The sequence below is a fragment of the Homo sapiens genome, chromosome 2 (genome assembly GCF_000001405.40).
Source record: "Homo sapiens chromosome 2, GRCh38.p14 Primary Assembly".
In the NCBI taxonomy this organism is placed as follows: Eukaryota; Metazoa; Chordata; class Mammalia; order Primates; family Hominidae; genus Homo; species Homo sapiens.
This window is the reverse complement of record NC_000002.12, coordinates 884,123-1,370,877: the sequence shown is the minus strand read 5'-3', so window position 1 is coordinate 1,370,877 and position 486,755 is coordinate 884,123. Positions and strand designations below refer to the sequence as shown.

At 43.3% G+C, this 486,755-nt stretch overlaps 1 protein-coding gene and 4 long non-coding RNA genes across 23 annotated transcripts, besides 19 other annotated features; 4 read left to right on the top strand and 1 right to left on the bottom strand.

The window, feature by feature from the left end:
• Positions 3,265 to 420,029, bottom strand: SNTG2 (syntrophin gamma 2). 16 transcript variants are annotated; one of them, NM_018968.4, is made up of 17 exons: positions 419,810 to 420,029; positions 287,223 to 287,360; positions 272,626 to 272,682; positions 272,468 to 272,525; positions 233,213 to 233,256; positions 233,069 to 233,110; positions 205,243 to 205,330; positions 197,695 to 197,786; positions 161,648 to 161,775; positions 132,861 to 132,990; positions 131,102 to 131,140; positions 123,435 to 123,551; positions 111,437 to 111,508; positions 103,307 to 103,513; positions 62,292 to 62,384; positions 54,503 to 54,613; positions 3,265 to 3,535 (listed from the first exon to the last, which is right to left on the bottom strand). In NM_018968.4, the coding sequence occupies exons 1-17, from the start codon at positions 419,879 to 419,881 to the stop codon at positions 3,404 to 3,406; spliced, it is 1,620 nt and encodes a 539-aa protein (NP_061841.2). In that variant the 5' UTR covers positions 419,882 to 420,029; the 3' UTR covers positions 3,265 to 3,403. The 16 variants fall into 16 exon arrangements, with proteins under 16 accessions (NP_061841.2, XP_016859850.1, XP_016859852.1 ...); XM_017004361.2 differs by lacking the exon at positions 419,810 to 420,029 and adding an exon at positions 351,810 to 351,972; XM_017004362.1 differs by lacking the exons at positions 3,265 to 3,535; positions 419,810 to 420,029 and adding exons at positions 57,028 to 57,260; positions 351,810 to 351,978 and having other exon boundaries at positions 54,545 to 54,613.
• Positions 3,578 to 4,131: an enhancer, noted in NCBI's record as "H3K4me1 hESC enhancer chr2:1370519-1371072 (GRCh37/hg19 assembly coordinates)". NCBI's record gives its function as "activates a minimal SCP1, AML or CMV promoter by ChIP-STARR-seq in primed H9 embryonic stem cells {active_cell/tissue: H9 hESC(primed)}" and the evidence as "EXISTENCE:reporter gene assay evidence [ECO:0000049][PMID:30033119]".
• On the top strand, positions 56,418 to 60,844 carry LOC105373359 (uncharacterized). 4 transcript variants are annotated; one of them, XR_922714.3, is made up of 4 exons: positions 56,418 to 56,511; positions 57,035 to 57,107; positions 60,425 to 60,516; positions 60,753 to 60,844. It is a non-coding gene; the product is annotated as an uncharacterized LOC105373359 (long non-coding RNA). The 4 variants fall into 4 exon arrangements; XR_922713.3 differs by lacking the exon at positions 57,035 to 57,107; XR_922716.3 differs by lacking the exon at positions 57,035 to 57,107 and having other exon boundaries at positions 60,425 to 60,543; positions 60,753 to 60,840.
• Positions 61,352 to 61,971: an enhancer, noted in NCBI's record as "H3K27ac-H3K4me1 hESC enhancer chr2:1312679-1313298 (GRCh37/hg19 assembly coordinates)". NCBI's record gives its function as "activates a minimal SCP1, AML or CMV promoter by ChIP-STARR-seq in primed H9 embryonic stem cells {active_cell/tissue: H9 hESC(primed)}" and the evidence as "EXISTENCE:reporter gene assay evidence [ECO:0000049][PMID:30033119]".
• Positions 61,972 to 62,592: an enhancer, noted in NCBI's record as "H3K27ac hESC enhancer chr2:1312058-1312678 (GRCh37/hg19 assembly coordinates)". NCBI's record gives its function as "activates a minimal SCP1, AML or CMV promoter by ChIP-STARR-seq in primed H9 embryonic stem cells {active_cell/tissue: H9 hESC(primed)}" and the evidence as "EXISTENCE:reporter gene assay evidence [ECO:0000049][PMID:30033119]".
• Positions 63,541 to 64,263: an enhancer, noted in NCBI's record as "H3K27ac-H3K4me1 hESC enhancer chr2:1310387-1311109 (GRCh37/hg19 assembly coordinates)". NCBI's record gives its function as "activates a minimal SCP1, AML or CMV promoter by ChIP-STARR-seq in primed H9 embryonic stem cells {active_cell/tissue: H9 hESC(primed)}" and the evidence as "EXISTENCE:reporter gene assay evidence [ECO:0000049][PMID:30033119]".
• Positions 64,264 to 64,987: an enhancer, noted in NCBI's record as "H3K27ac-H3K4me1 hESC enhancer chr2:1309663-1310386 (GRCh37/hg19 assembly coordinates)". NCBI's record gives its function as "activates a minimal SCP1, AML or CMV promoter by ChIP-STARR-seq in primed H9 embryonic stem cells {active_cell/tissue: H9 hESC(primed)}" and the evidence as "EXISTENCE:reporter gene assay evidence [ECO:0000049][PMID:30033119]".
• Positions 87,447 to 87,741: a silencer, noted in NCBI's record as "tiled region #1386; HepG2 Repressive non-DNase unmatched - State 10:DNaseD, and K562 Repressive non-DNase unmatched - State 20:ReprD". NCBI's record gives its function as "represses a minimal TATA promoter and a strong SV40 promoter by Sharpr-MPRA in HepG2 and K562 cells {active_cell/tissue: HepG2 | K562}" and the evidence as "EXISTENCE:reporter gene assay evidence [ECO:0000049][PMID:27701403]".
• Positions 108,282 to 109,481: an enhancer, noted in NCBI's record as "BRD4-independent group 4 enhancer chr2:1265169-1266368 (GRCh37/hg19 assembly coordinates)". NCBI's record gives its function as "activates an origin of replication core promoter dependent on BRD2, P300/CBP, MED14 and CDK7 cofactors, and independent of BRD4, by STARR-seq in HCT116 cells {active_cell/tissue: HCT116}" and the evidence as "EXISTENCE:reporter gene assay evidence [ECO:0000049][PMID:35650434]".
• LOC124905965 (uncharacterized) lies at positions 108,460 to 118,627 on the top strand. The gene is made up of 3 exons (XR_007086184.1): positions 108,460 to 108,542; positions 108,857 to 108,983; positions 118,501 to 118,627. It is a non-coding gene; the product is annotated as an uncharacterized LOC124905965 (long non-coding RNA).
• Positions 113,651 to 113,806: a silencer, noted in NCBI's record as "fragment chr2:1260844-1260999 (GRCh37/hg19 assembly coordinates)". NCBI's record gives its function as "represses an EF-1alpha promoter that drives an FKBP-Casp9 reporter gene in an ReSE screen in HepG2 liver carcinoma cells {active_cell/tissue: HepG2}" and the evidence as "EXISTENCE:reporter gene assay evidence [ECO:0000049][PMID:32094911]".
• Positions 261,260 to 262,459: an enhancer, noted in NCBI's record as "CDK7 strongly-dependent group 2 enhancer chr2:1104105-1105304 (GRCh37/hg19 assembly coordinates)". NCBI's record gives its function as "activates an origin of replication core promoter dependent on BRD2, BRD4, P300/CBP, MED14 and CDK7 cofactors, with strong dependence on CDK7, by STARR-seq in HCT116 cells {active_cell/tissue: HCT116}" and the evidence as "EXISTENCE:reporter gene assay evidence [ECO:0000049][PMID:35650434]".
• Positions 279,502 to 280,003: an enhancer, noted in NCBI's record as "H3K4me1 hESC enhancer chr2:1086561-1087062 (GRCh37/hg19 assembly coordinates)". NCBI's record gives its function as "activates a minimal SCP1, AML or CMV promoter by ChIP-STARR-seq in naive H9 embryonic stem cells {active_cell/tissue: H9 hESC(naive)}" and the evidence as "EXISTENCE:reporter gene assay evidence [ECO:0000049][PMID:30033119]".
• Positions 292,375 to 292,891: an enhancer, noted in NCBI's record as "H3K4me1 hESC enhancer chr2:1073673-1074189 (GRCh37/hg19 assembly coordinates)". NCBI's record gives its function as "activates a minimal SCP1, AML or CMV promoter by ChIP-STARR-seq in primed H9 embryonic stem cells {active_cell/tissue: H9 hESC(primed)}" and the evidence as "EXISTENCE:reporter gene assay evidence [ECO:0000049][PMID:30033119]".
• Positions 410,742 to 411,259: an enhancer, noted in NCBI's record as "H3K27ac-H3K4me1 hESC enhancer chr2:955305-955822 (GRCh37/hg19 assembly coordinates)". NCBI's record gives its function as "activates a minimal SCP1, AML or CMV promoter by ChIP-STARR-seq in primed H9 embryonic stem cells {active_cell/tissue: H9 hESC(primed)}" and the evidence as "EXISTENCE:reporter gene assay evidence [ECO:0000049][PMID:30033119]".
• Positions 411,260 to 411,779: an enhancer, noted in NCBI's record as "H3K4me1 hESC enhancer chr2:954785-955304 (GRCh37/hg19 assembly coordinates)". NCBI's record gives its function as "activates a minimal SCP1, AML or CMV promoter by ChIP-STARR-seq in primed H9 embryonic stem cells {active_cell/tissue: H9 hESC(primed)}" and the evidence as "EXISTENCE:reporter gene assay evidence [ECO:0000049][PMID:30033119]".
• Positions 419,486 to 421,244, top strand: SNTG2-AS1 (SNTG2 antisense RNA 1). The gene is made up of 3 exons (NR_136151.1): positions 419,486 to 419,593; positions 420,492 to 420,967; positions 421,077 to 421,244. It is a non-coding gene; the product is annotated as an SNTG2 antisense RNA 1 (long non-coding RNA).
• Positions 419,991 to 420,120: a silencer, noted in NCBI's record as "silent region_11102". NCBI's record gives its function as "represses an Ori minimal core promoter by ATAC-STARR-seq in GM12878 lymphoblastoid cells {active_cell/tissue: GM12878}" and the evidence as "EXISTENCE:reporter gene assay evidence [ECO:0000049][PMID:35858748]".
• Positions 432,858 to 433,738: an enhancer, noted in NCBI's record as "H3K4me1 hESC enhancer chr2:932826-933706 (GRCh37/hg19 assembly coordinates)". NCBI's record gives its function as "activates a minimal SCP1, AML or CMV promoter by ChIP-STARR-seq in primed H9 embryonic stem cells {active_cell/tissue: H9 hESC(primed)}" and the evidence as "EXISTENCE:reporter gene assay evidence [ECO:0000049][PMID:30033119]".
• Positions 459,786 to 460,286: an enhancer, noted in NCBI's record as "H3K4me1 hESC enhancer chr2:906278-906778 (GRCh37/hg19 assembly coordinates)". NCBI's record gives its function as "activates a minimal SCP1, AML or CMV promoter by ChIP-STARR-seq in naive H9 embryonic stem cells {active_cell/tissue: H9 hESC(naive)}" and the evidence as "EXISTENCE:reporter gene assay evidence [ECO:0000049][PMID:30033119]".
• Positions 460,832 to 461,333: an enhancer, noted in NCBI's record as "H3K27ac-H3K4me1 hESC enhancer chr2:905231-905732 (GRCh37/hg19 assembly coordinates)". NCBI's record gives its function as "activates a minimal SCP1, AML or CMV promoter by ChIP-STARR-seq in naive H9 embryonic stem cells {active_cell/tissue: H9 hESC(naive)}" and the evidence as "EXISTENCE:reporter gene assay evidence [ECO:0000049][PMID:30033119]".
• On the top strand, positions 465,427 to 470,662 carry LINC01939 (long intergenic non-protein coding RNA 1939). Its single transcript, NR_110179.1, has 4 exons — positions 465,427 to 465,658; positions 468,919 to 468,986; positions 469,160 to 469,316; positions 470,426 to 470,662. It is a non-coding gene; the product is annotated as a long intergenic non-protein coding RNA 1939 (long non-coding RNA).
• Positions 479,682 to 480,181: an enhancer, noted in NCBI's record as "H3K4me1 hESC enhancer chr2:886383-886882 (GRCh37/hg19 assembly coordinates)". NCBI's record gives its function as "activates a minimal SCP1, AML or CMV promoter by ChIP-STARR-seq in primed H9 embryonic stem cells {active_cell/tissue: H9 hESC(primed)}" and the evidence as "EXISTENCE:reporter gene assay evidence [ECO:0000049][PMID:30033119]".
• Positions 486,055 to 486,104: an enhancer, noted in NCBI's record as "active region_15219". NCBI's record gives its function as "activates an Ori minimal core promoter by ATAC-STARR-seq in GM12878 lymphoblastoid cells {active_cell/tissue: GM12878}" and the evidence as "EXISTENCE:reporter gene assay evidence [ECO:0000049][PMID:35858748]".

Below are 486,755 nucleotides of genomic sequence, written 5' to 3'. Positions count from 1 at the left end.
GTGTAAACTGTCTTCTGTCACAAACCACTGCTAGGTTAATTTCTATCTCTTTTCCACAGAGGCTATCCTTCTGCAGAATAATCTCTGGGCTTTGCAAATCCAGTTCTGCTCTTGAAAGATCTGTTTGTACCCTGTGGCTGGAGACTCTAACTTTGAGCTGCAATTGTGTCTCCCCTGATCTTCTCTAGAGGTTTCGTTGCTTTTCCTCCTGCCAGAGTTTAGTCATTTTTCCTGGCTCAGCGTTGTGAAAACCCCACATGCTTTGTATGAGCAGAGCCTGTATTCAAGACACACACCCGAGTTAAAGACATACTTGGTGCGTGGTTCTCCATTGAGAAAAAAAGACCTGATGTTTGTAATTTCATTTCCTTGCCTTTTGGGATTCTGAGCATTTTCCAGTCCTCCTTCTAAAAGATGTAAAGAAAACTTCTGGATGAATATTCATACAGCAACATCACTAATGAGAATTATCTATTCAGAATACTATCCTGTCAAATGCCCACATATTGGAAATCAAATCAGTTTCAACAATGTTTTCTGTTTTTAGTGTTCAAATGGGATATGGAATGCACAGACATGGAGCAGAAGGAAAATGGATCCATGCTTGTAAGATAATGGCTACTGTTTTCTAAGGAGGGGCAAAGACATAAATCCGCCCCCCCAGGAAGACTCCCCAGGTCGGCGTGGCTGCTGTGGGTTCTGAGGGTCCCCTGCTTAGTGAGGGAGTCGGGCCCTGTGTGTGAGGACTCCTGGTGTGAGGAGGCCCAGGTGTGAGGACTCCCGGGCGGGCGGCAGAAGGCCTGGGCTCCTGGCCAGCTCCAGGGCTGTAGACACCTTGTTGGGCCCCTTGACCCTCTGCTTCTGTACCTGGAAATGGGAGCCGAAGGGCCGGAGCCTGCACCCCAGGAGAGGTGGTGAGCTGGTGACTTCATAGATGTTAGCGATGGAGATCTGCAGGTGACCCCATTACCTTTTGATTAAAACCCAAAGCTAAGGAGATCTTAGAATCAACTGCGTGTCTCAAATAAAAATAAAACAATTTCTGACCTGGGCCCCCCTAGCAAGGGCCTGGTCAAAGGAGATACTGAGGCCACTTGAGGAGTCTCGGTTTTAAAGGGGTGCAATCAGGAAGGGCTGCCTCCCCCATGGGCTGGGTGTAATCAATCATGAAGGACTGTCTCCCCGATGGGCCAGGTGCCATCAGTCATGAAGGACTGTCTCCCCCATGGGCCAGGTGCCATCATGACGGGCCATCTCCCTGATGCACTGCCAGGAACAGGGAGGCTGGTGCCCAGCTTGTGGCCTCACTGCCCAGCCTGGGCTTCTTTACAGCCTTGTACGTGGCCACCCACAGGGATCCAGCTGATGTGAAGGGGAAGGCCTGTGGGAATGGGGTCATTTGTCTCATTTTTACAAAAAAATAATTTTACTGTTTTTAAATTTTAAAAAATAGTGCATTTTTTGGAAAGAATTGTATATCCATACAAATATAAAAATAAACTTTAGTATCAAATCTTCCTGGGAAAATCTTATTTTTTTCATTATTATATAGTAAAGGTTTATTTTCTAAAATTATTTTTTTACAAAAACAAAAATCTTCCCAGTTTCTTCCCTCCTTGGTGCAGAAGAACACGTTCTATTTTTGGGCGGGTTTAGGCTTTTTGGCAAAAGGGAAGAAAATGAGCGTCTGTTCATTTTGCAGATCAAAATATCCACACTGGAAGGCGAACTGGTGAAAGGAAAATTTCTACCTTTACCTTTTTTGGGTTTTATATATTTTGTACAATTCTAACTCCTATTGCTATTAGTATTAATAGGAAGTTTGAATTAAAGCCAGAGAATGAACACCGAGACAGAAAAATACTGTCTGACGCCCCAAGAACAACATTCATGGGGCAGAATATTATTTTAAATTCACTTGAAATACTCTGCTCCCTACTGGAGTCTTCCACAGAAGCCATCAAAACGTCATAGCACATGCAATATTTATTATATAGAGATGTACCTCTTCTAAAAAGGATATACTTTCAAACACATAAAACTATTGGTTGTAAATATTTGGTATATTAAAATATTTCCCTCCTCCTAATGTCAGATAGACAAGGGGCGGGTGCAATGTGGGGAGCTATGGATTTTTGCTGAGATCTTCATCACCTCATGAAATGGAACATGGAACCTTTAGCATCTGCACTTTTTTTTTTTTTTTTTTTTTTTTGAGACAGAGTCTTGCTCTGTTGCCCAGGCTGGAGTACAGTGGTGCAATCTCGGCTCAGTGCAATCTCCACCCTCCAGGTACAAGCAATTCTTCTGCTTCAGCCTCCTGAGTAGCTGGGATTACAGGTGTCCACCACCATGCCCAGTTAATTTTTGTATTCTTAGTACAGACAGGGTTTTGCCATGTTGGCCAGGCTGCTCTTGAACCCCTAACCTCAAGTGATCCACCCGCTTCAACTTCCCAAAGTGCTAGGATTACATGCATGAGCCACCAGGCCTGGCCCACATTTTCTTTTCAATAGAACTGCAGGAGAAGGCATCTGTTTCTTACTTTCCTATACTTATAGATTGATGGTTTTATGTTCATCCTTTATTTGAAGGTTTGTCAAGAAAGTGCCTAATCCTTATTTTTCTACCTAGAGTCTGTATCTCTAAAAAAAAAATTCAAGCAACTCCAGTCAATTGCCATTAATAACAAAAATGTAAAGTATCCCTACTCAGAAGTCATAAACAATATGAGAAACAAGGAAACTAAACTGCATGCTAATATTTGATGAATTAGGAAAATAATTAAAATTCATATTTATATATGTTATTCAAAGTATGATAAATTTATAAGCATGAAGATTGATATGTAATAAGATTATAATATTAAGTAAAGTTGATTTCCTTGCCCTACATATTTTGACCAATCCCTGTTTCTCAAATACTCCTGTCACTCTGATCCCCACTGGAGGAAAAAGGAAATGACAGCCCACTGCAAAGGAGACCCTTTCCTTCCTGAGGAGAAACGTGGCACTCGCTCAGAATTTTCGATGACATATTTTATGAAAATAAATCTGGGTTTTGCCAACGTGGGAAGTGGCATGTGCAATGCCCACATGGTTCTCATGCTGCTGGGATGCGGGCTGGGGCGTGAACTGCATCAGGTGGACTGGAGTCTGAGCCACAGACTTGTGTGGGGGACGCTGGGGCTCCTCGTTGGGGGGAGACTCATGGGAAGAGGGGACCAGGCATCCCCCATGTCAGATTTAACAAGGAGGACCCGTCTTTGGAAACTAGTGACATGTTTTATTGGTATCACAACTATAGGCTCATCATAAAACAACACAAAGTTGCAATATTCTGCAGGAAAGAATCATTTCTTACGAAAATAATTTAATTTTTCAGCACTCAACAGAAACAACCTTTAGCTGCTGTACATGTATTTTCTGGCAAGACTCTGACTGTCCATGAAGCCGGGGTCCACGGAGGCCACCTTGGCTGCTATGAAGGAGTGGATGCAGTGCAGGACAGCCCTCAGGTCCTGGAACTCGAGTTCCTGGAGGAGAAAATCAGATCAAGTGTTTATTATAATTGTTGGAAGAACACGTTACAAAAATATTTAACAAAGTTTGGACCTTGTGAACTCCAAGAAAGTCCCTCCAAAAAAATAATAATAGACAGGAAATATGTATGGTTTAAAGTAAAAGGCAGAGTAACATGATCCAAATCATGATCCAAATTGGTTATAAACATGAATATACTGGGTATTTTTTATTACAACGCTGAGAATGTAACTTACTTGTTTTCTTGCACCTAACGGGGGCTAATGCTCACTTCCTTTATTTTGCATCTTCAGTGATGGGTCTTGATTAAGTCAGACCCCGTAATCTGGGCCAGGACTCAGTCTTCCCCACCTGCCCAGCACCTGTGGTGATTTTGTGATGTGGATCCCGTCGCAGCAGACCCCTGTGCTGTGTGAGTTGGCAGAACTAGCCATTGTGTCTCAGGCCGCCGTGCCTTTTGTATGGGTGCGTGTGGGCTTCATGCCAAGGCCGCCCTTGGGAGGAACAGTGCCTGCTGTGTGGGTGCATGTGGGCTTCATGCCAAGGCCACGCTTGGGAGGAACAGCGCCTGCTGTGTGGGTGCGTGTGGGCTTCATGCCAAGGCCACGCTTGGGAGGAACAGCGCCTGCTGTGTGGCGCAGAATAGGCAGTGTGCACAGCACGGCGGGAAGCGAGGAGGGGCCTTGTTCACCCACCCTGTCCCCATGGCTACGGGAGAGCAGGAAAGGGTGCCCCAGGGAGAGTTTCCTAGAGAGACGGTTATACCCCTACCCCCTCCCAATAAAAAAACTGAAACAAACTCCTGGATCCTTACCTCCGCATGTTACAGACACTAAATGTCCTGTAAAAGCAAAAATGACCCACAAAAGGTTCATCTTCTCTCCACAAACTGCCCCACATAAAGTCCCTGTGTCAAATCAACAGAAAAGTCCACAGTGAACCCCAAAGCTGACACAGAAGTTAAAGAAACTGTTTTTAGAAGTTATTCAGTTACTGGGGAAAAATCATCTTCCTGTTTTTGATGGTAAAATACGAATCTTGCCGTCCTGCCACCCCCATTCTATTGGTAGAAAAGAAGGTCTAAGTGCATTCTTCTAATGTTGTCTTTCTTCTTTGTTTGCATAACAAAATTCAATAAAATGAAGAAAATAAAATTTATTTTGAGGTGACTGCTAATTGATTGACATCCTATTTTCTAAATCTCACCAAAATTCTAGCATATTCTAAACTGCTGAGATGACACCAGAAAGAAAGATAAATCATTTTCAAGAAGAAGAGCAACGCTAAGGCCTGTCAGTTCCACAGACATGCTCCTTTAAGCTCTCGAAAGGCAGGATCTTGGTCATTTTCATTCCATGGCAGAATGAGGGGGTGGAGAATGGGGCCCCAGGCAGGATTGGAGGTCACACATCACCGGGTAAAGCCCTCCCTCCCCAATAACATCCATCTCAGCTTTTCGGAGCTGCTTTTCTTTATAACTCAAAGACGTGACATCTCAAAAATGACTTCAAACTTCCCTGACAGCATGAAGTCCCCTCGGCCTCTCCCTGGTCCTCTCTGCATGCCTTTCTTTTAGAAACTGCTTCTCTCTTGCAATAGGTACAGGACCCAGCTGGACCAGCCAGAGCCCAGTGGCAGCTTGGTACAGATGACAGGGAGAGGGAGGCCAAGATGCCTACATTGGTGTGACCAGCTGTGAGAAGTGAATACCTGAAGCTTGTTCTAATACCACTAATGCCAAGTGGAGAGCCAGCGAGCCAGCCTGCCGGAAGAGGACTTCAACACAGAGGAACACCCCATGCAGGGATACACAAAGAACACTGGGGGACATTGGGTACCAACATGCTGGGAGCTGCCCCCAACCTCCTAGTGACTGCAACCAAAGGCTTCATCTTTCCTTTATTCCAATTTGAATTAAGTTCCTTCCTATGCATGTGAATGACTCTTAACATTGACAGCTACAACACTAATTATTTTGATCATTTCAAATTGTGATGAGCAAAATGTTCAAGATGTTGAGGTGTATTCTCCTGCCAAAGCTTCATAGTCTTTAGGTAGTTTCATAAAGCGTCATTACACTTGGTAACCAGCATCCCTCACTCTGGTCATGAGTGGAACCCAGGGCCTGCCCAGCCCTTGTGTTAAACTTTAATTCAAGCTGGATTCGCCAATCATACCCAAAGCGTGAGACTGTACTCAAAATCTTTTATTCATTTTGACTTATCCCTGTTAGAGGAAAAAAAAAAAACCAAGTAGCTTTCTAGAAGAAACACAAGGTTCTTGCAAACTTAGCACATATTGTAATTCAATGTATGTATGTGTTTCCAAATAGCAATTACTGAGCTTTAAAGGGACTTTTGGAGAAAAAGAGCCATAATGACCATATCATTCATGCTTCAGGGTTTTGGGTTAATTTTATTTTTTTTGAGACGGAATCTCACTCTGTCGCCCAGGCTGGAGTGCAGTGGCACAACCTCCACTCACTGCAAGCTCCGCCTCCTGGGTTCACGCCATTCTCCTGCCTCAGCCTCCTGAGTAGCTGGGACTATAGGTGCCTGTGACCACACCCAGCTAATTTTTTTTTTTTTTTTTTTTTTTGGTATTTTTAGTAGAGATGGTGTTTCACCATGTTAGCCAGGATGGTCTCAACCTCCTGACCTCGTGATCCGCCCATCTCGGCCTCCCAAGTAGCTGGGACTACAGGCGCCCACCACCATGCCTGGCTAATTTTTTTTTGTATTTTTAGTGGAGACAGGGTTTCATGTGTTAGCCAGGATGGTCTCGATTTCCTGACCTCGTGATCTGCCAGCACCGGCCTCCCAAAGTGCTGGGATTACAGGCGTGAGCCACCGCGCCCGGCCAGGGTTTTGGTTTTATACATAGAAACTGAAAATTGCTTTACAAGTTCCCAAGATGTATCCAATAATAGCACAATGCACAGAAATAAGAAGCCAAACAGCTACCAGTAATAATGCACATATTCAAAACAACATCAATAGTTTTTGGTACCATAAGTTGAAGTTACACTGCATAATCTTTGAAAGTACTAGCAATGGCTGGGTATGGTGGATCACGCCTGTAATCCCAGCACTTTGGGAGGCCGAGGTAGATGGATCACCTGAAGTTAGGAGTTTGACACCAGCCTGGCCAACATGGTGAAATGCTGTCCCTACCAAAAAAAAAAAAAAATACTAAAAATTAACTGGGCATGGTGGCAGGTGCCTGTAATCACAGCTACTTGGGAGGCTGAGGCACAAGAATCACTTGAACCCGGGAGGCGGAAGTTGCAGTGAGCCGAGATTGTGCCATTGCACTCCAGCCTGGGCAACAAGAGTGAAACTCTGTCTCAAAAAAAAAGAAAATAAAAGAAATTACTAGCTAGCAGTGAAATCGGTCACACCACTAAATTCCACACTAAAACTCAATGAGTAGTACTGAAAGCCAGGAATGAAATTAAAGCTTATGAAACAATACTCAATCCATTATGTCATGATCCAGATACTGAATAAACAAGCATCCTGTGGGCATTTCACTGAACATCTTCAATTCAGCCAAAAGCTGAGTCATGATATCTCTGGTCTGGTTAATTTTCTAACCAAGTATTACCAGCAAGGCTATCTTGAATTATGAATTTTTAACTAGAGCTGATTGAAATCACATTTTGACATTTTGTTTGAACAAAATACTTGTGTTGAGTTCTAAGCTGGGGACACCCTGTATGGATCCCTCGCTGCACTCCTCACCTGTGTTCACATGTCGGTCATGGGCTGATGTGTTTCCACCTGCAGAGGAAAGGGCACCTGCTGGCTCTCTGTGCAGGAAACAGTGTGGAATGAACAGTCCAATATGTTGGGTTAGGGAGTGTCAGCCTAATACAATGACAGAGAGAGGCTCTCCCAAAGTTTATTTGGGACTATGTAGGCAATTGCAAGCTGGGACATATGTGCTATAAGAGATTATAGGGATATCCAAAGAGGCTGGGATTCAGGAAAGCTTAAAGGCAAAGTGAGGAGGTTACAGAAGTTGTTTTGAAACCGTTATCCTTGGCTACAAGGATCAATAGCAAGGGGAGCTTGTGTCCTCATAGAAGACTTGTCTTTGCACAAGGTTGCAGTGGTCTTTGTGCAGCTTGTGGTGTTGCCAGGGTCTTTTGTGGTACTTCTTGTTATCAGGTAAATATTCATGGTTCCTCTTTCATGGGGGGGGTCCATTTTGTGAGGGTTTCACAGGAGTCATTCCATCTCAGCGCCGGTCACTTTCATGGAAGTTCTATGGAAATGCTCAGCATCGGTGACTTTCATGGAAGTTCTACTGAAATGCTCAGCGTTGGTGACTTCCATGGAAATTCTACTGAAATGCTCAGTGTCAGTCATTTTCGTGGAAGTTCTACTGAAATGCTCAGCATCGGTGACCTTCGTGGAAGTTCTACTGAAATGCTCAGCGTTGGTGACTTTCATGGAAGTTCTACTGAAATGCTCAGCATTGGTAACTTCCATGGAAGTTCTACTGAAATGCTCAGCATCGGTGACTTTCACGGAAGTTCTATTGAAATGCTCAGCGTCGGTGACCTTCGTGGAAGTTCTATTGAAATGCTCAGCGTCGGTGACTTTCACGGAAGTTCTACTGAAATGCTCAGCGTCGGTGACCTTCACGGAAGTTCTACTGAAATGCTCAGCGTTGGTGACTTTCATGGAAGTTCTACTGAAATGCTCAGTGTCGGTGACCTTCATGGAAGCTCTACTGAAATGCTCAGTGTCGGTGACCTTCATGGAAGTTCTATTGAAATGCTCAGCATTGGTGACTTTCACGGAAGTTCTACTGAAATGCTCAGCGTCGGTGACCTTCGTGGAAGTTCTACTGAAATGCTCAGCATCGGTGACCTTCATGGAAGTTCTACTGAAATGCTCAGCGTTAGTGACCTTTGTGGAAGTTCTACTGAAATGCTCAGCGTTGGTGACCTTCACAGAAGTTCTATTGAAATGCTCAGCGTCGGTGACTTTCACGGAAGTTCTACTGAAATGCTCAGTGTCGGTGACCTTCATGGAAGTTCTATTGAAATGCTTAGCGTCGGTGACTTTCACGGAAGTTCTACTGAAACACTCAGTGTTGGTGACCTTCGTGGAAGTTCTACTGAAATGCTCAGCATCGGTGTATCTCATGGAAGTTCTACTGAAATGCTCAGGGTCGGTGACCTTCGTGGAAGTTCTACTGAAATGCTCAGCATCAGTGACTTTCATGGAAGTTCTACTGAAATGCTCAGCCTCAGTGACTCTCATGGAAGTTCTACTGAAATGCTCAGCATCAATGACTTTCATGGAAGTTCTACTGAAATGCTCAGCATCAGTGACTTTCATGGAAGTTCTACTGAAATGCTCAGCGTTGGTGACCTTCATGGAAGTTCTACTGAAATGCTCAGCGTTGGTGACCTTCATGGAAGTTCTACTGAAATGCTCAGCGTTGGTGACTTTCATGGAAGTTCTACTGAAATGCTCAGCATCCGTGACTTTCATGGAAGTTCTACTGAAATGCTCAGCATCGGTGACCTTCATGGAAGTTCTACTGAAATGCTCAGCATCGGTGACCTTCATGGAAGTTCTACTGAAATGCTCAGCATCGGTGACCTTCACAGAAGTTCTACTGAAATGCTCAGCGTCGGTGACTTTCATGGAAGTTCTACTGAAATGCTCAGCATCGGTGACCTTCGTGGAAGTTCTACTGAAATGCTCAGCGTCGGTGACTTTCATGGAAGTTTTACTGAAATGTGATGGTATCAACACAGCAGCATTTCCCAAAATGTGTTTGATATTAAAAAGTTATATTTTTTAAACACTCTTTGTTTGCATAGATTTGGAGAAAAGTAGATTGAAGAAGGCGGGATACTTTTGCTATTGTGGAACTTCTCAGCCACCTCACTGTGTTAATTGCACTGTCTGTCTCCAATAATGATTTGCCATGCTGTGGTTTTCAAAATTCTGTGAGTTTTTTTTTTTAAATGGGTCAACTTGATGACCATTTATTAAATTCCATGAGAATTTCGTGCTACACACTCAATGGGACAAATCATTGTAATGTAAATTTTCTTATTGTTGGTGGAGAATGATGTAATCATAATGTCACAGGCTGTAACAAATAAAAGATGTTTACATGTTTATTTAAAGCTTCACGTTGGCCCCCACAGATGGGACAATGGAATCTGAATCCAGTGGCTGAAGCACAGAAGGCAAAGCTAGAAAAAGCACTGAGGCTTGGACCAAAGGCCCCAAGGACGCAGTTTACTGCTCAGGGCTGTGTCTGAGCTGACTGAGTTGATGGATGCTAGTGGAATGGAAGAGACAGCGCTGGGGACTGCATCAGCTTTGAATATTCCATAAGGTCAGAGCCTGTGGGTGGGATCTCCAAAAGAACTCTCTTAAGTAAGACAAAAAACCACTGGGACACGCAGGTGACTGGAATCGTTATGCAGAATCAGGCTCCAATGGTAGGCCAAGCAGACACTGCTCTCTTATTTAGAGACTCCATCTCTACAAATATTGAAAGAAAAATCACTCATCCCCTTCCTGAGTGAAGGGTTTGCTCATCTGTGTATGATGCTGGATGTAGGGGGGTGAAATCAGACACCGTATGTTTGCTGCTTCTGTCTGAGTGAGAAGGAAAGAAAATCCCCTAGGGACAGACTTTTTTTTTGTTTGTTTGTGTTTTTAAGAAAAGGAAATTAAAAACACTAGAGTAGCCTCTTTTAGTCACACAAATATAAGGGAAATAGAAAAGGCAAGGAGCTTCCCCTCACTTGTTGTGGCAGGTGCCAGTGCACAAAGAGTCCAATAACCTTCTGGAAATAAAAATATCTTGATCCTTTTGAACTTCCACCCTATACCTTCCTTCTAAGCTGTGCTGCTGGAAGGAACACACCCCAGAGAGAGCTCTCCTGAACAGGCTGGGCTGGTGATCCAGGCTTCATACAAGATCCTCCACTCTGAGGGCAGAGAGGGAGGCATGCTTCCAAAGCTGCGGTGGCTGGAGCTTTCTGGCACAGGTGAGCTCAGAGCACAAGGGCAAAGCCTCCAGATGCTGGGAAAGCCAAGAAAACAGACTGTCCCCCAGAGGCTGCAGGAGAAAGCAGCCAACACCTTGATTTTAGCCCTAAGAGACAAGTTCTTAGAGAACTGTAAGAGGATAAATGTGTGTCTCTAATCTACTATATTTGTGTTAATTTGTTAAGCATCGATAGAAAATGAATACAGATAACTTCTTTCAATCATTTAATGTACTTTTTTTTTTCCTATGGGAAAAATGGGATAGAATTTGTTCAGTGCCCTTAAATGTAAAGAAATGAAGATAAATAACCATTTTTGGTTGAATAAATTGAGCTTTAGTTTCTTTGTTTGCTTGTTTTTGGTAATATTGTTAAATGGAAAGAAGATATGGACAAAGTAAAATGTTTCTCAATATTACTACAGAAAGGCAGCATTCTAATGAAAGAGAAAAAACATGCAAAGAAATAAAATAAAGATTAGTTTATGGAAGCACATAACCAAAAATGGCAGTGGGTTTATTGGTGGACTAGAACCTAAATAGAAATTCGCAATTTAAGGATATTGATGTTGTGTAAAAGCAGTCATCTTTCCCAGCATGTAAAAAGCCATCATATGTGCTGATAAATAATATTATTTTTGAGTCTCAGCTTCTCTATCCACAGAAATTAGAGTGGTGAAATAGACAACAACAAAAACATTGAGACCTAACTATATGTTGTGTACAAGAGACTCACTTTAGATTTCAAGACACACATAGGCCAAAAGTGAAGAGATGGAATAAAATATCTCATGCAAACAAAAGGGCAGGGTGGCTGTACTTAGACAAAATAGAAATTGTTACAAGAGACAAAGAAAAATATTTTATAATGAAAACAGAATCAATCCACCAGGAAGATAGAACAACTGTAAATAAATATGCACCCAACATCAGAACACCTAAATAAAGGTTGAGCATCCCTAATCAAAAAATCTGAAATCTTGAAATGATTCAAGATCTAAATCTTTTTGAGCACTGATATGACACCTCAAGTAGAAAACTCACACCTGACACCTTTGATTTCTGATAGTTCGGTGAACACAAACTATGTTTCATATACAAAATTTTAAAAATACTATATATAATTATCTTCAGGCAATGTGTATTTGGTATATATGAAACAAATATATTTTTTGTTTAGATTTGGGTCCCATCTCCAAGATATGTCATTATGGATATACAAATATTCAAAAATCCAAAAAAAAGTCTGAAAATGAAATACTTCTGTTCCAAAGCATTTGGGATAAGGCATATTCAACCTGTGTATGAAACAAACATTGACAAAACTGAAGGTAGAAGTAGACAACAACACAACAATAGGAGCAGAGTTCAGTATCACCCTTTTAATAAGTCTTAGATCAACCAGATAGAAGAACAATAAGAAAACAAGTTTGAACAACACTATAGACTGAACAGGTATACAGAACATTCCATCTAACAGCAGTAGAAAACACAAGCTTCTCAAATGTGTACAGGAGCATTCTCCAGGACAGGCCATAGACTTCAAGCCACATATTAACAAATATAAGAAGACTGACATCATACCTAGTATCTTCTTCAACTACAAAAGCATGAAGCTAGAAATCAATAGCAGAAGGAAAATTGGAAAAAGCACAAAAATGTGGAAATTAAACAACACACTCTTGGGGAACGAATGGATCAAAGAAGAAATCAAGAGGGATACTAGAAAATATCTTGAGACAAACCAAAACAAAAACATAGCATAAATAAATTTGTGGGATGCAGCAAAAACAGTGCCAAGAGGGAAGTTTATGGTGGTAAACACCTATGTTAAAAAAGATTTCAAATAAACCAAATAACTTTATGCCTTAAGAAACTAGATAAGAAAATCAAACTAAGGTCAAAGTTAGTACAAAAAAAAAATAAAGATTGGAGCAGAACTAAATGAAAGAGAGAACATAAAAACAATAGCAAAACTCAATAAAACTAAGAGTTGGTTTTTGAAAAGATCAGCAATATTTAACTAGACTAATGTTACGGACTGAATGTTTTGTTCACCCAAAGTTCATATGCTGATGTCCTAAACTACAATAAAATCATACTTGGAGTAAGACCTTTGGGAGATAATTAGACTTAGATGAGGGCATGAGGATTGGTTCCGCTATTGGAATTAGAGTCTTTGTAAGTAGAGGAAAGGAGACCTGAGTGCTCACTGTCTCTGCATGTGAGGGCACAGAAAAAAAGTGAACATCTGCAATAGAGAAAGAAATCCATCCTCAGGAACTGAATCTACCAGCACCTTGATCTTTGATTTCACAGAGTCCAAAAGTATAAGAAATAAATGTCTGTTGTTTACACCATGGTATTTTATTTAAAATAGAAATTCAAGCTCACTAATATAACTAAGAAAAAAATAGAGAAAACTCAAAGTCAGAAATGAGAGAAGACATAAATGATGCCACAGAAGAAAAAAACAATTATGAGACTACTGTGAACAATTATATACCAACAAATTAGACCACCTAGAAAAAAATTGGATAAATTCCTAGAAACATACAACCTACCAGTCAATCATGAAGAAACCGACAATCTAAGCATACCACTAACTAGGAAGGAGAGTGAATCAGTAATCAAAAACATTCCAACAAAAGAAAAATGAGGAAGAGATGGCTCCACTGGGGAATTCTACCAAACATTAAAGAAAAATTAACATCAATCTTTGTCAAATTCTTTCAAAAACTGAAGAGGACAGAACACTTCCAAACTCATTATGTAAGGCCACAGTTGCCCTTATAATAAAGCAATCAAAGGCACTACTAGTCAACTGAATTCAATAGCACATGAAAAGGATCATATTCTACAAATATGTGGAATTTATCCCTGGGACATAGGGGTACAAATCACATGATTTTAAGACTCATGAAAAGCATTCAACAAAACTCAGCAGTCTTTCATTATAAAAGTAATAAAAAGTAGGAATAGAAGAAAATTACCCGAACGTAACAAAGGCACTATGTCAAAAGTCCATGACTAACATCATACTCTATGGTGAGAGGCTGAAATCTTTTTCTCTAAGATTATGCCCACTTTTGCCCCTTCTGTTCAACACAGCGCTAGACATCCTAGCCAGAGGAATTGGTCAAGAAAAGAAATAAAGGACATTCAAATTGGAAAATGAAGACATAAAACTATCTCTGTAGAAACATAATCTTATATGTAGATAACCCTAAAGATTCCACTAAAAAATTAGAACTAATAAACAAAAATTCAGCAAAATTTCAGAAGACAAAATTGATACACACAATAAAGTTGCATTTCTACGCACTAACAACAGACGATCCAAAATAGACATTAAGAAAAAAAAAAACCCACTTACAATAGCATCAAAACAAGTAAAATACTTAAGAATAAACTTAACCAAGGAGGCAAAAAGACTTGTACACTGAAAACTATAATGCACTATTGCAAGAAATTAAAGACACAAGTAAATAAAAAAAACCACGTTAATGAATTGTAAGTCTTAATATTGTTAAAATGTGTATACTACCCAAAGTGATCTATAGATTCAATGCAACATCCATCAAAATCTCAATGGCATTTTTACAGACATAGAAAAAATCCTAAAATTTATATGAAACCACAAAAAATCCTGAATAGCTAGGGCAATGTTGAGAAAGAACAAAGTTGGAGGCATCTCACTTCCTTACTCTAAAACATATTACAAAGCCACAGTAATCAATGGTATGGTACTAAAGACACATATAAACCAATGGAACAGAATAGAGAGCCCAGAAATATACTTATACCTACATTGTCAGGTGATCTTCCACAAAGGGCTAACGCTATACAGTGGGGAAAGGTCAGTCTCTCAATAAATAGTGCTGTGAAAACTGGATATTCAGAAGCAAATGAATAAAATTGGACCTTTATCTTACACCATACAGAAAAATCAACTCAAAATAGATTAACGACTTAAACATAAGACCTGAAACTATAAAATTTCTAGAAGAAAACAGTGGAAAAGATTCATCACATTGATCTTGGCACTGATTTTCACAGATATGACACCATAACCACAGGCAACAAAAGCAAAAGTAGACATTTGGGTCCACGTCAACTGAAAAGCTTCTGCACAACAGAAGAAACAATCAGAAGAGTGTAAATGCAACCTATGGTACAGGAGAAAATACCTACAAACCATATCTAATCAGGGGTTAATGTCCAAAATGTATAAATAACTCCTACAACTCAATAGTAAAAAACAAAAAACCTGATTTTCAAAATACGCAAGGGACTTGAATAGACATTTCTCTAAAGATGACATTCAAGTGGCCAGCAAACATGAAAAGGCATTCACATCACCAAGCATTAGGGAAATGCAAATCAAAACCACACTGAGACACTACCTCACATCCATCAGGATAACTGCTGTAAAAACACACATCCACATAGAAAATACCGTGTTGACAACGGTGTGGAGAAGCTGCAACCCTTGCACATTGTGGGTGGAAAGGTAAATTGGTGCAGCTACTATGAATAGTATGGGGGTTTCTCAAAAAAATTAAAAGACAACCACGAGATGACTTAGCAATCCCTTCTCTAGGAATGCATCCGAGGAAAATGGAATCAGTATCTCCAAGAGAGACCTGCACTCCCCTGTTCATTACAGCACTACTCACAATAGCCAGGATAGGGAAACAGCCTAAACATCAGTCAACAGCAAGAATGGATAAAGAAGTATGGTGTATGCAGGTACGTTATTCAGCCTTAAAAAAGGATACACTGTTATTGTTGACAGCAACATGGATGAAGCTGGAAGACACGGTGATAAGTGACATAAGCCAGTCACAGCAGAACAAACACTGCATTATCTCACTTATATATGGAATCTAACAGGGTCAATCTCTCAGAAGGGGGAGTAGCATGGGGCTGCCAGGGGCAGGAGCTGGGGACACGGGAGTTGCCGTTCCACGGGTGCAGTTTCGGTCATGTGAGATAAAGGGGCGCAGGGATCAGCTGCACAGCAACGTGGATGTCGTTAACACGGCTGAACTCTTCACCTAAATACTTAAGAGAGTAAATCTCATGTCATGTGCTTGTTACCACACATAAACAAATACGAAAACCAGAAAGATTACGTGATTTCCCAGGTCACACAGTGGAAGGTATAAATGGCACTAACGTTGAGAGATGAATAAGAACCACGGTGTGAAATGTGTTGTAGGGCTTGGCCAGGGCCCTGCTCATGTTATTTTACTTAGTCTTGTAACAACACTTCAAGCTGACGATACATTCCCTGTTTCACACATGAAGAAATCGAGGCCACAGAAGCCTGAAGTCAAACCGACCTTGTGTGACACAGGGAGAACTTCCGCCCGGCTCTTAGACCCCGTTGCCTGTGAAACGTCTACCCAGAGGTATTTACCAACCCTGAAAAAATAAGATTTTAACCTGCTGTAAAGTCCCAAAGTATTCTCTTCTCACACGTCACTCCAGCCGATCGCATTCGCAATGTGCGACACCCTTCAGGTGGAAACGTACCCACTTTACAGATGAGAACGCGGAGGCTCAGGGAACTCAGTCAGCCGCTCTGCCTCGGAACAGCCAGTCCCTGAGCTCCAGCGCGGGGTCTTCCACTTCCCCCATGGAAACGTACCCACTTTACAGATGAGAAAGCGGAGGCTCAGGGAACTCAGGCAGCCGCTCTGCCTCGGAACAGCCAGTCCCTGAGCTCCAGCGCGGGGTCTTCCACTTCCCCCATGGAAACGTACCCACTTTACAGATGAGAAAGCGGAGGCTCAGGGAACTCAGGCAGCCGCTCTGCCACGGAACACCCAGTCCCTGAGCTCCAGCCCGGCGTTCTTCCACTTCCCCCATGGAAACGTATCCACTTTACAGATGAGGCTCAGGGAACTCAGGCAGCCGCTCTGCCACGGAACACCCAGTCCCTGAGCTCCAGCCCGGGGTCTTCCACTTCCCCCATGGAAACGTATCCACTTTACAGATGAGGCTCAGGGAACTCAGGCAGCCGCTCTGCCACGGAACACCCAGTCCCTGAGCTCCAGCCCGGCGTTCTTCCACTTCCCCCACACCTAACTCCTACAGCCCTGTCATTTTCCTCTGCAATATATCTGTCCTAATGCCTTAGATTTTTATAAAGTTTTTTAATATTTAACGGTGGCTGAAACAATGATTTTAAATATGACCCACATCTTGGCACAGTTTTCAACAGCTGAGTGCTTTAACACCCTGAATTTTTCCCTAATTAGGTAAAACTTTTAGGACGCCATGAGGCTCTATCCTGTGCTTGTCAAAATGTGAACGGTGAGGTCACCCATCACCGGAGAAAACGTTTTTTCTTTCCCACTCTTTACGCGCAGGCATGCCCCATCTATCACCAGAGTGACACTTTCAATCAACACATAAATGCTAATATTACCAAATGTCCTCAATCAATCTCCTCCAGTGGAAATCACACCTCCTTACGGCACGGTCCATTTTTCCGTCTCAGTGCACAAACTGCTGGACATTTGTCACAAAGTGTCTGTGAGATGACTGGCCCCTCCGATGAGCAGCCATCCTGGGTTCTTAGTTTTCCCAATCATTACCTAATGGCCCTATGGGAAAGGGGGCAAAGGTGAAGTCAATCAGCATTGAAGAGAACCGTTTCCACTGGGCCACAGCAATCTGAACTCAGGCTGCCTTTCACCGCAGGCCACTCCTCTGTCACTGACGGCCCCGTGAATTCAAGGAGGTGGCTGTGGGGACTTGGCCCTCAAAGCAAGACTTGAAAGAGATGGTTGTTCAATGCATGAATGAATACCTGGAATAAGCGAGGATGCTTTGTAGTTTGTCTTAGAATAAGCCCAAGAAGTATAGGATGAAATGCAACAATCACGAGGAACAGCCACACCCCGGAACTCAATTCCACACTTGCGGTGCTGCAGAGAGTCCAAGCCAGGGCCCCAGGCACTTCCTTATGTTTATACGATGAGGCTGTAGCCCTCACATATGAACACACCCTGGAGCTCAGGTCGTGCTCCTTCCGCCCACTGTTTCTGTGGGCGGGAGGTGGTGTACAGGTGACCTGGCTGTCCTGGGGATGGAGGGGGCCTGATGTGCAGCCTTTGCTCACTGCTGAGGTATATGTGCTCCCGCCACAGCCAGTTTCAAGCTCCCAGTGGTTTTGCATAATGGCTGGAAAGTTTTCCGAAAATGCACCATGTGGATTTCTGGGTGGGGGTGAGCCAGACACAGCACAGGAACACGCTGGGCAACTGTGCAGCCGGGAGGTGATGTCTTTGTGAGGCAGGACCCCACTGAGCCCCCTGAACTGCTGTGGTGACTGAATGAGGTGGCTGATGAGAATGGTAAGGTTTCCGGTACAACATCAATACCCAGCAGACATTGCTATTTTCACCAAACCATCTTTGTCAAATTAATAAGGCATCCTTAGCCTCAAAGCTAAGGTAAAATAAAATAAAATGTAGGTGATACAGTCCTCATTTTTCAAATGAGAAAACAGAGATTTAAATAACCTGTGCAAGGTGACAAGGCCAATGTGTTGCAAGACTGGCACTTGAAGTAGAATCTGATCCTTAGCCCAGTGGGACCAGCTGTTTCACTCACTGAAGATTTCAGAACCTTGAAACTATGAGGTCGCCATATTACAAAATGCCCAAGAATAAACTCATAAGCTTTATGGGGAGTGGTCCTGCAGAGACAGCATTTCCTGGGAGGCTGTTGGACAGGCAGAATCTCAGGCTCCACCCTGACCTACTGAGTTTACACTCGCAGGGTTGCTGAACTGTGTGCTCAAACCTGACACGGGGCCCAGCTGCTAGGAGGAGGCCTGCACAGGCCCAGCCTCACTGTGCCCAGGAGCTCAATGGGCAGAGGGGCCTGCATCCCAGTCCAAAGGAGCTCAGGGGGCAGAGGGGCCTGCATCCTAGTCCAAAGGAGCTCAGGAGGCAGAGGGGCTGGCATCCCATTTGAAAGGAGCAGAGGGGAGGAGAGGAGAGGCCGGTACCCCAAACACAGTCAGGAAGCTAAAGGTGCCAGGAGGATTGAGCAGAAGATGGCTTTGGTTGCAACTCGTCATTTTCATTGCACCTTGGAGGAGTAAATGATTTTTACAGTTGGGCATGGTGTGGGTGGAAGAGGTTCCAGAAAAAGGCAGGAACCAAGGCACGAGTGTAGTGAGTTAGAAAGCGATGGTCACCCTGTGGGGCTGTGCAGGGACTGTCAGAGAGGGGACTCTGCTGGTACCACTCTGCAGGGCCAGGGACCTCCAGGTCGGCTGGAAGACACCGAACCATGTCCATGGGGTGAGGACAGCTGTCCATCATGAGACATGAGGGAAAGACTGAGTACAGGACTTTCCCTCAGGAGGGGCTGCAAGAGTCCAGGGAGGGTGAGGGCATGCCAGAGGGCAGGTCAATGAGGAGGAAAGCGCCTCGTGGGCTGGCAGAGAGGGTGGGGTGAGCATTCTCCACCATGGGGGTTGGCGTTCCTGGAACAACCAGGTCAGAGACACTTCAGAGCAGTGGGATGAAGGCTTCAATGGTAAACAGTGTAAATGAGCAGGTGCTTTTCCCCCAGAATGGCAGAAACAACTGGTGACAGAGAAACAAACCCAGGCTGTTGAGCCCGGCTGGATGCGGCCGAGTGGGTAGATGACAACAGAGGACTCCGTTCACATCCCGTGTGCCTCCAATCTTATTTGGAAGTTGTTGGGTCAAGTGCCCTCTTTCTTCTACCTGTTCAGATTCGTCGGGTTAGATTCAAAGATCTACCTTCCTTGGCAGTGTTCTCTGTAATCGTGAACAGGTTACTCCGTGATTTACCTCCTGGGATACTTTCCTTGGTGTTCCTTTGACTCAGGTTTTTAAACCACCGTTTCCCCTTCAGCAAATAATGGAATTATATCTTCATAAATGTTATTTATACCCTCAGCATTATTATCTTGCCAGAAGGTTAAAAAACATCTGACTTGTGCAAACAACTCTGAATCTATCAGTCTTGCCTCTTCCTGTGCCTCCAGAGACATATTTTAAAGATGAATCCCTGCTCTTTGGAAAGCTGCTTTCACAAAGCACAGTGCTTGCACTTTACCGTAGCTCCAGAGTCAGGTAGACATACACTAAGAGAGGGAAAACAAGGAAATTAAGAGAACTGTGGGCCTGCTTTCTTCTGCTTGTATAAATATTTTATTTGGAAATTTCCAAGTTCTGACAAAGATAAATAACTCCTACACTTATCGGCCGAACAAGGTCAATTTCGTGGGGAGATGGTGTAGAATTTTACCCATTCCAAACTTGATATTGAGAGTAAAAGTAGGAATAAACATATTAAGGAATTGGGAAGACATTTTCTGATAATTTTGTCTTACAAATAATTAACAAAAACATGAAAATCAGGCATCAATTCAAGTCAATCATGTCCCTATTCACTCAAAATATCATTTGCTTTCGTAAGGCTAGTCATTATAGCCTGTTGGGCTTTTCTTTCTTTTCTTTTTCTTTTCCAATAATGACAGCTGAAAAAACTTCATATATCTTTTTTTGGAAGCATGTTGGCATTTACACTTCTATTTTCTCATTTAATAAAATAGACTTCTTACAATCACTGTTCCCTTTCCATCGTCAACATTCATCATGTTTCTCTGAGCCAAAACCTCAGCCTTCACTCAAGTCATCAATGCCAGCAAATGACAGTGTGCTTATATTTCAAAGCACATGTGCAGAAACAGCATCCGGCTGTCCTTGCTGGAAAAATCTGTGATTTATAAATTGCCAAACTCCTGCAAGAAGCACCATACAGATTAGTACAATGGATAATCATAAATAAATGGGCAATCTGGTAGCTTTTCTAAGAGGCAGAGAACACATTTGCACGTGTATCGGGGCAAGCTGTGTTGCAGGGCAACCTCCTTCCAGACCTCCATTCACACAGTGACACTTTCCCTCCTCTTTCAAAGGCTTGAAATTAATTCGACCAAAGCCCAGCAGGAACTAATGTGGTTACATCCAAGTTCCGCTTTCCAGGAAGAACCACCTTCTCCCTCTGCAGAGTCAGTTCCCCTGACCATTTTCTGAGGAATCACCACACATTAAAAAACCATAATTATCCTAATAGGCATCGCAGGGAGGGGGATGCAATGTCTGAAATGTAGAAGGCACTGGGGGGGTGATAGCAAGGCCAGGAGACTGAGGCCATCCGATTTCCTAAATGGGCATACTTCTTTTGTTGTTGTTTATAAAATTTTAATTTAAAAACATTAAAATTTTAAACAGACATTATAAGTTGTTATCCCCTCCAAAAAGCTTATAATTCATTATTTTAGAAATAATCATTTCCAAATGTTGACAAGACCTGAGCCTGGGCGGGCTGTGAGTCTTAGATGACTTAAGCTTAACTTTGATTCTATGTTTAATAATTCTTTTACCCTAAGCAAGATACTTACACTCATCCCCAGGTTCACGATGAACAAACTGAAGGTAATTACACTGTTTGTGTCCTGGGGCTTGGTGGTGATTAATGCAATCATGCATAAACAGTACCCAGCACAGTCCCTGGCATCTGGATGGCACTTAACATACAAGAGAGACTGAAACTGCCTTTGTGAAACTTATGAAGGTGAGAAAAGTAGCATAAGTGACCCCACCTTGCTTCTAACCTCACAAGCTGATGGCCTTGTTCATGCCTGGGCACAGGCCCAGCTCAGAACACAGGAATTTAGCTTCTAGTTTAACCTTAAAGCAAGGATGATAACAGCCCCTTCCCAAAGCTACCCCTGTTCTTGTTCAAGGACCAAAACTGCCTTTGTATAATTAATGAAGGGCCACAAGGTTAGCATTGTGGTAGGAACCTGAATTCTGCTAAGAGCTCTGCATAGGTAAATCATAACTAGTCATTGTTTCTTAACTTGCTTACTGCTCAGGAGTCATGTAGCTGGTGCTCATAAGACTTGTAACTTCCCTAATTGCCTCCATAGATAACATCACTATTGTAAAGACTAAGACTGGTGTTTGAGATAGTTTTTCAGACCTTATATTTTAGTAGAACAACTGATGCCACTTGGACCAGTGACCCCCCCAACCAGGAAACGATTCAGAGCACAAAGACAGTTTGGACATCCCTATCACCCCTGTGGTTTCATCCCCAACCCAGCCAATCAGCAGTTCCCATTGTCTAACCCCTTGCCGGAAGACTATCCTTTAAAATCCTAGCCTCTGAATTCTTCATAAGGAAGATTTGAAAAGTACCTCCTGTCTCCTCCTGCTCAGTTGCCTTGCAATAATTAAACTCTTTCTCTGCTGTAACACATGCTGTCTCATTGTATTGGCTGTTTTGTGCATCAGTCAAGAATAACCCACTGGGCTATAACAAGATTATTTTTAAAGAAAATAATTCATTAGAAATACACCAGGTAAGAAAGCTAGAAGCACAAGTATTAGTTTAAGCTGATTTCTGTTCAACTGTACAACAATTTGTTAATGAAAAGAGTCAAACTCTGTAAAATATTTGAAGAAATTTATTCTCAGTCAAATATGAATGGCCATGGCCTGTGACACCGCCCTCGGGAGGTCCTAGAAACATGTTCCCAAGGTGGTTAGGGCACAGCTTGATTTTATACACTTTAGGAAGACAGCAGACTTCAATCAAATACATTTAAGAAATACATTGGTTTGGTTCAGAAAGGTGGGACAACTACAAGCAAGGACTTCCAGATTAGAAGTAGACTGAAAAATTTTCTTGTTGACAATTGGTTGAGTGTATATAAAGACCTGGGATCAATAGAAAGGAATGTCTGGGTTAAGATAAAGGATTGTGGAGACCACAGTTCTTATTTGCAGAGGAAGCCTTAAGGTAGTAGGCTTTAGAGAATAGGTTGTAAAATGTTTGTTTTCAGACTTAAAGAATATGTTGATGTTAATGCCAGAGAGGCATCATGAGGCACACCCAACACTTATTTCCTATCATGGCCTGAACCAGTCTTTCAGGTTAAATTTTAAGAAATCCCTGGCTGAGGAGGAAGTCCATTCAGATGGCTGGGGGGCTTTAGAATTTTATTTTTGGTTTACAAATTATCCGTGCACACTTGCATTTAGAATAAAACATATAAAGGGCATGCTGTGCTCCAGGCAGGGTCCAGTGGCTGTTGCCATAGGAATGTCAACCTAAAGGAAGAATCTGAGGCTAAATTAATACATGTGGAGACTTTGTTTGAGCCAAGCTTGAGAGTTGCAACCCGGGGATACAGATTTAAATTGCCCTGAATATACACTCCAAAAAGCTGCAGTTACAAAAGGACCTTAAAAAAAAAAAAGAGGCAGTTTCTGAGTTGTTTACCCAAAATCTAAATTAAATACCATAAGCTACTGATTGATTGGCTATGCTTTGTTCTTTGTATCACAAATTCCAGGAACATGAAGATGATGGGTGAGGCAGCAGGGCAGGGGCACAATGCCTTTAAACAGCTGCCCCAGGCAAGGGTGCATGTGTGGGAGTGCAGGACTGCAGCCCCAAATTCATGTCTCCCTGGGACTGATAAATTCTTCAAACCTCACACAGCTGACTCCTCTGAGCTAGTTTTCTCTTCCCAGGGTTGGGCGAGATGCAGCCATTCAGACCCCTTAATGCTGAACTCACATGGCCTTGGCCAAGGAGAGAAAGGAGTGAAATACGGGTTCACACATACAGTGATGGGAGCCAGACAGGGGCCTGACAGGACATGGAGAGAGACAGGGACTTCAGAGTGACAGAGAGGAACAGGGAGTGAGAGATGATGTTGTGGTCTTTAAGAAGAACCAGTGGTTGTAAACTAGTGCTTTCAAAACCAATTTTGCCCTGGTTTGATGATGGTCCTAGTCTCTGGGCAGGGCTGGTGAGGGTCAGCTGGGGTCTGACTTGCCTGAGGGCTCCTTGGTTTTCATGGGCTGAGCCTTAACACCAGGAAGACCCACAGGCTGGTCAGGAGGCTACTGGACCCTGCCCTGCAGGATCCCTGGCTGGAGCTCTAACCCCTCTCAAGTTTTGATCTTCTTACTCAAGGACCCAAAGCCCCCTACCTGTTATGGTGATGCCTGGGTAGGGTTAGTGCTGGGACCAGAGCCCCTGCCTGTTATGGTGCTACCTGGGTAGGGTTAGCACTGGGACTAGAAGGGCTTCACCTTCCTGTTCCGAGTACTGAGCTCTCACCTTTTTTTTTCCTCTTTCCCAAATTCCTTTCTAAAGGGCCTGGGGAGTTGTGCCCTACAAACCATTAAATCCCCTTGAACAGATTTTTTTTTTAATTAATCTGTATGATGTGGTTGACTTTCCACCCTGACTCTGGTACAGCATGACGTGGTGGATGCAGATGACTTCATCTTAACTTCAGTGTTCCTTCCCACTGACCTCAAGTCTTTAGACAAAGCTTAGCTCTTTCAACCAACTGCCAGCTAAAGAATCCCCAAAACCCACCTATGACTTGTAAGCCCCCGCTTGGAGATACCCACTTTTCCAGGCTGAAGCAGTGCACACCCTCCATGCACTGACTTACGGTTCACATGAGATTCTGTCAGCCTGAAATGTATGAAACCAAACTGCAACCCGACTGCCTCAGGTGCACCTTCTTGGGACCTCAGGAGACTGTGTGTCCCCAGGTCGCAGTCACTCTGTTGGCTCAGAATAAACCTGTAAGTATTTGGCAGCATTCGATTTCCTGTTGCCATCCTCTTCGTCTTCCTCTAGTTGTGAATGCTGAAGCCCGCGTTGGAGGGAGCTTGCCCCTCCAGTTCATGTCCTGGCTGCCCCTGGAATTCGGCACTGGAGAGGTTGGGTGGGATGTGCAGAACAAACAGGACTTCCTGCTTGAGCAAGTCCGGACATCAGAGCTGGAGATGGGGACTGAGACCACAATCAGCTGTGCACCCTGTGGTCAGGGTGAGCCTGCCCTCTACCCTCCCTAGGACTGGGGCTTCCTGCCTCCAGAGACATCCTTGGATGCGGGGGGCTCTCAGGAGTTCCAGCGCCAGGCAGGGTGGAGGGTGGCCCTATCGGCAGGGCTGCTGGGCCAGGCGTGCCCAGAACAGGGGGAAAAGTGCCAGTCCACTCTTCCTATGCATGTCCTGCTTCCCAAATTAAAAGTCCCAGTGAGAGGAAGCTGCCGCTGTCCTACAGAGCTGGGCCAGGCGTGCCCAGAACAGGGGGAAAAGTGCCAGTCCACTCTTCCTATGCATGTCCTGCTTCCCAAATTAAAAGTCCCAGTGAGAGGAAGCTGCCGCTGTCCTACAGAGCTGGGCCAGGCGTGCCCAGAACAGGGGGAAAAGTGCCAGTCCACTCTTCCTATGCATGTCCTGCTTCCCAAATTAAAAGTCCCAGTGAGAGGAAGCTGCTGCTGTCCTACAGAGCTGGGCCAGGCGTGCCCAGAACAGGGGGAAAGTGCCAGTCCACTCTTCCTATGCATGTCCTGCTTCCCAAATTAAAAGTCCCAGTGAGAGGAAGCTGCTGCTGTCCTACAGAGCTGGGCCAGGCGTGCCCAGAACAGGGGGAAAGTGCCAGTCCACTCTTCCTATGCATGTCCTGCTTCCCAAATTAAAAGTCCCAGTGAGAGGAAGCTGCCGCTGTCCTACAGAGCTGGGCCAGGCGTGCCCAGAACAGGGGAAAAGTGCCAGTCCACTCTTCCTATGCATGTCCTGCTTCCCAAATTAAAAGTCCCAGTGAGAGGAAGCTGCCGCTGTCCTACAGAGCTGGGCCAGGCGTGCCCACAACAGGGGGAAAAGTGCCAGTCCACTCTTCCTATGCATGTCCTGCTTCCCAAATTAAAAGTCCCAGTGAGAGGAAGCTGCCGCTGTCCTACAGAGCTGGGCCAGGCGTGCCCAGAACAGGGGGAAAAGTGCGAGTCCACTCTTCCTATGCATGTCCTGCTTCCCAAATTAAAAGTCCCAGTGAGAGGAAGCTGCTGCTGTCCTACAGAGCTGGGCCAGGCGTGCCCAGAACAGGGGGAAAGTGCCAGTCCACTCTTCCTATGCATGTCCTGCTTCCCAAATTAAAAGTCCCAGTGAGAGGAAGCTGCTGCTGTCCTACAGAGCTGGGCCAGGCGTGCCCAGAACAGGGGGAAAAGTGCGAGTCCACTCTTCCTATGCATGTCCTGCTTCCCAAATTAAAAGTCCCAGTGAGAGGAAGCTGCCGCTGTCCTACAGAGCTGGGCCAGGCGTGCCCAGAACAGGGGAAAAGTGCGAGTCCACTCTTCCTATGCATGTCCTGCTTCCCAAATTAAAAGTCCCAGTGAGAGGAAGCTGCTGCTGTCCTACAGAGCTGGGCCAGGCGTGCCCAGAACAGGGGGAAAAGTGCGAGTCCACTCTTCCTATGCATGTCCTGCTTCCCAAATTAAAAGTCCCAGTGAGAGGAAGCTGCCGCTGTCCTACAGAGCTGGGCCAGGCGTGCCCAGAACAGGGGAAAAGTGCGAGTCCACTCTTCCTATGCATGTCCTGCTTCCCAAATTAAAAGTCCCAGTGAGAGGAAGCTGCCGCTGTCCTACAGAGCTGGGCCAGGCGTGCCCAGAACAGGGGGAAAAGTGCCAGTCCACTCTTCCTATGCATGTCCTGCTTCCCAAATTAAAAGTCCCAGTGAGAGGAAGCTGCTGCTGTCCTACAGAGCTGGGCCAGGCGTGCCCAGAACAGGGGAAAAGTGCCAGTCCACTCTTCCTATGCATGTCCTGCTTCCCAAATTAAAAGTCCCAGTGAGAGGAAGCTGCTGCTGTCCTACAGAGCTGGGCCAGGCGTGCCCAGAACAGGGGAAAAGTGCGAGTCCACTCTTCCTATGCATGTCCTGCTTCCCAAATTAAAAGTCCCAGTGAGAGGAAGCTGCTGCTGTCCTACAGAGCTGGGCCAGGCGTGCCCAGAACAGGGGAAAAGTGCGAGTCCACTCTTCCTATGCATGTCCTGCTTCCCAAATTAAAAGTCCCAGTGAGAGGAAGCTGCCACTGTCCTACAGAGCTGGGCCAGGCGTGCCCAGAACAGGGGAAAAGTGCCAGTCCACTCTTCCTATGCATGTCCTGCTTCCCAAATTAAAAGTCCCAGTGAGAGGAAGCTGCTGCTGTCCTACAGAGCTGGGCCAGGCGTGCCCAGAACAGGGGAAAAGTGCGAGTCCACTCTTCCTATGCATGTCCTGCTTCCCAAATTAAAAGTCCCAGTGAGAGGAAGCTGCCGCTGTCCTACAGAGCTGGGCCAGGCGTGCCCAGAACAGGGGGAAAAGTGCCAGTCCACTCTTCCTATGCATGTCCTGCTTCCCAAATTAAAAGTCCCAGTGAGAGGAAGCTGCTGCTGTCCTACAGAGCTGGGCCAGGCGTGCCCAGAACAGGGGAAAAGTGCCAGTCCACTCTTCCTATGCATGTCCTGCTTCCCAAATTAAAAGTCCCAGTGAGAGGAAGCTGCTGCTGTCCTACAGAGCTGGGCCAGGCGTGCCCAGAACAGGGGAAAAGTGCGAGTCCACTCTTCCTATGCATGTCCTGCTTCCCAAATTAAAAGTCCCAGTGAGAGGAAGCTGCTGCTGTCCTACAGAGCTGGGCCAGGCGTGCCCAGAACAGGGGAAAAGTGCCAGTCCACTCTTCCTATGCATGTCCTGCTTCCCAAATTAAAAGTCCCAGTGAGAGGAAGCTGCTGCTGTCCTACAGAGCTGGGCCAGGCGTGCCCAGAACAGGGGAAAAGTGCGAGTCCACTCTTCCTATGCATGTCCTGCTTCCCAAATTAAAAGTCCCAGTGAGAGGAAGCTGCCGCTGTCCTACAGAGCTGGGCCAGGCGTGCCCAGAACAGGGGGAAAAGTGCCAGTCCACTCTTCCTATGCATGTCCTGCTTCCCAAATTAAAAGTCCCAGTGAGAGGAAGCTGCTGCTGTCCTACAGAGCTGGGCCAGGCGTGCCCAGAACAGGGGGAAAAGTGCCAGTCCACTCTTCCTATGCATGTCCTGCTTCCCAAATTAAAAGTCCCAGTGAGAGGAAGCTGCCGCTGTCCTACAGAGCTGGGCCAGGCGTGCCCAGAACAGGGGAAAAGTGCGAGTCCACTCTTCCTATGCATGTCCTGCTTCCCAAATTAAAAGTCCCAGTGAGAGGAAGCTGCCGCTGTCCTACAGAGCTGGGCCAGGCGTGCCCAGAACAGGGGGAAAAGTGCGAGTCCACTCTTCCTATGCATGTCCTGCTTCCCAAATTAAAAGTCCCAGTGAGAGGAAGCTGCCGCTGTCCTACAGAGCTGGGCCAGGCGTGCCCAGAACAGGGGGAAAAGTGCCAGTCCACTCTTCCTATGCATGTCCTGCTTCCCAAATTAAAAGTCCCAGTGAGAGGAAGCTGCTGCTGTCCTACAGAGCTGGGCCAGGCGTGCCCAGAACAGGGGGAAAAGTGCGAGTCCACTCTTCCTATGCATGTCCTGCTTCCCAAATTAAAAGTCCCAGTGAGAGGAAGCTGCCGCTGTCCTACAGAGCTGGGCCAGGCGTGCCCAGAACAGGGGGAAAAGTGCGAGTCCACTCTTCCTATGCATGTCCTGCTTCCCAAATTAAAAGTCCCAGTGAGAGGAAGCTGCTGCTGTCCTACAGAGCTGGGCCAGGCGTGCCCAGAACAGGGGGAAAAGTGCGAGTCCACTCTTCCTATGCATGTCCTGCTTCCCAAATTAAAAGTCCCAGTGAGAGGAAGCTGCCGCTGTCCTACAGAGCTGGGCCAGGCGTGCCCAGAACAGGGGGAAAAGTGCCAGTCCACTCTTCCTATGCATGTCCTGCTTCCCAAATTAAAAGTCCCAGTGAGAGGAAGCTGCCGCTGTCCTACAGAGCTGGGCCAGGCGTGCCCAGAACAGGGGAAAAGTGCGAGTCCACTCTTCCTATGCATGTCCTGCTTCCCAAATTAAAAGTCCCAGTGAGAGGAAGCTGCCGCTGTCCTACAGAGCTGGGCCAGGCGTGCCCAGAACAGGGGGAAAAGTGCCAGTCCACTCTTCCTATGCATGTCCTGCTTCCCAAATTAAAAGTCCCAGTGAGAGGAAGCTGCTGCTGTCCTACAGAGCAGGAGCTATTTGAAATGTAGGACCCTCAAGAGACAAATGTAATCATAACATAATTCATAACAAGCCAGAAGCAAGAAACCGGCCTTGTCTAAGGAGTGAGATCCCTGCCCTGAGGTCTTCACAGAGGACTTGCTACGAAGGCTCTGATTTGCATTAATTAGGTCCTCAAGAAGGTTTTAAATATTAAAGGAAAATATCTTTTCCAGAGTCTGAATTACCTAAGTCCCAGGCTACAGCATGTTGTTCATTAAAAGAAAATAAAACAGGCTGGGTGAGGTGGTGCACAGCTGTAATCCCAGTGCTTTGGGAGGCTGAGGTAGGAGGATGGCTTGAGCCCAGGAGTCTGAGCCTGCAGTGAGCTATGACTGTGCCACTGCACTCTAGCCTGGGCAACAGAGTAAGACCCTATCTCAAAAAAAAAAAAAAAAAGCGATAAAAATTAGGAAACAAAAAGAGCATTGTTGGGTCTCAGCAGGTGGCTCCCTGAAGCCTGGCACATGGATGTGCTGAGGGCCCCAGAAGCTGCCTCGGAATCAAGGTCCCTCCAGCCTTGTCTTGTTTCTCTCCCAAGTGCAGGAAGAAACTCACTGGAGTCTCATTTGACTGAGAAAGCTTCTTTCAAAGGAAATGCAACTGTCTTAAGACTGCCTCCCCAGGGATCTCATTAAACAGCTGGGAAAGATCAACCTCCAGAGAAGAGAAGAGACTGGAGGCAGCCACCAAGCCCAGACTTTCCCCCTGTTCTTCTGAGGGCAGCTCCCGGAGGTTACCTGGGAGACTTCGTCTGCAGCCAAGACAACCTTCACTCCCACATACCCTCCCTGGAGCATGGGACTGAGCAACCCCACTCCTCCTTTCTGTGAGGAGGGCATTCGGGCCTCAGCCATCTGGACCCTCTGAGTTCACATTTCCCAAGACCTCCATGAACACATGTGAGTGTAATAAATGTTCTCTGCTTCTCTCTTGTTAACATGTGTTTCTGCTGTAGGGGTGTCAGCTGTGGCCCTTTTTCATGGGGAACAAAGGGATCATCCTGAGCTTCCTGATGTGTACAGAAAGCACAGAGTTCAAGGGGGAAGATTCAGAGGATCACAGGTGAATCCGGTCATCTGGAAACTCCTGTGAGCATCTCCAACAGCAGAGACACACGTAGACTCCTGCAAACCCAGCTCAGCTGCCATCCTCCCTTGGCAGCCAAAGGTCTCAGAAAGGCACGTTTCCAAAACTTGGTTTTCTCACCTATAAATTGGGGCAAACCCCAGTCTGTGTCTATTGGGAGAATTAAGTGAGATACTGCACGTAAACTCTGGCACAATTTAAACATCAAAAATGGCAGCTATAATTTAGGCTAATAATTTAATTTCTTTCTTTGAGCCAGGTGTCTTGCCTGTAAAATGGGGATATTTTGTTATAAAAAAATTAGGAAGAAAATAAACTGTAATTGCCCTGTGCAAAACATCCCACATTAATTCAATGAATTATTAATAACAAAAAGATGGAAAAATTATTTTCCCATTTAGGAAAAAATGTGAAATAATAGCAAACCTAGGATGCTTTTATAATTAATGCAAATAATAATAAAATGTCACTATTCTACCATTCAATTTTAGAAAGACAAATCACATTTATGTCAAACATTTTATTTTTGTACTGGCTCACTTTTGTGAACATATGCACTTACATTAGAGATATTTCACATTAGAATCTTTTTCAATTGAAAGAATAGAGGTGATCATATCTTTTTGGAGAGACGCCATTTTCAACAACATTTTGTTATTTGGTATTTATTAATTCCTAGCATGAACCAGCTCTACAGAACCTGGAAAAGAAAAATGACCCACTTTGCAAAAGAATCTCTCCTTCGATTAGTATGAAATGTTTGCCCTTTCTATCCTGGAAAGGATAAAGAATGGCGTTTTGTAATCGGGCTGTTGGGTGATGATCTCATTTATTCAAATGCCAAGTCCACCCTCTGTCTGCATAGACTCCTCTTCCCACCCCTTCTTCCAGGGTAATAACAACCGGCATCTCGGTTCTTTAAGTCACTTCTCCAAATTCACAGTCTCTGAGGTCTGCAAGTTTTGTTACCTAAATCAGTAAATTTAGACAGATGTGAGGATTTGCTTTAATTGTTAGCTCCAGTTTTTTGTGGGGAGGAGAGAGAAGACCTTGGGAACATACAGAAAATTGTCAGAGGCCATGGAGAGGGAGGCGAGTGCCTCGGTGCCTCTTCTGTGCCTCCACAGAGCTTCCACCCCTCTGGGAGCACCCGGAAGCAGCCTGTGCTGCATCCCAGCTTGATTTCAGTTCGATGCGGCCAGTGAGCGGACGGTGCGAGGCCTTAAGCAGTTTCTAGTCTGCAGATCCGGGAGTGCTGCAGCAGCCAATACTCTCATTTGGTCGTTAGCATAGGGACAGGGGGTGCTGCCCTTTCCCCCACCTGACCATCTTGTCTCCAGCCTGTATGCAGATGCCAGTGCACAGCTCTTGGGCTGCAGTGGAATGTATTTGTTTCTGTGGGTTAGGCAGTTATGGCTTCCTCTACTGTGGTGTGGCAGAAGGGTTTACATTTTCCTCTTGATATTCATCAGCTTAAGATTCACACATCAGAGAAATAATCAGCCCTCACAATGAGCAAGTCTTTTTACTGATGAGATGTGACAAGGCTTCCACTCAATTTGAGGGAAAACTGGCAGGAAGCCCTCCTCCTGGAGTCTGGAAAAATATAAAAACAGCTACAAACCATTCCTTCTATCAATGTGAGAACTGAAGTGAGAATTCAAGGTGGCTCCAGCCCCAACTAGCACATGTTAGATAACTCTGGTAAGTGATTGTTTTGTATCATGCATTAGGGAGTTTAAAACACTGCTGTCAAACAACAAAAGAAAAAGATAAAGTGGACTTGATCAAAATAAAAAACTTTCGTGCATCGAAGGACATTTTCAAGAGAGTGAGAAAAGACAAACTACAGAATGGAAGAAAATATTTACACATCATATATCTTAGAAGGATTTAATGTCCAGAATTTATCAAGAACTCCTACACATCAACATCAAAAAAACAAAAAATCCACTTTAAAAATGGGCAGAGGACTTAAGTTTCTCCAAAGAAGACACACGGATGTCCCCTTAACACATGGTAAGATGTGTCACATCATCAATCATTGGGGAAATGCAAACAAACAAAACCCTCAAAATGAGATACCACTTCACACCTACTACAATGGCTATAATATTTTAAAAAGGAGAAAAGAAAAACATTGATGAGGATGCGGAGAAATTGGAACCTTCATTGCCAGTTGGAATGTAAACAAGTATAGGCGCTGTGGAGAACAGATGAGCAGTTCCATAAGAAAGTTAAATAGAGTTATGATATGACCTAGGAAATTCACTCCCATGGGTATTCCAAAAAATAAAAAAGGGACTCGAACAGATACTTGCATGTAAATGTGCATTGCACCATTATTCACAATAGCCAAAAGGTGAAATAACCCAGAGTGCTCATCAACAAATATTGAATAAAATATGATGTATCCATGAAATGCAATATAATTCAGCTCTAAAAAAGAATGTTCTGGTACATATTCCAACATGGATGGACCTTGAAGACATTAAGCTCTAAGCAAAAGAAGCCAGATAGAAAAGGTAATCTATTCTACTATTGCACTTCTATGAGGCACCTAGAAAAAGCAAATTCATAGAGACAGACAATAGAATAGAGGTTACCCGGAGCTGGGGATTGGGAGAAGGGGAAAATAAATTTTGTTTCTATCTGCTTATAATGAATAATCTGAAAAAGAAATTAAGAAAACAATCCCATTTACAATAGGATGAAAAAGTAAAATGCTAAGGAATGAACTTAACCATGGATGCAAAGGTCTTGTAGAATGAAAACTAAAAAAAATTGTTAAAAGAAAGTAATGAAGACACCAACAAATGGAAAGGCATCCCATATTTATGGGTTGGAAGGCATAATGTTATTAAGGTGTTAATATTGCCAAAAGTGAACCTCAGATTCAATACATTCTCCATTCAAATCCCAAAGACATTTTTTTAAATAGAAAAATGCCTCTGTAATCTTAAAGGATCCTGACTAGCCAAAACAATCTTGAAAACAAATAAACAAAGTCTGAAGTCTCATGGTTCCTGATTTTAAAGCTGATGGCAAAGCCACAGTTATCAAAACACTGTACTGGTATAAAGAGAGACATACAGATGAATGGAATACACCAGAGAGCACAGAAGTAAAACCTGGCCTATGTGGTGCCATGTAAGTCTGTGATTCAATCAGAAATGTCCGTGCAATGGGGAATGAGCAGTTTTTTAATCAACTGGTGCTGGGAAAATTAGATATCCGGTTGCAAAACAATGAATTTAGGCTCTTACCTTATACCATATATAAAAATTAACCCCAAATGAATCAAGGACCTAAACATAAGAATTAAAACTTTAAAAAGTTTAGAAGAAAACATAGGGAAACACTTATGACATTGGGTTTGGCAACAATTTCTTGGATATGACACAAACAGCAAAGGCAATCAAAGAAAGCATAGATAAATTAAAAGAGATAATTAGATTGCACCAACATTAATAACTTTTGTGCATCAAAGGACACTGTAAACAAAGAATAAAGAGAAAACTCCCAGAATGAGAGAAGACATCCGCAAATCACACATTTGATAAGGAGCTAATATCTAGAATATTTAAGAACTCTTATAAATCAGCAACAACAACAACAAAAGACAACTTGATAAGAAAATGGGCAAAAAATCTGAATATTTATTTAGGGAAGATATAGAAGTGTCCAATAAGCACATGAAAAGATGTTCAACATCAATAATCATTAGAAGATACAAATAAAACTCCAGTGAGATAACATTTACCATCCATTAGGATGGCCAGTACTCTCCTAGGAAGTGTTGTTGAGGATGTGGAGAAACTGGAACCCTTGTGCATTCCAATTTCCTTTGTTGGTGGAAATAAAATAGTGCAGCTGCTACAGCAAAGAGTATGGGAGTTCCTCAAAAAATTAAAAATAGAATTACCACATGATCCAGCAATTCTACTCTTGTTCAATACCCGAATAATTTAAAGCAGGGACTCAAGCAGATATTTGAGCACCTGTGTTCACAGTAGCATTATTCACAAGAGCCAAAGAATGGAAGCAGCCTAAGTGTTGGGTATATGCATATAATGGAATATTATTCAACCTAAAAAAGAAAAGAAACTATGGCCAAAGCAATTTATAGATTCAATGCAATCCCTATCAAAATTCCAATGACATGTTTGACTGAAACAGAAAAAAAATTCTAAAATTCATATTGAACTGCAAAAGACCTTGACTAGCAAAAGCATTATTGGGTAAATAGAACAAAGCTAGGGGCACTGCACTACCCAACTTCAAAATATACTACAAAGCTGTAACAACCAAAACAGCATGGTACTAGTGCTAAAACAGAAATATAGACAAAAACAGAATTGAGACCCCAAAGATAAATCCACGCTTTTACCATCAGTTGCTCCTTTACAAGGGTGGCAAGAACACACAACGGGGAAAAGATAGTCTCTTCAATAAATGATGTGGGGAAAACTGGATATTCACATTCAGAAGAATGAAATCAGATATTTATTTCACACCATATAAAAAATCAACTCAAAATGGATTAAAGATTTAAATGTAAGACCAAAAACTATAAAACCACTAGGATAAAACATAGGACAAAATATTTTTGGCATTGGTCTGGGCAATGATGTTTTGGATATGATTCCAAAGGCATAAGCGATGAAAGCAAACAGACAAATTAAAGTCCATTGAACTAAACAGTGTCCGCACAGCAATAAAAATAATAAACAAAATGAAGTGACTACCTAAAGAATGGAGGAAATATTTACAAGCCATGCATTTGATAAGGGGTTAATATCCAAAATATATAAGGAAGTCAAAGCACTCAAAAGCAAGAAAACAACCTGATTTTAAAATGGGCGGAAAACTTGGACAGGCATTTCCCAAAAGAAGACAGACAGATGGCCAGCAAGTCTATGAAACAAATGTTCAGTGTCACTAAGCACAGAGAGAGTGGGGAGAATTGGAAATTGACACCTCCAAACTGGTAGGTATTATTGTGTCTGGTACTTTTCTCTTTGAAAATCTGTATCAAAAGAGGCATATTTTGGATTTATCTCTTTACCAATGCCTTTGAGTTGAAATATTATAGTATTTTAATTTCAAGACTAATATTATTTTGACTTCCAAAATATAGACCATAATGGGGACGGTCCCTTCCAAATAAAAAAGATAGGAAAACAAAGCAATGAGAATATGATTTGTTTGATCTGGTGACGTAAACCATGACTGTGATGTACCTAAAAGAAATGTAAAACACACCAACCTCTCTCTAAGGACACCCAGAAGACGGGTTTGAAGGCTGCATTTCTATCTTAGAAGCTGGAGTGTTTACCAGGGACAGTTCTCCCAGTGTGAACATCCATCTCATATTTTGCCAAATCCAATCACAAGCAAGTTATTTAAGCTCATTGGACAGAACCTGAGTGTGCCTCACGTGGTTTCTCGGTGTTCAATCCAGACCCACACAGGCTGAAGTACATGTCTAGATTTAGTGCAATGATACTTGGAAAACGGAATTCACTCGTAGGACTCCAGTCTAATTTTTAATTTATCTTAGAAGCTCTGATGGTCGAAAATAAAGTAATTAGAAATTTTCTTGGTTTTCCCTGGGCCCAGACTGGCTTTACTTACCTACATGGCTATTGTTTTAATGCTCTAACTTCCTCACCTGCCTGTGAATCCCCAAAGCCAGGGTCAGAGAGGAGCATGAGTCCTTCCTTCTCACACAGAAGCTATAGCCCTGGTTCACCTTTCCTGGACAGCAGGCAGCGTGGTTGGCTGCTGACGGCTCAGGCCACTGCTGGGCTTCTCTCAACACTGAGAGAGCCAGGAAGTATGTCAGGACCCATTCTGTCATGTCTCCTAAAAATTAGCTTATATGTTGATAAAGTTTCTCAAAGCATGGTTAATTGCAGGAAACATTTACGGAGCATCTGTCACATGGAAAGCCAGCAGCTGATGCAGAGGAACGCACGGGGGTATGTTCAAGGTCCTCTACGCAAGGAGCACAGGCTCAGTGCGCTTTAGGGTCACAGTGGCTGGGCCCCAAGTTGAGAGACAAAAACACATGAATCTCTTTATGAAAAGGGCAATTAGTGGGATAAGATTATAATCAAGAAGAAACAACATAACCATTTAAGAAACAATTCACTTTTCTGTAGTCTTTTGAGTACTTTGTCCATGCACGTTTTGAACATTCATTTTTATTTTTATTTCAATAGTTTTTGGGGAATGGGGGTTTTTGGTTACATGGTTAAGTTGTTTAGCAGTGATTTCTGAGATTTTGGTGCACCTGTCACCCATGCAGTGTACACTATACCCAATGTGTAGTCTTTTATTCCTCAGTCCCCTCCCATCCTTCCCCCCAATTCCCCAAAGCCCATTGTATCATTTGTATGCCTTTGCGTCCTCATCACTTAGCTCCCATTTATGAATGAGAACGTGATATTTGGTTTTCCATTCCTGAGTTACTTCACTTAGAATAATGGCTTCCAGCTCCATCCAAGTTGCTGCAAAAGACATTATTTTGTTCCTTTGTATGGTTGAGTAATATTCCATGGAGTATATGTACCATACTTTCTTTATCTACTCATTGGTGGATGGGCACTTAGGTTGGTTCCATGTCTTTGAAATTGCTAATTGTGCTGCTATAAACATTTGTGTGCATGTGTCTTTTTCATATGACTTTTTTTTCCTTTGGGTAGATACCCAATAGTGGGGTTGCTGGATCAAATGGCAGTCCTACTTTTAGTTCTTCAAGGAATCTCCACACTGTTTTCCACAGTGGTTGTGCTAGTTTACATTCCCACCAGCAGGTAAAAGTGTTCCCTTTTTATCACATTCACACCGACATCTATTGTTTTTTAACTTTTTGATTATGGCCATTCTTGCAGGAGTAAGGTAGCTTATATGTTGTGGTTTTAATTTGCATTTCCCTGCAAATTACTGATGTTGAGCATTTTTTCATATGTTTGTTGGCCATTTGTATATTTTCTTTTGAGAATTGCCTATTCATGTCCTTTGCCCACTTTTTGATGAGATTATTTGTTTTCTTCTTTCTGGTTTGTTTGAGTTCCTTGCAGAGTCTGGATATTAGTCCTTTATCGAATATATAGATTGCGAAGATTTTATCCCTTTCCGTGGGTTGTCTGTTCACTCTGCTGATCATTTCTTTTGCTGTGCAGGAGCTTTTTAGTTTAATTAGGTCTCATCTATTTGTTTTTGCTTTTTGTTGCATTTGCTTTGGGGTTCTTGGTCATGAACTCTCATTGGCCTAAGCCAATGTCTAGAAGAGTTTTTCTGATGTTACCTTCCAGAATTTTTATAGTTTCAGGTCTTAGATTTAAGTCTTTGATCCATCCTCAGTTGATTTTTGTATAAGGTGAGAGATGAGGATCCACTTTCATTTTTCTGCATGTGGCTTGCCAATTATCCCAGACCCATATATTGAATAGAGTTCTCTTTCCCCAATTTATGTTTTTGTATGCTTTGTCAAGATCAGTTGGCTGTAAGTATTTGGCTTTGTTTCTGGGTTCTCTATTCTGTTCCATTGGTCTATGTCTGTTTTTGTACTAGTACCATGCTGTTTTGGTGACTATAGCCTTCTATTATGGTTTGAAGTTGGGTAATGTGATACCTCCAAATTTGTTTTTTTCTTAGTTTTGCTTTGGCTATGTAGGCTCCTTTTTGGTTCCACATAAATTTTAGGTTTGCTTTTTCTAGTTCTGTGAAGAATTATGATATTTTGATGGGGACTGAATTTGTAGATTACTTTCAGCAGTATAGTCATTTTCACAGTATTGATCCTACCCATTCATAACCATGAGATGTGTTTCCATTTGTCTGTGTCAGCTATGATTTCTTTCAGCAGTGTTTTGTAGTTTCCCTTGTAGGGATTTTTCACCTCCTTGGTTAGGTATATTCCTAAATATTTTACTTTTTGCAGCTGTTGTAAAAGCGATTGAGTTCTTGATTTAATTCTAAGCTTGGTCATTATTGGTGTATAGCAGTGCTACTCATTTGTGTACATTGCTTTTGTATTCTGAGACTTTACATGATTCATTTATCAGATCTAGGAGCTTTCTGAATGAGTCCTTACAGTTTCTAAGTACAATCATATCATCAGCAAACAGCGATAGTTTGACCTCCTCTTCAAAATTTTAGATGTCATTGATTTGTTTTTCTTGTCTGATTGCTCTGGCTAGGACTTCAGTACTATGGTGAATAGAAGTGGTGAGAGTAGGCGTCCCTGTCTTCTTCCAATTCTCAGGAGAAATGCTTTCAACTTTTCCCCATTCAGTATGATGTTGGCTGTGGGTTTGTCATAGATAGCTTTTATTACCTAAAGTCATGTCCTTTCTATGCTGATTTTACTGAGGGTTTTAATCATAAAGAGATGCTGGATTTTGTCAAATTCTTTACCTGCATCTATTGAGATGATAATATGGTTTTTGTTTTTAATTTTATGTGATGTACCATATTTATTGACTTACGTATGTTAAACCATCCCTGCATCCTCAGTATGAAACCCATTTGATTATGGTGTATTATCTATTTGATATGCTGTTGGATTTAATTGGCATATTATGTTGAATTTAATTAGCAAATTATTAGCATAATTTTCTTGAAGATTTTTACACATATGTTAATCAGATATATTGTCTGTAGTTTTCTTTTTTTGTTCTGTCTTTTCCTGGTTTTGGCATTAGGGTGATACTGGCTTCACATAATGGTTTAGGGAGGATTCCGTCTTTCTCTATCTTTTGGAATAGTTTCAGTAAAATTGATACCCATTCTTCTTTGAATGTCTGATAGAATTAAGGTGTGAATCCACCTCGTCCTTGTCCTTGCACTTTTACAACACACATCAGGTAACATTATAGTAAGTTCTGTTTGTATTTCTATTTTCCCCTAATTTCTGAATGGCCAATTCATCTTAATGTCTCAAAATTAACAGGGATAACTTTTCACTCACTAGCAGAGAGACCTTTGGACATAGTAAATTTTTGACATATGTTTACCAAATGAATGTAGAAAGGAAGGACACAACTTCACAGGAAGACAAGCTGAGAACTGGAACCCAACAAAGGCCTGGAGATGAGACGTTGCAGCGCATGTCCTTGGAACAGCTGGAGGGAAGAGGCAGCCGAGCAGGCACCAGGCTGGGTTGTGTCGTGAAGAACAGCTGGAGGGAAGAGGCAGCCAAGCAGGCACCAGGCTGGGTTATGTCGTGAAGCTGGAAACCGCGCCAGGGCATGAACTTCAGGCCTTCCTGGTACCCTGCCCAGGAGTGTGCATTTTTCTGAACATGCAATGAGAGATCTTAAAGCTCTTGAGCACCATTGAGACATCTGATTATCTGGCAGGCTTATCATACCTTTACTCCTTAAAATAAGAAAACGATGACTTCACAGCCAGAGAGATGCCAGGCTGAGGTAGAGGCCACACACTATCAAGTGAGCTACTGACAGCCTGCAAGTGCAATGCTGAGAGCATTCAAGGCCACACAAGGATCCCCCAAAGTGTGCCTCAGACAAGGTCAAGAACTGGGATTCCATTGGGTGGGACTCTCAGACCCACAAACTTCATAAGGCTTGTCTCACTCAAGTTACCAGTCAAGATTACCAGGCAAGGAAAGAATAAAGTCAAGGGATCCTGGTTCCAAGTCATTCCCAGAAGTTATTTCCTACATTCCCCACCCCCGGATAGTTGTAAAGTTATTAAGACAAAGTCAGTTGGACTTAGCTCGCAGCAGAAGGTCTGCTTCACAGTATTCCAGTCTAGCACCAGTGGTTTCACTTCTTTAGGCCCAAATTTACACAGCATGCTTTTAAAATTGCAGCTGCTTTCTAGTGTTTGTAATTAGGACCTGTCATTTCATTTGGGACCAATTTCCATTAGCTCCAAACTAAAAGGTGAATGACAGTGAGTTCTTTTGCCCTGAAGAGAAGAGTCCATTGCAGCTCTGACCCTCATGGGTGCTCTAGGGGATTAGAGAGGTTTCAGCAATGTTGTCCAGGACACGACGTGGCCTCACAGAGCATCCCTCACTGGAAGAACATTTTAGGGACTCTTGCTTTTGGAAAGGTAAAGAAAGAAATGGTCAATCTGCTGCCCCAAGGTGATGGGAGCTTCTGAAACACACAGGAGCAAGTCACAACTCACTGCTAACACCCAGAGGACAAGTCACAACTCACTGGTGACAACCTGAGGAGTGACACTCATCAACCGGCACACATCGACCTGATAGACTATGCCAGCCTTGGTCACTTTTGAAAAGGAATTGCTAAAATTATGGGACACTGCTTACCAAAACTGAGCTCTCCTTTAAGGGGCACCCCGTTGGCAACACCCGCTGGATTTATGGAGCTCTGTCTTGCAAATACCTATGTAAATGGACCCATGTGACTCAAGGTGACCCTAAAAAACAATGGTCACAATGCAAGTCTTTTGAAATTCTTAAATTAATATGTTTGCATGCACAATTTTAAAAAGCAGGTTGTGGAACCCGACTAATTGAATGGGAAACATACTTTCTGTCTGTCCCACCTGAAATCTGATAATAAGAGATTTAAATTTTTTGGTTTTTTGAGAGTTTTCCTTTAACTTCTCAAGACATCCTTGTGAACGGTCAAACTGCCTGCTCCACCTTGCTGCACAGATTACAAAAGGAACACCAGGCTTTCCCAGGCCTTTCCCAGTCCCTGGGAAATGTAAGTATTATCATGTCTTTGCCATAGTCTCATCTAGGGAATTAGCTAGGCAGTATTCCAGGTGAGATCAGATTTGAAACAGCATGGAAATTCTTTAGACCACCACAGAATCCCTCTCCTCAGAGGATGCACTTAGCTTAGGAGAGAAATATGTATAAGAATTAATTTGAATTATTTGTTTAAATTATTTATATTGCTTTTGACCTTTTAGGGGACCCATGTATAATCCTTTCTACTGAAGAAAACCAAAATATTCCTCTCAAAAACACTGAGAATTGTTGAGCTGAAGAAGGTGAAAATGCCAGGGACCTTGTCCCATCTTCCACTAGCCTGATGGCGGAACAGCAGTGTACAAAGATAGAGCTTCCTGGCCTCCTCTCCTCCTTTCCCACCTCAAAAGGCCCCTCACAACACTTGTTTATCTGCTCAGAGGCAGTGGCACCAGAGGCTCTAGGAACAGATTTTACTCTTCCCATAAATTCACCTCCCACATTTTCCCACCTCTTGGAAGCCTGGAAATGCTCTTTTCTTTGTTTAGTCACTATATAGGATTTGTGGTTCTTTGCAAAAATACTATGTGAGCACAGTCCCCAAGCAACTGTCTTGACAGAGAAAAACTTCCGAGGCCTCCCCCACACGATGGGTACAACACTCGTCAATAAGCGTCAAAGGCCTCCCCCACACGATGCGTACAGCACTCATTAATAAACTTCTGCTGGTTTCTTCTTGTCAATCGGACTTTTGTTTTCAGGAAAGTGTCAAAACTAAGAACACATGAAGGAAAGAAAAGCAATTATATTTTCTTCCCTGCACTACCCCCATGGACACTTTTGTTTTCCTGTTTTCCTGGCTGTTCCTTTTAACCTGGCCATTGTGCGTAGACAGGCAGCTGAGAAGTGAGACCCTGGAAGATTTTACCTGACAGATACAGCTGCACCCCATCTGATGCTACCAGAACTTTCTTTCTCAAGCTGACCCTGGAGGTGTCTGGATCTTGAAAAGGCGGAGAGTTTTGCTTCATCTTTGGAGACCTTGGTTAATGCCAGGGAGAACTTCTTAAGTTGGGCTCATGCATATTTATTTGTGTTCATTTTGAGTCATCTGTGCACATACACCTTTGGTTTAAAATTTTGGTTTATATTTAGAATGCGATAGACATTTTTTGTTGTTGTTGTTGTTTTTTAGCCTTTTCTCTTAAGCTAAATAAAACCATTTACTCAGAGAAAAAGGAAACATTTTATTAAGCCAAAGACAAACAGCTTTAAATAATGATTACCCTAGATCTCTAATAAACAAATATGTCCCACTTCTAAAACTCTTTCTGTAAATTCCAAAAAGAAAAAAGAAAAAAAAACCAGGAATGTTTGCTAATTGCCCAGCTAATACCTTATAAAAGGATTTTTTAAGAGTCTGTAGTCAAAAGTAACCTTAATTAAAGCTAGTATTAAGTGTGTGGGTGTGTAAATGTGTCTGTGTATGTGCGTATGTGTATATGTGCATGTGTGAATCTGTGCGTGTGTATGTGTGCATGTGTGTGTGCATGCATGTGTGTATGCGTGTGCATGTGTATGTGTGTGTATGCATCTGTGTGTGTATGTGTATGTGTGTATATGTGCGTGCATGTGTGTGTATGTGTGTGTGTGGATACACACGTTTTGAGGCTTCTGTTCTTTCTATGAAAGCATCTTGGTGACAGAGTCCCTCTTTTCTTAAACCCCTGCTAACCAATGCACTCATTTTGTGTGTTTCTCCACTAGTTGATAGAATTTTTGCCAAGGATAATGTGAAACTTTATTAGCTTTTTGGAAAACAAGAGCTCCTCCATCTGTCTCCTCTAAGATCTGTCCTTCATTTACTTCTTTCTGTTCCTTCTTTCTCCTGTCCCGTTCAATACCACAAGAGAGGACCTAAAAAAATCTTCTAACAGCCCTAAGACCTCTTGAGGAAACCAGAATTGGTGCCACAAAACTCTTTTTTGGAGAGGAACTCTTTTTCCTCACGGAGCCCCAGAGTTGTGGGTGGACAGCTTCTTCTCAGGTGTAAAGCTCTATTCTTTTTTATTAAATTCCTTAATTTTTAAACATTTAGATACATACACAGGTACACGTATGTCATATGTTGTATCTGCATGCATGTACGTGTCTATCCACATGTTTGTATATTACCTACATGGTACCTGACATGGTTTGGATCTGTGTCCCCACCCAAATCTCACATGGAATTGTCATTCCCAGTGCTGGAGGTGGGGCCTGGTGGGAGGTGCCTGGATCATGGGGTGGGTTCTCGTGGTTCAGCACCATCCCCCTAGTGCTGTTCTCATGATAGAGTTCTCACGAGATGGGGTTGTTTAAAGGTGGATGGCATCCCTCGCCCCCCTTGCTCTGGCTGTGTGACGTGCTGGCTCCCCCTTCACCTTCCACCATGAGTAAAAGTTTCCTGAGGCCTCCCCAGAAGCGACTAGATGCCAGTATCATCCTTCCTGTACAGCATGCAGAAGCATAAACTAAGTATATCTCTTTTCTTTATAAATTACTCAGCCTCAGGTATTTCTTTAGAGCAATACAAGAACAGACTAATACAGTACTAAACTAACTTAAAGATAAGTGAGTGTTCATAAATAAGTAAACCCAAATATTTTCCAAGTTCAGGTAATTTGAGTAAGAATTTTGGTAAATAAAACTAGCTTAATATTGTTTGTTTAATAAAAACAACTGTTTTTGGAGTTATCAGTAAATTATGCTTGCATTTAACTTTAAGGTTCTTGCTTTTACGATACCTGCATAACATACAGTAATATAAAAATGGTTAACAGAAAATTTAACTTGACACAATGGCTGGATTTGTCTAATGTCCCATGAAATTTTCCAAAAAATTAGAATGAATAGATAAATTAAACAGCTGTAAATGGGATAAAGTTTATAAATGAACTTTTAGTAATAATTGTTTTATAATATGTTTACTTAAAAAGGCTTCTCAAAGTTTTTGGTAACTGTACCCTTAAAGCTTTGCTAAGCTAAATTAAATGATGATGATATTCATCGAACATATCAGTCATTTCCAAATAGATATAATACTAAGACAGCAATTATTAAATATGAGTTTAAGCTTATATATTTTGCCTTATTTCAGAGAAACAAATGATATTGAAATCTGTTAGTAAAAATGTCCTGTTCCAAATTGAAACATTGTTCCATTAGAAAGCCTATGTTTCTAAGATTATAAAATGTGTATTCATAAATTGTTGGTACCTGAGTGACAGTTAAAAAAAAATCCCTTACTTCTTAGGTTTACACTATACATTAAGGCTACTAAGAGTTAAAATTCTAACTAATTTCCAGCAACAAAAACTGGAGATAAGAGGAGAAACAATTCTATATACAGAGAGTATAAGAAAATATACTTATTCTTATATAAAAAATATAAGAAGATATATTTTTTGTAAGGAAGATTTCAAGAAAGACTTGGGGGTGTGATTTTATTACAGGAAAGTGGCTTTGCCTAATGTAAAGGTTATTCTAAGGTTGCATTTAATGGAAAGAATAAAAGAAGAAAGAAAAAGATAAACTGAAGGATATACAAAGTTGAGAAAAGAAAGAGAATGGAAAAATGTGTAAGAGGTTATAAAATATTTATGAAAATTTTATCTTGTGTGTCAAAGCTGATTGAGATTAAATGGATTCGTTTATAAGATTTTATTAAAATTTGCTTCAGCATTAATAATATGCCAATGCAAAGGTGATTTTTTTTGTTTTGAGCAAGATTTTCATGTAATATTAATAGGAGATAGTAAAAGATTTTTCATTTACATTCAGAGTAGATTGCAAAAAGGGTGGGGGGGAGAGTGACAGATTCTGTTGGCCTCATGCTTCCTTTACGAAGTCTGTTAATTGTTTCGAAAACTGCATATCCTCTCTATCAAAGAGTAATGGTTTTTGCTGTTGAAATCTTTTGATTATCACTTTGTTTAAATGAATCACTGTTATTTCTCAGTGACTTGTGTTGCTGTTTTGTTCAAGTGTGTTAAACCTTTGAGATATTTGATATAGGCTTTCCAAAATAAAATTTCAAAATCTAAAATTGCCTTTTTGACCTTAAAATAATTTTTGAACATTAAGACCTCTGGAAGTCCAAATAGGGCTCCTGCAAGTCCAAGAAAGGCATATTACGTTTCCTTGGTATGTAAAAATCATAAGAGAAACAATATCACATAAAAAGTCGTTTTAACTTATTTGTTATATTTGTTTGGATATATTATAAATATATGTACCAAAATTGTATAAGATGTCTTTAAAAAATCTGATATGCCGGCTGGGTGCAGCGGCTCATGCCTGTAATCCCAGCACTTTGGGAGGCTGAGGCAGGTGGATCACTGGAGGTCAGGAGATCGAGACCATCCTTGCCAACATGGTGAAACCCCATCTCTACTAAAAATATAAAATTAGCTGGGCGTGGTCACAGGTGCCTGTAATCCCAGTTACTCAGGAGGCTGAGGCAAGAGAATCACTTGAAACCGGGAGGCAGAGGTGGCGGTGAGCTGAGATCACACCACTGCATTCCAGCCTGGGTGACAGAGTGAGACTCCATCTCAAAAAAAAAAAATCTGATATGCCTAGGTATATATTATCAGTGATAATCCTGACTACGTTTAATTGCTGTATGTCACAGAAATAACCAAATTTCTTTGCCAATTGAGTCTTTAACCATGGCTATTCTGTCTTTTGTCACCCACAGGCAATTATTGTTTCACTGTAACTTTTCTAAAAAAGCATAATCAACTACAGTAAAAGCTTTGAATCTTATTAACAAAATGAACGAAGGATCACAAGTACACTTAAATGAGGGTTTCTGATAACTTTGGAGATCATCCTATTAGACTACTTAAAAACTTCCAGAACTTTAAAACAAAACCAGAACCAAAACTGATGTGTTCATGAGGATTGCTAACACAACATTAAACAGAGTGAGAACTAAATACATGAACTGATACTGGACTGAAATAACTTGTATAACTTTTTGTTTGAAACATTGCTGATCACATTTTGTTTACAGAGTAAAAAAGTCTTTCTTTTTTTCTTTTAAACTATTTACAGCTTACAGCAATTGGGTAAACTATACTTTTGTGAGCAAAACTTAAACATTTACCTTTCCCTTTACCTTATTTCTCCAGAATTCAGAAACCATTCATGAGTATTCTTATTTTATGGTGACAGAGTTATTTGCATAAGTTCAATAAAAGTCTATTTTCTTTTGTAATAGGACTTGACTGGAGGCACTGGTCATTTTATCAAGGCTTTGATAATGAAATGGCATATTTTTAGATATAACCAGACTGCCTTGAGGAACTGACGTTGACTTTATAGGGCCAGTAAATAGTACCTTGGAAAGACTGGCATGGTCACTTGCTTACAAGGTTCCCTTACAAGATTCCTGACCTTGCGGCAAGCACAGAACATCACTTTCAGACAGGCCTAGGAACCTAAAGATATTTTGGGAACTTGAAAAGGAAGGAATTCACCCAATTCATACAGATACTACCAGCACAGTCTGATGGTCAATACTTGGCTTGGCTTCCCAGCCTCAAGAGTCTTTAAAGAGTCTAATCTGAAATTCCCTAAGAAAATATTCTGGCAAAACCAACGTAGAAGGAACCCATGTGGCCAGTCATTATTATTGCTGCACTTTATGCAAATAACCAGGCCTAACATAATAAAACTAAAACTTATTTTAAAAATAAATTGGGCCTACTATGATTTATCTTTGGTAAAACTGGGGGACTGGAGAGAGAAAATTTATGTTCCAACTGCACACCTGTTATTAGATTCTAGCGCTGACCATTGTTTTTGAATTTTTATTATTTGCTTACAACTTAGGCTGAATTCTGAATTATTTCCTGGCTCCAAGAAGTCTCTAAAGAAGAACCTAAATTTAATTTTATTCATGAAGTTTTTAGTTGACTTCCTAATAGAATAGGTTCTCTTTTTTTCATTCTGGCTTGAAAATTTTCTTCTTTATTAAAATCCTTATATGCACTATATTTCTACTCTTCAAATTATCAATGTTATGCATGTCTTATTGTTTTACTTCTGAGAAAACTTAAACTGTGGCATTCCAAAGACTAGAGATGATTCAATAAGCAACAGCAGCTATGAAAATCAGAGACTTGACTGAAGGCTCATTTCTGCCACTCTGCAACACTGTCCCAACTCAGCTACTGGGCGCTAACACCATCCCAACTCAGCCATACTGGGGAGTCTCCGCCATGTGACTGTTAGCCAACTCTCAGCCTACTGGGACCCTCAGCCATGTGACTGTTAGCCATGTCCCAGACTACTGGGGGGTCTCAGGCATGTGACTGTTACCCATGTCCCAGCCTACTAGGGGGTGTCAGCCATGTGACATTACCCATGTACCAGCCTATGGGGGAGTCTCAGCTATGTGACTGTTACCTATGTACCAGCCTACTGGGGGGTCTTAGCCATGTGACTGTCAGCCATGTCCCTGACTAACCTGGGTTGGGGAGGTCTCAGCAATGTGACTGTTACCCATGTCCCACATTACTGGGTGGCGGGAGGTCTCAGCAATATGACTGTTAGCCATGTCCCAGACTACTGGGGGGCATCTCAGCCATGTGACTGTTAGCCATGTCCCAGCCTACTAGGGGGTCTCAGCCATGTGACTGTTAGCCATGTCCCACACTACTGGGTGGGGGGAGGTCTCAGCCATGTGACTGTTAGCCATGTTCCAGCCTACTAGGGGGTCTCAGCCATGTGACTGTTAGTCTTGTCCCAGTCTACTGGGGGGTCTTAGCCATGTGACTGTTACCCATGTCCCAGCCTACAGGGGGTCTCAGCCATGTGACTGTTAGTCTTGTCCCAGTCTACCGGGGGGTCTTAGCCATGTGACTGTTACCCATGTCCCAGCCTACAGGGGGTCTCAGCCATGTGACTGTTAGTCTTGTCCTAGTCTACTGGGGGGTCTCAGGCATGTGACTGTGAGCCATGTCCCAGCCTATGGGGGGTCTCAACCATGTGACTGTTAGCCATGTCCCAGCCTACTGGGGGTCTCAGCCATGTGTCCTTCAGAGTTTTATTGGTGTTTCCACCCACTTTCATGATGAAACAGCTGTGGTCAGGGCTTCACTTCTGCTACTTCTTGTTGCAATAAAAGCCACTGAGCTCCAAGCTGACCAGAAGCTGTCCTTGGAAATCCAAGTGTTTTCCTCTATGAAAAAGATTCTGATCAGAGAGACAGACCCTACCCACCTCCTTTCCACTTCCTACCTCTCCTTAGGTCAACTCTTAAGAAAGGAGGCAGATGCCTGGAGCTAAGTAGGCTCTGCCTCTGACTCACAGCACAATGTTTCTTTTGGTCAAAATTTTCTGAATCTGTTAAAATGTGTGGACCTGGGGTAGATCATGTCTAATTTACAGGGTTATTGAGAAAAGTAAGGGGTTGGCTCATGAGTTTTACAAAGTGAATGTGCCCTATGAATGAAATGGCCTTGAGCGGCGGCACTTCCTGCTTGGATCTGGGCCTTCCTCTGAGCCCTCTTTCAAAAGGTGGAGGGTGGGATATTCATGAAAGCAATCCCTGCTCAGTGACGTTCAGTGGCAGGGGCCCTTCCCAGGTTCCCACGTGCAAAGTGCCCCCAAATCATTGGGCAGCGATAGGTTCCCTTGTATCAACCCCAAGCAGTAGAGGGGAGCCTCCAAGACCACAGATTACTCAGGTACCCCAGTAGGAAAGGAGCCTCTGAGGACTCTGCACCAGAAGGGTAGAAGGAGGGGGAGAGAGAGAGAGACAGAGTGAGAGAGATAGAGACAGAGACAAAGAGAGAGGTGGTCAGAGACTCAGGGAGTTGAATCTGGTACCAGATGTCTTCAAAACCATCTAAGGAGGCCATATTAATTTTTATTATTTCTCCTGGGGCCAACTCAGGTTTAAACAGTTAAAGTGTTATGGGGTCTGCATTGGAACTCCAGCTCCATTCCCTTTCAACCTCAGTTCCTCTCTAGGAAATGAAGTCCCAGGACGCACCTGACCTGGTTTCTGGGGATGTGGATTTTCCCTCCTAGGGCCCTAAATATTCCCGTGTCTCTGGCTTTGGGGGAGTTAGCTGCTGACACTCCAGGGTTGCCTCTGGAGAGCAGTCTTCATTCTGACTTGCCCCTGCTGCAAGTGAAGTTTTGTGACTGAATGCTTTAACTTCAATTTACCATTTTGAAAACTTTAGTTACTGAATGATAATACACTTGCTTGTTGCCACTGCTTAGAAAAAAGATTTGATTCAACTATATTTTTTTGTTAGTTTGAATATTGTGTTTCTGGATGCAGCTATTGAGAGACTTAAAACCAAAACAAAGATGTTGTGTTCAAACATCCTAAAAGTAGTCAACTCATTTTTCTGGAATGAATCGACTATCCAGCCTTCTATCAAAGGTTATTAATTTTAAAAATGGAAAGAGAAGAGAAGGAAGGGAAGGAAAGAAGAAAGGAAGGAAGGAAGGAGAGAAGGAAGGAAGGAAGGAGGGAAGGAAGAAAGAAGGAAAGGAAGGAAGGAAGGAGGGAGGAAGAAAGAAGGCTTTGCTTTTGTTTTCATTTTCTTGAGATGAGAATTTTAAAAATAATTTCAGATCTGTATTAGGGAAGGGGGCGTTGTGCTTCACATGTATCATATTAATTGTTTATGCTCTTCCTTTTGATATCCGTCTGCATGAGAACATTTAGGAGCCCCTGGTTCATGCACAGGGAGATGGGAAATTCTCTGTTGGATGACATTTTGCTGGGACTGGCCCTCCCTCCTGGCACCATCTGGCTTCCTGAAATAGTTTTCTCAGCACCCTCGATTCAGTCTTTTCAGTGATAAATGCTGTGGGCATCGATCGGTGCTCCTGCCAAGAAAACTCAGCAGCCAGGTCTCAGTATCAGAAACACCCCAATTTCCTTCTGGTCTGCCACCCCCTCCGTGGTCCTAAACACTCAGGTGCCCACGCCCAATCTTCCTCCATCTGCGGCTGGCACACTCGGCTGACTCATTGATGGCAGAGGCGTAATTTTCAGTGGGGTTTACTCTCACAGATCATTATAGAGTGAAAAATACACGGTAGTGTTTCTCCCAGAGACATGATTCTTCAGTAAAATGTGCCCTGCTTTCAAGGCACAACCTCTGCTTCATGGATATATATGTGGGAATATCAGAAACTTCTGTATGCATCTGCATGGAGTCATTAAGGTATCTCATTTTAATGATAGTAGGAACAATTTTCTCTTTAGAACTGATGAAACTCCAGTGAGCATTAAGGTATCCCATTTTCCTGACAATAGGAACAATTTTCTCCTTAGAACTGATGAAACTCCTGTGAGTATATTTGGCAGTTTCTTTAACAATAATTTGCTCCTTCTTCATTAATTTATTCATTTAAAACATTTAAGTGTACATATGTGCTGACCCTCATGCTGAATATAAAAAAGCTAAACTAAAGTTTCCCTTTGGAGGCTCAGCCTAGAGGCAAAAATGGAATTATAAAGAAATATGCAAAATATAAGCAATATACACAGAAACATGGGGGGGCCTCCCTGGGTATCTTTCGTGGGAATTGGGGAAGGGCAGCTTCCCCTGTGCAGTGAGCGCCAAGCTATGTCTCTATAATCTGACATAATTTGCATGAATAACAAACAGCACAGGATGGAAGTAAATTCTTCATTCAATAACATTTGCTTCCTCTCCACTCTTTTTTTTTAAAGGAAAAAACAGTCAAAGAGGAAGAAAAATATTTTATTTAAAAACTACTGCAACCTAAAATTTCCAGCCATTGGAATCTGTGTGAAATCATCCTACAGTCTTGAATTCTACGTGATTTTTTTCTTTCTTTTCTTTTTTTCTTTCTTTTTTTTTTTTTTTTTTGAGAAGGAGTCTCGCTCTGTCACTCAGGCTGGAGTACAGTGGCGCGATGATCTCGGCTCACTGTAAGCTCTGCCTCCCGGGTTCACACCATTCTCCTGCCTCAGCCTCCTGAGTAGCTGGGACTACAGGTGCCCGCAACCAGGCCCGGCTAATTTTTTGTATTTTTAGTAAAGATGGTTTCACTGTGTCAGCCAGGATGGTCTCGATCTCATGACCTCATGATTCACCCGCCTCAGCCTCCCAAAGTGCTGAGATTACAGGCATGAGCCACCATGCCCGGCCAATTCTACGTGATTTTTGCAAATAATGGATGGTAGGAATATTTCACTCTGCTCCCCAAGCCCCAGAACTCCTCCCTAGATTTCAGGAGAAACTCAAGTGTTCCCATCATGCACTAATTACTAAGGTAGCGTCCTGGTAGAATATTCCAGAAATATTTTCAACAACTACTAAAAGGAAACTTGTTTCATGGTTACCACTCATTTCACTAGAAAATCAACTTACTAGGAATATTGTTTTCTCTGGCACTCCTGGTTAATTGATGTATTGAGATAATAAAATGTTCCTATTTCTTAAGACAACATATTGCTAACATCCAAGATTTGCAATAGCTATGAGTTTCAACTCAGAATTCATTCCCGTGGACTCCTTAAGTCTTGCATTAGCTTCTAGAGTTTTCATTTCCCAGCTGCCATGTTCTAACTTTCTGTATATCTCATACGTTGATAAATGCACAACCTCAGTGTGTGAAGGTGACTTCTGAAAATGCCCACGGTCACCCATCACCCATGCACTAAGTGTTTGCAGTTATCCACATATGTGTTTCCTACTCTGTGGGATAAGGTGGGAAATGCTGTCATCCTCATCTGTGTCCCCTCTTCTTCCTGTGTAAGCTGTGAGGCCCTTGCCTGCACAGAGCCCAGGGAGCTGAGGGGCCCAAGCGACGTGCCCAGGGCCCTCGGGTCACTGCTCTTGTGAGGTCCCTACCTCTGTCTACCCAAGTTCCTCCCTCTCATCCCAGGGGTGCCACGGAGGGGCCTTGGGCGGCTCTGAGATCCAGCACGGGAAATGGAGGTGGAGGTTTTTTTAGTTTGGGTTTGTTGGGACATATTTATGTGCCCTACACTCATTTCTAAGTGTAGCTAGGTTGCTGTATTTGCAGTTTTACATTTTTTTTTCATAAAAAATTTCCACAAATTGTTTAAACTACAAGTCCTACGAATCTGGTATCCATCCCTGTGGCCTCTGTAACTCCCTGGGGCGTTCTCTTTTCCACCAACCCACGATGGAAATAGATGCAATCCAAACAAAGCATCACAAGGCAGCGATGCCGGTCTCAAAGCCTGTGTCCCACCTGAATCTAACATATTTCAAGCCTCTCTGTCTTAGGTGACCTGATACTGGTCTCAAAGCCTGTGTCCCACGTGAATCTAACATATTTCAGGCCTTTCTGTCTTAGGTGACCTGATACTGATGCTCCTTTCATTAACAGATAATCAAGAGCTGACTGATCATTAACAAATAAAACACAAATACATTTAACCTCAACAGACACTGTCAAAAGGGTGTTTCAGATGCCATGGGAGCTGCTGGAGGTCCTGAAGCCTGAGCCCCGGGGATGACAGAGGCTCAGAAAGCCACGGGGACACCGCAGGCGTGAAACCCTCATGGCCACCGTAGACCTCCGGCACCCTCACAGTATGAGACTCAGAGCTCCACAAGATTAAGGCAGCAAAAGGTTACGGTGCTCCTCCCCGGTGATGGCGCCCAAGGCAAACAGCTGCATAAATAAACAAACCAGAGGAAGAACATTCTATTTTCATCCCTGATCCATTCACATCCAAGCCAGTGAAATACCAGATGGAAACTGATGTCAAGCCTCTCTCTCCGCGTTCCCACCTTGCTGGTGGCTGACGACCCCAGGATGCGGCTCAGGGCAGCCTGCTGAGAGGTCAGCGCCTTGCCTGCTCAGGCACTGCGGTCAGCACGAGTGCCGCTGCCTCATCGCTCTCCCCCAGCCCAGGAGCCACAGTGTCTGTACCATCTGCATTCAGGTTTTGCTTTTGTCAATTTCCAAAACATAAAAATGTCAAACAATCCCATACAATTTCCGTTGTACTTAAAAGCAACTATAAAGTGTCATTTCATTGAGATCAATGAAGAGAGGATCAAAGTTGACCTAAACTTTCACGTATAAAAATGCCATGTGTGACATGTTGCTCAGATTAATTCCATCAGAGAAAAAAATGTGTGCAAAGTATTGACAATCTGTTTCCACACCGTATGTGTTCATGAGTCTATTTTTTAAAATTTATTTTTCAGTTTAGTAAATTTAATCTTTAGTCTTATTAAGTTTATATTAAACTGGCTTGTGGGCAACACATTTATACATAAAATATGGTAAAAGTCAACACCTGTCAATAGTACAATGTCACCTCCAGGCAATGAATTTAAAAGGTCTAAGGTCTTTAATTAACAAAGAAGTTTGTTCTCCATATTATAGTCAATTTATCACATACAGTGTGCAAACAAAATACAGTTTGTAAAACCCTTCCTTTAAATTTTGACTTCTGGTATATTTTAAAATAATGATTTCCTGCTAATATTTACTAAGAAGCTTGTACATTTTAGTAAAATCAAATACTTTGTTTCAATGGTCACCATTTTAGGATATAAACGTCTCTCTAACAGGAAACATCCTATACAGATTGAGCATCCCAAAAATGAAAATCCAAACCCTGAAATGCTCCAGAATCCCAACCTTCTCCAATGCTGGCCTGATGCTCAATGCTCCAGAATCCCAACCTTCTCCAATGCTGGCCTGATACTAAATGTTCCAGAATCCCAACCTTCTCCAATGCTGACCTGATGCTAAATGCTCCAGAATCCCAACCTTCTCCAATGCTGACCTGATGCTAAATGCTCCAGAATCCCAACCTTCTCCAATGCTGGCCTCATGCTACATGCTCCAGAATCCCAACCTTCTCCAATGCTGGCCTGATGCTAAATGCTCCAGAATCCCAACCTTCTCCAATGCTGACCTGATGCTAAATGCTCCAGAATCCCAACCTTCTCCAATGCTGGCCTCATGCTACATGCTCCAGAATCCCAACCTTCTCCAATGCTGGCCTCATGCTACATGCTCCAGAATCCCAACCTTCTCCAATGCTGGCCTCATGCTAAATGTTCCAGAATCCCAACCTTCTCCAATGCTGGCCTGATGCTAAATGCTCCAGAATCCCAACCTTCTCCAATGCTGCCCTGATGCTAAATGCTCCAGAATCCCAACCTTCTCCAATGCTGGCCGGACGCTAAATGTTCCAGAATCCCAACCTTCTCCAATGCTGGCCTCATGCTAAATGTTCCAGAATCCCAGCCTTCTCCAATGCTGGCCTGATGCTCAATGCTCCAGAATCCCAACCTTCTCCAATGCTGGCCTGATGCTAAATGCTCCAGAATCCCAACCTTCTCCAATGCTGCCCTGATGCTAAATGCTCCAGAATCCCAACCTTCTCCAATGCTGGCCATATGCTACATGCTCCAGAATCCCAACCTTCTCCAATGCTGGCCTGATGCTCAATGCTCCAGAATCCCAACCTTCTCCAATGCTGGCCTGATGCTCAATGCTCCAGAATCCCAACCTTCTCCAATGCTGGCCTCATGCTAAACGCTCCAGAATCCCAGCCTTCTCCAATGCTGGCCTCATGCTAAATGCTCCAGAATCCCAACCTTCTCCAATGCTGACCTGATGCTAAATGTTCCAGAATCCCAACCTTCTCCAATGCTGCCCTGATGCTAAGTGCTCCAGAATCCCAACCTTCTCGAATGCTGGCCTGATGCTCAAAGGAAATGTTCATTGGAACATTTTGCTTTTTGGATTTTCGGATTTCAGATGCTTAATCAGTACCTAATCCACAAATATTCCAAAATCTGAAATCCCAAACACTTCTGGTCTCAAGCATTTCAGATAAGGGATATTTGACCTCGACAGGCTCTTTCGGCGTATTTATTGCCTAATTTTCAGGAAGGACTCGTGCTTCAGGACCTATTGGTTTATTTTTGTGTGCATGGGAGGGGTGGAGATTTTTACCAGCGGACCCTCTGAGCTGTACTTTATGTGTGGGTGGTGGCAGAATAACCCATGCCCCATGCCGCATACCTTCGTCTCAATCTGTTTGGTGTCCAGATTCTGAAACAGCAGCTTTACTCGAGTTTTCCCATCATCTGAAGATCCCTTAAGCTGGGAAAATTTAAATCTCCAGAGCACATTCTGTAAAGGAATAAAATTAATTAGCGATTTCTAAACAAGAGCTCATTTATTTAATTAGCATCTGTTACTACATTAAACAGCCTCGTTAAATCAACAGACATTCACTTAATGTTTAAATCGACGTTTAGCATGTGATGATTTGTCTGTCTCTACTTTCTCATTCTTCAATCTTTGCAAACTGACCTCCTCCAGCCCACTCAACTCTCCCGCCCCACAGTCCAGCCTCCAGTAGCTGCCCCACATGTCTTGGGGATGCATCAGCATCCACGGTCCTCAGTCCCACGTCACCTGCAGTCGACCCCTCTGGTCTTCCCTTGTGTTTTCCTGTACACAGCCTTAAAACATCCTATGAGCATTGTTCCTTTTTCTGCTTGGAGAACTTCAGAAAAAATCACTAAAAGTTCCAGTTCTTCCTATATTATATAAGACATAGTCAAAAGTGCAGATAAAATGAAAAACTTTAATCCTGACTGACACCACCCCATCTATGGCTATATGTGAAACACTAAACCTTAGTTTTTCATGAACCAATTTGAAAAATGTAAAATTAAAAATTAAAAATATCGCCTTTTAATACTACTGCAAAAATCACTTAATGTTTGCTATGGTACGTTAAAGATGAAATGTACTCTACAAACTCTTACTCCCATAAATAAAAAAGGCTGCAGCAAAGAAAGACGTAATGGATGTCTTCTATAAAAGATAGTCTTTAATTATAGATACTTCATTATAATAAATATTTATCTTCCCAGGAAAATTCCACCAGGGAACAGTAATTTTTTTTTTGGCAAGCCATACGTCAAATTTCCATTAAAAGCTTTTATTTTTAAACAATGAACATATTTTTCTCTAAGTGTCAGGAGAGACAAAGGGGCTGCAGAAAACAGGGAAGAAGTTTCAAGAACATTTCTATCCCATCTGACCATTGACGGGTTTATTTCCCGCCCACACGCTAGCCTCAAGATTCTTGGCCACATCTTTTTCTTTATATTAAATCCAGGAGCTAAATAGAATCTCCGCATTTTACGCCAAAGTGTCAAAGCACATGTTTCCTCTAGGTTTTGGGAAATTTAGAACTTCATAGGATCTTAGGGAATAGTTTCTCTGTCTCTTCCACGTTCACAGTGAGGAAACTGAGCCCACACCCACCTGGACAGACTTTGGGCATCAGGATCCTTTTAGCATTAGAATTGCCAGACACTATCTAGAAAGAGAATATTCCAAAATCATGCTTCAGTCACTGCTTCCCATGTGATATGGTTTAGCTGTGTCCCCACCCAAATCTCATCTTGAATTGTTATGGGAGGGACCTGGTGGGAGGTAACTGAATCATGAGGGCAGGTCTTTCCCATGCTGTTCTCGTGACAGTGACTAAGTCTCACATGATCTGATGGTTTTATAAGGGGCAGTTCCCCTGCACACTCTCTCTTGCCTGCCACCACGTAAGACATGCCTTTGCTCTTCCTTTGCCTTCTGCCATGATTGTGAGGCCTCCCCAGCCATGTGGAACTGAGTCCATTCAACCTCTTTTTCTTTATAAATTACCCAGCCTTGGGTATTTCTTCATAGCAGTATGAGAATGGACTAATATCCCGTGGTTGTCAATTCCAGAAGTGAAGCATGTGTATCCATTCTTGTCGCGAGCAGAAGAGAGCGTGATGTGAGTACTGGGGCACTGAGGCAAGCCCCAGAAGCAGATGGCAGCCACAGCTGGCCTGGAGGGCCTGTCCCAGTGAGGGAGCTGCCCGAGCCACTCCTGCCCTGCTCCACCCACTGCACCTGCCTCCGGAGAGCCTCTTCCCACACTCCACACCAATTCCACCTTGCCTAGGCAGCGCCAAAGCACCTTCTCTGAAAGCTGTTAAGTGAAGGCTGTGACTTCAGCCCCTTAGATTCAGGTAAGTCTCATCTGCCTTTAAAAGGACCTATTATCCATCATTTGTAGGAGGGACCTGTGATCATAGGTATGTGCTCATCCATCAGGAGAAGCCAGGCAGTCTTGGCTATTGAGGTTTTGCCTAATTTCTCACAAAATAAGCAACAAACGACTCTGTGAGCAGCAGTAAGAGTCTTTGGTTCAAATTTGATTTTGAAGAAAGAGCGCAGTAGTGGTCTACCCCTATTAGGATAGGGTCCTGGGAATAACCTAAATTAATATTTTGCATGGTATTGTAAACTGCTATTAAAACATTATATACAAAAAGTGCAAAAATATCTATGTAAAAGTCCTGTTTATTGTTTAAAGAATTCAAAATGGTCCTCACAGTGAAGTGATTTAGGTATATGATTATTGTCTTTATGGTCCATTGATATTGCACTGCAACTGTACTCAATATTTGCAGATTTGAGAATAACCCTTCCTCATGAGGCATACATATCCAGTATATATGCTTAAAATTATGTCCTAATTTTACCATCTAGCTCTTGTCTGGGTGATGGAGGACAAGGATCTCGTCAGCTTCTCTGGGTTGGGACAGGCTGCAGCGTGGTCCAGGTACAAGTTGGGGCTCCATGGGCGCAGGCGTGACTCTCTTTCTGCCCTTCTCAGAGCTGTGTGGCCGGACGTGGTGGCTCCTCTCATAATCGTCCCTTCCAAATCGCCTGTGGTGGCCTCTTTTAACTGTTTCACAGATTTTCTCTTCTGCACCTGAAAACAGCAATGTTTCTGTAGAAAAGGAACTTGTTTTTCCATTATGGATGGCATTTCTGCACACTTTATGTAAAAGTGGACTGGGTAACAGTTTAATTTCACAATTCTGAGCCCTTCTCCAAAGCGCAATTGGACATTCTAGGTCGGAATGTGGCATGTGCTCCACTCACAGCTCCAGAGACGCTGTTGGGCAGTCAGTCACATCAGAGCCATTTTTTTTGCTCCACATCCTGGGGGATAAACTTGGGTGGACCCATCCTCCCGTGGCACAGATAAAAGCTGAAGGGAAGCCGGATTTTTAGTTCTCCCTCTTGGAAGACAGAAAACATTTTTCCATAGTTTTAGTAATTAAAGAGCAGCTTTGCAGTTCAGTGCATGTTACATGAAACATGCTAATGTTTACCTATTACTGTGATGGTTTCAGGTTGTTAAAGATGATAATCACATCTCACTTCCTTTGGAACACATTCTGATTATTAATATACTGACAATGGAAGGTAATACTTCCTCTGCAACACAGTCTGATTGTTAACACACCGATCATGGAAGATAATCCTTGAATCCTTCACGGTGGAGATGCCACAGGCAGTACCAGGCAACTCCATGACAAGGACTTGGAGGTGCTCTCAGTTCAAACCTAATTCGTTTCTTGATGTTTTCCTGGGAGCTGTGGAGACATTTGCTTCTCTTCCTCATCAGGCCAAAGGCAAGTCTGCACTTCGTCTTCCACAACAAACAATTCCTTTTCAGCTTTTAAAAACTGATCTTTTTGTTCCTCTCCATCAACCTTAACTCAGCCCCACAGGAATCCTGTTCCTAGCTAAGGAGCAGGTCCCATGGGGGCCAGGACAGCACCAGGACACTCTTGTGAGAGTCTGCACCAATCGCTCTAAATACAGAATCATAATTTGCTGCGGTGTGGGAAGTGGCCTGGTGGTAGATTTAGAATAGAAGTTACCATTTAGAGACAAGGCTAGCTTTTCAACGTGTCCCCAAGAACGAGTGAATCCTGCGGTGGTTCTGCCTCTCCAGCAGCTCTTGGTCCTACACGTATGGCCAGGCTCCATCCTGGGATCCGTGGAGGCTGAGGACTCAGGCGGCACCCCTCCTGGACCCAGGCTGCCTGGTGCCCACCCAGGGTCAGCCTCCCCTTCTCCCTCACCATTGTGGGTTCTATTCTTGTCGATGTCCTCTCCCACTTCTGATTAATTACATGGAACAGGAGGGAAGTCAGTGCTAATCCAGAGAGTGAGAAGAGGATGTGGACATCGTCCAGAGGCCCCGCCGGCCTGGACTGCGCTTGGACGGGGCAGGAGACCCGCCTGCGTGGGGCAGGGACGCCCTCCATCTCTAGCAGCTAGGGGGTGTTCTAGTTTATCCTCTTTAATTAAAAAAAAAACTTTGCATCGAGAGATTTAGGCCATATAGATTAGATAATGGTCTTCTCATTTATTTTGTAAGTGCAGAAAATATTTTCATGGTCAAACACATTTTTTTTCCTGCTTACCTCCTTTCTCAACATTGAAAATAGATAGTTGATGGTGAATGGATTCAGCCTGGGAAATAATTGCTTGTCTTTATCTGGCAAGCAGAAGTGGGCAATCAAGAAATCTGACCACACACAGGCTTCGAAGGAGGATGTCCCTGCAAATGAGTTGGGTTGGCCTCCCAAGTCCAGAACCTCTTTCCTTGCAAGAGTTTGGTGAATAGGCATTGTTGCCATGTCATGGTCTAGTTTTGACCCAGAAATAATACACAAATGTCCTCAGTTAACAGGATAGTGTGGTGTAAAAGTGCTAATTATCTTGTGAATATAAGCATGGTAACTCCCAATCTAAGTATTTGTAGGCACAGAATCTATTTGATTTTTTTATAATGACTAATAAGAGGGCATGTGGGTACCGGAGAAAGTAACATTTTAAATAATTATTTAGAAGCATTTCATATTCAATAATATTTATCTTCATAATTCTTTCATCATATCATTCATCATATTGATGTTCCTATCAATATACAAATAATCGAAAGCCTACTGACGCCAAACTCACAAATGTCATCCTACATTGACATGAGTGACAAGATGCCAAATAAAGGAAAATTATAAACATTTTATGAATTTACAACCCATTGGTTTATCCTTCACAGTTAAGGTGGGAAAGCTTTTCTTCAAAAAAATTAATTCAAATATTGCAAATTCTAAAATAAACTACAAGGAACAATTGTTTATGTTGTCATGTGCTATTTTCAGGTTCAGTTGTTGTCTGAATGGACTCAACAAGGAGTTAGGCCAGAACTCCTTGAAATAAAGAAATAATCACGAGAAAAATGTGAGGTCAAGTGCTCTCCTTCAAAGGAAAATAGGTCAGCAGGTCAGGGCCTCTGAGCCTCAGGTTCAGACCAGCAAAAAGACGTCTTCATTGAATCTTTACACAAAGTTGACCTAGAGTGGAGAGGACAGCGAGCAGAGAAGAACCTCAGCTGAGGAGGTGAAAAGTTCCTCCCTGGAAGCAGAGAGAGCGGGTAGAGGGCTGGAGCTGGCCCAGATGCCCCCGGACCGCCGGCATGCTTACTCTAGCACTGCCCAGGTCATTTTGGGTGAGGGATACGCACGCTGTCAAGCAAAAGGAGGCACTCCAGGCTGTAGACAAATGCGCTTTAATTATAGGAGCTCAGCTGAGTTGGACGGTCTGGTTACCAAGGATTTAAAACACTGCTGCTTTACCCTAAGGGCTCACAACCCCATCTTGCACAGCATTAAGAAACAAATTATAGCTATTTTAAAAGTTGACTGGATTGATTTTAGGGCTGACTCTGGAGACAGTTCTGTCTGAAATGATAGGAAGTGCCCCATGAGGCCCCAAGCCCGGCTCTGCCTGACTGTGCCTGGCATTGACCACGCCAGGGAAATGGGAAAAGGCTCCGGAGAAGGATGGTGATGCCCTTGAGGAGGAAAGGCACAGGGCAGCCCAGGAAGAAAGGAAACTCACCGGGGAAATGAAGGTAGGAAATGTGTCTTCATGTTGAGCAATGGCCTGGAAACTCACAAACATCACTCCCACCCAAGGAACCCCATGGCCACTCCAGGTGAAAATCAGCCCCTGCAGGTACGGGGCTCAGGGCTTGGCTGAATGTGGTGATGGATGTTCTTTTCATTTTTGCAGACTCAGTTGATCTTCCTGTGCTGAGACCCTCTAGCAGAATCACAACAGAGAGACACGTGACCTCTGGACACTATGCTGAGCCCCGAGCATGGGTGAGAGGCGCTGGCTGGGAAGGGCCTGTGAGTACATTACCCACAGCAACACAGGTACAGATAAATGCCCCTGGTGAGTGCTGGCCCAGGCAATGGGGCCGGTGGGCCAGCGTTTCGCTCCTGGAAAGGAGGAGCTCACAGGCTCCTTCCAGTGGAGGGACACACAGGACCCCAGGGGCTGCAGTGAGGGGGCTACGCAAACCTGCTCTAAAGCAGAATTTGGATTCTCCTTTCAGATTGCCTGGAACACTTCATTACTTGAAACACAGAGCAAGAAGCAGAAGTTACAAATCAGGTGTTCTCTTTAAGAAGCTGTATGGAGAGTTTGTCCTTACACTTGAATAGTTGCTTCATTACCTCCCTTATCTCAGAAGGACATGCACAGTAAGGTTATGAAGAACTGGCTTCCAAATAATATTAAGAGCAAGTCACCTAGACTGGAACCAGCAGGTCCATATGGCAGACCAGGGACAGCGGGAAGAACACCTAAGTGGAACCCTGAAGCTACTTCCCACTCTGTGACTTTAGGGTCCATAGAATTATGGACCTGGATACTGGATGGCAGATGTGAAATCCCTTCTTCTTATTCAATGCTTATGCAAATATGTGCTATTGTCATTGCAAACATGGTATGTGCCCTGGAGGGGAACAATGACTCCATTAAATTTTCTGGCCCTGGAATTCCGTAAAGGAAGTAGTCCATGGCCCTAGCCCAGGTTTTTCAGCCTCCACACTATTGCCCAGTAGGCCCTGGAGATGCCCTGTGTGGGGCCCTGTGCCCAGAGCGGCATCCCTGGGCTCCACCCTGCAGGTGCCCTGGATATCAGCAGAAACTCCCACCAAGTCCTGACAATAGAAAGTGTCTCCAGACATGCCCAAGTGTCCCTCGGGGGCAAAACCACCAGTTTGGGAGACCCTGCCTAGGAAAGGTTTTTGTCTTGCTTTTTGTAGAGAGGCCACACAGTGAGAGGCTTCTCAGAAAGAAGGCGCAGTTCCCAGTGCTCATTAACCTACAGATTCAATGACCAATTCACTGCAGAGGGCATCCAAAGGTTCTCGAACACAGAAGTTAGGAAATGACCATGAGATAACAAACGGGGCTCTATTTTGTAAAGGGGGTGCAGCCCGATTTGGGATTGCTAATAAAAGACAAGTAAGTCTTTCAACTCGATTTGTTGAAATTTTTTTTAACAACCGTATTTATCTTACCAACACTTTCCATTTCACTCATTCTTAATTAACACAGAGAGTAGGTTTTAAAAAATATTATGACAAAACAGTGGATTGTCCTCACAAAGCATTTCCTTAACACTTACGTAGTTAGGAGAATACTCAGATGGGGTGGAAATGGGTCTCACTCCCTTCCTAATGGCAGCTGTACATTCCTGGCATCCGCCCTCCACAAATTCCCCCAGGCACAGGCACTGTTCACCGCTACCACGAATGTTCAGATGGAAGGCAGGCAACGATGAGTGTTTTTTTTCAAAGCGTTTACTCAAGTGTTGTGGGTCCCTCCTTAGCAGCAGCATCTTCAACTTCCCTATCCACCCACCTGACCCTGCTGTGAATCCTATTGGCCAGACACCCTCAGGGCTTGTGGCGATCCTGGGGCCCTGAGCTATCAGAAAAAAAAGTCTATGAAAGCAAGGCCTCTGCACGATACACAATCCAGCAAGGTTGGTGGCTTCTACCAGACATGCGTGAGTGTTAACGCCCATGGAATGTAACCAAGCACATGGCAATGGGGCGGCATGGATGCCTGCTTGGCCTCTTACCTTGGTCTTACTCTCAAAACAGGTAAATCCCAACGCGAAATCCACCGTGAAACACAGCATCTCTCCTTGCCAGCTGCACATGTATGTTCTGGACTAGAAAAAAGTATCAATTTTGAGAAAACATTCTTTAATAATGCTGTTTAACTTTAATTAGGTAGTCTCCATATTAACCCCCCTTTGGTCAAAAATTATAAAATGCTCTCATATGCAAGTTACGGGGAACAAAACAGGAGGATGCAGGGTCCCGGGAGACCCACAGGAACAACTGCATACAGGTTCTTTCTTGCTTTTTGTCAAGAGGCAAATATTTCCAGCTCGGTGAGGTGGGGAGTGTTTACAGGCATTGCTCTAACTCAGAACAAATGCACAGAGCCCAGCCAATCTCTATTCTCCTACGCGTGTTTGAAAACACAGTAAACCACTGAATTTTCTTTCTGCTAGCTCATTGTACCTATTGGGGAATATGTTCACTTTTCTTTGCATGAGGCCCACAAGCATGTTCCGGCAGAAGCTGGAAGCGGCACTTTCCTGAGAAAATTCTGAAGAGCAGTACAATTTACACCGCCACCAAGCAGCAGCGCAGTACTGCAGGGATACCACCAAAAACAAACAAAAACTACATCGGTCACACGGTGCGAGAAGGTCTGCAGTCTGAAGCGCATCCCACCCGCGGCCGGTGGTTTGTGCGGAGGGCGGCCCGGACCAGCACGTGCCGCTTCTGAGGGGAAGCCCGGGTTGGGTTCTCTGCTCCTGGGCTCTGCCCGGAAGGTCTCTGGGCTTCAGGCTGCGGAGCCCGTGAACACCTGCCAATGCACTCGCAGCCATGTTGGTTGAAAGCGAGATTTGTGCTTTAAATGTTTTCATGCGACTCCAGACGAAAGAAGCAGGGACCCTAATAACTTGGTAAAAGTTATTTTTAACAATCTCTGTAATAAATCTGCGGGTAAAATGTTCCCATTTAGAAGAGAAGCGGAGCCATTGCTTTGAGCTGGAGAAATACAGCTGTGGGTTCTGGGCCTGTCTCTGAGCCACCCTGTGACATCCAAACACGTTACTCTTGTGGGAAATGGGTGCTTGATGCCTACACTCTCTCTCTTTCCCTCCTTCTCTCTCTTCTCTCTCTCGCATACACACACACACACACACACACAGTACACGGCTCACACACACCACACACACTCACACACAGACACAGTGCACCGCTAACACCATATATACACACACACATACAGAGTGCATGGCTCATACACCACACACACACACACACACACACAATGCAGGGCTGGCACACACACACAGTGCACGGTTCACATACCACACACACACTTATACACAATGCACGGCTCACCCACCACAGACACAGACATACAGACACAGACATACAGACACACAATGCATGGCTCACACACCACACACACACACACACACACAGCACATGGCTCCCACCACACACACAGAGCACATGGCTCACACACCACACACACACAGTGCATGGTTCACACACTCACACATTCCCCCACACACACAGTCCATGGCTCACACACCACACACACACAGCACATGACACACACCAGACACACACAGTGCATGACTCTCACTCCACACACACCCACAATGCCCGGCTCACACCCACACAGCCTACAGCTCTCACACAGCATGCGGCTTACACACGCACACACACAGTGCGGGGCACACAGCGCACAGCTCTCTGACACACACAGTGCATGGCATACACACGTGCACGCACACAGCGCGGCTCACAGCGCACTGCTCTGACACAGCATGTGGCTCACACACACAGAGTACACAGGTGACACACAGCACATGGCTGACACACACAGTGTGGCTCACACAGCGCACGGCTGACAGTGCATGGCACACACACACACACACACACACACTCACACCCTGGCCGAGGGAGGCTGGAGCCAGTCAGGTCTCAAGTCTCAGGTCTCAGTCCCCAGTCCTCAGTCCTCAGTCCTGCCACGGCTCCGCTCCATGGGCTGCCCACACTGCCTGACAAGACCTCCACTGTCCCCCCGCTCCTGCTGTGCTCGGCCCTGTGGCTGCATAGCTCGGGAGGCTCTTCCTCACTTGTCTCTCATTCTGCTATTGTCCTTTTCCTGGATAGCTGAATGCGTGCCTTCAACATCTTCATGCCTGTCAACCTTTCCTTAGAGATTGTCACAAACACAGTAGCTCAAGTCCCTGCCTCTCCCCTCTTAGAGGAGAGCAGATGGTGGGGGGCCCAAAAGGCTGGAAGGACCCATCTGCCTTGGGCTTCACACAGCTCCTGACCCTTCCAGGATAAACGGGGATCCAGCCAACGCCACACACACAGCCGGCGGTCACAAATACTCTACACACTGTTGGCATTGGCGATGAGAGTCCGAGAGCAGATCACAATGAGTGGTGGCTGAAAAGCACAGTACCAGCCAGCTCCCCTTGCCCACCTTCCATAAACCTGACCCAGAGTGTGATAAGGACTGAGGTTCTATGTGAAAGGCCACAGGAGGTGACATTCTCACAGCTCAGGTTTGAAAGCTACTCAATCTCTAGAATTTAAATCTAGTGATTATAAAATAGGAAATGAAAGTATTCCAAGGGAAATTGCTACATTTTATGTAGACTAAGTAGCTAGCATCATAGGATCTGTAGAAATTGTAAACATCAGTGGCTACTGCTGAATGGCAATGCACACACATGCAGTAATTATAGCCCATCTTTACGGCACAGGACAAAGTTACTCCAGATGGCCACATAAGCACACAACGCATTTGCATAATCTCCAAAGGGGCTTAGGATGAAGGAAAAAGAGAAAGCTTTCATCTAAGGAACCTCTGGCTACACAAAATCTCATTTTCAGAATTAATCAATCAGTATCCTCCCAGACACATAGAGTGTCTCATCATTTGCATTTTTAGAACTTGAGGGAATTTTTTAAAAAAATCTGTTTCCTCATTACTGCTGTACATACAACTCCCACAAAACAGTCTTATCATAGAACTTTCCAAACACAATTCTTTCAACCTAGTGAATGAATGACATGTGGGATTATTTCCAGGCTTCCTCTATGTTTACAAATTTTCCCTTGATGCCTTGGAAGAAACTCTAATTGGCACACACACCCCAAATCCTGAAGGAAGGGTTGCCTCACGGCCCACTTCCCACATCGGAGGGAGTCTGGGAATGTTTATTTTTGTGTACTGGTTTCTTGAAAGACATCCTCATAGACTGCCCAGCAAATTTTGATAAAATTAGTAATTTAAATATTTTCCTGTAACTCAGGGAGAGAATGTCCATGTAACTCATTTGGTGTAGTCATTTGGAATTCTCTAAGATGTTGAGGCTGCAGGAACAACTTACTAGAATAACATTTGATCTACTGATGAAATTATGGAGAAAAGGTATATGCAGAACACTTCATGGTTTGTCTGAAGACAGAGGACAGTCTTTTCATACTGAACTTTATCTCCAGCACATTATATGGTGACCCATAGAAAAATGACCAACTGTAGACCACAGCTCTGGGCTTACAGCAAAGCTTCTGAATCAATTAATGAGTTCAAGAAAAAAAAAAAAGTTCTAAGTACCTCCTTCCACAAGTGACCGAAACATAAAATAGTTTTAGAACTCTTTATATGAAAATATCAAAAATGGTCTTATTAATGAAAGCTTAAAGTAAATGGCTTTGAAGTTCAGCTTTTGGAATAAAATAAACCAAGAGCAATAGCACAGAGCAATCAATATTTACAGAAACCATCAAAAATATAAAGCACAGAATTACCTGAAGAGTTAAAAAAAGAAAGAAAAAAACCTAAGAATACCAGAAATAAAACCATCTTTTTTTTTTTTTTTGAGAGAGAGAGTTTCGCTCTTATTGCCCAGGCTGGAGTGCAGTGGGGTGATCTCGGCTCACTGCAACCTCCACCTCCTGGGTTCAAGCGATTCTCCTGCCTCAGACTCCCAAGTAGCTGGGATTACAGGCGTCCCCCACCATGCCCGCCTATTTTTTGTATTTTTAGTAGACATGGGGTTTCACCATGTTGACCAGGCTGGTCTCAAACTTCTGAACGCAGTGATCCACCCGCCTTGGCCTCCCAAAGTGCTGAGATTACAGGCATGAGCCACCGCACCGGCCAAGACAAGATTTCTTTTCTGTGTTCTGAACACCAAGAACAGGATGCCACAGCCGTGCTACTCAGGTGAGATGCTGTAACTTCAGGAGATGACAGGCAAGTCGCCCCCTTTGATTTGCTCATTTCCAGTAAGGAAAATGCTCTCCCAATAGTGGGCAGTAAAGCAAGCAGCCTGGAAAAGGAACTGGAGTCGGATATAAGAGAAATAACAGCAGGCGTGCATCTGCCACGCGTAGGTCACCTAGTGCTTTCTTGAAGATTGAGTGTCTGTATTAATGGAGAATATTGGTCTGTAGTTTATTTTCTGGAGTGTTTTTGACTGCTTTTGGTATAAGGGTAATTAATGCTTGCTTCAAAAACTTGTGTTTCTCTTCCTTTTTTCTTCTAGAAGATATTATAGAGAAGATATTGGTGTTCTCTTTGACATTTGATAAAATTCTCCAGTGAAATCATCTGAACTAAACATTTCATTTTGAAAGTTTTTAAGCTACAAATAAGTTTTCTTAGTAATGGTAAGGCTACCCAAAGACTCTACAGTGATGGAGTTGTGGCAGTTCGTGGTTTACGAGGAAACAGTCTCTTCAGTTTAAGTTGCGAGATTTATATGTGTAGAGTTATTCATTGTATTTTCATTATCCTGTCGAAGTTTACACAGTCTGTAGTGATATCCCATTTCATTTATTACATTCTCAATTTTTGTCTTCTCTTTTTCTCCTCTTTTTTTTGTGAGTCTTTCTTCTAAACATTTGCCAAATTTAATGATATCTTCAAAGAAACAGCTCTTTGTTTTACTGGTTTCCTCTTCTGTTTTTCTGTTTTTGATTTTACTGATATCTGCTCTTCCTTGGGGTTTATAGTTTATTGTTTCTAGTTTATTGAGGCAAAAGCCTACAGTTTTTAGACCTTTCCTCTTCTCTAATGAATGCATGCTGTTAATGCCGTAAATTTCCTGCGCAGCCCTGATTCAGCTGTGCCTCACAAACTTTGATATATTACAGGGTTCTCATTTTCATATCCTCATTATTTTTTATTTGCCTTGAAACTGCATGTTTGACACATTGCTTATTTATAAGTGTGCAGTATCTAAGTGTTTGGAGAATTTCCTATTATCTTTCTGTTGTTGATTTCAAATTTGTTTCCATTTTAATTAACATTCTTTGTATATTTTCAGTTCTTACAAATTTGTTGATGCTTGTTTATGCCCCCAGATATGGCTGATCCTGCTAAAAGTTGCATGGACACTTGAAGATAATGTTTATTATCCCGTAGTATGTGGTGGGGGGATTCCATAAATGTTTACTGGATTCTTTTAGTTGATGGTACTGTTGAAGTCTTCTATATATTTGCTGATATTTTACCTAGTTGTCTTTCAATTGTTGAGAAGGAGTGTTGAGGCCTTCCACTGTAATTGTAGATTTTTCTGTTTTTTGTTTTTGTTTCAGTTCTCAGTTTTTGCTTCCCATATTTTGCAGCCCCGTTGTTTTGTGAATACTCACTTAGGATGGCTGGGTCTTCCCGGTGGACTGAGCCTCTCATCATCCTATAACGCCACTCTCTCTGCACCTAGTAATTTTATTTTCTCTGAAGTCTCCTTTATCTGATAATAGGGCTACTCTTGCTTTCCTTTGATCAAGGTTACATGAGTTATCTCTTTTTACTCATTTACTTTCAAACCATCTACATGGTTACCTTTGAAGTAAGTTTCTTGACTAGAGCTTGGTCATCTTGTTAATCTCCTCTGCCAATCTCTGTTTCTTACTTGGTGCATTTACACCACTTTCACTTCATGTAATTTATTGATATCTTAGGGCTGAAGACTGATATTTTATTTTTTGTTTCCTGTCTTTGATTTCTCTTTTTTTTCCTGCCTAACTGTAAGTTACTTAAACTTTTTTTTTTTTTTTTTTAGCATTCCAATTTATCTGTATTTTTTTGAGTGTCTCTTTGGATGGCCTTTTTAGAAATTGCTCTGGTTCTCTATACGCAGTTGTATACACATTCTATATACACAGTGGTCCTTCCTCCATGAGTTTAGTTGAAGTATAGAAACCTCACTCCCCTTCACCTTCCTTTTCCCTCCCCCATTTATAGTATATATATTTCAAATAGTTTCTTCATATACATTTAGAATCACATCAGACAGTGTTATTATTTTTTCTTCGACCATAAAACATAATTTAGTAAACACAGGCCGGGCGCGGTGGCTCACACCTGTAATCCCAGCACCTTGGGAGGCTGAGGTGGGAGGATCACGAGCTCAGGAGATCGAGACCAGCCTGGCTAACATGATGAAACCCTGTCTCTACTAAATACAAAAAATTAGCCAGGTGTGGTGGCACATGCCTGCAGTCTCAGCTACTTGGGAGGATGAGGCAGGAGAATCTCTTCAACCTGGGAGGCGGAGGTTGCAGTGAGCCGAGATCACACCACTGCACTCCAGCCTGGGTGACAGAGCGAGACTCTGTCTTAAAAAAAAAAAAAAAGTAAGAAAACTCAGTAGGACAAGAAATGTCTGTGGTGTCACCTGCACTCTCGCTCACCATGGCCCTTCTTCCCTCCTGATGTTCCCAGGTTCCTTCTTTCATCATTTGATTTCTGTTTAGAGAACTTCCTTTATTCTTTCTGGATAGATCTGCTGATACTAAACTCTCTTAATTTTTTTTATCAGAAAATGTTTCAATTTTTTTAATTACTAAAATATATTTTCAAGTGGATAAAGTCTTCTGTGTGCCAATTCTTTTCTTTCAGCACTTAAAACAATATTGGGACACTCCCTTCTGGCCTCTGTAGTGTCTGATGAGAACGCCACTATAATTTGAATCGTTTTTCCTCCCTAAGGGCTGTATTATTTTTCTCAGGCTGCTTTCAAGATTTGTTTTCTTTTTCTTTAGTTTTCATGAGCTTAATTGTAAGGATCTGGGTATGGAATTCTTTGGGCTTATTCTGTTTAGAGTTTGTTCAGTTTCTGGAATATGTAGGTTTACGTCTCTAGCCAATGTGGGGAAGTTTGAGGCCATAATATTTTTTGAGTACTTCTCAGTACTTCTTTTCTCCTGGACTCCAGTGATACAGGTGTTATGCCTTGGTTACATCCTGCAGGTCCCCCTGGAGGACAGCATGGCATGGGTGCAGACGGCAGCTGAGCCTCAGCAGGGCGCGGGGTAAGCAGTGACAACCACAGTGAGTATGTGGACTCTGTGACTCTCCCTCAAACTAAGTAAGGTGCCCAATCCCATGACCCTTCCCCACCATCCACTGAGAGCTCCATGCATGTCACCTTGACCCTTCCCCGCCATCCACTGAGAACTCCATGCATGTCACCTCTGGGGGATGCTGAGGCTTGAGCTGAGTGCTGTGAGAGCTCGGCAGGTCTAAAGCCATCCCATTTTACACAGCTTCAGGCTGTCGGTGGAGAATTTCCTCTCGCACACAGTCAGCCTAATGACTCATCAAATTTTCTAGGGCTCTTGAGAAGCACAATCAATTAGAGTTCCCTTAAATACCTTTTACTTAATTTTTGGACATCACTGCAGAAAATGACACATGCTGCAGTGGCGAAAAATCCAGATAATAAAGATTAAAATAGCTTTTTATAGGACAATAGCTAGTAAACGTAATTAGGATGTGATAAAACAAAATGTGGTATTAAATAGCACACTCAAGTTCATTTTCAAATATATTAAAAATTCACGCTCTAAACAAAAGCATTAAGATTAGCCTTTTAAGTATCATAGACAACATACACAAATGAAGAGCTGGAATTAATGAAGTTAAAGAAGCGATTCTGTTCATTAACAAAACAGGATGCATGGAGCTGTCGGAAGCAACATCAGGATGGGGTATGGGAAGGGAGAGAAATCACATGGGCACAGGTAGCTCTTCTGGGATAGACTGAGAGCCACCTTACAAGCAGGGGCCGGCACGGCCCAGGTGAGGTTCTGATCAATGTGCACCCTGGGGCCGCAGCTTGTGTCCAGGGGGAAATGCTGACCCACCCTGGGGTGTTGAGGGATCTTCCTGTTTTTATCCTGGGGTCAGTGAGCCCCGGGAGGCCAATGCTTTCTTCGGCCTAAAGCAGACTGGATTGTGGAAGGAGACCTGCAGAAAACGCTTTAGCTAACGAAGACCATCAGCCAAGAGTGAGTGGACTTTGAAAGGATTTTCGACAGCACTTCAGAGCGGTGATGGTAACAGTGCCGTCATTTAAAGCACCCTTCTTGCACACCCTTCAGAGCGGTGATGGTAACAGTGCCCTCATTTAAGGCACCTGTCTTGCATGCCCTTCAGAGCGGCGATGGTAACAGTGCCCTCATTTGAGGCACACTTCTTGCATGCCCTTCAGAGTGGTGATGGTAATAGTGCCCTCATTTAAGGCACCCTTCTTGCACGCCCTTCAGAGCGGTGATGGTAACAGTGCCCTCGTTTGAGGCACCTGTCTTGCACGCCCTTCAGAGCAGTGATGGTAAGTGCCCTCATTTAAGGCACCCTTCTTGCATGCCTTCAGAGTGGTGATGGTCACAGTGCCGTCATTTAAGGCACCCTTCTTGCATGCCTGGAACTAGGCTAAGTGCCTTACGTTGAATTCTCATGGTAAACTCACGAGATGGTGCTTTCATCCTCATTTTACAGATGACAGGTGGGGTTTGGGCAGGCACACAGCTTGCCAAAGGCACAGAGGACGGGCTGGTCTCTCTGTCCCTGTGTCCTGACTCCTCATTTATTGCTTCCGGCACCACAGCTCAGCATTGCAGTTGTGCTCCACGTTTCTTGTGGGTTGCTTCACAGGGATGACTTGTGTCCCTCCGAAAGTCATGCTGGAGTCTTAGCCCCCAGTATCTTATTTGGAAGTAGGCTCTTTGCAGAAGAGACCAAGGTGAGGCTGTGCTGGAGCACATGGGGCTCGAATCCTGTGACCAGTGATCTTCTGAGAAAAGGAGACAGAGACCCAGGGAGGAGAGCCAGGTGTGGAGACAGGGATGGAAGCTGGGGTGAGGAGCTGCAGATTGAGGAATGCCAGGGACTGCAGGAGCCACCCAAAGCAGGAAGAGGCAGGAAGGATCCACCTTCTGAACCTGAGGGAGTTCAGCCCTGCCAACCCTTTGATCTCAGACTTGCAGCCTCCAGAAATGAGAGGATAAATTTCTGTTGTTTTAAGCCACTTGGTTTGCGGACATTCCTTAGGGCAGCCCTGGGAAATGTGCGCAGGGCTAGACCAGCAGGGTCAGGACTAGTGACAGATGTGTTTCCACGGCCCGGAAAGCAGCAGTGCAGGGCATGTTCCTGCCTCTGACTGTTGGCTCCCGATGTTGCGCCTTATGGGATAAAAGTATCTTGTATTAGTCAGGGTTCTCTAGACAGACAGAACTAATGGGATAGATATATATCAAGGGGAGTTTATTAAATATTAACTTACACAATCACAGGGTCCCACAATAGGCCATCTGCAAGCTTGAGGAGCAAGGAGAGCCAGTCCAAACCTCAAAACTGAAGAACTTGGAGTCTGATGTTCAAGGGCAGGAAGCACCCAGCATGGGAGAAAGATGTAGGCTGGGAGCTAGGCCCATCTCTCCTTTTCACATTTTTCTGCCTGCTTCATGTTCACTGGCAGCTGCTTGGATGGTGCCTACCCAATTAAGGGTGGGTTTGCCTACCCCAGCCCACTGACTCAAAAGTGAATCTCCTTTGGCAACACCTTCACAGACACACCCAGGATCAATACTTTGTGTCCTTCAAGCCAATCAAGTTGACACTCAGTATCAACCATCACATTTCTGGAGTGGCGCAGGATGGTAAAAAGGCATTTGGAGAGGTGGAGGAGGCAGAGGAAGAAGGGACCCAGGGAAGGCGGGTGTGGAAAGCAGACCTGGTGTTCACCCAGGGGCACCATCCAGGACCGGGGGAGGACAGGGTCTCTACCAATGCTTACTGGTTTAATTCTGCTTCACTGTTTTAGAATGTCTGTGACTTTGGCCTGTCTTCTGTTTACATATTAATTATTTTAAATTAAATGTATAGGCCGGGTGTGGTGGCTCTCACCTGTAATCCCAGCACTTTGGGAGGCCAAGGTGGGTGGATCGCTTGAGCCCAGGAGTTTGAGACCAGTCTGGGCAACATGGAAAATCCCCATCTCTACCAAAAATACAAAAAATTATCTGGGTGTGGTGGTGGGCATCTGTAATTCCAGCTACTCAGGAGGTTGAGACACGAGACTCTCTTGAGCCTGGGAGGCAGAGGTTGCAGTGAGCCGAGATCATGCCACTGCACTCCAGCCTAGGTGACAGAGGTAGACTCTGTCTCAAAAAAATAAAACTAAAAATAAATAAATGAATGAAATGTATATAAAATACACTGTGCTGACATGCTGATAGATTGAAATCCCACCTGCCCCTACTCTGGAAGAAGCACCAGCCCAGTCTTCTGTCCGTCACCCCTTGCAGCTCTCTGCTCTTTGTAACACATAGAGCCCTGGGCAATGGGCCTCAGCTCCACACATTTCTAGATTCATACAGACCAACACGCGCCCTGCTCAAGCCCTGGTTGGGAGTTCTCACTACTCCGTTCCTTGCTGATACTCGGTATTTTCAAACTTGTTAACTTCTGCCTGTCTAGTGTGAGATGGAGTCTCCTAGGAGACTAAATCACATGGTCCTAACGTGGAACGAGGACAAGATCCCTGCCTTCTGGACCTTCTTTTCCATTCTTTCCTTCTCTGCTCTTATCCTGAGAGCTCCTGGGCCACTTTCCTGTCACTTGATGCTTCCAGGGAAAGGCTGGAAAACGACCTACAAGAGCCAGGAAGGAACTGCGGATGCGCCAGGCTGGGCCACTGGGAAGGAGCTGCAGAGGCGACGGGCTGGGCCGCTGGGAAGGAGCTGTAGAGGCGCCGGGCTGGGCTGCTGGGAAGGAGCTGCAGAGGTGCAGGGCTGGGCTGATGGGAAGGAGCTGCAGAGGCGCCGGGCTGGGCAGCCCCTGTGTTGTGCAACTCCAAGATGTTATTAGTGACAGGTGGACAATGTCTCAAGTATAGCTCATGCAATAGACACAAGGCAGCAGCACACATTTAATGGAGATGTGCAAAGTACCAAATATCAGATGGCAAAGTAACGGGTTTACATTCTCCATTGAAAATAAATATTTACATGAATGTGTACTGCATGCACTGAAGTTCAGCCTGGATCCTCCACCTTCAGGTGATGAGTATGGATTCTGCATGAAGACAGAAAAGCTTATTCCCCTCACTTGCAGATACACAAGGTGGGAGGGAACCTGAGGCTGGCAGTGGGGGCATTAGCTCAGGGATCCTTCAGTGGGTGGAATGCAGGTTTCCAGTAGAACGGGGCAATTCGAAACTTCTGCTACTTCCTTCAGGGAAGTATGGAGGAAAATAAAGGACATGCCCCTGAAACATCCCCAGCACATAGAGCTGGTGCCCTGGACAGTGAAGTTAGGCACCCGGAATCTCTGTGAGGCTGGATGTTCTGTTCTGCTTTCTTGAGAAAGTGTCAAATAATTTTCTGTGTCCTGTATCTGGAATTGAAGCAAAAAGGGCAAAAAATGGGCATTGCTACCTGTGCTCTACAAATACAATTTATTGTCAGCCCAGCAACTTCTTCTAAAGCAAGACTGTCGTTAATATCAGAACTCTTCAAAGATGGTGATTTTCTCAGCAAAGGTGGTCTGTTCCTAAAGAGCGTGCTGGGGAGTCTGCCCTGTGCTGACCCGGAAGCAGGTTCCTACACAAAGGCAGAGCTGCTCAGGGACTGTCATTCCAGGGAGGAAAGCAGGAAAATGCAAACAGTGACTGATTCATGAACACGGAGATGCCTTGAGGTCCCTGAGTGACCAGGAAAGGCCCGGCCAGTGTGGGCCAGGAGCCTAGGTCAACCTCTATCTCTGTGGGGGACTGATAAGACCCTGTATTTTTCAGTTTTACTAATACACGGGTAGAAGAGGCTTCTCTAATTGTGAAATGTATGCCTAAGGGGCAGGTAGCGGCGTGCTCACCAGCACAGAGGCTGCTGCTGGGGCAGGGGCACCTTGGGAACATTCTGCAACCCTCTGCCCCTCACTCTGTCATCTGAAAAATGGGAATAACAGTCAAAATATGTATAAGTTTTATAAAAATCAAATGATTAATAAATATACCGTTATTTAACAGTGCCTAGTAGGCAATAAGCACCCAGTTGGTCAGCAGCTGTGCTTGCTGTCATTATTCTAACCAATTCCAGGATGAGTAGATCAGCATTAGCACAGAAGTGGCCATGGTGCGAGGCAGAGGCTTACCAAGTGGAAGCAACTGATAGTGACGTCTGCCTGACCCTCCCACCCCAACACAGGAGACTCAGCCTTCTACAGTGGAAGGCATCGATGGAGACACCTGCCTGACCCTCCCACCCCAACACGGGAGACTCAGCCTTCTACAGTGAAAGCCATCGATGGTGACGTCTGCCTGGCCCTCCCACCCCAACATGGGAGACTCAGCCTTCTACAGTGAAAGCCATCGATGGTGACGTCTGCCTCACCCTCCCACCCCAACATGGAAGACTCAGCCTTCTACAGTGAAAGCCATTGATGGTGACGTCTGCCTGCTCCTCCTACCCCAACATAGGAGACTCGGCCTTCTACAGTGGAAGACATTGATGGTGACATCTGCCTGACCCTCCCACCCCAATACAGGAGACTCAGCCTTCTACAGTGGAAGCCATCGATGGTGACGTCTGCCTGCTCCTCCCTCCCCAATACGGGAGACTCAGCCTTCTACAGTGGAAATCATCGATGGAGACACCTGCCTGACCCTCGTACCCCAACATGGGAGACTCAGCCTTCTACAGTGGAAGCCATTGATGGTGACACCTGCCTGCCCCTCCCACCCAAACATTGGAGACTCAGTCCTCTACGGCTGTCATTCCTATGTCACTCGAAATTTCCTCAATCATTACATTTCTGGGCTACACTTTCTCTGTATTATTATAATAGATGCCTCTGGGAATAGGGTTAAAACTAAGAAACACTGAAGTTACTAAAATGGGTAACTTACTGAAGCGGATACTTTGTATTAAAAAAGGTACTCTCCCTATACAAGTTTCAGCACCTGTTGGAAAAAATTATTCTGGGAAGAGAGTTCCCTCAGAGTGAACGGGGAGAAGACAGGAGGCGGATCCTCAAGCCTGTCTCCATGCAGGCTCCTCACACTGAGGCATGAGACACTACATCCGCCCAGCATGTGGCCGCTTCAGTCTCTGCATCTGAGAGTTCAAAACACTGAAACTCAGAGTTGCCACAGAGCTCATGGCCACACGAGAGTCCCTGCGGCACCACCCTAGCATGAGAGAGAGACTCTGACACTGCCCACTCAGTCATTCCCCAGCATCATCATCTCCCCAGCACTCCATGCGCACAGGGCAGAGCTGGATCCTTCACACTCAGCGCAGCGGGAGTGAACGAGACAGCCTGCGTCAAACGCCTCATCCCAGAGGGAGCCAGGTCAGAAGACGAGCCACACTGTCTACTTCCTCGCCTCTGGGTGCCTGGGCTGTAAACTGTAGAGTGTTATGTTAGCGAGTGGTTTTATGATTCTGCAGGCTTGATTTCTTCCTCCAGACACTGTGTTATTTATAAAGCAAACGATGACACTCACTTCCCTCATATACCTGAGGACTTAGGTTTGTGTTTCTTAAGATGCTAAGATATTTTGTTCAATAATTTCTCATCATATGTTAATATCTGATTCCTGAAATGACCGTTTACCATTGACAGAAAGTGCTTGTGTCCATGTGGTTTGGGAGACCAATGTCCTGCTTACAAGATGGATGATGAACCCCTTTACATGAAGAAGTAGCAGAGAGTGAGTTCCTTTCTGCATTTCTGATTGGAGATTTCTTTAATCTTAACCAGTTTCTACTTTTTAAATATAAATTGGATCATCTGTCCCTCTAAGGTAATCATTCTAGAAACTCATCTACTTTCTCCTAAGAAAGCTAAATCTCTGTTTTTCAGATAAAGAATCTAAGTTTCTCTTATAAATTCATTCATTTCTCAAACATTTGAGCACATAAAATGTACCATGTTTAGAGAGATTAGATGAAATTCTCAAAGCTGCATTCCTTGGGCATGGGAGGGGCATGGCCAGGACCTGAGGGTTGGGGTCTGTCCCTAATGGGACCTGAGGGTTGGGGTCTGTCCCTAATGGGATCTGAGGGTTGGGGTCTGTCCCCAATGGGACCTGAAGGATGGGGTCTGTCCCCAGTGTCCCCATGCGTGGGAGTTGTTCAGCATACCATTCCATCTCCTCCAAAAAATAGGAGCCACTGAGGACTTCAGGGACAGACGATCTGGAGAGGGTGAGATTGCAGGGGTATGCAGAGTGGTGGAGACAAAAGAGAGTTGGGGAAGAGAGTGGTCAGCTAAGAGGCTATGGTGGTGACCAGCCTGAACACATGTGGCACCGTCTGACTTGGACCCCAGCGTTGGGCTGTTCAGGAACATCTTGAATGTTCTTAGTCCACAGGCTTAGAGGACTGTTCTGGGTTCCAGTTTCGGATCAACCAAATGGCACTATTACAGCATCAAAGCAGTCTTCCAAGCTGGTCCTTTTAACTCCTAGTAAGTGCACAAAAGGAAGCCTGCCAGAGGGTCACTTCTCCCATGTAGATATCATACTTTACAAGGTTCGCTCCACATGCTCGGCCGCAAAACAAGCCTTAAAAAATGTTAAAAGATTAAAATTCTATCAATTATCTTTTTTTTTTGAACTTATTGGAATGTAACTAGAAATCAACAGCAGAAGGAAAATGAAAATCAGCAAATATGTGCAACTTAAACAACCCATTCTTACACAACCAATGGGTCAAGGAAGAAATCACAAGGGAAGCTAGAAAATAACCTAAATAAAAAACACAACACACCAGAATTCACACAACACAGTAAAACTAGGGCCAAAAGGGAAACTTATAGCTAAAAATGCTTATATTAAAAAAAGAAAGATCTCAAATTGGCATCTTAACTTTTAACCTTAAGAAACTAGAAAAAAGAAAAACACGCTAAACGCAAATCTAGAAGAAGGAAGGAAATAATAAAGATTAAAGAAGAAATTTTTAAAAAGACAAAATAGAAAAACAATATAGAAAATCAATGGATGCAAAACTTGATTCTTCAAAAATATTTTTTAAAATGGCAATGCTTTATCTGTATTGACCAAATAAAACATAGAGAAGATTCAAATAGCTAAAATCAGAAATCAGAGAGGGGACATTTCTACTGACTTAACAAAAGTAAAAAAAAAAAAAAAAAAGTAACAGAGTACTACAAACAATTTTACACTAACAAATTGAATAACTTGGATTCAATGAAAAAATTCGTGTGACACACACAATTTATCAAAACTAAATCAAGAAGAAATAGAAAATGTGAACAAACTGTAGCTTGCAATGGGACTGAACCTATAATCAAAAACCTTAAAGCAAAGAAAAGCCAAGGGCCAGATAGTTTCGCTGGTGAATTCTACCAAACATTTAAAGAAGAATTAACACCAATCCTTCTCAAACACTTCTAAAAACCTGAAGAGAAGGATATACTTTCCCAGTCATTCTATGAGGTCAGTGTTACCTTGATACCAAACCCAGACAAGGATTCTACAGGAAAAGAAAACTGCAGACCAATATCCCCTATGAAGATTGATGCAAAAATCTCAACAAAATACTAGTAAACAAAATTCAACAGCACATTAAAAGCATTGTACAATGTAACAAAGTAAGATTTATCCCTGGAATGAAAGGATGGTTTGACATAGAAAAATCTATCAATGCAACATGCCATGTGAACAAAAGGAAGGAAAAAGAAAAATCTGTATCATCTTAATAGATGCAAAAAAGTAACTGGCAAAATTCAACACCCTTTTATGATATAAAACACCCAACAAACTAGAAATTGGGTGAAATATCTCAACATCATAAAGGCCTTATATAAAAGCCCACATTAACATCATACTCAATAGTGAAAGACTGAAAGCTTTTTCTTTAAGATCAGGAACAAGGCAAGGATGCCTACTGCTGCCAATTATATTCCACACAATACTAGACATCCGAGCTACAGCAACTGTGAAGAAAAACAAACAAGTCAACCAAATAGGAAAGAAAAAACAAAATTATCATTGTTCACAAGCAACACTTTCTTACATATAGAAAACCCTAAAGACAGAACAAAAAAAAATCTGTTAGAATGAATACACGAATTAAGCAAATCCTGCACAAAAAAGTTGCAGGATTCAAAATTAACACTCAAAAATCAGTTTTATTTCTATATGCTAACAACGAACAACCTGAAAAGGATATTGAGAAAACAATCTCATTTACAATAGCATCAAAAAGAATAAAATATATGGAATTAACTAAGCCAAGGAAGCAAAAAGACTTGTACATTGAAAACTACAAAACATTGATGACAAAAATTAAAGAACACACCATTGAAGAAAAGACATCTTGTGCTCATGGATTGTTAGACTTAATGATGTTCGGATGTCCATACCACTCAAAGCTATCTGCAAATTCAATGCAGTCATTATCAAAATCCCAAAGACCTTTTTCCAGAAATAGAAAAATCCATCTTAAAATTCCTATGGAATGTCAAGGACCTTGAATAGCCAAAACAATCTTAAAAACAAGTTGGAGATTTCACAATCCCTGATTTCAAAACTTACTGCAAAGCTACATTAATCAAAACAATGTTGCACTGGCATAAAGAAAGACATAGATCAATGGAACAGAACAGAGAGCGATGAAAGAAACCCTCACATAGGTGCTCAGATAATTCCTAACAAAGTTGTCAAGACCATTCAATGGAGAAAGGCCAGTCTTTTCAATAAATGGTGCTGGGAAAACTGGATATCCATTTGCAAAAATGAAGTGGAACCCTTATCTTACATCATATCCCAAAATTAAATCAAAACAGACCAAAACTCTAAATGTCACAGCTAAAATTGTAAAATTCTTGTGATTAAAAATAGGGGGAATACTGCATGACACTGGACTTGGCAATGATTTCTTGGATATGACACCAAAAACACAGGCAACCAAAAAAATAGACAAACAGAATAATACCAAAATTAAAACTTTTGTGTATCAGAGGACACCACCAAAGAGTGGAAATCCAACCCAGAGAATGTGAAAGTTTGTAAATCATATATCTATTAAGGGGTTGATGTCTAGAATACATAAGAACTCCTACAACTGAACCAGAAGAAAACAAGCAAACAACCCAATTAAAAGACGGGCAAAAGACCTGAATAGACATTACTCCAAGAAGATATATCAATGACCCATCAGCACGTGGAAAGATGCCAACATCACCAGTGATTAGAGAAACAAAAATCAAACCTCAGTGAGATGCCACCTCACACCTGCTAGGATGGCTACTATAAAATACAAACAAGCAAATACAACAGAAAATAACAAGTGATGATGAGGCTATGAAGAAATTAGAACCCTTGTGTACTATTGCTAGGAATGTAAAATTTTGTAATGTTATGGAAAACAGTACAGTAACTCCTTATAATTTAAAAATTGAACTGCCACATGATCCAACAATCCCACTTTTGTGTATACACCCAGAATAACTGAAAGCAGAGACATTACAAGATGATTTGTACACCCATTGATATGGTTTGGCTCTGTGTCCACACCAGAATCTGATGTATTGCATTTCCCACTGTTGGAGTTAAGGCCTGGTGGGTGACTGGATCATGGGGGTGGTTTCTAATGATTTAGCACCATCCTCCTAGTGCTGTCTTGTGATAGAGTTCTCATGAGATCTGGTTGTTTAAAGGTGTGCAGTACTTCTCAGCTGGGTGCAGTGGCTCACACCTGTAATCCCAGCACTTTGGGAGGCCAAGGTGGGTGGATTGCTTGGGTCAGGAGCTCAAGACCAGTCTGGACAACATGGCAAAACCCCGTCTCTACTAAAAATACATAAATTAGCTGGGTGTGGTGGTGCATGTCTATAATCCCAGCTACTCAGGAGGCTGAGGTAGAAGAATTGCTGGAACCTGGGAGCCGGAGGTTGCAGTAAGCCAAGATCATGCCACTTCACTCCAGATTGGGTGAGAGAGTGAAAGTTCATCTCAAAAAAAAAAAAAAAGGATGTAGAACTTCCCCTTCATGCTCCCTCTCTGTCCCTCTCCACCATGTGAAGACAGCTTTCTTCCCTTTTGCCTTCTGCCATGATTGTAAGTTTCCTGAGGTCTCCCCAACCATGCCTCCTGTACAGCCTGTGGAACTGTGAGTCAATTAAACCACTTTTCTTCATAAATAACCTAACCTCAGGTAGTTCTTTATAGCAATGTGAGAATGGACTAATACACCATTTTTATAGCAACATTATTCCCAGCAGCCCAAAGGTAGAAACAACTCAAGTGTCCATCAAAGGATGAACGGATAAACAAAATGTTATATCCATACAATGGAATATTACTCGCCTTTAGAAAGGAAGGAAATTCTGACATGCTACAACAGGGATGACCTTGAAAACATTATGCTAAGTTAAATAAGTCAGGCACAAACAGACGGACACTGCACGAGTCTGCTCATACGAAATATCTGCAGTCCTCAGATTCATAGAGACGGGGAGTGGAATAGTGGCTACCATGGGCTGGGGTTGGAGCACGGGGAGCTGGTGTTTAGTGGCAATGGAGCTTCGGCTTTGCAAGATGACAGGGTTCTGGTGATGGTGGTGACAGCTGAACACCACTGTGAATGTCCTCAATGACTGTGCACTGTATACTTTAAAGTGTTACGTTTTATGTGATGTATATTTCACCACATTTTTAAAATAAGGGTCCTACTCCAAACATGGCTACAGGTTTGAGTATGGCCCGTGACTATTTTCTGTGCAAATAGGCACGAGTTCACGCAAAGCAAACACGGATGTCAGTGTTTGCTAAGTGCTGCCTACAGTGCACAAAGTGTGCCATGGGCTTCCAGGGTACGATCTGCCAAGTGATAGACACAGAGCAGGTGGCAGGAGTGAGACGGAGGAAGGGGCAGTCAGAGAAATTGTGGAGAGACACATGCGGGCAGTGAGTAGACTGAGCAGGCTCCTGCTGAGTGCACGCAGCACCCAGTGCCCCAGGAAAGATGAGGGAAGGGCGGCGGCAGAAGGAGACATTTTGAAGGTGAGAACAGGACCCCAGTCACCTGGGGATGTGGGTCTGAGGTTCCAGAATGAGCTGCAGACAAGTAAAGATTGGCATCATTGCTAATTTGGAATATCTAAGGGTGTGATATTGATTAGGATCTCTGAAGATAATGCTAGTGGCAGGAAGTAAAGATGCTAGAGGTGATGCCAACACTTGAGTTTCAAGCCAAGCAGAGATGATGGCAGAGAGCAGAGGACAGCCGTGAGAAAATCAGAAAATGATCAAGATGATCGTGGAATAGAGGCTAATTAAGGAGCAGTAATCAACAATCTCAAAGGCCAAGGCTGAAAGGAATCAGGCGTAAGAGTAGACCAGAAATCTGAAGTCAGATTTGTGTGGCTGGGGATGACCTGCAAATGCAGGGGCTGGGGGAGATGGAAGAGTAGGCAGGGGAAAGGCTGCATGTGTGTGCATAGGTGTAAGTGTGTACACAAAAGTGGGTGTGGCATGAGCATGTGTGAATACATGCCTGCATGAATGTGCATGAGTGTGCATGTGTACATGTGTGTGAGGTGTGTCATGTTTACACACATTTTCCTTGGTCTGCATGTGTGTGGGCATACATATAAGTGCATATGCATAACTGTGAGGGTGCACAAAAATGTATGTATGTATCTTCATGTGTGTGCTGTGCCCATGTGTATGTATGCTTATGTATGTGTGTTCATGTATATGTGCATACCTGCATGCATGGGCCTGTGTGCACGTGAATGCATGTGTGTGTCATGTGTGCACATGTCCATGTATATGCCTCTGTGTGTGAATGCGTGGGTGTGGTGTGTTTGTAGCTTGTCGGTGAGCTTGGGAAGTGGACCATCTTGGAGGATAGCTGAGCACCATTAACTTAGTTAAATTTATGTTTTTGGCGATACAAATTTCTTCTTCAGACCTTCAGAGATTTACATGGTGTTTGCTGGATCTCAGACCTTGTGCCTGATGAAAAGTAGCAGAAATGAGACAACCAGAAACACATTGCTCTGAGTGGTCTAGATATGATGTCAGATCTGTGCACAGAGAATTGTCTGTTTTGTTCACTGTAGGTTCTCCAAGGCCTAGAACATAAGTGCCGCCCAAAAAACACTTGCTGAGTAAAAATAGCCAAGTTGGATGGCATTTACCATGTGCCAGGCACCATCTTAAGCTGTATAAATACCAATCACTCATAAATATCAAAACAACTCTAGGGGATTAATTCTATTATCCTATTTTCTAGAGAAGAAAACTGAGGCAAAGGACTTCTTAAAAACTTGTCCGAGGTTCCAGGTGGTCAGGATGGAAGCTGGGCTCGCCCCAGGTGCTCCACCCCGGGTCCAGGCTGTCCATCACGATGCTGTGTGGAATGCGTGAGTGAGGTGGTCATTCTCGGGTCTTAAAGTCAACAGCTGGGAAGGCTTCTCCTTCCATTAATGCAACCACAAAACCATGGATGGAAAAGGACGCATCTTATTTTCAAGTGGAAATGCTGCTTGGGCCCTTTTCATGACGGCAGACTCTTCAGCGGTGGCCAGAGGGTGAAAACAACAGGTCACGCTGTCAGCGCGTGAAGTTGTTCCTGTGGCCCCGGCCCTCCAATGAGAATGACGAGTGCTCGCTGTCTGGCGCATGCTATTCAGGGTTTCCTCGTTCAGCGTCACCATCAGGAGCACGTTCCGCCGTCACTCTGCCACCTGCACGGAGCACTCCGGGCCCCCTGCTGCTATTCTCCACCCCTGCTCAACCAGATGCAGCACCAAGCAATGTGTGGGCTGGGGCTCATTTCTCGAATAAAGGGGCATGTTCACAGTTCAGCTTCCCCATGAACAAGACACGTGGTGAACACGTTTAGAAACCAGTCAGAGCAGCACAGAGGTGAGGTGAGAAGGAAAGGCTGCCGGACTCACCCAGCCTCCAACTTCACTCGAGGTTGGCTCAGACAAAGGAGCACCCGCTGCATCCACAGAGGCCCTGGTGCCTCCTGTTGGACTATTTCTATTTCCAATTATCAGCTTTTCTCTAAAGAAATTAAATTGTTCAAAAGTTTTCACAATTTTTAAGTCTTTCCAACATTCCTTAAATGTGGATAACAATCACTCATTGTTTAGACAGAAGGAAGGAATGAAGAATGAGGGGCAGGTGACTCAGCTGTGACTCCTCGGCGGGAAAAGCACAGAGTGAGCAAAGATATTCTCCTCCCCAACCCAGAGTTCCTTCCAAACACGCCTGCCCTTCTGCAAGCTTTGTCTCTGAGCTGTGTGTCCACCTGGAGAACACACCTGGTCTCACCAGCCCCCTCATTCTGAAAGAGTGAAGAGCCTGCCGAGGAAGTGCACAGGAGCATGTCTGCCTCCTTCAGTGAGCAAGTCATGACAGCCACAGTGACACTCAGGTAACCTGTTGACGAATGTTCTTCAGAGCAAGTGTGATGGTTAATATTGAGTGTCAATTCGATTGGATTGAAGGATGCAAAGTGTTGATCCTGGGTGTGTCTGTGCAATCTGCTCACAGCAGAGACCAACACTGAGCCCTCAATATGGCACCATTCCTCGGGGTGATCTGCCAGCTCCCTGGTGGCAGGTTGATTATATTGGACCTCTTCCATCATGGAAAGGGCAGAGGTTTGTCCTCACTGGAATGGACACTTACTCTAAATATGGGTTTGCCTATCCTGCATGCAATGCTTCTGCCAAGACTACCATCCGTGGACTCACAGAATACCTTATCCACTGTCATGGTGTTCCACACAGCATTGCCTCTGACCAAGGCACTCACTTTATGGCTGAAAAAGTGTGGCAGTAGGCTCATGCTCATGGAATTCACTGGTCTTACCATGTTCCCCATCAGCTGGAAACAGCTGGATTGACAGAATGGTGGAATGGCCTTTTGAAGTCACAATGCCAACTAGGTGACAATACTTTGCAGGGAAGGGGCAAAGTTCTCCAGAAGACCATGTATGCTCTGAATCAGCATTTGATATATGGTACTGTTTTTCTCATAGCCAGGATTCACGGGTCCAAGAATCAAGGGGTGGAAGAGGAAGTGGCACCACTCACTATCACCCCTAGTGATCCCCTAGCAAAATTTCTGTTTCCAGTTCCCTCGACATTATGTTCTGCTGTCCTAGAGGTCTTAGTTCCAGAAGGAGGAACCCTGCCACCAGGAAACACAAGGACAATTCCATTAAACTGGAAGTTAAGATTGCCACCTGGACACTTTGGGCTTCTCCTAACTTTAAGTCAAGAGGCTAAGAGAGGAGTTACAGTGTTGGCTGGGGCGATTGACCTGGAGTATCAAGATGAAATCAGTCTACTACTCCACAACAGAGGTAAGGAAGAGTACGCAAGGAATGCAGGAGCTCCATTCAGGCATTTCTTGGTATTACCATGCCCTATGATTAAGGTCAATGGGAAACCACAACAGCCCAATCCAGGCAGGACTACAAATGGTCCAGACCCTTCAGGAATGAAGGTTTGGGTCTTTCCATCAGGAAAAAAAAACACGACCTGCTGAGGTGCTTGCTGAAGGCAAAAGGAGTACAGAATGGGTATTAGAAGAAGGAAGTCATTAATACCAGCTATGACCATGTGACCAGATGCAGAAATGGGGATTGTAATTGTCATGAGCATTTCCTCCTTCTTTTGTTAAAAACATACTTGTGCATGTATACACTTGTACTAAGAAAATATCTTCATTTTATTTCTTTTTCCTTTATCATGTGACATTAGATTTATTGCCTTCATGTCAGCATTTAAGTATTGTTAACTTTGTGTGATAGTATTTGGGTTGGGGATTGGTGCGTTTCCAGTCCTACCAAGGAAAGTTGTATTATGTTAGGTGTAATTATGACATGATTGTCTTTATTTGAAGATTATGTATAATCTCAGGAGATGTATATGGGTTCAAGTTGACAAGGGGTGGACTTATGGTGGTTAATACTGAGTGTCAACTTGATTGGATTGAAGGATGCAAAATATTGATCCTGAATGTTTCTATGAGGGTGTTGGCAAAGGAGATTAACATTTGAGTCAGTGGGCTGGGAAAGGCAGACCCACCCTTAATCTGGGTGGGCACCATCTAATCAGCTGCCAGCAAATATAAACCAGGCAGAAAAACATGAAAAGTCTAGATTGGCCTAGCCTCCCAGCCTACATCTTTCTCCTGTGCTGGATGCTTCCTGCCCTTGAACATGGGACTTCATGCTCTTCAGCTTTGGGACTCGGACTGGCTTCCTTGCTCCTCAGCTTGGGGATGGCCTACTGTGGGGTCTTGTGATCGTGTGAGTTAATAAACTCCCATATATACATATATATATTTATATAGTTATATTTATATTTATATAGAGTTGTAAAACTAATATGAGATAGATAGATAGATCTCCTATTGTGTCCCTGTAGAGAACCCTGACTAATACAGTAAGTATATGGTTTCCTACAACCTGACACACAGCCTATGTGCAATAAATGTTTGTCATTAATAAACAAAACTGAATATTTTAATTACAAACACAAATGTCTATTTTAGAAATATAATATGGTTCCAGTATTTAGAATTGGTGATTTAGTTGACGTCAGCTTTAACTTTCTACTTGTTTTGTATAAACATATGTTTAAGTGAAATTTTAAAAGATAAGGCCAATTTAATCTTGCCTTACTCAGAGAAAACATGACATCCTTTAGGGCCCCATATGCAAACTAAAAAAACAATTGGTTTGGCGTCTCCATCAAAGGAAAGTAGATGGTGAGAAATATATTCTCTTTTTGGGTGGTTTTGTAAGTTTTTCGAGGGGTGCTTGACTGTGATACGTTGGAGACTCTGGGGTTCCAAAGAAAAACAAGACAGAATCTCCCTGCCATCACCGAGCTCGCATCCCAGAAAAATGCTGGACTTGTGGTTCTCACACATTTCCAGGTTCAACTGGCTGCCGCCTTCCTATCAGCACCCGCCAGAATCTGAACAGCTAAAAGTTGGAGAGAGAGGGAACGTTACAATGTAAACAATTAATAAAAGCTAATTTGGCCATGCTCTTCCCAGGATGGAGGTGTTAACTGAAGGATTAGATTAGCCCTGAAATGAATGACGGAGCAGAAATAGAAACATTACCACCAGCGCTCTTAGTTCCAATCGAATTAAATTAAGCCATAATGGCTTTTGGAGAAATAAATTGCCAGCTGCAGCCCGCTCCCTACTCCAGCATCTTTCCGGGGGAGATTCACAGGAGCTCACAGGCACCAAGAGCAATACTCAGGATCATTCTTCACAACGGCAGGTCGGCGGCTCACTGCGGGGACTTTCAAATATCTACCGTGAGGTACTCAGTTTAAAGCTGTCAAACATAATTCCCAGCCACAGTGCAGCACCAATGTTCTAGCCCTGTTTCTCTCAGCAGCTCTATTTTATATTTGGATAGGTAAAGAAGACAGCGGGCTCTTTAACTGTTTATTCCCCAGGTAGTTATCCATGCCCAAGACTCGCTTTAATTCAGGAAAAGCCGCCTCCACAGTTGCTGAGCTTCTGCAGGAGCAGGATACGAATGACCGGGCATACCTACTGTGTGATGGTCCCGAGGACGTCCCATGCGAGAGGGAGGTCCACAGAGAACTGTGGAAGACACAGAGAAGCCAGGGCCACACACAGGCTGTGGTGAGGAGAGGGCATCCAGGCTGGGATGCAGGGTGTGGGACAGAAAGCCCCAGGGGCAGACAGGGTGAACGGTGTCCTGGACACAGTCGGTCCTCAGACAAGCCTGGCAGGTCTGGGAAGGAGGGGACTGTGGGCCCTGTCCAGGCAGCTCTGGATGCCCTGCAGGTGCACAGCAGCTCCGTTGACTAATTTGTAACTGGGCAGTGGACAAGAGACACCTTACAGCCAAGGGACTGTCAGTGCTGATGAGCACAAGGGCCACGGGGCTGAGAAGCCTCCATGTTGGCCAAAGGGAGGCAAAGGGGTGGGCACCCCGGTCCCAAGCAGCCGGATTGGCAGGGGTCTGGGTGTGCACGGGCCCAGCAGGGGTCAGGCCAAGAAGATTGGTGAGAGGTGACTTCGGAGGGTGACCACCAGCCTGGTGCAGGGATGCGGCTGAGGAGTTAGGGCGTGGGCGGCAGCAGTAGCAGGAGGCCACAGTTCACCTGCCTTTCCCGGAAGGAGCAGGCCACGGCGGCTTTGTCCATGGCTGCAGCCAGGCTCTGCAAACCCTGGAGAAGGAATTTTCCTTCTAGGTGTGGGCGGTGCATGGAAGACTGAAAATCCAGAGGCTGGGATCCTCTGAGCTTAGCTACTCACCTTCCGTGGCCACTTCTGTCTTGATATCTGTATTTTGTGCCTTTTGGCTATTTTTGATCTTAATTTAGAAAATAGATGTGCAGGTTCTCTGTAGCAAACGGCATCTGTGTGAGCAAAGGGAGCTCATCTGGCTTTCGTAGGCCGACGTGTTGGGACCATCAGGAAATGCCAGCGCTCTACTTATCGTATCAGTCAAAGCCACGAGACAGGGACTGAAGCAGGACTTGGAGAGCGCCCAGCTCACTGACGTGGGGGCGGGGGTGGGCGGGGGTGATCCTGGAGGGATGCACAGTGCGGGGGAGGCAGCCCTTGGAGAGCGCCCAGCTCACTGACGTGGGGGCGGGGGGAGTTCCCGGAGGGACGCGCTGTGCGGGGGAGGCGGCGTTATTGTGAGTGATGCTTGGCGGGACCTTGCAGATACTGCCTCTGGATTCCCCTGTTTGGTAGAATTTTGGGGATTATAATTAAAAAGCATCCAGCACAGATGCCACTCAGCCCAGCCTGAAGCTGGGCCTTCTGAATGTGTTGGGTGCATTTCTGACTTCCAAAGCATGCAGTAGCGTTTCTTTGATCAACGATGTTTTCAGCTGAAAGAATTTAGGTAAGTTTATGAATAATAAATGCAAAATAAATTCCAAAAGGAAGAAATTAACTTCATCTAAGGGCTCACAAGACAATGGTGGATATAGTATTTATATTGTGCTAGTAGTATGGAATGAAAATGGGCTTTTATATTTGGAGAAACTCGGCGGTGCACGTAAACTACTCCCCTACAAGTGCAATTCACTTCGCTGCGGAAGAGAATCCCACACTCACTCCAGGTGTCTGGAAAAAGAGCCACGGGAAGGACATTACTGTAGTCATACCAAAGCCAATAAGTAAGGTGGGCACACGTTTAAAACACATCCATATGATCTTAATATTTATTACGGTTTTGATAATGCAAAACTGACAGCTCCAGGCAGGCTATAAGGCTGGATGTTTATATGCAAGCCAGATTTTCAGAGTCAGGAGATTTTCCTATAGAAACAATGCCAGAAGTGGTAGCAAGGTCACAAGGCTCGGCCGTGAGCCCATCCACCTCCTCCCGGGCTTGAGGAGACACGGACGGGGGTGCAGTGGCTGATGCTGCCCGCCTCCCTCCACAGATGTGTGGGGTGCTTGTGCTGGGTGGGGCCAGTGTCCGCTTCCACAAATGTTCAGGCAGGGCAAGGGTCCCCTGTCTGTGAACTAAATCACCATTTCCAGTGCTGTCTCCTGAGGTGCAATTTGCTTTTTACTAAATGCAGAGGCTTGAGTGACAGGGAACATACCTTCACCTTCATCACAGCCATGGCTGGCAGCAAAGCAAGTGCCAGGTTAACAGGTACTCTGGGGACGTGTTCTGCTGTCCGGGACACGTGTCCTGCAATGTACACTGTGATAATGGATGCACACTTGTGCACACACACACCACATACACACACACCACACCAAACACACACACCACACAACACACCACATAAACACACACCACACACCATATACACCATAAACACCAAATACACAAGCACACACATACCACCACACACACACCACACCACACACACACACACAACACACCACATAAACACACACCACACACCACATACACCATAAACACCAAATACACAAGCACACACATACCACCACACACACACACCACACAAACACACACACCACACACCATATACACCATAAACACCAAATACACAAGCACACACATACCACCACACACACACCACACACCACACCACATAAACACAAACACACACACACCACACACCACATACACACACCACCACAGACCACAGAACACACACAGTTACCCAGCCTCCAAGACGGGAGAGTGAGTGTTGGTTTTATCCACTCATGAATTCCCAGTTTCAAGACCCTTCAGCATTTATCACACTCACCCCTAAGACACTTGACCCCGCGACAAGCACAACTGAATAAAAAACTACTTGGAGTAAAGTGGGCACCGATGTTAGATAAGGGCCAGTAGGCCTTTCCCATGAGCCTGAATAGCTAGCTACGTGTCCACGTGCACAGCAGCAGCATATAACTTCATTTGTGAATATCTGAGTTTGAATATGCAAACTAGTAATTATCGGATTTGACAAACTTTATATAAAGTTTCTATAATTACACAATACACTTATTAAAAGCAAAGCACTAGCAGTAGAATAATAGGCATCAGTTAGATACTTTCAGAAAGTTTGTAAATGAATGCATTCAATAACTTTAATATGAGGTCACTTGTGAATTTATTGTAATTCGTAATTTGCTTCAGTGGCTGAGAATACACTACAGAGAGGATTTAAGCGAATGAATAACAATTTTAAGGAAAAGCTGAATTTTAACATAAATTTGGATGAGGCTCCAAAATGGTGAGGAGTCCCAGGAGCCTCTGACCTTGGTGCTTCTCCTGAGAGGAGCTGGAGAAGCTCAAAAGGAATCAAGTGGGTCCCCCCAAGGCCAGTCCCTTCCCAGGCCATTTGTGCAACTGTTGTGTATTTAAGGAAAACGAAACATTTAAGAGTCATCAACAGAAGCCACACAATTATCTTGGTGGTTTTAACTTAAAATAAAGCTGGCTGCTGAACCAGCTCTGAAAGAGATGAGGTAAATTAGAATTGTGATAAGGTTCATGTACATAATGAAGACAATCTAAAACTTAATTGTGTAATTAAACTGGAGGTTCTGGTAACAAATAATTGTCTTTTAATGACCCCATAAATCTACTCTAATCTAATGTTATTCAATATTTCACCTGACTTTCTCTTAGGTTCTCTTGATTTTTTTCAGGAGAAACAAAAATACATTTGTAGTATTATTCTATATCATATTTCAAACTCATTAACAATAGTGGTTTTTTAAATAATTCAAAAAAGATTTTTTTGAAAATTTATCTAGAAAATTAATTTAAGCTTGTAAGAAAATTATGTTTTGCATATTTCCATGTGAAGTGCTTTATAAACATCAATTAATTAAGTTTTATAATATCACGCAAAGATACAGTAATCATGTTAGAAATAAGTACACCAATTCTTAGGAAGGTTCAGTGACTTATTCAAAACGATCTTCCCAGCCACTTATGAATTTTAAAAAGGCAGCATGTGCATCAGTCTCTCTCATATACAATGTATCTAGCTATGGTGCTCAGAAAAGACTTTGCTTCGCAGCTGGATGTTAACTGCAATGCCCAGAAATAGCGGTCCTGGAATCCTGAGAGGGTCACCCTGGGTTAGGTGGATGCCTGACTGACCGCTGGAGAAAAGCACCTACTCCAGCCAACTTCCCATCTGAAAACATCGCAAAAAGCACGCAGCACATCAGAGATGCGGTACAGATATAGCAAATGAAAGAAAACTTTTCTGGTTACAAAAAAACAGCACAAACCACATGAAAAATGATATAAGCAATAGCCTTCAGAAAGACCAAAACAGCCCCCACACAAAACCTTAATTCCTGTACGGGAGCCCCCGCTCCTCCAAGGAGGTTACATTCCGAGACCCTTAGGGAATGGCTGAAAGCATGGAGGTAAGGAACCCTATCTGTGCTCTATACGATGTTTCTTCCTACATACATGCATACCTGCAATAAAGTTTAACTTGTGAATTAGGTGCAGTAAGAGATTAGTAATAGAAATGAATAATAAAACAATTATTACTGTATACCAGCATCACTGCTCTTGCACTTCAGTAGCCCTTATGTGACATGACTACATCCGATAAGAGTGACTTGAATACAAGCACTGCAACGCTGTAAGAGTCAATCTGATCAAAGAGACCGTTGCTAAGTGACTACTGGGTGGTGTGCAGCCTGGATGCACTGACAGAGGGGTGATTCGCGCACTGACGGGTGATTCGCGCGCTGACAGGGGTGATTCGCGCACTGACAGAGGGGTCATTCGCGCACTGACAGAGGGGTGAATCGCGCACTGACAGGGGGTGATTCACGCACAGACAGCGGTTATTCACGCACTGACAGAGGGGTGATTCGCGCGCTGACAGGGTGTTATGCACTGACAGGGGTGATTCGCGCACTGACAGGGGTGATTCGCGTCCCGGGGGGATGCAGCAGGGTGGCACGAGATTCATCACAGTACTCAGAATGATGTGCAATTTAAAACTTAGGAATTATTCATTTATGGAATTTTTCACTTAATATCTTTGGACCACGTTTGACCACGGGTAACTGAAACCTCAGAAAGCAAAACAGAATTGAAAGGAGACTACTGTATGTCACACTTACATAAACAGGCTTTACATCTTCACTTGGGTTTTCTTTGCTCTTCGTTCTGACAAAAGAGAAAGAAGCATTGGTATTTCTTTTCTTGACTACCACTGCACTAGAAATGGCCATGAAGTCTGCAGGGAGGCCTACTACAGGAAGCAGCAAGAAAAACAGAATTGAGGCTTGTAAGATGCGTAAGGAATCTAAAATTTTTTTAAATAAAAGAACTTAGCAGATGGTCAGGTAACAACATACCTCACTAGCACCTCCTGTCCTCCATAAACAATAGCATGGTGCAGTAACTGACATGGTCAGGTAACAGCAGACCTCACTAGCACCTGGTGCCCTCCATAAACAGCAACCTGGTGCAGTAACTGATATGGTCAGATAACAACATACGTCATTAGCACCTCGTACCCTCCATAAACAGCAACCTGGTGCGGTAACTGACATGGTCAGGTAACAACACACCTCACTAACACCTTCTGCCCTCCATAAACAATATGTTGCATTAACTGACATGGCCAGTTACTTGATTGAGTTGTCCCAAAATGAGGTTACTTGTGTACTGTGATTAAGCAGGTGAAGTGCATGTTATACCGTGAAACTTATTCACCAAAAAGTAGTTCCAGATTTGCTTGGAACCGAAAGAGATGTCCCAGTTATAAGAAAATTTTACCGATTAACTGATGACATTTGATAAATGAAATAATCACCATTTTAGTAATGTGGTGAAGTTAATACTTGCCACGAAGTGTCAGAGAGAATGCTACTCATTGGAAAACCAGAAAAGCGTTATCTTCCCCGCCTTTCCAGAGAGGATGGAAACCCCACTGACATGGAGACCCTGGAGTGGGGCCGGACACTTCCGGTGGGATCTCCATGGAGCTTGTCTATGAGGCTGTGCCCCTGCTGCCCTCTGAGGAGCCACTGGGCTGTCTTCCCTCCTCCCCTGCATAGCCCTGCACAAAAACCTCCTGCAGGTGCCCAGCTTGCATGTCACCAGCTGCCTCTTCCCTGGCATCACGTGGAAAAGCCTGACTCCCTGCTATGGTTTGGATGTGGTTTATCCCAACCAAAACTCATGTTGAAATTCACAGGCTGACTTTGGAGATAGCATAGGTTTGGTTCTAGACCACTGCAATAAAGCAAATGTCACAATAAAGCAAAAAGTCTTACTAATTTTTTGGTTTCTGGGTGCATATAAAAATTGGGCTTACACTATACTGTAATCTATGAAGTATGCAAAGCATTATGTCTAAGAAGTAATATACACACCTTAATTTAAACATACTTTATTGTTAAAATAACCTAGTGGTCATCTGAGCCTTCAGTGAGTCTTCCTCTTTTAGCAGAGGGAGGACCTTGCCTGGATGTTGATGGCTGCTGACTGATGCGGATGGTGGCTGCTGAAGGTTGGAGCGGCTGTGGTAGTTTCTTAAGATAAGACAACAATGAAGTCTGCCTCATCGATTTACTCTTCTTTTCATGAAAACTTTCTCTGTAGCATGTGATGCTGTTTGATAGAATTTTATCCATGGTAGAACTTCTTTCAAAATTGAAGCTAATTCTCTCAAACCCTGCTGCTACTTTATCAGCTAACTTTATGGAATATTCTAAATGTTTTTTATCATTTCAGCAATATTAATACAATCTTTACCAGGAGTAGATTCCATCTCAAGAAACCACTTTCTTTGCTTATCCATAAGAGTAACTCCTCATCTGTTCTAAGTTTATCCTGAGATTGCAGCAATTCAATCATCTTCAGCCTTCACTTTTATTTTTGTCCTCTTGCTATTTCTATCAATTTGCAGTGACTTCCTCCACTGAAGTCTTGAATCCCTCAAAGTCATTCATGAGGTTTGGAATCAGCTTCTTCCAAACTCCTGCTAATGTTGATACTCTGATGTCCTCCCATGAGTCACAAATGTTTCTAATGAAATCTAGGGTGGTGAATCCTTTCCAGGTTTTCAGTTTACTTGCTCATCAGAGGGTTCACTATCTATGGCAGCTATAACCTTATGAGATGTATTTCTTAAATAATAAAACTCGACAGTCAAAATTAGTCCTTGACTTGTGACCTGTAGAGTGGATGTTGTATTATCAGGCATGAAAACAACATTAATCTTGGACATCTCCACAAGAGCTCCTGAGTGACCAATTGCATTGTCAATGAGTTGTAATATTTTGAAAGGAATCTTTTTTTCTGAGCAGTAGGTCTCAACAGTGGGCTTAAAATATTTACTAAACCATGCTGTCAACAGATGTGCTGTCATCCAGGCTTTGTGGTTTTATTTATAGAGCACAGGCAGAGTAGATTTAGCATCATTCTTTAGGGCCCTAGTCTTTTCAGAATGGTAAATGAAGCTTCACTTCAACTTAAAGTCTCCATATACATTGGACCCTAATAAGAGAGTCAGCCTGTCCTTTGGTGCTTTGAAGTCAGGCAATGACGTTTGTCCAGCTCAGAAATTCCTAGATGGCATCTTCTTCCAATAGAATGCTGTTTCGTCTACATGGAAAATCTATTGTTTAGTGTAGCCTCCTTTATCAGTGTTGTTAGCTGGATCTTCTGGAGAACTTGCTGCAGCTTCTTGATCAGCACTTGCTGCTTCACTTTGCACTTCAGTGTTTTGGAGACAGATTCTTTCCTTAAACTTCATGAACCCACCTCTGCTAGCTTCCAGTTTTTCTTCTGCAGCTTCCTCCCTTCTCTAAGCCTTCATAGAATTGAAGAGAGCTAGGGCCTTGTTCTGGATTAGGCTTTGGCTTAAAGGAGTATTGTGGCTGGTTTGTTCTTATTCAGCACGTTGATCTTGTTCAGAACTTTCTTCGTAGCAGCAGTATGGCTGTTTTGCTTTCTTATTATTCATGAGTTCACTGGAGTAGCACTTTTAATTTCCTTCAAGAGCTTTTCCTTTACATTCACAATTTGGCTATTTGGCACAAGAAGGTTTTGACCTGTCCTGGCTTTTGACATGTGTTCCTCACAAAGCTTAATCATTTCTAGCTTTTGATTTAAAGTGAGAGACATGTGACTCTTCCTTTCATTTGAACACTTCAAGGCCATTCCAGGGTTGTTAACTGGCCTAATATCAATACTGTTATGTCTCGTGGAATGAGGAGGCCCAGGGAGAGGAAGAGAGATGAGAAAACGACTGGTCAGTGGAGCAATCAGAACACACATAGCAGTGACTGATTAAGTTTGTCATGTTATATGAGCAACACTGGTGGTGCCTGAAACCAATTACAACAGTAACAACAAAAACTGAACACATATCACGGTGACAGATATAGTGATAATGAAAACATTGGAAATACTGCAAGAATTCCCACAATGTGACAGAGACATGGAGACATGACAGAGCACAGACTGCTGGAAAAATGGCAGTGATAGATTTGCTTACTGCAGGGTTTCCTTAAATCTTCAATTAAAAATAAATAATAAAAAGAGTATCTTCAGAGCTTAACAAAGCAAAGCACAATAAAACAAGCTGAGTCTGTAGTTGCCGAGGTAAGGATGTTGGGAGGTGGAGCCTTTAAGAGGTGGGGACTAATGCAGGGCATTTGGGTCATGATGGCTCCGCCCTGGTGGGTGGCTTGCTGCCATTCTCTAGGTAGTGAGAGAGTTCTCCCTCTCTGGAGACTGGATGAGATTTTTCAGGAATGAATTAGTTTTTACAAGGATAGGCTGTCGTAAAGCCAGGACACACTTCATATTTGGCCCCTTTGCACATGTCGGCTTCCTCTTTGATCTACTGCATGTTAGGACTCAGCAGGAAAGCTCTGGTCAGAAGCCAGTGCCATGCACTTGAACTTCCCAGCCTGCAGAACTATGAGCTAAATAAGCCCTTTTTCCTTTATAAATTACCTAGCCTCAGCTATTCTGTTACAGCAACACTAAATAAACTAAGACTCTCCCACTGAGCCTTTGTGCAGGGGCCCAGCAGCCAGGCCGATTCCCCTTCCATCTACCTTGGCACACATTACCACACCAGTGACAAATGTGAATGTGCAATGGTCATGCTCCTACAACAAAATCCAGGCAGAAACGTCCTGATCGAGGGCAGAATGGTGAGTTCTTAGAACAAAATCCAGGGCAGAATCATCCTGATCGAGGGCAGAATGGTGAGTTCTTAGAACAAAATCCAGGGCAGAATCATCCTGATCGAGGGTGGAAGGGTAAGTTCTTAGGTGTGACACCAAAAACACAATCCGTGAAAGAAAAACTCAATGAAGTGGACCTCATTAAAATTAAACTATTGCTCTGGAAATTAGACAGAATGTACTCTTGTTGCTTGGAGAGTGTTCCACATCATTGCATATGCCAATAATTCATTCTTTCTGTTGATGAATTCCACTCCTTTATATAGATACACACACATTTTTGATAGATTCCTACATCAGTGACCATTTGGGCTGTTTTTAGTTATTGTTGTTTACAAATGAAGCTGTTATGAGCATTTTTGCATACACCAGGGTAACGAGAAAGTTTCTGGATCTTGTGGCGAATTTGTCTTTACATTTAAGACACTGTCAAGCTGGGTGTGCCATTTTCCACAGCCACCAACAGTGAATGAGAGTTCCAGTTCCTTCACCAACACTTGGCATCATCAGTCTTTTAAAATTTACTCATTCTAATATGTGTGCTGTGAGATTTCACTGTTTTAATTTGCACTTCCCTACATGCTAATGATTTGGAGCATATTTCAACCTACCTATTTCCCATCTAGAAATCTTTTTTGAAGTGTTTATTCAAGCCTTTTCCCAAATTTCTTATTGTTTTTCTAATCATTGAGCTTTGAGATCTTTTTATGCATTACATATAGAAGTCCTTTGCCAGTTATATGCCTTGCAAATATTTTCTCCCAGTTTTCATATCTTCTCTTCATTATATTAGCAGTGTTTTTCAAATAATAGTTGCTTTTAATTGCAAGTCTAAATTATCAATTTTTTTTCATGGTTTGTGCTTCTGGTTTTGTATCTGAGAAATATTTGCATAACCAGAGGTCACAAAGACTTTATGCTGTTTATTCTTCTAAAAGTTTTATAGTTTTGTACTTATATTTCATTCTATATTCATTTTGAGTTTATACTTATATATATATATATAATATTTATGTATATAATGAGTCAAAGTTCTTTTTTTCGTATATAGGCATCCAATTATCCCAGCATAATTTGTCCAGAAGGCTTTCCTTTCTCCACTGAATTGCCTTTGCACATCTGCCATACACAGAATCTCTTTTTGGCTGTGCTTGTCTTGATAGTACGGTAGGAGTGGTAAAGGCATTAATGAATCACAGAGCCACCTTGATTTGCTTAAAATTCTGTTGCACCTGATATCAAGCAACTACTAATACCAGAATATTAACCTGTGTGTGAACAAGAATAGTCTTTGGGGAGTCTTTATAAACAAAAAGGAGAAATTATCAGAAAAATTTCTGAAACTTGGAAACAGGCAGAAGAGATTGGTGTTCTGTGAGAGCAGCTCAGACCAGAGAGCAAACCTAAGTCCAGAAATGGAGCAGGAGGGAAAGACGGGCCCATTAGGGAGAATGCTCCTACCAAGGGAGCTGTGTGGAAGGATGACAGCTTGGTTTGCCTCAGTGAGGTCCCGTTCCCCGAGGCGGGCAGGCAGGGGCGTGCTCGTCAGGACTTGGCAGTGGAAAATCCACGGAGCACCGTGCGTGACCGGCTCCTCTAACAGGAGACCCACTGCGCGGTGATGGTGATGGTGCGCATCCGTATAGCACACACAGACCTAGGAAAATTTCATAAACGTGATCTCGTGAAACTGTCTTGCAAAGGAGAAAGCTGAATTTGATGAGAATGCTTTTTGTTCAGGCACCGCAGGAGACACTGTTGTCCTCCAGTTCTGCACCTTCTCCGTGGGATGTCCTTTCTACACCTCTTCCCTGGGATGCCCTTTCTGCACCCGCTCCCTGGGGTGTCCTTTCTGCACCCGCTCCCTGGGGTGTCCTTTCTGCACCCGCTCCCTGGGGTGTCCTTTCTGCACCCGCTCCCTGGGGTGTCCTTTCTGCACCCGCTCCCTGGGGTGTCCTTTCTACACCCGCTCCCTGGGATGTCCTTTCTACACTTTTTCCCTGGGGTGTCCTTTCTACACCTGTTCCCTGGGGTGTCCTTTCTACACCTGCTCCCTGGGATATCCTTTCTACACCTGTTCCCTGGGGTGTCCTTTCTGTACCTGTTTCCTGGGATGTCCTTTCTACACCTGCTCCTGGGATGTCCTAACAGAATCCTTTTTTTTTTTTTTTTTTTTTTACCAGTACCAGTCTGTGGCCTGTTAGGAACTGGGCCTCACAGCAGGAGCTGGGTTAGTGAGCATTACCACCTGACCTCTGCCTCCTGTCAGATGAGCAGAAGTATTAGATTCTCACAGGAGCGGGAACCCTATTGTGAACTGCACCTGTGAGGGATCTCGGTGGCACACTCCTTATGAGAACCTAATGCCTGAGGATCTTTCACTGTCTCCCATCCCCCCAGATGGGACCGTCTAGTTGCAGGAACACAAACTCAGGGACCTCACTGATTCTGCATTATGGCGGGTTGTATAATTATTTCATTACAGATTGCAATGTAATAATAATAGAAATAAAGTGCACAATAAATGTAATGTGCTTGAATCATCCCCAAACCATCCCCCTGGCCCTGTCCGTGGAAAAACTGTCATTCACAAAACCGGTCCCTGGCACCATAAAGGTTGGGACCGTTGCTGACTTCATTTCCAGTCCCCAGGGTGGATGTTGGTTCACAGAAGCCAATCATCCAATAGCGTTCCCTTGACGAGAAGCCAATCAGCCAATGGTGTTTCCTTGACGAGAAGCCAATCAGCCAATGGCATTCCCTTGATGAGAAGCCAATTAGCCAATGGTGTTCCCTTGATGAGAAGCCAATCAGCCAATGGCATTCCCTAGACGAGTACTTTGGTCTGATGGGCTCATGACCTAGGCTGGCACAGCTAGGCTGAAGGGGACATCCTCAATGGGTTATGGAGGCCATTTTCTGCCTCCCCTGAACACCGACATGAATGCTTGTTGCTTCCACAAGCATCTTATGACTGGGAGGGGAGCCACACCGAGGCACAATCTAGACCTCAAAACTCAGCAAGGTGGAGTATGGAAACCTTGTTATGGAAAATAATAGCAACAATAGGTATTGTTTATTGTTGGGTGAGTCAAGAACTTTCTCTTACTTGTAGCCAAAGGCATCCTATCTGATAGATATTTTATACTTTGTGTTTTTGTGTTGCTATTAGGAAAGATATACATTTTTAATTTTAAATTCTAACAGGACATTGCAATGTCCTGTTAGAATTTAAATAAATTGACATACAAATTTAGATAAATTGACATGAAAATGTACAAAAGTCTTGTAAATTGCAGAACAACATGCATATGTGATGACTTTTCAATAAAAAGGAAAAAATATACTTGAGTATGTGTAAAAACAGTTTGAAGATTATATAACATAATATTGGCATTTGTACCTCAGCTTGGGAGGCAGGGATGGAGAGGCTGGAACATGGAAGGTCTGTTATTCTCTTATGCATGTGTGTGACACTGAATTCTGGATAACTTGGAACGATATTTGTAATGTAGATATTATTTAAGAGAGTAATAATGTTGATAAGGCAGTCAAGGACTTGCATGAAGCTACTATCCTGATGATGGAGAACTTTTCTGTAAAATGTACTGACCTCACATAGGTGCATTCAGAAACGACTGTGAAGGAATGTCATCAGTTTAGATCCAGAGCCTGTGAAGGATGCAGGGCTTTCCTTTCAGAAATCCTTTTAGAGAAGGAATGAACACGCTAATCACTGCTGGAAAAGTGTTACAATTAGTAAAGAAAAATCAGTGCTATCAACACTATACACATGTAATTATTCTGGAGATTTAAAATTGCAAGTCGGGTTGGAATACGATCAAAGTCAGGAAATAGTAGAAAAAACTAGCAAAACAAGCAAAACAGAGACAGAAGGTGGAGAAAAGAAATCCAGCAGTGCTACTGAATCAAGAAGAACACATTTACGGAGAGTTTGAAGTATGCCGGGGACTGTTCTAGGCACCTTCTCACTATTTTGTTTCTGTCACATGTGAGGCTGAATGTTTCAGCAGAAAGAACGTGACTCTCAAGACAGCAATTCTTGAAATCTTGCGTAGATCCTGCCATTGTGGTTTAGTCTCTAGGTGACTGTGGAGAAGTAACATAGCCCTTCTGAACTTTCATTTACCATTTGTAAAATAAAAGGGAAAAGAAAAGAACAACTGCATCTTAGATGTATTAAAAAAGTTAAATGATGTACGTGCAATGCATCCAGCCTAGTATAGAGTATTAGGCGTTTGACTTAATTCATTTACAGATATTACTAAATGTAATATAATTTTATAAGTACTCCATGATGAGTTATAATAATTTACAGTTTATGTAATGGAGTTTTGGAGAAGTATTTTCTCTAATTCATGAAGAGGGAGTGAGTCCATCTAATTTTGAAATGCTTTGTCCCTCCCAGGACACCATGGGCAGATCTGATAGGAGTCAGGTCACTACCTGGGGTGGAGCTCAGGAAATGCCTGCAGGGTGGGTTCCTGAAACACAGGTCCTGAGTGAGGCGTAAATTGGGAATTCAATGCCCTGAGAGGTCTTGCATGACCTTGCCACCCTGCACAAGGAAGCATCCACCCGGGGCTTCTTTGAGGGCATCCACTTTGCTGAGTTGTGAAGATCCGGCAAGTCAGTCATGGGCAGCATGGCACGGCCCCAGAAGTTCTTCCCAACAGTGGTCATCACGGCCCCCACAGCCCCACTCTACCCAGTCCTGCAGAAACGTGGATGGATGCCCACACCCACTTACAGTCTCTGCAGGTGTGCCGGCTTGTTAACACCCTCATTGCCTCCATTCCCCACGAAAGGTCTTCATTATCTCAATCCTGGATTATTGAAAATGTTTCCTCTAAAATTCACCTGGGCACATTGCTGCCTGCTGAGTCCTAGCCTGAATCTTAGATCTTTCATTCTGCCAAATGGAGCATTAGCCTAATTTTTCAATGCTTCCCACTGGGAATGCCTTCTCTTCTCCACCTGTGCAAGACACCAACGATTTTTAAAAGAGACTAACCACTTCCTCTAGGAAAGATGTCCTGACCATTAAAGTCCAACCCCAGCTCTGACCCCACTCCCACCCTACCCTATACCTTTTTTTTTGAGACAGGGTCTCACTCTGTGGCCCAGGCTGGAGTGCAGTGGTGCCATCATAGCTCACTGCAGCCTCAAACTCTTGGACCTAAGAGATCCTCCCCACTCAGCCTTCTGAGTAGCTGGAACTACAGGCATCAGCTACCATGCCTGGCTAATATTTTATTATTATTTTTTGCAGAGATGGGGCTTCTAGGTTTCTTGGGCTTGGTTGCCTGGGCTGGTCTCTAATTCTGAGGCTCAAGGGATCCTCTTTTCTTAGCCTCCAGAAGGGCTAGGATTACAGGCATGAACCACCGTGCGCAGACTTCACCCCCTTTAGTGGAATAAGGACAGTACGAAACATAAGGAAGGACTATTCATAAAGAAATTCTATTTTTTAGGAATCCTAAATAAACTTTCACCCTCTAGAATGCTTCAGACATTCATTTCACTACATCTGGGTACTAGATGAAATTACTAACCTTTCACCCTCCCTCCAACACTGTAATTCTATGATTGCTCTTATTCAGGATATCTTCTCCTGTAACCTGTCACCTTCCCATAGATGAGTCTGAATGGCCACCGGGACTCTGCTCAGCCAGGCATGGGCCCTGGGGCACTAGAGGGTGTGGGGCAGCCCTGCACACACACGCGAATGGAGAATTCTCTCTACTTCTCCGGTATTTATGTTGAAAGCAAAATGATTACTGCTATCATCTAAAGAAAACAAGCAGAAAGGTCACCTTGTCCCAGAAACGCTCTTTCACTTTGCCTTTTAACGACTTGAACCTTTAGTGCTGATGGTTTCTAAGTGGCTAAATGCCACTATACATTTGAGTAAGTCCCTGAGATGAAGGATCCTATGTTTAGTAATTTTCTTTCCAGCATGTAATGTTCTATAATGGTTAATGAATTGGATGCTTCAAATATAAAGGTTACTTTAAGCATCAGGAATCAACCATAATTCCAATTTAGGGTGCCCAATTTGAGGGGAAAATCACAGCAGCCTGGGATAAATGAGAATAAACATTGGCATCAGTTTCTATGAAGATCTGGGTGTGACTTCATTCTGTGGACTAAGAGATCTCAGTGTGCATTAGTTACAGGGAAGCTTCGTGCTCTGTGATGGCATGCCAAGGAGCCTGGATACATTTTGACAACGTGAATGAAAGATAAATAACACAGAATAGTTTCACATTCAAGGTATATATGTATATTTAAATGAAGTAGCCATCTTTAGTTACTAAGTTCACACTCAGCATTCTCCGCGCTCAGCCAGGCGGGAGCCCTGGACTTTGGTGTGAAGTCAGAGCTCCTCTGGGATGCGCTGCCTCATTTATCTCCTGTCACTCTTCATTCCTGCAGCACACATCCTCCCTGAAGGATCATCCCGCTATTTAGGATAAGGAGGATTATAATGCATTCTTCCTCATCCCTTCACATGGTATACATTCAAATTTGTGAGTGATGTATTTGCTGTTGTCAGGAAGAGAAAAGCAATTCAGACACACAAGCTGTTTTATATTCTCCTTCGGACCATCAAGTTTGAGAGGAAGAACCATTAAAGTGCCTTAAAATATTACAAACATCCAAGTAACTGCACGACACATTATACTCATTTGTAAGCTAGGTGTTCTGTCTCCCGGAGCACAGGCTAGAAGTGTCATCACTTCTCAGGAACTTGAGCGCCACATCGGTGGAGTCCCTTCCTGGAAAGCGATGCAGCCCGTTCCTCACATTCAATGTAGACACAGACACAAAATCCTCTCCTCCCCTTCCCTTCCACTACAGCTCATATTTATCCACGGAGCGCATGACTCCGTGCGAACGATCATTTCCACACAGTAGCTCCGGTGAAAGATTCTCACCTTCTGAAGATTCCTCTTTTCCCCCGATAAACTGCTACATATTCCCCAATGCTATGTCTCAGACACCCGAGCAGGTGTAGGTGAGAAGAGTGTGAGTTGTTCACTTACCCCGGTTCTCTGAACTTCCATGAACGTGGCTCTTTGGAAGGACTTCTCCCACATGGCCAGCTCGCTGCCAAGCTCCACGTTGAAAACATGGCTCTTCCCATGGCCGGCCACGATGCTGAAGCAATAGGGCCTCTGGTCCTCAAAGTCAAAATCTTGAAGACCCAGATACAAGTTTGCTTGCAACCAGCAGTCCTCTGTGAGCCAGAACTGAAAAACAGAGCATGGATTGGAAACGTGCAGCGCTGGAAGGTCATTCCCATGCTGAGGGCCCTGGTGTGGGGAGAAGGCAGCGTTTGCGTGATCTGGGAAACGGTCTCCTGGGTGCAGACAAGGAGGCAAATTCAGAGCAATGAGCCCTCTCATGCACAGCTGGTGCGGAAGTGGTCCACAGACAAATATCTGTAAATAAATTTTGTCAAATGCTTAATTCTCTGTAAGTGCCTTTCCCTTAAAATACTGGTCACCACACACTTTCCTGTTTTACGGTGAAGAGAAAGATGAAGCTGGGTGTGGTGGCTCACGCCTGTAATCCCAGCACTTTGGGAGACTAAGGTGGGTGGATTGCTTGAGCCCAGGAGTCTGAGACCAGCCTGGGCAACATGGCAAGACCTTGTCTTCACAAAAATAAATGAATAAATAAAATACAACAAATTAGCCAGGTGTGGCAGCACACGCTTGTAGTTCTAGCTATTTGGGAGGCTGAGGTAGTAGAACGGCTTGAGCCCAGAAGCCCGAGGTTACAGAAAGCCAAGATCACACCACCAATGCACTCCAGCCTGGGTGACAGAGGGAAACCCTGTCTCAAGAAAAAAAAAAAAAAGATAAAGATGAAAGTCTTGAGACATTGATGCTTGTGTTTATCATAAAACCAGAAAACACTGAAAATACCACCACCACTCTAACTAAGCGTGCCCCCTGCGCCTCCGAGTCTCTATAGAATTACTGGCTCTTCCTCTCCTTGCGGGTTCATTGTCCTGAGATAAAGGACCGAGTGCCCAAAACGCCTCTGAAGCATGACAAGGCACCCGGCCACCCAGGAGCTCATTCTGCCAACCCAAAGGCCTGACAAAGGGAATGATGTAATGATGTTGTTCCATTTCTGGTTAATCGTTTAACCCAGAGATGTAAGTTACTTACAGCACGTCTATTAATCACTCGGCGATTCGGATGCTGCCAGCCTGTGCTGCATGGAGCAGCCTGGGGAGCTCCCCACTTCTTTCCCCCATCTGCAAGGTTGCACCCCACTTCGGGATTCATTTTATCAAGGGCAGAAGAGAAAGACTGGGGGTCCCAGTTGTCACAATTACTAGGTCAACAGCATGGAGGTGCATGGTGAACGCGCACTCAATACCTGGCTGGCACCTCTCTGTCTCTGTCTGTCTCTCTCTCTCTCTCTGTCTCCATTTCTATGTCTCTGTCTCTCTTTGTGTCTCTTTCTCTCTCTCCATTTCTGTCATTCTGTTTCTCTATTTTATGTCTGTTTCTCTGTCTCTCTCTATCCTTCTCTCTGTCTCTGTCTGTCTCTCTCTGGACCCACCTCAGTTCTCAGCTCACCCATTCATTTACTGGTCCACAGATCCACCCTGAAGAGCCCCCACCAGACACCTTCCTGGGACGCTGCACCCCAACATCAATTTTGCTGCACCAGTCTCTCCCCAGTGAAGGGAAACAAGGGGAGACACCTGGGCTGGGGTTTCCAAAGTCCTGAATGAGAATGTGGTGTTCACCCACAGCCCTGCATATGGCAGCAGAAAGGAAGGGGAGCTGCCCACCTGCTGGGTCTTCCCATCATGATTCTGAGATATCTCCATTCACTTGTGCCAACCAGCCAAGCTGGACAGTCCCCACTCACACTTACGCTCAAGGTCCAGTCCCAAAATCCACATGAACTCAGCAGTTGGCCAAATAGTTTTACTTGAAATATGCTGACACATGCACTCTAGGCACAGGTTTGAGGTAAAAGCTACGACTGGTGTGTCTCAGGTGGGCCTTCTGGACTCTCCGGGGGGATGCCCTGGCTCTCCTGGCCCCGCAGATGGCTCTGCAGGATGACCCTCTGATCATGGAGAGCATTGCACATTTATCCCTGTGCATCATCCAGACATCAAATGCCTTGTGGTGTGTGCACGTGAGAACATGTGTGTGTGTATGTGTGCACATGAGAATGTGTGTGCACACATGAACATGTGTATGTGTGGAAATGTATGTGAACATGAATGTGTGTGTACGTGAATGTGTGTAGTGTGCATACGTTGCTAACCCTAAATGAGCCTTGAGTACAGAAACTGCACTTTAATTCTGGGGCCCTCTGGATCGTCTCCTTCAGCTGGGATACCTGGAACCTATAGGGTTACACGTCACAAACCAAGAACAACATGTTCATCATTGACCTTATGGTGCAGAAAGTATCTCTTTATCCACTGAACTTAAATGTCAAAACTGATAAAGAAAAACTTTTGGAAGATATTTATGTGGGAACGCACATCCCCCATTGAATGGCTCATTATAGTTGGGCCTTGAACAACCCAGGGGTTAGGGGCGCCAACTCTCACGCAGTTGAAGATTCATGCATAACTTTTGACTCCCCTAAAACTTAACTACTAGTAGTCTATTGTTGATCAGAAGCTTTACTAATAACATGAACAGTCAATTAACACATATTCTGTATGTTATACGTATAATATACTACATTCTTAGAATAGAATAAGTGAATTCAGGCACAGTGGCTTACACCTGTAATCACAACTAATTGGGAGGCTGAGGCAGGGGCATCACTGGAGCCCAGGAATTTAAGACCAGCCTGGATGACACAGCAAGATCCTATCTCTAAATAAATAAATGAATTAAGAAAGTAAGCTAGAGAATAGAGAATGTTATTGAGAAAATCACAGGGAAGAGAAGATATACTTAGAGCACTGCACTGTATTTATTGACACCATAAGTTTACATCATCTGTTTATGAGATGAATGGTCTGAAATGGTGGCAACCACGCTGCAGACCTCAATCTGTGGTGCACAGCAAACAATTCAGCTTTTTGGCAATGCTGTGATATTCCCGCTTCTTGGGGCACTTGCAACATCCCTTGTGGCACTTCGTGTGGGTCCCGGGGTGTTATTCAAGGTTTACGTTACTGGACTCAACACGAAGGAGGGAAGGTACACAAGAACTCTGAGAGATCACTCGTTACCATGCTCTGCAATTTACTGGAGAGAGAAATTGCTTCCACAGGGATGATTAAGACATTTTACTCAGAAACCCATGTCACACTATGTGCTCCAGTTAACCATGGGCAGGAATGATTGAACGCTGCATCTTTACCTTTGTCTATATTCCTCTCCACTGCAGATGGTGCCAAATTGATTGATTTATATTTTACAGGAGTAAATGATGAAATAGACTAGTATCTACATATATTGTATGAATTCACGACATCTCTAACTTTTTCTTAATGTTTTGATATTTTTAAGCTACACAGTTTGTCTTAAGAGGTTTTTACAATTGTTAAATTGTTTTCAAAAAATTTTCCAACATACTTATAGAAAACAATTGGCATACAAATGAGCCCACGCAGTTCAAGCCCATATTGTTCAAAGGTCAATTGTGTTTCTTTCCTATCACTTGCTATATTTGGGCAGCTGTGTATTATAATAGAAGAACACCAGGTTTTGGAGTCAGATAAAATTTGAGGCCTTTCTTTGCCCAGTATTAGCTGTTTGATCTTGAGCAATTCACTCTCTCAGAGCCTCCACTTTTGAGCTGTGAAATGGAATCGTGATAAAAATGTTGTCATAACTTCACATGACAGAGTGGCCAGCATGCAGGGCTCACATCCCGGATTCACATGAGTTCACTACGTGCTTTCATAAAGACACACGTCCTAAGGCAATGCTGAGCCAGGCCGTACATGTCGATTTGATGTCTGCTTTGCAGCTACCTGGCTTCCTGGCAGGGTCAGCTCTGGCAATATCCAGAACAGCATTTCCAGCCACCCCCACGACTGAAGAAAGCCCACCCCCCACCTAGGACTGCAAGACATCATCTTATTATGTTCCCTTTCCTGAAAAAAACAAAAAGGGTTGTATTCTAAAATTACATATTTTTTCTATTTATATTTATTATGAAACAATTATAGCAACAATAAAGGGAATTTAAAAGATAAACTTATTACTATGTTTTGTCATCTGATTTTTAAAAATATGTCAATAATTATTAATATAACCTTAATAATAGGACAATAATTAATATTCTCTTTCATGCAATGTGAATTTGTACATATAACTGTATAAATTTATAGTAGAATTACTTAAAATATGTTGTAAGATTTTAAAATATTTCTCAATGGTCTTTTGATTATTCTTCAAATATCATTAATTTAAGGAATATCCTTAAACATTCTCATACATATAGCTCTTTGATTCCTCTGAACTCAGTGTTGTAATGGACTCTTCTTTAGATTCAATTCTGAGGAGTGAGACTGCTTGATCAAGCAAGGGATTGTTTTTCCACTGTTTAGCCTCACAAAGAATGTGTTGTAAGTTCTACAAAAGGAAAATTAATTATTCATATATAGCTCATTTCCCCAGATAGTTCCTGTAGCTCCTTTAAAAACAATCACTCAGACCTTGTGGATCGCAGTGTGTTGATACGACTGGAAACCCTGAGCACTGAAGTTCAAGGTCAGCGGCTTGCCGTCAACAGTCAGTCAGCGGCTGGCTAGGCCATCGGGTTTCCTCGTCTGGACCGAGCCTTCGGGTTTCGTCGTCTGGACCGAGCCTTCCGGTTACCTCGTCTGCACGGAGCCTTCGGGTTGCCTCGTCTGCACGGAGCCTTCCGGTTGCCTCGTCTGGACGGAGCCTTCCGGTTGCCTCGTCTGGACGGAGCCTTCCGGTTGCCTCGTCTGGACTGAGCCTTCCGGTTACTACGTCTGGACTGAGCCTTTGGGTTTCCTCGTCTGGACTGAGCCTTTGGGTTTCCTCGTCTGGACTGAGACTTGACCCGGCTTCTTCCCACCTCTGGGACCTGGAACTCCCTATCTTTAGAGCATTTGCTTTAGAAAATGTATTATTGTATGTTCTTTCTCTGCCATTTGATACCTGAATCTTTCTAGAAGTCTCTTGCTGGCTGTACAACCCAGGACTGTCTTTCTCAAGGAGCTGGGAGCTGTCCCTTCAAAATGTGATCACTGGCAAGATGGCGTCATCTCCTGTCCCTGTGGAAGGATGGAGCCCAGCCTTGGTGGGTGCTTGGCTCTAAGCTGTGCAACCACCTCCTGTCATGAAGATGGGGGAAGCTCTCTGTTTCTTTGCAGGAGGCCAATTAACAGACAATGATGGCCCTAATCTCCTTCCCATCCCAACTTGTAGAAACCCTCTCATCCTTTGTTTCAGTGGAGTTGAATCTCTGAATCTCTCTCTCTCTCCTATCATAATAGACTTGAATAAGGTCTTCTTGCCTTCTTCGCCTTTAACTCTGGTGCAGTTTTGTCCTGACATGGCTTTAGGAAAATCATTTAGGAATTCTTCCTCTCAGTGTTGATATTATCCAAACAGGACTACCCCGAAGATCCGTGGAGAACACGTTCTAGAACTCTTAACGGCCACTCGCGACAGGCTCCCGGAACACCACTGCTTCTAGCACGTGGAATAGAGCGGGATTCGGGATGAGCTTTGCAGCCACGTGAGTCTGGGCCCCATCCCTGTCTCTGCTTGGCTTCTGGAAAGTCCTCGTCCACTTCCCTGCTTCTGAGTTCTTAGCTACAAAACAGAGTGCTCCTTAGGTGGGGAGAGAATTAACTCAAGGACATAGCTAAGTGCTTAGCAAGGTTCCTAGGGAAGTACTCAATAAAGACAGCTATCATTACTAAGATCTTCTGCCAAACATATGAGAATATTGACTTTTCCTGAAAATTTAATGGGGTATCTTTAGGTTGAGAGGATGGACCCGTGGATTTCACACAGGACGCTCCATAGTGTCCAGAGTGCTTTTCTGCCATGCTGCACGAAAGCTGTTTATCATTTCTCTCACGACTGCAATCAAGGCTGATTGGTGCAATTTTCTCATCTATTTCGTGATGAGTGTTGAAATACAGAACACATAATTTTAAGAGTTGGGAAAAGTAATTTTTAGAAGGTATCAGAGAAAAAACAAAATCACAACTTCAGAATTTGATTTCTGGTCTAAATATTAATGAGTGTACTTTGAAATGGTAATTATGGATATTTAAAGAATCTATATGAAAAAGTATTAGTTCTTATGATACTCACATATTTATTTACATTTCTGAAAATGAACTGAATGCATTTACTTTTAAATTTATGTATGCTAAATGATAAACATCAGCAATTAAATGCGTGTAAAAGCAGTCAATATGATTTTGTAAGATCACTATTTTAAGACTTCCAAATAGGACATTCAACTCATATAATTTAATCTCTTTTTTAAAAATATTGAATGCCATAGATTTATTATTATTTACCCCATTTTTTAGTTTAATACCTTTGCCATAGCCATTCTACTGGCTAATTTCATGATTTCATAAATACTTCATATAATATTTACTGACTAAAATTTTTTTATAATCTTCCTGGGAAAATGAGATGGCTCTATAGCTTACTAATGAACCACATATGTAAGATACAATAATCTCTCAAAGACACCCCAGTACCTAAAGAACATCTCAGGTGCACGGAAGGAGAATCCTCTGAAACAAGAGGGGGGAGAAGCGAAAATGTGTTGATGAGGAGCCCATGCGAAGGAAACAAAAAGGCCAAGAATTCTTCTACGAATTCTTCTGTGGAAATGTGATGGATGAAATGACCTGCATATCATCTACGACCAAGAGGCTCATGTTAACATAAGGCTTCCTTTTTGCCATTTTCAAAATAATGCATTCCTGTCACAGATAATTTCGAAAACAGAATAATTTTTAAAATGAAAGCAACAATAACTAGAAAAGCCATCACTGAGAGAAAACCACAGTTAATGTTTTATTCTATTTTCCTCCATTTTTTAATGAATATGCCTAGCACAGAAATGTTCACTTTCTGATCAATGATTGTTTATTACAACCTGTAATTAGGAGTCTTAATTTAAATACATCCGGCCTTTTCCTTCATCTCCTTCATTACCATATTCAACAAAAGTAGGAACAATGCAGAAAAATGTTGCCCAAATAAATTTTTCAAAAATGGGAAATAAATGTATTTATCATTTGATAATATTATTATGGAAATGTATTTCCCTTGTACATGTTTCCATTAAAGGCAGTCTGAAATTCCAGATTTAAATTTAAAATAAAGCAACTACAGATAGAGAATATTATTTTTGAGGATATTTTCAATTTAAGAAAACAAACCAAACTTTGAAAGACAAATCTTTATTCAAAACTTCTAACTTTAGACTGATAACTCTTTACAGTCAAATTCTCAGACTAAAAGGTACGTACATTTAAACTTTCACTTAATATTCCTATTTGTCTCTGTTTTGTGTACTCCTACATGAAAAAGACACAGGTGGTTTGTTTACATGATGCACTGAGTCACATACTAGGACACGGTGGCACCCGGCCACGGTGAGCGCATCGTCGCCTTGCTGTGGAGACACCTCTGCAGTCAGGTGGGCGGGGGCCTGGGCTAGGGCCCTGCTGCACCTCCAGGCTCCGGGCAGCCCCACCAGTGAGGTGTGTCCCCTGGAGGAAGGCTCAGTCCTTACCTACCCTAGGAACCATGAGCAGCAAACTGGCCAGACCCTGGGGCAAATTTGTATCTGATTTGTTGAAAACAATTTCAATAACAGCAGCAGCAGTAACAAAATCTAAAGTTCTTGGAATAAATGATTGTAAGTGGATGTCATAAAACACATCTCTCCCGTAAAACACACACAAACACCACATACCACATAAACACAGACACACCCTGTCATCCATTCATCCTGCCTTGATAAGCAACAGGGTGACAGCTAGAACCCATGTACCAGGTAGGGCAGGAGAATGGGTCCAGATCGTCACATTATTTTACTATTTCAAATTTTACTATTTCAATGGACCACGCAGAACAAACAATCCTCTCATTCTGCAAGCCCAAAGGGCATCTTATTTGTATGAAAGCATCTGAAGTGCAAAAGATACCTACCTTGTGAACTTTAAATAGCACCTCACAGAGGTGATAGGTCCTTTCTGCTCGCACCCAATCGAATGTGCTCACCTGCAAGAAACAGAGAACGTTCCATGAAAAGCAGCATGCTACTTTTAGTTGAAAAATTTAAAAATTTACAATAGTGTGACTGCATGTGTGTCCACCTCAATTAAATCCTAAGCCCCATTAGTATAAATTGGTAACATTAAACTTTACGTACTGCTGTGAGTTTTGATGAGTTGCCACATCCTCATCTTTGTCAGTTTGTGGCAAATATAATAGATCCTTTACCGACAGGAAAACGTCTATCTCCTTTATCTTATCTTAGATAGATAAGATTGATATCTATGATATCTTGTCTATCACATGCAATTGGGCATAATTTTAGAAAACCATTTTGGATTCCTTTTAGATTAAATTAGGGATTAATTTTGGGTAACATTTAATGCATGTGAAAGTGAATGAGTTTATATATTTACTGGAGTACAAAAATGGACAGAAAATATTGTGTAGACAGTCTTTTGCTTTTTAGAACTAAACTTAGTTCTGTTTCAGAAATGAATGAAAAATCTACTAACCAATTTAATTGAATACATTTTTCGTTGGTCTGAGCTGTTGTAGTTCACAACTATTTTAACAATAATAATGGCCAAACTAATCTCACTGTCGAATAATGCTGTATGTTTCACAATTCAAGCTCAGATATTTAATCTCTAAGTTAAAATATTTCATGCAGAAAAATCTAAAATATTCAACAATGTAACAAATTTGATGTTTTTTATTGTTGACCCTGCACTTTTTCCTTCAGCCAGTAAAAATAATCCAAAGTGCACGGAATTATGTCTTTGAAACACTGAAATTATCTTGGCTTTAATTAATTGGGGACCTTCTGGTAATCCTTGCAGCAAACAAAATTTTCAAGACATTTTTCAAGTCATCACAACTGAAATGTGGAAAGTTACACAAATAGTTTTGCTATTTAATATTTTATTGCCCTAGAGTCAGCTCATTGCAATTGTGATTTTGGCAATAAAACAATAAGTAAAGGGAACAATTTGAAAGTGAGAATGGCCAATTAGAATACGAACTTTAAGGTTCCTTTTGGATCTGGTATTCAGGCCATAAGAGTTACATCTCGAATTTGCTAGAGGGAGTTTCAGGTGCTTATTTCAGAGTTTAAAAGCCAGAACTCCAGCACCCCTTCTCTTGAGAGCTGGGGAGCCATGCTGATGGATGCCTGAAATAAAACATCACCCTGAATTCCACAGCAGTGCCCGCTGATTCCTCAACACTGCACCTGCCCCTCCCTTCCCACTCCTCCCGTTCCCACCCTGGCCAGTGTTTTATGCTACTGCCTAATGTCAGAGCTCAGGTGCTGGTTTTATTACTGGCAAATACAGAATTGTGGATCCACCATTTTTATCTTTCCCAGTTAGGACAATGCTGCTTATTTTTGAAGGCTGTAAATATAAAGGGGAAAAAAAACCCACTAAACACCCTATTCAGAGACATCTTCCCAAGTTTACTTGTTGCTATAAATACACCTTATGCATATTCATGGTTTTACACTTTTCAAAATATAGTTAGTAATATCAGCATTTTCCCATGTCATTAAATGTTATTCAGAAATACAACTGTAACTACAGCTTAGAATTTCCGTGTGGAGTTACGGTTTTTGTAAGCTTTATCTTTGTGATGGACATTGTAGATTGCTTTTAGGTTTTCACCGCTGTCATCGTGCTGTGATTAATATATCTGGTCACTGTATTAGATTATGTCACATTGAATGCATTTTCCATACTAGTCTGATATCAATATGTGACAAAACAGCAGGGATTTGAGTCATGTTCTAAGACAAAGCTTGGAGGGGGCTGTGCTCTTTGTTGTTCGCAGAAGCAGGTCTAGTCTCTCCCTCCTTCCGCTGCATCCATCATCTGTTTATTAAGCCCCTTTCTGTTCGTCCCTGTGGCGTCTGCTGGTTTTGCCGTAGTCCTGCCTTCCTCCTACTCGTTTATTCCTCCTGCCAGTGGCCGTGTCTCCCCCTGGGGATCCCTTCTCCGCTCCCAGAGCTATGACCTTGCCCACAGCCCAGGGAGGCAAGGCGCAGTCCACACACAATTCAGGCCAGAATTCTCATCATCTTCGCCAACATGATTGATTCAGGGAAGAGAATGTGCCTCGATCGCAGACACAGGTAAGAAGGTGGTCGGGCTTCGGATGGAACCATTTCTATTGTGGACTTGAAGAAAATGCTGCCACCCTGAGAGCTGTGGGAAGTCCCCTTGAGCCACATGGATGTTATGGGTGTGGCAGTATCCACACTAGCTCCTGGCTGTGACAATGTACCAGAGGATGCAAGTGTTAGGAACAGGGGAGGTGGGGGCAGTGAGGGGCACAGGCTACTCTTCACCTTCCACTGTTTTCTGTAAATCTAAAATCGTCCAAAAAACAAGTGTATTAATTAAAAAAAAAAAAGAAGAAGTGGGTCTTTCTCATCATTGTTCTTTCCCTGCTTACCTGAACCGCATGGCTTAAGGACTCAGCTCAGACCCAGCCCTGAGGCTTTTCCTGACAGCCGTGGCAGGTCTCCCTCCCCTCTTCCAAGTCCCAGAGGCCCTGCCATCGGCTTCCCCCTGCTGACACGCAGCTCAGGTGACTTCATGTGAGTGATCCTTTCTGCAGAGCACCCTCAGCCTGGCTCCAGCCTTTCACAGATATCCTTCCTCTCCCTACATGGATGTGATGTGAATGCTTCTCTAATTTAGTGAAAGTGCAGGCATCAGGTTCCTCTGAGTTTCTGCCAGAAAAAAAAAATCACCAAAAAATTCATCATGTCCATTAGGGCTCTTCTCACTTTTTATTTCACGAGTTATAGCTCTAGAAAATATCTAGGCTACAACAATTCAAGGCCGAACATGACCATGTAACAGAAGGGGGTTATTTAAGATAAAACCATGTCCAAGGTATCCAAGAAGAGCATCTCGTGTGTTGGTTAGGTTCTGCGTAGCTTGTAGTTCAGATAGGAGGTAGGTTGCTGCAACAAAAGTGAAAAAACTTGGCTAAATTGAGCTTAATGTTAGGAAAGCTAGTCAAAACCCTCTCTGTATGCATATACAAATGTGTGTGCGTGTGTGTCTATACAGTCATGCACCACGTCACGACACTTCAGTTAACAATGAACTGCACAGACCACGGTGGCCCCATAGGTTCTAATGGAGCATATACAGAAACCCGGTCGATGGAACTTGATCCTGGCCTTGCAGATCAACTAGAGGAAGGAACTCATAGGCAGTAATGGTGCCGAAACATTTGGTTTTCTATATGAAAATATACATAAATAAAAATATACAGCCCATCTAGGTTTCTGTAAATACACCCTATGATGTTTGCACAACGACAAAATTGCCTAACTGTGCATTTTCTGGAATATATACCTGTCCTTAAGCAATGCGTGGCTATACATACGTATGTGTATTAACACATGTAGTTATATATATATATATTTATATATTTATATATTTATATATATATTTATATATATATTTATATATATTTATATATATATTTATATATATTTATATATATTTATATATATTTATATATATTTATATATATATACATACAACTTTGTGTATATATATATATACACACACACACATATAATTAGAAGATTAATGTAAAGCTCAAAATTCTAGGTGTGCATAGCCCATGATGCAGTGACAATACTGAAAGCCTGGAGTACTGTTCTGAAGCAGGGCACTCCTAGTGTGTTTGTGCCATGCCTGAGTGTGGCCAGGCGTCACCTGCCGATGCAGATTCCTGCGCCCCATCCAAGCGGTTCAGATTTAGCAAGTTTGGAGTGAGGCTCAGAGATCTTGACTTTTTATTTTTAAGCAATTTATTGTTGATGTATCCATCATGACTCCCAAAGTGCAGCAAGGCCAGCAACAGCCTCGGCATCTCTGGGTCCCTGTTGGTGATGTCAAGTCTCAGGTCCGCACCAGACCTGCCATATCACAGCCTGTGTTTTCAAGAAGTATTCCCAGGTGATTCATAGGTACATTGGTGTTCTTGATGTTTTATGAGGGGAGTCTGACGTGGTGGTCTTGTGGGAAAACAACCTGAGGATAAGAAGCCTGACACCTTTTAAAAGGAAAGGAAGGCCGAGGGTGGGATGGAAGCAGCCACTGTGAATTGCAAACGAATTCCTTACTGCAGAGGCGTGTTCAATCACCGCTCATTGGACAAACGAATTCCTGACTTGGTAAATGACTGGCTCCACGCCATGGCTTCCTGAAATCCAGACTCCACGCCACGACTTCCTGAAATCCAGGGCTCCCTAATGCAGTCATCATGGCTTAGTTTACACGATTTTCCAGGACCGCACCTCTTATGTTAAAAGAGGGGAAACCCTCTGCTAAGAGGGGCCCATGCAGCGTGAACCTCTCTGAGGCACTTTATCAGCCGATTTTCTCTGGGGAATGATTTTGCATGTCCGGAGAGAGATCCACTGGCTCTACCATCATGCTTCTTCCTCAGAGCAGTGACTTAACACCAGGGCAAGGAAACACGAGGTATGCAGATTCCTGGATTTTCTCCAGACTCTCATGGAACAAAAGAGACGTAACGGATGGTAGACAAGATGGGTGGTTTTGTAACTATATATCATCACTATGGTTTTCCTAATAATGGCAATTGACAATTTTCTAAGTATCTGGCCACACTTGGCTTGAAATGGAGCCGAAATTGTAGATTACAAGATGCCATAACTTGGTACCTTTGACTGTTATCATAGAACAATGAATATGTGGCCCCAGAACAATATAGTTTGCTCCATCTACAAATCTTCATTTGAATTATTTTTTCCAAGTAATATTTTTAATGATAGAATATACCTATGTAATTGATAGTCTTAAATTGCTAATAATTCTTGCATATGCATAGGCAGTTGCTACATCATTGATATATTAATGCCATACAATTCTGTAAAATTGACTTTATAACTTATTTTGACACATTTTAATGATGTTTGAAAACAGGAATAACTGAAACATCTTTCAGATTCTAATGTACAAATCAGAAATAAATACTCTGGCTAACGAGGGAGAGTAGGGTGTGTGAGTTGTTGAGAGTCCCGGCTTTAATCTCAGCTCTTCCAGCATCTCCTGGTGCATGGGAAAGACAGAGATTAGGGACCCACCAGGGTGGGCCGGGCCCTCCTCACGGAACAACTGAGCTGTGAAACACGGACCTGCTTTTTCCACTCCAATTCCTCCTTTCCATTCTTCTATCCCATTTCCCTTCTGATACGGTTGGGGTCTGTGACTCCGCCCAAATCTCATGTCAAATTATAATCCTCACTGTTGGAGGTGGAGCCTGGTGGGAGGTGACTGCATCATGGGGGTGGATTTGCCCTTTGGTGCTGTTCTCCTAATAGAGTTTTCATGAGATCTGACTGTTTACAAGTGTGTGGCATCTTCTCCCTTCCTCTCTTCCTCCTTCTCTGGCCATGGTTCTATTCTTGTGATACAGTTCTCATGAGATCTGATTGTTTAAAAGTGTGACATCTCCTCCCGCTCCCTCTCTTCCTCCTTCTCTGGCCATGTAAGATGTGCCTACTTCCCCTTTGCCTTCTGCCACACTGTAAGTTTCCTGAGGCTTCCCCAGACGTGCTTCCTGTACAGCTTGCGGAACTGTGGGCCAATTAACCCTCTTTTCTTTATAAACTACCCAGTATCAGGCATTTCTTTAGAGCAATGTGAACACAGACGAATACACCTTCTTTTCTCTATTCTCCTTCAATATTCTTCCTCTTCCTCATCTTGAACGAGATCAAAAGCCACCGTTCAAAGAAGGACTTTACCTTTTAGTTTTTCCTAAGTTGCCATGATAATCTTTGGGTCCTTGTAAAATTCACTAAAATTTTCTGACGTAGACTGCTGAGAATCGAAGCTCTGTGAATATTTCTACATTATTGCATAGTGAGGGCTTTCTGAGCAACACTCACTGGCACCTGGAATGAAGGACGATGGTGCAGTGACCCAGCCATGGGAGTTGGCAATAGTGAATCATTCAGGGACATTTACACGGATGGCCCCTGAAGCCTTTGGTTTATATTCCAAAGTGTGATGGAAGAGAGACCTCGGCTTTCTCTCCTGAGAGAGGTCTGATTGGTGTTAGTAAGGGGGAGTCTCTCCTTCTGTGGGGAGGAGGGTGGGTGGGTGCTGAGCATCCTATATGAGCTCCGAGAGTCATGGCCCCACGTGCTTCTCCCATGGCTGACATCTCTGCCCACACAGAACTCTGGGGCAGGGATGGGGAACCAGCATTGAGACGTTCTGTGAGTAATTAACAACCTGTCTCTGATCCAAAAACCTCATGTTTATGTCAGGATAAAATACATTTAAGATACTGATGTTAAAACCTTAACATAAGGTTGTTTTAGATCTGGGCAAAGTAAGACTGCTACTGGCAAATTGCCACCAGTGCCAGGATATAAAATGTCAGGCCAGAAAAAATATTAATACATTATAAATATTTAGATGTAAATTTATTCACCATATTGTGTGTATTGATTTTGCAATGAGAAGTTGGTGAATACTAATACATGATTTTGTCTGTTAGATTCAAATGCTTTTACAGCTTTTTTTCTTTGAAATAGAGTTTCACTCTTGTTCTCCAGGCTGGAGTGCAAATATGAGGGGTTGATTTCTCCTTGATGTTCTCATTAGAGAGGACTTGATGACCTCTGCAAAACACTCAGCCCACCGCCAAGCATTAATAGGCCTCAGTACTGATTTTATAGATTATTCCACCTGTAACCAGGCAGCATCTTCTCTATGTCAGAGGTGATGCTGGACATGGTGCAGGCAGCAGGAGCCCAGCACAGGCAGCTCCCAGGTCCATGGAAACCAAATTGCATTTCCAGTGTTTTATCAAGAGAGAAAACTTCCACACCAGTGATCCATTGTATGATATTTATAATGTACTAATCATCCTTCCTTAATCTCCCTACAACCCTCTCAGGTAGGCATTTACAGTCCTCTATTCTCATTTTACAGGTGACGTTAAGTAATGACAGTTGGAGACCACTAGAAATTTATAAACTATATGAAGTCATCGGGAAGTATACAGATAAAACAAGTCAAATCAATCTAACTTTTGGATGGAATATTCATAAAAACCTGCACCTTTTTATCTCTCCAGTGCATTACTGGTATTATTGATTACCACTGAAAAAGTACAAATTATCCAGATCCAGAAGAAATGAGTGGCTTCTTTCTCGTGGATCATCAAGGATCCAGTTAGATCAACTCACGGTTCCTGCAGCCTCACAGCATCGGGAGCTCTCTGCGTACTGGGCGCCTCCAGAGTTTCTATGGCTACCCAGTTCTTGTCTCTGAACTCAAGCCTGGTGGATCTAACTCTACTCAAAAACCTCCCTTTGGAAATCTTTAAACATTTCAAACTTACAAAGATCCAGCACTCACCAATGAGTACATCCCACAGTTCCCATCTCAGCAAATGGGAGCATCACTGCCGGCTGGAGTCCCTCCTCTCACATCCACACGCCATGGTCTGGGTGTGTGTGCATGGGGTGTGCATGTGGTGTGTGCATGAGTGGTGTGCACGTGTGTGTGGTGTGTGCATGAGTGGTGTGCAGATGTGGTGTGCGTGTAGTGTGTGTGTGGTGTGTGCCTGTGGGGGGTGTGTGTCTATTTGTGTTGTGTGTGTGGTGTGCATGGTGTGTGCATGTGATGTGTGTGTGGTGTGTGCATGTGTGGTGTGTGTGGGGTTTGTGTGGTGTGTGTGCGGTGTGTGTGGTGTGTGCATGAGTGTGGTGTGTGTGGTATGTGCCTGTGGGAGGTGTGTGTTCTATTTGTATGGTGTGTGCATATGTTATGTGTGTGGTATGTGCATGTGTGTGGTGTGTGCATGTGGTGTGCGTGTGGTGTGTGCATGAGTGGTGTGTGTGTGGTGTGTGTAGTGTGTGGTGTGTGTGGTGTGTGGTGTGTGCATGTGTGTGGGTCTATGTGAGCTTCCTAAGCACTACTAGACTCAAAAGCTTCACAGACTGTGCAGTCTATATTGGTGTAATTAACAGTTATATATTTATACTTAAAAATTTAAATTATGAAACTATGCTTACTTGAGGATAACAAAATTTTTATATTTCAGAGATCTGGGCAGCTAAACTGTCAATGACCATTTTGGATGGATGCGTACACTTTAGAGTAACATCCAGCTTCCTTAAATTGCAGCCTAATGGTAAATCTATCTGGGGCTAATTCAACTTCACAGGTTTACGAAATCTTGAGAATTACTCTCTAGGCTCATTCGGGTCCTCGCTGACCCTTTACAAGGAATAGCGAGGCCTTCAGAACCACAATGATGGAAAGAAGCCCTGCTGATGGCTCTGAAGAGAGAATGGAGATGGTGCCAAGTCATCTTCTGCAGAAATTACTAGAAATAAGAAGTTAATGAAAACAATCATGTTCTAGGAATGTTCCGGAGTGTATGCAGAAGGAGAAAGAGACGATAGATAACTTTTATAGGAAAAGACAAGAAAGGGGCCATGAATACAAGATAAGGCACAGTTTCCCACACCAAAGATGAAACTGTCTCTGAGGGACTGGAAAGCAAGTAAAGGAAGAGACCTCGAGAAGAGCAAAGAGTGGGCAGAGAAGGAGAGACAGAGAGAAAGACAAAGAGAGGGAGAGACCAACAGAGAGAGCCAAAGACAGAGACAGATGGAGAAAGAGAGAGACCTCGAGAGGAGCAAAGAGGGCAGAGAAGGAGAGACAGAGAGAAAGGCAGAGATAGAGAGAAATAGAGTCAGACAGAGAGAGACAAAGACAAAGACAGATGGAGAAAGAGAGAGACCTTGAGAGGAGCAAAGAGTGGGCAGAGAAGGAGACGACAGAAAGAGACAGAGAGATGAGTCAGACAGAGGAAGAGACACAGAGAGAGTCAGACAGAGAGAGACAAAGACAGTGACAGGTGGAGAAAGAGAGAGGGATAGAAAGAGATATAAATAGAGACAGAGAGAGACAGAGACAGAGAGACAGGGAGAGAGATGGAGGGAGGAGCTGCAGCATCTGGAATGGACAAGCAGATGTTGCCAGAGGAAACATACAGGGTTTGTCTGCTAGTTTTTTATTGTTTTCAAATAGTTTAAATGACCAAGAAAGAAACCCTAACAAACCATGGCAAAGCCAGGTGGCGGAGACAGAGCACGGACTTTGTGGGCCAGAGGAAGGGGCAGGAGGCTGGCAGCCCTGGGGGAGGGAAGCACCAACCCAGCAGGCTAAGGTGTGGGCACTTCCTCTACGTGAATGAGGAGTCTGCGATTTCCAGTTCCTTCCTGGACACATAGAAATGTGACTTTGGCTTCCCGGCACGCACGGCTGGTCCTGTGGCTTTGGGCAGGTTCCTGGTCCTCACCCCAGTGCCATGCGCCCTCCTCAGCCCTCACTCTCCACAACCATATCCTGGTTTCAGACCCCCAGGAAATGATTCTCTGTCCCTTGCAAATGCTGCACTGCCCGGCCAGTGTGAGTGGCAGCGACCTCAGGGCCCTGAGGGAAGACTCGCCTGCATTTTAACAAAACAAAACTGCATTTAAAATAAGAAATGGACTCTCTACCCACAGCAGGTATGAAGAAAAAGAAGCACAACTTAAAATTTAGATACATTAGGATTTCTTTAAAAGAATTATTTCAAAATCAAACATAGTCAGGGTCTCATAATTTACAACTAAGCAGAATACAAATGAATACTGAAGGAAAGTTGCTTATTTGTATTTATTACTTTTTTCAGGCAAAGTCAGCCAGTTTCAAACAAATTATGAGAGCAAGTATCAAGAAGAACAATGACAGGCCACATACTTAGGTGGTTCCCACCGGGGAAGAAGACCAGAGAGAGTATACTCCCTGCACTCTGGATTTTCAGTACATTGTAAGAATATTCTGGTATTAAATGCAGTTAATACAACCCACAGTCTATTAAGAGAGGATTTTAAATAAATTATCCAAAACAATCCTCGGTCAAGTATATTTGTTTACTATTTTATTTACACATGACCTTCATCTGTAAAAGCAAGACTCAAATGAGAAAAAAAAAGCAAGTGAATGTGTCTGTTCAATGTGTTGCTAAGATGAAAATACCTATTTTTAGTTATCGATTTATATTACAATAGGTCTCCATGATAAAACAGTTACGATGTATCAAGATGGAGCTCTGATATTGTGTGCTCTTGCCACTCATCACTAAAATGAGGGGCCTTCAGTTGTCTCAAGAATCAAATTATATAATGGACAGAAGTGCACTACAAGCTACAAAGGAGTTTACGCACGTTAGCAATTCCAGGGACACTTTGTGACGCTGCAATCAGTTTACCAGCCGGGCCTTGCTGAGATGAGTTGGATGCTACCAGCACTCGGAGCATCCCAAGGCAGGACATAACTTCCGTGAAGACCCACGGCCAAGAAACCTGTCTGTTTTGAACCCTTGCTTTTCAATGGTTATTGAATTAGGATCTGCCCATTAGGGTTTGAAGAATCCCTGAGTTCCATAAAAGGCCAACTGGTAAACAGGCCACACAGGTAACACATGGAGTGATATGGGTCCATGGAAGTCCTCCGACACCTCAGCCCCTTCATGCATCTCCAGTGTCAGTGGTACGTGGTCCAGGTTGGGTACATGCGGTGCCAGCCACCTCCTCCGAGTCTTTCAATACCTCTGAGATGAGCTGGCATGAATATCTTAGCTCTGCTCAAAAACAAAATCAGCCCAGCCAATCAGACGTTCACCTCTGGGACTTGAATTTGAAAATATGGAGCAAATTAGCAGTAAATGTTAAAGAACATGGTTATGTTTGTTTTGAGGGGAATTCAGTCATTATTCATGCAAACATTTAGGTGCAATAAGCACAAAGTGCTGGTTTATTTCAAAACCTTGCAACTAAAGCCAATATGATATCCTATGTTATCTCTGGGGCAGAAAAAGTGCATTAGTAGAAAAACTGAAGTTTGACTGGAGGGCGAAGTGTGGTTAGTAATGCTGCATCATTGTCAAATGGTGGTTTGCCAGATGCTCCATGGCCACGTAAGTTGTGTAAATCAGGGGAGCTGAGTGGAGGCAGACGGGGCTCTCTGCACTCAATGTGCAGCTTTTCCATAAATCTGAAATGATTCTCAAGTAAAACGCTTACTTAAAAAGCCATCCTTATCAACGAAAAGACAGGCAGGGTATTACTGTCTTGATGTCTGGAGGTAAAACTTGGTTTTATCTTTTCATTTCCTTTTAATGGAAAAAAGTCCCATGAACACTGCACGTGACATGCATCCAAAACGTGTAGGTACCTGAAGCTCTCAGGTTTTTAGTTTGCTTGCAGTTCTGATGGTCAGACTCTCAAAAGTAAAGCTGTTTAAATTGATAAACTTCTAGACATTACACATTACATTCAGTCAGTTTGGGGAGAATGGTACCGGTGGGCACTGGAAAATGAAATTGCAGAACGATAGCATTCAGCCATAAATTTATATTATGGACCCCACTAAAGCAGGCTGCTTATTTTTTAAATAAAACTTGGGAGACATCCGGGAATAAAAGCTTTTAAAATTTAGAAATTGGAAACGTCTAAAAAGAGGGTTGTATTTTGTATGTTTCTTGGCTTCTTCAACTACATAATTGATCCTCTAAGACACAGAGCCTCTGCATCCCACCTCCAAACCAGCTGGAATTTGAGGAAGGAATAAGCTCTACAATATCTTAATGGCTATTTGAACTAAAGAAAGAAATGGGTTAATTTATAAATTTGGAGCAAGAAATAAGCAATCTACAAGCAGAATCCTTTCCAACCATGCAGAAACAGCAAACGGCAGGACCAAGCACTCTGTCTGTCCTCCTCCAAACACCAGATGTAGCTTTCCCCCTCCTACAGGAATAGCCCTCCCAGCAGCCCCTCCCTGTGGAGTGTCAAAAGCATCCTTACCGGAGGAGTGCTGAAAACGTAGAAGGACGGGCCCTTCAGTGCTAGGAACTTGGGTCTGAAGGTTTGAGAGGAGTCAGCTCCTTGGAGTTTCTCATTTACCCACCCCATATGCACAACCTGCAGAGGGGTGAAAATTACAAACCAAGCCTTAATGAGGGCATACTGTCACAGCAGCAGAGTTAAGCACATGAGCAAGCCATGATCCCATCAGGTCAACACACCCAGAATCAGGAGACGGGAGAAACGTGGAGATGTCCAAGTTTCCAAATCAAGTTCACACAATAGGAATGAATCACATCTTGAATTAAAAATTCAGTTTTGCATTGAACCAGGTTTTATATATGAGCACTTTCAGTTTTGGCCAATGGACTTCTCAGCTGCCTTAGAGTTGTTGGTTTATCTTTTAAAACGACTGTATTGAATTATATTCTATTAGAAGGTAGTATTTCAGATTTTTCTATGAGGTAGTAAAAACAGCTAATTATATTTTTCATTCCTATAGTGAACATAGAAGTTGGCATATGTGGAAAAATAATTGTTTCTCTTTATGGTTCAACTTCTTAACAACAATGAAATAATGTAAAATATTAGATTCTTACAATGAGCAGTGAATATTTTGAGCCGTATGATATAAAATCCAACCTATCAAAATCAGAATATGATTCAAAAACATTTAAATAATAATCCAATTTAAGAATTCAGTGAATTCAATCTAATATTAAAGAAAAATCCATGTTATCTAAAATTTTAATGTGACATATTTTGTAGCAAGTACCAGGAGTAATTTCATTATAATTCTTTCATTTTCTCATTCTATTTCAAGGAAAACCTATTAACATATGCTTAGCATTAAAAACTTAAAAAAATAAAAATAAGTTATCACAGAGATCCCAACCACTTTACCAAATGACACTGACCGATGAGCTATTAAAAGTTGAGAACCAGCTGGGACCTGGACACCCCTCAAGTGTGCAAGCCCCATGCACCCACGAAGTGCCCTCTGCTGGAGCCGCCCAGGTAAGTCCCGTCACAGCCGGCGCCAGCTCCAGGATGGGCGCATCCTGTTTCTGATATTTACTTGATAAACCACTGAAGGTCTTCACTCTTAAGCTGGAGAGACTTCCTGGGAAGTCGAGATGCTAGAGGACAGAATCAGATTTCTACAAACGGTATTTCTAGCAATGGGAAAGAAAATTAGGAGCACTGTCTTGTAGGGCGGGGACGCGTAGCCGAACAGCTATCATCATGGTTTTCAGTGTTGAATACGAATCCCCTGATGCATTAAACGTTTTAGTTTTGTCTTTCTTGACTGTTCTGGATTTAGAAGGCTTTTCAAAGTAACCCAAATATTTCACTGGATCATGAACTTCCAAGTTCCTAGTGGGTTATACTTACGTCCCATGGAGGCTCAGGAACCACATAGATGTGGTATGGGGTTAATGTTGCAGTAACACAGGACGACTTTATTTCCCCGAGACCCTCCCCAGCAAAGCACATTTAACATTGCCAAGGCTCTCTTTTTCCATCATGAAACGGGTAGAATTCTAGATCTCACGTGAGAATTACGGGAATTTCACAGTGTCCCATAGGAATCCCTCATAAGGCACTAGCTGGGGGCAAATGCCAGGGACATTCATACCTGGAAAAGCCACTGATGTGTAATTTACTCCTCCAGTGTCTGAATTTGAAACCAAATACACAGATTATTTTAAAATACCTAATAGATTTTTTCCTTTTTTGTCTGGTTGGGTCACATACTTATATTTTTGTTGGTTATAACACTAGCATTTATACTCTGTAAATCATAAAAGCCTCCATTTAAAAATGCATCTTTTTCTAGCAAATTTAGCAGATGCTTGATGTTTCCATAATTAACATGAATTCAATGCGTGATTAATTCCAGCTCACTACTGCACAAGTGCAGTGATTTGTACAGTTTAAGATAGGATTCATTTGAAGCATAGTTACTAAAAACAATTGCAAACACAGTGGCTTCCACACAGTCATGAAAAGAATATTATGCAGGCAGTTTGTTCAGCAAGAAAAGAGTTCACATTCCAGGAAGACCAGGCACATGGCCCTGAGCAGGCTGCCCAGGTCATCTTACGCACATTTGAGTGCCTTGCTAAAGCTCTTGAGGAGGACTTATTTCTTTTTTTTTTCCTTTTTTTTTATTATTATACTTTAAGTTTTAGGGTACATGTGCACAATGTGCAGGTTACATATGTATACATGTGCCATGTTGGTGTGCTGCACCCACTAACGTGTCATCTAGCATTAGGTATATCTCCCAATGCTATCCCTCCCCCCTCCCCCCACCCGACAACAGTCCCCAGAGTGTGATGTTCCCCTTCCTGTGTCCATGTGTTCTCATTGTTCAATTCCCATCTATGAGTGAGAACATGCGGTGTTTGGTTTTTTGTCCTTGCGATAGTTTACTGAGAATGTTGATTTCCAGTTTCATCCATGTCCCTACAAAGGACATGAACTCATCATTTTTTATGGCCTTATTAGGCGAGGTTTCACAAACAATGATGACCATATCTTCAAATCTAAATCTTCGGAGCAGCTGGCTGCTGGATAACTGCAGCAGGCAAAAACAAGCTTATTGTATTTGTCAGGATGGCTGAGTGGAAGACCTTTCTTTTACTGATTAGCATCAAAGTGTGGAACCAGAATTTCTAGAAAATGTAGGAAATTGCCTGAGTTCTAAATTATTGCAAACTGTTTTTTTTTTTTTTTTTTTTTGAGATGGAGTCTCGCTCTGTCACCCAGGCTGGAGTGCAGTGGTGCAATCTTGGCTCACTGCAAGCTCTGCCTCCCAGGTTCACGCCATTCTCCTGCCTCAGCCTCCCGAGTAGCTGGGACCAGAGGCGCCCGCCACCACGCCCTGCTAATTTTTTGTATTTTTAGTAGAGACAGGGTTTCACCGTGTTAGCCAGGATGGTCTCAATCTCCTGCCCTCGTGATCCGCCAGCCTCGGCCTCCCAAAGTGCTGGGATTACAGGCGTGAGCCCCCGCGCCCGGCCTGCAAACTTTTAAGAATCAGCAACAAGCACAAAAAGTCTGGTTTGACCCCATATTTATTACGAGGAGTCACACCAATATCCTCGTCAAATCACAAAGTTAGTAAGAGGGAGGAGTAGAGAATAATCACATCCAGAAAAAAGAACGAAACAAAAAACGAGCGAATGGCGAACACATCCCCTTCTGCAGGTCCCTGCCAACGTGGTCTGAGAGTCTTTAAAATTCACGAAACAAATACTAGTTCTGATGAGAAATTCTAAGGGTCACAGCCTAATTAGATTCATACGGGGTAGAGAGATTTAAAGTGATGTTTTTCTTTTGCCTGCAGGGCAAACTCTGCTGGTTTTACTTCCTCCACTTCCCCAGCCACCCCCACCACCACCCTGGCCCCAGGCCAGAGTCTTGCTCTGTCGCCCGGGCTGGAGTGCAGTGGCACGCTCTTGGCTCACTGCAACCTCCGCCTCCAGGGTTGAAGCGATTCTCCTGCCTCAGCCTCCCAGGTAGCTGGGATTACAGGCGCGTGCCACCACGCCCGGCTAATTTTTGTATTTTTAGTAGAGACGGGGTTTCACCATGTTGGCCAGTCCGGTCTTCAACTCCTGGCCTCCTGATCTGCCCACCTCGGCTCCCTCATTTTTTAAATCACGTGTTCACATACTGTCGAGTTTCCTTGATCTTACTCGTTCTGTTCACGAAACACTTAATCATGCGCTGCAATTTAGATTTCACAAGGGATGAACTATGAATAGGAAACTGATGTGCAGGAACTTAATCTAACGGCCGTAACACTCAGGAATATCTAAATACAGAGGACAGATGGGTGAGAGATTGATTTACATTACAGGTAGATCAAGGGCGAGTAGAAAGTTGAAAGTATGCATTCTTGAATCTTGGCTAAAATAGAGAACTTGGGATTCTTTTTCCAGCATGGCAGCAGCAAGCCTTCTTTTTGGAGGAGAACTTGATCAAGGGTGGAATTACCATCTAATTCTGATTGAGCAGAGTTACTCTGTTTCTGAGGAGCTGCAGGTACCAGCTGGAATCCGAGCACCCAGACCTGGGAGGCCCCATGAGCTGTACACCCACCTCCCTTCCCCAGGGCTGCTTGCTCTTTCTTCCCCCTGGGCTGGGACAGTGTTGGGCTCTTCTTCTTTTCTATATCGGGTTGACACAGTGTTTGGCACAAAGTTCAAGGAGAGTTATGTATTAAGGAGTGAATAAAGAGCTACTGTTGGCCCAAGATGGCAATAATAGACCGCCAGTAATCTGAAATGCCTGTTAGTTGCATGAGCTTAATTAAATCACACAAGTAATTGAATTATGCTAGATTTAGCAAAGAAATACGTTATAGCTTTGCTATTGTTGGAAACATCGGATGCTTTCTGAATCTTTCTTAGGTATATGCAGTTCATAAATAATTTTAAGCAAAGCTAATTTTATCTTCTACATTATGAATTTTCTAATTACACATTCCAAGAAGTGTGTATTATACTTTTAGAAACATCTCCCTGACTGTACCACCTTAATAAGGATGTCATAACCATTATAATAAAGAAATATATTTTTTATCTTTTCTGATACCATTTCTATAAGAGAGTCCTCTTCTTTTCACCCCATCAGTCAAGATAATTAGTTAAGCGTCCACCAGATGATAACATGCAGCTGGTCTTTTCCTTTAGCTAGAAAAAGCCAGAATTACCTGTGTTATTTAGGGTTTTCTGCAGGGGGTCAGGGAGATTTGGCAATTAAGGCATCATCAATAGCTACCTAAATTAAAATTCAGGTTATTCAAAAATAAGTTTAATTTGGAAAGAAATAGGGCTGCTTGCTATTTGGTGGGGTGAGCATATGTTTGTTTGCAGTTATCTTGGTAATGTTTTCAGGTTAGTCTTTGTCCCAGACAAAAGTGCTCTGGTTTGTATGATAAATTATTTGGTTATTTTATATACCAGATATGAGAGTCTAAAAATGCATACATTATGCTTTTTGTAGTATTCTCCTAATTCTGTTTTTTGTGTGTTTTTGTTTGCCAATTTCAGTGGTTGTTAAACACCTTTATTTATCCTTTCACATAAATTTTTTTGACATAAAATTCGCATTTTTCACATTAACAATTATCTCACAATTATTTGTTAAATACCAAAATCAAGAATGAATTGTTCAGAGTGAAAAAAAATTTTCTTTCTGTTTTAAAGGGCCTAATGTCTTAAATTTAAACTCCTAACATTTGTACAAAGCACACCACTTTTGGAGAAAACGTGAAACCATCCTCCACCAAAAGCGCATCCGGATATAGCAGGGCTAGTTCTTCATCATCCTACATAATGAAGCTCAGCTCTAAGATCAATTTCCAAATAAACTACTCCAAGCTGCTAAGTAAATTCAAAGTTGTATAGGACTTTTAAGGTTGTAAAAAGGACCTTAAATTACCCAGTACAACTTTCTTATATTACAGATAAAGAAATTAAGCCTCAGGAGTGAATTTGTTAAAATTACAACACCAGAGAAGGGTTTGGTCAGGGTTATCAGGTCCAGGGTTTGCCTTTGGCTTTTTGCTTTGTCAAACAAGGCCACCAAGATCGATGTGAAATACACAAGGCTTAATATGTGGGAGAATTTCACTGAGATGAAGCAAAAACAAGGCCGCCCACTGCCTCTGAGGTCTCTGGAAGATGCTCCTTCAATGTGCTCCATAGCGGAAACTGTGCTCCCTACAGGTTTTTACATTTCTCTGAACCATTATTTCATCATTCTCTCTTGTCAGTTGATGATAAGGAGGATTAAGGGGTGGGGAGAGGGTGAAGGATAGCATTTGGAGATATACTTAATGTTAAATGATGAGTTACTGGGTGCAGCGCACCACATGGTACATGTATACATATGTAACTAACCTGCACGTTGTGCACATGTACCCTGAAACTTAAAGTATAATAATAATAATAAAAAAAAAAGAAAATGCTTTCCTCTCCGGAGCAGTGCTCTTTCCAACATGAGGAGTAATTCCAGTATAGCTACAAAAGTCAGCATTTCTCTGAAACACGTAAAGGCCAAGTCCATAAATGCTGCCCATTCCCACGTATGCTCTCCACTTGCGGACATCACTGTTTAGCATCAAGGATCTGTCTGCAAGGTGACAACCCCTCTGAGGGTCGGGAGAGGACGGCTGTCCTCATGACGAACAAACTGAGAAACAGGGAAGAAGCAGCCAACACTGAGAAATACCAGAAGCTGCGGCTCCTCCTAAGATCTCGGAAGAGTCTCAGCTTTGCCATAAAGAGGATCTCAGGAAACATTTTGCTAATTTTGCGTGTGTGAATAAGATGCAATTTCAAAATGGTAAATTATTCATAGAGATCATGTCAAAACTTTGGCCCACTGTCCCACCAGCCTTGATAAAGGCTGTTTCCTGTGTGAACCATAGAGAGATATGTACTTTGTGGAAAAGTTTCAGAACTTCTGTTTCAAAAACACATAGTAGGGAAATGATATTTTATGTATAAGAATATGAAATGAATCCTATATTAATTTGAAGAATTTATAGAAATATTAATCATAAAATATCTATGTAAACAAAAATAGTTGATGGTAATTTTAGAATAATATTAAAAGAGATAAAAGTTAGAAGAACCATTTATTCTTAGTGTTTCTTTTCTAATGTAGAAATGTTGACTAGAGAGGTTTAATTTAAAACACAGCCCTATTTTCCCATTGTTTTAGTAAATATTTCATAGGCAGAGGACCTGCTCTTCTCAAGTCCTCCATCGTGAATTCAAATATTCTTGCTAAGCACTATTTAAAGTCTTTTGTGCGCTATTTAAAGCAAAGCGAACATGTTTTTCTCAGTTTTCTTAACTTGAGGCTATGATGCATGCTTCCTTACGCCCCTAAGAGATGTAACCAGAAAATGAATGAACTATAAATAACATACTCCCTTACATTACAAGTTAAATCATAAGTTTATTATAAAGGAAACAGAAGAATAACACAGTGGCTTAAAAACTGATTTGGCTGATATTGAAACAGCTTGATTACCATAGAGTTTTCCTAAGTACTCATAGACGTGGGAAGTGAGCAGAAAATCAGGCCTGAGGGTGGCTACAAAGGTAGCTATCCTGAATCCAGGACAACGTTAAGGGCTCTGGGCTCCAGGTGAACAAACTGCCTGGATTTGGGGATGACAGGATCCTACCCACTGGCAATAACACCCACTGGGCCAAAGCCCTCCTGAGAATGAAGCTTTCCTAGTAAGGATTTTATTTAAGAAAATAATATAATGCTTAAAATTTCAAATTACACAGGTGTGTCATCTCAAAGCCCTTCTCAGTTTAAACAATCATATCTAAATCATCATTTAAATCACGATTCTTTACAAAACATAACTGCCAATAGAGAAATAATCTATACACAGGAGATCAGAATGACCTATGCTATTCCCACAGAAAGAGCAGTTTTATAGAATTAACAGGCAGGGCAGAGACCACCAAATGCAGTCTGAAATGTGCTAATGTTTTCCTATCAACATTTTCAAATCAAATTTCAAAAAACCAGAGACTGCTTTTCGAGATGTGTTACATCATGAATCAGAAAATACAAACCCTACCTGATGTGTTACATCATGAAGCAGAAAATACAAACCCTACCTGGTCGGAAGGAGAGCAGCATTTGTTCGCCATCTTCATCTGTGGAGAGAAGGCAGAAGAGTCAGGGCCACAGCCACCAACACCAGGATGGCTCACCTGAGTGACAGCTGGAAGTCATCAGCCACGCTCTGTCCTGGGAAACAGGCCTCTTTAATGACATATTTCCTATCTGAAGACCTAGCCAGAGTCAATACAAACATGGCAGCAGTAGAAAACAACTTTACTAGCAGGCTTCAATTCCTCTTTTTCAAATATCAGCATTTATGTAAGTGAAGTTACACTTCAAGAGCAGGTGCTTAAATTCCAATATCTGAGAAAAGTGAGGAAATGATTTCTGCTCTACATAACCTTGTGAGAGTCAGTATTACTGTGATGGTAATTACGGTGATCACAGTTGATATTCTTTCTTTTATTTAGTTCTCCCAATGACCTATGGAGGTAGATGTTGTTTTCCAAAATTTCACCGAGGAAGTGGAGGTGCAGAATCATAATGTTCCCACAGCCCACAGCCACACAGCCGGGAGGCAGCTCAGAGTCCACATTTCTGTTCTGAAATATTGGGGTGTCTGACTTCTCTGCCCTGCCTATGAGGGCTGATTTGTGAAATGACAGAACTGAAGGGCGCTCCTCGTCACAAACATTTCTGCAAATATAAGTCAAGCACCATCCTTTCTTCCCTATTTATTGAGATAACTTTGGAATTTAAAGTGTTGCGTTTGAAAACTACAATGTTAGGAAGGTCCTGGTACTTCCTTCTCTGCTTGCAGAAAGGAAGCCCCTGAGGTCTTCACAGGAGAAATGTCACACATTGCTGCTTCCCCCAGTGTTAGGTTAACTTCTGTTTTGCAGCCACAGGAAGAAGGGAGGTTGCAAGGGAGACGTGAGGTGGTGGGCAGGGCAGGGGCAGGGCGGGTGCATCTGCAGGGCCGCAGGGTGGGCCACGCCTGGCCAGTCTGCAAGCTGGACCCAGCCTCTGCAGCCTCCAGGCTGCGAAGGAACAGAGCAGGGATCGAAGTGCAATTACAGGGCAACTCAGCTTAGAGGGAGCAAGGGCAGCAAGGCTGGTCCAGGGCCGCCTCCAGGCACGGCCAGTCCTGCCACAGTTGCCAGGGCTGCGGCCACGGCTCCATGTCCGAGTCCAGGCACCCATCACTCCAGGCAACGCCCGTGTCATCAAGTCTTCGTTCCCACCCCATCTCTTTTCATTTCTTTAATTTTTAAAATCCTGTTGACTTTTAATATCAAACATCACTTAAGGGGACAGAATACTTTTTCGTTTCTGGGGGACTGCAGTACAAATTTGAGAAGTAATGTTTTTGCTCAATTATGCCTTTTTCTAAATCTTCATAATGTTTGGGAGAATTATACTTTTAACTCAATTAGGTTTCCCCAACTCAAAATGTCACACTGTATCAATGCATTTGGGTAAAATATAAAATTATGACATATAACTATTTCTGTATATGTGTGTGGAGAGAAAGAGAGAGGAAGGGAGGGAGAGAGACAGAGGCAGACAGAGGGGAGGAGGAAGACAAAACCAGATGGGAAATTCTCAGCTGTTAGACATTGCCTTACTCTTTGATTTGGAAACATTCTGATGGCTTCATTTTTAATGTTTTTAGACATAGATTTGACACATTGAAACAAGTACATGATTTTCTGTTTCGGGTTAATCATAAATCATCAGAAACATGATGTCTCCATTATTTTTCATGCACGAATGAGCATCAGCAGAGACTCAGAAACACCGTGTGCTCACGTTCTGAAGTGTCAGCTCCCTGATGTTGGCTGAGACCGCCCGCAGCCAGTCGGTGCCATCCTGGGCTGTGTAAAACCGGAGGATCCCAGAGCTGACTCCGTCCAGGGCGAGCACCTCGAACGCATTCCACCTGGGGAGGGAGAGAGCTGTCCAGGAGGCCCCGCAGCGACGGGAGCGGGCCTGCCTCCGTGAGTTTCGAGGCTGATGCTCAGCAGGGCTCTACCCTGGACCCAGGACATGGGGCAACTGCACCACTTCCTCAGGCGCCTCAGTACAGTCAGCAGGCTCGCTGAGACCAAGACCAAACCCCGAATTCCCTTGGTAACAGGAGCTACTTCTAATTCGATGAAACATGAAAAGCACTTTGTCAAGGAAAGAACAGTGCTCCTGAAATTCTGGAGTTATTGTCTGCAGGATTCTTACTGGTTATTCTTTCGAAGACCCTTTGGATGGAGCACTTAAAGCTCCTGATGGGGTGAGGCTGGAGCAGCCCAGCACCCTCTGCACTCAGCATCCACCCTTCTCTAGGACCACCTGTGTGCTTCTGATTGACAGGGGAGCTTTGGGAGAACATAGTCCCCTTCCACTGCTCCATGACACTCCACTTGCTGAGAACTCAATCATGGCAAAGTATTAACAACCAACCGTCTCAAATTCAGTAGTTCTTCCCTGTCATGCAATATTTTTTAAAAACATACTTTACATATGCCTATTTGCAAAAGAGAAATGTCATGTACACTTTTATAGACTTTTTCTTAAGAAAATAGTGCATATTGGCCGGGCGCAGTGGCTCACGCCTATAATCACAGGACGTTGGAAGACTGAGGTAGGTGGATCACTTGAGGTCAGGAGTTCGAAATCAGCCTGGCCAACATGGTGAAGTCCCATCTCTACGAAAAATACAAAAATTAGCCGGGCATGGTGGCACACACCTGTAGCTCCAGCTACTCGGAAGGCTACGGCAGGAGAATCTCCTGAACCCAGGAGGCAGAGGTTGCAGTGAGCCGAGATCACACCACTGCACTCCAGCCTGGGCAACAGAGTGAGACCCTATCTGAAAAAAAAAAGAAAAAAAGAAAACAATGCATATTAATGTATATGACTCATAATACCTCCATGGTCTCAAGCAGCTAACTGAAGATAAAATACAGAACAAAGCAAACATATTTTTTTAAAAAAATAAGTCATCACTAAGCTATGTTCTAATAATCTTTCAAATGTGAGTGTCATCGCTGCTTTCTTAGGCAAGGTGGGGTGTGTAGGAGAAGGGGTAGGAAACAGAGATGGTATAACACAGTTCTGCATATTTTTGAGCCAAATCTATCAGACCAGAGTTTGCTATTTTAAAAGTCATTCTTTTAAAAAGCTGACATCCCTGTCTAGGGGTCATTCTCATTCTAATTAGTGTTTCTTGAATCAGAATGTGAGGTTTATCTACTTGTGGCTGATATTCTGCCTGATGGCGATGAACAAGGTACTCTTGACTTGGCAGGAGGACAGAGGTGAAGGTGGAGGTGACTGTGTGGAGCCGGAGAGGGGAAGAAGCCAGAGGAAGCAGGTCCCCTGCATGGGGAGGGCAGGCAGCTCTGCCTCCACCTTCGCACAGCCCTTTCTGATCACCTTTCCTGGTCCTCCTGGGGAGCACCTGTCCCTCAGGATCCATCGCTTCCCGTGGGGCCTTTGGTCCTGGATGTCTGCTATAATAAATTAATTTTTACACTTCAAAATGCTGGGAGACTATTTTAGGCAGATTGTGTAATATTCCACATGAATTAGGTGCTTATTAAATATTGACAGACTTATATCTACACTTTTGTCCAAGTATCCATTAATTCTTATTAAAGTAAGTGCTAACTAAAAATGGGTTCATTGCCATCATTTCTCATTTGTTCATGTTAACTGGTGCGACATATACAAAGCAAGGCTGACCTTAATCTAGTGGTTAATAAACAGCTGGGTCAAGTAGATTATTGCGGACGACAGCCAAGTTCCCTGGCTCCCCACATGAAGAGGTCAGAGACTATTATTTTTAGGCATATTTTACATTGAGCTACAGGACACACACACACGCACACAACTCACCAGTGAACACCTCGATAAACAGTCATGTATTCCATACTCTTGGCCAACCAACTCTCAGACCAAAAACAGACTTTAGAAGAATCCTCAAAAGTTCCCTGTGTCCCATCCTCCAATTTTCCCCATCTCAGAGCTCTACGCTTTTATTCTTTCAGAAGAGCCTGTTCTTCTCCAAAGGCCTGGGGAGGAACAGGGGGTGGTGCCAGTGTGGGCCAGGGGCAGCTTTTCCTGGATCCAGCTAGACTAGGGGGCCTGCAGGGATCCTGGGGCAGCGTGGGGGTAAGGGTGCCTCCTCTCATGAATCGGGGGTGCCTCGTGGGGCCTGCAGGGACCTCAGGGCAGCGTGGGGCAGGGGTCCCCCCTCTCATGAATCGGGGGTGCCTGGTGGGGCCTGCAGGGACCTCAGGGCAGCGTGGGGCAGGGGCCCCCCTCTCATGAATAGGGTGTGCCTGGTGGGGCCTGCAGGGACCTCAGGGCAGCATGGGGTAGGGGCGCCCCCTCTCATGAATCGGGGGTGCCTGGTGGGGCCTGCAGGGACCTCAGGGCAGCGTGGGGCAGGGGTCCCCCCTCTCATGAATCGGGGGTGCCTGGTGGGGCCTGCAGGGACCTCAGGGCAGCGTGGGGCAGGGGCCCCCCTCTCATGAATAGGGTGTGCCTGGTGGGGCCTGCAGGGACCTCAGGGCAGCATGGGGTAGGGGCGCCCCCTCTCATGAATCGGGGGTGCCTGGTGGGGCCTGTAGGGACCTCAGGGCAGAGTGGGGTAGGGGCGCCCCCTCTCATGAATCGGGGGTGCCTGGTGGGGCCTGCAGGGACCTCAGGGCAGCATGGGGGCAGGGGTCCCCCCTCTCATGAATTGGGGGTCCCTGGTTGCGCGTGAGGGCGTGTGAAGGACACGCATGGTCACCGCTTGGCTCCAGCTCACATGTACTAACGACAGTGTCTTCTCAGGGAGTTGGCATTTCCTGATTCTCAGGGTTGGTGACGTATGCACCAAATGCATGGATGACTGAACACTGGGTGCTCTCAGCAGGGTCAGTACTGTGGTCATCCTCGTAAAGTCAGTGGTGAGAAGGAATCTGAGTCCAGAGTCCTAACTCTGCCTTTGGAGGTTTACACCATCATTGATGTAGCAGGAATAAGATGTGAGTAGAGACAGTGGACCCAGGCTCCATGAAGGACCCTTTATCGATGCTGTGGTCTTGAGAAAGATCATCAGCTTTGCCCCCTGAGGCAGTGAATGCACGTGGAGCCCCAGAGGCTCACGGACTCGCACGAGGGGCAGACGGCTGTGTCCTGCAATAAAAAGGAAGGCGTCTGCAGTCCAGGCACGTTTATGCCATAGCTTCATGAGGCAGGCTGGACATCTCACCTCTGAGCTGGGCTTTCCTTGTCCGTACGATGGGCTTCAAATGCCAACCGTACCACAAAATAGGAATACTGAGAGGAACAAATGGGATAACTGAAACAAAGTTATTTGTAAGCCCGTAAGTACCATATAAACATTATTAGTCTGTAATTTATCAAAGAAAGCAATAAAAATTAAGTATCAAATGAACAGAAACTGTGAAAGTTGTTGACATGAATGCTGATGGCAGATACTAACATGTTAATGAAACAGGGAAAGAAAGTTCACAGCGTGGCTCACTGTTGGTTCACTGTTTGGTTTATTGTTATAGAAGCCGGGTAACTAGTGTAAGTCACGCAATCTGCTTTCAGGCACGTCTGGATGCAAGATCAGGAGCCGCTTCTTCCAGGGCATTTCTGGGCCTTTGTTTCCTCCGAGTTTCACGGTTTCCTCCGAGTTTCCTCCGTGGCTCACAGTTGGAACCCGGCCTCTCTACCCGCCTCATGGTGGCCGCTCAGGCCTTTTAGGATGGTGTTCACGTGGCCAAGGTCATTATCGGAGCTAAAATTCACAGAGCATCTGCTGCTCAGGAGCTAACATGCTCTTTGATGGACACACATGAGATTGTAGGAAGCTGCTGTAAGCAAAGCCACACCAAGTGAAGGCAGAGCGCTTGGCACCCCGGGGTCCACCGAGAAGAAACCAAACCAGCTCCCAGACACTCGCCATCCATGGGGAAGTCAAGCACTGACTGTGTCGGCACTTTTGAAAAGTCTACCCTCCTCCCAGGGTTTCCTCGTGCCCTTAGAGAATTTTTCAATTCCAAAGAGAAAACTGAAAATAGACTTATACTCTAGAAAGTGAATCAATTCAGTTTTTGGCTAAGAGAAATAAATTTATTCCAATAACGTTCAAAGCACATGTCTTAACGTATTAGGACATTAAGGAATTGAAGTTACGTGCTCAGGTCTCCACCTCCTGTGGAGGACAGCCAGTCTGTTTAAGCCGTTCTTCCTGCGCTCTTGACTGTGGGCTCAGTGCCAGCCTCAACCCTGCACCCTGCGGCTCCTGCCGGGAAAAGCCCCACAGCCCAGCTCTCATGTGCCCGGTCACACTGCCTGCCTTCGCTGCGGTCTTCCTGTCCACATGCAGAAAGGCCTCCGAATCCCGCCCACACCGCTGGGAATCTTCCTGTCACAAAACACACCTCAACAGATTTGACCCTTTTTCAAATCATCTGTTTCAGCGGAAACCAATCACAGAGCATTAGCAGTTGTCATTAAAGCCCCAAACCGAGACCCCTGCTACATCCGCTACCAATGACCACTCTTCCAACCTTCTGCTTCCCTTGTGCTGTGGGATTCCAGTAACTATAAAATTTGACCCTAAAAACTGAGAATTCTTAATTGCTCGTCAAAGCTTCAATGCCGGAGAAAGTCAAAATGTGTAAATCGCCTTTTTAATAAGCTGTCCAGTTTTTAAAGAATAAATACATTGGAACGTACAAAATTTAACCAAGGAAGCTTTCATCCATAAATGATGGCTGGTGGCCTTCATTACAACCACAGCCTGTCACTCCCTGTCGGCTCTGGCCACCACCTCCCTCTGTGCCTGTGGTAACAGAGAGGAAAGGTGTGCATTGCACACATGCCTGTTTACTTTAAGCCTTCATGCTTTGGAAAATAAGGAGAGTGTGCATGTGTGTGTGTGTGCATGTGTGTGTATTTTAGCTCATGACTGAAAATTACGAGTACTCGAGACAAAAACAGAACGTGTATGTTTCAGAATTTGAAAAATCTTGAAATTTCGTTCACATATTTTATTTTAAAACTGTCTCTGTAGTATATTATTTTTTAGTACAATTTAGAAAAATATATTTTTTCTACTTCCCTGTCATGCAGTGGCATTTCTAAATAGTCCATATTAAATATTAATAAAGAGGGCTAATTTAAGTTCAGGAACTATGTAGTAACTTGTTCATTAAAAAGTCATGGTGGGCTGGGCATGGTGGCTCATGCCTGTAATCCCAGCACTTTGAGAGGCTGAGGCCAGCAGATCACCTGAGGTCAGGAGTTCAAGACCAGCCTGACCAACATGGTGAAACCCCGTCTCTACTAAAAATACAAAACATAGCCAGGCATGGTGGCGGGCCTGTAGTCCCAGCTGCTTGGGAGGCTGAGGCAGGAGAATCCCTTGAACCTGGGAGGCGGAGGTTGCAGTGAGCCGAGATCATATCACTGCACTCTGGCCTGGGCAACTAAGTCTCCGTCTCAGGGGAAAAAAAAAAGTCATTTTTACCAGAAATTCAGGCCACAAATAAAGTGTTCACTCGAGACAAAGAAAAGTTCAATAGGTCCAAGAAAGAGAATTTCTCCCCTGTGGTGTCTCACAGGGCACCTCCTCACCCTTCTCTGTCACTTCCCATTGGTTCATGAGAACAGGGTTTGGGTCTTCTGAGCCCCTCACTTCCCCGGGCAGTGCTGCAGAAGCAGGAGAGGCAGGAGGCCCCATCCGTGCAGGCCATGCTGAGGCCAGTGAGTGGGGCACTGGAGCACGATGTCCAGGGACTCCCTGAAGGCCTCCCTATGGATGGGAAGAACAGGAAGCAGCCTTCAGGAATGCTGTGCACGTCCATGCATCTTGCCGTGGAGCCATCACGAGCCTGTGTGTTTGCTGAGGGCCTCAGCACAGAGGGCGTCCTGCATTTGTTCATTCCACCACGGCCAGCACTAACAGCCCTGGCACTCAGTAGGCACACGTGAGTGTTTGCTTTGTGAGTAAATGTTTGAGAAGACCCAGCAGGATTCCAGCACCTGGGTTTGTCACGGGAAGGTGGTGTCTACACTCCCCTCTGCCTGCTGCCTGCTGGTAGGACTGACTCCACCCTATCTCAGCCACGCTGTGGGGTTCCCTCATCTGACAATGGGCTCACACCACTGGGCTGTAAGAAGGAAACAGAGGAGGGAGGTGAAGGGAGGAGCTCATGGCTGGCATATGCACATTTAGCACATCCTCATGATCATTTTCCTCTCCACTGGGGACCATCTGGAGCGAGGGCACAGTGCTGCATTGAATGGCTTGTGCTTCCTTTCATACCCACACTGCGGGGCATGTCACCTGATTATAAGAACTGGTCATATATGATAGTGGCAGCAGTAGCTGTAACAACAACAGAGAACTAAATAAAGGCCATCACTCATTACGAGCTGGCTTTGTGCCAGGCTCTATCCTAAGTAATTCACGTTTCGGATCTATTTCACCCCCGCAGTGACCCTATGGAAGAGGCATTGTCATTATCCTAAGTAATTCACCTTTTGGATCTATTTCACCCCCGCAGTTACCCTATGGAAGAGGCACTGTCATTATCCTAAGTAGGTCACCTTTCAGATCTATTTCACCCTCGCAGTGACCCTATGGAAGAGGCACTGTCATTATCCTAAGTAGGTCACCTTTCGGATCTATTTCACCCTCGCAGTGACCCTATGGAAGAGGCACTGTCATTATCCTAAGTAATTCACCTTTCGGATCTATTTCACCCTCGCAGTGACCCTATGGAAGAGGCACTGTCATTATCCTAAGTAATTCACCTTTCGGATCTATTTCCCTCTCGCAGTGATCCTATGGAAGAGGCACTGTCATTATCCTAAGTAACTTACGTTTCGGATCTATTTCACCCTCGCAGTGACCCTACGGAAGAGGCACTGTCATTATCCTAAGTAACTTATGTTTCAGATCTATTTCACCCCTGCAGTGACCCTATGGAAGAGGCACTGTCATTTCAACTGCACAGGGTACAGGACAGTAGGTAGCGGGGGCTTGTGCCACTGGCCGGGCTGAAGAGCTGCTGAGTGTGGGGCCCGGGCCTAGGCTTGGGAATGTCTGGCGCCCCACGCTGTCGACCAGGGCACTGTGCTATCCGTAAGGTGGGACCCATGGATCTGGGCACTGCGCTGCCCACAAGGTGGAATGGTTATCTGCGTTTACTCCAGGGATGCACAACCAGCATCCAGGGGCTCAGTGCTTCTTCTTGGTTATCTGAGATCAAACGAGACCAACCAATTGGCCTCGACCACCCAGGTGGGCACCCCCAGCAGCAGGCAGGACAGAGGGTGATCTGTGATCACAATGGGACTTCGCTTTTCATCCAGGTGAAGGCATCACTCACAGAACTGTCCCGAAATCTTCTCGGCTTCAGCATCGGCCTTTTCTTCTCTGTAAACTGCTCCTGAGTCCCGGCCCCCAGACATCCAAGTTTCCAGTGCCCGTCCCTCTGATCCTGGCTGCCCGCGCCATCTGTTTATAAAATTGTGTCTGATATACCAGGCAGGTCATCATAACACAACAGCATGCCTAAGTTTGCTCACTGATCTTTGTTTCCTTTTTCCATTTCAAAGAATAAAACTTCATCATTAAAACAATGCTGTATCCTGGTAGTGAGAGGTGACAGCGTGCTGGCAGTACTCACAGCCCTCGCTCGCTCTCGGCGCCTCCTCTGCCTGGGCTCCCACCTTGGCAGCACTTGAGGAGCCCTTCAGCCCACCGCTGCACTGTGGGAGCCCCTCTCTGGGCTGGCCAAGGCTGGAGTCCACTCCCTCAGCTTGCAGGGAGGTGTGGAGGGAGAGGCACGAGCGGGAACGGGGGCTGCGTGCGGCGCTTGCGGGCCAGCTGGAGTTCCGGGTGGGCGTAGGCTTGGCGGGCTCCGCACTCGGAGCAGCCGGCCCTGCCGGCCTCGGGCAATAAGGGACTTAGCACCCGGGCCAGCGGCTGCGGAGGGTGTACTGGGTCCCCCAGCAGTGCCAGCCCACCGGCGCTGCACTCAATTTCTCACTGGGCCTTGGCTGCCTTCCGGCGGGGCAGGACTTAGGACCTGCAGCCCGCCACGCCTGAGCCTCCCACCCCCTCCATTGGCTCCTGTGCGGCCCGAGCCTCCCCAATGAACACCGCCCCCTGCTCCACAGCGCCCAGTTCCATCGACCACCCAAGGGCTGAGGAATGCGAGCGCACGGCGCGGGACTGGCAGGCAGCTCCACCTGCAGCCCCGGTGCCGGATCCACTGGGTGAAGCCAGCTGGGCTCCTGAGTCTGGTGGGGACTTGGAGAACCTTTATGTCTAGCTCAGGGATTGTAAATACACCAATCGGCACTCTGTATCTAGCTCAAGGTTTGTAAACACGCCAATCAGCACCCTGTATCTAGCTCAGGGTTTGTGAATGCACCAATGGACACTCTGTATCTAGCTACTCTAGTGGGGCCTTGGAGAACTTTTGTGTCAATACTCTATCTAACCTGATGGGAACGTGGAGAACCTTTGTATCTAGCTCAGGGATTGTAAACGCACCAATCAGCACCCTGTCAAAACAGACCACTAGGCTCTACCAATCAGCAGGATGTGGGTGGGACCAGATAAGAGAATAAAAGCAGGCTGCCCAAGCCAGCAGTGGCAACCCGCTCCGGTCCCCTTCCACACTGTGGAAGCTTTGTTCTTTTGCTCTTTGCAATAAATCCTGCTACTGCTCACTCTTTGGGTCCACGCTGCTTTTATGAGCTGTAACACTCATCACAGAGGTCTGCAGCTTCACTCCTGAAGCCAGAGAGACCACGAGCCCACCAGGAGGAACAAACAACTCCAGACGCACCGCCTTAAGAGCTGTAACACTCACCGCGAAGGTCTGCAGCTTCACTCCTGAGCCAGCGAGACCACGAACCCACCAGAAGGAAGAAACTCTGAACACATCCAAACATCAGAAGGAACAAACTCCAGACGCGCTGCCCTAAGAGCTGTAACACTCACCGCGAGGGTCCGCGGCTTCGTTCTTGAAGTCAGTGAGACCAAGAACCCACCAATTCTGGACACAGTAGCCTGCATGAATCCAGAGTGAAAATTATCTGGACTATCAAATGGAACATGGGTGGAGGCTGCACACCTGACAACGAACGGAGCAACAGAAGCCGTGGCCGCGCTTTTACCCAACACCAAAGTCGGCTCCTGTCCCTTTAGTCCACAGCTTCCTAAAACCAAGTGGCTCAGGGCCCGGGACACAGCAGTAATTTCTAAGTAACGTGAGAAAATGTTGAGATCTGTTGATAAAAGGAAGCCCAGAGCAGGCCCTCCAAGGTGGGCAAGAGCCTGGGTGTGCAGGCATGGACCATGGCAGTGGAAGTTGAGGGTCTCCCAGGGGCTGGACAGCTGTGCTGAACGGGGCCTGGGTGAGAGAGAGGCGCTCCTCCCCCCAGCAGGGAACCACAGCCAGAAACCAGATGGATCAGGGCCAGAGCCGGCCTTGCAGTCCATGTTCTCTGATCCTAAGAGAACCATATTTTGTAAATGTCAAAGCCACATTTTAAGCACACATGTGAACATGGGTAATTCACAGTCCATGACCACGAGGGCCCCCCGCCAGCTCGAAAGTGCAGACGTGAGTGGAGCTTCATCCCACGCTGGGAGGTCACAGGGCTGAGTGTGCACGGGAATGACAGAAGCACTAGCTGAGATCTGAGACATGGTACAGCACTCAGTCCACACAGTGCAGCACTCAGACACTCAGACCCCAGCCTTGAGTCGCAGAAAGGCCTGGACACTGCAGGTGCTGTCTCATCCCCAGCACGAGGCGGGAGGCTTCATCCCCTGCACGAGGCGGGAGGCTGCCAGCCTCTCAGGCTCTCTTCCTCATTTTTAGAATGGAGTCCGACCTGCCCAGCAGAGCGGTGTTTGGTGCCACAGAATGCAGCAAAGTGCCCTCGCTTACACCCAGCAGAACTTTAATAGCGGCACCAGTATGAGCAGAAGAATCACCAGGGAACTTGTTTATATTTTATACAAGTTGACTGTAAAACATAATCATGTCTCAGAGGAAATGATTAATTCCACCAGAGGACAGACACCAAGGCTGACCGCAACAGGCCAGTGCTACCTTCAAGCCCTAACTTTGGTGGAGACCCAAGCTCAGCTTCCCCAGCTGCGGCTGCACAGGCCCACACTCCAACAGGCCTGAGGAGCTTGTGTGGAAGCTGCAGGACTCCAGGGTGGATACCGTGGGGAAACGGATTCGTGGCGGAGCGGACGAGCTCAAAGGCTGTCTGCCGTGACTCTCCCTCCCACACCAACAATGCTGTTGATTAGAGTCACATGGGCGGCTCCTCCACTTCCGGAGCGAACACCCACCTGCAGCAGCAGACGCTGGACACCAGCCAGGGGCCGACTGTCCTCCACCCATCCGTGGCCTCGGCATAGCAGCCATCAGCTGGACAGGCTGTTAGTCCTATAGGAATCCTTCCTACCCTGGAAAGTGCACACAGTAGGTGCTCAATTCCTGCTTGGAAATAAATGCATGTTTTGTTTGCTTCTGTTCAAGAGCTATTTCATCATCACTGGAAGAGATTTTGTATGTTTGGTTTGGTTTTGTTGTTAAGGGCAAATGCAGAATTAACTTAGGAGAAAACACCGCAGAACCTCTTTCAGTGATGATAAAATAACTCTATAAAAATGTAAACACTGATTTAAAATACACAGTTGGGGTGGTGCTGAATGTACAAGGACACTTATACATCGCACCTCTCCCTTAGGGCAGACAGCACGCAGGGCACCTGCTTTCTGTCCAGGGAAGCAAGGCAGCTGCCTGTTACAGGTGCTGTGAAGTGTGTCTAATGGGCTTGATTATGGGCTCAAATTCCTCATGTTTGAAAAAACAAACACATTTTAAGAGTTCACTTTACATAATGAGTGAAGTTACTGTTAAAAATTCAAAATACAATCAATTTGAAACAGAGATAGATTTATTGTCTATAAAAATAAAACAGTCTAAAAGATTCTTACAGGCTAAATTTACTGGGACTAAGTCCTAATCTCTCAAAATTTAGTTTTCTATAACTATTTTGCATAAGAGACTTGCGGTTTTACCTATAGCTGAAGAAAATTAAGATAAGAAGCCTGGCTTGGTCTCCACCTTTTCTCTCAGTTCAGTCGAAGAGTGTCCTTCACAAGCTGGGTCCCACGTTTCTCTCGGTGTGAGCCTTGGTGTATCACAGGCTTCCGTGTCCAGGAGGTCACTGTCATGGCCTCGAGGCCTTGCACCTCCATTTAGCAGAGCTTTGGTTTCCTGTGTCTTTCCATACTGATGGGGTGATTCCAACGGAAATGCCGCCTGTATTCCCAGTTGGTGCTGGGGATGGAGCGTGGCACGGCCCCACCCACTGCTGCCTATGCTTCCGATTTAACCTCTATGAAGCTGGGTGACTGGCAGAATGGGCGCCATGTACATGGAGAACATTCTGAGCAATCATCCCGTTTTTGAGAAACACACATTGTGTTCAACAGTCCTCCAGGTCCTCTTCCAGGGATCAACCTTCATTTTAAAATCCAAATCCACCTTTCTAATGACATAACCATGTAGGTTTCCTCTAAATTGACAATAACCTAACAGGCTATCTCAAAGCCCATGGAATCAAAATCAATGGTTATAAACCAGTAGAATTTGGTATTGGTCAATAGAATGCCTTACATTCCAACTTTAATGCATTTTTGAAAGTTTTAATATGTTTTTGAAAGTTATCATTTAATCACATAATCCACAGCAAGGTTTTTTTTTTTCTTTTTTCCAGTGTAGTGAATGGTATTAAATGGTGGTCAAGAAATGTTTCCCACATAAAATCTGATCACTGAATACACGGCTGGTGTTAATGGGCCTCCGTGTGCCCTCAGATTGTGCCCTGCCCAGGTGTGCTAAGCTGCACACACCGTGGGCTGCACCTCCTGAGTCAAAGATGAGAAAGACCTGGTGTCACTCAAGAGCAGGACGAATCATCCCTGAGCATCTGCACTTTTCTACTTCATTCAGATCCCTGGGAACGAACGTCTCTGCAATGATTTCTTAGTCCAGACGGTGCTTAAATTCCACCCCAAAATGCAGACGTGAGTGGAGCTTTGTCCCACACTGGGAGGTCACAGGACTGAGTGTGCACAGGAATGACAGAAGCGCTGGCTCAAAGAGCCGCCCGTCAATGTTTCCTGCCAACCGTAAGCTACGGACTTTACAGAACCACAAAAGCAGTAAAAGCCGACTCTCAAGAGAGGACCGGACACAAGGATGCGCAATTCCACCTCCTGGCACTGCTTTTCTGCGGCTTACTTTACGACCGGTCAACGATGTGCAAAGAATTCTTAGGCTCCTTTCACAAAAGCATCCTGATTCTTTTCATACTCCTGCATACGTCTTTAAATATTTAATACTTTTGGGAGAAATGAGGACGGATAACACATAGATTACTAACAACTGCATTTAAAACGAGGATAAAAAGAACCAGCTGGCACATATTCTTGCACACCTTGTAATAAACACCGTGTAAATTACTTTATATGCTGCAGTGGTTTTAGCCCTCACAATCATCCTATGAAGAAAGTCCTGTTGTTATAATGTTAAAGATGAAGAAATCAAGGAGGATGTAGATTCACCAATTTTCCCAAGGTGACTCATAAGGCCAGAAGTGGTTAAGGCAGGGACACACATACACAAGTGAGCTTTATAAAGAACTCAGTCTCCGATTCACAACCTCAGTTCTTAACTAACAAAGAGCCTCTTCTGTACATTAAAGCCACGTGAATGGCCACTGCTTACACAGCTCAATGTTTTCCTGCCTAACACTGCATTTTTCCTATATATTTGTTTAGGTGTTAAACACAACTGCACCTGCTGGAGGGGTTCCGTGAACTCCAGGAACGTAACCACTCTTGTGACCTGAGTTATCACGGCTTCCATTCTTTCTCCTGGGATGGAAACGCTGCGTCTGAAATGAGCCATAGAGTGAGGCGAGCCCCGATTCAGAACACCCAGGCAAGGCCTGCAGACTGGACCCAGTCCAGGTAAACATAAAAATCTCTACAACAGGAAACCATTCAGCCAGGAGGATAGTTTTGCGTTTCCAGATAAGACTGAGAATGAGGTGAGGGGAACATGGAATGCATTCTGCAGATGCCGCCGAGGGTTCTGTCTGTACCTCCTCCTCCCACGCTGGGCACGCGGCATCAGAGAGGCCTTGGGACACTCCAGGTGAGGGGCCTGGGAGGCAGAGCATGGGGAGATTTGGTCTCTGAGGTAAGCACAGAGCAGGTAACAGGAGGGGTGGCCATGCAGCAGAGGAGGCGAGAGGGGGATGAGGAGGCTGGGAAGCCAGGTCAAAGGTCAAGGGTCAGGTGGCATCCCCAGGACTGTGCTCCAGGCAGAGGCACAGATAGAAGAAAAAATGAAATTAAATCCAGTTTTTGAAGAGTGTGACTTCCATAGTAATGGAAAAGTTTGGCCTAATTCCTAAAAGTGGAGTGTCCCTAGCAACTCCCATCCCCAAGTCTGGGGTCAAATTCCCAGTGGATTGAACGTGGCTCCCCAAACGTTCAGTGTTGAAATCCTAGCCCCCGAGGCAGTCGTGTTGGAAGGTGGGGCCTTTGAGAGGTGATGAGGTCCTGAGGGTGCAGCCTGACGGGGTCTGTGCCCTTACAGAAGAGGCCGCAGGGAGACCCTCACCCCTTCCTCCACAGGGAGACACAGAGAGAAGGTGCCATCTGCAATGCAGGACAGGCCCTCACCAGACTGACCACCTGACCCTGCACTTGCAGCCTTCAGAGCTCGAGGGACGCATGCCTGCTGCATAAGGCCACCCATCTGTGGAATTGGGCTACGGCCTCCAGAGCTCGAGGGACGCATGTCTGCTGCATAAGGCCACCCATCTGTGTGCTGCGTAAGGCCACCCATCTGTGGAACTAAGGTCACCCATCTGTGGAACTGGGCTATGGCAGCCCACACTGACTAAAACGAGGTCTTCAGAGCCAGGTTAGTGTGCTGAGGTCATGTACACCCTGAAGGTCTCGTGCCTTTAAAACCTTCTCCATCCACTCTTTCCACCAGACACGCCTGGCTCCTCCCTCTTTGGGGATTAATTTGGCCCAATACGAATGATGTCACTGATAGTTCTCCCCTTTCAGCATCAGGAAAACTCAGTGACTTTGGTTCATGTTTAGTTGTAATGGGGAGGGTGCCAGGAAATTGAGGTGAGGGGTTCATGGTAAAATGACTCTGGCCACAGCTGTGGTTGTGGGGCTAGGAGCACAGGGATCCCAGGATGCACTGAGGAATCCGACGCAGTTGGCAGAGACACAAGATCAGTGCCCGGGCTGCAGGCAGGACAGGGAGACGCCCTCCATCACTGCGCTGCTTTCCTCTACAGCGATTCAGCACCTCCACGGCAGGACAGGGAGACGCCCTCCATCACTGCGCCGCCTTCCTCTACAGCGATCCAGCACCTCCAGCAGCAGGCAGGACAGGGAGACGCACTCCATCACTGCACCACTTTCCTCTACAGCGATCCAGCACCTCCAGCAGCAGGCAGGACAGGGAGACGCCCTCCATCACTGCACCACTTTCCTCTACAGCGATCCAGCACCTCCAGCAGCAGGCAGGACAGGGAGACGCCCTCCATCACTGCACCGCTTTCCTCTACAGCGATCCAGCACCTCCAGCAGCAGGCAGGACAGGGAGACGCCCTCCATCACTGCACCACTTTCCTCTACAGCGATCCAGCACCTCCAGCAGCAGGCAGGACAGGGAGACGCCCTCCATCACTGCACCACTTTCCTCTACAGCGATCCAGCACCTCCACCAGCAGGCAGGACAGGGAGACGCCCTCCATCACTGCACCGCTTTCCTCTACAGCGATCCAGCACCTCCAGCAGCAGGCAGGACAGGGAGACGCCCTCCATCACTGCACCGCTTTCCTCTACAGCGATCCAGCACCTCCAGCAGCAGGCAGGACAGGGAGACGCCCTCCATCACTGCACCACTTTCCTCTACAGCGATCCAGCACCTCCAGCAGCAGGCAGGACAGGGAGACGCACTCCATCACTGCACCACTTTCCTCTACAGCGATCCAGCACCTCCACCAGCAGGCAGGACAGGGAGACGCCCTCCATCACTGCACCGCTTTCCTCTACAGCGATCCAGCACCTCCAGCAGCAGGCAGGACAGGGAGACGCCCTCCATCACTGCACCGCTTTCCTCTACAGCGATCCAGCACCTCCAGCAGCAGGCAGGACAGGGAGACGCCCTCCATCACTGCACCACTTTCCTCTACAGCGATCCAGCACCTCCAGCTTAAGAAGCCCCTCCTGTTCATTTTCATCACAAACTCTGATAGCCTATGAAATCTCCACACACAAAGGAAAGAAAAATCAAATTAATGTTTAAAGCAGACAACTTGTTACGAATTTATCTTGCTTGGATACGAAGAAAAGATCTTAATGTCCAAAAGCGGAGACTTTGCAGCATCTTTTCATAGACAGGGCGCTAATCCCTTACAGTCAAAATGAAAAAAAACGAATAATCCTCAGAGGTGAAAAGAAAAGATCCTCGACTGAGAGGCTGCAGAGGGAGAAAAAGAGAGACAAAGACAGAGATAGGCAGAGACAGAGAGAGACAGAGAGAGACAGAGAGAGACAGAGAGAGACAGAGAGAGACAGAGAGAGACAGAGACAGAGACAGAGAGAAACAGAGACAGAGAGAGACAGAGAGAGACAGAGATAGGCAGAGACAGAGAGAGACAGAGAGAGACAGAGACAGAGACAGAGAGAGACAGAGACAGAGACAGAGAGAGACAGAGACAGAGACAGACAGAGACAGAGAGAGACAGAGAGAGACAGAGACAGAGACAGAGAGAGACACAGACAGAGACAGAGAGAGAGAGAGACAGAGACAGAGACAGAGACAGAGACAGAGAGAGACAGAGAGAGACAGAGACCGAGAGAGAGACAGAGACAGACAGAGACAGAGACAGAGAGAGGCAGAGACAGAGAGAGACACAGACAGAGACAGAGAGAGACAGAGACAGAGATAGAGACAGAGACAGAGACCGAGAAGAACCGAGAGAGAGAGAGACCGAGACCGGGGGGGACCGAGACAGAGGTTGGGGGGAACCGGAGCACCGACACGAGACACAGACAGAGACAGAGATACACAGAGCGACAGCGACAGACAGAGACAGAGAGAGAGAGAGAGGACACACAGAGACAGAGATAGAGACAGAGATAGAGAGAGACAGAGAGAGAGAGAGAGACAGAGAGAGACAGAGAGAGAGAGAGACAGAGAGACAGAGACAGAGAGAGACAGAGACAGAGACAGAGAGAGACAGAGACAAAACCAGAGACTGAGAGGGACAGAGACAGAGGGAGGGGCAGAGAGACACAGAGAGAGGCAGAGACAGAGGCAGAGACAGCAACAGAGAGACAGAGACAGGGAGAGACAGAGACAGAGAGGGACAGAGAGACAGAGAGAGGCAGAGACAGAGACAGACCTCTGAGAGACAGAGAGAGGCAGAGGCAGAGACAGACTCAGAGACAGAGGAGCACCCGGGGAATCTCGGAAGCAGTGTCACACAGTGCGGGTGGGGACCACTGCCCCAGAGAAAGCGTAACGGAGCCTAGAGAAGTGAGTTGGGAGAATGACACAGATGCAGAGTGATTTCTCAAGAATGATTCTGAATTCCCAGGAAAGAAGGAGCAGATGCAGTTCCACCCAGAGAAGGCAACTCAGAGCTGCTCCGCACATCTGTTGGATGGGGAGGGGTGTCAGGGTGCCTCCGAAAATCAGCAGCCCTTGTTCTCTATCAGAGCAAACTCAGGAGAGCTACCTTAGGTAGTCATTCATCTGCTTAGCAGTGGGTCCACCCTGATTCACCTACGTGCCCGTGGAGGGGGCGGCCCAGGGCTGGGCACCACGGAAGACACCCCCACCAGAACTGCCGGGTGTTGAAGGCAGCACTGGCTTCTGAGAAGACTTAAGGACCTCCAGATCTTAAACACGTGGCCCCTGCCCTTATCAGAGTAGGACACATGCCAGAGAACTGGGCGTTTGTAGAGATCTAAGTGGAATGGGATTATTCTCTTTCTGTCAACATGAACACCCTAATCTTCTATCGTCAAAAGAAAGTTTTCAGAAAATTTAAAGATGGCGTAATGAGAAAGAAACAGCAGCTCTGTCACCTGCTAGCAGCCAGCAGGGCTGTGGGGTTCCTCTGAAAAACACAGAGTCCCACATGTCATCAACCTCAGACCGGGGCTCTCCAGGGACATGAGGCAACAAGGCAGAGCAGCAGCAGGGGACACACGACATGCCGTCCAACCACAAAGGTCCCATAGGTCCCTGGCGGGCTGCTGGCCTGAGGGAGGGGCTGCTGCTCCCACAAGCCTGGCCTGGATCCTGCCACTTCCTGTCTCATGCTCCTGGATAGAAATTAAGCCAGACACTGCTGACACAGCCCACGCTCTGACGGCACCCAGTGCAGGGCAAGCCCTGATCTCCTGGCCCTTCCTAGAACCACCCAACACATTCCCACATTCCATAACAAGCCCCCTTTCCTGAGGCCCCACAGCTGCCAGGACACTGTCTCCCTGGAAGCCCGGGTAAGGAGTGCCCTGTGTGCGGGACGCGCGAGCTCAGAGCATCGAGTGCTGTGCTCTTGGGATGGACGAATTCCAGAAAACTCACCACAGGATTCTTTTTGGTATGACTATTTAAACATGATACTCTCCTTTGCAAAACAAATTAGAGTATTTAGCAGTATAATTCTGACTTGCAGTATCACTTTTCAAAATCTGCTTATCTGTAGTAGGTCTGTTTCCATTATGACTACTATAGAGCCCATCTGCCTTCTTCTTCTGAAATAAGGTGAGTGCCTACAAAGCAAATGAAATTTTATTGTAACTCACAAAACATAATTTCATTGTATTTTTAAAAAACATGGTAGATGTGGGGCAAAAAGACCCCTAAGCTAAGGGTTTTCTCTCTTCCTCCCTTACTACTTAACTCCCTCCCTTTCCCTCTTCCTCTCCGCCTCCCCTCCCCTCGCCTCCCCTCCACTCCCCTCCCTTCCCTTTCTTTCCTTCTATGTTTTAGAAAAAAAAAAGAAAGTCAATTACTTTTAATCAATTTGAGGCCTGCCTAAAACAAGAGGCATGGACAGGGCTCCTGTGAGCAGATAAATAAAAAGCAGTTCCTCCTGTAAAGAGTTGCATAAAAAGCAGTTCCTCCTGTAAAGAGTTGCAAAGTGATGCACAGAAATTCTGTGGCACAGAGATTCTGGAGCTGTTTAATTGCTCATCTTTGGGGATAATCACTCAAATCTGAATTTCCTGCCTTCTGTTCAGTCATTCCTTATTCCATAAACAATTTGTATTGGTCCATTCTCACACTGCCATAGAGAAATACGCAAGACTGGATAATTTATAAGGAAAAGAGGCTTCCTTGGCTCTGGTGGCACAGGTTGTACAGGAAGCATGGCGACATCTGCTGGGACTCTGGGGAGGCCTCAGGAAACTTACAATCATGGCGGAAGGCAAAGGGGGAGCCAGCACTTGACATGGGCATAGCAGGAGTTGGAAGGAAAGAGGGCAGGTGCCATACACTTTTAACAGCTGGTTCTCATGAGAACTCACTCACTATCACAACAGTACCGAGGGGTTGGGTGCTAAACCACTCATGAGAAATCTGCCCCGTGATCCAGTCACCTCCCACCAGGACCTACCTCCAGCACTGGGGATTATATTTCAACATGAGATTTGGGTGGAAACCCAGACCTAAACCGCATCACAATTAAAAATCACTGAACTCCTGCTGCTTCAAACCTCCTTTAAACGTACAGTTTTATTTTTTCTTACCTTCATAAACTATCTTAGAAAGCAGTAAAGTATTATATCATCTCCCACCCTACTTGGTTAAACCAGCAAAGAAGCCATCACAAGAGCCCCCATGAGTTACCTAGGTCATGGCCCCAAGAGGGTGAAGCAGGATTAGAAATCTCTTAGTTCCTATCCCCGTACTATTCCTTCATACCACCTGCTTCCCCAGGGGCACATCCCAGAGGCACCACAGCTCTTCCTCTTTTCTGAGCCTCTTGTGAAGCTTCCTCACTTGCAAAATGATTGTGGATACTTTTCAAGCACAGACATTTCTCTTGTTCTTAAGTATTTCTTCACTCTCTATTTTCTGAAACACACATGCTATGGGCAGGAGCCTGGCTCAAATCCAGCTTTGTCCAACGGTACCATGTGGAAGAACAGCCAACCATCATCCAAGCCACTTTTGTTTTAAAAGGATGAATTTCTAAGAAGCGTGGACGTGCTATGGGCTTTCCAGAGGGAAACAGAGGTTGAGACACTAGAGCAGGCAGAGTTCTAAGGCAGCCCCCAGTTCTCAGACCTTGGTGGAAACATCTGCTCCAGTTATTCAATCAACAGAAACTAGGTGTTTCTGTGAAGGGATTCTGCAAATGCAATCAACGTCTCAACTCAGCTGACCTTGAGTTAGGGAGATTTATGCAGGGGTACAGCCTGAACACATGGCCCTTTACGTCTGGGTCTAGAGGTCAGAGTGAAGGAAGTCATAGATTGGAGGCTTATGGGGTTACCTGTTACCTGCTGCTGGCTTGAGGGCAGAGGGTGACCATGTCAATGAACATGGTGGTCTCTGGTGGTGGAGAGCAGCCCTTGGCTGACAAAGGTGGGGAACTGAGTCCTATAAAGTCAAGGGACTGAATTCTGCCAGCAACCCTGAGTGAGCCTTGAAGATGGGAACACAGCCCAGCCGACACCTTGGTTTCAGCCTGGTGAGATCCCAAGCAGAGGACCAGCCGGGAGCTGCCGGACTCCTGACCCATGAGGACTGTGAGATAATAAAACAGTCTTGTGTTACCTGCTAAGTTTGCACAGGTTTGTTACATGGCAATAGAAAACTGATATGGTAAAGACAGACAAAACTCTAGCATCTCCACCACCATGGCCACCCCATCAACAATGCTTTTCTTCACCTGATGTCAGAGAAATGTCTGCATAACAGACATTTCTACATAACAGAAATGTACATACATTTCTACATACAATGTACTACATTTCTACATAATAGAAATGTAGACTACATAATGTCTATATAAGCCAGTAGTCAGGATCGCATGGTTATGCTAAGTTACCTGTGATGCTGCATAACGACCTACCGAGTGTCACAGGACAGGGGTTATTTTCCTGTTGGAGAACTTGAGGGAAAGCCCCACTCTGTGGCATCTGCTGATGTCCATTAGGAAGAATGCTTATGTTTTTATGTCTTTTTTAGTTTCATCTCAATATTCTCCCTTCAAATTCTTAGTGAACAATCTTTTCTCGTACTGTGTAGCCAATGATTTAATCCTCATTCACAATGACACATAATTTATCCAAACGCATAGTTCCCATTTTACCAAAGAACCACTTGAGTATAAGCTTGATCTGACAATGGAATGGAGGAAAATAACTTCTGCCAGTGCACGGGCTTGTAACATGTTGGAGGCAAATGGAAATAAAAACAGTTGCACTTATTACATGTGATTTGTATCATATAAATACATATTTAAAATGAATTAGACTTCAGTATGCATCTACTCTTTATAGTCTTTTTTTTTTAAAAAAAGAACTGAGAAAACTAAGGAACCTCAACCATCATTGGTCTAATTACTTAACAAAAGAAAAGACCCAAGGGTGATGTCGGCACATGGTGGAATGGGAAGTCCCCCTGCTCATATTCCCCACAGCAACAATGAAGGGTGAAGGGTGAAGGGGAAGCAAGCTTGGCCCTTTTTCACATGGCAGCAGGAGAGAGAAGAGTGAGGAGTGAAAGGGAAAGAGCCCCTTACAAAACCATCAGATCTGATGAGAATTCACTCGCTATCATGAGAACAACATGGGGGAACTACCCCCATGATCCAATCATCTCCCACCAGGTCTCTCCCTAGGCACGTGGGATCATGAAGATTACAATTCAAGATGATATTTGGGTGGAGACACAAAGCCTAACCACATTACTACTGTTCACACAAGGACCCAGAGGGACTCTCCTGTCTGTGCCTCCAGCATGCTGGTGGGTTCCCATCCCACTGTAGATGCTGAATGGGCCCTGGACAATTATATGTCAACAGATTAGATAACCTGAGAAAATCAACAAATGGGATCTAATTAAACTAATGGGATCTAATTAAACTAAAGAGCTTCTGCACAGCAAAAGAAACTACCATCAGAGTGAACAGGCAACCTACAGAATGGGAGAAAATTTTTGCAATCTACTCATCTGACAAAGGGCTAATATCCAGAATCTACAAAGAACTCAAACAAATTTACAAGAAAAAAACAAACAACCCCATCAAAAAGTGAGCGAAGGACATGAACAGACACTTCTCAAAAGAAGACATTTATGCAGCCAAAAATCACATGAAAAAATGCTCATCATCACTGGCCATCAGAGAAATGCAAATCAAAACCACAATGAGATACCATCTCACACCAGTTAGAATGGCAATCATTAAAAAGTCAGGAAACAACAGGTGCTGGAGAGGATGTGGAGAAATAGGAACATTTTTACACTGTTGGTGGGACTGTAAACTAGTTCAACCATTGTGGAAGACAGTGTGGTGATTCCTCAAGGATCTAGAACTAGAAATAGCATTTGACCCAGCCATCCCATTACTGGGTATATACCCAAAGGACTATAAATCATGCTGCTATAAAGACACATGCACACGTATGTTCAATGTGGCACTATTCACAATAGCAAAGACTTGGAACCAACCCGAATGTCCATCACTGATAGACTGGATTAAGAAAATGTGGCACATATACACCATGAAATACCATGCAGCCATAAAAAATGATGAGTTCATGTCCTTTGTAGGGACATGGATGAAGCTGGAAACCATCATTCTCAGCAAACTATCACAAGGACAAAAAACCAAACACTGCATGTTCTCACTCATAGGTGGGAATTGAACAATGAGAACACCTGGACACAGGAAGGGGAACATCACACACCAGGGCCTGTCATGGGGTTGGGGGAGGGGGGAGGGATAGCATTAGGAGATATGCATAATGTAAATGATGAGTTAATTGGTGCAGCACACCAACATGGCACATGTATACATATGTAACGAACCTGCACGTTGTGCACGTGTACCCTAGAACTTAAAGTATAATAAAAAAAAGAAAAAAAAGAAAAAAAAGAATTAGTGTAAAACACGCTTTTAAAAATGTTAAAAAAAATTCCTAGAAACATACAACCTATCACAATGGAATTAAGAGGAAACAGATCATCTAAATAAACTAATAACAGGTAAGGAGATCAAATCAGTAATAATAATTAACAAAAATAATAAATCTTTCATCAAAGAAAAGCTGAAGACCAGATGTCTTCACTGCTGAATTCTACCAAATAAATAGTGAAAAACTTATACCAATTCTTCTTAAATTCTTCACAAAAAATTGAAGAGTAGGGAACACTTCCAAACTCACCTTTATGAGGCCAGCATTATCCTAATACCAAAGCCAGATGAGAACCTTACAAGAAACAAAAATTACAGGCCAATATCCTTGATGAACATACGTGCAAACATCTTCATCAAAATACTAGTTACCTGAATTCAATAGCACATTAAAAAGATCAGTCACCATGATCAAGTGGGATTCATGCCTTGGATGCAAGCATGGTTCAACACATGCAAAATCAATAAATCTAATTCACCATATTAACAAAATGAAAGACAAAAACCATAACATTGTAGCAATAGATGCAGAAAAACATTTGACAAAATTCATTATCCTTTCATCATCAAAGCTCTCAACAAATTAGGTATGAAGGGAATGTACTTCAACACAATAAAGAACACGTGTGACAAGCCCACGTCTAATATCATACTTAATGATGAAAAGCTGAAAGGTTTTCCCTTAAAATCCAGAACAAGATAAATATGTGCACTCTCACCACATCTATACAACATAGTACTGGAAGTGCTAACAAGAACAATTATGAAAAAGAAATAAAACACATCTAAATAGAAAAGGAAGAAGTGAAATTGTCTCTGTTTGCTGATGACATAAGCTTATATATAGAAAACTCTAAAGACTCAAAAAAACTGTTAGACTTAATAAAGGAATTTAGAAAATTTGCAGGATACAAAACAACACTCAGAAATCAGTAGTATTTTGTTCACTAACAATGAACTATACAAAAAAGAAATTAATAAAACAATCCCATTTACAGTAGTATAAAAATATAAAATACCTAGGAGTAAATTTAACGAAAGAGATGAAAGATCTGTACAATGAAAAATATACATTGATAAAGGAAATTATAGATGACACACAAAAATGGAAAGATATCCTGCATTCATGGATTGGAAGAGTTAATGTTGTTTAGATACCATACTACTTAAAATGATATACAAAATTCTATGAAGTCTCTATCAAATTCCAATGATATTTTTCAAAGAAATAGAAAACACAATCCTAAAATGTATATGGAACCATAAAACACTCTGAATATCCAAACTATCTTGAGCATAAAAAGCAAAGATGGAGGCATCACACTACCTGATTTCAAAACATATTATAAAGCTATAATAATCAAAACAGCAAGGCACAAGCATAAACACAGGTACATTGGCCAATGGAACAGAATAAAAAGCCAGAAATAAACCCACAGATCTATGGTCAATTGATTTCAACAAAAGTGCCAGGAACATATCATGAGGAAATGACAGTCTCTTCCATATATGGTGTTCAGAGAACTGGATATCCACATGTGGGAGAATGAAACCAGAAGCTTATCTCACACCATATGCAAAAATCAAAATGGATTAAGGAGTTAAATGTAAGACCTGAAACTATAAAACTACTAAAAGAAAACATAGGGAAAAGCTCCACGACTTTTATTTGGTTAATGATTTCTTGAATATGACCCAAAAGCACAGGTGACAGAAGAAACAATATCTTTGTGAGGTTTGCATGTTTGCTCTGTGTCTGTCTGCATGGGTTTTTCTAAGCACTCTGGTTTCCTCCCCACAAAGACATGCAGGTAAGGTTAATTGCTGTGTCCAAATGGTCCCAGGCTGAGTGGCTGTGGGCATGTGTGAGCCATCCTGCAGTGGGATGGCATCCTGTCCAGGGCTGTTGCCCAGCTTGAGCCCTGAGCTTCCAGCACAGACTCCAGTCTCCCCAACCCTGAATGAAATAATTGGGCAAATAATTATCTTACTTGTTTTTATTAATCTTTCTTAAATGTATGCAAAGCTCATATTTATTTCAATGTTTAATATTTGAAGTGTTTTGGTCTTTATTTAGAAGTTTGGTGATATTTTGTGACCAAAAATATGCTGTAAGAATCTAACTCTTATTTATAGCTATTAGCCTATGGGAAAATTGGTTTCTTTATACATCTTTTCACTCCAAGTTGCAGTTTCTGAGGACCAATCAATGATGTTAAGTGAGTAAGTACTGTATTGTATATTTCAAAATTGCTAAAAGAGTAGATTTTAAATATTTTCACTACAAAAATGCTAAGCATGTGATGTTACTGACATGCCAAGTAGCTTGATTTAATTATTCCATAATGCAAACATGTATTGAAACATAACATTGTACATTAATTATATATGATTATTATTTGTCAATTTTTAGAAAGGACCCAGAAGGTAGTGGTTATAGATTGAGGTCCTATACTTGGACAAGGACAGAGTCAGAGGGGACACCCACAGGATGCTGGCTTCCAACCTCTTCATCCTATTTATGTTTCCATTATATGATATCTAAAGGTTCCTCCTGGGCTACAGCTTACAGCTTTTGTTTTAAGATTCTAAAACCTGTTTGATTTAGAATTGACAATTTCTAAACTTATTCCTTACCCTCCTTAGACTGAGGAGCCCTCAGGAGAAGATACACAGGAATTTTAGAACTCCATCCACTGGGATCAACACACCCAAGTCTCTTCTCTTTTTCATCCATTTAAAATGAGACCTGAGGAGCTTACAGGTAAGGTGGAGCTAAGAACAGCATCTCAGCCTCTAAATGGGACTTTGCACAAATATGTTTCAGAACAAACAGGTTTTATAAAATTCATAGCTTAAGCCCTTATGCGTTTTATTATTTGCCCTTTCCTGCCCATACTAAATCTTGCTTAAAAATCATAAAACAGTCAGCAAGCTAGTAAGACATATTTGCCTTTATAAAACAAAATATTCTTGTCTTATGAAAAATTATAAACCTTTCAGTTTGCTGTTACAGTGTGTATTGGTCCGTTCTTGCACTGCTGTAAAGAAATACCTGAGAATGGGTAATTTATAAAGAAAAGAGGCTTAACCAGCTCACAGTTCTGTAGTCTACATAGGAAGCATGGCAGCTTCTGCTTCTAGGAAAGCCTCAGGAAACTTCCAATCATGGTGGAAGGCAGAAGGTGAGCGAGACACCTTACATGGTAGGAGCAGGAGCAAGAGAAAGAGAGAGAGTGGGGAGGTGCCACACAGTTTTAAATGACCAGATATCAGGAGAACCCACTCACTGTCAGAAGCACAGCACCAAGGGAGATTTTGCTAACCCATTCATGAGAATCTGCCCCATGATCTAATCCCACCAGGCCCCACCTCCAACACTGGGGAATACATTTCCACATGAGGTTTGGGTGGGGACACAGATCCAAACCAAATCAGTGTGTGATAGCTTTTGTAACAGAAACAATCTGAGGCTCAGGCAGTCGGCTGACTTCTTGGGTTCCATTTCATTCTCCTGGATGTCATGTATTTATCCCAATGATTGTGGTATGAATGGCTTAGTGGGTCAAAATATTTTGTCACCAAGAATAACACATGTGTTTCTACATGTTCTCAAGCTGCCAGAATGGGTTATCAAGTCTGCATTTAGTTAAGAATTACTAGTGATATGGTTTGGTTGTACTCTTGCCCAAATCTCATCTTGAATTGTAGCTCCCATAATTCCCACGTGTCATGGGAGGGACCTGGTGGGAGGTAATTGAATCATGGGGGTGGGTTTTTTCCATGCTGTTCTCATGGTAGTGAATAAGAATCACGAGATCTGATGGTTTTATAAAGGGCAGTTTCCCTGCACACATGCTCTTCCCTGCCGCCATGTAAGACATGCCTTTGCTCCTCCTTTGCCTTCTGACATGATTGTGAGGCCTCCCCAGTCATGTAGAACTGTGAGTCCATTAAACCTCTTTTTCTTTATAAATTACCCAGTCTCAGGTTTTTCTACACAGTAGTATGAAAATGGACTAATACAAGTAGAGACCCTATCCTGTCCTCAGAGTAGGAGACATTTCCATCTTATGACCTGAATTCATCCTTAAACCAAAGCTAGAACAGCCAATCTTCATCACATTCAATGGCAGATGGGCTAGGAAGTGTGTAATGAAGTTCAGTGGCTCTATTTTTCTAAAAACCCATTTAATTCAAATACGCTAATAGACAAATGTCATTTCATGCACTATTTCCCTCTTTGTCAAGAGAGATACATGCCCAGATCTCTACTTTGTTCCCAAATTAACCCCAAACCAAAGAAACATGTTGTAAGAAAGCCACAAGCACACACTTTAAAAGGAATTCACAGTTAGAGCACGAACTGTTAAAACATTCTGCTATATTTTACAAATGGCTATTTACCTATCCATCTATCTGTATCTCTGTAATCTATCTATATTTCAGCCCCTCTATGACTGCAATAAATCATCTATATATCTACAGTCAGATGTTACTTAATGATGGGGATACATTCTGAGAGCTGTGTCATTAGGTGATTTTGTCATTGTGTTTACATCGTAGGGTGCACTTACAGAAACCTAGATGATACAGGCTACAACACACCTAGGCTACATGGTATAGCCTATTGGTCCTAGGCTACAAACCAGTACAGCATGCGACTATGCTGAATACTTACACAACTGTAACACAATCGTATTTGTGTATCTAAATACACAAAACCAAGTATCTGTGTATCTAAGCACATCTAAACTTAGAAAAGTGAAAGTAAAAATAGGGTATAAAAGTTAAAAAATGACACACCTGTGCAGGAAACTCACCATGAATAGAGCCTTCAGGACTGGAAGTTGTTCTGGGTGAAGCCATGAGTGAGGAGTGAGTGAATGTGAAGGTCCAGGACATTACTGTTTCCTTTTATATGATTGGCAGTGCAGTAGGTTTGTCTACGTCAGCATCACCACAAACACGTGAGTCATATCTTTCACTGTGAGGTTACGATGGTTGATGTCACCAGGCAGTAGGGATTTTCAGCTCCTTTACAATCTAATGGGACCACCATGGCATATGTGGTCTGTCCTTGACCAAAACATTATTATGCAGAATATTATCTATCTGTCTGTCTGTCTATCTACCTATCCATCCATCCATCCACTTTATCTATCATCTATCTATCCACCCATATTCACCTACCTGTCTTTCCATTTCTCTAGCAATACACACATCTTTTACTAGGTTTGTCTCTCTTTACCAAAGATGGGCACAAATCTGAAAATCAAGCTTACTGTCCCTGTTCCTGCAATGGGATCATAAACATCCTTCCGCAAACATGAACATCCTTTGTGAGAGGCTGTACAGCTAATACCAATTAATATAGAAAACCTAATTCTAACGCTTCATGAAAAGCAATGTTTGCTAGACTTTTCCTTCCATTTAAGGACCAGTAAAGGGAATTTCAGGTTGTACTGTCTGCCCATCATACATACTATAGCCACACACATTCATACAGACCGCACACACCACGGCCACACACATTCACACAGACCACACACACTATAGCCACACACATTCACACAGATGCACACACATTGTGGGAAGTACAGTGCTCAATTAAAAAAAATTCCTTTGCTGACAGAAGGTTTGCTATTTCTACACATCTGTCTAAAGAACAGAAAAAGGAAATTCACCAACTCATTACTTGTGGGCCTTTCCACAGTAATTAAATAGCACAATTAGCCAAGCATACATTTTTCTACTCGAAAAGCTACAGAAACATCAACTTTTATAGTTACATCTTTGAAATTATTTAATTAACCAAACTCACAAGCTAGTTAGCATTTATTTAACATAGGTGCTGGTCTAACCCTCTCATTTTATTACTGAAGAAAAAGAGGCCCACAGAGTTTAAGTGGCATTTCTAAAAACATCTGAGACTTGGACAAGAAGTCAGTCTTTATTTCCAGTCTAATTCTGTTAGCATTTAAAACTAAAAATAGAATTTCTTTTACTAATGACTGGTTCATGAGAAGTAACCATGCCACCTTGCCCTAGATAGAACTATTCTTAGTAATAAATTCACTGTTCTGATACCTGACTTCTCATTTTCTCTTTATCTTTAACTTGTTTATTCCAAATGCTAAATCTACCAGAAGACAGCACGCACACTTGCTAATGTCACAGTCAAGCGCTCTGGAGTAACCAGCGGCCTGTAGGAACTGGCAAAAGTGCACGGGGTTCATCAAAGTTTCCCATCTCAGACAATGGTCACACACCTTAATTTTTCCGTTCCGGCTTTGTACCTTGAGATGCGAGCCATGGACAGAGGCACGGACAAGGTGTCCAGCCAGCGCTTCTCATACCTCGGGTCCTTAGCTATGGGCGAGGAAGGTGACGATGGGGCCTGTACAGAAGAAAGGAGAATGAAGCGTCACAGAGGCAGAGGAGGCTGCATGCGGGGAGAGGCATCTGCAGGCACCTGGAACACAGAACTCAAGTCCAACACATTTCAACTGATAAAAAAGCAAGTGAGGTTGTTTCTGAAAGATCTGGAAAGAAAGAAGTGCTCTTCTACCCGGATTTAAGACATTTTCTCCCGCTGTTTTCCAACTGCAAATTGCACGAAAGAGAAGAAGCTGAAGGGAAGGAGAAGGAGAAGAGGGGCCTAAATCTGGAGGGAAAGTTGTAGACACAGCACTGGGCTCAGTGCATAGAGACCGTGAGAAAGACGCAAAACCAAAACAACCTGAAATGTCCACTCAGCGAGTTTAGGTCGAGAGACACACGATAGAATGGCTGATGACATTCCAACGGGCGTCCAGGTCATGGGTCTGCCTTGTTATCGGTAGCAACGACTCTGTGCTGTGGTCAGAGCCGGGCCCAGATGGAAAAGTGGTGAGGCCTCGTCGGGTCTGCGGCTCTCGACAGGAAGCCCGTCTGGGAAGGTGAAGGAGCCATGCAACCACCACAGCACCACGCAGCAGCCCCGCAAGAGTCCAACAACGAAAGGGTCGGAGGTAGGTTCTGGGCCACAGGATCCACCCACCTCCCATTCCACGTTCTCAAAGAGGAGCCTGAGCTCTCTGAGCCATCTTGATCTCAGAGCCGGGCTCGCTGGGAATGAACCAGGTGCTGCCGCCCCAGCGACCGGCAAGAACGCGCCTCACAGGTGTGCCCCACACTCATGGACGTGCCTCACACAGATGTGCCTCACACTCACAGGTGTGCCCCACACTCATGGGCGTGCCTCACACTCACAGGTGTGCCCCACACTCACAGGTGTAACCCGCGCTCACAGGCAAGCCCCACACTCACAAGGCATTTCTGGTGTTTTAATTTGCTTCAGTGTCCACGGGAAGCACCAGCCCTGAGCTCCGGGCTCTGTGGACCATAGGGTCCAGGGACTGTTGCACCTGGAATCCGAGCATCTGTCTGCAAGAAGACTTTCTGTAAGCAGGGGCGCCGTGAGAAAACAGACCTGGGCTTTCTGGAGGCTCAGAAGGGTGGCATGAAGTGTCTTTCATACTTGCTTGTTCGTAAGTGTTAAGCTGCTGGATGTTCACTATGTATTAGAACGTTATTTGAGACTTCATTCCTTATAAATGCATACCTTACACATTGGTTAATCCACCACTTAAAGAGCCAACCCTATCCACCCCAAGTCTCCTCTGCAGTCAGCTTTACCTGCCCAAAAATAATGTCCCTAACAGTTCTGTGCCGCTGAACTGGCTCTGGTTGGTTTGCGGTGAGAGGAGACGGGGGGCGGTTCCCCAGGGTTTCTCATGAGATCCCTGGAACCTTGGAGGCTTCGCTTCCACGTGGATGAGGTTTCCATACGACTCTCTACACAATGCTTACGCTTAACAGAAAGAGTGTGTGATTTATTTTTCGTCTGTGCTAATATATAAGCCCCCTTCTCATTCTCCTCCACCTCAAATCATCTTTGCATCCCTGCCCTAGGATTTTAGATGAAAGGCCTCTCCCTCAACGCAGGTGGGATGGGGGAATGGACACTGAGGGAGGTTGGAGCGTCATACAGAAGAGGCGGCATCGCCATCTACAGATGTGTCTGAAGGCAGAAAAAAAAACTCACATAGCCAGAGGTTGGGTTTGGGTTATCATCCTAACATTGTTTCTCTATATTTATTAATTCCATGGCCAATAGCTCAATAGCAAAAGTGGCAATATTGGAACATTTGAACTCTGAGCTGAATTTTACAGATATTCATTCATGGTTACCCTTTTCTGTTGGGCTCTAACTTCTGGTAAGAGATTCACCTTTGGTGCATGCACGAGAATGACACTGAAATACCTTCTGATCACCTGATGTGTATTTCATATTAGCTTTGCTGAAATACCATTTGTCTACATAGACTACTGCAACCTGTGTAGGAATTCATTATAAATGACTGCATACTGTGGCAAGGTTTTAATTATCCCTATACATTTAATTTTAACTGTGGTATTTGCATGCACAATAATAAATCTGTGCCATAGGAGTTCATCCTAGTAATGCTGCTGTGTGTTTAGCCACATACTCTGTACCCCTTGTTGCTGATTCAAAGGTTTGCTACAGTGTGCTATCTGTTTGCAGAAGTACTAGAATTATACTGCAAAACCACCACTTAAAATTGCATAGAGGATTCTACTATACAATGCACAATATTTAAATAAACAAAATAGTATGCATCCTTTCATAAAATCAGTTGAAGATTACTTTTGAAAAGTGTAGGATCAAAAGCAATTCCCCACTGAGAAAACCCATTTTTTCTTTATAAAATCAGGCTGCATGCAGAGCTTGTAGGTGCAGCTTTGGCTCCAGACTGTGGACTTTCATAGGACGCTTTTCACTTGGAGGCCACTGATAAACCCTGAATTTCATGTCCCACTGAATGTACTTTCCTCTGGAAAAGTATTTTGCACAATCTGGAGAAAATATTTTCTATAACCTAGCAGCTAGGGGAGAAGTCAGGTCTCTGTGAGCTAATGCTTAGCTCAGCGGGGTCAAATGCTCCCATCTACTGAGGGCCAAGGAGAAGGAACATGCCAGTGTTACCCCTCTGCAGCTCCTTCCTCTCCAGCTGCCCCAGCACACCCAGCTCTTTGCTCTCTGCAGTCACAAGCTGGCACTGACATTGGAGGAAATGCCTCCAGCATCCTCTCCTTAGGAGAAGAGTATGTGCAGGGTGCCCGGAAAGGCCTTCTGGTCCTGTGCCCACCTTCCACACAGGCATCTCCAAAGTCAGCTCAAGGTAGGTGCTGCTCATTTGAGCAAACCCCACTCTGAGGGAGTTCATGTGCTGCAGAAAGCAGAGCCTCGTGATTCTCATCGTGGTCCCAAATCTTACATCAACTCAATAGCTTGCAGATATAATGAGGCATGTTCCTACCAGCTGATCACAAACCCTATAGCTTGTACCTGTCAGCTTTTTGTAATCTTGCTGCTTCCAACAGGAATGCAGAGCTCAGCATTTCCAGGGTTGCAAAAGCATCTGCATCTATCCATGGCAGTGGAAACCAATTTTAGATGAGGAACAAAACAGAACATGTTTTCCTCTGTTTAATTTATGATGTAGTCAAAAGTTGCCAAAGAACTGACCCCCAAAAGCCATCCTGTAGCATTTATATGTGACTGACCAACCAACTCACACGGCATTTACTATGAGATGCCACAGTTATTATAAGATTGTCAATCAAAAAAATTAGAGAAAAACATTTCCCAATACACTGAATGTATACAAGAATTAGAAGAATGGATTATAACCAAAAACGCAAGCCACACGTGTTTCGAAGAATGGAGGGCGAGGGGGAGCCTGTACTGGCAGCGATGTTCACATGAGCTGCCTGGAGATGAAGGCCATCAGGTTCAGAGACTCAAAGCAAGAATTGGCATCAGGTCACTGGGCAGGTGCTCTTTCTAAAGCATTGTATTCAGATTGTTGCAGTCCCCAAGAAGGAACTTGTGAGGTTATTTTAGAAGTTTTCAAGACAGTCTTCATCTCAGACATGCAAGCATAAGCTCCCCGACTCTGCATTCTCCCAGCTCTGGTTCTTTGGGGTTGACAAAAAGTGATTTCGTCCTGAGATCTGCAACACTCACAAGATAAACATTCTGAATGGAGGTGGATCTCTAGAGGGCACTGTGCCCAGATGGGTGCATTTTGAAAACTCGAGAAAAATTGAGTACTTTTAACATACTCTTTATAAAGTTACTGGAAATGAATAAAAGTAGATGAAAGCAAAAGCCTCCAAATATTTCAACCACTTACAAGGTTCCCAGTTTAATATAAACTGTGTATCATCCCAGCATTTTTGCCTCCTCAAGGCATGTATGTATGGACACAAAGTAGTGTTCGGAGCACACTCTTAAGTCTACGTTCTCTGATTATCATAGAAATACAACCACATTCTAGAAAAGATGGGAAATATAAAAAGGTTAAAAAAAACCTTATCACCCATTTTGTATATTTCTCATGGTCTTTTTCTATTTGGTTTTTAAAAGTTAAGATCATACTGCACATAATAATTTTTAAAGACATACAAGAAAATAATATTTTTAGATCACAGATAATAAAAAGTGGAATCTGAAGACAAATCTTTGCTTTCAGGAGGCTTCTGAGCCTTTCTGCTTTAATAATAAGCATTTCTTGAATATAAAAAAGACTCCCAGTGAATGCCTGAAAACTGTGCGTAGTACCAAACCGTATAGTTATATACTATGCTTTTTTCCTATACACACACACTTATAATAAAGTTTAATTTCTAAATTAGGCCCCGTAAGAGATTAACAACTGCTAATACAATAGAGGAATTACATCGCTATTCTGTAAAGAACGTGATGAGAATGTGGTCTCTCTATAAAGAGCTTATTTACTGTACTCCTCCGTCTCCTTGTGATAAGGGGATGGAGCAGTGTGTGCACAAGGTTTCATCAGCTACTCAGAATGTGCACAATTTAAAACTTATGATTGTTTATTTCTGGAATTTTCCATGTAATATTTCAGAATGTGGTTGATTGTAGGTAACTGAAACTGAGGAAAGCAAAACTACAGATAAGAGAGGCATCACCATACACTTGGTGTTTTAATACTTTGTGTTTAAATAAGAGGTTTGAAGCCAACTTTTTACATGTTGCTGTATTTTCTACAGTGAATCACTGAAAAGCTTTGCACTTTTTTTGTTTGTAACTGAACTGTATTGAGGCATAAATGGCATACAATAACGTGCAGATTTTAAGTGCACAGTTTGATGAGTTTTGTCAAATATATATAGCCCATGCAGCCCAAATCCAAATTATGAAACAGAGTATTTCTACCTCATCCACATAACACCTACCCCCATGATACTTCCTCTGTGCCCGTTTGCAGGCAATCCCTCCAGCCCAAGGTAGTCACTGATCTGGTTTCTGCTGTTATAGACTAGTTTTGCTGCTTTATAACTCGGTATTAATCGAATGATGCACTATCACTTGTGTGTAAACCTTTCTTCTCTCAGCATAAAGCCTGGAAGATGCATCCATGTTAATGTGTGTGTCAGCAAATTATTCATTTTTATCCATTCACCTGTTGAAAAAGATCTGATTGTTGCTTGAGGATATTATAAATAACGTTGCTATGCTGTCATCTAAATTTGGATTTTGAATGTTGTACGAAGCTTGCATTCCTGAAATAAGCCCCATTTTTTTCATGATACATGATCCTTCTTTCGATTTGTTAATATGTTGTTGAAGAATTTCTGCATCTACATTCATGAGGGCTATTGGTCCATATATATACATATACATATACACACATACACACACACACACACACACACATATATATATATATATATTTTTTTTTTTGTTTGTTTTTGAGACAAGGTCTCACTCTGTTGCACAGACTGGAGTGCAATGGTGTGATCTCGGCTCACTGCAACCCCAGCTTCCTGGGTTCAAACAATTCTCGTGCCCCAGCCTCCTGAGAAGCTGGGATTACAGATACGCACCACCATGCCTGGCTTTTTTTTTTTAAGTAGAGATGGGGTTTCATGATGTTGGCCAGGCTGGTCTCAAACTCCTGGCCTCAAGTGACCCTCCCTCCTCTGCCTCCCAAAGTGCTGGGATTACAAGTGTGAGCCACTGTGCCCGGCCTGTGTAACATTTGTCACTCTTAATCTCAGTGGAAGGTTTTGGTTATCAGTGTTATCCCAGTTTCACAGAGTTATCTGGGATTCATTTCAACCTCCTCTATTTCCTGAAAGAGTTAGAAAAGTGTACATATTATTTATTTGAAAGAATTCACCAGTTGCAGGATACTTGAGTTTTGTATAAATCTTTTTAGTCCTAAGTAGTAGATCATGGCCCAGCATTCCATCTATCTTGTTGAATGTTCCATGCTCACATGAAAAGAAATTGCATTCTGGAGACTTTGGATCCAGGACTCTATAAATGTCAGTGAGGTCCCAGTTGATTCATAAGGTAGTGTAGTTCTTCTACATCTTTACTAATGTTTTTGTCTATCCGTCCTATCAACACTGAGCATAAAATATTAAAATCTCCCATTTTGATTGTGGATTTCTCTGTGTTTTTCCCATCTCTGCCAGTTTTTGGTTTGTATTTGGGAGCTCTGTTATAAGGTACATACCATATTTACAATTATTATGTTTTCCTGATGAACTCATATTATTTTTAAATCATAATAAAATGTTTCTCTTGGGAACATTGCTTATTTTGAAGACCACTCATCAAACATTAATAGACTGATATTTTTATGGTTATTGTTTATAAAATACATGCTCTCCATTCTTCTAATTCCCACCTGTGGGTATCTTTATATTTAAATTATATTTTCTGTATACACCATACAGTTGGATGTTGCTTTTTTAAAAATCCAGTCTGACAACTTTTACCTTTTAATTAAAATGTTTAGTCCATTTATATTTAATGTGATTCTCATACTGCTGGGCTTAATTACATGTTGCTATTGGTCTTTTTGTTCCCCTGGATTTTTTCTACTCTGTTGAACAAATTCTTCTGTATAAAGGGTAAATCATTTTTTTTTCACGATCCTCTTTTATCTCCTCATTGACTGTAGGGGTCATAATATTGCATTCTTAATATATCAGTGTTTCTTTAGAGTCAATATTGTATCACTTTAAACTTCATATTGACACATCAATCTTCCTATACCTCACTTCACAAATATAAAAACCTCAACTGACTGTGCCCTTGGTTCTATTTTTGCTGTATCTTTTACTTCTACATACATTATCAAGTCCAGTTTACTGTGTCATCATCTTGTCCTTTAAAGTATTATTTATCTGAAAGAAAACTGAGAAAAGAAACAGTTTATATTGGATATTTTATATACATACCCACCTATTTGCCATTCATAGTGCTCTTCACTTCTTCCTATGTATCAAGTTTCCACGTGGTTTAATGTCCTTCCAGCTTGAAGAGCATGTTTTAGTATTTCCTGTAGTGTAGGTCTACTGGCAACATTTTCTCTCAACTTGAATTTATTTTTAAAAATAAGCTTTTTTATCATCTGGCTGCTTCCTAAACCTTCTCTTCTTCCTTGGTTTTCAACAGTTTGACTGTGATATGCCTAAATAGTTTTCTTTGTGTCTATCTTGCTTCATGTTCACTCCTATTCTTTGCATTCTTATTCTCATTCTGGGACTCCATGATATGTAATTCAGACCACTGGAGGTGTCCCACAAGTCTCTGATTCTCATTTCATTTACTTTTATTTGTTTTGCCCATTTTTATTAACACATAGTATTTTCACACATTTTTGGGGTGTATGTGATACTTTGATACATGCATATGATGCATAATGATCAAAACAAGGTATTAAAAATCCATCACCTCAAACATTTATCATTTCATTGTGTTGGGAACATTTCGGATATTTTCTTCTAGGTATTTTGAAATATGCATTTCAAATGCATATTCCTCCATAAGCCATATAGCATTTGAAATATGCATTTCAAAATACCTAGAAGAAAATATGTGAAATGTCCCCAACATAATGTATTTCTATTAACTATGTTAACAATAGAACTTATCCCTTCTATCTAATTGTATGTTTGTACCCATTAACCAACTTCTCTTCACCTCCCCCCACACCCTTTCCAGCCTCTGATAACCATCCTTCTACCCTCTACTTCATGAAATCAACTTTTTTAGCTCTTACTATATGAGTGATAACATGTGATATTTGTCTTTCTGTGCCTGGGTTATTTCACTTAGTATAATGACCTCCAGTTCCATCCATGTTGCTGTGGATGAAAGGATTTTACTATTTTATGGTTGAATAGTATTTCATTGTGTATATATACCATATTTTTCTTATCTATTCACCTAATAATGGACACTTAGGTTAACACCACATCTTACTCTTGTGGATAATGATGCAATAAACATGTGGGTACAGGTATCCCTTTGATATACTGATTTCCTTTCCTTTCAATAAATACCCACTAGTGGGATTGCTCAATCATATAGTAGCTCTATTTTTAGTTTTCTGAAGAGCTTCCATACTGTTTTCCAGAGTGGTTGTACTAACGTACATTTCTAAAAACAGTGTATAAGACTTCTATTTTCTCCTCATCCTTCCAGAGTCTGTAATTTTTCTAAAATCTTTTTTAAAATAACCATTCTAACTGGGGTAAGATAATATTTCATCATGATTTTGATTTTCATTTCCCTGATGATTAGTAATGCTAAGCATTTTTTTCATATATCTGTTCGTTGGCCATTTGTTGGCCTATAGGCCATATGTCTTCTTTTGAGAATTTTCTATTCAGATACTTTGCCCAGTATTAATAGGATTAGTTTGTTTTTCTTATTGTTTTTGCTGTTGAGTCCCTTGTATATTCTGGATATTAGTCTCTTGTCGAATGAATAGTTTGCAAATATTTTTCTCATTACATATATTGTTGCTTCACTCTGTTGATTATTCCTTTGTTGTGCAGAAGCTTTTTAGTTTAATACAGTTCCATTTGTTTATTTTAAAAAAGTTTTTGTTGTCAGTGCTTTTGAGGTCTCAGTCATAAAATCTTTTCCTAAACCAGCGTCCTGAAGTGTTTCTACTATGTTTACTTCTAGTAGTTTTATAATTTTGGATCTCACGTTTAAGCTTTTAATCCACTTTGAGTTGATTTTTTAATATGGTGAGAAATAGGGGTCCAGTTTCATTTTTCTGCAGATGAATATCCAGCTTTCCCAGAACCATGTATTGAAGAGAGTATCCTTTCACCAATGTATGTTCTTGGTATCTTTGTCAAAAATTAGTTGGCTGCCAATATGTGTATTTATTTCTATGTTTTCTGTTATATTTTATTGGTCTCTGTGTCTGTTTTTATACCAGTACCATGCTTTTTTCATTACTATAGCTCTGTAGTGTATTTCAAAGTCATTCTGCCCTTTTTGCTTAAGTTCTGTTCTTTTTGCTTAAGATTGCTTTGGCTATTCATGCTCTCTTGTGGTTCCATACAAATTAATAAAATTATATCTTCTATTTCTGTAAAGAATTTTATTGGTATTTTTATAGGGATTGCATTAAATCTGTTAAATGCTTTAGGAAATATGGTCATTTTTACTATATTAATTCTTTTGATCCATGAGTATGAGATGTCTTTCCATTAGTTTGCGTTTTCTTCAATTTCTTTCAACAATGTTTTGTAGTTTTTCTTGTAGAGGTCATTTACCTCTTTGATTAAACTTATTCCTAAATATTTTTTCATAGCTATTGTGAAAGGGATTGGTGTCTTGATTTATTTTTCAGCTGGTTTGTTATTGGTATTGAGAAATACTACTGGTTTTTGTGTATTGATTCTTTATCCTGCAACTTTCCTGAAATATTTTATTAGTATTAAGAGTTTTTTGGTGAAGTCTTCAGGTTTTACTATATATAAGATCATGTCATCTGCAAAGAGGGACAATTTAACTTCCTATTTTTCAATGTGAATGCCTTTTGTTTCTTTCTCCTGCTTCATTGTTCTGTCTAGGACTTCCAGGACTATGCTGAATAGGAGTGATAAAAGTGGGCATCTTTGTCTTATTACAATTTTTAGAGGAAAGCCTTTCAGCTTTTCCCCATTCACTACAATACTAGTCATGGGCCTGTCATATATGACCTTATGCTGAAGTTTATCCCTTCCCTAATTTGAGTACTTTTATCATAAAGCATTGTTGAATTCTATCAAATGCTTTTTCTGCTTCTACTGAGATGGTCATATGGTTTTTGTTCTTTATTATATTGATGTGATGTGTCACATTTATTGATTTGCATATATTTAACTGTCCTTCCATCTCTGGGATGAATCTTGCTTGATGATGGTGTGTTACCTTTTTAATGTGTTGTTGGATTAGGTCTGCTAGTTTTTTTATTGAGGGTTTTTGTGTCTGTGTTCATCAGAAATATTGGCCTGTTGTTTCCTTTCTTTGCTGTGTCCTTTTCTGGTTTTTGCATTACGTAATGCTGGCATTGTAGAATGAGTTAGGAAAAAATCCCTACTCTTCAATTTTTGAAGTAGTTTAAGAAGTATGGATGTTAGTTCTTCTTTATAAGTTTGAAAGAATTCAGAATTAAAACCATCCAGTCCTGGGCTTTCTTTGTTGGGAGAGTTTATTACTGATCCAACCTTGTTACTTGTTATTGGTCTATTCAGGTTTTAGACTTTTTTTTCATGGTTCAATCTTGGTAGGTTGTATATTTCTAGGAATTTATCTATTGTCTCTGTTTTCCAATTTGCTAGCATATAGTGGTTAATAGTCTCTGATGATTCTTTGTATATCTTTGGAATTTCTGCTTCAAAATCTTTTTTGTTTCTAATTTTATTTATTTGGATCTTCTATTTTTTGTTTAGCTAGCAGTTTATCAATTTTATCTTACTAAAAAACTTTTATTAATCTTTGTGCTTTTTTAGTCTCTATTTAATTCTGCTCTGATCTCTGTATTATTTTTCCCTTCTGCTACTTTTGGCTTTAGTTTGTTCTTGTTTTCCCATTCTTTAGGCTAACTATAAGGTTGTTTACTTGACTTTTTTTTTTACGTTTTTCGATGTGTGTCTCTTATTTGTTATATACTTTCCACTTAGTCCTGTTTTTGCTATATCCTATATGTTTTAGTACATTGTGTGTCAGACAGACTTTCTGCTTAGTATTGTTTTTGCTATATCCTATAGATTTTTGTATATTGTGTTTCAGTTTTCATTTGTTTCAATAATGTTTTTTACCTCCTTCTTAAATTCTTTATTGACCCAATGGTTGTTCAGGGGCATGTAGTTTAATTTTCATATATTTATATAGGTATAGTTTCTAAGGTTCTTCTTATTTTTTCTAGTTTATTCCACTGTGTTCTGAGAAGATATTTGATATAGTTTTCATTCTTATAAATTTGTTCCCACTTTTTTTTGTGGCCTAATGTATGATCTATCCCAGCAAAGTTCTGTGTGCTGATGAGAACAATGTGTATTCTGCAGCAATTAAAAAAAATTCTGTAAATATCTGTTAGATCCATTTAGTCTAAAGTACAAGTTAAATCCAATGCTTCCCTGTTGATTTTCTTTTAGATAATCTGTCTAATGCTGAGAAAGCAGTGTTGAAATCCCCAATTATTTTCATATTGGAGTTTATTTCATTATTTAGAACTAATAAATAGTTGCTATATATTTATGGGTGCTCTGGGTCAGGCATGTTGGCTCATGCCTGTAATCCAGCACTTTGGGAGGCTGAGGCAGTTGGATCACTTGAGCCCGGGAGTTTGACACCATCCTGGGCAACATGGCAACACTTCATCCCTACCAAAGTACAAAAATTAGCTGGGCATGATGATGCATGCCTGTAATCCCAGATACTTGGGAGGAGGTGGGAGGATCACCTGAGCCCAGGAAGGTTGAAGCTGCAGTAAGCCATGATCATGCCACTGCACCCCAGACTGAGTGACAGTGAGAACCTGTATCAAATATACACACACACACACACACACACACACACACACACATATATATACATACACATATATACATACACATATATATATACACATATATATATGCATGCTCTGAAATTGGGTGCATGTGTATTTAGAATTTTTATAGACTTTTGATGAATTGATCCTTTTATCATTTTATAAAGATCTTCTTTGTGTCTTTTTTTTGTTTTTGACTTAAAGTCTATTTTATCTGATATAATTATAGTTGCTTCTGTTCATTTTTGGTTTCCATTTGTATAGAATAGCTTTTTCTATTCCTTCACTTTCAGGTAATAAATGTATTTACTAGTGAAGTGAGTTTCTTGTGGGCAGCATATAATTGGGTCATTTCATTGTTGTTGTACCTATTAATCCAGTCTGTATCTTTTAAGTGGGAAATTTAATTCATTTACATTTAAGGTAGTTATTGATAGGTGAGGACTTATTCCTGTCATTTTGTTAATTGTTTTCTGGTTGTTGTGTACATCATTTTTTCCTTTCTTTCTCTCTCATTGTTTATCATTGCAGTTTGGTGGTTTTCTGTAGTGGTTAACACTTGAGTCTTTTCTCTTTTTCATTTACTTGTCTGCTCTACCAATGAGTTTTAAACTTTCATGTTTTTTCATGATGGTAGATGTGGTCCTTTCACTTCCAGGTGTAGGGCTCCCTTAATCATTTTGTGTAGAACCAGTCTAATGGTGACTAATTTTATGTTTTTGCTTGTCTGAGAAGACTTCATTTCTCTTTCATTTTTGAAGAATAGCTTTTCTAGGTACAGTATTCTTGGCTAGAAGTGTTTTTTTTCTTTTAGTACTTTGAATGTATCATCTCATTTTCTCCCAGCCTGTATGATTTTTGCTGATAAATCAACTGATGGCTTGATGGAGGTTCTCCCTTATATGTGACTTGCTACTTTTCTCTTGCTGTTTTCAGAATTCTCTTTTTATCTTTTACTTTTGACAGTTTGACCATACTATACGATGAAGAAGACCTTTTTGGGTTGATTCTGTTTGGTGATTGTTAAGCTTTCTATATCTAGATGTCTAAATCTTTTGCCAGACTTGAGAAGCTTTCAGGTCTTACTTTATTAAATAGGTTTTCTATGCCTTTGCTCATCTCTTCCCCATCTGGAACACATGAAATTCAAATATGTAATCATTTTAATGTGTCCCATATGTCATAAAGGTTTTCTTCATTCTTTTTTATTTTTTCTTTTGTTTGTCTGACTGGGTTATTTCAGAAGACCTGTCTTCAAGTTCAGAAATTCATTATTTTGCTTGATCTACTTTATTGCTGAAGTTCTCATTTGTATTTTTTATATCATCCATTGAGTTATTGAGTTCTAAGATTTCTGTTTGTTTCCTTGTTTTTAAAATATCTATGTCTTTGGTAAATTTTGTGGTATTATCAAAAGTATTTGATATTGAGTATTCTGACCTAACTTGGAGTCTGAAACTATAAAGCAGTTACTCACTGGAGATTAAGAAGAAGGTGATATGCAAAGTTTGAGTTATGCATGACACAAAAAAAAGATTCCAAACTCAAACTATTATATACTGTAGGCCTTTAGAGTTAACTTCTTCATGGTATGCTGTAATATCATGATGTTATTTTTAGATTATCCCAACAATGTGAGTTTATTTTTTTTTTCCTGATCAATAAAGATAATCACTAAACCCGGGAAAATAGTTAATCTTTAATAACATAATATCCACAACTTCATGTTCAATTAAAAATAATTTTGCCTTGGGCAAAGACTTCATGGCTAAAACACCAAAAGCAATGGCAACAAAAGCCAAAATAGACAAATGGGATCTGATTAAACTAAAGAGCTTCTGCACAGCAAAAGAAACCATCATCAGAGTGAACAGGCAGCCTACAGAATGGGAGAAAATTTTTGCAATCTATTCATCTGACAAAGGGCTAATATCCAGAATCTACAAAGAACTTAAACAGATTTACAAGAAAAAACAAATAACCCCATCAAAAAGTGGGTGGCAGATATGAACAGACACTTCTCAAAAGAAGACATTTATGCAGCCAACAACCATATGAAAAAAAGCTCATTATCACTAGTCATTAGAGAAATGCCAATCAAAACCACAATGAGATACCATCTCATGTCAGTTGGAATGGCGATCATTAAAAAGGAAACAACAGATGCTGGAGAGGATGTGGAGAAATAGGAACGCTTTTACACTGTTGGTGGGAGTGTAGATTAGTTCAACCATTGTGAAGACAGTGTGGCAACTCCTCAAGGATCTAGAACTAGAACTACCATTTGACCCAGCAATCCTATTACTGGGTATATACACAAAGGATTATAAATAATTCTACTATAAAGACACATGCACACACATGTTTATTGTGGAACTGTTCACAATAGCAAAGACTTGGAACCAACCCAAATGCCCATCAAAGATAGACTGGATAAAGAAAATGTGCCACATATATACCATGGAGTACTATGCAGCCATTAAAAAGGATGAATTCATGTCTTTTGCTGGAACATGGATGATGCTGGAAACCATCATCCTCCACAAATTAACGCAAGAACAGAAAACCAAACACTGCATGTTCTCACTCACAAGTGGGAGTTGAACAATGAGAACACATGGACACAGGGAGGGGAACATCATACACTGGGGCCTGTTGTGGAGTGGGGGACTAGGGGAGGGATAGCATTAGGAGAAATACCTAACGTAGATGGCAGGTTGATGGGTGCAGCAAACCACCATGGCACGTGTATACCTATGTAACAAAACTGCACGTTCTGCACATCTACCCCAGAACTTAAAGTATAATAAATAAATAAATAAGCCTGATCAGCAGACAAAATAAGCCTCTGGGTCACATGTTCATAATTTTCACCTTTATAAAACCTACTGGAGGCCAATTTTAGTATAATTTTAGAGTATAATCAGCACAAACATAATGGGGAAAGAATTTAACTATTGCAGGCGGCAACACGACATCACTAAGAAATCTTAGTTGAAAGTGGCCAAAACTGTAAAATATTGGCCAGGAAGAATCAACCAACGTGGTACCTACAGGACCTTTAGTCCTTTGAGGAAATCTGAAATCTTTAGGTGCCTAAGAAGTTCTAAGAAAGAAAGATTCCCACATTCCTATACTTTAAATGTGTAAATATATGTGATTTTCACAGCTGTATGTGGTCACAAGGTGAAACTGCCTGAGGACATTGCTGGGAGTTTGTAAACTACACCTGGAAAACCCAGCATCCAGCAGGACACGGAGAAAGACAATACTCTAGACTGCATCCCCAGCGCTTCTCCCCCCATCCTGACCATGCTTCTTCCCTTGTGCAGAGCTCACTCTGCTTCCTCCTACTTCTAACTCTCTGGGAGTTACAGCTTCTTATAAAGAGAGGATAATGAATGATAAAAAATGAAAAGTGGAAACAACACTCTTTTGCTACTTCCAACAATAAACACTAATGTGGTAGAGGAAAGGCTGCCAGGATTCCTGCCCTGTGCACACCTGGTCCAGTGCATACCTCATCTGCCCACTCTGGGCCTGGGGATGGGAGACAGACTGGCTGGAGGGAGATGAAGGTCCGACAGAGCTAAGTGTGCCCACACTGTGGCCTGCAGCCAAAGCTCCACTCGGAAAGTCAGAATATACCAACTACAAATCAAGGTCTTAATAACAGTGAGAAGTTGTTTTGTTTTGTTTTCATGTGTTCAGAGTTATTCTGGTGGGTGTAAAGTGTGGTCAGGAATCTAAAATGTAAACTGTGTTCACCTAGAAACATGCAGTAGATGGTGAATTCTTGGTCTTTATAAAAATAAATTTACTTCTGCCCTTTGCTGTCAGGCGAGAGTCTAACAAGGCCTAGAAATGCTCAGGACTTTCTTCTTTATGGCTGAAAAGAAATGGAAACCCATGTCCAAAATGTAACACATAAAAATGTTTTTTTTTCTTCTTTATTCAGGGGAGATATATTCTGCAATCCTGTGGCAGGTGCATCACTGTGGCCACTAGCAATGAGTGTTTTAAATGATTTACTTTTCAGTACAGCAACGGACTTCTAAAATATGCGTTGCTCATTTAGTATCTCAGAAAAATAAATAGACAAGGGAACAATCAAACAAAAGCAGGCAGGTCCTCGGGTATCAGTGATGAAGCCTGGGCTACGCTTTCCAATCCTTTTCATCAGGTGGTGAGCGGCTGCCTGCGGAGCCTCTAGGAGGGAGGGCTTTCCCAAATTGTGCCGAGAGCCTCCCCAGTTGTCCACCTGCCACCTGAGAAAACTCAGGAGGTTCTGGGAGTTCCCCACGGCTCGGCAGGAGTCACCCATTCCCGTTTCAGAGCCACCTATTTTAAGGAGCAACTTTGAAACAGAACAAAGAGTTCTGAATTTGGGGTGAAGCTATTACAACAATGAGGAATTTGGGGGGCCTGCTGCAGACTATGTAATGGGGCCACAGCCCCTGCCCTGCCTCTCTGCCATGCCGCGGGCATCCTCAGCAGCCCCCTCCTCCCTGAGCCCCTCATAGAGGGGTCTCCAGCATGGCCTCTGTGAGCCTTTCACATGGACTAGCTGAACACAGAGGCTGACCTGCAGGTGTCTGACTGCTCTCTTCCACCCACTACTCACAGAGGACAGGGCACCTTCTGATTAACAGGACAAATTGTGTGGAAACATTCCTTTATCTGCCATAAATCTGACAGTGAACGTACACATTTTATCATCACAAAACCTCTAGAACAGGGTGCCCAAATTCTGCTCCATGAAATGCAATTTTTGCTGGTCTATTCCACTAGGGGAGGGTGTAGGAGGGACGGTGTGATCAGATGAGTCCGAGAAGTCACCTTAGTATGTTTTCCCTTGGAGCAACACAACTGATTAACGCAAGCTCGAAATTTCCTGCGTGAAGGAAGCCCGTCTCACATTGTTCCAACCAGATGATGATGATTATTATTATTATTTGAGATGGAGCCTTGCTTTAATTCTAGAAAACATCATGTGTTTTCTAAAATTAAAAAATTAATTTACCAAGAATTAAAAATTCTTGGTAAATTCCACTTGAAAATACTGACAAATTTCATCACACGACTGTGTCACCACATAGTTATTTTCCTATTCTTGAGAAGTTAGATTAAATCTACTTCTCTTATCGCACAGCACTGGCTAGGGAACACCCCTTGTAATAAATCCCTGGGTGTGGAGTCTATGGTGAAGACACAAGGGTCCCTAATGATCTTGGCACCCGCTGCAGAGCACTCTCCAGAAACACTGCTTCCTGCACTCAGACCTTTCTAAATCACCTAAACAGAAAACACAGCCGTGAAACAGAACCTTTTGTGGAAACCACGTTCCCAACTCCCTCTGCCCCACATCATCTGGCTCTGACTCCTGGGATTGCAATGCCTTCTGGGCCCAGTCCTTCTATCTTCTCAGAGCCCATGCGTGGTTCTTAACAGAGCTGCTGTTTATATACAACTACTTCATTTTTATCTAAAAATATGTTAATATATAGGGAAGGAAACAATTTACTGTCTTCTGCCAAGCAACCCCTTTCCAATTTGAAGATCCTAAGTTATTTACTTAAATGTCTATCAACTTTTCTATCAGCTACATTTTAAATATTTGTATTTTATATATACATAAATAACATATATACATACATACTTATGTACATATATAATATATAAAGTTATAAAGCATAAAATTAAAATGAAAACAATAAAGCTACCACTGGACTAACAAATTAGAACTTTTTATTTTGAGACAGAGTCTCGCTCTGTCGCCAGGCTGGAGTGCAGTGGCACGATGTCGGCTCACTGCAACCTCTGCCTCCTGGGTTCCAGTGATTCTCCTGCCTCAGCCTCCCAAGTAGCTGGGACTACAGGCGAGCGCCACCACACCTGGCTAATTTTTTGTATTTTTACTAGAGATGGGGTTTCACCGTGTTAGCCAGGATGGACTCAATCTCCTGACCTCATGATCCGTTCACCTCAGCCTCCCAAAGTGCTGGGATTACAGGTGTGAGCCACCACGCCCAGCCACAAATTAGAACATTTCTAATCCCATTACAGCTCTCTGGGCCCTGCTTTCTGATCCCACGGCCACAGTTGGCCTTGTCTCCTCCAAAACCAATATCCTGAATTCTGTGGTGGCTCCCGTTTTTGATAAGCACAATGATGATAAAATCTGGGGGACTGCTTTAAGAAAAATAATACAAATGTAAAGTCTACATGAGAGCAATTCAAATGCACTTCAATTTGCCACTAAATCTATTCCTAGTAAAACTTCGTCTACCCAGCTGGATAGAGGAATGCCTACAGGCACCCCAACATCATCTGATATGAAAAGAGATATGATAAGGGAGAAATTGCAAATTTTACAAATGTAAAAGTCATGGGAAGACATCACTAGTGTTCCTCCTAGGGCCCAATGCAATTAAGGGGCCCTGAAGCCCTCATTTTCTTTCTTGTTCTTTGCTTCCATTTTAATCTTAATGAGCATGTGGGATTGCCTCCTGATTCTAGCTTCAGTGAATTTTGCTGCATGTCTCTGAAGGAGCATGTAAATTCAGCTCTGGTGTTTGTATCCATAAGTGCAATTTCTGCATATTGATGTTTTTAAACATTCAGTTGTAAATGATAGTACTAAATTGTTTTTCAAAGTGGTTGCACTAATTTATATCTGCTTCCTCTATGAATGAGTATTCCCATCAATACACATCAATACACATCGTGGCAGCATTTAGATATATGATATCTTACAGAAAATTGACTTCTAAAGATATTTGCTTTTCTCTTACAATTGATGAGTTTGAAAATCTCTTAACGTGCCAGATCATTTATTATTCTTGCTTCCTTTTCTGGAAATATTCAATTATATATTTTGTGTATGTTTCTATTTTGCTGTCCTTTATTGTAATTGTAAATATTCTTATATTCCAAATATATATATGGTTAAGTATTATATATATACATTTACAGTCACATGCATTTATACATATGTTTATATATGTCATATATATATATATATATATATATATATATATATATATATATATAGTCAGCCCTCCATATTTGTGGTTCCACATCTGTGGATTCAATCAACCATGCATTGAAAATACCTCCCACAAAAAGTTATACAAAATGATCCAAATGAAAAATAGAGAAATAGAAATATATAGAATAGAAAAATAGAGAGTAGGAACTATTTACACAGCATTTACACTGTATTAGGTATTATAAGTAATCTACAGATGATTAAAAGTATATGGGAGAACGTGGGCAAGTTATACACAAATAATTATACCATTTTATATAAGGGTCTTAAGCATCTATGGATTTTGTTATCTACAGTGTGTCCTAGAACCAATCCCCTGTGGAAACCAAGGGATGACTGTGTGTATATATAATATTTTCCCCAAATTCGGTTGGTCTTTCCACATTACTATCGTGTTTAACAGAAAGCTTTTTAATTTAATTAAGATGAACTTAAATTTTTTATGTTCACTTTTTAAGATGAACAGTCTTTCCCTTTCCCGAGATCATAAAATTATTCTGATTTTCTTCCCAAAGGTTTTAAAGATTTGGCTTCATATATTAATTGTTAAACCATGTGAAATGTATTTTTTATTCTAAGCTTCCTTATTTTTCCAAGTGTTCTCTAAGACACCCTCTGTTATATGAAGTATTCCATATAAGATAGAGTCCCGGCCGGGCACGGTGGCTCACGCCTGTAATCCCAGCACTTTGGGAGGCCAAAGTGGGTGGATCACGAGGTCAAGAGATTGAGACCATTCTGGCCAACATGGTGAAACCCCGTCTCTACTAAAAATACAAAAAAATTAGCTGGGCGTGCTGGCGTGCACCTACTTGGGAGGCTGAGGCAGGAGAATCACTTGAACCCGGGAGGCAGAGGTTGCAGTGAGTCAAGATTGTGCCACTGGACTCCAGCCTGGGCAACAGAGCGAGACTCCATCTCAAAAAAAAAAAAGTTAGAGTCCCATTATATTTCCTCTATTGTGTTTCAGTTGGTCATTTCACGTGATCCTGAATGCTGTCTTAATTGCAGTATCTTCAAATAAAAGGTCTGGAAGAACAAGAAGAACAAGACCCCCAACTCCTGCTTCAATAATACCTTGACTATGCTGGGACTTTGCTCTTACAAATATGTTGAGAACTGTCTTGTTAATTTCTACAAAATTATCCTCATACGATATATATTGACACTTCTTGGAATGTATACATGCACTTGGAAGACTCTTCATATTTAGGATATTGAGGTTTTTCTATCCATTGATATGGTATTTCTTTCCATTTCATATTTTTATAAAGGTCTTACAAAGATTTGCTACCTTATACTTTATTTATATTTTAACATATTTTTATTACGCTTTCTATTTTTGAATATAATTGTAGTTGACTTTTTATGTTATCTTATATGCTGTCACATTGTTGATCTCTCATTATATCCACATTACATAGTGTATTTGGCTGCATTTTTAGGTCATCTAGAAATAACAGTCCCATTTCTTCTTTGACAATAATCATGTTTTGTTGTTTTTTCTTGTCATAGTGTGCTTATCAGAACCTCCATTTCAATATTTCTTTCACAATAAATAACGTAGGTATCTTTGTCTTATTTTTGATTTTAATGGGAATTCATTTAAAGATTCACCATTAAAAATATATTTATTAAGATTTGCCATTGGATTGATAAACTACTATGCCCATGTGTTCAACTTTGTTAATATTACAGTTCAAACCCATCCCGTTACTATTAAGATTTTGTGTGACTTTTCAATATTTGAGAGAGATGACTGATACCCCAAAAGGAGACAGTAGATTAAGTTTTCACTGTATTAACTTTAAAAATTTATGTATTTTGTAGCTATTTAAGTTGACATTTTTCATGTATTTCAGGCAAATTGAAAATTATCCTTTCTATGTTTAACAATGCACTTTGTCTTAACATGTGTTTTCTGGTATTGCTCATTATTATTGTATATATATTGAATTCCTTCAATTTTCTTTCAGTAAAATGTATGAAAATTTATTTTGAGTGTGTCTCTTTTAAATAGCAAAAGCTGAATTTTCTTGTTTGTTATTATTTTATCTAATAGGCCTCTGACTCTTACCTAGCAAATTTATCTATTTACATTTATTTAATTTCTGCTGTATTTATATTCAACTCTACCTTCTTATCTTTGGTTCTCTCATTTTCTTCTTTTTCTGTATTTCTTTATTTTCTATTTTCAGGTTTTTTGTAATTTCTTCTTTTTCATTTTATTTATCTTTACTGGTCAACTATGTATCTCTGATGTTTTACTAGGCATACCTATTATAATTCGTGAAGTATCTTAACAATATGAGCACTTCAGAATGTACTTTACATCCACTCACCTCATTCTGAATTGTAAGCTATTGTTTTCAGCACGCTGTGTCTGTTTTTTCTTAACCTAAGACACTGGACACAGTCAACAGTGGTGCATTAGTTTATAAAGCTAACGCTTGTTAGAGCCATCTGCATTTACATGCCCTCTACTCTCCAGCCGCCCTTCTAGAATCATGTTTATTTATCTTCCTGAAGTGTGTCCTTCAGAAATTCTACTAGCGAAAGTCTGTTGGTAAAATGCTCTTTCAGACTCTCTTTGTGCGAACAAGTCTTTATTTTTACTTTGTTCTGGAAAGATAGTTTTATGAGGATCATAAAGATAGCTCAACAGTTATTTTTCTTTCCTACATAATTTTGAAAATAATACTGCACTATTTTCTGGTTTCCACTGTTGTTGAGAAATCTGCTGTCAACTAAATTGCCATTCTTTGGAAATGATCTCTGCTTGCCCTAGCTGATTTTAAGATTGCCTGTTGCTTCTTGGTGCTCCGTAGTTTCACAATAGTTTGCCTAGAATTGGATTGCCTTTAACTACTATATTAGTCAGGGTTCTTCTGAGAAACAGAACCAATGAGGGGTGTGTGTGTTTGTGTGTGTAGAGAGATAAATTTATTTTAAGGGACTGCTTTATGTGATTGTGGAGGCTTGAGAAATCCAAAATCTGAAGGGATGGGCCAGCAGGCTGGAGCCCCAGGAAGTGGCTGCAGTTTAAGCCCAAAGAGCAGCAGCTGGCAGAATCCCTTCTTGCTTGGTGAGGTCACCCTTTTGTTTTAAGGCCTTCAACTGATTGGACGAGGCCCACCCAGATTAGGGAGGTCCATGTGCTTTACCGAAAGCACTGATCTGTTAATCTCATCTAAAAACCTTCACAGAAAAATCTAGAATCATGTTTGACCACCTATCTGGGTACCACGTCCTAGCCAAGTGGACACATAAAATTAACCAATGCAATTATCCTACCTTGGATACATTGTTCTTTCTGAATTTGTAAATTCATATGCTGTAAATTTTTATCTCCAGAAAATTATCATTAATTATGTATTCAAATGTTGCCTCTCCTCCATCCTTTCAAGTAGCACATGGTTCAGACACCTTGATGGGTGAGCATGTGCTAGACGTCTTCGGTCTGTCTCTGCAGCCCCTCTGCATTCCCTGTGCTGAATTTGTAGCTGCCACCTCACATTTGTCTTCCACTCACAAAACCTCTCCAGCTCTAAAGTCCTGCTTAACAGTGAACTGATGTTTCTGTTTAAATATTTATAATATCTAGTAGAGTCACTTGATTTATAATTTTTGCAGTCATGTGAGTCTCTTGCTTATTTCTTTAATGTTTAATATATGTGATTAATATGGTTTGGATTTGTGTCTCCACTAAAATCTCATGTTGAATTGTAATCCTCAATGTTGGAAGAGAACTTGGTGAGAGGTGATCAGATCATGAGGGCAGATTTCCCCTTGCTGTTCTCATGACAGTGAGATTTCATGAGATCTGGTTTATTAAAAGTGTGTAGCACCTCCCCCTTCTTGCTCTTCCTCCCACTCTAGCTACGTAAGACCTGCCTGCTTCCCCTTTGGCTTCCAACATGATTGTTTAAGTTTTCTGAGGTCTCCCTAGCCATGCTTCCTGTATACCCTGTGGTACTATGAGCCAATTAAACCCCTTTTCTTGATAAATTACCCAGTTTCAGGTATTTCTTTACAGCAATATGAGAACAGACTAATACAGAAAATTGGTACCACGAATACTGCTAAGGTATTGCTATAAAGATACCTGAAAATGTGAAAGTGACTTTGGAACTGGGTAATGGCAGAGATCAGAACAGTTTGGAGGGCTCAGCAGAAAATAGGAAAATAAGTGAATGTTTGAAACTTCCTAGAGACTTGCTAAGTTGTGACCAAAATGCTGATAGTGAATGAAGTCCAGGCTGAGGTGGTCTCAGATGGAAATGAGGGACTTATTAGAAACAGTAGCAAAGGTCATCACTTTTGTTACACTTATAGCAAAGAGGTTGGAGGCATTGTGCCCCTGCTCTAGGGATCTGTGCAACATTGAACTTGAGAGTTATGATATGGGGTATCTGGTGGAAGAAATTTCTGAGCAGCAAAGCATTCAAGATGGGGCCTGGCTGCTTCTAGCAACCTGTGCTCATATTTGTTTGCAAAAAAATGATGTAAAAGTAGAACTTATATAGAAGGAAAGCAGAGTGTTAAAGTTTGGAAAATTTGCAGCCTATCCATGTGGTAGAAAAGAAAAATCCATTTTCAGGGAAGGAATTCCAGCCAGTTGCAGAAATTTACATAAGTAAAGAGGAGCCAAATGTTAATAGCCCAAACAACAAGGAAAATGCCTTGAAGACATTTCAGGGACCTTCTTAGCAGTCCATCCCATCACAGACCTAGAGGTCTTGGAGGGAAGAATGATTTCCTGGGCCAGGCCCGGGGCCCTGCTGCCCTGTGCAATCTTGGGACACTGCTCCCTGCCTCCCAGCCACTCCAGCTCCCACCATGGTATAAGGGTCCCAGATATGTCTCAGGCCTCTGCTCCAGGGAGTGCAAGTTGTAATCCTTGGTGACTTCCATGTGGTGTTAAGCCTGCAGGTGCCCAGAGGGCAAGAGTCAAGGTTTGGGAGCCTCCGCCTAGATTTCAGAGGATGTATGGAAATTCCTGGATGTCCAGGCAGAAGTCTGCTGCAGGGGAGAAGCCTTCATGGAGAACCTCTACTAGGGCAGTGCAGAGGGGAAATGTGCGGTTGGAGCTCCCACACAGAGTCTCTACTGGGATGCTGACTACTGGAACTGTGAGAAGAAGGCTACCATCCTCCAGACCCCAGAATGATAGATCTACTGACAGTTTGCACCATGTTCCTGGAAGACCCACAGGCACTCAACGCCAGTCTTTGAGAGCAGTAATAGGAGCTGAGCCTTTGAGAGCCACAGCAGTGGGGCTGCCCAAGGCCTTAAGAGCCCACCCCTTGCATCAGAGTGGCCTGGATGTGAGACATGGAGTCAAAAGAGATTATTTTGGAGCTTTAAGATTTACTGACTGCCCTTTTGGGTTTCAGACTTGCATGGGGCCTGCAGCCCTTTTGTTTGAGCTGAATTCTCCCATTTGGAATGGGTGTATTTACCCAATGCCTGTATACCCATTGTATCTTGGAAGTAACTAACTTTTTAAAATTATTTTACAGGCTTATAGGTGGAAGGGACTTGCTTTGTCTTAGATGAGACTTTGAACTATGGACTTTTGAGTTAATGCTGACATGAGTTAAAACTTGGGGGACTGTTGAGGAGGAATGATTGTATTCTGCAATGTGAGAAGGACATGAGATTTGGCAGGGGTCAAAGGTGGAATGATATGTTTTGGATTTGTGTCTCTGCCCAAATCTCATGTTGAATTGTAATCCCCAATGTCAGAAGAAGGGCCTGATGGGAGGTGATTGAATCGTGGGGGCAGATTTTCTCTTGCTATTCTTATAATAGTGAGTGAGTTCTCATAAGATCTGGTTGTTTAAAACTGTGTAGCACCTCCTGCTTCTTGCTCTTCCTCCTGCTCTGGCCATGTGAAGGCACACCTGCTTCCTCTTCACTTTCTACCATGATTGTAAGTTTCCTGAGGCCTCCCCAGCCATGCTTCCTGTACAGCCTATGGAAATATGAGCCAATTAAACCTCTTTTCTTTATGAATTTCCCAGTTTCTGGTACTTCTTTATAGCAGTGTGAGAAAGGGCTAAGATAGTCATCATAGTTTTTTTATATTCAATGTCTGAAAATCTATACGTTTTAGTTGCCTGAGTCTATTGTTTTTATTTTTTGCTCACTCATCTATGTAGTATTTTCCCTTATGTGTTTGATAAAATGTGTTGATGTTCCCATATTTGGTTGAACTTAAATTACGGATAACTTGGGGCCTAAATTAAATGTGTTTTCAGTTACTTGTGCTGTGAGCTGGGATCAACTTAGCCATGTTCCTGAACTCCTGGATTAATGTACAATTCTCCAATTCTGACCCCTTCTTTCTACTGCTGACCTTGGCTTAGTCTCCTGATGGACTGGGGGCCCATAGAAGTATTAGGACCAAGGGTGGCCCCCACAATCCTTGAGTGCTTGTAACTCAACACTCCACATTCAGTTCATCTCCATTCAACTCGCTGAAATTCTACAAGCCAAGCAATAACTATTTTATATTTTTTGTAGGAAATAGGGTTTTGACAGCCCTTCCTAACAGATATTCTAAAACACTACCAGAAGTAGAAAGCACCTTTCCTTATATTTGTTTGAGAAAAAAAAATTGGATATACATGGAAAAACTCTTTTTTTAATGCTTACTTCTTTCCTCTTTTGAATAACTATATATTCTAGGTTTCCTTAATTTTTCCTTCAGCAAGAATAAATGCCTTTTGCATCTGAGTTTTTTGAAAAAGAAAAACTTCATGAACTGAGAGTGTATAAATAGCTTTTGAAAATATTTTAAGTTGTTTTATATGTGTACACACACACACATATATATAATAAAAATAAAATGTCCAGACTGAATCACAAAGTTGCTAATTCCCATCAATTTTTTGAACTTGCTGTTTTGCCATCGTGTTGATGATGCTAAAGAAATACTATTCTCTATCTGTCCAGCCTTACTGGTGAAGGCATATGACATGAAATGATGCAAGAATGTGAAACTGGAATTCTCACACCTCACCCTGCTGGTGGTCAGTTGATACAACCTGTTTGAAAAACTGCCGAGTAGGATCTGCTAAAGGTAAGGACATACACGTATCATATCACCCTGAAACTGCACTCCTGAGCAGACACCCAGAAGAAATGGATACTACATCCCCTAAAAGACATGTGCACAAATGAATCATAATGGTTTTATATGTAATAGGCCCCAATCAGAAAACTCCAATGCCCACATCATTAGATTAGATAGCAACATTGTGTTATGAGCATACAGTGGAATACTGGATAGCAAGGAAAAATAAAAAAGTCTACTGCTGCATATAATGTCATAATATTGAGCAAACAAAGTCAGACACAAGAATATGACTCTCATTCATGTGAAATTCAAAAACAGGCAAAACGAATCTATGGTTATAGAGGTCAAAATAGAGATTAGGTCAGGTGCCATGGCTCATGCCTGTAATTCCAGCATTTTAGGGGGCTGAGGAGGGAGGATTGCTTGAGCCCAGGAGTTCAAGACCAGCCTGGGCAACATGGTGAAACTCCATCTTTACAAAAAGGATACAAAAATTATCTAGGCATGGTAGCGCACACCTATAGCCCCAGCTACTGGGAAGGCTGAGTTGGGAGGATCACTTGAGTCCAGGAAGTTGAGGCTGCAGTGAGCCCAGATCCCATCACTGCACTCTAGCCTGGGAAACAGTGGGAGACCCTGTCTCAAACAAGCAAACAAACAAACAAAAAAACTGATTATTTTTGGGGGGAATACTTCCAGATTCTAGAGACATGCTATCCTCGACAAAGATGCTGTAAAGTTTAAGTTTTCACTTCAGAGTCACCTACTTCACTGCAGGCACCTTGTACATCAATTAAATGTGCAAGGTCATTTGCTATCTCTGCCTGGGAGGCAATCTTTCCTCTCGGATTGCAGACTCAATACTTTATTTATTTATTTTTATTATTATAGCTGCCTTTTCTTTTGTGTGACTATTATTTACAAGTTTCTCATCTGTTCTATTACGCCTTTTGTAATTTTTGTTTTGAGACTTTTTTCCTATACCCTTCTTGATTCATTCAGTTAGTTACAATGACCAGAGTCTTTTTGATTAGTTTTTTTTTTTTTTTTTTTGAAATTTTTAAGTTAGAAAAGCAGGGATTTACTATCAGAAATATTTTGTTCTTTATAACTCCTTATTCATTTTTGGTAAAGGTTTCTTACAAAGGAAAACTAGTGAGTCCCACATTAGACTTGCAGGGGCAGAGCTAAAGCAGAAGCCACAGGTGAGCACTTTAAATCTTCTCAAAGGATCAGGTCAGCAATCCAAGAACCCAGAACACTGAGTGAAGGCACCATCTCCCAAGGCGAGGAAAAGCATTTTTGCACATGCGCACAATCAGGGAGGCAGCCCTCTATGCACCCTTTGAAGGAAAGCTGCACACTAACCAATTAACAAGCCAGTCAGGACAGAATTTGCAGAAGATGGGAAGAAGCAGCAATGGATTCAGCAACAGGTGAAAGATCAATGGATTCTGTACTTCCAAACCTAAACGCATGATATTAATGTGAGTGGGATTTTTCCTTCATTATAAATGTTTAGTAAGGATTCTTGAGACAAAAATGGCATAGTATAAATAATGAACTTAGAATCTTAAACTACGTGAACCATACTCAGGTGCTGGGAAAGGATATGTGGCAACTAGAAACAAAAGCTCCCTGCAAGCTTCAGCTTTTAGGAGGCAGAAGAAAAAGAAATGAGAAATGTGACTTCTAGGAAAGCAGTAGTTAGTAATTTAGCTTCAAATAATAACACGGAAAAACTGTCAAATATATAAGGTAGCTCAGGTAATTACTCCAGCTGTCAGGACAGAGAGAAAACATTACACACCACCTACCCTACCTCTAGAGGAAGAGGTTGCTAATGCAGCAGGGGTCAGAGGTATCCACTTGTAAAGACAGAAACCATTCCTCTGGGTTTCTTGTGATTACAAGGTTGCTCTGAACATGACAAACTTTGCTTTTTGCTCCATCAGGCCTGGCCCTGGGAGGATGAAAGTGAAGCTGGTGAGTCTGAAAATGCAGCCAACAAAGCAACTTAAATCCTTTGAGTCTAGAAAGTTTCCAACTCACCTCTTTCAAGAAAGAAATTGCACCATCTGTTTTATTCTCCAGTCCATAGACACTATCAATGCTAGTATTACCACTTTGCTAGGTACCATAAAACACACTCTTGAGTGCAAAGAATAACCACAATGCTTTATTTATTTTATTATTATTATACTTTAAGTTTTAGGGTACATGTGCACAATGTGCAGGTTAGTTACATATGTATACATGTGCCATGTTGGTGTGCTGCACCCATTAACTTGTCATTTAGCATTAGGTATATCTCCTAATGCTATCCCTCTCCCCTTCCCCCACCCCACTACAGTCCCCAGAGTTTGATGTTCCCCTTCCTGTGTCCATGTGTTCTCATTGTTCAATTCCCACCTATGAGTGAGAATATGTGGTGTTTGCTTTTTGTCCTTGCGATGGTTTGCTGAGAATGATGATTTCCAATTTCATCCATGTCCCTATAAAGGACATGAACTCATCATTTTTTATGGCTGCATAGTATTCCATGGTGCATATGTGCCACATTTTCTTAATCCAGTCTATCATTGTTGGACATTTGGGTTGGTTCCAAGTCTTCGCTATTGTGAATAGTGCCACAATAAACATACGTGTGCATGTGTCTTTATAGCAGCATGATTTATAATCCTTTGGGTATATACCCAGTAATGGGATGGCTGGGTCAAATGGTATTTCTAGTTCTAGATCCCTGAGGAATCGCCACACTGACTTCCACAATGGTTGAACTAGTTTACAGTCCCATCAACAGTGTAAAAGTGTTCCTATTTCTCCACATCCTCTCCAGAACCTGTTGTTTCCTGACTTTTCAATGTTTGCCATTCTAACTGGTGTGAGATGGTATCTCAATGTGGTTTTGATTTGCATTTCTCTGATGGCCAGTGATGATGAGCATTTTTTCATGTGTTTTTTGGCTGCATAAATGTCTTCTTTTGAGAAGTGTCTGTTCATGTCCTTTGCCCACTTTTTGATGGGGTTGTTTGTTTTTTTCTTGTAAATTTGTTTGAGTTCATTGTAGATTCTGGATATTAGCCTTTTGTCAGATGAGTAGGTTGCAAAAATTTTCTCCCATTCTGTAGGTTGCCTGTTCACTCTGATGGTAGTTTCTTTTGCTGTGCAGAAGCTCTTTAGTTTAATTAGATCCCATTTGTCAATTTTGGCTTTTGTTGCCATTGCTTTTGGTGTTTTAGACATGAAGTCCTTGCCCATGCCTATGTCCTGAATGGTAATGCCTAGGTTTTCTTCTAGGGTTTTTATGGTTTTAGGTCTAATGTTTAAGTCTTTAATCCATCTTGAATTAATTTTTGTATAAGGTGTAAGGAAGGGATCCAGTTTCAGCTTTCTACATATGGCTAGCCAGTTTTCCCAGCACCATTTATTAAATAGGGAATCCTTTCCCCATTGCTTGTTTTTCTCAGGTTTGTCAAAGATCAGATAGTTGTAGATACACGGCATTATTTCTGAGGGCTCTGTTCTGTTCCATTGATCTATATCTCTGTTTTGGTACCAGTACCATGCTGTTTTGGTTACTGTAGCCTTGTAGTATAGTTTGAAGTCAGGTAGCGTGATGCCTCCAGCTTTGTTCTTTTGGCTTAGGACTGACTTGGCGATGCAGGCTCTTTTTTGGTTCCATATGAACTTTAAAGTAGTTTTTTCCAATTCTGTGAAGAAAGTCATTGGTAGCTTCATGGGGATGGCACTGAATCTATAAATTACCTTGGGCAGTATGGTCATTTTCACGATATTGATTCTTCCTACCCATGAGCATGGAATGTTCTTCCATTTGTTTGTATCCTCTTTTATTTCATTGAGTAGTGGTTTGTAGTTCTCCTTGAAGAGGTCCTTCACATCCCTTGTAAGTTGGATTCCTAGGTATTTTATTCTCTTTGAAGCAATTGTGAATGGGAGTTCACTCATGATTTGGCTCCCTGTTTGTCTGTTATTGGTGTATAAGAATGCTTGTGATTTTTGCACATTGATTTTGTATCCTGAGACTTTGCTGAAGTTGCTTATCAGCTTAAGGAGATTTTGGGCTAACTAAAATCAGAGCAGAACTGAAGGAAATAGAGACACAAAAAACCCTTCAAAAAATTAATTAATCCAGGAGCTGGTTTTTTGAAAGGATCAACAAAATTGATAGACCGCTAGCAAGACTAATAAAGAAGAAAAGAGAGAAGAATCAAATAGATGCAATAAAAAATGATAAAAGGGATATCACCACCGATCCCACAGAAATGCAAACTACCATCAAAGAATACTACAAACACCTCTATGCAAATAAACTAGAAAATCTAGAAGAAATGGATAAATTCCTCGACACATACACCCTCCCAAGACTAAACCAGGAAGAAGTTGAATCTCTGAATAGACCAATAACAGGATCTGAAATTGTGGCAATAATCAATAGCTTACCAACCAAAAAGAGTCCAGGACCAGATGGATTCAAAGCTGAATTCTACCAGAGGTACAAGGAGGAGCTGGTACCATTCCTTCTGAAACTATTCCAGTCAATACAAAAAGAGGGAATCCTCCCTAACTCATTTTATGAGGCCAGCATCATCCTGATACCAAAGCCTGGCAGAGACACAACAAAAAAAGAGAATTTTAGACCAATATCCTTGATGAACATTGATGCAAAAATCCTCAATAAAATACTGGCAAACTGAATCCAGCAGCACATCAAAAAGCTTATCCACCATGATCAAGTGGGCTTCATCCCTGGGATGCAAGCCTGGTTCAACATACGCAAATCAATGAACATAATCCATCACATAAATATAACCAATGACAAAAACCACATGATTATCTCAATAGATGCAGAAAAGGCCTTTGACAAAATTCAACAACCCTTCATGCTAAAAACTCTCAATAAATTAGGTATTGATGGGACATATCTCAAAATAATAAGAGCTATCTATGACAAACCCACAGCCAATATCATACTGAATGGGCAAAAACTGGAAGCATTCCCTTTGAAAACTGGCACAAGACAGAGATGTCCTCTCTCACCACTCCTATTCAACATAGTGTTGGAAGTTCTGGCCAGGGCAATCAGGCAGGAGAAGGAAATAAAGGGTATTCAATTAGGAAAAGAGGAAGTCAAATTGTCCCTGTTTGAAGATGACAGGATTGTATATCTAGAAAACCCCATTGTCACAATGCTTTAAATCGTCTCTACAAGAGAGAGCCCAATGGTCAACTCACTGCACAGCAAATTGGCTTTTACATGATTAAAGTACCATCCAGAAAACCAACTAGCATGCCTCAAAATTCTTACAGGATTTTGAGTCTTTTAAAAAATTTTCATCTATGTATTTTTCCCTTGATATCATGCCAGAAGTGTTTATCATATAATTAAAAATATTTTAAAGAACAACAACAAAATGATAAGTGTTTATTGTCCCAAATTCCAACAATACAGTAGTCTGGCTAATATAAAAATTATCTCATATTTAACAACAGATGCAATCACTGCTAATCTTTTATGACAAATTAATATAAAAGAAATTATTTAAATGTTGTTTTCATTCAGCAGTGTGCCAATAACCTTTTATCACCTCAAGAAGTGCATGTCAACTTTAAGGGCTATGTGGGTATGCTTAGTTTCCTTTTCAAAAAAAATAAATTTAAAGTGCTGGTCTACTGGAAATAATTATCTCTTTTTTGTCAGAAAATATATTATTTTTTTCTTTTGAAGCACGTTTGCTGGGTATTATAGAATTTTAAACAGGAATTAATTTCTTTTTCATACTTCAAAGGTGTCATTTCATTTCCTCTAGCTTCTCTTGTTTTTGTTGAGAAAGAAGTTGTCAATTTTACTATCATTTTCTTTTTAACTTCTGGTTCCTTTTAAAGTTTTTTTTTTTTAATTTTTATTTTTAAGTTCCAGAGTACATCTGCAGGATGTGCAGGTTTGTTACATTGGTAAACGTGTGCCATGGTGGTTTGCTGCACCTATCAACCCATCACCTAGGTATTAAGCCCAGCATCCATTAGCTATTTTTTCTTGATGCTCTCCCTCCCACCATGGCCCCCACCCCTTGCCGGGCCCCAGTGTGTGCTGTTCCCCTCCATGTGTTCTCATAGTTCAGTTCCCACTTATAAGTGAGAATATGTGGTGTTTGCTTTTCTGTTCCTGCCTTATTTTGCTGAGGATAATGGCTTCCAGCTTCATCCATGTCCCTGCAAAGGACATAGTCTTGCTCCTTTTTATGGCTGCATAGTATTCCATGGTGTATCTCTACCACATTTCCTTTATCAAGTCTATCATTGATGGGCATTTGGGTTGATCTATGTGTTTACAATTGTGAATAGTGCTGCAATTAATATACACATGCATGTATTATTGTAATAGAATAATTTGCATTCCTTTGGGTATATACCCAGTAATAGGATTGCTAAGTCAAATGGTATTTCTGGTTCTAGACCTTTGAGGAATCACCACACCGTCTTCCACAATGGTTGAATGAATTTACATTCCCACCAACAGTGAAAAAGTGTTCCTATTTCTCTGCAACCTCGACATCATCTGACTTTTTAATGATCACCATTCTGACTGGCCTGAGATGGTATCTCATTGTGGTTTTGATTTGCATTTCTCTGGGGATCAGTGATGATGAGCCTTTCTTCATCTGCTTGTTGGCCACATGAATGTCTTCTTTTGAGAAGTATCTGTTCGTGTCCTTTGCCCACATTTAATGTTTTTTTTTTTCTTGTAAATTTGTTTTAGTTCCTTGTAGATTCTGGATATTAGACCTTTGTCAGACAGATAGATTGCAAAAATTGTCTCCCACTTTGTAACTTGCCTGTTCACTCTGATGATAGTTGTTTTTGCTGTGCAGAAGCTCTTTAATTAGATCCCATTTGTCAACTTTTGTTTAAGTTTTTATTTAAAATAAAAACAAACTTTATTTTAGGTTCAGGGGTACATGTGCAGGTTTGTTATATAGGTAAACTTGTGTTATGGGGGCTTGTTATACAGGTTATTTCTTTACCCAGGTATTAATCCTAATACTCAATAGTTATTTTTTCTGATCCTCTCCCTCCTCCCACCCTTCACCCTCAGGTAGGTCTCAATATTGAGTCTTGATAGCCTTCTAAAACGAACATATTAAAGCTATTTTTAAACTCTGCAATTCAGATTCCCTGTAATGAGTTTAAATAACCTGATGATGCTTTATTCTGGAGCTGAGCTAACCATATGAATAACTACAAAGAATTTTAAGGTTAGCACTTCTTTTTCTCTTTCTCTTGCTGATAAGGAGGATGAGGATGTCTGAAGATGACATATTCCAAGCATTAGGCTAGTCACTCTACCCATGTCCCCTCCATAATTCCACAATTACTCCTTGACATGAGGATCACATCCACCAAAGCCTGAAGAACCAGGAGAGCTGGGAGAACCAGGAGAACTGGGAGAACCAGGAGAACCAGGCAGCCTCCCTTCAACGATACTGTCGTGTTACTTTTCCACTGCACTTACCAGAGCCACAAAGACTGTCTGACCTTTCCTGAAATGGCACCGAATCATGCCCCATGCTCTGTGTCTCCTTCCAGGAAGAGTTTAGAGTCCACTCAACAAGCTACAGCCACACAATGGGAGAAAAACCCTGAGGATAACTGCACAGAAAGGGTAGGAGGACAGTTTCTCCCTGCTGAACTGTGCTGGCTTGGGGGACAGGGTGTTGCAGACAAATGGAATTGTACAATCCTCTTGTAAAATTAATTTTAAAAAGACTCTGTAGGAAAATATTAAATAATATGGAAAGAAATGGAGCAGCATTAATTCAAAGATAGCACAAATAAATATGCTTTCCATAAGCAGGAAAGGTGAGTCAGAAAGGTTTGATTCTCCCCAGTAAATCTGGCAATTACAGTCAAAATCCCAACACTGTTTTTTGTAGAACTGGATCAAGAGCTATTGAAATTCACAAGAAAAAACAAAGAGAGAGGATGGAAAAAATAGAGTGAGTTAGGAGGTGGCAAGAGGGCAAGGCCTACAGATGACACAAATTGATTATAAATACCTAGTAATTACATAGTGTGATATTGCCATTGATATTGACCAATAGAATACAACAGAGGTCTCAGCAGCACACGCCTGCGCTCATGGTGCTGGTTACTTGTGAGCCGTGGCAGTGCAGATTACCCAGAAATAGTGTTGAGACAACTGGTTACCCATAAAAATGCACCTGGAACTCTACCTTTCACAGCTTTAATAAAAGCAGATCTCATGGGATTTAGAGATCTAATGTGAAAAGCAAACGTTAACAATATTTAGAGGAAAATATAAGGAAGTGTCTTTATGAACTTAAGATAAGAAAGATTTCTTGAACAAAATCCTAAAACCACAAAACCACAGAAGATAGCACAAACAAAATGAAAAAGCCAAGTTATAAGCTGTAGGAAGAGATTTTTAACCCATTACCACCAAAATATTATTACCAAGTGTATATTAAACATTTCAATGGATTTGTAAGAAAAAAGATCACCTTAACAGTAAATGTGCCAAAGAGATAAACAGCATTTCACAGAAGAGGAAAAACCAAAGGAAAATACAAATAGAAACAGTAAACAAAACTCATTAGTAATGATGGAAATGAAATAGAGCCCCAGAGAGAGAACCATTTTACAGCTACTGTACTTCAAATATTAAGTCAAAAATTACCTAGCACTGGAGAGGCTGTGGCTCAACTGGAATTTCCCAGAGCTGTGTGAATATAAACTGCACAGCCACTTTTGTAGAAAACTTGCTGTTATTTTGAAAATAGAACATCCTGGTATAATCTAGCACTCAGAAATTCTACCTTATGGAATAGCCAAGAGACATTTATAAGTATCTTTATGGCTGCACCTCTTTTAATGATGATAAACTAGAAAAACAAACATAAAACAAAGGCAAAGTGTCCACAGGCAACTGACAATGGATAAACTGTAGTGAAATATCATACAGCAAAAAACCTCACAGAAACAAACAGTAAGTAAACATGCAAATCTCAGAAGACTATGGAAGAATAATATTTTATAAGCCTTGCAATAAAATGAAATTTTACATATATATATATATATATATGGATAAAACTTTTTTTCAATCAAGAAAATGACAAACACAAAATTCAGGATGCCTTATATCTCTGGGCAGGCCAGAAAATGGAGTATGGAAGACTGCACAGATGGAAAGCTAGGGACAATATTCTAATTATTGCTTAGAACTGCAATTTCATGGGCATTTGTTTTATTATTTTGCTTCATAACTGACACAGAGTCTAAATGCAATTTTTAATTTCAGGAGCTCAATTAAATGGTTAGAAATGGAGTAGTCAGACATCTTAAACATAGATTGTACAAACATGAATATTTTTCTCTAGGTTCTCCCTGTGTATGAAGTATCCAGTCATTTTGATGATTTGACTGGAATGATTTATAATAAAACATTTTTTCAAACTGCTTACAGGATTCTACATTTCTCGTGCACTAATGCCTCTGTGGATGATGAATTCCCCAAGGGGCGCAGCTCACAGGTCACCCTGCGGGAGTTGGAGCCCAGGCTTCTGAGAGAGGAGGGCGTGAGCCCTGTGTCCCAGGGAGCTGCAGGTTCTCTCAGAGCCCAGGCTTCTGAGGAAGGAGAGTGTGAGCCCCATGCCCCAGGGAGCTACAGGTTCTCTCAGAGCCCAGGCTTCTGAGGGAGGAGGGCGGGAGCCCCATGTCCCAGGGAGCTGCAGGTTCTCCTTTTTGCTCAAGTCTGGTTTTCTTGGGAGGGTGGATATTTAGAATGTGATTAAAACTCACTGCATTATACAGTGTTCATACCTCCTTAGGTGTTTTCTGTTAAGAAATTCATGGGAGTCTCACAGAAGTTTCCTAAAAATAACCTGCAGTCCTTCCTACAGTCACGGTGATATGTAAGTCAGAGGCAGGACTCAAAGAATTCTTGCCTGCTCACTGAGATGCTGTGAATTATGAACTTAAAATATCCTATAATGCAATCAGGATGTGTCCCACGTGGGAGTAAATGTCAACAGAACAGCACCTTCAATCTGTGTTCTAAGTATTTCCTCTGAAACTAACACAATTATCTTCACTGGGCAGTACAGCATCTTTTTAATTCTGTCTAGAGATTATCTCTGGGCTACTGATATTTCTGTTAAAATAAAATTTAACAAAAATCTATATGCTTACTGTGGTACTGGAGTTTCCGTTCAGATGCAAACCGCTGTCAAAGAGGGGAGAGGAGGCCCCACTGCTGTGGTCGCTGGATGGCCCTGGGGACCCTGCAGCAAAACAAGAGAAGTCCCTTCCAATTGGTGCCACTGACAAAGCACACTGTGACCATGCAGTGACTTCAGTTCTACCTGTGCATGGGAAGTTACCAGCACCAAAATGCCTGGTGTCCAGTTATGGGCTGGGTCATCCCCAATGGCCTCTCACTTTCCTGCTGTGATATGGTCTCCTCACCAAGATCTGACCTCAGGTTGAAGGGAGGGACCACTGCCGGCTCCTGTGAGGGCTCCCCAGGGTGGAGGGACAGCATCAGGAAGGTGTGCCCCCAGCAGCTCAGGCCCTCCCTGTCAACATGACCCCCTGGAATGGTCAGCACAAGGCGCCTTCTGTGATTGCAGTGTTCTCTTTTGAAAGGAGATGATCATACCAGGCCACTCAAAAGGTTTTTTCCAGAGACAATATTGAAAAGCTCACACTCAAAGCACTTAGCACATTACAGGTAAAACAGGTGCTCATAAAATAATTTCCCTGGAAATACAGGCTCATGCAACCAGAGCTTACACCTGCTAAACAGAAACAAGCCAGTTCATAGATCTTCATGCTCCATGGATTACCCAGGGGACATAGAGCACTTTCATGCCGTTTCCAAGGTCCTGGGAACAGCTCAGGGAGAAAGGCTGTATTTGTTCCTTTATTGTCCCTTCCCACCAATATCTTCAGGCTGGACTATAAGAGTGGGCAGCTCCCATGTGGCTTAGTGTTTTAGCCCAGCATTTTTGTGGTATTGCCACGTAAAGACAGATCTGTGAACACAGCAGCCTGACTATGCCAGATTCCCAGCCAGGTGGAACAGAGACCTCCCAACACTGAGAAAGGAGCCTTTGATGCATCCCTGAGTGGAGAGCAGGCCCTGTTGTTAGATCACCTGAGTGCCTGGAAAGAGGAAAGAAGCACTGAGAACAGCACTAGCAGGAGGACCTGTCACCAGCCAGCCATCAATCATCACAACCACATGGTGCTGTTGCAGAATGGAGGCTTGAACTTGCACACTGGCTTCTTGCAGGAAAGACCCCTGTGAAGCTGAAGAAAGCCTGGTGGACACAACTCCATGCATTTGTATTTGGGATGCCCTGTTGTGCCGTCTATTTCCTGGGATTAAAGTGAAGAACAATCGGCACCACATATGCAAAGTCATAATGTGACCACCAGCCTCGCTTGGTGCAGACAGGAATGCGATATGGCTTGGAGGCTCAAGACCCTCTAACCTCCAATCTGCCTCTGCAAATGTGATGTGCAACGTTCAGCGAGTTACCATGGCTCGCTGTTACCCTTTGTCCAGCTGTATAATATCTACAAAGACTCATATTTTTAGAAAACACTTCATACCATATTCCTTTGTGAAAATTAAGATATTGAGAAACTTGGAGAACTCTGGGGGAAATAAGAATTGCTTAACTTTTAAAGGGTAGTTGTCAATTTTACTAGATGAAGAACTTTTCTTTTTCATTGACCACTGTTTACTGTCTGGTGAAGACTCTGCTGTGGACCAGCCACTGCTCCACACAGCACCCAGAGCGTTTCACAGGGTTGTTGAGACAGCACCTGAATCTGCCCTTTAGCGTTCAGAAGCACATTTCACTGTTATCTATTTGAAATTCTTTCCCAATGCCTGTTATTTTATACCCGTAATCACCTTATCAGTAATTGGAGAGGAAAATCAAAATATTTTTAATGACTGCAGTCTTCCAAAATCCCAAAGTTCATGCTATAGACAAAGGAGACACATGACTAATGGCAGCAGATCCAAGCCACCATTGACTGAATGAGCTAACAGGTAAATAGTCAATAAATTTACATTTGACAGTCACGCTTCCACTCTAAATTTCTATAAATTTATTTCTGATGAATAGGTATCTTGTCATCCATATCCCAGAACAGAAATGTGAATAGTTATATCTTTCTTCTATCACAAATAAAAGTCCATTATTTTTTAAAACCCAATATCAAGAATTCTTAATGAGAAAAATAGACTTAGTTTATTTTTATTAGGTGTCAAAAATAAACAATCATATTAGAAAACATGTAGTATATGATCAATGTTTATTAAAACACCTAATCTTAAAAAAAATTAACCCTAACCTATCAAAACTGCTTAGATTACCCTCAGGCAATGCTGGTTGGAATGTAAAATGGTGCGGCTGCTGTGGAAAATAATTTGGCAGCCACTCAAAAAGTTGAGCCTAGAGTCACCAGAGGACCCAGCAATTCCAGTAGTCGGCATCCACTCGGTGGGAAGGAAAACATCTCCCAAGAAAAACGCATTCACGGATGCTCATGGTGGTATAATTCACAATATCCCCCAAACAGAAGCAAGACAAATGCCCATCAGCTGATGAATGGATAAACAAAACCCATACAAAGGGTATGTACATGGGTCCGTATACACAGATATATTCCCTAGGACGGATGCTGTTCAGCTAAGAGAATGCAGCACCGATGCCCGCGACATTGGGGGCGGACTCTGAAACTACACTGGGGGAAGATGCCAGACACAAAGGCATCTTTGTGCGGGATTCCATTACAGAAAACGTCCGGCGCAGACGGAGATCCTCATTCCAGGTCGGATGCCACGGGGTTTGAGCCACCAGCAGATGTTGACTTCAGGGGAGCCTGGGCCTGGCCTTCAAGGCCCTTCCTGATTACCCACAAAGAGACAGGAAGGAAATTCCCGGCTGCCGAGGGCTGGGGTGGGGAGAGTCCGGGCTGACTAACTGGCACAGGGTTTATTTTTGGGATGAGGGAAATGTTTTGGAATTAGACAGTAGCAATGCCTCTACAACGTAGTGAAATATTTAAAACTGCTGAAGTGTTACTTTAAAACGGTGAATTTTCTGTTGCATGAATTGTATCTTTATAAAAAGACCAAGAGCCTGACTTGTGAAAAATAAAACCCTACTTTGACTCAGTCTCAAACGGTTGTTTATTTTCTCTTTGATAAACGTTTTAAAATGTGGAAACTGGACATTTTCCGCACAGATCTGCCGTGATACTCTCTTTCCCCACTCACTGGAGCTGCTCGGTGGATTTCTGCTTCATGCAGTCAGAAAGTGAAGTCTGCTCAGGCACAGCAATTTTACCTTCACGGTGTGAATTCAGCAGAGGACGTTTCGCCTGAATTTATAGAGAGATTATGGCTGTCTTGCTTAAATTGTTATGGATACTAAGATTTTAACATTTTTCACTGTAAAGAATGAAATAAAAGGAGAATAGACACTTATTGAATTAATGGGGACTCAGCACCCCTGGCCTCTGTGATCTGCACCCCAGGCTGCCCTTTCCTGCATGTGCCCGAGGACGTGTGGGGTGGTCCGTGTAGCTGGGCCTGTCCAGGCAGAGCCATCAGAGTCAGCACAGCCCCGCTCAGGATGCCGGCAGCAACGCTCATTGAAGTCACTATGTGACTGGCAATGGACCCCGGAGCCTGCAGGTTTTAGTGGAGCCCACGGACAGAAGTCAGGATGTGAATCTCAACAGAGACAGCCTCCGGCCCCACAGGCTCAGGCACTAGAATTGCAAGAGCTGCCCATCCTCAGAGGGAAACACAGGCTCAGTGCTATGGGGCTCTAGGCAGGGGCTCACGGTGAAAACCTCCACCTGGGGCACTTCCTCTGCCATCTGGTGTTGCAGTGTTGCTGCTGCTGTTGCTTAAATTCTGCTCCTTCAAAGGCACCCAGGGAAGCTGGCTTAGACGCAGCACCCATCTCACTCGGCCTGTGAAGTCACCTTGCCTGAGAGAGAAGTCAGGAACGGCCCCAGGGTGAGTGTCCTCTGCCTCCCACCCCCACTTAGCAACATCCGAAAGCACCCCCTGCTTTCTGTCTGTCTCCTCCTTTATCAATGCCACCTCCTCCTGTCCAAGCCACTATCTTCTCTTCTTTTCTTTCTGGCAAAAATCTATGAAAAGTCTTAGTTTCTTCCTTCGTGAGCCTGTATGGTCACAGCTGCTGCAGAATCTGCAGACACTCACGCTGCCCCCTCACAAGTGAGTCCTCCTCCCCCATCCGAGCTCACTGCTGGGCCTCCTGATGTGCGTCTGACACCTGAGTCTCCCTGCTGGCTCCAAGAACTTCTGTGCAGCCCTCAAGTCCACCCCCTTCCCAACTCACAGCAACGTTTCTCAAAACCCCAGGGGTGCACCACTGTGCCGCGTGTGACATTTCGCTCCCTTAAACCTTTGCCCCATTGCTAACATGTTCTGCCTCTACGGCCCTGGGAATATTCGCCTTTCTCATGCACAGCCCCTCAGCACCCCTTACTCTTTTTCCTCAAGAACCCTCTAGGTCTTCATTCATGCTCCCGTGGCTCCTTCTAGCAGAGGGAGTGGTCTCTGAGGATGGCAAGGCATGCAGTGAATCTTACTGATCCAGGTTTGCTACAATGGCAGGAAGATCGATTTTCCTAAGATTGTGAATAGCATAGTTATCCTGCTGTGATCGATGGGAAAAATGGAGTTGCTGAAATGGATTTGTTCCTGGTTGCTCAGGAAGATGAAAGCAGAAGTCATGCTATGAGTCTAATGATGCTTTTGATCAAATGCTGAAACAGGAAAAGTTCACTTGTTCCCCTTGCAGGGCTTGTGATGGGGGAGTGGCTCGCTTCTTCGGTGCCCCACTACTCAAACCTCTGGCGGGGGTGCCATAGAGATGGGCCGGCTTTGGGGCTCTGACCCCTGGCAGCATCTAGGGGTGGATGTTTCCAGCTCCTGAAGCCCTAGTGGGAGTGTGTTCCAGGGCGCTCTGTTAGTTCTGCCGTCTGTGGGCGGCCTGTAGGCTTCAGTTCTGCCGTCTGTGGGCGGCTTCTAGGCTTCAGTTCTGCCGTCTGTGGGCGGCCTGTAGGCTTCAGTTCTGCCGTCTGTGGGCGGCCTGTAGGCTTCAGTTCTGCCGTCTGTGGGCAGCTTCTAGGCTTCAGTTCTGCCATCTGTGGGCGGCTTGTAGGTTTCAGTTCTGCCGTCTGTGGGCGGCCTGTAGGCTTCAGTACTGCCGTCTGTGGGCGGCCTGTAGGTTTCAGTTCTGCCGTCTGTGGGCGGCCTGTAGGTTTCAGTTCTGCCGTCTGTGGGCGGCTTCTAGGCTTCAGTTCTGCCGTCTGTGGGCGGCCTGTAGGCTTCAGTTCTGCCGTCTGTGGGCGGCTTGTAGGCTTCAGTTCTGCCGTCTGTGGGCGGCTTCTAGGCTTCAGTTCTGCCGTCTGTGGGCGGCCTGTAGGTTTCAGTTCTGCCGTCTGTGGGCGGCCTGTAGGCTTCAGTTCTGTCGTCTGTGGGCGGCCTGTAGGCTTCAGTTCTGCCGTCTGTGGGCGGCCTGTAGGCTTCAGTTCTGCCGTCTGTGGGCGGCTTCTAGGCTTCAGTTCTGCCGTCTGTGGGCGGCTTCTAGGCTTCAGTTCTGCCGTCTGTGGGCGGCTTCTAGGCTTCAGTTCTGCCGTCTGTGGGCGGCTTCTAGGCTTCAGTTCTGCCGTCTGTGGGCGGCTTGTAGGCTTCAGTTCTGCCGTCTGTGGGCGGCTTCTAGGCTTCAGTTCTGCCGTCTGTGGGCGGCCTGTAGGTTTCAGTTCTGCCGTCTGTGGGCGGCCTGTAGGTTTCAGTTCTGCCGTCTGTGGGCGGCTTCTAGGCTTCAGTTCTGCCGTCTGTGGGCGGCTTGTAGGCTTCAGTTCTGACGTCTGTGGGCGGCTTCTAGGCTTCAGTTCTGCCGTCTGTGGGCGGCCTGTAGGTTTCAGTTCTGCCATCCGTGGGCGGCCTGTAGGCTTCAGTTCTGCCGTCTGTGGGCGGCCTATAGGCTTCAGTTCTGCCGTCTGTGGGTGGCTTCTAGGCTTCAGTTCTGCCGTCTGTGGGCGGCTTGTTGGTTTCAGTTCTGTCGTCTGTGGGTGGCTTGTAGGCTTCAGTTCCGCCATCTGTGGGCGGCCTGTAGGTTTCAGTTCTGCCATCCGTGGGTGGCTTGTAGGCTTCAGTTCTGCTGTCTGTGGGTGGCCTATGTTAATCAGCTCAATTAGACCCTCTGCCTTATCGCAAGGACAGAAGGCTTTCTGTATCCCGGGGTTCTTGCCTTAGCATACCAGAAGAATCAGATCCCACGTGAGCTTGGAGGGTTGGCACAAGGTTTTATGGAGTGTTGGTAGCTCTCAGAAGATGGATGGAGAGCCAGAAGGGGCATGGAGTGGCAAGGTGGTTTTCTCCTGGAGTCTCGTCCAACCACCCCAGCCAAACTCCACATCATTCTGCCAGTCGATAGCCTGCCAGTGTCTGCTGGTGCCTGTCAGCATACTCTTCCGCTCCTCTGCTCTTCTCCACATCCGGCCACTTGTGTCTCTGCCCACTAGGGTCTTGGGGTTGTTATAGGCATAGGATGGGGGCGTGGTAGGCCAGGGTGGTACTGGAAAACGCAACATTTGGGTGCAAGAACAGGAGTGCCTGTCCTCACTTAGGTCCATGGGCACAGGCCTGGGGGTGCAGCCCTCGCCAGGGACCCGCCCTTCTCCTCCCAGCACTTCCCTGCCCCCCTCCTGTATCAGTGAAAAACCCAATGCATGATCAGAACTCAACTACTGATGTGCCTGAGAGCTACAGCCGGGCCACTCGGGGCAGGAGAGAAGGAAGGCATTGACAATAGGGACATCAATGGAAGAGAGAGAGAAAGTAAAACAGTCAATATGAACCCCCAGGGAGGGAAGCTGTTCCTTCCCATGAGAGAGTGACAGGAAGGACAGCCCACCAGCCCCCATGAGAAGGAACCCGACTGTCGGCTCAGCGGGAGGTCCTCATTCCACATCGGATGCCCTGGGGTTTGAGCCACCAGCAGATGTTGACTTCAGGGGAGCCTGGGCCTTGCCTTCGAGGCCTTTCCCGATTACCCACAAAGAGAGGGCAGTGATGCCCTCTGCTAAATCAAAGGAACGGTGGTGACTCCAACCTTTATAAAGCCATGACAGCTGAATAACATTAGTAAAAGTTACAACAACTATCTTCACTAAAACATTTTTCTAGATTTAGGGTTCATCACTTTCATATTGGGTCACAATTCAAGTATAATAGAGGATTACAAGCTTTGTGCCAAAATATGTCAGGGACTTCATAGCATAAATGTACCATTATTTTCATTTTTTGCACTGAAAATTTCTCAGATCAACATAGGTATTTTACGTGTAAACTTTGCTTCTACGTTAACATATAGATAAATACAATCATGGTGAGTTTGCATGAAGGAACGAGCATGTAGTTAAGTGACGAGAAGCACAGTCGAGAAGCACGGTCTGATAACACTTCCTTCAAAAAAGCCCGTGGATGTGTTAAAACATACAACGTCATGGGACTACATGATGCCACGGTGCCTGCCTATACTTTTCTTCTCTCTGAATGTACACTCAGCAAATGATTAATATCCCAGTCCATGTGGTAGCATTTGGATAAATAATGTGGCAAGAAAGGAATTTCTCCAGCACCCTGGCATTTCTCCTCTTCCCACTTACCTAACGGGAGCTTCAGAAATGCCGGCGCTTCCCTGAGATACTCAACGGTGATGGTAACTTCATCGCCAGCATTTCTCAGCAGATGCACCTGTCAATATGACAAAAATAGCTACTTTTACCACCACAAAAGAACCAGACACAGAATTAAAAAATAAAATCTCTCTACCTCTCCTGTTTCCCAAGAATTCAAAGTTCATAGTTACCTCTGAAACACGGAAAACTTTGTGGGCTTCAGCTGGAGTAAAGAAGAGTGGTTATCACCTCCGAGACCACCTACCCCCCACACTCTATCTGCGTAAACAAGTGCATGAGTGAGCAGGGGTCTGCCCGTATCATCCACAACACATCACAGGGATGCTCTCTGCATCCCTATGAATGCAATCTACCAGAAAATAATACCCTCGGAGAAATCAGTTTGTTACTACAAACAGCCTGTGTTCAGTCACTGGCAAAACATGGATTAACTGTGGCAAAACAAACCACAAATACTAATTTAAATATTTAAATGATGCTTTAGTTCTCAGGAAATTAGTGGCTATCACTTCAAAAGGATGGAACTTAGCTCTGTGCTGGAGTTTCAAATTATACAAACTGTTTCAGTCACCTCACATACAATCCCCTACGTTTCAACACAGCATCTAAAATCAGCTTTTTGTGCACAATGTATTTGCCATTGTTTAAATCTGATTGAGACACTAAAAGTCTAGATGCTGCAAAGCTGTGTGTGTCAGAATTCACTGCACCTGCATCTGTGTCTTCCCATAATGCATAACCCTCCTCTGCTGTATCCTCCTCCTCCGAGGCCAGGTATAGCCCACCCGCCCTCTCCTCTACACAGAGCCTGCCAACAGTTTGGGCAAGTTCCTACCTCACTTCATCCTCCTAGGCCAGGTATATCCCCATCTCACCCTCCCCTCTACATGGAGACTGTCCAAAATTTGAGCAGGTTCCTGCCTTACTTCATCCTCCTAGGGCAGGTGTATCCCACCTCGCCCTCTCCTCTACACAGAGACTGCCCACAGTTTGGGCAGGTTCCTATCTCACTTCATCCTCCTAGGCCAGGCATATCCCACCTCGCCCTCTCCTCTACACAGAGACTGCCCACAGTTTGGGCAGGTTCCTACCTCACTTCATCCTCCTAGGCCAGGCATATCCCACCCCGCCCTCTCGTCTACACAGAGACTGCCCACAGTTTGGGCAGGTTCCTACCTCACTTCATACTCCTAGGCCAGGCATATCCCACCTCGCCCTCTCCTCTACACAGAGACTGCCCACAGTTTGGGCAGGTTCCTACCTCACTTCATCCTCCTAGGCCAGGCATATCCCACCCCGCCCTCTCGTCTACACAGAGACTGCCCACAGTTTGGGCAGGTTCCTACCTCACTTCATCCTCCTAGGCCAGGCATATCCCACCTCGCACTCTCCTCTACACAGAGACTGCCCACAATTTCGGCAGGTTCCTACCTCACTTCATCCTCCCAGGCCAGGCGTAGCCCACCTTGCTCTCTCCTCTACATAAAGCCTACCCACAGTTTGGGTAGGTTCCTGCCCCACTTCATCGCTCCCTCTGATCTTTCCTCCTCATTTCTTCAGTCACTTTCCATGCCCGTCATTGCCTACCTGGAGGATTACAGTTCTGCACAGCTCCCTAAGACACCTGATGTAGCTTGAATGGGTTTTGAAGACTGGATTTAGAAAGTTTGAAAGTTCCCATGGCCTGAGATCCAACATAAATGCCTTCCTATTTCACCTGAGGACATTTCTATCTGGCATGGCTGGTCCACCTCCACCACTGGTGCTCCCTCCTGGCCCTCTGAGCCACCCCACCCCGGCCATGCCTGTGGACAACCTTAAATATGTCGGTGCTTCACATAGATCTTGACCTCATAGGACAGCCTCATCCCTTTTACCTCATGAAATCCCACTAAAAACTCCAGACTGGAAACACATCTGCAGAAATGCTCCCGTAATGCCACTGAGCATTTTCAACATCCTTTCTTCTCCCTCTCCTCCTCATCCACTTCCATGTGGCTGGTGACCCTGTGCTGATGGCCTCCAGGTCGCAGGTGCTGTTGGGAGGCTTCACACGCCCACTTCCTGTTGGAAGGCCTCACATGCCACTTCCTGTTGGGAGGCCTCACATGCCCACTTCCTGTTGGGAGGCCTCACACACCCACCTCCTGTTGGGAGGCTTCACGTGCCTACTTCCTGTTGGGAGGCTTCACAGGCCCGCTTCCTACTGGGATGCTTCACACACTCACTTCCTGTTGGGAAGACTTCACACACCCACTTCCTGTTGGGAGGCTTCCCATGCCCACTTCCTATTGGGAGGCCTCACACACCCACCTCCTGTTGGGAGGCTTCACGTGCCTACTTCCTGTTGGGAGGCTTCACAGGCCCGCTTCCTGTTGGTATGCTTCACACACTCACTTCCTGTTGGGAGGCTTCCCACGTCCACTTCCTGTTGGGAAGGCTCCACACGCCCACTTCCTGTTGGGATGCTTCCCACACTCACTTCCTGTTGGGATCCCTCAAAAGCCCACTTCCAGTTGGGAGGCTTCACATGCCCACTTCCTGTGATCCTGCAGCACTGCCTTCCTGTCATGCTCCACAGGCTGGGCCCCCATAGGGCTGAGTCAGGCCTCTTCTGCCGGCTGTCTCCAAGGCGTCTTTCCTCCCCTGCTGTTCAGTACAAGTGCACCCTTGTGAGACGCCTGTCTCTGACATCCACATCCTGTCTTCATACAGGCTGCTGCAGTACAAAGTGACTGTGAAATAGAAGCCCTCCTCTGACCAACTCCCAGAAAGTGTCAAAGCTTAACCACTAGCAGATTTGTCTGATTCTATCCTCCCCCCGCACAAGATCCTGGAGAAAACTACCAAAGCTGAATTTTCTTCTCCTCTTTGGTGAAAAGAAGTAGAACCGAGGCTCTCCTTTGATAAACGAGGTTCATGACGGCGACGACACCCTTCCTTTCTACATGGAAGGGCTGGACTCTCACAAGGCCCTGCAAGCCCTCGTCCCTGGAGGTGCAGAGTGTGCGGTGTGGGAGGGGAGATCACACAGACCTCCGCTGTCCACTGTCCAGCCACCTCCCAGCAAGTGACAGCCACTGTAATACCCTAGTTGTCCCGGGAGCTCAGTGCAGTGTAATTTTAAAAGGCAAAACATCACCAGGACAAGAGCAGTTTGAGATTCATGAAGCTCACCGTGCCCCATCCTTAAACAGGCTGCCCTCCTCCCAAAGGACCAGGCCACACACAGCTTCCGTATGTGAGTCTGTCGCCCAGCCAGTGTGCCTGAAGTCCTTGTTGGAAATCATTGAGGTGTGTGTGGACACCTCCCTGCCCACCTCCATACCCGAGGTAAGTGAGTCTATTCAGTGACTTTCCCCAGTTTTTCTGGAGAATGACTGTGGATTGAAGCAGGAAAATCTGCCATCCCTTGCTTACAGGAATCTGCACTTATTACAATGGACAATTTTGTCAGAAGTAACAGAACCAATCAATAGAGAGAGGCAGAGTAGCCTGAAAACAAGCACTTTTTTTTTTTTTTTTTTTTTTGAGACGGAGTCTCACTGTCGCCCAGGCTGGAGTGCAGTGGCGCCATCTGGGCCCACTGCAAGCTCCGCCTCCCGGGTTCACACAATTCTCCTGCCTCAGCCTCCCAAGTAGCTGGGACTACAGGCGCCCGCCATCTCGCCTGGCTAATTTTTTGTATTTTTAGTAGAGACGGGGTTTCACCGTGTTAGCCAGGATGGTCTCGATCTCCTGACCTCGTGATCCGCCCGCCTCGGCCTCCCAAACTGCTGGGATTACAGGCGTGAGCCACCGCACCCGGCCAAACGAGCACTTTTAATTAAAGATTGGATTTAGCTTCAATTTATTATTATTTTTTAATCCCAAATGTTTACCTTGCCTTGATTTTTTGGGGACTTTAAAATACCCGAACAAGACAAAGGCATTCAATTTGTTATCAGTCTTATTTTTTATTTAGTTTGAAGCATATATGTGGTGTATGAACAAAATAATTGAATGTTGACCATTGATGCTACTGAATTCAACCAATGCCTTCAAAGATTTCTCCCTCCTGGAATCATGGCCCTAAGCCTGACGGCACTGGGAGAGACCCTGGCCCACACCTGCCTAGGGGGCAGCCTCCTTCAGCCCACAGCAGCAGTCACTGCTTTTTGCAGCAAATTAACACCAGTAGCCATGGCCTGGAGGCTTTCCCCTTTTCTGTCTCTCTCTCTATCTCTCTCTCTCTCAACACAGCATCTAAAAGCAGCTTTTTTGTGCACAATGTATTTGCCATTGTTTAAATTTGATTGAGACACTAAAAGTCTAGATGCGCTCTCTTTTTTTTTGACTGTCATCCAGGCTGGAAGGCAGTGGTGCAATCATAGCTCACTGCAGACTTGGCCTTCTGGACTCAAGTGATCCTCCCGCCTTGGCCCCGTAGTGCTGGGATTACAAGCGTGAGCCACCATGCCTGGCCTCTCCCCATTTCCACCTGCAGCTCCCATTACAGTGCACACCTGCTCTGCGCCGACAAAGTCAAGGTAGGAGGATGCGTTCCAACCTCCAATTCACCAGCATGTCAAACTCTGACAGGTAAGCCAAGTCCATTTCTTCCTTAGAAAGGAGTCAACTATGAAATGAAATCTCCCAACACCTGTAAAATGACTCTGAAGCCATTGGATTCACTGCGGTGTTTGAGTCAGCTTAGCCATGCCTGGGTGGCTTCTCAGCAGCAGAGGTTCCTTCCTCGGAATTCCAGAGGCTGGGAGTCTGTGATCAGGTGCGAGCAAGGTGCCAGATCCTTCCTGGTGAGGGCCTGGCCTTCTGGCTGTGTCCTTGCGTGGTGGAGAGAGGAAGTGCGCTCCAGAGGGCTTCTTCTTGCAGGCACTGATCCCATCACCAGGATGCCATCTTCATCACCTCCTCTCACCCTAGTCACTTCCAGAGGCCCCGTCTCTGTCTCCTGACGCCCTCATTTAGGGGTTAGGGCTTCGACATGTGAATCTGGGGGGACACAAAGTCCAGTCCGAAATGGGCTGGTGAGTAGCCCAGGACACGAAGTTGGTGACATCAGTGCAGTTTCTCCGTGGAGTCGCAAACTCGACCTGTTGACGGAGGCTTCCAGGGGAGCAGAGAAGAGCACAACACATGATTCTACACACAGCAGCCTCGGGTCAACGCAGCTCCAGTTTTAATTAAAAATATAACACATTTGATAGTTTAGATATGAAATAATACAACATATGCAATCAAAGAGTCTGATTTTTATACCTACGAGATCCCTAGTTTGACACCTCAGAGACAACTGACGCTGGGATATTGTGTGTGTTCTTCTGGAAATTCTATGCCTTTGTAAGAACGTTTTCTCGTCTGAGGGCAGTTTGGTCATATTGATCAGATATACAATGTATGTGCATTTTAATCCAGCAGCCACACGTGTAGATGTGTGAGTATGTGGGAATAAAGAGGTCAGTACAAGAATTTTCATACACCATGTACACCATGTATCCCATTTATTTGCCCCATTTTCACTTGAAACAGGCCCTGAACTCTGTTAGACATGATACTTTCTTTATCTAACACATCTGACAGCTTATCCCATATTATTCATGTATTTCTAGTCTTTCTCACGGACGCAGTGTTCCGTTTTACAAATGTTCTGTAACTACTTCAATGAATCCTCAATCCTCAAATTCCTGTTGAGTAGTTTCTTAGTCCCTCCCCTTTCATCCCTAATCATATTTGCATTTTAATTAATATTTCTTCATCAGTCTTTTCAGAGGCCTCTGCATCTTGCGTTATTACAAGCCCACCTTGGGAGACGGAGTTTTAGTATTATTTTCTCTGACTTGTCCTCTATGTTTTCTCTTCTACAAATTCGCATCTTCATTTTTATTATTTCTTTCTTTTTTTGCTCCTGCGGGCTTCTCTGTTGCTCTTGCTTCAGATTCTTAGGTGACAACATGGCTCTTTTTCCTTTGCTTTCTTGTTTTCTAATAAACATATCTACAAATTACCAGTCTTCCCTTAAGCCCTACTTGTATTCGACGAATTTTGATACAAAGTTCTTCAATATTTTTCACGTTACTATTGTGTATTTTTTCCTTTATATTGTCTTTTTACACCAGTATAGCTATTTTTACAGTTTCCAGAAGTGTGGATATTTTTAAAAGCATTTGTCATTTTGTTTACTAGATATCATCTGTGTTGCGTTTCTTCTTGGGTTCCTTGTGGCCTAAATAATTGTTAATGCCCCACGTGTTCTGGAAAAAAAATGTGAGTTTATGTTGAATAAAGACCCATGAGAACAAACACAGTCACACATATACACCCCCCACATACACACACATGCACACACACCTGCATACACACACACACACTCACACACACCCTCCCACATAAACACTCATGCACTCATACATTCAGACGTAATTCCACATACGCACTCATGCACTCACACACCCCCCCCACATATGCACACCCATGCATACACACACACGAACACACAGGTACACGCATGCACATACACACGGACACACGTGCACACACAGGTACACCCGTGGACACATACATGCACACACATGCACACATATGGACACACACACGGACATCCACAAGCTGACTTCCTCTCCTCTACGATCTGCCATACGCCCCACTTTAGTAACACATTCCAAGACCTTGCATTAGACCTTGCTGTTGTCAACATCTGCAAGGGTTCTGTACTTTAAATCAAGCACCCAACTACCATTCCTGTCTTCCGGTGTGCTCCGTAAAGCCTTCCTGCACACACGACACTGCAGCCCTATGGAGACTTACCACGATTGGCAACGACAGCGCTCTCTCTTGTTCTCACCATGCCGCAGCCTTACATTCCCCTTTATTCAGGCTAAATTCCAAGATCCATCACTGTAACCCTTCCCTGCACACACCTTTAATTCTCTCACACCCCTGGCCGTGCTGTGCCTAACTGCCCCAAATCCCAACCATGGTGAAATGCACCTCCCCAGAAGATACACTTTGGCGTGCTTACACATAGGTCACTTGAAACATGATTTGGAAATGTGCACTGATGTGTTATTCAATTGTCATGAATATTCTTCTTTCTTTCTCACTTCTTCTCTTTTACAGAAGCTAAGCCCAGGAGCCAGGCACCTGATGCCACGCTAAACACACAGGAGTCTCCTCTGCATCTCCTCCCCCACCAGAAATGGGGAGTCCCTGTGGACAGTCACATCCCACTAATTCATCCTCTTTCCTTGAACCACTTCTCATAGTGTACTCAGATGTAGATAAATTTTAAAAAATAATAATTTTCTACTTTTCTATGTAAATTTTTAAATGCTTCCTTCACATGAACTTGAGTGAGTAAAGGGAAGGTTTAATTTATGAATAACTCCCCTAAATTAGTTTTAAAACCAGGATACTTTTATTATATTTTATTAGAAATGATTCAAGTATCCTTACATACTGCCATAGTCAGCAGCACATCATTTAAGACAAAAAACAGTTTATGCAACTGGGCCCTTTGAGCATGATGCTGAATCTACTAATCACCATGAGCCCCCACCTGAGTGTGTGCTGCTAGGCATGTCTACAGGATGCCCCGTACCAAACCTGCCGGCCGGCCAAGGTAACTTTGAAATGCTAACTTTTGTGCCTAGAGCAATGAGACTTTTAAAGAAAACTGCCTAAGGCAAACTCCTTCTCCCTTATTAAGTGATGCATAAAATATCCATCTATAGCTTTAGAATCCTTCCAAAACCTCCCAGAGCATTGCGGTGCTGGGCTCATATCACCCGCGGGGCAGGCTGAGCACATTCCTACAGCACATCTCTAGTCTGTGCACACCAGAAGCTGAGTTATTTCCAGAGTCTGAAAAAATTCTGTGACCTCAACAGAGAAAAACTCCACTGTAGTTCTCTATAGAAAATGACTTAACTCATTTCTGCTTAAATACACTATGTTAATAAAGAAACAGACCTTAGCCTATGAAACTCTTCATTCTTAATGAGCTTGCATTCTAGTTGCCAGTATCCTTTCAACATTGAAACCCAGTCTCTGTTATACATAAGGAACCTACTTATGGATGTGAGGGACGTGCACAGCCCTGGACTTTTTCTAAGTGTGAAGGCCTCTTCGTGGACACCGTCCCTCCTGTCTGGCATCCTTGTGCACGTGTGAGTGTCTGGGGGGCTTTTGCCAAGTACGCACAAGCCACAGTACTGGTTGCACTCCAGCGCACGAGCCGCGGTGCCGGGGTGCATTCAGCGCACAAGCCGCAGTGCCGGGGTGCACTTCAGCTGCACCTCTGGGTTCTGCAGGGGTCAGGGGTAGAGCCAGGGCAGGACTCGATGATTCCTGCCAAACTTACCAAGTCTCTAGTGACACATCCAGTGGATCAGCACTGGTGGCCACTCTGCAGGGTGCTGGCAGTGATGGGATGGAGGGGAAAGGAAGGTGAGGTGAGGAAGGGGCCGAGTCAGGAAGAAGCCGAGTTTTGACTATTTCTGCTAAACAGTAATGTACGGGATTGAAGTGCACATGGGGTATGCTGAGTGAATCCATGCAGGGACCTGCAGCTTCCTGGAGCAAATGACTTTTCCTGTCTGCATTCCCTGGGGATTCATATTTCTATGGATAACCAGGGAAGGAGTTTAAGATGCCCAGATTGGCCTCCAAGGGTCTCACTGTCCACCTTCCTCAGCCACACATCCAATCACCGTGGAAACCTCTGTTTCACCAAGAGTTGCCGCCCTGCGCTGGAATCTTTATTCTGAGCATCTTGGGTCCTCTTTCACCGCAGGCCCGTTCATTTCCTACCCCCACGCAGGCAGGGCTCAGCCACCCACGTCTCAAATGACAGCCCGAGCATCACCTTACTGTCTCCAGCCGGGACCTCACTGCCTCCTCCTCAAACCGAACCCCTGGTCCCTCGTCCTTCTGCCCTCACCTGTCATGGTCACTGGTTCAGAAACAAGGGACTTAACTCCAGGTCTCTTCCCGCTCTGTGGCTGCACCCTGGCTGCACTCTGTGGCTGGAGAAAAACGTTAAGTGCTGGCTGGTTAATCTCTAAATTCATGACGGTTCATCCTCTGGGGACTCTAGCGCAGGGCAGGACACGCCTCAACCTGTTTTCCCTCCCTATCCCAAGATGGGTGTTTCCTTCCTTCTCTTCACTGAAGCCTCCACCTGTTCAGCTGCTGATCACAGCTCTCAGTTCACTGTGCAAATAAAAGTGAACATCTGTGTACTCCTGATCTGCCGACTTGCCGTGTCTGAGGCCTGTTCTGTCTCCCCATCCCCCCCAACAAAAGAGCTGCCCTCGATCTATCTAAGGCCACAGGAATCCCTCCCTTTGAGCCTCTGCCCCATGCATTCGCCTCGTCCTACATCACAATGTTTCCTTTATGTGGCTTCCTTCCCTTCAGAGTAGTCCTTGCCAGGGAACCCTTCTACCATGAAACCCTTCCTTAGTGCAACATCCACGGGCGGCCCTGTGCCATTTCTCTGTTCCCTTCCACAGCAAAATGCTTTTAAGAACTTGTTTGTGCTCCATCTACCCCTTGGTCTCTTGCTGTTGTCTCCTCGGCGGGGTTCCTTTGTCTGCGGTGTCCTGGCCTGGCCTGGCCTGGCCTTCTGGGTGTCCCCTCTGTCTGCTGGCCCTGCTCTGCTTCCTGAGCTCTGAACGCTGGGGTCCATGGGGAGCAGCGCTTGCATTCCTTGATTGCACACTCTGTGTGGCCATCACCCCTACACACTCACTTCCAGTCCAGGGCTCCTAAGTCCACACGTGCCTGCACCCCTCCCACGTTAGATCTTCAGCCTGTGCCGCCCACCTCAAAAGCTGGCACCTCCACGAAGCTCTTTCCTCAGCCCCAAGCTTGGGGGTGATTGGGAAGCCTTCTCAGAGCCCCGCTTTGCCCAGCAGCAGGTCCCCCAAGCAATGGGAGAGGCACTTGCAGGTGGCCGTCTCTCTCACTGGCACCCACCACCACGGCCAGGGCTGACGTCCAGATTGTTGCACACATGGCCCCAGGGGCTCTGAGCTCAGCCCTGAAATTTGGACTTGCACTGAAATTGCTGCCTCTCCTTTCTGTATTAACCTTCTGAAATTACTGGCTGTAGTATTTCTCTGGTAGACGGAATATGCTTGTGTCTGGTGTGTGTGTACATATGTGGTGTGTGTACACGTGTGTGTGATGTGGGGCATGTATATGTGGTGTATGTGTACACGTGTCTGTGATGAGGGACATGTGTGTGTGGTGTGTGTGGTGTGCATATGTGTATATGCATGTGGTGTGAATGTGTGTGTACATGTGGGTATGTGTATGTTATGTGGGGTGTGGGTATGTGTGTGTGGTGTGTGTATGTCCATATATATTTGCATGGTGTTTATGTGTGTGGTGTGGGTGTGTGTGGTCTATATATGTGTGTGGGGGGGGGGTCTACGTGTGTGTGTGTATGGAGTGTGTCTGTGTGTTTGTGTTGTATGTATATGTGGGTGTTATGTGTGTATGTTTAATGTATGGTGTGTGTGCTGTGTGTGTGGTTTGTGTTTATGTGTGTGGTGTGTATGTGTGGTATGTGTGGTGTATGACTATGTGTTGTTTGTGTGTGTGTATATGTGTGGTGTATGTGGTATATGTCTTTGTGTGTGGTGTGAGTTTATGTGTGTGGTGTGTATGTTTTTGTGTTGTGTGTGTGTATGTGGTATGTGTCTTTGTGTGTGTGGTGTGTTTGTGTGGTGTGTGCATGTCTATGTGTTGTTTGTGTGTGTGTATATGTGTGGTGTATGTGATATGTGTGGGATGTATGTGTTGGAGGTAGAAGGAAGGTGGGCTCTGAGTTTCTCAGCCAGTAGGAGAGTCCATTTTCCTTAAATAGGGGGAATTAATCTCATTTACACTTACTGCTACGGTATTTTAATTTATGGAGTTTACTGATCCATTAGACATGCGGTGGTATTTGATGAGAATTTCAGTAAACTTCCAGAATAATTCAATGACAAGTTGTCACTGTCACGCTGCTGCAGGTGCTCCATCCCTCACTTTTTCTCTTCTTGTGCCCTTTTGCTGTTCATTTTATCCGGCCTACATTGTGTCTGTCACACTTGCTCCTTCACCCAACTTCTCATCAGCGTTTTTCAACATATATGTAGAACTTTCTATTTTATAAATTGTTAACTTTTAAGTTTTCATTCATAATCTCAATCTTATTCAACATCTTCCGACAGAAAGCTGTGTGCTTTGGCGTCCCATCCCGCTCGCCTTAAAACTGGAAGGACAGGCAGCACAACTGGACCCTCCGGGAAGATGCCATCTCCACGCCCGTGCCAGCGCCTCAGCTGCATGTGATGGCAGCTGCAGCCAGTGCCTCTGGTGGTCCCTAATGTCAGCCTCCATGGGGCTGGGCCCTTCTCCCCCCAACCATGCTCCTCCCGCCTCTCCCCGCCCGCGCCCTTTCCCTGTGCTCCCATCAAGCTTCCTGTTGGCTCCCTGCCCTCTTCCTCATTGGCTCAAGACACTTTGCATCTGCTAAGGTTTTCTGAAACTTTTAAGATTTCCTGTTTTTTGCTTATATAAGTAACATTCTGTTTTGCAAGAGATTTCTATTCGACTTTTGTATTTCATAGCTGGTTCCTGGAAGTCCTCTTGGTTGGATCTTAAATACACATCTCCACCCAGAAGCCACATCTGCACTCTGGCACAGCTAAGTCCCTATTTTAGCAGTTGCCAACCTCAGGCCAGCTCTCGTGGGCATTGTGCCCAAGCTGATGCACTTTGATTTTTGTTCGAAGTTAGGAAAATGTATTCAGTCTTCCATCACCCGCATTGAGAAACAGCTAACATTTTCAGCATCAATAGTGTTTTTTTCCTTAAATAACCTGCATTTTACTGCTCCGTGCAATTAGTTATTATCCACTTGTCTTTGGAGAGATTATGTGTAAAACACGAACAAGTTATTGCCAGGGAATAATTAAATTCACAGAATTTAAGTCACTCTATGCACTTAGACAAGTGCATTTAAGCTTTTCCGTGAGGCTTTCCCTTTGTGGAATCACCATCCCTGGGCATGAGATGACTGTGTACGCACTTTTTAGACATTTTACTGACATTCCTAATCATATAATATTTTCTTTATAATTCAGAGGCAGATCCTTTTGATGTGTCATTCGAACAACGATAATGCAATCTTCTAAAATGTGGATCTTTTCCTTCACATATTTTAAAATAAACATCATGTAACAAGGGTTAATGGGTGCAGCATACCAGCATGGCACACATATACATATGTAACTAACCTGCACGTTGTGCACATGTACCCTAAAACTTTAAAGTATAATAAAAAAATGGATAATAAAAAAAAGATGTCACGGTTTCTTACTGGCTATAAATGTTAGTTTCCTGTGGTCAACTTGGCTGGGCAGTGCCCAGTTATTCAACCAAACACCAGTCTAGGTGTTGTTGTGAAGGCATTTTTTTTTTTTTTGAGATGGAGTTCAGCTGTTGTTGCCCAGGCTGGAGTGCAATGGTGCGATCTCGACTCACTGCAACCTCCGCCTCCTGGGTTCAAGCAATTCTCCCACCTCAGCCTCCTGAGTAGCTAGAATCACAGGCGCCCGCCACCACACCCAGCTAATTTTTGTATTTTTACTAGAGACAGGGTTTTGCCATGTTGGCCAGGCTGGTCTCGAACTCCTGACCTCAGGAGATCCGCCCACCTTGGCCTCCCAAAGTGCTGGGATTACAGGCATGAGCCACCATGCCTGGCCTTGTGAAGGCATTTTATAGATGTGGTCAACATCTATGATCAGTTAACTTTAAGTAAATGAAATTACCCTCAATAATGTAAGTTGGGTCCTTAAGATCAAAACGTGAGATTTCTCTGAGGAAAAAGAAAATCTACCTGCCGGATAAAGGCTCAGATCCTCTCAGGAGTTTGCAGACTGAGGTCCTGAACTACAAATGTTACACACAAACACACACAGATGCATACATGTGCACACATACACACATGCACATGTGCACACACACACATGCACATGTGCACACCTAGAAACATACGTGTGTGCACACATGAATACACATGCACACACATGTACACACACACCGAATATACGCATCCATGCACATGCAGACATAAGCACATACTGCACATGCCCCTGGATGTGCACACATATATGCAGTACACACAGGTACACATGTATATGCACACCAGCATGCACACGGCCTCACACGTACATGCATGTGCACAAACATGTATACACATGTGTACCCAATATCTTTCCTACTCGCTCTGTTTCTTTGGTGGAGCCCTAACCAATCCTATATCAGCTATCATCAAATAATACCTGAAATAAGAGTGGTAGATTGTCCATAATTTGAACTGAAGACTAATTGCTCTACCCTACATCTTCACACAATTCGAGAGTGGACACCATGATTGACTGATTGCCTGGCCTGTAACCATCTAATTAGGAGTCAGCACATTGATGATCTCTTTATAATCCAGATAAATAATGCCAGAACTACACATGATGTGTAAAACAAAACAAAACAAAATTCTATTATGTGGTTAGCAAATGAAGGACCATAAATGCTTACGTATTTAATATTTGAATTGTTCTCTAGATATCTTTGAGAATTTGGTAAATTGAGTATATTATAGTAGAAATGACTTAGAATTGAGCAAATCTGTTTTCAATTCTTAGTTCTGATGCTTAGTGCTCTTGAAAACCCAATTTATGCCACTTACACACGAGTGCTAGTCACCCATTTTCTCCAGTCGCTATGAGGATTAGGTAAAATCATGTGAGCAGGTGCCCTGCAGAGTGTGAGCAGCTGTGCTCATCTGCATCGTCACCAGGTTCATGAAAGTAACAAAGTGATGAGAAGCACGGCACGCACGGGCAAAGGGCGCGCAGCAAATCCAGGACGCAAAGGCTTTCGGAGCAGCCTAAAGAATAATATAAGTCATAAAAATCTAAATATGAACAGGAAAGCATTGAAGGTTCCTAGAGTGGAAGAAACATGCAGAGGTCACAAGCAAGGGGCGCACGTGGGCATCGCGCTTCAATCTAGGGGGAAAGCTGCAGTTTGGTGTCTGGTGTTCCTGCAGAAAGAGCGAGGCTGGGTTTGGAAACAGGCAGAAGGGTCTCAACATTTATCAGAAGGTAGCACCGGGAAAACAAAACATTAGGAAATGTTTGAGCCAAACAAGCAACAAACAACAAAGCACCACCAACAAACCAACAACAAACGACAAAGCCCTCTGCTGTGCACAGGAGTGGGACACCCCCCGGAGGCAGCCCGCCGGCACCAGGGTCCTGAGCACACCTTGACTCCAGAGCTGGCACAGATGGGACCGCAGCCTGATTTCAGCCTGCACATGCCTTACATTTGGGCTGAAGACAGAGCTCATTTCCACAATATGAGAACAATTGAAGGAACAGTAACTGTGCAGTTAAGGCTTGTTTCTTCCAAAATCATGCACTTTCACTGATACTTTCCACTGTTCGTCATACCATATATTCTATACTTTTCCAACTCAGTGGTAATTAGAGGTTTTGACAAAACCACTCCCAAATTTGACAAATCAAATGCATCACCCAGAGAGTGTCAGTCACTGAGCCCAAACCACAACCCACCAGGGACAGCACAGGTGAGAATGAGGCTCTGTGGGGTTGGAGCTCGGTTCAGCAGCCGCATGGCTGCTCTGGGCACACGGAGGGAGCCCAGCTCCAGGCAAGTCCCCGGGACAGAGCCGACCCCAGCTGCCTCCACACAGGGCTATTCATGAGAGGTCTGGTCTTCCCTTGACAACTTCTGTTCCACAACTAGAAAAGGCTGAAGTCTCTCAGGCATAGATACTGACCCTCTAAATTCTGACCTTTATACTCTAACACGACATTTGCTGCTGAGTGGGTCGTACTTCCATCTCTCTGTGTCCTTAAGTAAACTTCACAGGATGCCCCTTTACTTTTGTCAACTGAATTCCATAAGCATGTTTTGCTCTCTCACAACAGAAAAACATCTCCTCCCCATTCATCTTGGCCTGACCCCATCCTGCTCTGTCCTCCTGGCCATACATCAGGAGGCGCACACCAAGCCCCCAGGGAAGACCCTCTGGGCTGCACGTCACCCACCAATTAGAGCCAATGAAATGTCTCATGCAGATGTGTGCCCAGGCCTGCCCACTGGTGCTGTGGCAGGGAAAGCCAGCTTTATGGGCTGCAAACAGCTAAATTTACTTTTATACATTTCACTCACTCATGAGTGACAGACAGCCTTTTCGATCCCCAATAGATACAAAGTAAGATGCTTGTTAGCACTGCCCACAGATCTCTAGGAGGCAAGTGGAGATGACAGCTGTGTTTGCTTGTTAGAACACTAGAACTATGAGAATGGGGTTCCACACAGACCTCCACCAGGGATTCCCTTTCCCAAGATCCCTGCATTTTAAAACAGCCTCTCAAAATAGTTCCCTAAACCTTCAAATGCTTGCTGTTAAATTAAGTCACCATTCGCTCAGAGATCTGTGATTGTGAAATATTTAAAGAACATTATTTCATCTGTGAGTGCAATTTTAATAACGGAGGAGTGCCAAATGAAAAGCTAATCAACTTCAGCTGGGCGCGGTGGCTCAGGCCTGTAATTCCAGCACTTTGGGAGGCCGAGGCGGGTGGATCACAAGGTCAGGAGATTGAGACCATCCTGGCTAACATGGTGAAACCCCGTCTCTACTAAAAATACAAAAAAATTAGCCAGGCGCGGTGGCGGGAGCCTGTAGTCCCAGCTACTCGGGAGCCTGAGGCAGGAGCATGGCGTGAACCCGGGAGGCGGAGCTTGCAGTGAGCCAAGATTGCACCACTGCACTCCAGCCTGGGCAACAGAGCCAGATTCCATTTGAAAAAAAAAAAAAAAAAAAAAAAAAAAAAAAAACGCTAATCAACTTCATCAATCTGTTGAGGGTGGGTAGGAATAATGTTACCACCTGAACCTAGAAAAGACATGGTGGATAGATTTTTCCAAACCACTGCTGCTCATAGATTCTTGCAGGGAAAAGCACATTAGGACTTGAGTTTACAGATTAACCCACAGAGGTCTTGGTAATTTTGTAATATGCTCATGGACGAAAATAAGCGGCAAAACCCTGAGTAGAGTTTTAATCTTCCGATGCTGTTGCTTCCTTTCTCCTGTGTGTATTCACAACTGTCCTTTTTTCTAATCCTATTCACAATCCTTGGCCACTTTCAGTATCTCTTCCTTTGTACAATGAAAAGACAAACTTAGCTCAGCTATGGGGCAATTCCCAGAGCTGCAACCTCCACACAATCTCATTGACAAACTCTCACCCTCCCCACCTGTAAGCCTCACTGCTCCCCGTGTGTGTGTGTCTCTCTCTCACACACACACACACACGTCCGACAAGAAGAACATGTATGTTTTAATTTCAATCTAACTGCCAACTTGCCCAGCGACCCCTGGTGTATGAACCATGGAATCCAGAATTTACTTTGCTTTCCAAACTCATGTCCACAAGACTCGTTTTAAATACCTTCCAGGGAATAATTTTGTAACCCTGGGGTACACTCCATGGTACCTGACAACAGTCACTGTTTGTTATTTTTAGGGAAAGGGGCGATGCACAGAAGCATCAAGCAGCTGTGAAACCTCGAGACTCCTGTCCCTTTCATCTGCAGAGGGTGTACCTGCCAGGCTGTGACACCAGGGCAGGAGGCACCTGCAGAGGGTGGGCCCAGCAGGAAGGCGCCTCCTCCCTTCCCTCCACCTTCACCTTCTCTCCTCACTTCCTTGTTTCCATTCCTTCACTCTTGAAAGCCCCTCTATGTGGGTCCGGCTTGGAAGAACATCCAAAGGGCCTCAAGAGAGCAACCCCTCCACATGTTCACTCTCATTTCATGCTGGCTTCATCATCTGGGTGATCACACAAGGAGCGGGGGGAACCCTTTCCAAACCACAGGTGCATCCCGCCCCGGGAGCTCAGGCTTAGTGTCAGGTAACACAGTAACACACAGGTCAGTAGTGAGGGCAATAGCAAGCTGGCATCTTCAGCATGAAGAGCTCACAGGCAGGTCCTTAGCTGACTCCTGCTCAGCCTGGTGCTGGGCCTAACACAAAACACACACAGCAGCAGCACAGCAGCCCCGCAGCCTCCCCAGCTCTGGGTTCCCACTTCTGTGAAGCATGCACCTGGGCTGCCCTGGGAACACGAGGTGATGTCGCCTTCATGTCCCTGGCAAACATGAAAAGCTGCCAGGCCCTCTCTTCTCCATGTGAGAAATAAGGAGTGGGCCAGGCCCTCTCTTCTCCATGTGGGAAATAAGGAGTGGGACCAACCAGGAAATCACTAAGGCCATTCCGTATTTCACAGTTTTCCAACACTTTCATTTGGAATGACAGAGCCTCACAATGTTTCTGCTCTCACTGATCTGACCCTCTTGCAGGGCCCCCTGAAATTGTACCAGCTCCTGGGATTGATTTTCCAGCAGTGAGTACTGCTCCATCTAGAGGAAGCCAACAAGGAGCCAGAAAAATGCAACCACCAGCTCATTCATTCCAGCACCCTCTCTTCCAGACAAGGTTACTACTTCGGTCCTTATAATGCAAAAACAGATGAATTCTTCAAGTAATTGGCTCTCTTCTTTTAAAATCACATTCAGACCTCTATTGCTTCAACTGCCTCTGAAAATTGCATATACTTAAAATTAATGGTTATTAGCAGCAATGTTTTCGGAATAATATTTGTGAAGATAATTACTTTCACATGGAACAATCATGTCTGGGCAACACCGCATTTCATGCCACACAACTGTAGCTAGTCATTAGCCTCACTCTGTTGACTATCAAAGATTTCCTTCCCTGTGTGGAATCACTGACATCATTATCTGCAGATTTTCTTGGTGACTCTTACCCCCCATACTTGGGTATTTGTCAGGGTTCTCTAGAGGTACAGAACTAATAGGATAGATGTACATAGTAAGGGGAGTTTATTAAGGAGTATTAACTCACACAATCACAAGGTCCCACAATAGGCCATCTGCATGCTGAGGAGCAAGGAAGCCAGTCTGAGTTCCAAAGCTGAAGAACTTGAAGTCTGATGTTCAAGGGCAGGAAGCATCCAGCATGGGAGAAAGATGTAGGCTGGGAGGCTAGGCCAATCTAGGCTTTTCACATTTTTCTGCCTGCTTTATATTCTGGCTATGCTGGCAGCTGATGAGATGGTGCTCACCCAAATTAAGAGTGAGTCTGCCTTTCCCAGCCCACTGACTCAAATATTAATCTCCTTTGGCAACACCCTCACAGACACACTGAGGATCAATAATTTGCATCCTTCAATCCAATCAAGTTGACACTCAGTATTAACCATCACAAGCCCAACCCTTGTCAATTTGAATCCATATACATCTCCTGAGATCAAAAATAGTCCTCAAATATAGACAATAATGAGGTTATAATTATACCTAACATAATACAACTATCCTTTGTACAACTGGAAATACACCAATCCCCAACTCAAATGCTATTATATAAAGTTAACAATACTTAAATGCTGATATGAAGTCAATAAATCTTATGTCACATGATAAAGGAGAAAGGAAATAAAGTGAAGACATTTTCTTAGTACAAGTGTATACATGCACAAACATGCTTTTAACAAAAGGAGGAGGAAATACTCATGACAATTACAGTTCTCATTTCTGCAGCTGGTCCCGTGGTCCTCCATTTTTAGGGAGGGTGTAAGGTCTATGTCTAGATTCATTTTTGTACATGTAGATGTCCATTTGTTGAAGACTGCCTTTTCCCCATTATAATGTTTTTGCTCTTCTGTGAAAGAGAAGTTGACTATATTTATGTGGTTCTATTTCTGGGCTATTACATTCCATTAATCTATTTGTCTATTCTTGCACCAATACCACACTGTCTTGATTAAATTAGCTTTATAGTAAGTCTTATAATCAGGAAGTGTCAAGCCTCAAACTTTGTTCTACTTCAATACTGCATTGGCTATTCTAGTCTTTCCATCTCCATATAAACTTTAGACTCAATTTGTCAATATCCACAAAACTTTTTGCTAGAATTTTGGTTGATATCATATTGAATCTACAGATCAAGTTGGAGAGAACTGAAATCTTAACAATATTGAGTCTCCCTATTCATGAACATAGACTATCTTCTTCATTAATTTTTTTCTATGATTTCTTTCATCAATTTTGTAGTTCACCTCATTTAAACATTATACATATTTTGTTATATTTACACCTAAGTAATTTATTTCTTTTAGTGCTAATGTAAATGGTATTGTGCTTTTTAAATTTCAAAGTCCAGTTTTTCATTTCTGGTACCAAGCAAGGCAATTAAATTGTATATAATAAATAACCTTGCATTCCACATCCAAGGACTTTCAGTATGGTGTTGAAAAGAACTGATGAGAAGAGACATCCTTGTATTGTTCCTGATCTTGGTGGGAAATCATCTAGTTTCTCACCATTATCTATGATGTTAGCTGTGGGATTTTTTGCAGTTAATCTTTATCGAGTTAAGGAGGTCCTTCTCTACTGTTAGCTTACTGAGAGTTTATATCATAAATGGATGTTGGGTTTTGTGGAATGCTTTTCCTGCATCCATTTATATGATCATTAGGGTTTTCTTCTTTAGTTTGTTAATGTGATAAATTACATTAATTTCCAAATGCTGAACTAGTCTTGCATAGCTGCAAAAAATCCCACTTGGTTGTGGTGTGTAATTCTTTTTAGACGTTGCTGAATTCCATTTGCTAATATTTTGTTGAGGATTTTTTGCATCTATGTTCATGAGACATATTGGTCTATAATTTTCTTTTCTCATAATGTCTTCATCTGGTTTTGGTATTGTGATAAAGCTGGCCTCATGGAATGCACTAGGAAGTGTTCCTTCTGCTTCTGTTCTCTGAAAGTGATTGTAGACAATTGGTATAATTTCTGCTGTAATGTTTGGTAGAACTCACCAGGGAACCCGTCTGGCCTGGCACTTTCTGTTTGAGAAAGTTATTAACTATTGATTTAATTCATTTAATAGATGTAGGCCAATCTAGACTGCATTTTATTGTGTAAGTTTTTGCAGATTGTGTTTTTTAAGGAATTGGTGCATTTTATCCAGGTTATCAAATTTGTCAGCATAGAGGTGTATGTCATGTCCATAGGATCTATAGTAATATCCTCTCTTTGATTTCTAATATTATTAACTTGTGTTCTCTCTTTGCATATGTAGCCTGGCTATTGGCTTATAAGTTTATTTATATTTACAAAGAAACAGCTTTTTTTTTCCTATCTTGATTTCCTGTCTTCAGTCCCTGATTTCTTCTCTAATTTTCATCATTTATTTTCCTCTACTTACATTGGGTTTAAATTGCTTCTCTTTTTCTGGTTTCCTAAGGGGAAAGCTTAGAGCTTTGGGGAAATAAACTCCTGCTGTTGAAAAAAAAATTATTTTGACATTTCTTCTAATATATGCTTTCAATTCTATATATTTCTTTCTTATCACTGCTTTCACTGCATCCCACAAATTTTGATAAGTTGTATTATTTTTAGTTGAAAATATTTTTAAGATTTCTATTGAGATTTCTTCTTTGACCAGTGTGTTATTTAGAAGCGTACTGTTTATTCTCCAAGCATTTTGTGACTTCCCAGCTATCTGTTATTGATCTCTAGTTTAACTCCATTTTGGTTTAAGAGCAGACACTGTACAGTATCTGATATGGTTTGGCTGTGTCCCCACCCAAATCTCATCTTGGATTGTAGCTCCCATAATTCCCATGTGTTACGGGAGGGACCTGGTGGGAGGTAATTGAATCATGGTGGCAGTTTCCTCCATACTGTTCTTGTGGTAGTGAATAAGTCTCATGAGATCTGACAGTTTTATAAGGGGAAACCCCTTTTGCTTGTTTCTCATTCTCTTTTGTCTGCCACCATGTAAGATGTGCCTTTCGCCTTCCACCATGATTCTGAGGCCTCCCCAGCCACGTAGAAGTGTGAATCTATTAAGCCTCTTTTTCTTTATAAATTACCTAGTCTCAGGTATGTCTTCATCAGCAATGTGCAAACAGACTGATACAATATCTGTTCTTTAAATTCGTTAAAATGTGTTTTTATGGCCCAGAATGTGGTCTGTCTTGGTGAATTCTTCATGTGATCTTCAGAAGAATGTTATTCTGCTGTTGTCGGGTGAAGTAGTCTGTAGATGTCCATTATATGCAGTGGATTGATGATGCTGTTGAAATTTGTTATGTCCTTTCTGATTTCTGTCTGGTGGGTCTATCCATTTCTGGCCAGTTGCACTCTTAAGGCTGGTGGGTTGTCCGTTGTCAACTCAGCAACCCTCCATTTCCCTTCTCAAAGCAGAAAGAGAAACCAGGTTCTATGTTTCTCCAGATCCTTTCCCATATGTCTCGGGGTGAGAGTTTGCTGAAAGAAACTCATTAAAGATTTAGGAGGTAAAGAGGAGATGTCAACCGTTTTTGAAGTCAGATAAGCACACCCTTGGGTAGATGGATCTATGGGGCTACCCAGCGTGTCCTGAGAGCCACAGCTTCAACACTGTCAACTGTGGGAGATGTGCAAGCGTTCCAGAGTTTTCATGAGAATTGCAATAAATTTCTGTTTTTTTTCCTCTTAAGAACTGACAGTTTTATAGTTTTTGAATATAATATTTTCTTTTTCTGGGGGGGGGTTGTTTGTTGTTTGAGACAGAGTCTCGCTCTGTCGCCCAGGCTGGAGTGCAGTGGCATGATCTCTGCTCACTGCAGCCTCTGCCTCCCGGGCTCAAGCAATTCTCCTGCCTCAGCCTCCCAAGTAGCTGGGATTACAGGCATCCGCCACCATTCCCAGCTAATGTTTTTTTGTATTTTAATAGAGATGGGGTTTCACCATGTTGACCAGGCTGGCCTCGAACTCCTGACCTTAAGTAATCCACCTGCCTCGGCCTCCCAAAGTTGCTGGGATTACAGGAGTGAGTCACTGACATTGGCCAAATATCATATTTTCGACGGCAGACTCTCTGCCCTTTGCATTCCAGCAATCCCAACTTGGTAAGAACCCGTTTATCCCCATCTTCAAACTGTTACAGCTAGAATTCCTGGAGCTGCTCCCATTTTCCTGACAAAATCCTAGTGGGTAGAGTTTAGTGTTGGATAAGGGCAGAGGGCTGCTTAAAGCTGCAGTGGAGAACATGGAGAAAGACAATGACAAGGCCCAGGGACTCATGTTTCCACTTTAAGGCATGAGTGGAGTGCTAGAGAGCTTCAGGATTTCCCTGAAATGATTCCTTATTTCTTATAACTACAGAGTTAAGACTTCTGAAAACTCAAGCCCATATCTGATTTTGCAGGTGGCTGAGTAATTCTATCTATCAGGCAGTGAGTCTCTCTACAGTTAGGGCATTGATGGGCAAAGAGTGGGAATGAGAACAGATCCCAGCATGTCTGTGTCCCTTTTGCACATTCATATCCTACTGACTTTCCTTCCCCTTCCTCCCCTATCGGCAGTCACTGTTGCCCAGAGGTCCTAGAATTATGTTTTCTGAGGCAACAATTTAGCAGGACAATGCTGACTTTCCTCAATATGCATCTGGCCACTCCCCATATTTCTAGTCTCATAACTAGCCCCAAATCTTATTATGAAGCCTAATTTCAGAAAAGCTATCCCATGCATATCTAAAGAATTGCAATGCAATGGTCATGACAATGGCAGAAATGAACTTTTGATTGTGCATGGGAGTATGTGTTTAGGGTTGTAGAATCCTCTGTTGGATTAGACCAAATGTATTAATATGGGTGCAATGACTAGAGATTCTGGATTGAATGACTGGAGATTCTGAATTGAATGAGTAGAGATTCTGGATTGAATTTGTTTAATTACTTGAGAGAGACTCTATTGGTTTCCTTGGTTAGTTGACTAACATCAGGACTCACAGTGGCCACACTAAGTGTGGTTGAGTTGCCATAGCTTCCTTGGTGTGTGGTCCCAGAAGGAATTCAAAGGGTTATGGAAGTAGGGTGCATACTCCCATACCTGCTCCCTTGCTGAATCTACATTCATTTCTTTGCCAAAAAAATTGAAAAAACCCTAAGTGAGGAAGGCTCCACCATCCCAGGAACTCTGCTGTGGCACTTTCCTGCTGAGCAGGCATGGTACTGGGCTATGCCACCACTGAAGGTGGCTCCTGGAATCCAAAGGGATGGTGGACCCTGGACGGGATGGCAGAGCCCAGGCAGCAGCACTGAACCTTCAGATCAGGTGCGTTGGTTCCCTTCATGGGTGGCAGGGCTGATGGTTTGACCTGCAGATCTATCTAGCCATGGCTAATTGATCATGGAGCTCTTAGGTTTGAAATAGATGGGGAATACATTGCAGTTGCAATTGATTTGCGTAGGTGAAAAATCTCCAGGTCAGGTGGATAGAGACTGGACTTACCACAGTAAAGAGGCCTGGGCTCTCAATCAATTTCAGGGAGAGAGTCAGTTCCCAGAACAGCAGCCCTGAATAAAGGGAAGTCCAAGTCTGTTTGAGGAAAGCCCACCAACTCTTTGTACTGCAGATCTCCCTGTTAGCCTCCGTAAAGCAGAGATTCACATCTATGAGTGGTGGACAAAAAATGCTGCTGGACCCTGGCTCTGGGGCGATGCCACGTCCTTGGAGCCCCAGTGCCTGCCATGGCCCCTGTCACAATGTGGGACTAATGTGGGTCGGGGGACAGCTGCCTTTGTCTCGGACTCATCCCACACTTGTCTCAGGGCCCCAAACACGCCTTGGGGCTCTTTAACTCCCCTGAGTACAGAGCTGAACAGATATGTGTCCTACTGGTGGAACCTCCACGTTGGTGTCTGGACCCCTGGATTCAGGCCCATCATGGTTGGGTGACTGGACATCCTAGAATGGCTTTTCCTTTGGAAAACGGAAAACCAAAAGCCATGCTGTAGGGAAAACTTGAAAGATGTGGAGGAGGTAAATTTTATTCCATTTCTTTCGATTGCCTCTTGGCTCAGGCAAAAAGCAAATAAATTATTAGCAAGGGAGTGCTCTATTGTAAATATCAACAGATGGAACTCCAGTTCCAGCTATTGTCCCAGATGTGTTCTGTATCCCAGAGCAAATCAAAAACGTCCCTGATACCTGGTAAACAGCTATGAAAATGGCCAGTGATTCTTTCTCCTGCAGTTTCTAGCTGTTAGCACACATCGCCAGAAACAGCCTGCCTTTGAATGGCAATAGCATACTTTGTGTTCCGGCACCGAAGCCAGAACGTACTCATTCTTGAGGAAAAAGGCCTTGCTTACACAGGATGTAACGTCCTGTTTCAGTATTAACCATAACACATGTCATTAAATGGAAAACCTGGCGTAACAGGAAAGCAAGCTTCAGCTCTGTATTAGGAACCCCTTCTTCTGCTAACATGGAATGAAGTCCCCATGGTCTGCTGAGTAAACTGTCAGAGCCAATTTCTGTGAATGGGGCTTCCCACCCTGACCTGCTGTTCAAAATAGATGATTTGGAAGGTTCCTTCCTGCTCAGAGTGTCCACACCATTTTTCCCAACATAAGATGTCAACTTTATTTCTAACAGTTAAGTTCAAAATCACCTACAGGCAGGATCTGCCATGAGTTCGTAATCATAGTAAAAGCTATTATAGGTGACTGAAACGTGTTTTTTAAAAGGACTAATTTAAATTTAAAAGGGTAGCTCCGTGAAAGGTGTTAGTGACTTTTTTTTTCCAATTAGGTCAATTTTTATCAATGGTTTTCATAGCACTTAAGAACTTAGACTGTAACTTAGACTAGAAGTGATTTTCTATTACAGTATCTTACTTTAACATTTGAGACGTCTTTTTAAAATTTCCCACTGAACTGGAGAAAAATGACATTCTGTAAAGCTTCTTGCGCTGAGATATCCTGGGGTGATTACAGGCAGAACACACCAGCCTCGCTGTGGCCCTGCCAGGCTGTTGTTCTGCGCCCTGCCTGTGGGGGCGCTGGAGAGCAGCCCACCACCTCCCAGAGCGCCTCACTCGGGATCAGTGGTCCCATCACAGACCAGGTACAGGTACGAGAGGAACCGGCAGCTCCTGCTGCCCGCCCCCGAGACATCCCAATCTGTGTCTGCGCAGGGATGTCACACTGAGTGACAGCCGTCATCGATCTCCCTTTTTCTCTGAAGAGAGACATGTCTCAGAATTTGCCCAGTGAACATACGGACAGTTTACTCGGCTGTAGCTGGCTACAGTATTATATGCCAGTGTGGATGAAAATGCATAGATGTACTAAAAAGGGGAAACTATATGTTAATGTATATGCATGTATGTGTATTAAGATGTTTTAACAACTTAAAGTAGTAAAATTTTCCAAAGCAGTAGAGTGAATAAGATTCACTTTGTGGAGGTAAATCTAGTTTTTATATTACAAAGGATTCTTTGCATTCAGTACAACTGACATTTTTCTTTTAGAATTAATTGAAGCCAGAATTTACTCTGAAAAATGAGGAAGTGAAACCATATGATTTATACGTCTTTTAGAATTTTAGCATTTTAATGAACTTTATGCATCGGAAAAATTGAGATTTTATGTCTCATTAGCATTTCTCTAATAATTTATTTTGTATCACATAAGAATGTAAACATATGATATGATCAGTCTGGTTCAAAAAGTATATTTGTATCAGTCCAATATTGTAATAGCTCCATTTATAAGATTTACATATAATTTACTAGGATTTTTTTTTTTTTTTTTTTTTTTTTGAGATGGAGTCTCATTCTATTGCCCAGACTGCAGTGTAGGGAGCCATAATAGCTCATGCAGCCTCAAACTCCTTGGCTCAAGTGATCCTCCCACCTCAGCCTCCTAAGTAGCTGGGGCTACAGGTATGCGCCACCATGCCTGACTAGATTTTGTTTTTATTTTTTGTAGAGACAGGTCCTGCTATGTTGCCCAGGCTGGACTTGAACCTCTGGCCTCAAGTGATCCTCCTGTCTAGGCCTCCCAAAGTGCTTGGATTACAGTTGTGAGCAACTGGTGCAAAAATTTGTTGTGGCCGAGTGTGGCAGCTCACACCTGTAATCCCAGCACTTTGAGAGGCCAGGGTGGGCAGATCACCTGAGGTCAGGAGTTCAAGACCAGCCTGGCCAAAATGGCAAAACCCCATCTCTACTAAAAAAAACTACAAAAATTAACCAGGCATGGTGGTGGGCGTCTATAATCCCAGCTCCTTGGGAGGCTGAGGCAGGCAGAGTTGCTTGAACCCGGGAGGCGGAGGTTACGGTGAGCCGAGATTATGCCACTGCACTCTACACTGGGCGACAGAACAAGACTCTGTCTCAAAAACAAAATGAAACAAAACAAACAAACAAACAAAAAAACTGTTGCTCACAAGAATTTTACTCTCTCTGGGCTAGGATAGAAGTCATGAAGGTGTGTCTTGCCTCTCTATCAATTGTGATGTGTTTTCCCACAATAAGCAAAAGGATAACAGCACTTCATCTACTCGAGACTTTTTGGCTTTGGAGGCCAAGAAATATGCTGATCCTTGTTGTTGTGACTCCTTCCTCTGCCTAGCACAAATTAGAGGTCGATAACTACACATCTTGAATGAAGACACAGATGAATTCTGAGTGAGCGTGTAGGAAGTGATTCCCCGTTTAGTTACAGACTGCTGCGTGTGCCTGCCTTGGTTTCACGGAAATTTACTGCTATGCAGATGGGGTGACTTTTGGGTACTAGGGCTGTTTGCCCTTCCTTGGAACTAAGAGTTGGCTAATTGAAAAGATAAACACTGAAGAAGAAATGAGTGCATGCCTATTAATCTTCGTGGGACAAGTTAAATTACCAGCCTGCTTGCCTTTTGCTGCAACTCACAGAATTAAACTCCCGTGAGGGCTCTGCTGGCTACCTTGGGCCCCAGGCGTGTGTCCTGGACTCGGCTCCACTGCCTCTCCCCTTGACCCTGTGTCCCCCAGGTCACTTATCAGCACAGGGACTGCTCTGCCCGTCATCTCACCCGCTTCGCCCTCCACCTCATCTCTCAGCTGTAATACTGTCTCCACCTCCGCCCCCACCCCACAGGCACCAGACTGACCACGCGTCCCCACCACATGCTTCCTGGCATCAGCCCTATGGTGAGGCTGCACTCGGCTTCTCTCTTCCCAACAGCCAGAATGAGTACCTCGGGGATAGACGTCTGTTTCATCCGCCTAACCTGACGTGACATTGGAGAAAGCTCATCTCCATGGAAAGCATCCTGCACCGAATGCATCCTGACCCCCACCATCTTATGTGATCCTCAGAGGTCTCACCTGGTGTCCTCCACGGCACACATTCTATGCACGTGTGCTGCTGCCAGCCAACAGGGAGCAAAGGCGTGAAGGCCCTGCAGGCTCCAGCGCCCGGGCGGTACGGGGAGACCCTGTGAAGCCCTGACACCTCCTGTGCTCAGCACGATGATAACACTTCAGGAATCCCGGGTGAGTCACCTGCTCCCTGAGTTCCAGTGCTCTAACATGGGCTTCATCAAGTGTATTTTACAGCGTTTGTGAGGATCCCTGACAGGAATGCTCGTGAAGTGCCCCAGTCAGCACACAACAGTCGACAGTGGGCAGTTTATTAAGGTCCTTTTGTAACATGATTTACTAAACCTTTGAGCTTTCTTTCCAATTCTAACACTGCATCTATGGATAGACTCAGTGAAATATCAACTATAGAGACAAATAATTCAAATACAAGAATAATAAACAGAATAACTATAAAATGTAATTCACTTACCACTTCTTCATGAGTTGCATTTTCTACATGTATGCCATTAACCTGAACAGATGACAAAGTAAGAATGTTGAGAATAACGATTGATTAATACAAGTTAAAAATAAAAATGCAATCAAGTTAAGGATTAACGTGTACAATACTGACCTGGAGAACAGCATCTCCTACGAACAACATCCCTGTCTGGTCAGCTGCAGGGTGGCAAAAGTGGCAACAGTTTTAAGAGAAATCTCAGTGACATGCTTTGTTATGACAGTCATTTAAGCACAGGGCTTGCAGTAGCTGAAGTGGCCACGTGTGTGTGTGTGTGCATGTGTCCACGTGAGCAGATGTGTGTTTGTGTGTGCAGGTGCAGATGGGTGTGAATGTATGCATGTGTGTGCATGTGTGGGTGTGGGTGGCATGCATGGGTATTTGCGAGTCTGAGTGTGTGGATCTGTTGATATGTGCATGCCTGTGTGTACACATGGATGTGTGTGTGCATGTGTCCACGTGAGATGTGTGTGTGTGCAGGTGCAGATGGGTGTGCATGCGTGGGTGTGGGCGGCATGCACGGGTATTTGCAAGTCTGAGCATGTGAATCTGTTGATGTGTGTGCCATGGATGTGTGTGTGCATGTGTCCACAGGGGTGTGGGAAATGTGAACACATAGCAATAGGCGGCCACTTCATAAGGAAAGCTAGATTGGCCTCTTCATAAGGAAAGCTAGATTGATTTACGTGCATTAAGAGAGCTGCCTTCCAGTCACAGAAGACTTGTTTAGTGTGGAAAACGAATGTCACTTCCTCGTAACAAAGGGTTTCATTACAGGATATGGAAAGTCTGATGCACATTTTTCGTTAAGTGTGCAATAAACAAGGAATTCCCTCAGCCACTTAGCATTTCCCCTCATTCTCATAAGCAAACGTACAGAGACGGCTCTGATCAAAACAACTGTACCTAGAATATTAAAGGCAACAAAGAGAAAAACTTTGTATGAGAAAGTTTGACTATAATCTATGCAGCATGTTTTCACTTAACCTTTCCATTGTCAGAGAGGCAGACAGAGCCCCATTCAATACAACTGAACAACTCTGCACAAAAGCTAAGGCTTTTTTCCCCAATTTTTGCCTTCACATAGGTTTGTTTCAATTTTAAATCTTTGTTTAAATAGTGGAAAACAAGTAATAACCTGTTCTTTGAAAGTGGGAATGCTCTTGACAAACTATATACAGATTAACTGTCAATTCTAAATATTACTTCTAGTGTTTAGCAAATATTAAATCATGTTGAAACTATAGTTTTCATATCAGTGTACGTAATGGTACCGATTCTGTACAGCAATGGTACTGATGTTAAGCGATCCAAACAAAGTTCTCATTTGCACCGAAACTGTGCATGGCAAAGCTGCTGTGGCCCATGCATTGGTGGCAGCTCTTCTCCCCTGCGCCGTCTCCCTGTGTTCAAACTGCCCCCCTCCCTCTCGGTGTCTCTCACTGTCTCTGTGTCTCTCTGTCTCTTTCTATCTCTGTCTCTCAGTTCTTCGCATGCTGTTGTTCCCCTCTCTAGCCACACGAGGGTAGGCTGCATCCTGAAAACATGTATTGATTATCTGGAATAATGGACTCTCAAGCCGGGGCCTCAGAAGCATTACAAACCTAAATTTTAAGGGAATCAAAGGCTAACAGAAGAAAGTACACACAGAATATGTGGATTCCATGTGAAATTACACATGTGGTAGAGATTATATAGATCATATCATTAATATGGATGCTATAAAAGTGCAGAAAATTGCATATGATAAAAACAAGGTCCAAATCAATTAATCATCATAATTCTCAATATTTAGTTTAAGAAGCACCATCTTTATCAAATACCTACCTGACGCATGGGAAACTAAGCTTCAGCTTGTCTAACAGTATAGGGATAAGGTTGTTCTTATCAAAGTATTTTACCCCATGGTCTGAATGGACCTATAGAAAATAAAAATCTCTGTGCATTTAGACGCATTGATTTTTACAAAACAAACTTTAGCTACTTATGGAAAGTAGTCATTGTCATTGAACAAGTCCAGTGCAGGAGATAATGTCTTTGTTTTTTTGTTTTGTTTTGAGACAGAGTCTTGCACTTGTCACCCAGTCTGAAGTGCAGTGGCGCGACCCTGGCTCACTGCAACCTCTGCCTCCTGGGTTCAAGCGATTCTTTTGCCTCAGCCTCCCAAGTAGCTGGGATTACAGACATGCACCACCACACCCTGCCAATTTTTTTGTATTTTTAGTAGAGACGTGGTTTTGCCATGTTGGCCAGGCTGGTCTCGAACTCCTGACCTCAGGTGATCTGCCCGCCTCGGCCTCCCAAAGTGCTGGGATTACAGGCGTGAGCCACCACGCCTGGCCGAGGTAATGTGTTTTTAAAATGATACCTATGGTAATCACACAGTAAATGACTTAACCTCTTTGTTTAATGAAGGTCAATGAAGACGCATCTGACTCTTCTAACCTAAAGCAAAAAGTGGCATTTTGTTTTGTCAACAAGCCACATGTGTGCCTGAGATCCTACAGAACAGCAGAAAAAAATGACTGTCCAGAGCCAGGCACCAAAATGCATAACCAAATTCCCAGAAAAGAATGGTATCTAGAGTTTTCAGAATGGAGCTGCCATTTCTTGTCTGGAACTAACGCAGTGAGGTCTATTTTGCTCTAGAGTTGGTCAGAAGCCGCCTCCAGACATCAGAAAAACGCACATAGGGCAGTGCTGAGCCCATGGGTCAGCAGCCTCCCTGGACCCAGACTTTTTTGCAGGGCCTGGGGTTTAATGAGATGACGATGAATTGCAGCCCAGCGTCTGTCTCAATGAGGGGCTTAGCCCCCTGGCCAGCGGCTGCGGAGGGTGTACTGGGTCCCCCAGCAGTTCTGGCCCACCGGTGTTGCGCTTGATTTCTCTCGGGGCCTTAGCTGCCTCCCCGCGGGGCAGGGCTCGGGACCTGCAGCCCGCCATGCCTGAGCCTCCCCCACTCTGTGGGCTCCTGTGCGGCTGGAGCCTCCCCAACGAGCGACGCCCCCTGCTCCACCGTGCCCAGTCCCATCAACCACCCAATGGCTGAGGAGTGCGGGCGCAGGGGCAGGACTGGCAGGCGGCTCCACCTGCAGCCCCGGTGGGGGATCCACTGGGTGAAGCCAGCTAGGCTCCTGAGTCTGGTGGGGCCTTGGAGAACCTTTATGTCTAGCTAAGGGATTGTAAATACACCAATCGGCACTCTGTATCTAGCTCAAGGTTTGTAAACACACCAATCAGCATCCTGTGTCTAGCTCAGGGTTTGTGAATGCACCAATCGACACTCTGTATCTAGCTACCTGATGGAGACTTGGAGAACCTTTGTGTCGACACTCTGTATCTAGCTAATCTAGTGGGGAAGTGGAGAACCTTTGTGTCTAGCTCAGGGATTGTAAACTCACCAATCAGCATCCTGTCAAAACAGACCACTCGGCTCTATGTAAAATGGACCAATCAGCAGGATGTGGGTGGGGCCAGATAAGAGAATAAAAGCAGGATCCCGGCGCCACCAGTGGCAACCCGCTGGGGTCCCCTTCCACACTGTGGAAGCTTTGTTCTTTTGCTTTTTGCAATAAATTTGCTGCTGCTCACTCTTTGGGTCCACGCTGCCTTTATGAGCTGTAACACTCACCGCAAAGGTCTCCAGCTTCACTCCTGAAGCCAGCGAGACCACAAACCCACAGGGAGGAACCAACAACTCCAGACGCACCGCCTTAAGAGCTGTAACACTCACCACAAAGGTCTGCAGCTTCACTCCTGAGCCAGCGAGACCACGAACCCACCAGAAGGAAGAAACTCTAAACACATCCAAACATCAGAAGGAACAAACTCCGGACACGCCATCTTTACTGTAACACTCACCGCGAGGGTCCGCGGCTTCATTCTTGAAGTCAGTGAGACCAAGAACCCACCAATTCCGGACACAAAACCAATCTTCTTAAGCAATTTTGGTTCAGTGAAAGGGAGGAGGAAGAAGAGTCATTCCCAGTTATTAAATGAAAGGTAATTACAAATACTTTCCAACTAAATCTGTGAAATGTGTTTCAGCTGACGGACACTTTTAGCCTTAAAAAAAATTAAAAAGTGGTAAAATGGGTGATAAAATAAAATCATGAAAGCTTGATTTTAATTCGAAATTTTAATTAGTGATCCTAAATAAAATGAACTATTTGGTCAGATTAGGCAAGGTTTGTTGATTTTAGCTGAAAAGTGATTCTAGTTCATCCCTACGGTAATACAGCCACTGCCTCATTATACAAAATGGAAATACAGCATAATGCATTTTAATCCATATAAATATTCAAACTCCTGCAAAATGCTGTAATGAGGTAATACTTTATTATACTTGCTTTATCAAGATAAAGTAATTATAGGGTTATCTGAGGTCATGTAAAGGTAATATAATCAAGGTTTGGAACACAACTGTGTTATCGTGAACATAATTGTGTTTTCTTGAAAATTAATTAGAATTTGTAAAGACACTTCTGTTAAATATTTATTCATATATACATGTGGGTAGTGTTATATAATGATAATATTTGTTACCAAGTCTTAATATTAACTGAGTTAGATTTTATTATTTATTTGAATTAATAATGACTAAAATTACTGAGCATTTCTTACAGGTCAGACAACCTTCATAGTCCTTATGGACGTATTTAAACCACATCACAACCCCATGTGTAAGGCATAATCATCACCCCACAGGTGAAAATTCTGGGCCTCAGAGTCAAAATTCAACACCTGTGCATGTCTGATTAGACACTGAGCAGAGAATGTAGGGCAAAGAAGACATATGGTACGACTTTAATTACTGTGACGTTCAAAACCAAGCAAAACTAAACAATGTGTTGTTTGGGGACACATATGTGGCCAAACTGTAGAGAAAGGCAAATGCATGGTTCTCACTGAACTCAGGAGAGAAGGGGCAGGTGCAGGGCATGGGGCCCTGGGAGGTGTTTAGCTCTAAAACTGGAGGGAGGGTGAGTGGGCGTTTCCTCTAGTCTGGTTAATGGATCGTATCATGTACACTCAGCTAACACATGGCTCAGCTTCTTCCACAGCTTACACTCAGCTTACACAGTGGAGGATGGCTAACCCGCCTAACAGCGGCGGACCTGCAGCCAACCCCGCAACTCCGCTCAGAGTCACCCCCTCAATCCCTACCCACTGCCTCCAGAACAGACAACCTAGAAACAGAATCGAGGTTTACTTACTACCACGATGACACATGATCTTTTGACACATAATCAAAAGATAACATGACAAAACATAAGGGAAAATTGCCTACATCAAGAGAGAATTTTTTCTTTACAAGTAGTCTGCGTGGTGTCGAAACAAGAGCAGCTGGGGTGATCTGAAGTCATACCTTCTGCAAACTCAATTCCAGGCGTCTGGAAAGGAGTGCTGCTTTTACTCAACTTCCCCGTGGCTCTGAATGTATTTGTGTTCTTGGGTGTTGCAGATTAAATGCATGCTGTCAAACCTATCAACCTGTGCATGTATGTGTGTATGTATGTGTGTGTGTGTGTGTATATATATACACACACATATATACACATATATATACACATATATATACACACACATATATATGGAGATTATCTGATTAAATAAGCTCTAATTTTATTTTTAAAATGAAAGATTTCTGAAACTTTAAGTTTACAGTTCAACTTATTGTTTTGTAAAACAATGTAGCAGAGACTATATTAAAATCCATATGAGAATGTGTATTTGATAGTTTAGTGAAAAGCTGTTAGCCTAGGATATAGGTGCAAGTAATGGAAACATTTTCACATTAGGTGAAGAGCTCAAAAGAAAAAGGATTAGTGGCCAGGTGCGGTGGCTCACGCCTATAATCCCAGCACTTTGGGAGGCTGAGGCGGGCGGATCACGAGGTCAGGAGATCGAGACCATCCTGGCTAACACAGTGAAATCCCGTCTCTACTAAAAATACAAAAACTTAGCTGGGCGTGGTGGCGTCGCCTGTAGTCCCAGCTACTCAGGAGGCTGAGGCAGGAGAATCACGTGAACCCGGGAGGTGGAGGTTGCAGTGAGCTGAGATCACACCACTGCACTCCAGCCTGGGCAACAGAGTGAGACTCTGTCTCACAAAAAAAAAAGAAAAGAAAAAAAAAGAAAAAGGATTTGCAAACAGGTTAAACGGGACCCTCATAAAGGTGTGAACTAGAAGAACAGGAGAGTTTCTGCATTTTCTCTGAAACTTTACACTGAGGGAAATGAATAGTGTGTCCCATGTTTGTGCTCATTTTCAAAAGAGCTCACTTTAACGATCTGTAGATTCCAAGGATATCACTAAAATACATAATCTGACAGGATGGAAGTCAAATGGATTTGCCAAAAACAACTTGAAGCTTGCACACCGCAGGCCAGGGTGTGGCTGAATCCATCCCCTGAGCATGACTCTGGAACTTAAATTGCCTTTTTACCTCCTGATAAGAAAGAATAGCACTCCAGCACCTAAATGTTTCTACCAAGAAAGAAACACTAGCCGAACACAGACACCAAGAACTGTCAGTCAAAACACATCTTCTAATTAAAACTGACTTCAGCAAATTCACCCAGGAATAAATCAGACAGTGCATGTATGATCTTAACAGACCAGAATGTCTTACAGTTGGAAACCTGCGTCAACCCCACAGAAAGCTGACTGCATCTCATTAGCAGGACACTTTACAGTTTGGCCCAAGGCTGTGTCTTGTCTGGGGCTCCTGTTGACTGTATAAATCCTATAATCATTGCTTGAATTTACATTGTGTTACCTGATAAAACAAAGGTCATTAAATTTGCTTTTATTACCATTTAGTCAAAACTATAGAAAAACTACTATGGTATTGATGATAGGCTGCAGGATTTAGCTATCTGCGGCGAATGAAACTCTAAATTGACAGTGCCAATGTGAACGCCTAAGTTTCAACAGACTTTCTTTACCTCTGCAGAGTACCCAGTGATGACCGACTCATCACGAAGGGCCATGAAAAATGCTTCTCTACACAGAGTTTTTAATCTCCAACACTGTACTCTAGCAAATGAATCAAGCCTCTTGGCAAGAAATACATGCTTTGTGACTTGGGCACAAGACTTTCTCAGGTTACTCCAAAAATGTGGACCTGGAACATTCTTTTAAATAAAATAAAATGTTTGCAGGAGTTCTTGGGGAGAGGGAATAAATGTTGAAAGGATGGACAAGCCATCTAGATGGAGTTCCCACCAGCCCGACTGTGATGATGTATCAAAAAGAAAACTTTAATTGTCATTTCTTAAAATAATTTCAGCAGTGTTACAGTTCTTTTTGAATTTTTCTAGCTGGAAAAATTGTAATGCAAAAAAAGATTTTATTATGTAAAATATCATTAATCTGAAAGGAAAAATTAAAATTTATCTTCTTTATCATATACATTAGTTGGTTTTATTCAACTGAGGAAACCATATTGCTATTTTTAAACTGTGAGTTTATTCTCAGAGTTTGCTAGAAAAAATTATGCAAAAAATTATGTTGTCACTTCACCAAATGGCTCCAAAGAATGTCATCTATGAATCTGGGATGTCCATGTCCATGATGAGTGACAGCCTATTTACTCAGGAGAAGCAGTAAAGGAAGCCAGAGACTCACAGACTCAGAAATACTTTCATTGCTCATATTGTGTAAAACAAGCAAGAAAAATAAGACAGGCACATATGGCTTTTAAGTTTTTTGGCCAAGAATGTAAGATGAATGAGTTCTTTTGCCTGTAACTCTTATTGTCAGGAACTCTACAATAAGAAGTAGACTTGCTCCCTACAAATGTTAAGTGCATGTATGGCCTGCAAGAATTTTTATTACAACTTGTGAACACCACCTTCAAATATTTTATATATTAAATTCCATGAAGATGACATGTTATAAAATATTAAAGAGGTATTTAAAGGCATTCTCTTGATGATAAGAAGCCACATTGTCCAGGCTCAATAAACTTTGCAATGATGTATTATTGATGGCAGAGTCTATTGCACAGCTCATCAGAAATCCTCCAAGCCCTACTCAACACCATGACAACCAGAAGTGGTTGAGGTTTCCAGTTTCACTTCAAAAGGATTAAAGGTGAAATGCCGTAAGTTATATGCATATTACAATTGCTAAATTTAAAACATGGAACATTAAGGACTACTTAGAATGACAAATAATACATACAAAGTTAAATTAATGCGGTCACAAACTTGACCTTCTTATTTGACTTTATGGTTTGGCTCTATGGTTTGTCTCAGATGAGACAACCGTGATGAAATTATTAATTTCCAAATTTATCCAAAATTGTATATTTGTGTCTATTTACCAGAAGAGACACATTTCCCTGGGAAGGAATTCTCAAATAATGATATAGACCTTTATATAAAAGAAACGATGTACCATAATGGACACTGAGTTCAAAAGCATGTTTGCAGGACATGCAGATACAAACTTCATCTTGTCATTTATCATAAAGACTTCTGGTAAAGGCCAGTGACTTTCTAAAACAGCGTCAAAGAAGGATGTTCTGCAGAGGAGCTAAATAGTGAGAACCACCTGTAGTTTTCTTAGGAAATCATTTGTTAGAAGACTTAGAAAAATGAATGAACGAATAGCAAATCCTTTAGCTTATCTCAAGAACCAACTGTCTCATCTCACTTTTGGTACTTTCTGAAAATGGCCTGCATAAAATGTATATGTCGTTTATTCGAGGTCGATTCCTCTGCTGTATAACATTTTTCTCTGAAGATGGAAAGGCTAGACACTTATTCCTAGGTGTATGATCTCCCCTTCAGCACTGGAAGTAGATGAGTAATCATTTCCTAATCATAAACTGAATTGTTTCCCAACAGTTTCCAAGTCAAAAATGCAGATTTCATTTTTAAAAAATCAACTGGAATAACAGAAAGTCACATTAAGTGGCTGTGAAAAGACAAACTGAGCATTCCCTGTGCACTCTCATCCTGGCTGATGGCTATCAGCCCTGGACGAGAAGATTTCCAGTGTCTGTTAGTCCAGTGCAGAACCTGTCCACAAGAAAACACCAAGCAGAAGTCCTAGTTTCTAACACAGTTTTCACCCTCCACCATATCATGGCAGTATATAAACAATATTGAAAGTTGGCACAGGAAACTCAGATTAAACTGTGACGGTCTGAGAGAAGCAGGGAGACCAGAGCTTGTATTCATTTATCAAACACTTACTATTTCTGTACTGTGCATTTTGTGTTGATGGAGGCATCACTTAAACGAAAGAGAAATAATGAAAGTTATGAATAAATGTGTAAGGCAGATATTCATTATGTTGCAAAGCCTGTTGAAAGAAGAAAACTTCCATAATAACACAAAGGTAAATTCAAATCCATGGAATACATTTTTCAAATTTTTTTATGTATTCATATGTATAATAAAATGTATATAATTATTTTGCTCATTTTTAAAAAGCAATTTTGTCTTTATACAGCCCCAAATGGTGAAATGAATAGACTCGAGATATAATCTTGATTCCATTATTCACAGTATGCGAAAATGAATAAATTGCATTCCTTATAGAATGGCAAATTAAAAACCATATGATCATCTAAATAGATTCAGAAAAAAAAAGCATTTAATAAAATTTAACACTTCTTCATGACAAAAACTCTCAGTAAATAGGTACAGAAGAAAAGTACTTCAAAACAATAAAGGCCACATATGACAAACCCACAGCTAACATTATGCTTAATGGAAAAGCTGAAATCTGGAACAAAACAAGGATGCCCACTCTCACCACTCTTACTCAACATAGTACTGGAAGTCCTAGCTAGAGCACTCAGGCAAGAGAAATAAATAAAGGACATCCAAGTTGAAAAAGAGGAAGTCAAATTGTCCCTTTTTGCAGATGACATGATCTTGTATAGAAAAACCTAAAGGTTCTACCAAAAAACTCTTAGCACTGATAAATGAATTCAGTAAAGTTACAGAATACAAAATCAACGTACAGAAATCAATAGTGTTCTAAGTACGAACAATGAACTTGCTGAAAAAAATCAGTAAACCAATCCCATTTACAATAGCCACACACATACACACATACACACACACCCCTTGGAATAAATTTAACCAAGGATATGGAAGATCCCTACAAGGAAAACTATGAAACACTGATAGAAAAAATTGATGATGACACAAAGGAATGACATAACGTGTTCACAGACTGGAAAAATCAAGACTGTTAATATGAACATACTCCCCAAAGCGATCTAAAAATTAAATGCAAACCCTATCAAAATACCAATGACATTCTTCACAGAAATAAAAAAGAAAATTGTAAAATTTGCGCAGAACTACATGAAGCCCCAAGTAGCCAAAGCAATCCTGAGAAACAAGAATAAAGTTGGAGGTATTACACTTCCTAAGATTATATTATAAAGCTATAGTAACCAAAGCAACGTGGTACAGGCAAAAAATAGATACAGCAATCAAACAAGATAAGTATCCCAGATATTAATCCATGTATCTACAGACAACTGATTTTTTTTTTTACAAAGGCACCAAGAACATACATTGAGAACATTTTCTCTTCAATAAATGGTGCTGGGAGAACTGGCTATTCACTTGCAGAAGAAGGAAACTGGACTCCCATCTCTCACTTTGTATAAAAAAATCAACTCAAAATAGATCAAAGATCTAAATGTAAGACCCAAAACTATAAAACGACTAGATGATAAAAATAGAGGCAATGGTTCTGGACACTGGTCTGAGAAAAAATTGTATAAAACCTCAAAAACACAGATAACAAAAGCAAAAATAAACAAATGGGATATATCAAACTAAAAAGGTTCTGCACAGCAAAGGAAACAACAGAGTGAAGAGACAAGCCACGGAATGGGAGAAAATATTTTCAAACTATTCATTTGACAAAGGATTAATATCAGCATATACAAGGAACTCAAATCTCTCGACAGCAAAAAACAAATAATCCTACTGAAAAGTATGCATATCAGCTGAATAGACATTTCTCAAAAGAAGAAAAATGACTAAATATATGAAAAAATGCTTAAAATCACTAATCATCAGGGCAATGCAAATAAAAACCACAATAAGATATTATCTTATCCCGGTTAGAATGGTTATTACTAAATAGACCAAAAAATGACAAATGTTGGTGAGGGTGCAGAGGAAGGGAAACTCACACTGCTGGTGGTAATGTAAACTGGTATAGCCAACATGAAAAATATGGGCTTTCTCAAAAAAACTAAAAATAGAACTACCATATGATTCTGGCAAACCTGCCACTTTTATCCAAAGGGAAGAAAATCAGTATGTCAAAGATATATCTGCACCCCATGTTAATTGTAGCAATATTTGCAATAGCCAAGATACGGAACAAAGCTAAGTGTCCCACAACAGGTGAATGAATAAAGACAACGTGGTGTATATACACAGTGGAGCACTATTCAGCCACACACAGAATGAAACACTCCCATTCGTGGCAGAGTGGGTGAACCTGTAGGACATTACTTTAAGTGAAGTCAGCCAGGCCCAGGAAGTTAAACACTGCATGTTCTCACTCATATGCGGAAGCTGGTCTCATAGAACTAAGGAGTAGAATAGAGGTTACTAGATGTTGGGAAGGGGAGGAGGTAAGAGAGATGTGGAGAGATTTTTTTAAGGATACACAGTTACAGCTAGATAGGAGGAATACTTCTAGTGTTCTATAGCACTGTAGAATAATGATAGTTAGCAATAATATATTGTTTATTTTCAAATGGCTAGAAGAGAGCATATTGAATATTCCCAACACAAAGAAATAATAAATGTTGGAGATGATGAATATGATAATTATCCTGATCTGAGCACTATAAATTGTATGTATTGAAGCATCATTATGTACCCCATAAATATGTACAATTATGTGTTAATTAAAAAAAACACAGCTTCACCCTATCCCTGTACACCACACCCTACTGTCTACTTCTGTCATTCATTCTATCATCATATCCTGTTCTGAAATTTACTAACTGATCTAATGTGTTACTTTTTGCCCCAAGAGAGAAAAAGTTTCTCAATTGAGAATAAATTAAGCAAAACACACATCAAAATTAAAACAGCTGACATGTATTTACTGTAAATCTTTAATTGTAAATCTTTAAGAAAAGTAGCATGTCCATCTAAAGTATGCTTTCCTTCTGTGATTTATATTTACAATAACTCATCTTAGAAAACAATTCTGTTTTGGAGGTATGGTAGTTATTAAGGGTTTTGAATGACTAACACCAAGATATTAGAAGAAAGCAGCAAACTTCAAACCTAAGGATACAAATAAAAATATGCACAAATGCATGGGTGCTTTGAAGGCAAAGGAAGGGAGGGAGAGGGAAGAAGCAAGAGGAGGACAGGAGGAAGGGACAGAGGAGAGGAAAACTCAGCTTCCTGTTACACACTCTTGATTTAAAAAAGGACAAAAAATCTCTACTTTGATAATAAAGTTCATAAATGAAGAAATGAAGTTTTAATATTATGAAATAAATATGCTATGCAAGAAATCTCTCGAGCAGCCAGACTTTAGTAGCTATTTATAGTAACTGAATATTTAGCGTATTAAAATGAAGACTTTTAAATAAAAAGTTTTATTTAACATAATTTGAAGGTTAATGCTGGTGTTGATTCAAATTGTGAATGTCCTGTGGGTGTCCAGTAGATTTTTGTTACTATTAATAATAACAGTATGTCTAAGGCATACAAAAAGATGTTATAGATAGTAAAATGGTTACTATAGTGAAGCAAATTAACATATCCATCATCTCACCTGATTACCCATATTTTTGTTTTGTTTTGTTTTGTGTGTGTCAAGAGCAGCTAAAATGTAGCAGGAATCCCCAACACGGTATGATTGTGTGACCTTCAGTCCTCATGCTGAGCACTGGACCTCTCAACTCGCTCGCCTACTTGTGCACGGCTTTGCATCCTCTGACCTCCAGCTCCTCATTCCTCCCCACCACCATCTCCTCACTTCTGGTGACCACTGTATTATTCTCCTTCTCTGCGTGTTTGACCTTTTCGTCAGGTTCCACCCATAAGTGAGGTCATGTGGTATTTCCCTTTAATGTCTGGCTTGTTTCCCCTGGCATAGCGTCCTCCAGGTTCAACCCTGTTGTGACAAAGGGCAGGACCTCCTCCTTCTTTAAGACTGAGTAGGCCGGGCGCGGTGGCTCACGCCTGTAATCCCAGCATTTTGGGAGGCTAAGGTGGGAGGATCATGAGGTCAAGAGATCGAGACCATCCTGGTTAACACAATGAAACCCCGTCTCTACTAAAAATACAAAAAAAATTAGCCGGGCGTGGTGGCGAGCACCTGTAGTCCCAGCTACTCAGGAGGCTGAGGCAGGAGAATGGCATGAACCTGGGAAGCAGAGCTTGTAGTGAGCTGAGATCGCACCACTGCACTCCAGCCTGGGCAACAAAGCAAGCCTCTGTCTGAGAAAAATTAAAAAAAGACTGAGTAATATTCCACCCTATATATTTTCAAATTGTAATTGACAATTTATAATCATATAAACTTACAGGGTAAAAATAATGTTATGATTTATGAATGCAATATGGGATAATGAAAGCAAGCTGGTTAACATATCTATGACCTCAAATACTTCACATGTTTTTATAATGAAAACAAGATAATTTTCTTAGCAATTCTGAAATGTACAATAATCTATTAAAAAGCTATCTTTGCCACACTGTGCAATAGAACTTAAAAAAAATTCTTCCTGCACAACTGAGAGTCTGTGCCCTCTGACCGTCATCTCCCCATTCTCCAATCCCCAGCTTCTGTGACCATCATTCTACTCTCTGCTTCCATGAGTTCAATTGTTTTAGATTCCACATATAAGTGAGAGCATGTGGCGCTTGTCTTTCTGTATCTGCCTTGCCCATTTTTAATTGGTTTACTTGTTCTATTAACCTGAATGAATTCTTCATAAATTTTGAATATTAACCTCTTATCAGATACATGTTTTGCAAATATACTTTCCCAATCCATAGGCTGCTGGTCTTGTTTGCTGTGCAGGAACTTCAGTTTGATGTAGTCCAATTTATCTATTTGTGCTTTTGTAGTCTGAGGTTGTGGTGTGACAGCCAAGAAATTATTGCCAAGGCCAATATCAACGAGCTCTTCTCCAACGTTCTCTTCTAGGAGTTTTATGGCTTCTGATCTTACAGTTAAGACTTTCATCCATTTTTGGTAGGTTTCCTATACGGTGTAAGACAAGAGTCCAATTTCACTCTTTCACATGTGGAAGTCCAGTTTTCCCAGCAACATTTATTGAAAAGACTATACATTCTCCATTGTATCCTCCTGATGCCCTTAGTCCAAAATTAGTTGAGCATGTACGTTTAGTTTTACTTCTGGGCTTTCTATTCTGCTCCACTGGTGTAGGTGTCTGTTTTTTATACCAACACCATACTGTTTTGATTACTATAGTAATATAATCTAAATCAGAAAGTGTGATGCCTCCAACTTTTTTTTTCTTAGAACTGTTTGGCCATTCAGGGTCTTTTGTGATTCCATATGAATATTTGAATTGTTTTTTCTGTTTCTGTGAAAAATGTCATTGGGATTTTGATAAGGATTACACTGAATCTATATATAACTTTGGCTCATAGATATTTTAGCAATATTAATTATGATGAGCCCAGACATGAGCCCAAAATATCTTTCCATTTATTGGTATCTTCTTCAATGTTTTGAATTGTCTTCATCAATATTTTACAGTTTTCATTGTATAGGTCTTTTATCTCCTTGGTTATACTTATTGCTAAATATTTTATTTTTTTCTGATGCTTGCATTAATAAATGGGATTGTTTTGATTTCTTTTTCAGCTATTATTTGTGTATGACAATGCTATTAATTTTTGCATATGAATTTCATATCCTGAAACTTTACTGAATTATTGGTTCTAACAGTTTTTCTGTGGAATCTTTGGGGTTTTTACAAATAGAATCATGCCATCTGCAAATAGATAACTTTACTTCTTCCTTTCTTATTCGGATGCCTTTTTTTTTTTTTTTTTTTTGTCTGATTGCTAATTGCAAGTACTTCCAGTGTCATGTTGAATAAAATCGGCAAGACTGGGCATCCTTGTCTTGCAGAGGATCTTAATGTTAAAGCGTTTGTTCATATTGATTATAATGCTAGCTAGGAATTTTTCATAAATAGCTTTATTGTGAACATGCTGTCTATACCTGAACTGGTGAGATTTTTTATCATAGATATTGGGCTTTGTCAAATGATTTTTCTGCATCAGTCTGTTAATGTGATGTGTCACATTGGTTAATCTGAAAATGTTAAACTGGCCTCACATGCCATGGATGAATCCTACTTGGTCATGACATGTAATCTTTCTAATGTGCTGTTGGACTTGGCTTGCTAAAGTCATTATGAGAATGTTTCTGTCATTTGTTCATCAGAAAAATTGGCCTGTAGTTTTCATTGTTAGTGACATCTTTGTTCAGCTTAGGTGTCACGGTGATGCTGGCTTTTAAAAATGTATACATAATTATTCCCTCTAGATTTATTTGTTGAAAGAGTTTGAGAAGTATTCATATTATTTCTTCTTTGAATATTTGGTATAATTCAGCCATGAAGCCATCTGGTCCCATGCTTTCTTTTGTTGAAAGGATTTGATTACTTTTTCTATGTCCCTATTTGGTTTTGGTCAGTTCAGTCTTTCTATTTTTTCCTGACTCAAACTTGGCAGGTTGTATTTTTCCACAAATTTAACCATTTCCTCTAGGTAGTCCAATTTTCTGGCATATAATAGTTCATAATAGTCCCTTATGATCCTTTCATTTCTGAGGTGTCCATGGTAATGCCTTCACTTTTTTTATTTATTTGAAACTTCTGTTTCTTAGATTATAATATGGTTAGGCTTTGTGTTCCCACCCAAATCTCATCTTCAATTATAATCCCTGCAATCACCCTGATCCCCACGTGTCAAGGGAGAGAACAAGTGGAGGTGATTGGATCATGGGGGCAGTTTCCCCCATGCTGTTCTCATGATACTGAGTGGGTTCTCACAAGGTCTGATGGTTCTACAAGTGGTAGCTAGTTCCTCCTGCCTTCATTCTCTTTCCTGCCACCTTATGAAGAAGGTGCCTTGCTTCCCCTTTACCTTCTACTATGATTGTAAGTCTTCTGACGCCTCCCCAGCCATGCGGAACTGTGAGTCAAACACTTTCCTTCATATAAATTACCCAGTCTCAGACAGTTCTTTATAGCAGCGTGAGAACGGACTAATACAGATGAAGAGTTTGCCAATTTTATTTTTTTTTAAAAACAATTCTTAGTTTTACTAATTCTTTTTATTGTTTACTATTGTCTGTTTGACTTATTTCTGTTCTCATCCTCTTTCCTTCCTTCTGTAAACTTTTGGTTTACTTTGTTGTTCTTTATCTCATTTCTTGAGGCTTAATGTTAGGCTATTTAGGATCTTTGTTTTAATGTAGGTATTTATCACTATCAATTTCCTTCTCACAACTGTTTTTGCGGCATCCCAGAAGTTCTGGTAGGTTGTATTTCTGTTGTTGTTTGTCTCAAGATAGATAGTTTTCAAATTTCACTTTTGATTCCTTCTGTGACCCATTGATTGTTCAGGGCAATACTGTTTAATTTCTACCTATTTATGAATTTTCCAAGATTCCTCCTGTTACTGATTTTTAGTTTCCTTCCATGTGGTCAGAGATGATACTAGATAGAATTGCAATACAAAATTTGTTAAGACTTGTTTTATGGCCTAATATATGGTCTATCCATGTGTGTGTTCCATGTGTGCTATAGAAAAATGTGTATTTTGCTGCTATTGCATGGAAAGTTCTTTATATATCTGATAAGTCTTTTTGGCCCAAAGTGCAATTCAAGTCCTGTATTTTCTTATTGATTTTCTGTCTAGTTGAACTATCTATTGTTGAAAGTGGGGTGCTGAAGTCCCCTATTACTGTTGTATTGCTATGTATTTATCTCTTTATGTTCATTAATATTTGCTTTATGTATTTAAGTACTCCAATGTCGGATGCATATATGTTTATGATTGTTATGTCCTCCTGATAAATTATCCCCTTTTCACTAGATAAAGGCCTTCTTTGTCTCTTGTGACCAGTTTGATTTAAAGTCTGTTTTATCAGATGTTAAGTTTAACTACCCCTTCTCTCTTTTGGCTACCATTTGCATGGAATATTGTTTCCCTATCTTCACTTTTAATATGTGTGTGTCCTTAAAGATAAAGCGGGTCTCTTATAGCCAGTATATAGTTGGGATCATCTCTTTTTCAGTCTACTTCACCACTATATGTCTTTTGATGGGAGAATGTAATCAATTTATATTCCAGGTGATTATTGATAGATAAGGAATGACCAATGTAATTCTCTCATTTTCTTGTTGTTGGTAATATTCAAGGTGATTGATAGATAAGGAATGACCAATGCAATTCTCTTATTTTCTTGTTTGTAATATTCAAAGTAATTATTGATAGATAAGTAATAACCAATACCATTTTCTTCTCTTGTTGTTTTGTAATATTCAAGGCGATTATTGATAAAGAATGACAAATGCCATTTTCTTATTTTCTTGTTTGGAATATCCAAGGTAATTACTGATAGAGAAAGAATGATCAATACCATTTTCTCATTTTCTTGTTGTAATATTCAAGGTGATTATTGGTAGATAAGGAACGATCAATGCCATTTTCTTATTTTCTTGTTGTAATAGTCAAGGTGTTTATTGATAGAGAAGGAATTATCAATGCCATTTTCTCATTTTCTTGTTGTTTGTAATATTCAAGGTGATCATTGATAGATAAAGAATGACCAATGACATTTTCTTATTTTCTTATTTGTAATATTCAAAGTGATTATTGATAGAAAAGGAATGACCAGTCATTCTCTTATTTTCTTATTTGTAATATTCAAGGTGATTATTGACAGATAAGAAATGAGCAATGCCATTCTCTTATTTTTTTTGTTGTTTGCAGATCCTCTGTCCCTTTCCTCCACTCTCGTCTGCCTTTGTAACGTGATAATTTTCTGTGGTGCTCAGCTTTGATTCCTTTATTTTCACCCTTTGTATGTCTGCTATCATTTTGTTGCTGTTGTTGTTTTGTGGATATTATGAAGCTTATGTAAAATATCTTATAGTCTACTATTTTAAGCTGCAGACAACTTACATTTTTTTATACAAAAAAAAAAAAAACGAGCCTTTAACTTCTCCTCCACAGTTTATGTTCTTGATGTCACGATTTGCATCTTTTGACATTGTGTATACCTTAAAAAGTTATTATGGCCTTAGTTTTACTGTTTTGACTTTTTACCTTCATACTGGAGACATGTATGGGTTACACACCACCATGATGACACTGGACTATGCTGAATTTGACTACGTACTTCCTTCTACCCGTGAGTTTGGTACCTTCAAGTGTATTTGTGATAGTGATTACACTTTTCTAGCTGCTTGAAGTACTCCTTTAAGCATTTCAGATACAGCAAGCATAGTGATTATGAAATCCATCAGCTTTTTTCTTTTTTTTATCTAGGAAAGACTTACTTTCTCCATTTCTGAAGGGCAGCTTTGCTGAGCACAGAATTCTTAGCTAATGGTTTTTGTGTTTGTTTGTTTTCCCTGTAGGTATCATACTATTCTTTCCTGGCTTTCAAGTTTTCTGCTGAGAAATCCACTGATAGACTAATGGAGATTCCTTTATATGCAACTTGACACTTTTGCTTCATTTAAAATTATCCTTTTTTTGCCTTTGACTTTTGACACTTTGATTAAAACGATCCTTGATGAAGACCTCTTTGGGTTGAATATGTTTGGTGATCTTTGAGCTTCATGAAATTGAATGCCCATATCTCTCCCAAGACTGAAAACTTCCAAGTTTTCAGTAATTATTTTATTAAATAACCTTTCTGTCCTTTTTTTCTGTTTTTGCTCCTTCTCAGTCCCATAATACAGAACTTTCTTCATCTGATTGCTTCCTGTGAGTGCCACAGGCTTTCTTCACTATTTTTATTCCGTTTTCTATTCACCTCCCCAAATGAGTCATTCCAAAAGACCTCTCTTCAAGTTCACAGATTTTTTTTTTCTGCTGCTTAATCTAGGTCTGCTATTGAAGTCCTCTACTGAATTTTTTTATGATTTCATTGAGTTATTCAGCTTTGAGATTTCTGTCTGGTTCCTTTTTATGCTATCTGATTCTTATCTCTTCTAATTTTTAAGTAGTGCCTTTTGTAGGGGAAGATTTTCACATACAGATGGGCCTGAGGGTGCTGGTTGGACAGGGTGCAGGGGTATAGTCTCTGTGCAGGTTCTTCAGTTGTAATGAATGTCAGGAATGACTGTGGGTGTCTAAGTGGCATAGGCTGCAGGAATTCAGGACAATGATGGTGGCAGCATAAGTCTAGGGTCCTTGGTGGCAAGGGCTTCATGTATCCTACTACTTTTGACTTCTCTGTAGAGGGGAGTCTCAGCTGAGGGGATCTTTCTCAGCGCAGGGTCTGACACGGCCCACAAGCAGCTGCAGTGGCACTGAGATCCAGGGCACAGGTGCACAGGGCAGCTGTGGAACCAGGGCCCTGGGGTGACGTGAAGCCCTTGTGGCATCCGGTGCTCAAGGTGCAGATTCACTCTCTGGGGCTCAGGTGGCTTCAGATTGTCCACAAAGCTGGGGTCTGTTGTTCTGAGGCAGACTCTGGCAGTTCAGACCTGGGGGGCCAGGTTTTAGCTCTGGTTCTGACCCTGGGGGGCTGGACATAGCACTGTCATGGCCCTGGGAGATAAGGGGTTCTTCAGAAGCTCAGCTCTTGGGATACAGGGCACAGCTGCAATCCTGGACCCAAAACCAACAGGGCACAGCAGCAACTAGAGCCCAGGAGATGAGGTGCCACACACTAGTGACTCAGGGATGGCAGGACATGGCAGTGGCCCAGGCCCTGTGAGGCCAGTGCAGCAGCAGCAAAGACCCGGGAATGGCAAGATGCCAGCGCAGCCTGGGGCCCACAAGGTGGGGAGCAGTGCAGTGAGGACTCCATGCCCTGGGGAGGCAGGAACCTCTGTAGCTTGAACTCTGGGGAGCTCGTCCAGTTTCAGGGAGCTGTTGCTGTTCACCCTGGAGGCTGGGGTGGCACAGCTCCGCCTCGGTTCTGATTCCTGGGGAACTGAGCTACCTCATCTGCTCAGCCCCAGAAAGCACAGCCACACACAGGACTCCGTGAGGGCTCCAGCTCCCCAGGGGCAGGAGGCCGTGCCTGCCCTGCACGCCATGTTATATTTTAATTGATTTCATCTGTTTTGCTGAATTTGATGTTAAGTCTTCATTTCAACGAGAAAGAAAAAAAGGAAAGATAATAGTAAAAGTTGTTTCTATTAAAATTAAATGATATTTTGCAGTGTATTAATATTAGGAACTTGTTTAAAATTACAGTCATCTCAGACACCTTCTATGGTTTATGTTCTGCCATGTCTTCTCTATTAAACAATCCAAGGCTCTCTGAAACCTTAAAGTGCCTTTGGAATTAGAAAAAGACTCAATCATCTTGAGTGATGTTCTTACCTAACTTTTGGAAAATAAACCTGCACATCACAGCATCCATACAGCAAAGCACCCACGCACCAGAGCACCTACACACAAGAGCACCCGTACACCGGGGCACCTGTACACCGGGGCACCCACATATTGGGGCACCCACACACCAGAGCACCCACACACCAGGGCACTCACACACCAGAGCACCCACACACCAGGGCACTCGTACACCAGAGCACCCACATGCCAGAGCACCCACACGCCAGGCACCCACACGCCAGGGCACCCACACGCCAGGGCACCCACACACCAGAGCACCCACACACTAGGGCACCCGTACACCAGGGCACCCGTACACCAGAGCACCCACACACCAGGGCACCCATACACCAGGGCACCCACAGACCAGGAAACCCGTAAACCAGGGCACCCACACACCAGAGCACCCACACACCAGGGCACTGACACACCACGGCACCCATACACCAGGGCACGCACACACCAGGGCACCCATACACCAGAGCACCCACACACCAGAGCACCCCCATGCCAGAGCACCCACACACCAGGGCACTCATACACTGGAGCACCCACACACCAGAGCACCCACACACCAGGGCACCCGAACACCGGGGCACCCGTACACCAGGGCACCCACATACCAGAGCACCCACACACCAGGGCACTCATACACTGGAGCACCCACACACCAGACCACACACACACCAGGGCACCCATACACCGAAGCACCCACACACCAGAGCACCCACACACCAGAGCACCCCCATGCAAGAGCACCCCTAATTCTGGAGAGTTTTGCGTGAGCCAGGGCCACGGGTGAGCAGCCACAGCCTTGCCTGAGTAACTGGAGCTGTTTTCACACCTGCTTCCCTGGCAGCTTCTGTTTCCTTTCCAATGTTGTCAGGCTGATAAAGTGTTCTAGTGAATAAGAGAAAAACATTACAGACTCACACAATCTTTTCAATTAGGTAGCAATCGATAGCTCTGCTTCTCAGAAAGAAAGCCCTAAAACCCGTGACCACCAAGCTCCCTTAACTCACAAGCACCCTAAGCTCTGAAGACGCCACATCCAACCACCTACGATTACATCCCCATTGTGTACGTGAACTGCACAAACGTAAGGTGTTTCAGTCATAAATTTATCATGATATTCCCTCACTAGTGTGTTGGTCATAAGGAAACTGATACTGTTTCCACCACAGTCTGTTAGAAGAGGAACCCGTTGGCCCCCACCTCCGCCAAGGTCCTGGAGGGCAGGCCCTGGGCCATCTCGGGGCCACTCAAAAGGGCAGAATGGGGCTTGAACATTGACCTGAATTCATTTCCAAAATCCTGTTCTTTTAAAATTCCTAGACTTCCCCAAACTTCAGTGACTGTCCCTGCACAAGGGAGACTCTTCTTATCCTCCTCAAAGGACTGTAAGGGTTAAACATCACTTAGTACACACGATCCTTCTCAAAGGACTCTGAGGCTTAAACATCACTTAGTACACACGATCCTTCTCAAAGGACTGTAAATGTTAAACCTCACTTAGTACACACGATCCTCCTCAAAGGACTGTAAGGGTTAAACCTCACTTAGTACATACGATTCTTCTCAAAGGACAGTAAGGGACAAACCTCACTTAGTACACAAGATTCTTCTCAAAGGACTGTAAGGATTAAACCTCACTTAGTACACATGATCCTCCTCAAAGGACTGTAAGGGTTAAACCTCACTTAGTACACACGATCCTCCTCAAAGGACTGTAAGGGTAAAACCTCACTTAGTAAACACAATTCTCCTAAAAGGACTATAGGGGTTAAACCTTAGTACACACAATCCTTCTCAAAGGACTGTAAGGGTTAAACCTCACTTACTACACATGATCCTCCTCCAAGGACTGTAAGGGTTAAAACTCACTTAGTACACACGATCCTCCTCAAAGGACTGTAAGGGTTAAACCTCAGTACACGAAATTCTCCTCAAAGAACTATAGGGGTTAAACATTAGTACACACGATCCTTCTCAAAGGACTGTAAGGGTTAAACCTCACTTGGCACACACGATCCTCCTCAAACGACTGTAAGGGTTAAACCTGATTTAGTACACAAGATCCTCCTCAAAGGACTGTAAGGGTTAAACCCCACTTAGTACACACGATCCTTCTCAAAGGACTGTAAGCGTTAAACCTCACTTAGTACACACGATCCTCCTCAAAGGACTGTAAGGATTAAACCTCACTTAATACACACGATCCTTCTCAAAGGACTGTAAGGGTTAAACCTCACGTAGTACACAAGACCCTCCTCAAAGGACTGTAAGGGTTAAACCACACTTAGTACACACCATTTTTCTCAAAGGACTATAAGGGTTAAACCTTACTTAGTACACACAATCCTCCTCAAAGGACTATAAGGGTTAAACTTCCCTTAGTACACACGATCCTTCTCAAAGGAGTATAAGGGTTAAACTTCACTTAGTACACACAATTCTCCTCAAAGGACTATAGGGGTTAAACATGAGTACACACGATCCTTCTCAAAGGACTGTAAGGGTTAAACCTCACTTAGTACAGAAGATCCTTCTCAAAGGACTGTAAGGGTTAAACCTCACTTACTACACACGATCCTCCTCAAAGGACTCTAAGGGTTAAACCTCACTTAGTAGAGAAGATCCTTCTCAAAGGACTGTAAGGGTGAAACCTCACTTAGTACACATGATTCTCCTCAAAGGACTGTAAGGGTTAAACCTCACTTAGTTCAAAAGATCCTCCTTAAAGGACTGTAAGGGTTAAACCTCACTTAGTACACATGATTCTCCTCAAAGGAGTGTAAGGTTTAAACCTCACTTAGCACACAGGATCCTCCTCAAAGGACTGTAAGTGTTGAACCTCAGTTAGTACACACGATCCTTCTCAAAGGACTGTAAGGTTTAAACCTCACTTAGTACACACGATCCTCCTCAAAGGACTGTAAGGGTTAAACCTCACTTAGTACACAAGATCCTCCTCAAAGGACCGTAAGGGTTAAACCTCACTTAGTTACACACGATCCTCCTCAAAGGACCGTAAGGGTTAAACCTCACTTAGTACACACGATCCTCCTCAAAGGACTGTAAGGGTTAACCCTCACTTAGTACACATGATTCTCCTCAAAGGACTGTAAGGGTTAAACCTCACTTAGTACACACGATCCTCCTCAAAGGACTGTAAGAGTTAAACCTCACTTAGTACACACCACCCTCCTCAAAGGACTGTAAGGGTTAAACTTCACTTAGGAAACACGATCCTCCTCAAAGGACTGTAAGGGTTAAACCTCACTTAGTACACACCATCCCTCTGAAAGGACTGTAAGGGTTAATCCTCACTTAGTACACACGATCCTTCTCAAAGGACTGTAAGGGTTAAACCTCACTTAGTACACACGATTCTCCTCACAGGACTGTAAGTGTTAAATTTCACTTAGTACACACCATTCTTCTCAAAGGACTATAAGGGTTAATCCTCAGTACCCATGATCCTCCTCAAAGGACTGTAAGGGTTAAACCTCACTTAGTACACATGATCCTCCTCAAAGGACTGTAAGGGTTAAACCTCACTTAGTACACACGATCCTCCTCAAAGTACTGTAAGGGTTAAACCTCACTTAGTACACACGATCCTCCTCAAAGGACTGTAAGGGTTAAACCTCAGTACACACAATCCTCGTCAAAGGACTGTAAGGGTTAAACCTCAGTTAGTACACACGACCCTTCTCAAAGGACTGTATGGGTTAAACCTCACTTAGTACACATGGTTCTCATAAAAGGACTATAGTGGTTAAACCTTAGTACACACGATCCTTTTCAAAACACTGTAAGGGTTAAACCTCACTTAATACACACGATCCTTCTCAAAGGACTGTAAGGGTTAAACCTCACTTAGTACACACGATCCTTCTCAAAGGACTGTAAGGGTTAAACCTCACTTAGTACACACCATCCTTCTGAAAGGACTGTAAAGGTTAATCCTCAGTACACACGATCCTTCTCAAAGGACTGTAAGGGTTAAACCTCACTTAGTACCCACGATCCTCCTCAAAGGACTGTAAGGGTTAAACCTCACTTAGTACACACGATCCTTCTCAAAGGACTGTAAGGGTTAAACCTCACTTAGTACACACCATCTTTCTCAAAGGACTGTAAGGGTTACACCTCACTTAGTACACATGATCCTTCACAAAGGACTGCAAGGTTTAACCTCACTTAGTACACAAAATCCTCCTCAATGAAATGTAAGTATTAAACCTCACTTAGTATACATGATCCTCCTCCAAGTACTGTGAGGGTTAAACCTCAGTTAGTACACACGATTCTTCTCAAAGGAGTATAAGGGTTAAACCTCACTTAGTACTCACTATCCTTCTCAAACGACTGCAAGGGTTAAACCTCACTTAGTACACACGATCCTCCTCAAAGGACTGTAAGGGTTAAACCTCACTTAGTACACACGATCCTCCTCAAAGGACTGTAAGGGTTAACCCTCACTTAGTACACATGATTCTCCTCAAAGGACTGTAAGGGTTAACCCTCACTTAGTACACATGATTCTCCTCAAAGGACTGTAAGGGTAAAACCTCACTTAGTACACACGATCTTTCTCAAAGGACTGTAAGGGTTACACCTCACTTAGTACACACGATCTTTCTGAAAGGACTGTAAGGGTTACACCTCACTTAGTACACACGATCCTTCACAAAGGACTGTGAGGTTTAAACCTCACTTAGTACACAAAATCCTCCTCAATGAACTGTAAGTGTTAAACCTCACTTAGTATACATGATCCTCCTCCAAGTACTGTGAGGATTAAACCTCAGTTAGTACACACGATTCTTCTCAAAGGAGTATAAGGGTTAAACCTCACTTAGTACACAGGATCCTCCTCAAAGGACTGTAAGGGTTAAACCTCACTTAGTACTCACGATCCTTCTCAAACGACTGCAAGGGTTAAACCTCACTTAGTACACACGATCCTCCTCAAAGGACTGTAAGGGTTAAACCTCCCTTAGTACACACGATCCTTCTCAAAGCAGTGTAAGGCTTAAACCTCACTTAGTATACATGATTATCCTCAAAGTACTGTAAGGGTTTAACCTCACTTAGTACACACGATCCTCCTCAAAGGACTGTAAGGGTAAAACCTCACTTAGTACACACGATCCTTCTCAAAGGACTGTAAGGGTTAAACCTCACTTAGTACCCACGATCCTCCTCAAAGGACTGTAAGGGTTAAACCTCACTTAGTACACACGATCCTCCTCAAAGGACTCTAAGGGTTAAACCTCACTTAGTACACACGATCCTCCTCAAAGGAGTATAAGGGTTAAACCTCACTTAGTACACACGATTCTTCTCAAAGGACTGTAAGGGTTAAACCTCACTTAGTACACACGATCTTTCTCAAAGGACTGTAAGGGTTAAACCTCACTTAGAACACACGATTCTTCTCAGGGAGTCTCTCTAAGTGGCCTTGGGAGATTATTTATCATTGATAACAGGGAAATCTAAATTCTTGAAGTAATTTGAAGGACACTGGACATTTTGAAGTGTTATGTATATTTAAATTAAAAAGTATTTTTCATCTTACAGGAAGGTCCCCTTTGGTGGATGCTGACACCTGCCATAACACTGGCTGAACTTGAGGAGCAATGGCAAAGTAGATCCCAGGACAGCATCTTTGGGGCCCGAAGGATTTGTTCTTCAGGCACTTTCTAAAGCAAAACAACTGGATTCTCTGCTGCACACCTGCGGTCCTAATCTCAACAGCAGGGACCCTGCAAAGGTAAGAGGGGCCCGGCCGTACGCTGACTCCCCTTCCTGCTTCCAGCTTCTCCTGAGGAGGAAGCCTCTTGTTACTCAGAATTTAAATTTGACCTGCAGTGCACAGCACGCACACTTCAGGGCTTCTGATGTTTCTTGTGATTCTTTTTGAGGTTTCGGCATTTCTCATTCAGCTACTAAGTCCATTTTATATTATCCTTGTCAAGTTCTATTTATACTTTGATAGCTTTAAAACCATGCCTTTCATTGATTCATTAGCAATAAAGCAGTAACACCAGAATATTCTTCATTCAATCTGCTGTACCTCTGTCTAGATCTGGGGATTGGAAAATGGGACTCCCTTCATTCTTACGGAAAGCTAACTTGAGACAAAAAGCAGATTTTGGCTTGTGACAGAAAGCACAGTTAGGAAAGTTAGACCTAAAAGTTACAAATTGAATTCCACATCCACCCACCGCCAGGTGAGAAAAGATTTCTGACATTGTGTTTCTGCACACATGTAGCCAGATCCAGGTTCAACCGTCTAAAATAGAAGGACTCTATCAAATATTTATAGAGCTCCAGAAGAAAAACCAGATAGTATCTGACTTATATATTAGTGCAGGCACATTGGCCTGAGTAGTTGTATCACATTTTGAATTTCAAAAGCCATTTTTTAGAGCCTAGAAAGGAAGATATGGCAGCACAGCAGACATGATGAATGGCAAAGGCAAAGGCCCAGCGGTGTGAGGAGCGGATGCCAGAGAGGCAGTGCTGTGAAGGATTCCAGCTCTGGGAAGAGGCATCTCAGCTGCTCAAGTCTCTGCTTTCTGAGGGACAATGGGGGCATTCATCACGGGTTTCTCTATGCCATGTGAAGGGCAGGACCTTACATTAATATAAAGACATCTAAATCAATATTTACATGGGAGGGAGGGAGGCAGAGGAGAAGGTATTAGGGGAGAAAGGCTTCACAGCAAATTCAGCAGAACAGGTGAAATAAATTTAACACAGAAAGAAATTAATCACAGATCTGGCATAATGAAGGCATGTGCATGGCACTAAGACACCAATAACAGGTGAAAATTCTAGAGAACAATAAAATACAGGTGGAGGCCCATGTCATGGTGACCCCATCACACAAAGCTCATAAGTCTCTGTGACTTTGGTATGAAAAGGGTGATTCTTCCTGTGTTTACAGGTGTCCAGGCCATGACTTTAGACGACGACAGGATCCAGACAAAACTCCGCCACAGCCGCTGTGCCACAGAGACCTGAACAGGGAGCTTTGGGACCTGGGTTTTGTGTTCCCTTTCCTTCCCCACCAAATGTAGTATATATATTTGGTTATAGAAATCGTCGTTCTGTGTCAACATCTTCATGAGTAACAGTGAGCCTCGTGTCCAACCTGACATTCCCACTGTAGCTCAGATGGCCTCTGTAAGAACCCGCCCTTCAGCTCAGGATACTTCCTGGCGCTGAACGATGAATACTCCACATGAGAACGACTGAAGGTTCGCGTTCGTCTTGCCTTTCTTTCGGGGACAAAACACCCCTTCCTTTCTGTGCAATTTTCTGAGTATTTTCTAATTGTCCCATTTGTCTCCCGAATATACACATCAAATTAGCTACAGGGCCCAGGCCTATCTTACAGATAAATTCTTACGAAGCATTATTATTTATTAAATTATTTATTACCATTAATTTATTTAAGTGGAATTAAACTGTGGCTGTGAATGAATTTTCTTTGTACCTAATGAGATGATATGCTATAGTAGGAAGAACTGGATTTCGAGGGAAAAATCTAAGTGTACAAGTAAAGGACTCTTTATAAGCCCTTGTTAGCGGAGTAAAACTGGGCAACTCATAATTCCTGTTTATCTGCTGCCCTATGAAATGTGAATAATCATGCGTCCCTTGCCCATTTCATATGTTTTTTATGAAGATCCAATGAAAAAGGAAGTTATTTTCGTATGACAAGTATCAATGTCAGGAATTCCTATGCAGATGGCACCCTCTGACTTCCACATCCTTTTTCAGCATGTGGTTTTCATCATCCTTTCTCTGTGTGTTATATGGAGCCTGGCTTCGGTTTCGAAAGTTTTGCTGTGTTGGAAACACCACATGTAAATTCCATCCAGTCATAGAGGAGAGCTTCATTCTTCCTCATTTCATTAAGTATGAACTGGGTGATCACCGAGAGCAAACCACTGTTAGGGGGAATAAAAGGGGCTTAGGGGACTTCGCAAGCCGCTTTTGCTTTCCGAAAGTATGACATGTCATGATGAAGCTGTGCATCCAGCTCTCCATACCCTGCGCCCCAGTGACAGCGTGCGTCCACTATTACCAAGGAGCTCTCCATACCCTGCACCCGAGTGACAGCACGTGTCCACTATTACCAAGCAGCTCTCCATACCCTGCACCCGAGTGACAGCATGTGTCCACTCTTACCAAGGAGCTCTCCATACCCTGCACCCGAGTGACAGCACGTGTCCACTCTTACCAAGGAGCTCTCCATACCCTGCACCCGAGTGACAGCACGTGTCCACTCTTACCAAGGAGCTCTCCATACCCTGCACCCGAGTGACAGCACGTGTCCACTATTACCAAGCAGCTCTCCATACCCTGCACCCGAGTGACAGCACGTGTCCACTCTTACCAAGGAGCTCTCCATACCCTGCACCCGAGTGACAGCACGTGTCCACTATTACCAAGGAGCTCTCCATACCCTGCACCCGAGTGACAGCACGTGTCCACTCTTACCAAGGAGCTCTCCATACCCTGCACCCGAGTGACAGCACGTGTCCACTATTACCAAGCAGCTCTCCATACCCTGCACCCGAGTGACAGCACGTGTCCACTCTTACCAAGGAGCTCTCCATACCCTGCACCCGAGTGACAGCACGTGTCCACTATTACCAAGCAGCTCTCCATACCCTGCACCCGAGTGACAGCACGTGTCCACTCTTACCAAGGAGCTCTCCATACCCTGCACCCGAGTGACAGCACGTGTCCACTATTACCAAGCAGCTCTCCATACCCTGCACCCGAGTGACAGCACGTGTCCACTCTTACCAAGGAGCTCTCCATACCCTGCACCCGAGTGACAGCACGTGTCCACTATTACCAAGGAGCTCTCCATACCCTGCACCCGAGTGACAGCACGTGTCCACTCTTACCAAGGAGCTCTCCATACCCTGCACCCGAGTGACAGCACGTGTCCACTATTACCAAGCAGCTCTCCATACCCTGCACCCGAGTGACAGCACGTGTCCACTCTTACCAAGGAGCTCTCCATACCCTGCACCCGAGTGACAGCACGTGTCCACTATTACCAAGGAGCTCTCCATACCCTGCACCCGAGTGACAGCACGTGTCCACTCTTACCAAGGAGCTCTCCATACCCTGCACCCGAGTGACAGCACGTGTCCACTATTACCAAGGAGCTCTCCATACCCTGCACCCGAGTGACAGCACGTGTCCACTCTTACCAAGGAGCTCTCCATACCCTGCACCCGAGTGACAGCACGTGTCCACTATTACCAAGCAGCTCTCCATACCCTGCACCCGAGTGACAGCACGTGTCCACTCTTACCAAGGAGCTCTCCATACCCTGCACCCGAGTGACAGCACGTGTCCACTATTACCAAGGAGCTCTCCATACCCTGCACCCGAGTGACAGCACGTGTCCACTCTTACCAAGGAGCTCTCCATACCCTGCACCCGAGTGACAGCACGTGTCCACTATTACCAAGCAGCTCTCCATACCCTGCACCCGAGTGACAGCACGTGTCCACTCTTACCAAGGAGCTCTCCATACCCTGCACCCGAGTGACAGCACGTGTCCACTATTACCAAGCAGCTCTCCATACCCTGCACCCGAGTGACAGCACGTGTCCACTATTACCAAGCAGCTCTCCATACCCTGCACCCGAGTGACAGCACGTGACCACTCTTACCAAGGAGCTCTCCATACCCTGCACCCGAGTGACAGCACGTGTCCACTATTACCAAGGAGCTCTCCATACCCTGCACCCGAGTGACAGCACGTGTCCACTATTACCAAGCAGCTCTCCATACCCTGCACCCGAGTGACAGCACGTGTCCACTCTTACCAAGGAGCTCTCCATACCCTGCACCCGAGTGACAGCACGTGTCCACTATTACCAAGGAGCTCTCCATACCCTGCACCCGAGTGACAGCACGTGTCCACTCTTACCAAGGAGCTCTCCATACCCTGCACCCGAGTGACAGCACGTGTCCATTATTATCAAGGAGCTCTCCATACCCTGCACCCGAGTGACAGCACGTGTCCACTCTTACCAAGGAGCTCTCCATACCCTGCACCCGAGTGACAGCACGTGTCCACTATTACCAAGCAGCTCTCCATACCCTGCACCCGAGTGACAGCACGTGTCCACTCTTACCAAGGAGCTCTCCATACCCTGCACCCGAGTGACAGCACGTGTCCACTATTACCAAGCAGCTCTCCATACCCTGCACCCGAGTGACAGCACGTGTCCACTATTACCAAGCAGCTCTCCATACCCTGCACCCGAGTGACAGCACGTGACCACTCTTACCAAGGAGCTCTCCATACCCTGCACCCGAGTGACAGCACGTGTCCACTCTTACCAAGGAGCTCTCCATACCCTGCACCCGAGTGACAGCACGTGTCCATTATTATCAAGGAGCTCTCCACACCCTGCACCCGAGTGACAGCACGCATCCACTATTACCAAGGAGCTCTCCATACCCTGCACCCGAGTGACAGCGTGTGTCCACTATTACCAAGGAGCTCTCCATACCCTGCACCCAAGTGACAGCACGTGTCCACTGTTACCAAGGAGCTCTCCACACCCTGCACCCGAGTGACAGCACGTGTCCACTCTTACCAAGGAGCTCTCCATACCCTGCACCCGAGTGACAGCACGTGTCCACTCTTACCAAGGAGCTCTCCATACCCTGCACCCGAGTGACAGCACGTGTCCATTATTATCAAGGAGCTCTCCACACCCTGCACCCGAGTGACAGCACGCATCCACTATTACCAAGGAGCTCTCCATACCCTGCACCGAGTGACAGCACGTGTCCATTATTATCAAGGAGCTCTCCATACCCTGCACCCGAGTGACAGCACACATCCACTATTACCAAGGAGCTCTCCATACCCTGCACCCGAGTGACAGCACGCATCCACTATTACCAAGGAGCTCTCCATACCCTGAACCCGAGTGACAGCATGTGTCCACTATTACCAAGGAGCTCTCCATACCCTGCACCCGAGTGACAGCAGGTGTCCACTATTACCAAGGAGCTCTCCATACCCTGCACCCGAGTGACAGCAGGTGTCCACTATTACCAAGGAGCTCTCCATACCCTGCACCCGAGTGACAGCACGTGTCCATTATTACCAAGGAGCTCTCCATACCCTGCACCCCAATGACAGTGTGCGCCCACTATTACCAAGGAGCAAGGTGAGAGGCCTCGGGGTCAGGGGCCACCAGGTGTGCATCCTGACCTGGCTGTGACACGCGGGGGAGGCTGATCTTCCAGGTGAGGGTGGAGACTTGGGGTGCCATCCTGTGCCATGCATCGGAGCAGGGAGGAGACAAATGTGGCTGTGGGACCCAGGATGTGAGGTGAGCTGGAAAGCCCAGCCTGCACCTCGGCTTTTCCGTAAGCAATGAAGTCGTGGATGATTTCTGGGCCAGGGGCAGCAGGGTCCTGAGGAAGAATCTCATAGGAGGGAGAGTGAGCAGGAGCTTGGTATCCTCAGTACTGAACCATGCTCAGAGAAATCCAATCCTCATAAAATCTATGTATAGAACGGTGTCAAATCCAATCGCCCATGGTGATTTTAGGTATTAAAACAGATTTTTTGGAGAGCGGTTGCTAAGTAGGCTGAAGGCTGCCTTAAGGAGCACGTACGTGTGTGGTTCCTGACGTGTGAGCCTTGGCGGGTGCACACACCTCACTAAAGCGGTGAATTAAAGTGTGAAGGACACCATATCTAAGAATTTAAATGTCTAAGCACCTAAGGTGGACCTCATGCAGAACATCATATGGCAACCACCCTTATCTAAGTTGTAAGCCCTGCAGCAGATGCCTGAAACCATGGACAGAAACAAACCCCAGCCAAGACCCTCTGCATGGCACAGCTGGCAATGACAAAATGCAAGTGGGGCCACCCCACACTCACCCCACCCCCACCAAACCCTCTCAGCCTTGTGGCAGAGCCTGGCCTGCTCCCATGGTTCAGCAGAGGGCAGAGTGTGTTGCTCTCAGCGAATGGAACCCCTGCATTCCCCTAAGGGAGTGGCAAAAGGCTGTCCAACAACTCATGAAGAACTTGCTCCCTCAGCCTTTCTGAGGGTGAACTTGGGTCCGGTTCCAGTGGGTGGATGGAAATGAAGGAATACCATGAAGGCTTTCCTTCCCGGAGATGGAACCACGGTGCTTCTTCAGGGGTGGTGCCCCATTTCCCTTCTTTCCTACCTAAAAAGAAGATATGTTATCTTGAAATACAGCCACCATTTTGCAAATATAAGGCAATGAACATGAGGATAAAACCCACAAGCTAAGGATGGTGCCACGGGAGGACGGAAAGATACTGGGAGAAAACCACAGCAAACAGCCGGATTTCTCGTTCAGTGAGAAGAGCAAGCCCTATTCACTCAAACCACCGTAAGCTGAGAGGATTTCACAGCACACACGGCCCCTCCTGGACGGAGTCCCCAGGTTTTCACAATGCCAGCACCCCAGGGCCACACACGCTGACAAAAGGACCCACGGCAGGGCTTGGGCCACGCTGACAAGTGAGTTTTTCCTTTCTCCATTTGTGTTTTCCCTGAGGTACATACATGCAGAAACCTAAAACTTAGGTAAACATGTGCACATTAGAAGTCTATTGACTTAACAAAAGAAGTTCAACTATAAAAAGAAAGCTTGATACAAAGTGTTTATTTTTAAATTATCTTGAGAGAATTAATCAAATCTCGTATCACTAATCAATAACCCATGCATCAAAGAACAGACCCTGTCACTCAGCTCGTCTGAAAAGACACTGCTTTTTCCTTTTCAGGTTTAATAATTTCACTATTACTACACTAGGAAGTTATTAACCCTAGGCAACACCAACATAGAGCAATAACCGAAGAAATGTGTAAAAGTAAAGAATAAATGAAAAAACGTCGTAACCACATTGCACTGGTTCTTTACAAACGTTTGAAAGAGGGGCAGCACCGGACGATGACCCAGAGAAGGGTCTTGGGGGTCACTCCCCGGCTCTGCCATTTGCATGTCTGTCCCTGTGCAAACTCTTTAACATATATTTGCCTCAGTGTCCTCATCTGTAAAATGGGAATGAAAATCCTAGTCATCATCTCATAGGGTAGTTAAAGGTCATAGAATGCCTGAAAGTATTAGCAAAAATGTAGCTATATTTTTCTCCCTAGTCTTATCCATACCTGACATAATAATTTCATTTGTATCTTTGCTTATTATCTTCTCCGACTATAATGTACATGCTCTGAAAGCAAGAAATCAGTCTATTTTTTGCTTCTCTACTCTCAGCACAGAGGACAGTGCTTAGCACTCAGGGGTCTATAACGTTTGTTAACCTAACAACCGATTCAATGAGTGTGCGCCTGCAATCACAGCATGCACGGAGGCTTTGTCTGGTGTCTATGAAGTTTAAAATCATCAAATGGATCATTGGTAGAAATTTATAATCATGGCCAGGCGCGGTGGCTCACGCCCGTAATCCCAGTACTTTGGGAGGCCAAAGGGGGAGGATCATGAGGTCAAGGGATCGAGATGATCCCGGCCAACATGGTGAAACCCCGTCTCCACTAAAAATACAAAAATTAGCCGAGCGTGGTGGCGGGTGCCTGTAATCCCAGCTACTCAGGAGGCTGAGGCACAGGAGAATCACTTGAACCTGGGAGGTGGAGGTTGGTTGCAGTGAACCAAGAACTCACCACTGCACTCCAGCCTGGGCGACAGAGCAAGACTCCATCTAAAAAAAAAAATAAAAAAAAAAAGAAATTTATAATCATTATTTATTTGAAAGGTTAATGAATTGAAAGAATTAAAATTTGTGATTGATATTTAATGTCAAGAAAAATTATATTTAACCTTTCAAATGTAATATTAACAAATTTCCCATTAAACACAATAAAAATAATTATAGATCTCCCCAAAATATACAATCTCACTAGGTATTAAACAATGTCTAGACATATGTGCTCAACCCTATATCTGCACTGAGGAGAGTCTCAGACCTATCTCGACCTCCCAGCCTCTCCACACCCATGACGTGGACCTGTGAATCCTGAGTCCCCTGTGAGGAGTGTGAGGTCTGAAGGTCTCCACATCAGAGGGACCAGGGGGCGGGGGCTCCAGGGTGTGGAATCCTGCACGCAGGCCGCACCTCAACGGTACAATCAGAGTCTTGGCTCTGTCATGCTCTGCAAAGCTGCTCAGGCAATTCAGAGGCTCACGAGCCACTTCGCGAAGAATTCAAGGTGCGAGTGAGCTGAGCTGGGCTGCCTGGCTCCACTCGGACATCAGGCAAGTGTCCAGCCTTGGGCTGTCCACACTCCTAACTCAGGCCTCAGGCACCTTCTCCTCTCCACCTACAGCAAGTCTCTGGGGAAGCACCTCAGTGCCATTCACTTAATTTAAATGCCTCTCTTTAAAAATTCTCTTACCCTGATATCGTCCTCTGAACCTCTCACAGGTACACTCCACTGGCCAGCAAATCAGCCCTGAAACGCAGCACGGAGCCCCTGCTGTCCACGCTCTGCTTCTGACATTCACTCAACAACCCAGGACCTGTGTCGGCCATTTCATTAAACGCACCATCAGCCCCCCTGGTGCTGAGGCTAAAAGGAAACCTCAACCTGGCCTGAGTCCTCCTTCCTCTCAGACACGCAGCCCACCCTTCAGCAGCATGTGACGTGGAGCCTCCAAGGACATCCGGCTTCTGGCCACTTATCTACAAATTCACCAAAATCCCAGAAGGGCAGGGCACGGCAGCCCCTCCTGCACCCTGCACTGGCTCTCCACCTTCCTCCCTGCTTCCTGGAACAGCCTCCTCACAACAGCCAGGGTGACTTTTCTTAAATGAGAAGCTACCCTAATCACACTAATTTTAAACCAACTTCAGCTGACTCTCTTACTCACAGGATAAAAGCATTAACCACATTACAAAAAACAGCGCCCTCTCCCCGTCTCCTCTGTACCACGGTTTCGCTCACTCCACAGGAGCCGTCATCTCTGCAAATGTATCGCACACGTGTTCACTGCCTGCCTTCTCCAGTTGTCTACAAGCTCTGCAATGGCAAGAATTCTGCCTTGGTCTCTGCGGATGGCCCGAGAAGCGTCTTATCTGTAGAAGTTGTTTATTAAATATGATTGGATAAACTCATGGATAAATAAGCACACTAATAATTTTATATTTTGCACTGATCTAACATCTTACAACTGCCTCATTCTTAAAAATGAGCGAGGTGAAGCCTCGGGCTACCTGGCTGCTCTGGTGTCCCTGGAGAATGAGAGCTGGAGAGCTTTCCCACCTGTCCCGGCCTCTCATCACCTGGGGATAACTGCAGACCTGCTCATCCAGAAGAGGATCTAAAATGTGGAGGAATGCAGACAGCTTCTCTTAGCATCCGTAGGTATTCCTAGTTCTAACTGATCACCCCGCATTTGGTTTGTCTGCATCCCGCCCTATCTGGCAGCGCTGTGCTCCGTGGGGTAGAGGGTATGCTCTCCTGGGCTCCAGCACCGAAGTCCCACAGCCCTCCTGCACTCCCTTCATCCTGAGGCCAGACTCCTGTGTCAGTTTAACACAAGACATTCAGGACAACCCAGGGGCTCTGCTTCCTGCAAAACATGCATTCTGTGTTTTACATGGAATGGAAGACATAAAATAAATGAGACCAAGCTTCTGATCCCTAAAAACTCCCAATTCATTGCCAGGACTTTCTGTTCCTGAATGTGCATAAAACGAGGATATAAATGTGTCTCTAAAACATGAATTCTGGCACAGCTGATGAAATGGATCCCAGTGGGGAGAGGCAGGTGCAGGGAGGAACCATGTAAGTTCATCTCCAAGTGCCTGCTGAGGTCGTGGGCCTGGGCCTGGGCCTGGAGGGGTGGTGAGGATGGAGACAGGCAAGCTGGCTGGGGGAGGGGGCAGCAGGGGCAGGCAGGCAGGCTCTGGGTGGGAAATCTGCAGGAGGCACAGAATGCGAGCCTGGGAGCAGGCCTGGGAGGAGCGTGGGGACCTCCCACTGGGGCTACCACACTGGAGTTACTTGTGAAGCTTCCAATGTCAGAAGAGAATGGCATCAGCATGGTCTGAAGACTGCTAAGTTTGGAATCTCCTGGGTCCCAGTTTCTCCTGACCACACTCACCAAGCCTTGGTTGCCTGAGGCAGGGATGAGGCTCGGGAGGGCACACGGGCTACAACCCCAGGGTCACGTTCACACTCCAGGGAGTGTAGCCTTCTTGAGCTGTTTCTCCCCTACAGGTAAAATGGATTTTCCTTCTGAATTGACCATAAACATCCTTTACTGAACGTTACCTACTGGCTAACCTTACTGTCTTATTCTCTTTTCTGAGACTTTTCATCATATCCACCAATTAAAAAAAAACCCATTAATGAAAATAACTGAAAATGTTTGCAAAGAGGACAGGAACAGAGCTGCATTGGGCCATGCCTTCTTTCCACTATCCATCAGTCAGCCAGATGGCTTCAGGGGTGCAACAAGAACCAACCACGCCCGACACAGCAACGGTGGACCCACGGCGCCCGTGTGGAATCCCACTTTATATGAGCCAAAGCACTGGGCCCTGCCAAGCTCGTCAACACCGCCATTATAACACTTGATGTAATACATGCAACAAAATACTGTAGTTCAAATGAATCATAATGTTTCTTTTGAAATGCTCGAAAAACCTCAAAAAGAGGCTGGGTGCGGTGGCTCACGCCTGTAATCCCAGCACTTTGGGAGGCGGAGGCAGGCAGATCACCTGAGGTCAGGAGTTCGAGACCCCCGCCTCTACTAAAAATACAAAAATTAGCCAGGCGTGGTGGCGGGCACCTGTAGTCCCAGCCACTCGGGAGGCTGAGGCAGAAGAATCGCTTGAACCTGGGAGGTGGAGGTTGCAGTGAGCCGAGATCGCGCCTCTGCACTCCAGCCTGGGCATCTCAGTGAGACTCTGTCAGTGGGGTGGGGGAAGAAACCAAAAAAAAAAACCCTGGAAAAGAATCGTCCTTTCATTCAGAGGCCTGCATAGCTCTCTCACTTTTCCCGCCATCTTGGTTACAACTAACCTGTATTTCTTATCACACTTAAATTTCTAGGTTTCCTTCTGAACAGCACCTGCTGCCTCTGAGGCTGAGACTGCCTCTGGGTTTCGGGGCTTGCTGGCCCCTAATTCCTGATTAAATGGAATCCCATCTGCTGCAAGTTTAACGGCAGGTTTGTAAGCTTGCTCAAAAAGGAGAAAAATGTGTTGCTGACCTGACTCTTAAATGTCCTTCTGCCGAAAAAGAATCTTTACCCGGATGCAAATTTCATGGCAACGCATTCTGTGGAAACCTCTCTTCCCTGAGAACGTGTTCACAGCTGCTGTGGGGAATCCAAATCCCACTGGGGCAATCTCTGCAGCAAAACATGGTCTCCTGCACCACACATGGCTGACCTGACCATGACTGCCCTCACCACAACTGCCCTCACCACACCCACCTTCAGATGACCTGACCATCGCTGCCCTCACTGCACCCACCTTCAGAGGACCTGACCATCACTGCCCTCACTGCACCCACCTTCAGAGGGCTCATGGTTAAGGCTTCCCCAGCCTGGGACCTCCAGCCTCTTCAGGGCACTCTACCTGCATACTGGGCTTATGGTTTGGGTAAAATTGGGTGAAATGAGTAAGAATGTTTAGAGAAAAAGTATGAGCTTATTCTGTGCTTTTCACCCAGAACCTCCACATTTCTGGTGGAGCGTGGAGAGAAGCATGTCCCCTCCAGGGACACAGCCAGGGGTCCCCTGCAGTGGCTGTGCTTTCCGGTGTGAGGCACATGAGGTCATAAGGCCACCCGCTTGCCCACTCTGTCTTGCTTCCTGTTCCCCTGCAGGCCTCAAGGACATAAGCTAACCGCCCCACCCCCCGACACGGACCGCATGTCCAGGTGCCCCTTGCTCTGGAGAGCAGGGGAGGAGTGGCCTGAGGCTGCACACCCAGGAGCTGCTGGACCAGGTGGGAGGAGGCCAGCCACAAGGATGCAGAATCCTCCCGATAGGGAGACAGATGCATGGAGTTTACCGCAGGGGGTTCATTATGTCCAAAATCGAATTGTATGAGAAACAGTCTACCCGATAGTGGAATGTGTGGCCAGAAATCCCACCCTCACTTTTCGATTCTACACAGAGTAATCTCTCCCTATGAATGTCAGTTATTCTTGTGATTATTCCCATAGCCAGTGTTTCATTTCAGGGATGGAGGTGGTAGTCAGTGCAGTACCACCAGCTGCCAAGTGCAGAACGGACGGCGTTTCAGCCCCACCTGAGCGCGGTCAGCTAGTCCTGCAACAGGCTCATTACGTTCTTAGGCTCAGAGACTTGTGTATCAGATACTTCAACGAACACCATGGACTTCTCCATCTATATGTAATTCTCCTCGATTTTTAAAATACCTTAAAATCAGCATTCAAACCCCTGAATCATCAATATCTTTAGAGGGGGGATAACCTGATACCTCAAACAGAGAATTAGTGTCTCTCTTAAGGGCCAGAGGGATCAGCAGAGGTTAAAAAGGGCAGCCTCAGATCAGGGCATAAGAAGCATCCTTTGAAACAAGACACAGCTACAAAAATAAAACGGAAGTTTAGGTAATCGAGCAAAACACATATCTGCTGATTTTTATCATTTTCAGTAATTTGTTATCTCACAAATGGCTGTGATGCATACACAGGTCATTTTGGCTGTTTTTACCTGCTTGGTCTTCGAATATTTTTGATATGACGACAGGGACGTTGTGCTCAGAACCTCCCTGAAAGACAAAGCCATCAGAAAGAAACGTGGTTATCATGATTCACACTGGAAAGTTCTTCAAAAATAAAAAGCAGGAATAGAGAAAACCATTTCCATACCTTTATACTCAGGCCCAAGCCGCCAACTGGCTGTCTGCGGAGTGTAACAGTTCTGCGCTTTAAAACATTTTAGAAAACAAACCAAGTTTAGGTTAAAATGCACTATCAGAAAGTGAATTCAAAAGAAATTCTTCATTTAAACCCAAATACGTGTTAAATTATATTTCCAAAGCAACTTTGGCTAAATATGACAGTAATGACACTATTTCAAATCTTTACTCCGTGGTATTGCACGTATGAAAACGAAGACAGTGATAAAGAATAGGCCCCATTCCAGGCATTGTCTGAAATCCAGGAAGAATCCCCACAGAACTGTCATCCCGTCTGCATTCTGCTTGTGAGGAACGGAGCTCCATGAAGAAACGAGGGGTCCACCTTCTCCCAGGTGGTGAAAGGGAAGTGGGGCGGAGCACTCAGTCCTGTTTTAGAACCGCTCTCTACCCACCAACCCCAGGACCGGCTCACGCTTCACTGTACGTCTCTGCTGAAGTCAGCCGTGTTTAGGACAATCTTCAACCAATATTAATTCATGAATGATCCATTTTTTCACGTCCTCTGACCACAGATGTCTGGGATATTTAAGGGTAGGTTGTGATAAAAAGCTAAAAGCACAATAGGCCTTTAACTGGCTAGTGAAATGGTAAAAAATCTCCAAATCTCTTGCGCATTAAGCCATGCACCTATGTTTTGCTGTGGTCTAATCTGATGAATGCGACTGTTGCCAACTTCAGGTAGACATGAGTGACTGGTGCTGCTCTGAGGGGGCGCACAGAGGCAGCCTGGGGTAGACGGACAGTGGCCAAAGGGTGCTTTTACCTCAAAAATACACTACAGGAAAAACAGAAGTGACAGACATTCTTTGAGTTCTAAGAGGAAACATGAGCATGTTCAGGCTGAATGGCTCTGAAAGGAATCTGCTGTGCAAAGCAAGGACAAAGAAGTAAAAGGGTGGCAGAGCCCACGCCGAAGGGGGGACCTGGGAGCTCCCGCCCCGGCCAGCGGTGCAGGTGCAGATGCAGGGAGGCTGCTGTGAGGGCTTCCGCAGCCTGAGATACCCCAGGAATGTCCTTCTTAGGGGGAAATACTTCATAAACTCAAAGGAAAGAAACCAAAAATTAGAGCAAATATACCTGTGTTAAAGTGTGTATATGGGGACACAGCAAATAATACTTTAATTGGAAATTTTACCATTTCGATCCTTTTTGGACATATAGTATTTTTAACTGACAAAAATAATTTTATACACAGAAAAAGAGCCGTATTTCGGGGGCTTTGCTACAGAGTGATCGTTTTGGCTTTTTCTTGGTGTTAGACTGTATTCCAGATACTGTGAACAGCAAAGTCAGAGCCACTCCTGGGACATCCATACCACGGGCTCTCATTGCATCCACATTCTCAGTATTTACCTGAAATGCCACAGATGCTTCCCAGTGACACTGCACCAATGGACAGAGTAACAGGCTCTTAAACCTGCTCATCAAAGCATTACTGACAACAGCCAAGATATGGATACAACCCAAGTGTCCACCAGTAGATGCGAGAATAAAGAAGATGCAGTAGATACACCGAATGGAACATCCTTCAGCCATAAAGAAGGAAATCCTGCCATCTGTGGCAACATGGATGAGCCTGGAGGACACTGTGCCGAGTCGAATAAGCCAGGCGCAGAAAGACAAATACCACACGGTCTCCTGCATGTGGAATCTAAGGATGTTGAACGCAGAAGCAGAGGGTAGAACCGTGTTTACCAGGGGCGTTCAGGGTTGGGGGGCGGAGGTGCAGGCCAAAGGGTGCAACATTTCAGCTGTAAGGTAAACAAGTTCTGTGGCTCTAATGGAAAGCATGGTGACTATGGTTAATAATACCATATTTCCTTAAAATTTGCTAAGAGAATAAACCTTACATGTCCTCACCACAAAAAACAAAGGTAACTGTAAGAGGTGATGTATGTATTAGCTTGTTTGTAGTGTGCATTTCACAATGTATATGCATATGAGAACATACCCTGTACACCTTAAGCATGTACAATTTTTATTAGTTGTAGCTCAATAAAGCTGAATAAATAAATCCCATTATGTGGACAGAGGGTTTCCAAGGATATCCTCTATAGAGGAGGGAGAGGGAGTTACTCCTGCATGTGGGAGGCATACCGTTTTCCTCCTCAACACATGGACGGTTGACTTTGCAGGCCAGAATGCATCTCACAATGAATGTGGACTGCAGAACCAAGGGGGGGTTCATTCCCTCCCTCAGCAGACGCTAAATTCTGTAGTGTTCATGGCCAACTGAGGGAGTGGGGAGAAAGGCGTCCGTCCACCTGCCAGCTGCTCCTCTGTGTGCCACAGCAAACAGCCTTACGCTTCTGAGTTCTAAGGCTATGGAGGATGAGAAAATTGAATTATCTACGTCATAGTAACTGGAGGCCTCTCTGTATGGAATTTCTGAAAATGCTCAATAACATTTTAAAATTGTAGCTGTTAGTGTAAGTATTTGAAACTCATGCAAGCAAGTACAAGACGAGAGAAAATACATTTTGAGAAGAAACAAGTTAGTTTCTGCCTTGATAGACTGCCAAAGAATGACATTTTAAAACTGTCATTTGACTCACTTATACATGTCAGGAAGATATCCTGAAATACCCTAAAATATCCTTGATATTTCAAAGAAAATATCAAGAAACTGATCACCTGTGGTAAAATCTGGACTAATATTCTTAACAAGATAGGTAAGAAAAAAATTACACCATTAACAACCAACATAAATATATGTTTACTGGAATGTGAAGGGCTTGTTCTCTATGATTTTAGCTAAGCCAGAATAATATTTATTTCATACCTGCTTTGTGCAGTCTCTTGAAATGTTCCTTTCTGTGTACATTTGTACTAGCCATTTAGGTATTTAGGTCTCTAAATCTCTCTAAAATCAAGTTTCTGCATCTGGAAAGTGAGAGCTGTACTGTGAGCCCTAATAGGAAGTGCTGGGAATGGGACTGTGTCCCCCTAAAATCCGTGTTGAAGTCCTGACCTCCAGTGTGACTGCATTGGAGGTAGGGCCTGTAGGAGGTAACTAAGGTCAGATGAGGTCATTCAGGTGGGCCCTATCTGATAGGGTTGGAACAGGAAAAGACAGCAGATACAGCGCTCTCTCTCTCTCTTTTTTTTTCTCTTTTTTCTCTCTTGCTCTTTCTCTCCCCACCCCCACCTCGCTGTCTCTACCATGTGAGGACACACATATAAGGCCTTTGCCTGCAGGCCAGGAAGCTGGCCCTTGCCAGTAACTCTACCATATGAGGACACACCTATAAGGCCTTCGCCTGCAGTCCAGGAAGCCAGCCCTTGCCAGTAACTCTACCATATGAGGACACACCTATAAGGCCTTCGCCTGCAGCCCAGGAAGCCAGCCCTTGCCAGTAACTCTACCACATGAGGACACACCTATAAGGCCTTTGCCTGCAGGCCAGTAAGCTGGCCCTTGCCAGTAACTCTACCATATGAGGACACACCTATAAGGCCTTCGCCTGCAGTCCAGGAAGCCAGCCCTTGCCAGTAACTCTACCATATGAGGACACACCTATAAGGCCTTCGCCTGCAGTCCAGGAAGCCAGCCCTTGCCAGTAACTCTACCATATGAGGACACACCTATAAGGCCTTCGCCTGCAGTCCAGGAAGCCGGCCCTTGCCAGTAACTCTACCATATGAGGACACACCTATAAGGCCTTCGCCTGCAGTCCAGGAAGCCAGCCCTTGCCAGTAACTCTACCATATGAGGACACACCTATAAGGCCTTTGCCTGCAGGCCAGGAAGCTGGCCCTTGCCAGTAACTCTACCATATGAGGACACACCTACAAGGCCTTCGCCTGCAGTCCAGGAAGCCAGCCCTTGCCAGTAACTCTACCATATGAGGACACACCTATAAGGCCTTCGCCTGCAGTCCAGGAAGCCGGCCCTTGCCAGTAACTCTACCATATGAGGACACACCTATAAGGCCTTTGCCTGCAGGCCAGGAAGCTGGCCCTTGCCAGTAACTCTACCATATGAGGACACACCTATAAGGCCTTTGCCTGCAGGCCAGGAAGCTGGCCCTTGCCAGTAACTCTACCATATGAGGACACACCTATAAGGCCTTCGCCTGCAAGCCAGGAAGGCAGCCCTTTGCCAGTAACTCTACCATATGAGGACACACCTATAAGGCCTTCGCCTGCAAGCCAGGAAGCTGGCCCTTGCCAGTAACTCTACCATATGAGGACACACCTATAAGGCCTTCGCCTGCAGTCCAGGAAGCCAGCCCTTGCCAGTAACTCTACCATATGAGGACACACCTATAAGGCCTTCGCCTGCAAGCCAGGAAGGCAGCCCTTGCCAGTAACCAAACCCACAGCACCTTGGTGTTGGACTTCCACCTCCCAGAACGGTGAGAAGGGAGTCCCTGCTGCCTAAGCCAGCCCACCTGTGGTTCCTTATTACGGTGGAGCCCAAGCTGCCTCAACAGGAGTGAAGGAAGATCACTGTGGAAAGCACCTTACAGACCATCAGGTTTAACAAAAATACCAAGGTGGTTAGTTTTATCCATGAAAAATCGTTATTTTAAAACCACCTCATTCAAACACCAGGACTTCAGTGTGTCAAAGTTGAGAGAAAAGGCTCAGCCAATTTGTGTTTTCACACTTTTAGAAATGAACATTATATAATTATGAAGGCTCTAACATTTTAACATTAGCATATCTAGGAACTTTACTTTTCAAACCAAGATTTATAAAACTTACTGGATGATAAAAAGTAAACAGGAAAACTTCTGCAGCTTCTAACTGGAACTTTTCACACAGCAGCCTGGCTGAAGTTATCCTGCCTCCTGCATCCTAATTATTTTATGACCCCAGAGGCAACCCACAGCTGATCACTTTAATTTAAGGTTCTGGGTAGCATTTCCATAGTGCTCTGTTAGCTGATATCTAGACAAACTAATGTCATCAAAAGGCATTTCTAATGCAACCAAAACAGTCCGCTGCCTCAATGCTCTCCCAGTACATACCCCTTAAAGTCAAGGACCCACAAGCAGGTGCGGATCGTGAGCTGCCCCGAGGCTCATTATGAATCTAATTTATGGCCTGACTCCCCTATTCCATGCGTTCCCCCATAATCACGGCCTCCTCACTTACCATACTCAGGGGCTCCAGGGACTCACCAAAGGAACAAATTCAGAATACAATCGAATGTATCATAAAACTTCTACAGAATGGAGGTTGCAATCTAAGGTAATTGTTCAATAAATTATTTTCAAAGTCAATCCTGCTTTTCTTTTCACAAACATATCAGATAAAATCTTTCATAAAATATTATTCTGCATTTTATCATTTAATCCCAAACTATGTTATGACATTTAATTAATGTTCACATCTTGGTAGCAGCATCATTATATTAATAATAGAACATAGCTATCTCCACATTATCTTCTGACCACATATTTTAAGAACGAGCTATTTTCTATGACATAGATAACTTATCAATTATACATTTCTCATCAACAAAAAAGTGGTTTGGGGGTATATAAGATCATATTTCTTATTCTGGTCTTCTAAAACATTGTTCTTCAAGTTATTACTGAATTACATGTATGAATGGGCCTCACAATTCTACTTCAGATATTTAAACTGTGGACTTAACACTAAATTTAAATTTGTTATGGCTGCAAACTCATGTTCAGATTTTAATACTGCAGTTTCCAGAAAGATTTCAATCAGTTCTACAGGTAAAACACTGCGCCTGTACCATGGCCACCAGCCAGGACCCTGCCCCCAGGTTTGTTCAGCCCAAAACCCTTCTTGTGGTGAGGACAGGATGACCTGGGGTGTTAATCCCCCTGCTCTCTCCCCAGGTCCTCGTCGATCCCCCTCCCTTCCCTGGAGGTCTTACTCCTCACACAGGCCTGGCCTCACTCTTGTAAGGAGAGAATGGAGATGTGGGAAAGGCGAGGGACCTAGAAAATAAGGGTTTTTTTTTCTCTCTCTAATTGAAGGGCTTGAAAGTTAAATTTTAAAAATTAGAAATTTATAGAAAAACAATTCTGAAGTATTCTATTTCACACCCACACATGAAAGATACTTTCAAAAATACTCATAGAGTTTTATTTCAGAAAACAATGTGCTAACAGACTTCGCCCTGGGGCTATGTGAGGGGGCTGTTGAGTCAGGAGGCATTGTTTCTTCCACAGAGTTGGACATTCCCTTTGCTTTAGCAAACACTCTATAAGGCATTTTTCAGAATGGGGCATTGAATCTCTCTCCACTTTTTAAAAGTAATTCACTCAAATAAAATTTCCTAAATAGGCTGAGGGAGCCTGGATTTGCCATCTGAAGTAAGTAAACTATTTCTCAGTGTCTGGATGCAATGATTTCAAACTAAGAAGAGTTACTTGAAAACTCTTGTGCATATTTGCTTAATTTGGATGTTAAATCCTTATTAGAAGGATTTCAATATCCTGGGATTAGAGTTTTGAAAAGTGTATGATAACTCCTAAATTTTAAAAATTCAATGATTCCATAGTATTCCACCTTCTTGAGGAGTTGGATCTGGCTTCTCACACCCAAAGCCCTGAGTATGAGTTTCTTCAGGTCTAAGCACAGGCCAGGAATGACAAAAGCTGCCCTTGGCGGGCTTCATGGGGGAGCGGCCCCGTAGCCCTAACCTGATGCGGGGACAGTGCACTGGGGTCTCTGGGAGCTGCAGTCAGGAACCAGGCCCCCGGCCGCCATGACCTTATGATGTTTGCGTCCTGGCATCAGAGTCTCTGGTCCATCTGGAGCCCCTGCCTCGATCCCTGATGGGGTACAGGAGGAACCTGAAGATGCTCTTCTCCTCTGAATTAGCTTCCAGGGCTTTTCCACCCTAAGCTGTCCTCCCCCAGCCCCTGTACTGATGGGCCTGGCCCTCCAGGGGAGCTGTCCCAAGTGGTCCAGGGACCTGGGGCTGGCAGCTTTCCTGGTCAGCCTGGCCTGCACTATCAGGGCAGGTGATGAGGAGCAGGGGTGTCTGTCCATGTCAGCTGCCTCTCACCTGCCAGCTCCACACCTGGCAGCACTGCTCTTGCCAGTCAGCTGGGCACCCACCAAGATTAGTCACAGATGCGAATGGGCCTGTCATCGCCCTTCAACTTCGCTCTTCACAACCATATCACAGAGCAGACATGAACAGGGCAGGAGATGGGCCCCAGCCCCAGAACGTCAGGCGACCATCAGGTGGTGGTCAGGTGGTTGTTACACTTTCTCTCTAAAATGATCATTGGGCACAGCCAGTACCAGGAAAAGGCAGTCTCCCGGTAGATAGAAAACACCTGAGGCTGGAGATAAGCAGCTTCCCGATAAGATCTCAGGAGCTGGGCAAGTGGCCTCAAGCATGCACACTTCAAGACAAAAGGGTGGTATTTAACTGGTCTATGACTTTCCTCTGGGTGGACTCAACTGGTGAGGGAAAAACGCCTCAAGTGAACATGTGCACAGCCCCAGGAAACACACAGTGCATGCGGCCCCTCCCAAATGCTGGCCGGCCCTGTACATGCAGACAGCCCACCCCGAAGGAAGAATCAGGGAAGGGGGGCTGCAAACCTTGGAACCATGTCAATGGAGAAAACCCCAAGTCAAGGGCTGGATGGGGCTCTTGATCTCTCAAGTCACCCACCGGCCCTTGCAAATGTCCTTCACTTCCTTTCATTCCTGCTCTAAAACTTTTTAATAAACTTTCACTCCTGCTCTAAAACTGGCCTCACTCTCTCCCTCTGACTTAAACCTCTTTCTGCCCCTCAACCCAGTTCTTTCCTCCAAGGAAGCAAGAATCAAGTTTGCTGCAGACGGTTGTGGATTCACAGCTGGTAACAAGAACTCACCACATATGAGCCCCAGATTAACTTCTAGCGAATGTACACATCATTGCAAAGTTAGGCTTATTAAAATAAATATGTTGGTAATATTGAAAATATAAATTTTTCTTGTGGGGACTTACATCCAACTAAGAATGTGCAGAAAACTTATCAACTTTGGACAGTTCATATAACAACTCATAGTCCTTAAAGGAATGGACTAAGTAGATCTACATGGAGCAGGTTTTATCTTCATGCATTGTAGATCCATTTAAAAAGCATAACGTTTGCAAAATGAGCACCTAATGGCATTCCATTTATCTACAATTGAAAAACACACAAAAAATATGTTGTCTGTGGAAAAATGCGTATGAAGGAAGAATTTAAAAATGTAAATGGAACAGTCGGTAGGAGCATCAGTACCGAAAGGCCAGTGAGGAAGCAGTCAGGCTCCAGATGTGGAGGCACACTTCACTCTTTAATAACGTAGACAGAGCCAAAGCAATCTAGTGCTATGTTGGCATATAATAAATATTAATAATAATTGCACAGGGTTCTGTTTGCTCACTTCAATTTTTTTAGGTTTGAAAAATTATATACTTAAAAAAATAAAAATGTTTGGCAGATTATGCAACTGTCTTTGCTGTTAGATTTTAGTTATTGAAAGTTCTACTTGAGTGACGCGCTATTTGATTTCTTTATAAAGTGTGCTTTTGTGTGCACACACCCTCGTACACAAACATATGTAAACTATTATTATTATTATTTTGAGACGGAGTTTCGCTCTGTCACCCAGGTTGGAGTGCAATGGCACAATCTCGGCTCACTGCAAGCTCTACCTCTTGGGTTCAAGTGATTCTCTTGCTTCAGCCTCCTGAGTAGCTGGGATTACAGGGAGCTGCCATCACACCCGACTAATTTTTGTATTTTTAGTAGAAACGGGGTTTCACCATGTTGGTCAGGCTGGTCTCAAACTCCTAACCTTGTGATCCTCCTGCCTCAGACTCCCAAAGTGTAAACTATTATTTTTAACTAAACCTTGGTGTAAACTTTTATAATGAATACGGCCAAACTGTTCATTATTTTAAGGTTTTCATATTCTTTAAACCAGAACTTTCCTTATTAAAGTGAACCCTATTCTGGGTACCATTAAATAACATTTTAATGAGCTAACTCAATAGTGTTGAAAATTAAGGTGAAGGTAAATTTTGTAAGAGTCGGCCACTATCCAAGTGATGACAGATAAATTCTAGATGTTTTGCTGACGACTGCATTTTGTTAATTGTTTCAGAAGCCTTTTCAGCAAGACTGTCCACTTTTCTCCTGAAGGTATGAATTTCAAAGCCCTGGTTCATCCTTGCAGCCTTCAGCCCCGTACCTGTGAAATTTCACAAATCACTTGCTTCCAAATTTATCTGCACTTTTCCCAGCACTTTGTGTCTTACAGTTTGTTTATGTTCCAATCATACTGCCTCGCCATGCCATCCTCCGCTGTGGAGACAAATCTTTTGGAAATAAATTCATCCAAGAAAAAGGCCAGTGGCCATTTTAAACACAAGAGAAATCAATTTCAAACAAGAATGGATGCCTTACAGAAGTGTAGTTAGTGATTTTCGTAAGAAGGATATCCTCCCACTTAAAGCCAGCCAGGCAATCAGCAAGACATCTGGTAGGCCCTGGGATAGAACATAACGAGGGAAGAATTCATATTACAGTTTGACTATGGACACACTCTAATGAGCTTATATGATTCTTCCACTGGTGGGTGAGTCACTGACAAATGAAAGCTCCGAATGCAGTTGTTTTGCTTTCTGTTTTCTACTTTCTAGGAACAGTAGCCAATTCTTCTTATGCAGTATTCCATTTGTAAACATGCATGTTTGCTCTACACTGATGAGCTCTGTGGAGCACAGGCCGAGGTGTCCATCAGACCTTCCCCTAATGGACTAATGAGAGCTCACATGCCCTGAGCAGGACCAGGGGTGCCAGGCGGAGTGGGACCCAACCAAGAAAGACAGGTTAGGCGACACACACAGGCATCAGAGCTGACTCAGTGCATGAAGAAGCACACAGAAACTGGTTTTCAGAAACTGGAAAGAAACAGATTCTGTGTTGGGATCTGAGAAAAATGGAAGAGTTAACAAACTAATAAATGTTTGTCAATAAAGTTATCAACAGAAAAATACATAATGCTGATAAAGTGTCCAATTAGCTTAAAAGGGTTCCTATTAAATTACTTGTATTTTGGCTGAATTATAAAATATTGTAAGGGAAATTGGTCATTTGCCTAATTTAAGGACATAAAATAATAAAGATTAAGGTTAGAATTTAAAAAAGTAAAGCAGAAGCGATGTCTACTCCTGATTTTGGACCCAAAGAATAAGAAGCAACTTGGGTGTGAAATATAGATATAAATTTAGATAAAGTAGCCATGAAATATTGACTGTATGACAAGCAAGTGTAGAATTTTGTATATTGTGTATAGAATTTATCATAAACTCCTACACGCTTGCAAGTGTGATGATCCATTCAACAATCTGAGAGACTTTAACTTCTTCAATTCAAATTCAAATCACAGATCTTGGGTTTCCTTCACGTTGGTTGTTATAGAAGCAATACACCTACATTTTAAAAATGATTTTCACAAGCTCAGTGGACCACTGTAATTGCCTGCCTTTTGAAGGCTCAAAGGCTTGAGACTGACTCGATTAGTACATTACCATACGTTATTTAATGGTCTTAATTTGCATATTCTAAAATATGTCTTTTTATTTACTTATGCGCTCAATCATTCAAAAATGGCTTTAGTCTCATTTGCACAGTTGTAAAGATACATATAGGAAACAGAAGAAAACACCATGGTCTTTGATGTTAAGCTACATATAGTCTAACAGAGTGGCAAAGTCAATATCACATACTGCAGCATCAGCAGAGTGTGGCCAGTGGCCTAACCTGCATTTACCCGGGAACAGTAAGAGGTTAGGTCAGGGCTAGAGCACGATGTACTTTGAATTCTGATAGTTAAGTCTACAGACTTACATTACCCTGACAAAGCCTTCCTATAGGACAGACAGAACAGCCATGCTACACGAACTCTTCTGGGAAGAAGAAAGAGAGGAAAGCCCTCCAAACTCTTCATGAGGCCAGCACAGCCATGAGGACAAGAGCAGGTGTGCACAACAGCAGGTGCGCATCACCAGAAGGAAGTGCCGCTGTCTTTTTATTTACCCCTCCTGCTATCTGTCGGCCATCTAAACCTGAGGGCTGCTATCTGCCAGCACTTACGTAGACTTGTCAGCCCTGCCTCCTTGACCTCCGTTTCCTGCCACCCTCCTTCTGCTCCTTAGCACCCCGGATTCCTCAAATGTCAGCAACCCCAGGCCACTCTCCAGGCCCATTTCCCTCCATGTTTCCCAGCTCTCTGTGCTCCATTCTGTGTCATTTCTTCAGCTCTGTTTATACTTCATGCTTCTCATTGGTACCTAACACGTTATTTAAATTGTTCATGGAGGTTCATTTCAGGTATTGTTTCTATTTTAATTTCTAGATATTATCTTGGTGTGTTTTCACATCTGCTGGATGACTTTTTATAGCCCCTTGTTCCTTTTTCATATTTATATATCCTATTTCATGTTTTGAAACATAATAAATCCAAGTACTTTATATTGTGAATCAGATCATTTTTAACCTGAATTGTCAGTGAGTCCGTTTCTGCATTAACAAATAATTTTAGGATCTCCACAGGGTCCTGTGACCTTACACTTGGCAGTGGCCTGAGGCCTTCATTAGAGTAGATTGTGCTGGAGAGAATGTGCATTTTGCTTCTACTTCGTACCTGGGGAACCTCCAAATCTGAAACATTAAACTTCATTTTCTGCTGGTGGTTTCTATGTCATAAATCTCAGCACCAAACCCCCATGAGGGCAGATGTGGGGTTGGGATCCTTCGGGATTTGTGTCTTTGTCTCTCTTCCAGGTGAATGTTCTGACTGTCCCTTTCTAAGGGACAGATTGTTTTTCAAGTTCACTCACAGAAGATCTGACTTTTTGGGCTTTCTGCTTCTATGCAGGAGAGAGAGAGACAGAGAGAGCGAGAGAGCGAGCCCGTGTCTTCCTCTCTGGCTCAGCCCCTGGGCTGTCCCCTGATGCACAGGTTAAATCACCTCACACCAGTTTCCGTGATTGAAGCCCTCTCTAAACTCACACTATTTTAATAGTCACCCAGCACTGTTTGTGTTGGTGCTGCTTGTGGTTGTCTGTTTCTTGTGTGGTCTTCACTAACTTATCAGAGAGCATCCCTTAGATTATAAATTAGCAGAGCTGTGCCCATTGCTGTCTTAACTATGTGAGTAACTGTAATATTAGACGCATACCTTCTTCTTCCTGAATCTTAATTTCCTAAATAGTAAAATGAAGATGTGAAATTTTCTAAAATACTTTCCAACTGCAAATCTACCGTGACCTAACATAACAAGTGTAATATACAGCATCCCACCCCATTAATTCAAAGTACCAACATGGACTTATAAATTAAAAGAACATCTAATGCACAATGACAATTATAAAAGAAATAAAGCAATCTAAATGGAAATTCTGAAAGGTAAGAGGAAGCCGGCTCTCCCGTCCTGAAAGCCCACACTGTCTCTGGGAGACAGAATCCTGAGATCCTTAAACATCGACACTTCATGTCACTATAAAGGAATAGGAAGTAAAATAATACATCAATTCAGATTCTGCACTGCTGGATACACGGACAGAATTTAGAGACCTGTTGGCTTTGTTAAAGGTAAAGCTAGTTTTGCTCTTTTTTGTTTTATGGTCATCTATCATTAACGGATAATGTGGTTCTATTTTCAGCAGGTTCAAGAAAACAAAACACACATCTATCCGTTAATGTTGTCTTCTCCAATGTGCAGGTGGGAATACAAATATAACTAGAGGTTTGGAGTCAATAATTCACCTAAAACTGTACGCATAAGTCTATACCTATGAGCATAGGCCCATTTTTCTTAAGGAGTCTTTCATTTTCACCAATAACCTAACTTTTGGTAGAGAACCTGATGCTATAGACTTTTAAAATGTAATTTATTTTTTTCTAGCCAATACAGCATAAAAACATTTAGTGTTTTTACTTTGAGATTTTCTATAGTTAAAAATCTCTATTAAGCAGGGTAAGTTTAAAATGATTACGAAAGCTTCCTTGATTTTTTTCTTTGCTCAAGCCCACTCTTATTAGGTATTTAGAACAAGTGGAGGAAAAAAAATAATGGTTAGTGATTAGACGACATAAAAGCAGACATGCGATTTATCTACATGTCGGGGAAAAAAAGCCTCAGGGTTGTGGGAATCTTGTATGAGCCCGTGAAGACCGACAGTGGCCTCTTGAACGCAGAGGCCGTGGTTGGGATGTCTGTGTCTCCCCCAAAGCTCACGTGGAAACTTACTACCCAGGGCAGTGGTGCCGGGGTGTGGGCTGTGGGAGGTGACTGAGCCATGAGGGCTGTGAGCTCATGAATGGGGTCAGGTGCCCTCACACGAAAGCTTGGCGGAGAGATCTCACCCCTTCCTCCTCCCGCCACCCAAGGACACAGTGATCGTCCTCTCTGGAGGATGCAGCATTCAAGGCGCTGTCTGGAAAGAGAGCAGACCCTCACCAGACCACCCAGCCTGCGGGCACCTTGATCCTGTGCTCTGAGCCTCCAGAACTGTGAGCAATGCATTTCTGTTCTTTGTAAATTACCCAGCTTGGGGATTTTGTTACAGCAACTCAAACAGACGAAGACAGATGCAGTCCTGGAGCCAGAACGAAGAGGGCACGTGGTGGGATGTGGTTCTGGGGCTGGGGTTCCAGGGAAGAGCAACTGAAAGGGGGACCCTGCCCCCATCCCAGAGCCTTCGCCTCCTTGAGCCACAGGGGACATGTTGGGGAGCAGGAGGGCGGACCGGGTGCCAGCCACAGAAGGAGGGGCTCCAAACTGAAGGTGTGAGCCAGGATGTTCACAGGAGCCACTTGTACACGATACACATCAACAGCAGAACGGTTTACGGTGGGATCTTTGTGGACCTTCTCGGGAAACCCGTCATACTTTGCTAACATCTGCACCTCTTTCAGAAACACTGATCACAGGATTGCGAGTAAGGGGGGAAATGCCCCCTTCATTTTATTTCCAAGGTAAAGGACAGGAGGACTCAGAAAACCAAATAGACACAGGGTCTCCTAAGCCTGTGCCCCCAGAAAGGGCCAGCCTAGAACGTAGGAATGGAAATGGTTTTTGGAATATTTTCAAAAACACACTGAAAACATTCCACATCTCACATGGTGGCTTTTGGGGGTATTTCTTTTTCTTTTTTTCCTTTTTTTTTTGAGATGGAGCCTCGCTCTATTGCCCAGGCTGGAGTGCAGTGGTGCGATCTTGGCTCACTGAAACCTCCGCCTCCTGGATTCAAGTGATTCCCCTGCCTCGGACTTCCGAGTAGCTGGGATTACAGGCACACGCCAGGATTGGGGCTATTTTTTACGTAAAGCTTTACATGGAAAATGTATTGGCAAATAAGAAAGTCAGGGAGAGAGTAAATAATACAACCTTAAAAACTGTATTTTGTGACACAGTGAAAGCCAGTAGTTGGGGATATTTAAATAACGAGTAGCAGCTTTTGCTCAGCAATCATTCTTGAACCACACTTTTCAAAGACCGTTCATGGGGCTCGTCCGAAACACTCCAAGACTTCCCTGAAGTGATGGCACTTACATTCCTGCCCTGGTGGCTTCCGCCCACACAGACAACATCTTGTTTCTGAATTGTCAGCACCTCTTTCGTCAGCTTCAGCCGGATGTCATAGGCATTTTCGGACTCTTCATCATACAACAGAGCAATAGTGGTTTTCGTCTGTAGGGACAAAGTGGAAACACAAAAAAATGGTGTGAGGGCAGGAGCCAGGGGTGGGGATAGGTGACGCACGCCTCCTGCTCAAGACAATCCTAAAATGCACGTGTAGTGCTCGCGTGTGCACAGATCTGTGCTCAACCGATAAGGATTTGATTCATTTATGCAAAAAATAATAAAATGTTGAATAATTGTTCCTGAGCCGTTTTTGTAGGATTTATATAAGGCATGTTTTTAAAAGAAAATTAGCCAGGCGTTTGTTTTTTTTTTAACTTGTGAAGTTTTATAGTATTTTATTTTAATAATTTTTCCCACTTCCAAATATATATATATATATTTTTTTAGTTTAACTAAAGTTATTTGAATAAAAATGATAGTTTTTAAGATTCATAAAATATCTGTGTGAAGGTTTGTTGGCCTGGAGTAGGAAAGGAACACATTGGAAGTAACGACAGCCGAGGAGGAAGCGGCCTTCTCAGAAGGGAGCAGGTGGGCGTGGCCCAAGCTCCTGCAGGGGCTGCTGCTGTGTCTTGGGAGCTGGGGAACAGGCCAGGCCTGTTGTTCCTGGACAGCAAGCAACACAATGTGGAATTGCTAGGAAGTATTGATCAGGAGGGAAGTTTAATTAGTCAAAGAAGATAAATCTATCAGCTTTGTCAGCAGATGAAGGAAAGACAGTTCAGAAAGACACCTTTGGATCATTAGAAACGTTGCCTCCTCCTCCGGGAGAGTCAGGGAAAGCCACCCTGGGGGCTCCAGAGCAGGCCGCCGGTCAGGCACAGGGCTTGGGCGTCCCACAGGATAGCAGTTATGCCCGGCCACATGCCCAGTGCCTTGTCGGGACCCAGCCTCCGGAGTGCAGGAGCAGGGGTGGCAGCCAGGGCACTTGGTCCTCATGCCACGTGGCGGGGGAGAGGGATGGGCACAGCTGGAGGCCAGTGGCCCAGCAAGGAGGGCTGAGACTCCACCATCCTCTCTGCCTAGAGCCCCAGTGCTAATCAACCCTCACATTCAGAGCCATACATGAGGGCAGAGCCTGGCCCACGGACGGGGAGGTCCCCACGTGTGAAGGATGAGGCTGTGGCCACATAGGACCCTGCAGCTCTGCAACTCAGCTGCTGTGAGAACCAAACAGGGGGTTCAAGGAGCCCCAGCGCCTGCGTCTGCCCCAGAGATCCGGAGTTCATCAGGTAAGATCCAGGCTGAGCAAAAGGATTTAAAAAACCAACTCATCAAATAGCAAAAGGATTTAAAAAACCAGCTCATCAAATAGCAAAAGGATTTAGAAAACCAGCTCATCAAATGCCTCCATTAAGTAGCACAGTGCGGTAGGAAGGGCTTGTTGGGCTTGTTTCCACAGTGGAGGCCTCCTCAGCACTCATGGGAACCACAGACCATCGCCGAGGGAAGCTGCCAACCAAGCCAGAATCTGCTCCTCCCAACATCCTCAGCTGATCCCCACGCACAGGAGAGTTTCAGGAGGGTTCCAAGTGGTTTCCTCTGGCTTTCAATCACTCAACACAGCACAAAAAAGAGTGTGTGCCCCACTGCATTGCATCTGGTAATTTAACAACCACACATGCAGGACTGTGCTCACACACACTGTCACACGTGACTATCTGGCTGGCAGCCCAGGGACCGGCCACTGCAATCCACACCTCACCCAGCATAAGTAAAACTGCACCCAATGGGAACTCTAATGGTTTCTTCCCATCCCTGTGGGCACTGTGTGCTCCCACCCACTTCGCTGACCCCAGGGGGCTGTACACGGGTGAGATTGCCAGACCGGGTGGGTGCTGGAACTGGGAGTGCTGCCACGGCTCTGGGAGCTCACGGGACGTCTGTGGATCCACCAGCTCTCTGGAAGGGGCAGTGCCTGTGGAGGCACCAAGGGCAGCCGGGAAGGAGGCCCTGGCTATGTCCCAGGTGCATGGGGTGTGGCTGGACCCAGGCCCCCTGGCCCTTTGCAGCCTGACTGCTGGCCCTGCCTGACCGAGGGCTGAGCTCACTGGAGAGATGAAGAAATGTAGACATATCCCTAAGGGCAGGAAGACCCTCCTCAGTATTTCCCCATGAGTGTGTGTAACGTGTAACTCTTATAAGTGAACACTCGACTGGGAAAACAGAATTCTAGCTAACCAGCATGAAACAGGATGAAACGTAGGTGCCCGCAGCTCCCTGCCTGACTTTGATGTGCGTTCTCACCACACCTGTGAGGATATCTCACCATTGCCTCCCGCATTTACTCTCACACACGGGCGCCTGATGACAAGTGGGCATCCCCCACTCCGCTGCACACAGAGGGAGGCAAGGCCAGCTCCGCCACAGGGCTGCAAGCACTGAGCCCCTAGCCCAGGCGTGTGGGCTTGACAATGGGAGGGGCTGAGCGATGGGGCTTCCTCAGGACGCCGTGGCCTGCGGAAAGTCAACCTGTTTGCCGTAAAAGAGAAGGGCCCTGAGGCTTGGGAGAGGTCCCAGGTCCCAGTCTCTCTCCTTGCTTCTCCTGGGGCCATGGTTCTCACGCTCCCTGCCAGTTACTATGACTGACAGCTCTCAGGCTCTGAGAAAAGGAAGGGCCACCAGCGTTCTCGGTAATGATTCCTGCAGAATGGAGCTCAGAAGTATGTCCTTAATTGTTGACCTAGGCCACCCAAAAACACAAACACCTGCTGCTTTTATAGCATCCAGACCTTTCTCATGCCACCACCCAGGAAGCAGCCATGCCTCTTCCAACTTCCAACCTCCCCTCCCACATCCTATAAACCACCTGCACACACACCCACATGCAACACACATGGCCCACATGCATACCTCCACACATGCCCAAACACTCATGCACACACATACAGGGATGCATGCACACACACAGACACAAACACGGGCACACAGACACACACACACATGCAACACACATGGCCTACATGCATACCTCCACACATGCCCAAACACTCATGCACACACATACAGGGATGCATGCACACACACAGACACAAACACGGGCACACAGACACACACAAATGCATGCACACACATACACATAGGCACATACACACCACAGAAGAGCAAGTGTATCAATATGCTGAGGTCAGCACATGAATAAAAGTTTTAGCTGATACAGACCAAGCCTGGAGTTGTAAAGTTGGAACCCAAAACTCAAAGTAAAAGTCAAATTCCTATAAAAATAAGTCACAGGCAGTGTCTGGAAGGACGCACTCACTCTGAGTGCATACAGAGGCCATATCATCCTGCTAAACAGGCTTTCTCCATGATGACCTAGGAATCTCCCTAGCAATAGGAGCTCTGGCTAGCCTAATTTCTCCAGATCCCCCAGTGACCGATGCATCTGAGCACATTCTTGCTGCAGACTTTCACTAAGCCATCGCTTGTCCCCCAGCCACACCATTGCCCAGGACAAGTCCCCCTCGCCACCGCCCTGGGGGACCCGTGGGGCTCTCATGGAGGACCTCAGGGGCGGCACTAATAAGGAGCAGGACCCGGAACAGGGTGCAGAGACCCCAAGTGGCAGATGCGTGGTGAGCAGCGTCCACAGTGAGCAGTGGGCCACTCCCAGAGAAGCTCAGGTAGTGCAGCCGCCTTCGGAGGAAGGGCTTGCTCTGCTCTCGTTATTCAGGACAAGAACAGTTTTTAGTTCACATCAAAAAGATGTGATATTGATCGATGTTATATCTTGATGTAAAGTCCACACTCACATAGGATATTAACTTCCAACTAATTCATCACGCTGACCACTCACCATTGCTACCGGTTAATTGTCCTGGTGAGGACATTGCCTGCAACCCAGGGATCTAGGAATGGAAAACACTGAACTTGGTGTCCACAGAGAACAGTTTCCATGACCGAGGACACGGGAAGGGTGTGCCGAGCTTTAACAAATAAAACATAGTATTTTAAATATATAAAATTTTAAATGCTAGCTAAGGAAAGCAAATAAGATTCAACAAAGACCTCTAATAGATCATCTGTTGTTTTATTACACCGTGCGAACCAGATGATGCCATCTGAAATAAACCTAACTTCTGCTCAAAATGTTAAAAAACTAAAGTCAGGAACACAACCAGATTAGAGGTAATTAGGCGTTCCAAATCAAAGTTGCAATTTATGCTAATCCCTTTCTTCTATACTAACACACATTATGTCAAATTGGCCTTAGTTTTCCAGAGAGAATTATTTGCCGTAATATGCAGTAATATGCCCTCCAGGCACTGCTTTCTGTGCCCCTTCCTGTGCCCTGGAGACATCACCTGTAGCCCTCCAGGAAAACCTCTGTGGACAGCCTGGGCACAGAGGTGCTGAGATAACAGCAGGTCACTCACCAGGAGGAATAAAAGCAAGGAGAGGGGACGCGGGTTCCGCTGGGTCCTGCCTTCTCCAAGGCCCACATTTCCCACTGCTTAAGTGATTCTGGGTATTTAATGAGCTAATTGAATACATTTCCTTGACACATTTCTTGGAAATAAAATAGTTATTCCAACTCAACTTCTTCAAAAGTAAACTTTGAGTCTTTCCCATTCAAAACAAATAAAAATATTTAAAAACAAAAGCAAAACCCCTTCTCATCCAACGATTCCCCCAACCCCAGTGGGTGGCAACGGCATCACCCTGCTGTCTTGGTTGAAACTCCTCAGTTCCTGTGACCTTCCTCCCTCCTGACCCTCAGTGTCCAACTCACCAGCAAATCCCCTGAAATGTCTCTCCCTCTGCCTGGGGTCACGGGGTTCAGTTGCCTTCAAAGCTGCTTTACTGGCCTCATAAAAGACCTCCCTGTTTCCAGCCTTGTCCCAGTTCAGTGTATTCTTAAGGTCACAGCTGGGCGGCCCTGTTAAAATACGGTTCAGGTAACATCATTCTCTGAACAAAATCTCCCCAAAGTTTGCCATTTCTCAAAGGAAAAGCCAGTGTCCGGTGATGCCCTGTGAGGCCGGCACCTGCAGTCTCTCCCTGTCCCCTGTCCAGCTGTCCTGCAGCGCCGCCGTGCCTGCCTGGGGCCCATCCACCTGCCCTGCCCAGCTGTCCTGCAATCCTGCCATACCTGCCTGGGGTCTGTCCACCTGCCCCACCCACTCCTCTCCTGGCATCCTCATGTCCTGGGGTCTGGGCTGAGAGTCCCCTCCTCGGCAGCTTCCCTAACTGACCAGTTAAAATCGGAACTCCGCCATCCCCACTGCTCTTCATACCTCTTCCCAGCTTTATCTTTCTCCCTAGAACTTCTCAGAACCCATGTGCCGCTTGACAACAGAGCATGAGTTCCATGATGGAAGGGTCCTCTCTACCTTCTCCACTTCAGGGGGACCAGCTTCTACAGCCCAGCCTGGCATATCCGAGGGGCACAAGACAGTTCTCAAACGGAATGCCACAGGAAGCCTACTTCCACCCTTGTAACTTTATCCATGCAGTTCCAATAAAAATCCAGTACAGACAACTTTGAAGTGTAGCCTTACAATTCTAACAATGTGTTTAATGAAATAAGACAGCTGCAGAGAAAAGGACCTGCTACAGAGAGACATGAAAACATAAAATCCACCACGATGCCACAGCAGCCGCAAAACAGTGAGGGCCGTGAACCCGCGTCAGCACCAGGAGGTCTCGGGTACCTGTAGGGTGTATGACATCCCTGGAGAAAAAAAAACAAAAAACATTCCTACGGAGAAAGATCTTCAGACTACTGCTCAATGTAGTAATGCTTTGATAACTGTAAACATGGGTGTCATATGCCTCATTTCACAAAGTTCGTTCCAGAGAGATCAACAGTCACAGGGATGTAGAAAAACAAAATAAAAACCTGTGAGGAAATATCAGTGTGTGTGTGTTTGTGTGCGGGGATGTGTGTAAGCATATTGGGTTAGTGTGACTCAAAAGCCAGAAGTTCTTGAGTGAAGGATTCATTACATAGAAATAAAAAACCTTTCTGTAACAAAAATACCATATTCGAAACTAAATGCGTGCCGCAGACCCGGGGTTCATGGAGCCTCACATGAGGAAACACGAGCACCCTGTGAAAATTGAGCAGGGAATATAAAAGTCATTCCCAAAAGGAGAAAGAAAAGAAAATGAATTATAAATGTGAAAATACATGCAACCTCACTAGCCATGAAAAAACCACAGTCACTACAACATTAAGAATTTTAAACTACCAGGCAGGTAAATGTTTAAAAGGAATAGCAACACCGCACACCAGCAAAGACGTGCGGACATGGACGTCCATATGGTGTTGGCAGGTGTGTGTGAACGCACAGAATGTTCCCAGAAAACACTCAGAAACAGATGTGAACGTTGACTAGGCCTCGGTTTTAATGTGGCATTTTTACTTCTAAGAATTCATCCTAAACATACAATCAGACTTGGCACTGAGAGTGGCGGGCAAGGTGTTCATTTCACACCTTTCATTTTAAAGTGCATTATGATTTATAGGTGATACTGAGAAGCTGCTAAAAATATTTAGTTCAGCATCTGTTGATAAGGAGTCCAAAAATAACAAGCATGTGTGAAAAGCAGAAGAGTATGATAAAAACTAATATATTAAGAATTACGTACGTACATACATGTAAATATAGCATGTACATATATACATGTAAACATAGCATGGAGAAGACTCAGAATAGGGTTTCAAAACATTAATAATTTATGCAAATGTTTATAATTTTAAAATTATGAAAATGCATTATTTATTATTGATTATTTAAATCTATGAAGGTCAATTTTTTTATTAAGTCCTGATTTTTGTTACTAAAGTTGATTTACCTTCATAAAATTTAAGGTGAGTTTCTTAATAATTTAGAATAATCATAAATACTAAATTTACCTATTTTACTGCTTTTTAATTTATTTATGCAGCTGAGTGCATCTCTGCTGAGATCATTCTCGTATGTCTTTGTTGGAAGCATAGCACACTGATGCCTTCTAGCAGATTCAAACAGAGAAGGCTATTCTAAAACAGAATATACTTGACATAAAGTATCACACAGCATAACACTCACCAAATAATTATTGCTATTCTATAGATTCAAAGTGTGACAAAAATGTATGCAAGTTGTTATAAAGCATTGCCCCTTGTTTATCCAGAAGTCAGTATATTTCCTTCCCTGAATCGCTGGCATTGAGAGAATCAGTGAATGCATATCAGGTGCTGGAAGAAGCGTAAAGAGCCAGGAAGAGGCACGGGGAGGAGAAACTAACCACGCAAATTACTGGGCCATACGGGTGGAAGGAAGGAACAGACTTCCAATTTAGCCCAGTTTCTAGAAGTTAACAGCTAAGGGAGCTGTAAGAAGTGCTTGGTTATCAAGAATTCTAAACTTCTAATACTGTGCCTTCTGACTTGGTCAACTGGGTCTACCAAAGATTGAAGGTTGTATGGAAATACATCTGTATACTGGTGGTATAACTGGCATTGAAGATTTTTGCGTGACCAATGACTTTAGTCATATGTAGAACATAAGCCCCTGGAGGAGGTGGAGCGAGCCACAGACACGTCCGACGACGTCTGCCACGTGCTGCCTACACACAGGCGTGCAATCTGCCTCACCGCTCTGTGCCTCTGCTTCCTGATCTGTAAAAGGAGATAATTGCAACTTTATTCAGACACGCAAATGGGTAAATGAGACGGTATTTGTGAAAGTTCCTAACAGAGAACCTGTCACAGAACAGCAGTGGTCCAATACAATTCAGTCATTTTTCTGGCAGGTTATCTTTATGGATATTTTCATGTTAGTACAAATGAAACCATTTTTTGGCACAAGAAAGAAAAATAAACTCTCTTAATCCAGCAGCATATCCAACAAACAGAAAGAATGAAGACATCAACAAGTAATCTATCAGCAAATGTCATTTGAGTGAGGAAAATCCACACTCCTAGTTTTAGATATAAACCAAAACAATTCGGATAAGAAGAAAAACGAACGCCACTCAGTTAGTGTCCCACTAAGATCTACATAGAAACAATGACAGCTGCCCTTGGAAGGTTAAATGAAAGCAGAAACCTGAGCATGCATTTTCTTTCAGTGAACAATGACAAACACTTTCCACATTTTCTTCCAATGAACAATGACAAACACTTTCCATTGGAAAAATGGATAATATTCTGCCCATCAAAGTTAAGAGTTTGAAGTTTAGAGACATAAAATGAAGTCCCCATAAAAGCAGGGTCTTTGGCTGAGACTTGCTGGTGGCCACAGCTCAGCCCTGCAATGTGTGGTAGCTGCAAAGGACGTAGGAGCTGCCACTCAGGTCGTCCCCACTCACTTTGCATCCCAAGAGGCCAACAGTGCCTAGGACAGGCTGGGGACTCAGTGAGCACTTCTCCACTTAAAAACATGCACACATGTGTCTGTTTAATTATACTCCAACCCTCATCTGATCCATTTTTCTTAGTTATGTGACTTTGGCTAAGTTATTACTCTTTTATGTGCATTATTCTTGGCACCTGTAATGAGGAGAATATTGGATCTCTATGGTCCATTCTGTATAGTCAGATATGATTCCATGATTATTTTATGGATTTTTTACTTAAAATGATAAAATCTGATTCTTGGACCAACATCGCAGTGAAATAATAATTAAATTAGATTACACACGTAAAACTGATTCAAAAACTTCACAGTGCCATGTGAATCAAATGGATACATTCCTAAAAACTATTGTTTCTCTTAGGATAGTATTACTTAACATAGACTTGTTTAAAAAATAACTTGAGCCTATTATAGTCATTACATTTTTTTAGGTTCTGCTAATTCAACATTTGATAATTTCCCTTGAGTTGCTTTATAATTTAATACTTTGTTTACTCCTAGGCAAACATTTCCAGAAAAAGTTATAAGGTGTATAAATTGTAGGAGGTGTGTTTAATGTCAGATACAGAGTAAGCTTTGAATCTTAGGGGTGAATGAATTAAATTCATCAGGTAAAATGCAACGAATTACAAAATAGTCTTATCTTTTCATTTTTATAGAATTGAAATGCTGATTACTTAACAATACCTTTATCAAATTTCTCAAAACTTAGGAAAATTCTCCCTCAATGTAAAGACCACTGTTTATTCTACCTGTTTTAATTAAGATTTTATAAATATTCCTGAAAACTGCACACTGAACCACATCACTTCCTTCCTTCCAGTTTCCCAGGAGTGTGCTCCCTTTAGCAGGCTTACCTTAGTAGATTTAGATCAAAAAGAATGTCAGGGGAGAAACGCATCATCTCAGCCAAGGAGGTCACAGTGATTTACAGTCTGAAAAGGGCTACTTGGCAGTGTTCCTACCCCTGAGCAGGGCATGTCTGAGCATTCCCCCGGGCAGACGAGGGTCACACATGCACAGAGGGGCTACACTGCAGCTGCCGGGAGGCAGCAAGGCTGGAGACCAGAGTCCTCCCCGTGTCTTCACCCTGGTCCTTTCCACCTGGCTATGCTCAAACACCAGCCACTTACTGAGTCTGGGAACCTATCTGGGCGGTTTCCTTTTGAACCCACATATCAATATTGAGAGTCCATCCAACATCTTTATCTTGTCAAAATTAAGGTTCAACAGCCACATACGAGCTAAAGAAAAATAGGTTTTATAGACACCATTAAAAATTTTCTCAGGAAAAATATCTTTTTAAAATTCCCTCTTTCTACAAAATAGGCATATTAAATACTGAGACACGCTTTTAACATATAACCATTTAACTATTTGTTAATGAAAAGAATGCAAAGTTTTCATCATGCAACTTCACCCTAACCACAAAAGCAATTACATAAACTTATAATTTCAACAGCCAAAAACATTTAAGGGAAAAAAGGTTTTAATGTTCAATAATAGGGAACATTGGATATAATGTTATTACATCTACTTAAATGACTACTTTCCTATGTAGTGTGTGTGAAAGAAGAACAAGCAACCTCAAAGATATCACAGGTTTGGTTCTAGACCACCCTAATCAAGTGGATATTGCGATAATGCAAGTCACACAGTTTTTTGGTTTCCCAGTGCATATAAAAGTTATGTTTACAGTATACTGTAGTCTATTAAGTGTGGAATAGCATTACGTATAAAACAATGTATATACCTTAATTAAAAAAATACTTTATTGCTAAAAATGTTAACAATCATCTGAGCCTTGGCTGGGTTGTAATCATTTTGCTGGTGGAGAACCTTGCCTCGTTGTTGTAGGCTGACGGATCAAGATGGTGGCTGCTGAAGGTTGAAATGGCTGTGGTAATTTCTTAAAATAAGACAACATTGAAGTGTGCCACATAGATTAACTCTTCCTTTCATGAAAGATTTCTCTGTAGCATTTGATGCTGTTTGGTAGAATTTTACACACAGTACAACTTCTTTCAAAATTGAGGTCAAACCTCTTAAACCCTGCCACTGTGTCATCAACTAAGCTCACGGAATATTCTAGATCCTCTGTTGTCATTTCAGCAATGTTCACAGCATCTTCACTAGGAGTGGATTCCATCTCAAGAAACTACTTTCTTTGCTCATCCACGGGAAGCAATTCCTAATCTATTAATGTTTTATAATAAGATTGCAGCAATTCAGTCACATCTGCAGGCTCTGCGTCTAATTCTAGTTTTCTTGCTATTTCTACCACATCTGCAGGTACCTGCTCCACTGAAGTCTTAAATCCCTCATAGTCACCCATGAGGGCTGGAATCACCATCTTCCGAAGTCCTGTTAATGATATTCTGACCTCCTCCCATGAATCATGAAATGTACTTAGTGTACTTAGTGGCATCTAGAATGGTGAATCCTTCAATTTACTTTGCCCAGATCCATCAGAGGAATCACTCTCCATGGCGGCTATAACTTTATGAGATGTATTTCTTAAATAATAAAACTTGAAGTCAACACTACACCTTGATTCCTGACTTGCAGAGTGGATGTTATATTAACAGGCATGAAATCAGCCTCAATCTCCCTGTATGTCTCCATCAGAGCTCTTGGGTGACCATGTATATTGTCAATGAGTAGTAATATTTTGAAAGATATCTTTTTTTTCTTTTTGTCTCAGTGGATCACAACAGTGTGCTAAAAATATTCAGTCAACCACACTGTCAACAGATGTGCTGTCATCCAGTCTTTGTGGTTTTATTTATAAAGCACAGGCAGAGTAGGTTTAGCATTATGCTTAAGGGCCCTAGGATTTTCAGAATGGTAAAAAAAAAAAAAAAAGAAAAAGAAAAAGAAAAGAAAAAGAAAAAGAAAATCACTGGCTTTAACTTAAAGTCACAAACTCCATTAGCCCAGAATAAGAGAGTCAGAGAGTCAGCTTGTCCTTTGAAAATTCAAAGCCAGGAACTGACTTCTCCTCTCCAGCTATGAAAGTCCTGGATGGCGTCTTCTTCCAATAGAAGGCTGTTTCATCTACGTGGAAAATCTATTGTTGAGTGTAGCCACCCTCATCAATGATCTTAGCTGGATCTTCAGAATAACTTGCTGCAGCTTCTCCATCAGCACTTGTGGCTTCACCTTGCACTTTTATGTTGTCAAGATGGCTTCTTTCCTTGAACCTCATAAACCCACCTCCGCTAGCTTCCAACTTTCCTTCTGAAGCTTCCTCCCCTCTCTAGACCTTCACAGAATTGAAGAGTTAGGGCCTTGCTATGGATTAGGCTCTGGCTAAGAGAATGCTGTGGCTGGTTTGATCTATCCTGGCCATTCAAATTTCCTCCATATCAGCAAATAATACTATTTTCACTTTCTTATCATTTGTGTGTTCACTGGAGCAGCGCTTCTTAATTTCTGTCAAGAATTGTCCTTTGTTTTACCACCTGACTACTTGTTTGTTGCAAGAGGCCTAGCTCTCTGCCTATCTAAGCATTCAACACGACACCCTCACTAAGCTTGATCTTCTCTAGTTTTTTTTTTTTTATTATTATACTTTAAGTTTTAGGGTACATGTGCACATTGTGCAGGTTACATATGTATACATGTGCCGTGCTGGTGCGCTGCACCCACTAACTCGTCATCTAGCATTAGGTATATCTCCCAGTGCTATCCCTCCCCCCTCCCCCCACCCCACCACAGTCCCCAGAGTGTGATATTCCCCTTCCTGTGTCCATGTGATCTCATTGTTCAATTCCCACCTATGAGCGAGAATATGCGGTGTTTGGTTTTTTGTTCTTGCGATAGTTTACTGAGAATGATGGTTTCCAATTTCATCCATGTCCCTACAAAGGACATGAACTCATCATTTTTTATGGCTGCATAGTATTCCATGGTGTATATGTGCCACATTTTCTTAATCCAGTCTATCATTGTTGGACATTTGGGTTGGTTCCAAGTCTTTGCTATTGTGAGTAATGCCGCAATAAACATACGTGTGCATGTGTCTTTATAGCAGCATGATTTATAGTCATTTGGGTATATACCCAGATCTTCTCTAGTTTTTAAGGTAGAAGTGAGACAATGGCCACTCTTCCTTTCACTTAAACACTTAAAACTACCCGAGGCTTCTGTGTCCTCTGCACCAGTCCCACTGCCTGCGTCGAGTGTGGCCACCCCCCAGTATTGCCAACGCATTGAATGTGGCCACCCCCCAGTGACACAAAATGTCATTTGTTAAATGCACATAGAGGCAGGACGCAAGCCAGTTCACCAGCAGCAGGCACTGCACACCCTCATCAGGGATCACATGCTTGCTGCAGTATAAAATACCACAGTAAATACAGTCACTACAGACTCCACCAGCAGCAGGCACTGCACACCCTCGTCACGGTTCACCTGCTTGCTGCAGAAATTATCGTAGTAAAATCCAGTTACTAGAGGCTCAACAGAGCTGATAAGAAGCTTCCTTTCCGGACCTTAAACATGAATGTAACTCTCAACGTGCGGCTATTGTGAGGCAAGATAGATTTGATTTTATGAATTAATTTTGGCATTAGAGAAACTTGAATATAAATCCCTGCTGTGTCACTTTCTAATCTGCTGCATGTAAGTAAGATATTTAGCTTTTGTGAGCCGGACTTCCCTCTTGTGGAAAATGAGGCAAACATTGAAACGATATTAACATTAAAAATAATATGAGTAGCATGTATTATGTCGGAAACTCTGCTAAGAAGCTCATGAGCATTATTCCATTTAACCCTCATCAACGGCTAATGAGTAAGGTTTTCCTAAACACCCTCATTTTACAGAGGAGTGAACAAAAGCTTCGAGAAGTTCCACAGCTTGGGTGACGTGATGGCATCTGAACGGGAGCCCACATCCATTTGCTGAAGAGCTGCAATGTCATCAATTGCAATGTCCCACATCTACCTGTCAAAACTGTTGTCGAGATGAAATAAGAGAGAGCGAAGGACAGGTCAGAGTCAGGTGGGGTCTCCGGTGGGCTCAGGGTAATTCCCTCCCTGCTCTCCTGTCCTCTTGCCCCATCCCCCGCCCCTCAGACTGACTGGCAGAAATTGCCGACATCACTTCACTGGCACCGATGGTTTCGCAAAAAGCTCCAAGGTGGTGACTGGCTTTGCTCCATCCCCCTGCACACTGACGTCACTGCAGAAACACGTGGGGGGCCGCGGGTTCTGAAATGACTTGGAGGGAGAAACAGTGGCTGTGGGAACGAGCGTCCAGGGAACCTAGGCGGTGAGGAGTGGGCTTCCCGGGATTCCTGGGTGAGGTGCTGAAGGGGCCCAGAGTTCCCGGGGACATCTCTTGAGCTGAGTTATCAACTAGACAGCTTTCTAGGGTTGCTTTTTTGTTTTGTTTTGTTTTGTATTTATTTATTTTTTTTGAGACGGAGTCTTGCTCTGTCGCCAGGCTGCAGTGCAGTGGTGCGATCTCGGCTCACTGCAACCTCTGCCTCCTGGGTTCAAGCGATTCTCTTGCCTCAGCCTCCAGAGTAGCTGGAACTACAGGCACGTGTCATCCTGCCCAGCAAATTTTTGTATTTTTAGTACAGACAGGGTTTCACCATGTTGGCCAGGATGATCTCGATCTCTTGACCTCGTGATCTCCCTGTCTAGGCCTCCCAAAGTGCTGAGATTACAGGCATGAGCCACTGCGCCCAGCCTGTTTTTGTTTTTTTTTTTTTCCTAGCCTCAGTGGATATTTTCTTTCCCTGTTCCATAATCCACGTGCATTGCTTTAGACCAGAATTTTAATGAGAATATAGTTCAGTTTCACGCACAGGTTGGACTACTTTCAGAATGTAAATCAGAAGACAAGAGGTTTTTTTTTTTTTCATTTATATAAGAATTTTTTTCATTTATATAAGAAGCCTGGACTATTTTAATGCCCCACATCATATATTTTGGCATATTTGCCTGAGTTCAGCTCAGAACAAAGCAGCACAGTCTTGCAGGATGAATCTTTCAGACACGATTTTCGTGTTAAGGTGCTTAGCATCTTATAAAATATCAGAGATAAGACCAAAACATAGACTTGTTGTTTATGACTCGAGATAATAAACACCTTCCATCATAAACCATGTGCAACACATTCCTCACTGTGACTGGAAACAGAGCTAATGACACTGACACGTGTTTGAGAGATGTTATTACAAATTCCGTCTTTCAAATGCACATTTTTACTCAGCCTTTTAAGCTTTGTTCTAAGCAGCCTGGAGGTAAAAACTGGCATTTCTAGTCAATGAGTACGGCCCTACCATGGCAAAGACAAAGTGACAAACAGCTGGCGCATAAGTGACATTTCTCTGAATGATTAGAAAGCTGAATGTCCTTTTTAATTACTGTAAACATAGTACGTCACAAGCTGATTAGAGAAGATTGATTATTGCTATCTTTATGCCATTCTGAATATATAAAATAAAATCATGAAACTTCTGTGCTATGTGTTTCTTCAGTGCTTTCAGCATACAAATTTAAGATGAAATGTAATGGATTTTTAAGCAACTGTCAAAAGAGCTTTTGTTATTAATATTGAAGCTAAAATCCAACAATACGCGACAGTACAAAATATAAAATGGCTATAAAAATGAGAACACCTGTCTAATTGCATTTTAATGTATTTCTGATTTTCTTAAGCATTTTATCACTCATATTTTTAAGAATATGCCTGTAGGGAAATATCATGCCATGAAGGATGCAGGGCCAGCAGCTGCAATAACAGATCGTAACCCCTGGTTACTGGGCTCTGCCATTCCACTGTTACCATCTCGACTGTGGAAACCGTGTTAATTTGCTTCATGTTTCTACAACCTATTGAATGTCCAATATTAGGAGAAAACTCAACGGATCCGAGGAATATTTTATTCTATCTATATCTGCTTGAACCTCGACTTTCAAGAAAATTTTTAAAAACAAGGCCTGCTGACACAGTTACGGGCGCCCTGCTATGTGAGGATCTGTGGGAAAGTGACTCTCCCTCCTTGGATTATTGGGTGACACACTAGCTACTTCATACCTGGTGCCTGACCACTCTTGAAAAAGATACAGGTAAAATAATTATCAGTTGAAAGCAAGGCAATAGGATCTCTTAGCAGAAATGAGGATAAGCTCAGGTTGACACAGCAGACTGAACCCGGGGAATGCCTGTTGATTCCTGAAGGACCAACTCAGAGGCTACTTCTGTCCTCACCGTGCAGAGGATCTAAGTGTCACCCCAAAGCTCTAGCCCCACTCCCGAGGTCCGGGAGTCCAAGGACTGTGGGACCCATAAGCCTGCACTTCCTCCCGGGGAAAGCGATGCACTGTCCCTGGGGTTTGCGTACAGAAGCCTGTGTTGCACCCAGGCATGATTTACGGGTGGGGGTCATTTGATCTGCTATATAACCTCACTCGAATTTCCTCAGCCTTGGTTTCTCCATCTGAAAAATAAATGGGTGCCCTTACGTAGTTGGATAGCTTAGTTCCAGTGCTCAAGTTTTACCTCTTTGAGTTCGATACTGAGACGTGTGCTGCTCCAAGAAAAGAGAATGCTGACAGACTATGTCATGGGTCCCCTTGCTCTCTTTGAGCCCAAACTTCATAAACTCATTCTCTGACTCACTTTAGAAACACCAAGGAGGTTAAAAAAGAGGCTTAAGAACATTTAAGAAAAAAGATATTAGGTTTCCCTAAAATGTTATTAACTGATTTTACAAAAAAATATGTATTTTATCCTTTCCATGGAAGATTGTGAATGCTTAGTTCCACAGAAGCATAAGTGATCCATGAAAATCAGCTCTCCCAAATAAAAAGTGTAAATATATGTTTTTGTAATGTATGGTGAATAGAATATGTGAAGTACTAACTATGACATAGTGATAAACCGGTGATGTTATAAACATTAAATGGAAGTGATTTTATCTCATTACCCATTGGTGCAAAAGTAATAGCAGTTTCCGCATTGTTGGAATTTGCCATTTGATACTGGAATACATTCTTCGGTAAATGTGGTTATGTTACACAACATTTTAGTGCGCATTTCTCACTTTTTTTTTTTTTTGCTAGTGACTTACTACTTGCTGTTTTATTTTAGACTATGGAAATGATGTGAGACAAAAAGCAAATTTGAGCGATTTTCTTATTTGAGTTCAAAATGGGTCGTAAAGGAGAGGAGACAACTCGCAACAGCAACAATGCATTTGGCCCAGGAACAGCTAACAAACGTACAGTGCAGTGCTGGGTCACGAAGTTTTGCAGAGGAGATGAGAGCTTTGAAGATGAGGAGCGTAGCGACGCCATTGGAAGTTGACGACCAACTGAGAGTAATCGTGGAAGCTGATCCTCTTACAACCACACGAGAAGCTGCTGAAGAACTCAAAGACGACCGTTCTACGGTCATTCAGCATTTGAAGCAAACTAGAAAGGTGAGGAAGCTCGATAAGTGGGTGCCCCAGGAGCTGAGCAAAAATAAAAAAAAATCGTCGTTTTGAAGCATCGTCTTCTCTTATTCTATGCAACAATGAACCATTTCTCAATCAGATTGTGATGTGTGACAAAAAGTGGATTTTATATGACAACCAGTGATGACCAGCTCAGTGGCTGGATCAAGAAGCTCCAAAGCACTTCCCAAAGCCAAACTTGCACCAAGAAAATCTCCTGGTCACTGTCCGGTGGTCTGTGCCGGTCTGACCACTACAGCTTTCTGAATCCCGGCAAAATCATCACATCTGAGAAGTGTGCCCAGCAAGTCGATGAGACGCACCGAGAACTCAACGCCTGCAGCCAGCATTGATCAACAGGAAGGGCCCAATTCTTCTTCACAACAACACGTGACTGTACACTGCAAAACCAATGCTTCAAAAGTTGAATGAGTTGGGCTGCGAAGTTTTGCCTCATTTGTCATATTCACCTGATCTCTCACCAACCAACTACTTCTTCAACCATCTTGACAACGTTTTGCAGGGAAAACATTCCCACACCCAGCAGAATGCAGAAAATGCTTTCTAAGAGTTCGTCAAATTCTGAAGCATGGATTTTTATGCCACAGGAATAAACAAACTTATTTCTATTGGCAAAAATGTATTGCTTGTAATGGCTCCTATTTTGATTAATAAAAATGTGTGTGAGCCTAGTTATAATGATTTGAATTTCATGGTCTGAAACCACAATTTCTTTTGCACCAAACTAATAATGAAATCATTATTGCTACAGTTTCCTAAGTGACTGCTATATAAAGCATTTTAGATAATCTTGTGTGATTATTTTTGTAACCTGTAAGTTATCTTCATTTGGCAACAAAAACCACCAAAGCCAAACGAAGGTGAGTTTCTCACCAAAATCCAAACATCTTGTTAGAGGCTCTGCAGAGGCCAAAATCTACATGGAATTCAAAGCCACCAATCCTACAACACAAGACTCTTTCCAGAATATCTATTTAATATGGCCATTTAGCTAAACGACATACAAAAAATAACTGCAAATTTCAAATATATAAAGCTGAGCAGAGTATCATAAAACAGATGGTATTAGGAAGAAAGTTCATGATTTGCAACGTATTGCTAAATACAATTTTTTAACAAAAACAAAAATGCCTCCTTTGAAAATAATTTGAATATTTAAACTGTAAACATATATAACAAACATCATCTCATAATACAATGCGTGCTTCATAAAATAAGCAGTAAGCAAACATCCAGTTGATAATAGTTAAGAAATTTACTCGTTTGACCTCATCCAAAACACTCTCAGAGGGTGTGCTGGGGTAGGTTTGGGGGATGTCACCTCTCAGTTGCCAGGGGCGATTCCAATTATGCCTCTCATCTCAATGTAATCATGAATATGTTCCCTGTGACTATTTATGGTTTAGACAATTAACTATATGGTCACCCACCTAGAACAGAGGGCAGTCACTATGTCAGATGCCTTGTGGTGAAGGGTCTGAATACAGGCATCCCGGAAAAGCAGGTGGCCACAGAGCACAGTGCCTGGTAAGTCAGTGGGCAGGGGCCTCAGATCTCCATGAAGACTCCCTGTTTCTCAAGCTCATACTGGACTGACACCCCCACATCCCACATGGCTGTGTGGCTCCAGCTACACAGCTCCAGCTGACGTGTAACCAACGGACAGAGTGAAAATAAGCTGGCTATTTTCACACTTTTCTCATAAAATCTCCTTCCCACAATCCACCGCGTCTGATATGAAATTGCTCCACAATGTTGTTGATGCTTAGTATTGACACAGAGTATCTTCCCCAAACCCTTTCATTCTTTTTGTTAAATGTGTTTCTTGCAAACAGCATAAAGTTGGGTCTTGTCATTGATCCCCACTTTTTAACTGAAGTCCTTGTTCCTTTAACCTGTGAGGTAAGTTTTGATCTGGTTTCATTTGATTTCACCATGTTTGCCGTGTGTGTTCTGTTTGGATACTGTATTCTTTGTTCTTCTTTTCTGTCTTCTTTGAATGAATCAAATATTTCTTAGTATCCCATTGCATCACTTTTAATGTTTTTTCTAAAACATGTAGATTCTTAAAATTTCCTAACAGTTTCTCTAGCTGAGAATAAAAGCTTTTCCTATCACCAACTACCATCAAATATAGTATCACTTCATGAACGATGTAAGAATCTTCAAATAATTTAATTTTAGTAACTCCTCCCATCCTCTATAGTCACGCTGTCATGATTTTCATAGCTATAAGCCCCCAAATGTAGTACTTTATTTTTATATATATAAACTTAAAATTATATTTCAGTATATATACATATATATAATTATATATCAATGCATTAAAACATACATAAATTACATATGTGGATATGTGCTTTTTATATTTAATTTCAGGCACTTCATATTTCACCCTGCAGTTCACATTTCTATCTGCTTTCATTTCCTTTCAGTCTGAAGTACATCTTTTAACATTTTTTACAGTGCAAGGCTGTTTAAGGGTTTAATCTTTTTATTTTACTTCTGTTTGAATGGATCTCTAATACACGTTCATTGTTGAAGAATACTTTCACAGATACAGAATTCTAGGTTCATTATTTTTTTCTTTTAGCACTGTGAAGATATGGTTCTATTTTCTTCTCGCCCCTGTTGTTTCTAAGAAGTTGGCTGTCTTTTTAAATTATTTCTACGTAAGTATTTTATCTTTTTAATCTTCTGTTTTTAAGATTTTTCTATTTACTCTCACTTTCAGCAGTTTGATTATTATATGCTTTCAAAAATGATTTTGTTTTAATTTTATGCTATTTGGGGTCCAGTGAACTTTTCAGGACATGTACTGATAACTCTCACTGATTTCATAAATTCGTGGCCATTGTATGTTCAAATATCCCTTCTGTTCCATTCTTCTGGGAATCTACTTAAGTCGGACTCTGCTATTATCCATAAATGTGAAAGTTTTTTCTTTATTTAATGCACCTTTGATTCAATGTCTTTTCCCCCATGTGTTTCTGTTGAATTATGTGATTGATCTATCTTCAATTTCAGTATTTTGTTGTGTCCACTCTTCAGTTAAGCCCAATGACATAATTATTTATTTCTGACATGTTTTTCATTAATAACCTTTCTGCTTGAATTGTTTGTACTTTCTGTTTGTGAAATCACACATGTGGGTCATAGTTATTTTCCAGTCTCTTCAGGAGCACTCTGACATCAGGGTCATCCCTGGGTTTCCTATTCTTACACCGCATTTTACCATCCTGCTGAAAGCTTTCCTTCCTGGTGCTTTTGGAGAGAGCCAGCTGTGCCTGAGAGGGAACTCTTCTCTCGGCCCTGCTGCCCCACTCCCAGGCTTCTGCAAATGCCTCCTGCTTCTTTGAAGGGCTGGTGGGCAAATGCTCCTTGGTTGCAACTCCTGGGAAGTCTGTGCACCCCACTCAGCTAAATGCTGCTTTTCACAGTTTTGTGTAAGGTCCAGTTGGTTTCTCCTTAGCTCATCTGTGAGGAGCCCGGCAGCATCACCGGTGGATATCTGCTCCTCTAGGAAGGGTTTATACTTTACGAATTTTAAAAAAAAGTATGCTTCTTTTTTAGAAAGCTCTTGCATAGATTTTAAAGAACTATGATCTGAGAGTTTATCTATGTGTAGTCATGGTTTACAGTGGTTACTACAGTCTCTTGCTACTTGCCACATCTAAACACAAAGTGTAAGGACAATTAAGTTTTTTACAGTTATTTCATATCAACGAACAGTAGAAATGTCTATTTGTTATGTACAATGTGGTAGATCTTTTACTAAGCAAAGAAACAAAAATATGCATTGTAACCAAGCTGTGTGTGTATGTATGTATATGTGTGTATATGTATATATATGGGTTTGTGAGTGTGTATGCACACACACATATTTTTTCCATTTTATATAATACATCACTTACGAATACACCATGAAGTGTAGGTTGACATTTATTAAGTCTAATTTTCAAGCTTAATGTGGTCACATTTCCTTTTAAGGGGAAGTACTCTATAACTCACAAAAATCAAGGGAAAATTTGTACATGCAAAAATCAACTTAAAATCATGCTTAACTCAACATTTTATGTACCACAGAAGAGTCATAAGGTAGAGTTGGTGCCCAATACATTTTCTTATTTGAAGAATGACTGTTAATTCTGTTACACTTTGGAGATACAATATTACATCTCTTATTTTTCTTTTTTCTACTGGATTAACCCCACTTCATTTTTCCCACTTTCTGATCATTGATCCATGCATAGCTTGTTTTTATTTAGTCAGTTATTTGATGACATTTCTTTATCATTGTCATACCCAAAACCATGAGAAAAAATCTAATTCTAATAATATAGCCCCCACTTCATTCCTCTGCTCCCATCCACCCAAGGTTGCCAGGATTCTGAACCCTATCTTTTATCATTTCGTGCTTTTATTTCTATGTCTCCATCTAGACAACAACAAAAGTATATCCTTGGTGCACGGCTGAGAGTGGGCTTGATCATGTTCAAATTTAGGAGACAATGACAAACGTGGCCATCAGAGTTACTGTAGAGCCATTTATATTCCTACCAGCAACTTATATAATTCCAGTGAGTGCACACTCCCTCTAATTAAGCTTTTTATTTTCAGTCAAATGGTGTGAAAATCCTTCATTGTAGCATTTGTGTTTCTCTCCTCTATTACACTCATGTTTGTTATTAACATATTACTTCTGTGAAAGGCCTCTTATGTCTAATTCCATTTTTCTGATGTATAATTTGCATTTTTATTGTGATACATATTTCTTTGTTATAGATTTATAGTATATATTCATTTTTTCTTTAGTAATTGTTTTATTTATCTCTGCTCTTAAATACTACCAAGTAATATCCAAGAATAATGGAATATTTTTATATTGCTCCATTCCAAAGACGAAGTTCAGAAACCTGATCATTGACACCTGACAAGAACTGTGAGGGTTTTAAGATTTTACCTAAGTTCAAGCTAACACGTTATCCAGCAACAGCGCATGGATGCTGGCAGAAGACATGAGATGCCTGGCTTGGAGACAAAGGACTAAAGGACTTCGTTACTCAGAGACGAGCAGGACACAGAGCACCCACAATTTCCTTTATGATTTCTTGAGCCTGCTATCCCATGAAGCACCAAGAGGGCCAGATGATTGACAGCTGTATACCTGGTGGGTTGCATTACAGAAGAGAAACTCTGAACGTAGGAAACTTTGAAACTTTAACAACGTTCAATAAGCATGCCTGCCCTTTTATCAGAGGCAAAACACTTCCTCAACCTCGGAAAGCTGTTTGCTGCACAAACATCCTTGAAAAGGTTGTCTGGAACAAAGGCAATCAGCACTTCTGCACACAAGTTGTGCAGAAATGTGACCCCATTGATCATGATCTCACAATACCTTTCTATTATCTAATACACATATTCCATTTTTGTTAATTGCCTTAAAAATGTTTATCATCATTCTTTCCACCCCAGCGTCCAACCCAGGATCACACGGCTTTGTGCTGTCACATCTCTTTAACCTGTTCACCTTTTGTCATTCTTTCCACTCCAGCGTCCAACCCAGGATCACGCGGCTCTATGCTGTCATGTCTCTTACCTTTTCACCCTTTGTTTACCTTTCTTGATCTTGACTCTTTTTTTTTGGAAACATGGGTCAGTTATTTTGTGGAATGTTCCTCAGCTGAAGTTTGTGTGATTGTGTGAGGGTCACAAGTTTACATTTCTATCACTGTTGTCCTTCTCATTTGTGGTGTTAATTTTGATCACTTGGTTAAGTTGTGGACCCGCAAGTTTCTCCACCCTAATGTTACCATTTTTTCCTTTGTAATTTATACATAATTCAGGGGAGGACCCATTGGGACTGTGAACATATCCTGCTCCTGGTCTGACTTCACCCACTGGTTTTAAATCCATTGATAGCTTTTATTATAACTTCAGCATTTGTTTTCAATTTGTTAGTTGGCATCTAACTACAAGTACAGCTTTTTCTTCTTTTCCATTTATTTATTCACTTATTTCAGTATAAACTCACTATTTCATTCAAATAGTTATAATTTAGTATCATTCTTAGGTTCATATTTGAATTATTCGAGGCTTGGCCCATGGGACACTTTCAGGCTGACCTTTCTGCCCTTTACACCTGTCACTCTTCCAGATGAACCTTATACTTAACACAATGCTGGAGCCAGACTGTCCTCAGGGGCCCTGGTTCCCTTTTGTGAAGAAGAAGGGCATTTAGAATCCAAAGCCGGGAGCTGGGGTTCTCATGCTAGAGGGTGTCTTTGGTTCCAGGACTGCTCAGTGCTCCACGGTAGGACACTTCTATCTCTGTATCTATGCACTTCTCTCTCTCCAAACACACACACAGTACACACATACACACGTGTATTAATACCTACATATCCATTAGATAGGTATCAATATTAAACAACTGAGTTCACACTGGTATCGTTATTTCATTTCTTGAAAGTGAACCTTTGGTTTCCTCTGTGTAATTTTCAGTTTGTAACTTTTTACTTCCTTTAATTTAAATGTTTTATTTTAGTGTAATTACATTTATCAAACCTTTCATTTATCCCTAAAGTCTTTTAGTCTTGGTGTTAAACATCTTTCCTACACTAAGGCCTGCAGGTAAGAGTACATTCCAGTTTGTATTATTTTTTTGATATGATGTAAGGTAGGGATAAAATGTAATCCTACTTCATGTGGCTAACCATTCTTTCCATCTCTTTATATAAAATATTTTATTTCCACAGTGATCTGCCATGCCACTTTTCTTATATATCTCCTATTTCTGAGCTCTATATTTGATTCTACTGAACTTTTGTACCCCTGATCCAATATAACTCTGTCTTAGTTTATATAGATTTATGGTATGTTGTAGTAATTAAATGGAAAAATCTACCTTCCCAGTACTTTTTCAGATATGTCTCAGTTTGTTTTGGATCTTTAAGCTTTAATGTATTCTAGATTGTTTTTTAAAATGGTCTCTAAGTAAAGATTAAATTTTAAGAACTTTTGTCTAAGATTATTCATGTTATGCCCTCTGAGTTATGAGGGTTGAGGGAGTTTTATATTTCCATTGTCAAGGTTTTCCTTATACTTCAAAATTCCACAAAAGAGAAATTTATAAAATAAAAAAACGTATTTAGATGAAATAGTAAAGATTACAAATTACGTATCCAAAAGATTAAAGTTCCAAAAAATGTTCAAATCCAATTGTGACTCCAAGTTTCCATTAGAATCTCAGAACACACTTGTATTTATAAAACCTGTGGAATCCTTCTAGTAAACTTCACATTGTAGAAGCTTCATCATCTTCCAAATGTTTACACAGATATCTTGACTGATTATTATTATTTTTTTTTTTTTGCCCTTTTGCAGCTGAAAACTCAGTCCAGGAGGAGAAGGACCTGTGATATTTGGCTTTCCCAGGAAACTCCTACATTCCTTCTCAAGATCAAATCTAAAAACAGGTTTGTAGAATATTCACTCCAGCTCTAAGAGATGGCAGAAGGTGCCAGGAGTCCATTGCCAGGAACACACTTTCCTCAGTCTCGTAAATGAAACTGCACAGATGGCAAAGCTAAGCAAAGGGCACTGCAAGACAGTGGGCAATGCAGTTCAAAGACGAAGGTGAAAGATGTATTTGCTTTCCTGTTTTTCTACTGAAGCAGCAACTGGGACAAGGAAGGAAATGCTGCCCAAAAGTGAGCCCAGCTAGAAGACAAATGGCAACATTTGAAGACGGAGCCCAGGGGTGGTCCCATGGCTGCCATCCTGCTCTCCCTCCTGGGGAGACAGTTGTGCAGCAGCCCATCTCAGAGAGGGCACTGGACCAGTGACAGCAATGAGAGCCTTCAAGGAGGGCTCTGGCACAGGGAAGCTCAGTTCATCTGACTTTCATTAGGGGCCACAGGCTTGTGTGGCACAAACAGGTGCCATTAGTTAGGTACAACCAGATGTTTTTGATGGTGCTTGAGATGAACCATGAGCCTCTACAAAGACAGGCTGGTCACTTCTGATGAAAACTCCACCCTCTAGCCAAGGATGATGCTACTCCCATGCAGGTCCCCAATGTGGGGGACACTGGAAATAGCAACCAGGGTTCACCTTCTGCTCAACCAAACTTTAATCAGACAAAAGCAGACAGCAGCAGCTGAGGAGACACTAGGATTTTTGCATCTATGCAGTAACAGGTATTGTGGAATTATATGGAAAGCAATCTATTTGTCCATAATCCAATACAGAGCAAATTAAAATACTGCCAATAAACCCACTAAAACAAACATTATGTAAGATGAAAACAGGGAGAATTTCAAAGAAACAATGTCACATAATTTCCAGTGTCCTTTATTCATTTAACACTACTGGTGTGTTGTTTGCTTTTTTAAAAAAAAATCCAATGCCTACTCTGCCTGTACTTTTACCACATGCTGTGGACACAAAGGTCAGAGACAAGACAGAGACACTACCCTCATTGAGAAGACATACATCTCCATTCATTATCTTTTTTTTTCAAAAAACTGTACTCTAAATTTACGTGTTGGTAGAAAAATACTAATTTTTGACACACAATCATATCTCTTAGTCAGCAACAACTGATGAACAAGGAAGATAAGAGCAGAAAAGAATGCAGATACAAATATAAGTTATTTATATTAATTCAAATATAATTTTTTAAAGCTTTTTATTTTTTGTCTTTTTGAGATAGTGTCTCCCTCTGTCACCCAAGCTGGAGTGCAGTGGCGCCATCTCAGCTCACTGCAGCCTCAACCCCTGGGGCTTAAACAATTCTCCTGAGTAGCTGGGACTACAGGTGTGCGCCACCATGCCACCTAATTTTTTTTAAATCTTTTGTAGAGATGGGGTCTCACCATGTTGTCCAGCTGGAAGATTTTTTTGAAATGCAACTTTATACTAATTGTTTAAATATAGAAAGATCCTGTGCACATTTAGAGGCATTTATATTTTGCCACTTGTGATGGTTAATAGTGAGTGTCAACTTGATTGGACTGAAGGATGCAAAGTACTGATCCTGGGTGTGTCTGTGAGGGTGTTGCCAAAGGAGACTAACATTTGAGTCAGTGGACTGGGAAAAACAGACCCACCCTTAATTTCAGTGGGCACCATCTAATCAGGGCCAGTGCAGCCAAAATATAAAGTAGACAGAAAAACATAAAGAGGCTAGAATGGCTTAGCATCTTTCTCCCGCACTGGATGCTTCCTGCCCTCGCACATCGGACTCCAGCTTTGGGACTCGAACTGGCTTCCTTGCTCCTCAGCTTGCAGACGGACTATGTTCACACTTGTGAACGTGTGAGTTACTACTACTTAATATGCTCCCCTTTACATGCATGTGTCTATCCTATTAATTCTGTCCCTCTGGAGAACCCTGACTAATACACCAACTCTCCTTTCAGGCATACAGAAGAGAATCAGGAATATGAAATACAGCCAGAATAGAGATAAAAATGAAGTTGATGAGGTATAATTACAGAAAGCACAGTGCAAATATTAACACAGTCTTTTATGAATAGTGCCATGTTAGTCCTTAGAATAAATACATTACAGTTGTAATTCACAGCTTCTAGCAGAAATAGGCCAGCTGCTTGCAGGACAGGCCTGGCCCCAGCTCCCAAGCTCAGAAAGCCCCGTCCAACCCTGCACTCACAGGTCCTGGAGGAAGCGGCATGCATCGTTCCCCGCAGCACAGCGCTGCGCCGCCCTCTCCTCCCTCCCCACGGGGTGGCCCCGCGCTCTCCCTCCCTCCCTCCCCACAGCGGGGCGCCGCGCTCTCCCTCCCTCCCTCCCCACAGCACAGCGCGACGCTCTCCCTCCCTCCCCACAGCACAGCGGGGCGCCGTGCTCTCCCTCTCTCCCTCCCCACAGCGTGGCGCCGCCCTCTCCCTCCCGCCCCACAGCACAGCGCGACGCTCTCCCTCCCTCCCCACAGCGTGGCGCTGCGCTCTCCCTCCCTCCCTCCCCACAGCAGGGCGCCGTGCTCTCCCTCCCTCCCTCCCCACAGCGTGGCGCCGCCCTCTCCCTCCCGCCCCACAGCACAGCGCGACGCTCTCCCTCCCTCCCCACAGCGTGGCGCTGCGCTCTCCCTCCCTCCCTCCCCACAGCGGGGCGCCGTGCTCTCCCTCCCTCCCTCCCCACAGCGTGGCGCTGCGCTCTCCCTCCCTCCCTCCCCACAGCGGGGCGCCGTGCTCTCCCTCCCTCCCTCCCCACAGCGTGGCGCTGCGCTCTCCCTCCCTCCCTCCCCACAGCACAGCGCGACGCTCTCCCTCCCTCCCCACAGCACAGCGTGGCGCTGCGCTCTCCCTCCCTCCCTCCCCACAGCGGGGCGCCGCCCTCTCCCTCCCTCCCCACAGCGGGGCGCCGCCCTCTCCCTCCCTCCCCACAGCACGGCGCGGCCTCTCCCTCCCTCCCTCCCCACAGCACGGCGCGGCCTCTCCCTCCCTCCCTCCCCACAGCACAGTGCGGCCTCTCCCTCCCTCCCCCATGCACTCTCCCTCTCATCCACTTTCCTTAACTTATTCAACTCCTTCCTTCAGAATGAAGCTGGAGCCCATCCGCAGGGAGTCCTCCCCGTGCTCTTGGTGGTGTGGACCAGCTTCCCACCAAGATGGGAGCCAGAGGAGCCGCCTGGGTCCCAGCTGCCTCACCCCTTCTCCCTGTGTCCACTCTGAAACAGTGGGGACAAGGAGCCGTCTGAGAGATGAAGCTGCAGTCCCCGCGACCCACCGCATGTCCAGGACAGATCAGACCCTCCAGGAAATACCGCTGGTGAGATGAGACTGTCTTCTGTCTGGGCAAGGGCTAATTTGCATTCAGTCGTGCCCCAGCCTCACTCCTAAAGACACCTGCTCATTCTGCACATCAAGGGAGGGCTGGTGCTGCAACTGAATGGAAAATACAATTCAGAGCCATCAAAATAAAGGCACGGTCACCTTAGAAAATGGAAATGTTCACACTGTTAAATCCTTCATGATAACCCTAGGAGAATGGATAAGATCAATTACTGTTCCGGGTTTCTTCCAAATCTGAATTTCTGCAACATGGTTTGATCTCTATGAATGACTAACATTTTCATATTAAAACTGATAAATAGTTGTACCTGCTACTTGATAAAAACATTTCTGGCATCACACTGACTCAAAATTAGTATTTTTGTCTCGATGGGCATTCAGCACACTGATCTAGTGACGTCCATGAAAAATCCTGACCCACACAAGGCAGGTTGTGAGCCTCCACAGTGGGTGGAAATGCATTCTTTCTGTGTGGGTCATCAGACACAAGGCAGGTCGTGAGCCTCCAGTGAGAGGAAATGCATTCTTTCTGTGTGGGCTCATCAGAAAACGGTACCCACTCTAGGCAACAGCACTGGAAAAAGTCACCTACACAAAATGAAAAACTTACAGAAAGAAGCCCCGAGCAGAGCGGCCCCAAGCCATGAACTGCACAGTCAGGCAGATGGCCTGGGCCGGGGCAAGCTCACATTCCCACTCCTCTCACACAGCCCCTGTTTCGCTGCCCATGACATGAAGCCACTTCTCTCTTGGCTCCCTGCAGTCAGGGCCACGTCTACAATGTGAATGCAGAGTTAACAGCATTTATAGCAACACACAGCAGTACCTGACGTGGGCTGCACAGAGGAGGTAACAGCATTTATAGACTCACACAGCAGTACCTGACGCAGGCTGGATAGAGGAGGTGAGAGGCAATTGTTTTCTGAATGAAATAAAGACCAAAGGAATCAATAGGGAAAAAAAAACAAAAACAAAAACAAAACAAAAAAAGCCATCACCCTGGCAATATTTTTAACTTCTAAAATGGCTAATTTTCATCTCATGTATTTCAAATGCTTAATAGTAGACCCTAATTACAATTACATTATTCTGTTTTACTTTCTTCATTTTCCCAATTTAGATTTTTCATTTGAAAATGTACCTCTTTGAAAATCCAAAAATACATCAACATTAACTTCAGATAATATTAACAAGTGATATTCTGATCCAAGGTCTGGGGAAAAGACTTCATTAGCATGGGGCTTAATTATGCTATTGCTGTGTACCCTGGGGTGTCTCAGGAATGTGTCACCTCCAGGGGGTCCCAGAATCACCAAGGCGGCTCTGTGGGGTTCACAGGGATATTACTGAGACCTTCTCTAACATCTCTAGCCATGTAGGACTGCATCCTAAACCTGCTAGGAAGAGTGACAAAACCACAGTAGGAGCTTGGGATTTCCTTTCAGGAATCCTTCAAACTCAGTCAAATAGAGAGCCATACTGAAAATCCCCGAAGCCCTCTACGTAAACCCCTCATTAGAGTTAGATAATTAAAAATGCTAGATCCTAGAAGAATTAACCAATTCCTTGGCACGAAGAAGAGTGAACTCCTGGTGCCGTGAAGATGCTCCAGCCACAGCCCAGGTGTGGGCCGCCTCTCTTGGGTGGGAACGGCTGAGGTCTGACGCTTAGGGATGCAGGAGAAAGGGCCAATTTCCACCACCTGACAAGGTGGCAGAACACCCCCGAGCCGCACCACGGGAAACAACCAAAGGTTCAGGTCCGCCCGTCTGAATCAGGGTGGCAATGACACGGGTCCGCAGTGCCCCAGCAGACATGTGCAGGTGGCAGGCGTGGTGCCTGTCATGCTGGTGCAGCACTTAGAGGGCTGCACAAACAACAAGGCCAAGACATGCAGGTTAAATCCCTGTAATCCTGCACCTCACAGGGCCTGCAGAGGGAGGAGGGAACACGAGGTCTCCCACTCATATGGAAGCAAGAGGGGGGCGGGAGGGAGGAGAGGAGGGGACAAAGGGAGGGAGGGAGGAAGGGAGAAGAGGAGGTGAGAAGGAGGGACCATGGAAACAGAATTACCTGAAAGGGAGTCATCAGCTCAGAAAAGAATGGAGGAAAGGATAAGGAAGGTGAATGCAGGTTAAAGTAATCAGAATCAATGCCACAATAAAATGCAATAAAGTCAAATGAAAACAATCAAGAACCAGAGTCACCACATGGAGGCCTAACTGCATCACACAAATGAGGTGGGAAATGATGATGTGGAGAGGACGACAGAGATGGATGCCAAATGAACACGACCTGGATACCTAGCATGTAACTCATGTTTCCAAAGTGGAAAACAATAAAAAGGCATAGAAATAATACTCCTGGAAACAATTACGTCTCCGTGAAACTGACATCTGCCATCAAGGAGACACAACTTAGCTGCAAAGGGCTGGGGGGGTGGGGGGGGATGGAGTGATACTGATCAACAGTCAACACCAGAACACATCCTCCTGGAGTAGCTAGATTTTAAGAATAAAGAAACAACAAAATTATATGTTATTAAAGTTTTCAGTAATGTAAAATTGATATTTTTGCCAAAATAACTTTCATCTTCAATAAAAAAAACTTTTAATGCATTTCTAGAATCATAGCATATAATGAAAAACTCAGGAATTAAAAATAAGCCTGCTTACCTACATTTTAGAAGCATGAACAAATCAGCATTGCACTGATCTGAAAAGCACAGTGAAGGAATGGAAGCTGACTGATGTCTGTTGAACACTGTGCTCAGCAACAGCAGAACACCCTCCTTCCTACGTGGACAAAACGCAGGGTCATAAAGAAAACCTCAAAAATCTCAAAGGACTGAAGTCAGAGTATGTTATTTTCACATATGTGGCAATGGAAAACTACCAGAAAAAGATAACAGAAAATCTCCGCTCCTGAAAAGTTTAGCAACATACTCACAAATCACCACAGATCCAGGAGGGGACTCGCAGTGGAAACTGGAACGTGTTTTGAACAGATTGTGAGCTTACGACTTTCAAAACCTGTGAAGTGCAGCTGCAACTGAATAACTTACAGCTGGAATGCATGCAGAAACTAAAGGTGAAAATCAGCGACCTCATCCCAGGGTAGGCCACCCAGCATTCAGGTCCACCGCCTGTGTCTGTAAATCAAGTTTTATTGGAACACAGCCACGGCCCTTCACCTGCTTCCACGAAAGGATGGCAGAATTGTCTATAAAGGACGACATGGCCAGTGATCCTAAGGTACCATGTGGCTTTCAAAACACTTTAGAGACCTCTGATTTCAGTTTCCAAAAGCAAAGCAAGAAAAAGGAAAGAGAATAAAGGAAATAAGAGCAGAAATACATGAAACAGAAGACAAATCAACTAATGAACAAAGCCAAAGAACAGTTCTCTGGAAGAAGTGAGAAATAAGGAGAGAACACACAGAAGCAGCCAGATGAGGAAAGGGGGAAGCCACTATGAGTCCCGCAGATATGAAAAGCACACAAGAAAATAGCAAGAATGTTTTACCTTACAGTTTGTGATTTGTGTACAAAGGATGAACTCTTTAAAACATGCAATTTGCTAAAACAGATATAATATTAAATAAAAATATAAATATTCCTGTACGTAACTTAAAAGTTGAACTTAGTATTAAAATTATTTCACAAAGTAAGCTCTGGGCCCAGTGAATTCCTCTAAATATTTCATAAATAACATGGATACTATACAAACTTTTCCACAGAATAGAAAAACAATGACTACCAGTAAACTCATTTATACAACCAACCTAAGCTGCAGACCAGAACCTAACAAGAAGGTTATAATAAAGTAAAATTACTTATCAATTACCCCCATGAATATAAATAAAAAAAATCCTAAATAAAATATTATGAAATCTAATCCAAAAAATATAAAAAGCAAAATACTTTTAAAGCAACTACAATAAAAAATGTAAGGGTAGTTTACCATTTGAAAATCAGCGTAATTCATAACATGGAAGAGTTCTCTAATGTTGTGTAATAAAATATCCAACAACCAACAGCCTCTGAATGTCAGGATTCTGTGAGAGCCCAGCTGAGTGCTTCTGGCTCCGGGTCCTGCAGAGACTGCAGCCCAGCTGCTGGGGGTGCTGCCGTCTTTGAAGGCTCAGGTGTGGCCAGCAGATCTGCTTCCAGATCGCTCCTGTGGTGGCTGCCGGAGGCTTTAGTGTTTTGCCACGTGGGCCTCTCCAATGATAGTTCACAACATGGCATATACTGGAAAGAATGATCCAGGAGGAAAAATGCTTGCCCCCAGCACAGAAACTGCAGACTTTATAGCCCAGTATCAGGAATGGCAGATCATCAGATATGCCATACACCATGACAACAGAAGCTGCCCCGAGTACAAATCAGATGGGTTGCACAGGGGAGTGAATACCAGGTGCCTTCCTCCAGGCTGGCAACCATACCATATGAGCAAAGAACTTATATGATCATTGATTAATCTCAAAAAAGTGTTGACAAATGTTGTTACCTAAAGCCTTTTAATAAGAGAGCTTCCATAACTGGTTAGAGACGTCTACAAAAGACTTACAGCACATGTCATACTCAGCGTAAAGCTTGAAAATTCCTGAGAAAAGGAATGAGCAAAGGGTGCTCAACAGCACCACTTCAATACGGCATGGTACTGCAGCTCCCAGCCAATACAATCATAAAGCAAACAGGAAGGAAGGGAGGAAGGGAGGAAGGGAGGAAAGGAAGGAGGGAGGGAGGAAGAAAGGGGGAGAGGGAGGGAGGAAGGAAATGTGTAAACATTGAAAAAATAAAACCAGCATTTTTCATAGATGATATTATTGAGCATGGAGATAATCCAAAAGTATCTACGCATGTGATATGAAAACAGATAAGCAATTAATCTTTGAAATTAATAAAAATATCAGTTTATTATGTCAATATTTTTAGTGTCTCAACATATCAGCAACAAAAAATAGTTGAAATAAAAACATGCAATTTACAGTAGCATTAAACATATCTAGAAATAAATCTAATGAAAGATGTGCAAAATTTCTGTGATAAAAATTACAAAACATTATTGGGAGGAATTTAAGAAGACCTAAATGAATTACAGACTAGATCTTGTTTATGGATTTGATGAATTATTTTCAAGTTGTCACTTCTCCCCTAAGTAATCTACATATTCAAAACAATAATTGTTATTGGAAGCTGTTTAATAATAATCCTAGAATAAGTCATAAAAATTCATAAAGGGGCTCTAAATTTTAAATGGAAATGCAAAGGGCCAACTATAGTCAAGGAAATCCTGGAAGAAAACAAAGTTTAAGATTCATATTGCCAGATATCAGGAACTATTATAAACTTAGAGCAATTCAATCAATAGAAAATTTGCTCAAGGAAAATAGCCCAATGGAGTACAGAGAATACAAAGTCAAAAAAAAAATCCACATATGCAACTCCACATTTGTGATAAATGTGGTATTGCAGTGAAGTTTGGAAAGAATAATCTCTACAATAAATAGGAAGGAAACAAACTTTGAACCCTAATTCAGAGCATACAGAAGAAAAAACTCTAGCTGGAATTTTGATCTAAATTTAAAAGGTAAATCAATAAAGTGTTTAAAAGAAAACAAATGAAACTAATTTCATGACTCTGGAGTAAAGATTTATTGAAAAGAAGGGGAAAAGTTGTAATTGTAAATTAGCAATTGATAAACTAAGTCTACATTAAAAGGAAAAAAATTCTGTTCAGTGAATATTACCAAGAGAGTAAAAGGGAACCCATAGAGTGACAGATCTTTGTGTCTCATATGTTTGATAAAGACTCATACATATAACATGTAAAGAACTCCTAAATCGGTAAAAATAAAAACAAAAAACAACCCAGGAGAAACACTGGCAAGGATCCAAGTAGGCAACTGAAAAAAAGAGAATAACACAATCAAATTTCAAAGTCTGCAAAGATCTGAATAGATTTCTCATCAAATGATTCATACAGATGGCAGATAAGCATATGGGAAGATATTCAATAACATGTCACTGGAGAACTGCCAGTTAAAACAGCAATGGGATTCTAGCACACACCAATTAGAAGGGCTGGAATTCAAAACACTGACAATACCAAATGCCGGTGAAGATGTAGAGCAACAGGAACTCTCATTCATTGCTGGTGAGAATGCAAAATGGTACAGCCATGTTGGAAGACAGTGTGGCAGTCTCTCACAAAACTAAACATAGTTTCACCATATCATCCAGCAGGCATGCTTTTTGCTATTTACCCAAAGGAGCTGAAAACATGTCCACACAAAAGCCTGCACAGAAATGTTTATAGCAGCTTTATTCATAATTGCAAAAACTTGGAATCAACCAATATGAAGGTGAATGAAGAAACAGTGATTTATCCAGACAATACGATTTAGCATTAAAACAAAAGGAGAAGGCAAGCCACATAAAGACACAAAGAAAGCTTAAATTCATGTTAGTAAGGGAAAGAGCCAGTCTGTAAAGGCTCCATATTGTGCGAGTCCAACTATCTGACCTGGAAAAGGCACACTATGGAGATAGTAAAGAGATCAGTGGCTGTCAGGGGTTGAGAGGGAGGGAAGAATGGGCAGGTGGAGCACAGAGGAATTTTAGGGCAGTGAAGTGACTCTGTATGAAACTATAATGGTGGATACCTACCTGTCATTACAGATTTGTCCAGACTCATAGATTGTACAACACCAAGAGTGTATCCTCGTTTGAACTCCAGACTTGGGTGACAATGACTTGTCAATGGAGGTTCACTGATTGTAACAAAAGAAGCTTCTGGTGTGAGATGCTGATAGTGTGGGAGGCTGTTTGGGGAAGGGGGACTAGGAGTACATAGGAAATCTGTATATTTTATGTCCCATTTTGCTGTAAACCTAAAACTCTATAAAAAATAAAGCCTATTAAAATGTATAATACCCAAAATAAAAAGGCTATGTGAATGACTGATGACAAATAGAAAGGTGTGCAGCATGATTTAATCAGCAGAGAATGCAAACCAGATCCACAATAAAACAACATCACCTCACAAAAGAATGAACAAAATCAAAGAGGGTGAATGAATATCAAGGTTTACAAAAGGTGTGGTACAATCACAATTCTCATTTACAGTTGCTGGGTTTATGATGGTGCAACCACTTTGGAAAACTGCTTGTCAGTTTCTACAAAAGCTGAACATGTGCACATTCAAGCTGCAATTCCACTCTCAGGTTTTCGCTCAACAGAGCTGCACAAATATGTCCATCTAAAGACATATGAAAGGATGTTTAAAGTGTCATCTACTACAACCGAGACCACATAACAGCACCAGTGTCCAGCAACAAGTAGTACAGAGAAGTGTTGGCATCCTCACACAGCGAATACAATATACAAAGTGCAACTACAAGCAAAGTGTGGATATACATCATAAAATATTATGTGATATATATGTGTGTGTATATATATAGATATCTATCTATCTATATATGGAGAGAGTTTGGCATCAGGGAAAATTATCATAGTGAAGTTACAAGTCATTCACTAATTCACTCTTGACTGGTAGTGACTGACCAGATGTCGGGGTGTGAGTGCTGGATGTCGGGATGTCAGCGCTGGCCACATAAGGAGGTCTTAGTGAAAATTCACTGAGCTATTCATATGATTTGGACACTTTTCCCTTTGCATATTGTATATCAGTAAAACACTGACTAAAATAATGCATGTGTACACAAAAAGTAGGCATTTTGTAGAAACTTATCAATAGAAAGAGACAATGCGAATGACTATGATGAGGTGAAGGAAAGAATTGAAATAGGGATGAAGACTATAAGGAATAAATTTATACATTAAAATAACATTAAAATGTTAAGAAGTACAAAAATATTAAAAATCTAAATATATGGATAAATAATCATAAGAATTTCCTTGCAAAGTAGGAATAGATAGGAATTTCCTATATCTGTTGAACAGCACCTGGTTAAAACCCCTGCAATAAACATTATTCTAAGCGGTGACACTTTAAAATCTCTGCTTTTATGCTGGCATTCAGCATTTTCTGTGTGTGTACCTTAGTCTACCATAAGATTTAAAAAAAGTGTCAAGCTGAGATATACAGCCAACACTTGAATGGGAGAGGAGCCCATGCTCTCAGAACACTGAAAGGGAGAGGGCTGCAAACATGAGGAAATAAAAAGGAACCACGTGGCTGAGCAAGAGCCCACCAATCAGCAATGACACTTAATCACCACCTACTAGATTGCAGCCCAAACTGCAACACCAAAATACTTTGAGAATTTACTCCCATGTGAAACAAAAGGCAAGAGGTCAACTACAAATGAAGACCCAGCACAAAGCCTTGGCCCTCTGAAAACATCCAGAAATGAAGCCAACTGACTGTACACAAATTACACCACACAGCTGAAGGAGTATCAGCACACATCTCACCACATGGATGAGAAAGAACCAGCACAAGAATTCTGGCAACTCTAAAAGCCAAAATGTATTCTTGTCCCTAAAGCCCCACATGAGGTTCCCCAGCAATGGTTCTTAACCAGAATGAAATGGCTGAAATGACAGAAGTAGAATTCAGAATCTGGATGGCAAGGAAGATCATCAGGATTCAGGACAAAGTTGAAACCCAAGCCAAAGAATTTATGGAATCCAGTAAAACTATCCAAGAGATTAAAGATGAAATACCCATTTTAAAAAGAACCAAACTGATCTGATAGAGCTGAAAAACTCACTACAAGAATTTCATAACACAATCAGGAGTATTAACAGCAGAATACACCAAGCTGAGGAACAAATCTCAGAGCTCAAAGACCAGTTCTTTGAATTAACACAGTTAGACCAGAATAAAGAAAAAACTGAAGAACATCTCCAAGGAATATGAGACTACATAAAGAGACAAAACCTATGACTGACTGACATTCCTGAAAGAGAAGAAAAGAGAACAAGCAACTTTGAAAATATATTTAAGGAAAATAACAACAAAAATTTCCCCATTCTCGCTAGAAAGGTCAACGTTCAAATTTAGGAAATTCAGAGGACCCCTGAGAGGTACTATAAAAGATCACCAGCTTCCAAGACATATAGTCATCAGATTCTCCAAGGTCAATACAAAAGAAAAAATGTTAAAGACAGAGAGAGAGAAGAGGAAGATCCCCTACAAAGAGAATCTCATCAGGCTAACAGCAGACCTTTCAGCAGAAACCCTACAACCTAGAAGAGATTGGAGACCTATATTCAACATCGTTAGAAAAAATAAATTACAACCAAAAATTTCATATCCAGCAAAACTAAGCTTCATAAGTGAAGGGGAAATAAAATCCTTTTCAGAAAAGCAAATGCCAAGGGAATTTGTTACCACCAGACCTACTTTACAAGAGGTCCTTAAAAAAGTGCAAAACGTGGAAACAAAAGGTTGTTACTGGCCACCACAAAAACACACTGAAATACATAGACCATTGAACTATAAAGCAACTATTCAATCAAATCTACATAACAACTACCTAATAACACGATGACAGGATCGAACCAGCACATATCAATCTTAAACCTCAATGTAAACATGCTGATGTCCCATTAAAAAGGCACAGATGGCAAGTTGGATAAAAGCAACACCTAAACAAATGCAGTCTTCAAGGAACCCATCTCACATTCAAGGACGTCCATAGGCTTAGGGGAAATGAATAGAGAAAGATCTATGAAGCAAGCAGAAAACAGCAGGGTTTTCTATTCTTATTTCAGACAAAGCAGACTTTAAAAAACAATGATCAAAACGTTCTAAGAAGATCATTACATAATAATGAAGGGTTCAATTCAGTAAGATGACTTAACCACCTAAATATGTATATATGCAACCAGTACTCAAGGACCCAGATTCATAAAACAAGTTCTTAGAGACTCACAGAGAGTCTCAGATAACCACGGAATAATAGTGAGATATTTCAACACCCCACTGACAGTACTAGATCAATGAGGCAGAATACTAACAAATATATTCAGGATTTAAACTCAACACTTGACCAAACAGACCTAATAGACATCTACAGAACACTTCACACAACAAGAAAAATACATTCTCCTTATATGGACATGACACTCTAAAATTAACCACATGCTCAGCCTTAAGGCAATTCTCAACAAATTCAAAAAACCTGAACCATACCATCCACACTGTCATATTACAGCACAATAAAAGTAGAAATCAATATAAACAAGATGTCTCAAAACCATACACTTACACTGAAATTAAAAAATCTGCCCCTGAATGGCTTTTGGGCAAATAATGAAATTAAGTCAGAAATCAAGAAATTCTTTGAAACTAATGAAAACTAAGATATAACATACTAGAATCAGGGACAAAGCTAAAGCAGTGTGAAGAGGAAAGCTCATGGTGCTAAACACCCAAATCAAAAAGTTAGAAAGACCTCACAGTAAGAACCTAACATCATACCTTGAAAAAGAAAAAAAGAAAGAGCAAACAAGCCCCAAAGCTAGCAGGAAAAAAGAAGCAAAATCAGAGCTGAACTGAATGAAACTGAGATGTGAAAAACCATAGGAGATGAACGAAACCAAAAGTTTTTTTTTAGTGAATAAAATTGTTAGACCACTAGATAGACAAATAAGGAAGTAAGAGAGAAGATCCAAACAAACACAATCAGAAATGACTAAGGGGACATTACCACTATCTCCACAGAAATACAAAAAACCCTCTGAAACTACTATGAACACCACTATGCACACAAACTAGAAAACCCTGAAGAAATTAATAGATTCCTGGAAACTTGCAATCTATCAAGATTGAACCAGGAAGAAACTGAAACCCTGAATATACCAATGTTAGTTTCCAAAATTGAATTCTTATTAATAATTAACAAAAAAAAAACTGACCAGAAAAAGCACTGGATAAGATGTATTCACAGCCTAATTGTAACAGATGTATAAATAAGAGCTGGTACCAACGCTACGGAAACTATTCCAAAAAAATTGAGGCAGAGGGATTCCTAACTCATACTGTGAAGCCAGCATCATACCAAAACCTCTCAGCGACACATCAAAAAAAAGAAAACGTCAGTCCAATATCCCTGATAAACACAGATGAAAAAATCCCCAACAAAATACTAGCAAACTAAATCCAGCAGCACATTAAAAAAGTAATACACCACTATCAAGTAGGCTTTATCCCTGGGATGCAAGGTTGGTTCAACATATGCAAATAAATCGATATACTTCATCACATGAAGATAACTGAAAACAAAAAAACATATTATCATCTCAATAAACACATAAAAAGCTTTCAATAAAATTCAACATCTTTGCATTTTAAAAACCCTCAACAAACTAGGCATTGAAGGAAATTGTCTCAGAATATAAGAACTATCTATGACAAACCCACAGCCAACAACACACTGAATGAGCAAAAACCAGAAGCATTTCCCTTGAGAACCAGAACAAGTCAAGGATGCCCCTCTCACCACTCCTTTCAACATAGTACTAGAAGTCCTAGCCAAAGCAATCAGGCAAGAGAAAGACATAGAAGGCTTCCAAGAGTCAACCTATCTCTTTTCACAGATGATATGATTTTATATCTAGAAAATCTCATTGTCTCTGCCCAAAGGCTCCTAGATCTGAGAAACAACTTCAGCCAAGTTTCAGAATACAAAATCAATGTGCAAAATTAGTAGCATTTCTATATAACATTAATGTCCAAGCTGAGAGCCAAATTCACAACAGCCACAAAAACAATAAAATACCTAGGAATACAGCTAACCGGGGTGGGGGGGCAGCGGTGGTGAAAGCTCCCTACAATAAGAATTACAAAATGCTGCTGAAGGAAATGAGAGATGACCCAAACAAATAAAAAAGATTCCACACTCATGGATAAGAAGGATCAATACTGTTAAAATGTCCATACTGCCCAAAGCAATTTACAGATTCAGTGTTATTCCCATCAAACTACCAATATTTTTCACAGAATTAGAAAAACCAATTATAAAATTCATAGGAAACCAAATATAGCCTAAATAGCCAAATCAATTGTAAGCAAAAAGAACAAACCTGGGGGCATCACATGACCTGACTTCTAACTATACTACAAGGTTATAGTAACTAAAATAGCATAGTACTGTTACAAAAACAGACACACAGACCAATGGGACAAATTAGAGAACCCAAAAATAAAGCCACCTACCTATAAGCATCTGATCTTCAACAAAGTCAACAGTAACAAGCAATGGGTAAAGAACTTCCTATTCAGTAAATCGTGCTGGGATAACTGGCTAGCCATATGCAGAAGATTGAAACTGGACCTCTTCCTTTTACCACATACAAAAATCAACTTAAGATGGATTAAAGACTTAAATGTAAAAAAAACTATAAAAATCCTAGAAGAAACTTGGAAATACTATTCTGGACATAGGGCCTAGCAAAGACTTCATTACAAAAACTCCAAATGCAATTGCAACAGAAACAAAAGTTGACAAATGGTACCTAATTAAGCTAAAGAGTGTCTTCAGGGCAAAAGAAACTATCAACAGAGTAAACAGACAACCTACAGGATGGGATAAAATATTTGCAAACTATGCATCTGATAAGGGTATAATATCCAGAATCCATAGGAAACTTAAACAAATCTAACAAAAGAAACAAACAACCCCATTATAGGAAACTTCAACAAATCTAACAAAAGAAACAAACAACCCCATTTTAAAAATGGGCAAAGGACATGAACAGGCACTTCTCAAAAAAAGACGTATATGTGGCCAACAAGCATATGAAACAATGGGCAACATCACTAATCATTAGAGAAATGCAAATCAAAACCACAGCAAGATATCATCTCACAGCTGTCAGAATGGCTATTATTAAAAAGTTATAAAACAACAGATGCTAGCAAAGTTGTAGAGGAAAGGGTACAGGTACACACTGCTGGTGGGAATCCAAATTAGTTCAATAACTGTGGAAAGTAGTCTGTAGATTTCTTAAGTTACTTAAAATCACATTACCATTCAACCCAGCAATCCTATTACCAGGTATATACACAAGGGAATGCAAATCTTTCCACCATAAAGACACATGCATGTCTATCCTCATCCCAGCACTATTCACGATGGCAAAGACATGAAATTAACCCAGATGCCCATCAACAGTGGAGCAGATAAAGAAAATGTGGTCCATATACACCATGGAATACTATGCAGTCATAAAAATGATGAAATTCTGTGCTTTACAGCAACATGGATGGAGCTGGAGGCCATTATCCTAAGTGAGTTAATACAGGAACAGAAATCCAAACACTGGATATTCTCATTTGTAAGTGGGAGCTAAATACTGAGTACATATGGACACAAATAAGGGAACAACAGACATGGGTCTTACTTGAGGGTGGAGAGTATGAGAAAGGTAAGAATCAAAAACTACCTATTGAGTACTATTATTACCTGAGTGACAAAATAAGCTGTACACCAAACCCCCATGACACAAAACTTACCCCTCTAACATACCTGCACGTGTACCCCCGAACCTAAAACAAAAGTTGGAAAGAAAAGAAAGAAAATCATTAAAGAAATACTAGTTAAATTGAGAAATATTTGTGAATAAGAAGATGCAATAAAATGATGGCAAATGTCCCAAAATTGATCAATAGTCAATGTAATTCCAATCAAAGCATGAATTAGTTTGAAACTTGACAAAAAAGGCCCTAAAATTTAAGGAAATGTAAAGTCCCAAGAGGAGCTAATCCACCATTTTAAAAAAGAAAATTTGGTATCTGTCGTTAGTTCTAATATGCATTCATAATTCAGCATCTGTGAAATCAAGTTCTATCATACAACAGATGTTTCAAATTTCATTTGTAGCCTTAGTTCTTTGTAGTGTTACATAAAATAATGGTGTATGTAAATGTTAATGGCATCTTAGAACTGAAGAAATATGGTATTATTAAGTCATAATAATTGGAACTCTGGGAAAAAGATGGTGCAGGCTTAGAAAATCAACCAAAAGAACAGAACAGAGGACCCCAAATCAGCCCCATCATTCCAAGGAGACTTGATTTTGACAGGTATTGCTGACGGCTAGTGTGTTAGGCTGTTCTTGCCTTGCTATAAAGAAATACCTGAGACTGGGTAGTTTATGAGGAAAAGAAGTTAACCAGCCCACAGATCTGCAGGCTGTGTAGGACGCATGGCACCAGCATTGCTTGGCTTCTGGGGAGGCCTCAAGGAGCTTTGACTCACAGCAGAAGGTGAAGGCAGAGCAGGAGCAAGAGAGAGGCAGTGGGAGGGGAGGTGCTGCTCATGTTTACTCAACCAGATCTCGTGAGAACTCACTCACTACCAGGAGGACAGCACCAAGCCACGAAGAATCGGTGCCCATGACCCAAACACCTCCCACCAGGCTCCACCTCCAACACTGGAGATCACAATTCAACTTGAGATTTGGCAGGGACAAATATCCAAACTATATCGGCTAGCAATAAAAATAAACTGTACTGAGGCAATTGATTATACACATGAAAAAACAACAACAACAAAAACAGTAGATTGGATCCTTACTTAAGTCTAGACATGTTAAAGACTTTAAGTTGAAAGCTTTTAAAATAAAGATCTTCCTGACTGTTGGGGCTTAGCAAAGTTTCCTTGCAGGCAGAAAAAGCAAACACCACGTGGTAAAGGCTGACAAATCCAACTATGGTTAACTGTTCTTTACACTAAGCACCGCACTGAGAGCAACACAAACAAAACTGCAGGTGAAGGTGTCTGCAGCACACACAGTGAGAATTCGCCCTAGAAAGTACAGGATATGTAACATGCTGCGGGACAGATGCAGAGAGGCCACTTTCCCTCTGAAGAGGAATCACACACCTTAGCATGTGCCTGACAAAAGGTATTCCCTTTTCTCTGCCAGTCCCGGAATTTAACATTAGCCTCCACCAAAAAGCCGTCTGATTCACTTGACTGAGGGCTTCACTGCTTCCACTGGACAGAAAAAGCAAACTGAACATGAAGCAAACTCAGAAATCAAACAGCTGCTCTGATGGCACAGCCGGGCTCCATCACACAGGCATATTTTTGAAGCATAATTAATATCAAACGTCAAGGGTGGCAGGACAGGGAGGATTTAGTTATTCTGCTACTTACACTGTCATTATGCGTTTTAGCCTCTTCAGAAATGAGGTTTCTTCATCACGTCTTTTGAAATGCTTCATACCATCAGGTATGATGTTAAGGAAAAACATCTAAATTGGTTTTTGTTTGAAGCATGAAAAAGGGAAATTCATGTTTCAGGAAGCAAAGTTTTTCTATTATCAACAGGTTAATGTGTTTGGTAGATCAATGTGGATTTCGGCAATGGCCGGCAGAAACTCCAACCAGAAAGACCCCTGAACTTTACTGACTTTCCCTGGAGGCCAGAGGAAGTCAGAGCCTTGGAGCCAGTCAGTGCAAAGGTGGGGCTGGACAGGGCAAGGTACTGAAAGCAGAGGTGGCGGGAAGGGGAAAGCTGGAGAAAGACAGGAGGAAAGAGGGCCATGGGAGCCGGAATCCGAGGAGAGGTTTAGGCTATAGGGAGGCGAGCAGGTGAGGGCCAGAGAAGGGGTTCTCAAACTGGGGTCCCCAGTGGAATGGCCTGGGAAGCTTCAAAACTCCCCATGCCTGGGTTCCGCCCACAGGGACTCTGGTGTCACTGGCGTGGGGTGCAGGAATTTATCCTGCCTGCAGGTGATTCTATGGGACAGGCAAGTTAACAACAATTGACTGTAAGAGAATGATGCAGGCGTAAGTGGCAGCCCCCACAAGCGTGCCTGGAAAGGAGCTGCAGGTGAGGACAGAGGCCCCAGTGTTCATGTGACCCGCACAGGCCAATCCTGCAAAGCAGATCTGGGATAAGAATAAGGAATGCCTGACCCCAGAGACCTTCTCTTTCAACTGAAGCCCTCTGACAGCCAGCTCAATCCCAGAGTGTCCCATCTGCTCAGAGCCAAAAGGAGCCCAGAGGTTCACAGCGTGTGCCCAGGACAGCCGCCAGCCTCCTGTCTGCAGAAAGATGGAGAAGGTTAAACAGGTCCCCCACAACCCTTCCAGAGCAGGGCTGACAGCCCTGAAGTGAGGCTGCACACACAGCTTCCCAGTGATGTTATTAGGAGCAGCTGCACAGCTTCCCAGTGGTGTTATTAGGAGCAGCGCTTATATTTTTCCATAATCCAGAAAAAAATGTCAATAAATAGGTCTTTTATGACTTGGCTTTAAAATTTGTAGAGAGCCAAACGCCAGTCATGATCATGCCGTACCATACCAGTGTCTGATAAAAAGAGACTGATTCTGCCATCCCCCCAAGATTGATGGCCCTCAAAGAAAACAAGGAAGACCAGTCAATAATGACCTACTTAGGGGGCATTTTCAAAGAAAAATAATGGTAGAACTTCATGCTGTTGAATGACTCCTATTTTTGTAAAAATGGAATGCTGAAATAAGTCACAAAGATCAAAAGACTTTTTAACAAAATGGCATAACATTTGAATAATCTGAATTTGACACACAGAAAGCATTTCAATGTTATTTAAAATAGACGTCTACCTGCTTAAACGGTATTTAAAATGCAATCTAATTGTGAGAAAAAATGGAAGGAAAGGCTTGTACACATATTTCAGAGTCAGAGAATGCATTAAAACTATCACAAGAAAATAAAGGAATTGTTATTTATCATTACTAAAAATCAACTGTCAGTCACTCAGACAACTACTGTTGAAGTTGTCAAAACATTTCTTTATATACCTTAACTGGGAATTTTTATCATTGATTTCAAAATGCAGAATTAAAGATAAACCCTAATTACTGTATAAAAGATACTATCACCTTCAGAAATGAGTCTGTGGGAGCTTTATGCACACTCCATATGAACTTACAGATTTGCAAAGTGGAAGATGTGGCCAAGATGCATGTTTTTCAATAAAGATGTTGTTCTTATAAAAAAGGTAGAAGCATAACAATATGAGCTCACTTGGGAAGAATAAACTGCAGGTGGAAAAGGATGAAAAACAGGCAGTGGATCTAAATCTTCCCAATGTGCCACATAGTTCATTAGATGCCACATTTGACTGTGAAATTAAATTAAGACTAGGCTTCTAGCTTTCCTTTAAATAATAAAAACTTTAGTTACTTGATTTACCAGGCTTTTCATGCTCACTTGAACCATCTGCAAAACTGTTACAAAGGTGAGCTTGAACTTGAGTTCCACGTGTCAAAACAATTACAGTTACTATTTTATAAGCAAGTTCTTTAGAAGATAAATCCTCTCGAATAATAGCTAAGATTTATCTTATCCATGTTGAATTTCTTTGAATTTTAACTTATTTAAAAGGAAAATGGCAGAAAAGGTTAATTTGGATGCTGCCAAACATGAACAAAAGGAAGACAGAACTGTAGGAGGGGCTATGACTTCAAGGAAGGCGGAGCTTCCTCGGGTCCATGACACAATACTTTGAGAAGTCACTGTTCATTTCACATACAAGTTTAGATATCCCAGGATTACATTTTCCCCTACAATTAGCTGTGGGCTTTATTTTTGCCAGTCTGAAAGTAGAAACTCCTAGGTTCATTCTATGAGAACGTGGTTACAGAAAATGAATCTTGCCCAAAATGTATTATGGAAATAATACACAGATATCTTCCTTATTGAATACTGACAGCAGTTCAGCTTTAAAAGAAAACCAAGTATGAAATTGGTCATGAGGCCATGAATTTTATTTGTAAAGATGATCAAGTAGAACCAAAGTTAAGCAAACACCTCTGACCAAAAGTAGGGCCAGGTTTTGACAACGGATACATAATTGCTCAGACGTGAGGGAACTTTCATATACCACTGGGAGGAATACAAAATGCCACAGTTGTTTTGGAAAACAGTCTGAAAACTCTTCCACAGATGAGAAGCAGAGTGACCATGTGACATAGCAAGCCCACCCAAGTACATACCCAAGAGAAGCAGAAACTCAGGTCCACACCAAAGCTTGAACACCACCGTCCACAGCCTCAGGATTCATAACAGCCAAGCTTAAAGACGACCAGAAAGTCCATCCCTCATGAGTGGATAAATAACATGTTGTAGCCATAAAATGGAATATTATTCAGCAATCAAAGAAAATGAAGAACTGATTCATGCAAACAACAAAAATGAACCCCCAAAACATGATGCGAAGTAGAAGAACCCAAACACAAAAGACCAGACGTCCTATGTTATGTGTATATAAAGCATCAGACGTCCTATGTTCTGTGTATATAAAGCACCAGACGTCCTATGATTCTGTGTATATAAAGCACCAGACGTCCTATGATTCTGTGTATATAAAGCCTCAGAAGTCGCAAATCCAGAGAGGCAAAAAGCAGGTCCCTGGTGGCCAGGGACTGGGGCAGGGAGCATGCAAAATGGCTGTAAATGGCTTCTTTCTGGGGTGATGGAAATGGTCTAAAACCTATTGTGCCAAAGGCTGCACAACTCTGTGAATATAATAAAAACACTGAATCACACCCTTTAAATCCATGTCTGGCTCAGATCTGTGGGCCAGGGCTATGGCAGCATAGCCTGGGGATGTGGATTCCTCCTTCAGAGAACAGGCAGGGAGGCATGGGGTGAGGAATAGCCTCGGGTGTTAGCCCCCACTGCCTTGGTGTCCCAAAGGACCCAGACATGGTCCAGCTGGCTCTGGGTCAGGTTTTGACCTGTTGTGGGCTCCGCACCACAGAGAGAAGCAGAAGGCAGATGGAGAGCCCTGAGTGCTGACAGAATGTTCCCACTTGGCCACAGAAATGGCAGCGTGCAGCTGCGAGCCACTCAGACTTGGTGGGTTTCTACTTTGCTTGTGCTCCATGGACCAGTGAACTTCAGGCAGCCACCTGCAAGGCACGGGTGCCCCTGGGAGCTGAGTCCACCCCATACTGCCCTCACCTCCAGGTCTGGCAGCACATGATGTGGGCACAACCCAGGCTCCTGAGTCTCTCACATGGTGAGACACTATAGGATGAATGCCCTGTTCTCACCAGGCTAATAAGACGCAGAGAGAGAGACACGGTATTCTGAAAGAACTAAGCTCAAGACAAACGCTGGGCAAGGTCTTGTTTACCTTTGATAAGGGGAATATTGCAGACAGTGAGATTTAAATCAGTGCGTATTTTAACAACATAATTAACACAATTGGGGGATCAGCTGGAAAAAATCACAGAACAATTATAACAAACAAAACCATTATTAAAGATACTTTATGACATTTCTAATTTAATGTTGTGATACCACTTAAGAAAATGTCACTTCTATAAACCCAGGCAGAAAGGAATATGGGTAAAATAACCTGCCATAGAAACATAGAATCAAATTAAAAACCACAGTGGGGAGTGTGACTAGCTATGTACAATTTTAATTAAAGTGTCAATTTTCTTTGAAAAATTAAATTATCAAAACTTAAGTAGGTTTTAAAACAATATGAGATCTTAGAAATTTATCAGAGTCACTTTTAGACTCAAGGCAAAGACTGATTATAGTTGAATTCTTCTAAACGTTTGAGAAAAAAATACTATGCCTTGTAAAGAATATCAGAGTATAGATAAGAGGAAGTGATTCCTGCTATGTTTGAAAAAAAATAAAGAAAAATGTGACAAATATAGAAAAGAAAGAAATAAAGAACAAATCTCCCCTTTTAATATAAGCAGAATATCTCTTTCTCTCCAAGAAAATATAATCTACAAGTACAATGAAAGAATAACACCAAATATATGAGGAGTTCTGTCAGCAGAAGCTGATGCTAATAAACCGTAAGTTAAAAATCACCTAGAAAAACCAAGAGACAAAAATCTTATGAGCCTATTAACAGATGGCAAAAAGTTTAAACATATTTCCACTATCATCACTACCATTTAACAAGGTTACAGAAAAATCCCAGTCAAATTAATAAGGTAGGAAATACAATTATGATGTTTAATGATTTGTAAAGAAGGGAAAATAATTATCATTATTGGCGGACAGTGTAATTGTTTATTTTGGAAAAAAATAGATTTCCCATGTAGACAAATACTCATGTTCCATCTCCATCCCCTTCAGATAAGATGTGCAGACAAAATAAAAACAAAAACACACTGAAGATAAATGCAAATATACAAGAGTTGAAAATAAAAGACTTTAGATATATAAAGTAGGCAAATATGAACCCCAAAAGGAGGATCGTGCCCATTTAAAACTGTTTAAACAGATTTTCCAGCAACAAAAACAAAACCCATGAGAACAACTAAACACTGGTGAAATGAACAATAAATCAAGAAGATATAGCAACCAACACCATATGCAAACCCAGCAAGCATTCCAAATAAAACACCGGCCGCTGAAGTACACAATGAGCATCTTTAGAATTGCAGCTGGAGAGTTGGTTCCAGTCCTTTTTGGTCCATCTCTTGATAGAACAAATGGAGGGAAATAAGTAGCGGTACAAAAGATTCAGATAACAAAATTAAGAATCTTGAAAGTAACCCTCAATACATTTTATAATACTCATTCTACAGCACCATAGAGCACTGCCAGGATCAGTTACAGACAATCATTGCCAGTCAGACTCTGCCTGCCTGTCACAGGGCAACAGAATTCCACTCCCTGATGAGAGAAGAGCCTCAGACACTCAGCAAATACAATATTGAATGCTCCTTGACTTGGAGGAACAATAACGAAGGAAGCAATGCACTGAATAAAATAAAGGATTGTTGTATCTTTGTTCTCATTAATTTCAAAGAACTTCTTGTTTTCTGCCTTAATTTCATTATTTACCCAAAAGTCATTCAGGAGTAGTTTGTTTAATTTCCATGTAATTGCATGGCTTTGAGTGATGTTTTAAGTCTTGGCTTCCATTTTTATTGCACTGTGGTTGAGAGAGTGATTGGTGTGATTTCAGTTGCTTAGCATTTGCTGAGGATTGTTTTATGTCCTACTGTGTGGTCTATTTTAGAGCATGTACCATGTGGTGATGAGAAGAATATTCTATTGTGGTTGGGTGGAAAGTTGTTTAGAGGTCCATCAGATCCATTTTGTCCAGTACTAAATTCAGGTCCTTAATGTCTTTGTTAATTTTCTGCCTCAATGATCTAATACTATCAGTGGAGTGTTGAAGTCTCCCATTATTATTGTGCGGGAATCTAACTCTCTTTGTAGGTATCTAATGAAAAAATGCTCAAGATTGCTGATCATTAGAGAAATGCAAATCAAAATCACAATGAGATACCATCTCACACCAGTCAGAATGGCTACTATTAAAAACTCACAAAATAACAGATGCTGGTGATGTTGCAGAGAAAAGAGAACACTTATACCCTGTTGGTGGAAGCGTAAATTAGTTCAACCATTGTGGAAGGCAGTGTGGTGATTCCTCAAAGATTGAAAAACAGAACTACCATTTGACCCAGCCATTGCATTACTGGGTATATACCCAAAGAAATATAAATCGTTCTATTATAAAGAAAGATGTATGCATGCATATGTTCAATGCAGCGCTATTCACAATAACAAAGACATGGAATCAACCAAATACTCATCAGTGGTAGATTGGATAAAGAAAATGTTGTACATATACACCATGGAATACTATGCAGTCATAAAAAAGAATGAGATCAAGTTTTTTTGTAGGAATATGGATGGAGCTGGAGGCCATTATTCCAAGCAAACTAACCCAAGAACAGAAGGCCACTTATAAGTGGGAGCTAAATGATGAGAACACATGAACACAAAGACACTGGGCCCACTTGAAGGTGGAGGGTAAGAGGAGGGAGAAGATCAGAAAAAAAATGCTACTGGATACTGGTTTAATACCTGGGTGACAAAAACCTGTACAACAAACCCGTGACATGAATTTACCCATATACAAACCTGCACATGTACCTCTAAACATAAAAGTTAAAAATATATTTTTAAAAAGAAAGAGAAATAAAAAACAAGAAAGAAGAAAATAATATTTCAAGTTTTATGAAATCACTATACTTAACACATTCATTTAAAAAAATCAGTTTCTGGTGGGGTTAGGAAGAAACTGGAAACACTCATGTGTTATTGCAGGGAGCACAGGCTGGACCAGTAACTAAGCCAAACAATCTTGAGTTACTTTGTGAAAATGCCTGTGAGTGTAGACTACAACACAGTAATCTCAATCTTGGGTATGAGAAGCCTGTCCACAGGTCCACAGGGAACTTCTACTCCAAGGTCAATCCAGACCTCCACAAGAGCAAGACAGCAGACTGGCAAAAATTGTTGGCCACAACTTTTTCAGGACTCCAAAAGTTGATCAAAGGCTAGCAGTGATCAGAGGAGATTTTACTAAGCAAAGTATCTGAACGCTGGGAAGAGTAAGCTTTATGATATTTTAACATACCCTGTTTCCATCCCCGTCTCCACAGCTCTGCAGCAGCCTTCAACACCAGCGGCCTCACAGCTGTAGTAACTGTGCCACAGGCAACGTAGCAGCCCTTGAAGAAGGGACAGGCATTTGTGGAGTTTCTCCAAAAGTCCCATCTCCAAAAAACTGTCAGAATTGGATCTGACCAGCAACCCCCTGGAAGGCTCTACTCTCTGGACTTGTCTTTGTTGACCTGACTCAGAGCTTCCTCTGCAGGACAACACCCTCCCAGGGCATCTGTCAAAAGCAGTCAGTGGCCACTGTTTAGCATCACAATTGCCTGAGGCTGCAGTACCAACTGGGATGCTGTTTCCTCCAAATCTCATGTTGAGGTGTCATCTCCAATGTTGGAGATGGAACCTGGCGGAGGCAACTGGATCATGGGTGCATATTTCTCGTAAGTGGTTCAGTGCCATCCTCTTGGTGCTGTTCTTGCAATAGTGAGTGAGTCCTCTCAAGATGTGACTGTTTAAAAGTGTGTGACATCTCTCCCCTCTCTCACTTCCATTCCCACCATGTGACATGACTGCCCCAGCTTTGCATTCTGCCGCGATTGGAAGATTCCTGAGCCTTCCCCAGAATCTAGGCAGATGTCAGTGCCATGCTCGCACAACCTGTAGAACTGTGAGCCAAATAAACCTCTTTTCTCAGCTATTTCTTTATAGTGACACAAGAATGATCTAACACAGTGACCAAGGGTAGATACACCCTTGATGTATCTACCAATGAGGTACATTGGAATACACCAAGGGTGTATCTACCAATGAGGTAGATACAAAGTAACTAACTCAAACTGTTTAAGAGCATTTGCAAACAACCCACAGATAATATACTTAATGGTGAAAACTACATGTTGTCCTTCTTAATTCAGAAACATGAGGAAACTGGCCAATTCTTGGCATGATTCTTATTTTACTTTTGCAGACATCTTGGGCATAAAGGATATCTTATCATTATGTGAATTTAAATGTATCAAATAAGTTAGGGAACAATTGAAAGTGTCCCAATTACCCATTACCTGAGTTCCCTTGCCTATACCTGTTTATATTTTTGGGCTATCTAAAATTTGGGCTTATTCATTTATCTTGTAGATTTGCTACAGATTCCTGATATATGTGCGTGCGTGTGTGTAGTTTCGTTTTCATTTTTAGACTTTAGGAACATTTTGTAATCTGTCATTTCTCGGTTACATTTATTCACTGTGTGTTTCACTGTACAGTGTAATCTGGCCTACTTATTTGGCTTTTGCGGTTTTGCTTAAGAAGTTCTTGGTCATATCAATCATGAGGCGCCGTGCTCCCGTGCCCCAGCCCGTGGTCCCGCTGCAGCGTTGTTCCATTGTTAGGGCCCTGCCTGCCCGTGTTTCACTTTGGTGTTGATGACGCTTCATTTCAGGTCCCCCTTCCACCTGTCACAAGCAATGCTGTCAGTAGCTACTTTTATTTAATAATTACTTTAATTATATATAATTCACATACTATACAGCCCACCATTTTTAAATTTAAAATTCAGATTTTTACTGTATTCACAGAGTTGTGCAACCATCACTGCTAATTTTAGAACATTTCCATTACCCCAGAAACAAACCCTGTGCCCATTAGCAGTCAGTCCCAATTTCCCATCGCTAGGAAATGCAAATCTACTTTCAGTTTCTGTGGATTGACCTATGCATGATATTTCATGTGAATGGGATCACACAACATGAGGTCTTTTCCATCTGGCTTCTCTCTCTTCGAATATTTTCAAGTTTCATCTGTGTTGTAGCATGTATCAGTACTTCATTACTACATAGAAATGTGAAACAAATTAGCTGGGCGTGGTGGGACGTGCCTGTAATCCCATTTACTCAGGAGGCTGAGGCAGGAGAATTGCTTGAACCCTGGAGGCGGAGGTTGCAGTGAGCCAAGATCGCACCACTGCACTCCAGCCTGGGCAATGGAGTGAGATTTCGCCTCAAAAAAAAAAAAAAAAAAAATATATATATATATATATATAACAATGAACTATATATACAAATAGCCAAACACATAAAATTTTAAAACTGCTGAGTGAAAACCATGAGAAACCATATGAGACTATAAGTCTATTCATGTCAATTAAAGCACATCTTAGGAAGCTACAATTAGAGTGTGCCCATCTGACACTCTGAGGACTGTTCCCTGAGAGGGGAGGAAATGGGAGCATGAACAGAAAACACCAGAGAAGAACCCTGCACAGACCAGCGACAGACCTGTCTCCAACCGTGTAACTCAACAACTCAACCCTCTGCACGTAAAGTCCACTCAACAAAAACAAAACCAAGGATCTCCAGAAGTCAGGTGGCTGCTTTTATATTTGCTACCTAAAGTAAACATTTCAAAATATGTTAAATTTCACACTGTTTCATGCAATATTGGAGCCTGCAAATTCACTAATTTGGGATTCCTCTCAGAACCTCTTTGCTTTCATAGACTCTGCCATACAAGACTGGAACAGAAGTATTTATTGGTGTTTTTACTTAAGAACCTGTCTAACTAGCTAACTACCACTTGCTTAAAGAATAATCCCTACAACATGTTGGTATCTTCGAATTTCACAACTGCAGCTTAAAAGAGTTCATAAAAGTGGAAATCAGTGAATCTGGGGTCACACGAATAGTCATCGGTGCACGTGGCTCTTCTGCAGCAGAACCATGGATTTCTTCCTTTGTCAACAGGAAAAAAGGAAATCAGTAAATGCACAGTTTTATGGTACACTTGAGAAAGTTCCAGAAGGTGAATACAATGTAATACACATAACATGTTGCCAACATATTTTTACTTATTTTGAAATAATTGTAGATTTTTGAGAAGATGGAAAATGAGTGTACAGCAGTGCTCAGTACCCTTCACCATGCCTCTGACAGGAACACCTAACCTACTGTAGGTTTATGACTGAGAAAAGGCCATGACTGACATGGCCAAAGTATAATGCTGACCATCAAATGCTCACTGGCACACGTGTGGACAGCTCGGTGTTGTTTAATCACAGCTGCACATGTGAGCAGCCTCCAATAAGTACATCTTGTTGTGTGTTTGTACCATCCATGTGTCATCACAGGCCAAGTGTCTCTGTGTGTCCCTTGCCCTTTTTTTAATTGAATTGTGTCTGACCACAGCTACATTTGAAATTAAGATCATGTGGCCCAGGGATCAAGTGGCTCCCACAGTTTCCTCTGAAATCCTCCTTTCTAAGCACGAAGCACGTCTCTAACACACGCACTGCACCAGGCACAGTGGAAGGCGGCATGACTGCACAGCTCAAGAAGTTCAGCATCAAATACAGCCAGTGACACAGGAAAATGCAAACAGCTAAAGCAACAACCAGTGCATGCAATGAGAGCTACAAGTTATTTATGATCGATGTACAAAAGAAGGAAAGGTCACTTCCGAAGGGGCAAGGAAGCATCCCTAAGACAACCTGCAGCCACTCAAGGTGTAGATAGAAGAGATGAAGGAGGCAGCATGCAGGGAAAGGGAATGGCTGCCGAGTCACTCTGCATCAACAGCTTCTATTTAGCGAGAGTGTAAAACACTGGAAATGATACAGGAACGTAAGATGTGAAAGGTAAGATGATGCCTAACAGGGAAAAGCCAGAGTACTTGACTAGAAAGAGGTCAGGTGTGAGTTACTTGGGCTGCCACTGTAGGTTTATGACTGAGAAAAGGTCACCACTGAAGGTTCTGGAAAGGTGACTCTTGCCAATGACATGCATCAAGGTCTAAGAAGAGTCAGGGCTGACTTAGCAGAGGATGAGATGGCACAGGAGCACTGAGGGGGCACCAGAATGAGTGCACCTTGGCGGCGACAGCAGCTTAAGTCTGGAAGGAATGAGACGGGACCAGAACGTGTAAGGTCATGCTCTCACGCATGGTCTCAGGGTGTAACGCCAGAACTATGGAGAACTCATGTGTCAACTGATCAGGACAACATTGCTGATTAGCGGAAACTTCTACAATGACCAAATTCCATTTCTTAATTTCCTTCAAAAAGGAATTATTCAAGCATAACCAAGCAGCATAACCAAGGGGTCTTATTATTCTTAGATACTATTATTCAATAATGCAATAAACCAAAACCTGACACTGTGAATTTATTTAGACATGTTATAGCTTGTTTAATCAAGTGTCAAGTATATTTCTTGTACCACTGCAATATATTTTCCTGACCTCCCTCACCTGCAAAGAAAATCAGTCTTTTTTGTGTTAATTACCACCTCCTCTTAGTCATTTAAAAATTGTAAATCAAACTAGCCTCCTATAGTTAGCTGAGACTTTTGGTAACGTACCAATTCTAAGTTGAAACATAAAAGTAAATATGAATTATTTATAGAAATAAACTGGGGTTTTCGATATATGATTTGGGGAGATAAAGATAAGTAGGCTGGGGTTGCTGGAAAGCCCGGAAACGTGGGGGCCTGCTGTCCAGGCCGCCGGAGCCCCTCCCGATCCTGCCTGAAGCCACACTCCAGCCTGGACAGAAGGTGCATGCCTCCACATTTCCCAAGAGCCAGTGGCAGGGCTTTTGCTCTTGGAGATGAACATGGGACAGCACATTACTAAAAACTCTAGACTCTAGAACTGGCCTGGTCCTATTAAAAAGTAGATACAAATTCACTGTAAAAGCGTGTAATATAGCACAAAAATGCACACAAACGGAACAGTACCCATCCTGCTTAGAAGCGCAGGGTGAGAAGAATCCCTGGCTTTCATGCAAATGTGATTAGCATTTAAAAAAAAAAAAAAAAGGAGGTTGCCTGGAAAACAGATGCAGAGGCAGAGAGGACCAGGAATGTGTTGGAGTTCTAACTACTCAGTGTTGTAAGACCCAGAGTCTTTTCGAGTAAAGCATAAGGAAAGATAGATCCACATGAAGGGAAAGCAGAGGGTTTCTGGACCTTTCAAAGAAGAGAAAGCTGAGAAGGTTTGGACATTGTAAGTGACTGACACCAGGCCTCCCGTCTAGAGGGAAATGAGCCTGACCCGAGGAAGGAAGCTTCTCAGCCAGCATTCGGAACCAGCTGTGGGGATTTTAAACACTACAGATGTCCATTCAGGTGCTACCCTATCAGGATACCTGCAGTCAGTGAATACCCAGGTATTTCTAAAGGTTCAGTAAGCGTAGGATGTGCAGCCAGAGCTTAGTGTCTGTGGGTCAGATGCACCTTCAATGATGCACCTGCTTATCTCTTTACTCAACAGAGATGCATGAGTTACTTACTGGGTAGTGTCTGTGGGTCAGACGCACCTTCAGTGATGCACCTGCTTACCTCTTTACTCAACAGAGATGCATGAGTTACTTGCTGGATAGTGATTGTGGGTCAGACGCACCTTCAGTGATGCACCTGCTTATCTCTTTACTCAACAGAGATGCATGAGTTACTTGCTGAGTAGTGCCTGTGGGTCAGAGGCACCTTCAATGATGCACCTGCTTATCTCTTTACTCAACAGAGATGCATGAGTTACTTGCTGGGTAGTGTCTGTGGGTCGGACGCACCTTCAATGATGCACCTGCTTATCTCTTTACTCAACAGAGATGCATGAGTTACTTGCTGGGTAGTGTCTGTGGGTCAGATGCACCTGCTTATCTCTTTACTCAACAGAGATGCATGAGTTACTTGCTGGGTAGTGTCTGTGGGTCAGACGCACCTTCAGTGATGCACCTGCTTATCTCTTTACTCAACAGAGATGCATGAGTTACTTGCTGGGTAGTGTCTGTGGGTCAGACGCATCTTCAATGATGCACCTACTGACCTACTTACTCAACAGAGATGCATGAGTTACTTGCTGGGTAGTGTCTGTAGGTCAGACGCACCTTCAGTGATGCACCTGCTTATCTCTTTACTCAACAGAGATGCATGAGTTACTTGCTGGGTAGTGTCTGTGGGCCAGACGCACCTTCAGTGATGCACCTGCTTATCTCTTTACTCAACAGAGATGCATGAGTTACTTGCTGGATAGTGACTGTGGGTCAGACGCACCTTCAGTGATGCACCTGCTTATCTCTTTACTCAACAGAGATGCATGAGTTACTTGCTGGGTAGTGTCTGTGGGTCAGACGCACCTGCTTATCTCTTTACTCAACAGAGATGCATGAGTTACTTGCTGGGTAGTGTCTGTGGGTCAGACACACCTTCAATGATACACCTGCTTATCTCTTTACACAACAGAGATGCATGAGTTACTTGCTGGGTAGTGTCTGTGGGTCAGACGCACCTGCTTATCTCTTTACTCAACAGAGATGCATGAGTTACTTGCTGGGACCAGGGAGCACTGTGGGCCCGGGAGCATCTCCAGGAAACAAGCAGACGAGATCCCTGTTCTCTCCAGGGTGCAGGCAGTGAGCAGATGTAGGGGAGAGCTGTTTTTAGGGTGTGCAAGAAGCACATGGAAAAGAGTCACGGGACACAGAGAACTAACTGCAGCAGCAAGAGTGGCCAGGATGGAGGGGCTCCCAGCATCACACAAGGGAGCAAGGGTAGCACGATGGAGGCTGAGCCAAGTTACTGTGGAAGAACCACTCTGTCTGCTATGCAGATACTAAGCCAAGGAGTGCAGACAGTAAATCAGCAAGGCTGCTGTGCAGACACTAAGTCAGGAGAGAAGGAGGCCAAGGGCAGGGGGAGGCCACAGGCAAAAGGAGGAGGCAAAGAGCAGGAAGAGGAAGGGCAGGCCAAGGGCAGGAGGGGGCTCCTGCATTCACCCAGTGAGAGAGGATGGCACTCAGACCATTTGCCATGGGAGACAGAGGTGGAATCGGGGTATTTTTAAAAGGCAGAGCAAGTGGGTTATTCCGAGGGTTGTTTCCTGAGCTCCATTCCATGCACAAGGCTACTCGGGAGAATGAGACATGCTGGGTGAGTGCAGGGTTGTCAACAATTTCATGCCTAGGAAAACACGAAGAGCCATCCATGAATATTTAATCTCAAAACTCTAGCCCGTACAATGATATCTCCCTCACTTTTTTTCCTAGCAGTTTTATTTATTTGTGTTTTTGGATGTTGGCAAATGACATCTTATAATTTCCTAAAACTATTGTCAGAGGGCTAAGTCCCTGTACTGGTAACTCTAATGAGTTCTTTATGCACTGAATAGCAGATTCTGAATTAATGCCAAAAACTGCATAAAATTTGGAAGGAGGAGAACAAGTCCTCTCCCCTGCGTGTTCTTCAGTGTTCACGCTAAGTGCTGAAGAGGAACGCCAATTGAGAGTCTGATTAATAATCCTGAATTACCATAAAACAATGCTAGAGTGGGGTTCAATTAAAAGACACGTGTCTGCATCTGGTGTTGGAGCACTGGGAAAATCAACAACAACAACAAACTTTTCAAAATTATCCAGTAACAAACAAAGCTGCTTGCTTTTCCAGAAACTGATTAACAATTCATATTAAAATTACTCATTACATTTGGACTGGTTTTAAAGAATGCATTTTAACTTCTATAAACATGCAACAAAACAAAACAAAATGCCAAATTAGTTTGTAATGCTGACTTAAAACTCCTGGGCTTAACAACTAGTTCAGCAAGTCAATTATTCCTGCAGAGCCCAAATTTTCAAATCTCTCAAATGCGGTTGACCAGTCTCAGGGTCTCATGAATGAATGAATGAATGAATGATGCTGTCTATGTTAGGCAAAGGCCCCCACAAAAATATCCACATCTGCAGAGCCTGTGAATGTCACATAGCAGGGGGACATTGCAGATGAGACTCAGGCTTGTGAGATGGGGGTCATCCCGGATGACCCAGAGGGCCCAGTGTCATCACAGGGGCCTCCATAAGGCAGAGAGGGGACAGGAGGGCCAGGGTCACAGTGAGATTTGGAGACGCTGCACCGCTGGCTGTGAAGATGATGTGAAGATGGAGGACGTAGCCAGGAGCCAAGGCGCACAGGCAGTCTCTAGAATCCAGAGGAAACAGATTGCCCTCCAGAATTTCCAGAAAGAACGCAGTCCTGCCGATACCTTGATTTTAGCCTAGTGCAACCCATTTTAGACTTCCTACCTCCAGAACTAAAAATATTAAGTTTGTGCTCTGCAGTAAAAAACAGCAGCCATGGGAAGCGAATCCCCCATGCTCTTCTCATCATAGGAATTCTAGAAGTGCCGCACAGGTCCACAGCCATCTCCTGCATGCAGAAGTCCCTGTGTGGCTGCCCTGCCTGGATTCCATGCACCCATATCTCCTGCCACCCTCACCCCGTCCTGTGCTATGTTTACCAACCGGGCCCTTGTTCTATTCCATGAGTCTCTTGAAGTTGCTCCCAGCTGGGATGGCATGCTTCTTCCTGCTCAAGCACTACTCAGACCCTGCATTACTCATCATCCCTAGGGGAAAACACTGAGGCAAGAACTTGGATCTACTCTTTCTGTTAAGCTCTACAACATCCCTTCAGTGTTCTGGTGGGGAACATAGTTTGATTTTGGCAGTGTGAGTGGGGGTGTTTCATATTTTGATCTTTTAGATAAGTTATCTAATCCACGTAGAGTGTATGTAGCAGATCTTGACAATATTTCAAAATAACTAACATTATATCCTGCCATTTATTTCATTATCCCATAGAGTGCACTAACAAGTAATCATATTGTAAGTATTAGTTTCTGCTTTCTTTTTATTTCTTGGTAGAGTACACAATGTGGACCTGTATTACCTATGTCACCTCAGTGCCACCTTGCTTGACAATGTTTTGACATTTGCTAGTGTAAGTCACTGCTTTATTACTTTATTTTTCAAAGAGCCTTGGGTATTAATTCTCATCTTTTCATTATTGCAGGTAAATTTCAGAATCAATATTTTCATTAAAAATAGTCTTGGGTGGGCACGGTGGCTCATGCCTGTAATCCCAGCATTTTGGAGGGTGAGGTGGGAGAATCGCTTGAGCCCAGGAGTTGAAGAACAGCCTGAGCAACATAGTGAGACCACACCTCTACAAACAATTTTAAAAAATAATTGTCCAAGTGTGGTGGCGTGAGCCTGTGGTCCCAGCTACTCAGGAAGCCGAAGCAGGAGGACTGCTTGAGCCCAGGTGGCCAAGGCTACAGTGAGCCATGATCATGCCACTGCACTCCAGCCTGGGCAACAGATGGAGACCCTGTCTAAAAAAACTTAGTCTTCATGTTTTTATCAGAATATATTTAAAGTATAATTTCACTTATAGAAAAAATAAATAATAACCTTCTGTCACATCACATCATGTATGGCTTAGTTAAGTTTTATATTTATTTAAATATTTGTTTTCTTCATATTGGTCCCTCACTTTTAGTATTACGATTTTTCAAATAAATATCTTTTTCTGCTTCATTTTCAATCTGTGGCCCACGGATTGAATCTGGGAGGCCCCTGTGGTGCCACGAAGCTTCCCTGGCAGGCACCATCCATTCCATACCCATGTCTACCGCAGCCACTTCCCCTCCACGAGAGCAGGACTGTTGTTGCCACAGAATCACAAATAAATATCACCATCTCGCACTGCACAGAAAGGTTCGCCAACCCCTGTTCTAGATGAGTTATTACTGGTGTAAAGCACACACCAGTTTTTCCACATTGTCAGTGGATACTCCATGTAACGTTGCTCATCCGTGGAAAGCTTTCAGGTGTGCTGTCTTCAGTCCCAGTCAAGGACAAGGAGGTCCAAGAGCAGCCTGCAGCCGGACCTGGTGTAAGCGGACATCGATGGCACACACACAACTCTCCTTGCAGACTGCCGAGGTTCTGGATCCACTTGACATTGAGCCTAAGGCTGTCTAAATGTCCCCAGACTACGCGGGGTGCAGATGTGCTGACAGTGGCACAGTGACGGAGCCAGGGCTGGGCAACGCGAGTGTCCTTGCAAGGGCTGACCAGGCAGGTCTGAGTGGGCCCACAAAGGCAAGAATTGACACTGTCCACAACATAAAAATGTTCGACGATGAAACCATAAATAAAAATAATAATAATAACCTATTACCCATTTAAGTATAAAACTTATGTTCCTCCATGTTAACAAAATAAGTCAGGCCTTTTATCTCAGTGATGGAAAATAAAGACAACATCAACTATTTGCACATTCTGACTGCAGAAAATTTAAATAAAAATAGATTTACCACCATCCAGCCTCCAACACAGCATCAATTCAGCCCAATGTCATGGCCACTCACCTCACACTACAGGAGAAAACACAATCTTGGAGCCACATCCTTCTACTGCTGCCAAGAGAAGGAGATGGCCCAAGAGTAAAGTGACCGTCCAGGCCAGGCTGGGGGGTGATTACTCAAATCCCTCATTTCAAACAGGATAAATAACATGGGCCCAGACTAATTCTCTCCTCAAGACACGGGCCAGAAAATAAAATTAAAAAAAAAAAACCTATGTGAATATCTACTGATAGTGGGTTAAATGTAAAGTCAAAAAGGATTTATTTCTGAACCACATTAAAAAATCCTCTTTCCTGGTGTCTCCCACTTGTAGCAGCTCAGAGGCTTGTGTGTGCCTGGGAGACTCTCATTTGCTGCCAGTCTCACATCCTCCTACCCTGGCCAACTGGCTGAAGCCATTTATCTCCTTTATCTTCTCTTGTTTCTTAAAGTAAATCTTAACTCTCCAGACGACAGTCCCTAGGCCTTGTTTCTCAAGGTCTATGGATTTATATTCGCTATCAAGATGCTACAATGTTAACTGCAGCTTCTCAGCTACACAAGGAGATTCTCATGGAAGGGGGAAAGAAGAAATGACAGAGGGAAAATTCACTATTTAGCACTGACCCATTTTGATAATCACCAATCCCAATGCAATCCCTTATTAATAAAAAATGTACCTGATCACTTGCCATGTACTAGGCAAGTATGCACAAAAACTCGGGGGCTTCACAAGGGTACAGGAATACTCGAGGATACAGGGACTCAGAGGAACACAGGGAATCAGAAACTCGGAATCACAGGAACTCAGGGATTCAGGGGAACTCAGGGACTGACGGGAATGCAAGGACTCACGGGAACTCAGGGACTCGGGAACTCAGGGACTCACGGGAACTCAGGGACTCATGGGAACTCAGGCAATCATGGGAACTCAGATTCACGGCAATGCAGGGGCTAACGAGAACGCAGAGGCTCCTGAGAACGCAGGTCCTCACGGGAATGCAGGGATTCACGGGAACGCACAGGCTCACGGGAACACAGGTGGTTCACGTGAGCGCAAGGATTCACGGGAACACAGGGGCTCACAAAAACAAAGGAATTTATGGGAACAAAGGGATTCATGGGAACGCAGGGACTCACAGGAAATCAGGGACTTGCAAGAACCTAGGGATTCACAGGAGCGCAGGATTTCCTTTCCTTCGGATAAATGCCCAGTAATGGGAACACTGGCTCAATTCATAGTTTTCAGTTCACCTCTGTGCTCTATTCATAACTTTATGAGGAACCTCCATACTCTTCTCCACAGTGGCTGTACTAGTTCACGTGTAACTAGTGTACTAAAATTTTGAAAATGTATCATGTACACATAGAATAAGTAATTTAGCATGATAGGATTATTAGGAGCTTATGTTTTCACTAAAAAAAAAAAAAAAAAAAGCACATAAAACAAAATTCAAGCCAGGTGTGGTGGCTCACACTTTTAATTGCAGCACTTTGGGAGGCCAAGGCAGGAGGATGACTTGAGGCCAGGAGTTTCAGACCAGCCTGAGCAAAAAAGTGAGACCCCCATCTTTACAAAAATTAATAATAATAATAAATCCGGGCATGGTGGTGCATTCCTATAGTCCCAGCTACTCAGGAGGCTGGGGTGGGAGGATTGCTTGAGCCAGGAGGTGCCAGGAGGTGGAGGCTGCAATGAGTTATGATCATAGTGCTGCACTTCAGTCTGGATGACACAGAAAGACTCTGGCCCTAAAGCAAAAGAAAAAAAAAAGAAAATTCCTAGAAGTCAAGGCAAAAAATAAGTTATATCAAATTTGAGTAAAATATTAAAAAATATATTTAAACAAAATTTTAAAATATATTTGCTTGATGTGTCCAGAAAATGTCCCTGCAAGCTTTTGGTTTCCAAATACCCTGTTAAAATGATGGATTTTAAAAAGCAATATATCTCCTTGGAAAATGGGGCATGCCATTTCTGGATTCAGCAAAGTATTATGAGAGCGTGCTTGAGATATTTTTTATTATCAAACAAAAGGAGCTACTGATCAACAGACTTTTATGGGTGCAGGTCAACAAGATACAGAAACCAGCTTGAACCTCCTACTAATCACATTTGGGTCTATTTAACTGTCAAAGATAGTAGCTACCGTAACTGACTGTAGTGCACCATGTATATGTAATAATACTCAAAAAATTACAGAGAAAGCAAGTGAGAGGAAGAGACAAACATGGCTTGATTGCCCCCACTGGAAGAGATCAAAACACGATTCCTTACTGTGAAAATTGGCGATTCAAGAGAGAATTAATCATTCACCTTTCATTTTAAGAGGAACCACAGTGTCTCTATAGTTGATGAGGAAAAGCTATTCTTCTTTGGAGAAAGGTCATTAAAAATGTAATACAAAAATCACCATTTTTCCAGGTTCAATGAAATAATTGACTCAGAAGGATCATCATTAAATGCTAAAGCTATTAAGCAAAAATTGTTGGTAGGATATTTTCATGCTGTCTAACAGTTACTATTGGCAAAAAATATATATATACATATGGTTAAAAACAGAGAAGTCTGTGAGTTACTCTCTTAAGTGAAAAACTCAGCTCATGAATAATGGGACTTCCTGATGTGGCAGACAGTTTGACATGTTTGAGGTTAAAATTCCTGAATTTTGCAAATGATTTTTAATAATCAGCAAGAACAAAACACAAAGATAAATATATTAAAATATTAGTAATTGAATATGGATGAGGAGTATATTATTAGACTATTCTTCCAACTTTTCTGTTGGAATTTTTTTAAAAAAAAAATTCCTACAAATTTGGAGAAGTGCAGGAATGAGTACACAGACCCAGCACAATCAGATCCCATTCGGACAGTGCAGATGCTGAGTGGGTTTTCAGAACAGCTCTTTGGTAAAAATAAGTCCTTCTGCAGATGTCCCTCTGAGGCTCCACCGTGGCCTGCCTGCTGATGGTTGTAAGTGGTTCCCTCACTCACCATCTGGCCAGTCCAGGGGCCAGAAGTGGGAGGAAAGGCATTCATGCTGGAGCCAGGGGAGCTGGGCCCAAGCCCAGATGCCTGGGCCCTTAGGAAGTGGCCCTGCCATTCACCTGCTGGGCATTGCCCTGGAGTCCTCCACCATCCACCCCACGTCTATGAAGGCTGGAAGAGCATGCACGTATGTGTATAAAATGGGATTTTATTCATCATCAGCTTGTGTACTTGAAATGCACCATTGTTAATATCAGAAGAGATTCATGCCTGAATGGCTATTGGGAATAACTGTCAGTGGCCCATAGTGTTTCTGTGTTGTTCTTGTTGTTTTTCTTTGAGATGGAGTCTCGCTCTGTCCCCCAAGCTGGAGTGCAGTGGCACGATCTCAGCTCACTGCAACCTCTGCCTCCGGAGTTCAAGCAATTCTCCTACCTCAGCTTCCCAAGTAGCTGGGATTACAGGTGCCCGCCACCACACCCGGCTAATTTTTCTTTTTTTTGTAGAGACGGGGTTTCACCATGTTGGCCACACTAGTCTCCTGACCTCAGGTGATCCACCTGCCTCGGCCTCCCAAAGTGCTGGGATTACAGACCTGAGCCACCACGCCTGGCCTCTGTGTTGATGTTAATACCAGGTCGCCCACCTCGCATGAGCCTCCTTAGCACTGTGGTTATCCCTCAGCTAAAACTGCCTAATCCTGCAGCATAATTACCAGTGGAACTATCATTAACTTAGAGAATGTCTGTAGAGTTTCAACAGCCTGCTGTGACATTATAGTTTTTCAATGAATTTCCATTTCCTTTCTTTCCAGAAGAGTGTGCAATCTCCAAAGCTTGGAGCCACTTTGACCCTGCCCTCCTTGCCATTTCTTCCCTTGGATACCACACCTGGTCACTCCCTCCACATTCCCAGCACACCTATGGCCTCTTCCCACAACACTCACTCAGATTCACAAAGCCATCTTCTAAACAGCTCCAGTTTGTCCCCTTCCCACTCAACCCTGCATGACATTGCCACGTGAATCAGGAAACGCCAGTTTGGAATCACTAGTCCCTCTCTTGCTCTAAACACACTCATTGATGGATTAAAATGAAAACTTCTTAGCATGTTCTCCAAGACCCTCCAAGACTCACAGACATGATATCTGGCCTGTCTGATTTCAACCTCATTGCCCATCACATGAAGCTGAGCCAAAGGGGACTGTTTGATGCACAATACACACCATGACGTCCCTCCATCAGTGCTCTGCAGCCCAGCTCAGAATGCCTGTCCACAACTCACACCCTCCACAGCTGCCCCCCTAACAGCACCTGCTCGAAGAGCTGATGCCAGGTCCTTCTAGTAAAACATGCAGCGCTGTCAGCACTGTAGATAGAGCTCTGCATGCGTGCTGTATTCTCATCAAGTGGGAAACCTGTCAGGACAGGAGGAGGACAATGGGCATCTCTTCACACCCTGGAAACTACCAGCATCCCAGGCCCAGCAGCACTCAGAAAACACCTGCTGGGAGCCAACCCTGCTGAGAGCCAACAGGGGCTGTAATGTGATGGCCCATTAAGTGAAAGCACGTTGTGCTCAGGCCTTTGCCAACATTTTACAAAAAAATCACGCAATCTTTTTATTTTATTATTATTATTAATTTTTTTTTGCCAGCCACTTGAGCATGCATTGGCTTTGCATATCGTTCATGCTGTGAATATTTCCCTGCAGAGCACAGCCTGAACCAGGTGAGAAGTTCACGCCCTGGGTCTAAACAGCTCTCATTCCTGCTCCTTCCTCCTTTTCCAAACTTTCTCACTGATGTTTCTCCAGGTCTGACAGCGGCCCCAACCCTGCCCACCATGCACTCTCCCCTCCCTGACTGCACAGCCTCCACCTACCCAGTCGGCTGTGGGCACCAAGGCCCCATCTTTTGCCACAAATAAGTGAACACTAAAGCAGGGATTCCTGGAGGGCCCACCATGGTCTCAGGAGTGGGCACCAAATTTCAAGGGCATCTTTCAGAAGCAGCAGCTTATGCCGATTGTGGCCAGTAAATGAAGACACCCTCTGACCACCAGCGACGTGCCTTCAGCTCCCCAGGGCTGCTTGTCTCCTCACTACTTTCTGCAAGATGATGTTTCCCTTGCTTTGATGCACTGAACAGAACGTAAGAGCCACTTCAGCAATCAGCCAGCCTTAATGGGATTTTTAAAAGAACTGTGAATTAATCATTTTCAAATTTTATCCCTACCAGTAAAAAGTGGGAGTCAACAGAGGCTCGTTACCATACTACAACATACATATTTTGCTAACTAACTCCATGACTAACAAATATCTTTACATTTCTTATGCATGGATGCCAGATACATGCACGAAATTCTGAAAGGGCCTGGAGGAAAAGGGATGGACGAAACCCAACTGGAGATGGCGTGGGGCACTCTCTGAAGGGGAAGAGCCTAAAGAAAAATATGGAAGTTATGAGCTGACCAGACACCACAGGTCACCTCCTCACACCATCCGCATTTGTAGAACACCCACTGTGTGCTCGGAACCTGACAGTTATTGATGCATTCCATAGCTAACACTGCCCTCACGACAACCCTTTAACATTCACCTGACACAGTCACAGAGCTGTCTAGCAATGCTTATCTGTGATCAGAAACCAAGTAAATTAAAAGAAGATACGGTAACTCTTCTTTTTAAAATTTATGTATACGTGAGCTCTTAGGCAAAATTTAACACTATGGTGTGCATCTGTATATTCAATGCCAGCTTTATACAATTTTAACCTACACCATAAATACATGTACATACATGTGTGTGTGCATGTGTGTATGTGTGTGTGTGTCCCTGCCTGTGTGGATATGCATATATTCTGGGTGTGAATGTGCACGTATGTGTCTCTACATGTGTGCATGCATGTGCATTTGTTTGCATGTTTGTGCATGCACATTGCATGTGTCTGCATGTGTACACGTAGCTCCATGTGTCTGCATGCCTGCATGTGTATGTGTGTATACGTGTGTCTGCATGTGTGTATATAATTTTAAAAAGATATACTTGAGAATTCCCCTTATTACATACCTTTTGCTTTACAGAGTCAATTTCATTTTCTAATGAAGTTTTTAGACTTTTATGACACAGTTACAGAATAATTAATACTAGATGTTACAGCAGTAAAACAGAGATCATAAGACTGACAGAGTAGATTCTCTGTGGCAATAAGACACCAAATTACAAACAGGACCTAAAGCCATGCCAGGCAAAGGGTGAGTTGTGCACCCTGCTCTTAGTAAACCGTATACTCACTGCCACAAGATTTTCTTTTTCTGTAGCAGCTGAACCAGCACTAGCCTAGAGATAAGAAAGATTAAAATACTCATAGCTCATCCAGCTCTGAGACCCTGGCCAACTGAACCTCTTACCAGCCACAGCAGCAGCTTCAGTTGGATAAGGTATGATTCCAGTAATTTTCTCCTGATAAGAGACCACCCACCATGATCTGGTCCTGGCTGGTTTTGCAGAGGCTGTGCACTGAGGGCATTCATGTACCAGCTTCACCTTTCAACACACAGAGCCTAATTTTGCTACATTTTAATGTTAAGTCCACACCCCAAAGTGAATATGTGTCACACATAACATACGTGTTTATTCAGTCAAATGTCTCAGAGCCAGTCCGTGAATACGCATAGCTCCATCTCCCACCTGCTAAATATGTATATTTGGCCAACCTGTTCAGCATAAATTCCTGTCTCAGCCTTCCTCCTTCAAATGCCTGCTTTCGGTCTCTGCTGGAGGCAGCCTGTCAGAAAGTCCAGCCTGAGGGCTGCAACTCTTTATAAGAAATAAAGTTGTCGGCCGGGCGTGGTGGCTCACGCCTGTAATCCCTGCACTTTGGGAGGCTGAGGCGGGCGGATCACCTGAGATCAGGAGTTTGAGGCCAACCTGGCCAACATGGTAAAACCCCATCTCTACTAAAAATACAAAAATTAGCCAGGCACGTGGCATGCGCCTGTAATCTCAGCTACCCAGGAGGCTGAGGCAGGAGAATGGCTGGAACCTGGGAGGCAGAGGCTGCAGTGAGCCAAGATCACGCCACTGAACTCCAGCCTGGGTGACAGAGCGAGACTCCGTCGCAAAACAAAAAACAAAACAAAAAAAAGTTGTCTGCAAATTAATGAAACATGGGATTACTTGTTGACAACAGTTATACACTTTTTTTTTTAATTACAGGAAGGGGGTCATACTATATACTGTGCTCTATAACTGCCTTTCTCAAAGCTGTAACATATTTAGATATGTTGATGGAGATAGCCCCAATTAATCCATTTTAACAGTAATGTAATATTTCATTGCATGAAATTAACAAAGCATAACACATGTATACAGTGTATTAAGATAATCCCCTACAGTATTCTATTTCAGCTATTTCCATTTTTATTTCCTGTTACAAGTAATACTGACCATTTATAAACATGGACTATCTGCTGCATGGGCCATCTGCAAGTCTTTTGTCTTGCAGGGCAGCAGATACAGATGATGCTGGGACATCCTGCTGGGAGCGAAGGAATTTCTAGGGCACCCAGATATGCAACTCTGCACCCAAAGGCGCGTCTTCAATTCTTCTAGAGAACTGATCCTCATAGACATTTGTAATGATTTACAAACCTGCATGTGAGTTTCTGGCAATCCACTAAACTAGGCAACATTTGGGTTTAACACGTTTTATTTTTCAGTCTCCTAGCTGGGAAGAAGACATCCCCATTGATGGAAATTTATATTTCTCCAATCACAAGTGAACTTGGACATCATCCACGTTTACTGGCCTTAAAGGTTTCCACCTGCTGGACTGTCTGTCTGTACCACGGGATTTTTTTCCTTTTATGACACTGCCTTATTGTTTTTAAAATCTTCATTTAATACAGAAATAAACCTCTTGTAAGTCACATAAATAGAACACACGTCCTTCCAGCTTGTATTCTGTCAGTTAACTTGGTTTATGGTGTGTTTTTGAAAAATAATATATATGTGTGGATATTTTATTTTAATGTGGCCAAATTTTTAATCTGATTAAGACTGTCATTTTTAATGGCATCTAAAAATCCCTTCTATCAAGCCTTTAACTAGACATTGAATCCATTTGAGGCTCTTGAATCCATTTACTTCTTTGCATCTGAACAGCCACCAACATGGTCCCAGCTGCCCACATCTCTACCTCGGACAAGCCTGCGGGACCAGGATACCTGCTCCCGCTCCAGTCTCTTCTCCACCTGGCAACTCAGTTTTTCAAAATGCACATCCCAAGGTTTCCCGCCTGCGTCTCAGCCCCGCGCTGTCCACCACCCAAGGGTTTTCACTCCTTCTTAGGACAGAGATGCAGCCCTACCCAGCCACATGCAGCCCAGCCCCCTCCCGGGGCCCCCGGCTTCCTCAGGCTCCCCCTCCACCCCTCAAGGCTGCCCCTCGGGTTCTAGCCAGTTCTCCATCTCCTCAACTCCCACCCCTCCCCTCAACTGCATCACAAGCACCAAACCTCGAGATTCATGCTGATGCAGCCAGCGAGGCAAATTCCATGTCTCTCCACCCTTATAAATCCTTCTCCAGACCACCCTTCTCTCTGCTCTTATAAATCCTTCTCCAGACCACCCTTCTCTCTCTGCCCATATAAATTCCCCTACAGACCACCCTTCTCTCTGCCCATATAAATCCCTCTACAGACCACCCTTCTCTCTGCCCATATAAATCCCTCTACAGACCACCCTTCTCTCTGTCCTTATAAATCCCTCTCCAGACCACCCTTCTCTCTGCCCATATAAATCCTTCTCCAGACCACCCTTCTCTCTGCCCATATAAATCCTTCTCCAGACCACCCTTCTTTCTGCCCATATAAATCCCTCTCCAGACCACCCTTCTCTCTGTCCTTATAAATCCCTCTACAGACCACCCTTCTCTCTGCCCATATAAATCCCTCTCCAGAGCACCCTTCTCTCTACCCTTGTAAATCACTTTCCAGACCACCCTTCTCTCTGTCCTTATAAATCCCTCTCCAGACCACCCTTCTCTCTGCCCATATAAATCCCTCTACAGACCACCCTTCTCTCTGCCCATATAAATCCTTCTCCAGACCACCCTTCTCTCTGCCCATATAAATCCCTCTACAGACCACCCTTCTCTCTGCCCATATAAATCCTTCTCCAGACCACCCTTCTCTCTGCCCATATAAATCCCTCTACAGACCACCCTTCTCTCTGCCCATATAGATCCTTCTCCAGACCACCCTTCTCTCTGCCCATATAAATCCCTCTCCAGACCACCCTTCTCTCTGCCCATATAAATCCTTCTCCAGACCACCCTTCTCTCTGCCCATATAAATCCCTCTACAGACCACCCTTCTCTCTGCCCATATAAATCCCTCTCCAGACCACCCTTCTCTCTGCCCATATAAATCCCTCTACAGACCACCCTTCTCTCTGCCCATATAAATCCTTCTCCAGACCACCCTTCTCTCTGCCCATATAAATCCCTCTCCAGACCACCCTTCTCTCTGCCCTTATAAATCCCTCTCCAGACCACCCTTCTCTCTGCCCATATAAATCCCTCTCCAGACCACCCTTCTCTCTGCCCTTATAAATCCCTCTACAGACCACCCTTCTCTCTGCCCATATAAATCCCTCTCCAGACCACCCTTCTCTCTGCCCATATAAATCCCTCTACAGACCACCCTTCTCTCTGCCCATATAAATCCTTCTCCAGACCACCCTTCTCTCTGCCCATATAAATCCCTCTACAGACCACCCTTCTCTCTGCCCTTATAAATCCCTCTACAGACCACCCTTCTCTCTGCCCATATAAATCCCTCTCCAGACCACCCTTCTCTCTGCCCTTATAAATCCCTCTACAGACCACCCTTCTCTCTGCCCTTATAAATCCCTCTACAGACCACCCTTCTCTCTGCCCATATAAATCCCTCTCCAGACCACCCTTCTCTCTGCCCATATAAATCCCTCTCCAGACCACCCTTCTCTCTGCCCATATAAATCCCTCTCCAGACCACCCTTCTCTCTGCCCTTATAAATCCCTCTACAGACCACCCTTCTCTCTGCCCATATAAATCCCTCTCCAGACCACCCTTCTCTCTGCCCTTATAAATCCCTCTACAGACCACCCTTCTCTCTGCCCTTATAAATCCCTCTACAGACCACCCTTCTCTCTGCCCATATAAATCCCTCTCCAGACCACCCTTCTCTCTGCCCATATAAATCCCTCTCCAGACCACCCTTCTCTCTGCCCTTATAAATCCCTCTACAGACCACCCTTCTCTCTGCCCATATAAATCCCTCTCCAGACCACCCTTCTCTCTGCCCATATAAATCCCTCTCCAGACCACCCTTCTCTCTGCCCATATAAATCCCTCTACAGACCACCCTTCTCTCTGCCCTTATAAATCCCTCTACAGACCACCCTTCTCTCTGCCCATATAAATCCTTCTCCAGACCACCCTTCTCTCTGCCCTTATAAATCCCTCTACAGACCACTCTTCTCTCTGCCCATATAAATCCTTCTCCAGACCACCCTTCTCTCTGCCCTTATAAATCCCTCTACAGACCACCCTTCTCTCTGCCCATATAAATCCTTCTCCAGACCACCCTTCTCTCTGTCCTTATAAATCCCTCTACAGACCACCCTTCTCTCTGCCCATATAAATCCTTCTCCAGACCACCCTTCTCTCTGCCCTTATAAATCCCTCTACAGACCACCCTTCTCTCTGTCCTTATAAATCCCTTTCCAGACCACCCTTCTCTCTGCCCTTATAAATCCTTCTCCAGACCACCCTTCTCTCTGCCCATATAAATCCCTTTCTAGATCACCCTTCTCTCTGCCTTTATGAATAAATCCCTCTCCAGACCCCCCAAGTCGCTGCCGCCCCTTTTCTGTGTGACTATCGATTAAGCCTGCAGGTTTCATTACCCACCCACCCAGCTGTAGGTTCTAAGGGGGCAGGGACTGTGCCAGGCTCTGCTCATCGCTGGCCTCCCACACAGGGACATGTCCACTTGCACCGAGGATGAGAGAACTCATGAAATAGAAACAGAGATGAACAACGTTATTTCAAGATGTTGTTTTGTGGATCTAATGGAAGCTCCATGGCAAGTCCCTGGCAATGTAGGCATCCCATACATGACAGCCTTGACAGTTCCCCACGCTTAGTGTTGTTACGGCTTCTCCACTGGGACCACTGTGATCGTTGCTCGTATTGATTGTCAGGGAGAAGAGGAGGCAGATTATTATCTCAATAGCAATGAAATTTGCTTATGATTTAGAGATTGCTTGATTTAGAGGAAGATCCAGGAATCTAACTGTTTGGTATTCACTGGGGAAAAGAAAGTTTCTAAGTCAATATTTGAAATATGCCATCTTTGTCTATATTCGGTTTCTCAGAGAATATAAAATACATATGAAGAAATGCATGCCTATATACAAGTGGACTTCACAATTTTTCCTAATGAGTGTAATGCAGAGTTTCACTACAGCTAGGTCTACAATTACTAATACGCATCTACTAATAATTAAAATGTGTTTTTTAAATGTGTTTTTTAGTTGATAATAAGCATTTATCTCTTCAGTAATTGATTAAAGTCCAATGAAAATGATACTTCATGCATACTACCAGATTTTCAGACCTCATATGAAATCTGAAGTCATGTCAACAAAAAAAGCCTGCAATTATATTAATTTATATTAATACACAGAAAATTAAATATATTTGAAACTTTCCTCAAGGTCAGAAATAGCAACATCACAATCACAGTTTTTTATGCTGCTCACAAGACATGGCCACCAGCAACCAAAAAGAAAAAACAATAGAACTAAAATGCAAATACGGTATGATTTAAAAATCTGAATCATGGCTCATTCATCAAAGATTGTTTCTGAAACTTGTCTCCACATTTGTACTTAATAAATTATATGTGTACTGATGGTGTTATCATATTTATTTAGTGGGATTTTTAACAGTTAAAGGAGAATGGTCAATTGTATTTATGTACTAAAAGGCATGTCTTGAATTGTTCTATTCTTTCACCAAAGCTTATCTGTGTAACCAGAAATTGGACCTAGCAGCTGAGAAAGTGCTCAGACGCAAGTGTGTTGCCTATGTGGCTCCGCCCTGCTCCCACCTGGCCCTCAGTCACCCCGTGCCACGTTAGAGATTAGATCAGAATGGTGGCTTCTTGGGACTTCAGATACAGTGAGGCAGACAGAGCTCATACTTGCTGATCATGTTTTTATAACTAAATCTGTCTTCCGTTCAATAAACTAAAAGAAAACCTATCAGAGCACTGAGAAAGGCCTCTGAGATGGAACATTTCCATGAACACACCATTGCATCTTATAAAGTTAGCTCAGTTCTACTTTTCCATTCACAAACACACCATTGCATCTTGCTGTAAAGTTAACTCAGTTCCACTTTTCTATTTTCTGTCCAGAGTCGGAAGACTCTAGGGCCTACACAGTAAGTGCTTCCCTTTCTGCATTCTAGCTTGAAGTGCTCTGGACTCAGCCTGGGAGGGAGCCCCTCCCTTGGGCCCTGCCTGGGGTCAAGCCACTGAGCACGGCTGTCATTCATAGCCCTGTCAGCAATGGCTCCGGGAGCAGCAGAGACAAAGGTGAAGAGCCCTGCGTATAGGGCCTTGGACAGGCTTTCAATCACGTTCTAACAATCCTTTCTCCCACAACCAAGCACCATCTGAAAAAAAGTGTGACTGTTCACTCTTCCAATGAAAAGAGACTCTGTTTCTTGCAATGTGTGTTTTGCAAGCATTTAATTTTTCCTGTGGCATCCTGTTGGCCGTATTCCAACTTCTCTAATTATAGTCTGGCTCTGATGCCTACAAGCAAAATGCTCAGATAAATGCTTGAGTGATTTTGACCAGAGGGACAGATTCATTCAGAATCCCACACACCACGCTCATGAGGCTGATTGTCGGGGTCTCCTTTCCCTTTATTTACAACAGCCACAATTCTGCATTTGTGGTTCACACCCAGCTAGACCAGGTCCAGTCTTGGCATATACAACTTATTTATGTTATCTATTCCCTCAGTAAATGCAAGTAGGTTGACTTTTACTGTAGAAGCTTCACTCTTTATCCTTCATTTTTGCAGCCTGAGTTCTGGGTCCCATCTTTAGTGAGCCCCTAAGTGCTCACGCCACATTCAACTCACCCCGTGGACATCCCATTACCTCTCCTTCTGACATCTCATAAGCTCCATCTAGTGTGTTCATACCCCTTTGAATCACATATTATAAAGATCTCATTATCAGACACCTCTGATAATAATAATAGAGTGTGTTCTGATAATATCTCACCTGTTAGTACAAATGTAAATGATACCAGCAAAAGTACTGCTCCTTCCCCCAAACGGTGACTTAACTTGATCAGGCACATCAGTAGCACACATGGAGAATCTTGCATCTCTTCCACAAGTCAGGACTTCTGATTCGTTTACAAATGAAAGGATGAGAAGAGAGATGGGGGCAATAGGAACATAGGGAAGGGAAGATCTCATTCCCTATCATAAATCTGAGATCAGGAAAGGGAAAATGAGGAGAGAATTCACGTGGTTCCACGTGGTTGGGAGATTCACCAGTATCAGAAGCAGCATGTCTTCCTGATGTGGCACAGGTGTGGCTGCCATACACACGACCCACACCAGTATCAGAACCAGCAGTCTTCCTGGGGACACAGGTGTGGCTGCCATACACACGACCCACCAGTATCAGAACCAGCAGTCTTCCTGGGGACATGGGTGTGGCTGCCATACACACAACCCACACCAGTATCAGAACCAGCAGTCTTCCTGGGGACACAGGTGTGGCTGCCATACACACGACCCACCAGTATCAGAACCAGCATGTCTTCCTGGGGACACAGGTGTGGCTGCCATACACACGACCCACCAGTATCAGAACCAGCATGTCTTCCTGGGGACACAGGTGTGGCTGCCATACACACGACCCACCAGTATCAGAACCAGCATGTCTTCCTGGGGACACAGGTGTGGCTGCCATACACACGACCCACACCAGTATCAGAACCAGCAGTCTTCCTGGGGACACAGGTGTGGCTGCCATACACACGACCCACCAGTATCAGAACCAGCATGTCTTCCTGGGGACACAGGTGTGGCTGCCATACACACGACCCACACCAGTATCAGAACCAGCATGTCTTCCCGGGGACACAGGTGTGGCTGCCATACACACGATCCAGGACCAGACGTGACTGCCTTTAGAGCCAGCTGCTCACACAGCTTTAGGGATTTTGATACCAGGAGTTTCTCTAGAAAATATTTTCCTAGGTGCTCTAAAAAAAGGTGCATTTCTTTCTAATGGGCTATAATTTGAAAGGCAATTATGTACAAGCAATTTCAGGTTGCCATACAGGTCTTTCCTGCAATACCAAAATTCAGTAATTTGAAACAGCACTTTCTGTCAAATGCAAAATTAGGTAACCTAGGGCCTTTCAGAAAGAACTGAAATGAACACTGAGCACAAAACCTGGGAAACCTGAGTTTAATAACAATTTAAAATATATGTAACTTATAAACTTGTATTTATTTTTATGGAAAAGCAAAAATACTAATTACTATCCAAATCTACTCCAAACCAGATGCCCTTTTACATTACTGTATTTTTTTCTAAAATGAAAACTATAACTAAAACATCAATAAATATTTATGTCACCTATCATTAGTTCTACGACATTACAGGTTTCTGTAATGTTAATACATATAAATAATAAAAACGGTTTGATGACGTAGATAAGCAGGCATTTAGTCTGAAATTCATGCATGTTTTAATGCAGTACACTTTGTTTTTTAAATGGAAAATGTTCACAGTAAGAAGGCCAAATACTGGTATGTGATGATTGTCATGTGATGGTTACCTGAACATCCCTTTTTTGCGCATCTCAAAAAAAGTGATAAAGCTATTATAGAAATGACTATAATTTTGTGAAGCACTAAAAATAGTCAAGAATGGAGATAAGTAATACTAGTTTGCTCATGTGAAATAAAATAGATGTAAAATTACTGGAATCTGCTTATAAATGGTGAGTGTTACAAACACACATTCGAAATGTCCCCTAACTAAAGAGAATTAAGTTTGTTTACAGAAACACAGATCAACTACTTTCAGAGAAAGATATAGAACAGAAAAATAGAAAACGAGTACTATTTGTGTGTGTAAAACAGTGTCTTCAATATAAGTTATTATCAAGCCTTTTAAATAAATGCCAAGATCAGTAAGGCCAAGAAATAACAAGCCCCCCACAAAATAAAAACCTGGTCGGGTGTTGTGGCTCACACCTGTAATCCCAGCACTTTGGGAGGCCAAGGCAGGTGGATCACAATGTCAAGAGTTCAATACCAGCCTGGCCAAGATGGTGAAACCCCGTCTCTACTAAAAATTATAAAATTAACCAGGTGCAGTGGCAGTCATCTGTAATCCCAGCTATTCAGGAAGCTGAGGCAGGGGGTGGAGGTTGCAGTGAGCCGAGATCGCACCACTGCACTCCAGCCTGGGTGACATCGAGTGAGAGTCTGCCTCAAAAAATAAACCAAAAACATAACAAAACAAAACCTTCTAAGGTATATTGTCCACTGAGTTTATAACTCAATACAAGGGATGTGCATCTTTTTCTATAGACCTGAACGCTTACTGAGTGCTCTCCCATATAGTACATCATTCTATGATGATTTTTAGGAAATCGTTTAAGAGAAGCAGTCTTAGGAGGTAATGCTACATTTACTCAGAAAATTCCTTGCTCACCTTGTCTACTATGCCTTGTGGTGGGTGATTTAAAGACATCATCTTCAATCTTCACAACAATGTGTAACACATATAATTAATGCCATTTTTACTGTGGAAACTGAGGCTCAGGGAAGTTTTGTTTCCTGCCCAACATCCTCAGCTGGAAAGGGCAAGTCAGGTCTAAATGTGAGTCCATCAAACACCAAAACCTTTGCTACTTCTCTTGGCAACACCCAGGTGTCTCCACCGATGAGGTAACAAGTTTAGAGACGTGATTTATGATGGCCTAGGATCGTGTGGGTCAGGAATTGGCCAAAACATAGAACTCAGGTCGCCTGTCTAATGTCCTTCTCACTAGGGTGTGTGTGAGAGTCATGCAGTGTCCTTTGGGATCTGTGGGGGATGGATTCCAGGACCTCCCCAGATACCCAAACCCACACATACTCAAGTCCCTGATATAAAATGGTGCAGTATTTGCAAAAAACCCATGCACCTCCTCCCCTATACATACATATATATATACACATTTATTTATTTATTTATTTATTTATTTATTTGAGATGGAGTTTCGCTCTGTTGCCCAGGCTGGGGTGCAGTGGCACAATCTCGGCTCACTGAAACTTTCACTTCCCAGGTTCAAGCGATTCTCCTGCCTCAGCCTCTCTAGTAGCTGGGATTACAGGCATGTGTCACCATGCCTGGCTAATATTGTACTTTTAGTAGAAAGGGTGTTTGTTTCACCATGATGGTCAGGCTGGTCTCGATCTTCTGACCTCAGGTGATCCACCCATCTCAGCCTCCCAAACTGCTGACATTACAGGCGTGAGCCACCGCGCCTGGCCCTCCCTCATACTCTAAATCATCTCCAGATTACTTCTATCTACCACAATGTAAATGCCATAACAACACTGTTACAATATATTATTTAGGGAATAATGACAAGGAAAAAGTCTATACATAAGTACAGACACATTTTCTATTCAAATGCATTCCATCCACAGTTGGTTGAACCCACGGATGTGGCGGGCCAAGTCTATACAGAAAAGTATAACTAAAAGTAGACAACGGTAAATTCTCTAAGTAAATGATGATACTGAGGTCCACTCAAAATAAAAAAGGAATTTTTCACCAAAACACAAGATTAGCATCCAAATACGTATTAATAGAATTTTCTTTTTTTTTTGAAATTCTACTTTATTTAATATCTGGTTAATATTTTATAGGTTATATTCACTAATATGTATATAATCAATGCATTTTTTTTCTTTTTTTTAATTATACCTTAAGTTTTAAGGTACATGTGCACATTGTGCAGGTTAGTTACATATGTATACATGTGCCATGCTAGTGCGCTGCACCCACTAACTTGTCATCTAGCATTAGGTATATCTCCCAATGCTATCCCTCCCCCCACCCCACCACAGTCCCCAGAGTGTGATATTCCCCTTCCTGTGTCCATGTGATCTCATTGTTCAATTCCCACCTATGAGTGAGAATATGCGGTGTTTGGTTTTTTGTTCTTGCAATAGTTTACTGAGAATGATGATTTCCAATTTCCAGAGTTTTCAAATACTCTGCTCATATGTCCCTGAAGACTATATTGCTAATTATTTATCTTGGCTTCCTCCATATAATTCAGTTGGCATGTAAAATTTTTCATCCAATGTTTAAATAATATAAAAATAAAGTCTCAAGAGCAATGTCAACGTTTATATATATATATATATATATATATATATATATATATATATATATATATATATATATATATATATATATTTTGAGGCAGAGTCTTGCTCTGTCGCCCAGGCTGGAGTGCAATGGTGCAATCTCGGCTCACTGCAACCTCCGCCTCCCAGCTTCAAGCAATTCCCCTGCCTCAGCCTCCTGAGTAGCTGGGACTATAGGCACATGTCACCACGCCTGGCTAATTTTTGTACTGTTAGTGGAGACGAGGTTTCTCCATGTTGGTCAGAGTGGTCTCAAACTCCTGACCTCAGGCGATCCACCCGCCTCAGCCTCCCAAAGTGCTGGGATTACAGGTGTGAGCCACTGTGCCCAGCTCCAACGTTAATATTTTAAAATAGATTTCATTCTTAGAGGGGTTTTAGCTTCACAGAGAAACTGAGAGGACGAGGACGGTACAGAGAATTCACGTACCCCCACCGCCCCCACATGTGCACAGCCCCTTCATTATCAACATCCCCCAGGTGGCGCATTTGTTATCATTGGTGAACCTACGTGGACATGTCCTCGTCACCCAGAGTCATGGTTTACACCAAGGTTCACTCCAGGTGTTGTGCATTCTGTGGATTTGGACAGACAGATAATGACACCTGTCCACCACTACAGGATCATACAACTCAGTTTCACTGCCCTGAACATCCTCGGTGCTCCACCTGTTCACCCCTCCCGCCCCACAATCCATGATCTCTTTACTGTCTCTAGAGTTCTGCCTTTTCCAACAGGTCATACAGTTGGCATCATGCAGTCTGCAGCCTTTTCAGATTGACTTCTTTCTTAGTAATTTGCATGTAAATTTCCTCCATTTTTTTGTGGCTTGATAGTTCATTTCTTTTTACTGTTGAATAACATTACAGTGACTGGATGAACCATAGTTTATTTCTCCATTCACCTTCTGAAGGACATCTTGGTTGCTTCCAGTTTTTGACAATTATACATAATTATAAAATAAACAAATAAATAATGCTTTTGTTAACATCTCTGCATGTTTTTTGTGTGGGTACATAAGTTTTCAATTCATTTGGGTAAAGTCCAGAGAGCACAACTGCTAGGTTCTATGTTAAGAATATGTTTAGCAAAGTAAGAAACCACCAAACTGTCTTCCAAAATGACTTCACCATACTTGCATTCACACCCACAACGAAGGAGAGTCCCCATCGCTCCACATCCTTGCCAGCATCTGGTGCTGTCAGCGTTTTGGATTTTAGCCAGCTAACAGTGGTGTAGGGTTGTCTCATTGCGGCTGTAATTTGCAATTCCCTGACATGTGACATTGAGCATCCTCATATGCTTATCTGCCATCTGCAGATCTACATGAGGTGTCTGTTCAAGCGTTTTGCCCAAGTTTTAATGGGTTCTTCAAGGTTTTGTAGTTGAGTTTTAGTTCTTTGTATATCCTGTGTACAAGCCATTTATCAGAGATTATTTTTCAAATACTTTCTACAAGTCTTTGGCTTGTCTTTTCATTATCTTAACAATGTCTTTTGCAGAGCAGAAGTCTTCAATTTTAAATTAGCAGTTATTTCTTTCATGGATTGTACTTTTGATGTCATATCAAAAGTCATCATCATATCCAACATAAACCAGGCTTTTCCTGTGTTATCTTGTAAGAGTTTTATGAATATAGACTTCCTGTTACAGGGACTAATGATTTAGTTTTTGTCACAGGACAGTCATGTCAGGCACTATCATTAAGAATAAAACATGGTATAACTTCTTTTATAGAATTAAAACCAAATAGGTTGCACAGTTTAGGGGATTCTGTATAGGTATAAATATTTGGCAAATTCTCCTTTTATCACAGCTGCTTTGTAATAGCTCTCTTCCCAAATGAAGTAATTCAGGTCATGACAGGTATTAAATTAAGCATTCAGTTTGCATGGGGATTTCAGAAGCCCCAGAATACAGTACACATTAAGGAATAAAGGGGAGAAGCCTAGCAAATTACAATTACTTCTTTGAGAAATAACAAAAAGTTTATGTACAAAGAAAATATGATGTTTCAACAATGTTACATAAGTGTAATCTGAAGTAATAAAGATTTCAAAATGAAATAATAGCAAGTAGCTACACGAGTGATGCTTAAAAGTGCATCATATTAGGGACCATCTATTAATAGATCGTCACAGCAGCTCCTTCCGAAACTCATAGCTGCTTAGGACATCACTGGAACAGGTTCTCACAGAAACACTTGGCTGCCTAACCATTCTCACCTGCCAGGCAAATGCACCCAAGGTAAGACAGAAGGAAGGAAGCCTGTCCAAATGTGTACAGAAATCCTGGGCCTCTCTCTAGACTCCAATACAATAGAAATCATAATGTCATATGTAATGAAGTCTAGACATGATGAATGCTTGGTTAATATGTTTGATGCTCCCTGTTAATTATGGAAGCCTCCAACTGGGTCCAGAGTTTGGGGGCTGACACCGCTGATGCCTGAGCTGATGCCACTGGCTTGTGTCACCCAGACATGCACTTTGCAAACCTCCGTCCCTCACCTTACCCAATTCCAGGCCACACTCTTGACTATACACTGTCATCCTCCCATAATAGATTCATATACTCGTGCAAATCCATTATTTTTTTCTTTTTGAATTATTTTTATAGATTTAGGGGGTACGTGTGCAGTTTTGTTACATGGATATACCATGTAGTGGTGCATGCAGGCTTTTAGTGTAGCTATCAGCCAGAGAGTTTACATTGTGCCCATGAGGTAATTTCTCATCTCTTACCACCCTCCCCACTTTCTGAGTCTCCAGGTCTATTATTCTACTATGGTTGTGTGTACACTTTATTCAGCTCTCACTTGGAAGTGGAAACATGCAGGGACATGCAGGATTTGGCTGTTTCTGAGTTAATTCGTTTAAGATAATGACCTCCACTTCCATCCATGTTGCTGAAAAAGACAAGATTGTATTCTTTTTTATGGGTGACTATATAAATATATATATATATATAACATTTTCTTTACCTAGTCATTCATTCATTGAAGAACACATTGATTCTAGATATTTGCTACTGTGAATAGTGCCACAGTAAACATACAACTATCTTTTTGATATAATGATATAATTTTTTTCCCTTTGGGTATATATCCTTTATGGGATTGCTGGATTGAATGGCAGTTTTATTTTTAGGTTTTTTTTTTTTTTGAGAAATATTCATACCCTTTTTCATAGAGGTTGTTCTATTTATATTTCAACCAACCATAGATAAGTATTTTCTCCACATCCTCATACACATCTGTTTTTAATTTTTAATAATAGCTATTCTGACTGGTATAAGGCGGTATCTCATTGTGGTTTTAATTTGCATTTCTGTGATGATCAGTGTCGTTCAGCATTAATTCAAATGCTTGTAACCATTTGTTTGTCTTTTGAAAAATATATGTTCATGTCTTTTGCCTACTTTTGCCTACTTTTAAGTGGTTGCTTTTGTTATTGAGTTTTTTGCATTCCTTGTAGATTCTGGATATTAGTTACTCACTAAATGCAGTTTGCAAATATTTTCCCCCATTCTATAAGTTGTCTGTTCACTATGTCAATTTTGTCTTTCACTGTGCAGAAGCATTTTAGTTCAATTTGTCTATTTTTGGGATGTTTTCCATTTGCTTTTGAGGTCTTAGTAATAAATTATTTGATCATGGCAATGTCCAGAAGAGATTTTCCTAGATTTTCTTCTGGTTTTTTTATAGTTTCAGGTGTTATATTTAAATTTTTAACTTATTTTGAGTTAACTTTCGTATATGGTGAGAGCTATGGATCCAGCTGAATTCTTCTGCATATGGCTATCCAATTTTCCCAGCACCATTTTTGGATAGGGTATCCTTACATTAGTGTGTGTTTTCATCAACTTTGTAAAAGATCAGTTGCCTGTATGTATGTGGCTTTATGTCTGGGTTCTCTATTCTGTTCCTTGATCTACATGTCTATTTTTATATCAGGACCATGCTCTTTTGGTTAATATAGCCTTGTAGTATAATTTGAAGTCAGGTAATGTGATACCTCCAGCTTTGTTCTTTTTACTTAGAACTGCTTGGCTATTCAGCCTCTTTTTTAGTTCCACATGGATTTTAGGACTTTTTTTCTAATCTTTTAAAAAATGATATTAATATTTTGGTGAGAATTGCACTGAATCTCTAGATTGCTTTGGGTAGTATGGTTATTTTAATAATATTGATTTTTTTCAATCCATGAGCCAGGGAGGTTTTTCCATTTGTTTGTTTCATCTAAGATTTCTTTCATCAGTGCTTCATAGTTTTTCTTGTAGAATTCTTTTACCTCCTTGGTTAAATATAATCCTAGGTATTTTACTTATTGTAGCTATTGTACATGGAATTGACTTCCTGAATTGGTTCTCAGCTTGATCATTATTGTTGTATAAAAATGCTACTGATTTTTGTACATTTATTTTTATCTTGAAACTTTATTGAATTCATTTCTCAAATATAGGAGTCTTTTGAAAGAGTCTTGAGGATTTTCTAGGTATAAGATCACATCATCAGCAAACAGAGATAATTTGACATCCTCTTTTCCAATTGGGATGTCTTTTATGTCTTTCTCTTTACTGACTGATCTGGCTAAAACTTTCAGTACTATGTTGAATAGGAGAGGTGAGAGTGAACATCTTCATCTTGTTCCAGCTCTTAGGAGCATGTTTTTGGTGTTTGTCCATTCAGTATGATGTTGACTGTGCATTTCTCATACATGGCTCTTATTATTTTTATGTATGTTCCTTCAATACCTAGCTTGTTCAGGGTTTTATTATGAAGGGATGTTGGAATTTATTGAATGCTTCTTCTGCATCTATTGAGATGATTATATGTTTTTGGTTTTTACTTTTTGTTTACGTGGCGAATCACATTTGTTGATTTGCATATACCTTCATTGCATTTCTGGAGTTAAAACTCATCTGATCATGATAAAATTTTGATCACATTTTTGACATGCTGCTGGATTTTATTTGCTAGTACTTTCTTGAGGATTTTGCATCTATGTTCATCTATGATATTTGCCTGTAGCTTTCTTTTTTGTTGTGTTCTTGCTAGGTTTTTTTTATCATGATGATACTGGTTTCATAGAATGAGTGAGAAATGAGTCCTTCCTCCTCATTTTTTAAAATAGTTTCAGTAAGATTGGTACCAGTTCTTCTTTGTACATCTAGTATAATTTATCTGTGAAACTGTCTGATCCTGGACTTGTTTTGGTTAGAATTTTAAATCATTTATTCAACTTAATAAGTTATTGGGTTGTTCAGGATTTCTATTTCTTCCTGGTTCAATATTGAGAGGTTGTATATTTCCAAGAATTTATGTATTTCCTCTAGGTTTTCTAGTCTGTGTGAACAGAAATGTTCACAGTAGTCTCTGAGGATCTTTTGTATTTCTGTGATATCAGTTGTAGTGTCATATTTATCATTTCTGATTGTTTAAATCTTATCTTTTTTCTTGGTCAATATAGCTAGTGGTCTATTAATTTAATTTATCCTTTCAAAGAAACAACTTTTTGTTTTGATGATGCTTTGTATGATTTTTTTGGTCTCAATTTTATTTGGTTTTGCTTTTATCTTTATTTATTTTCTTCTGTTAGCTTTGGGTTTGGTTTGTTCTTCTTTTCCTGGTTCCTTGATGTGCAATGTTAGGTTGTTAATTTGTAATATTTCTATTTTTTCATGCAGAAATTTAATGCTATAAAGCTTCATTTCAGCACTTATTTTTCTGTATCCCAGATATTTTGGTATGTTGTAGCTCCATTTTCATTCAGGTAAAGAAAATTTAAAAATTTTCCATCTTAATAGCATTTTTCACCCCACGATCATTCAGGACCAGGTTGTTTTATTTCCATATATTTGTATAGTTTGGGGAGTTTCTCTTGGAATTGATTTCTAGTTTTATTCCACTATGGTCTGAGAAAGTAAAGTACTTTATATAATTTTGATTGTTGAAAATTTACTTAGACTTGTTTTGCGACCTTATATGTTGTCTGTCTTGGAAAATGTTCTATGCACTGAAGAGAAGAGTATATAATCTGCAGTTGTTGAGTAGAATGCAATGTGTTTGTTATGTCCATCTGGTCCACAAATTTTAGTCCGCTAATTTTTAGTTGATTTTCAATCTCAATGATTTGTCTAGTTCTCTCAGTAGGGTATTGAAGTCCCCCACTATTATTGTATTGCTATTTTCTTAGTTCTACTACTATTTGTTTTATGAATCTAGGTGATCCAGTGTTGGGGCATGTATATTTATGATTGTTATAGCTTCCTGTGGAATTGATACCTTTATCATTATATAACGAACTTCCTTGTCATTTTATGGTTGTATATTTAAAGCCTGTTTTATCTGATATTAGTGTAACTACTCATCATTGTTTTTGGTGTCCTTTGCATGGAATATTTTTTCCACATTTTTACCTTGAGCCTACTAATGTCTTACCACTCAGGTGGGTTTCTTGTAAGCAGCATATGGTTGAATAATGTTGTTGTTGTTTTAAATCAATTTAGCCAATCTGCATCATTTAAGTGAAACATGTCATCCATTTATGTTCAAAGTTAATATTGATATGTGAGGTGTTGTTCCTGTCATAATGTTAATTGTTCCCTAGTTGCTTTGTAGTCTCATTTGCATAATTGTTTTATAAGACCTGTGAGTTTTCTACTTTTGTATGCTTTTATTATGGTATCAACATTTTGTTTCCACGTTTAGAACTCTCCATTTGTTGCAGGGCCAGTCTCTTGGTGAAAATTACTTTAGTGTTTTCTTGTCTGGGAAATACTATACTTCTCCCTCATTTATGAAGCTTAGTGTAGCAAGATATAAAATTTGTGGTTGACAGTTTTTATCATTAAGAAGCCTGAAAGTAGAACCCTAGTCTCTTCTGGTTTGTGAGGTTTCTCTTTATAAGTCCATTGATAGGCTTAGAAATTTGATGGACTCTCCTTTACAGGTAATCAGATGCTTTTGTCTTGATGATTCAAAGTTTTTTTCTTCACATTGTCTTTGGATAGTGTAATAATTATAGGTCTTGTTGAAGTCCATTTTGCAATGTATCTTTCTAGAGTTCTCTGGGCCTCTTATATCTGGAGGTCTAAATCTCCAGCAAGATGAGGGAATTTATTTTCAATTATTTCCTCAGATATGTTTTCCAAACTTTTACTTTTTCTTCTTCCTCAGGAATACCTATGAATTGTAGGTGTGGATATTTTACATAATCCCATACTCTTTAAAGGCCTTAAATTTTTTTTTTATGCTTGAGTTAATTTGAAAGACTGATCTTCAAACTCTTGAGATTCTTTCTTCTGCTTGGTCTAGTCTATTGTTACTGCCTTCAACAGTATTTTGTAATTCCTTCAGTGAATTTTTCATTCTTAGAAGTTCTGTTTATTTGCTTCTTTTAATATCTATCTCTTTGGTAAATTTTTCCTTCATGTCCTAATTTGATTTTTTTCCGATTTCTTTCTGTTGTTTTTCAACTTTCTCTTGAAACTCAACAAGTTTCTCTAGAATCAATAGTTTGTATTCTCTATCTGTATTTCCATGTTTTCATTTTGGTTAGGATATACTGCTAGAGAATTAGTGTGATATTTGGGGGCTGCTGTAATACTCTGTTCATACTTCCAGAATTTCTGGTTCCTTCTCAACTAGATAAACTATGCCTTCTTGTTATTTTTGAATTTACTTTCATTTGGATGAATTTTTTCACCCTTGAGGATGTGACTATAATGTATGTTGTGTAGAGTCATCTGGCTTTTTAGGTGCCTTCAATGGCAAAGATTCTGCGTGAACTCCTTGGCTATAGATAGCCTTTGTATGATGGCTTTCTCAAATGCTGGGTGTAGGAGTGATGTACTGGTCAGGTGAGTAGGCTAACAGCCTCTTGCAGAGACAGAGTGGCGGAGGTCTCAAGAATCTCATCATGCTTCTTTGTGCTGTTCGCTTGTGTCAACAGGTTTTGTAATGGGTTGTGTAGTTCCAGCTCTAGGCTAGTAGGTGATTCATGCAGGTAAGGGCCAGTTGTGGTGGTAGCAGAAGGGTTTATGTTTAATCTTTGTTTACCAAGAGAAGCTCTCTGGTGCTTCAGGCAACAGGCTGGTCTCTGGAATGCCCGGTGGCCTGGGCTCCCCACTCAGCCCCAGAGGGGGGTCTATGTTTGGCAGAGCTAGACAGGGCAGGCCTGCCAGACCACACTATGTAGAAATGCAAGAACTGCTGAGGTGAGTGATGGGGAGGTCTCAATCTAGTTCTGTCTCTGTCATGGCCACCTCGCCCACACTCCTGCCACAGCTCCCATCCTGACATTCTGTGTCCCACAGCACAGTCAGATTGAAGTCTTTAATGAAGATCAGATCATGCTACTTTCCTGTTGAAAACCTACCAATTGCTCTCACCACAGACAGAATGCAATTCAAATCCATTGCCATTATCTGCACAATCCTACATCTCTCACTTCATTTTCTGCATGTCAAGTCACTGTCAACAGTCTGGAAATCATGGTCCATTCTCAGCCCTGACACATGTTCACCATGTCCTTCCCTACACGTCCTCATGGCTGGCTCATGGCTGACATCCAGGCTTCTGTTCATAAGCCACGTGCTTAGAGAGGGCACCCAGCTTAACCTAGAGCTTGTCACGCCCCCAGTACATGTTCTCATATCCTTCTGCTCTATATCCTACATACCCCTTAACATTTTATAAAATTATTCTGTTTATTTGTGAACTTGCTTATTTCTTTGACTTCTTCCCATTCCACCAAAAAAATAAAAGGTACAGTGAGTAAGAGACCTTGTGTACCTGTAGAGTGGAATCCAGAACAGTGCCTGGAACAAGGCAGACACAGAACGAAGTGCTGCTGAGTTGATGACCAGACACACATAGGGTACTAGTATTGGCAAAACAGAAAAAAAGTCTCACTTGACAACCTTAGGCATCTTATCCAATAGTTTTGGCTTTGTTGATGTTTTACATTATTAATATTAAATAAAATGAACAATGAAACAGAAGGAATCAGACAGTTTTCAAACTTTGCTCCTTTTGTTCATTCACTGCTACAGAGCAACCCTCATGTTAATAGAGGAAAATTTTAGGTACCCCAGCATCTCCAAAATGTCTTTCTTGTGTTGCTTTCATCAATACCTAGTGGTAGTAAAAAAAAAAAAAAAAAAAAAAAAAAAAAAACTGGGTAACTCAAATACAAGCAATATAAATCAGCAAAGCTAAACTGGTTTCCACCAATATATACACACATATACATATATATGTAGATGTAGATACACATATGTGTATGTCTATATGTAGATATATAGATACACACAATGTTTGTGGCAGCATAAGCATATCTACATTTTACTTTCCCACTTTTGATTTAGATGAAGTCACAAGAAATGTTTATGTTTATTCCTAAACCCATTTTTCTACAAGGTGTAAGGAACACAACAATAAATATTAGGCTCAGGAACAAGCACAATCAGAAATCCTAGGAATTCTGTTGAATTAGAAATTGAGGGCACCATCTAAGAGGAAAGAAGTTGCTCACTTCTGAGCTGATTTCTGGCAGTCGAAGTTGCCAGAAAGGTAAGTGTTTGAAAAGTTCTCTTAGTTTTTAAGTGAAAACTACCTAATTGTCAAATATTTAAATTAATCTATTTTAACCCAGTATGGACCAGAAAACTGCATACCAGTCAAAACTCCTCCATGACACTCAGGCCACCTGTGTGCAATCACAAGTTGAGAGTATGTTTGTTTATGGTCAGTCACACCTATCTATCCATCACTAGAGGTTAAGAAAGACAATAAAAGTGTTTCCTCATTACAAGGCAAACAACAACAAAAAAATAACTTCCACTAAATAACGACTTTTGGGACCTGCTCAGGTCATATGTTAAAATTTTAAAACCAGAAATTCTATTTTTCCTTGTCTTTTTCGAGCAAAATTTGGAGCTGTTTGCCAACTAATTCTCTCTCTCCTCCTGATTGTGTTTCTTTTCCACATACTATGGGGAAGTTGTGCTGCTCTTTGTAGAGAGGAAGGAAGTAATAAGTCAAAGAAAGTGCGGTGTGAAAGAGCTTTGGGAAAATTATATAACTTAAATGAAATTGACACATTCCTAGAAAAACATAAACAAAATTGAATAAAAAATACATAATCTGAATGTATATCCAGCAAACACAGAAATGAAATAGTAGTTTCTAGTGAATTCTGCCAAATATTTAAATAATAATGAATACAAATTCTTCACAAACTCTTCTAAAAACATCAAGAGGAAATAATTTCCAACTTATTCTATGGGACAAATATTACCCTGACACAGATCAGACACCACAAGAAAACTACAAGATAATATCCCTCATGAATATAGATGCAAAATGCTAAACCAAATACAAGCCAATCAAATCCATCAACATTTCTAAAAAATTATACACCATATTTAAGTGGGATTTATACCAGAAATTCAAGGTTGGTTTAACATCTGAAAGGAATTTATCCAATACCCCACCCCATATGCAGTAAATAAAAGACAAAATCATATGATCACCTCAAGAGATGCAGAAAAAGCATTAGATAAAATCCAACAGCCTTTCATGATAAAAATGTCCATCAAACTAGGTATAAAACAGAACTTCCTCAATCTGATAAAAGTTATCTGTGGAAAATCCATAGTAAACAATATACATAGGAAGAAAGTCTGAGTGTTTTTCTGCTAAAATCAAGAATGGGACAAATACGTTTATTCTTGCCACTTCCATTTAACATTTTACTGGGTGTGCCTATCAAAGGAATATTAGGAGGAAAAAAGAACTAAAACTCATCTAGATAGGACATTCAGAAGTAAAATTATCTCTATTTGCAGATAACATGATCCTGTACTTAGAAAATTTTAAGAAATCTGTTAAAATTATTTGAACTAATAAATGAGTTTGGCAATGTGGCAGGATACGAGATCAATAAGCAAAAGCCAATTGTATTTATATATGTTTGCAATTAACATTCTAAAAACTAAAATTAAGGAAATAATTCTATTTATAGGAGTTAAACTGAAGAATAAAAACCCTGAGAATAATTTCATTAAGAGAAATGCAAAACTCTGAAACCTATATATCATTGTTAATGAAAATGAAATAACTAAATAAATGGAAGAACTAAATAAATAGAAAGACAGTCCATGTTCATGGATTGAAGGCAATACAGTTAAAATTTAATAAATTCTTAATATTATGAAATGGATAATTCTCAAATTGATCTACAGATTCAATACAATGTCTATCAAAATCCCAGCTGATTTATTTGCAGAAATTGACAAGCTAATTCTAAAATTTTATGGATGTTCCAGGAACCCAGGACTGTCAGAAACAATCCTAACAAAGAAGAACAAAGTTGGAGGTTCACATTTCCTAATTTCAAAACTTACTACCAAGGAACAATAATCAAGGCAGTACAGTGCTGGCATAAGCATGAAAATATTAACATAGCTTTATAAAAATAGAGATATAGATCAATGGAATGGGAATGAGTATCCAGAAATAAACCCTCACATGTATTATATAATTTGATTTTCAACAGGATTTCCAGGACAATTCAAAGGAGAGAAGAAAAGACTTTTGAAAATATGATGCTGGGCTCTCTGGATATCCACAATTTAAAAAATAAATACGTTTATATTTGTTCTTCACACAATCACAAAAATACAAAAATATACTCAGAATAGACCCTTTACCTAATAGTAAGAAAGAAAATTATAAAAGTCCAAAGGAAAACATAGGAGTGTATCTTTATAATCTTGGGTCAGACAATTGTTTGCTAGGTAAAATAAGAAAAAAACTATAGCAAAAGTAAAAATAGATCAACTGAACTTCATCAAAATATAAAACTTTACATGACAAAGGATACTTTGAAGAAAATGAAAAGGTAATCCACAAAATGAGAGTAAATATTTGTAAATCCTATATCTACATGTATCCAGAACATAAAATTATTTTTAAAACACTCACAACCGAAAAAGATAAATAATCCAATTAAAAATGGAAACATTAGAAAATATACAAATGGCAAATAATTACATGTGAAGATACTTAACATTATTAATCATCAGGGAAATGCAAATCAAAGCCACCAGCTCACACTCACTAGTATGATTTTAATTAAAAAAAAATAGACACAAAGTTTTAGTAGTAACATGCAGAAACTGGAATTTTCATATACTGCTGGTGGGGATGTCAAGTGGTACAATTTTCTTGATCCAGTATTATGATCACATCAGAGACACTACTGATTTTAGGAGTTTTGAAAATAATGAAATATAATTGGAAACAGTGTGGCCAGTAATTCCACTCATAGTTTTACACTTAAGAGAATTGAAAACCAGGTCCATTCAAAATCACATAAATATTTACAGCATCATTATTTATATTAGTCAAATAGTGGAACAACCCAAAGTCTATCAGCTGATTAATGGATAAACAAAATGTGCTACAATGGAATGTATCTGGTAGTAACAAGAAAACGGTCTAATACTATAATGTGCATGGAACTTGAAATCATTATGCTAAGCAAAAGAACCCACAATGAGATCACATGGACACAGGAAGGGGAATATCACACTCTGGGGACTGTGGTGGGGTCGGGGGAGGGGGGAGGGATAGCATTGGGAGATATACCTAATGCTAGATGACACGTTAGTGGGTGCAGCACACCAGCATGGCACATGTATACATATGTAACTAACCTGCACAATGTGCACATGTACCCTAAAACTTAGAGTATAATAAAAAAAAAAAAAAAAAGAACCCACAAAAGACCAACTGTATGACCAACACTATGTAAAATGTCCACAGAAGGCAAATCTTTAGAGATATAAAGTAGATTTGATGTTGCCAGGATTTGGGGGGAGGGGTAATCAGGACTGATTGCTTAATGGACATGGGGTTTTATATTAAGGGTGCTAAAGAGTTCTTAAATTGGACTATAGGGATGGCTGCACAGCTCTGTGAATACACAACAAACCACCGAACTGCAGACTTTTGGTGAATAGTATGGTGCATGATACTATAAAAGAATAAGACAGCTTTGGGAATAAAGATTTGGACAGGCCACTGTGTGATGGCCTCAAAGAGACAATATGTTGGCAGCTGCTTTTCAACATGAACTTAATTGTCATAAAATGACTCCCTGCACTGTCACATATGAAATGCAATGTGGAAGGGGAGCAAATTCCTGGTCCTAATCTCACTCTTGTAAATTGGGAAGATATTCCAAAGTTATTCAGAAATGAAGTCTGAGAGAAGGTAGATTTGGGTCAGTTGATGGTAATTTATTCCATTCATTCATTCACTCATCTTGTATTGCAAAGATTCTTGAAGTCTTTTATTAAATATTTCATTTATTTTTGAAATTCTTGTCAACAGTGTATCCTGAGGGTGCCAAAACTAAATACTAAATACTGTATCAAGAAAGTTTTGTAGTTGTAATTTGATTATCACATCTGTTTCATTTAATTTCTTCAGTAGGGATATTTATCATGTGTTTTGTCCTTTGTACCTACTATCCACTATCTCATATTTTTACTTGTCTTTTTTTCTTAGCATAATTTTCTCCATATCACTAACTCAATTTCCCCAATATTTCTTTTCTGCTTCCTGTTCTGTGAATGTACCTTTTTGCTTTACAAAATAATCAAATGTGTGCTTTTCAGTTCCGCAGTATTGATAATTTATATAAAATATGTTTCCTTCAAAAGAAAATCCTATCTGAGGTTATTTCCATTATCTGCTTCGCATGCCTCATGCTGCAGGTGCATGCTGGGTCACGGTGTGTTATTTCCTTCATCTGCATCACATGCCTGATACTATAGGTGCATGCTGGGTCATAGTGGAGTCAATGTTTCTGTCACTTTTGCTTCTTGACTTAACAGGTGAGCACAGCATCACTTACAAGCGCTCCCTGCCAGTCTGCTTCAGAACAAAATTAATTCCTCTCCCAGATTTAAGCTTAAGGGCAACAATCTCTCACGAAATTTCTTATCATTTATTGATAATTACAATGAACCGAGAATGAATTTGCTGTCACCACTGCTGCCTGGTCTCAGGATGACATGCAGGTAACTCATTCCTGGGAAACCTGAACCAGCTGTGCCTTCCCTGTGCCGGGAAATGCTTGTCCAGCAATCAGCCCTAGATGCCATTACTGCGGACAGTGTTGTCTTCGCCATTTTCCAAGTAGCATCAAGCCTCCATCTAGGGCCGATGCCCTGGGTGCTACCTGGAGCAAAAAACATGCCTCACATCCCCATTCATGAGTATTAGGTCAAAACTATAACAGGATTATGGAAAACAGAATAAGCCAGGAGGATTAGTAAAGTATTAACTATAAATATTCTAACTGATAAGGTCCATTTGTGGGTATAAATAATTATAGCCTGCCTTGTCATTCTAGAATTAAAGTCATAATTGTGTGTGTGTGTGTGTGTGTGTGTGTGTGTGTGTAATATTACAGAACTTATAAGCTCCCTTCTCCACAACTTCAATTTAATGTACTGACTATTTTAACAATGAGGCAAGACTTAGGAAATTGAATCATTCTTTGAGGTTGTGGCATTCATCCTTGAAATCCATTAGACATTAATACATAGACTTTCAGGGAGAACTAGCTATAATCCCTGCAGTTATGGAACAACACAATTGCCATCTGGTTTTCTCTGTCTCTGGTACTAAATCATCTCATTACCAGCAGAAACAGGCAAATTAAGAGAAAGTCTTCTCTGTAGTGTGACCAGATATATATCATCAGCATATCTTAAGGTTTTTACTGATCTTAGGATGGTAAGTACTTAACAAGTAAATGGGAGATTGAAAGAAAGGTCAGTAAATTATGATTAAAAAAAGAAAAGCATCCAGATTTCCCTTTAAAAATAATACAATATATGCCTTCCAACCTGCAAAAATAAAGAGTTAATGACTATTTTAAAAGGTGAATTTTCTCATTCTTTTTTTTTTTCTAAGAAAAGGGTGCCAACTTTTCCCTCTGACTTAGGACGGCATTTCCAGAATTAGGAATGATATAAAAAGAGTTATTGTACACCAATTTTATTGCATTTATTTTAATAATGTGCTTTCTCTCCAGGTTCAATAAAATGTGCACATCAAAATTGATAATGCATAGAACTGACAAAAAATTATGCTCACAATTTATAATTAAGTGTTGTTATGGACTGAATATCTGGGTCCTCCTAAAATTCCTAGATGATGTTGAAGCTCTAATCTGCAATGTGATGGTGTTAGGAGGTGGGGTCTTTGGGAGATTATTAGGTCATGGAGGTTGAGCCTCCTCATGTGATCTGTGCCCCTGTAATAGGAGAAAGAGGCAGGAGAGCTCCCCCACCACGAGAGGACACAGTGAGAAAGGGCCATCTGTGAACCCAGAAGCAGGCCCTCATCAGACACTGAAGCTACCAACTCCCAACACCTACATCTTGAATTTCTAGCCTCCAGAATCTGTTGAAGCCACCAGGTCTGTGGGATTTGGTTGCAGAGGCTTGGGCTGACTGAGATGCCTCTGGTGGAGCTCCTCCTCTGATTAGCACCTGCAAAGTACACAGCAAGGCCTCTCTGAGGCGGCTCCAGAGCCAGGCTCCAAGCAAACAGAGGAACTGAATGGCCATGGACGTCCAGCCCCTCTGATGGCAGTGAGAACCCATGAGCTCTTTGCCTTTAGTAAAGAATAGAAGGAAAAGATGGCAGCAATAAAAGCGGATTTTTAAAAGAAAGGTCAAAGGTTAGCAAAGGCATAAAGCTGCGTGTGAGTCAGAATAACCACAAAGGGGTCAGCAGCTGCTCCCAGCTCCTGGAGGAGCTCAGGGCAGGACACAGAGCGGAGCCGTGACTGGATGCCACCCCTGTCCTGGACCATGCAGCAGGGTCCCCTTGGCTTCCTTTCTCTATGCAGTAAACTGCATAACTTAGATTAAAATGACAAGCGCGTTGACAGAGTCCAACAGCCAAAGTTCACTTGAGAAGATACAGATAACCTGACTTGCCCTAAATCTAACAAAAGAATTGCATTATTTCCACAAAGAAGGGTCTAGTCTTAAGTCGCTTTACTGCTAGGTTATTTCAAAACCTTCTAAAATATAATAGGAGAGGGAACATGTTCCAACTCGTTTTATAATGCCAGAATTATCGAAAGCAAATATATTATGAGAGAAAATTGGGGATTATAAGCCTCATAAAGTTAACTGCAAATAGCTAACAAAATGAAGTCAGTAATTTTCAGCAGTGGATTAAAAGAAAAATACATAATCCCTATTGAGAGTTACACCAGTATTGCACGTTTACATAAACATTTGAAAATCAATGTGATACACCATATCAGACTACAAAACTAAAATCATATGAACATCACAATAGATGCAAAGTAAGTTTTCCACTAAATTCAACACAATTTAGGATTAAAAACCCTCAGCAAACTAGGAATGGAAACAGGGACCTTCTCAAACTGACAATCTACTGAGTGTGACAATTAATGGAGAAAAAGGGACTATTTATCCCTGAAATCAGGAACACCACTAGGATACTCCCCTCTCTTGTCTTTTTAACATTTTATTAGAGATCCTACCCAATGCAAGATGGAAGGAAAAAATAAAAAAGAAGTCATACGTTAGGGAGAAAGAAGTAACACTATCTTTATCCCAGATAACATGATTGCCTACATAGAAAATCTTGAATAATCTAAAAATAAAGCCAACAAAACTACTAAACAAGTTTGACAGTCACAAGATATAAAGAAAGTAAACAAAATCAGTTGAATTTATGTATGGTAACAATAGGAAATATTTGAAAACTGAAATTTAAAAAAATTACAATAAAATAAAGTATATGAACATTTAGTCATAAACTTAACAAAATATGTGCAAGACACATGCAACGAAAATTGTAAAACATGGCTGGTAGAATTCAAAGGAGATCTAAATAAGAAATGTATTATGTTCATAGATTGAAAAATTCAGTATTTTTGACATGTTTCACCAGTTGAGCTATATACACATAAAATCACAATTAAAATGGCACCAGGTGTTTTTGTAGAAATGGAGAAAGTGATTTTACATTTATATAAAAATGCAAAAAAAAAAATCCCATAAAATTGCGAATATACTTCCTAAAATGACCAGCAGGCACACTCCTGGGAGCTTAACCCAAGAGCAATGGAAATCGTGTCTATAGCGTCCACGTATGAACGCCCACAGCCACTTTATTCACAACTGCCTAAGCCTGGAAGCAATCAAAACACCCATCCACAGATGAAGGCTGAGCAGACTGTGGCACCTCAACCCAGGATAACACCCTATTGACCCCGCATCCTCACGGGTGAGTTTTGGAAGCATTGCGATAAGCCAAAGAAGTCTGAAAAAAGAAGCCAAAAAAAATCAAAACTCCACGTGGTAAAATTCTACTTATTTGACATCTGGAAAAGGCACAACAACTCTAGGGACACAGAACAGGCCAGTATGGCCAGGAGGGATGGGATGGGATTAACTGCAATGGACTCAGGGCCTCTGGGGTCATGAGTGTCTAATCTTGATCATAGTTGTGGCTCTATGATTACATCTGAGCATGGGCCTTGGGCGGCCACAGGCTCTCCCCACCTGAGTGTCCACGCCTCGGTCCCCCATGTCTTTGGTGTGACCTCTTGATGATGTCCCAAGAAAGCCTTGTTTCCTCTCAATGTTACAGGCTGGGAAAGATGCGTACTTCTTAAAGGAACGGAAAGTCAGTATGTGACTGCGTCCTGCCAAAGGGGCGGGAGGCTCCCCATGAGGTGATGAGGAGGAAGACGGGCTGTGGCGAGCAGGGCGAGGCTGAGGGCAGGAAGAAGCTGCATCTGGGCAGCCGAGCGGCCTGGAGAGGCCCACGTGGGGTGTCATCCTGGGCGCAGACCCAGGGGCTGGAACTGCCGGGCAGAAATGGAGCGGAGAGCGCTGGTGATGGGCAAGGCTGCGCGGCCTTCCTTCCACATCTCCAGAACCTTCTCCTCAGTCTTCTCCTCAGTAACCCTGTCCTTGTCTAGGAGGCCTCCCTTCATCTGCGGAGGCCCCATCAACCCTCCTGTCCTCCAGGCCTCTCTCCCCAGCCTCCCCTTGGTTTCCTAGAGCTGCTGAGACAAAGGACCACATATGCAGTGGCTTAAAGATGCAGATGTATTCGCTCACGGCTCTGGAACTCGGAAGTCCTGAAATCGAGGCGTCAGAAGGGCTGCTCGGCTTTCAGAGTTCTCGGGAGAATCTTCCCTTGCTTTCTCCAGCCGCTAGAGACGCTGGAGTCCCCTGGCTCCAGGCACTTAACCGCGAACCTCTCCTTCCATCCTCACCTCTCCTCTGACGCTGACAATCCTGCCCCTACTGTAAAGGCCCCCGTGACACACTGGCCACAAGATCATCCCAGAAGGTCTCCACCCCAGGAGACTTCACAGACCCACCTCTGCGGAAGCTCTTGCTGCCTAAGGTCCAGTGTTCACAGTTCAGGATCAGGACGCCGACATCCATGGGGACCATCTCTGCCCACCACACCTGCAGTGTGCCATTCTCCTGCTGGCTTTAACCCAGCGCAGTCTAGCCTCACCTCTCCTTCTCAGTCCTGGCACAACCATCCCAGGCTCCAAAAGCTCCATCTCCTCTAAGTTCCTACAGCGTTTCCGGGACCTGACTGCATTCCACCTTTTATCACCTCCTGCCACTTCAGGGATGTTTTCCTGCCCAGGCAGATGGCAACCACCTGGAGGATAGAGGCTGTGTTTTCTAGAACTTTTGCATTTCCCAAAGCACCCAGCACATGCTAAGGACATGAGCAACACTTCAAACACATGTGTCTGAAAATTATTTGTAAAAACATATATAACGATAATCGAATGTGTTACTCAAATATAAAATAGCTGCAAGTATTCCCATTTTAATCTAAAAAGCTATTGAGAATATTCTATAAAATTTAGCCCGTAGTTATGTACTCTAAAATTGCTAAGTATTTATTGGTTTTTCTAATATGTTCTATTTTTCTGTATTGCCAAGGACATTTTCTTTAAACAACACAATCTGTGCTTTGATTAGAACACTGCTACATTTTATCTTTTCTACTAAAAGAACGAACCCTCTATTTAAGGTAGAAAAAAATGTTCCACTTGCTAAGAAAGCAATCTTGCCTAGACATTTCACAGAATCTCCGATAGTCTTTAAGGAGGTAGAGGCTATTAAATACAATGTGAGCATCAGGCTCAGCCACTGGTATGCCGATCCTTCTTAGGGGATCCTGAGCTGTCCAGAAGGTTCCAAATGTGTCTTATCTGAAATCTTCCCTTTTTAACTAACCATGACAACCTCATTCACAACATCTGTCCATTCCTACATGGGAAGTCCTATTTAGGTAAATCAGCATTATCTGTTAGTCTAGTTCAACTCACGTCAAGGGGCATTTTTTCAAATGTTAAAAATGAAAACAGAAACCTGATTCCAGGTGAGATTTTCTCTTCTCTAAAGGGTAAAGTTACCTTTGTCATTGCATCCCAAACAACCCTGGTAGAGCGTGTGAGAAGGAGGTCTGGGAGGCCACCCCAGGGGCCACAACTCTGCTCAGGCCATGAGAGTACAGGGGCCATCCCGGCCATGTCCCCAAATGAGCTGCCTGTGCTCAGTGCTTCCCCAGCCCCCCATGCAAGACTGTGTGAAAGGAAAATTGATACTCAGCACATGGGAAATCCTCTGATCTCTCTCTCTCTCTCTCTCTCTCTCTCTCTCTCTCTCTCTCTATTATTTGCAGGGAATGTATTTTTCCCTGTAAATAGTAAAAAGAAATAAATAAAATACAAATCCCTCTCCCCTCTTCCTTTCTGAGCTTTGCTTCTCAGAAAAATAAAATAAAAATAGGTTGGGTCTCCAAACACAGTACTTTTCTTCCACATATTGTCTCTTTCTTGTCCATGAAACTGTGATAACACTTGGCTGTCTCAATATTAATCATTCTTGCAATAAAATTAAAGTTAAGAGGATTCACGTGATAAAGGAGAAACATTTACGCCAACTGAAAGCAGCTAGGATAAAAAGCCAACCAGCGTCGGCTTCCTTTAGGTGAAACTGCTCTCAGACGGTCCTATCAGAAGACGGGTTACTTACCAACTTGTGTAGGCAAGAATACCATAAAATCAACCACAGAGAATGCTAGATTTCTGACTGAAGGCCTGAGATATCAGTTTACCAGCATCTGTTTCTCTCTGAAAATTATCCTGTGCATATCCCCCAAAGTTAAAAAGCAAAATGGCCTTGGTTTGAGGATTAGATCCTCCCAGGGTGTCTCTGCCTGGCCCAGCAGAGGGGGAGCTGGGGAGCTGCAGGCCCTCTTATTCCTAGCAGGGCCCCTCAGCTTAATTTGAGGGTCTGGTTTTTCCACTTCCTAGGAAAGAAAAAAGACACATCCCTGAGCTCACACAAACCCTTCTATTTTAGAGGAAGAAAATATCTTAATTACAGAAGTTGCTCTAGCATGAAACGTTTTCTCACCAGTTTCTAAATTTGCCAAAAAAAAAAATCAACTTGTCTTTCTGTTTAATGGCTGCAGGCACATGCATTTCCGTCGCTTTTCTTTGATGGAACCCGATATAAATTCAGCAGGAAAAGCTCTTCCTGGAGGGGAGTCCGTGCTGTTTTCTTTAGGAGGGAGTGGCGTGTGGTCTGCAGAAGCCACATTATGTCTAAGAATGAGAGTGATATATATTTGCTTTTCAGGCAACACTTGATGATCGGATTTTGTCTTCACAAATTGAGGTGATTGTTTTTGGGGAAAAAAATGGACATATAATATGCTTCTGCACAGAAAAACTCCCCCAGCAAATTGTGCAGCCTAGAACTGTCTTTTCTAGTGTTACTGAAGAAAACTATGTAAAAGAAACAAATAGGTTCATGTCAATCCTTGTTAAATTCTGATTGATAATAAAACTTCTACTGTGCCCCAATAAAATAAGCATTAGACTTGAAGACCTAAGGTCTGGGTTCAGGAACTGAGAAGTGGGTGCTTCCCTCCCCGTGGAGCTGACGCAGCACCTGGACGTCTGTTACCCTCGTCTTCCCCGCTGAGAACACACTGACTTCTTTAGCACTGTCCTGAGTCACGGAGCTAAGGCAGTGCCCTCATGGAGGCCGCTGATGATGGCAGGATGTGCCAAGTGAAGGAGCAATTTCAGGACGGCAGGGCCACAGCTGACCTCATGGCGCTCAGGACAGACAGGTGAGGCCACAGAGTGGGGAACCAGAAGCAGTCAGAGTGCACCAAAGGGACCAGGGAGGACGAGAGGGGATGGGAGAGGGTAGATGGCATTTAGCAGAGAGCAAGGAAGCACCGAGTATCTTCTACCCAGCAAACAGCACAGAGCTCCTGCTTGGACCGTGGAGAAATGAGTGAAATGAAAAAGCCTCATGCTGGAAGATTTGAGCCTCCTTCCCTTGGTAGAAGAAACACGCACTTCCCATTTCCATCACCAACCAGAGAGGAGATTTTGCCCTTTGTTTTCATTTTATCTTAATTAACTGCATGAAAGTGTGCTATTAAAAAAAAAAAAAAAAAGCTTTGTTTCTTTTGGGTAAAAGTGGGAAGGCTGTTCGAAATAAGTGAGGCTTATTTTTCTTCTCCAAAAGTGCATCTGGTTTGTACAAGAACCCCAGGGTAAAGTGTGATTCAATAGCGTCACCTCTGCAATGCCAAGCAGCCGAGGGATGTGTGGCTCACAGAGCTCCTGCCACCTGGCCCCTCAGCAATGGGGCAGCTTGGTGCCACCGCCCCTCTCTGCAGCCCTTCAACAAAGGGGTGTGCCCACAGCTCTTTCAGACACAGTCTGGCCTCCTCTTGACACTGACCCTCAGGGACACAGGGACACAGACATCTCAGAGGCCATGCTGTGTGGAGCCCGACTTCTCCCAAGTGGCAATGGCCAGGTGAGTTCTGCACCCACCTCTGCCCTCTGAACACCCTCATCCCTCCTCCCATTCCTCAGTGATTCTCCAGGCTCCATGGTGGAGGGTGCCCACAAGTGAGAAGTATGTCTTGATCTTTTAATCTCCCTCTACTCAATATATTCTGGACCAATTTCTAAGAAAACTGGTACCTACAACACTTTAAATCCAACCAGGGACATGAATCAAGACTGAAGGTCAGCGTACACTTAGGAGCTCAGAGTTCATCCTGGGGCAACGGGAGCCACTGAGTGCAGAACAGGAGAAGGGCAGGTGGGCTGGAGGCTGCAAACACGATTCTGGCCCCAGGGCGGAGAGTGACTATTTCGGAGGGTTAGATCTGGGACACCTGCTTCGCAGCCCCCCTGAAAGTCATGCAGGAGGCACCAAGTTGGGCAGGAAGGGTGGGAGGCAGCACCTGATTAAATCAGAGCGTGATGATAGATGGGGCAGCCTGACCACCACCTCTGCAGCTTCTGCTAAAGAGCCTCTGCTTCATCCCGACCTCCACCTCTGCAACTTCTTCATCCCGACTTCCACCTCTGCAGCTTCTTCATCCTGACCACCACCTCCGCAGCTTCTATGGAAGAGAGCCTCTGCTTCATCCCAACCTCCACCTCTGCAACTTCTTCATCCCAACCTCCACCTCTGCAGCTTCTGCATCCTGACCACCACCTCTGCAGCTTCTGCTAAAAAGCCTCTGCTTCATCACGACCTCCACCTCCGCAGCTTCTTCATCCTGACCACCACTTCCACAACTTCTACAGAAGAGAGCCTCTGCTTCATCCCAACCTCCACCTCTGCAACTTCTTCATCCTGACACCACCTCTGCAGCTTCTTCATCCTGACATCACCTCTGCAGCTTCTTCATCCTGACCACCACCCCTGCAGCTTCTGCTTCATCCTGACCACTACCTCCGCAGCTTCTATGGAAGAGAGCCTCTGCTTCATCCTGACCATTTGTTGCACAGATTCCCCCTCCTTGGGATGGGGTTTTAGTGTCTCACAGTTTCCTCCAGGCACAGTCTCTGCACCTTGGGACTTCCATTCTAGGCGAGGCTCAGTTACAAAGTGACCAAGTCCACAATCAGTGTTGAATGAGGGCCACGGTCAATACTAACCCGAGGTGCTGAGTGAGCACAAGAGAAGAGATAGCTGCCCAGGCACAGTGACAGGGGCCCTGCCCACGGGAGTCCTGTCCACGCTGCTTCTTTCAGAAACCCACTGCATGCACGCTGACTTTAATATGAAGGGTGTTCATGGTATTAGTCTCACAATCTGAAGATGTTTTTGATTGGAATCACATTTCGTATTTTACATTAGTGCATTACTAACTACTCAACTTTACTCACAACCAGGAGGGAACAGGAACACAAAAAACCTAGAAAAGCAACCTGCAGAGTCTCCGGTGTTTTCACCCCTGCAGTAGGGATAGAGGAGGTGGGGCTGGGACATGCCCGTGTCCTCCGTGTACCGAGGGGGTGTGCAGGGAGCATCCAGATTAATAGGGCACATCTTTGAAACACCAATTATTCTCAAAGAAAAAGTGTGGAACGTGAATTCCTCTAACTGGTAACTGTAAGGCTTACTTTATATTAAAACAATGTATACACTGTGAAGGACACTGCAAGTTTTTGCATCATTAAAAAAAATAAAACTCAAGAAAACAAGGAGAGCAGGATTCTATTTAGGGCTTTGCCAACACAGGTGAGTGACTTAATAAATTTATGGAAAGACCAAGATTCAGGTTTGAAGACAGCTGTTAAAAGAGATTAGCAGCCAAAGAAAAAGCCTGGAGATGCATGTGTGTGGGTGTGGACATGTGTGTGCACAAGTGCTTGTGAGTGTGTGTCTGTGTGCATCTGTGTGGACACGTGTGTGCACAAGTGCATGTGAGTGTGCATCTGTGTACATCTGTGTGGACATGTGTGTTCATGTGCATGTGAGTGTGCATCTGTGTGGGGCATGTGTGTGCACAAACGCATGTGAATGTATATCTGTGTGCATCTGTGTGGACGTGTGTGTTCACGTGCATGCATGGGCATTTGTGTGTGCATAGTTTCATGTGCATGGTATACATGTCTGCTTGCAAGTGTGGGGGCATGTGTGTACTCATGTTCATGTAGGGACATGCATTAATGTGCATGTGTGTACGACTTGTTTGTGTGTGCATGTGTATATGTGTGCACTCACATGTATGCAGGTCTGTGTTCATGTGCATGTATGAGCACACGTCTGTGCACCTGTGTGTATATGCATATGTGCATATGTGTGGGCACAGGCATGTCCTTGAATACGTATGTGTGTGCAGGCATGTGTGTGTGCATGTGTGTGCTCATGAGTTTGGAACATGTGTGAGTGCTTGCATGTGTAGGACACATGTGCACTCATGTGCATGTGTGAGCATGTGTGCATATGCATTTGTGTGTTGTGCATGTGTGTGCACATGTGCTTGTGGAAGTGTGTGTCTGCACATGCATGCGTTTGTATACTTTTGTGTGTACATGCATGTGTGTGCATGCCTGGAAACAGCAACATTATATACTACAATGGAAAGCATATTTCATGTGAATCAACAGGGCCCAGCCTGGAAATCACCCAAACCACTGCCATTTGCTTGATGAAGCTGCTGAGCCTTGAGGAGAACAGGCAGCTATTTGTTCACATATTTTGTCCCTTGCTCAAAGTCACACTCCTGTTAGATACAAACACCTTGATCATGAAAAGCAAAGCTACAATAGAATGAGTCTGAACAGTAGTAAAAATGGTACCTGAGAAGCATGCTGGAGGGTGGTTCATATTTCAAATTCAGGACACAGCCTGCCAAGATTCAAATTTCAGTCCTGAACATCACCAGCTCTAACCTTGGGCTACTCATTTAACTTCTTATTGCCTAAGTTTCCCTATAAGTAAAATAAGAAAAATAATAGGGCTAGGTAATTGGGCTGTCATGATGATTAAGAAGTCAGAATTTACGAGGTCCTAGGTATCTGGAACGTAGTACTGACAGCATGGATGGGGAAAAGAAGCTACTATCCTTTATTATCTAACCCGTTAATGTCTTTCAAGGAAAATGAAAAGTATTTCTTTTTTGTCATGTCAAATATTAAAACAAGGTTTCATCACATCCCTTTTTAAAAGAACATATATAAATGTGTGTGTGTGTGTGTGTGTGTGTACATGTGTCTATAAACACTAGGCCTATCCCCTTATAATAATATACTTACACATACTGGATGGCTTGTATGAAGCTAAAATTTCAGATAAGCATCAGGTAGTAAAATGTGAGCTCTGTAGAAATCATTGTATTCTTGGTAAAATAAGTGATAAACCAAAAGTTCACTGTCTCTTAAATTTAAAATGAAACAAGATGAAAACGTGAATGTTGTCATCCAAAATGTATTGTTTTCTGTATTCCTGGCAGAGTCCCAATGACTTAGAAATACCATATTTCCTTCTAGTACTATCTTCCACACAGATCCATAGGAAACAGAATCGTTGTATGAATTATTCATCATCAGCTGTTTTAGTTTACTCAAGGATGCTTATTCTTTCTCGTGTTTACTAGGAAACTCTCCTCTCCCACCTGCTCACCTTTAAAGAGGAGGCCCAGGACCGAGTTGTAACTGAGCACTGGATCCTAACATGTAACTGTAACATACAACTGTACCTGGACCCTAACATGAATACACAGCACTTGTTTAGATGGCTGTGTGATGAAGAATTAACTATAAGGAGGATGGTAATTTGGAATTCTGTATTTGAGCTCAGCTTGAATTCAAACAAGTCACATGGAAGTCATAGATACTCTCTGGCATAAAATTTTATATAAAATAACCTATCTTCTAAAAGATTTCATCCATTAAAAATTTTGAATAAAAATTTACTTACTTTTTGTGTTTGTTTTTATATACTTAATTATTTATATACTTAATTATTAACAAAATGTGGCATAATTCTTTCATAATGTATTTAACATAACTTAAATTATAATCTCTATAAACTTTGGCAATAACTTTGTTACAAGGTGTTAGTTCTCTGTGGACATTCAATGTGTTAGAAAGTTGCAAATATGCCACTAAGAGTTAAAAGATCTTAAAATGGAAAATCACTCCACTGTAGCAGCTGTTTGAAAGAAACCCACACATTTGCATAAGTAGGGCTGATTTGTTCCCGGTCTTGAGAAAAGCAAATGTCTTTTTAAAGGAGAGCAGAAAAAGACCAGAGACAATGAAGCAACTTTCCTAAAACCACTTTTGGGGAGCATATTCCTTAGCAACAAAGCCACGGGGCGAGTTTAGGACACCTCCCAGCTTCCCAAAAGGCCAAAAGGACAGGTCACCGAGAGGAGCTGTGTGGTAAAAACCACAAAGATACATGGTGACCAACATGGCCAGCAAGGCTGGGCACAGCCCGACGGGCAAGCTCCCATTCCTCCTTCAAACCCCACCCTGCCTTCCGGGGATGCCTATGAGGCCATTTGTGCAGCATTTGTACCTAAATGCTACCTTCTTACTTAATCAATTATCTCCTTGAATTCTTCATTGCACCAGCACGGCAGAGCACTGTTAAATACTGGGGAATGCTGCAAACTGGTAATGAAACCACTGATGCCTGAAGCAGCCACTATAGATGTATTTATACCACAGAAATCAGCTTTCACCACAAACCAGGTCAATACCCCCCCAACCCAAAAGCCAGTATACCAGCTGTCCACCAAGGCCATGGTAATATTTTCATTTCAATTTCCATTTGATTTTCATTTCAATTTCCATTTGATTTCCATTTTCCTTTCATTGAAATTGAATTTAATGTCACTTCAATGCTCCCTAGGAGATTGCGATTAAGAAGAGCAGGGCCTTGGTTTACACACATCCAATCCTCAACGCAGGGAGCCTGCAACACACCAAGTGCTCATTTTTTAAAATGAATACATAATATTCAGCAATCTGACTTAAAATTATCAACAGGTTCATCCTTATAAATGACTTTATGGATGAGGACATTCTAGCCCAAATAAGCTAAGGGACTTTCCCAGGTTCATACACTTGATTAGTGAGAACATGAGACTAAGACTCAGCCATCTTCTCATTGCGAGACTTACCTGTACTCAGAATTTCAGAACTCCTTTTGTGCATAAGACATCCGCTTATTGCACACATTAAAATATCCTCATAGGTCAGAAAATATATATTTTAAAAGTCATTTCTAACAGCTTTCAGCCCCGGTTAGCAAATTGTATGAGTGGCTACCATGAATCACAGGGGCAGAAGGCTTCAGCAAACGTGGGGGAAATACCACCTAGAAGGTTGAATCTTATTACTTGATAAGCGGAGAATTAAAAACAAGACAGGGAAAATTTATACCTCCTTAAGTTTATGGCATCCCCCAAAATTCCTTTTTATTTAATTTTTGAGATATGTTCCTTGTTGGATAATAATTAAAGTTTTGGATCTGGTCTCTGAAAAATATCAGATGACATTTACCAACTAAACTTGAATGAAAAGTAATAATTTCTAATTCTGGAAAAAAGAACGTTGAATAATGCCTGAATCACTTTTACTAATGTACTTTTCTCCACTATTTTCCACGTATACTGAGCTATGATAAAGTGTGGGAACAGACACCCCAACTCCCCATCACTCCCGCATCATCCTGCACCACGAGCTGCATCTCCCAGCTCAGCAAGGGCACTCCAGGCCCCTCACTGTGACCTTTGCCCCCTCTCGCCTTCACTGGCCAGAGGCAATCACTCATCAAGTTGGGTGGATTCGCCCATGTTGGGTATGTCTCCATCCCATGCTTCAATGGGGTCACACACAATAAACAAGGAAACAAGTATGAATAAATATACAAGAGAAGTACTGATTTTGATAACCTTCATGAAATCAATACGTAGGCTGATGTTACAGATAATGACAGCGATCTTACATGAGGTCTTCCAAGAAGGCCATTCTCAGAAACCAGTGAGCTGAGATGAAAGAGATGAGATCAGTTACTTGAAGAGGAGTAGGTGGCACGAGGCGGGAAGGCTCTGCCATCCTCAGAAAACAGAGCGGAGATTGTGGAGGGCGGAAATGAGGTTATGGAAGAACCACATGGCCGTGACGTTGGCAACGCAGGCAGGTCCTGATCTCGGTAAGGTCTAGTTAAGGTGAGGCACAGTGAGGCTCTGATCCCATCCTAGAAGCAATGAGTAGCTGTCGATGAGTTTAAACCACCAAGGGGATGAGACCTGACTTACGACTCACAGGCAAGATGGACCATTGAGCGACAGAGATGGCAAAGGTTCCCAAGTGGGAGGGAAGCTGTCGGTTATTTTATTAACTAGTGCAAGTGCAGGATACGGTGCCTTAAAACAGGGTGGAGGCAGCGGGTCAGGGGAAGGTGAGGCAGAGGACTGGGTGGTGAAGAAGGAGCTTAAGAGATAATGGGGAATCAGTTAAATCCAGCGAACTTTCCCACAGCAGACTCAAAGCAGGCCGTGGGCACAGGGGCCTCCTGCCACCATTCACGCTGCTCCCTGGACCACCTTCACAGACATTACCAGGCAGGCACCTTTACTAACATGTTTGAAAATCTTCTAACGCAGGGCAAATAAGCCATAACAAGAAAAGTACAATGGTTTCTTACATAATATTGCACATAAAATAAAACTAGGACAATCCGTTGTCTCTGGATTATATATACTTACAGCGTGTACTGCCTGTCAGTGATAGGAACAGGCTCTCCCACAACTGCTCTTTTCTTCAGAGAAGAACCTGCGGCTTCCTGGATCACCTACATTAACAGTGAATGGTGGCAGGAGGAAGCTAGGAAGGCCGTGCAGAGAGCAGGCATATACGATGGTGTCTGCCAGGTGGGGCTGCCACCTCCAATCCTTGAGAAATCCCACAAGACCCTTGGCCTTACCCACCAGCAGACCAGCAGCCTGGTGCTCCCCATGGCCTCCACTCGCCTTGGCTGAGGCTGCCTCTGGAGAGCTGCTGGGTAAACTGAGCAAATCTGGAAGATGGGGGAGGGGGTGTGGCAGGAGTGGAAGCAGTAAGGCAGGGAGGGAGACGGATGGGGGTTCTTGAGTGGGGGTTGCACAGACCTGCTCATCTGCTCAGAAGAGGAGCTCAGAGGGGCAGAGGACAGGGCTGGGGAGTGGACAGCAGGTGCCACCAGGATTGTAAATGTGTAGGGATGACATTACTGAACAACACTCATCACTGATGTGTTCCGAAATGGGTGATAGAAGATGCGCTATTTTAGCTTTAAGCAAACCTTGAAGAGCACCAGAGCCCCCGTGCACACCGGAGCACTGTCATGCTTCTGCTCTCAGGCAAAACTCGGAGAAGAGCTCAGGCTGATAAAGGAGGAAAGAAGAAACAAGGACAGGGAGGTGGGGACGGAGCAGGGGAAGCAAGAACAATCGCTGGCTTCCACATTTACTAACAAGGCCTTGGACTCCACCTCTCAATCATTCCAAAGACAATGTACACATAGAGAACCACTCAAGCTCATCACAACATCGATATGTCACAGCGTGCTGGCTCGTGTTTCTCTTCCTCCCCAGCTTCAAACCTTCACAACTCAAAATACCACTCAAACACAAATGTTATTTCATGATAAAATTTTACAGAATTGATAGAACTTTCCACTTCAAAAGATCCATAATTTTTCTATTTACCTTGAATATGAATTGCTTCTAATTATTCTGTTGATAAGCACACCACAAACTCCAGATTCATCGCCTTGTATCCTTCAAATACATTTCATCCAACTCTTCAAATGCATTCTAAGCCACAGGTTTCTCTTCTCTGAAGAAAAGAGCAGTTGTGGGAGACCCTGTTCCTATCACTGGCAGGCACTATGCGCCATAATTATACGTAACCAAGAGACAACAGACTGTCCTGATGTTGTCTTATGTGCAATATTATCTAAGAAGCCATTGTACTTTTCTTGTTTTGGCTTATTTGTCCAGTATCAGAAGATTTTCATAACACATTAATAAAGGTTACTGTCTGGTAAAGTAACATCTTGAAAGAGATCTTGGGGAATAAACACAGTAATAATAGCTATATGGACATATATCAATAGCTTTTGTTATCAACACATTTATTTAAAAAGTTACATAGCTAAACTCACAATTTACTAAATACATTCAGGATGAACACACAATTAATTCCAGTCTTCAATTATGCTTAGATTTTTTTGTTTAAAACACAGTAGGTATTTTTTGTCAAACATTAAGCTGTATGTGGTGTAGGCGGATGGGTGGGTAGGTATGTAGAGGGTTCTGTTTTGGGTTTGTATTTTCTTGGCTTATTCCTTAATTAATCTTTAGAGCTTATTATATAGTAGATGTCAATGTACTCAATACTCCTTGCCCCAGAGACTTTCTCCTGCAAATCTCCTAAGAGTCACAGGGGAACTGTTGCTGTTTGCTCATGGATGTGAGTGGGTCCAAGTGTGTGGTGTGGTTTGCTCACAAGTGTGAGTGCAAGCACGTGTTGTTTGCTCACAGGTGTGAGTCCAAGCATGTGGTGTTTGCTCATGGGTGTAAGTGCAAATGTATAGTGTTTGCTCACAGGTGTGAGTCCAAGCGTGTGGTGTTTGCTCATGGGTGTGAGTGCAAGCATGTGGTGTTTGCTCACAGGTGTGAGTCCAAGCGTGTGGTGTTTGCTCAGGGGTGTGAGTGCAAGCACATGGTGTTTGCTTCCAAGTGTGAGTGGAAGGGTGTGGTGTTATTGCTCACGGGTGTTAGTGCAAGTGTGTGGTGTGGTTTGTTCATGGGTGTGAGTGGGTGCAAGCGCATGTTGTTTGCTCCTGGGTGTGAGTGAGTGCAAGTGTGTGTGTGATATCCATGTGTATGTTTCACCTTCTTCATGCACTCTCTGTTTCAAATGACCTAATGTGCAGAATTAATAAAATACAAGGGCAGAAAATTAGGATAGATGAGATTTTATTTTTTGTTTAGTTTGGGGTATATATGTAGAATACATAAAGCCATGAGAAGGCATAGTGTCTACCCTAACCACAGAGAATGTCAGAGAGTGTAAAAGCACAAATTAACTTGAACCCACCAGAACTATGGCTTCAAGGCAACAAAGTGAACTACATTCCAGAGAGTAAAAAGTCCCTCTGAATGGAGACAGGATTGAAAGACTTCACGATTGGCAGAGCTCCAGAGTAGGAAATGCTGCCAAAAAACAAGCTGGGAGGAAGCCAGCAACATTTTAGAAACTTCAGCTGATAAGACACCTTTGAAAACCTAGAGCTTCATGAATGATTCAGAAAATCTCCCTCCCTCACCAGCAGCCTCGACAGGTCCAGCAAAGACTGAGGCAGGGAGGACACCCAAGGAAACCAGTGTCCAGCTCCTGCATGCAGGGGTCACTTATGCACTGATGCCCTAACGCTCACCCCAGGGTCAAACTGACAGGGCTGCCTGGAAAAGAGGCAGGATCAGGAAAACCAAGCAGTGCCTTACCACGGCCAGGTAACGGGTGCAGCTTCCTGTGGGGGAACACTCGTGGGGAGGCCCTGTCCTTCTGCCCCCAGGCTTGGGGTCCTGCTACACCATGTGGAGCATGAACATGGGGCAAAGCTCTCCAGCGCCATGGCTCATGAGCCCACAGAAGGAGCAGCCCACCTCGGAGGATGTGAGGCTTGTGGTCTCTGAAGGTGACTTCTAAGGGGATGACAACAACGAAGATCAACCACCCAGCTCAACTCAACACTCTCGGTAACATCCGGCCAAAGAAGAGGCCACCACTTCCTTCTTTCTTAGTTTTATAAGCTAAAAAAACCAAAAATAACCATAAATAAATAAATCCATTTTCAGGAAATGAAGCCATCACAGAGACAGGCCCAGGGATAACACTGGTCCTGAGATACCAGACAGAAATTTCAAAATGACTGAGATTTGGATGTTCAAGTGTGTAAGAGACGAGTTTAATGAAACACATGGACAGATGGAAAATCTGAGCAAAAAAAGCTGAAAACCTAGACATTTAAAAGACAAAACTAAATGAATGAAAGCAATACAGAGCATCAGCATGAATCCCTTCCATGGGGCTTGCTAGACAACTGGACACAGCGGAGGAAAGAATAAAGACACCTGAGGACAAATCAAAATAAGGTATAAAAACTGAAACACAACAAAAATGAAAAAGGAAGAACAGAAAGAACATATCAGAGCTGTGGGAAAATCAGAAACTCAGTAACAGGCAGTTACAGTTCTAGAAAGAGAGGAGAAAAAGAAAAAGGCAGAGGCATGTTCAAAGAGTTAATAATAAAGAGTTCCAAAATTAGTAAAAAACAACTATATCCAAGTAAAAAAAAATATATATATATACATGTATATACACACACACCCCCAAGAAGCCCAGAGAATCCCAAACAGGTTAATACGCCCGTCCCTCAATGGCAAAAACTCAACAAAACAAAACAAAACCTCAACCTTACACTCAACTCCAGAAAGCCAAAGGTAAAGAAAACTCCCTGAAAGTAGTTGAAACAAAAAACACTGAAAAAACTTTCAATCCAGAAATCCATACTCAGCAAAAATAACTTTCATAAAATGTAGGGAAATTTACCTAAATATGCCTTCAGAACAACAAAAGCTGAGAGAATTCACTGGCAACAGATCAGCATCACAAGAAATGCTAAAGGATGTTCTCCAGGAAGAACTGTGATGTCAGACAGAAATACGGATTAAATAAAGGGATAAAGGACAGTATATCAAAAAGAGGATTGTTTTTAATTTGCTATAAGAATTACTGATCATTGAAATCAAACAAAGAATGTACTAGAGTTTCCTAAAAACATGGAAGCAAAACATATGCTAACTAGAGCAAAATATGAGAGGTAAGAAATATATGTAAATGTTACAAGACACTAAAATGGTATACTGTCACATAGTAGTAGATACTTGTATTAGTCTGTTCTCAAATTGCTATAAATACCTGAGACTGAGTAATTTATAAAGAAAAGAGGTTTAATTGGCTCACAGTTCTGCAGGCTGTACAGGAAGCATAGTGGCTTCTGCTTCTGGGGAGGCCTCAGGGAGCTTCCAATCATGGTGGAAGACAAAGTGGGAGCAAGAGGTCATATATGGTGGGAGCAAGAGTAAAGGGGTGGGGTTGCTACACACTGTTACACAACCAGATCTCATGAGAACTCACTCACTATCAGGAGGACAGTACCAAGGGGATGGTGCCAAACCATCCATGAGAAATCCACACCCACGATCCAATCACTTCCCACCAGGCTCCACCTCCAATATTATGATGATGATCCGACATGAGATTTGGGTGGGGACACAGATCCAAACTGTATCAATAGTGTCAAGTGGAAGATGTATATTATAACACATCATCTGTAACTCCTGCTGTTTTTTCTGTTTGCTTGTTAGATGTGTAAAAAAAAGCAGGAGTTACTACTCTAATTTTGGACAAAACAGAATTTAAACCAACGACAATCAAAGAAGACAAAGAAGGACCTCATACAATGGTAAAGGGTTCACATCAAGGAGACTTAACTATGCTAAATGTGTATGGACTCAACACAGGAGCACCCAGATTCATAAAACACGTACTTAGAAACTTATGAGGAGACTAAGTACAGTAAGAGTGGGAGACTTTAACACCACACTGGTAGTATTAGAAAGAGCATGAAGGCCAAAAACTAGAGAGACATTTGGGACCAGAACTTAGTATTTGACCAAATAAACCTAATAGATATCTACAGAGCTCTATACCCCCAAACAACAGAATATACATTATTCTCATCTGCACATATTAGAAACTCTAAAATCAACCACACAATAGACCATAAAACAATTCTCAGCAAATTAAAAAAGAATATCAACCACATTCTTTGACCACAATAAAAATAGAAATCAATAACAAGAAAATCACTCAAAACTATACATGGAAATTAAACAACCTGCTCCTGAATGTCTTCTAAGTAAACAAAGAAAGTAAGGCAGAAATAAAAAATTATTTGAAACTAATGAGAACAAAGATACAACATACCAGAATCTCTGGAACACACCTAAAGCAGTATTAAGACAAAAGTTTATAGTGCTGAACACCCATATCAAAAAGTTAAAAAAGACCTCCAATTAACAACCTAACATCATATCTTAAGGAATGAGAAAAAAAAAAAGGAGGAAACTGACCCCAAAGCTAGCAGAAGAAAAGAAACAAAATTAGAGTTGAACTGAATGCAATGGAAACACACATGAAAAAACATACAAAAGATTAGCAAAACCACAAATTTGCTCTTTAAAAAAATAAATAAGATGGATATACTGCTAGCCAGACTAATTTAAAAAAAGAGAAAAGATCTAAATAAAAACAATCAGAAATGACAAAAAAGACATTACCACTGACCCCACAGAAATACAAAAAAAGAGACTATTATGAACACCTCTATGAACACAAACTAAAAAACCTAAAAGAAATGAATAAATTCCTAGAAACATACAACTTTCCAAGGGAGAACCAGTAAGAAATTCAAATGCTGAACAGACCAGTAACATAACAAGTTCCAAAATTAAATCAGTGATAAAAAAACAAACAAACAATAAAAGCCTATCAACCAGAAAATCCCCAGGACCAGACAAATTCACAAACAAATTCACAGACAAGTCAAGAAAAGCTGGTATCATTCCTAATGAAACTATTCCAAAACATTGCAGAAGAAGGATTCCTCCATAACTCATTCTAGGAAGCCAGCATCATTCCAATACCAACAGACATAACCAAAAAAAGGAAACTTCAGGCCAATCTCCTTGATGAACATAGATGCAAAAGTCCTCAAACAATCCCACCAACAGTGTAAAAGTGTTCCTATTTCTCCACATCCTCTCCAGCACCTGTTGTTTCCTGACTTTTTAATGATTGCCATTCTAACTGGTGTGAGATGATATCTCACTGTGGTTTTGATTTGCATTTCTCTGATGGCCAGTGATGGTGAGCATTTTTTCATGTGTTTTTTGGCTGCATAAATGTCTTCTTTTGAGAAGTGTCTGTTCATGGCGATTCCTCAGGGATCTAGAACTAGAAATACCATTTGACCCAGCCATCCCATTACTGGGTATATACCCAAAGGACTATAAATCATGCTGCTATAAAGACACATGCACACGTATGTTTATTGTGGCATTATTCACAATAGCAAAGACTTGGAACCAACCCAAATGTCCAACAATGATAGACTGGATTAAGAAAATGTGGCACATATACACCATGGAATACTATGCAGCCATAAAAAATGATGAGTTCATGTCCTTTGTAGGGACATGGATGAAATTGGAAATCATCATTCTCAGTAAACTATCGCAAGAACAAAAAACCAAACACCGCGTATTCTCACTCATAGGTGGGAATTGAACAATGAGAACACATGGACACAGGAAGGGGAACATCATACTCTGGGGACTGTTGTGGGGTGGGGGGAGGGGGGAGGGATAGCATTGGGAGATATACCTAATGCTAGATGATGAGTTAGTGGGTGCAGCGCACCAGCATGGCACATGTATACATATGTAACTAACCTGCACATTGTGCACATGTACCCTACAACTTAAATAATTAAAAAAAATCCTCAAATATTAACAAACTGAATCCAGCAGCATATCAAAAAGCTTATCCACACAATTAGGTAGGCTTTATCCCTGGGATGCAAGGTTGGTTCAACATACAAAACAAATAAATGTAATTCATCACATAAATGTAACTAAAAACCAAAACCACATGATCATCTCAATAGATGCAGAAAAGGCTTTTGATAAAATTCAACATCCCTTCATATTAAAAGCCCTCCGCAAACTAGGCAATGAAGGTATATTCCTCAAAATAGTAAGAGCTGTCTATGACAAACCCACAGTCAACATCATACTGAATGGACAAAAGCTGGAAGTTCCCCTGGAGAACCAGAAGCAGACAGGGATGCCCACTCTCACCACTCCTATTCAACACAGTATTGGAAATTCCTAGCCAGAGCAATTAGGCAAGAGACAGAATTAAAAGGCATACAAATAGGAAGAGTGAAAGTTGAATTATCTCTGTTTGCAGACAATATGATTCTACACCTAGAAAACCTTACAGTCTCTGCCCAAAAGCTCCTAGATCTGATAAACAACTTCAGCAAAGTTTCAGGATATAAAATGAATATACAAAACTCAGTAGCATTTCTAAACACCAATAACTTCCAAAGCAAGTGCCAAATCAAGAAGCAATCCTGTTCACCATAATCACACACAAAAATAAAATATCTAGAAGCACAGCTAAGCAGGGAGGTGAAATATCTCTATAATAAGAATTAGATAACACTGTTGAAAGAAATCAGAGATGACACAAACAAACAGAAAAACATTCCATGCTCATGGATAAGAAGAATCAATAGTGTTAAAATGTACTGTCCAAAGTAATTTACAGATTCAATGCTATTTCTTTCAAACAACCAAGGACATTCTTCACAGAATTAGAAAAAAAACTATTATAAAATTCATATGGCACAAAAAAAGAGCTTGAATAGCCAAAGCAATCCTCAGCAAAAGGAACAAAGCTGGAGGCACAACATTACCCAACTTCAAACTATACTACAAAGCTACAGTGGCCAAAACAGCATGGTACAGGTACAAAAACAAACACAGGCCAATGGAACCGAGTAGCAAGCCCAGAAATAAAGCCACACACCTGAAATCATCTAATCTTTGACAAAGGCAACATAAACCATCAGTGTGGGAAGGACCCTCCAATTCAATAAATGGAGCTGGTGATAACTGACTTGCCATATGGAGAAGATTGAAACTGGACCCCTCCTTTCACCATATACTAAAATCAACTCGAAATGCATTAAAGACTTAGATGTAAAACCTAAAACTATAAAAACTCTAGAAGGAAAACCGAGACACTCTGGACATAGGGAGTGGCAAAGACTTCGTAACAAAGACTCCAAAAGCAATTGGAACAAAACCAAACATTGACAAATAGGACCTAATTAAACTAAAGAGTTTCTGCATAGCAAAATAAACTTATCAATAGAGTAAAAAGACAACCTACAGGATGAAAGGAAATATTTGAAAACTATGTATCTAGCAAAGATCTAATACCACAATCCATAAGTAACTTCAACAGATCAATAAGCAAAAAAGAAATAATCCCATTAAAAAATGGTTAAAGGACATGAACAGACACTTCCAAAAAGAAGACATAAGAACTTATGGGAAGGGATTAAAGCACCACTCTATAGGTAATACATGGTGGTAAACACTGGCAATAAAAGGCAAGAAATACCCCAGATCAGAAACATAAGACTCCACCTTAAGAATCAGGAAAAACACAACCAAAATAAGTCCAAAAGCAAGCACTGAGAAAATAATAAGCACAAAAATCAATGAACTTCAAAAAGGCCAAAATAAAAAATAAATGAGATTTAAAATGTATCCTTTGAAAAGAACACTAAAAATTGATAATTAACTGGGAGACTGATTTATTTTTAAAAAACAGACAGAAAAGACCTAAATTAAGAGTATTACAAATGGAAAAGGGGCATCACCACAGAACCTATAGACTTTAAACACATAAGAAATATTGCAAACAACTTTTTATCAAAGGATTTCATTACTTAGGACAAAGTTCCTGAAAGACAGACACTATCAAAATTCATTCAAGAATGAATAATGTGAATAAGCCCTTATCATAGAAGCTGAATTTATAGTTAAAAAAAAACGCTTGAAATAAAATTCCAGGCTCAAATGCATTCTGCATGAATTTTATGCAAGAAATAATACAAATACTAAAGGAAATCTGTGGAACTATAAAAAGACACTTTTTTTTTTTTAATTTTGAGACAGAGTCTCGCTCTGTTGCCCAAGCTGGATTGCAGTGGCACAATCTCGGCTCACAGCAACCTCCGTCTCCTGGGTTCAAGCAATTCTCCTGCCTCTCCTGAGTAACTGCGATTACAGGTGCCTGCCACTATGCCTGGCTAATTTTTGTATTTTTAGTAGAGATGGGGTTTCACCATGTTGGCCAGGCTGGTCTCAATCTCCTGACCTCAGGTGATCTGTCTGCCTTGGCCTCCCAACGTGCTGGGATTACAAGCGTGAGCCACCGTGCCTGGCACAAAAAGACACTTTCTAATTCGTATGGACAGGCCAGGATTACACCAATGCCCTGACGCCAAAACAGGCAAAGGCACAACATGAAGAGAAACAAACCAACATCCAACGTGAATGTAGAAGCAAATGCCCACTGACAAAATACAGCAAATTGAATCTAGTAATACATAAAAAGATGATACATTGTGACCAAAGGGGATTTATCTCTAGAATGTAAGGTTATTTCAAATTACAGAATCAATGTGTAACTTACCATAAAAACAGACTAAAAATAAAACACTATTACCACAATAGATAAGAAACACATTTCACCATATTCAACATCCACTCCTGATAAAAATCTCATTAAACTAAGAGAAGGGAACTTCATCAACCAAAAAAAAGCATCTCTAAAGTACATACGGTGACATTTTACTTAATGATGAACACTGAATGTTTTTCCTTTAAGATAGGGAATAAGGCAAGGTGTCCACTCTCCCCATTTCTACTAAATAGCATATTTGTGGTTTTACCCGTTACAATAGGTCAATAGAAAAAAAAGAAAAAGAGTACCAGTTGCTAAAAGAGAAATAAAAGAAACACACACAGAGTCTGCACTCCTGTCCCTGGTCTGCCTGAACAGGGCGCATATTTTCTCATATATATTTTTGACTAGTGACAATTCTTTCTGCTTTAAGGTAAATTTATATTCTTTGTACATTTTTCTTTTGGACTTTTAAAGTTTCTCATTTCAGAAGCTTTTTAAAATTAAAAATATAGCCATTAAACTATTATTTGTTTTTTTGTTTGTTTGTTTGTTTGTTTGAGACAGAGTCTTGCTCTGTCGCCCAGGCTGGAGGGCAGTGGCGCGATCTCGGCTCACTGCAACCCCCACCTCCCAGGTTCAAGCAATTCTCCTGCCTCAGCCTCCTGAGTAGCTGAGATTACAGGCGCCCGCCACCATGCCCAGCTAATTTTTTTGTATTTTTAGTAGAGACGGGGTTTCACCATGTTGGTCAGGCTGGTCTCGAACCCCTGACCTCATAATCCACCCACCTCAGCCTCCCAAAGTGCTGGGATTATAGGCGTGAGCCACCGCGCCCGGCCAAACTATTATTTGTTTTTGAAATACTTTTCTATTTCATTGTTTTGCATTCATTTTATAACTTATTTATATTTTGTTTTGTCCTACATGATTTTGAAAAATTTCCTTATAGTCAGAAGTATTTTTCTCTTATGAATTATGCATTATAAAAGCCTTTACAAATCTCAAAAATCTTACAGATAAAGATGAAAGGAACATATTCCTTAAAGAATTCTCACCATCAGAGTTCAAATGAACACAATGAGAAATTATCCAAAACACAAGAAAATAAGCATTTTCTCTCAAGGTTAAAAAAAGACAAAAGTAACAAATTGCAGAATCAGGCAAAGATTGCAGATATTTAAATTTTTAAGTAAAAAAAAATGTAAAATAAGTACTCTTAATAGATATAAATACCCAGAAGAAGTTATTGTAAGTGCAACAACAAACATTTTAAAAATATCAAAACTAACCAGTTTTGATGACCCAGAAGTAACTGAAGACCCCACACAGAATGTGGCACAGAGAAGGGAGGTGGGACAAGGTGGGTTCTGGTCCAGGCCCCACAAGAGCAAATGCCAGGGCAGGACTCGCTGTGAAGCAGGTTCCGCGGGGGACCCTGGGCATGCATGGAGGCGAGAGAAGCAGCAAGGCCATGGTAGGGATGGGTCCGACACACAGGACCGAAGAAGCAGGGACTGAGTGGGAGCAGCTGGGAGGAGCCGGGAGCAGCCGGGAGGAGCTGGGCCCAGCCCGCCCTAAGGGTCTCTGTGGGTCCAGGGTCAGCCCAGGCCAAGGCGGCCCTTGACTCCTGCCCAGGTGCCAGCCTGGCTCACCATGGAGGGTGGAGAGCCATGTGCAGGGAGCAGGTTACCTGTCAGCCACCCCCATACAGGTCCTTCTGGAGAAGACTGTAGGGGGCCCAGCTGCATGGACAACACAGATGGAGTAAAAGACAGAAGGAAACCCCCCACCCCATCCAGTGGAATTCCAGGGGAGAGCACACACTGGGCAGCTGACACCCCCGCCAGCAGCAGCAGCCCCCGAGCCGAGGGCAGCCCAAAGGACGAGGAGGACCAGGGGCAACGGAGGAGGAGGGGGCCACAGAGGAGGAGGGGACCACAGAAGAGGACCAGGGGGTCAAGGAGGAGGACCGAGAGGCCAGGAGGAGGGGACCCTGAAGAAGACCAGAGGATCAAGGAGGAGGACCAAGTCAAGGAGGAGGAGGCAACCAACAGGAACAGGGAGACCAAGGAGGCCAAGGGATCAAGGAGGAGAAACAAGGGTCCAAGGAGGAGGACTGGGGACCAGGAGGAGGATTGGGGACCAGGAGGAGGACTGGGGACCAGGAGGAGGATTGGGGTCCAAGGAGGAGGACTGGGGACCAGGAGGAGGATTGGGGTCCAAGGAGGAGGACTGGGGACCAGGAGGAGGATTGGGGTCCAAGGAGGAGGACTGGGGACCAGGAGGAGGATTGGGGACCAGGAGGAGGACTGGGGACCAGGAGGAGGATTGGGGTCCAAGGAGGAGGACTGGGGACCAGGAGGAGGATTGGGGTCCAAGGAGGAGGACTGGGGTCCAAGGAGGAGAACTGGAGTCCAGAGGAGGACTGGGGGACTAAGGAGGATTCAGGGCCAAGGATGAAGATTGGGGGTGCAGGAAAAGGACAGGGGACCAAGGAGGAAAAGCAAAGGTGGCCAAGGAGGTGGACTGAGGGGCCAAGGAGCAGGACCAGAACCAGGGCACAGGAGCCCCAGGGCCAACAGGACAGAGGGGGCTGCCACCCATTCTCCCCGTCTTCCAAGTTCCTTGGTGGAGAAACCCCACCCAAGAGGAGCTCTTCTCAGAACCTACCCCAAGCATGGAACCGAGTGTCACACGCAGTGGACGGCAAGGCTGCTCAGATTCTTCCTGGCACAGGGCGGGACCCGCTGTGGCAGAGTGCCCAGGGCTCAGCCTCTCAGGAACAGCCTCACCCCAGAGCTCCCCGTGTCTCGAGGACCCTGCACTTCCAAGGACCCAGTGTCTCTTCCCCACAGGGGAGGCTTTCAAAGGCTTGTCCTGTCTTCAGAACTCCTTGTAGGATCAACCAAGGCCTCATCCCTCAGGGCCCCTTGTCCAGCCCTTCCTCCTCCCATCCTTCTCATGGGGTGATGCTGGGAACCTCCCTAACACATTTCCTGCAAACACATCTGCATCCTACAGTCAGCAATATGGATGAGAAGGATTTGTTTGGGACTGCTCTCCTGGAAGTAAAATGTTAAATATTGACTCTTTTCCTGCAAAAATCCTAAAGGCACCTGAAGCAAATCAGTAACCCTGGCACGAAGGGGCGGAGGCAGGCGGAGACACCATGGGACAGGAAGGGCTCCCTCATGTCCTTAGAACACAGTATACAAGTCAATGAAAGATGCTTCCAACAAACTTTCCACACAACTATAAGAAGACTCCTTCTTAATAAGGAATTTATTTTAGAAAATTGCTCTCTTTCTAAAAAGTTAGGCATGTGTGAGTTCTTTGGCTACCTTGGAGCTTCATTACAAGATCCAGAGGTAGTGCTGACGCCTGGATTTCACAAGCAACACTGGTGTTCAATATCACCAAGAAGACAGATCTGATTACAAAGCTCGCCAACAGGGAGAGCAGCACACACTGTGACTGCGTGGATCGCTGAGCCTTGAGACTAGAGACAGGAAAACGCAGGCAGCTGAAACTGTTAAAAATGAGAGACACGGTCACTTTGGAACAAAGTGAAGAAACAAAAAGAAGAAACAAAAAGAAGAAAATGAAGACAGATTTATAACAACATGCAATTGGATTATCTTAACTGTTAGCTTCATTTTCACATGACACCCTCCAAAGGATTTATACTTAGTACCGAGTGGAGATGTGTCCTGTAAACTGTTAAGATTCTAGAGTTAGTTTGAAATTGAAATATTTTAATTTAGTATTAATATCTTCAGCCAATTTTTACTGGGCACCTAGTATGGGCCAGGCACTATTCAAGCCAGTCAAAAACTGTGGAAAAGAAAAATGAAAGGCCCAAATTTTAGTGAAGTTAAAAACTGGCATATTAAATATACTTTTATCTTTAAAGGTGTAAATATTAGGAGTTGGTCCCAAGGCACATGTTATTTCAATAAGAACATTATTAATTATTTTGGGTACACGTATACCAAACATAGGTGATAACCCTGGTCACCTCATTTACATATAAGTGTGTAAAGCGTGGAAACTGACTTGCTCGCCTTCCTAATACTTTTCCCAGAAGAACTAATGTTTAGAAAACTGTATATCATATAAATATGATAAAGTTAAATAAAGAGTTAACTTTTTTGAGCATGCTGCCTTTCTTATCTGTTTGAAGCACATTTTTTCTGTCTACTTTAATGCAATTTTGAATTTTTTGGGTCATTCCATTTCAATTTTTACGTAGCATATTTTCATTTTCAAAAGTACCTATTTTGTGATGCTTTTGGAAAAATAGGCTTTAAATTCATTATGTTAATGATGTTAATGTTAATCACTTTCAAATAATGAAGTTTTTTTTTTAAAAAAAGCTCAAATCATAGTCTGATGATTAATGAAGAATAAATTAAGAAAAACTGCAGTTAGTTTTTGAATAGTATGACACAAAGCAGGCACTCAAACCAGCTTTAGACTACAGGAGTGGTATGAGAAATCATGTTACCACGCCAAAAATCATCAGTATTCACCTTTTCTGGTTTGAAATATTTGCAGTACCTCCAAATTCCCCGCTAGTAGAGGCACCTGTGAATGTGGGGCTTAGCACGCTCATTCTCTAATTTAAGGGATGACACTTATCTTCTGTTTTAATGAACTGTTTTTTTGTTTTGTTTTCAATTTATGTGCCTCTCCTCAATCAAATTAGAAGCCAGGACAGGGCTCACCATATCTCCTTTACACAGGTATCTGTAATTTTCTTGGTTTTATGTGGCTTCATTACTTAACATCATGAGGTTGAATAAAACATATTCGATTTATTATTTTTCTATTTATTTCAAAGATGAAGTGAAAACTCAGCATAACCTACTTATTCAAAGACAGGCATAATCAAGAAATATGTTGATTCTATTTGTACCATGGATAAATTCCTTACTTCATCTAATTATTTTTCTGCATTGCAGAGGCTCATATGGTTTCAAATGCAGCTACTCCAGCAACTGGATACAGCGAAGGACACAAATGAAGAAGCTGAGAGTGATGTGGTTAAAGAAAAGGTGCAAGGCAGATCCAGATCCAGAACCGTCACCACAAAACTCATGCTTTCTTGTATGGTACGAAACTTATCTTGGGGCTGGGCATGGTGGCTCACACCTACAATCTCAGCACTTTGGGAGGCCGAGGCAGGAGGGTCGCTTAAGACCAGGAGTTCAAGATCAGCCTGGGCAACATAATGGGACCCCATCGGTATAAAAGTTAAAAAGTTAGCCGGGATAGTGGCATGTGCCTGTGGTTCCAGCTACTCGGGAGGCTGGGGCAGGGGCATTGCTTGAGCTGAGGTGTTTGGGGAGTTCAAGGCTGCAGTAAGCTATGATCATGCCACTGCACTCCAGCCAAAAAACTAAAACTAAAATAAGAAATGTATCTTAGGTTACCAGTATTTCCACATTTCACTGAAGAACCAATGAAGTCTAGATTGAATGGTACAACTCCATCTTTCTCAACTGAAATTGTGAAATGTGATTTTTCCATCTGCTCATCTGGGAAGAAGTACTGCTGTTCTAAAAAGTAAATTTTCCTCAGCAGCTTCACATGAAGTGTGCACACCAGTGTGTTTTCTATAAACCCAGCCTGGCTAAAAGCCTCAGCAGCTTCACATGAAGTGTGCATACCAGTGTGTTTTCTATAAACCCAGCCTAGCTAAAAGCACTTCCTTTCTCTGAGCAAGATCCACTGCCATGATCAGTTCAGCACGGAGACAAACAGGCTGTCACTATCTTAGACCCATTCACTGGGAATGTACCCACATTTCAGAATAGCGGAAAAACTGAACTCAAAATGACATAAGAGATCCCAGGAAACAAAACAACAGACACAACATAAGCCTACAAATTAAGAAAAAGAATAAAATGCTCCATTAAAAGATATTGCAGAAAACCCAATAATTGAGAAATTCAATGGCTAATCCTACCATTCTGAGTAAGAAAATTAAAATGTAACATTTCCTGGGCACACCGTGGTGTGTTAACTCCCAGCAGCTGTACTAATGCAGATGCTACGTTATAGAAAAGTTCACAGACATGGTTCATCTCCACGGGCACAGTGGCTCACTCCTGTAATCCTAGCACTTTGGGAGCCTGGCCAACATTGTGAAACCCCATCTCTACTAAAAATATATTAAAAAGCCAGAAATCGCTTGAATCCCAGAGGCAGAGGTTGCAGTGAGCCAAGATCGTGCCACTGCACTCCAGCCTGGGTAACAGAGCAAGACACCGTCTCAAAAATAAAAAAATAAAATAAAATCTAACAGTAGTTTCAAACCAAAAGCCTCCCAGGGGTGATAACATATAAAACAAAATAAAGTTGGTTTTATTTACCATGACAATTTCTCATTTACTAGAAACTCTGGCAATATCAGTAAGATAAAGATTTATATCAACAGAAAATGGTGATAAAATCAGAAATCATAAATTATTGTGATCAGCACTATCTACAGTAGCTGGCAGCATTCATGGGAGCTGCCCGTCCAGGCGGGGAGTGACAGGAACAGACAAACCAGGGGCTGTGCCCTGGAGTGGCAGGGAGCAGGAGGGCAGGTGAGGAGTCCCAAGACCATGAGCAGGCAGTAGGAGCACCCCCTTCAGAACCAACAGCCATGCCCGGGAACCCTCAGAGCTCACCGTGCTCCCATGAACAGGCATTAGGAGCACCCCCTTCAGAACCTACAGCCGTGCGTGGGAACCCTCAGAGCTCACCGTGCTCCCATGAGCAGGCAGTAGGAGCACCCCCTTCAGAACCTAGGAACCCTCAGAGCTCACCATGCTCCCATGAGCAGGCAGTAGGAGCACCCCCTTCAGAACCTACAGCCATGCCCGGGAACCCTCAGAGCTCACCGTGCTCCCATGAGCAGGCAGTAGGAGCACCCCCTTCAGAACCTATAGCCGTGCCCCGGAACCCTCAGAGCTCACCGTGCTCCCAGCTCCTCCACGAGGGCAGAGTCCTCTGTCTGCATCCAGCTGAACCCTGAGTTCCAGGGCTCACCTGGGAGACAACAGGAATCCAATCTCACCGATGAGAAAATAAGGCACACATGACCCTACCCTGAAAAGCATCGTGCACTGAAGCATTCCCAACAAAGGAGAGAACAAAGGAGAACAGGCAGCCCGAGCTCTCGGGAGAACTGTGGGGCCCAGAAGCCCAGCATTCCCCACTGTGGGATCCTACCAGGGAACAGGCCTGGCTATCAGCTGGGATTCCTAAGCAACACTGTCACCCTAGTCACAGACGCCTGAGCCAGTGCAGCAAGGACAGGTGCTGCTTTCCAGACAGAAGGGCAAAGGACCGTGTCATTAACAGAGCCCCCTCCTACGGGAACACCTGCCCGAAGCCTCTCCACTGATACAGAAGAACCTTAAGCAGGGGGATGATGGTAATTGATGGATATTTCTTAGCAAACTATGAAAATTATCATTTTATAATGAGAATTCTAAAAAGCAGGATAGAAAATTCTATCTTGAGGATGAGTTTAACTTACAGAATATACACCAGAAAAAGCCAGAAGGAAATCTATGAGCTGCTAGATAGGTATAGACCAGGTCACAGGAACTTTCCTTCCTTGTATTTTTCCATCTCATATTCACTTTCAGTACTGAGATACGGATACCATGCCACTATTCATACAAACATCAAAGGAATAAAGGAAATGTATTTACTCCAAAGAAGGGGATAGGAAGATTCAAATCACATCCCCAAAGGTTCCCTCCATCTGCACAGCGGCACCCGAGATGCAGCCTCCAGCCCCGGGTCACAAAGGCAAGGCCTGCACGATGCAATTCTGTGACACTGGTCTGCTCCGTTCACCTTCTCCATTCAGCCCAAGGCCAGTAAAGCAAAGGCCGCCCTGAGACTTTGCACAGCCCACTGCGGGAACACCACACCCCCAGGCAGCCCCCTGCACCAGGCGACCCTAGCACAGCTGAACCCTGGACCTCCCCCCGACTCCAGGCCTCCCTGACTCCCTTCCTCCTGCCAACATGGAAATTACAAATCTAAAAGCATTCTGATTCCACCCTGATTAAAACCAAAAGAATCTGTAGGTCACGACAAAATTTGATAAAGCTTTGGAAGAAAATAATTGCAATACATAAAGCTCATAGCATTTTCATAGATCTGTGCTGGTCCTCTCCTCAATTCAATAAGGAAGAGTTGCATAAAAGAATATTTACATCCCAGCGCTTACAAAGCACGTAATTCACATATGCAGCTGTTTCCTAGTGGGTTTGTATCTTGTTCTGATAGGAAAGCTTTCAGTTTACTTCCTTTTTTCAGCTACTAGATTTTCCTCTTTATTCGATTACTAAATTTACAATATTATTCAACATAGAAATGAATTTTTTAAATATAATTAAACCTTATATAAGTGTTATACATTACAAAATATATTACAATTTGTTCTATTTCATTTTGTTGCTACAAAGAACAAATGTATTTTATATACAGAGAAAAAGTGGTCTTATCTGTGTGTGAGTCCTTATCCTTTATTACCTTTTGTTATTAGCAGTTTCAGAGTTTGGTTCTAATTTCTTAACTCTTACCCAAGCATCATTGTTTTAGATATCGTACTATCCCAAAATTTTGACTGTCATAAGGCATGTTTGATACTATAACTCCTAACATCAAAATATTAAACTATGTAAGAAATAGTACATTTTACTGTACTACATCTAGAAAGCTAAAATAGAAAATAATTTGGAAGTCCACACAATTTTTTTCATATCTCTCTGGATTTCAAATGAACCACTTTAAAAAAAAAGACCATTTATTTAGATTATAATGTATTTTGGTTACAAATTCATGTTCTCAATACCTTTCAAATTCTTAACCCCAATTTAGATAATGGTGACTTTAGAGGTTTTCTTTTTTTTCCTTTTTAAAGCAATTACAGTGTAGGTAATTGACAAAGCTTCTGCTAGTTCAGCTTCAATAAAATGTCATATCTTTGCAGAGTCTTTTTATGAAAAATCCATCTTGAAGCACCAAATCTGGAGAATATCACATAGTACTCTGCATGATCTCAACATCATTTCACTGCTATGTGTGTGGGGAGGGGCTGCATGAGCTGTTGCCATCTACTCGACTTATGAACCTGTTCCCATTTTGTATGACAACCTCAGTTATAAGAAAACAGTTGTATATTCCTCCTGATTCTGATTTCCTAATTCCTGTTGTTATCCTTTTGTCTCACAAGCAATAACCACTTAAAGGAAACGCATTTGGGGCCATTTCTCAGCCTTTGCACGTGGGATAGAGACATCTCTCTCACAGTCAGACGCCCAGGGGCTGCAGCCACCATGCGGACCACACCTCACCTGCCGTCTCTACAGTCTTATGTGTAGGTGGGGAGCATCAGCAGTACCCCAGGGGTGTTAAAGGAACGAAGCCCTCCAAAGAGCTCTTAGTACCTAGTAGATGTTAGCAATTAGGTAAGTTCTAACCTGGGGGTTCTGGGCTCAAATTCCCTACATTTCTAAGAAGATATTCCCTAAAAGCTATATTACTTACCTAAAAAGACTGATTAGCTTCCCACGGCTGCTATGACAACACTTCCTCAAACTTAGTGGCTTAAAACAATGCACATTTATCTTCTCACAGTTCTGGAAGCCAGAAGTCCAGGATCAAATTCCTCCAGAGGCTCCAGGGAGCCTCCTTCCTGCCTCCTCTAGCTCTGGTGGCTGCAGGTGCCCCTGGCCTGTGACTGCATCTCTCCCGTCTCAGTCTCAGTCTCAGTCTCAGTACCAGTCTCGCCTTCCATGTGCCGGAAGACAAATGTTGCCCGACCTCATCTATAGAAGAGGGAACACATTGTAGCTGCCCTGTGCTGTTTCGTGTCTGCTTGTCTAGAATTTGCCTCTCAGGTAGTCAGGGCCCCACTGGCCTGGTCTGAGAGGTGTTCTACTCTATTTTTATCTTTAGCTTCCAGCTCAGTGTGTGGCAATTAATAGGTACTCAATCATTCTTCTCTAAATTCTGTGTGTCTGTGTCTGCACGTACGTAAGGTGCATCATGATAAAGCAATTCTCCAAATGGCACTTAATCATCGCCAAACCCCCAACTTTCAAAAGGAGGCCTGAGACCCAGAGCTACTTCCCACCACCGTTCCCCATCCGTTGCTCCCCCTCAAGCAGGGAGGTGGTAAAATTTCTAGTGTTTCTGAGGAGGTAATACAAAGGCTGGACTTTCTCTATCTACCTTGCTGCAGACCATGATCGTTTTAGGAATAAAACCAGACTTGGATTTCTTTCAAGACCATATGACCTATGCTAACTATGACCAAGTTGGCACACGTTTCTAAAAACACTGCATCTAACTCATCGGGTTCTGGATGTCCCCAGGTTTAGGTATAAGAAGTAATTTCATATTTCTCAGTACATAAAGAAAACTTAATCATGTAAAAAGGCAAACTGACAGAGCCATTTGGTAAAATATAATTATCTGCAGAGAAGTCATGAAGGATAATCTTGAGCAGGATACAGCTGAGAAATAGAATTATATTTACCATTAAACTTATGCTGATGTGAAAAATTAAAATCAAAACATAGCTATTCTAAAAATATGAAAGCACAATTTTACTTAAATCCAAATAAACTGGGCATAAATACAAAATAAATTATCAGTTCAAAAACCAGAAACGGAACTTTCTCTCTAGTTCATAGAAACACATACATCTAATTCAGATATATACTTATTGGCTCAACTGACACATGGGTCAGCTACCACGCAGCAGGGCAGAACCGAGTTCCCCGGGCTGTGTCCTTCTGAAAGCGGCCCCTCCACGGGCTCACAGCAGCAGGGGACCCAGGTGCCACTTCCCTCCTAGACGCCCGACCGAGATGGGCCCATTCACAGCCACGGGTGGGCCGGGGCCCTGGGGGAGCGGGTCCTCCGCAGGAAGGGGCATGGGTTGCGGGGGCAGGTGCTGCGCCTGGTGAGATGCAGCCTCCAGGAGAGGCAGCTGAGCAAAGGCCCTGGGCCAGGGCAGGCAGCGCTCCACGTGCCCAACCAAGGTGTGTGAAGGCCCGAGGGAGGAAGGATGCAGCCACGGGGTGAGTGGTTATGCTCCAGCCTGGGAAGGGCAGAACACAACCCTGCTCCGGACTGAGCTGCAGAGAGGAGTTTTGGAAAGGTCCGCGCAGAATGCCCAGCAGGGGCAGGCGCAGGGGGAGGTGCAGGGGCAGGGCAGGGGGAGGCGCAGGGGCGGGGCGGGGCAGGGGTGGGGCAGGGGCGGGGCAGGGGCAGGGGCAGTGGCAGGGCAGGGGTAGGTGCAGGGCAGGGGTAGGTGCAGGGCAGGGGCAGGGGCGGGGCGCGGTGGGTGCAGGGCATGGGCAGGGGCAGGGCAGGGGTAGGGGCAGGTGCGGAGCATTTGGCACAAGTCAGGGTCAGGGGTAGGGGCAGGGGCAGGGGCAGGGGCAGGGGCCAGCACAGTCACAAGGGCAGTGGGTGGGGCCAGGGCAGATGCAGATGCAGATGCAGGGGCAGGGGCAGGGGCAGGGAAGGCTCTGAGGCAGGGCCGGAGACAGTGGCAGATGTGGGCCCCTTGGCCTCCCTGGCACCAGCTTCTAAAAGGAGGGTAGCTGGGACCCCAGACTACGGGAGGCCTCCCTGTTCGGAGTGAGAGGACTTGCTAGAGGACTTGCTGCCAAATCCAAAATAAGTGATGATTTTGTTCAGAACAACTGGCAGCTGTATCCCACTTCAAAAATGCAGATTATTTTCTAAACACCCGCTCAACGAACAGAAACATTCTTCCATGGAATCTGAGTGCGTCCCCATGGCTGTGCCCTTACCTATAATAATTTATGAACTACACAATAAAACATCTGCAACTATAAGCATTGTTTACAGAAGTGGAATTTAATTCTTGCACAGGATTTGTCATTTAAACTATTTTGATGAAGGTAGGAGTAATTACAGTGATTTCCTGGTCAGTCCATACTTAGAGACCACTGCCACTGGCTGAGTACAAGAAGAAAGTTTGTCTTCTGGAGCTGGGGTCCAAATAAAAACAAGAGGAAAAGTAAATTTATAAAATGGAGGCCAATAAGCACGATATTTAGGACACTTGATTCTAATGTTCTATGTGATTGTTTTTATAATAACACGATTCGGTGCCATCATCAAATGATGTTCACCCAAATGTCGAGTGAATGTTGGTAACTCCCAGAGTTGATACTCAGAATCTTGACAGTGGAGGGTCACCTTTTTCATTAACACTAATGCGGATTATTGCAAAATAACAGGCCATGCACTGATCTAGGTTTCAAGTCCAGAGAAGTGAATGACATGCAGTTTCTTTACAAAGTATAACAGATAAAACAGAATTAAAACTTAGCAGTTTAGCAGTTAGCAGACTGTGAAGTTTAATAGTTTTTGCACTAAAAATATAACTTTACATTTTACAAATGTTTAGAACAGTATCCCCTAAATAAGAAGCATACTCACTTTCTTAAATCCAAAGTCTTTGCTAAATTAAAATGTAGCTAGTTTATAATCATATTTATAGGATGTAAAAATGTAGACTCCTTAAAAAGCAAACTATTTTAACATGTAATTCTAATTGCAAAATCACATCCTCATATTCACAGCATTGTTAACAGTATTTATTAAAATGTGCAAGGGGAGAAAACAGGAAGGTTCAGGCTGATGGGGTGAAGAAGCAGCACGGTCCCTGGAAGGCAGCCAGAAATGGGTGAGCTTTTGGAGGGCCTTCTTGTTCAGAGGGGCAGGGGATGAAGAGCCACAGGCTGGGGTCAGTCCTCAGGTGAGGGATTACACCCACATAGGGGAGCTTAGCATTTAATACAGAAATAGGAAGGATAACCTCGGCTTCCTGAATTTTACAGGGAACTTTAGTATGGACTGGGGGAAAGTGACATCTAGTGTTAGCTGAAAATAATCCAAAGTCGACTATTCAAAACTACAGTCATGACAACATGCGGTAACCAGCTGGACAACAATGACAAGTACACACCAGTTCAAGGTCCATTTTCCATTAAATCCTGAGTGCATTTTTCCTCCAAAAGCATGTTTTCCACCTTCCTTGTTGTGTCTCACTCAACAAAAATACCTCTAGAACTAATTAAAGAGTGAGTTTCTGAGGGATTTGGAATCAGATACAAAGTGACCTTCGGAACCCAAGCACACATTCCACAGGTGAGAAGCCAGAGCCAGAGAGGATGGTGGTTCCCGAAGCCGGGGTTCTCTGAGTTCCCTGGAACCCTGATCTCCCTCCTTCCTTCTCCATTTCCACGAGCACCTGCCTGTGTCCGCCCCATGCCCAGCAGCGCAGGAGCTAGGGGTGCGCAGCAGAGCCTGAGAGCAGCTCCTCTTTGGGGTCCCTCGTGTGCCTGCTGTCACATGCTACATGAGCTAACAGGAAAGCCAGAAAATCACACTGCTTAGTAAGTCTATCCTGAATATACCCATTTAGTAAATAGGAGGCCTGCGATGCAAACACACCCTCTGTCACCGAGAACTGCAATGCCAGCCCCTCTGCCAACTCACTCAGAGCCTCATGGGGTATCTTGAGAAGCAGATCTAAATTAAAACTGAAGCTTAAATGCCTTGTCTACAGTCATCATCCATAAAGATATCCAGAGACAAGAAGCTGTTGCTCCACATACACCATTCAGAAAACAAGGCAATTTTAACATCCCATGTTGGAAAAAAACAAAAACAAAAACAAGGCACACTTTTCTTAATTGGACCTCATTCAAATATTTACTGGGGAACATGTCTCCATGTCTCCTGGTAAAGTCAGGTAACTGCCTGCTTTGTAATGCATGGATTTTGCTTATGATGTCATAGACGTCAATAGAAATTCTACAGTTGAAATTAAAGATGAGTCAGCAAGGATGAGAAACATAACCAAAGCATAGAAGGAATGGGGAACCTTCTTAGGAGCTCAGATGCTTCATTCATCTCATGCAGCAATTCACATCTGTAAACAGATGATTAGGTGGTGCCCTTACCCCACATGCACCTTTAAAATGACCTAACGTGCTTTCCCCCTTCAGTGGGCAAGCTCATCACATAAATGGGCATGTTCCCGGCTCATGCCAATAATTCTTCCAGCGCCCCAGACTGAAGAAGTGTTGTCATTTAAAAGCAGCAAATGTGCTGTAAACATCAACCAATAGTAGTCTTTGAAGCTACAAGCAAGACACACTTCGCACATTGTACTGAGGTTGTCTGCCAGTGGGATTTTACCCCTCAAATCCAGGTATGGTCAGAGACAGAGCTCCATGAACTCACTTAACTTAGAAAAAAACATCGGGAACAGGCACTTGAAAGGGGAAACAAAACAGGTCTGTTACCGAACAGGAGACCTTCAAACGTGGCCAAATTCCATGATTCAAACAAGCAGTCATGATAAAGAATGTGTATAGTTTTGACTTCAGATAGAAAAAATATAACTAGAAATATAAGATTTAGAAAAGACTTTCATCTTTTTCTAGTTAAAAGCACCAAGTTCTCTTAACTGAAATGATTAAATAATTACACAAGTTGAATAATATTGTGCAGTTATGGTAAGAAAATAATTCTGCCATTAAGTAAGGATGACATTGTATACTAAGAACATTCATGTTTTCAAGACAAACCTGCCAACACCAATACTTAACAGATTCGTTTTAAATACATAAGAATCTGAGCTAACATGACCATGCACTGGTGTCTAAGGTAGGCTTAGCACATACCTAATTACTTATGACTGCAAAGTTAGGAGTCTTGCTCTTAAAATGCTCCATCTTATTGTAATACTTGGCCTCCAACGCTAAAAAAAAAGTTTCTTTCAATACAATTCAGACAGGCTGTTTCAAATAATCAAGGTCCTTATTAGAAAGAAAGCGCCAATCACATCTTGTAGCAAACAGGTGAGCAGAGGCCACTCTTGACTGGAAAACATCAAATTTAGCACCTTAATTAATACTGAGCGCAAAGGAGAGCATTTACTAGAATACGCGCAGTTGCTTTATTTGTTGACGTTATTGCCAATAACTCATCAAGTGGGTCAATCATGAAGTATGATGAATCCACTTCAACGCTTCCGCTATAATTACAATGATTAAAAGCAAGAATTGCTTTGCTCGAATGTCTGGAGAAAAATGCACAATCCCTAACCGTGGGAGGGCATCATTATAAAGCTGAAGGCAGTGACCAGACGGAAAGCCTGTGATTCCACAGCGCCTGCAGTTTTTACTGCGGTTTATTTCCAGGTAATCCCCGCATATTTTCTCGGGTTTGATTACCATGGGCAACAGTGGGATAGCTATTCATATTACAAAGTACTTCAAGAAACGAACACCCACATTTTACATGAAATTTAATTTTCATATTTTGTAGTAAAAGCCCAGAAAGGTGCTACTTGAATGAAGATGCACCTGTCTCTACATAGAAATCTTTTTAACATCACAGTAGCGACGACCACAGTCCTAGTTTAGAATCATTATTATGACGATAGGAATTTGTAGCAGCCCTCAACCCGTGGCCTTCTGAACCGTCTCTCCACTGTCCTATAAGGGAGGGCTAACTGTATTCCTGGTCGCTCCTGGGACTGGGAGCTCCTGGGGAAGGAATCCTAAAGGAGTGGTTGTCAATGCATTTTCATTAACAGCCGCGCTTCTCGGCAGCCTCCTAGGGCTGGGGTGGCCACGTGCTCCCTTAAACTGTTTTCACAACTCGAGGCTGTGCTGTGGGTGGCAACTTGAAGGTTTCCAAGAACTTTTCGTTTTTCTTTGGGCCAACATTTCTGTTTTCTGTCAATCAATAGTTTAGTTATTTAAAAATAAGAAGGTGAAGAGGGAGTTATTTAGGGTGGGAACCAGAATAGACTTCAAAAAAGAAATCCGTATTACCCAGTTGGCGTCCCAGCGGTTCCCCGAATGGCCTAGAGCCCCCAGCACCTGCCGAGGCCGCGCCATGCACCTGGCTGGGCTCAAACTGGCCAACTCAGACCTGGCCTGGGCGCCCGAAGGCTGCAGGGGGGACGCTCCGGTCCGAGCCACCGCCTGGGCCCGAAAGAGCCGCTCCTGGGAAGCAATGCCGGGCCAATCTCAAATCCCAAATTCTGGAAAGCACTACTTCCCACGCAGTAAAGGGAAGCCCGGGCGCCTCAAAACCAAACCTTGGAAGACGCTGGAGGAGCAAAGCCTGCAAGTTTCCAGTAAGACACTGGGCTGGAGGGAGCAGAGCGGCCAGGGGGCGGGTGCCCACTGCGTCCCGGGGCTCCGGCGCCCACCCTCCGGCCAGCCGTCCCCGGAGACAGGGAAGGGGTCGCGGGGAGCGAGGGGGCGTGGAGGGAGGAGGGGCGGGGGGAGAAGGGCGCGAAGGAGAGGGAAGGGGGGCCGGAGGTGAAGGGGCGCTGAGGGGCCGCACTCACCCGCGCAGGTACCAGCAGGCAGCCCTGGCGTCCGCGGGAGGCGGCCGGGGGCGGGGGTCCCTCGGTGCCCATCGCCGCCCCTGCGGCTGGGTCCGCGCTCCGGGCCGGCCGAGCTCAACGCCAGGACCCCGTCCGAGCCTCCCAGGGCCCCGCCAGGCGCCGCGTCCGCGCCCGCGCCCCTCTGCCGGCTCCGGCTCGGGCTCCACCGGGGCGCAGGGCTGGGGAACCGGAGCTCCGCCCGCCGACCCGGAGCACCGCCCACGCAGACCCGCCCCGGGCGAGGGAGGGGCCGGGCGCGCACCCGCGGGGAGGGCGGCGAGCGGGGATCAGCCGAAGTCGGGAGAGGGGCGCTTCCACGGGGCGGGAAACTGGCGCGCGACTCTGGGGGAAGTGCAGGATGGGGGGACAGGGGCGCTCCCGCGGGGGTGGATGGGGGACCATAGCGGGGCTGGCGGGGCAGGGGCCGGCGCACGAGGCTGGAGGAGGGGAGCGCGCGCTTCTACCCGGGCTGGGTCGCCGAGGTCCGCGGCGCATCGTGGCGGCGGTGGGCGGAGGGGGGCGGGGGGCACCTCTTCTCCCTTGTGGCGCAGGTGGGCGCGCTCTGGACCGGCTTGACGACCCCTCCCCGCCGCCCCACCTCCCTGGCCAAAGGTTCTCAGCTTCTAATCAGGGACATTTCTAGTCCACAGCCTCGAAGCCATGGGTTCTCCCCGGCCCTCTGAAGCCGCCACACCTGTGCCAGCCGGCCGCGTCCTCAGACCTTTCCCCGCGGAGTCTTCCCAGCACTTGGAGACGCAGCGCAGGGCCCCGAGGACGGCCTGGCCCGGAGAAAAGATACCGAAGCTCCAACTTTCCCCAACCCCGCTCCCCTCCTCCTTCCACCCTCCCTTCCCGCCCCCAAAGCTCGGGGGTCCTATCCCTCCTCCGGTCCGCGGAGTCTCCCGAACCCTGCGGGGACCCGGCGCTCGGCGGTGCCCTCCTGGGGCGCACGGGGCTGGGGCGGGAGCGAGGAGACCAGGTGGGGAGGGGACCCCAGATCTCAGACGCCAGGGGAGACGGCGTTTCCCGCTGTTCATTCAGGTTTGTGCCAAAAGGAGCCTCACAGATGCAGTATTGGGTTTGGTAGACTCAAATCGTCTTGTTTTAATGTAAATGAAAGTAAGTTTAGGATAAATTCCAGTGCGGCGGGGGCAGGCAAGGCTACCCACATTTTTTAAAAAGAAGCCAGCCCGTATTTTTCTCCCTTTCCAAATCCTCCGCCCCCCAGTCCTTCGACCCAGGCACGAGCGCCCATCGCGGAGGCCACGATGCCCGTTTTATTCCCTCTCCACGGCAAGGAAAAGCAGCGAAATCTGAGGTCTTCAGAGGTTAACCCTATCTAGGAGCAGAATGTGACGCATTGTAAACAAATAAATATTGAAAACTCGATGTTAAACACTTTACTTTTTCTGACTCCGACTTGCTTGACCCCTGAGCAGACCTGGGTTTCGAACACAGACGCCCTTCCCCATTTCTCTATTCTCTGTATTCCTGTTTCACCTTCACGGCAGTCTGCCAGCACTTCTTAGCACTCAGTTTAACCAGAGGACAAGCTCTTGAATAGCAAAAACCAGGTCTTTTTATACGTGGCACAGTGGCTGTTACAAAATATGCTTCTTGGGTGAATTGGTAAAAAATATTGTATTACTTTTTATTTGTAGCAAAACCTAGAATAAGAAAAAGTACAAGAGATTATTGTTTGCCTTTAAATTGCATTTTTAAAAGAGCGTGCATATAATCTCTGAGAAATTAAATGTCTACAAATAGCACAAAGATATTGTCTCATTACCTTGCAAAGGGACATTCTATTCCAGGGCCTGAAGAAGGAAAAACAGCGTGTTGCATGCATAAATGTTGACTTTGAGAGACAAGTTTTTGTTAAAATTTTATCGTTAAATGAATAGACACATATATTTTTGTTTTTCAGACCAAAGGTAATTGTTAATTCATTTGTAAAATAATGTAGTTTTGGCTAACAATCTCTGGAATCCTTTCTATAATAAAATTTTGTGATTCCAGGACGTCGTAGGCGCTCTGGGGCTGCTTTTGAAAGGCTAATTAATTCAAGTTTTAACTGCCTATCTGCTTTTATGCATCTGTGTCAGGACTGCACGTAAGGGTTATTTTGCTTATTTTAAATACTAGGGTTCTACTGCAATAACAATAACAATAAAAAGTAAAACCCTGACTATCCTGAAACTCTGCGAGGGAATGTCCCCCATGAGGTTACCAAAATTCAACTTTCTGGTTTTTGTGATGAGTATAGCTTTGATTCTGAGATGTGTCTAAAACCAGTTGCAGTTAGTGTCTCTTTATTAACTTTTAACTTTGAAATAATTCTGAATTTACAGAAACTTTCTAAATGTAGTACAAAAAACTCCAGTAACCCCTCATCCTCATGGGTATGTTCCAAGACCCCCAGTGGCTGCCTGATACCGTGGATAGTACTGAACTATGTATGTGTGTATATATATGTATCAATTGCATGCATATATATATGTATCAATTGCATGCATATATATATATATATATATATGCATATATATGTATGCATCAATTGCTGACCAAACTGATGTATGTGGCCTAGACAAACTGGAAGATGCCCTGGTCAAAAGGCAGGAGCAATGAGGTTGTATTTCAAGGTAAAAATACAACCTTGAGGCCGGGCACAGTGCTTCACACCTGTAATCCCAGCAATTCGGGAGGCCAAGGCAGGTAGATTGCTTTGAGCTCAGGTGTTTGAGACCAGCCTGGGCAACATGGTAAAACCGCGTCTCTACAAAAAAATACAAAAATTAGCCAGGCATGGTGGCATGCACCTGTGGTCCCAGCTACTAGGGATGCTGAGGCTGGAGAATCCCTTGAACCCTGGAGGCGGAGGTTGCATTGAGCCGAGATCATGCCACTGCGCTCCAGCTTGGGCGACAGAGTGAGACCCGGTCTTAATAATAATACAACCTTGGCCTTGTCATTTTTATAGTCAACATATTCAGAATGGCCAGGTACATTGTCTGTTACTAATGAGACTTTATATTCCAACCTTCCCCCTTCCAAGGCTTTGGGAGGAAGTACTGGTGGAGCCCTTCCATAAACATGGTGGTTACCACTCATGCTTTCTGGTTATGTTGCCTGAACACAAGCAGGTAACGTTTGTTTTTTGAGCATAAGTGTTCCTCTGTGTGTGCAGCACACCTGGCTTGGCCACACGTCCTACAGCATTGCACACGGCACAGGGTAAATCAGCCCTTCAGTGTTTTATGCCCTGGGGCCTTCTTTGCCCTTTCAAGAACGTAGGTTCTGTTGGGTATCTTCTTCCAGAGGAGCCTGGTCTCACTGCAATTGAAGACTTGCTTTGGATGGCATCCTTTCCCTTTAATCAACTTCAACTCTGCCGGAAATATGGCAGCAGCTTCTTCACTGGCAAACACAGCCTCTCCAGTTTTTTGGTTTTTGGTTTTTGGTTTCGTGACAAGCCCACTCCTAAATCAGTGTAGCTATGCCTCACTTGCCATGAATGGCTCAGTGTCACTCACTTTGGGGGACTGACTGCTGAAGTCTTCCCATGGGATTGTGCTTTCTGCGCTGACGTGCCCTCGGTGGGAACACCTTTCCGCTCATGTCTTCTACCTACAAGTTCAGCGTCTTTTCCGTCTTAAATAGGCACTTATCACTCACTGCAGCCGTAACGTTTGCAGTTTGAAATGTGATAGCAAAACTAGCATGATTTCTTTTTTATTTTTATTTTTATTTTTATTTTTATTTTTTATTTTATTTATTTATTTTGAGATAGAGTCTCACTCTTGTCGCCTAGGCTGGAGTGCAGTGGCGCGATCTCGGCTCACTGCAAGCTCTACCTCGCTGGTTGAAACAATTCTCCTGCCTCAGCCTTCTGATTAGCTGTGATTACAGGCGCCCACTACCACGCCAGGCTGATTTTTTTGTATTTTTAGTAGAGATAGGGTTTCATCATGTTGGCCAGGCTGGTCTCAAATTCCAGACCTCAGGTGATCCGCCTGCCTCAGCCTCCCAAAGTGCTGGGATTACAGGCGTGAGCCACCATGCGCAGCTGGGTTTCATTTTCGAATTAACTTAAAATACTTTCTGGACTGACAGCCTTGTGGGAACATCCTTTATATTGCTTGATTTGCTAACTGAACCTATTCCCCCTCCAGGCATAGTCTTATTTCTGCAAGGAAGACCTATTACCTTCCTGTTTCACACTTGGTTACCATTCTGTAACTAGTTTTTCTGCCCCTAGAAGTTTCATTCTTACCACACTGGAAATCTTAGCAATTTCATCATACATTTTTTTCCTTTCCTTATTAAAGTGAGTACTTTCACTTTTTCACTTAAGGAAGCACTTTATGGCTTCTCTTTGCCCTAGTCTTGTGTTTGGGGCCAATACTGAATAAATTAAGCAAGACTTGAACAGAAGCACTGTGCTACCTGGACAGTCAATTTATAACCCAGACAGCTACTAAGTGTCAGGATGTGTGGTGCACACAGTGAATTCATGGGACAGAGAAGGCGTGAGGATTCGCCATGCTTCTCAGAACAGGGCACAACTTCACTCTTATGAACTGAGAGGGCAACTTACATCCTGAGAGGCACAAAGGCGTCGGTGTGAGGATTTGCCATGCTTCTCAGGGCACAACTTCACTCTTATGAACTGTTTATTTCAGGAAATTTTTATTTAATATTTTCAGACTGCAGTTGACCACAGGCACCTGGGACCACAGAAAGTGAAACCGCACATAGCTGGGGCTGCTGTGCCCTTGATCTTTCACTCAAGTCCCAGGTAATACTCAGCTTCTCTCTATTTATATGCAGATTACTTTCCATGAAACCTGTTCAGAGTAATTTGCAGAAATAATGTGCCATTTCCATTAAGTACTTAACAAATGTTTCCTAAAAAAATCAAAAGCACTCTCACGCCTGCACAGAGTATATTCATCACTTCTATTCTGTACCGGTAGTGGAAGTCCTAGCCTAGCACTTAGGCAAAAGAAAGAAATAAAAGGCAACCACATTGGAAAGGAAGAATTCAAATTGTCCTTGCTTGCAGAGGAGTTGGTATTACATATAGAAAACCCTAAAGACTCCTTCAAAAAGTTGTTAGAACTAATTAATAAGCACATTCAGTGAGGTTGTAGAACACAAAGTCAACACACAAATATCTGTTGAGTTTCTATACATGAATAGTGGCTAATCTGAAAAAGAAATCAAGCTCATTTATAGTAGCTACAAAAAAAAAATGATACTTAGGCATCAATTTAACCAAGGAAGTGAAAGATCTCTGTGCTGAAAACTATAAAACGATGAAAGAAATCGAAGAGGACTCAAATAAATGAAAAGATATCTTGTATTTGTGGATTGGAAAAATTAATATTGTTAAAAAGTCCATATGACCCAAAGTGATCTACAGACTCAGTGCAATTCCTATCAAAATACCAATGTCATTCTTCCCAGAGATAGAAAAAAAAAATTCTAAAATTCCTGTGGAACCAAAAAAAGCCTAAGAGCCAAAGCAATCTTGAGGGAAACAAAAGCCCACGCTGAAATAAGAATTCAGCTGGACTTGTTTACCAAGACAACAGGTCACATGACTCCACTAATAAGACCAGAGACAGTAGAGAAACCAGCTAAAGCCAGCTAGAACCAAGATGGCAACAGAAATGACCTTTGGTCCTACTCAGTGCTTATTATTTCTCTAATTATAATGCATTAGCATATGAAAGCCATGCCCACCAGCACCATGGCAGTTTACAGATGCCATGGCAATGCCCGGAAGTTACCCTGTAAGGGGGAGAAACCCCAGTTCCAGGAGCTCCCCACCCCTTTCCCTGAAAACTCATGAATAACTCACCGCTTGTCTAACATATAATGAAGAAATCGCGCTAAGACAGCCAGCTAGAAGCAACCCTGGAAATACCCTCCTATAGTCTTGCCCTGCTCTGCCTGTGGAGTGGCTCCTTTTGTTCCTTTTTTTCCTTAATAAATTTGCTCTTGCTTTTCTCTGCCACTTCACTCTTGAGTTCTTTCCTGTGCTAAAGCAAGAACCCACTTGGCTTCCTAGGCTGAGCCCCAGTTTTGGAGATCACCCTGTGACAACACCACTTGACTTCAAAATATACCACAAAGCTATAGTAACTAAAACAGCATGGTATTGGTATAAAAACAAACATGCAGACCAAAGAAACAGAATAGAAAGCCCAGAAATAAATCCACACATCTACAATCAAGTAATTTTTGACAAAGACACCAAGAACACACAGTGGGGAAAGGACCACCTTTATAAATGGTGCTGAGGAAACTGGATAGCCACATGCAAAAGAATAAAACTGGACCCTTATCTGTCACCACTTAAAATCAACTCGAAATGGATTAAATACTTGAATGTGAGACGCCCAAACTATGAAACTACCAGATTAAATATTTGAATGTGAGACCCCCAAACTATGAAACTACTAGAAGAAAACATAGGGTGAACACCTCATGACCTTGGACTGAGCAAGGACTTTTTGGATTAGTCCTCAAAAGCATAATCAACAAAAACAGAAATAGACAAATGATATTCCAAAAACTATGAAGCTTTTGCACAGCAAAAGAAACAATCAACAGAGTGAAGGAAAGACTGACTGAATGGAAGAAAATATGTGCAAATTCTACATCTGGCAAAGGTCTATTATCCAGGATATATAAGGAACTCAAACAATAGCAAAAATCTAAGTATTCTGATTAAAAAACAAGACAAAAACTTTATTAGATATGTCTCAAGAGAAGACATACAATTGGCCAACGGGTATATAAAAATGTGGTCAGCATCAGTATCACTAATCATCAGGGGAATGTGAATCAAATCATGATGATATGTCACCTCACACCTGTTAGAGTGGCTCCAACACACATCTCCTTCCAAAGCCCCAGACTCAGCCAGAGCAGGGCAGAGGACAGACAGATGGCAGGGCGACCAGCTGCAGAGAAGAGCTACCCTCTCTGCTGACAGCTGCAGAGAGACAACAGGAGGAACTGCTGCAGAGAGGAGCCACCCTCTCCAGGGCCTTCTCTCTGCCGAGAGCTGAACACTCAATGAGATGACCTTCCTGCAGAGAGGAGCTGCCCCCTGCGGGTGTCCTCTGAGCTGTTCTAACACTCAGTAAAGCTCCTCTTCATTTTGCTCACCTTCCACTTGTCTGTGTGCCTCATTCTTCTGTACACAGGACAAGAACTCAGGCAAAGGCACCACCAGCCATAGAGGTTTCCAGCCAGAAAATCGATACCCCAAAGATCCCATAACAACAGCAGGAGGAGCACAGTGAGACTGTACCCAATTTTATGACTCCTAATGGTCTCACTGGTACTACAAACACTGGGACACTTGGGACAGAGAAAGGCCACATGGCCCACAGGGGAGAGAGCGCCTCAACTGTGACGTCATCTTCTCAAGTCGGGAGTGTGGGGAAATTCCTAAAATAGTGGTAGCATGGCCTTCCCACTACGGTGAGTGAAGTTTCTTCTTCTATCTTATAGATGAGGACAGTCAACATCCTGGAGAAGAATGCGTGTCCCTCTCTGGCAACAATCCCAAGTCTAGGTGACAATAGCCATGCACCTCACCCTGGTGTTAGGTTCTGTTCAAAATCAGTGTTACTTAATGGTTCCATGGAAATCTCCATCTGTCAGTCCTCCGAGCAGAAGCTCATCTCTGAAGTTCTGAGATGTATCACTGGGGCCGTGGATTCGGCCTGCGCTGCCCTTGAACAGCTTTATTGATTAGGACGCACGATGAGCACAGATTCCCAAACGCATGGATGGCTTTTCCAGTTCAGTGCTCACAATTTTCCAAATGGTTGAATTTGGAGTTGAATTTACTCAGAACTGACAACAACCTTAAGGCCTTTTGAATAACAGTTGACCTTCCCAATTTGGAAACATGTTTTATGTTTTTTTGGAAGGGATAATTGAGTGCTGATTTAGTTTATGATACTTGGCAGGAACAGAGTAAGCTGAAGTCCTGTGCTTTTCTGTTTATTATTCCTCAGATCAGCATTTCAGACGTGGGGAACAGGTTTTCATTTTCCTTGTTTGTGGGAAGACCATGTTCTGCTTCTTTTGTTCACCTGGAGCAAGTTAAAGTCTTCACTTTGCTCTTAAAACCTTTGTGTGATGTCACTGAAGTTACTTCCACGCAGTGGAAAATGTCCCTAACCCCTTGGTTATTTGCCTGTTACTCTAATACACGCTCATTGTTTGTATCATGATAATGATCTTGGCTTCATCATGTTTTGACATCAGGTGTTTCATTTTAACAGAACACTCCCAAGCCTTTGGTGTCAGTGGTTACAGCCAGTTTCTTCACACTCCTTCTCATGGTCATAAAGAAAGTGTTTCAGAGAAATTATTTCTTTTATATTTTACTGCTGTAGAACATGGAGTCAAATGTTAGAAAAACATTCCCAAAACCAAAAGGTGTTTTGCAAGTTGTAGCCAATCGATGTGAAATGTATTTAGCATTATTGAAATCTAAACAATCTTCCATTTGGAAAACCTTATGAAACAGAAGTTTTATCTCAGTACTAGGTGTGACTTTACTACAAATGGTTTGTATAGTTTTATTTGAAATCATCAACATAGAGGAATCTATATGAATTTTTCACTTCAACTTAATGCAATTACAAATAAAAAATACAAATATTAAATTTGGACTATTTGAAACTGTTGACCTTATAAACATGCACATCCAAACTATGTCCTATATGTATGACCTCATCACATATTTTCAACAGCTTTCAAGGAAGGTAGAAAAAGCAAACAGAAAGCACGTAGCATGTTGAAAACATAAGCCCTCAGGGGCAAGCAATCAGGACACTTCATCCACAAACGCGGAATGAGAAACGCGATGCTGACGACTTTCTGGAGTTCCGCCTCCCGCCCTGCCACCCTTTCCTTCCCTCATGTCTCCTATTTTGCTGGGAGCAGGTGCTTGGGAAGATGCCAGTGAGAGGGCCCATCTGGCAGCGGCAGCCGAGGGCACTGGTGGTTCTGGTGGGCAGGGGGAGGACCCACGGAGACACCCACGTGCCAGGCTCTCTGCGGGCAGGTGTTGCCTTCCATGCCGGGCATCCCAGTGCTTCCCTCCAGGGCCTTGGGTGCAGGTAGGGAGCCATTTTGGCTCAATACGTGCACAATTTCTTAAGGAACCTAAGGACTGAGTTGTCACAGACTGAGATTTCGTCTGTGCTGTAATTGTTCACTTGCACATTGATTTCCTCAGGAAACCCTGTCTTTGGGGTCCTATGACCCACGTATTCTTCTTTCTGGCCTCATTAATCAGCACGTGACGAGCACAGAAAAAAATTCACAGTGAATATTTGCTGAGTAAACACGTGGGGTTTCTTTCCATGCTTTTCAAGGCTGATTGCTAAGTATTGCTAAACTACAAGAATTGAAATAAAAGTAGGAGAACAATTTTAGAAAAATTCAGAACTTAAATGACAATATTAAAAATGCATTAATTCAAAAATTACCTGGACGTGGTTGCACGCACCTGTAGTCCCAGCTACTTGGGAGGCTGAGGCAGGAGAATCGCTTGAACTCAGGAGGTGGAGGTTGCAGTGAGCTGAGATCACACCACTGCACTTCAGCCTGGTGACAGAGTGAGACTCTGTGTCAAAAAAAAAATGCATTAATTCATCACATACTTTTGAAGTAACCACGGTGTGCTGACAGGTGTGTTAGGTGGTACGGATCCGGTGGGAAGCAGGATTGATGTGTATTCCTGTGCTTAGGGAGTCTTCCGTGTGGCTGCAGGGCTGTGTTAGTGGCATGTTTTATCTTTACCAGATGGAGGGGACATCAGCACTGTGAAATGGACAATATATTATCTGCAGCATCTCAGTGCCTTGAAGATTCCACGCCCTTGCAAATCCCCACTGATATCTTTGTAAAACATTTGGATGCTCAGTAGGTGTTTGGGATACATTTTCTCAAAAATAACACAGGAAAAGCTACTAGGGTTGCATAGAGAGGTGAACAAAGAAAACGTAGAAGATTTGTTTGGGGAAGATGCCTCCAGGACACGGCTGACCTTCCCATCTGGACAAAGCTCTTTCGGGCTCTGCATTTATTCCAACTTTCTCACCAAGTGCCAGCAATTCAGCATTCCAGGCCCTCCTCATTGCTGTCTGTACTCTCACATTTTCATTGTGCCTGATGCCAATGGATTATTCTGAAAATGTCCTGTCCCTTTCACACCCCTGGATGGGGTTGGCCTGCCTTTCTATGGGCTGAATAGGGGTCCCCCCCAAATTCATATGTTGAAGCCCCTCTGCACAGCATAATGGTATTTGGAGATGGGGTCTTTGGGTGGTGATGAGGTTAGATGAGGTCATGGAGTGGGGCCGTCGTGATGGGATCAGTGCCCTATAGGAAGAGACCCCAGGGAGCATGCTTCCTCTGACCACCATGTGTGGACACAGTGAGAAGGTGGCCAGGAAGCGGCCCTCACCAGGACCCAGCCACGCAGGCACCCTGACCTCATGCTCCAGCCTCCAGGCCCGTGGGGTCATGCATTTTTGTTTGAGCCACAAGTCCATGCTGGTTTGTTATTCCAGCCTGGGTTGATTAAGACACATTGTTATCCATAGTTGAGTAACTTCTTCACATTTTGATTTATTAAACAGACGTTACTGAGAGAGTACATTTGGATTCATTTGTAAGTTACATCAGTCTTTACACGAAGCTTGTTGCTATTGATGACAAACTCATCTTCCATTTTTTTCTTTCTAAATAATATATTGGAAGAAAAATGAGAAAATGCAGATACTCAAAAATACAGAGAAACACTGCCCACAATTCTGTCCCTCTGGAGAACTCTGACTAACACTCGTGCCTTCTGCGGAAGGAGGAAATTCCAGAGCGAAGGCTTTTCTCTTATTCACACTGAGATTTCCCATCAGCTAGTCAGAGCCCTGGTGAAGGGCCACCCAGAATTCTGGAAAAAAATCTCCCTACAACCCCAACCCCCTTAAATATATATATATATAGATATAGATATATATATAGATATATATATAGATAGATAGATAGATAGATAGAGAGAGAGAGAGAGAGGTTTTAAACACACACACACACACACATACACACACGGGGTACCATGTTCATGATATTTAATAAGCTCATTCCCGTTGGAATGTCCTTCTCCACAATTGACAGAATCAATTGCATGAAAGGGATTGATGAGGAGTAATGGGCTCACAGAATCACAGGGGCAGAGAAGTTCCAAGATAGGCTGATGCAAGCAGCAGAACCAGAAACACTGGAGAACCAGAGATGCTGGGGAACCAGAGATACAGCAGAACTGGAGACGCAGCAGAACCAGAGACGCAGCAGAACCAGAGGAACTGAAGAACCGGAGCAGCTGGAGAACCAGGAGAGCCGGCAGCCTGGCTCATTCCAAGTCTGGGAGTTTCAGAACTGGGGAAACAGACAGCGCAGCCCCCAGTCTGAGGCCAAAGCCAGGGAGCCCTAAGGAGTCCAAAAGCAGAAGAACCTGGAGTCTGATGTCTAAGGACAGGAGGAAGAAAGGGGCCTTGCCCTGGAATGGAGAGAGAGAGCAGAGAGAGAGAGCAAATTCTTTTTCTTCTCCCTGTTTTGTCCAGCTGGGTTCCCAGGTGCCACACACATGTAGGGCTGGTCTTCCTATCTCAGATCACTGAATTTCAGTCAGTCTCTCTGGAATCACCTCACAGATACACTCAAAAGCAACACATGGCCGGCCACCAGGCCTCCACAATCCAGTCAGGCTGACAGCTCCTATTAACCACCACAGCAATTGTCCCTTGGACTTAGCCCCGTCTGGGGCTTGGGACCCAAAGGGCAGATCAGGTATTTCAGACAAAATAGATGGCAACTCTGTGAGGCCCTGTTGTTCAATCCAAAGAGCATTTGGTTGATTCAGTGTACACCTGAGCATACACAGGCATGCTCACACACGCACACACGTAGGAACACGTGCCCACCCATGCATGCGTGTGCACATGGACACACTTGCTCACACATATGCGTATTGACATGCGCATACACACATAACACATCTGCACATGCACATGTGCACACGTATGCACACAGGTACCCACATGTACATGCATGTGAACACGGGCACGCATGCACATATACACACATTCACAAACAGATATATTCACTTTTTCTGTGTGACACTGTGCTAGGATTTGCAGACACAGCAATAAACATCGCGGGCAGAGCCCTGCCCTTCACTGGTGTTTTTTAACTAGAAAGGGAGAGGGAGAGAGAATGATATATAAAGACACATCACACAGCCATCCTGTATGTGGGAAAAGCCAAGGTCCTGCAGGGTGTCACAGGAAACCCCTGGCATCCAGGCTTTGGGAATGTGGGGGGAGTTTCCAGAAGGAAGTACATTTCAGTGGTTTGCAATTTCATGGGAGCTGGCTATGGAAAGGCGTGGGCGTGTGGCATGACGTGCTATGGTATCTGGGGATGGGGTTGCACCCTGTATCTACAACCAAATCCAGCCCAGCAGGACGAGAGCTCAGAGTCCGGAGGGAGGCAGGAGAGGAGCTCCAGTCTCCCACAGGCACCCTGCCCTCGGCCGCAGGCGTGGACACTGACGAGCTCCATCTCTTGGCTTCCTGGGGTCTGCGCTGCCGCAAGGCCTCATGAGGCCGCATCCTGCCCTGTGAACTGGGAGGTTGGCCTGAGCTGGAGGGGCCCTTGTTCTGTCCTCCAGATTCTGCAGCATCCCAGTTTGCACAGGGTAGCATGAGTCCTGCCCGTATGCCTTGCTTCTTCATGCTCTCTTCACACCCATTCTCTTCACTCTGGGTAAGGGAGAGAGTGGGAATCAGTTCTTAAAGAGACCTCACCCTCAAAGTCCATTCTGATAAGTAGGAGGCTGTGAAACAAACAATGTTTTCTAGGAATAAAAGGACATCTTTTCTCTAGTGAACCTGTGTTCCTTTTCATAGGCAACAGTACAGGTTTCTCTCTGAAGCCCGAGGGGTGTTTACATATAGGGTCTCTGTCACATATAATTCTCTTTAATTTTAAATGACATTTTCACCACCCTTTAAAAATGTAAAATTCTGTGGCTCAGAGACTCCCAGGCAACCCCTAATGACTCCGACCTCCCGGAGCTCATGCCCCTGAGGAATCCTCTCCCTGATCGGGTGGCTCCCGTGACTCTCTCCTGACTCAGAGAAGACGCCAGGGTGACGACAGCAGGGACGCAGGTCTCCCTGGAGCCCACTCCGTCCTGCTGGCTGTGAAGATGCCGCGGCTGTGATATGTATCCGCTGTGGGGCTGTGGGCAGGACTGACTGCTCAGGGCCAGCTGGGGACAGCAAGCGGCCAGCACTGAGGCTGAGCTGTGCAGCAGGGAGGGAGTGGACTCTGCCAGCAGCCGGGTCTCAGGGAGGCCGGTCCTTCCCTGTGGAGCCTGCTGATGGGAAGTCAGCCCCGTGGACCCCTCAAGGGCCTCTACGATCCTGAGCAGAGGACCTAGCTGAGCCAGGCCTGGACTCCTGACCCCCAGAAACTGTGAGATAATAAACGGGTGCTGTTCTAAGCCTCAGTGTGGTGTAGCAATGGATTATGCATTGATACGGCTTGGCTATGTCCCCACCCAAATCTCATCTTGAATTGTAGCTTCCGTAATTCCCACGTGTTTTGGGAGGGACACTGGTAGATAGTTGAATCATGGGGTGGTTTCCTCCATACTGTTCTGTTCTCATGATAGTGAATAAATCTCACGGGATCTGATGGTTTTATGAGGGGTTTCCACCTCTTGCGATAGTGAATAAATCTCATGAGATCTGATGGTTTTAGGAGTGGTTTCCGCCTCTCGTGATACTGAATAAATCTCATGAGATCTGATGGTTTTATGAGGGGTTTCCACTTCTCATGATAGTGAATAAATCTCACGAGATCTGATGGTTTTATGAGGGTTTCCACCTCTCGTGAAAGTGAATAAGTCTCACGAGATCTGATGGTTTTATAAGAGGTTTCTGCCTCTCGTGATAGTGAATAAATCTCATGAGATCTGATGGGTTTATGAGGGGTTTCCGCCTCTCGTGATAGTGAATAAATCTCACGAGATCTGATGGTTTTATGAGGGTTTCCACCTCTCGTGAAAGTGAATAAGTCTCACGAGATCTGATGGTTTTATAAGAGGTTTCTGCCTCTCGTGATAGTGAATAAATCTCACACGATCTGATGGTTTAATGAGGGGTTTCTGCCTCTTGTGATAGTGAATAAATCTCACGAGATCTGTTGGTTTTATGAGGGGTTTCCGCCTCTCGTGATAGTGAATAAATCTCACGAGATCTGATGGTTTTATGAGGGTTTCCGCCTCTCGTGATAGTGAATAAATCTCATGAGATCTGATGGTTTTATAAGAGGTTTCTGCCTCTCGTGATAGTGAATAAATCTCACAAGATCTGATGGTTTTATAAGGGGTTTCTGCCATACTGTTCTCATGATAGTGAATAAATCTCACGAGATCTGATGGTTTTATGACGGGTTTCTGCCTCTCGTGATAGTGAATAAGTCTCACAAGATCTGATGGTTTTATAAGAGGTTTCTGCCTCTCATGATAGTGAATAAATCTCACGAGATCTGATGGTTTTATGAGGGGTTTCCACCTCTCATGATAGTGAATAAATCTCATGAGATCTGATGGTTTTATGACAGGTTTCCGCCTCTTGTGATAGTGAATAAGTCTCACGAGATCTGATGGTTTTATAAGAGGTTCCCGCCTCTCATGATAGTGAATAAATCTCACGAGATCTGATGGTTTTATGAGGGGTTTCCACCTCTTGTGACAGTGAATAAATCTCACGAGATCTGATGGTTTTATGAGGGGTTTCCACCTCTCGTGATAGTGAATAAATCTCATGAGATCTGATGGTTTTATAAGAGGTTTCTGCCTCTTGTGATAGTGAATAAATCTCACGAGATCTGATGGTTTTATGAGGGGTTTCCACCTCTCGTGATAGTGAATAAATCTCATGAGATCTGATGGTTTTATAAGAGGTTTCTGCCTCTCATGATAGTGAATAAATCTCACAAGATCTGATGGTTTTATAAGAGGTTTCTGCCTCTCATGATAGTGAATAAATCTCACGAGATCTGATGGTTTTATGAGGGGTTTCCACCTCTCATGATAGTGAATAAATCTCATGAGATCTGATGGTTTTATGACAGGTTTCCGCCTCTCGTGATAGTGAATAAGTCTCACGAGATCTGATGGTTTTATAAGAGGTTCCCGCCTCTCGTGATAGTGAATAAATCTCACGAGATCTGATGGTTTTATGAGGGGTTTCCGCCTCTCGTGATAGTGAATAAATCTCACGAGATCTGATGGTTTTATGAGGGGTTTCCACCTCTTGTGACAGTGAATAAATCTCACGAGATCTGATGGTTTTATGAGGGGTTTCCACCTCTCGTGATAGTGAATAAATCTCACGAGATCTGATGGTTTTATGAGGGGTTTCCACCTTTCGTGATAGTGAATAAATCTCATGAGATCTGATGGTTTTATAAGAGGTTTCCGCCTCTCGTGATAGTGAATAAGTCTCACGAGATCTGATGGTTTTATAAGAGGTTCCCGCCTCTTATGATAGTGAATAAATCTCACGAGATCTGATGGTTTTATGAGGGGTTTCTGCCTCTCGTGATAGTGAATAAGTCTCATGAGATCTGATGGTTTTACAAGAGGTTTCCACCTTCACTTGGCTTTCATTCTCTCTTGCTGCCACATGGAAGACAGTGTGTCTTTCACCTTCCGCTGTAATTGTGAGGTCTCTCAAGCCACGTGGATCTGTAAGTCCATTAAACCTCTTTTATATTTATAAATTTCCCAGTCTTGGGTATGGCTTTATTAGCAGCATGAAAAGAGACAAATATATGCATCAAGGATCACTGATATCAAACGTTCTTAATTGAGAATCACACAGGAAAGCCCACGGGCCCGATTTAGCCTCTGGTTGTATTTATAGATCCCAACGTAGGACAAAGTGGGTGTTGAGTAAATATTTGATAATAAATATTCTAAATATAATGAAATATTCCTACCATATAATCCCAGCACTTTGGGAGGCCGACAAGGGTGGATCACCTGAGGTCAGGATTTCAAGACCATCCTCGCCAACATAGTGAAACCCTGTCTCTACTAAAAATACAAAAATTAGCTGGGTGTGGTGGCGGGTGCCTGTAATCCCAGCTACTTGGGAGGCTGAGGCAGGAGGATTGCTGGAACCTAGGAGGCAGAGGTTGCAGTGAGCTGAGATAGTGCCACCGCACTCCAGCCCAGGCAACAACAGCAAGACTCTGTTTCACAAAAAAAAAAAAAAAAAAAAAAAATGGAGCTAACCTGTTAATGTTCTGGTGTCAAATCAATTGAACCATATGCTTGTCTTATTTATGAAGAAGAAATTTTTTCTTCAGCTCTGGTCTCCCTCCCTAAATCTGGTAAAAGATAAGGCCAGTCCTTAAAAACAGCATGCATGGTTTAATGAATCTAAAAAGTAAAACCTTTCTGAGACTCTTTCAATCTTGAGCATGGTGTGTTTGGCAACAAATCTAATTTACAAACTAAAATATTGGCTGCACTTCACCCCCATGGACTCCTCTCCTTCCTGCCACACAGACTATGAAACTGTGGATTAGAGCAAGCAGAGAGATGGAATTTTAGGACCTTGCAGACAGTCTTATTTGCTAAGATAAAAGTGTTAGTTTAATAAAAGACAAATGGAATTTAAGGACATTTGTTACAGTGAGATTGTGTCGGGGTTACGTGCAGGGGCCACCCCCCCTCTATTTGACGTGGGTGTGTTGACGTGTATAGAAGCTAAAGCATTTATCTCAGGAAGTGCTGGGAATATGGAGCGCTCTGGGGACACTAGAGGAAAGGTCCACAGCCAATTTGCAGGATCAGAACAAGGACCAGCCTGGGAAGCATCTGTAATCGCCAGGGGTTCTAAGTGTGGCTGGTGGCCCAGGCAACAGGGCCCCTCAGCCGACAGCTTCAGGGAGCAGCGAAGCTGCCTGTTCAAGCTGTGAATGGCCAAGAAACAGGCCCTGCCAGGGTTGGGGACGCCCCTCTCCACTCTGCAAAGTCCTGGAGGTGCATAGCGGATGGGGAGCCTTTAACGAGAGGTGAGACGGTGCCCGTGGGCTGTAACTCCCTGAGCCAGTAGGTATTAGCGCGAATTTTAACGTGATTCTAACTGAACTTTCTCATTCCTGCGTTCTTGGGAGTATATGCTGAATACACAGAGATACACAGAGTATACCCTGTTTTTTGTTTTTTCTTTGAGATGGAGTCTCGCTCTGTCCCCAGGCTGGAGTGCCATGGTGTGATCTTGGCTCACTGCAACCTCCGCCTGCCAGGTTCAAGTGATTCTCCTGCCTCAGCCTCTGGAGTAGCTGGGATTACAGGCATGTGCCACCACGCCCAGCTAATTTTTTGTATTTTTAGTAGAGATGGGGTTTCACCATGTTGCCAGGCTGGTCTCAGACTGCTGATCTCAAGTGATCCACCTGCCTTGGCCTCCCAAACTGCTGGGATTACAGGCGTGAGCCCCTGCGCCCGGCCCACTTTCTTTATTTTTTAATGAAAGAACTCACTTGAAACACCACTTTGCTGAGCAGACCTTGTCTTCTTTATCTTTGATCTGTGCTAGCTGCTTTTCGTGTTTCTGACCGTAGAGTCTGTCCGGGCAGCGCACAGGGAATTTATTTATCATCAGTTAGTGCCGTGTGGCACATGGCAGGGATATGGAACGCACAAATCAGAAGGAAACTCGTTCCCTGGGTCAGCACTTTCTCTAGGGGAGGGTGATTTGAAGAAACCGTGCTTTTACAATGTGGAAAATTCTAGAAATAATCGCGCTTGGGCCCTTCCCAAGTCCCAGAGCCCCGCAGCGCTGCCTGGGAATTGTTTGCGGAGGCCCACGCAGGTCTGCACTGAAGGCACTTTTCCCTGGCTGAGGCTGTAAATGCGGCTGCTTTCAGCCAGCTCCTGAGCCGGCGGCTTCATTAAGACGCTTTAGCTTTATCCTCTCAAATGGCCTAAAGAACGTTAATGAAGACAAGGCATTGCTAAGTGTGAAATTAAGTCCTTGTAAAAATTTGTTCAGAGAAGTAGTTTTCCTTACTTCAGAGAAAGAAGGGAAATATCTCTTTGAGTGTTGCCGGCAGCATTCGAATAGATAATGTGACCAGATTTGCACAACAAAAGTCACGTTTACAAGTCTTCCTGTTTTCCAGTAATTTCTAAGAGCCATGATTTGGTGATGGTATTCTGAAGAGATAATTGTCTGCAGTCTGGAGGCCATGTGGAGTCGCCGGCAGTGTGATCGATGTGGTCAGGGAGGGCTTTCTTCAGAAGGAGGGGGCACTCTTCCCTCACTGCCAGCATCCGTGCCCAGGCCTCTGCCTCCGCAATGCCCCCCAGGGCGGCCTTCAGCATCCGTGCCCAGGCCTCTGCCTCCGCAATGCCCCCCAGGGGCGGCCTTCAGCATCCGTGCCCAGGCCTCTGCCTCCACAATGCCCCCCAGGGGCGGCCTTCAGCATCCGTGCCCAGGCCTCTGCCTCCACAATGGCCCCCAGGGCGGCCTTCAGCATCCGTGCCCAGGCCTCTGCCTCCGCAATGCCCCCCGGGGCGGCCTTCAGCATCCGTGCCCAGGCCTCTGCCTCCACAATGCCCCCCGGGGCGGCCTTCAGCATCCGTGCCCAGGCCTCTGCCTCCACAATGCCCCCCGGGGCGGCCTTCAGCATCCGTGCCCAGGCCTCTGCCTCCACAATGCCCCCCGGGGCGGCCTTCAGCATCCGTGCCCAGGCCTCTGCCTCCACAATGCCCCCCGGGGCGGCCTTCAGCATCCGTGCCCAGGCCTCTGCCTCCACAATGGCCCCCAGGGCGGCCTTCAGCATCCGTGCCCAGGCCTCTGCCTCCGCAATGGCCCCCAGGGCGGCCTTCAGCATCCGTGCCCAGGCCTCTGCCTCCACAATGCCCCCCGGGGCGGCCTTCAGCATCCGTGCCCAGGCCTCTGCCTCCACAATGCCCCCCGGGGCGGCCTTCAGCATCCGTGCCCAGGCCTCTGCCTCCACAATGCCCCCCGGGGCGGCCTTCAGCATCCGTGCCCAGGCCTCTGCCTCCGCAATGCCCCCCGGGGCGGCCTTCAGCATCCGTGCCCAGGCCTCTGCCTCCGCAATGCCCCCCGGGGCAGCCTTCAGCATCCGTGCCCAGGCCTCTCCCTCCGCAATGGCCCCCAGGGGCGGCCTTCAGACGCTTCTTAGTAGAGTGCTCAGAACCATCCCCTGACTCCAAATATCATCCTAACTGATACTTAAACTCGCATAGGACTTGAGAATTCCAAAACTATTATAGGTTATCCAGCTTTAAGCTTCACTTTGCTTGATCTTTGTGACTCTACAAAGCAGAAAGGAAAAATTATCACTTTTAAAAAGATAGGAAAGCTGAGATTCAGACATCCTAGGTAATTTGCCCCAATTGACTCAACTTCTTAATGATTGGACTGAGACAAAAACCTATGTCCCTGTTAGTATACGGTGGTCTTTCTCCTAAACCCAAACAGGTCTGGCACATTGTTTGAGAGTAGAGATAGCAGTCCACTTCCAAATGCTTGACTTTTCTCCTGGTGAGCTTTCAAGGATAATTTCCAACTTGAAGAAAGAAAGCTGAACAGTCTATATTTGATGCTTTTGAATTTCCATTTTTGTATTTAACTTTTCTCAACCTCTCTTAGTCAAGATGATACATGAGTTGAGTCCATTGAACTTTGGACTGTACAATTCTTGGCACAGGATCAGATTAAAATGCTTATTGCTCTGTGGATGGGTGGATGAAGGAAATAAATGATCCTTGTTTTCACTTCTTTGTGTGCCTGTCTGGCTTTAATGAGGACGAAGAAATCATAAAATGAATATTCAGTCCGCAGCTATGAATTTTTTTATCAGTTTGATACGGCGTATGGTAGAGGAAGGAATTGCTTGCTTGATTCTCAGAAATAGCAGTGTTTAGTTGATGTCTCAAAGGTGGAGACTTTTATTGTCATGATATAAAATGGCATTTGACCAAAGAACCTGGGATGGCCTGTCCCCACCCCATGAAAATGCTGCCTCTTTTCTAAGCGAAATGAATAGATAATGCACGACGGAGGAGAAACCAGAGTTCCTCTTGGGACAGCTGAATCCATGCACAGGGCCCGATGTGGCTGGAGCTGAGGTGGTGCAGGGCCTGTGGCTTGTGGTCCTGGCCTGCCTGTGGCCCTCCATGGATAGCTGCAAGTCAGTGGCTGCACATGCCTGAAATTCAACTTACATGAACTTTACCCTGTTTTCAAATTCCAATGCAGGCATGAAGATCTAGAATAAAGTATTCTCCTTAGATAAATTAGGGTCCTAAATATTCAGTGCCCACATCTTTCGTCCTTACTTCTCTCACACTGCTGGGCTGGAGGATGCTGACCTCGGGTGGTGTCTGGTTCCTATCTGGCTCCCGCCCGCCAGGCTAAGGTGGCACCCTGTTTAGTGCTCTCTCCAAGGAGAAGGATGGATGCACCATTCTCCCGTTCACTCTCGGGGTCCTGCGTGGGGATAAGTCTTACAGGGGAATTGTCGTTCAGCCGTGTGCACTTCCCGACGCTCAGAGGTGGGGGTGGTGTAGGATTGCACAGGCAGCGGGACACACAGCGAGCTCATCAGGGTGTGCGTGGGGCAGCCACGGTGCACGGCCAGGCCATGTGGGCCGTCTGCCACCAGCTTGGGACTCAGGACAGACCAACACTCTGGAACTCAAGGCTTCGGCGTCCAGACGCTCGGCTTCGATGAGGCCGAAGTTCCTCGTTTCTTGTCTGTGTGGGCGTCTACCTTTGCCTTTTCACTAAGAAGACATAAATGTCAATCAGCCACAGACTTCAAATTGTTCTCATGCTCAGGTCAAAGAGCAAACTCCACAGCACCAGCTGTTTCATCATCTGAAAAGGAACATTTTTACAAAAGGAATCTCAGGATCCTGGAGAATTCACCTCCTGTCTTGAATGGAAATAAAATGATGACTTCCAAAGAATTCCACATGATTTTTCAGGACTGATTTGTAAGCCAGGTGAGGACAGGAAAGAACATCATAGCTCTAGGCTTATATGGCAGGACTGAGAAACAAGGAGACTCTTCTACTTACCCCAGCACACGGTTCAAGCACGGTGCTTTCATGTGAGTGCAGCTGTTTCAACTGAAAACCACCTTGTTTTTGTCAATAATTTGTGTAAAATTTGGGCAAATCAGGTAGAAAATAATAGGAGAGAGCAGATAACATCATAGCCTCAGCCTAGATGGTTCTCAGCGGCCCTTGCCAGAGCTGGGGAACAGGCAGCTGGCTTGCCAAGCCCATCAGGCATATCCCAGAGCCGGGGAGCAGGCAGCCGGCTTCCTGGTGCCCATTGGGCATATCATAGAGCCGGGGAGCAGGCAGCCGACTTCCTGGTGCCCTTCAGGCATATCCCAGAGTCGGGGAGCAGGCAGCCGGCTTCCTGGTGCCCTTCAGGCATATCCTAGAGCCGGGGAGCAGGCAGCCAGCTTCCTGGTGCCCATCGGGCATATCGTAGAGCCAGGGAGCAGGCAGCTGGCTTCCTGGTGCCCTTCAGGCATATCCCAGAGCCAGGGAGCAGGCAGCCAGCTTCCTGGTGCCCATCGGGCATATCATAGAGCCAGGGAGCAGGCAGCCGGCTTCCCAGAGCTCATCAGGCATATCCGTGGTGGGGCTTCCATCTCTTTGCTGGGGCTTGCTTTTCCCAGGACAGAGAGAATGTGCTCATCCTGTCCCTGAACGCTGCCACCATCGTCTCTGGGCAGCCGGCTGCTCTGGAGGCAGAGACTTTACTACCTTCTGTGGAGAGAGAGCCATGTGGCAAGTTCTCAGCAAGAAACCCATAGAACCTTTATTTTCCTGCAGCTGTGCTCTCTTGCTTCTGTTCTATGAGAAGGTGGAAAGAGAAAGTCTGCTGTGGACTGCAGACCCCGGGCCTCCTCCTTCACTTGTGGATCCCGAGACCTGACCCAGGAAGTCTGCTGTGGACTGTAGACCCCAGGCCTCCTCCTTCACTTGTAGATCCTGAGACCTGACCCAGGAAGTCTGCTGTGGACTGTAGACCACAGGCCTCCTCCTTCATCTGTGGATCCTGAGACCTGACCCAGGAAGTCTGCTGTGGACTGTAGACCACAGGCCTCCTCCTTCATCTGTGGATCCCGAGAGCTGACCCAGGAAGTCTGCTGCGGACTGTAGACCCCAGGCCTCCTCCTTCACTTGTGGATCCTGAGACCTGACCCAGGAAGTCTGCTGTGGACTGTAGACCACAGTCCTCCTCCTTCACTTGTGGATCCTGAGACCTGACCCAGGAAGTCTGCTGTGGACTGTAGACCACAGGCCTCCTCCTTCATCTGTGGATCCCGAGAGCTGACCCAGGAAGTCTGCTGTGGACTGTAGACCCCAGGCCTCCTCCTTCACTTGTGGATCCCGAGACCTGACCCAGGAAGTCTGCTGTGGACTGCAGACCCCGGGCCTCCTCCTTCACTTGTGGATCCCGAGACCTGACCCAGGAAGTCTGCTGTGGACTGTAGACCACGGGCCTCCTCCTTCATCTGTGGATCCCGAGAGCTGACCCAGGAAGTCTGCTGTGGACTGTAGACCCCAGGCCTCCTCCTTCACTTGTGGATCCCGAGACCTGACCCAGGAAGTCTGCTGTGGACTGCAGACCCCGGGCCTCCTCCTTCACTTGTGGATCCCGAGACCTGACCCAGGAAGTCTGCTGTGGACTGTAGACCACGGGCCTCCTCCTTCATCTGTGGATCCCGAGAGCTGACCCAGGAAGTCTGCTGTGGACTGTAGACCCCAGGCCTCCTCCTTCACTTGTGGATCCCGAGACCTGACCCACTTGACATCAACAGGGGGAAATCCTGCACCAAGGTCACCACTTGTTGTGATGACATGGGCTTCCCCTGCGTCATCTTTTCCTTATTTTTAGAATTATCCTGTTTTCCTGCTCTCATAGATACTGATATTTGCTCTATCAGCCTAACTGCTTCCATTTTGTTTCTTGTTATGTTCAGGCCTGTGGATCTGTTTTCCTCATGTATTTTCATAGATAGGTTTCTCTAGAACACTGCATTTCAAACCTTACCACACATTGGAATCATGGGGGTGCTTGTTGCCCACAGACCCCGGGGTCCTGCCTGCATTGGAATCACGGGGGTGCTTGTTGCCCGCGGATCCCGGGGTCCTGCCTGCATTGGAATCACGGGGGTGCTTGTTGCCCGTGGATCCCGGGGTCCTGCCTGCATTGGAATCATGAGCGTGCTTGTTGCCCGCGGATCCCGGGGTCCTGCCTGCATTGGAATCATGGGGGTGCTTGTTGCCTACAGATGCCGGGATCCTGCCTGCAGATTGGAATCACGGGGGTGCTTGTTGCCCGCAGATCTCGGGGTCCTGCCTGCATTGGAATCACGGGGGTGCTTGTTGCCCGCAGAGCTCGGGGTCCTGCCTGCATTGGAATCACGGGGGTGCTTGTTGCCCACAGATCCCAGGGTCCTGCCTGCAGATTGGAATCACGGGGGTGCTTGTTGCCCACAGATCCTGGGGTCCTGCCTGCAGATTGGAATCACGGGGGTGCTTGTTGCCTACAGATCCTGGGGTCCTGCCTGCAGATTGGAATCATGGGGGTGCTTGTTGCCTACAGATCCCGGGGTCCTGCCTGCATTGGAATCACAGGGGTGCTTGTTGCTCACAGATCGCGGGGTCCTGTCTGCAGAGTTTTGGATCCCGTGGGTCAGGGTGGGATTTTCAAAGAAGGCCTCAAGGCCTCGGCTGCCTCTACTGCTGCTGCTCCTCCAGCGACTTCACTTTACAAAGCTCTGCTTCAGAAGGAAAGAACCAGGGGCCCCCATGGGAGACAGCCCATCCTTGTGAGGGTGTGGGGAATACGTTCACAGCGCCATAGAATTTCTCACGGGCTCCTCTACATGTCTTACTGCTCAACCTTACACTAAGATAAGTAATTTACTTCAAAGAAGTTCTTACAATGAACATTTCCAGACTTTTGCAATTCGTACTTTCAGAAAATTTGACTTTATAAGTCATCTAAATCTTTCTTGCCCTTACGTTCTGAAATCTAAATTATTAGCAAAATTGGCTTTGAATGTGGATGTAAAACTTTTATAGGTCAACAACCTATGTGAGATTAGGTAGGCTGAACAATAATTAATCTCCAAACTAAGTAGGATCTGAGCAGTGCAGCCCTAGGTCCAAGTGCGGGGCTATCAGACACACCAGCCCTCAGAACCGACCTTGATCAGACCCGCCCCTCTCCGGCCCGCCTTCTGAGGTCCCTCCTTTTGACGTTGTCTCTGCAACACGACCATGCTCCTGTGAGGCTGTCGTGACTCTCCTTCCCAGTTCTGCGGCCCTGTACCCGGGCACTCTCAGGATGATGCGTCTAGATGCTCTTTTTTTAGACTGACCTTGTAGCTTGGCATTGACTTATGCTGGATATTTTTGGCATTCTTTTCTGTCCTGCTGTGCTACTGAGACGGGGACTAGACAGATACCACTGCAGAGAAGGTGGTAGAAATAAGGTCTTCTGAGTAGCAGTGAGGAGGTATCTGCAGCAATTGATCACTTCATAAAATGATGCCAGGAAGGGATGGAGAGCTTGGGAAAATGTGTTATTGTTTTCATTAAATTGATTAGAGGTGACCTGCATGCAGAGGCATTGGGAGGCTGGGATGTTCTGGGTAGAGGCTGTGAAAGCTAACCTAAATATTCCAGACATAGGCCAGGTTCAGTGACAAGAGATTTGGGGAGGAGCCTGAGAATGAATAACTGCAGCTTTGGCTGAAGGAAGAGAGCCCCTTGTCCGAGTCCTGATGTCCTGGGAGATGCCACACCCTTAGAGGAAGAGCGGGGCGTCCTCAGTCCTGTTCATGCTCCCGAACTCCAGGCTGCAGTCCAGCCCCCACTTCACCAAAACTGCCCTTCTGTCCTTTTCACACTAAACCGGATCCCAGGACACCAACCCCAGCAGGTGCTCTCGGATTCATCTGTCTCTTCCCAAGGCCATCCAATACCTTTGGCCTGGCTGTCCTTTTTGAAACACATTTTCCCTGATTTCCGAGAGAACAGCAGGTTGTCCTCCTGGCTTCTGAGCACCCCCGGTGTTCCTCCCCAGATGGAAGATTTCTACCCAGCCCCAAACAGGAGAAACCCAGAGAGTCCAGCCCCTTTCCTTCCCAGGCTTCTCATGACATCTTCCATCCCCCAGGCGTCACCTGCCATGGATTCCCTGCAAGGTCAGGTTCACACCTGGTGCTTACATTTCTCTTCTGAGCCCCAGGCCTCCTGCCTGACCCCAGCCCTTGGCTGTCCCAAAGATTAGTGTGCTCCAATCTGGACTCTACGCTTACCTGCCCACACCCCTCTCTTCCCAGCTCAGCCAGAGGCAGCACCTTTCAAGGTGCCTTGCAGCCCAGACAGAGGCCTCATCACACAGGAACGTGAAATGCAGAAATGTTAAAACTTCACGTTATTCCTGTAATGAGTGCCTGATGCCTAATGCCTGATGCCTGATGCCTGGTGCCTGGTGCCTGAGGCCTGATGCCTGGTGCCTGATGCCTTGTGCTTTGTGAAGTGCTTTATGCAGTGTTTTCACCCATTCCTCTCTTTAATTGTTTTGCCAAAAGTTCCACTGACCAGTGCTCACTATCACTGCCTTGTGGACTCTTCTCTCTTATTTTCTGCTGTTATGGGCTAAGATGGGGTGAGCTCTCTGATCCTTTTCAAGCCACAGCATTGTTTATTCCTATTAATCCCAATCACATGGAAAAAAATAAATCCGACAAATACCTTTCAGTGAAAAGACAATTTAACCAATTTTCCTCATTCTGTTATTGTGGGTTTTTTTTTTAATGTAAATGTGGGAGTTTGAATTTGCCCTTCTGTTATTGTGCTTTTTTTATGTAAACGTGGGATTTTGCATTTGCCCTTGTTATTTCATTACCTTTCCTCTGCCTCGTGGCTCCTATCTGCCACCTGCTCATGACGGATGACTGCCATTTAATGTATTAACTAGGATTCTTGGCTTCGTGTGTACTGAAAACTGATAAATGTGCTGTCCATGTCTTAAAATGAAATTATTCACAGAAGTGAGGGAAAAAGCTTTGCAGAACTCTCCAAAGGAACTTCAGAAATTATTTTAATTCCAAACAAGATTCTCTGGGGCAGTTGCTGAAACAAATATAAATCAACCAAATTGTATTATTGCTAAGCCAAAATGAAAAAAAGAAAAAGATAGATGTTAGTACGGGGATATGTTAGTACGGGGACATGTGAAAAAGAGTAAATCAGTTCTTAGAGTTCTGTGACTTGAAACCATTTATGGATGTGAGATTATGTAGGTAAATATGTAACTAAGCAAATAGAGCGGAAAGATGTCAAAACTCTAAACACAAATTTCATCCTTACTGGTTCTGTAGCTACTTAATGCGATATTAGAATGTCACATGGAAGGACAGGAGCTGAGGTCACCTGGTTTTCTGGTATCTGGGAAGAAAACACTGAATACTGACCACTGGGCAGACTGGGACTGGAGAAGAAGCCGTGGGGAGAGTGGGGTTTCCAGCAGGAAAACCTCACACAGAGGCGAACTTGAATAGCTGATATGCAGACAATTGGTAGGGCAGAATATTTTTAGAGATCATGGAGTTGAACCCTTCGTTTCACAAACACAGAAACTGAATTGTGAAGATTTTGCTCCTTTTCCAGAGGCTAGTAATGTGTGGAAGAACAGACCTCAGTCTCAGACCCTAGGCTCTCCTCAGGGCCTCTCTGAGCTCTGTTGCGTTTCTATTCCACAAGTGTTCACTGACCAGTGAGTAAGAGAAAGCAACTGTGCAGTACGCTGTGTGCTGCCTGTTAGATGAGGCTGACTATGGGCCAGGCACAGTGGCTTATGCCTGTAATCCTGGCACTCTGGGAAGCTTAGGTAGGAGGGTCGCTTGAAACTAGGAGTTTGAGACCAGCCTGGGCAACATAGTAAGATCTCATCTCTTAAAAATAGTTTAAAAAATTTAAAAATTAGCCAGGCATGGTGGTGCATGCCTGTAGTCCCAGCTACTCAGGAGGCGGGGAGGATCACTTGAGCCCAGGAGATTGAGGCTGCAGTGAGCTATGATCATGCCACTGTACTCCAACTTGAGTGACAGAGAGAGACCCAGCCTCTTAAAAAAAAAAAAAAAAGAAGGCCAGCACGGTGCCTCACACCTGTAATCCCAGCACTTTGGGAGGCTGAAGTCAGAGGGTCACTTGAGGCCAGGAGTTCGAGGCCAGCGCTGGCAACATAGTAATATGTGGTCTCTACAAAATTACATATAATAAAAAAAATAGATGGGCATGGTGGTGCACACCTATAGTTCCAGCTACTTGGGAGGCTGAGGCATAAGAATCACTTGAACCCGGGAGGCGGAGGTTGCAGTGAGCTGAGATCATGCCAGTATACTCCAGCCTGGGCAACAGAGTGAGATCGTATGTGCAAAAAAAAAAAAAAAAAAAAAAAATGCTTAATAATGAAGTCCTCAAATTGAGGCTTTTGAATTGTGGAGAAGAAGACATGCTTCCAATAACTACAAGCAGAGTATGACAAATATTGTAAAAATTCTATAAAAGTAAAGAAATTAAATAAAGGATGCAGCTGTGACTTCTGGTTTGAGACATGGGGTTGAAGAGGGTGTTGGGCTGATGTGGGGGTCACCGAACAGAAAGGAGGAGGAAGGGGCATTGCCCGTGGAAGGAAGAGCCCTGGTTGACACTCAGGAGCCCTCCTTGAGAGTCCTTGGGGACTCTCCGGAGACATAGGGGAACAGTTTGCAGCCGGAGAGCTTGACACCGAGACTTTATTCTCTTGCTAGTGGGCTGCACTAACCTAGAAATCTAGGCTTCCTTCTCCTGATCGCAGGGAGGCTTTGGGATTCCCTGAGCAGGGTGTTGGGCCGGCTGTCTTCAGCGTTCCCACACTGCAGACACTATGTTTTGGCTAAGATGAAACTGTCTGAATTTTGGAAATTACGGACTCGCTGGGAACTTGATCGATGATCTAAGCTACAGCAGGAATTTCTGAGTGACCCATACTTTTTCCCTTTTGAAAGTAAACGGACATATTATATCTAAATCACCCTCACTAAAGATCCAGACATTGTCTATTAAAAGATACCTCCTTTTTTCCAGGTCACATGTGAGGGTTTGCTGCTGATGAGATTTCCTCTCACAGAGCTCAGGGTTGGAAGGCCCTTCTCCCGGCCGAAGTTCCTCCCTGCTTTGAGCCCAGCAATCTCTGTGGGGCAGGGGAGGCTTCCCCAAAGGGACAGTGAGGGAGATGGCCTGTCCAGAGGCTCCCAGTCCAGGCCCACCAGCTCCCAAGGGCAGCCCGTTGGGGCAGGGACGGCTCTAGCAGTGGAGTCAGCGGCCATGTAGGCAGGTGGCTGAGCACCTGAGCACTATGCCCTGCGGTGTATCTCAGGGTGTCTGCGGGGACCCTGGGCACTCACTCCTCTGCTGGCCCTACAGGGGCCTCCATTCTCCACCCTGAGTCCAGGCTGGCTGGAGCCCATGGTCTTCCTCCACACCAGCCCGGAAGCACCTTCCGGAGGCCGGCCGTGTCCCTCCCCTCACTGGATGCCAGCAGCCTTTCCCCGTGGCTGCAGGCCTGTGCTCTGCTCACACCCACATTTTCCTTTGGGATGCTCTGTTCCTGCTCTCACCTGAGAAGCCCAGCTGGTGTCCTCCCCAAAGGCCTCCTTGTGTCAAAATCCTCTCAACCCACTGCTAAGCACAGCCATGGACCGGGTTGTGTGCACTGCCTCAGGATGGAGATACTGACTGTCATTAGGTTAAGATGAGGGCATTTAGGGTGGGCTCTAACCCAAGATCACTGGTGTCCTTATGACAAGGGGAATTTGGACACAGAGACAGACAGAGGGAAGACAGAGGAGGAGGCCCGTGGACAAGCCAACAGCAGGCCTCAGAGCCTTGGAGCGAACCCACTCTGCAAGCCCCTGGATCCGGGACTTCCGGCCTCAAGAACTATAACACAATTTGTTTTTAAATTCTGTTGTTTCAACCCAAGCATGGCACTTTGCTTCATCTGCCGTGGGAAGCTCGCACACCTGCTTTCCTACATTCCCTGTCCCAAATGTCAGCCTTGAGGTCTATGCATATGACTTTACATAAGGAACTCTTCTCTGCCCACAAGACAACAAGAAATACAATCTTGGGGGCAGCAGGTGGTCCCATGTGCTTCCCCCATGAGCCCCACAGCAGAGGGGCAGGGATGGGAGGGCACAGATACAGGGAAGGGGTCCGAGGGCCAGGGTCCCTGCTGTGATTCCTGCCCTCCTCCCACACCCAGCCTCCTTCAAAGACAAACAAGCAAGTGGCATGGTGAGGTCTCCTCTGAGGGGACTCAGGGAGAGTTGGGGGCTGGGTGGCGCCTCCCTGTTCTCATCCCCATCGACCCCACACTCAGCATTTCTAGACTAAAGCCCCACACAAGGAAAGGAGCCCATAATTAGCTGGAAATTCAGCTCCAGGCCTGCATTTGGCCCCCTGTAGATGTTTTAGCCTGGTGGATGAGATAGCATCGACAGGAAAAACAGCCCAAGATCTATCTGGTGGTCACCAGTATCAGAAGCACAGTGCACCGGAGCAGATCGCGTGCAAGGCCGCGATGGCGGAGTGGGAGGAAGGCTCCGCCCTGGAATCCCGGCTCAGTTCTGCGTTGGGTGGCACATTCACCTTCCACACAAATGCAGGATTCTATTCCTCAGGGCAACGTCTAAACAGAGCATCCTTATTCGGGTCGGCACAAATGGAAGATGAACTGAACCACACACTGACTTCTGGCCCAAAATACTATGTGAGTGTCTGTGCATTGGTTGTAAAAATAAAGCTATGGCTCTGAGCCCAGGTTCTTAGAACATCTGAGGATGGTGGAGATAAAACAGAAGAGAAGTGATCCGGTGGCCTCGGGCAGACGACACCTGCTCCTCCCAGGACTCCCAGTGCCACCCCAGAGGCCAGACACACACGTGTGTGCAGCCAGACGGGCCCCCGGCATCAGGCATGGCAAAGGTAACAAATGCAGAAAGGAAAATCCACGTGACCGACGGTGTGGGATGCACTCGGATGCAGGGACCCTGCGGCTCACCTTGTGGGGGGGTCCCCACTGTCCCTCACCCATGGGTGTCCTTGCTTGTTGAAGAGAATGCAAATATACTGATGAGGTCACCTTCCATAATTAAAAAAAAAGCATTGCAAGAAAGGGAGATAGGAGAGAGAAAAATGGGTAGGAAGGAAGAAAAAGGAGGGGGAAGAGGAGAGTGAGTAAGGAGGAGGGACAGGTGGCAGGAGGAACAGGGGAGCCAGAGGGAGGGTGTTGAATCCTGGGAAATGAGGATTGAGAGGGAGTGGAAACAGGAGGGCAGGGAGGATGAGAGGATCCTACCCAAGCCCCAGAACCCTGCGCAGCAGTTTTAAGACTGAGAATGGAATTCAGAGTCGGGAGGCCTGAGCTTCCATCTCAGTGAGATATGAGAATGCTGACTAGTTGTGTGGTTATGCAACACACAGAACTGTTTACCCTTCAGATGCAACATCTCTAGGGTGGCAGCATGTCCCGGTCCATGTCTGCTCATGCCTATGCATCTGCTTCTGTTTGCCTATCTCCATCTATCATTGATCTATCTACCCATCTCTGCCTCTCTATCGATCATCTATCTATCTATCAATCATCATCTATTATCTATCATCTATCTATGATCTATCATGTATCTATTATCTATCATTTATCTATCATCTATCTATCATCTATCACCTATCTATCATCTATCTCTCTATCATTATCTATCATCTGTCATCTATCTATCATTATCTATCAGCTATTATCTATCATCTATCTATCATCTATCTTTCTATCATCTATCCATCCATCATTACCTATCATCTATCTAATCATCTATCATCTATCTATTATTTTCTATCATCTATCATCTATTATCTATCACCTATTATCTATCATCTATTTATCACCTATCTATCATCTATATCTCTATCATCTATCATTATCTATCATCTATCATTTATCATCTATCTGTTATCTATCATCTATCTATCTTTCTATCATCTGTCTTTTTATCATCTATCATCTATCTATCTATCATCTATCTATCATCTATCCATCCAACATTACCTATCATCTATCTATCTAATCATCAATTATTATCTACCACCTATCATCTATTATTATCTATCATCTATCTATGTATCATGTATCTATTATCTGTCCGTCATCTGTCTATCATCTGATTGTCTCATCCCTCTAACTCTATCATCTCTCATCTGTTTGTCTACCGTCTATCTATATAACTATCCATTGTCTATCTACGTATCTATCTGAAAGTGCTTTGCAGTCAGCATAGCACCTATATGTTTTGAGACAGTTGGTCTTTCTGGGATCCGACAGATCTGAGTGGTGATACAGACAATGTGATTCAGACACTTTAGTTTCCCTCTGTCGGGAGCCACAATATCTCCATGGCCAGCAACAACTTCAGTGGAAACTCCAGACAACTCCAAATTGTGGAGGACAAAGGCTGCTTACCTATCACACCTTGACCTGCAACCATTGCGCATGAATGTTTGGCCTCCCCGCAGGGACTGTGTGTCAATCCTCCCATAGGGATGGAGTCAGGCTGCGTCCTCACGCCTCTGACAGGCATGCTGCACACATTGAACACTTTTGGTTAAAGACTCGTGTAAAATGCATCAAGCAGTCCAACTGCAGGAAAAGTGTTCACAACCACAGAGCCTCAAATAATATTACATCCCTTCAAAGACTATCTTTTTAATATCAGAAAATATTTTCCTTCACGAGTGGAAAAAGCATTACATTTCATGGACATTTTTGCATGAGTCTAAAACATCTCACCCCAGTGCCATGAAGGACACATCCCAGGTTTTGTTCTGACACAGGTAGATTAGGTAAATATGAGCACCTGGCACGAACCCCCTTCCCAGATGCTCTGCCGTGGGAAAAGGATGCAAGTTCAGTCTCGTCTCATTGGCTGATGATGCAGTTTGTTTTTGTCCACATTAGAAGGAGCTTTTCGATTTAGCAGTGGCTCTTCTGAAGACACGTGGGAGCACTGTTTAGCTCAAAAGGGGATGTCTTTAGGTTGCTTTCTGCAACAAGGATCCTTTTTTGTGTGTGTGTGTGTGTGTGTGTGTGTGCGTGTGTGTGTGTGTGAAAGTCCTTCCAAAATTAAGGTTCCAGCTACCGGCATTCTCTAATAAAGTGGCTGTGATGTTGCCTTCTGAGGCACAAGTTCCCAGCTGATTCGCTTGTTTAATCTACAAAGATAAATGCCATGCCACACTAATGGAGAAAGACATTATTCATATTCGCAAGGCATTTTCCAGAGAGAAAGAACTTTTGAAAGGCTTTCAAGAGCCATATTGAATTTACTATATGTTTCTGTGGGTAGAAATCATAGCCAGAAATAGACATTCTCTGATTGACTGCCTATTTTCCATGAAGTATGACTGGTTTCATAGGACAAAAGAAGCTCAAGAGTCTGTTTTGAAATGTGCATCTTCCACAGTTAGAAATAAATTTCAAGGTTAATCATATTGATTTTTCATGAGAAATTGATAGAATAAAGCATCTTCTGGGTGGTTTCAGGGAAAGTTAATCTCATGATTGCCAAACTCTATGCACTTCAGCATTGTGTAAGCATTATTTAGAATAACTTAAAGGCCACTTCCAGCCAGATCAACAGAAGGTTCAGCAATTTAACTCCTAAGCTCCCGCAATCCTGCTTGTATTTCATAATCAGAGGACACACTCCAGTAACTGTGAGGAATTCCAATATTTTGTGAAAGTCCTTCCACAATTAAATAAACTCATCACAAGTTGGATTAAGAAAGAAAGTCTCTCGGCAGTGCTCACTGAAGAATCGAACTCTTTATGTTTTTCCTTGGATAAGGATGTCGTAGAATCTTCTTGTAAGACAATTTTGAGCAATATTTTAAAATGACAGAGCATTTAGTGTTTTCCTTGAGGAGGGAGACAATGTTATCCTCCTTCTTCAACCAACATTTTGGAAGTGCCCACAGTATTTTAAATAATGGAGGTAGAAAAAGGATGCATCCCCAAGCAGGAATTTCCATGAACACAGAATGGGTGATTAATAAAGTAGAAAGTCTTCATGGAAAAGGAGTCTAAACAGATTAAACTTTTAAGATAAAAATAGTCACGACTCATAATTTGTGAATGTCTGCTCTGAGTTAGACTTTGGGTATATCCTCTCCTCCGTTACCTGAAAAATCGTCCTGCAGTATTTGTTAGCATGTAAGTGCCATAGAGATGAAGAAAATTCAGAGGTGTGGCTTAAAAGCTTATAGTCAACTATGTAGCTTGTGTAAAGAAATTACTTTACACAAGTAATTATGGCCCCTGTAATAAGTAATGCTGGCCCCTGTAATAAGCAAATCCACAGGTTTCACTGGCCGAAGATCACAGAACATTATTTCTGACTTCTGTGTCTGCTCAGGGAGACTGGCTGCTTGGCCTGGGGGGCAGGAGGCCTCCACCCTGGTGGTCTGCGGAGAATCAAGTACATCTGAGCCTGAGGCGGGCTGGGGACTTTCTCTGTATCCTGGGTGAAGAAGAAATGGGCTGGGTCATTAGCTAGTCTCACCGCAGAGTCCTTCTCCCCCTTCTCCTAAATGAGACACCCAAAGCCCCATCCAGCCGCTGCACCCAGCTCAAAGTCCACACCCTCTGGGCACTGTGCGGTCCTCTTCATCAGCCCACGATGGCACTTCTTGTTCACCACACTGTCAATTAGACACATTTTCCATCTCTCAAAAGGCAGAGCGAGGTAGGTTAGGATGCTCCCATGGATAAAAAAGAATAAGATTGTGAACATGGACCCACAGCGATCAAAGCCCCACCAGGTGGGCAGCGTGAGGCTCTATGCTGTGGATTTGGCGGTTGGATTTGGGGGCCCCTTTGGTTGGGCCCTGTTTCCTGTGAGATTATTCCTTCTCCACCCCATGAGTCATTGATGAGCCTGCCTTCGGTGGGGTGGTGGAGATTGAACATCACTAATCAGTGAGTGACCACCAGCCCAACACAACCATGCACCCAGCATCCACCTCGAGAGACCGTTACAGCCATGTACAAACTCCCACCCCCGCCTTCAGCCACTATCCCGAGGTTCACAATCACCCAGTTCCTAAGAGCCCAGATCAGCTGGGCCTGTGTCTGCCTGAATATAAATGGAATCACGCATCGTATTTTGCTTGTGTCTGTTTTATTCTGCTCCATGTTTGGTCTGTGAGGTTGCAGCCCCACTGCTGTGTGCAGTTGTAGGCATCTTGTGTTCATGACTGCATGGTGTGCCATGGTGCGAAAATATTACAGTCTATTTAATTATCCATTCCACTGCTGAAGGACCTTCTAGTAGTTTCTAGTCGTGTTTTGTTGCTAGTGTGGATGCTGCATCTATAAGCATGTTTTTGGTAAACTTACTTGTACACCTTCGTGGGTAGGTAGGCGCGTGTTCAGCTTTGGTGGATATTGCTACACTTTTTCCCCCACGTGGTTTTAGTAATTCATACTCTACCAGTAGCATATGCGAGTCCTGATGGCTGCAAACCTAGCACGTCCTTGGAACGTGCCGCCTCTGCTTCCCTCACATCCTGTCCTGGGTGGTGGATGCGTGGCTATCGCATAGCGTTTCCACTGTGCAGTTTCTGATGTGGGGACCATGTTTCGGGATCCTGTGTCCTGTGCTGGGCTCCATAACCGCACTGAATTTGTTTCTCTACACATAAGAAGGAGCTTGTCCCCATACCGTGCATTTTCAACTTAGCAGTGGCTCTTCTGAAGACACATGGAAGCACCGTTTAGGTCAAAAGCGGATGTCTTTAGGTTGCTTTCTGCCACAAGGATACATTTTCTTCTTCAACTAGAAACTTTTCTGGGCTTTTAACATTTTTCTCAAAGCATTTCTTTTTTATTTCCGGTTTTATTTCCTATTATTTGAGTTCTAGAAGAAGACAATGTTTCCAAGCCTTTGAGGATCCAATTATTTCTGCTGGCAAAATGTCTAATATTTTCAAAGATAATTTTCCCTTGGTATAACTTAACACAGTAAGCGAAACACAATAGTCTCTGTCACTGGCCCCTCTGGTGGTTTTCTGAGAGTGGCACGTTGGGTAGAGGCATGGTCGCCTTCGCAGCCCTTTGGAGACAGCTTTAGTGAGTTTTCCGCGGTGCAGGTCTGGAGTCCGCATCGTTCTATGCCTCGTGTAATTTACACATCAACTCCAAGTAAGTAACTTGTATTATTATCATGTCAGCATTCAACTTCAATATGCTGATCTGTATTCATTAATTATAGCTGCTGTAAAAACCCCCAAATGGCAAGGGTTTCACACAAAAACAGTTACGGAAGAATGCAGTGACCCTGGGGAGCTCTTCCTGTTTGGCAGTGAAGGGTGGAGTCTCTGTGGTGCCCAGTCATTGGGGGGCGTGGACAGGGCCTTCCATCTTCTGCATGTGGGTTCTGGATCACGGTCAGCACCGGCATCCCTGTGGTGCCCAGTCATTGGGAGGGCGTGGAAGGGGCCTTCCATCTTCTGCATGTGGGTTCTGGATCATGGTCAGCACCGGCATCCCTGTGGTGCCCAGTCATTGGGAGAGCGTGGATGGGGCCTTCCATCTTCTGCCTGTGGGTTCTGGATCACGGTCAGCACCGGCATCCCTGTGGTGCCCAGTCATTGGGAGAGCACGGACGGGGCCTTCCATCTTCTGCCTGTGGGTTCTGGATCACGGTCAGCACCGGCATCCCTGTGGTGCCCAGTCATTGGGAGAGCATGGACGGGGCCTTCCATCTACTGCCTGTGTGTTCTGGATCACGGTCAGCACCGGCATCCCTGTGGTGCCCAGTCATTGGGAGAGCATGGACGGGGCCTTCCATCTTCTGCCTGTGGGTTCTGGATCACGGTCAGCACCGGCATCCCTGTGGTGCCCAGTCATTGGGACGGCGTGGAAGGGGCCTTCCATCTTCTGCATGTGGGTTCCTGGATCACGGTCAGCACCGGCATCCCTGTGGTGCCCAGTCATTGGGAGAGCGTGGAAGGGGCCTTCCATCTTGTGCCTGTGGGTTCTGGACCATGGTCAGCACCAGCATCCCTGCAGGTACAACACTGTGCAGGGGCGTTCAGAAGCCAGGTCTGGGAGTTGCATGGATTATTTCTACTCATATCCCATCGACTGGGACTCAACTCATGGCCATACCAGACTTTGAAGAGTGGGTGGAGGTTAGATGGAGATTATCTCTGTGATCAGGAGAAGAAGGAAGGTGATTTGAGGAACAGCCAGTTAGTCTCCGTCACACTTTTACTCAAAATAATTTCCACATAAAAGATTTTTCAGTGCGGAAACACACATACTGTGTTTTGAATACATGTGTGTGTAAGTCTGCCATGAACAGCTTTATTTTCCCTCTGAAGGATCACACACATGCATCTGGTTTGCCATTCCACACGGAGGCTGGAAGTTTGTTAACTTGCAGAATAAGAGCAATAACCAGCTCTTCAGTGCCTTTTGTAACATTTCCAGTGTTTCTTGTGGAATCTAAGTGTTGACATTTATGGGATTTGATTACTAATGTTGTCTCCAAAATAAACATCAAATGATGATAGTGATGACGAGGAAAAGAATGACAATGATCATTGAATTAGCCAACATTCTCTGCAAGCTTCCCATGTTCTAGGCACTTTACGCACATTTCCTCTCAATGCTAACTTATGACATAGATATTGATATTACCCCCGTGTTATGAATTTAGCATACTGAGTTTTAGACTGTCCGAATAACTTGTCCAGTGTCATTCAGTGGTGAAACCATAACCAATACATGAATACTAAGGTCCTTCCCCCTCACATACATGAATACTAAGGTCCTTCCCCTTCACATACATGAATACTAAGGCCCTTCACCCTCACATACATGAATACTAAGGTCCTTCCCCTTCATATACATGAATACTAAGGTCCTTCCACCTCACATACATGAATACTAAGGTCCTTCCTCCTCAGATACATGAATACTAAGGTCCTTCCACCTCACATACATGAATACTAAGGTCCTTCGCCCTCACATACATGAATACTAAGGTCCTTCCCCCTCACATACATGAATACTAAGGTCCTTCGCCCTCACATACATGAATACTAAGGTCCTTCCACCTCACATACATGAATACTAAGGTCCTTCCTCCTCAGATACATGAATACTAAGGTCCTTCCACCTCACATACATGAATACTAAGGTCCTTCCCCTTCACATACATGAATACTAAGGTCCTTCCCCTTCACATACATGAATACTAAGGTCCTTCGCCCTCACATACATGAATACTAAGGTCCTTCCCCCTGACATACATGAATACTAAGGTCCTTCCCCCTCACACACATGAATACTAAGGTCCTTCCCCTTCACATACATGAATACTAAGGTCCTTCTACATCACATACATGAATCCTAAGGTCCTTCCCCCTCACATACATGAATACTAAGGCCCTTCACCCTCACATACATGAATACTAAGGTCCTTCCCCTTCATATACATGAATACTAAGGTCTTTCCACCTCACATACATGAATACTAAGGTCCTTCCTCCTCAGATACATGAATACTAAGGTCCTTCCACCTCACATACATGAATACTAAGGTCCTTCCCCTTCACATACATGAATACTAAGGTCCTTCCCCTTCGCATACATGAATACTAAGGTCCTTCGCCCTCACATACATGAATACTCAGGTCCTTCCCCCTCACATACATGAATACTAAGGTCCTTCCCCCTCACACACATGAATACTAAGGTCCTTCCCCTTCACATACATGAATACTAAGGTCCTTCTACATCACATACATGAATCCTAAGGCCCTTCCCCCTCACATACATGAATACTAAGGTCCTTCCCCCTCACACACATGAATACTAAGGTCCTTCCCCTTCACATACATGAATACTAAGGTCCTTCCCCTTCACATACATGAATACTAAGGTCCTTCTACATCACATACATGAATCCTAAGGTCCTTCCCCCTCACATACATGAATACTAAGGTCCTTCCACCTCACATACATGAATACTAAGGTCCTTCCACCTCACATACATGAATACTACGGTCCTTCCCTTCACATACATGAATACTAAGGTCCTTCCCCCTCACATACATGAATAGTAAGGTCCTTCCACCTCACATACATGAAGACTAAGGTCCTTTCACCTCACATACATGAAGACTAAGGTCCTTCCACCTCACATACATGAAGACTAAGCTCCTTCCCCTTCATATACATGAATACTAAGGTCCTTCCACCTCACATACATGAATACTAAGGTCCTTCCCCTTCACACAGATGAATAGTAAGGTCCTTCCACTTCACAGTGTGCATTACTGATCAGATACGCCACTTCACGAGGCTCCAGGAGTTGATTCCCTCCTTTCTAGGCAAATATGTTGGGCCACCTTCAAGGATTTATGCACAAATAATAATTCCTGATTACTCATCCTGTAACCTGTAATGTGGGATTCTGGTAAAAGTGAATGGGAGACGGCAGCTTACGTCTGAAGCATCAAATGGCCTCTGCCTCCAGTCCTAGACTTTCTGGGGTCCCCTTCCCAGTCCTCTGTCTGAGATCAAGGAGCCCTTTTTGTTTTTACCAGTTAGTGTTTCTAGGTTTTAGGTTTCTCTCTACAGAGAAAAAACAAACTAAACTATAAAAACAAGAAGAAAAGGCAGATGTGTTGTCCCCTGGATCCGAGGCCTCTGTCCCGTCTGCTGTCACCCCTGCCCCTTCCACAGCGGCCTTCGGTGTGTTTCCTGTGTCACGTCCAGGTGTGTCTGTGGAACTGAGGTGGAGAAATAGGAATCATGTGTCTCCTCTATCTTGTCCAGAGCTGAAAGTTCTCTATGTTGTTTTATTTGCATTTCCCTACAAGGCTGATCAAATAAGAAAATTGTTGGAGCTTATTGCAAATTTACTGAAACCTGAAGAAGAAACAAATAAAACACATCAAGCAGAGACTATGGACACATACCCCAGGCAAGAGTGGTGGTGAAAGTTCTCAGCAGCCTGAACCGCACATGTGTGAACTGATTGGAAGAGGTGCTGGCCTTTGCCTGCCCGGGCTTGGGGAGCAGAAACAGCTCTGCTTCCCAGGAAATTCCAGTCTTTAAGGCTTCTTTTCACAGAATTAGGCTTTTCCATAGGAAAGTCTCTTGAATTTGACCCCATTTCTTCTTTTCCCCTTCTATTGCTATTACCTTCAAGTAAAACTTCCTCACTCGTATCTTATGTTGACTACCACTTGAATAGTTTTAAAGCTGTTTGTTTCCTTTCTAAGGATCTTTTCCTTTTCATCCCATTTTCTTACAGGCTGCTGGTGTTACATTTCTAAAGCACAGGCCTCCCTCTTATGTTCCTCTGCCAGCCTTTCCATTGCGTATGAGACACATCCCTAAGTTCACATGGAGATAACCAAGGCCCTTCGCCAACTGGACAGCACCCGGCGGCTCCTACCTGGCCACTGTGCTTAGCGGTCCTGGCTTTGCCACAGCCTCTGAACATTCGCAGAGCTCTGCCCTCGCTCCACAGCCGTCTCCCGCCTCTGAACATTTGCAGAGCTCTGCCCTCGCTCCACAGCCGTCTCCTGTGGATGGTCCCAGTTTCACCACAGCCTCTCAACATTTGCAGAGCTTTGCCCTCGCTCCACAGCCATCTCCTGTGGATGGTCCCAGTTTCACCAGAGCCTCTCAACATTTGCAGAGCTCTGCCCTCGCTCCACAGCCGTCTCCTGTGGGGTGTCCGAGCTTCGCCACAGCCTCTGAACATTCGCAGAGCTCTGCCCTTGCTCCACAGCCGTCTCCCACCTCTGAACATTTGCAGAGCTCTGCCCTCGCTCCACAGCCGTCTCCTGTGGGGTGTCCCAGCTTCGCCACAGCCTCTGAACAGTCGCAGAGCTCTGCCCTCACTCCACAGCCGTCTCCCACCTCTGAACATTCGCAGAGCTCTGCCCTCGCTCCCAACCATCTCCTGCGTGTTGTCCTTTCAGGGTGCTGCACCCACAGACGCTTAATCATTCTTCAAGACACAGGTCCGATGTTGAAGTTGTGTTTCCTAACTTGCCTACACTGCTCTCTCTTCTTGGAGCGCTATCACCTCCTCTGCTAATATTTCACTCCCTGGTTCATATTTTATGCAGTTTTCACAATACTATCACTTTCCAGTAGATCGCGAGCCCTGGGGTGCAGAGGCTGTTGGGTCATCCTCATCTCCCTAGTGCTGAGCTTGGTTTCCGACTTGCTGTGGGCCCTCAGGAATGTCTGTGGAAATAAACTGACTTGAATTAATTAAATAAAGCAATTCAGCTTATGAGAAGGCAGAGTGTTAAGATGTGGGGTCACAGCAAACGAAGGGCACGGCAGAGGCACAGCAACTCCCCTGGTGACCCAGTGAAGGTGAGGACCCCAGGAGGAACTGAAATACCAGACCCAGTGTAGGCGAGGAGGCCGGGAGGAAATGAAACACCAGACCCAGTGCAGGCGAGGAGCCCGGGAGGAACTGAAACACCAGACGCAGTGCAGGCGAGGACCCCGGGAGGAAATGAAACACCAGACCCATTGCAGGCGAGGAGGCCGGGAGGAAATGAAACACCAGACCCAGTGCAGGCGAGGAGGCCGGGAGGAAATGAAACACCAGACCCAGTGCAGGCGAGGAGGCCGGGAGGATCTGAAACACCAGACGCAGTGCAGGCGAGGAGGCCGGGAGGAAATGAAAGACCAGACCCAGTGCAGGCGAGGAGGCCGGGAGGAAATGAAACACCAGACCCATTGCAGGCGAGGAGGCCGGGAGGAAATGAAACACCAGACCCAGTGCAGGCGAGGAGGCAGGGAGGAAATGAAACACCAGACCCAGTGCAGGCGAGGAGGCCGGGAGGAAATGAAACACCAGACCCAGTGCAGGCGAGGAGGCAGGGAGGAAATGAAACACCAGACCCAGTGCAGGCGAGGAGGCCGGGAGGATCTGAAACACCAGACGCAGTGCAGGCGAGGAGGCCGGGAGGAAATGAAAGACCAGACCCAGTGCAGGCGAGGAGGCTGGGAGGAAATGAAACACCAGCTTTGTGAAATTTCTGGATTTGGTGAGAAGCCTCTGGTGTCTGGTTAGTCTTTAAACAAGTGCTGACTTCGGCTTTGCCTGCACTGGTCAGTTAGACTTTCTTGGTTATGTGGCTTACAACCGGGAAGTGGCCTAGGGTTTCTTGAAGTTGACTCATATGTACAGCAAATTCAATAATCCATTTTCTGAAATTAAATGTCTGTCCAGTTTAGACTCAATTTAAGGAAAGGAATAGATTTGGCAATACACGTAGGTACGTTGATCATATGCGATGTGAACTTGGGGATCAGCTTGCTGCTTAGAGATTTCCTTAGTGATTCCTCATCGATAAAATGAACTGTTACATTTAAGATGCTGATAAAGTAAATATTTTTTTGAACAAGGCAGACACAGATGCAATTACACAGAAACATTGCCATAAATGTGCATGACTGAAGGGGTTAGAGGAGTTATCTGTATGGGAGAAGGCAGTCTGGATGCCAAAAATCCCAGCAGGCTGTGGAAGTAGGAGGGAAACTCATGAGGAGTTAGCAAGGGAAGCCTCAGAGACAAGAGGCTGTTTGAAGTTGGTCATCGAGAACAGATAGCAATTTGACTACAATGAAATAAGAAACTGTAGATATTGTTTTAGCACTTGGTTTCATGGGCACATGACAGCTTTTTATTTTTTCTGATAAATGTGCAGGTTTCCTGTATATTTTTAATGTCTCCAGTTCTTTTACTTCCTTTAGCAAATGACATTTTACCTTGTATCTTAGTCCATTAAGGCTGCTACAGCAGAATCACACAGCCTGGGTGGATTCTAAACCACAGAGACCTGTCTCACAGCTCCGGAGGCTGGAAGTCTGAGACCAAGGTGCTTGCCGATGCGGTGTCTGCAGGGCCCTCTTCCCTTCCAGAAGACACCATCTGGCTGTGTCTTCACCTGGGGAAAGGGGCAGGGCAGCTCTCAGGGCCTCTTCTATGGGAGAACTCATCCTATTCAGGAGGGTTTCACCCTCATGCCTTCCCAAAGACCAACTGATTTCAGTTTTCCCAAATGATTTCAACGTTTCAGATTTGAGGGGACAGACATTCAGTCTACTGCACCTTGCATTTGGGGACTCTGTGTCCATAAAGACTCCAAATTGTCCAAACTGAATTTAACAATCAGGTAATGATCATCAGAATAACTCCAGCTAGTTCTGACCCTGAAGGGAAGAGATATTATTTGTTCAAAGTCACATTTCTTTACTCTCCTTTCCTAACGTAATCTACTATTTAAACAGAATTATAACATTACATATTAAGTCTATCCTAGTGGGAGGATAATGACACTTATTGAGGTGTGGCCATTACATTTTAAAATACTTATCACTTTATAAGCTTACATTGAAAAGACAAGTAAGTATTTTTTTTCAGGTGTACTGATGAATTAAAAAACAGTGACAAAAAGCAAATATCTGCTGTGCATCAACCATGGGACATTGTTTTAGGGCCCTAGAGAGGATGGGGGTGCAAACAGGATCAGGGCATCATCCTGACCAGGCAAAGAGCTCAGCATCAATGGGGCAAATATCTATCTACAAGAGTTCTTGCGATCTACGGAAAATGGCAGTAAGGATGTGATTAGCAAAACCAAAGTACCAAGGAAGAAGAATAAAGGGAGGAACTCAGTATAAGCAGATACGCCACATGGAGAATGAGCCATCTGACCTGACATTTCAGGAGGTGACATCACCAGGTGGAAAAGAAAGATGTATGTCCCTAGATGCAAAAGCTCGAGAGAGCCTTGCTGGTGACTAAGACCCTGGGTGCCGAGGCTTGAGAAGAGCAGTGTCTGGATCTGGTCTGAGAATTGCAAACAGTGTGCTGTGGCCTACAGATGAGGTCCCGAAGCTTTGATCTCTGTGAATTCCTTTTTATCCCATTCTACTTGGAACAACAATACAATATCAATCTTCCTCCGCTGCCCCTGGGTGTGCTTCTCCCAGCCAACAACCTTCCAGAGATTGCCACCAATTACAGGAAAAAAATCCGTACTACTCCAGCAGGAATTTAAAGCCTCCTTCTTTCTCTGTCCCCCACCTCTGTGGTCTGCCTTCCACTCCTCTCCAGTAGAGGTGTGCTGGATCCACACACGCCTCCCTTATGCCTATTACAACATTGCTCCTGCCGGGAAACGTTTCCCAAATTCAACCCCATTAAAGGGAGGAGAGGCAGGAGGCTGAGGACTCTACATTTATCCAACAAAGAGAAAATGGATCTCTTAATTAGACAGTGGCAGTTGGCAAGGATTGGCACCTGTTTATTTTTGACCAAGAAGAATCAATCATAGGCTCTAGAGCAGCAGGAGACTTCTGAGGTGATCTCATTGAGGGACTATGTGGCATTTGAATCTTCCTTATAAAAGAGTAAAGAGAACACTGCTCTACTATAATTTTAACCCCCTTTGAGGGAATTTGTTGCCTTGCAAGGCAATGTATCTACTTGCTATATAGTTTTCTAATGCAAATCAATAAAGTGACTCCACTATAAACATTTGCAAAGTTTGTATAGTCTCATAATAGTAAAATAAAATAGTAAAATTTACATGATTTATTTATTTCTGAATTTCTGATCACATAACTGTATCTTAAAACAGGGCCAGCTTAGCACTATCATACATCAATGAATTTCAATGTAGGCAAATTGCCGTAAATAGAATTGACATATTTGAAGTGGACAGATTAACGTTGGAGCAGGACTATGACATTTTCTGTCTTATGAGGTAGTCAGCTCTTTTGACTATTGTTTGAATCAGTGATTTAGAAAGGATTTCACCATTTCCTGTGACTTACTTTAATAATATGCGCTATGTGCATTCATTCTAATTAATGTAGATAATTAATAATTAATTATACTAATTACTAATTAATAATCCTTTCTTATTCAGAAGTTCATTTCCAGAAGGACCTAGTGGGCATTGAAAGTGGGCCAGATGAGTATTAAACTTGACCCACCCATGCTTTGGAGACTTTGATAAGTCTGTGCTTTAATTAAATGGTAAAGTTGGGGTTATGAAGCTCAGGTAATTAAAAATGTATTTTTACTTAAATTGGGATATATGGGAATTTAATGATCTATACAGGAAATTATGGAGTATACATAATATTTGGAACGTGATTCAAAATGCTTTAGCTCATAAAGTACTAATATGATTTCATGATAATCTCGAATATAGACTAGATAAATTCCTGTTTGAGATAAGATACAGGACAGTGCATTCTTAAGCAGGTCCACACTAGTTAGAAAGAATATGGCTGAAGAAATACATTTTCTATATGGCTGTTATAGGAAAGATTCTCCTATTCCTATTAAGAACATAGCAAAATTAACTCCAGATACATGGGCTCTGTTAATTAAAATTGATTAGTTATGGAAATGCAGCTTAACTAATACTGTTTAGTTAAAATCTGCTCCCGGGAACCTTCCTGCAATTCTTATCTCCTGCTCTTAGAGCCCCTCAGACCTCTGGGCCGATCCCCTCTGCACCAGCCCTGCCGTGAGGGCGGGAGAAGCAAAGGACCCCCAGCTCTCAGATCCACCCATCCTGCACTTAGAGCACTCCACCAACCATTTTCTCTGATTAGAACATGTTTTTGTCTTGCCCTCCATCCAGAGGTGCCCTCAGCTCCTGAGAGGGGGTTCCTGGCCAACAGCTAAGAGGGAAGGAGCTCTGCTGGCCTGGGTCCTCTGCCGGCTTCTGCTGCAATGCCAGTGACATGCAGAGGTCACCTGCGCCAGACACACCCCAGGTAACTCCTCAGGTTACTCCCCAGGAGCTACAGCATGTGCCAGCGCAGGAGCAGGCAGAGTCTGTGGCATTATACCCAGCTGGTGGGTGTAGATGATAGATGAGACAGACCAGTCACCACAGCCCACAGATGTAGAGAGACAGACCAGTCAGCCCCCATGCCGGCATATGTGGACTGGACAGACATCACCTCTGGCCAGCACATGCAGAAGAGACAGGTCGTAACCCCCAGCCGGCAGGTGCAGAAGGGACAGGTCATAATCCCAGCCAGCAGGTGCAGAAAGGATAGGCATCACCCCCGACCTGGCAGGTACAGAAGGGACAGGTCATAATCCCCAGCCAGCAGGTGCAGAAGGGACAGGTCATAATCCTTGTCTGGCAGGTACAGAAAGGACAGGTCATAATCCCTGGCTGGCAGGTGCAGAAGGGACAGGCGTCACCCCCACCAGCAGGTGCAGAGGTGCCGTTGCAGCAGTTGGATGTGAGGCCAAGAAGCAGAAGCTAAGGGAGGGGGTCTGGGGCATCCCTGGAGCTCAGAAGCCAAGGCCCGTGCCTGCCCCAGGGCTGGTGCCATACATAGTTCCAGGTACTGGGGACGGAGGGTAGCCGATGGGGCCCTGAGCAGGACGTGCCTCTTCTGGACTTGACCACAGAACCCAAGCATGGTAAGTGTGCCTTATGGATGCCATCAGGTTGGCGCAATTCCACAGGAAATGGACCATCAGCCCTTCCTTGGCCCTTGGACTCTCCTTCCCGCCCCCACTGTGGGGGAACACTGCCTGTTCCCTGTGCTCCTGGGGGAAGGGTCTGGGCTCTGGGGTCAACCCTGCTCATGCCAGGCCTGGGTGGAGGCAGCTCCGCGGTGTGCTCTCTTAGTGCTCCCCCCTGTGCTACCTCGCCTGTGCTTCCCCTGTTCCTCTCATGCTCTCCCCAGTGCTCCCTTTGTGTTTCCTCTATGCCCCCTTCTATGCTCCCTCCCATGCTCCCCTCCATTCTCTCCTCTTGTGCTCCCTTTTGTGCTTCCCTCCCCTTCTCGCTCCATGTTCCCCACCCTCCACACGTGGCTCCCTCTTTGCTCTGCAATCTGAGCTGTGAGGGCCCAGGTGCTGCTCAGCTGCCAGGCCCGTGGCCCTCCCATCCTTTTCCTAACCCTCCTCTACTCCTTCCTGGGAGCCCCCACACCAGTGCTGCCAGGGAGGCCTAGACAGCCATGCCCGCTGTCGCACTTTCATAGTGGGCCAGAAACACTCACAAAAATTTATACTTCCACCTTCCTGTGCTTCCTTGTTTTAATGAGAATGACGCACCATCATTCAAGGTTTAGTAAGCAGCGAAATACGTCTCAGCTGTGCGAGGCTCATGTAAATCACCTTTAAGAAGTGAATGAAAGTGTTACATGTGCATGACAACTAAAGCTTTGTGAGACAGCCAGAGCCTGTTTCCCCCATAAAGATGTTTACACCTGACATGTGTGTGAGAATAGTGCCAGGAAGTTGAGCTCCCTGCTGAGGGTGCGAAGGACAGGAAAAACAGAAACAGAGAAAAAGAAAAGGGGAGTCTGTGTGAGAGAGAATAGACTGAGGGCAGAAACCAAATCAGCTGCCTGGTATAAAAATGTGCTTTGAGATAAGATAAATTATGGGATTTCATGTTAGTCTATATTAGCGTACATGAGGGATAAAATCTACTTCGTTATTAACTGATTTCGTTTAGTTTGCCTTAATTAGAAAAACTATTACAAATCACTATAAATGCAGAATTAACAGGTTGACGAGTGGCAACAAAATAATGAGTCCCATGGTGATAATTATGTAAAATATGTAAAATCAATTTTCTAATCATTGATTTACATAAAATAAAAACGTTAATTTGACTTTGGGTTGCCTGAAGATATTGGCAGCCACCTGAATCTAAATCTTTTCAAACATCTCCAAGATAACTATGCAGATGAGCATGAAGAACAACTTTACGTAGAACTCTTCCCTTGGCAAGCCTGGGAGAGAGAGGTGGTGTGTTTCAATCACCTGCAGGTGAAATAATCAACATACAACAGCAGATCGACTACCTTTGATCCCAAAGGTAACACAGTGGTGGACACTGAGGAAAGTCCAGGCACATGGACAGGAGGGACATGGAGAAAAGGAGCAGGAGCTGCCGTTAAGCAAAACCCACTTTGTGGTGGTAAAACTGCAGAGAAGCCTCCCAGGGGCTGGCAGCTCCAGGGAAGGGAGACATGCATCTCCAGGACCCACGTGGCATGCCCAGAGCTGCTTTGCCTCTGAAGAAAAGGGTAAATCAGAAGGAAGAAGGACCCTTAGGAAGCAGAGGAGTGAAGAAATAAAGAGAAGCAAGAGAGGAAAATGTGGGGTTCTGCAAGACCAAAGAGGAGCAGAAACCAGATGACACACCACTTTCCCCCAGGACAGCAGCGAGAAACAGAATGCTGCTGCACTGACAGAAGAGAGAGCTCTTGAACAAGGAATCCTATCCGCTGCCTCTAACGGTCAGAAGAAATAAGTAAACAAAAGCAGCCCAGCGTTATAAAAAGCTATTAGTAGAAGAAAACACAAAATGAGAATCAAGCCATTTCAGGTGATAAAAATGCACTGCCAAAAAACAACCGTGACAGAGAAGGGAACTGAGCACAATACTGCACCTTAAATTAAATATCCTTACCAAGCAGTTGGTTGAACAAGGAAAAGGACTTTTTAGTAGGAAATATAAAAATGACCAAAACCAAGAATGGTTGGATTGAGTGACAATTTGAGACATTCAAGAAAGGCAAGAAAACAACAAAAATTAAAATTAAAATGATTTATGAGAGTTCTCCAGTGAAACAGAATCCCTGGAAGGAAGAGTGAGCTCACGTAATTATGGGGCTGGCAAGTCCACAGTTTGCAGGTTGGGCTGGTGGCCAGAGACCCAGGAGGGCCAACGCTCCAGCTGGAGTCTGAAGCAGGTGGGCTGCAGAGTTCTCTCAGAGCCAGGGAGTGGGGGTCTTTAGGCCTTTAGGGGTGCAAGGCCTGGTGCAACCCCCATGTTATGGAATCTGCTTTTTACTTAAAGTCCACCAAAGTAAATTAATCTCAGGCACTGACACCCTCATGGAAACACCCAGAATAATGTTTGACCAAAAACCTGGGCACCCCATAGCCCAGGCAAGTTGACACATAAAATGAACTATCAAAATGAGTTATATTAAAAAAAGGGTCAGAGTGACATTGGTGACATGCAAGAGAGCCAACAAAGAGCCAGCATATGTCTAACTGGAGTCCTGAACAAACCTAGGGCCAGAGCTAGAGAAACCAGAGTTAGATAACTTTTCCAGAAACAAAAGAAGCATTGACGCTACATGTCAGAAGGGCCTACTGAGACCTGCAGGAACTGGCCTGGCATATTTAACCAAGACATAGCCAGATAAAACTATTGAACTTTAAAGATAATGAAACACAATCCTAAGGGCCTGAAGATAAAATATCACATTCCTCATCCAGGCCAAAGAACAAAGTAGGCATCTGACTTCTCAAGAGTGACCTGCAGAGTGAGGCCACAGTGGGGCTGCATCCCAGAAACCCCCTAATGGAGGTGTGAGCACAGGATCCTATGCCCAGCCTCTTGTCTTCTGCCCAATTTTGTAGTTGTTTACATCAGAACGTTAAGCCTGCCTCAGTTACTTCATCATGGCTGGAAAGATAATCAACATCTACTGCTTTTTTTAAATTAGAAAAACACAAAACAATGTTTTAGCATCTTCTTGTAAAATAATTTTTTTAGTGAAATTTTAATTGAACAAATGAATAAATGAACAATCAGGCCCTTCCTTTTTTTTTTTTTTTTGTTTGTGTTTTGAGACACAGTCTTGCTCTGTCACCCAGCTAGAGTGCAGTGGCATGATCTCAGCTCATTGCAACCTCTGCTTCCCCAGGTTCAAGCGATTCTCCTGCTTCAGCCTCCTGAGTAGTTGGGATTACAGATGCCCGCCACCGCACCCAGGTAATTTTTGCATTTTTAGTAGAGATGGGGTTTCACCATCTTGGCCAGACTGGTCTCGAACTCCTGACCTCATGATCCACCTGCCTCGGTGTGAGCCACCGCACCTGGCCAGGCCCTTCCTTTTATAATAATATATACAACTCATGGGTTTTAAACCTTTCACTTTACTCTAGTCACAGATGGACTCTGAGAGAGAAAATAGCACCCCTGTCCAAACATCACATGCCTGGCGGAGGAACGCAGCCTGGCCTGTGCAGCCGAATGTTGGAGAGTGCACCTTCCTCTCTTATTTTGTTTTATTTCCAGGGAAAGGGAAAGGAAGACATGCAGGTAATTTATCAACTAAATTACAGGCTGACTGATAATAAAGCTCCCCGCCCCACAAAAAAAGGAAATGATTGTGGGGTTTTAGTGGGTTTTCAATGTTCTTTCTTTACTCTCCACCATGAAAATCTATCATTAAAATACATTATTTAGTTTTTGCTTTAAAAGTTTAGATAATTCTACCAGTGAAAATGAACTTTCTAAAAATTCTACATAATTTGTCACTGGGTAGAAGTCCACAAATCTACCAACTTCCCACTGATTTTAGTCTTTATTGTATGATTTCCTTGTGCTGCCTACCAGAATTTCTTGCAGCCAGTGGGTAACTCAAGTCATACAATGTTAGAATAATAAAGGATTTTAGACTTTTTCCAAAATCTTCAGTTGTATATTTTCATCACCAAATAAAGTGTAGTATCCAAAGCAAAATTAAAGTAACATATTCCTTATCTTCTATCTAGAGCCAATACATATGGACTTCATTTATTGGATCATTGAATATGTTTTCTTTAAATATCAAGAAGCAATAACATCACAACTATTAACCTACCTATATGGTTTACATTCTAAATGAAATGTCAGGTTATGTATGTGAATAGAGACATATGAGGATCAATATTCTCCCATTTAGACTTTCAATCATGAATTGCAAAAGCATTTCTACTATGAATCATAGAAATATTTATTGCATGATAATAAAAGATTTGTATCTAAATACAATTTCATCAGAAAAGCAATGTAAAGATATTTTTGACTCAAGTTTTCATTTTAGGCTTTAATGAAATGCATGTATCAAGATATTATACATTTTATATAAACACTTTGATGATGATATTTGGCTTTCAAAGAAAGGTACTTGTGGACACATGAACAAAGTTCAACCAGTAATTTAATATGAAAACAGGAATGTTAGTTATTATGTAATTAAATACCATTATAAAGAATTTTAGTGTGTCAAACAAAATATTAAAAGTGCTGCTAGAATCTATTATAAAATTTTAAGAATTCAGATGTTTTGGATAATTCTATTTGTGTATTAAAATTGTTTCTATAATTCTTATTAATGTTCCAACACTAATCTGCTTCAAGAAACACCCCTTTGCTTTCCTTTTTAGTCTCATTGAAGTCCTTGGGTCACTTTACCCCTGCCCTTGGGTTGATGGACGATCAGATGTCTTCCTTCTCATGCTGGCTGAGACATCAAACACCAGAGTGGACTTACTTGGCTCCAGTGCTGGTGATGGGCACTTCTGGGTGAATGGAATCTGGGGTGTACTAGCAAATTTGCTGGTTCTTAGTGCAGGATCATTTGAAAATTTATTATTCTGCCAAATTGATCAAATCACTTTGAACAATTTATGCATGTACTTCATTACACAATAGTTTCCATTTCTGCACATTCTAACACCTATTAATTTTTGCAAATACTATAGCCATAATATAACATCACATTGTTATTTTTGATTTATGTTTAACTGAATTCAGGTAATTTTGTACTGGTGTTCAGAAGATTGACTTTAGGTTTTCTTACTTGCAAATTACCTTTTCATGTGTGTTGCCCATGTTTTAATGGGTTGACCTTTTTTATTGATGTTACTATGGACTGAACTGCATCCCTGCGAGATTCATATGTTAAAGCTCGAGCTCCCAGTACCTCACAATGGGACTGTATTTGGAGATAGGGCCTTTAAACAGGTAACTAAGTGAAAATGAGGTCATAAGGGTGGGCCCTGGTCCAATGTGGTTGGTGTCCTTATAAGAAGAGGAAATGAGGACACAGACACACACACAGGAATGACTGCATGAGACACAGGAAGAGGCCCCATCTACAAGCCAAGGAGAGCCTCAGGAGGGTCCAGGAATGACTAAATTGTCATCTCAGACTTGTAGCTTCCAGCACTGTGAGAAAATAAGTTTCTGTTTTTCCATTAAAAATTCTGATTATTATTGTTGAAAATGAGCACAATGGCTTTTTAAAAAAAAAATGTTGGTATTCTATCTGACCATCTGAGTGAAAGCTCTTATTAGTGTTAGAGTTTTTTTCAGATTTCTTTGAATTTTCTGTATAAAAATATTGTCAGTAATACAAAATATATTATCTTTTCCCATACAGTTCTGAATTCTCTGTTATTTTTTATCTTAATGTGGCTAATAGAAAATAAAGTGCAATGCTTTACAAGTGAGGGGACACCTTCCTCCTTGTCTGATTACTAAGCTTAGTAGAATGTTAGCATGATGTTTGTTTCAAAAATTTAGAAGATAATCTTTATCTAATTAGTGTTTCTGAAATGTAATGTTTTTCTCACTTTAAATTTTCTAGTACTATCTATTACATAGGTATGAGTATTGTATATTAAACTGATCTTATGTTACATTAAAAAAATCATACAATATTTTCAATAATTTGCTGGCTTTGATTATCTAAAATGATTGTCTCTCAATTCAGGTTTTCTAGTTCCTCCATAATGGTTTCTCCAGTATCACATTCTGAATGAAAACATATCTAGTGGTTTCCCATTAAATATGATGCTGGCTTTAGGAGAAATATAATTATGTTAAACATATTTGCATATATTACATTACATATATTTATGTATTTATATTTACTATATATAGTTTTACATATTTATAGATAACTATAGAACTATATATAGTTGTACATACTTATATCTGCATATATAATACATGTGAATTGATAAATACTTGCTTAACCTACTAAAATATATAAAACATTTACATATATCAAGAAAAAGATATCTATAATACAATGAAATATAAAACATTATTATATTTTAATGTGTTAAAGAAATATCCATCAATTTATATTTTATAGAATGTTTGTATTAGAATGGGAGTTAGATTTTGCCAAAAACATTTTTAATGTCTATAAATCTGAGATGGGAAACCAGCAGGACTTGTTTTCTGAGCAGCGGTCAGGACTGCAGCATGACCCTGCCGGCCAGAGCAGGATGGGGTGGAAATGGTGCAGTGAAACTGCCAAGCCAGCAGGTGGAGATGGCAGCAGCCTTAACTTCCCTCAGTACTCATTTGCATAAAGACCCCTCCACTGGTGCCATGACAGTTTACAAATGCCATGGCAACAACATGGAAGTTACCTTACATAGTTCTGGAAACTCCCTGCTCCTTTTCTAGATATTTTTTCAAAACAGCTGGCTCAGAGCTCACAAGTGCAAACTCTGGGTGTGCTGTCCATGGGGTATCCCTGCTCTGCAAGGGGCAGCACCAGTTCAGTAAAAGTTGCTTTCTGTCACCCCCAGCTCACCCTTGAATTCTTTCCTGGGTGAAGCAAGAACCCTCCTGGGATAAGTCCCAATTCTACGGCTTGCCTGATGTGTTAGTCCATTCTCACATTGCTATAAAGAAATACCAGAGACTGGGTAATTTATAAAGAGAAGAGGTCTAACTGGCTCATAGCTTTGCAGGCTGTACAGGAAGCATGGCAGCATCTGCTTCTGGGGAGGCCTCAAGGAGCTTTGACTCATGGTGGAAGGTGACACGGGAAGAGATGTCTTACATGGCAGGAGCAGGACCAAGAGACGGGGGAGGTGCCACACACTTTTAAACAACCAGACCTCGCAATAACTTACTATCATGAGAGCATCACCAAGAGGATTGTGTTAAACCACTCATGAAGGATTTACCCTCATGATCCAATCACTTCCCACCAGACTCCACCTCCAACCCTGAGGATTACAATTCATGTGAGATTTGGGTGGGGACACAGATCCAAACCATATATTCCACCCCGGGCCCCCCCCCAGTGTAATGTCCCTCTCACATTGGAAAATCCAATCATGCCCTCACAACAGTCCTCCTAATTCATTGCAGCATTAACTCAAAATTCAAACTTGAAAGTCACACCTGAGACAAGGCAAGTTCCTTCTATCTATGAGCCTATAAAATAAAAAACAAGTTAGTTACTTCCAAGATACAGTGGAGGTATAGGCTTTGGGTGAATACTCCCATCCCAAAAGGAAGAAATTGACAAAAAGAAAGGTGCTACAGGCTCCACACAAGTCCAAAATTAAGCAGGGCCGTCATTAAATTTTAAAGCTCTAAAATAATCTTTGACTCCATGTTTCACATCAAGAGGATTCTTGTGCAAGGGGTGGGCTCCCAAAGCCTTGGGCAGCTCCAGCCCTGTGACTTTGCAGGGGTCAGCCCCACAGCTACTCTCACCGGCTGACATTGAATACTTGTGGCTTTTCCAGGTGCAGGGTGCCAGCTGCTGGTGGCTCTACCATTCTGGGGTCTGGAGGATGGTTGCCTTCTGGAGGATGGGCAGTGCCCCATTGGGGATGCTGTGTGGGGGCTTCAACTCCACATTCCCCTCCACACAGCCCTAGTAGGGGTTCTCCATGAAGGCTCTGCCCCGTAGCAGATTTCTGCCTGGATGTCCAGGCTTTTCCACATATCCTCTGAAGTCTAGGTGGAGGCTTCCAAGTGTCAATTCTTTCACTCTGTGTACCTGCAAGCTTAACACCATGGGGAAGGCATCACAGCTTATGGGGTGGAAGCCATCACCCTCTGAAGCAGTGGCCCAAGCTGTACATTGGCCTGCTTGAGCCATAGCTGGAGTTGGAGTGGCTGGGATGTAGGGAGCAGTGTCCCTAGACTGTGCAGGGTTGGGGAGGGCCTTGGCCTGGCCCATGAAACCATTCTTCCCTCCTAGGCCTCTGCACTGTAATAGGACAGGCTGCCACAGAGGTCACTGAAATGTCTCCAAGGCCCTTTCCCCATTGTCTTGTCTATCAGCATTTTCCTTCCTTTTAGTGACTCAAATTTCTGCAGCTTGCTTGAATTCCTCCCCTGAAAATGGGTTTTTCTTTTCTACTACATGGGCAGGCTGCAAATTTTCCAAACTTGTATGCTCTGCTTCCCTTTTAAATATAAGTTCCAGTTTCAGGTCATTTCTTTGCTCACACATACAAGCTAAGCTATTAGAAGCAGCCAGGTCACATTGTGAATGCTTTGCTGTTTAGAAATTTATTCTGCCAGATACCCTAAATCATCGCTCTCAAGTTCAAAGTTTCACAGATTTCCTAGATCAGGGGCACAATGCCTCCAAGTCCTTTGCAAAAGCATAACAAAAGTGACTTTGACTTCAGTTCCCAATAAATTCCTCATTTCCATCTGACAGCTCCTCTGCCTGGTCCATATTACTATCAGAACTTTGGACACAACAATTTAACAAGTCTCTAGGAAGCACCAAACTTTCCCTCATCTTTATGTCTTCTTCTGAGCCCTCCACACTCTTCCAACCTCTGCCTGCTACCCAGTTCCAAAGCCACTTCTCCATTTTCAGGTATCTTTATACAATGTCCCACACCTCAGTGCCAATTTTCTGTATTAGTCCGTTCTCACATTGCAATAAAGAAATACCTGAGATTGGGTAATTTATAAAGAAAAGTTTAATTGCTTTACTGTTCCACAGGCTGTACAAGAAGCACGTTAGTGTCTGGTTCTGAGGAGGCCTCAGGGAGCTTTTACTCATGGCAGAAGGCAAAGTGAAAGTAGGTGTCTTCCATGGCAGGAGCAGGACTCACAGAGAGAGGGAGGAGATGCCACACACTTTCAAACAACCAGACCTCGTAAGATCTCCCTCACTTTCATCATGAGAGCATCATCACCAAGGGAATGGTGCCAAACCATTCATGAAGGATCCACCCCCACAATCCAATCACCTCCCACCAGACTCCACCTTCAACACTGAGGATCACAATTCAACGTGAGATTTGGGTGGGGACACAGATCCAAACCATATCACCTGCCCTGCATCAAATCGAATGCTACTAATTTTTCTCTTTATAGGGATTTCTATGTCATGTTGCTGACTTCCTTCATATTGGACTGACCCTGAGTTCATGAAATAGACCCCAGGTAGCCACTCTTTGCTAAATAGTTAATATTTTTGCATCAACATTTATCACTGATAGTTTATGTTTTTTTCTTGGTACTATATTAGGTTTAAGTACAAATGATATTCTTGTTTTATGACTAGAATTTGGAGTTTTCTTTCACTTTCTATTATTTGAGGTAATTTGTGTAATATTTAGAATATCCTATGTTTAATATGTGTTAAAATTATTTCATATATTCTTATGAGCAGGTGATTTTTTGGTGATGTAATTCCCTATTTCTTCTATTAAGATTAATTGATTTAAACTTTATATTCGATCTGAAGCTAACTTTATAAACTGTATTTCCTCCATTTCATCTATGTTTTCAAATTTATTTTTATAGGATTGATAAATTATAGTAACTTCTGACTTTTAAAAGTTTTGTTTCATTGTTATTTTGCTCTTTCGATTTCTTTATTGCATGTATTTAGGGTACACAACATGGTGCTTTGATACACATGAACATAGTGTTGTGATGTGACTACTACAGCCAAGCAAGCTAACATGTCTGTCATCTCAAATAGTTATCCTTTTTTTCTGTTAGGTGCATCTAAAATCTACTCTCTTAGCAAATTTCCAGTATACAATACAGTATTATTAACTATAGTCCTCAAGCTGCCTGTTCCATTTTTAGCTTTATTCATCCTGCATGACTGCAACTTCCTACCCTTTCACCAACTTCTCCCATCCCCCTTCCCTGCCTCTGGAAACCACCACTCTACTCTCTGCTTCTGTGCATCCAAGTTAAAAATATTAAGGTTCCATCTATAAGAGATATCTTGTCTTGTATATTTGTCATATTTATCTTTTTTGCTTGGTTAAATTATCTAGTTATTTGTCTACTTTGGTAAGTTTTTCAAAGAACCAGGATTTACATTACTGATTATATCTACCATTTTATTACTCTCTATCTTTTGGTTGCAAATATTTATGTATGTTTTTTATTTCCTGTACTTCCTATTTGTTGACTTCATTGCTCTCTTTAGCCATTTCAATTGGTAATAACATTTATTCTCATGCTTTAGTTTTTATTGATCTGAGTGTTGAGGGATCTGATTTCTCTTCTGATCCTGCCAAGATTTGAAATGCCTAATAGTGTTTTAACTTTTCGTTTTGAAATTACACTTCTCAGAAAAATTGCAAAAATAATACAGATTTTTTTTTGTAACACTCTTCATGAGCTTCCTCCAATCCTAACCTCTTGCATGAACTTGGAACTTTTTTTTTTTTTTTGAGATGGAGTCTCACTGTGTCGCCCAGGCTGGAGTGCAGTGGCATGATCTCGGCTCACTGCTACCTCCCCCTCCTGGGTTCGAGTGATTCTCCTGCCTTAGCCTCTCAAGTAGCTGGGACTACAGGCATGCACCACCATGCATGGCTAATTTTTGTATTTTTAGTAGGGACGGGGTTTCACCATGCTGACCAGGCTGGTCTCGAACTCCTGACCTTGTGATCTCCCTGCCTCGGCCTCCCAAAGTGCTGGGGTTACAGGCATGAGCCACGGCACCTGGCTGGGACATTTTATAAAGCCGTGATGTTAGCATTGGTGCAATGCTGTTAGTTACAGACTTAATCTGGGTTTCCCTGGTTTTCTCATGGGCATCCTTTACCTCTCAGCATCCGATCCGTGGTATCACCCCGCACTTAGCCGTCTCATTCCCCCACTTCCCTCTGACTGGAGTGGGTTCTCCAGTCATAAACACAAATTCTACGCGTGGGTTTGTGACCTCCATACACTGAAAGAGAACTGGTCAATAAGCTTGCTGGGTGACCCTGCATCAGGGTTTGTCTGATGTTTCTTCATGATTAGTTTGAGGCTACAGTGATTATCCTTTAAGGAATAGCATAGAGAAATACTGGGCTGATGCCTCTTCTCCCTGGAATGTCAGCCTAAACTGATTTGGTTAAGGGGCGTGTCTGACTGGTTTCTCCAGCACAGGGTAACCATTTCTCCCTTTGTCATTAATAAATGTCTTAAGGAAGAGCGAACCTAGAGCACCAGAGAAGGACAAGTCCTGCAGCAGCCTTGGGTGGGAGGAGCCGAGAGAGGACAAGTCCTGTAGCAGCCTCGGGTGGGAGGAGCCGAGGGGTGGAGAAGGACAAGTCCTCCAGCAGCCTGGGGTGGGAGGAGCTGAGAGAGAAGGACAAGTCCTGCAGCAGCCTCGGGTGGGAGGAGCCGAGGGGTGGAGAAGGTGCATTTGCACACCCTTGGAGGAGATTGTGTCCTGCTGTTTGCTGGCCACACCAGGTGGAGTCTGTAGCCCATGGCCAGGGACATGGCCCATCACCCTCAAGGGCATGGGCACCCTGGACTCCTCCCAGCACCTCGCCCTGTGCGTGTCCTCTACCCAGCTGTCCGTCTATACCCTTTGTCAGATTATAAATACACGGGTTCTTTGAGCTGATCTAGCAAATTAATTGACTGCAAGGAGGGGGCCACGGGAACCCCAATGTATGGCTGGTTAGTCCAAGACACAGGTCAAATCTGGGGCTGGTGACTGGTGTCTGAAGTGGGGGCCGTCATGGGAACTGAGCCTCAGTCTGTGGGCTCTGATGCTGTCTGCCGGTGGCCATCGTGGGAACACAGCCTCAGTCTGTGGGCTCGGATGCTGTCTGCAGGTGGCCATCGTGGGAACACAGCCTCAGTCTGTGGGCTCTGATGCTGTCTGCCGGTGGCCGTCGTGGGAACACAGCCTCAGTCTGTGGGCTCTGATGCTGTCTGCCGTCGTGGGAACACAGCCTCAGTCTGTGGGCTCGGATGCTGTCTCCAGGTGGCCGTTGTGGGAACCGAGCCTCAGTCTGTGGGCTCTGATGCTGTCTGCAGGTAGCCGTCGTGGGAAATGAGCCTCAGTCTGTGGGCTCTGATGCTGTCTCCGGGTGGCCGTCGTGGGAACTGAGCCTCAGTCTGTGGGCTCGGATGCTGTCTGCAGGTGACCGTCTTGGGAACACAGCCTCAGTCTGTGGGCTCTGATGCTGTCTCCAGGTGGCCGTTGTGGGAACCGAGCCTCAGTCTGTGGGCTCTGATGCTGTCTGCAGGTGGCTGTCGTAGGAACTGAGCCTCAGTCTGTGGGCTCTGATGCTGTCTCCAGGTGAGCGGTGTTATGAACGAACTGAACTGGAGGACACCTGGCTGGTGCCTGTTGGACAATCTGCTCCCGAATTGGTGGTTGGAGGGAACAAACCCTCACACATGTGAGGCCACAGAAGTGTACTATGTTGTGAGAATATTGTCAGAGAAACCAAATATGTTCTGTATCACCATTTGAACTATTCTAATCTAACAATATTTGCTATCTTCAACACTGATATTATTTTCTGTCATTTTCCTTCTGATCTGTTTGCTTTTATCCATTTCATTTATGCCATTTCATCTTTAGCTTTTTAAGTCAGCTTTGTCTGTTATTATTTTATGTCTTCTTTGAAACATCACCTTTATTTAATGTTAGTGAGAGCACAAAAAGCATTGTTGGCTAACATTCATTTCTATCACTACAGTAAAAAGTCTCAGAATTAGCAAAATAATGGGATGTGGCTCTTTGACATCAAGCCATGTGAATTTTTCTAAATTTAAATCTGGGTAATTTATTTTCCTTCGTGTGGTTGTAAGTTAGACCAATACTATCTGAATTTACTCACAGCAGCAAGAAAACATGTTTTATCCTCGATCGTGTGTCAATTGTTCATTCCTGTTTAAGCTATGCACAGCATTCAGTATGCTAATATCACTACTAACTAAGAATGTGCTGTTTGAATATTTAAGTGATGTTTGCTTTTGGTTCGTTCCTTGTCATTATAGCTATATTTGGAGTGATTACTTTGTGTGAGACAGGATTTTAAGTGTTATAAATTGATTAATTTAATCCTGATGTCAAGTCTATGAGATAGATAGATTTAGTATCTATGTTTTGGGATGAGAAAGCAAATACTGAGAGGCTAGGTAATTTGCCAAAATTAACTCAGCTGACTATAAGAGATGAGATTTGTACACAGGCATTTTGAGAGGAAAGCCTGTCAGTCTACCTCATACATTTTAAGATGGATTTATTTGTGAGATACAGTTAGAAAATGTAAAATAAAAAAATAGGGTAAACAAATACGGCAAAAAAGAAATAAAAATGACCATAAATATTTTATTATTGACAAACGTTTTTTAAAAATGTTTCTTGGATTTAATAGTGAAGTGAAATTTCACTATTCAAAGAGTAACATAAATTTTTTTTATACTAACTATTCAATTCACAAAAGTATACACAATTGGCTCATTAATCTACATGCCTGTACAATGCTAGAATTCTTTTACATAAAATAAAGTACTAAGGAAAAATGAAATCAGTGTCTTTCTTTACAAGTAGAGATAATACAAACCTTTAAAAATACTATTTGGTATGTTTTCTGATACAAACTGCTGTTTTCAGGAACTCAGTGTTGTAACATTTGAGCAATCTCATGAATAATTTTTGTGCATTGTTTACCATGTGCTAAACCTTTTATGTGGATTTTCCATCAGTTTTCAATTAAAAAAATCAAAGCTTGGACATTCTGAGTCAGAGCGCCAAGGTCACACAGCCGTGAGTTATGGAACGGGCATTGAACCCAGGCTGACTCAGTGCTTGTGCCCTGGGGCCAGCCCTGCTTTCCATGTGTGGTCAGTTCCAGAAAAATCCGAGGCAGGGCTGTCAACAGCCGTTCTATGGAGGGGCTGCTTTGGATGAGTGACGATGATTCTTGAGATGGGCTCCTAAGACCTGGCCACAGACACACTGGACCAGGGCTGGGACCTGGCCATGGACACACTGGACCAGGGCTGAGACCTGGCCATGGACACACTGGACCAGGGCTGAGACCTGGCCACAGACACACTGGACCGGGGTCTTTCAGGGTAAATCCAGGCATTTCTCCCAGGAGGAGACAATGTTTATGTGCAAGCTTAGAATGGTGGTACTACTGAGAATAGTAATTCTTTCACTTCTTGATGTTCTCTTAAGGACTTTAAATAAACACAATTCTAGAGAAGAACAGGAAGGCAAAAACGCTCTTTCATGTTTGATTGCGGTGGAAAGAACAATGGCCAGAGAATCAGAAAAGGGTCAGATCTGAGGGGGAGCTCCCCACGGAGGGCTGCAGTGTGAGCTCCAGTCCTGGGGCGGATGGGCCAGAGAATCAGAAAAGGGTCAGATCTGAGGGGGAGCTCCCCATGGAGGGCTGCAGTGTGAGCTCCAGTCCTGGGGCGGATGCGTCTGCGATGCCCTCCACACTGGTGCCTTGAGGAGGAATTACTTGGAGCTGAGGGAGGCCCAGCCTCTAGGCTCAGGGACTGGGGAGCTTCTGAGAGGAATGGATGTGTGTTGGGTGGTGCTTAGGCTATTAATGTAAGTGCTCATTACGTTAGAAAGTATTATTTCAGTAAAAGATGTATATGCGTGTGCTATCAAACTAGTGAGAATCTGAGAAGCATATGATGAAAATAGAAAATGAGTTTTACTACAAAATAGCGGGTAAAGAGAACTGATAAAATTAAAGGCAAACCTTAACTTTGGGTCTGCGGCAGACACTGGGAACGCCGGATGGCTCATGCACTTTTGTTTCTCACAGCCTGTACTTCCCCTCACGCAGAACAGCCCAGTTTATGTGTAGAGAGAAACATTCTCTTAAAATAGAGATATTTTTGTAATAAGTTGAAACACAAAATTAAAATAACATTAAGATCTATAATTAATAAAGATGCTGTCAGCTGATTTTCCATAAAGACATTGTCTCTGCTCATAGCCTGTAAATGAGAAGGCCAGAATCTTTTCATGAATTAAACTTCAAGAAAGGAATCTGACATTGGGAGTAGATATTTTGGAATTGTTCATATCACCCAAATGTTTACCACTTTCATTTGCCACTGAGAAATTAGCCTGTCAGGTATGATTCCTGAGGAAACAGAGACCAATTTCACTTCCTTCCATTGAGTGCTCCTTCCAGCAAGCAGGGTGTGGGAAGTATTCAGAGGCAGTGTTTCTGAGTTTCCTACAAGCTGGGGTTGTGTTTCAAGCCATGAAGCTTTTCATATACATCTTCTCAAATATTTCTTACCCTCTAAACGGCTGAGCTGTTCTTTGAGCTGGCATAATTAGCATATAAAGGGCACATTTTCGTTTGGAGTCACTCGATGCATTTCAGACTTGATGTCTCCTGGAAATGACCTTGTGTCTGAGGTGCCTCAGAGTGTCTGCTGGAGACGGCTCTGTTCTCGAGAGTAAGGCGAGGCATTGTTCAGATGCAGAGTGGACCCTCACGCCAGCCCTGGCCTGAAAGACTCATGAGTGTGTCTTTAAATCCAGGTCGCCGGGAGCACTGGCATGGAAGAACACTTTGCTGTGTCCCAGCACTTCACTTGTTTTGCTGCACTGGTTGGCCAAACCCCAAATAATTACCTTAAAATGATGGCATGGAATGGTTCTCCTCTCAGTGTTCAATCACAGATGATCACTTTCACCTTCACCACCCAGCGGGAACTGCAGCGTTGCAGACCCTTGTGGATCTGAGTGCCCCTGGAGGTTCAGGCCCTCGCCTGCCGGCTGTGACCTTGGGCCCCCCAGGTCATCCCTGGGGCTCCAGGGGGTGTGGACACTAACAACCTGCCCCTGACTCTGGGGTTGCTGTGAGGTTTAAAGGAGTTCATGTATGAAATGGGCTTAGACTCGTGCTTGCCTCAAGGCTGTAGCCCTGAGTGGATGCTCCCCATGTTTAAGTAGCTGTGGGACCTCCCGGAAGCGCCTTAACCCTGAACCTCTACATCCACTCCACGTAGAGCATTGGACACCAAGGTCCTTTCCAGCTACAAAAACAGAAGAGCAGCAAAAACAATAAGACCATGGGCTCCGTGTTTACAAAAATCTGAGGTTCGTTTTTCCTCTTTTCTTTCCCAGTTCAGGCTGTTTCCAATCACAGGTGACTCACTTCCCTGCCAGGCAGGGACACAGCCAAGGCTGGCTGGCTCTCAGATCCAGTGGGAAGGGTGCTGACTTGGATAAGGAGTCTTTGGCTGTACTCCCCCAGCCCTCACTGAGCAGTGATACTGGTAACTCTGGAGGCCGTGGATTCGTGGTGGGCTCTGGGGCACCGCCTGCCCGCGTCTCGTGCGCTTGGATTCCATGAGCCTCAGTGCTTCTTTCCGAGTGAGGAATCCCCTAGGTCAGGGCTGGGCAGTGGCAGCTCCTGGTGTTTGTAAACGTCGGGGGCAGATCACAGCTGCACATATCAGGCCTCTTAACTGCTGCACAAGCCACTTTGGTTGTTAACGTCTGTGTTTCACACTTGCTCCACCATGAGCCCTTGTCATGATTTCAGATACAGGCCTGGGCCAAGGCACATCACAAGTCTGTCTAGTGCATGCTGCTCCCTTGAGATAAGCAGATAGAACAAAACAAGAACAAGAAAAGCAACAATGAAGCCTTGTCTCGTGGAATTTATACACACGGAATTATTCTCAATATCATGACTGAGTTTCTCTTGGATCACAGACAGGGCAGTTGGGGTCTCCTCCGATCCAACGTAGCCTTGACCTCACCATGTACTTATGTAAATGGACGTGGTACAATGTTTTAGAGTGTGCTAGAACACTGTGGAAGCGGCTTTAAAATATTCCATGATGAACTGTCCTGTCGTAGTAAACACTTAATCCTGAAATACAGCAACATCCCTGAGCACATATTGGATCGACTTCACTCAGCATTGCTGAGTGCATGGTGGGGAGGCATCAAGGGATCTGGCCTCAGAGTCCGCACCTGCTGCTCACTAGGTGGGTGGCCTTGCTTGTTTTTGAGTTCTGTTTCCTTCTGTGAAAGGGAGGACAGCAGGACACTTGATCTCCGACCTCCCACCTAGAACTCTGAGAAATAAATTCTTGTTTGAGCCACCCTGTCTGTGTTTCTCCGTCAGGGCAGCCCCACAGGATGAAGACAGACTTGCCCACATTCATCTCATCTTAGGTATGTGGCAGGATCAAATGTCTGCAGCCCACCAAGTCATGCGGGTCCAGGTGACAGCTTATCCTCCAATGTTTTCTGTCTCTTCGGTGCTGAATCTGGTTGGGTCAAGACAAGGAAGAGGGAGGGTCTGTGCTCTGTTGAGGGGAGTGGGTATGAAGGGTCTGCAGGGTGCTCGTGGGAGAGGCAGACCCTGACTCTCCACTCCAGCCCCTTCCTAAGCATCGACGACTGTCACTCAGAAAACTCAACAAGAGTAAGTTCTGACTGTATTTTTGATAACATGCTGAAACAGACTTCACATTATAAATAACTTTCAGGATTTAATATTTATTTTACTAGAAGAGGTTGATCTTCTTTATTAAATATACATTTCATGCTGCTTTTTGAAGAGTTGAAAATATTAAATATGAGAATCCTTTTGCAATAAAGTCATTTATTTTCAGGAAAAGGCAATATGGCTTTGCAGCAGAAACATATTGATGAGTATCTGGGGTTCAGTGCCCCCACTGATTTAATCACTCTGCAGAGGCCAAGAGGAAAGTTATTTTCGTCTGTTTAATTGTTGGCTTCACCAAGGACAGTTATGCCCTGAGCAGGTTCTCTGCTACTGACAGTGCTAATTTACTGCCTGAGTTGGCATTGAAATTATTTAAGACCAACAGGTGTTACAAAGGTAATTCCTCACTAGGTGAGCTGTGTGTGTGGCCCCACCCTGGCCAAGGGAAAGTTGGTCTTAGCAGAATCCGGACTGTGATGGGACGAGAGCTTCTTCCATGCAGAGCGGTGGCAAGAGTGCGGCGTGTGCGCTGGCACAGGGAAGGCATTCACCCCCTGGTGGAGCAGATTCCTCATGACGGACCCTGCGGCCTCCCTCTGGTTTGTAAAATGAGATCCAGAAAGCCGCTGCCTCTGGAAGGGCCTCCTGCCATCGGGGGACCCTTGGCTCCTGACGACAGGGTCTCCATGCAGGCATCAGGGAAAGGGGAAGGCTGAGTGTTCTGTCACTGTGTTTCCATCAAAAGTAGGTTCTCTGTCACTTCAAAGAAACACGAAGCCAGCATAAAATACGGCCTTCAGAAAACCAACGCCATTCACTGGGCTAGACATGGATGGACCAGAAGCTCTGACGGACTCGGCCTCCTCGTTCTCTCGTTGTGCGCTCTGTTCCAGCTCAGGGAGCATCGGTTTAGGGAATTCAGGAATGTAGGGATTCCTGTCACGTGTGTGTATTCATGTGCACGTGGAAGCAATCAGGTTGGAGGAATAGTCCCTATGGGGAGGGGCCACAAAGGCGGCATCTTTGAGAATTCATGAGCGCTGGCCTCTGTCCACATTAGTCCCAGGCCAGCTCTTGTGCTTGGAGGAATCCGTCGTGGGAGGACCCACCTCGGTGTGGAGATTCGTGCTACCAACAGCATCTGCCGCATTGAGGGCACTGAACGAGGGCCCTGAATGGTTTGAATTTACTTTCCCTGTGGGATGAGATGTGTCACTGCTGTTCATTTCTGGTCTCGGGTCAGACGTCAGCCAGGACAAAGCCATCCGGGACTGTAACCAGGAGGATGGGGTCCCGGGGCCTCCATGGGCTCTGCAGAGCCCCCAGTCCTGCTCGCACTCTGCGTCCTGGAAGGTGACCCTGGCCGGCTGGGCCCCAGCAGATCTGAGAGCTGGCCTGAGTCTGGGGCTCCTTCAGGTTCAGCCATGCCCGTCTCCGTACCAGCAGTGGTGTCGGTGCCTCCCCGGCTGCAGCCTTGTGGGGGCCTCTTCCTCTTCAGCTCGTCCATGTACCCCTAGGCCTCCCTAATCCCCCATATCCTTCCGGTTTCCAAACAGGTCCCCCTCAGCTTTGGCCAGGAACTCCCCCACCCCCAGTCCACTCCCCCGAGCCCCCCAGTTCCCCTCCAAGCCCCCAGTCCTCCTCAGTCTTCCCTCGAGCCCCCCAGTCCTCCTCAGTCTTCACCCGAGCCCTCCAGTCCTCCACAGTCTTCCTCTGTGACCCCTGGTTCCCCCCTTCAGTCCCCCAGTCCGCCTAGTCTTCCCCTGAGCACCCCAGTCCACCTCAGAGCCCCCCAGTCCTTCTCAGTCTTCTCCTGAGCCCGCCAGTCCCTCCTGAGCCCCCCAGTCCTCCCCACCCTCGTTTCCCTGGGCTCTGGCAGTTCCAGCACTGGGGACCCTGCCCTATGCTAACCTTGCCTGTTTCAATGCGTGGAAAACCCTCGAGGTGCGTCCGACGGCACCTGGCAGGGCTGACCGTGGGCCTGGCGTTCCCAGGCTCCATGTCCTGGGGCTGCACCACCCTGCATCCGCTTCCTGACTCCTGAAGAGGGGTCCGGTACTCACAGGGGAAGGCGTGGTGAGGGCTCAGACACTCCTAGCTCGCCACAGAGGTCAGGTGCAGTGAGACACTAAGATCTCTTCATTTTCTTTCTCCAGGAAGATTTCTAATGTTCCTAGAACTTGAAAAGCAGGAAAAAAAGCCAAACTGTTTTTCTTCTGCTACACACTTAACACGTTCCACACTTCAGTCCTGAAACCAGATGTGGGGGCTTCTCCCAAGCTGACCAGCTCTCCTTCACCAGCTGAGAGTCCTATAATTCCGTTTACTTCTGCTGCTACCTACCTTGCAACTGTGTCAGGTCTCATGGGTTAACAGCTCCATCCCACGAGGCTGCCCCACTTCAGGTGCCAGGGAAAGTCCAGGCCTGTCATCCATGGGAGGTCCCTGTGACCCCTCCTTGGGTTCAATCCTGTGCTGGAATGGCTCACAGAACTCAGGGAAACATTTCACTTATACTCACCCATTTATCACAGAGACTCAGGAACAGCAGACAGAAGAGATGCACAGGGCACCGTGAGGGCTGAAGCCTCCACACCCTCTCAGGGTGCCCCATCTTCCCAGCACCACCACTGGGTTCCTCACATGGGCACAGTGGGTTCTTTCCTTGGTCAGTGGTGATTACATGTGTCTCAAGCCCCACTCCTCTCTCCGGAAGGCTGGGTGAGGTTGAGGGTCTCTAACCCTCTAATCATAACCCTGCTTCCCCTGGCAAGCCACCTTAACCCCCTAGCTCTCTAGGGACTTTCCAAAAACCATCTCAAAGTAAGGCCAGGTGTGGCTTAAATAGGCTTCTTATAGACAACAACCTCTCACCTTACAGTTCCGCAGCTGTCTCAAGAAGGAAGACACCAGATCTTATAGCGAAAGACCCTCCTGCTGTTCTGCTCACTAAGGAAGCGATGAGGGTTTTAGGAGCTGTGAGCCAGGAATCCTGGATGAACATCTGTGTTTCTCATTTAAATCACAGCTCCACAGAACTTTCTCACCCCGTCTGATCCCAGAGCAACCCCTGCTGAAGTGGCAGGTTTGAGCTTTTTATGGAGCTTTTATGGAGCTTTTTATGGAGGTTATGAGCTTTTTATGGTTTGAGCTGCTTTTTTCCATCCCCTCTCCTCCCTTCCTCTTTCCTCCCTCTTCTTCTCTTCCCTCGTCCTCATCTTTACCACAATTAAAAGAAAGGAAGGGAGTGCACTTAGAGAAATTAATGTAA

What these genes read in the sequence shown, in the direction of transcription:
- SNTG2 (XM_017004361.2), bottom strand. Translation starts at nt 351,884, where the DNA reads ATGCAGAGCTCTATCTACAGTGCTGACAGCGCTGCATGTTTTACTAGA. An exon ending in ACGTTTTCAGCACTCCTCCG is followed by an intron (nt 111,509 to 123,434) that starts GTAAGGATGCTT and finishes TGTTTCTTGCAG; the next exon opens with GTGAGCACATTCGATTGGGT. An exon ending in TGCTATTTAAAGTTCACAAG is followed by an intron (nt 103,514 to 111,436) that starts GTAGGTATCTTT and finishes TCTGTTTTTCAG; the next exon opens with TTCTGGCTCACAGAGGACTG.